Source organism: Mchenga conophoros, linkage group LG5, assembly GCF_057382185.1.
Source record: "Mchenga conophoros isolate Kocher_MC1m ecotype Shallow Benthic linkage group LG5, M_conophoros_male_GT1.1, whole genome shotgun sequence".
NCBI lineage: Eukaryota > Metazoa > Chordata > Actinopteri > Cichliformes > Cichlidae > Mchenga > Mchenga conophoros.
In genome coordinates, this window is record NC_140530.1 from 11,358,538 (window position 1) to 11,899,937 (window position 541,400).

Genomic DNA, 541,400 nt, shown 5'->3' on the forward strand with positions numbered 1-541,400 from the left:
TTATGTGGCGCTCCGTTATCACTTAAAGAAATCATAGACTGTGTAAGACGGCTGAAAATAATACATCACCGGGGACAGGTGGCCTTTCATCTCATTCTATAAATTATTTGCTCCCCAGTGAGCTCCCTTTTTTATTGCAACGGTTTAATGAACGCATATCAGTTGGTGCATAACCCTGGAGTATGACTCAAGGAGTGTTTACTCTAATTCCCAAACCTAAAAAAAGATTTGCGTTTAATTGACAGCTGGTGTCCGATGCGCTTATCAAATAATGATTACAAAATTTTGGCTCTTGACTTTGGACAGAAAATCACATTGGTATTATAACCAATAACTGATGAAGAGCAACCTGGCTTTTTACCTAACAAACATATTTCCAGTAATATCAGACTGCCTTGGATCTATTGGATTACTCATACTTCCAGATAATGGCTATATTCTGTTTTTAAATTTTTAGATAGGCCTTTGACACAGGTATACACCAGTTTTTACACCATTTATTTAAAAAGCATGGTTTTGGAGACTTTTTTTTGCAACGCGGTTAGAGTGTTATGTAACAATGCCAACTGCTGTATTACAGTTAATATGATGTGTAATTTGGCACCAGACATCATAATTTCATTCAATTTGATTTCATCGTAACTTTTTCTTCTTGTTGCTCAGCTACTGTGGTCTCATATAAAATCTAGCAACTTACAGGGCATTTATATCACTAAAATGACAATTTTCATTAGTCAGCTTGCTAATAACACAACATTGTTTTTGTTTTTTTGTTTTTTTAAATATAACTCACAGATTTCTTTTGTTAAAATCATTGTCTAAAGCTTCTGGTCTTTTTCTTAAGCTTAAGAAAATGTGACTTAGGACGAAGGATTGTAATACTGACTCTATCTCACATATCCCTGTGAAAAACTTAATATTGAACTTAATGAATCACAGCAATGTTTCAATAACTTCAATCCCATAATAGAAAAAGTTTTAAAAAGAAGAAGAAGAAGATTAAACTCATGGTTTCTACAAGATTTGTCATTAAAAGGACGAATTCTGCTTTCAAAGTCTGAATCTCAAGACTAACATTCATCGCAAAATCTCTGCATGTTGACCCTTGTATATGTAAAACTACAGATAGAGCTCTGTTAGATTTTGGATGGAAGAACCAAATTCATTTTCTGAAAAAGGCTGATAACTTAAAGATTCCAACTTCCTTATGGAATTATAGTCCACATTATGCATTTTCATTGGTAAGTGGGGCCTTAATTTTTTGGGTCTGCAATTACAAAATTTTAACTTAAATATCTCTTAAATATATGCTATTTTACTGAGAAATATTTATGATTGAGGGTATAAAGGGGACACTTACAAGTAAGAGTCAGCTTGATCCCTCTGGGCTCTATCCTGGCCATTTGTGGCCACTTCACTTTTGAAAGTTTTTTCAACCATTTTCGTTCTGTTAATGCAAATGGAATGAAACTTTCCAAAGGTGTGTATTTTTTTCAGATTTTTTACTTTTCAACATCAGCTCCTTAATAATATCAACAATATTCACTATACACCAAATTGTTCCTCTTGACTCTATCGTGGCCATTTTTGGCCAATTGAAACCCATTATAACCACCTTTTTTGATTCCTTGTTATTGACAGTACTATATCATGCGATTTAGGTAAAATTGCTTTCATTCTAAACGCAACACATGAAAATTATAGTTTTTAATGTTTTTTTTTACCAAATTACATCATTTACCCATTTTTGGCCAAGCAAGCAATTTCATGTAATATTCTGAGTTTCTAGTAGCAGCCTTTGATGGCTTACCACACTCCAATGGACCAAAATAATGAAACAATTTTGACATAGGTTTGATCTTAAGGATCTAATAGTTTGTGTTTGTGCATGACATTGCAGCACAAACATGTATTTGCAAGATAGACTGGAATAAATAATGACACATCAAACATTACATAGGCTGCAGTGAATTTCTGTGGATGCAGGCTATTGAGCTTTGAGGTTCCCAGTCACTTAGCTTTGAAGCACCTGTTAAAAGCACTTTTACTCTTGTATTTTTCATCAAAAGATACCATACCCAAAATATTAACTCTAGAAACAAAAACAAAAAAAACCCCAATCACAGGACATTTTGCAGAGTTCAAACCTGCAGCTGCAGCGCAAACAACAACAAACACTGTTTGTAAACGTGTCCTGGAGTTTATGCAGGTGCAGACAGAGCTACTGCTGTAAGTAAGCCTAACAGCTTCCAGATCATTTATTCTGGCAATATGGCAAGAAGGTCATCACTACTTCAAGCACTGTCTGTATGATCTGGTCAGAGAGCAAGGACAGCAAGCTGCCCTTGAAGAAAAGACATCAGCCCAAGATGAAGTAAGTTCCTCTCCAGAAGATGAGGGGACAATCTCCAAAGAGGCTGACAGCATCACCACTGATGTTGAGTACTAGCCATTGCCTGGATCCTCTTCTTTGGGGGAGGATTGGGGTTGGGGGCATGGAGGTGGAGGCCGAGCAGCTGATGGAAAAGAACATAGGAGCATTTTCTGAGACCGAGGAGCCGGTGACTGAGTGGATCCCTCATGAAAGGAAAACGATGTGGGTCCCACTACTGAAGAGAGACTGCTCTACAATCCAGTACCCACTGGTATCAAACCAGGGCTCACCCTGTATGCAGTTTCCTGCATTAGCAGCCTGAGATCTACTTTTGACTTTTTTTATAACAAAGGAGATCTTTTAGCTCCTGTGCACCCTTACAAACCTGCACGGGAGGCCAAGGTGTGAGGATTGGATGATTATAGGTGAAGTAGAGATAAAGCCTACACCAGAATAAAGCAATACATAGCATGTTGGATGACAACGCTGGAAGTTCTCAGGAAGTAAAAAAAAAGACATGGGGTTCAGACTCCAACTGACGGAGGAGCTCCGAGGACGACGTCTTTCCTTTGGTCACCTTGGCAGAGGAACCCCTCAGATGAAAACTGGCACAGGGGAAACAACCCAGAGCTTCCTCCCCAGCTCCTCCAGTTGCAACAGAGGAAGATTTTGTTGTCTGTCTTTGGCTTCACCAAAACTACCACGGCGATATCCCACATGCCAAAGCAACGGAGGAATGTGCTTCTTTTGACAGCAACACACAAGGAACCAGCAGTCAGTGATGGGGAATAAAGGATGCGTGAAAGCAAGAAGCAATCCTGGACTACAATAGGCATAAATATTGCTTGGATAACTTAGAGAGGATGTTGGCACCTCGAGTTGTAGAAAGAAAACTAACTGATGGCTGATGGCTTTTTCTCCAATCTCCTGGATGTCTTGGGATATGATGCCTTTGTCCCGCCGGAAACAACTTTACTGAAGTGGGGGAGTCCTCTACAACCTACAAATGAAGAGTGATCCTGGGAGAGCTGGGACACATGCTGGTGACCTCAACAATTGCAGGACACCCTTCTCCTTAATTCTCAGCCACTTCTGCCATTGATCTCAAGATACAGTAGTCTGAACCAGAGTGTGACCCACACCCCACCAACGAAATGAGAAGAAGGTGCAAAAGGCGCACCTCCAGGATTGGAACAGCATCCCTTTGCACCAGGTGTAGAAAGTGTGCCCACAAAAACCACTCTAATGTGGTTAGCACATCTTGCTGCTAATGAGGATGCACACAGAAGCACACACTGGAATATAAATTTTGATCATTTTATTGGTCATTTCAGTGGTTATTTGGTCATTAAACTGCCTTTCTGGCCACTAACACACCATTTGTGATTTTCTTTTTGGCCATTCATTCAACCCCCCCACCCCCTAAAAAAAAGTAAAAATAAATCATTGTTACTGTTACTGACCTGCAATGATGATAAAAAGAAATATTGGGTTTCACCATTCATATGCTAAAAATGTGAACTTTATTACTATTACTATACTTTATTACTATTTTTACTATAATAATACATAATCTGACTGGTATTCAAAGGGTATAATATCTGAATTTGAATTATATTTTGGTTTTCATGACTAGGACTGGTGCTAATTTAAAAAATCAAGTCAACGAAAGTAGAAAAATGTTTTAATATATATTAATTTTATAGTATTTTGTAAACATAAACAGGGGGTGGCCATATTTGGCCACGAACAAGCTGAGAGGGAGTTTTTTTGGTTTTCTGTTACTGCACAAAAAAACAAAGATGCATAAAACTCATTGATACTTTTAATTATTGCTATACATCTAACCTCCACCATGGTTAGAAAATAAATCAGATGGCATGTTTTATTTGGAAAAGAATTGTGGTTTTATGATTTTTTCCATTTATGAGTTCCTAGGATTATGTGATCTAACTGGTATTTAAAGGGTTAAAATTCTGAATTTGAATGAAATTTTGATTTTCATGAACAGCACTGATGCTAATCTAAAAAAATCAAGTCAAAAAAAGTGGAAATTTTTCTTATTAAATAGGAATTTTATAGCATTTTGTAAATGTAAACAAGGGGTGGCCATTTTTGGCCACGAACAAGCTGAGAGGGAGTTTTTATGTTTTTGCTCTCCCTGCACAAAAATAACAATGCATTATAATCAATGTTGATGTGAATCAATTACATGCCCCAGACTCTACTATTAATAATACAAGAAATCTCAGTAGCAATGCAATTACAATGGGGCAAAAAAGTATTTAGTCAGCCACCGATTGTGCAAGTTCCCCCACTTAAAATGATGACAGAGGTCAGTAATTTGCACCAGAGGTACACTTCAACTGTGAGAGACAGAATGTGAAAAAAAAAAAAAATCCATGAATCCACATGGTAGGATTTGTAAAGAATTTATTCGTAAATCAGGGTGGAAAATAAGTATTTGGTCAATAACAAAAATACAACTCAATACTTTGTAACATAACCTTTGTTGGCAATAACAGAGGTCAAACGTTTACTATAGGTCTTTACCAGGTTTGCACACACAGTAGCTGGTATTTTGGCCCATTCCTCCATGCAGATCTTCTCGAGAGCAGTGATGTTTTGGGGCTGTCGCCGAGCAACACGGACTTTCAACTCCCGCCACAGATTTTCTATGGGGTTGAGGTCTGGAGACTGGCTAGGCCACTCCAGGACTTTCAAATGCTTCTTACGGAGCCACTCCTTTGTTGCCCGGGCGGTGTGTTTTGGATCATTGTCATGTTGGAAGACCCAGCCTCGTTTCATCTTCAAAGTTCTCACTGATGGAAGGAGGTTTTGGCTCAAAATTTCACGATACATGGCCCCATTCATTCTGTCCTTAACACGGATCAGTCGTCCTGTCCCCTTGGCAGAAAAACAGCCCCATAGCATGATGTTTCCACCCCCATGCTTCACAGTAGGTATGGTGTTCTTGGGATGCAACTCAGTATTCTTCTTCCTCCAAACACGACGAGTTGATTTTATACCAAAAAGTTCTACTTTGGTTTCATCTGACCACATGACATTCTCCCAATCCTCTGCTGTATCATCCATGTGCTCTCTGGCAAACTTCAGACGGGCCTGGACATGCACTGGCTTCAGCAGCGGAACACGTCTGGCACTGCGGGATTTGATTCCCTGCCGTTGTAGTGTGTTACTGATGGTGACCTTTGTTACTTTGGTCCCAGCTCTCTGCAGGTCATTCACCAGGTCCCCCCGTGTGGTTCTGGGATCTTTGCTCACCGTTCTCATGATCATTTTGACCCCACGGGATGAGATCTTGCGTGGAGCCCCAGATCGAGGGAGATTATCAGTGGTCTTGTATGTCTTCCATTTTCTGATGATTGCTCCCACAGTTGATTTTTTCCACACCAAGCTGCTTGCCTATTGTAGATTCACTCTTCCCAGTCTGGTGCAGGTCTACAATACTTTTCCTGGTGTCCTTCGAAAGCTCTTTGGTCTTGGCCATGGCGGAGTTTGGAGTCTGACTGTTTGAGGCTGTGGACAGGTGTCTTTTATACAGATGATGAGTTCAAACAGGTGCCATTCATACAGGTAACGAGTGGGGGACAGAAAAGCTTCTTACAGAAGACGTTACAGGTCTGTGAGAGCCAGAGATTTTCCTTGTTTGAGGTGACCAAATACTTATTTTCCACCCTAATTTACAAATAAATTCTTTACAAATCCTACCATGTGGATTCATGGATTTTTTTTCCACATTCTGTCTCTCACAGTTGAAGTGTACCTCTGGTGCAAATTACTGACCTCTGTCATCATTTTAGGCGGGGGAACTTGCACAATCGGTGGCTGACTAAATACTTTTTTGTCCCACTGTATATAAAATTGTGAGATTTGAGGTTGTCTTCCAGCTAGTGCAGTGGACAAACTGGTGTTTAAAGGGTTATTTAAATTTAAAAATTAAAAATTCTTTTATATTTATGAAAAGAACTGAAGTTAGTTAAAAGCTTTATGCAGAAAAAATGGCAAAAAAACCCCATAAAATAATAAAAATTACAGACCTAATCTTTTGGTGGCCACTTTTGGCCACGAACAAGCTGAAAGGGTGATTTTGAACAAGCCCAGAGGGTTTAAAGTATGTGTTCAGCTGAGGACTCCCCGCACCTCTGTGGGTTTTACTTTCCTCCCACAGTCCACAAACACGCTTGTTAGGGTAACTGTTAACTCGAGATTGGCTGTGGGTGTGCATACAACAGTGTGTGGCTCTCTCTCTAAGTTAGCCACATTGCCAGTTTAACTCAAGTGTGGAGCAGGTATCTCAAACGACAGTGACCTCTACAGGAAGTCACAGTTACAGCACCCAATAATGCCCTACTCTAGATATAAACTTTTAACTAAATAGTAACTCATTATCTACGTGTTGGTTGCTGTATCAATAACATGTGGCAAGAATAGTTGCTACTGTAAATAAAAACAACAACAACAACAACAAAAATCAAAACAATTTCCAAGTGTATTGGAAAACAAATCCTGTTTTTTTTAATAACACAATTATGTCTGTTACATAAAGTAAAAACAAAAATGAGACCCCTTTTTCCATCCCTATCAAACCCACCCTCATCCCGACCATCTCGGCAGTTTTGTGCAGCGATTCAGTCTGGGAATAAAAAGAGCATGACAACACAGACAAACACTTTCCTTTGAGGACCCAGAGACAAGAAGACAACCACTGCGCCTTACATCAGACCAGAGTGAATATAAACATAGTCCATGAGATTTAAAATCAAAGCAAAGGTAAACTGTATGAGATTACCAGAAACCTTATCAGGAGTACAAACATATCTTATCTGTACTTTCCATATCCTACTATAGGCTCCCAGAAACCTCAAAATGATTGCTAGGTGATGAACAAGGTGGCTTTCTTTCAGTTCCCCCTGATATATCCAGGCACAGTGCTTTCAGCTTGAAATAAGCATCAACATGCTGTGTTAGTGTTCCTTGAACATGCTGCAATGATCAATGCCTGAGGTCATTCAAAGACAGCACCTCAAACTTTTTTTTAAGGTCTTCTTTAGCTGATAAGACAGTCAGTGGGGATTCAGGCAGCCTGCAGAGAGATGGGTAACTGCTACTGGGACAAAAAAAAAAAAAAAAAAAAAAGGAAATAAAGACACACAATACCATGCTCAACCCTGGACGTAGCCAAAAGTTTTCTCAGCATTGAAATGCAGGAGCAGTGTGGTGGAGCGCAAAGACGATGGCATAAAATTGACGCCTTCCAGCTGCAAAACAGACTGATTGTACATATTGCAACATAAAAAATAAAAAAAAACATTGATAGGGGTGGATTCTTTTGTGTCTGTCGCAAAAAAAAAAAAAATTAGTGTTTTCTAGAAGAGCAGCGCTGACATGCTGCCAACTTCACTCTGCTCCTTCACGAAGATCTCGAAGTACTGGTAGATGATGGTCACAGCCAGCAGGATTCCTGTACCTGAGCCGATGGCACCCAGGAAGTCTGCCATGACTGAGAGCCCTCCTATACAGAGCCCACCAAATGCAGCAGCTGTGGGGATGTACCTGCAGATAGAAATTGGACAGAAATAAAGACTTAAATATTCTGCAAACATTAAACCTAAGAGCACATTTCCAAGTCTTTTTTTGTGTGTACCTGTTAAGTTCGTGCACCATGGAGGTCTCTCTGTGTCCTCTCATTACCATCTGCTGCTCCTTGAGCTGCTTCGCCACCTGAGATGCACAAAATAAAAATTGGTGGACATATTTAATACATGACTCTGACATAATGAAAACCCTACATGTTTGCACGAAGACACACTTACATCTTTGGCAGAGGATCCTGAGACCTCGATCCAGGTCTTGGAGAAGAAGGCACAGGAGCCGAGCATGAACACAATGTAGATGACGGCGTGAACGGGGTCGTCTAGAACCGAACCAAATGATTCAGGTGGAGAAAGGTAGTAGCACAGACCGCCCACTGGGTAGGCACGAGCTGGTCCTCCACTCGAAGTGTCCTAAACACAAATATTGTATTTGTACTGAATAGGGTGGAGATGAGCCATGGCTCCTCTTAATAAAGCAACATTTAAGTCGCCTGCTTCATATCTATGCTGCCATGACTTGGACTAAATGTACTTACAGACCAGGTTCCCAGGAGGTTGACCAGGAAGTTGCCACTGAAACGTGTTGAGAGCATCTGAGAAATCACATACAGATTGGAGACCAGGGCAGACTGGAGGATGATGGGGATGTTGGAGGTGTAGAACAATTTAATGGGGTAGGTGTTGTATTGGCCACGGTAGCGTGCTGACTTGATGGGCAGGTCAACCCTGAAGCCCTGATGAAGAAACATTTGATTTAATACAATGCATATTCCTCAGAGTCGAATAAAAATCAGGTGAGATAAACAGTAAGTCACCTGGAAGTATATGACCACTGCAAACACAAAGACAGTGGCGATGAGGTTCATGAGGTTGGGCAGGTTCTGCCTGTAGAAGGCTTCTCTTAGAGCACGCACTTTGTCTGTACGGGTGGCCAGCAGATGGAAAAGAGCGATGATGGCTCCCTCAAACTCAGTACCTGGGAAAGACCCACAGATTAAGTGAGTGTAATATAGATACACCTCGCTCTGCAATCACTCAGCTTTAAAGCCTTTTGTTTCTTAGTGCCAATACCTCTGCCAGTGTTGACAGTCGTGGGGCTGAAGGCCTTCCAGACGATGGTCTCACAGATATTGGTTGCAATGAAGAGAGAAATACCAGATCCCAGGCCATAACCCTTCTGCAGCAGCTCGTCCAGTAGTAAGACAATCAGACCTGCAACAAAGAGCTGGAGACAAAGGCAGGAGTTTAACGCTCTTCTTGACAAATGCTCATTTTGTAGGTAGGTTAAAAAGTTTAAATCATTTTTTTCATATGGTGTTAGCAGTTGTAATTTATATTAACCTGGATGATGATGAGCAAGCATATCCCAGCACCCATCTCTGAAGGATCTCCATACATGCCAGTCATGACATACACAATAGCCTGTCCAATGGTGATGATCATTCCAAACACTGCAAAAGTACATCAAAAAATGTGAAACAGGCACAACTGAAATGAGAGCTGTTATGAAAGTGCAAGCATCAGAGTATCAAAGACATCTTTAAAGCTTCAAAAAGGTACGTGACAGCTTCTGAAAATAGCAACTGTCTGATGAGTAATAATAACACCTACATTTCTGAGCTCCGTTGAAGAGGGCTCTGTCCTTAGGAGTGTCTCCCACCTCAATGATCTTGGCACCAGCCAGCAGCTGCATAATGAGGCCTGAGGTGACAATGGGTGAGATACCCAGCTCCATCAGAGTACCTGAAGAACACAGTCAGCGTCACAAACACAAAACAACTTTTGACCTTTGACTTACGACACGTGATAAAAGATTACGTCCTGCATGACAAGACAGTGGGATTAGATTATTTCTCCTTGGCAAAGTCACAAAGAACGCAAAATGCAAAGTTCTTTTGAAACCAATTAAATATAAGTAAACACCTCGGTTGGAGGCCAGGATTACTCTCATCCAGTAGAAGGGATCTGCTGAATCTGATGACATGATGCCAAAGAGTGGGATCTGCAAGAACAAAAAAAAAAGAGAAAAAAATTATGCAACAAAGCACTATGACCAAAAGCACAACCAGTAGGAAGACTGTCACTGACAGATACCAACCTGGCAGCACACCAAAAAGATGAATAATGTGATGGCGGTCCATAGTACTTTTTCTCTAAACTGAATCTGCAAGGTTTAAAAAAAAAAAAATTAAAAAAAGAGGAAAAACAGAGGAGATGATAAGCTGTTGTTCGCATTCATTCATGGTGTAAATCATCACCACTGTGTACTAATGTACTAAACTAAAGCTCAAAGCTTACCTTTCTTTCTGGTTTCTGGATTTCTGGCAGGACTGCACAGAACGGCTTGATGACCTCCAAAAATTTGACTAAAAAGAGAATGACGAGTTAAGAAATGTATATGCATTTACACCAAACAACACATCAAGCAGCTCTACAATGAGTATCGACAACATCTGAGCTTTTGTTCCTCTTTAGCCAGATCTACTTTGATGCTACGTCATCACTAACCAGCAGCTAAACAGCTGGCAGCAAAACCAAACAAGCCAGTCTCGTCATCACGCTAAAATGCAACAACGAGGATGTAGAAAGGTAAGCACAGCTGGGAGTTACTAATATTAGGTGTGTGCTCACTTTTAGACCGCTTACGGTGGAGCTGCCTAATGTTTTGTCACCTTGATCCGATCTATTAATCAATGAAACTGACTATGACAGAAAGTGATTTCACACACGCTTCGGTTCTTTCTTTCTTTTTTTTGCTCCCCAGCCGCACAGAAAGTCAAACTGGACTTAAAAGCCAGTTACATTATAAAAGTGAAGGGAAAGTAAAGACCTCTGTGCTGTACATGGTTAGTTCATTTAGCGTGATGCTAACTGGCGTTCAATCACAGAACAAGTTATCCATCATTTTCTAAGATGAAGAGTTGACACACAGCTCAAAGAGACACACAAGAGGCATCCCAGCGTGATATAAATCACTACAATGGTACTTAATCCAATCGAAAAATAACTAGGCTGTGAACCTTCTCCCGTTATGAGCTAGCTCCAAGTGCCACATAACCTGGCCAAGGTTAGCCAATTAGCTTCTCCGACGAGCGCCGAGTGCCCTTTAATGTTCGAGATTTTAAAAAGGAAAAATATAGCAGGTATTTTAGGGCACCAAAAACAAGCATATACACAAGAAAACATAACACGTACTTCCCATGGTGTCCTTAGTCCGACTCCTGCCGTGTTACTGGTATCCGTTTGAGTGCTGTGCAATTTCAGTGTGGCTCCATCAGCCGCTCCGTGAGAAAAGAGCGAGCCGTAGAGACACGTCACCAGACAAGCCGCTACCCCACGTCACTGCTCCGAGCCCAGCAGAGCCGACACGAAGCCCGCTGCAGGCCGTCCACAGCTCGGTCTGTGAAGACACGTTGCCAGAGCTGATAAACCAACAATATTAACTCGGAAAATGCGTGATTTTAATTTTTTAACATTTATATTCTAGCAGCTATATCACAAAGTCCTCCTACCCTACAGGGGGCGCCCCAACCTCCAGCGAGCGTCATTTCCTTCTTCGGTTGAGAAGACGACAAGCTGAAAGGTGCTTTGCTGCCCTCATTGGTTTCCACCAATAAATGTAGTTTCCACATAAGTTTTACTATCAGTAGTGCTCGACGTGTGTTTCAGTGCTGACGGCATTAAAAACATATTTGTATTTACCTCTTATATCGATGCCTCATAATTACAGAAATAAATCCTCCTGGTTACCCTGAACTTCTAGAAGCACACAGACCCCCAAATAGCCCCACCCCAGTGTTGCCCAGCTTAGGTATTTGAGAAGATATTTAAGAAGATGTTCTCCTGGTAGATTTGGTATGGCCCCACTTTCCCTATTCTTCAGTATAATTAGATTTCAAAAAAGTACACATTGCTTCAGTTTTAAGCTTTTATGCATAATAATTGACACAGTAAAATCATCACCTGGTTGGTCCTTGGCAGGCGTTAAATAAACTCAGTCTCAGACAAACAACAAAACATTGCATCTTATGCCATTTCATTAGTCATTTTGTAAAAATGAATCTAAAGTTCAGAAACAGTGTGTGACAAACTAACTGCACTCTTACTGCTTAGTGCTAGGAATAGAAGGTAAGTAGCAGCCAGCGATTAACAATCAAATCAGCTGACTAATCTGATTATCATTTAATAATTATTTGAACAACAAATGTGAGAACATCTATAAATGTAGGGGTTTGGCAGTATCCTGCACTGGATCATTCAGGTGTGTGTTAACACAATGGCAAGGAGGAAAGATATCAGCAGTGAACTGAGAGCTAATTAATTTCTACATCATACAGACCAGTTTGTTCTTAAGTGGACGACAAGGGAAACTCCGCTTTCTGTCAGTGTAAAGATCTGCAACTACACATTAAGTCCCAGATGTATCTCAATGTAAGAAAAAGAATGGCATTTTCAGCAGTCTCTGTTTTTTCCACATGATGTGTATAATTATAGAAAAAGTTCTGGTTGTATATTGCCTGAACCTAAATTTCCATCGATCACGAGAATCATGAACATTTCCGTCATTTCCTAGGGGCTTGTGTTTGACATCCCTGCTTTAAAATATCAGTTCTCACCACTAGAGCTCAGTGTTGCTATAGCCTTGATGTAAAGTGTGTGTGTGTGTGTGTGTGTGTGTGTGTGTGTGTGTGTGTGTGTGTGTTTCATGATTTTTTTAAAATTCACTGTTGATTGAGTAATTAAACAACCTCTACACATAAATCCATTGATTTAGGGCTGAATTTCTGTGCGAATGTCATCACTTTGTTATACTTTGTGAAGTCTTCATTGGTATTTAATGGTGACGAGCACTGACCTGTAGATTCAAATAACAGCACAATGTCAACTGAATCTTTCAGCCGGCTGTCCGTCTGATCAGTCAGACTCTGTGGACCTGCTATAAACAATAACTTGATTTGTTTTTCAGCAGGAAATATATACACACACACACACACACACACACACACACACACACACACACACACACAGTGGAGGGTGGCTGGGAGCCTGCTCATCTGCCCTAAGATAAAGAGATATTTGTTCATGTGGTTACATAATGACCGCAGAGCTGTGAGCTAACAGTGAGGTGAGGACAAGCAAATTCCACACAGCCTCCCACCAGTCTCTGGTTTTCCCACTACTTTGAATTCTATTAAAATCCAAATTAAATTTTTTCCTGCCAGTCATGTGGAAACTAAATACAAGTTATTACAAGTATGTGTGCATATATTTTTTGTATTACATGGGTTTTTTTCCTATAGAAAACAACTGAATCAAAAATTCATGGAAAACAGCAGTCTAAAGACGCAATAGGAAAATTTCAAGCAAATGAAACTATAATGTCAGTCAGTAAATGTGCACTTCCATGGAGGATACGGTGGCTGTCTGCAGCCTTCAATTATGTATTACATGAAACCTCAAGCCACAGCAGAGAGACTCTTCCCACTGTTTTGCATTTTAAATTTGCATCTTGCCAGAGGCTCAGGTGCTCAAAGTCAAACCTATCCTCTGGGCTGGACCCAGGAGTTGGTGAATGTAAATCTGACGAGATTTCCTCTTTGGCTAAAAGCAAAAAGCTCCCAGAAGGGCAAACAGTGCCTTGTTGAACTATGTTTTAATGCTTACAAATGAGACCTCACAAATTTCACATTAACTGACTTTTTAAATTCTGTAACAGAAATAACTATAAAGTAAATATTAAAGCCTGTCAGTGTAGTCAAACAAATTACAAGTGATTAAACTTTATAAAACAGATAAATATGAGTTCAAGCTGAGATGTATGATAATTATTTCTAATGAAACCAAAAAAGACTTTGCTGCACTTTTTTGTGGCAAAAAGAAAAATTTGGAATCAAGACTGTTCTTTGGTAACAAAATTATTTTGGTGGCCTAAAATGCAATACACCTCATGATGCACAGGACTTTTATCATATAGACAGGCCTATTAAAAGTATAGGGATATTAGATCATTTTAGGAAAACCTAAGATAACGCAATGGATAAACTACCACTGCTTTCCTAATTTTGTTTCATTTAAAAACATTTTAAATGAAACTTGGAAGTGAAACTTGCTTTTGCTGTAAGGCATAAAAAATGTAATCAATTTCTTTCAATGAAAAGAATAAAAATACAAAAATAAACATTTTCTGGCATTTCTTTTGCTAACAATAATTAAAATGGTGCTTACAGTATTGTGCAAAAGTCTTGAGTCACTCCTCGTGTCTTCATATTTTGCTAGAGGAATGTGAGGTGCAGTGAAATGTGAATTTGTACAGTCCAATGTTTGGAACGACCACATTTATTCTTCAACACAGCTTGAACTCTCTTGGTCATTTCTCTAAGTAGTAATAGTTCTCCACGGTCCTTGGAAAACACTCAAAGCTCTTCTTTAGATGTTGGCTGATTTTTGCTCTGTTCTCTATTAAGATGACCTCACACTGTTTCAGTAATGTTAAGGCCCAGGCTCTGGGTGTCATGGTCTGTGGTGGGTGGCAGGAATTTCCATAAGGCTCCTGAACTTACCTGGGATCCGCCCCTGGGCAGGGCCAACTCCTCCAGCTCCTGCACACCTGGAGCCTATTGCAGGCAATCAAGCCAGAGGGATTTAAGCCACACGTTGATGTTCATTCACTGCCAGTTCGTCATCAACCCATGTTGTTAACAGGCCTTATGCTTCAAGTTCTTGCTGCGTTTTAGCTTGCTAGCAAGACTTTCTTGTGCTGCAGTTGCTGGATTCACCTTGGCTCACGCTCTACCTCAGAATACCAAGCAAACATTTTGACTCAGGTCAACCTTGCCACGCCACTCTATGTGCCCTACTGCAAGTAAGAATTGCTACTCTTACAACTTACCGCTTCAGAGCTACCTCCATTACCTCCCTGACTCCACTGTCTTCTCTCTTCAGTGTGACTGTTCCCTGCTCAGCTCCACTCTGCATCTCAGGCCCCATTCCCTCGCCACGTTTCCCAGGCCACGCCACGTTAAACTCCACGTCTTATTGGTTTTTTGTCCTTGCTACGTTTCTTGCACTTAAGCCTAATAAATCATTGTTACATCATCTGCTGTCTCTGCTCTGGGTTTCTGCACCTGAGTCCTGTTCAGTACAGACCACTTGGTCCCGTGACACTGGGGAGGTCAATACATGGGATACATGGCTCCTTTGAAGCAAAATATAAAGAAATGAAGGGTGGCTCAATACTTTTGCGCAATACTGTAAGGAGAATTTTAATTGTCTGCACATTATGTCTTACCTATGTTTAAAATAGCAGTTTTGCAAATATCAAAATCTTCATGACATAAAATAACTGAAGTCTTTCAGCTCTTCTTCAGGCTGACTTTGAACACTTCATCTGGTACAGAAAAACATCATCCATCACCATGTTTAATCAGCCAGTATGGATATTTGACCAATATGAGAAACCCACTTACTGCCAAGTAAGGCCTTAGAAGTCCTACCTGATTTGTCAGCTAATAACTGTCCAACGACGTTACTGGCTTTCTACAGCTGGTAAACATGCTGTAATTAAATTCATTCATTTGGATGTCAGTTAATTGTTTCTTGATGAAAAGCAGCAACACTCCCTCTTCAGTCGCAGGGCGAAAAAGAGACTTAACAAAAAAAAAAGCCATTAATTAGTTTAACTTTCCCTTCACATACTGCTGCGGTTGTAAAGTACATCACGTATCATCATATCCATGATTTCTGACCTCAGTTTCAGAATAAATTACACCCTGGTGTATTCACCTACACATAAGCAGACACATATGCCTCCACATAGTGATGTCGTCTAGGGTGACACAGACGTGCAGCCCGACTGAGCAGTGGGAGGCCAGTCGGGTAGTTTGCGTCTGTTCCAGATGACTCACAGATTTTTATCCTTATTTTTAGAGATGTGTGAATGTAAACAGTGAATTGTGCCCAAGGGCGTGGAGGCATGTGTGAGCCTTTACTCAGTCAGTGGGCAGCTGTCCTCAGCAAATCAGGGAGGTTTGGGTAATAAAATTGCATTAAAGAAGCTGGGAGTGGACTGAAACCAGTAGAATAAAAGGCAGTGATGTCCAGTCAACCCAGTTTTATGCTTCCTTCACACACAGGTACAATAGTTTGTGCTCCTCAGTCTTGTTTAATCATGACTTTATAGATACTCCCGAAATAACACCTCAGTGCCCAGTGCTATTTAGGTTATTATATATATTGGTGTTATATAAACCCGCCACTGAGGATAGAGCACATCGAAGCATAGTTAGAAAGAGAAAGAAATGGGATGTAGCCTTGGCTGCCGTACCTGAATTCTCACTTTATAACACCATGTCTGGTGTCTATCTGTAAAACAACAGGAGGCCATGAACTCGCTTTGGCAGTCACCTATGACCGTAAAGCCTTCCAAACAATGGTTTTATGTATTCACAGTATTTATCTAATTTCCAACTAAAGCCTAAACTGATGTAATCCATGACTAATCCTATAGAGGCCTAGCGGAGTAGTACAAATCCAGTGACACCCAAAGTCTGGTTTAAGAGGTCAGAAAGTCTTTCTATTGATTCGACCTTCATGGGTTAGCTTGCACAAATAGTTTGTTTATTGTTAATCTGTTTTTGTGATGCTTCATTAGAGTAATTAAGAGGTCAGTGTAAATGAGGATGATAGGTTGACAGGGATGTGCACAACAAGCGCCTCAGGCCAGCTCAGTGCCTGGTAGACAGCGTCACCGCCAACGTTATGTAACACACTAATTACATCTTGGCTCGATTTCGCCTGTCCTCTGTTGCGTGTGTGAACCATTTTTCTGGCTCTTTCTGTGACTGGACAGTCCATTTGATTCCATTCAGTGGTTAAAACCCGCTAGACATGGGCTCTCCTAGTGTTAATGCTGCTCTGTGTGTAAGAGCTGGATGAAGTACAAGAGCTGGGATTTGATGAACTGAATGAAACAGACAGGAATGAGGTTATGACATGATTTTATCATGCTGTGATAAACAATCACTCCCATTATGTCATCAATTTTCAGTATTTACTCTGATTATTTCATGTCATTTCCAGACAAAGAACATTTTTTCTTTTTGTTTGTTTGTTGTCTAGTATTAATCTCAAGTTTCACATAGTATATTCCTAATTTTTGAAGCATTTTCATATATACAGTACACACATACACCATTTCACATTTGCACTGCTTGTGTGGAAAAGGAAAGAAATTTACCTCCTGTGACAAGGAGTCTAGATCTTAGGGAGCATGTTTTGGTAAAATGAAATTACACAATCCCATATTTTGACATTAAAAGTCCCTTTTTAATCATTGCAATAAAAAGATCTTCATGGCTGAATACTGTCATACAATAAAGTACCACACTAACTTCTAACTATCATTTGTCGTGGGTTAATTCATTTCACAGCACATCTACGTCACATGCATATCTAAAATGCACATCACAGAAAAACTTTCCATTTGGATTTATATGTTGCAATAAAAAATCCTGATGTTGCTCTGAGTAAAGGGCAGCTTTCTCCAGCACTGACCTGAAACCAAACTGTGTGACTGCATAAGCAGGTTCTGCATCCACACACAAACAAGCACTCACACAGGTGTGTTGTCATATCCTGGTGGTGACATCTAATTGACATAATGCTTTCCCTAGCTGTTTACCTTGACCCTAACCATAACCTAATTCTAACCCTGACACTAAAACCACATTTTGAGTCTCGATAGTGACTTCGAACTCGTGGGGGCTGGGATTTTGTCCCCATAAGGGCTGTTGGTCCCCACAAGTATAGTAAACTTCCAATTTTTGGTCCCCACAAAGATATGCAAACATGGTGCACACACACACACACACACACACACACACACACACACACACACACACACACACACACACACACACACACACACACACACACACACACCTCACTGCTGCCTGAGCTCTTATCAAATTTATGTATATTTTTTAAAGCAGGTCAGGGGATTAATCCTCACAATCATCATCATATTACACAATGGTTTTTTTTTTCTGTATAATCCCAATGTGTGAGAAATAGTAGAAAGGTAACGACTCCATTCAGTTGTCCTGCCTTGCTTTCATCTCCCTCTTATAACATTATTGACCCGTTTATGTAACTGCCTGTGCAGGGCTCGTCACTGTCGAGTAAGCTCAATTTAACACCTGTCAAAATAGGCCTGGCCCTGCTTCTGACTGATGCATCTCCAAGTTTCTGTCTATATCTGAGCATGAATATGGCAAAATTTCACAGTTTGCCTACTCACAGCTAAATATTTTGCTTCTATGTCCTCATTCAGCTGCTCATTTTGTGCTACTTTACTGAGTGTAAATGAACTGCACGCATTAAATTCAATTCCAGCCGTATAATCTGAATCTATGCGTGGTATCTTTTGGTCTGATGAGGCTAGAAGTTTGCAAAACAAACCTTACAAACAGGATATGAAGCTAAATCTTGTCAAGTAAAGTGTCTAGGTCAATCTGCTGAAATAAATAGCACAAAAACATGTAATGGTATTAACAATATAACATCAATAAACTGGTTTTGGCACGATAGATCAGTGCAGTGTCCTATAGGAGACATAAATAGCACAGTGTACTTTCGCCTCAGGCTGAGGCAGCAGCTCTAAATTCTGTGGAAAACAATGGAGCAATTCTCAGATGGCAGTGAGACATATGATGCAGCAGATCACATGTTAGTCACTGGGCAGTTAGTCTTCATACACCTAACATTTTTCATTATTGATTATAATCTTGAATTGACGAGTCCTTAAATCTATTTTATATTTCAAACCATAAGCTGTAATGCGCTTGCATGTGGGTGAGTTTATGTAGGGTTAGCAGAGGGACTGATCTTAAATTTCGTAGAACCTATCAGGATTTCACGCTGTTCTCAGGTGGAGGAAATTAAAAATAGATTTAATGGATGTTTACCAACAACTGAAACTGCAAACACTTGAAATTAAAAGCAGAAAGCTGTGTTATTTTTCCCCTCTCATGTTTGCATGTTGAGGCATATCTCTGTTTGAGCACGAGTCAAGGATGAGTCCTTTAAACATAAAAGAAGAACCAAGAATAAAGTGGAGCAGGCCTAATCTGGGCTTTCCTCCATAAGAACTGAAGACTCGTGGAAGGGGTAGTTGTATAATAATAGTTATTAGATAACTGAAACACTGAGGTACCGAGATAAAGAAATGAGCTGACAGAAGTGAAAAAACAAGAATGGCCTCAAACTTTAGTATGAATTTCAAAGCACTCCTTGCAGCAGGTCTTTGTCTTTGTTTCACATGCAGCTGCCTTGAATGTGCAAGAACAAGCGAGAGCGAACGGTGTGCAAGGAAAGGCTCGGCGCTCGTAAGATGTTAGAGCAGATTTAATGAATGAAGCCTACGGGGACAGAAAGTGTATTCATATAGTGATGAGGAGGGGGATTGTTACTCTGGCGTCCCAAAAAGCTTTGACACTATTTCATTCCCGGCAAAGGCTGCTGTTGCCATGGTGATTTTAACCAATGTTATGCAAGTGCTCCACTTCCAGCAGCAACCTTCACAAAGCAAAGGGGCACAATGATGCACATGCTCACACACACACACAATGTCTCATAAATAAATAAGCAAGAATTGTAGCGTAGCGCAACAGTGAATCTGTGTAATATACGTGCTCACACGCATGCTCACAACACAGTGACAGAATGGGATCTCATTAATGGTTGAAAGCAGCCCACTGACCCTGAGGCTGTTATGTAACACTGGTTAATACCCCCCCCCCACTCTTCGCAGCACAGTGGAGACGGAGAGCTTATCTTCTCCATCCTCTCATCTATCAGTCTCCCCATCCCTTTGCATGCACACAACTCCAAGACATCACAAAACTGACAGCAGCTCCGCAGCAGATCCCTGGCACTCCATTTAACATGGCAAACACTGGGGTCTGATGGACTCTTGCTAATACAAATACAGTAAGTGCTCATAAATCTTTCCCCTCTTACCAAGACTAAAGCAAGGGTGTCAAGCATAAGGCCCAGGGGCCAGGACTGGTCCACCAAAGACTCCAATCCAACTCACTGGATGGCTTTGGAAAATGTGAAGGGCGGCTTACGTTTTGGGCTTTTAACTGTATCGGCAAAAGTTTTACAACTTTTCCTACTAATGAAGACCTGTCCCATGGCTATTCATACTACACCACAGTTATTAAGTAACATATAAACAATTAACAACTCCATTAATAATAATTCCATCATCTACCATAGAAATTTCAGGTTTTTGTTTGTTCGTTTTGGGGTTTTTTTTACAATGAGTCCACATTTTGAAAACACATTTTCTATGAATTAACAAAACCATTTTGTTTTACAATTACAAGACACTCCGAGGAATGAGCTACCACAACTGTCTGCTCAAACTGTAGGGGTTTGAATTTATATTGTAGTCTCAAAGTGATACCGCAGTTACAATCAGCAAGGTTCTAGACTGTGATTGCCAACCCAGTGGACACGCGCTTTCCCTAAATTTCACTCTGCTAATTTTGTGCTTTTGTGATGTATTGAAGTTTATTCCATTTGTTTAATAAATTTCTTTGGTGAACTGTCAAAAACTGTGTGCGTCCTCCCCTTTTGTCATTGCCAAGCAACGCTGTAACACAGTATTAAGAGCAAGCATAGGTCAACCAGTGGGATCAGTGCTGTAAGCAGATTATCACACTATACTGCAGAATTCCAATAACACACAAATATAAAATATTTTACCTGAGTTATTCTCAATATTTAGCCAAACAAAGACTTAAATGTGCATTAATATTATCACACACGCACATACAGAGGCTAACAAAATCTTCAAAACAATGATTATTAGCCATTTTGTATTTCCCCATTTAAATACAATGACTGGTTTAGGGAAGTATGTCTATGTCAGACCTTATGAGACAAACCACTCACATTCAAAATCACGCCAGCATGTAACAGATGGTGATTCGCGGGCAGTAATTCAGCACACGCTGTGCTTTATTTTTATGCTACTATAACCAACACCATATCTGAAAAATGTCTTATAATACTTGGGTTCTCATTTTACAGGAGAACAGCGTGTGCGGTTGTGGATGATTACAGCGTGCGTTAACTGAAATATCAAAATGTTTCTTTAGAAATAAAAGACTTCAGTTACATAATCGTGCCTTATACTTCTGACTGATTTCATATCGGGTGCCAGATGGATATCTGTACTAGCAGGACAGCACATTCCACAGACAGGACAGCGGAGCAGTAATGGCCCATGCACTCTGTTGACACAAGCTTGTCTGCGTAACGGCTCCTCTCCACTCACACTGCTGATGCTGTCCTCACATCACACGAAGCTTGTGACTCCAAGAGCAGATGACTCTGCCACAGACCAGCTGTAGACGACCGGGACTGGCTGAGGCAGGACACGATGCCGTCATCCTCTCACCCCGCAACAGAAACTCTTCTAGACCGAAGAGTAAGGCTGTAAATATGTTTTGGGGCAAGGAGGAGGTGAGGGTGGTGGTGTATTGGCTGTACAATATTACAAGAAGTATCCACAGTAGCCTGGGCATGTGCCTTAGTAATTCTTCACAGCAGGTGGTGGTGTTGGGGAACAAGCCCCGGCACCTGCTTGCACTGAATTGTCTGCAGTCCTCTCATACTTTCAGTGTTGATGGTAGATCTATTAATCAGTTGGTCATCACGGACTTACTGAGCGGCACGCCAAAAAGAGGTCATCTGCCTCCATACATTCACGCACAGAGGCAACGAGCACACATTTGCATAAAATTTGTCTGCCAACATTTCCCTTTGGTTTGAGCAGGAAATGTGGTTTCTCTGTAAACGTGTAATAAAAAAAAAAAATAAAAAAAAATAACCCCCCCCCCCCCCCCAAAAAAAAAAAAACCAAACAAACGAAACAATAACCACCATCAAATATTAAAGAGGACACTGATGTTACCACAAACCAAGGTTTTTAATTTTTCTGTGAACAAACTGTGGACAGCACAGATATACAAGATAGAGGTATCCAAACATGTCAAATAACAATATTTATTAATATCATTATTGTAACATTAATAACATGGAATGTACTACCTTCCATTCACATTTTTGAACTTTTAGATTATTTTATGAAAGATGTCATATAAATAAATAGCTCTCTCACCTCTTTCTGACACCTATATGAATATAGTCTCTTTGAATATAGATGAACAGGGGAGAAGGATGGCAGAATGACCAGGTAAAAGAGGAGAATGGAGGGCGTGCTCTCACCGCCTCTCTTCCCGTGGACTCGCTTCTCATACTACTCCTGCTCTCTATGATAGCCCTCAGCCTAAACACGCACTCAGCAGAAGTGCATGTTTGCGTGTGCAAAATGACAACACTTTTCTTTGGAAATCAGACACAAGGAAACACTTCTACTGTCTCAAACTGCCTTTAATTTTTGCTGCCTACCCTTTTTTCTAATGGTTACTTAATGGGTTAAAACAGAACGGTGACAACGGGTAAATCACTGCATCATTCACACAGATGGCTTTTATGTTACTTGCAGGTCTGTTTCACATCCTGAGGATGGACGTACTCAACGGCCACATCGAAAAGCACCAGTGGCAGAAACAGGAAGGGGGTCCGATCAAAGACCAGCTACAATGAAGTCCAACTTTGACGATAAGAGAAGGAATTTCTCTCCCCTTTAATGCAGTCTGCTCTTCCTCCATTTGTTCAAGGTTCAGACAGTGTGTTATTGTGCCTCTGTGTTTGAACGGATGAATGTTATGTCAGTATTCAGTCTGTACTTTGGTTCTCCAGCTCAGAAATGATGGTGATCAGGTTCTGGAGACCAAAGATGTAGCCGCTGTCCTGGCCCTCGTGGACCACGCTGTCTTCCCGGTAATGTCTGCAGGTGGTGTGGGCAAAGTCTATCATTCTCACATCCACCACGGAGCTGTGTGTGTCTGAGCGGGACAGGTGAGCCTGGCTGATACCTGAGCTCCCGCTGCTGCTGCTACTATCACTAGATGTGGAGGGACTGTGTGGAAAACCAAGCGCACCTGCAACTTCACCCACCTCCTCCTCCTCCTCCTCCTCTTCGTCCATTTCTGGCTCGGCTTGCACCTCCTCGTCCTCATCATCCTCATCTTCTTCCTCTTCAGAGAGCCCGTCCTCAGTGTGTCGGCGTGTGTGTTTTCTGTGTGGAGCTCCATCATAGATGATGAGCAGAGAGCTGGAGTAAAAGCGGTAGGATTCGCAGGCCTCCAGTGCAGCCTGCATTTCTCTGAGCCTGCTGAGCACCGGGGAAAGGAGTTCATGTCGCAGACGCCGACCGCTGTGGAAGAATTGGAACAGAGCCTCCTTGAAGCCCACAAGGGTCAGTTTACGGCCATGGTACTTGTTCATAAACATCAGCTGATCGGTGTCACTCTGGTACACCTGTAGTGATGAGAAAACATGGAGAGGTTGAAAAAGCTGGAAAAGTTCACAGACTCTCAAACATCCGCATTAAAATGGCTATAGAGTGTATCTGCAGTCAATCTTTCCACCTCACCTAGATATTTTGGGCCTTATTCAAAGTTTTCAAACAGACAGACGTGTTCTCGTATAATTAAAAGGCCAGCGTGTTTCAGGCTAGATGGCTATAAAACAAGTTAATCAGATTACAATAGGAACTGTTGCAGATTTTGTAGCAGTGTAGGGTAAAAGCATTAACTTTTAACAGTCGCAGTCTTGGGCACTAAAGCTGGATTACCCACATAAACCACCAAGACATTGTTTCAAATTGTGTTTTCAGACAATTGACAAACAGCTGTAATGTTTTAAATGGGTGAGCCTTCTGTCTGTTTCCGGTTTTTACGCTAAGCTACAAGTCAGCTTATACAGCATTCAATAGACAGACATGACTCTTATTTCATGTAGCTATATTTCCCCCAAATATCATCTTCTATTTCTTTTCTATTTCTTTAAGAGTAAGAAATGAGTATAGACAATAGCGTTTGCCTGAAAGCTCACCTGCATGCCACACAGACGGACTCCTATTAAGGCTGATGTGCTCTGCTGGCACTTGCGTATCTGCATGGCCTTCTTCTCCTCTGAAGCGTCGTCTCCATGCTGTCGCGTGCCCATCTTTAGGTCCAACACGCACGGCACTGTGTGCCGCCAGGTCAGGTTTTCAAGCAGAATGAATTCTGAGAAAATGAGTCAAGGAAGACAAGACAGACAAAACACTACCTTCTTCTGGACTAACCAGTTTTAAGTTCAACCTGCTGGACGAGGCTGAATGAGAAAACAACAGAACTGAGCGTTGTCTCGAAAGATTCAGCTCCCGTTAACATTTGCAATATGTAAAATCAAATCAGAGCAACATCAGGTAACCGATAAGAGTGCTTTTGAAATGCAATGCCATAGAACAGAGAACAGAATAGCTGCACAAGTATTAGATAACGGGCAGCAGGAACCTAATCCACTGATAACCGTAATCTGGTGGCTTACTTGGCCAGGACTCATGCCATGTACACTGGCCTGGAACCTACAATGCATTTCATTGCAATCCCCCCCCCCAAAAAAATAAATAAATAACATTACGTAGCTTTTCTCTGCAGTCACATATGAGCCAGTTTCAAAAGAAAACTCAGTCAGCGAAAGGATACTGTACTGGTTGCGGTGTTTAGCATTCTCCTTCATCCTCTGCAGGTGCTGCTGGTGACACTTGAGGCTCCAAGGGTTGTGTTTGAGCTGTGGGACAGCGTTACTGTGGCTGTCCTCTAGTCGGTAGTAGAGCACCTCGGCCTGCTTCAGCCACTCCAACTCCATGTCCTCCTGCAGCTTTTGAACACTGAATGAAAGACAGGGAAAGACAGCAACGACTGTAGTTACACATGGCTAAAGAGCAGGAAATGGGGAGTAAAGTATGGAGAAAGAAAAAATTCCTGGAAAGAGGTACAAAGTGGAATCTTTCGCTCGCCACCATCCATGCATTCAAACATCAGTTTTCCTTGTTTAACCCCAATAATCCCTCCCCAGCGCAGGGCTAACTAAGTCAAAGTTTTCCTTTTGTATAAAGGCATTAGAATGAATCTATTGCAATTATGCAACAATGACTCTTTGACCCTCTCTCCAAGGATCAGCCTCCAGCTGTATTTAAAGACAGTTAGGCTTACGATTACGAGGCTAACTTTACGATCAGTCAGTGTGTGCATCATAAGTCGTGGTATGTCTCTACAGCTACATTCACGGAAAATTTAAAGTTGGTTATAACGTAATACGGGTGCATAACGGCTCCTAAACCATCTTTAATTTCTTTTACATGAGCAGTGAGATCAGCATGAAAATGACTCACTTTGCTCCCACCTGCTGAGGCATCAAACACGTCTTGTCTTATCATGACTAACAGGTTCCTGAGTCAACTACTGTCTGTGATAGGGTATTTCCTTGCACCTCACCTCTTCTCCTTGTCTTTACGAGAGTTGCGGCTTCGGCCATCTTTGCTGTCCGCTAGCAGCGAGGAGGCCATCATTTTCCCCCACGTCATCATCTTACTCTTGGGGTCACAGTCCACCGAGTGCTCATTGTTCACCAGATCTGTGGCTGGGTCACTATCAAGGGGGTAGGCGATTAGGCAAAGATTCCCCTCCTCGTCCTCCTCGAAGCTCACGGACACCACACCTGAGACAGAGACAGAAAGGTACGTTTTAGACACAGACTCACTGAACAGTGATGGGAATTTGTTTCACAGGAATCTATCAAAGAGGATGACAAACTTAAAGGAAATCTCTTCACTGCTTTAAGCAGCACGATACAAAAGTATGACTGAAGTGGATGGTTGACGCACACTGAGCTCTAATCAACACATTCAAATAACAGCCCAAACACAAAAGACACCAGGCTATAAAAACTTAGGTCAGAATTCAGTTTATTGATTACCACCAATTATCTGAAGCAAACTAATCAATAGTATACATACACTGTAAACGTGTAGGAACCAGAAAGCCATGTACAGGAGAAAGCATCAGAAAATATATGCTTCTAACAAAAATAACAGGAGCTTCAGTGAGTCAGAAAAGTTTGGAAGATTCAAGTTCGGTTAACTTCAACAGAAAAGATATATTTCCATAATTTTCCCATTTGCTTTTGTCCAAAACAGCTGCACCCGTTCCTCTTCATGCACGTCCCATGTATGGCTGAAGCACAAGCTGAGAGAAGGTGAAGCATGTAGCAAGCAAGTATGCCTCATTGTGAAGACAAATACAAATGGGGGAAACTGTTGACATGGAAAACAGTGCACAGGTGTCACGAAACAGTCAATTTACAGAGTGAATTTAACTTCATCACTTCTGGGGTTTGTTGGAACTATTATATGGGACAGCAAACTGAAGGCAGCACAGTGCTTTTTAGGATGACCAGAGACACGCGTTTGCTCTATATCACCTTACAATTCTCTGCTGGTGACACAAAAGAACCGGCTCCGCTGCTCTTTGAGGGAGGGTCTTAGATAGCATTTAAAGAGGATCTGCTGTAGTGTAACGTGAAGGGAAATAAGGACACCGTAGCAAAGGGCTTTGCTGTAAAGAACAGGCCTTTCTGCTGTAACTCATAGTTTAATCCCTTTAATCCATCACACTCTCTGAATGAAAGAATGAGATGAATGCAGGAACAATGTTGGCTATGTAAATAAGAGATGGTATGTTTAACCGGTCCAACAGTTTCTGCTTGCTATCGTCACTCACTATGCCTCATATTTGACAACCTTTAAAACAAAAAGAAAAAAAACGTGGGAGTGACTCAAACGTCAGTGAAATAATACAAAGCCATTCAGTGGTTTTGTGAGGCACCACCTACGTTGACCTTTGCAGGTGATGACCTCCAGCAACTGCCTGAATTTCTGGATCCAAAGGAGGAAGAACCTCACACAGTTCCCTTTTCATCTCATTGGTGTGTTGCCCGGTAAAAAGAAAGAAGTAAAACAACACAAAAACAGTGGCTCGCAATTGCTACCCTGACTTACCTTCAGTTCATCACTCAGGTAGCCAAGCAGCACAATTGAAAGGCCCGTTTGTCCCAATTACAACCTCAGCTACAGCACCCTCCTGTGGCACAATGCGGTATAAACCTGGCAAGCGCCTGCTTGTGCAGACATGGGCATCTCTAGTTCCTAATAATCTAAAATTGCACACTTGACACATGCAAGCAGGCTCTGCACACATCTATCCCTATCTGATGTATGTATGCACAAAAAATAAGTATGCACGTAAAGAAAGAGACATGCATGAAAAAACACAGTAGTTGTCATTACCTCTGTACTGGGGGGTAAACCTCCTCATTGCTGCAGGCAGACTTTTGTAGAACTGATGCTCGCGGGGAATGAGAGGCTTGCAGATGGTCTGCTCTCCAAAGCGTAGGACGCAGGAATGTCCCCCGACCTGGTGCACGAAGGGCTCAAGCATCACTCCCTTCTCCATGTAGCACTGCTGGTGCTGCAGCTTGTTCTGTTGCTTTTGTTTTTGCTCCGCATCCATGACCTCCTGGGCCTGAGCCTCCACAGCCGGACTCATCCTCCTCTGGCCCTGACCACACTGCCGCGGGCATTAGACTCCTGACGCACGCACCAACAATATGGTGGGGGCCCTTTCCGGCAGGGACTCGCACACACTCACGGGCTACAGATCCCCAGAGGACTAGTCCTAACACGCTGCATTAAAGATCGCAGTTTGTTTTTATGAGTTATTCCCGCGGTGCTTTCCGAAGCATTTGCTGTGATGGTGATCTGCTGCGCCGATGCTCTCACTGATACTGCTGCTCGAAAACAAAGGACAGGAAGGAGGAAGAGAAACAGAAAACACGACTCAGGTTTACTGAATATTCAATTCCTTTCGGCTCCTTGCCTTACAGTCCTTGTAGCCGGGTAGAAAAAACACAAAACAAAGCCGTCTTATGTCCTTTATATATTAAGGTTTGGAGTTGTGCTGCTGCGGCAGATAAGGCGACCAGACACAGCTCCTGCTTGTGCCTTCTCCGCAGACTCGACGCCTTATGACAGACGAGAGCTGGCTCGCTACTGGTAAAGCTCTAAGGAGCCTGACACTCGGCCCGCCCTATCACAGGCAGCCCACCAATCACGTGCATCTAAAGCAGGTTGTTGGGTGGCAGCCCAGAGAAGCAAGCAAACAAAGACAGGGGTGGGAGGGGGCAGTCTGGGTGAAGGGAGAGAGGAAGAGGAGAATAAAAACAAGGAGGGAGGGCAGAGCTGAACTCAGCTGTTTCTCTGCGCGACAGCGGGGGTTTTAACAAACTGGCAGAATAAGCACCAGCATTTCCTTAAAAGACGTACGGTGTGGGGGAGAGAAGCACAGAACTAGGACAGGAGTTAAACACACAAACTGACATCCAATGCAAAACGGCAGTCAAATATAAGTAAAAAAGTCAAACTAGACTCCTGGATGAACAAGTAGCTTTGCTCTTCCAGGAAAACATGCAAAAAGGAAGACGCCTCGAATTTAATGTCACTCTTAGGAGATTTTTTACATACTTGTAATTGTTCCTCATACAATTTACTGCATAGCATAAATTTAGGTTTTCTGTAATTACTGCTAAAAAAAATAGTTAACTTTAATTTCTTTAAAAATATTGCAATTTAACAAACCACCTTTCACATTTTAGCAATAACAGGGTAGCAAACAGCATGATTAAAAATGGGGGACCCCTCTCTTCAGTTTACAATCTATATTGAAGCGTTGTTGATAGTAAAGCCGGTGTTGTGCCAAAAAGTGATTGTCTACCAAAAACTGATTTCCGGTATTTGCCAAAAACTGATTGCTCGTATTTAAACTGCTATAAGTAACTTGTTGGCCTATAATATGTGAAACATATGTCAAATGCATCCCTCATGGATGACACAAAGTCATATTGAGCCACAAACAACATTCGTGTAACAAGGTAGAAGCCGCAATCAGTTTTTGGCAGCGACTTTTATAGAACCTTTATTTATGCAGTTAAAAAAAAACTCATTAACATTAAAAATGTCTTTTGTAAGAGTAAGACAGCAGAAATGGCAGCAAATATTACAATAGTTCTGTAAAAATATTGTAAGTGGGGAAAAAGGACCGGATTGGTTATAATGTGAGTACAATAACACAGAGTTATAAAGATACTTGAAAAAACAGATAATCTTTTAATTCTATATATAACCCCTTTGTAAACGCTGTTCACCGAAGTCTATTTACCAACATACGTAAAGATATTACACATAAAAAATACACGGAAACATTGGAAATCACTTTTTGGCAGGCAATCACTTTTTGGCACAACACCCGGCTCCATTCGCATAATCTTCTACTGTTTTCAGTGATTTCTTCAGTCGCTGTTGGCTTCAGAGCTGTGTTGTTATGAAGTAAAGGCGTTGGTAGGAGTGACGTGTAAGGTTTCTAAGAGCTTGTGCTCTGACTTGAGTGGAAACTATAATCCTCATCTTGCACTCTCCCAGACCTCCTTGACATAGATTATCGTAGCAGGCAAAACAACATCTGATTAAACCAGTCGCTCACTGCTAACTGCAGTGAGGCTAACTTTAAACTGCTGACGAGGAACGCGTGTAAGTGCACAGTGTACTATTCCCAAAACATATAAATGCATGTTTGCCGCCTCCAACATATCATAACATGTTTTGTGTGCACATACCAGTGTGTGCTTTAAGTTAGAGATGGTGACTGGCTGGGGTTGTAGGAAAAGAGTCAGCACTAATCTCTCTAATCCTGTCTCCTGGAACAAAAGGGGAAATGGGCCATGATAAACAAGCAGGGAATATTCCCAGTTAAATAAACGAGTATGTTCAGTGCAATTACCTTTTTTTGTGGACAAAAGATAGGGTGGGGCAGCCACCGACTTTTGCACATCTCCCTTTTATCTGTGAGCAGTGAGGCTGAGGCTGCTAAACTAAAACACAAATGAAGGTCAATGGCGTGTTTCTTTGTAATTTTAGAGAAAGGTTGCTGTCTTAAATCCCGATTTGATTGTAAAATCATACAATGCTATATGTCAACTGAAGCCTAAAGCAACATTTGAGCAGTGGCACTGAGATCTTTGATTAAACAACAATTTTATGATCCTGTACTGGTCTTGCTGTTCAAATACGAAACAACATCAGTGCCAAGACTTGCATTGTCCACTATATTTAACATGAAACGGGAGATGAAAACGACAGTTGACAATGTTAAAATCATGAAACAGCGTGCTGGCATTCGTTTACATTTAAAGCTACAGGAGGCATGCTGTTTGAAGCTATAAGAGTTCAGGCATGCTTTTTATTTCCGACAGCTCAAATGAGCACAAACAGAAACAAACATGATCTAATTCACACAACAAATTACTTTTTAAGTTACGCAGAGGAATTTAAAATGTATGATAGGATGCACTAGAACAAATCTAAAAAGACAAACATGAGAGACAAGTGTCTGTGAAGGTTCTCAGTCATCCAGGTCATTGTAGTCAACATCAGAGACAAGTGTAAGGGACTGCTATGACCTTGAAAGTAATGAGCCATGCACAGCATGGGGTAGTTAACAGGGGCTTTTCACAGTGATGCCGACGCACGTGTCAGTCACAAACAGAGAAATGAGATATGAAATATGCAGGTGACGCAAAGTCCCAAATCCAACCCCTCACCTGTACGGACAATTTAACAACTGCACAGTCAAAATAACGTCTCTTGATGAGGTGATAAGGTCTTGTGCTGCTGAAAAAAGAGGCCAGATTTTAATCTGTGTACCACAGAACATGAAGAAAACAGCTTTGCAAATCAAAAACGTGAATCTTAATCCCCAGTAAACTCAAAACACAGAGACAGGGGCCCTTATGGAATGGAAAGAAGAACAAAGTGAATATCAGCAGTCGATCATCAGGCAGACAGGCCATCAAACTTCACTCAAAGCTATTTGTGAAGCTCAAGTTCAAACTCTTTATATGTACTATTGGAGCTGTTGCCATGGAAATTACACAAATACTGAGCCTACACCATGTCCGCTACACTTACCTTGTGTATTTTATACTAATTGACTCGCTTACATTTATATAGATATTTATTAGCAAAAATATGAATTTATATTTGGACAACATTTGCTTTTCTCTTCATTCCAAAAACACATCTTCTCAAATATAAATATGCCTTTGCCCGACTGAACACATATTAAGCAAATACTTAGGCAAGAAGATCTTGCAAAAAGTACACAAGAAAGACCAGACGAACCTTTTCTTCTTTTTGTGCTGGAAAAGTAACCGTCTATGTTTACACCTTTACCTTAAATCCCTTTCAACTTCACCTTCTGTGTCATTTTCAAAGTCATACAGACACCTGTCTAAGCATCCTTAACTATATGATTAACAAGTACAGCATGATCAAAGGGCTCACTTAGCAATCTTAATTGGTGAGCTTTTATCTATCAACAAAATACGGCAGCCCAGAAGATACAGTGAGCGCTGGTATGTCACTGAGGACATTGGGTGATTGATGGGTCGATTCAAGGCTGCAGTAGATTTACAAGGCTTTATATAACGTGACTGTTCTAAAATTATAATCAGAAGACATGTTTGGATAGTTTCACTATTTAAAAATGTGATAGGCTGTGGAGTGCCAACTGACAACTGAATGAGCAATTTGTGAGTTCTTTAAATACCTTTTTGTTCACACCTTGTATTTCTCATTGCAGGCTTTAGGTCAAGTATGGAGGCGTGAGTGAGCAGGAGAGTATGTAGAGAAAATCTGGATTTACAAGTTATTTGACTTTGTGTACTTCTGTGACTGTCATAGACAGTTTTGTTCTTATGTGTTTTATGTGAGATTCCCAACTTAATAGCAATCAAAGACACATATAATCTTTTTGTTTTCCAATTTCAACATAATTTATGCTGAATTTACCATTAAAAATTATTGGTTGATTCTCAAATGTTATGAATTTTATTTTATTTAAATTCAATGACAACATATTCTTTGCAAATAATTTATTGAATAATTTTTTTTTTACCGCATTTTGATTTTCCTTGCTTTCCTTTCCAATACTATAATTAGCAAACAAAATCCATTTTAAATTTATAAATACCTACATAAATAATTTATATACAACATAAAAAGTAAAGGACCACGTACAGAACCATGTGGAACACCACATGTGACACTTACTGGTTGTGACCTTGTATTATTTACATAGACATATTAATACTGATCTTCTAAACAACTGCTTAACAAACTATCTGCTGTCCCTTATTCCATACATTTCTAACCTTTTCAATAATAATCTGTGGTCAGGGATGTCAAATGCCTTGTGTAAGTCCAGAAATACCACAACTGCATGTAAGACTCTATTTGTTCCCAAACTAAACTTATGTACTTATAAACAGTCTGGACTAGATGTCTCTATTAGGATGAAAATTATAGAGAAGGCTCTTGAATGAGCTCAGGCGGGATGGGTCGCTAGGATCTTTTTCCTTGTAGTCATACAGACGAAAAATATAGAGGCATCAGTGGAGAACATGAAGTACAAAGTAACAAGAAGCATGGTTTTACTTAGAGAGAACACCCCCTAAAAATCTTAAAAACTTTTTTGTACAACCAAGGACATTTTATCATTAAATATTGTTTATACACAGTATTTTTTTTCAGGTTCTACATTACAAGTCTGATGTGTTGACCTTATGTCCTGCAAGTGCTTAACAAGATTTAGGATGAGACATAGTGCATAATCTTAATCAGGTGGCACGCGTCTGAATTTTTACTGGATCAATTTGCACAATGAACACATGCAAGGTACAACGACTCACATTCAGGTGTGCAGAACCCAGGCATCATGCATGCTGACAGGAACAAACACAGAAATGCATACATGGATAAAGCAATCGAAACAAACAATCAAAACATCTCACTACACAAGCTTGTACATATTCTGATATACCTGATCTGGCACACGGCATGGCCACAGTGGAAAAAGGATAATCTTACCTGTGTGGAGATTTACGGGGTCAATTTTCAGACTGATCACCTCGCTTTGAGCCCGATAAACCTGGTAATCAAATCCTCATGGGCCACCAAACACCTAATCCAGCACTAAAAATACCACATGCTGTTAGCAATTCAGAACAGAAAGTAGCTATTTATAAAACGAAGTCTGCACCATGCCAAAAGCAACAGACAATTATACACAGGAATCACACTGAGAGGAAACAATTCAGTGGCTGCCACTATGGCCAATGAGGGCAGACATAGAAGACTTATCGTTGTACCTACTGGTCAAATTTCAACCATGGCTGTACAGTCTATTTTTGGTCTTGTCCTTTTTGTCATGCATGCAAACAAACATGAAGCTGTCAAAATGATTACACATAAAGGAAGAAACTCTCAGCCACTCTCTGAGCAGGATTCTGCCAGAGGCAGCTGTCTGCCATAACTGGTTGGTAGACGAGCAGAAGCAACAATAAACACAAATAATAAACAGAGCAAAACACAAACCACACAAGACAGAAGACAGACTTCAATAATGTGCAAAAGCAGCATGTAAAGACATGGGAATGGAGAAGTGCTCAGCACCTCATGGGAAGCATTCAGCAGTCTAAAGGCTTTTACATGCCAGGCGCACAAACATGTGTGAATGTTTTGTGTGCTAAAAATATTTTTCAGACTCTTCCACTCTTAATGCAGCTGTTCAAATCAACCGTGTAATTTTGCTGGACGAATCAGACACACAGCTATACGTTGCTCTGGATCAATCGTCTCTCTGAAATGATTTCTCTGCCTCCTCAGATGTCCTAACCCTGCCAACAAAAGCTCAAACTTCCCCATTGAAATGCTAAAATATGTACAAAAGTGGTCATGATACAGCTTTAACTCCTAGATCAAACCATGAAATTCTCCCTGCTCCTGCCTTCTCTTGAAAATTGTATGAACCCAGAATATCAGGTTCTTCCTTTTCTTGTTTAGAAACATCAGGACCGGCTCATCACTGCTTGATGTCGACGCAATATCTTTTTTTTTTCCACAGTGCATATTTTGAGGACAAATTTTTCACAAAAACACAAGCCTTTGGTGTGGATTTACAAGTTTGCATCCAAAAAACTGGGAATTTCTCGTCATCTTTTTTTGTAACGTGCTCTGTAATGGCCTTAAGGCCTCTGGCTCCGTCTTTCCTTTTGTAATTATTAAGGCGCTAATAAAATAAAGCAAATATGGGAAAATTGCAGGAGCTCTCTTTCTATTCCCTGTTAGTGCTCATTTCTTTTTTGTGCATATGGATATCAATAAAAGAAGATTTTTAAACTTTTACAGCTAAAGGATGAGCACGGTTCTTTCTATCTGTTTAACAAGTGTGTACATAAATGGATGTGGGTGTGAGCAATAAGGGCATTGCACTCATACACACACACAGGCTGGACCGGTTTCTCTGACCAAACCATGTTGAGTGTAAAGATGAGGCATCAATATTTCCATTACCAAATTAAATGGCTTATAAATAATTTTTAAACAATTACACAGTATGTTACCAGATGTTTTGACTTGTAAAAAACTAAGAAATTCAAAAGGACAATTTTTGTAGACCTAATTTATTTATTTATTTATTTTTTATGTGTATTTGGTTCAGGGCAAGAAGATGTGCAATAAATATGATTTGCTGGAGCATGAAAATAACAAAGAACTCTGGAGTGCAAAAAGTAGGGCAGCTAGAACTTGTTCTAGAAGACACCAATCCTTTGCAAGTGGCAAATGATCCAGCATTAATTAGCTAATTATTTAGTCTCAGTATAGTGCCAAGAGGATGGCATGTCATCCTAAATCAAGCCTTTAAAGTCTGTCTAACGAGATAGATGCAAAACTCTTTTCTGACTTGTCTTTGGTCGTCTAATTAATTAAAACAGGATAGAGGACTGACAATGCTTCTTAGTATAATACGGTCTTCCCAGTAACTGTTAATCCAGGAGTACTGCCAAAGTTTGTGACTGGATGGCGAGTCACTGACTTAGGGGAGTGCTTGTGAAGCCGTAAAGCTCAGCAATGTACAGGAAATGAGAACGTAGACGTCACGTACTTCCTGGATTAAGCTTTGCCACATGCTTAAAGTGTCTCTCTTTCACACACACACAGACACTGTGACACAGAAGCATTCGAGAGAGACTGAGCTGGCTCCAGTCCATTGACACAATGCAGGTTACCAGCTCCTGTCTGACACAGAACTGCTAATGGACTCCTGGGTGCTGCTTAACGTCTCATGAACACAGCAGTTTCATTGAAGGAAACAACTCATCACTAATTTGACAGCACAATAAGTCAAAAGGTCCAGATTTTGTCATTAAGCTATGATACCCAGAAATACTTTTAAGAAAAGGTCACTATATTATTCAAATAATGTTTTCATAGATATTATTTTCACAACTGGTAATGTTAGCATATCAGTGACATTGAACCCATAGTCCATACGGATTTATCCGGGTCTGGGATTGTGCTCATACAGGCCTTGCATGAACTTTTCCCATGGCTAACTGGCTGAGTTCCTCCACTGCAGCTGAGAAAGGTCAAAAGGCATTGGCACGCCCACACTCTCTGATTTAGTTTTCAAAAACTAAAGAATGAAGATTATAACAGAGATAGAACAGCAGTTCTATGGCATGGCTGTTAAAAAAATTACTGGCTTTTGTTAGTTTTTCATAAACATTTTAATAGATCCATTATTGGCTCTCTGTCTTTGCCAGGAAGCTTGGAGTCGGGCAAGATGCTGAAAGAAATAATGCCTGTCATACAGGACTTAAGGCATCTCGTCAACTTGTTCTTTGCACGGTGGCTGGAAGCCCTCATTCTGCTAATCCTATAGATAGGGCTCTTGACATAGTAGCATGTCAACAACACTCATCACTCCTCCTTTGCCTTAAGGGACCATGACAGTGTCGGTATTTGAACTGTTTCCAAGACAGACAACAACAACATTTTGCAGATGCTGCAGTTGTAAATGCACAGCCCAGTGATTAATGGGGGTTTTTGTATTTTTTTTTCTTTTTACTTTTGAATGCAGTATCAATAGTTTTCCAGCAGTAATTTATTTGTAATAACAATGTAATTACAATGTCATTATACAAGCTAAGAAGCATCAAAATCTGCTCTGATGTTCCTTCATACACAGGCACAGTCAAGTGTTTCCATTTCTGTTACACGTTCTATAAAAATAACTAGCACACAACTAACCCGCATGGGTTTGCACGTGTGTTTGAATACCGTATGTGAATTACTGACATTATCCCACCTCCGAAGTGTGTCAACTCCAGCTATCTACCGCTTTGCACAAGGTGACGGAACAGAGCGAACGCTAAACATCATTTAGTACAACAGCGCATTTCTCAGACCTAATAAAAACATACACACACGTCTTTCACCTACAGGAATAGCACACATATCCCTCATCGTAAACCTTTAAAAGCTGTGATCTGACATAAACACCATGGAATGTCCTCAGTGTAATCTTTATAACAAGGCTCCATGCAGACACTTACACACTAATGTGCACAGCCAAATGCAGCCATTTGGATACAGCTACTTTCTACCCAACAAGGACATGCGCCATAACAAGAGGTGACAGCACACTGTCCAACCACGTGCATCTCTGTTTATGTCTTTATAAGGAAGGGCCAGAGCCATACTTAAAAGAGGCAGTAATTTTAGTAAACAAAGAAAAAAGAAACAGTGGAGTGAGTAATATTTAGATGAAAAAGAAGAAAAGAGAGATGTGGAGAGAGGACTGAAGGATAATCGTATGAGTAAAGTCAGACATACTAATGGCTGAGACCTGCTATCATATTATTAAAAGAAATGTGACCACAGCCCTGAAGGCAAGAGTACCCTTCCAGGACACTTTACACTGTAAACTAACTCGGCATGAAGAAGGCCCACACAGCCTCAGCTCTTGCTGACTGCTGCCCAGATGAATATTAATCCTTGGAAAAAACCCACACACGTGCATAAACATAATACGGTAAGATCAGACTCTAATACGGTGTCCACTTACAGCAACTTAGAAGCTTGGTGCTGACTGACCTCAAGTACATGCACATACTATTAGATGCACATTATTGTGATGGGAAACAAAAGCTTGCTGTGGTTCAGTGATAGTCTGCCTAATATTTTGACTGCTGCTCACACGGCTTGCAGCACAGGCTGCATGTGAACTCTGTGTCTCACACTGATGAAAGCACTGACATCACTGATGTCAGCTGTAAAATACTTGTAGTTGTTAGTTTATGTTTATTTATTTACCCTTTACTGGACCTGCTTAAGTGATGACAACCAAACAGCTTTTTTATTGGTATTAAACTGTATAATTTAACTGGAGAACACAAATAGGACAACCAGTTCTAAATCTGTAAGTAGGTCAAGAAGCAGTCAATTAGAAGTGATTCACATAATTGCAAAGACCAGAAACTGCTTTCAAAATGTACCAACAAGCATCCCCGTGGCCTTAATGTGCAGATTTTTGTGGCAGGGCAGAAAAAGGTCAGCGTGAAGAGGCACTCCAACGCTCCACTGTAGCACAGGTACAACAGCACAGAAATGTCTAGCGAGGCACTGAAATGCACAGTGGGTTCAAGTGTGTGTGGGTGGGGACATTGGCTGCTACAAAGCAGCGTGGGCTGCACTGGCAGCAGTGCAGCATGTTTCTGTGCCATAGATTGCTCTGCACTGCAGTGGTTGTGTGTGCACGTGAGAAACAGCGCACATGTCAGAGGATTACAGATGAGCCCATCCACATCCCCCTCCAAAGGATCCTCCTCCCATACAGAAACTACACCCCTTCCCGTACTAATGCAGCCATCATTTCAATCTCTTTGTCAAGTGAACATCCAGTCCTCAATCTTCCCCCAAAACAGCAGCATTTATCCAACATAATAAGCACTTCATCCTCTCAAAGCAAAAGACTAGCCAGCAAGATGACACAGTACAGATTACACTCAGTCCACAAAACTGATGCCTAAAGGAGAAGGAAACTTCCATTTTGGGACAAAATGGGATGAAACTTCAATACCCGCTGTTAACCTCTCATCCTCCACTTCATTTAAAACTGAAATGACCTTTCTGACTCTCCACCCATTAGTGTGGCTGCTTTTATCCTAATATAAAGCTCTGTACCTGGATAATGAGCAGTGGAGGTGACAGATATGCAGGGTTGTGGGGAGGCTGATGAATCAGAAGATGGTCTCTAAGTGGGTGCTGATTGTAAGCCTGGCGCTGGTCCAAAGGGGGTCTACAGAATACCTGGGGCCCATGGAGGTAGAAAAAAGGAGATCTAAGTGATGTACAACAGAAAGCTTATTATACCCTCCCAATCTTTAACAGTTAGCCAGATAACATCTGTAACAATCAATGAATATAAAGAAATAAAAATATATGTAGGGGGGTTAACAGGTTAATATATAGGGATGTAAACAGGAAACAGATCCTCTCTAGAATGACCACAAACTGAACAGGAAGCTATGTATAGCAATCCTGTGGCTCTTTTACACTCGTAACTTCATCTTTCCTGCAAATATTTTGTTAGAATATGAACTAGCGTCACTTTTGCAAGTACACTTTGCTGAATTTAACCATGGAGCTACATGCTGTTTACTGCATTTTGCTATTAAAAATAAATGCTTCATAAATAAGGTTAAAGACAGTTTGTTAGGTTAACCAGACTGACATCTGGCAACTGTTAATGTCAGATATAAGGAGGAATCAAAAAGTTGTGACTCCAAAAAATAGTAAGAAATGTACCTGATTTAAATTTGGTCGACATCTCCTTTGAGGTCTTACAGAAATGGTGCCATTTTCAGATACACCATTCAAAGTTGAGTCTTGACTATTTGCATGTCTGTGATTTCACCACAAACCTCAAAATATGGTGGAGCTGGCTCCCAATCTACACCCCATCTTTGTGTCTGCTTTGTCCAGGCCTGAAGGCTAAGCCTATCTGCCCTAATTTCTTCATAAGGCTTAATTGTCTTTACCCAAAATAGAAATAAGTTTTCTATTTTGATACAGCAGAAGTGATCCAGTGCACATTACAGATGCATAAGCCCAAGTAATACGAATGAGCCTTCCTCTATCTTAAAACAGCAGCATCAAACTGAATGTACATTCCCAAACAGGTTGGGGATGCACATGAACATAACTGTAATTTTGCATCTTAATCAAAGATAATGATGTGCTTTACTATTTGATTCATTTTTTTGAGCTTTTCTAAAAATGTTAATTCAAAAATGCATGGATTCAAACATTAATTATATTTTAGCATTAAAAATGTCATTTTGATTAAAGAGCCTGTGCATACCTGTGGATTAACCATTATAGAAACATGCAATTTCTTTGGTAATTATCTGTATTGTTAATTAATTTATAAGTTTAGTTTATTAATTTACCTCCTGCAGGACCTGACATCCACATATGTGGACATCACATGGGTTTGTCTAGCCCAAAATACTAAATTCTGCTCAACAAGGGCCTGATATCCCTTACGAGCAATGTTCCCTCTAATTTTTCATGTGTCGGAGCGAACACACAAACTCCCTGAGCGGTCCCTTGGACCACTGTGAGCAACATTAGACGTGTGCACTGTGGTCACGCCAGCATCAGATCCATCCAAGTTACATGGTTTATTAAAATAATCAAATTACAGCATTTATGTTAGACTATTTTTTAATTAACTGCTTTAGCCCACTTACAATGAAATTTTTAAAAAGTCTTGTTCATGACTTGTGTCGTATGTTAACACTATTGCAAGTAAAAAATAACTTGAACTCCTTTTTTTTAAATAAAGCTCTGACTTGTATTACGAGTATGAGTCTGTGGTCTGTGAGAGAGTCTGTAACTGCAAAATACAGAATATAATGACCAATGTTGGGCAATTAATTATATAGTTACTTCTTCAAAAAAGTAACTGAGTTTTGCAAACAACAAAGTTTTTTGCAGCTGTTTACCTACAAATGCAGCCAAGGCAGTTTTTAAATAAACATTTCAAACTATTTACAGAACAATCAGCTGTTCTGCATCAAATCTGATGCCACACAAATTATTTGTGCCACTCCAAAAATTTCTTTCTGTCCACTATGAGATAAAGGAGAACAACAGCCTGATACCTGCAGGCCTGACAACAGGAGATGTATCACTCCTGTAACACCTGTAACATTCAGCAGTCACCTCATTGTTCTGACACACACAACAAAACTATTGACTACACTACACACTAACTACACAAGACAACACACTAACTTTAGACTCCAAACATGCTAAATGTCGCAAATCTCACACATCTCAAAACACCGCCGTAACTTCCCTCTTCCTAAACAACTAAATGCCATGTTGCCATATCATTTTTTGATTGGTCGACATGGTGCATTTTTCCACCAATAGGAAAGGCTGCGGGTTTTTGGTTTTGTTTTTGCTCACAGGCGGAGTGCTTTCGAGTGCTCTCCTTATAAAACTTCGTTTTACTGTTTCTCCACACAGTAAATACAAACAATGATAGTATTCAGGAAAAAAAACAAACATTGCAAACGTGGCTTCACTCCACATCAGCCGCTTTCCTAGTTAAAACACCTGTGTCGACACATAAGGACGCTGTCATAGCCTGTCAACGACGCTGATTAGCTGCATATATACGAATGTGAATCGCATCATTGGCTGGAGCAGCCAGTCACCAGTCACTTACTGACTCACACTTCAAAACAGAATGAATTGTTAACGTATTTATTTTAATTTCAATACAGGTTAGATTTTTTTGTGCGCATGCAGGACATTCTGCCACTGCTCTATCGAAAATTAAAACAAATGCCCTCATATGTGGATATCCGGCCCTTGTAGAGCAAAATCAGGTAAAAGATAATTCTTTGTTTTTACATTCATCAGGTCCCAATCAGCCCAAATAGCAAAGTGAAATTAAAAATACATGCCACGAAAGACTTTGGGTCTTTCGAGGGTAAATTAATACATTAATACATTTATTTTTATGATAAATGTATTCATTTATGAATTTTTCTAAGACACATTTAATCACTCTATTATACGGGCTCATTAATATTTGACTCATTTTATAAACCAAAGTACTATTGGACAACATTTCATTTTATTTTCTTGATAATGAAAGGGCATCCTCCTCGTACAACCTTAACACAAACAGATAATGAGTAACTTCACAAATTGTATTTTATGTAGATCCTATGACTTAGTACCAAATAGTTTTTGACAGCATCCTGTGCTTTCATGAGGAAGTATAGATGGATGAAAGAAGAAAATGGTATAAAAGTTTCTCAGATATATATATTCACAGTATAGGTTTGAGTCATCTGCAAATAAGTCCAAACTATTCATTACTATCACAAAAGACAGATCATCGCTAAAACAGGGACAAATCAATGAACGAAAAACCAACAAACAACACACTGCACTACAGTGAGGCTGCATGGCTATGTTATACTGTGAGGTGCATTTTGGATCCACTTGTCCCAAATATTTCTATCCTGACATAAGCAATCTCTGCCAGGATAACAATGACAACAACTGAATGGCTTGATGAGTATAAAAATAATGTCAATTAGATGTTACTGTCTATGCAGTGACCAAGCCATAACCCACCTCAATGAGAGATTTTGGATCAGTGTATTAGACTAGGCTCTTTATCACCACAATCATCATTAGAAGTACCAAATGAGGTACTTTTGGAAGAAAGGTGTTCCATTACTCCATCTGATTTTTCTAAATGTGAAGTGCACTGAAGGTGGTTTGAAGGGTTTAAAGGTTCTGAAGGGTTTATTTGAAAATGGCACCATTTCTGTAGGTTCACACAAAAAAGACCTCAAGAAGGGGTTTCTTTCCATTTGTCACCCATCTATAGTCCGAGGTACGAAGTAGCCTCCAGATATTTGCTCAGCATGTAGCCTTTGAAAGAGACCTGTAAGAGCTCAGCCAAATTATGCACATCTATTTTCAATTGTGGCTGCGCGGTGGGCGCCAGGGGGGAGCCTAGATACATAGCGATTCCTATCACTTGGCAAGAACATTTAGATCCATACCTATGTACTGAACACAGGAGGCAAAATGCCTGATCTGTATCTGCCAGTCCAAAACATACATCCAAAACTCTATCATGCCTTGACTAGTTAATACAAAACCTAAGATTTAGTCAGACAGAGAGAGATAGAAACTTAGCCTGAGGAAGCAGAAGAGGAAACACGAGGCAGAAAGTCCAGAGAGAGAGAGTCTAGTGTTTGTTGCACACCAATGAGAGTCGTTGCTCAGCTGAAGCAAAAACACCTTTTGCCTGCTTTAGTGTGCTTCAAGAACAGTGCCTGCTGGTCTACGTGCAATAGCAAAAAACGACACGAGCACCACTTCAGAATTATCACACACTCTGCATATGCTACTAAAAAAGTCACCTGGGTCAAAATAAAACTCAGCCACAAAGAGACGCAAAACAAATCCCCAAAAATAGAATCTGCTGCTTCCATGTCTTAAACCTCATCTACTATTACAATGTTTCTGCTATTAAGGACTTGTTAAAGCCATAAAACTGCATTCTGTATGAGTCAGTGACAAATTAGAAGTCAAACGAGTCATTCTGCTCAGCATGATGAGCACACTATGTCCCTGAAGCCACAGTGCACACTCATAGAGGCAGACAAGGAAAAGTGCATTGCGTGAATGCATGTTTGTGTACACGTACATTCAATTCAATTTATTTATATAGCACCAAATCACAACAACAGTTGCCTCAAGGCACTTTATATGTACATGCACACAAATGCACTCAGTGCAGTTGGGAAGATTTCAGAAAACGTGGGATGCCTAACTAATCAGGTGCAAGACAATGGCTTAAAAACAGAGGCAGTTTTCATGGTGCTCAGGTCTTGCGTGTGCCAAGTTGGACCCTCACGCGAAGAAACTTGAACCTGTATTGGCAAATATAGATAAAACAATAACTGGAATAGATGGGGAGCTCTGATTTGTTGAGAGGGAGAAAAGTCCCGGGAACAGAGAGATGAGAGGCAGAGGGGCTGACAATGTGTGGAGATACTTGTGGGAGTGAGACACCAGATGACCACAGCTGGCATTGCCAGCCACTGCTTCGGCAGTCCACTGACAGTGAGAACACAGGTTAAATATAAACTCTGTAATCCCCCCAACAAAAGGGCACTTAATGAGTCTGCCTGAATGGCAGGGTGGGAGCTACAGAGAGTGAGGTGGAAACAGGAATGCAGCTGGCATTTGTTCAACATTATACCACAACTACTCGGAGCGGGTCGGTCGCGCACTGAACAGAACCGCTTTCGTCCTCTCAATGACAAATATCTCGCTCTATTTCTCTGTCCAACTGGTTTCCCTGGCATGGGCCAGGGATCTGTCCTCACGCTGAACCTCCCAGGAACACGCTTGCCATTTTCAAACTGGGCTCACAGCAACTAAGCAGAAAAAAATTAAGATGGTGGGGAGATTATCGCCAATCTCGGGATTAAAACTCGTCACACCTTCCATGACTGAGAGATGATGACCGACTGCTAAGTGGCAGCCATAAACAGGAACGATAGCCCAGCTTGAAACGAGTAAGCGCCTAAATTATTCAAGAAGGTCAAAGAAGCACTGGTGGTTCTAGGACTCAGCCATTCTTAGATATGTGGGCCTAGCAGCAGCGCAGTGTCGCTTTCTCTCTATAACGACACCATTTAGTGTCAAGCGTCTATTTCACCCTGTGCTGGTGAAAAGCTGTGGACTACGCTATGCTTTACACCTTGAGGCAATAGGGCAGCGTTTCAAAGGTTTTCTGACACAGTGTAATACTAATACTCTGTGACTCTCATTAAAACAATCCTACAAATGCTTGCTGGGCAGGTAGCCTCACTGTGGTGACAACAGCCTAATAGAAGTAAGGTATGTGGGATGTCTCCATAACAACTCAAAGTGTAAAGCCTTATGCATGTAAAGCTAATTTTGGCTGCTCCTTTATTCACTGCCACAGCAGGTAGTGCCACATACCTTATTTGGCAATTTTTTAATGCCGGATGCCCTTCCTGATGCAACCCCAAAAGAGATTAGTGTCTCCTCCAAAGACTGAACCAGTAAGCTTTTGATTATTAGGCAAATGTGTAAATTTCTACAGTGTGCATACAAATGATGAAAACTGCCCAAACAAGTTAAATCAGGTCATAAATATAGATCCCATTTTTTAAAGCTCACAGCTAGCTCTACCGCAGGAAACACTCCATCGGATATGTGTGTAACAAGATCCTCCAGATCAGAGGTTTGCCAAATTAACAGGAGCTGAGTGACAGTGAGATTAACTTCGAAAAACCGCATGCGTTTAAGGAATCTCTGTATGAGACGTCAGGCAAGCCGAATGAGCATCACAAGGGTAAGGCTTGTGAGAAATGCCTCTGATGTAATCAAAAACTGGAATAGAAAGGTTACGCACTGTGGTTTTTATGCAAAAGCTATAAATGACTTTTAAAGGGTTACTAAAGCTGTTTGAATATAGTTCCAAACAAATAATAGTTCAAGCAAAGCTAGTTCCAAAAAAGTAGCATGTCACAAGTTGTCTGGCAGGATATACCAGAATCATTCAACTTACCATTTTAAAAAAATATATTTTTACTTGACCTGTTACTTTGCATAAACAGCCTCTGCACATGATCTCACTCAGGTCCTAGTCATTTTGCAGAGACTTTTCACATTTTCGGCTTTCTGTGGACAGAAAGTAGAACACAGCAGCCAAGTGTAATGTGCATTTCAAGCACATAATACAAGCAATGGTCCTGAAACACATAGTACAGACTACAAACCCATAGCAGTGGAACCCTGAAGACATGGGACAAAGATGTAAGAGTAGAAACTAAATACAGATTAAATGATTAATTATTGTGCAGTAAATCTGACTGGGGGGAAAGAAAAAAGAAAGTTTAAACATGTCTGGGTCAAGCGTGCACGCAAGCACTGTGGGAGATGAAAACGAGAAGTCTCTGTGAAATGTATGGCTCCGAAATTTATTTTCAGTCCGATGACAGCTTGTCATCATCCATCCAACCACCTGACTGCAGTTTCCAGAGGCACTATCCAGCTCAGGGGAGGCCAGCCATCCCAGCCAATGTCCCCACTCAGGCAGGGGAATCCCTGTATCATGTTTTAGATGCGGCTTACAACGATACCTAAGCTTTTAGTGAGTCCTCAGAGGTTTCCAGAGGTAATGTAAGGTGATGTAAAGAAGTCCATGCTCATAGGCATAACGTGAATGGGAGGATACCAAAAACAGAAGAAGAAGAAAATATATAGTCTAAGCAGACCTGAAGAATTAGTTGTTAAAAGCAAACAAAAGGCAAGCATAATAGAAATACTCGTTAGAAAGTAGCAGTGTTGGGGAGTAACGGAATACATGTACCGCCGTTACGTATTTAAAATACAAAATATGAGTAACTGTATTCCGTTACAGTTACCGTTTAAAAAAGTGGTATTCAGAATACAGTTACTTTGTTGAAATAAATGGATTACACTGCGGTACTTTCCTGTTTGATATTGTCGCGGGTCAGGACTGTTTGGGTTTTGTTTGACAGCTACGTTCTGTTGTTCCAGGCGGCAGCGTTACGGTTGCCATGGTTACAGGGCGACGCTCTCTCTCTCTCTGCGACTGTGTGTTTCCTGGGTGAGAGAGCGCCTTTTTGTTGTTGTTGTTGTTGTGCTAAGCTAACAGGCAGAATGCTACAAGCATAGCTCTAAAGAATGTAGCCTCATGGGCAGTGTAGTCCGTGTTGCAGGGAGAATGGACTGCCATACACGTTATGGGTCTGTGAGGGCGAGGAGGGAGAAAAAGGGGAGTGGAAAGGTATGAGTTGTCATCGAGGAAAAACGGCAGCTGGAAGCATGTAAATATAATAATAACCACTGCAGCCAAGAAGAGAGCCTGACGAGCCCAGTTGTAAGTAAGCTATTAAGACTCGACTGTACACCGTGTTCGTGTTTTCCTCCGAAACAATAAGTTCCGTTGGAGCAGCCTTTCAACGCCTCTCTCTGTCTCTCGCAAGAAAAGTTGACCCACACAACAAAGTAAAGCTATTTTTCGGCTACCAGCCGACAGGGACCCCGCCGTTTTAGTCAGAGGTCCCTTTACTACAGTTCGAAGTCGCTGACCTTCAGTAACAGTAATAAATCACACAGCAATAGTACATTCACGTTGTTGTAAAAAGCATGATAATATATTAAGTAATCCAAAGTATTCAGAATACGTTACTGTCATTGAGTAACGTAACGGAATACGTTACAGAATACATTTTGGGGCATGTAATCTGTATTCTGTAATGGAATACATTTTAAAAGTAACCTTCCCAACACTGGAAAGTAGTGAAACTTTCAATGTGTGACTGATTTATTGGACTATAACAGAGAAACAGTAAATGTATCTAAAGTGTAAAACTGCACAATTTTTTTTAATTAATCATTATTTGCAGCCCTATTTTATATGGAAGAGGATTAGGGCCACCGAAAGAAAAAAAAGTGGGCACAAATTTTTTTTTCTTCTTTTCCATTCTGAGAAAAAAGTCAGAATTGTGACTTTACCCACTCCATGACATGCTGGTCAGTCACAGGAGCACGTTCAGCAAGAGACTGAGATTACCAAAAAGCACCACTGAACGACACAGGAAATCATTCCTGCCTGTGGCCATCTCTCTGTACAACTCATCCACTTAACACGCTGTATACTGCAATAGCTACACCCTTTTTGCACATGCTCTTCTTTCTTATTCAGCTATTTATCAATAAGTGACTTATATGTGTATAGATAGATATGCATGTATATATTGTATATATTGTGTCTATTTCTTACTTAGTGTATTGTCTGTCTTTGTTACTGTTTATACTGGAGCACTGTAACCAAAATAATTTCCCCTAGGGATCAATAAAGTATTCTGATTCTGATTTAATCTCAGAATTCTGACTTTTTTCTCAGAATTCTGGTAAAGAAGGAAAAAAAAGACGTGCCCACTTTTTTATTCCAGTGGCCCTAATCCTCTTCTGTAATTTTATACAGCTGGCACATGAGGAATGCTAGGTTGCTATTTTACTTGCTATATTTCCTGTTTTATATGTTTAAGATATATTCAGATTTAAGATAGGATAACACACTTAAGGCCAGAAGAAACCGAATGCAATACCTGACTCTAAGTCAAAATATTTTGCAAACTTAATATTAAAATGTAATTTTTAAATAACAGTCAATAGACATTTTGTTTACCAGCCAAAAACACACTTTAAATCTTAGCTGAAAAAACAACAATAAAGTGCTTTTTCACTGCTTTGGCTATGTCACTGTGGTGTTTGTACTTGTGTGGGCTGTTTTATTCACTACAAAACAATTCACAGTGCTGCAAAAAAGTATTTCACCCCTTCCTGATTTCTTACCGTTTGTGTACATTTGTCCTACTTAAATGTTTCAGATCATCAAACAAAAATATAGTCAGAAATTTGCTGCTGCCCGATGACTCATCCAGGATGAGTAACTGATGGAACCATGAATTCTGCTCTCTGCCAGAAAATCCTGAAGGAGAATGTGCGGCCATCTGTTCATAACCAGAAGCTTGAGTGAACAGCAGGACAGTGATCTGAAACACACCAGCAAGTCCACCTCGGAAATATAACAAATGTAAGTTTTTGAAGTGGTCTAGTTAAAGTCTGGACTGAAATCAGATTGAGATGCTTTGACTGTAAACTGTGGAGAACCAGAAGACTCACACACATCCCCCCAATAATAATAATAATAATAATGTGCTGGTCCTCCATACCAGTGTGGCTGAATTAAAGTAATTCTACAAAGAATAGTGCGACAAAATTCCTCTACAGTAATGTGAAAGACTCGTTGCCAGTTATCACACATGCTTGATTGCAGGTCGTGGCACATCCAGTTATTAAGTTTAGGTGGCAGTTAGTTTTCTGCATAGCGCCAGGTAGGTTTTGAAGCTTTTATCTCTTAATCAATGAAATCATCACTTAAAAATTTTATTTTGTATTTAGTCATATTATCTTTGTCTAAAATTCAAATTAACTTGATATGAATCACTTAAATGTGACAAATATGTAAAAAAAAAAAATTATGCATTAACAAAATTGTTAATGCATTTCACAGCACTGTATATATTTACAATACTGGAGCATAAGTATTATTGCATGGTGTCAAATGAGTGATTTCTTACTTACTTACTTTTAAGTGACGAATGGAAACTACATCTGTTTTAGATGCAGATGTGTTTTAAATCTGTTACAATGGCCAATGAGCAGAGTTGCATAACAGGTCATGAACTTGAGTTTGCAGTGTGGGGGTGAGGGGTGGCAGGCAGCCAGGCCCCAGACAGATATCAATAGACAAATCCTTTCCAGAGACACATCCACCCATGTTCTCTCTCCTTGTGTGTGTGTGTGTGTGTGTGTGTGAGAGAGAGAGAGAGAGAGAGAGAGCGAGATCACTTATGAACAGTGACAAAGAGAGAGAATGGGCACACCTTTTTAAAGTGTTTGCTTTCTGGAGCCCACTCTGTCTCTTGTAATCTCAGGGCCTCTCCTAAATGCATTACTCAGTTTCTATTTTAAATTTGGCCATTTATTAAGCCTTTGGCAGATGGTAGAAAAACCTCAGAGGCACCACCCCATGTGAAACACACGTGCTAAAACATACACACATTTACATCAGAGAAGAAGGAAGGGATAGATTGGCTAAGACGACAATACTTTTTTGGAGAGCACATGGTGACACAGCGCATTGGGTAACAGCCGCGACTGTGGTCATTAACCTGACCTGTGTGAGTCAAAGGGAAAGGATGTGAAATGTAGAAGCACGGGGACGACTGAATGTGATGTGTTCGAAATTTTTCGAACATGGAGGTTCACAGACAGAGCACCGTGACCGGGGCACCTGGTGGTGTCAGTCTCCGGTGGATGATGTCAATGATCTTCATCTGCCTTATGAAAACCTGCTAATAAACTACACAAACCTTCAAACCTTCCCTGTGGTCCAGCCACATATACACTGAGGAAAGCAAAGGTCTAGTCAGACAAGATAAATGTAGATTATTTTCCATAAGTTAACAAAAAACAAATTTCTTAGAGATTTTTTTCAAGTAATGCATAACTACCTCAGATACCTTCATTTGAAGCATCTTTTTTATTTTATTACAAAAGTCCAGCTGCCGGTCCAGCTGCATTGTTCAGCAGAGAACAAAAGAGCAAGGACAGCAGACTTTACTCAATTGCGGCTTTGATATAATGACGTAGATCAGCGCCCAAGCAATTACAAAGGTCAGGGCAGTGCTGTGAAAGAACAACACAACTCTATGAGATGACATCTGCACAGATTAACACAGAGAATCAAGCTTTCCTAATGTCCTTGGAGCTCGTTCAAGGAACATTGAGTGGGTTTGTTACTTTGAACTCAGTCAGTCTGAGGAGACAATGCCTACTTATTGTCTCAAAGGACAAAAGCGGGGGTCAGTCACTGTTCCCTCAGATAACAAGCCCTTGTCACACCATGACTGTATGGATCATGGTGGGTTATGTCACAAGAGCTTTACAACAAGACCTCCTTAGAAAAATACTTGTCTTGCATCTGACAGTTTGGATGATGCTGACTGTGGTTTAAGGTATCTGACTGTTCATACCATCAAACACAAAAGACAACTTTTGGGGAAACTGTAAACAAAGGCTGAGAAGTTGATCAGGTCCTCGTCACGTAATATGTTTTACTTGTCAAAAAAGGAAGTTTGTAATGATAATAAAGGCCGACCGTGTACGTTTATGCATGTGTACGTTTGTGTAATCCAAGTGATCACATTTGGATAGCACTAAAAATAACTGCCAAGATCCAGTGTGATCAATCACTCAGATCACTTGCTAAAGTGGTCATGTATTCATTTTGACCAACTATCATTTTTTGTGTATTCTTAACAAGGACATAGCAGGAAAGTGTGCAGTCAGGTTAAAATGCACCTGCAGTCAGGGTAAAAGAAAGTAAATTTTAGGGTTTTATATATGTATAATGATCTGGTCCTTGCCAGGTTGTAAAATGATTTAAATACAACCTGAGGTGAACAACAACATTTGACATATTACATCATGTCATTATTTGTTTAATAAAAACTAAACCAAAATGCAGAAGCTGTGTGAACTCCATGAGTCAGTAGCTTTTAAGAACCACCTACCTAAACTTACCTAAACATCTGCAGATGTAGCTTTTGAGTTTTTGTAGTTCCTCTGTAGGTTTTCCTAACTTTAAGACTTGGTAAGGACCAGATTATTTAAATGTTTTAATATTATTTCCTGACACATAAAGCCTTTAGGAATAAAAGAGGTTATTCTTTAATTTTACAGTGACTGTGTCGTTAACTTTTTCGCTCTGTCATGTCCTCTTTTGCTGTCTCTTGTCTTATCAGCATTAACAACAGAAGCCAATGTCAATCTTTCTTTCTTTTTAACAAGACCTGGCTTCCAGTTTTCTTTCTTGATGAATAGAGACAGACAAGCAAATGTGCACAGAGTGGTACTGGATAGTAATAAAATTAAAATCTGAACACAAGCTGAACATGTGGGTACACATGATAGTCGTAGGTCGTACCCATGGTGCGTTTTAAAATCCGGCTCACATACAGGGATGACAGCTGTTGACTCTCTTTTTTCCCCCCTTTAATCACTGTTTATAGTCGGTGACATAGAAGAACATTCAGCAGCTGAAGAGACAGATTTTTCCAATTATCCATTGAAGTTATAAACAAAGGCAGAGAGAGTGTAAACACAGGATTTAATTTAATCCGGTGACCAAAAACATGACTCCCAGAGAACAGTAATGATGCTCTGTAAATGCTAAATGTGTAAATAGACATTTGATAACGCCATCAGCATATAAACTTTAGCAGGTCATGTTTCGTGTCATGTTTGGTGTTTACAGCTTGTTCTACTACACCTGAGTAGGACACTGAATAGTACAGGAATATAAAACCTGGAAAAGTTACTGCTGCTTTATATATAGCTAGAAAAATAATCAAAGAAATCTGCGAGATTTAGACAGACACATCTTGATGCACACTCAATCATCCAGGGAAGTAAATCTCCAAAAGTTGATTCTGTTCATCTGGACGCAGCGTTTTGTGGGAGAAATGTTTCGTCACTCATCCAAGTGACTTCTTCAGTCTCAGCTGACTGCAGGTCAGCTGCAGGACCAAAACGTTTCTCCCACAAAACGCTACGTCCAGATGAACAGAATCAACTTTTGGAGATAGACAGACACAGTTAAACCAGTACCAGTCTTTAAAAAAAAAAAGCATAATAGTAACAGTCTCTCAGCACTGTTAAACATTTCTGTAAATTGTACAGATACCAATTCAGTTTTGCAGTTTTGCAGTTGCAGCTTCTTCTGTATTTTTCCCATAAATAATAAATGCAATAATAGATTGCAGTGCATCATAGGAATTTAGCGTAATGTCACACTCTCAACCTAATAACAATGATCGTTTATTCTTTTTACTTTATGAAAGCATATTTCTAAAACCTGCCGAGTCGTATGTCATGAACCACTCTGCTTCTAGTTCAACCTGTTCAATCTGTTTGGCAAATGGCACAGAAAGTTTGCCGGTTAGAAGTCACTTTGCTCCAGTTATGCAAGCCTTGAAGCCATTCCAAATTAGTCGAGACGTCTGTGGGAGCTGCTTGAAAATGGAACACTACTGAATAGATTTTTTTTTTTGATTAATTAGAGCAAAAACATCCTTTCCTTGTGCCTGTCCATCCGCCCGGCTGGCTGGACCGCTCTCCACCTGTGAGGTTTTTATTCAACCACCAAACTGAATTGGTGAACTGGGCTTGATTGGCTTCTCCAGGCATTCTTTGTTGCTCTCCAAGACCACTGGGAAAACAGCCAGCAGGAAACCAGATGACAGCAGTGGAAAGTGTGAACAATAATGAAGAGGAAGAGAGAGGGAACCTTGCATAACCAACAGCACAGGATATTATGTGGTGACAAATTACATGGCAACAAATGAGGGAGGAGAGACAATGAAAATGCATACAATTAATTTGAATGATCTGCCAAAGTTTGGGTTTTAAATAAGTGTGGTTAAGCTGAAAAGGTGTACATTGTTTTCTCGGCATTGTCACTGTTAAATATAACAATCCATATTAAAAATGCAGAGTAACATTGGTCGCCCAGTGTCTTAAAAACTGTCTTATTTACAGGATAATTTAAGTGTTCAGTATTCTGATATCATATTTGGTAACTGCAGTACATTCAGCTGAGCACTGTCACATTTCTTCAGAGAAAGTTCGAATATTACTGCAGCTTCTAAGTCCTAAATGCTGCAGACCTGTTCTACTTCAACTGCCTTCCTGTTACCAGTCCTCTTCAGTGTCTTTCTGAGTCTGCAGACATTATGTATGCAAACACAAACCATCTGAACACTTTGCACCTTGTTAGATCCCTGAACCGCTTTCTGTCTTTTCATTATCATTGCGCTGCTGATTAACACATCACCACAGAGAGCCAGTTGGCTGTTCATTCCAGTTTCAAAAGGAATGACGCAAATTCGTGACCCATTTGGTGCCCTGTGGTCCCAGGCCTGCTCTCTTGGACTGAAGCCTTCTTGCTTGTACACACCCCGGCTGGCACTCAGATCAGAACAGCTGAGACCCAGTCAAAGAATCCAAATGTACCATAGGGGGTCCCATATACCTACCGCAGTCCCATTGAGGCTCCTCAGGTGCGTTCTGCTGTCTGCTGCGACTGGTATTTAACACAAGCACATTACATTGCATAGTTACATAATTTTTCAAGTGTTTTAGCCAGACATTTCAGAAACCTATTGAACCAAATGCTACTCCTTTGTGGCCTAGTAGTTGGCAGTACATTAGACATACTTCTTTATCAATTCCTTAAATGCAGATGCAGTTTAAAATCACAATTAAAGTAGTAGCACTTAAAAATGATGCATAAAGAGAGTTGGAACACTTAAAAAATTTGCCCATTGCCCGCTTGCCGAAACCCGGGATCGAACCAGGGACCTTTAGATCTTCAGTCTAACGCTCTCCCAACTGAGCTATTTCGGCTGGCGTGAATATACGCCGCCATCTACCGGTTATAACAAAATGGACATGTTTCGCTATATTTCGGTTGTAGTGATGACTACAAGCTGCAAACTGTAATGTATACATATAGAGCGCGTTTCATTTAATAGTAGTTTGCACATGTCCGTTTAAAACCACATAAATGAATTAACTGAGTAATATGAGCATTTCAGTTTATGTCGATTAAAAAACAATAATAAATCTAATTTCATTAGAGGACTGCATATTCCACTTTCATATCTCACGTAGCCTGTGCTTTCAAATGTATAGTTTGAGGCTCCACAAACTCGGTCATGAAATATCTACGTCTGCAATTTTCAACTTCCCCACCAGAGGGCGCTCTATCACAGGACATTAAGTGCCACAAGCCCTCTGGACAAGATTTGAACGCTATTCTTTCCTTTTCCTGCATCCATTAGCTATTACCAATAACATCTTATTTACGATACACTGAAAGATCAGCCTAAATTAGCGTATAATGGCATGCAGTCACATACAGTGTGTCATTCAGTGGATGGCTAGTAGTATATAGGCCAATACACAATACAATATAATATAAGCTTAAATTGATCCCAGTTTTACAATATCATGCGTCTTCCTCTTTACACAAACCTACTACATTTTTCAGTTTTTTTAGGTTACACACCGCCTGAACCATTTTCCTGTATTCCCATATGTTTGTTATTCTCTAATGAGAACTAGCTTTAGACATAAAAGCTGCAAACACTGAGCTGAAACATGCCTCTGCTGAAGTGAGACATGGACTTTAGATGCTTAGAGCCATCAGCTCCAAAAATTCCACATAAAACCAGTTTCTACTGGTTCACATTACATGCACTCCTTCACTGTAGCTTGTGATCACATCACTGTGTGCCAGAAAGAATGCTGGCTTTTTCCATAAAAGTGTATCTGCACAGATATCCTTACAATTCAACACTCCGTCCTCTACATTTCTTAGTCCTCACATGATTTATAGAAATTGGTTGCCACGCTGTGGGCCAAGAGAAATGGATGGTTAATTTAAAAAGTAAAAAAACAAGGTACCTTTTAGGGTAGCCACTCCTGACCATTTATTCCTGATGTCTGTCCAACTAAATTAGCTTTAACCTTTAACCCCAAAACAGCACCTAGGATAGAAAAGGGCACTTTATCATATCCATACTCCGCTGTGCAATGTTAGATAATAACCCTTGAGTTTCAGTGTAAATGTTACACTCCCCATTAGTGTAAAAAGGTTTTTTCCATTTACAAAAAAATAAATTAAAAATGATTTATTTATATGTCATTTAATTTTAACCAAAATTATGTCACTGGTATTTGCAGTGGCCTAATTGTTCTTTCGAGGTTTAAGTGCTGCTGAATTAGCCTACTTTACCTTGCAGGCTTCATCCCACATGGATGACCTTCTTTTTTTCCCCTATATTGCCGAGGTCTGTAGCGCCTCCCTCCCACGCAACACGAAGCCCACGCCACGTTTTCAAACATGCAGGCAGCTTTTGAGCCGCTACGCCGCCATGAGCCACAGGAGAGCTCAGTGGGAGGGGCATGTGATGATTACTGCCAGGTATAGGTGCCTGCATTCCTACAGAGGGCACTTTTACTGAACATGAATGCACAGACTGAAATAGCACATCTTCACATAAAAAAGCCTACAGCGCCGAGGTTTGAGTTTAGCACGCCAACCAGTGGAAAGACAATACTAAAATTATCACATGTAAATGGCACTACCCACTCATTATTGGCTGCATCTGATGGTGATAAATGAACACATCCACAAACACAATGTACCGTTTGTTCAACACAGAGACCACACAAAGCAAATGTTAAAGCGACTATTGGTCTCACCAACAAATGGAGGAGTCTCTGTGCGCATCACATCTTTGTGTTGATCATACTTGCTGATGAAGTTCATTTGAGGAGTTCGAGAGCGGTTGGATGCAGTTATGTTCTGTTCAGACGTCGCTGTATGCTCTTATGTGCGATTTCACCAGATGGACATACAGAGATTCCTTGATGTGTGAGCGAGAGTCTGTGGGGACATTATGTTCTTTTGCAGCATAGCCCTGAGTGATTATATAGGCTATATGTACGGAGCTGCACGTTGTCCTCATGTTATTCCTCTTGTAGGAGGCTTAAAAAAACCTAGTGAAGAAATGTAAAACCTGTTGTTTTTTTTGTTTTTTTATCTTGGACGAAGTCTGAGTAGCTCTGACCCCCAGCTGGAAATTTAAACAAACTTGCAACACAGCACACACGCGAAAGAAAAACTCAATTCATTCTTTTAATTCACTGTTTTGTGACACATTCACATCAAAACACTGTGGAGAAAACTTCTAAAGATATTCTTGGTGTACATATATTATATATTTTCACTTGTTAACATTCACTAATGCATTATTAGTGTGATAAATCACACGGCCGCTGCAATGAACAATAGCGTGAGTACAATGTTAGAGCAGTGAACACAAGCAGGTAAAGTCAACACTACTCTTTATAACGCCAGGAAGCTGTCAGGGCCCAGCTGTGGTGACCGTTATACTCCTCTGGGAGGAGCTGACCTGTGGGACCGCATGTCTGGGTGCAACGACACAGGGACGAGGCAGCTGGATCACTGCTCTGCTCTAGGAAAGTCGTTTTATAACCACACACTTCCGTTTCATCATGTGGGCAGTATTTACATCATTTACATGAATTTTCTTCTAAGCAGCTTTACATCTAAAATGCAGTCTAAGACTATAGACCTGGAATAAACACAGTATCTGTGAATGATGATTGTGTCTTTTCTTTCCCATCACGAGTCACATGAGAAGATTTCTCATGCTAACAGTGAACGCGAATCTACAGCCAGCGGCCAGTTAACTTAGTTTAGCATAACAAGTGGAAACAGGGGGAGACAGCTAGACTGCAATACCAAATAATATATTACACCATTTGCTATAAACTGGGGGCAAAAGAAGTGTTGCGAAATCTTATGCAAGCGCTTTAATATCTTAGCACACGATAAACTCACACTAAAGCAAAACTTGATTTACTAATTTACACTTTTAACTGTCCTCTGACTTGTTCTTTATCGTCTCTCCCCAGGCAGACCCTGAAAAGTTAAAAGTTTATCAGCTGTCACTGAGCCTTTCATTTAAATATCTGACATGCTCCCTTTTTTTGTTCCGAATGCACAGTATACCATTTAGCGGAACGTTTAAGGCAGAGATAATATTAAATACATTCAAAGAATTTATGTGTTTGAAGTGCCTTGGAGGCTTTAAGTGGGAGAAGGCAGATCATATCTTCTGCTGGCTAAACACATTCTTTGGAGTGGTTATGTAAGCACCACTATGAGGATGCTCTATTATTCAGCTCCATATGTAAATAGACTTCAGTGATTCACAGAGTGCAAACTATGTACAGTGTGTGTTGAATGATTCTCTGCAGAGGCTGTGAGTGCCACAGTGATTGTGACACCCTGCTTCCACTGCAGCCTGCGATGAGGGGAGAGTGTAGCAGGAGCTTGCTGCTGGTGGTTACATTTAAAGGTCTCCCCAAGGTGTAAATGTGATTTGCACATTTCTCACACCGGCTTCTCGCACCGACGAGCTTCATTATGGAGCCTGACCTGCATGTTTCAGTCTCACAGGGCTTCTCCCAGGCAGCGTTCGGTACCTTCGCTCGCTTCTAGACGCACCTGCCTGCTGGTCTTTCGGTTGTCCACCCAGGAGTTGTGTATGACAGTCCCACCTGGTGAAGGGTCTACCTGGAGCAGGGACACCACCCTCTTTTTAACCTTGGCGCGAAGGGCACGGCGCAGTTTCTGTCGGGTGAAAGCGTACAGCAGCGGGTGGGAGACGGTGGTTCCGTAAGCCAGAGCGAGGAACCAGAGGCGTAGGCTGACGAGGACGTCGCTGGGGCCGATGCCCAGGATTAGGACGTTGGTCACTGAGAGGGGAGCCCAGCAGCCCAGAAAGGTCGAAATGATGATGAGGGACATCTTAAAGACACGTCTCTGACGCTCTCGGCGATCTCGATGTCGTCTCACTGCCCGCCGCAGGGCGATGATGGCCGACACGGAAGCCTGAACGCCCACTGTGGCTGGCATGGGGGTGGCAGCGCCCATGTCAGAGCTGACGAGCGGAGCAGAGGATGACACGGCATGGGGAGAGGTAGCTGTCGGGGTTGGGGATGGGATGAGGGGAGGGTGGTTGAGCTGTTTGGTATTATCTGTCGTGCATTGTTCTCCTCCTAACTCCCCACCATCAGTCGTTAGCCCCGGCTTCTCCTTTTTTTGCCTCTTGTGGCGCCCTCTGCAGGAGGGGCCCCTGAACCGCTGGCCCTTTTTCATGTGGGAACCAATGCGGATGTTTAAAGCCCTCAATATTCTGGAGTAGGTAAACAACATGACTGCCACCGTGGTGAAGAAGATGGGCACTTGGAGGATAAGATGGTAATACCTACCGGGGCCGGTGTGAAAGCCCTGACCACCAACACATAGGACGGTCCGGTTACGCCATGCTGGCGCCACAGTGGAACTAATGTCATACGAGGACAAAGGCAAGGATTTCTCCGTCTCCCCTGCTTCTTCTTCAGTGGACCACTGCAACTCCAAGAATGGGATAAAAAACACAGCGAGCGAGGTGATCCAGACGGCGATCAGCAGCAACGCCGCCCTGTGTGTCGTCAGCAGCCTGTTGGCCGGTCGTACCGAGATGTCGTATCGGTCCAAGCTGATAACCAGGATGTTGATGGCTGTGGCGATGCTGGCAAAGGTGACACAGGCCTCGTGGAAGCAGCACACCAAGGCCAGGTTGGGTCCCGGAGGCAGAAGAACAACAACCAGAGTGAGGGGCACACACAGCACGCACACCGCCACATCCAGCACGTGGAGGTTGACGGTCACCATGTTGCTCACAGAGTCCACTAAATTGGATTGGGAGCAATAGAGCACCAGCACAGTCAGGTTGCTGCTGAATCCCAACACCAGCTCCAGCATGAGGAAGGCGGTGAGTGACACCTGGAAGCCCAGCGAGTACGGAGGGTACCAGGACGCAGGGGTGCTGAAAGAGCCGCCTCCTCCTCGCTCCTGAAGGACTCCGAGTCCCTCCAGCCCAGCGGCTGTCCGAACCCCATCAGTAGTGGCCGGGCCTGACGTGTAGCTGCCGATCTCCATGACGACCTCTCAGTCTTCATATATTGTATCTGTCACACTGCTGATGAGCTCCCATGATGCACCTGGCCGATCCTCCATGATGCAGGGATGAATAACAGCTCTGTGACAGCGCTGCGGAGAAGGGAACACAACGCAGACAGATGAGAGATGAACTGTGCAGGAGAAAATCAAAACACATTATTCTCTCTCACAGCATGACAGAGATCCCAACATAACTTTGGATAAAAACAGAGATCATAACTTATCCATGTTTGCCAAAAGAATTCTGTCTGTCTGTCTAACACATTTGCACGCATTAACTCCAGCATCTGCAGATTGAGCAGGTGCTGCATTATGCATCAATCCATCCTTCATTCTGTCTCCTATCAGTATTACCATTCTGACTCAGCCACAGCTTGAGACGTGAACACAAGCTGCCAGAACAGCAGGCCGTCGCAATAGGCCATCACTAATGTGTACTGGAGCTCTGGGGAATGGCCCAAATTGAATGGAGCTAAATAATTAGACCTGCAAGAAATCAACTACTCTCAGTGGATCAGTAAATACAACACACTCAGCAGGTTACACAAAATTGGTTATGATCTTTTCTCTGCCAGCTGTAACAGACCGCATAATGCATTTAAAATAGCTCCGGCACCGAAGGGGCATATTTATTGGAAAGTGTTGGTAAGCCTTTGCCAGCTGACAAGCATACATACAGACATGCACATAGCATCGATGCCAACATCAGAGTGTAATTTGAAGAGTTAGACTACTTCCCTTAAAGTACTGTAAAAAAAAAAAACCAAAGGAATGACTGTAAAATACTCCAGACATAACCAATCATAAGTCAGACCTTTAATGTGATCACTTTTTAAAACAGATACTGCTCATTTTAGGGCCAGGGCAAAGGCGGGTAGAGCTGCCTTTCCTAAATACCCTAAATTTATTATGTGCCTAATGTTCATGACTGTAGTGATAGAACAACGTGAGTCCGAACGATGACAAGGAAATCGACTTATATAACGCTTTTAAAACCTTGTTCTTGGGACTTTTTAAGCCTGTTATATGAGATTTGACAGGTGATCCTATCGATGTGGATAAACACTAAAATGACAGCTCAAATAATTGCCCTGATGCATTGCAAAAATGTTAGACAAGGAGTAAGAATTTCTTCTGGGATGATTTTGATCATACTGATAAGGACTAAAACTAAAGAAACTATTTGTGTTTCCCTTTTTTCTAAAGAACAGTTTTTACTTCACCTAACTAAAAATGAGTTTTCCAGCGCACAATATTAAAGAGTTAACTAACCTCAGCCCACAGACACAGCCTATCCTTACTGATAAACACCAGCAGTATGTCATTGTTACATCGACAGCTACAAGATTAAAGTCAGTGTGTAAAACACAGCCGCTCATCATTGATTGTGGAGGGGGAGCGGAAACTAATTGCACCTGCGGGAAATCAACCGAACAAGTGAAATCACGGCTTCATATGTCTCTAAATTGCTATCTGAATGAATATCTTGGCATCAGGTGCTCAAAACATTTCGTGACTGGCCTCCGAGTCGAGAGCACAGGAAACTGACTCCAGCACAACAAGTCGAGCCTGAAATATCAACCTCCGCTCTGGTAACAAGGCATTCAGCTGAGTGATAGACTCATTTTCTCCTCACCTCCGTTACCACGGAAACCTCGCTACAAGGAACTACATTAATGAGGGCACAGGTACGCTGAAGTGCGGGACACTGAGCAGTAGAGTAGTAGTAGTTAGAACAGCTCTCAGCTACAAATCGGAGAGCTTGAAACGCGCCGCATTCCTGCGGAACAGACAGAGGAGACCGAATAAGTGTCGTGATGGGGCTTCCTGCTCAGCTTTGAGCCAACAGTGCCAGCAGCGGTAAAAGCCTTGTGCTACAGATGTTTTGAATAACGTGTCTTATAATCCATGTCACAATGACTCTGCTGACTTTCGTGCGTCCCCTTTTTTCCCTTGGCAATACAAACAACTCAGTGTGGAAGGAAATCAAAGTCCCACGAGATTTCGAGATTGTGATTAAACTATTTTAATTCATATAAGCAAATTCTACGAAATCTAAGTTATGGCAGCACTGACTAAGCCAGAAAGGATGCAGATTCCTGCATCAACTTTCAACTGTAAAAGTTTCCCTCGAGGACGCAGCGACAGATAAAAAGGATGAAACTGTTGGGGTCAAGGGTTCGGGTTTTTCCTTTGATTTGTCTCTTGTCTGTTCTTCATGGGGATTTAAGGAGAAATTAAAGAGGGGCCACTGGGGAAAAAAAACAAAACATGGGTTTGGTGGGGAAAAAAATAAACAACAAAAACTGAGTGAAGAGCTGATGGTGTGCAAGAGCGCAGACTCTCGCAGCAACTTTGCTGGACTCGGATTGGAGGTTTCCAGCTGGCCTGATCGTCCACAGACTGTCTGATTGTAGCAAGGGATTGGATGGAGAAGGTATGAATCCATTTAAATGAATTCATACCTTTAAAATGTGCGTGCACTGAGAGACAGATTACAGCAATCGCCTGAGTGAGGGAAGGAAGTAGAAAAGAAGGGTGAACCAGACGCAGCGGTAAACAAGATGTCCCAGGGAGCAGAGGTGGCAGTCTTACATCAGCCTTCCTCTAACTGCGGCTGGTTTCCTGGTTGCATCCAGTCCCCAAAAGACTGCTTCAGTCCCCAAAGACTCCACTCATGATTGCCTGAGTGAAAAGCTGCGTGATGACTGCACGGGTTAGACGCTCAGCACAGGAAAGGTGTAGATATTACAGAGCGTAAAATTACAGCAGAAAATCAACCTGCTTGAAAGGCTTTTCTGTGGGGACTGTTATCACAGGCTTCATAGTGTTCTGCTTTAAGAGAACTGTGGCTCTGTTGTTTTTTTCTTTTCAAACTTTGCTCTTTTTTCTTTTTGTAAAGGTATGTTTTATAGTTAAATATGATTCATCATCTATATGTTAAAAGGCTCAGTTTCAAAGGGCATTTGTGTGATGCAGACAGGTGAAAAATCAATCAGTGTGCCCCTCCTGCTTGAACCAAAGTGACTCATGTCTGACCCTGGAGAACAACGCGCGGTTTCACACTGGTCTGCATTCACAAGCTGCTTATTAATAATTTGCTTCCTCTTTGAAAAATGCCAATCAGAATGAGAATGAGCGAGTCAAATTTGGCGTTCGTTGCTTGAATTCAGAAACCAGCACTGCCGCTTTGTCACTGTCCCGTTGTTAGAGGAAAGCAAGTGTGAAACCAGGTGCATTTCTTAAGATGCTTTGCTAATTAACTTGCACACCAGGGAGTTCTCCAGGTAACTGTGAATGTGTGTGTGTGTCCATTTTCTGGCTCTGCAACAATATAATAATAAGGCAGTATTCTCACTCAGGCCCCGGCGCGCTGAGAGCCAGGAAAAGCCCACATCGAGGTGCTAGATTTGATAAGTGGCTGGGCTACCTCGGCAACACCTTTTCCCTTCAAACCTGGGACAGGGTAATGAGGTTCAGCTTGATCGCAGTGACACATTTTCAGCTGAGCTCTACAGGTAGTGCTGAGAACTGTGACATTGTGCTCTGTGTGTTCTCTGAAGTTGTAAATTGAGCCAAGGCTATTCCAGTGAAAAGATGACTGGTATTTCAATCTGTTGTAGTTTATATTTTTAAAATGATGTCATGTTATGGGACATTTCCATCACCCCATGTGCAGGCACGGAAAACCCAAGGCAAGGACGGCAGTTTCAGAGTTAGCAATTTTTTGGCCAGAAGAGGCACAGTAACTTCCCATTCTTCCTCAGGGAATGTTGAAAGTTTGTTAAGTAAGCTACTATGTCCTGACACTTTGTTTCTGTACAGGTAAAATAAAAAAGACTATAATGTGGTGAGCTGAATTTTACTTCCTGCAGTTAGAGCCTGGAAAGCAGTTTCTTCCTGGGTACTGATTGGTTACCTGGGCGCGGTTATCTTCCTGTCAAACTCTTGGCAAAAATTCAAATGAAGGCTACTTAAATATTCCTAAGTATTTGTAAAAAATGATGCCCTAAAATACATGGTGTTAGATTCAGTTTCCAAAATCCTGGACGCCAGAACTGCTTTCATAGGACTTAAAACGGTAACTAATCAGATGTACTCAATTAACTGATCATCAGTAAGTGTGAGCACCTTTATAAAAGCAGATGTTTGGGCAATTTGCTGGTCTGGAGGATCCAGGTGTCCCAGCAAGGTCAGATACAGTTTCTCTAAACGGTGCCAAATTACGAAAGAAATTAAAATGTTACAAACCTCAGAATCTGCAGACTTACAGTAAAATTAACATTCTGTACATATTACAGCAGCTCTGCTCCACAATAAAAGCATCTCATCAGGCCAACCCGCACCCCAGACTTCTCACCCAATGAAAACATTTACTACATGAAATCAAAAATCTAACTGCTAAATAGCTGACCAGGTAGATATCAGATAAGAATGAGTGGTTTGGCTCCCAAGGAGAAAGTGATGCAACACAGCCAACTTTTTTGTTTTGTTGTTTTTTTTTAAACTCAAAATAAACATTTTTCAAAACTTTCACAATAAAAGCCTTAGTCCAACTGAATATTGTAGTCCTTATTTCAGGTCATGACCACATACAATATAAATATTTTCATTTGACTCTTCACGATACTTTATATCACATTTGGATCTTGAAGCATAAAATATTATATTTATATAATTATTTATTTAATTTGAAGGAGCATCTCTTGTGTTTGATGTCATTTATATTAAAATAGTTTTTTGTTTTTTTTTTGTTTTTTTTTTATGTGACTGGTTTGTGGTGCTGATTGTGTCCTTTGTGATGTTGTTTATGGCCCAGATTTGGAATTCACAACTTTTGTGCTTATTTAGAAACTAAATAGCTGATTTATTAGGTTTGTTAGAGATATTAACTTTGTTTAATATTTTCTTTATGTTATTTTAACAGAAGCCTTCAACATAACCATACAAACAATAGACAAAAGCTCCAAACACAGGGGGGATAGCAATCTGACTGATATATCTTTTTTCTGATTTTGTCATTATTGTTTTATTTTGAAAATAAATAGTTTTTCCAAAATGCAATTTAAAAAAAAAAAAAAAAGAGATTGCTGTGTTTTTTCTGTTTGTGTGAAGTCATTTTGAGAAATGTAGGAAATGGACAGATTTTAAGCACAAATCCTCTAATCATCAGACAATAATCTGTCAGTATAATGAATATATTTCTAACAGTGCATCAAAGCCTCAGCGGGCAGGTGAATTTGCAAAGCCATGCAGCACGTTCAGAGCTAATGCTTTCCACACAGATCTAAGCGATGCCTTGCAACCTCTTCCCCTCTGGTGTGGGGAAACCAGACAGTGTGTGAAAGACACTATATGGCATGTATAATTAAACAGCTAGGCACATCAGCAATTCCCAGAAGCAGCAGGACAAAGATTAAAAAGATGAAAGTTAATCTTGCTTTTCCTCTGAGACAAGCTGATGTAACAGGTTTTCAAAGTGACACGGCTAGTGAGAACGGAGGAAGAAACATACATGAATGGGAAATGCACTGGAACTTTATGCTTTAAAAAAAAAAGGGGGGGGGGGGGGAATGCTGTGGAAAATGATGTTTTTATGAATACATAAGAAGGTTAGTGGCACTGAATACACTACTCTTATGGCCCCAGTGGCAGCCTAAGCAGACGTAAACACCACTGGATGATAAGCATGGATGTACTGAAAGAGAAAAACTCAAAGGGAAAAATCTAAAAATAGCAGCAGAACTGAAAGCAGCCTAGAGACACACAGAAAGATGGCCTTGAAGGGGAGGTTAGAAGAAATTAAAATTAGATCTTGGATTTTTCTTCATTCCTTTCACACGTATGTGGAGCCACAGTAAGTCAGCTCTTATTGTGACAGCATGATGAGCCCTGCCATGAAGGGTTAGAGAATTTACATGTGCTATTTTATGCAATTGCAACCATGATCGTTTCCTGTAAACAGTCCATCAAGTTAAACGAGAGTTAAACCCGAGGACACTGGTTGACATTGCTTGGTTTGATTTGTGCTACCCTGAGGTTCATGCAACGTCCCCTCTGAGGGATTTATGCATGCACCACAGAGATGACATTTCACAATGTAATGTGTTTCTAAGAGCTCACGTGTTTCACATGTTTCTGCGAGATTGGGCTCATGCACATGCTCCTTAGGATGAAGACTGTAGCTGCTGTCCTCAGGTGCAAGCTATTTCTTTAGTTTAAACACTAACCAAAGCGCATGCTACCCGATGCATGTGTTCCTAATTGGTGGTTAAAACCACACACTAAAATTAAGGAGAATCTCAACATACACAATGTTGTACACAATCTCCAACATTAGGGGTTGATGTGTTCGCTGCTCTACATCTTAAAAACTTTTACTCAGCTTCTAGCTCAAAAAAAAAGTGTTTTTCCTCCACTAAAATATAAAGTTATGCAAGATACCTGGAAATCTAATCAGATTAGAAATTCCAACAAAGAAAGGCACGAGGAGAGAATAAAGTTTCTGCCTGTGCTGCTGTTGAGTGAGTCAGTGTGGCAGCAGGACAGAAAAAGTCGCATTAAAATAAAAAGATAATGTGATCAGTATGTGCAGCGTGAATGTAATCATGTTACATTTATGTTTTGCAATCACTGCATTGGGAAAAAATCATAAAATCTAGTTTCTGGGAATCTGATCATTCAAAATTTTGTACAAAAAAAAAAAAAAAAAAAAAAGATAAAAAGGCAGCTTAATCACAAGAATGCCACCAACAAGCTGAAGGAGCTCTGATTCTCACAAGACATTACAAAGGACAAAGCAGCGCAGAAGAAGAAGAGCAGGGATGACAGCACTGAAGTCTGCAGTGAGGGGGTGAAGAACAACACAAAAAGGCTGAAGCTAGCATGAGAACACAGAACATATACGTTCAGTCGGTGTAATAAACACCCAGCAGCACAGTGTGTGTGTGTGTGTGTGTGTGTGTGTGTGTGTGTGTGAGTGAGTGAGTGAGTGAGAGTGTACCATGTAGACTCCTGTTGAGACATCAAGCTCTCTCTCTAGTCACCACGCGAAGACAGAGACAAAATGACACATAGGAGCACAACACATTGCCGGAGTAACACACACACACACACACACACAAACACACTTTTACAACAGGATGCCTGCTGAGCTGACAGTAAGTGGTCTTGGAGAAAAAGGTGAAAGAATTGAAGATGAAAGTTCAGACTGTCTCACAGTGCTGCAAATGTTTGGCATTATTTGTGTGCCAGCAGATGAAACGATAATAAATCCAGACTGAAGTCTAGATCCTTGAGTGAATCTGTCCTTAAACTTAGATTAAATTACGGTTTCCATGTTCCAACTTCATGCAAAGATCATGCATATTATTATCAAGTGCACAGGAATTTTCTAAAGGTAAACAATAAGCTTCAATGCAAATGCTAGTTTGATATGGTTGTGACGTGAAAAACACAATTAAACACCGCCCTACCACGGCTGATTTTCAAAAGTCTAGTTTTTATTTTATGTTGGTCACTAAAATGTTTTAGTTTTTAGTTAAGTTTGAGTTGTTCTGTACATCTCCATCATCCCTCACGTGTAGATATGACAGCATGGACACTGCACAATACAAATTCTACGAGTTCATTTTACAAAACCATTCCTACTCTAGATCCACTTTTTCTGCATCACATACATCACAACAATGGTTACAGTGGAATGGGAGGAAGCATCAGCAAGAAAAATGCTTTGCGAGGAATCATCAATACACCTTTACTAATATGACCTAAAACATCCTCTGATGTTTTTGTCTTTCCACAACATTTCTTCAGGATTAAGATCAGGACTTTTTCTTAGCCACCACAAAACATCATCTTTATTCTTCTTTGTCCGTTCTTTGCACAGCAACCTGTATGTTTTGCATCGCTGTCTTGCTGCACGCGTACTCTCTCTTAAATATTTCAGTTCATGTCGTTTGTGTATTTTAGAATTCGAGAGCACGGTTCAAAACTCATTGCTCTAATAGTGCCTGTGAGCCTCGTGCAGAGCCATCGAAGTATGACCAAACCATGATACCATCACCACCATGTTTCACAGATTGGATCATGTTCAGCTGGAACGTTGATCCTTTCGGCTTTTCTGCCTGCAACTGTGGAGCAAAGCTCCACAGTTGCAGGCAGTGGTGGACTCATGGTGGACTCATAAACCTGAACGTTAGTCAATGTGAGAGAGACCTTTCATTGATTAGATCTCCGCAACTATTAAATGTCCCGCTCCTGAAGTGATCTCTGTTGGCTGATCACTCCTGTGGAGGGTAACAAGGTCTTCAGTTTCCTTCATTTGTCTGTCGGTGGATTGATGGAGTCCAGAAGCTTCAGAGATGTGTCTCCAGCCCGACGATCATCAGCATCTTGCATTTGTTCGTACCGTTATTCACTTCCTCGTGAGTTGTGGAGATCTGACTTTTGACAGATCCCTATTATTTTGATTAAAAACACAGCTAATCGCCATTCCACTGAATGATATTTGACCATGACTCCGCCTACAAATTAACTGCTAATCTTGGGGGTCACTATCTGAGCATCCGCTTGTGTTCGTTAGAGACCCGTCAGACTTTGATAAATGTGGCATTTCTTTTTCCTGGTGACTTAAAAATGAAATGACATGAAAATTCAAGTTGGTGTCAAAATTAATTTAAACTGTAGGAATCAAAACTAGCTGATTTATACTTGCGTGCACTTGAACAGGATACAAAACAAACAAAAGGGAACCAAACAAATTACACTGTGCATAAAGAAACCCTTTACAACATAATATTGTAAGTACTGTAGTGTCTCACCACAGTTTTCAAGCACCGAGGGGCAAAGTAAATGGTCTGCGTCCGTTTGATTGCTTTATTGATCGATTGTCTGGGCTTTTTACAATCTTTAATTTATGACCGCTGTTTAAGTTGCATCCATTTTTTTCTATGGTAGATTATAGCTTTCCTGATGTCATAAATATTTCCATTCATTTCATAATGAAGCTGAAAAAAAAAAATAGAAAAAAAAAGCAATCAGGAAGGCATGAAATATGTAGACTCCAGAGAATGCTTCAAAAGAGATATGGGGAGTATAATCAAGCAATTCCAGACTTTTTTTTTCTAAGAGTAATCTTTAATGCATTCATGTCTTTAAATGATGGCTGGGAAGATTGGAGGAGTTAACTTGCACACACACTGTGAGTGCACCTATTGCCATTTCAGTTACAGACCATCAAACAACTTGGTATTGGGGAAACAAATCCATTATTCAGGCAGACTTCCCAGATGGCAGAGGGGTAATTCAGGTTTGAGCAAAGCATCCTACTGAGAGCCTTTATGTTGTCCTGTTACCTGAATAATTCATTGCAGTGCCAAAATATGGACCTGAAATAGCCAGCCATAGAAAACCTAAGCTGAGGGAAGAGGCAGAACAGGTGAGGAGAGAAGATGTGTGTTGTGAATGAGAGATATGAGAGAAATAGCTTCTTGGTGAACGCTCATAAGGTTATTTAACTTGGCAAAAGAGCCAGTTAGAAGACAGTTTATCCGTTTAGTGAGATGGCAACATAGACAGACAGGCACACACGCACACACACACTTTCTGCCTTCATGTGTCAGGCGGGATTTTGCTTTCTCTCCTTCATGTTCACAATCAAAGCCGTTCACAGCAGAACACGGGGACCGTATGGTGGAGACACAGCTCGGACCAAACACTTTCATCAGACTTCTCCCTTTTTCTCTCTTTACTTTCCTCCACCTCCACACTGTTGTCACCAGCCGCCCTCCTTTCTCTGTTACTCCTCATCTCGCCTGCTGCGTCTAGTTTCATTTTCAAAGTCGTCCTTTGTCCTCTGCACATCTTTTTTTTTTCTTGTTTTTGTTCTTTGACAAAGTGTTGCTCACGATTAACCGCTGAGACAGAAGCTGCATGACGCAGCCCGCAGATTGCACGAGTATCAAGTTATTTATTTGACTTTATAATGGCAGACAGCAAGTCTGACTCCGCCCAGAGCAAATTTAAATTGTTTGTCTTCTGTGCCTCTGAAAATAAATACATCTGGACCACTAACTGCAGCTAATAGTTTTTTCCTTTTTCCATCATCAATTTTCAGATTGTTTTCTTGACTGTTCATTCAATCTAAAAGTATTTTTGAAATGCAGACTTGCAATCACATCTTTTTCAGACGTTTAATCACAGGGGAAAAGAAGACATTTCTTTCCCTAAAATGTTTTAAATTGCTGATACTTAACCAAAATAAAGTGCAGGGAGAAGTCTATCTTAACTTTAAGTTTTAAAGTGGTGCATATGAGGCCAAAATATGGATTTTGTGGTAACTTACCCTCATGAATAAAAAAGGTGAAGTAGGTATGGTCAGTAATAACTGTAGGCTGGCGGGCTGTGAGATTACGACTTGTGCATGTCCCCAAGGCCGTTGGAGCACACAGCAAAATACAAACTGTTAAGCATCGCAGGCATACACACAATCCAAACAGACAGCCTCACTTTGATGCGCGCGGTGAAATGTTTCCAGCGGACCGCGTTGATGACTCCCTCAGGAGCGTGGGAGAAAACACAGAGCTTCGGAGACCGTAACTGTGTCAAGCACCCACTCCCACACACAGCCGGAGGTTCTAATAAAACCCAGATTCCTCTGCTAAATCGATATTTCGTGAAGCACTTTGTGCCAAAAAGCGCGCGGAGCGATGCGCAACAACATTTTTAATCACACGAACCCTGCATACAAAGCTGCATATAGCCCAATCAACACATTAAGTTAGATGCAATCGGCGCTACGTGCAGTCATAATAGTTCATAAACATCAGGTTCTAAATTTGCGTTTAACATACGCTGCGTAAAAGTTAAACTTAAGCATTTTCAAAACTTAAGCAGGTGGTTTAATATGTGAAATCCATCCATACTAATCAGACCTTTAATTAGTAACTTTTAATAATGGACAGTGGTGACGTGCATGCCAAATACTTGCCAAGCGCTGCGCATTATATACTGAAATGTCGGGGTTTTTTTCGTTTTTTAATCCATTATTTATTTATTGCCAATTAGCACTCTTACCTTTCAGAACCTTGGGCTCAACGATCCATTCCTTCACCATGAGAGTGCTGATGAGAAGCGTCCCTTCTGTCCAGAGGTGTGTACGAGCCGAGCGCATGCTCAGCGGTAGCAGCTCCAGGAGGGAGTGCTAACAGCAACACAGCCTAGTGGGACAGACAGACGGCTGCAGCTCATCCCCTGCTGGATCCACAGAGGACTCTGCCGTCTGTAGGACTTCAGCTGACTGGGTGAAGGAGGCGGGATCATCACGACCAAACACTGTACACCACTTACAAAGTTAAATGACTAATATTTGAAAATATAGTTGTAGTGGTATTTGAGGAACAGCTTTGAAGCCTGATCTAGATGATTATAAGAGCCTGTTTTTGTGCAAGAAGCTGCTTAAAAAAAAAAAAAAAAAAAAAAAAAGTTTGAATCACTTTTTACGTTGGTAGCATGGCGATCCAATTTTTTTCTTGAATCAGATTTTACAATACAGCTATAATTTTACAATCAAACCTGGTCAAGGTCAACTAATATTAAAGCAACACATGGCCAGTTATTTTTACTGTGCATAAAAACCCTAAAATTGCAGACAAGCCCCACAGCCTGAAAGAGCTAACACAAGCCAAAGACATCAACATTGATTGAATCTTTGCTACTTTAAACACACACACACTCTTGAGTGGTGCCTCCTTGTTTCCAGACACAATGATTGTGGAACAGCAGGACACAAAATGTACCTCTTGCCTCATTTCACCGCAAAGAATTTGGAAGAAATGGCCATTGTTCATACTCGCGCAGTATATACACAAATGTGTGCAAGTAGTTCATGAATTTAGAGACATGGACTGAATATCAAGTGACCAACCCAAGTTATTTTCTGTAGATAATGTCAAAGCAAAAAGGAATCTTCTAGATAACGCTGCGCGACAAGACCACAGTCGCACTCAGTTCATCAGGTTATGCAAGACAGCCACTTAGGCTAAAATCGGTCCTGCTTTTGCCACCGCCTTTCCTCAGCAAGATGGCACAAGTGGCACTTCTGCTGCCAGCTGAAAACATCTTTCTCTGTAATGGTTTGCTTCCGTCCCCTCACCCCATGCAGCTGCTAGCTGTTTCCCGTTCCTTCAATCTTTTGCTCTGGTTTTCTGAGACAGAGGCAGGCTGCAGCTGACAGGACACTGCAGCCCAGGGGACAATTAGGGAAGCGTGGGAGAGACAGCTGGACCTGTTGCTAACACACACGCGCGCGCGCGCACACGCGCGCGCGCACACACACACACACACACACACACACACACACTAAAGTGTCTTGTGGGTTTGCTGCATTCACATTTAAATGAACTTTCAGGAATGGCAAAATAAAAACAGTTGCTTTTATTTATTATATCATCATAGGAAAAAGTTGCACAATAGTGAGTAAAAGTGATTTTAGAGGAATAAATTGTGGCATTGGTTTATACATACATAAGAGGTAAACAAATGTAACAGCAAAAAAAAAAAAAAGTGACATTGAAAAGAGACTGCCGAATTCATGACGTTGCCAAACTGCACTGGAAACTATGAGATGATGAAACGAACTGCATGCTTCATCTGTGACAACTACACTGATGTACATCTAAGAGTGGGTAAGAGCTCAACCTCACCACTGTCAGTCTATCATAAGTAAGAAATCTTTCCCAGCAGCATGTTCTGCAGCTGTCTGATCCTGCTTTCCTGTGGCAGCGCCAGGCTCTTCTCCACTCGCGCCTCCTCTTCCAGCAGCTGCTCGATGTAGCAGGAGGAGCCCAGCAGGATGTGGCCTGTGGCCTGCATGGAGAAGATGGTCCATCGCAGAGCCTCCCTGGAATCACACGCATGAGAACAAGAGGGAGGATGGTCATAAATAGCCAGTTCCCATTTACAGCGACATGAGTGGAAACCAATAGGCCCACACAAACAGCCTGCATGTAACGAGATACGAGTATCAGTCTGGTATAATTCAGACAAGTCACAACACAAGGAAGCCAGATAGTCTTGATAGTCACGACCTCAGATGCTCAATTTTGACATCAACTGCATTTCATAAAACTGATATCCACGACCTTTTAAACCACACATCCTGCAATAGGAGCATCGCATTTGACAAGTCTGCAAAATGTAATCCTCTCAACTGAAGCTCCGAGCCAAAGCTGAAAACCAGCAGGTCTCGGCAGCGATGACATAACAAAATTAATCTCAGTAAAATCTAGCCTTTGGTCTTCTAGGGTCTGCGCATTTCACCACCCACAGAGGTGTACACGCTCAAACCCGAGTGCATCATTTATACACAAGGGTCTGCTTTTAATACTTTTATAAGAGAAGCACGGGAGGGAAAAAAATACTAAAAAGTCTCAAAAGATAATCGTGCTAATTTATGCATTAGAAATTCATTCACACTGATCAGTTTTCAGCTCTAAGTGGATTAAGCTATTACTACAAACAATATGTTTCAGTAAAGATGCCACAGAGATGCTCTGAAAAAACAGTTACATAATAGTTCAACACAAAATACAAAAATATCAGAATATTTTGGCAGCCTCCATCACTCACTTTAGCATCTTTTTGGCAGCGTAACAGCGCAGGTCATAGGACACAGTATAAACACCATACAGCGTTGCCTTCACATTCAGGCAGCCAATGAAATCTTTGGGGTTGTTCTTGTAGAGGTCAAAGGTCAGCTTGGCCACATCTCTCCGCTGCTGTTGCTGCCTGCAGTCAATAAGGCAATCTCTGGAGAGGTTGTACTGGGGGGGCGACAGGATGAGGGATATGAGTCAGGACAAATGGGCACAAATCAGCGCTCAACTCCACCGCCACACACTTGAACTACACACTGATGGCGCTCCTGCCAGCGATGATGTGAGTAGCAAATGACAATGAGAAGAGGTCAATGAGGGGTCGTTGCAGAAAACATTTGGGAAGGGGTCCAAATTAATGCATGTATCACTTACTGAGAAAGTTAATTGCTTTTGGGTGAATGTTACTGCAATCTCACAAATCCCTCATGTCCAATTAGTATCAGACCCCTGCCTTCCATTTTTCTCAAAAATATTGAGTGGGGAGAAACTAATGTGAGGTTCACTCCGCGTTCTGCCTTTGCACAACAAATGGCATGTTGCCCTTCCATTTAATTTGATGGATAAAATATTTAACTGGATAGCCAATGTATCACAACACAGACTGGTCCATATTCATGGCTTCTGCATTATGCCTTTCTATCAGTCTACATCAAAGAATCACTGGCTATCAATATGTTAATATTTGCACGGCCACAATGAAGTAACGTTGCTGGCCAAGAGTGCCATCTAGTGGCTAATCAAAACTACATACAGGATGTGGGCTCCACTTCTGTTCCTTCTGCAGAGCCATCAGAACAGCATTTTCTGGGAGCGTTTGAAAGAATTCCTCCGTGTCCACACCAGTGCCATCTTCATCCAACACCAACGCACTGACGCACAGTATACCCAACGAGTCACTGGCCTGAGCGAGAGTAGAGATGAGGAAAAAATAAAATAAATACGTACAGTGACCTCATCACAAGAAAATATGCCGTAAACCATAAAGCAGTTATTACACAGCTGTTCTGAAACATTTATTTTGGGAGTGGTCTCTTCTGTGATGACTCCATTGTTAAGGCAACAGCCAGACGGCTTGATGAGTAATGAAAACGCTATGAATCACATATGATAACCTTCAACACCCATCGGACCCTTTACACCATTCTGTCAGACGGCACTCTCCACAGCCATCATTAAGAAGCTGATTCAGGAAGCCTGTTTTTCATCCCTTTACCAAAAGTTACAAGGAGCACTGAATTAATGCCAAGGCATACTGAAGCCATTCAGATCTTGCTAAGACACTTTAGGCTTGATTAAATTTGGCTTCTTTATAAATTAACATTATTATAGTCTGACACCAGCCCTTTTTCTTGTTACATTTCACTTACATGAGCTCGAAACACACTCAATCACTTCAGATGGTGCAGCAACAAGTGGCAAACCTTTATCTAATTTCAATGGTCAATACACACCACAGAATCCCCCTGATTCCTCCGTTTTTAGTCCAAATGCTTTGTGACCACCTTACCATGATTATTAGCTGCTGACCAAGTCCCCCCCCCGACACACACAGCATTTTTACACCTCACATCTTTCTCTCACCTTATTTGTCAGGTCTTCTAGCGTGTCTGCCATTATACCCTTTTTCACACTGCGGTCAGCATTCGTGACCCTGAAAGGCTTCGGTCGAGGAACTCGACCCGACAGGAGCTGCTGGGTCATGGAGGCACTAGCTGACACGCTCGCTGTTACACACCTGAGAAAAAGGTGTAAGACGTCAGGTCATCAGCTCATATATTTAAAAGAAAAAAAAATTTAAATAGCAAAAGAGCTAAGGGTGACAACCATCACAAAGCACTTACTTGGAGAGGTTAGATGGCGTGAAAAGGCTGAGTGACCTCATCGCATAATCCATATGAGAACAACTCGACCTGCAATTATAAGTATGATCAGTGTGGCAGCTAGGCTTCATGTGAAAAATGAGGAGACAGTGGCAGCTTTGCAGTTTAAAACTGAAAATACCAGTAATAAAATTAGGAAAACGATTTCAGCAAATTCTGGAACTGGAGGCCACTTTTGGCAGCCAGTCTTACTCATTTATAAATATAACTTGTAAGATAAACATTCCTTCAATTTCATGATTATGTCCCAATAAAAAGAAAAGAAACAATCAAGAATAATAACTCTTACAGTTTAGGAAACTCAAGACTTCTCCCAACCCTGTCTGAATATAATCCTTATGTTGATCGTTTTTGTTCCCGAAGCGCTGCTCCCAGCAGTGTGGCCCACAAAAGCCTCTGAGATAAAGTACACGCTCCTCTCTTGTTGCTGTTTCTTGCAACACTTGGTCACTGAACTTTGTGCTGATGACTGTTGATCTGGTTGCAACTCGTCAGCTTTATTGAGAAATCCTGCATAAACACTCCCACTGGCCCTGGATTTTAATTTGTTATAATAACCCAGTATCTTAAAGAAAGTTCAGCTAAAATTAAAAATACACAGCTGCATGAAGAATCAGGCAGTGTGTTCAGCAGAGCAGCACTAACCTAATTCTAACTAACTCCACTGCTTAGTGGCTTCAAAACTGAATTGAATCTGTGAGGCTCCAAAGCGGTTGAGGTGATCTGAGGAAAGATGTTATTTAGGGGAATGTACGCTTTAATTACAGCATTATTGTATAATGCTGGAGGACATGAGAACATGTACTTTTCACAAATTAGGTCATAGTTCATTGCTAGCACATCACACTGGAGGATTGGCTCACGCTGACGAGGTGTGTGCGCACTGTCAGGTGTTATCACACTGGGCTACACGTCATTGTCTGACATCACCTGTGAGCACCGAAGGAAAATCCTAAAAGTCAAGAAGTTACTGTAGGAAAAAGCAGCAGATACATTTCTGTATACTCGTTTATCTCTCAATCCAGCTAAAACGGATGTTTAGACAAATGAAAGCCGCTAACAATTTAAAATACATGAATTAAAGGACACTGGAGTTCACCTATTAAACATGGGGGATTTAGCCATTTCTAAACTAGGCTTTCTCGCCCGTGAACAAAGTGTACACCTTCACAAACAAAGACAATGGCTCCACAAAAACAAGAAAAATAAAGAAAATGCTCGTTAAAGTTCACGGTTTATATTAAATCTGTTCGTGGTAATTAAAACAAATCATAGCGAAGCAAAATCCTTAGATGAACCCTTACGTTTGTAGTGTTCCTCCCGTGAAGCGCCTTCCCGCTAGCTTGCTGAACCGCTAATTAATAACACCTGCTAACGGCTGTAATTGAAGCCTGCGCCATTTTGAATGTACCTGTCTTTATTTTAGGGTTAGTGTCGTTCTTTTTTTTTAAACAACATGCTATCCAGTGGGCATACTCATTACTTGTGAAAACACCTATTCATCCAAAATGTTAAAATTGCACCTCAAAGGATAGTGGATGAAGATTTCAATTAATTACGGAAGTAAAAAAGAAAGCAAAGGACATCTTGTGGATGAGCAAGGAACTGCAGGTAGGAACTTTCTGCTGTTACATATGTAACTTTACTGGGCAATTTATACATAATCTATTTTATTACAAAACATTTAAATATACAGAAATCTTTAATCTTCAAATGTGACCACCACATACAGACCACATCATGATAAGATGATGAGAGCATCTGCATGCTGGTGCATCTGTACAGTAATGACTGAACAGTGAAGCTCACTTTCGTTGATTTCTCTAGTGCATTTTGAATGAATCGGCTGCTGCTGTGAGAAAAGCTACAGGAAATGTCAGTAAACTTCGACCATCTCATGGATTGCTGACTATCTCACAAAGAGGGTGCAGTATGCTGAACAGAGCTCTGTGTGATTTGGTTGATGTGCAGTACAGTAGCTCCACAGGAATCTGTGCTCTCTCCATTCCCGTTCTCCTGGTACACCTCAGACTTCCCTTATACCTCCTGGTCATGCTACCTACAGTAATACTCTGATGATTCTGCGGTGGTTGGATGTATTAGTGATGGAGAGGAGGACTAAACTGTTTGTGGGGTGGTCTGTGAGGAATCATCTGTAAAGCAGTGACACCACCTGGATGGTGATGGACTTCAGAAGGAAGAGGTTGGCTGAACAATCCATTCCCCTCTCTGTTTATCGTTTACGGGACAGGATCTGGATATGGTGGAGGAGTACAACTGGAAGACCAGCACAGGCTGTATAAACAGGGCACGAGCAGGCTCTGCTTCCTGCAAAAGCTGAGCTCCTTCAATGTGCAACAGAGTGATGGAGGTTTTCTATCACTCAGCATCCTTTGCTGTGGTCTGCTCAGGGAGCAACATCAAAGCTGGTGACACCAACAGTCTGAATAAACTGATTAGGAAGGCTGGCCCTCTGACTGGCTGCAAACTGGACACTTTTATAGCTGTGATGAAGACGAGGCATCTGAAAAACCATCATCCATCATGGATAATCCTGAGAAACCTCTGCATGACTTACTGGACAGGCAGCAGAGCTCCTTCTCTAACAGACTGATTCAGCTCTGCTGTCACAAAGAAACACACGGGAAATCTTTCATACCGCACATTATCATCCTCCATAACACAATATATCTGTCTGACAAAGAACCATCTGCCAGATTTTTTTCAACAGGTTATTTGGTAAATTCAAAAGAATTTCCCAAATATGCCTCCTCTCACAAGCCTCCTCTCCATCACAACTATAAAAGTGTCCAATTCAAAAGATATGGGATAAACAAAGCATTTCTCATCTCATCATCAGTGGAATAGTGAAAATTTGGAATACTCAAAAAATGCTCAGACAGGCAAACGCTGTAGGCTTTGTTAGGAGGGAAAATGGTTACTTACTGACTGAAATGTTCAGTCCGAGTGTATTTCCTGTACTCTTAGCAGCTGTCTCGGCCAATGCGTGCAACAACTTGGAAGCCAAACTGAAAGGGACAAATAAAGACTGCGGTGTCACAGATGAGAGCACTCATTACATAAATAAGAGTACACTCCAGTTGCGGTTTATGGTGATAACTGCCTTGTGATGATGATGATGATGTGAGTTGTATTTATTTGAACTTCATAATAAGTTCATATTTTAAGTATGCTTCACCAGACAGATACGTCAGACTATAGAGCTGTGTCATGGGAAACAAAGCTCCAGCTTAAACACAGAGTAAAATTACTGTTTAAAAGCAGAAACACTTGTTTTATTTGTGGTTTACCGCCCGTGGTAACTGCTACAAGAGATGCTTTTAGGCTAAAGGTTTGAAAAAAACAGAGATAATACTGTTATAATATTCTCATGGCAGTGTAAACAACCCCAAGCTAATTAATGCCAGCTAAGGCAACAATCTAATACTATTGTGTAAATAACCGTCAGAGCATTTATCTTAATTCCAGATAGTTTGTCTGCTGCTCAGCAGGGTATTAGTGGCTTCTTCACTTATATTTATTGTATTATAATCACAGTAATTGAAGTGATTTGTTTCATTTAGTTTCTGTTATATCCGCACGTTTTGAGGTCCAAAAGTGTGAAGATGATATTTAAATCAAGCCAAAGTCATGGTCAGCATAAAACAGAGAAGAAGAAAAAAGCCTCACAGTGTAAATCAGATGAGCAGTTTATTTCACTCTGTTGCTTCACATTTCTTGCTCGGTGTAAGAGCACAGATTAATTATGCCATAGATGTTAGTCTACTCCAGAGCAGATAGGGCTTCAGACTAAGAATAGCTGTGACTTGTTTGCCAAATGTATCAGTAGTGAACAAAGGTTTTTAGAAAGGGTCTCTTCTTCTTTTCAGAGGTCAATATCCTGCGCGTGTCTTTGTCCTGTTATCACCCATCGGCGCCTGCTGTGGGTGACGCAGGCTCATTTGGCTGAGACCCATTCATTTGTGCTTTATGGGCTGCTGATGCTTGTAATTATGGCAAGCGTGCCTGATATCAGTGCAGAAATGAATTAGACTTGAGAAAAAATGGATTATGATATTGGATTTAATTGTATGTTTTCTACGGATTGCATGCAAATACAATAAAACACTTCTCCGAGTCACAGTTTGGGAGCCAATGGTGAGTATCTGAGACTAAACACCAGCATCATCTTACATTGTTTGCAGTGTCCTTGTTGTGATTGTTGTTGTTGGTTTTTTGTTTTGTTTTTTCACATCACTGTAGTGATTAATCAGTCCATGGTGTGGTTTGTGTGTGGAATGGATTAAATATAAGTATAAAAGTAAAGCAGATCTAAGCTCTAAAGGACAGATACTGACCGCAATGACTACTTTCACATGAACTAACATTGTTTCTAACCAGGTGTCAGTGCCACAATGTGTTAGCTCTGTTGTGAAGTGAGATTTCCTCCATCAAGCCTTCAAACTTCTCCGGGGGGGCTTTCATTTCCTCTTGCCTATTCGTGCCATCAGCTCTGCATTGGCTGCTGCCTTGGTCCTCATGTCCTGATTCTTGGCCAGGTCTATGAGTACACTGAGGATGCTGGTGGGAACATCAAGGGACAGAGCAAAACGGGACGCCTGCTGGGCTCTCTTTGGCACCTGGGAGGCAGGGCGCGGGGCTCGCCTGAGCACGAGATGATGCTGTGATCGGAGCAGTGAGCTCAACGCACCGTTGCGGTTTAAGATGTCGACAGCCAGCATGTCCCTCTCTGTGTCTTCATCGAGTTTGGCAACAGCCAGACTGCTCCTCCGGCTCTGAACACACAAAGGAAGCAGCAGAGCCAAACAGAAGCACGCACGCACACTTCTCATGGTCAGGACTGTCTGCAAGCAGAGAATCAGCTCCATATTACACAACTGTGACAGTGCAAGACTTCAGTGAGTGATCGCATGGAAAGACAACAACATATCCAACTGATGTACAAAAATAAAAATAGCTTTTTATTTCTTCAGCAATAAAAAGATGATGAAACACAAAATTCTTTAATACAGTTCTTTGCAAATCATTTTAGATCATCTGAATATTTAGTTTCTTAACCTTTCAATCATCCATCCATTTGATCCTCCTGTTATAGTCTGCAGTATTCTCTGATTCATGCATAGATAAATCTTTGCAAACCTCGTCAAGAGCCAGCCAAAATCAATACTTACTCAGTCACCAATATCAAAAGTTGGTAACTTGACAAAAAGGCACTTCTCCCTCCTCTGTGTTAAAGACAGCAGCTCTTTTTATGCTCAGATGTCCTGTAATCTTGTATTTTCTGTCTCACAGCTTCTGCTTCTTCACCGGAGGAGCAATGTGCACCAAACACGGTCGGATGTTGAACTGGACTTGACGATGAGCCGCTCGTCCTTTGCTTCGTCTTCAACCACTTTAATCCTCGCCGTGACACTGCCCCTTCCCCTCTCTGTTTATCGTTTACATCTCTACACCCCATCGCCCTCCCCTCATTTCATCTCATTTCCTTTGCACTCAGTGCTATCTTATTCTTTCTAAAAATAACACAATAGTAATCACAATAGCTTGCTTGGAGTGACTTGAAAAGTTGCCCCAATTTGGAGTCAAAGCACAGCCCACCTCCACGTCCATTCAGAAGTTAAGCATGGAGACGCTGCGAGAAAACAGTAATTGTTGGGTGTTGAAATGTCCCATAAATTGTTCATCTTTTCATCATGCTTGTTAGTTTATGTTTTGGAAATCATCCGTGCAGACTGAGTGAACATCAAACATGACAGTGATAAGAACACTGTGGGAGACATGCCCATTTTGGTCTAATTTAACTGAATGTATTTAAGGAGTTTGAAACATTAAGGTGGTTGGGAGCTGGTTTAGATTTACTGACAACAGTGTGAGTGAGTCTGTTCTGTAACATGCATTAGCTGGAAATCACAGCAACTAAATAAGACATGAGGTGAGTGAGGTGAATTTTTTTGTGTGTGTGTTTGTTAATACCAATTAACAACACAGAATAAAAGTTTTTCACTGGCTGCCAGTTTTGAAACTTGTTCTTTGACTAATGTCAGTCTTTTCGATCTGACCCTCTGCATGACAGCCCCTCCTTGACGTGTTTTTACGCCTATGCCCCAGGAAAAAAAACATTGACTCTTAGAGGAACATGCTGTGAGAACACATCTTTCTTCCTTTCTACAGAGCACAGAGGAGAAGAGGTGAGTATAAAGAGGTTAGAAGGAGAAGTGACTGCAGATAAAGCCCCGTGGAGAAGAACAAGGAGGAAAAGTCTTACAGGGCCAGGAGGGCAACTCAACAAGATGAAGCCTATCTCGTTTCCTGAGTCACCTCCATTCGGGCCCATCAAAGAACTTACTCTCATCCGACTAATGATATATTACGAGTGCAGCCAGATTACGATTGCTGGGTCCTTGAGGGCCTCAGGCTTACGAGCCGTTTCAGTTACCCACAGGTCACAGTAATGTCACACAGCAACAAACAGATGTACTGAGTTGTACCAGCAGCATTATTCAACATGACACGGAGCAGCACATGAACCTCAGACGATGTCATCTGTGTGATTCAAGATAAAACATACGTCATAGCAGGTCCTACTTGCCCATTCAACTGACTAATGACGTAGGCTGTTTACAATGAGCCTGATGCGTATCAGAGAGCACTTTATTCTCCGACTGTTCGCCCCGCTTAATATTCATGAAATGTTTAAGTTCTAAAGACGTTGTTAATAAAACGCAGCAATTGGCAGCAGTAAGGACAGGCTATTAGAAGACAATTGCAAATACTTATTCACTGTGGCAAAACTGAAGTAGGCAAACTGCGCTTTGGCCACAGCCACAATTTAAACGTCAAGACAAAGATCACAGATTAACCCAACATATCATCTGAAGTCTGAGCACAGATAATACAAATGGCACGTCTGGTTTAGGACAACAACATGAATGATAATGTGTTCATTAATGTATACAATTTTTTCAGAAAAGTAAAAAGTGCGATGTTTACAACACTACAAAAACTGTGACAATTTAAGTTCCAGCAAAAACTTTAGATTTAAAAGTGAAGGTAGTCTAGTAACCACATCATCAGTGCTTTAAACGTCCAAGAACCTCCAGACAGAAATATTAGCCCCCACACAGCTCTTCCAAACAAACTAGTTTTATTTTGAATGCTTACATTATTTTACTTTACAAAATCTGCCAGGGGCAAAATTATTGGGCCACCCAATGCTAATTGATAATTGTGAATCCTTTTTGATGGATTAAAGCTTGCAGTCATTTGTTGTGAATTTCAACAAGTCTCAAACATGCCTCCTGAGTAATCTCAGCTCATTCTTCTTTAGCCAATCTGTCAAGCTGCTCTAGATTTGATGGTCTTCTCGGACTTTGCTCTTCTGTTCACCTCACAGATTTTCAATGGGATTCAAATGAGGTCAGTCAATAACTTTCACTTTGGTCTTCTTCAGGAGCATGTTTTGGGTCGTTATTGTGTTGGAAAACAAAGCACTGACCAGACTAGTTTTGTTGCTTACAGCTTGATATTTTCTTCAAAATCTTCACATATTCTTCTTTCTCCACATCCACAGCATAATACTCCCAACTCCTGTGTTTCACTGTGGGGACGGTGTTCTTTGGGTTGTAGCCGCTCCTTTTTTCTCCAAACATGAGCAGCATCTTTATGGTCAAAAAGCTGTAGCTTCATCTCATCTGTTCTTGTCCTTAGTATGCTTCAGTCTGACTTCAAGGTGTCTCTTCTGCACGAATAGTTTTCTCTTGCTAACCTCACAATCCATTCCTGTGCAGTCCTAGTCTTGTTCTGTGGCGCACTCTTTGTTTTTATACTGTGTGTAAATTGGAAGATAACCCTCAGCTTTAACCTGATTTTATAAGTTTCAAGTATCGCAAAGTTAAAGTGCATCATTGCACAGCAGTGGTTTGTGCTTTGGCTCAATTAAAGTTTTTCCTTCTGCTGAAAAATCTTATGCGGAAACACAATTGATGCTTTCTAAAGGAAACTACTGTGTTTAGAAATGTTATGTTGAAAAGCCCTTGCTGTGTTTAAAAAGTACTTTTTCCTTAGTGGTCTGATATTACAAACCTATGTTTTAAAAACATTGTGAGGTGTGAATGCGACTCACAGTAAGACCAGGTTAGCTCTTTGCTTATATTGTGCACACGCGTACTGTTTACATTCATATTCAACATTTCTGTATTTACATAATTTAATCATTAAGAAATCCTTTTGTATGACTAACAAAGGGACACAAGACAAATATTTTACAGTTTTTTTTTTAATTTTTGTTGGAATGAGAGCTTCTGTTATGTACAATAGTGGACAGAAACAAATGTTACAGAAATTATAAATATACTCTTGCTCCATCTGGTGATATTCAGTACTGACCATATTATGTCACACTGATAATTATTCAATGTTCAAGTCAGCCCTCTGTTCCCTTTATAAATCAGTATAAGGTGAGCAGTACCTGTGCAGTACAATCAATATGTAACCAGAACGCAATTTAAAGACAAAATATGCAGATTGGCTGCCCCCTGATGGCTACTGTTAATGAGCTGGTTGGACAAAAACGGGAAGCAGAGGTTGGATGGCTGCCTTTGCTGACACACCAACATGTGGAGAATCCACTGTTTACTCTCGCAGAGATAAGGGGAGGAAGGTGAAGTAAGGGTGAGGAAGAAGAGACACATAACTAATCATCTTAGAACCTCAGCCAGTACATGGCACTGCGCATTCTGTTGTAGTCCGGTAACTGCTCAATGGGGCCTGGTGGAGAGAAGGTGGGACAGGTTACAGAAAATAGTTGCAGCATGAGCTGCATCCTTGCTGTGAAGAGACTAAAAGTACAGCAGAACTCACCGACAGCAGCCACAGCAGGACACTTATCGTAAATGTATTTGCAGCAGATGTCACGCACCATCTTGGGGGTCACAGCCTGAAAGGAAAGATTTAGAGTTAAAACGCTCATCCGGGAGAGACTACAGGACTAAGCCAAATCTGAGAAGGTACTGTATGATGCTGTGAAGACACAGAACATCGTGATCTTTTTGTCCTTTAGAGTAAACTTACATCAATCCGAGCATCCCACTCTGCTATAGGAATACGCCGGCCGTAGTTCAAAATGTGTCTGCCAATGTCATCACAGATTGGTGTTGTTCCTAGAAGGTAAACAGGAGTGTCAACTTATAATTCATGAGAGTGGTGTGTCCGAGTTCATAAAAAGAGAACGTTTTCATTCTTTTTTTCTGTGATTAAAACATACTGTACTGTGTGAGACTTTCAGGGATGCAGTGCACACAGTATCATCAGGTAGTGTCATTGCTCTCAAATTCATTCTGCTGCACATGTTCAGCTCAAAAACGTTTTAGGACTTTACTTTTTTGAAAAGGAGCTTATGAAAAAGATCTAAAAATTCCAGGTTTTCAACGGTGTGCAAAAACTATATGCACATGTATAATCCATTACAGATATTACGTACCATTGAGCTGTCCAACCAGACTAGCCTTCAGAGCATTCCTGCCTCTGGCGACATCACTCTCTGTCACTGTGGTGCACAGATTCATCCTGCAGGGAGCAAAATATGAAGGAATTAAACCTTTAGCAACAAACCACAGACTCTAATGTTCCCGTTGCATCTCTCTGTCCGTGAACCATTACTGACCAGGCATTCTGGGACCAGTGCATCATGTCATCGATGTTGTTCTTATCGGCCACAAAGTAAATGCCCAGCAGGCCAGTGTCGCTGTAAGAGGAGTGGAAGGCCTGGAAGCTGTGACAGAGGTTATCCTCCACCGCCAGGCGAGCCAGGCGGCTGCTCAGGTGCTGAAAAAGAGAAGAAAAAGGAATATGTTATTATATTTCTTCATAACTAAAGAAGAAACCAAGAGTCAAGTTTTTCCAGTTGAACTGATTCGTGTATTCAATAGCTGACACTCACAATATAATTACAGTATTACTAAAAAAAAAGTACTCTTTTTTTGTTTACATTTTAATCACTTTCTTGTCAGACATAACAAAGACTTGTTCATCTCAGCAAGATCCTCCTTTCTGAGTTTAAATCTCAAATCTGATATACTATACACTGTGGCAGCAACACTTTTACCTGAGAACAAATAAAGCTTAAAAGATAAAGAACCAGCATGATGATGTCATGTTTGTGGACATTTCAATACTACAGTTACACTTTCATCGTTGCCGTCTGTTCTACACTGTACATTTTAAAAAATAAATAACATTTCCAACCTTTCCACCACCGTAGGTAAGGTCATAGCTGCCGATGATGGCGTTGGCCACCATAAGAGGCACGATGTCTGGACTAGCAGCACTAGCACCCTCCACGGCGATGGCAATGTGTGCCAAGGGAAAAGCATCGTCACGCATACGGACCTGAGGAGAGGAAGAAGACCATTTACCATAATTTTGAATGTCCCCACGTCTCATTCTAAACAAGAACCAGGTTTTTGAAATCTTTATAAACACAAATACTGAAGAAAAAAAAAAATGAAGATGCAGTTTTTATTTGTTTTTTTAATTAACACATCTCACCTCACTGCCAGTAAACCGGCAGGGTGATAACACAGGGACAGCATCTCCCTCGTACTCAAAAGACACTCCACTGAAGTGAGACTTGGCCAAACCAACCAGCTCGTCGTGGCTCACACCTGTAGAGGAAACACACCAGATAAGCATCAAGGCTTTCAAGGAAATGTAGAGCATTACAATGCACCATAATGCGTCCTAACAGCGTAAGAGGAAGAACACCTACCTCCAGCAGCAGCGAGCACCATGCGAGGAGCTTTATAGTGGCTGTTGATGTAATCCACTAAATCCTGGCGGGTCAGATTCCTGTGAGCATTGTATAAAAGATTAGTCATTTTTTTACATAAAGGTGTAAATTGTGTGATTTTTTTGCTGTGTTAGTTAAAGAATTATAACAACTATCATTAGAGCTGTGGCATATCATATTGTCTGCAATAATACCAGTATAAATTTATATGCAGTATAAAAATTATTGCGATAGCAAACAGGTGACAATTTATTAGCTCCAAAAAAAAGAAAGAAAAGAAAAAAAAAAAGTACAATATAAGCATATTTCCCTCATTGCTGGATTTTTCAAAAATGGCAATTTTGATTTTCGTGAAGGTTTTGGGAATCATCGAGTGACACCACTGACTAGCAAGTCGGTGGCAAACAGTCTGATGTCACATTTTCAGCTCGCCTAAGATCACTTGGAACATCAGCCAAGTAGGTAGTAAAAATAGTACCTGGTATCAGGTAGTACCACCTAAATGGAAAACCCTAAAAACTAAGTCAAGCTATACTGAGCCAACTCGAATAGCCCGAGTAGTCTTTCCCCTGACAGCTGTTCTAAGACATAATAATAATAATCTAGAGATATTCATGAGCAGGCAGCTCCTCCCACCTGGCACTGCTGGAGGGGCCCAGCACACTGTGTCCCAGAGCAGTCCCCTGGAAGGCTGTGGCATGCAGCAGGTCCAGGCAAACTTCCTGCAGGTTGCTCTCAACTTCCTCCAACTCACGCAGGACCACGCTCCGCTGCTGCTCGATTTCAGCCTCGTTAAGGGAGCAGCTCTGCACGACTTCTGACAGCAGCTCAACAGCTGGAAAACACAGATGTTGTTCACAACTAAGAGGAGAAATGCACATACTAGGTGCTAAGAAACAATGAAAGTTGGAATTTCTTCCCTTCATAGTAGAGAACCAAGTATAAATGACTGATTTATTGTTATATTCTCATTAAATAGTTTATCTCACTGTGATGTCTTGGCGATCACTGTATTATTAAAACTAGAGAAGAATCTGTGTTTTTTTTTTTTTTTTTGCCTCTCACCTTTAGGCAGGTCTTTGGTCAGGGTCTTCATATAGTATGCAGTGTGCTCCCGGGAGGTGTAGGCGCTCAAGTGAGCACCCATAGACTCCACCTGCTGCTCAAGGGCTGTTTGTGGGTGCTTCTTGGTTCCCTGCAAAGAAGACAAAAGACATTTACTGAAGGGGGGGATGTAATTGCAACCTCTGTCATTTTGGATATATAAATTCTACTTTAACAAATAGCCCTGTAGGATAGCAAAGGTCATGAAGTTTACCTTGAAAGCCATGTGCTCCAGGAAAAAGCCTGCTCCATTATTCTTCTCACTCTCGTAGCGACTGCCTGCACCGATCCACAGTCCAACCTGTGACAAAGAAGAGATGGCATGTGCTGAATAAATATGCTGAGGTTTACATGAGTAAAAGTGTCTATCGTGTGCTTAAACAACTCCAACTTATAGCATTATTTATGACGTGTTCTTACAGTGCATGTAGCATGTCCAGTCTCCTCAGACGCAACCCTCAAACCATTGTCCAGTGTAGTAAGACGGGTTTCAGGGGCTCCTGACAGACTCTGGGCATAGCTTACTGAGGCCTGTCCACGCCTCAAGGACAGCAGGATGGGCTGGAGAAGTTACAGATGCAAAACATTAAAACAATAAATTTTAAAATAGGACTCTGGAGAACCACTTTTATATTTTATTATACTACATAACATCCCAATATAAGAACATTTGGTGTACCATCCCAATGATCTATCTGCAAGTTCAAAAGGACTCTCCTGCTAGCGGTGGCTTTTAATTAAAATGATCCATTTTGTTCTGTGTTTACAACTGATTACCTGGGAGGAAAGCATGTTTTTTCTGACTTTGTATGCGCTAATAGGTAATAAATATCAGTTCATTAGCACAATCTTTATCACCTGCAGAATGAGTGATCAAAAAAAGAAAGGCTAACCCCAAATCCCTCTAGAGCAGTGTCTTTTTAAGACGGTACAGCTGTAATGACATGTCAGGGGCTGTCACTAGTAAACAGAACTGTACTGTTATTACAAAATCTGGTAAAATCTTGAATTTATGCTACAAGTATAATCCAACCTGGGTGTTATTACGACGTTTTCATGTTATTTTCGAGTTGACGTATTCGTTCTTATCCGGCTCTTCAGCCGCATCAACAACAGTAGTCATGTGTCTTTCCAAAGTCGCTACACTATCGGTGCTAGCCTCACTTGTCTTTGAGGGCAAGTGAGGACAAATAGCAAATGTTACCTCGTCAATGACCAAATTTAAGTAAAACGACAATAAGACTGCTTGAAAGATCTTTAATGAAGTGGACAAAGTGCTTTAGGTAGCTGTTACAATATGTATTGATTCATAAGCCGATTGACCTTGCATTCAGTGATAGCTAACTAATGCTAACCGGTTACAGACTCTCCATAGCTGTACAGCGAATAGCACAGCTAGCTAGCTTCCTGGCTAGCACGTACCAGAACACTTTTAGTGTTGCGGAACATTCCGCCAATATATTCCACATTTTTTAACAAAGTATTCTGTACGACCTTTAAAGAGATACTTACTCTGTGGGTTTTGGCAAGGGCTCGACCCACAGTGCTCCCCACTCGGCATACGGACGCAGCCATTTCTTCGTACGGTTACAGAAGGCAGTCTCGGCTGTTCGGTTGGTGCTAGATTGGATCTGTCGAAGGGACGACGCCGTGATTGGTTCTTACAGTGTGATGCAGGCGCCAGCACCTCTGCTATTATTGGTTTAGACTTCGTTAGCCGAAGGAAAGCAGCCAATCACAACACAATAGAGTTCCCCGCTGATCCAATCTAGTACAACCTAGGCGCGCTCATGTGTCTTCTTCGCGTGGACTTCCCTTACAGTACCGTTGAGCTGTGCATGATCGCCGCCACCTGTTCACTGTCGTTACTGACAGCTTCTCCATTCTGTTTACGGTATCTTCTGTTTGAGGAATTCATTAGCGAGTCTCAATGTCAGCGATATTAAATAATACTAAGCCTCATTAGCTTTTTGCATTTTACTCCATCTCTGTTAGAAAGAGATTTCCGGTGAGAGTGTAGTGATCTCCGTTTTTCACAAAAGCAATCCCAGTTCTTTCAGTCTATCTCCTCCCGATCGCTGTTGGTATATTTTAACCCCTCATACTTCTTTTCTGACCTTTTCATGATTATTTTGGGCTTTCTATATATAAAACTGTAATTAATGCAAAATCACCACTAAAATGAAATCGTTTATCTAGTTTCCACAATGTTATCTTATTAGATGTTACACATCTCTTCTGTTGTCAGACATTGTTGAGTTACCATCATAGGGTGAGAGAAAGAAGACGAGGAGGTGGCAGAAACCCACAGTTGGTGTTTTTGAGCTACATCCTTTAATGGTAGCTTAGGAAGAGACTTTACTTTTTCTGCTGAGGGACTCTTGTCTTTGATGGGGAACGGTGTTTTGGCACTGCACAGCTGGAGGACTTCAGGGGAGGAAGCGAGTAGGGGCATTTAACTCTGAATCCCTCAACACGTACTGTTGTACACATACTGAGGAACTTTCACAGCTGCCTAAAGATGAAAAATGACATCTGAAGTACTCCATCATTGTCTCCATTTAAATATACATAAAGCATAACGAAGGGAAAGCTGTTCCTGACCTTTTTATATATGAGCTGGAAGTCTCCTGTGTTTGCTGTGCGCTTAACTCTCCGATCCAGAACAACTCGTAAAGTGTCCTCCTGCACTGCAGCACAGAGATGGGCTGTCACAGGGGTTGATGGAGCCATGGTGGGACTAGAATTGATTTCTAACAACCACGGATGCAAGTCACGATCTGAAAAATGAACATGTTATAACATGTTAGCTGTTGATAATTATTCTGTTCTTATAACAGTAAAAATATTTAAATGTTATTTAAATGAAATGAATGCAGAGAGTGTAATGTGAAATACAGTGTGTCATGTATGGCGGGCCCATTGTACCTAGCATGAAATCAGCACCATAGAGCTCAAATGTGTTTTTGCGTGACTCTATCAGATCCTGTGCTGTCTGTAACTCATAGATGAGAGCTCTCTTCATTCATGGGACGACTACAGTATCCCACTGAGCTTCCCGGTCCTTGGTGCACAGAAATGTCTTGAACTGGTCAACCAACCACATATTGTCTACTGGAATGCTTCCGTGCCGCTGTAGCAAGGGCCTCAAGCTCTTCTGAATGGAGTTATTACACAAGTGCATGGAGCTTAAAAAATAAAAGACAAAACTGTTATTGGACAGAGGTAGAGTTTGTTAGGCTAGGATATAGAAGAGTGTTACAGGAGACACAAACTCAGGACATGCTTGTATATCAGCAGGTCATTTTGACTATGTCTACATGTCTAAGTACACTGAGTTGCTGCCATGTGATTGACTGATTGCATATTTGCATTAATGAGAAGTCAAACAAGTGGACCTAACAAATTGGCCGGTAAATATAGTTAACCAAATCCCACATGAGTTGCAACCTAGTTGGAACTATTTGAAGTTTGCAACAGCTTAATCCCTCCTGACAAAACTCATATAATTTCTTCATATATTTCTAATACACAAATTCCGAGGATTCCCACATTTCCTCCCCCTCAGCTCAATGGAAGCACTTACAGACTGTGCACTGTGGCTTTCTATTTGTTTGAAGTATGCGGAGGCAGATGTTAGAATTTGACTATACCCAGAGGAGAAAGTTAACAACTATTCAAATGATGCACAGATGGAAAATCAAATTTCCCGCCAAAAATGGCATGCAAAATAATGTTGCCCCTGTGCGGCCTTTCACTTCCTGTTTTTCTATTTTAATGTCAAACTGGTTTCATGTCTTCCCCTTCCTCTCATTTTCACCTCTTATGTTATTCATCTGACCTGTCCATTGAATCTAGCGTGTAAAGGCTGTGTGGAAAAGCGTAAGTAGCACTTTTTGTAGAACCACACGGTCAGAGGATTCCAGTCGGTGACCAGAAACCACTGGCGCACATCAAACTTGGTGTCATGGATAAGGAAGGGGCGCTCCAGGTACTTCTGTACCACCAATTTGTTTTCCTTGATAAGTTTTGGATCACCCTTCACCAGGTCGAGGATCTGGTCAAGACGATTAGCACATTTGATCCCTAGAAAGAAAGTAAAACAGATCAACCATGACTTTGTCAGACAATCTGGGAAAGGCCTGATTGTGCGTGGCCTTTCACCTCTGCCTCTGGACTTTGCTCCAGGTTTGATGATCCAGATGTTATGGATGCCTTCTATCTCCAGCTGGGGATTGACTATCTTCATCCTCTGCAGCATAGCCTTGCAGTGGATCACTAAATAATCACTGCTATCAATCTCTGCTCCACCACTGAGCAAGGAAGCACACAACAGAGTTGTACTTGACTGAGAAGAGCATGTTGGTCTGCTAAAGCCTCTGGATAATTCTCTAACACGCACATGGTGATGCATACTCACTGCACAACTAGATAGTAACTGTCTAAAAACTCTGCCCACTCCTGTGCGGGTGTTTGCTGTGTTTCCAAGTTAGTGTCTATGTCACTGTGCTCCAGACTCTGCAGAAAGTCCTCGCAAACTTTGAGTGCCTTGTTGATCGTTTGGGAAATATTCACTGGGCTAGACTGCCGTTTGCTTTGTTTCTTCTTACCTGAAGGAAAGAACGAAAAACACAGATCGCTCTCTCTTTTTTTCTTTGAACAGAGTAATATACACTTATGTGAGAAAAGGTCATACCCTTAACAGCTTGTATGGTGTGACTTATTCTCTCTCCCTGAACATATTGGTCCTTCTCCACAATGTACTTCAGAAGACTGGTGCACGCAGTCCTCCTGTAGTCATCTGCACAGAGATCAGAGATGTCATGGTGTGCGGGGCAAGCCGTGTGGTGTTGTGAGAAAAGGACCCAAGATGCAGGCACTGGCTGAGATGCGAGTGAGCTTTATTTACAGAAGGTGAAAGCAAACAAAAGCGAGGACAGAACTAAGACATAACCTAAACTGGGGCAACTAATAAACAAACCTGAAACGATAACATGCAGGGAGAAACATGGGATGAGAAGCAGAGAGAGATGCAGAGAACACCAACTAACGGACGGACCGGCAACCAGCAAAGGCAACCCCACACTATAAATATACACACAGAGGAACACAAAATGGCAAACCGAAGGGAGGCACAGCTGATCCTAATTAACAAGACGAGACACAGACCTTCAAAGTAAAACTGGAACCATCGAAAGAACTGCAGACACCGACTCAGGGACATGAAAGAGAGCATAGAGAGAGCACACCGACACATAACCAGACACACAAGGAGGCATGGGAAGAAAACCTCTCAGCTAGAATATATAATCAATAATAATAATGATAATATTAATAAACACAAAACGGTGGGTCACCGACCCAGCACCATGACAAGAGATGAGTAAAGCAGAAATAAAAACTTAAAAAATAAAAAAAACATTACAAAGAGGTACAGTACAAGAGGTCAAGCTTGAAAAGACATAAAAGGAGATCTAACCAATGAAGGCATGCCTCTCATCTAGTGCTGCTAGTCTGTAACAGCGGGGGAAGAATGTGTCTGGGTCAGCCGAATCAAACCAATGTAGTTTCCTCAGATTCAAACACAAGCCTGTCTGTAACGGGAAAGAGAAGTAATGATGGGGGGCACAGAGTTGGATCCTAAGGCTGTCTGAAATAACAACTGCAAATAAATGTACCTTGGTGGTCAAGTTGCCTGCCTTTGAAAAATGATTAGTTATCTGTTCCTTATGCAGGTTTTTTGTGTTGATGGCCTTTCTGCGGTTTGTCCAGTAGAAGTAAACCATTTCATTCCACACCAGGCGAGACTACAGAAATGAGCAGAGGAAAGAGATGAGATCTGAATCTGGGATTGGCTGTAATTTTAATCAGTTTAACCAAGGTTAACAATGTATACTTCCTCAACATGAAAAGCTGGTCTTACCATGACATTGTGAAGTCTGTCAGCATCTTTTTCTTTTTCAGCATCATTTGAGTTGTCTGAAAAGAAGAACCAAATGTTGATAAAATGATGGTGTGTGCAGAGATACCCACGATTAGTCTTCTGAGTCAGCCACGCTTCTAGCTCACCATCATCTCTATCACTACACACAGCATAATTCGAGTCGGTTCTGTTCCTACTGCTCTGATGGCGACGCACTCGGCGCTTAGAGTAGACCATACACCGCTCAACCCAGCCTCTAGCCCTCAGCCCTTCCCTGATAACAGGATACCTGCCCTGGATCGAGAACACCTTATGCATCTGAGAGGACAGAGAGCAGACAAACAAACAGTGGCTTCGCAATCCTGAAAACACATGAACGCTTTGAACACATTCAGGAGTGCAGGATTACCTTGACAGCTTTGTCTACGACAACCCTGGCTTCTCTCAGTCTATCCAGGTCAAGAGCAGGCAGGCTGACAAAATTGCGGCAGACCTCAGGATGGGTAGCTGGCATGCACAACCATATAAACAATCACATTCCAGTCATTGAAAAGAATATATTGACTGCATTTATTGGCTGGACAATAATCCTAATATAAGATAACCTTTATTAGTCCCAGAGGTGGGGAATTACTATTGTTACAGCAGCAGAGTCGACCGGAGGGCTAAATAGATGCACCACAACCTAAAAACAATAACACTATGCAAAATATGTAACATAAAATATATATGAATAAATGTTTTAAAAAATTACAACACTAAGAGCCAATTTAGAATCTCCAGCTGACCTAATGGTTGCCTGAGAAAGTTGGAGAACCCATGCAGACACAGGGAGAACATGTACCTTACATGTAGAAATCCCCCCAGGACCTTCACACCAACGTGCTGCTCATATTGCTCAGTTATGTAAACATGTACTTCTTTTTCTTTGTTTTTATTTTAGCCTAGGTTTTACCATATCAAGATATTTGTTTGGGCACATTGCATTTTACTGAGCTACATGCCATTTACTTATTTAAGCTATTTGTTAATTTTTTGTTTTAAATCTTCATTTTAACTGATGTAGCATTGATTTTCCCAACTTTGGGAAAATGATTCACTAAGCTGATTTCTGAGATGCAGAGTGAATCTACTTGTTTGCAGGTTGCTTTTGGCTTCCTCTTGGTCGTCTTTCTGTATCCCAGCATTCTCCATCTCCAACAAGCCTCTGATTCCCCCGTGTAACACAAAGAGTATCCCATGCAACTATCATATCAACTATTAAACTATCATGCAAGCTGGGGGAGGGGAGGGTGGGGTGGGGGGGACCCCAATGCATAAAGGACACTAAACACAAGTGTTGTTGGCACATGATAGGTACAGCATAACAAAGACTAGGGTAGTAATACCAGAGGCTAAAGGCTTAGTATCTTAAGTGAAGACCAAGGAACAAGCTCATGAAACTTTAATGCATAGTTTTGGCATTCAAACACTTAGCCACCTGTCCTGAGTGTGACCTCATGATTAATTCTGCATTTGTGATCTACAAGCCATGTCTGTGAAGAAAGAGGCCAAGTTGTCTTGAGGTGTGAAAACATACTGTTCATGTTTCAGTTCAACAATAATGGCTTCCTCTGAAAGAATTTCCTCTATTAAAGTTATAATCTGTACATTTAACAATAAAATGGGGTAATAAAATTTAAATAAATGTAAGGATTACTGGCACAAAACCTGGGAATCAACTGGGGAGCATTAGTTGATATTGATGGAGCCAGAAAGAAAATACAACCCAGTGATTTCCAGTTGCATTTGCCTGCTCCTTGGAAAGTTCAGACAGAGGCAGCATTTGCTTTTATAGTTTTGTATCTCTCACCGCTCTCTGGGCATGGAGCACAGTGTCCAGCTGTGGTCTGGTGTCCCTCTTGGTCCATGTGGACAGACCGATGAGACTCCATACTGACATCAGCTCTCATTCCTCAGGAGGATCATTGTGCTCTGCTTCATAGTTACACACAAAACGGGGACACGGTTTAATGCAGGGGTGGGCAATTAATTTGATACACCTGATACACCTGTCAGGTTTGTGTCTAATGCCCCTGCAGGGTGTGATATGTCCTTCAGTTACCTTTTGAACGGAAGGCCAGAAGTGGAGCCATAGATTTACACATATCAGTCTAGACACTAACAAGATTGTCTTGTCATTGCAGCGTAGCTAACCACAGTAAACTCACAAGCTGCTCCAATAAAACATGTCACCATCGCGTTTCTCCTCTCACCTGCTGAGACCCACAGGTGTCAGGAGCGCATGCTGAGCCTGAACCGTTACCTGTTTACTGTTGCCTTGGCAACTCGTGGAAAGCCGCTAACATTTCCGTCTTTATCTATTTGCGATGTGAGCAATATTTAGGCGTTAACATTAGCTACTCCGCTTGGTTAGTGTGTTGATGGAAATCGCTTAACATTTTACGTTTATGCCAAATATTATTTTATGGAATGCAATATATGTTTAAGTCTTCATTTTCATTCTTTGTTATTATTAATTTTTACATTTTACCTGTTGCACTGTCATAAATATTTTCAGTGGTCTTAATTGCACAGTTGTATTGGTACTTTTTTGGTGGCACAAAGAAGAGCTAGGTACTTATTTATAATTAAACATTGTAGCTATCATATAATATAATATAATATTTGAATAATTATTTTATTATTTTATTTATTTATTATTATTCTCCGTACGGCCGCCATCTTGGCTCTGGCTAGATGGAAGCAGAGCCGGTGTACGTCACGGCGTGTACATCCGCGCCCCCTTCACGGCTCTTGCCCAGGAAAATACCCGCCCTATATTCAAAAATACACCGAACTCTAAACCTCACCTCGGACACAAACTCAGAGGTTAAGAGTGGCTCAGATACAGTAAGTACAGCTTTTTCATGCACGTCAAATATACCACAACATTGGGAAAGTGGTGCGGCAAGTAGTCCTAAATAGTGTCAGCGGCTCTAGAGCTATGTTTTGGTCGATAAAAAGTCAGGCTAACATGCTAACACGATACCTTTAATGTCGTTCTCAGGTGTTGGAAAAGTTCTGCTTCGTCTCATTTAAAATGTGTGGAAGAACAGCATGTACCCTTGCTCCTGACGAGCTGAAACGAGCCTGCTCTTACAGAAACCGAAGGGGGCAGAGGAGACAGCCCCGCTGGAGGGATGGAGACGCGGACAACTATCGACCCTCCTACAATAAGAACCCGCAGTCCATGAGTCCCGTCCTGCTGTCACAGAGGCATTTTGACAAGGTAATTATAACGTATACAGAAGCTAACATGTCAACTGTTTGTTATAGCTTAACTTATATTGGGGAAGCGCCCGAGGAAGGTGGAAGATGTGACGTTTTTAAGTGAAGTGGGGCTTTTGGTAGAGGACCCCAGGTGAAGTCAGTCACTGTCTAACCTCGTAATAAAACCTTATATATTTTATTACAGTTATAGAACTTAAAAACGTGATGTTAACATTTGCTAATGTATTTCTTGTGTCTGTTGACCGACTATGTATTAAATATTACAGGCTTCAAAAACATATTCTGTCCTTCTGGGTTTTTTTCATTGAATATTGTGTCCATCTTTTGTCTTCAGGATGCTCCTGTGGATAAGTGTGTGTTGGCCTCAATGCGGTGGGGTCTGGTACCCTCATGGTTTAAGGAGAGTGACCCCAGCAAGATGCAATACAGTACCAGCAATTGCCGCAGTGAGAATATATTGCAGAAGAAGTCCTACAAGGTGCTTTACCTAGTAGCAAGTGATGTTACATTTCCTGTGCATCACGTGTTGCTTTACTTGTCGGTTTTTGTTACATAGGAGTGTCTTAACCATTTTACCATCTCCCTGTAGGACCCTATGTTGAAAGGACAGCGCTGTGTCATTCTAGCTGATGGTTTCTATGAGTGGCAAAAGGTTGAAAAAGGCAAGCAGCCTTTCTTCATCTACTTCCCTCAGACTCAGTCAGGACCCAGCCAGGAGAAAAGAAAGAACTCAGACTCTGAGTCAGTGCGCCCTCCAGCCAAAGCCTCCTCTGGTTTGATGAAGGTTTGCTTTGGGTTTTCTGTTGCAATATAAGCTCCACAAACATTTTTTTCATCTACTTCAAAAGTAGAGAGAATGCAGCTTAGGCGGATATTAAGTTTCCTGTGTGGGAGATGAGCCAAGATAAAAATGTGCATGTGTCCACCAGGTGTTTCTGTTGCATTGTTGAAATCCCCATTATACTCTGTATTTAACAGGGAGGAGAAGCTGCAGGTGAGTGGACAGGATGGAGGTTGCTAACTATGGCAGGAGTGTTTGACTGCTGGACACCACCTGGAGGTGGAGAACCCCTTTACTCATATAGTGTAATAACTGTGAATGCTTCCCCAAATCTGCAAAGCATCCATGATAGGTAAGAATCCCAGACCAGGAAACATGCTCTTAATTCGTGCTGTGTAAAATCATAAATCATTGTGACTGCTTTTTAGGATGCCAGCGATCCTTGATGGGGAGGAAGAGGTTAGGCAATGGCTGGATTTTGGGGAGGTGAAGTCTCTAGAAGCTCTCAAACTGCTCCAGTCAAAAAATATTTTGACTTTTCACCCCGTCTCTTCGTTTGTCAACAACACGCGCAACAACTCTCCAGAATGCCTCCAACCAGTGGATCTCAACAGCAAAAAGGTATCAGATATAATGATGTGGTTGGGAATTTTAGCCATTTTGTACTAACAAGAGCGGTTACAGCTGAGAAATTTGACTCTTTCACTCGTAGGAACCCAAGTCCACAGCAAGCAGTAAGATGATGGCAAGCTGGCTGTCGAGCAGTTCACCTTCAAAGAGGAAGGAGTCCCACACAAGTGAAAGTAAAGAAGAGCAAGCAAGCAAGCCACAGAATCAGCGCAAGTCTGCAGGAGGACTTCAGCAGTGGCTTCAGGGAACCAACAAGAAACCAAGAACAAAGTAAATACATGAACTGAAAACTCGACAGTGTTTGAAAGACCATTCATGCCTTACTTGTTGTACTCTGCTGCTGTACAATTGTATAAGAAAAAGTTTAAACTTTTAAGAAAATTTAACTTGTACTTATGAATACTTTAAATGTAATTCATTGTTCTACAACAATTTAAGAGTTCATCAATAAATGTCAGACACAATAATGCAAGGTTTTTTTTTTATTACCCTTATTACTTGAAACAATGTAAATGCTATGCATTATCATATTAATAATATAATAATGATGAATGCCAACACTCCCCCCCACATTTGTCCTTCAGAGTTACAGTATGTATGTCATCTTGTTTCAAAGTTTTAAAATAATACGAACAGACAGTTAAAGATCTGATCAGTTAAAAGAAATGTCAAGCACTTGAATCGTATGCCAACACGAGCATCTGGCAGAGTCAGATATGGAGATTTACAACACAACTTTATGTTTTCCCCACACAATGATTGAGAGGTCTGCAAATATACAAAGTTGCAACAGTTGACAATAAAAAGAAATGTACTAGCTAATAGTACTGGGTTATGAATGACAATTTGTACTCGAGAAAAATCTCTCCTCTAGGACTATCTGGTAGACTGACATGCTGTCTTGATTTGGTTCATGTCAAATGTTCTATCTGGAATTTTACAACCTTCATTTCCCCAGCAGAGGAACAGCACTTGGACGCAGGAACTGAGTCTGTATTCACACAATGTTCTCAACCTGAGCTACAATTGTGTTTATTGTGGCTCCAAAATGAGATGTTTCAGTAAGTTTTCAGTTACCGAAGATGAAAGCAAAAAAGAATCTGTACACACTTGTCTAATGGACTTGTTATCGATCTGCATTTCCAATTCTATACCAATTACTAAGAATCAGCAGGCAGTATGATGATATCATCTACACTTTTACACAGTATCCCTGTTTAAGTGTCAGAATTATGTTTTTTAAAGATTTTTATGAGGTCAAGTGAAACCACATTAACAAGTGTTTCAGAGTGAAACTAACATAAGCCACAACACAAATGAGTAAGAAGGGGGAGCAGTGTTTCTACTATTCATGCAGCAGCAGTGGGCTGTGAAAGTAAGAAAACCACTAAAAAAAAAAAAAAGTTTAAATTAAATTAGGAATACAAATAACTAAAGAAGTAATGCTTTGATTTCCCACTTGGACATATTCAAATAAAAACTGTTACAACCAAAACTGGGACTGAAAGCATTGATAAACATAGAACTCCAAGTGAGATCAGCCCATACCACCACTGCCATGAAAAAGTATGAGAAAACACTGGGAAGTCATAGGCTTAATACAAATAAATGTTGTATTGTTCCCTCGAGGTGTTCTTTGGGCTAGGAAATTTAGATTTTTATAGAAAATGTGTACTTTGTATACATAAGGAGGTGAGTGCAGCATGTTTGTGTATACTAGTATTCTCAATAAGTGGGATGCTGCTTGTATGTTGGGCAATAGGGAATAACATAGTGAGCCATGGGAAAGAGGATATATAGACAAGGCAAGACAGGGTAGTGAGGGCATGACAACCCTCTGAAGATCTTCAGAGTCCTCAGCAGCTGCAGGTCTCTGCTGACGGCTTGGCTCGCTCATTTCTGTCCAGTTTAATTGGCTCAGGGAACTCGTTGTACAACTCCACCTCGGTCTCCTGAAATCAAACAAGGTAACAGAGTCTGTGTGCAGCTCTACAGCTCAGTCTCCATGAAGTTGTGTGTCTAAAACTGCCCAACAGCTTTCCTGCTGACATCACCTTACCTGTTTAAGAGCATTGCGTGCAATAGTTTGGAAGGCCTGCTCCACATTGATTGCTTCCTTGGCGCTGGTTTCAAAATATGGGATGTTGTTCTTGCTCTGGCACCAAGCTTGTGCTCGCTTGGTTGTTACCTGAAACACAAAGAAGATGGTGAGGTTAAAAACATCTGGCAAAACACAAGTTATTCTTGTTTCATTAAGCCATTCGTATGACAAATTACCAACACCTGTCACACATTTTCGATAAAAGATGATGCATCACTTACATGATGTAACACGTCTGACACAGTTACATTTGAACACACCTGTCTGTTTTCCAAGTCGATCTTGTTGCCCAGCACCACAAAGGGGAAGTTTTCAGGGTCTCGTGGGCTGGCCTGAATCAAGAACTCGTCCCTCCAGCTGTCTAGGGTCTTGAAGGTGTTGGGTGCAGTGACGTCAAACACCAGGACGCAGCAGTCTGCTCCACGGTAGAATGCCACACCTAAAGACTGGAACCTCTCCTGACCTGCTGTGTCCCAAATCTAAGAGACAAGAATCTTTATGCTTACAGGCCCCAAATAAACAGAAATTTAAAAAAACAAACAAAAAAACCCCCAACAACACTGGTTTGTATGGTTGAAATTAACCACATCTAACTTTTACCCCTAATTTGAGTTTCTCACTTTTTTTTGTAGTTTTTAAGAAATAAAAATGAGAAAAAAGTATAACTAGTTTAATAGCCTTTGCAGGTCAGACGGTCACCTACATTGTCCAGTTTCAAAACTCATCTTAAAACGCATTTATACTTCCTGGCTTTTGACCCAGCATGAGACATTGATCTTAGTTGTTTTAACTGATTTATAGTTGCCTATTTTTACTTCTTTTTTATTGTTTTCAATGTACTTATTCATTTTTGTGTATAGTGCTTTGTGTCCGCTGCAGCTGTTTATAAAGTGCTTTATCAACAAAGTTGCCATGGTACATAAGACTTAACATTTCCATTCAGTTTTTCAGTATTCTTGTGAGCATATTTTGGCAGTACCTGCATTGTGACAAGTCTGTCATCCACCATTACTTCTTTTGTCAGGAAATCAGCGCCTATTGTGGCTTTGTACTGGTTGCTGAACTTCTTATTCACATATTGATTCATCAACGAGGTCTTCCCAACTCTAGAACAAAAATTGCAGAACAATATTTAACACACATGAAGGGAAGAAACAAACGAAACAAAATCACCACAATGAACTCATTTGTAAAGCTTATAAATCCTACTTATTCCTACTGGTGTCTAATTTGAAGTGAGCCATTATTCAGACCCCTTTAGCATTGAAGCAGCTGCTCAGCATCACTTACCCAGAGTCTCCAAGGATGATGACTTTGAGTAATACTTTCTTCCTCGACGTCATTGTGCCACAGCCGCGAAGACAACAAACTTTATTAGAAGAGAAGAGAAGTAAGCACTAGAAAAGCTTAAATGAGACAAACGAGACTAAGACTAAGTGCACCAACTGCTCCTGTACTTGTCTTTTCTTCACTTTGGTAACAAAGAAAACGGCTACACTGTACCACGAGGCTCAAAATATAACAATGCAATGTTGAGGCCGTTGATCTGAGCTGACATTTGGTTCTTTTTGTTATGCTGTAAAGTATTCATTTTGTTCTATTTATATATTTCATATACACCATTCAATGGAATAAACTACATTGTTTCATTTTGAAGCAACCATTCTTGGAGGTTTATAAAAACAAACGTCAAAAGAAATGGAAGCATGCCCAGTTACTCCAAAATGGGTATGAATTCATTTTGATGATGTCTTCTCTGAAATATGCATTTATCCAAATACAAGGCAGGTATTGCACACCGTTTAGCTTCACAATTTAATTCATAAGTCTTAATAAACAGTTCCCGTTTGTTAAATTTGAGGAAATGGGACAATGTATTATAGTTGTCAGCCATTTTCTATTCTCCCCCCCACCCCCACCCCCCTCAAATGTAGTACATCCTCCTCTCATTGTTTAATCTCTGTTAAGGGGTGACACAAAATCCAAGAGCTGCAATAAACATCCCAGACCCTGCTGATCACAAGTCTAGTTCGTTTGTTTGTATGTGTATAACTAAAATCCAGATGTCAAATATCCTCATCCTTTGTGCCTGCTCAAGACATCACTGAGCATTTCCGACTTGGACCGAGTGTGCTACGTACTAATAACTACCTTTCACTGCTGTAGTGACCAAAGTCCAAACTCAATTACAGAAAGGCTTTATCAGTCCAATCGGGATTTTTTTTTTTTTTATCTTGGAGACAACATTACTGAAAGAAGGTACAGAGCCTAATCACAGATTATGCTGTGTTTCACAGATCACCCCATTATGAGAACAAGTAACCACGGCTCGAGGCAAAACTAGCATAGCGCTATGCGGCTCTCATAATCTGTGCCCCATGACACTGTGTCAGCGACTGATCACATGGTTAAAACACAGGACCAACGGAACCATGACTTGGCAAGCATGTTGAGCATAATAAGTACTTTAGCTGGCCTCGGTGCACCAAGGGGTAGGATCCATCGATAAGGACTCAACTGTAAATCCGGCTAACTATAGTTATTTTCACTTTATACATTGTAAAACAATGTTGCACTTGCATTGAAGCAAACTGTCGTGAAGACTTTGAACGTATTTGCAAGGGGCTAGCTAGTCAGAAAAAAATTACATTTAAAACACTAAATGCTACATAGTTAATTGAGTAAATCCAACAAAAGGGTGAAGCTTGAAAACACTGTCATTAATAAATACAACATAATTTCAAAACAATGGGGGTTGGGGCGTTTTTCCTTTTCTTTTTTGGACAGTGTCAACTAGCTACCACATCTGTGACACTTCTGATTTTTTGCTAACGTTTCGTTAGCTACGCAAGCCTGATTGACCAATTTAAAACTTAGATAACGACATCTATACTCTTATCATATGCTATCACTAAAATAAACAATCAAAGTCACCACAAACCAACCTGGGCAGTGGTCCTTCAACAAACAGATGTCAAAAGTGGACTTTTCCTTTGCTTCGTCTGGAAGGCTAACGCACAGGCTAGCGAGCAAGCTAACGGCTCCTCCAAATGTCTGGCGTAACAAAACAACACGTACACAGCGTCGACAGCTAATTTATTTCTGACAACGAGCCCCTCAAATGACCCTTTTTATCGAAATCAATACTGCCAGTGCCGAAGTTTAACTCCCTTCGTCTAACGATTTTGTAAAATGCTCTTGTCCAGTTCCCGTTGACGCTCGCTTTTCCTGTCGAGCTAGCGTGCTAGCTTTTAGCGGAGCTATGTTCACTTCCTCCAAAACAAGAACCGTCATGAGCGCTGACGTCACGCGCTACCGTGACACACAGCTGCTAATGTTTGCCCATACTGTATATATAACATTATGGAAGGACTTCGACCTTTATATATGGAGTAAAATAAACAACCTTGACTACCCTTCAATGATGAAAGTAAGGAAACTTATTCTTATTATGAAATTCCACTATTTTATTTCGTTACGGAGTTTCTATAACTATGAAGCTAAAATTACCCATCCAACCATGTTGTATATGTTGTTGAAATCTATAACTTATAAGAATTGAAGTTGTTTTTGTCCAATGTCACCTCATTTTTAAAGATCTTCCATCAGTTCATCAGATTATTATTGTTATGATTATTGTTTGTTTGTTTGTTTTTTACTTAAGATTTTTTGTTAAAAGCTGAAACTTCATAACCATTGTCAGTTTATCCAACGTACTTGACAAATAGGGAAACTTGGCAGAAAGGTTTTAACTTTAACTTACTCCATTCGCAATAAGTCAAAAGTCACTCCTGATCTGCTGCCGAAACCCGGGATCGAACCAGGGACCTTTAGATCTTCAGTCTAACGCTCTCCCAACTGAGCTATTTCGGCTATATATGGGCTGGGGGAAAGAAATACACACTGGCGACTGGCCAGATGGTAGAACTGAAGCATTTCAGATTGTTTATTTGAAATTCAGGATCAGTCATTGACCCTAGCTGGGGCAGAATTAAACATACACTATCTACCAATTGGTAGGTTGGTTCCCCAATTCCTGGCTCTTGTAATCTGTATTTCAAAGTGTCCTGAGGTAAGATATTGAACACAGAGCTGCCTCTGATGCAGTAGCGGTTTTTGATACGGGCCACACGGGCGGTTGCCCGGGGCGGCATCGTGGTGGGGGGCGGCAGAACGGGCATCGGCAAAAAAAAAAATTCTCGTACTCATGCTGCCCCGACGTCATGCCAGCGCATAGGGAATGGCATAGGCACCGATCGGTTTTCTATCGCCCATTTGCTGGGAGTAAGAGCGCCCTCGGATTGCGAGGTGCGCCTGCTGCTTGCGGCACAGGGAGGAGAGGGTGGGGCGGCGGGGGACTTATAATGCACCGATGTTTTTCCGAAATTCTATACGCGCTGAAGTCAAAGTAAACTTTATTGTCATCTCCACTACATACAGTCCAGTATATAGAGAGACGAGGCTCCAGTTACAGCAGTGCAAGTAAACAAACAATAAATATAAGAAGAGTAAGAAAATAAATATACACTTTAGGGACCAGGGGTAAAGGGATCAATAACAATTTGAAATTTATAATTTACAGTTTGATGATTTAAAGTCTCACACACAACCCGTCGAAAGGGGAGGCCGGCTGCTTCCAAATAGAGCACATTTCATTCATAATGATGTAAATCCAAGCCCATTATGTATTCATGATTTGAATCCTGGGTTGTGTGAAATTCCAGAAATAAACCCTAGACAAAGTGAATCTGTGAACTAAGGTGTAGGTCTATTAGGTTATGTTGTGGTGATCCTCGAGTTGGGGGATTTGTGTTCATACTGGAGTGCAAAATTAAAAGCAATGGAAGATAGAAAAGAAAAGTTCAAAGCCATCAGGTCCTCAGTTTAGAAAAAAGAGAAAAGAAGAGGAGGAGAAATGAGCAAAAGATGCAGGTAAGCAGATGTGTCATTGGATAATGGCAGGTCATCCTGAAACAATCAGAATCAGAATACTTTATTAATCCCTAAGGAAATAATGTGCATCACAGTTGCTCCAAGAAGAAATGATAAAAATGCTAACAGTAACAGACTAAATTCCAAACAATACATTATGATTTTAATATTAATTAGTCATTCAGTTGTTGATTCGTCCTGTTCTCATTGTATGATGAATTATGATGGCTGTTTGGTAGCCGTTTGCATACAATGCATACTCTCCCTCTCTTCATATGTGTGTGTGTGTGTGTCTCTGGTGAAATTCATTATGGTTCTGACAACAGTTCTATGTTAATGTACAATCTTTAATATGTTTTGCGTGTGTGTGCGTGTGTGCGCGGGGGGGGGGGGGGGGGGGGGGGCGTCAGAGGGAGGTCTCGCCCAGGGCGCCAAACAGGCTAGGACCGCCACTGCTCTGATGCATCCATTGCAGTGTATGCGTGAGTGTTAGACAATGTACAAAGGTATAGTAAAGACTGCTTTGAGTGCTTAGTTAGATTAGAAAAGTGCTACAGGCTATGGGTATATATGAAATGAAGCTACACGTGGCAAATGATTGGCCTGTTCATTACTATCAATTCCTCCTGTGAATTTCCTGCTACTTTTTCAACAAAGTTTTTGAATTTACCAGTTAGAAAAAAAAACAATCATCATCTCAATACAGGGAATTATAATCATTATAGTGATATAAGCAAATTCCTGGAGGAGATCATTGAAAATATTAGAATGAGTGTGAGGGAATGTACAAAGAAGTGAAAAAACTTGGGGTACAAAAAACCCCTCACCACAACAAATAATGGGACACGGGACAGAAATAAGTATTGTGTTAGTTTCTATTGGCTTGTACTGCATATAAAACACCAGGCCATGACCACAGGGTATTTAATATGTTATCCACCAGCACAAGCATAAATACACCAACGACATTAGCCACTTACCTACCGCGAAGTTTAAATCACTCATTAGTTTGTGTTTCTACAACTCGCTTGCTGCTATTTTCTGATTCTTCCTCTTTTCTCCTGAGGGATTTGATACATTATTTATCTGACCCATGTTTAGAATTTGCTGTATTAGCTGCCAAAACCCAGGATTGAACAAGGGTGCTTTTTTCGTATATAGCACAGTAGTAACAAAATTCGAGAATGACCATAACCCTGTCCTGAGAATTGTGACTGTGGGTTCCCCAGAAAGACAAAAATCTGCTGGTCTTTGAGGGATGATGGGAGAACCTCAAAGAATGAAATGGTAAAACAGCACAGGACTGATCATATGCACATGAAGCACATGAAGAAAAAAGATCATAGAGGTGAAGGATGATTTAAGCAATACTGCCTTGATGCAGAAATGTGAGTTGATCAAGTGATGCACACAATGGTTAGCATTTTGATCTCATACAATATGAATTACAGGTTCAAGGCCGCATACCTCCGTACTTCTGCAATTACTGTGACACAAACTAAATACAGTCTAAAAGCCATCCCAAATTCTGCCGAAACCCGGGCTCGAACCAGGGACCTTCAGATCTTCCGTCTAACGCTATCCCAACTGAGCTATTTCGGCCTCTTGAGTCACATAAAAAGACAAACATATAGCTCGCTAGCCTATAATATAACTAAAACGTTTAAGATTGCTTGACACTGAGAATCAGTCATTGACCCCAGCTTTATAAATTATATCTCTTTATAAATTAATCCCTGCACAATTCTTTCTACGGTGGCCACTGTGTCTCTCTTGTGAGTGTAAGCTGTTAGTCTGCTGCTTACCTCAGCTGTCAATATATGTCCACATCTATTTATTCTAGAGGCTGTAAAAGTTTGTGAAAGTAATCACAGTAATTGTAAAGTCATTCAAGATAAATTAAATGATAAATGCTGCTGTTTTCTGTCGGTTGCCAGCGTTAATGAAAACGATGTGAAAATGTAATCAAAATGTTTAGGTCACTTGAGCCGGATGTTACCTGGCATAATATCAGCTTATAACGAGCTGTTTAGCTAGCTCTCATCAGCTGTCTGACAAGAGCTAGCTAAACACAATAAGTAATTGTGTCAATATCTGGAAGAAAGGAGTATGTTTAGTCCAATGTGTATTATATAATTCAGAAGATGCGGCTTGGGGTCAGGAGAAAGATGAGGACCTTTTACCAGAAGCTGGTCATGTTGTTTCTTTCCTTCATGTTTCACTTCTTTGTGAAGGTGGCTCCTTCTCAGATGATAAAATATAGGTATGATCCTTGAAGGTTCACACATTAATTTAAAATTGCCTCCCAGGAACATATATTAGATTAGATTAAATTAGATAAAACTTTATTAATCCTTCGGGTGGGTTCCTCCGGGAAATTCTGTTTCCAATAGCACAGCACCGATAGAAGTTACAGAATGTGAGCAGAAATATACCATATATACACATATATAAATACAGAGTATACAAAAGGGATAAATAGAATAAATAGGAATAAGAATACAAGGGAATTGCACATTTCACATATTGAAGTCTATTGCACTGTTGGATATTAACGAAAAGTATTGCACAGTGAAGAGGCACTACAGCTTAGTTGTCCCCCTCCTGTTTCCCCTCCCTCTCCCCTACAGAGAGGAGTTAAACAGTTTGATGGTGTGTGGGACAAAGGAGTTTTTAAGTCTGTTGGTTCTTGACTTTGGGAGAAGCAACCTGTCACTGAACAGACTCCTCTGGTTGTTTATGGCCGTGTGCAGAGGATGCCCAGCACTGTCCATAATGTCCAGCAGTTTCTTTAGTGTCTTTTTTTCTGCATTGTCACCAGAGTGTCCAGCTTCATGCCGACCACAGAGCCAGCCTTCCTGATCAGTTTATCCAGCCTGGATGAGTCCTTCTTTGCTGTGCTGCTCCCCCAGCACACCACAGCATAGAAGAGTACTCCAGCAACCACCGACTGGTAAAACATCCTCAGGAGCTTCCTGCAGATGTTAAAAGACCTCAGCCTCCTAAGGAAGTACAGTCGGCTTTGGGCTTTTTTTATACAGGTGCTCTATGTTGCATGACCAGTCCACGTACATGAGTGTGTACCAATTCTCTTCTCTTCTGCCTTTTGTAATGGGATTAAGACAGAATGGTATATTGATGATGGTGCGAAAACATGGTGGCTTCCAAAAAAACATCCACAGCTCTGTATATTTACTGAATTAATTGATTGTTGATTTAATGTATTCTAAGTGTATGAGAATGCATCAGTTTGTCGGAAGATGCATTACACAATAATCAATGCAGATTCATGAGTAATCATTGTTTGTTTTTTCTATTAAAGAACCCAAAGAGTTAATGACTGTACTTTCAAGACTACTCATTTTAAACTGAAAAAGAGTCAATGGAGTAGACGTATACTACCTTTTTCTGTATTAAAAGCTTATCTCAGAATCTCGGACAAACAAAGCACTATGCAACCATTCAACAGTCTGTAGTAGCAACACAAATATATGAAAAAGCAAAAAAAAGAAGAAAAGCTAGTTGAGTGTTGTAATTATTTTTGTAGTTGATTCCCCCCTTCATCTTTTAACATTTTTAAAATCGTTTACCAAATGTAATACCAGATATGATGTACATACTGTGATAGTACGCTCAGTGTGCTGTAAAACCAAAAACCAATGTGGTAAGAGAAAAACTTAACGGCGGAAAAACGGCGAGGTGTATCTTTAAAATGTTTCCCCAATGCTGCCGAAACCCGGGATCGAACCAGGGACCTTTAGATCTTCAGTCTAACGCTCTCCCAACTGAGCTATTTCGGCTCGCTGTACCGTGTACAAACATGCTGATCTACGTCATCACAGCCAGAAATGGTAGTAACACAATAAGCTTGTTGTTATTCCAGTGATAAATTGAGACGACCACCATCATTATGTTTGACTTTTGCGCTGTAGAAAAAAACGACAAACTGTATGATTCCTTTATTTTGCAAAACAGTTTTTGAAAGCCACGTTAATTGACGGCTTTTCTGTTTCGCAACCGGTTCCGACGTACTGCACGTTGAAAAAGTGCGCGTAGTGACGTCATCACGTCGTACTGAATGAGGCGTCATCCTTTTCGATGTAGAGCGGCACGGCGGCCTTTCTTTGCTGCTCTACAATTCTTCCTCTCTTAACCCAGTAACTACAGCATTTCAGCTCCTATCTTATTTTAACCATGACCCAAACCTCCCCGCTTTTCACCGCCTACCTGCTGCTCCTGGCTGCTCTGGGTCCGCAGGTTTCAGCGGACGGTTTGGTAAACGAGGATGTGAAGAGGACAGTGGACCTGAGCACGCATCTGGCCAAGATCACTGCCGAAATCGTGCTGTCCAACCAGGGGAACTCGGCCGTGCACAGTTTCATACTCGCAGTGGAGGAGGGCCTGGCTCCGCATCTGGCATACATCGGAGCTTCGGTGAGCTAAACATCAGTGAATGAAACTGCGCTAACACCTCCGCCTGTAGCCGGCTAGCTAGCTTTAGCTTGTTAGCTGTTCTGTTGCAAACTACACATGCAGTGCTGTGCACTGTCTTTACAGCTTGCAGTTTTTTATTTTTGTGAGGTGCCAACAGCAAACCTGCAGAAGTCAGTGCCCTCCCGTAGTAAAAGGTCACGGCTTGTTCATTGAATGCATGGAAGCAAAGCTACTGGCTATGTGTGATTCAACAGTGTGATTCTGTTGGCAGTGAGCTCTGCAAGTGGGGAGTCACATAGACACAGTTAGCTAACAGTAGCAAGTATTACGAGCTCGGTATGTGCAGTGCATTCACCCCAGTTCGGGAAATGTAGTTATTTATGCCCAGAAGAGCCATATTTATTTTAAAGTGCTATGGATGTGGGTAACAAGACAATGACTTCCGCAGGGCTCCACGCTCTGTCAGTGGCTGAATGACACGTATGCGCTGGGCAGCTTACTTCCGTGTGTGACTGCGCACAGGCCTGCCCCCTTCCACTATGAATGAAACCGTAACAATGCTCCTGTTTGACAGAATAATGACACAATAACAGATACGTTACAAACGATTCCCTCAAAGTCCTATAGTGTTGAAGCACGATCCTATATGCCTGTGTTTGTGGCACTCCTGCATCATCATAACAATGTTAGTCGAGTAACAACATTGCTACTGACCAATGAAGTTAGCATTAGCCAAGAAGTTAGCTAATGCTATTTAAAAAAAGCTGTCACTAGCAAACCAACGACACTAACCTAAATTGGCTAACAGCAAACCTAACTCTATAAAATATTTGTTACATTTCATAAAGTAATGAAGAAATTACTTGAAACGCTTACCATTTATTCAAGAAGAGACTTATCGTGCAAGTAACTGCATACATTACACAAATATTCTCCGACTACCTGCTTTCACAGGTGAAGGGTGATGAAGAGGAGGATGGCACACTTGAACTACAGCAGACAACAATTCAGGGTCAAAGGTGAGAGATCAGACACTGTCTACTAAGCAGATTATAAAGACCTTACATGATGAAAACAGACTGCAGAACTGGTGCATTTGAAGCACCATTTTATTTTCTGGAAGATGGTAGGGTTGCTGGTTTCTGGCGAAAATCACAGTCATGATTATTTTTGATCAATATCCAAAACAGGATTTCTTAACTTGGACGTGCACGTCCAAGACGTGCATGTCCCGAGAATCTGATGTGATCCATCAAATATGTCTTACCTGTGCTCCTCTCTGTCATCTCTTCTGCAACAGTGGGGAGTTTTATAAAGTGCAGCTGCCCTCCAGCTTGGCTGCAGGTGCTCAGCTGAAGACCAAGGTGGAGATGACGTTCAGCCACGTCCTGAAGCCCTTCCCCACACACATCACCCAGGCTGAGCGTCAGCTGGTGATTTTCCAGGGGGACCACTACTTCTACTCCCCGTATCCAACCCGCACCCAGACCACACGCGTCCGCCTTGCGTCCAAGACCGCGGAGAGCTACACAAAGCTGGGCAACCCAAGCAAAACCGATGAGATTATTGAGTATGGACCCTTCCGCGACATTGCTCCGTTTAGCAAGGTACAGCTCTGACCAGGTTTGATTAGCTTATAGCGAAGCTACAAAACAGCTGCTAAACTGATCTGCTGTTTGCTTGTGTTCTCCTCTGTCCAGGACGCAATGAAGATCCATTATGAAAACAACACACCCTTCCTCACCATCAGCAGCATCACTCGTACCATTGAGGTGTCTCACTGGGGCAACATTGCAGTGGAAGAAACCATCGACCTGAGGCACACCGGAGCCATTCTGAAGGGCCCCTTTTCACGTTATGATTACCAGCGTCAGTCAGACAGCGGCATCTCATCTATCAAGTCCTTCAAGGTTTGTTTCTTCTAGACACCCAACCAGTGTCATTTGAGCTTTCACAGTTTCTCTGATAATTATATAGATTCTCCTCACCAGACTATCCTCCCTGCCTCGGCCCAAGACGTTTACTATCGGGATGAGATTGGAAACATCTCCACCTCCCACTTGCAGGTTCTGGATGACTCAGTGGAGGTAGAGGTCAGGCCTCGTTTTCCTTTGTTTGGAGGCTGGAAGACTCACTACATAATTGGCTACAATCTGCCTAGTTATGAGTACCTTTACATGCTGGGTGAGTCGATTTCTGATCACCAGTTTTGTTAATTAATCTCTGGATGCCTTAGCTTATATGTCATGCCATTGTATATCCCAGGTGATCAGTATGCATTGAAGATGAGACTTGTTGACCATGTGTATGATGACCAGGTGATTGATGAAATGACTGTGAAAATCATCCTGCCAGAGGGAGCCAGGTCAGTGCAAACACACCTAAAGTATCTCCTTTGAGGAGTGTTTACAGGGCTTGGTATTTATTTTCCCTTCTATATCTTTGTCTTGTCTTCTCAGAAACATTCATGTGGATACACCTTACAAAATCAGCCGCATGCCGAACCAGCTGCACTATACATACCTGGACACTTTTGGGCGGCCAGTGCTGGTGGCCACCAAGAACAACCTGGTGGAGCAGCACATTCAGGATTTCGTGGTAAGATGCACCGTAGAAGAAGCCAAAAATCCATTCATGGTGTCTCAGGTTTGAGGTTATTCAGATCAGAAGTGGTTTTCTCTTTGTAACTAAGGAAGCTGTTAGAACCTGTCACTCTTTATCAATATGGAGTATCATCAGGGTGAGGGTATAATGCCACAGTAAAATTAGGCTTGGAGGCTCTTAGCTGCATCATCTTTGAGCTCATAGTTCAAAAATAGGTCTCCACTAACGACCATCTGTGCTGATGCTAACATGGTAGAGACGTGTTTTATGCGTATACACGAACACTTAATATTTAGAAGCAGGTTTTTGAGTTGTTACCACAAGTTTATGAACCACGTGTCCAAGTATGTTGAAGCTGTACAGTTTGTTTTTTCTTGGCTTCAACAGATCTTGGCAGACACCTGTCTGCACTGAATACTTCACAACAGCAACACACACTGATTTAATTATTTGATAATTTGATCATCTTTCTTCTTGCCGTAGCATTAGGTCAGTGAGCTTGGTATTTAATATCATCTGCATAGAGGTTATATCGAGTCATAGCATTTCTTTTTTACAATTGTAATCTCTTTCTGTCTGTCTAAAAAAGGGGGTTAACACTTCACGCTGAAGAAACTTTCTTGGCAAATCTTTTTGTTAACTTTCCTGAGTACTTGTTAATTATTTTGAGTTTAGGGAAAAATTGTAACTTATAGGCTGACACACTGACTGGATCACAGTGGCTTTGGCTCAAGTACAGCCAGAGATCCTTACTGCTTTTCTCCACACATTTTATGTTATTTTTGCAACAAAATGGAAAAAAAGAAAGGGAAAGAAAAAAAAAAAAGCTTCATGCTCGATAGTGTTGGGGGAAATACTGCAGCCTGATTAGACTGGCAGGAGAGTTGTGTGAATGTGCTGAGCAGTAAAATTGAGAGCTGTATAAAAATGGCAGTAATCGGGGGGGGGGGTTCCCGCAATTAATCATCATGATGTAATTATTGATTGCACAACACATTGGCTATATAATGATGACAGCGCTGACATTTAAACTGTTTCCATGTGATTCTTTGTGCCCCCTCTCTCCTGATCACCAGGTTCACTATAACTTCAATAAGATCCTGATGCTGCAGGAGCCTCTCTTGGTTGTAGGTGCCTTCTACATACTCTTCTTCACCGTCATCATCTATGTACGTCTGGACTTCGCCATCACAAAGGTATGAAAACACCTTTCTAGTTGATGTTGACCGCATTTTACCTGATCTCCCCTCATTAAGCAGCTACCCTGCAAAAAAAGTAGATTTATGGTGTTCATTCTGTTCATTTCACTTTGTTTTCTTGTCTTTACTCAGGATCCAGCTGCTGAGGTTCGCATGAAGGTCGCATCCATCACAGAGCAGGTGCTCACTCTGGTCAACAAACGTCTGGGCCTGTACCGCCACATGGACGAGGTGGTCAACCGCTACAAGCAGTCCCGCGACACGGGGGGGCTCAACAGCGGCCGGAAGACTCTGGAGGCCGACCACCGCACTCTCACCAATGAAATCAGCTCGCTGCAGGCCCGCCTCAAGGCAGAGGGCTCTGACCTGGCCGACAAGGTGAGTGATTTTGGGAGATTGTGAGGAAAATTAGATTTTTATTAATGGGACACGGAGCAGTAGTGCCTTACCTCTCTGTCCCATCAGGTCGGAGAGGTGCAGAAGCTGGACGGCCAGGTGAAGGAGCTGGTGTGCCGCTCCTGCCAGGAAGCGGAGAGGCTGGTGGCGGGGAAAGTCAAGAAGGAGGCCTACATCGAGAGCGAGAAGAATCTGACCAGCAAGAGGCAAGAGCTCGTCGGCCGCATCGACAGTCTGCTGGATGCCCTTTAAACTGCGACACGCTGACAGGCACCCTTGCCGTAACATAAACCAACTGTTTGTATGAGAATCTGATGAAGTGACTCATGCTCACACTTTTCTTGTTTTAGTATTTTACTATCCAGACATGGACTATGAACACCGGCTCTTACGGTAGTGACGGGTTTATCCAAACACTCGTGCCTTGCGATAAACTTGAAGTCACTAAGCTCTAGAGCAGCTTCATCACAACTGTTTGGCTTTTTTTGTTTGTTTTTCTTCTTGTTGGTTTTTCAGTGGAGCTAAAACTTTGTCACAGATTTGTTCTTCCGTTCCATGTTCAAATCTCTCTTTTTTTTCCACTCTGAAGTTAAGGGTTAAGGGACTGTTTTTTGAAACGAATAGCTGAACGGCCCGAGTGTTTTCAGTCTCCTGTCTTTACTCGTATGCTGTACTTTAAAACTGAATCATCTCTAACTTTTAAGTTCGAAGATGACTTGCTTTTTTTTTTGCCATCTGTTTATCTTTTTTGCACTTGCATTTTGTTTTTGCTCTCCCCTGCCCGACGTGTGTATTTGAAAAAATCCAAAGCTCTGATTCTGCCATCCCAAAATGCTTGTTTTAGATGTCCCTCAGTCTTATGTTCTACATTTTTCTTGGTATAAATGTTTTTTTGACTGTGAGATTAAACAATAAAAGAGATTATCTTGTATGTGAGAAAAGACATTGAAGCTGGAAAACACGTTTGTGAAATGGGCAGTAATGTGGAAAACTGTCAAATTTGAAATAAAGTTTTGAGACACTCATTCTTGTTGGAAGTTGTGATTTTGGCATGCAGTACCCCTGGTTCATCATAAGGGGGTGTGCTTGTGTCAATAACTAACGTGTTACCATGCTGAAGAAAAAAAGTCAAACCGTATTAAACTGCATTTTGATCCCACTTGTACCTTCGAATACCGAGATAACTAAAATTTACGCTGTGCCATCCTGACATCATCAAAACAAGAAAAAGCGACTTTTCCACACTGACTAGTTCATTTAAAACTGGCACTTCAAAGGGAATTTCCTGCTCATTGTTGCATTCCTTGCTTGAAAGTAACCCCACCTATGGCCTTCTCCTACCCAGTCAGCAGAGGAGCTGACCTGCCTCAAGCACAGTATGAGCTCAGGACAAACAGAAGGGTCAGTCTGAGGTCATCACTTTCCCTCAGAGGTCACCAGGGGTCCTGGCAGGTCATTTCCTGCTCCATAATAACAGCCCAGTTCCCCTCACAATGACAGTGTGCGCATATTGTATGTGCCATACAATAATCATTCAGTAAATACGCAGCAGGGAGAGAGCAAAGACAATGTCTGTTAGCACTGATGCTTGGTTGCTGGTGAAAGACCACACAATGGTGATTTTGTTTGTATGTTTTTACTCGAGTGGAGATTTGGAGCGGCGTGAGTCCAGAGAGCCACACAGACTCATTCTCACAGCAGCGGGCTCACGTCCACCTCAGCACCAGAGACGGGTTTTTTTATGCGCAAGTGTTAAATGACATTGAGACCTTAAAGACAGAACACTGACAAATACATCGATCAGCCACTTAATTAGGTATTCCTGTTCAACTGCTCGTTATAGCAGATGCCTCATGAGCCAATCTAGCAACATGTAGTGAAGAAAACTTACTGAAGTTCAAACCGAGCATCAGAATGGGGAAGAAAGGTGATTTAAGTGACATGGATGTTAGTGCCAGGTGGGCTGAAACTGCTGATCTACTGGGAGCGGCGGTTCTCTGGGTGAAAATGCCTTGTTGCTGTCAGAGGGCTCAAATCTTCTCAAACTGATTCCTTGAACGTGACATGAATCTAATGGAGCACCTTTGGGACGCGGGTGAACAGGAAATTGGGCAAATCTGCTGGACACAAAATTTTCTGAACACCTTACTGGATCTGCTAGAGAGGTGTAACTAATGAAGTGGCCAGTGAGCTTACTTTCTCTCTAACTTCAGAGCAGCACTTCATCATACAGAGGTAACCTTGTGATGGAGACTAATATATATGCAACACATCTTTTAAAATGAATGACACCAACATAATTTATCAAGTTGCAAGTTAAACATGAACTTATTTAGTTAATCTTTCGTGAAGTTACGAAACTTTAAATGTTTATTTTAAATTGAAGCAAGTTTCTGCCTTAATGCCTGCAATCATGACAGGGACGAAGTTGTGTATCGTATATCAGCAAACACATACTGAACAAAATGTTCACTGAAATAGGCCAAATTACCAGTTTATAGCTCTTTGGGAATCATTTTGTTGTTCCAATACAAGTTTATACCCACCAAACGGTTTTCTTTGGCATTTCTATAGATTCAAATAAAGAAATGGGAACAGCCTAAAGATGCAATTTAAAATTATTCAAAAGTCAATGTCCAAATAAAAACTTAAAAAGACCTTCAGCAGACCTTCACTTTAAAAATGAAAAGAAAGTCTGGCCTACAGAAGATATTAAGAAATAAAGAGTGGCTCCAGACTTTTGCACACTACTGCAGGCTGTGTCTTTTTCCCCCAGAATAACCTACAAAAGGACCAGAAGGTATCAAAGCTAGAAATTGGAACGCTCTTACAGTTGTACGTAAACTCTACTTGTATTGTCTCTGGTATTTTACTCCGACGGAGATGCCATCGAACGTGGCTGCACCTTAATGCTCGTGTCAAACATGAGTCTGTTGATGCATTCGCTTCCCTACACGGCTGTTTGTCTTGTTGTGGCTCATTGGAGGCCTTTCAGTCTTTTCAGTTCTGGGCCAGGATATGATTACCGGTCACAGAAGAGCTGCGGTTTATCTGTTGGTGTAAACCGAGCAAAATACTGTTTGAACCGGAATTCGTGTGCAGCACTGTATCCTGATGTGGCAAACCGTGTGTGTGTGTGTGTGTGTGTGTTTGAGGTGGATGGTGGGGTTTGTGCAGGGTGTTGGACTGGTTGGGCCATGCGGTTGAGCTGTCACGGTCCCCCCTCAGGCATGGAGTCGATTATTATCTTCCTTTCCTGAAGTATAGTAATGATGCAGAGTGTGTTCATTCTTTATCTGCCAGAAATAATGAATATGCAAAAAAAAAGAAGGGGAAAAAAAGATTTGGAGTCAAACTAGATATCAGTTGAAGAGGTAATCCACAAGTCCCTAGGCTTGGTGACGTGGTGGTGATTGATTACATTGAGGGCTCACCTGCAGTACTCTCCCTCTTAATCTTTCTTGCTCTCAAATACACACACACACACACACACACACACACACAACTACACACACACACAAAGAGAGAGAGAGGCAGAAGTCACCAGTCAGGGAACAATATCCTGCTCAGAGGACCCTTCACAGCACACTCTCATAAATCACTGAGACAGAGCCACCACCCTCACTGTCAGCATGTTATTATGCGCACACTCTCAGGTCCACGCTCCTCATGACATACATTCATTCAGTTCATCCACTCCTCATACTCAGCCATAAAGGAATATCATCAAAAAGAAGAAATATGAGTCAAATCTAACCGCAAAACTCGCCCTCAAACACACGCCTCACCTGCACTGATTCCCTCTGGCTCCGCTTAAAACATTTTTTTTTTTACAACAGGAGCTCTGTGTCCCACTCTGCCACGGCCCTCTGCACCGGCCATTCCTCAGTGACAGGGGGATGAGGGGATGAGAGGCTCTTGAAGGGCGAGGTGAGGAGTGGATGAAAGCCCCCGCGGCTCAGGTCCCAGGGCTCTGCCTCCTGTGCAGGTGGCAGGTGTGATGTGGCCGGGTGCAGAAGCGTCAGAGTGAGGAAGAGGAGGACAATGAAGACGTCTGTAGCCCCGGTTGCAGCTGCAGGAGGCGGGGAGGAGCGAGGCTGACAGATATGACATTCAGACAGGCAGAGGAAGGGAAGGACAGTGTAGGAGCGCAGAGATGGAGATGGGACTTCAAACAGAGGATTGGGGGTTGGGTGGGGGGGCATTCTTGTCTGGTATGGAGAAGGTGGGGATGGAGGGGCAGTGAGAACGATGGATGGCACAAAAAACAACAACAACCCCCCCTCCCCCCATGAATCCAGAGTTCACCGTTGTGGTCCTCTTGTGCAGATGTTTACACCGTGCACGCTCACTCAAAGCCCCTGCCTATATCTCTGTGCATATTGATGTCAGCCTCCTTCCCTGTATGGATTTGTATTGATGAGACAGTAATCCTCTTCCCTTGCCGTCCTTATGTGCAACTGTCCACAGCTCCCACTAAGACCCACTGATCTCTGCCACATGGCGCTCCATCAAAGCACCGATGGTCATGCCTCTCAGGGCAAGTTTTTGGCAAAAAAAACGTGCCCGTGCAGCTCATGTCTGTCCCTCAGTGCAGGGGATAAGCTGCAGATGAAGGCCTGACGCTACTTTGTATCATCTTGGATCATACGAAGACAAGTGAAACAAAGCTGCTCTCTGTTAAAAGCCACTCTCGTCGGAGCATGTGCACGGGCACACACACGTTTCCTACTTTCTCTATCAGACCTGATTAGAGTGACAGGGGCACTTCCCATTGGCTGTGAGAGTGGCCCTCTCCTTCCCAGGGCAGCCAATTTCCCCTACTCCAGAGCTGATAGGAAACTTTGATTGTCCACTGAGCTCAGAAGAGACAAAGAGAGTTTTCCTCTCGCAATCCACATATCACTCCATCAGATCTCTTCCTACAATACAGCCCCCCGCCCCCACCCCCCTGCAAACACACACTTTATTTTTTTCCTTCTCTCCTCCTTTCCTCCATCATTTCTCCCTCCTGAATTTTGGAAGCCTAATTTACACGGGCTCCACATTGTGAGTCCATTAAACTGGTACTGACTGCTTTGATGGGCAGGAAGTTTCACTTCATGTGGTGACATCTGCATCCTGTGACACAATCCTGCCCTACGTACATGATTTACTCTCTCAGCTTACCACTATCCTCTAATAGCAGTCTGCTATTAGCACGGGTGGATGTGACCAGCAGCATTTGCATACTGGTACGTGTGCATGGTGGGTGTGAAGAGGACCCAGAATGAGCAAGGCGTCAAAACATGTGGGGAGAACCAACAGGAAACATCTCCCCCTTCTCTCTCTCTCTCCACCCTCTCTGAGAACACACTTCCTGTCAGAACTCCTCAAACTTCCTGTCCAGCCACCGGGAATCCCAGCTGGAACATTCCAGCTGTGCACTAGTCTCCCTCCCTTGCTGTACTGCTTGAATATCACCGTTTCTTTGTTACCCAGTCTTCAGAGACTCGGAAAGTATTTGCAGCCTTTCACTTTCTTTGCACAATTTAGCCTGCTTTATGTGAATGACAGAGAGAAAACATTTTATAAGTTAATTTATTTATTTTTAATGTTTTAAAGAAAAAGACAGAGACATTTGCCAAACTGAACAGAGTAAGGTACGAGAGTACCCGTTATATGTAAAGCTCACAATTCACTTTAAACCACAAACTCAAGGGAACTCTCTGTAGACTTCTGTTGGAAATTTGGAAAAGCACATTTCACAGGTATGAAATAATTTAAAAAGTCTTGGATATTCTCAAGAAGCCTGTTAAACAACAACAGTGAAATAGTAACAGAGAGACTGATCCTTCTCAGCTGCCCTCCATCAAGTCAGACATTTACCCTTAGAACAGCCACCGTAACTATATAATGTTGCCACATCCACATATTTAGTAAAATACAACATTAAAGGACATTCCCTGGTCTGATGAGATAAAAGCTGAACTATCTGGGTATAGCTCGAAGCACAGCGTCTGGCACACCCCGTGTTCATCACTTTGACTACTAAAGCCACCTACAGAGAAGGACGGTGACGCATCGCGACTAGAGGGGAACTTCTCAGCAGCAGGAAAAGGGAGACTGGACTGAACTGAGTGAAGAATGAATGCAGCCAATTACACCGAAGACCCTGAAAAGGTGATCAGAGACTGGTGCGACAGTTCAGCTTTCATAGCACAGCTTCCTATCCCGCCTGATAGAGTCCAAGGACAAATACACACAGGTGTAGCCTTGGAATGTTTTACCCAAAGGTTTTAAAAAATATGAAAGTAAGAGTAAGGCCAATGAAAGTAAGAGCGCACAAAACAGGCTGATCAATGAGGAGTATACAAATATATATAAAGATGAATAATTCTATATACTAGCAGAGCAAATGATTATGGAAACAAAGTGGGGAAACTACAGGGATAAAAATGGAGCCTATGCTTTCACTGCAGATGGTTTAGTCAGCTTGTTAGACCTCAGTATTTGAACCAGCTCCACCCACAACGTCTGGTGCAGCAGACAGGCAATTCAAAAGGTGGGAAACAAAAAACAAACATATTAATGCAATGACAGAGCAATGTTAGCCGCACGTCCTCGCCATCACTGAAGACCACAAAGCAGTGTCAAAGTGTGTATTTATTTGAATCTGGGTGCACCGTGTAGCTCCAGCAACTGCAGCAAAAGCGAACTTCAAATTAGCTGTGGTAGAGGTGTGGAAGAGTGTGAAACCATAAATGTGAATGAGTTATGAGTGCAGTGTAGAGAGGGGATAAATATTAGCAAAAAAATGTTATTTCAGGTGGGTGGATGTGGGTACATTCGCTATCACTTGGAGAGAGAGACGATAGCCAAGAGCAGTGTGATAAAGTGCACTAATCCAGGCCTGCAGATTCTATGACCCAATGATCTGCTGCTGAAAACATGATGGAACACTTTTAATTTAAAAACTAAATCCATATGACGTTTTGAACTGCTGATTGTAGAGCAGGACTGCAACAGAAGTGTTAAAGTGAGGGAGATTTGCTTTCTGAATCCAAGTACTGTACGTTTGTCCTACAGTACATCCCTTTCTCGCCAGGGGTCGCTATATAACAGCACATGGTCTCCTGGCCAGCTGTCTCTCCTGCAGAAACTCGCAGTCTCAGTCCTGGGGATAACCGTGGTCTCGCTGTCTCCTCACAAGGCTCCACTTTACATGACTAGTTTTTGAAGCGCAGTAAAACGGGACAGTGCCATTAGTCTAATGGCAATAAATCAAATGACACACGCATGTTTATGAATGTGCCCTCACGCGTGGGGCCATATGGCAGCGAAAAGAGCAGGATTGGTGACTTTGTATATGACCTTTTCGGAAAGAGAGCTAATCCCGAGCCATAATAGACTCCGGGACCGATATGGAAAACTGCTGCACCGTTATCTCGGTTGTCTAGGAGACCATCAGAGCACCGGGCCGGTGGAGATGCCGTGGTATTAAAAGGGGGGGGGGGGGGGGGGGTGCGTGCTAGTGTGTGTGTGTCAACTGGAGACTTTTCTTTTTTTCTGTTTTTTCTATAAGTGTCATTCTTGAATGCTGCATCTCGTGCTCGATTAAGAACACACAACTATTTTCTTACCACATTTACAACGAAGCCTGTTTTTTAGTGGTGAAGTTACAAGTTCCATTTTAAAGAAAGGTCAGTCCCCAGAACAGTGGATTGGACAGATTAAAATGCACTTTAGTGACATCAATTGTAAAATTTAGACGAAGCTGAACTGAATTGTGGCGGACGAGGCGCATTCATTCAACCAAATGCCACAGCAGTTTGTTTAAGTGATAACACGGGCCTTTAAAGCGAGGCCCTGTTGTGGAGGAGCAGGCCTGCTGACCGGACAAATCAGAGAAAACTAACGGTGCATGTTAAGCGGCTTATCCCATTGTGGAAATGAAGATAATGCTATCGTGTTCCGATGTGTTTATTAGGACGGAATCATTTTCACAAGTGCAATTATAGCTGGAAATTGAGCTTTATCACCTTATCTGTAGGCTACTGTAGATAGCCTGATTCCCAACCTACTAAAAAAAAAACTACTGAAATTTAGTTTGGAAATGTGCGACAATATTGCCTCATTTAGTAAAATCCCAAAATAAGCTGTATCATAAATTCCCAAAAGATGGGATGCATTTTAAAAAAGAAGAAGAAGAAGAAAGAGGAGAGACAGATTAATCTAACACATAGAAAAGGATGAGGCTAATCAGAGAGATAGCATCACGGCGTGCGGTGATATGTAAAGTGCGTGCACCAGTGGTCCGGCCAATAAACTCCTTCTAATGTCAAATAGAGCTTATATTAGTTGCAGCGGAAAACGTGTAAATACGTCTCATTCCCTGCGCTCTGTCTCTATCAACCTGCGGGATCCCCCCCACCCCCCCACAAATGATGCATTAGATGCATTGAATGTATTTGTTGTGCAAGTTTGAAAAGGCGGCGATAATCTGGGAGTGAGAGATAAGGAACACCAATTTATTCAGCAGCACTTTGGACCCCGCTTCCAGCCTCGGTCGGTGCTGACACCCCCAGCAGTTTGCTGATAACGATTAGGCCATTTATTATCTTCACAGAGAACAAAGATTGCGCGGTGCCGATGAAATATTACCCCTGGTAATAATCAGAAGGAGAAGGACCCTGGCATCTAATGCAGTGTGCATATAATATCTCCCTGACGAAAGCCGTGCACACACACACACTCGCGCACCCACACATACACACGGAGTATGTGCAGAACGCACAGAAAACGCATTAACAAAACAAATACTATTTATTAAATATTGCTAAATATTTATTATAATATTAAGTTTTAGTGAATTTGAAACATTCAACTTATTGGAAAAGTAATAATAATGATGTATTTGAGAGACATAAAAAAACAACTACCGAATAAATTGTAACTGTTGTTAAAAGACACATATGTGAACTCACATTTATTGGGTTTGCATTATCAACTTAATAAAAATACACAACGTTGTTTAGTCCACAACAACTCGCTAAAATAACCTAAAATAAGCCAACAGTTTTCAGATTTAAAATATTAAAAACAAATAAAACAAAAAAGAATGCTTTATTTCAAAACCGCAAAACCTTATACTTTTAGACTGTTAAGAGTCCAAATAATACTGAGAAAGTATAAAAAGTGCTTATGTTAGCCTATTGGCGTCTATTATTCGTGCCTCCAAGCTTTTTACTCTGACGAGTCCAAACATTAAAACAAATGTTTACCAATTCAGCAATTCAGTCAGACTTCACATTTTCTTTTCTTTTCTTTTCCCTTTTTGTTCCATGTGTGTATGTGTGTGTGCGCGCACTCTGGGGAGCACGGGCCCCGAGTTGCAGAGGTCCTCGCGCCCCTTGCACCTGCCTGGCTTCGGCGCAACGCACGAGCCCAGGTCGCGTGCAAGAGATTTTAGAGGCTTTGCATGTTTTACAAAGTTGTTGTTGCTGTGTGGGATATAAAGCCCCCCCCCCCCCCCCCCCCCCAAACACACACAGACATAAAAAAAAAAACGGGGTGGAGGGGGAGGGATGGGTATTTTTCTTTCTTTTTTAAACATGTTTAACTCAGTGTTTTGGGCGGGAGGTGGGGGGGGGGGGGGGGGGTTCTCTCAAATCAAATATCTCAGTAAGTCAATTAGGACCGAGGCTCTCGGTCTATCCGAGTTCTTACAAAAAGCGAAAAGAAAACAACAAGAAAAGAAAACAACAAGAAAAGAAGATAGAGCATTTATTATCACTAAAAAGTAGCTTTTAGACTTTAATTATTGAGCAAGGAAAGCTTTAGAAAGAGCACCGTGCATTTCCCAGCTATGCAATTTCTAAGTTCACTCCCCCGGTCACAAGCCTCAGGTTCAGCCCCAAATTAATCATAATGACTGCGCATTATGCAGCTGGGACAAGTTGGGTTCGGGGACTCTGCTCGCTCCCTTGGTGGCTCCAACATCTAGCGAAGTTCTTTATTTCCCTGCATGTATGTAGACCATATATTAAATCCACAGGCTCAGGTAAGCAGCACATCAGTCTGTCAGGGCAGAGCTCACAGTGACCTCGAGGAACGTTGATATACATTTTAAAAACAAAAGGATGAAATGCTGAAAAGCACGTGAGACACAAGCTATCCTAAAGTATGTTGAGAACCTCTCGGGGACAGGTACCGCTGCCAGTTTTTTGTATTTAACCAGGACCCGGAAGACAGGCTGCTGGCTGACGTGCCATTACGCTGCTGTGTGCCCGCAGCCTCTCACACAGGCACACAAGTTTTTTTTTTCTTCTTCATTTTTTTTTAATGCTCATATTCACAGAGGTTTGGACAGAGCGAGAATAGAGGGGGGATACTGCAGACACTCACCGCTCTCCGCTCCGTGACGACACAGCACACAGAGCAGCGACCATCAGGCCACCGGGTTTTCCATTTAGTCTCGACAGCATCATAAAAACGGGGCAGATCTGGACACCTCTTCGGTTTGGTCGTTCATTTTGCACCGTTATTATTATTGTTATCATTTATTTTTGGAGGAGGAGGAGAAGGAGGGGAGGGCAGAGAAGACGCGAAGCTGCGCAGTGAATCAGATGGTTCCACTTTCTCCGGTTTGACTTTGTCTGCTGTTCAAGACTGGTGGAGGTAAGCCAATTACTGCGTTTTTAAACTATCTGAACTTTAAAATATTATTTATGATTTTATTTTATTTTTATTTGATATTTTGTAATTATATGTGAGGCTATTCAAAGTAAGGTACTGGTAATAATAATTGCTACAGGCTCAGCATAAAAAAAGAAAAACGGTTGCTTGTGCATTATTTTCATGGCTATCGAGGAATAAAGTACACTGATCGCACGTGCACTCTTTATGAACTCTTTATTTATAATTATACATCCCCACTGTCACAGATATTTGGATATTAGGCCAAATATAACCCTCCGCAACATCTCTAAAGCGGTACAGTGATATTATATGTTTGATGCAGTCATACGTTGTAATGTATTTTATCATTCATTACTCATATTATTATTCGTCATTATTATTCATATTCACTGCAAGCGCGCTGTTTTTCTTTTAATTTCTACAGCACCGCTTGTTTTTCCCGAATGATCGACCAAAAAAGTTCAAGATTAAGTCCGGGTTAACAAAACGGATGTATGTGTGCCATAGCTTCTTAAAATAAATAAATAAATAAATCCTTTTTAACGTGGCTCACTTTTCGTGTTGCCGTGGGAAGGGTGTTCTGGCCCCGAAAAAGGAAAAGAAAAAAGAAACTAAATTGTTTAGTGTATCATCAGCGAGATATTAGTGACGACAAAGGTATTCAATTGTCACGCTTTAAAACGCATAATGACTCGAGTAACCCTCTTTGATCAGTAGAAGGAACAATCACATCACTACACTGGTGGAGCTGAGACAGGGGGAGGGCTGGTGCGTCTCCGCAGGCACGCAGGAGTGCCTTTCTTTTTCTTCCACCCTCTCTTACCTGTGCTGCTGGGTCTGCTTTATGTGTGCATGATTTAAGAGGCATGGCGTGATTGTGTGTGACTATACAAAGGGGTTTTTTCCTTCCCACTGTCACCAAGTGTTTGCTCATGGAGGCTCTGCGTTACCACGGGGTCTCTCCCTTACAATATAAAGGCAACTGTTGTTAAGATTTGGGGCTGTCTAAATAAAGCTGTGAATTGAATTGAAATGATTACAGCAAAGAACAGTGGCATGAAGATGGAGTTGTGAGTAAACATGGTAAGAGGTCCAAATGTGTTTTTTTTGTTTTTGTATTTATAGCTCCAATAAGTGGTTTTGACTGTAAAACTAGGTTCACCTTGCGGTCCGTAATCACTTTTTGTTGAGTGTGTGCAGTCCATGTTAATGTCCTACCCGCTTTTTCTGAAATGTCATTATTTTTGATTCAAAAATGACTTAAATGGGAGACTGTGCTGCTCTTAGGCTCCCTCTCTCAGCAGTTATATGGTGGGTGCTTGTGTCTATAAAGCCCCCCACCCACCCAGTGCCCTGGCTCGATCTAATTAGCCGTGAGTAAAGGGGACAATAATGCTTCAGCTGGTTTCTGTCATTCTCTTCTCTCTGGCTCTGCTTATCTTCACAAGCCCCACAGTGGCTCTTCACACCCCCATCCCCCCAAAACACACACACACACACACACACACACACACACAGTTGGGCACACAGTCACACACCTACACTGGATAATGATGGATGACCGTGCCCAATGGGAACAAACAGGTAGATAAAGCCAATCCCATTTAATAACAGCATGGATCGGAATGATAATCTTGTTGTTCATTAGCCACTGTGGCTGCACGGTGATACAGTTGTTGCACACAGTTCTCGCCCAGCTCAGGAGGCGTTGTGCGAGGGGACGCGTTCTCCGCTCTTTGGATGGCATCGCCGGGTGAAACAATACTGCTGTGTCCTTAAGAAAGACAGAGGGAAAAAGGCAACAGCAACTCCCCCACCCCCCGTCCTCTCCCACTAACCCTCCATCACCCTCTCCCATCTTTTTGTTCCAGCAAAGATACAAATGGGATTAATGAAGGTATAAATTACAGAGGGGGTAAATCCTGCTGAGTAATCCATTTGGCAAACATGCAAACAACAATGGGAATACTACAGCAGCTATCCTGAGCCTGACTCACTCTCCCAGTGGTTAACACAGCCAGAATGCAACACAGACCGGCAAGTCTGAGCCACAGTGTGCAGTGTCCTTTCACTGATGGCTACAGGATCAAGAGCATTGCTGCATACTCACTGACGCTCAAACAGAGGGAGTCCTTGTTGCTTAGGGTTCAAGCATGTGACAGCAATTACTGTGCGGCATTAAATTGTGGGTAATTGGTGCAGTATTGTTGATTGATGCAGTGTAAATTACAACACAATATTTGTCACTGACAATTAATAAGCATATTAAGGTAGACTTCACTCCACCTGCCAACTGTGGCTTCTTTTCCACTGGAATGTCAGTTATTGGAGTCGCTGGCCCTCTGCTGCCACACATGTTGTAATTTGTTGATTTTAGGAGTTGACAAGCTCAAAGGGCTGAGCTCATCAACTCGCTGCCTCTGGCAACATGCCCGAGATTTAATGACTGATGACTGACACACACACACAGGCGCGCAGTTATACCGCAGGTATGACATCAAACGTGATTATCGCCTAAATGACCTGTGCCGTGTCATCACGGCAACCCCCCGCAGGCCCCCACCCACACTGCTCAGCTCCTAGTTAGATTTTGTGACGTTGGATCCCGGCGTCGGCGTGGCGGCCAGTCTGTTCAGGGCACCTTCCAATTACTCCTTGTCAATCACACAAACGCAGCGGCAGTGCACGTAGATCTACTTGCGCACAAATAACAGCGCATGTGCTGCTCATTTTACGCACGCTTTCAATAAACAAAGAAATAAATACAAGAAAAAATATAATTGGACAGAAACGCATTTTTTCCCTTTTTGTCTAAAGATTAAATACCCCGCCAGGTTTCATTTTTGTTTTTGTGGGCAGTTTGTGAATGAGCGCATCGGGAGACGCTCTGACTGTCACCCACTGACTTTTCGTACCCTACGTGCAACGTGAGGCCTTGCGCCTATCCCCTTTTGTCTGGCCAAATTATCAACGGGCGTCATTAGAAATGCAAACTATGTTTTGATTGCTCTGCCCCCGAGACAAAAACCACTGTTTTCACAAAAGGAATGTCGTGCTACTAATTAAAGACAATTAGGCGCTCCCAACAATGGGAGGGGGGCAATTCGGGGTCATAAATCGACTCCTCCTCTGTTGGTTTAAGAGGTGCTGAAATTGCTTTTTGTATTTACATGGGGAAGACAACAATCAAAATACTTACGCTTATTGCTAGTAATAAGGATTGATATGCAGCTTTAACCGGTCAACTGTGGCATAAAACCAAAAGACATTCGCAAGTGGGTGCGAATTTTAAATATCACCCACGAGTATTAAAAAAACGAAAGGTTTAACAATATTTTGTAAATGGGTTTATAGAGACCAAGGGGAGCTACGCCTGCATGGGTACGTTGTAAAAAGCTAACACTGGGCCATATATATTAAGGTGTAAATTTCACACATTGTTAGGCTCTGTCTTCAGCCCGTCGCTAAAAAGGCAGATTATCAGAGGTCGATTGCTCATTTCGTTTGAGCTTCATGAGCGAAAAAAAAGATCCCCGAGAAATTACACTGCTGATTGATAAGTCTTTTAGTTTTTCGGTGCAGGAAAATGAAAATTGAAAGAAGGAGAGCAGGGACGCATTTAGCCAATTGCGGCAGTGCTCGCTATGATTGGTCCAGACCGACGCCCCGCCCCCCATGGCTTGATATGGGAATTTACTGGCGCCAGCCGCATCAGTCTGCCCCACATCTCATTAATGCGCCTGAGCACTGCAAGGATCAAGAGGTTTACACATCCAGGGCTCTGTATACCATCAGCTGATCACAACTGCAACAGGTATCCAGAGGAGACATTTAAGTGTTTTCTTTATGCGGATACAGGATGCGTTGCTTCGACTTGGAGACAGCGATGTCTTGTTTTTTCCGACTTGTAATGGCAGGAACCCTAAATTGTGCAAAGTTTACTTTACGTGTCACCCGCTATAATTAGATAAAAAACGAAGGGTGCTTCGATTTTGCATGGAAGGAGAGACGTGTCGTTAAACTAATATGTTGCTTTCGTCTCTTTGCAGGTATCCCAGAGGAGAAGAAGGGAGAGCGAGTTATTTAAGGATTCTATTTCTGCTGTAAATCACAGTTCAGGAACTATATTTTAAGGAGGAATCGACTTCCACTTGGAGGCAAATAAAGCCTAAACAGAGAGGCATTCAAGGGGAGAGGGGAAAAAATAGAGACTGTCAGCTCAGACATGGAGGTCGCAGCGGCAGATCAGTCTCGGTGGATGGCGCACCATCATGCTGTGCTGAACGGTCAGCACCCGGACTCTCACCACCACAGCCTGAGCCACAACTACATGGAGCCCATGGCGCCTTTACTGCCGCAGGACGAGGTTGATATGTTTCTGAACCACTTGGACTCTCAAGGGAACCCCTACTACACCAACTCCCGAGCAAGGGTCACCTACAGCCAAGCACACGGTAAGATGCGCTCAAGTTTACGATCACCAAGTGTGAGGCCAGATAAGATAAGATGTCTGAAAATACAATATAAATAAAATTTTATTTAAAAAAATCCATTTATAGATCCATGTTTTAAAAGAGTCGTATAATACCATAATTTTAATGTGTGTGTGTGTGATATTAAAGGCTAATGATTTTTGTGTGTAAAAAAGCTTATTGCCAGCCTAACAACAAAAGCCTCTGCAGCAATTAGTTAGAAAAAGTCCTTCTTGACTTTCCTGGGTCAATTCACCAACATAAAAGGAATTTCTAACAAATGACAGCAAGAGGAAAGGGAAGTATGTCACTTAACCCCTCTCTGTTGGGGCAGGAGTTTCTGGAGGGAGAGAGGCACTTCCCGGATATAAAATAAAAAGCGCAAATTTACTAATAACAACCTTTAGTCCGAGAGCTGCTGCGGACGAAAAGATAATGCCCAGACAAGGAGCGCTGTTTATTTAACACTTTTGTAGGCTTTCATAATGCTATATCGGCTGCTTTCATTTAATGGAAACTATTTGTAGAGAGGTTACTTAATTTCGATTTAAAAAAAAATAAATCTATTATTTAAAATCAACTACGAATATTTTATCTACATCTGGAGCTAAATGTCGGATTTGAGAAATTCAGGGAATTTAACAGGTAAGATTTTTTTTAACTGAGTTGTAAACTAATGATAAGACTTGTGAATTACTGAGAAATTAAAGCAGAATACAGCCATATTAAATAGACTGTTATGGTTTTCAGCTCGCCTCACTGGGAACCAGGTCTGCCGGCCACACCTCATCCACAGCCCCGGTATTCCCTGGCTGGACCCCGGTAAAGCAGCTCTGTCTGCTGCACACCACCACAACGCATGGGCGGTCAGCCACTTCAGCAAACCCGGCCTTCACCCCGCCGGCTCCGGCTACCCCTGTAGTAGCAGCACCGGCACCGCTCCGGTGTCTTCGCTCACTCCAGCGTCGCATTCCAGCCCGCACTTGTACAGTTTCCCCCCTACCCCTCCAAAAGACGTGTCCCCGGACCCCGGCCCTACCTCTCCGACCTCCACCTCAACCAGGATGGATGAGAAAGAGTCGATAAAGTACCAAGTGCCGCTGACGGACGGCATGAAAATGGAGAGCTGCAGTCCGCTCCGCAGCGGCCTGGCCTCGATGAACAGCCAGGCCCCAGCCACGCATCACCCTATCCCAACCTACCCGGCCTACTCTCTCTCTACACCCCACGAATACGGCGGCAGTCTCTTCCATCCCGGCAGCCTGCTCGGCGGGTCCTCGTCCAGCTTTACGCCCAAATGCAAAAGCAAAGCCAGATCGAGCTCAGGTGAGTCTCACGTGTGTTTTGAGCCCCCCTCCCCCCTTTTTCTCATCAGATGGCAGATCAAATCGATAAGGCCTAATTAAATGGTTATGGTTTATTCAGCTGAGCGGTGAAGCGTTGCGCAATATAGGTTAGTTTACACAACCAATCATCGGTTGATGAATATTTCATTGGTCTCCACGTAAAGGTGATATTAGTATTTCCACTATGGTGCGAGCATCATTTTATTCTTTTATTTTCTCTTTCATTTATTCACAGGTGTAATTACATTTATCAATTTCTTAATGCTTGTATTATGTAAACTTCGTGGCTCAGACTTGTTGCTCCAGTGAGTTGCTTATACGGAAAAAAGAGCGATAATTTCCACATCGGACACTGTCAAGTCTTATTTCACCCATTACACTTTTTTTCATACTTGTGTGATTCATTCTCTTAAAATGTCAGTGTAATCGAGGCGAATAGGCAAAAAATAGAGAACGAAAGTGGGATTATATAATTTTTGGGACTGACTGGTTATTCATATGTATATGTTTTTACATATAAATAACAACTAAACGATGCATATAAACTGGTTAAGTATATGTTTTTAAAAATAAGTGAAATAATTTAGCCGCTTTTTGAGCAGAGAGAAAAAAGTCCAACACTGACATTTTTTTACACACTAACTTTACATTCAGACGCCACACCATCAACGGTGCTCAGGCAGGTACATGTTCGTGCCACAGGCTTGTTTTCTTTTAAACGTGGCCTTTATTGCGCTTAAAAAACGAGGGAGTCACGACGCCCTGGCTCCTGCCATATCCTGTATACCTCCAAGTGAACAAATCACGACCTCCACCCCGCCCACCGCTCTCCCCAGCACTAACAAAGCACAGGCGACAGAGCCCTGCTGTTTGTGTTTTTAAGCACGGCCTTGGCCCGCTGTGCTGACATGAAGTGGAGGGGCGAGCAAGTTCACAGCAGATCTGATTCTCCGTGAAGATGAGAGTGCATTCTGGTGCAATGAGCAACCATGGATTTTTAAAAAAGGACTCAAGCAGTTTCCCATTTCCCCTTAAATTTAAAGACATTAAAATGTTCATAATAAAGCAGCATATTTTCTGACTGTCTGGACAGGATTTTGATTCAATATGCTGCATGTGCTGGGAGTCAAATTTAAGGGGGGATACTTAGACTTTATGCCTGACACTAATGGGCAGACATTTGAAAAAACAACTCAGCCTGCTTAATGAGTGTGTAATTTCCCTACATTGTTCCAGCTGTGGTGCACTGAGTTACTGGACAAAAGAAAGAATGGACGTGAAATAACAAAAAATGCAGTGTGTTAACAAATTGTTCCAAATGTAGCTTTGCAATTATCTGCATTGTCATCCTTTGTCGCCGTGCTTTTTAACACACCTGGGGAATGCTCGGTGCCTGATAATACTGAGCGAATATGAGCTGTTGTGGTGGAGAAATGTTATACTGTGACATTTAAAAGAGCCTGACCAGACTGTGCCTGAATCAGCAACACAAACATATCTGCCACGACGTTAGAAAAAGAAAAAAAAGGCTCTTATCTATCAAAGTCAATGTCCAGTGCCAGTAATTGTGATTGATTGTTGGACAAAATGCCACAATGACATTTTCTCTGTCAGCACGAATACCTCACGGTACGGCTTCCTGTTGAACTGGCCCTCAAACCCACAGCTCCTTCCCCTCGTGCAGCTCACCTTATGCACGGAGCTGTTTCGCCTTCCCATTTGTTTTTCGTATTTCAACACTGAGCATTGTGCAAGGCAAAAAGTTGTAAGTCATTGTGGGCGAATATGTAAAACATATTAATGAGACTGCTTGTGTGTGGTCGCTTGACTTGTGAAATTCTTTAAGGGGAAGAGAAGGGAGGTACGAAAACACAAGAAATGCATTTCAAAAGGAACCCAGCCTTTTTTTTCCTTTTTGCTCAGGTCAGGTCCTATTGTGGTGCAAGGGTGGGACTTTGGGTGTCGCTGGCATTATAACAGAAATAATGAGGTGATGCTCTAGGGAGAGGGGAACACCTGAATTAAATGAGCTTTGGTTTAGCAACAGGCTGTTTGAAGTCAAACCTGAACGGGGGAAGAAAAACTTGTGGGAATAGTTTTTCTTTAAGCAGCTTGTACAGAAGAGAATGCGCACACACAGGACACTGACTATTGATCCAGTCACCAAGAATGATAGAAACTATATTACAACTTGTGCTGATACAATGCTGTCTCACTGCTGTTTCTGACACCAACCAGCACGCAAGCTTCTCATCAAACACTTTCCGACACATTTAATACCACCTACACACACTTACTTTCCTCTCGTGGGTGCCCACTAAGCTGATCAATAATGTAGGCTTAATTTGATGGTGTGTCTTACTCTTCTTGTTGGACACCTCTGGACATGTTCTGGCTGTCTGTGGCCTCCCCACTCCAGATCAATTTACATAGAGGTGTCTGTGTCCTGGGCAGCCGTGCACACTTGGTACACCTGCACACTGATATGGATGTTTGTCACTACCCCAATTTTTGACTTCATATTACAAGGCCATCTGAGGTCATGCACCACTCTACTATAACTACCTGACCAGGTTGTGCTACACAGCTGCTATATGCTGCTCCACAAAGAGGGGGGAACTTTTTAATTATATAAAATTTCCTTTTGTCTCCTCCTCTTGAACTATATGCAGAGGGCCGTGAATGTGTAAACTGTGGTGCTACGTCCACCCCGCTGTGGCGGCGGGACGGTACCGGCCACTACCTGTGCAACGCCTGCGGACTGTACCACAAGATGAACGGCCAGAACCGACCACTTATCAAGCCCAAACGGAGACTGGTGAGTCCTACATCTCGCTCCATCCCCTCACTCTGAGAGAAGGCACCCAAATATGAGCACAAAGCAGATGCCGGCAGCACAATTCCAGGAAAGTTATATTTTCCCTATGATCTTCCTGGAATTGTTTGTCCCTCTCACCCCCCGATGATCCGCCTTCATGGCCTGTTACAATACTGCTACTATTGCCATTGTTCCTGCTATCATTATTGCTGGTACTTCTGATACTGTTACTGATACCAATGCCCATGCTGCTTTAGTTAACACCATGCTTGAGTAAATGAAAGGCAGCAATGACAGAGAGGAATCCTGTGGTGGCTGTGCCATGTTGCAGAGCTGCTCAGTCTTTATTCACAATAAACCTGCTAAAAACGGGTCTATCTATCTATCTATCTATCTATCTATCTATCTATCTATCTATCTATCTATCTATCTAGTATGCTTTATATATATTTTGTTAAAATATTTTATAGATATAATTTGTAATCAAATTGCATAATAATAATAATAATAATAATACTAATAATAATAATACTACTAATAATAATAATAATGTGCCGATTTATATTAATTAAGGTATTAAAAAAATAAGGTCTAAACTAATAAATTGTTTTGAGCTGCGTAACCTTTGACTTCGTTCACACAACCTCATTATGATGGCTCTGATGGTCTTCATTAACACTTTCTGCTAAATTCGAAAAATTACACCGCATTTTTTTTTTCTGAAATACTAAAACTCGTTTTTGAAATGATCGTTTTTCGTGTTGTTTCTTGACGATTTCCACGTCGTTCCTATTCGTAAAAGAGAAAAAAAGTCCATTACATTTTCCACTGGGTCGGCCCATGTGGCTGTAGCTTTTGCATTTTCAGCTCAAGTGTTTTTCAGAGTTGTGTTCAAAGGGGCATCCAGTTGTTTCCTATCCGGATATCTGGCCGGCCCAGATAAGGAAGTCAGGCTCCCGGCTGTTTCCGCCTTCAACCAGCGCTCTGCATTCTCTATGGCTAGACTGACATATACTATAAAGAGATTATCACAACACTGGAGGAGCCGCTTATGTGTGAAGAGACAGACCGCGAGGGGCGGGGACTGGAAAATAAATGGATTTATGTTGTTCTCTTGTTTGTCATTATCGGTGGGCAGTGCTAGGCTTAACGCACAGTCGCTTTGCATTTTTTAAATTTAAATTATGATGCATTTATATTTTACCTCATATGAAAATGACCTGGGTTGTTGTTGCTGCTGCTACTCGCCAGGTAAACAGCAACGACTCCACCTGAAATGAATTAAAAGACTAACCTGGATGCTGCACGCACGGCACGGAACCGGAGGCTCCTTGCATGTGAAGCTAATGCTTTTTATTATGTGTGGAAAATCGATCCGTAATGGGCACGGCGGCATATTGTCAGACAGGACACCGTGTCTCACACGACTCGCAGCCCATTTTTTTTTCTTGGATCGTGATAAAATGCAGAGTTTACGCAGGACCTCCATTAATAGGATACTTATCATTAAATAAAATTACTAGCGGGCCTGTAGAGTAGCGTGAGAGACGTATGCAGGGGGGGGGAAAGAAAAAAATGGCTCCATGTCTTATTGCACAAATTACAAAATTTGATCATAGTTGTAGCGGGCGACATACATCCAATTGATTCAATAGAGAAGTTAAGTAATTTCTCCAGTCTGTGTGTCGCTTCTTTTGATGTTTGTCTGCACATATTTGTGCGGTCAGAGATGGGACCTCACGTGCCGCCGTTTAAGAAGTTTAAGAAAAACCTCCCGTTAACTTTCCCGTCGTGTCGCACATTTTCTGGGATAAGGTATCAGTGTTACGGCTTTATTTTAATCTAAATGATGCTTCTGCTGCTGCTAATGGTTCAGACGAAATCTACTGTGATGCGCCTGCGCTGACCTCCCTTCCACAAGTGACCGAGTTTAGTATTTATGATGCATTTTTCCTGCTTCCTTCAGTCCGCTGCTAGACGTGCAGGCACCTGCTGTGCAAACTGCCAGACCACCACCACCACCCTTTGGAGGCGCAACGGGAACGGAGATCCGGTGTGCAACGCCTGCGGCCTTTACTTTAAACTGCACAATGTAAGTAGCTTCGGGAGGGGGGGGGGAGAAAAATGAGTGTGGGGTTTGGAATGGAAGGAGGAGGGGAGGGCTGCTGGTCCTTAACTGGTTAAGTGGGCGGACAGCTCGTATCGATTTAGGAGCACAGAAAGTGAGAGTGGGGAGGCAAAGCCTGCTCACACTGTCGAGCAGAACCCACCGGGCGGCTTTTTTATTAAACCATCGTTGTTTCAATGGGGGGCGTTACTCCCCAGAGAGGCTGCCGGGTGGGACTGTCATTCAGTGTAACGGCGTCGGTTACACTGATGAGGATTTGTCTGCTGGCTGCTCCTTTCAGAGCCCAGCCTGGTCCTCATCCCGGTGTATTCATTAATGAGCACTGTGGTTCTGTTTGGTTTGGACAATTAAACAAAAGATTAAAAAAACCCACACGCCCCTGACTCGCTTTATAATGGAGCTATATATGCAAAACAGCTGCTCATTATTTATAGCCTTTTATGAATAACGCTGAGGTTATTCATAAAAGGCTATTGGGATAGTAAAAAAACAGTAAACATGCAACATGTGACATATTTCTGCTAAGATTTAAAATAAAGAGGCTGTAAAGGAGCTGTGACAGTAACCTAAACCTAAATGTCTACAATGCTGTATTCACACTGTCAGTGGTGCTTTTGTTCGCCACGCCTGAGCTAATGTGCCGCTCTTCTGCTCTTCACAGGTCAACAGACCTCTGACCATGAAGAAAGAAGGCATCCAGACACGCAACCGCAAGATGTCCAGCAAGTCCAAGAGGAACAAACGATCAGGGGACGGCTTTGACGAGCTCTCCAAATGCATGCAGGACAAGGCCTCTCCCTTTGGTGGTGCGCCTGGCCTCGCCAGTCACATGACCCACATGGGTCACCTGCCCCCCTTCAGCCACTCGGGACACATGCTGCCAACGCCCACGCCCATTCACCCTTCATTCGGTCACCCCCACCACTCCAATCGCTCGCCGGTCTGGGCTGAGCCTCACTGAGGCCTTTTCAGACCCAGAGCCCCCCTCGCCTGTAGGAGTCATCACATCGCCATAAACACTAAATGGCCTCCCGAGTCACGACAGCTGAGCAGCCTTGTTTCGTGTACAGTGGTTGTAGGGAAAAGACTTTCAGTCGGACTTGATGACTTATGGCTGCGTCACGGCTGACTTCACTGATGAGCCGCTGCGGAGAGCGAGACTTAAGTGGACTCTGTAAAGAGCTAATGTGAGGAGGGGTTCGTTAGTCCTTGGGTGACAGGGGATAGCAGGATTGGAGATGTTTGTCATTCTTTTTTTGCTTATTTTTTACTAAGTCACTTTGGTACCCACCTCTCCTTGATCCTGCAACAGGAAACTCATGAGAGGGCTTAAAAAGAACCGCTGTTTTCACCTCACGACCATCTCATTATATACTGAGACACACGCGCCCTGTCCATCCCCAGGCTGTCGTTCACGACTGCTCCTCAGTGCTGGAAGTCTTCAGACTGGCTAAACAGACTGCCGCAGAAGTCATGCGCCCCTGTTCCTGACCAGTCAGATCCAACCAACAGTACACCCCAAAACCAGTGCCCCTCTAACATGCTGGATTGTACACACCACCTGTTTTTGATAACAGAGTTTTATGAAAACAAAGCAAACAAACAAACAAAAAAAACGCAGTAAATAGAGTGTTTATAAATGCTTAATTGCTATTATTGTTGTTATATTGTTATAATTATTGCTACGATAATTTATTTTCACTCTTTAAGCTTTTGTCCAACACAAGGAAAACGTCTGATTTTAATTTTGTGGTTATTATGTAAAGAAAACACTGACCTGTCTTAGATGAAAAAGTCCCTGAGCTGTACGTTTTTATCATTTTTCCATCTCACACAGAAAAGGAAATAAAGTTTAATACTGAGGTAAGATCTGTCTCTATCCTTATACGCTGCACACATTCCAACTGACAAAGGGCAGTAAAGAGAAGAAAAACAGCGTGACCACTCCTTGCCTTTAAAAAAACCCAACAACCTGAGCCCAGTTTGTTTTTAAACTACTCCTGCTATGTTGGTGGATTTCTCATTGTGATTCTGTTTGTTTAAGGTTTGATAATGTACCTCTTTGATAGAACACATCATGTGTCTGAAGTGTTTTCACAGTAATGTGCACACAGACAGACATTATGGCCTGAACGGTCCTTTTAATGAAGACTACTTGATTATTAAAATCATAAGTGATATCAGATGTATCAAGGGAAGCTCTGTGATCCCTTAAGCGTGGTAATGCTTTGGTCAGGCTCCTCCTCTATCTGTGATGGCTCGTTGTTAAGAAAAGGCCTCTTTGTGGAGTTAAAGCCCCGGGCTGGACCATTGTACCCAGACAGCAGGCTCCAACCAAGGGCTCCCAAGTCATACAGTCATACATATGCACAGACCCACATGCTCTCACACAAATGCAAACCCTAATTCACACCTAATTTAACCAAGTAATACATGCAAGGTCTCCTTCTTCTTTACTTTAAAAAAAAAATCTCTAACAGCCAAATTCTTGATGAATTTGCATGTGAAAAATACTGAGTCATGAGTTCAGTTCAGCAGGAGCTGCTCTTGCTCCCCGCGTCTGTCGGAGTAGCCCTCTCTCTCTCTGCCTCGGCCAGGGTGATTGGAGTGAGAGGAAGGACAGTGGGTCTTTAGTGGGAGAGAGAAGAGGAAGGAAAGGCAATCAGGCGACCTGAGCAAACACATGGGGGTCTGCTTGAACCCTTCGCACACAGATGTGCTCGCAGCTGAGGCTGCCAGGAAGCAGGCGTCAGCTCTGTTTCTCCCTCATCTCCTCCTCTTTTTCTTTCTCTTTTGTTTATCTTTTTTTCACTCTCCCTCTTCGTGCTCTCTCATTATTTTCTGTTTGTCTTCTATTCTTCCCTCCGCGCTTGTCGTTCTGCTTCTTCCCTCCCATTTGGACGATTACAGTAAAATAACGGGGCTGGAGAAACTTTGAACAGAGCCAGCCGCTAATGAGTCTGCTCGATTAGGGCCAATTTGAGGTCATCATCGCTGAGTTCAGCGTGCCCTCACACACCCACAGCACAAACCATCCGATTAAACGGTCTACGGTGAAATCAGACAACTACCCCTCCCTGAACCCTCCACCCTCCTCACATCTGCTGGACTGCTGCAGAGGTTGATCTGCTGGGGTTTCCCAGAGTCTTGATCCGTTCACATTGAAAATAATATTTATCCAGGCTTTACATATAGAGGGCATGTTGCTATCCAGTGAAGCTGGAAGGCTCTGTGGTTAGCTTATGCTACATTGTAGCAAACTCCCAACACTGACTGGCTCGACATGCATGAACACAGCACTGAAGGACTGCATGTGAATGTCTGTTTTCACTGAGGGGGTGGGATCATCTTGATCCACTTGCTGAACGTAAGTGAAAACGTAACGCTCCACTGCCAGCAAGCAGCCTAGCATCTGTGTGTAGCACAGTGTTTTTGGAGCTGGGCCTCGCACGGGCCACGAGTCCAGCGAGTTGTGCACCGCTATAGTCAGCGAGCCTGCTCAGCCGGGCTTGGCCAGACTCCCGGACTGAGAGAGGGAGACGGAGAGAGCCAGCTCTCCTCAATGAGGCCCTCCAGAGGGAAGGAGAAACTCTCCCAAAAATAATACCAGAGTCTGCCAGGCCAGCAGCTCGCAAGCACATATGCAGACATGAACATGCAAGTGCACATGCATACAAGGTTGGTGTGGTGTGTGACCAAGCATCATAAACCTGGTGTGCATATTTGTAGGAAGCAGGCCTACATTTTAACTCACATGCCTCACAAGGGTTAGGTAGCATTAGGTAGCGGGCACAAGGCACGCACGCTTGCACATGAAATGACTTCTGGGTGAAGTATTTCGGTGTCTGCGTGTGCCACTCCTGCTCAATTTTCTACCCCATTAAATTGATTCAGTTTCTGCAACAAGAGGGTTTTGTATCCTTTTTACTCACTAGGTCTCACCAAACCAACAGCTACATTGAAGAAGACATCTCCTTCTAACTCACATCCTGAGTTATGTGACACAAAAAAGAAAAAAAAAAGCTGTAAAATAGGATGTTACTTATCTTCCCTATCAGAGTGGCATTCCATAGAGGAGATGAAGAGGAGAGATCTCAGATGCGTTGGCGGGGTTGAACATGGTGGCCACCTAGATCAGAGCACCGAGAGGTTTACGACTTCAACCTGGAACTGGATGTTTCAACTCATCTCGACTCCCTGCCTCCTTCTCCTTCTCCCCTCCGCTCTTCCGCTTGTACTCAACCTCCCTCGCCACCATCCCCACCACCACTCATTCCCCCCCTGCGCTCGCATATAACTAACCATCTCTTCATTTTCCCCCCACTCCATCCCCCTACTACTCCCACTTTCTTCTTGTCTCCCACTCCTCCAGCGTATTTGTTTTTCCATCAAATTGAATTAGCGGAATCAAAAGGTATCCCGACCATCCCCTCGCAAAGTTGAGTTAGGGAGAGAGAGACGTAGAAGATGAAAGGAAGTGCAGTGCAGTTCAAATGCAGGTCTCCCAATGTGTGTGTGTTGCAATGGGGGTTGACCTTTGCCTGGGCCTAGCTAAAAAAGCATCCCTCCTTCCTCAGACCCCTATAAGGATATTAAGACTGCTAGTCAGGACAGTATTTAGATAATACAAACACAGGGCATTTATTCATGCCTTGGGTCGCTATAAAGTTCCCCAAGTAGTTCATTTGTGGAGTCAAAAACAGAACTTAAGTCATGCTATGATGAAGCATTAACTGAGCTTTTAGCTGTTTGAACTGTAATGGTAACCAAGTTAGCGTTTGAGCTATATAAAGAGGCCGACACGTGAACTTCCTCTTTTCACGGATCAAGAGAAATTCATAGAAATACCCGTCTGACTGAGCCTGACAGGAAAAAGGTGTGTATGTTCAGTAAAGCACCTGGTGAACACTATTCATGGAAACCTCTACTGATACACACCATTTGTCACTCGAGCAACTCTTCTAAGATTAATCAAGTATAGCACGTAGCAATGATGTGATGAGCGGGGCTCTGACAGTCATAGCTGTCACTCAGAGAGCGATCCAGAGCTGACAGGAGATTATCTGCGATGACCTCTGCTGACAGGAAACTACCGCATCCTGACCCGCTAGAACACCAAATCTCACCAATGATCTCTCCATGTGTCGAAAATTATTCAGAAGAAGTGTTTTGATCTTGGGTAATCTTTCACTTTTTTATGACCTTCACGGCCCTTGACACTTTATTTTCTTCCCCTTCGCGCTGAGCACTGAAAGGCCACCAGCTAGTGACAGCTGCATGCCAAGCTTGACTGAGGACACAGCTTTTTCAAAGCACTGAAAAAAAAGAAAAACAGGAAGCGAGAAGTTCAAACAGGAAATACTTCTGTTGTACTATTAAGACCAATTAAGACCACAGAGGTCTGACAGAGACAGCGAAAAAAGAGATTGATTACAAGGGATGCGTGGTTGTACAGTATTTAAGAGTAATTCTGTGCAAAGTTTCATGCTTCAGGGCAGCGTTTGTGGTATGAGTACCTAATGCTAAAAATCACTCTGCCACTGACTTTAGAAAAATGTTCACTATTTGCTGAATTTTTTGAGGTCGGGACGATTTTGTCCCACAAACTATATCAGGGCATGAGAGCCAACCACACAACTCTTCTATATGTAATATATATTTCTTGATTACCCAAGATCATGTTACATCATTTGAATCACCTCAAATAGGCCTTACAGTATAAGAGTTAAAGAAAAAACAAGTGTGTAAATAAAAAGGTAAAATGTTTTAACCCCAGGAGACTATTTCGTGATTTATTTGGTCAGCATCAGTAAGTTTGGATAGCTTGTTAATATGAAACTTGAAAAGTGAAAGAGGGAAATAAAACCCACCTTACTGTCATAGTTTGTGGTTAACGAAAAGGTTTCTGGGAGTGGTGCTCTAATACTGAAAGACGTTTCTGAATTATGCATTCAGTTATAGTTCTTTTCCGCTTCCCACATCGTACTCCACAATGATTATTTGTCCTACTCTGGGGGAGTCGCTTCCATGCTAAAACACAGCGGATACAAAATTCCTACACCTTCCAGCTCTCCTAACCACAGGAAGTTTGTTGCGATTCAGCCTGAGACCTTAATAAATTAGCATCAGTCATCCAACTGCTGAACTCTTTTGCACCGATGCGTTCATCCTTTGTTTGTAATTTGTCTGTAACCTGCTGAGAAGTCCATGTCGGAAGCAGGGTGTGGACATGCAGAGCACCCTTCCCTCAGCTCACCCTGAAAAACGAGGTCAGCCTCCTCACACCTGGGACAGGGAGCATTCAGGATGTTCACCTGGGACAGGTAGTGTTCACGTTCTCATTCATGCTGTGTTATGCTGCACTAAGGCCCTCCTGCTCACCTGCTCCAACAGGCAAAATTCATCCCCACTGTCTGAGGACAAATGAGCCCATTCATCTGCAGGCTCCCATTGACAAACTGGTGGGCAAGTACAGTACAAATACCTCGGAGGGCTCAGGGGAGTGGGCGTCTGGACCTGCCATCCTCTTCCGCACCCATATAATGTCCCACACCATTCCCAGCCCCGGTCCCGCTCCTCTCGCTTTCATTCACAGGTAACTGGAGAAAGCTTCGAGTGGGGGAGTTGAGGGCATCCTGGAACAAAGCCAGGAGTGAACGGATAGGACCCAGGTGCCTACCCCTGGATGGATCCTCTGGACACTCCCACTGGAAAATGATGACCAGACAGAGAACAGGAGGACAGTAGAAGCCCACAGAGACCTGATGTGCCAAGCTCAGACTCCCAAGCTGTTCAAGTCGCTATTGTAGACCAACGATAGTTGCTTGTGAGGTGGATTAAGTGACAGAGCTGCTCTGTGGCTGCCCTGAATTTAATTTCAAGCCTCCTTAATTCTCATGGACCAACTTGTCCTTGCAACAAAGCATGGCTACCCCTAATGCACTGAGGTATTCAGGTTCTCCCAGATTACCTGCTTCCACTGAAAGCACGAATCAAGTTTGCATAAATGCGCTGGTACACCAGAGAAACCTTGCTGCTAAATTTCACAGGATCCAGATCTCATTTCGGTCTTGCGAGTCCAGTCGCTCATGCGGAAAACACTACATCGGGTGTGCGCATTCCTAGACAACATTTATCTGTTTATCTCCAGGAAAAGATCTTGTTGTGTCTCTGACTTTGTTAATACAGATAAGAAGACACGGTAACATATACAGGACATTTTTATTCAGCAAAAACTAATTTTAAAAAAAGGCACAATGTGATCAATGAGAGAGGTCAGAGTGTTATTTTTAATAGGAAAAACTGCATGACGACTGCTCTTAGATCCAAACCAGAGATAAAAGAAGAAAACCTTTTGGTTTCTAGACAGATTTGAACATTTAGATATCACAAACCCGTTTTTGCAGTCACTATATTTATCCATGACTTACTCTTGTCTTGTCTCTTCCATAGCATGTTTTTACTCTATGCTTTGCACTTTTCCTTTTGCTTTCCCTTCATCTTCTATGTAGCTGTGAGAGATGGCTGCCCTCGTTGAACCTGGTGTCTGCTGGAGTTCTTTCTCTTCACCACTGCCACGTCACCAAGCAGCAGTTCTCTCTTTAATATTCAAGGGAATCTACCTTACTTTATAAAGCACATTGAGAAGACTGTCATTGTGAATTGGCACTAAGAAAACAAAAAATAAAACCAAAACAAAAGCAGCAAATAAGTAAGGTCAGTAAGACTACAGCCTTGAACTTCTTTACAACAAGAAACCTTAACTTTTGTGTACTGGACAGACAAATCTGCTTACACAACTTCTGTTTCACTTCAAACAAGTTTCAGAACAGGAGATGTGCGCAGACCTGGAACCATAACACTGCCGATGCCAGAATTCAGTGGAGACAGGAATTATCAGAGGCATCATACGTGCGCACACTCACACATGCACTGCAGGCCTATCTGTTGACGATCGGTATGAGAAAGGTGTTGTGCTCACTCATTGGCTCAGTGGGATGTTGCAACCCCAGCACCTAACTGGTCCTTATCTCCCCTGAGCAGACTGCACAGCTTGATATGCATCTGTCATATTTGTCGGAAAGAAAGACACAGCGGTGAAAGCACGATGAGTCAAAAAAAACGGGCCAGTGACATAAACTCACTTCCCTGTGGTTTCTGCATGACCATGATCATTTGCTTGTTTGCATGGACTCCTTGGCCGAGTGGATGTTCGTCTCGAATGCAACGGATGCACCACGTTAAACGTCGCTATTTGCATTCGTACACTGTAAAGCACCTGATCGCGGACCGTGCTTGTGCTTGTAGGCCTGCACAGGTGTACATCTGCGCAGTACTACCCATAAGAAAACACACAAGAAGCAGATTGTCATCATTCCATCATGGTCATCACCATAACTTCAGATAAGGCCCTGTCCTCTTGTCGTCATAGAAGCCTTGCATCAGTTCCATCTACTGCTGTGGCTAGCAGAAGATCTGACTGTGCGGGTATGAATGTCTATGTGAGGGTTATATGAACTGATAAGAGCCGGGAGACAGCAGAGCAACACGTTTACCACCGAGCTGCTCACGGTACTAAGGGTTGCCAAGAACATAGACGATGGTGAGAGGTTTAACTGTCACAGGGAGCTTCTTCATACATGTTCCTGGTGCATCTACACCTGCAGAAATCCAGCAAGAAACTCTCAAACAGATCCTGCATAACATCTCAGACGTCCCATCCTCTACTTCTTCTCCACCTGGGTGGGGCACTTAAAGAGGCCTGCGGTCATGTGGGCAGGTATAATCTCACTTCTCTTGCTCTGGTGAAGTCGAGTACATTTCCCTATTGCTATGTTTATGCCCCTGATTGACTTCTAGCTTGCCAAACCATCATTAATTGGCATCACACATGCTCTCACACACACACACAAACACGGAACATCTAATCCAGCTAATCCACCCAGCCAATTGGTAACATGGTTAATCACCCGTGTAAAAAATAAAAACAAGACCAAATTGACTGATAGAATTATTTCATTTACACGTCTGATTAAAACATTTCACAACTGCCATGGTTCACTGGAGATCATCTCGGGGAAAAAAAGGAAAAGAAAACAACCCATGAAAATTAATTAAAAAGTCAGCGCAGTAAATGGCTTCATTTAATTATTGGCGCAAATAACAAGCTCTGTAGTATGATAACTGGCAAGTACAGACACATCAAATTAGCTGAGGAAGAAAAATAAGGAATCGGGGAGCCACTTTGAAACTCTTTAAAAGGGCAGGACGGACTTCTTGAAACAGGAGACACTTTCTCCAAACAAGGGAAGCACTCTCCTGGAAAGGAAGAATGAGCATTTTACAACATGCTTTCAGGCAGCAGAAATGCTTGCTGGACACAAGCTCGTTTGACCTCGGGTCACTACCCAACAGCCTTTGCTCCTTGCGTGACATCATAGGCTGCGGCCGGTCACGGCGAAGTGTTGGTGAGACTGCTGGGTGCGGGACCGAACAGGAAAGCGGAGCACACAGAAGCAGAGAAAGTCAGAACGAGACAAAGGAAAAGTGTGGCGGCTGAGAGAGGGCTCTCTGATTTGTTTCCTTGGCAGGATGACAAAACTGTGTGGAATGCAGTGGAGAGGGGAAAGAGAACTGATCGCAAGCCCGAGAACGAAAAGAGGGGAAAATATAGTCGACAGACTAGTGGAGAGGGGCCGGGCTGACCAAGCTAAAATGCCAGGGCCTTCCATTGATTCACTTCCCCTTTCCCACCCTATTAACATTCTCTCTATCCCTTCCTCAACTATTCAGCTATTAGCTAAACGCCTTCTTGTTCTTTCAGTATTAAAAATAATCCCTATACACTGACACAAAACACTTGTACACACTGAAGTTGGAAACAATGTGTACACAACACAGTAAAGTCAGCAGAGTCTACAGTGATTGAGACAGATTCACAGATGCTCATGCACACACACACACACACACACACACACACACACACACACACACACACACACTCAAACGCAAACACAATTACAATGAAGAGGGCAACGGGCTGCCTCTGTCAGCTACATTTCACAGTGGCCTATCATGGCCAGGCTTACCAGGCCTGCGGCCAAACGAGGCTTGCGCATTGGGTAAACACCACCACCTCGGCCACATGGAACACGCAATCCTACTCACACACACAGCCTGGCTGATTAATGGAGTGTGAGCATTAGATATGACAGGATTAGTAAGCCTCTGTGATAAAGAGTTCCAGAGAGCCACTGTGGTTCCTTTCAGCATCGCTTGCGTCCATACATTGTCTATTGACTATGGACTCTTGTCAAGCCAGTGAGGAAAAGTGGTCTGAAACAGCACCTTGGCATAATCTTTCGTTTTTAATTTGAAAGTGATGAAATGCTCTGCCTCGGTGAAGTATTTTTAATACCGACATTATACTTCACAGGCCGTGTACTGAAAGCTGGCAGGAGATCCAAGATCCAAGTTTCTAGGACACACACGTGCGCACACACACACATATACTATCAAAGGACAGTGAGAACATTAGCAGGTCCCAGCTCTACGGCACAGGTTCTTAGCGTTCATTAGACTTCTTAAAAGAGCGTGAAGCTGTCTGCGTCCAGCACTGACAGCAGTGCATCCTCTCATATGGTGGTTTATTAAGAAGACTGAACTGAAGCCACATGTTTACACAATGCTAAGTCAGGTCATGAGTCATTTGTGCATTCAACAGTTTGAATGTAGTTTGGCTTCATTATATGCCCATCATGTGACAGTAGTCAGCCAGAGCGCCCCCCTCCACGGCTCCATAGCTCCTCTTCCCTGTTCTGTGTCTGCTCATGCCCGTCTCCCACCCTCACTCCCCCCCACCTTCTACTGGCGCCTGTACGGTTAGTTAGGGATCGCCACAGGACATCATGTGACAAACAAGCAAACACACACAAACATGCCGCCGCAGTGCGCACGCGTACACACACACAGGCACGCACGCGCACACATCAGCAGATGTAGAAGCATGTAAACTACAAGCAGCAACACACTCATTCGTCATTCTCCCTTCCGTTGACTGCTTTCATGTGGGCTAAGTTGAATGGGCAGTGGAGCTTCTCAACAATAGGATCCATTCTACTGGCAGCACCAAGGCTGTGTGTCCGTGTGTGTTAGTCCCAGCAGTGGCCAGACACACCTTGAGGCAAAATGTTATCACTTACTCACTGCACTTATGGCCTTGCCCAATCCACAATTTGCTACTTGTTTTTCTATGTGACAAGTCAATTAATGCTACTTATGAATCAGAGTTTCCACGCTATTTTATGCTCCGTCTTTTGACGACACCACTGCTATTAATATTTCCTGGAAAAAAGAATCATGCACTTTGATTTATTTGGGGGGGGGGGGGGGGGGGATTTCTCAGTTTTGTTAAGGATGAATGTTGGAACAACATGAAATATGAAGATCTTGAAAGCATGCCATTATGAGGATAACACGCTGTCGGTCCTCAATAATCAATATCCTTACTCCTTACCTAAACTATCCAATCCAGCCTAGCCTCCCTTGAATCCCCCCTCCCTCCATGCTTTCCCCTTCTTGTCTGGCAGACCTCCAGTGCCTGAAACTCTAGACGTTGCTAGTTCTGCCCTTTCTACAAAATTTAGGAAGCCATTAGCAACAGCAAATCATTACTGGAGGAAAAAGGAGAGAGTGAGAGAGAAAGGGAGCAAGAGATCGAACAACAGACACATACAGAAACAGACACAGAGATATCAGATATCTCTTGTTTTCAGTCAGTCAATTAAAATAATACCCAGGTAGTGATTTTACTAATACACAATGGAATGATAGACATAATACAAAGTAAAGCAAAGAGAGAACGCTGCTCCCTTTGCTCCGGCAGGCCTTGCAAATGCGTGAGCTATTTTCATAAGAGGCAAGCTGAACACTGAGCACGAGCCGACTTCAGCGATGTCAACATATTCATCTTGTGTCCACACAATTAGCATTAACAACAACAAAAAAAAGTGGAGATGACAAAGATGCGCATGAAACAATGACAACACGCAACTGATTCCTCTTTTCATGCCCTCCAAAAGTTCTGCTTTTTCTGACTCTCATTGTCAGTTACTTTCTCTCTGTCGTTACTGCACCATCACCAACGCTAATCCAGGTCAAATGTAAACAAGCTCAGGTCTTCATTCCTCACTTAAACCGTATCAAATGTATCAAAGCCGAGGCTCAGCGGCGTCCCCTGCTACAGAGGGGTCAGGCCGGGGCCACACGGGGCCACACACTCTACTCAATTAGCTCGAGAGCCAGTTAGTCTGTCCGACCAACACCGTGTGCGTTTCAGCACGTGTATGTGCCACACGGAGACGGTTGCTGAGCGCCCGCGTCCACGAGTCTGCTTCGTACGCAGCGCGACGTGCGAGTGCGTAATCATATGTGAGTGTGTGTGACTGGATGTAAATGGCGCTCTGTAGTAGGTTAATAGGTCAGTTCACGGTTATAAAGGGCATGTGTATGTGTATATAATCAAACGTGTGTGTGCGCGCGCCTGCATGTGTGTCTACCAGAGACATAAAGTCTCAAAGCTCCATCAACCAAAAAGGGAAAATATGTGAAAGGTTGTCTGCAGGCTAAGGACAATAATGCCGTCTGTGTCTGCACCAACATTATTTCTCTGGTTAAGTCAGAAGCCCCGGAGGAGTCCTAGATGGCCTTGAGAGCAAGTTGCCTCTTTTTCTAGCAACCCTCCATATTCTTTCATTTTTTCTCCTTTTAACACAGAATAACACAGAGTACAATCCCTTTCCCAGAAGCTGCTGAAGGCTACATCTGTTCTTTAGTTTACTATGTTAAATAAGCATGTTCAAACAAAAAAGAAAAATTACAAAACACAACTTCTTAATCACAAGGCCACAAGTTATATAATGTAGTTAAAATTAATTACAACTTATAAAAGAGCTAACTTTGTCTATTTAGTTGATGAACAAAAATCTAACACTACAGTCTTATTAAAGCCACGCTTGGACACTGAGGGGCGACTCTCACTGCTTATACTGAATAGTTTTCTCTAGATAAAATCCTTGAGTTTACCCTTTGACCTTTACTCCAACATGTGGTTGCAGCCATGGTTGATGCATATGTGGGAATCAACCACAACTAAAGCTATCATTATTAAACTATCTTGTTCTGCCCTGCAACAGCAGGAAGACACGAAGCATCCCAGGAGACTTTAATTATCAAGGGTTTTTTTCTCTTCAAACTGCATGAGCTATAAATGTTTTATTGCCTATTCACAAGCCAACTGGATACACACAAACAAACAAACAGATAAACATACCACACACAGCCCTATAAAATTAGCTGGATAATAACCAATTTTATTATTTGTAATAAATTGTCACCAGAGCGATTTCTCTCCAATCAAGCAATCAGTACCAATATGGTCCAAATGTTTTCTGGGCCCCGGAGGTCCCTTTGGGGGCCCTCCAGTATAAGGGATCCTCCTCCCAATCTGAGTCCCAAGCCAATCACTCTTCCTCAGGCATTCAGCTGTCAATCTGACCCGGATCTGGGAACCTGGTCTTATCTGATCCCTCAAGCCTCCCCTGAGGATGAGGAGCCGAGGTGATGGGGCGTCCCAGCCAAGCCAAGCCATGTCTACATACCTCAATAAGCAGTTATTGCCTAACTTTCAATCAGAGACGTACAACCTGTGAGAATGTGTCCTAATAGGTGGTTTCACGGGTCCTAATATATGATTGATGTCACAAAATATATTTAAATGAAGCTGAGGATATATTAACAGTTAGACATCTCTGACAAGATGAAACTGTTGAAAACCATCAGACAACCAAAAGGAATAGAGCCATAAATGAAAAGTTCCCATATTCTGGAAAATAAATAAATTGTTATGACTAATAAATTCACATTAAGCAGCATTTTAATGTCGATGTTCGTGCACAATTACGGAAAAATGTAGCGACAGCAGTCCTGGGTTTATTTTGATTTGTTTTGATTGCGCACGCAGTAAAAACTGTGTTAATGTGAGTAGACAGACCATCCCTCTGAGAAAAGTTGACTCTGATGCAAAGTCAGTTTACCCAGTATAACCTTGTAAAATGAAAACAAGACATTTCTTTTTGACAATGCTTTCTGTAACTGGTCCCTACACACACATGCATGAGTGGTCTTGGTGTGTTCTTGCCCCCTATATGGCCAAGCATTTCGAGACACACAGCAATGTGCAGGTAGAAACTTCAGGTTAACTCAGGTAAGCTTTCAAAGGCTCTATGACAAGTCTGAGCTGGTAAAGGTATCATCCTATTTGCTGTTGTTTTAACAATCCTAAATTAAAACAACGACCTCTTAGATGACCAAACAGGTACAAAGACACAAATGCTGTTATTCTCTGTGATTGTGTTCAAATATCGGCACCATGGCATTGCATTTGGCAGTGTCGGAGGCTAATGTTTGTTTGTTGCATTGTGTCTGTTCTGCACTGACTGAAATGTTGTAAACTGTATGATAAACAGCTGAAAGACAAGAAAAAAAAATATCAGCTATCAGCCAAACTCTGATATTAGAAACGGTCATTGGCAGCATCCCAGAATTTTACAATCATCCCCTAGTTTTTATATTACAGCGCCAAATCCCAAACAGAAAACAAATATTCACTTAAAAGGCTCCTTCAGTGTGACTGTCCCCGTCTCCGTGCGTCTGACATTGTGCTGGTGCGTGAACCTGTCTCCTTCCCTTTATCGACAGATTCCGTCATGTAGAAATAAGCTCTGTCAGGTCCTGTAGCTAATCGTCCCAAGGCTCGTCCATCAGACACAGATTCAATTGGAGCCTTTTAATTAATAATGCCGTTTATCGAGGGGAGCATCAGGCGCTGGAAAGGGTGGAGGGAGGAGGCAGTGGGAGGGGGCAGCCATTGGGAGCTCGTCTTTGTAATGGGGACGCCTGATTAAGCTCCAGAGGAAGCTTTTTAGCTAGCAAGGTTATCAGCGCTCCTCCCTCTGCCTGTCATCATCTTCTCAACGTGGGCTCCCGTTATCCGTCTCTCTTGTCTTGTCATTTTGATTTCATTATCTTCCCCGACAGGTCCCTCTCTTATTCTACTCCCATGTACTCTTAGCCGCCTTCAACAGGTGTTAGACATGAGATCCTTTCAGTGCGCTGTCTGCACGGCGTGTTACACTGTACATCTCAGTAGATAATATTTCACATTTCAATGGAAGCCCCTGATGTTTCAGTCTGAGTCATACAAAGTGAGGCTCAGCACTCTGGAGCTGGACAGCTCCTGTCCAGCCTGATGTAAATAGACACTTATTGATCCCAGTGGGCCGTGGTTAGCGCCGCAGTGCTCTTCCTACACATTCTGTTTGTCCCTCTTAATTATAGCTGCACCATAATGGATCCATACAATCCCCCTGACACTCAGTGGCTTTCTCTCTACTTTCTATTTCCCTCATTTTCTACCCCCCCCCCCAAAAAAAAGGCACACATGCTCACATGCACACACCCACAGCTTCTCTGTGCTCCCTGGAGTATTACTCCTAACGGTAGGGTTTATAAGGCCAGTCTGGTGCAGGCATGGTTGATGTATTTTGGTGTGCAATGATTCACACTGACCAATAGTGCATGGCAATAATGAGAAAACGCCCACAACTGTCAACTGAGACGTCATCTTGCTGCGGGCTTTGTTTGTGCTTTTACTTGGTAATGAGCTAATAACACTGGATAATATCACTGTATCTGATTATGATCACATGACACATAATCTTGAGCTTTAAGCAGCTAGAAAAAAAAGGCGGTGGGTGGGTGGGGGTTTAATAATCAGCAACATAAATTAAATGATGAGACATCATAAAGGCATTCGAAGACCTTAATGTAAACTGTGCAGAAATTTATCGCCTGTTGACCTCTAAAAGAACATCGGAGCTCCGCAAGGAAACGAGGTGATTGATTTAGGTGTCAAAGCGAGAGGAAAGAGAGGGGAGGGGAGATGAAACAGCAGTTAATTTTATTGTTGTGAATTACAGCTCCCCGACAGATCAAACAACATTTGTGTTAGTGTAGGTCTAAAACGTGTCTTCCTCTCTCCTTCCCTCCCGTCCTCTCTTGGTATGCTGCGCTCTCTGAGGAAAGTCCCACCCTGTCTCTGACTCGTAACTCCACCTTTACCTCTTTAAAACTTTTTCTTCAAATATAATAAAGTCTGGGATTTTTTACCTTCCAGAAAAAGGAAAAACACATCAGGTGCAAAGTCTCATAGTTAGAAATTCCTCTTCTTATGAAACCCAATGGTTACACATGACTAACAACAATAAGAAATGAATCATTGTGGTTAGAAACAAACCAAAATTCTTGTAATAAAACATATTAATGTCCCGTGTGAGTAATATCTGAAAGGGGGAGAATGGAGCACACGGTTTGAGCTGGGGGGATCTGTGATCCTGTTTAGAAAAGACGTGTAAATCATCAAAAAATAGTCTTAAAATGTGTCACAAGAGAGAGCCAGATAAGCGAGTCAGGGAGGGAGGGCTGGAAGGATGAGAGGAGTGCTTACATACCGCTGTGTTTATCAGTGATCGTTCAAACTCTTGAATGACCTGAAATCTCCAAATATTTTTTTTTTACTTGCTAAAACACACCTCATATGTCAAGTGTTTTTTTTTAACATAATTTTATTTAATAGTCATAGTTCTTTTTCCTTTGACAGTTTTTTAAAATTAAAATAAAAGAAATACTGGCAATGACATGAGTTTTTTTTTTACACCACAAAAAAAAGAGATTAAAAAAAAATCTATTGCCTAAATTTAAAAAAAGAGCAATAGATCCTCCAAATGTGGCGTGTTTTTCATTTAAATTTAAATTTTGCTTCACTGGTTTGAAGTAGGCTCAGCTAAAAATGTATCAAATACGCAGCAATAGTGAATCAGCAAGATGCGAATCATTTAATTCATGGGACTGTTTGATGATATTATTATCAAACCACATCAGTGGGGTCCCGATAGCCATTATCACTAACTGCTCAGTGTTAAACTCTTACTTTTTCCAGCGTTAACCTTGACGTTAGTTACGGCAGTTTAATGAAACAGAAATACTACTAGAGATCCCATCTCCTGGAGCTTTAAGTACTCTCCTTTATCAGTCCGTAAATATTTATGATCCTCTGTGCGTTTCTCCACACCTTACATTAAAGAAGGAACAAAATGAAACTATAAAAAGATAAGAAAAATAAGCAAAGACAGACTATAGTAAAATGCTAATGTTCTTTTATGGAAATCCCCAAATTGCCTAGCGGTTTACTCACATCCTATCCACCTCTCATTTGGTGTAGCATGGTCTTAAGTGGTTGGACCAGAGAGTTCTGTCCTGCGGCCCATCCGTTGGCTGGTTCCTAATCCAGTTAGAGCTAAGGGGGTCTGGCGTTTCCCGTCTTGGCTGAGCCGACTGCACTAAATGAGGTTTTTACTTGCCCCGGGGAGTCCAACTTTAATGGACCTTGGTTAATGAATACATGAAGAAGAGAGGCAGGCCAGTGCAGCGAGGGATGCTCATATGAGAGGAGAAAGAAGGAGAGTGACAGTAATTAACAGGTGAAGTGATCCTTCAATCCACTGATCAATCCAATGTGAACCTATCTGTCTTGCTGGTGGCGACAAAGCTGCATCCTAAAGACAAGAAAGCTAACAGAATTACTGACGTCTACCGGCAGCTATGACAGTAGATGATTTAACTAAAGCCTTGGTAATGCTGTAAAGCTCTCGGTGACTCAACATGAAGGCGGCAGGGGTCTACATACCGCTCAGCGCACTTCCTCTCTCCCACTATTGGAAAAAAAACACTATTGTGCGTATGAATGTATTTATAAGCTGTGGCCACTGTTGTGGCTGCTTGTAGCCCTTTGGTACAGTTAGAAAATAGCTCCGTTGCTAAACCTGCACTCTTTTTCACTCACACATACACACAGACTTACAAACAAACAGCCCTCCGCTCCACCCTTTCCCACTGGGTCCATGGGATGGGCAGCGGACTCAGGGGAAATGAGGTAACACATATACTCCCACCCAAACACACGCACACACACAAAGACACACTGCATGAAAAAAAACCCCTAAACAAAACACAGTGGCAGTGTAGCACCATTCAGGCCTCTGTTCATCTCTCCATCAAAGCTGTCAATCTCGGGGAAATTCTCATTGCTCCCCAGCACCCCCGCACCGAGACCTCAACCCACCTTTTAAGGCCCAGAATATTTGGTCCTGCCGGTTGCTATGGGAACCATCCAGATGTTGGCCTCTGATTAGCCGTCGACGGTCAAATGAAATCAGAAGAGGTGTGATAAGATCGCAGAGCGACAGAAACTGGGAGAGTGGTGGCCACAAGCGTGAGGGGGGAGGTGGGGGTGCGAGGGGTGGGGGAGTCGCAGGAAGTCATAGAAAAGGAGGGAGACGACTAGTAAAGGGTTTGCACACACACTCACATACTTGAACGCAAGTCACTGGGGAGAGCTATTTATTCACACAAACATTTCAATCTGAAAATCTTTGTCTTTCCGCTGCACCGGAGCGACAGCCTTGCTCACCCTCGCAGTTTGCTTTCTTGAATCTGAGTGTGTTACAAACATTTTTTACTGGGTGACAGCAGGGCACCTATGGCTCTCTCAGACCCCCGAGTCGGTAAGAATAATAGAAAAATAAAAACCAAATGGATGCATAGTAGCAGCCGGTTAATCCCAGCCAGAGGTTGAAGTGAAGTGACTGAATGACTTTGCAGTGCGGCTGATTCCTTTGAGCGATACAAGGACCGCAGGCCGCACATTCAGCTTTTAAACAAACTCCACACAGCACTTCTCTTCTCCCCTACCTGTCCCACAAGTATCTAATCGCATCCAAAGCCCCATTTCCTGTCAATGAAATTACATTTAACATTTCCCTCTAGGTCCCTGTCCAAAGTGACCCCAAACTCACTGTGACTGATAAGGGTGCTAACTAGGTAAAAGCTGAAGCACTTCCCAGTGAAAAGAGCTACAGCAGAGGGAACGCGGGGGAGCTCGGCCCTGCCCCTGCTTGCTCCATTTATCAATAAACCCTGACAATCAGATCAGCGCTGCTTTAAATGGACGACTTGATGGCAGCAGGCTGCATTAGCCGCTGGTGTTCTCTCAATCCGATTAGAAAGAGACAGTGACAGTTTCCAGCCAAAAGAAGCAGGTAACACACAACAAACGAACACACACACACACACACAAACACACTAAACAAAGACGGGAATATACGCTTGTCAAACAAGCATGGATATGAACTTCAGTTTGTATCACACTGACACATACAGGCGGGACCTCTTGTGGCCACTTGCGGTGCTAATTGCATGGTCAAAGGCACATGTCATTTACGCTGAGCAGTCACCCTTTTGATGTTTTTTAAGTTGTCGGGCAGTCATTTAAGCATATTAGCAGCTCTTGCAGGGCAGAGGTCATGCCTTCGGGCTACATTACGTGTCTGTGTGTGCATGCACAGATGTGTTTGTGTTTGCCGATGTGTGTGTATCAGTGATTTATGCGTGTAAAAACAACTCCGTCTCACTCTAATGACTCTCAGGCTTTTGAGCAGCGGGCTTTTATGGTAACATAATTACCCCTGATTGTTTTTATTTACACAGTGGTGTACTTTTCTGCTGTGTAAAAGCCTGACATGAGAACCTGGCAACAAGCCGCTAAATGCAATGGCCAGCGCCATAAAAATGGCCGTCATACCTCAGAGAGCAAAAACCTTTTTTAGGGCACCGGGTCCTCCTTAAGATCTGCTGTGAGAGAATGGACCCTCAGTGCGCTTATCGTGTAAAATAAACCCCAATGATGGAAAGTAATGGCCGGGTTATATGAGAATGCACGTGTGAGGTAGAGACGGGAAAACTCTGCTTCTTATCACGGTGCTAGACAGAAAGGAGTGAGACTGTACTTAACAGATTTAGACGGGCAGTGAAGCCCAGCACCTGGACAGAGGGACTACGGGGAAGAGAGTTGTATCTCGAGTTACAATGCAGCCGGCTCAGCCCGCACAGATGAAACAGAGAAAGCTGGCAGAGTAGCGTCTGCCTCCTGATTCAGATCGTAAGTGTATCCCATTTGCATTCAACAACTTCAGCAGTTCCGCAGTTTTGCCAAACTCACCCCCTCATGCAGCATTTTTTTTTTTTTAGGAGCCACACCGAAAGAGCTCGGCGGAGATGAAAAGATTTAAAATGAGTTTACTCTGCATAACTGATAAAAGGAGACCGCTGGCTGTTTTTTAGTGTTTTATGTTGGAAACACATTTGTGCAGCGCAGCGGTACCTGACGCTTTCCTGATCCCGTGGCTGATGATGGACTGCGGATCAGACAGTTAATTTAGGCCAGATAAAAGCCTCTCATCTCCGCTGAGGTAGATTACTGTAATAGCAGCCTTTCTCATCTTTTGATCTTTTTTTTAAACTGCTGCGTTGCTTCATTTGCATGTGTCAGAGATACAGCTTTATTTAGGGTGCTTATTAGTGGGAACAGGAAGGATTCGAGATTCTAAAACCTGAGGCAGATTAGCACTGACCCCCCCGATCGTGGTTGCCGTGTTTTTTCCCCACATACATTTATAAGCATATTATTTGAGTGCAGGTACACACGTTCAACAATATCGTAAACACACATACATGATTAAGGTGTGCAAACACGTAATCTAATGTGTGCACACAAACAGACCACACAGAGAGAGAAAAAACCCACAAACTCACAAAGTGATGCACAAATGCATAAACAGTGTATTCAGAGACACGGAGGGGTGCATAGACAACAACCACAACACACACATACACACTTCAGACAAACACAAACATTCTTTCATGCCTGCCCCTCACTGACAGCATGCTGGTCTTCTAAGCGCTCTCTCAGGCCTCGGCCTGTCATCCTCCTGTCTCTCCCCGGCTGCTTCGCTCCGGCAGATATGGTCGATGTGGACGTGTACTTTGTCCAGATCATCCGTGAGATGAGATGAGAGGAAGTGGGAGGTATTGTTCTTCCTGTTGCGCTAAGCCCCTGGGCGATTACCCTGTCAGGAAGGAGAACTCAGCGCCAGTGCCGACTGCCATAAACCAGTGCTAAATCCCAACTGATCGCAAAAGAGGCCGATTTTACACTTTAGATTCCTCCCATCTCTTAATGCGGCCGATGAGGCAGAGGATCTTCGCCTCTCCCTCATCTTATCCGCCGCTGCTATCCTCCTCAGCCGGTGGCGTCAACCCCTAAGCTTGCGCTGCGGGGATAAGACTCAACGCCTTGTCAGGCCAGATCAATGTGATTTTACAATGCAGTCCGAGTGAGGGGCTCGTAGAGCCAAGCGTGGCTGAACAACAGCACGCGGCCCATCCCGCATGCTCAGGCACTGCGCTCAAAAGTGATTCTTACCACTTCTATGTATCTAGCTTTCTCAAATAAGATACCGCAATCTAACAACAATCTCGTACACAAAACCCGCCAACTGCATCTCCTAAATCTGACTACCTCACACATACCTGAACTATCTAACCCCCCCTTCTTCCCCTCTTTATCTCCCAGTTTATCAAAGGGGTTGATCTCTCCGAATGCCTCATTGAACTCCTCCATCGGTTTATCTTATCTATTTTCTCAGAAACACTCCTCAGGACAGTTTTTCAAATTCCTCCTCAAGTTGTCAAAGCATTTTTTTCCCCTGTTTTTTTTCTTAGAAAGATCACCCAAGGATATGCCCCTCCACACACATTCACGATCACACTATCATGTGGGTGCCTGTGTGACAGAGGATGTTTATGTTAGAAAGGAGTTAATAAGGATATGGCAATTATCCTATTGCATAAGGCAGTCAGCCATTATGTAAGTGAAAATATTATTAGCTTTCTTTATTGAATTTCTTTCTCTGAAATACTAAAAAAAGGGTTTCATTTGAAAGACAGTTCGGGGGGGGGGGGGGGGGGGGGCACTGACTGAAGGTGAATTGAGTAATAACAGAAATATCATTCGCCATCAGAGCATCAAGCTTCGCAATGACATCCTCGTCCCCTGCCAAGTCCTCCGCCTAACTTCCTGTTTGGGTTTGATTATCATATAGCGCCGTGCTACTTTATCATCCCCTCCCTCCCTGCGCCTCTCCTCTCCTTTAGTTTTACGAGTGACAGTTGGGAATAAAGTCGAGCGTAAATCTCCGGCAGTAATAAAGCTGCTCAGGCCAGTGTTCCTTCCTAATGCTGGTTCTTCTCTCCCTAATCGCAAATTTGTACTTTTTACAAGACAAGCCCTGACTGTCTTTCATTGCTCCCACTAAGTCATCCTGAAGTGTTAGCTCTCAATCCTGGTTTAAAAGTATCGGTCTAGTCTAGATCAAACACATACGCGTGTGTAGCGGCGCAGATCGTAAGCGCACACTTCAGTTTGCTCGTGTGCTGGGCACTTCACAAAAACCCCTAACAACATGTATGCACACACATGCAGAGAGAGACAGACACATACACACACACACTGTTCCTGTTGCCTGACCACATTCCTGTAAAGGGCAATCATGAATCTTGGCCAGGAATCTGAGTCCTGAACTGGTAAAGCAGTCCGTGGCAGCACTCCTCCTATCCCCAATAAAATCTTCCTTGGGTGGGCAGGAGAACCCCGCACCTCCCTGACCTCCATCCATCAGAGTGATGGGGAGTGCTCACTTCTACTTATCCTAAATCCATCTGCCCTTCATGCAGACACGTGCAAACTGAGCACATCCACTCCAGCAGCCCACAGGTGTCAAAACACGCTTTAAGCACACAGCCCACAACTATTTAATCGGTCAACTTTTAGATAATGCTGTCAAGTGGTCAGATATTCAACTCCTCACTCATCACTTACAAATCCTTAATGATGTAACGTGAGGGTTCACTAGATGGTTGGGAATCTCTCTGAATAATTAGGAACAGCAAGACGGAGACGGATAACTTTTTAGCAGCCTCTTTACTTTTAGCACCCTGCAACAACAACCCACACTTCCTGTGTGCCGCCCTCATGAATACTTCACTGGCCTCTCAGAAGCCAGGAAATCTTATACTCAGATCAAAACAGGGAAAACAACCAGGTAGATATAACACATACTTATTACTGGTTTGAACATGCATGTCTAAACATTCAAACATGTAAACATGTAAATATCAAAACACGTAACCACCAAATAGCTACATAACTAGCTTTATAACCTTTGTAAACACCTCTTTGTATATCAAAGTAGATTTAAATTTACTTCTACACTTTACATTTTCCTCCCCCCCTCACATAAGAAACGTCCCCGTTTCCCTACAGAAAAGGAAGAGAAAAAAACCCCCCAACATGCTGCAAGCAAAGGGGACAACAATAACACAACAGCAAAACCAAAAACAAGTTCAGTTCAAAACATAGTCCTTGAGGTATCTGGGAGGCACAACTTGACGTCTCCCACATCGCCGTGAAACACCAGATACTCGATGAGGAGTTGAAGGGACAATGTCTGATTGGTGTATCACCACATGGCCAGAGGGAGAAGTCGTTACAGTCTCAGACCGAGGAGAAGGGGACAAAGGAGAGTGGGAATGGGGTCGTGACTGGTTTAGAGGTGGTGGCTGACAAACCTGAGGGTCTGATGAGGTTGCAGGGCTGCGGCCCTGAACATTCCAGCTCCCTTCAGCTGCAGATTTTGAAGCTGTGAAGGGCAACGCACCTGATAATGCAGTCAACTGTGGAATCTGGGGCTGTACAGGTATGTCACCAGCAGGTGAGTTGGTTCCACCTTTAGGAACAGGTGCTTTGTACGGCCTGAGACGATTGTAGTGAACAATTTGAGTCTTGTCTGATTGGTCCAGGAGGTAGCGAATCCTGTACGTGACACCAGGGTTTTCTCCATCTGTTCCAAGGCACTCCAATATCTCAAAGGGGCCCTTCCAATGTGGAGCAAGTTTCTGCTTTGCTGTAGTGGGGTCATTTAACCACACCAAGTCACCCGGAACATAAGGAGTGTGTTTGATGCCCCTATCGTACAATTGTTTCTGCTGGTTGTGGGCACAATCTCTGTTCCATGCAGCAGTGCTGAAGGCAGACTGAAGTCTCTGAGTCAACTGGGTGACGTAGTCAGCAGGAGAAACAGAAGTAGATGATGCTGACATGTTGGTAGGCAACAGCATATTAGCAGGCATCCGTGCCTCATGTCCATGTGTGAGAAAAAATGGCGTAAACCCCGTGGTAGAGTGAGGACTGGTGTTGTAAGCCAAAGCAACTTGATTGAGGCAGTCATCCCATTCGCCAGGCTGCTGAAGGAGTAACTTAGCTAACTGGTCAATAAGTGTTCGATTGAACCTCTCGACCATCCCGTCGCATTGAGGGTGATATGGGCTGGTCCGTGTCTTCTGGATGCCTAGCAGCTGACACAGATGTTTCACCAGGTCAGATTCAAACTGACGTCCTTGGTCCGTGTGTAGCATTTCAGGGACGCCGTGCTGACAGATGAAGTTGTCAAACAGGCATTTTGCAACTGTTGTGGCACGTTGGTCTGCGATAGCATAGAGATTGACATATTTCGAGAAATAGTCTTGAACAACGAGCACGTACCTGTTGCCACGACTCGTAATGGGGAGTTCAAGTATGTCAGCTGCCACCTTTTGAAATGGCTCCGCAGCAACAATTGTTTTCATTGGAGCTCTGTGATGAGGTGTGGGATTCCGTCTGGCATCACATGGAGTGCATTGTGTGCACCATATTCTGATGTCACGTGACATGAATGGCCAGTAATATAGCTGCTGAGCACGTTTCAGGACCTTATCTGCTGATAGGTGACCGGACACTGGGTTGCCATGCAGCAGCTGTAGGACAGTGTCTTTTAAAGATTCAGGAACAACCAACTGATGCAACACTGACTTTTGGGACGGGTTGAAAGCTTTACGACAGAGTAAGCCATTGTGAAAGGTAAGTCTAGAGTACTCATGCCATAGCACTTTTTCCTGAGGTGGGCATTTTTTCATACGCCAGTAGGGTGGTTTCTGACCCTTAGCTTTCCAGCCAATGACTTCTGACAGTACAGGATCTTTTTGTTGTTCACTTTTGAGATCATCTTCAGGCAGCTCAAGCACAAATGTGGATGAAACAGATAGCGCTGCACACTGCAGTCGTGGATCAGGAAGGTCATTGCATGGAATGTGTTTTTGGTCAGTACTGCAGGGACTATGGTTGGGCGGGCCTGCAGGACCCACGCACCTCTCTTCAGGTTTCAAGGTAGCAGAAGCAGTGCAGACTGTGTCCTGCTCTACGGTTTCACCAGTGACAGGGCGACGTGACAGTGCGTCCGCATTGAGGTGGCGGTGGCCATCTTTATGAATCACAGTCCACTCAAAAGGATCAAGTTCAAGAGCCCAGCGAGCACGGCGACCAGTTCTATCACTGTCAATGGGTATTTTCCGAAGACCCAGGAGGGGCTTGTGATCCGTGACAATAACAAATGGCTGCTTGTAGAGGTAGTGCCGAAAATGTCTAACTGCCCAAACAATGGCCCAGAGTTCTCGATCATAAGTCGACCACTTTCTTTCTGCCTTTGTAAGCGCATGGCTAGCATAGGCAATGACTTTCTCTTGCTGTCCCTGTTTTTGAGCTAGTACACTGCCAATAGCTGTGCTAGAAGCATCAGTATACAGAGAAAATGGCAATGTGAAGTCAGGGAATGAAACCACTGGAGGGTTTGAGAGGGCATGTTTCAGATACATGAATGCATCCTGGCACTGAGAAGTCCATTGAAAAGTTGCATGCTTCTCAGTGAGAGCATGTAGGGGGACACTGTGGTGCGCAAAGTTTTGAATAAACTTGCGATAATATGAACAAAGTCCAAGGAATGACCTTACTTCTGTCGCTGTTTGTGGAATAGGCCAGGCTTGCACACTGTTCACATTTCTGGGGTCAGGCTGGATGCCATGTTTTGATACAATGTGGCCCAGAAATTGTACCTGATCTTTGGCAAAACAGCATTTTGAGGGGTTTAGCTTCAAGCCACTTGCCTGGAATCTGCTGAAAATTTCTTCCAGATGCTGGAGATGTTCTGCGAAAGAGCGGCTGTAAATGAGGACATCATCCAAATACACTAAGCAGGTTTTCCAGGGAAGGTCACGAAGTACCATCTCCATTAACCGCTGACATGTGGCTGGAGCGTTTGTGAGTCCCATGGGCATAACAGTGAAGTGGTAAAGTCCACTGCCGGTTGTGAAAGCAGTTTTCTCACGATCCTTCTCTTCCAGTTCAACCTGCCAATAGCCATGTTGAAGGTCCATTGTGGAGAACCAGGCAGAACCTGACAGCGCATCCAGTGCATCATCAACCCTTGGAAGAGGATGAGAGTCTTTGATTGTCACTGCATTGAGTTTCCTATAGTCGAGACAGAAACGCCACGTACCATTTTTCTTTCGCACCAGAACAACTGGGGCGGCCCATGGGCTGTAGCTTTCTTCGATGACACCTGCCTTTAAAAGGTTGTCAACTTGAGTCTGTATTTCAGCTCTCTGTTCAGGTGTCACTCTATAGGCTCTTTGTTTAATCGGTGTAGCATCACCTGTGTGAATATGATGCTTAATTATGCCTGTGTGACCTCTGTCCTCTGAGTGCTTACTGAAGATTCCTGAATACTTCTGGAGAAGTGATTTCAGGGACTGAACCTGGGAGTGTGACAAGTTTGTTTCATCTATTTCTACCGGCAGAGTCGAATCATACACAGGTGAAGTAGCACAACATGTCTGCTCCAGTGGAATGATATCAACAGATGAGCCTGAATGAAACTCACCAAGATGCTGTCCAGGGTACAGTTCGATTTCATCACTGGAGGGATTAAGCATTCGAACCACTGTAGTACCATTCTGAACTTCACTGAGAGTGTGAGCCACAACAATGTCACATGTTGGATTAGGGATCAAGACACCATAGTAGTCTGTTGGAACAGGAGAAGCCGGTGTGGCTGCTGACACACAGGCTGTGATCAGAGTTTCGCTCATAGCTGGAATTTTGGTTGGCGCTAACACGGAAACATTACAGCAGGCAGCCACCTCATGTCCTTTGGGCAACAGGGGAATTTTCATGTCCCACAGTTGCAGCACTTTGTTTTTGAGGTCGAGAAGAGCATGGTGCCTCTGCAGAAAATCCCAACCTAGAATGACTGGCTGGTAAGCACCTCTGAGGACTTCAAAGTCCTGCTGCCATACCTGAGTCCCAAGCCTAATACCAACGGTTAACTTGCCTAAGATTTCCAGACGTTCTCCATTGACCGAACGAGCTGGCACAGAGGATGCTACCATAGGCCGTTTTTTCAAAGCTGGATGAGCGTTTCGAAAATCTTCACTCACAAGGGAGACAAAGGAACCAGAGTCAATTAGAGCACACACTTCAATGCCCTCGACAATAGCCAAGACGTTAGAGGAGACTGATCCATCAGATTCTGAGGGGAACTGGGGGATGTGGTTTTGGGGCCCTGATACTGTAGCTGATGTTTGCCCCTCAACAGCAGCTAATGAAAGTTTCCCTGTGGGCCGGAGGTGAAATGTGCAGGCCTTTCCGGGGACTGGAAACGAACACCGGTCCTACTGTAGGACGCAGCATCTCTAACTCTACGTGGAGCAGGACTGGGACTGCGTCGGTATCTGTTATTGTCAGGGTAATTGTACCTGGAATACTGGGGGGGCTGTTGGGAAGGGTATGTGCGTTGATCGTGTTTCTCACATTTGTCCCACTCATTGAACCTCTGGGGAACAGGGGAAGAAGGACGTTCACGGTGAGACTCTGGATCACGATGATAACGCCTCTCAGGCGAGCAATAGTCTCTGGAATGTTGTCTGGCATGATAAGGCGACGGGGACGCACTGCGGGTGCTGTACTGAACATTGGAAGAGGAGGATCTATCACGACTGGAGTCCAAACGTTGGGCAAGGTAACTCTGTTTCTTCCGTAACTGCTGTACTTCATGTTTCAGGCTGGTTACAGTAAGCGTGAGCTCCTCAACCACTTGAAGAAGTTTAGCATCAGTAGGCTGAGGACGTATCATAGCAACCTGTTCTGAAGACGGAATATGAGAGGATCCTGCAGCTGTAAGTTGCAATGCTGCCCGTGCTCTCTCACAACGGCTGGCAATGCGCAGGGCTCCGTCGAGATCCTCTGCACCCATCTCATGAATCTTAGATTGCAAGGTGGGGTCCAACCCAGCAACAAAACGGCGAAATTTTTCACCTTCCAAGGCATTGTAGTCATAGTTAGGGAAAGCTTCAAGCACAAGACGGGTAATATCCGCGCTGTACACATCTAAACTTTCACCTGGTTTCCGGGGGCGAGCATTCACATGTGTCTGGAAGAATGGCAGAGAATATTTTGGACCAAAAACCTCTTTCAGCTTATCCTTCACTAGATCATAGTCTTTCTGGGCTGATGAAGGCAAACTGTCCCAGTACAAAAATGCAGCATCTGCTAGACGAGTAGGCAGAACAGAGGACATAGATTTAAATTTACTTCTACACTTTACAATTATATCAACAGCAAGGGCAGACTAATGTTAATACTTGAAGATGATTACGATAGCAGCAAGACTGTCACCTAAGAAAAGCAAGTGCAGCTCACACACAGTTCATAAAAAGTGCCGTAATTTTCTATTCTAGGATGCTCCGTGATGCCGTTGCACTTACAACACTATCTTTTTGGTCTACGGTAAGAGGATCCATGCATGTTTCAACAGCTGAGCCTTAGGGGACTGAGATATGTCCCCAAAATCACTGAATCATGTCATTCATAGAAAACTACTGATTTCACTGTGTTCAGAAATGTGATCTCTGTTATGACAAAGTAAAGCATTATTAAACTTGTCTCAAAGTGAAAGAGCGGCCAACCTAGCTTAACGCTCGATCCATACTAGATTGTTTTTGAGGCCCGTCAGAGGCAGAAATCTGCTTTTATATGTCTGCTTATATGCACAGTTTTATAGCACTTTAAGGTTGGTGTATCATTTCTTACTGTGACTTTAAACATTTTCAGCATTGCACAAAATGTTCTCAAATTAGTTTTCCTCTATTCCAGCAAAAAAAAAAAAACCTCTAAACTATAAGAACTGAAAGCCTGAACCGTGTCCTGACTTTAAGTCTGACTAGACCAACCGGTTTCATCCTCAACACAACACTAATCTGAAATGATTGCCTGTGAGATTACAGTTGCCAGGTCTATATTTCTATTCTTGGACTTCGTTAGAGTAGTTTCAAATGATTCACAGTTCACAATAATCCTTATTTTTCTTATACTGGGCTTTGGTGCAGCCTAATCCTCTGTCTCTTATGAGGGAAGAGCAAAATATCCGTAAACCAACTGTCTTCTGGTTGGTTGCCCAACCCAAATTGAAGGTTTAAACAGAAGGTGATAACCCTGGAGACATGTCCTATTGTTGATATCAAACAGATTCAAGAACAGAGAAACCACTGGGAAACTGAGCGTTTAGACCAGTGTGAAGCCTGAGCCATAGGCTAATAATTAGTGTAATTCTACTTTTTTATTCTGATCCATTCTTAACTATTTAATCCTGTCACAACGATACCAACTTGATTTCTTTCCAACGTTAAACGCAACAAATTTGTTAATTTCCTGAGTAAAGTTTCTGATATTCAAGGTAATATCTAGGCCTCTTGTAGTCATTTATCTAGCACATATTCTAGTCTCACATTCTTATTAAATGACTGCCACGAAACTCGGTGTCTATATTTTCACTTGTAATTCAAACAAACTGGAAGATCAGATAAAGTCTTGCAATTTTTTTCTTGCTGTCATCGTAATCAAAATGTGCAAATCTGTATTTCAACAACTTAAGAAAAATAGCATAGAGCCATATTATATTTACTGTTTATAAAACAAAATATTTTTAAGAAATGTGAAATAACTGAATGAACTTTCAACTCATAGAGTTTATGATAAGCAACAATCAGGTTTCAGAACCAATCACAGGACAGATGACTCTTACTAAAGTCATCAATGACCTACAGATCAACAGCGACTCAGAGTTTCAGTCTGAGTTGTTATACCCATCATTTTTCTCTGATGATCTAACCTCCATTCACAAATAAGTAACTGCACAGATGAAATCAACTGCTAGATGTCTAGAAAATCTTTAGAACTGGACATAGAAAAGGTGGAAATGAATTTAAAACCTTTTTTATTCTCAAAGGTGTACATTTAATTACTGTGTTTTCTTTTTGTGTGCCTTAGCTTGGAATTAATTTCTCTGTAAACTTGGCTTTCTTGTTTTGGTACTTGAAGGGACGGCAAACCTACGCATGTTTTTATGTTTCCATCTTTTATATAAGCACATTGAGATGATCTGTAAGGAAATGTGCTATATAAATGCCTTTATTACCATTACTTTTACATATAACCCAACCAATACTGACTAATTGAAGATTTTTAAAACCAATATTTGGTGACCTGTATATATAGGTCATATGTCGTCTTCTTTCAAAACATAAATGATTTATCTAAGACTTTAAACTTTTTTCTTACTAAGGTAATAACACAATGAAAAAAAATAATCTTGTAGTATTGTCACAAAAAGTTGTGGATTATTTCTTTATGCCCTGCTCGAGCTCCTTCAGCTGGTTCAGCTGGTTTTTCTCTTTGTGGCCTCATTGCCAGCAGGCAAGTTGTAGAGTCGCCTCTTACACACACTTTTTTCTATTTTATTTATTGACTGCTATATTTTCAGATACTGATATATCCAAAACAACAACTAACCAATAGCTAATAATGCCCGACATATTGGTAGTTAGGCTCTACTTGTACTTATGTTAACCTTCTTAACATGAGTATCCAAATCATAACAGTATGTATATGACACAAATGAACAAAACATATAACTTAATTTAAGGCCGTAGCAACACCCTTCTAAGAAAGATGTTATACATGTATTATCTCAACTTATTCTCCATTTCTAATGCAAAGAGACAAACAGGAACAGAAACAGATTCATCCATCCATCTATTTGTTCCCCTAACCGTTTGAATGAGTACATTTGAATCTAGGTTTAAGCAAGGAGATGCTCCTCATACATAAGCAGTCGAAAAAACCCATTTAGCATTCACGAGTAGCGAAAAGTAAGTTTTAAAACTGCTCAAACATCATTCAAATGACCAGTAAATATTCAGCTTGTCAAATATTTTAAAACAGGAAGTGCGATTTGCTTTAATAATGTTAAATGATGCAACCGACACAAAAATATTTCAGGGAATTCCCTGATACGCTCTGTGTTCTCTGAACACAGCCTTTCATCTCACTCAAGCATCAGGTGCCAAATATCACGTGAGAAATGAGGCAGATCCCATTAAAGTGTCACATCTTCTCTGAATAAACCTGTAAGAAAGAGTAATGAAAACCCCACTCCAGCAGAAGATGAAGGCGGCATGCTTTATATCTTAAAAGAGAACATGAGTTGTGAGGATCAATACAATAATGCTGTCCTGATTATTTTCCTGATTTCTCTATTTTAATTTATCAAAAATGGTCGATTAAAATTACCCAAGATGTGCACTCCTTCAAATCAAGTCTTACTAAAAATTATCATTAATTTACTTCTTATTTGGGAGTACTCAGGAATGACAAGTGCCACAGTGTTTATTGTGATTCTTTTTCAAGGATGGGCTTTTATAAAAAACTAAAAAAGAAAGAAAAAAAGCAACAACAACAACAGAACATTAAAATATGTACCGCAAAAGCAGAAAATATCTCAGTAAATGGCTCCCATGACAATATGGTGGGTCATTCTTCAAAAACTGGGAACTCCCCTAATTCAAAAAGGCAGCCATCACATTACTAAACCGCACTAAACCACCATGTCCCACAGTGGCCCTTTTTGGTGATGAGTGAAGTATAGTAGCTTCTTAGATGAGCTTTTAAATGCAATGAACAGCCATCTGAAACCCATCAAACTCAGGGACTGACAGGTTTCTTACAGTAAAAAAAAAAATGTTTTCCTGGAATATACGCCTGAAAAACTCAAAGTCAGGTGGTCATTTGGCCAATTAGAGCATGCTAGGTCAAATAAACACAGACCCTGAGGCTGCCACAATGTCAGAGGGCAAAGCAGGAGTGCAGGAAATCCCTCCCACACTGACTAAATATATATTCTGCAAATATATTTTTCTATGCATAAAATCACCAACGCGCAAAACACTAAACATGTAGAACACAGTGCGAAAGCCAGCATGCATATATGTGTAGAGTTTAATACTACTACTACTAATAATAGTAATAATGATGATGATAATGAATATAAATAAAAAACTGAATATATGGTGACATGGATAACCAAAACACAGATGTAAACACAAACCAGTACACTCCCACAGTGAATCAGAATCTTTCTCACAGAGGTGGGACTGTGGGAACCATGCTGTCACTTCCTGTGCCCGCGGGCCTCAGCCAATCCCCATCAGATAAGAACCACATCTCTACCAATCAGAGCTGGTCCTCATCTTTACACGGCGGGACAGGGGACGCGATAAGGACATAACTTGCCAGGGAAAAAGTCTTGATCTCAGTTGTACCCCTCCTTCCTCCCGACCCTCTCCCCCTCCACTTCCCACCAAAATAGTTGTTTGGAGACAAGGTTTCTTTTTGTCTTTTGCCCATAATTACGCTCCCTTTCATCTGCCCCCCTGTTCCCCTTGACCCCTACACTGGGGTCAGTGGCCAGGATATCCCACTCTCCTCGGGCCAATAATGTGCCTTTTAGGATGGATGAAGAGGGGCATTCATGCCAGGGCAGACAGGAGAGCAGCAAGGAGAGTAATCACTCCATCACATTCTGCCCTCGTCTGTCCCAGCTCCTGCCCAAACACCCAAACAGCCCGCCTCACCCCTTACATCAAAGACCTGGACCCAAACTGCACCCTCAGCTCCAGCACAGAGAGTGACTGTGTCACCAGGGAGAAGCACAGCGGTTTAAAATGCAGTTGTGATCATCATGGAAAACCCCGTGAGATGTTTCACAAACACATCTGACGATACAGTTAGAAGATTGCTGCGATTCCAAGAATTAAACTCACATTCGCCTACATGGAAGAAAATCTTGTGCATACATACTGAAAGATAAACCTGCATAACAACACTGTCAGACAGATGTTTAATCAATAGATATCTTGGGGACTTTTCCATATGCTATGACTGGGGCAGTCACACAGAGCTTACGTCCATCTGCGCAGTTCCTGAGCAACTATCACAGGTGGTGGTCTGGCTTATGAGCAAGCCCCTAGATGCTGTCTGAGCCACACTAAACATAGTCAGGTTATGTCAACATTATGAATAAATCTAAAAGTAGAGTGCGCCAAAGGAGTGTCACAGCATCTGTCTGGTTCTACTTTACTGTAAAATGTTGGAGGGCCTTTCTTGACCCTGCATGCAAAGAATAATAATCTAAATGTGGGGCAGTATCTTAAAACACGCCTCAAAAAGAGGTGAAGAATGACTGGAATTCTGCCAAAATCGTCCACTCAGTCAAAATCCCTGCAGCCTCTCAGACACACAGATCAACTGCTACAATATGGCAGAGCTGACAAGTAATAGAGCTCAGACGTGAAAAACAAAGTTTGCTTGTCCCTACACTCTGGAGAACTGAAGCCAGTGTGTGAAATTCAATCTTTTAACCATCTTTTTTTTTTTTAATTTAAAGTTAGCAATTGAGATAAGCCATGAAGCTCTAACGTCATTCTCAGTGTGGCCTTGTGTAGCCACAGGCCTGAATGGGCCTCGACTAGTCTTTCCACAGCCTCCCAGCCTTTAGACTTTTACTGTGATCAATAGCTGGATTAATTGCTGAAAGGGTGTGGGGAGGAGGAGACTGAGAAGAAGGAGGAGGAGGTCTTCAGAGCCCCGGGCAAGGGAGGGTTTCAGAAAGTGGGGGTTAAGATGGTGCTGACAGGCAGGGAAAGCTGAAGAGATTTAAAAGGCAAGCAGAGGGGAGCTGAAGAGGGAGCTTCTGCCTCCCCTCCACCCTACCCCACCCCAGGTCACCTGGCAGCGCGCAGGGCGGCGGGCGGTCAGATTAGGATCTGAGAAGGGGAGATAACGAGTTTATTGCCCCCTGGACGGGGCTGTTGGAGCCAAGGAAGGAGGAGGGCAGGCCAAGCAGGCTGGGCAGAATGCTGGTGGAAGCTGTTTCTGTTTGTTTTAACCTGGGGAGATAGATGCAGCCATGCAGGCTCTATATGAAAGCAGGGCAATAAAACACACAGTCGGCATGGTTAGAATACCAGCAGCAGCCCTCAAACAGTTACAGCAGCTCATCCGTCACAGCCTCGACACAGATACTTGCATATGCACAACTGCTGGGACACACACACACACACACACACACACACAAAATATAAGCTCTGTGTAAATTGCAAATCTTTTTCAGTGTGTTAGACAATAAATACACAAATTGACTCACTGGTCAATGAATAAATAAGATTGGAAATAATTAACTGATGTCATAATTTGGGAATGTTGAGGACCTGTTAGGACTTTCACCTCCTCATTGATCACCGGCATGTACTTTTATGTTATCTCCTGAGTTATTGGAAATGGGATAAGCCTGATCCTATTACAAGCAAACACAGAATAACATATGAAATCTATATGTATTTCACACCGCTGTAATCTTTGGTCACTGAATTCTGCGCACGTACTGGGAGCCTGTATTAGCTTTGCGTGTCTGGCCCAGGCACTGGAGGAGAGATAAGGGGAGCGGATATGAGAAATATGAAAAATAGCACTGTGATAGGATGATCAGTGGGAATGAGCAATACGGGCTGCGGTGACAAATGGGACAGGGAGCCAAAGAGGAGAGCGATGCAAAACGGCGTCAGAGCCAAGGACGGAGTGATGTTCCAAGAGGAGTGGAGACAAAACATTTCACCGTCTTAGTGCGAGCGGGTCAACAATAACCTCCTGATATCTGTCATTCAGTCTTTTTCTCCGCGTTCTTATATTATTTCGCTTTGAGTCACTTAGGAGAAAAAACACGGTAACACAGGTGCTTCACAGACCACAATCTAAGAAAGTTTTCATTTTTCAGTGAACACAAATTAGCTTTTTAAATAAACCACATTTAGCTGAGCACTTTATTTCAACTTTTATGGACACTGTAAGATGTTTGAATTGCTTAAGGAAACAATTTAATTAGACAACTGAGGATGGACAGACATCCGCAGCATCAAGAGCAATGGGATAAATGGCGCTGATTTTCCTAAAATACACAACACCCCCCCCCCAAAAAAAAACCCCCCAAAGTTTCACGCCGGCACTTGCTCACACTTGAAAGGATTTGGGGGCCCTGCGGAGCGGCACGTGAGCAGCCCTCTGTCAGCTGTGTTTGCAGTAAGGCAGGCGAGGGGCGCCCTGCATCTTCGAAAGAGAGTGGCGACCCAGGGAAATGGGAGGGGGGGGCGCTCTGTGGAAAGGCCAAGGCCCAGAGAGGAGAGAAAAGAGCAGCCACAAAACACTTTCCCTCCAGAGAGACAGAGAAAGAGAGAGCAAGGGGCAGATAGACAGAGAGAGAGAGAGGAGGGGGTTGCTGGAACAATGCCCCTTCAGCTGCAGGTGCAATGGCTAAGGCGGTGCGTGTGTGACTGTGTGCGCAGGGAGCACTTTCTTTTTTGTGTTAATTGAGCTGATCTGTTGTCTTTTCTCTGCTGCAAGTTTAACTCACAGCTGATTAACATGTGGCCTTTCAGAGGATCTGTGTGTGCAGTGTGTGTGTGTCTGCGTGTGTGCAGGCACAGAGAATCAGCTGCACCGGCAGTAGGAGCGGAGTAATGACGCAGGGAGTGCAAACACAGGCGAACACGGAGCGTTAACTCGATTTGCACTTGTATGGAGCAAAGCGCAATGGTTAACACATCTGAATAAAGGCTTTATGCGCTACGTGTCACAATTGAAAGTGCGCATAGGCGTCGCCCAACCACTAGATTAAAAATCATCCTCGCAGGATTAAAAGGCTTTATACCTAAGAACAGTGAAACAAGAAGAGTGTAACAAGCAGGCATTCAAGAGCGTGCTCACCTACACTAACTGCTACCAGTGCGTTTAACAGATATGTTATTATTATTATTATTTCACTTCCAACTTAAACAGAGGTTAAATAAAGCTTAAATAAAGAACTCAATATTGTTGAGTTTGACTTGTAAACACGTTGGCGACTCAACTTAATGAGGCCTGTGGTCCTGACGCCGAGGCTCTGCCCCCGGCGGCTGCCCCATGGTGAGAGATCCTCATTTTCAGAGCCAACCGCACTGGACGACCCTGTTTAGACAAGTGGTTCCTATCCTACAAGGTTTGGCAGCCTGAGGGCACGCCGGGGCCGGGCCTCAGTGCTAACGCTGTGCTAGAGAGGTGCCCGCAACCACCCACCAGCTTTCGAGATGGCCCTCACCCACAAAGTGAGAGCCCCAGGGCATGTAAGACAGCCCGATGAGGAAGAAACACAGAAACACATGTATGACCTTTAAGAAGACACTTGCTTCACAGCAGAGTGTGTCCCTTGCCCCCCCACCCCATCCCACACCTTGGCCCATCCTTTTCACAGGAGATTATTTGGGGAGAGAGAGGAGCAGAGGCTAAAGATGGGGGACTGCGATATGAAAGTGAGTGAGCAAGGATGTTGAAGACAGAAACGGAGAGATTTTGCTCTCCACCCCTCTCTGCAGATATTACTGCTTAATTAAAAGGGCAGCATGTGCTAAGTATTATTCCAGCTGAGATCACTATCTCCAGCCTGTGTAATAAGATCTTCAGCAGGCTTACAGCTAAATTTTCAAGCAAATTTCCTTCCTATTCTTTGCCCTTATTTCCTCTTAGCCTATGTCTGTTTTGTGCTGTCGCTGCAGTCTTTTTTGCGTGCATGTAGTACGCGTGGGTATGTGTGTGTGTGTGTGTGTGTGTGTGTGTGCGCGCGCGCATGTGCCAAGCAGGGCTGTTTTGCATGTTAATTAATGTAATATTTTGTATACCACTCGGGAGCATGTAAGTGTTCTCTTGAATGTGTTCCAATTAAGAAACATCCCTCAGGCGCAAATCGGTTTGGACGCACTGAAACCGTATTTTTTACATATTTGGGAGACAGTTAAGAACGTGAAGAAAATACAGAGTTTGCTACGTGCCTCTAAAGTGTTGAGAAAGATGTTCGGTCCCTGCGGAGCGTTAAAGAGAAGCCTCCTTCTCCCTGACTGTCAGTCCCAAAGCCATCTCTCCCCGTCTCCATCTGCTCTATATCCTGATGATGATTCACGTCTGCTGCTAATGCTGTAAATCCAGAGATGGAGCCTGGCTTGGGTGTCAGGCTGCCTGCTTTTAAATGATCATCTCCAAAACCTTAAGAGTGAAACAGCATTTTGCAGCGCGATCAAAAACCTGCTCCTAACTCTACACTAAATAAACTATGAATTCTGTGTGCACAGAAATGTAAGATAATATTAAAGAGAGCATCATACTGTGCCCTGATATTTTACACACACTCATATATAGACACACATGTAAACATGACTGCCAAGTCATTTGTGTATCATGGCCACTGGAGTGGTGGCCATGAGCCCCTTTTTTTGCATTTATTTCCAAAAGAGTGGCTTTGGACTCGCATTCAATCATCTGGTAAATTAGTTTAATCCTGCAGCAAATCTGTCCCTCTCCTGGGACATTTCCAGAGGTGTCAATCGGAGATAAGGCCTGTGTGACAATAAAGCCAGGAGAGGAGGGGGCGTGTGTGTGCAGGTTTTTAAGTCTTCCATACATATTTGATTTATGAGAGCAAAGAGGAGGATGGCATTTTTTTTTCTTCTTTAAACTGTTAAAAATAACTAAAGCAATGTTGCTGAGAGTCACTGTACTGGATACGTGGGCTAATTAAGTATTACAAGCAGCTGCCACAAACTAAAGACGTAAAGTTAATGTTTTTATGAAAACATTATACATTCATGGGGATCTTGTGATGCTTTAGATATTTGAAAATCTCAGATTGTGGCACAATACTGAGACACATTTCCACTTACAATAACTTAGGACTTATTAGTGTCCTATTAAGGGTTTCTCACGCTTTAGTGTCCAGTGCAAACAGCTGGATCAGTGTTACATAGATGCTCATCAAAGGTATAAACTCACACACAAGTGCGTGCACACAAACTCTCTGTATGTCTCCATTTCCTTACATATGCAGACATACCTCTGCAGATCACTTCTGCCCTCTATTGACTGCAAAAAGAACTGCAGCTGCACAAAGACGGTACAGACTTCTGTGGCTACCATATCCAAAAATCAGCCTATAAAAAAAACCCTATAAATGGCTGATTTTGGGACCATGGAAAAATACTAGAAAAAAGAGAAAACTAAAATATCTCAATAAATCTATGATTTATAGCATAGATTACAGCATTGAGATTTGTTGTTGGGAAATGATGCTATCTTTACGAGACAGACAAGCAGCACACAAATTAATCTGGGAAATTAACTTGAAGAAGGAGAAGTCTGAGGACACATTTTAAACAATTAAATAATATTATAATAAACATCAGAATCAGAAACAATGAACAATAATTTCACCATTTATTATACATTAATTACAGTAACACTCTGACTCACGCGGTCTCCAAAAAAGCCCCAAAAGTACTTCATTTTTTCATCACAACAAATAAGTACTCTGTGCAGTACCTGAATAGTCTTGGATAAATTAAAAATGGAGCTGCCCCTGAATTTCTCTTAAAAACAATCACATTTTGTGTAACTGAACTTTCCGTGGTAAAAAAAAAACCCTCAATGGCTTTGACTTAAGTTTTATATAAAAGTGCACATCTAAACCATGAAAATACTTTGGATTCAGTTATTTAAATGTACTCTTTAAAACTGTGACTTTCCACGAACGTTGGAAAGAGAGCTAATGTGCTGCAGCATGGCATAACACGGAGCACTGAGAGATTTAATGTGAGTCATTTTAACTTTAAAAAAAAAAGTGGGAAAGGAAACAAAAAGAGCAAAAGAGGAAACTTCAAAATGTTCTTTGAGGAAAATGAGATCACAGACTGCAATTATATAATTCTTGTCAAGTGATGGTGGCGATAGCCTAAGAGGAATGCGAACACACACACACACACGGATAAATTCCAGTGGGAGAATAGCCTTCTTGACTGCATTTTTAAATGCTGAAAAGTTAGGGAGGTCACATGGGGGTCAGGTACAGGAAGAGTATGTGTGTGTGTGTGTGTCAGGCCCTTCAAACTGGGCCCCTGATAAAAGCACTTATTCTGATTTCCTCTTTTGGTTTTTGTTTTTGTCCATTTGGTCGCTCTCTTTCTAGTTCTGATGAAAGTCAAAAACCGAAGCGTTCCCAAGTTCCCTGATGCCAAGTTGAGATTTGAAGAGTGTGCCGTGCGTATGTGCTTGTGTGAGCTTTTTTCATGAGTGTGCAAATGTGCTTTGCTGTCTCGAGGCTTTACAAAAAATAAAAAAAAAAATGGGGACAATCTTGATTTGGCTCCTTCAAATGGATTACAACGCAACCGCATGATGAACACAAACCTATATTAGAAGAAGTCAGTAACGCGCTATAAACCGAGCATTCATGCTTTGGCCTAAATATCCCGTATGCTATGACTCTCCACATATCCCAGTTTGCAAAACCCATTTACAGTGCTGGGATTGGAGTACAAAGGTTCTACTCTGAGCCCTTGTTATTCATCCACACACACACACTCACATACATATACTGTATACACACACACACACACAGAGTAGTGATGGGGCCTCGGGGTCTGCTACTATGTTCCCAGGGAGCCTCACTGGTCTGATGGAGGCACTTTGTCTGAAGCCGGGGCAGACTGCAGCAGACTCCAGAGGAGATGCCTATCAGCTTCTAGCTATGCTACGGCCTCGAGGACAGAGGGAGGGTGAGAGAGAGGGAGAGAGAGACAAAGAGCGAGAAAGAAAGAGAGAGAGGGGTGGATACAGCAAAATGCACTGTATAAAAAAAGAACCAGCATCAGTCTGGAAGTTGGGTTGAAATAGTGCTCATTTAAATACGCCAGCATGACATTTTAAAAGCCGGCAGGTTTTTTTTTTTTTTTGCGTGGGCCAGATATTGACATGGATGTTTTACTGCAGCAGGCAAACGATTGGAACGAATCCTCAATGGACAAAGGAAGTTCAGGAGCTCAAATGCCCTCCATTGACAAAACTATAACAGCAGTGTGTGAGATGTTTCCGATAACAGCGGCAGTGGAGGCCATATGAGAGTGTTGGCAGGTAGAGTGATGTATGGTGAAGCTTTGGGAGACTCACCCCAGTGACACGCCAAAGGTCAACAAGGAGCAAGACCTCTCCAGGTGTGGCCACTCGCCTCAGTGCCAAAGCAGACTCTGTGCTTTCTTCGTGCCCAACCCCTGCTTTTTTTTATCCTCGGAAATGATCTCTGACAGTTTAAAATTATATGCAGTTCACACGTCATCTTTCACACTGACAGGTATTGTAAGGTGGTGAGCGATGATAGGAACAACAAAAAGTGGATACAAGGATAAATGTAATTCCTTTCTGCCGTCTTTTTCCCCTAATCTCTCACTCTCTCTGATTACCAAGGCGGTGCAGGGTTATGAATCGGGTGGGTTAGCTGACGTAGTGGTAGACAGATCTAATGCGTGCTGTCTGCTGCATGGCGACTTCTTAGTTAGAGCGTGAGGGTGAGGAGGGGAGAGCTGGAAGGACTCGCACCGTGACCCAAGGATCTCCACGGCCTCTGTCAGTGGAAAATTAGATTACAACGGTCATACTAGGGGGTGAGTGAGGTGGGGGCGTCAAGAAGTCTAAATATGGAGGGCTCAGTATGTCCATAATCACTTTATACAAGTTAGATGAACAAAAAAGACTTATCTCCTCCTCGCTGTCCAGATTGCCTGCGCTGTATATGTGTGAGTGTTAACTTCTGTGGTATCCAGACCAAAAAAAAAAAAGAAAGGAGCACAGTGGAGCACAAATGTTAGTGATATGTCTGAATGGATGGTTTTGACACAGTAGCAGCCAAAACAGGCCAATTTAGATGGTGCCATTCAAAATGTAGCCTTCTCTAAGAAACAAGCGCAAGCACATGACGCAGCATGTCTGCTTGAATTACCATTCGACACAATGAAATCATTAAAACCAAAGTGGAAAATTGATTTTGTGTTTCACAGAACTTTTCATAAACTTTTTTTTTTTACCAGGTCACAGGATATGTAGGGTTACGTGGCTGCATATGTGATGAAGGGGAGTACCAGCCTGAGCTTTGATAAGAATCATTTACATCCACAGTCAGGACCTGAAGATAATAGTCGACTCTATAAGAGAGAAAAAGAGAGAAATAAAAGGGGGAGAAAGGCAGGAAGGAAGAAGTCTGGTGGGCAGACACTGGGAGCAATCGAGGATGAATGGTGGCAGCAGACGGTGGCAGTGACAAGAAAAGAAAGGGAAAAAAACGCGGGAGGGGCGTGATGGACAGAGACAGAGCAGAAAATTGAAGTACATGTAACATGACACAAATGGACAAAAGTATTTAGCTAATGATTTATTATGAAACAGGGCAGGCTGCCTTCCCCAGCTCAATCCCTCAGCATAGCCCAGGCCCTATTGTAGGGAGATGGAGAGGCAGATAAGCAGGGCTGTAATGGTAGTCAGATGGCAGGTGGGCTGGCCGAATCCGGGGTTAATCACTGCTAAGTGCTGTGGAGAAGGGAGGACATGGGGCCTGGCTGAAACACTGTATCCTGGGGGGCATTGGGAGGCCAGGTAAGTCAGCCCAGGTAACTCACCTCGACGGCTCAGGGAGACAGCTGGACCCTTGCGCTGGTTGGCTAATGGTGTTAACTCAGGAGACTCGCCACAATGATACGTTACATCAACACGCTCCCCTCCATCTCACTCTCTGTCTTGCTCTTTCAAACCATGTTAGGCTCTTTTGTACGTGCTCCATCCTGCCTTATTGCTTGGAGCATTTCCGAGTAACACAAGTGATTTAATCTGTCTGAGAGGAAGGAGGGAATTCTGGGTACCAGAGTAACAAAACCATTTAAAGGCCTGTGGGCCTTTAAATGGCAGCCTTCTGAAGTAAAGAGAAACAACTTTTAGCTGTTTTTATTTCACAGATGAATGAGTATCAAAGGATAACTTGATGCATATTACATTTTTATTCAAAACACGATGCAGACGATTGCAAATAGCGAAGACAGGCCAAAACCGGCATCGCTATCTAAACCGTTAAATTCGGCCCCTCCAAAGTTATTTTCATTCATGTTTTTACTTAAAGTGCCCCCTGTTGGTAGATGTCGCCACGCTGAGCAGCACTAGCCTCGGGCATATAGAAGCATAAATGAAAAAAACAACAAGCAGACTCGACTGACACACCATGAAATGCAGGCCACAGTGCGTCTAAGCAGCAGATGACAAACTCATAATGAAGGCGGTAATTGGAACAACATTTCAGATCCATCGTGCACGTTTTGTTCTGATATCCCTGCCGCCATCGGGACCGTCTCCCAAATCATTCCCAAACGTCCGGCAAATCAAAACAAAACACTGGGAAAGGAACACAACTTTACAGAGCAGTGACTTCTGATGGGCCATTTCTGCTGGAGACTGAAGTCTGTGCGGAGGTGGGCCTCTTCACTAAGGCCTTAACATGAAACAGGCTGCTTACTCTGGGCTATGCTGAGCTGGAAACATTGAAGGCATCGGTGCACTGTTACTACAGCACACGAGCTGTTGTGTTTAGAAATAAAAGCTGCACAAAGGGAGTCCTTGCTGCATGCAATCTATCCTGGCGAAACAGGGATGTGAGGCGGACATGGACCTCCTCGATTTCCAGTCCGACACACACACACACACACACACACACACACACACACACACACACACACACACACACACACACACACACAGTTCATTCTAAAACACAACTATCACTTGTGCAGCTTATTTCACAACCTCCTCCAATAAAATGGAGTCATTGTAAACAATAAATGAAGTCATCTTGTTTTAGACGAAGGAAAGAGGAGAGGTCAAGTTGAACAAAAAGCCTTAGTTAAATCATCTGCTTGTAGTAAACAGTTGAGAGGAACATCTATCAGCCAGGCACGTGCTGCTGACAGTATAATAATAAGGTAGCAAGAGCTGGAGCGTGCACTGAAAACAGATAAAGAAAGCCACTTCTCTCCAGAGACAGATGGAGAGAGAGAGAGAGAATAAAGAAAGAGAGGACAAACAAAAAGAGAAAAGTAGCTCATCACCTTTTCTATCAGCATGGCGGGTGGTGTTGGCACGAGCACACACAGTTTCACTGCACACCCTGTTCATAATCACAAGGTTACTGTTCATTGTTCCACACGACCCAGTGGACATGAGTGACAAGGTGGGCAGCCGGACTCTGTGCTACTGTGGGGATAATTACCTCATGACGACAAAGTGAACTTTGATGTAGAGTCTCCTGCTGTAATGCTTTAATGACCTTAGAGCTGGTATTTCTGTACTTCTCTGTATGTGTTTGCGTGGAAAAAGCATGCACATGCTCCACACACATACATAGGTGCTGTAAAAGAGGACACACACACACAGGGTCTCTCACGCACACACTCACACACACATACTAAGCTTGAGCTGCCAGTAGGCTTGATGTCAATCAAGTGGGTGTCTAATTAAAAGTAACAGGAGGAAGCTGCTGGGGACAGCAATCGCTATCGGACTCCCATTTTCATATGAATGGCCTTTTTTAATTAAACTCAACAGCTAATAAGCCTCAGTATCCAGACCATGTAGCAGTTTAACAGACAAAGAGCCACAAAGAAACACACACACACACAGAGGATAATGGGGAATGAGAGGTAAAGACAGTAGGATGAATAATGAAGAGTCAGAAGCAGAGTGATGCATTGCCTTTGAACCTGTTGGCTCTCCTTTGTTTGTGGAGGCGCTTTGCCAGCAGCTATTGTTGTCAACAAAGTTTATTTAGCGCTGATGGTATTAAAGAACACAGTCCAACAGAATTTGCCTTTGCCATTAGACAGGAAGAAATGAAAGAGGGGTAAAAGCAAGAGCGCAGAGCACTATCGCGTCCTCAGATGAAAAGGAGAGTCTACAAGCAATTTGGGCACGTGTGTGTGAGTTACTCTGCCTCACAGCTGAAGGCTAATTCTAACCGTGTTTGAGTTAGGGTGACTGGATCAAACATAAAGCAACATTAAAACCAAAACAGCTGTCTTTATTTAAGACGAGAGAGGCAAAACAATAAAGTGTTTCAGCAAATTAATTTGGTCCTGATAAAATGAAACATTACAGAAGCAAACTCTCACAATAAAACGCAATCGTATCCATCGGTGGATTTAGCAGCTATTGAAATAAAATGAAAAGCGTATGATTCAGCGGCGTGGTTTTATTCCTTACTATTGTAATGTTGGGATTTGCGCTGCCAAGCTCCTACAGTAACATTTACCAGCTCTAAATAACGCTTTGTTCACGGCCCAGACATAATTAATGCACTGATCCTCTTCTATAATATAATTAGCAAGCCACTCAAATCTGCTATTTTTGAAAAAAAAAAAAAAAAGGGACAGATTTTCTTCTTCATCATCCCTCGCTCTTACATCAACAACATGCCAGCAATCGTAGATAATCACGCCAGGTTGCCAAGACGTGTATGAAGAGAGAATGGGGACAAAGGGCTAAATAAACACGGCGTATGATTCCCATACTCCTAAGATTTCTCTGTGCAGGAGATTATGGTTCGGTTTTAACAAACAAGACAAATCTCCATTTTCCCAACCTTTTACAGCAGATAAAGGGCCTTGGATCCCTTTTCCACACTAAATCCCAGATCAACTTCTCCTTAGCTATTCAAACCACCCAGCAGGTTGTTTCTAAAAAGGCTTGAAAGTGAGCAGAGAGATAGCCAGCCCTGGCATCTCAAATGAGCTCTCTCTGCGCCGCCGTGACGTACGCGCGACTCGCTAATTCTCCCTCTTTCTCACTTCTTCAGAAACTTTTAACATCATGACCCCGAGAAACATTTGCAAACTATAACAATAAAATTAACATGTAATGAGCAAAATAATTGCACATCAAACGCTGCTCGACGGTGGAGCGCGAGCTCGGAAGAAAGGGCCCAATTTACAGATTACATGGCTCATGACTACCGAAGTTCAAAACACAGAGAAATTGGTTGTGAAGTGAGAAAAAAGGGCCCTTCCAAAACGGCTCCGAAGCATTCTTTAAACTTGTGTAATGGATACGCTGCGGGCAACTGGGCGAATTTACCATGCAAAGAATCTCCATTCTGCACGCAGCACTTCAAAGGAGAAAGGAACTGAGTTTCAGGGAGCCAGTGGGCACGGGGAGAGGGGGGAATGAACTCGGCGATGCACATTTGTCTCCTGGAGTGACAGAAATTGGCGGGGGGTGTTCAAAATGAGAGATTTAGCTGATCTAGGGCAGAGTAGTAGTTCAGTCAACACCACAGTGCTTCCCCAATCTTCAAAAACAGAAGAAAATCATAATACAGAGAAGAAGAAATGCTGAGAAAGTTAAAATGGAAGGCAAATGAAAAGTCAGAGAGGATGGAAGACATTTTTCTCTCCGCTGCTAGCAAGAAAAAGCGAGCGAGAGAGAGAGCGGGAGAGAGCAAACGAAAGACGGAGAGATAGAAGATAGAACGAAAGATGGCTCGGGCGTTGTATTTTTCTCTATCGGGCAGCGCTCTTTTATGTAGTGTTGGTAGAGGAAGTAGAGGGGAGCGAGAGATTACATTAGCAATGATAAAGTGACCAACGCCATGCCGTGTCTTACCATCAGATATACACAACCACAGACTGCACCAAAAAACAGTGCAGAGATAAACCCTGGACTGCGGTGGACAACTGATATCGCATACACGTCTGATTTTGCCAAAATAAAAACCTGGTGTGAAATGCTGGGGCTAAATTGTGTCAACGTGACTTTATACGTGTATACAGACACACGAAGCTGTATATTTTTGTTGCTTTTAAAGGTTCTTATCGCTAAAAAATGCTGAAAGTAGGCCAAAGAAGCTGCATGCTAAAATGCTGAAAGGTCAAAAAGTAAAGGGCTTCCTCAACCAAACCAAACGTACCAAACCAAAGTGCTCAGAAGAGAAACTTCCCTCGGTCACAATGTTTCGTGCTCAGTTCTCCCATCGCCTCCACTTTCACCCCTCACTCGCTCCGTCTCTCCTCCATCCCCCCCTCTCTGTCTCACAAGGCTGTATCCTTCTCCCTTTCCTGGAGTCTTATCTGATGGGAGCTCTGCCACTGTTTGCATAAAACACTGTTTATAAGGGGTTGCATATGTTAAAACATTAAAGCGCACACTAGAGCACATCCACACACACAACTAGTGCTGCGCGCAGATGAGTCGCGCTGTTATGAGCTTGCTAAAAGCTGTGCCGCTGACATGGAAGGGATTTGTTCTTCGTACATATTATGGGGTACACAAAACAAAAATTACACTGAGCACAAATGTTTAACAGCAGGCCATTGAATTACTAAACTCTCACCCGAATGCATTAATGATGTCGTATCAGCTCAGTTTTGTAGTACAAGTACACCAAGCTCAGCTGAATACTAACAAGGAAATCTGGGCTCTTAATTGATTTATCAATTATCAACAAGGTTTTCAATTTATCAGCTAACAGGTTCAGCACTAAATGATCAATCCCAGAAATGGTTACTATATATTAAGTAAATTTAGTATTTGTATGTGCAATGCCATTTTTAAACAAAGACAGACATATATGCGTAGCATAGATAACAATGCAACTGCTGTTCACTAACGATGATAGCAGCAATTCATGCCATCGTTAGGTCTTTTATGAGATTGGATTATCCATTCACATGATCATTATATTAGCTTATTCTGCTCTCTTTGATAAAGCAGAGGCCAGTGATAATTGCTGTGGCTGCAGCTTACACAAACCATTAGTCTTTCCATCAGTCTTGCTTCATTTTCCATATTTTGCCCAGTGTGCCACTCGCCTATTGCACTCAATTAAAATTCCGCCATTTGTTTTCCCTCAAAATTAGGTTACTTCTGCAAATTTACACTAATTTACTTAACTTGCGCAAATGTCAGGCTCCAGCCGTTCAAAAAGCTCAGCTGTTTGTTTAACATGCAACTTGAACTCTGCGACTTTTTACGTCAGCCCTTCCTCCACCGGTTGCCTCTCTGTCTCCATCCCGCTCCCTTAAACCCACAAATGACCCATTAATGCTTCATGTAGCTTAAGCCAGAGGCACCTTCCCCTTGGGTTGAAACTGTGAACTAGAGGAGGTTTGATCAGCGAGTTGTATCAAAATATCGAGATGTGGTTTCGACTGGTCAGCCACGGAACTTCCTGGGGTAGTTTTCCTCTCAGATCGCACCTCTAGAAAATGTCTCCCTGATCTCCCCGATGCCAACAATGGCTCTCTATGCTTCTATCGGTCGTGTCAACACGTCTTTTCCTGTGTGGACAGAGCCCTTTAAACTGAACAACCAGGGAGTAAGGTTCCCAGGAAGCCGAGGAGTGAGAGTTGTGTATAGATTGGAAAGGGTGCTGTCAACAAAGTCGAGCCTTCTGCCCTGACTCGTGACCCGACTACTTCCGGGTCGTGTCGCAATCGCCCTCCTGAAGGTTATTCAGAGTGCCAGCAGTGTTTCACATGACCTCCAACACATAACATTCCTCAGCACTAAAATCATGAAAAGCTTTCCCTCTCTCTCCTCTCTCCCACATATTGCACTTGTCCACTCTCTGTCTGCTTCTGTCACATCCGATCATGTCAGTCTAGCCACACAGACTGACTGAGATGTCGGCCATGGCTGTGTGATGTATGGAGTTTAAGCTATGAAAGGGAGGCGGCGGCGGGGGGGGGGGGGGCAGTGTTAGCAGATGGGTCATTGGGGTTAATGAAGATCATAGCGAGCCTAAGGATCTTTCTTTGGGCACGCGTGACTGAAGATCATCATCATTAGAGCTGAGAGTTATGCAGCTATGAACTCATGATGAAGCAATGATCATGCTCATTTGTCATGTCTATGGGGTGTGTAACTCATTCACTCAATGAAAGTGTTGTGCTTTGACACTAATAAATCTCATTACTTTGCTTTACAAGTGATATGCTCTCAGACCACTTCATGATGCGCATAGAATGCACTCCTATAAACCGCGCCCTATGAACCAAATTCTGCTTTTATTTTTAAAGTGGTGGTTACGATGATGCATCTATCCACTCCATTAACAAACACAATGTAAAAAAAATTACAAAATTATAAAAAATGTAATGCAACACAGTAGGGCTGCTCAATTAATCGAATTTTAATCACGATTACGATCTGGGCTTTCAACGATCATTAAAAATGACTGAGCCGATTATTAGCCCCTCCCTCATTTATCCGCGACACCTTAAAGGCCGGTCCGTGAAAATATTGTCGGGCATAAACCGGTCCGTGGCGCAAAAAAGGTTGGAGACCGCTGATTAAGAGGACCCGAGGGAAGCTCGGAAAGCTAAGCAGAAGTTATTTGGAGAGTGACTGCCGTTGGTTGAAAAGAGAGTTTAAAAAAAAAAAACTTCAGTGGTGTTGCACACTATTTTATATTATTTTTTTAAAGTCATTGTTAACCCTTTAAAGCCGGTCAGAGCAGCACGCTCCGTTTTGCGTAACTATTTTTAAATCCCTGTAGAACCTGAACCGTGTAAGCTAGCGCAATAATTTGTTTTGCATATGAAACCGGAGGAGTTGTACTTACATCTTATGCCATCAGCTTGTCCTCGGTCACGGTTTCCTTCCACATATAGCTTTGCAAAAATTGCATAAAAAGCGCTTGCAGGAACAAAAACATAATATTCCAGAAACACGCTTTGCCGATCCGATCAGCTGTTCGTAACACTTCCCACAGTGAAATGATGCACATGCTGTTTTCTTTGCAAATTTGCATCATAGGATTGTTTTTTGTTTTTCCTGCAGTATATAAAAATTGCTGTATCTCCAAAATAAAACTATGAAGACACTCAAAATAAATTTCCTGTGGTGGGAAACTATTTTTTGCAACTTTATTGTATTTAAAGTTTTGAGGGATAAACCTCTTAAATTTCTCCAAGTAGAAATATATGTAAACAAAACAAAAGCGATTTTCAATTTTTTTTGTAGTTTATTGCACTTTTTTGCAATTTATGTAATTACTATGGACTTAATGCATACATATTATTAAAATATGGGCTATAACAGTTGTATTGATGTATAGCAACTTGAAATGCTCCCACAAATGGCACTACAGCATGTAAAAAAAATAATATAAGCTCTGGTGGACTTGGTTCTATAGTAGGTCTTAAAGGGTTAAATAAATATCGTCAAATAATCGTGATCTCAATTTCAGTGAAAATAATCGTGATTATCATTTTTGCCATAATCGAGCAGCCCTACAACACAGTACAGTAACCTTAATAGGTTGAAATTGAAATGAGGAGGTATTTTAAGCAAATTAAACCCAGATACTGTTCATATATAAGAGAAACAGATGAAAACATCTGCTACTGGCTTATTCAGTTAATCAAACAAAAACAAAATATTTCATCATCAGGTTTGAGTTGCTGGACTTCAGTACCAGCACCCGATGACATTTTTCTTTGTAACTTTTAGTCACTCTGAAATCGATTTTCTGTAACAAAATACATGCATAATTCTAAATTGGAATGTTTAAAACAGTTTAAACACCACACAAAAGTAATGTTTTCCTACCATTGTTGTCACGGCCAACTTTTTATTTTTGCATTTAGTTTGCTTTTTAAAAGTCTAGTCTTTTCAAGCTGCTGACAAAAAACTAATTAGAAATCGTTTTGATAATTAGGAGTGTGTGACATATCCACAGAATTATATCACAAAATTTCAAGTAAGTTTTGGATAATTGTATTTTTGACAATATCGAAACAGCTACTGAGTGTTTTTTTTTTGTTGTTTTGTTATTGTTGAGTGTTGCTTTTATTGTTTGCACCAATAAATGCTGCATGTCGGTTCAAACAAACAAAGGCCATCGTCTCTCCTTTTTTCCAATGGGCTACTGTCGCTGATGATAGACTTGCTAATTTAAAGTGTGATTCTACTGCCACAGGCTGCTAGCAGCAGCATTATGGTGCAACAGTAACACAGCATAAGTTAAATTGCAGAATAAAAGTAGACTAAGTAGTGTTTTCTCTGGAAATTTTAACGAAAAATATCACATACATGCTCAGCACTTCATCTTGATAAGGACATAAACTAATGTAACTTTGTAACTCTTAGGAGCCTGCACAATATTGCTATTTAATAAAACTAATGTAGGTTTCCTTCGAATGGAGCCTTAGCTTGACGCTCCGCTTAGTCCCTCTTTCAATATCCAAAAAAACCCCAAAACAACAGTCCTTGATAGTTTCTCAATATTTACTTCAAAAGTCCAAACAGGTACACAGCAACAGAATTCCAAATTACGGAAACTTATAAATCTCAATTCAAAATGGATGAAGAGAGATTGCGAGGTCAAAAAACCATGTGGCTCCACTCTCCTCTCGCCCAACTTCCTGTTTTTTCTGCACTATCAAAATAAAAGCATACATTTCAAATTAAACTGCATGTAGGCTTCTACACTGAAAATGAAAAATATTTTCCAACTCGGATATTTTATCTTAGGATGAGTTTTTTTTAACCTTTACACCTTTAGCAGGAGCGGTTTTCTCACATATTTTTGTAAATCGTTGTTTGTTGGAAGTTGTTGAAGTAGCTCTTTTTACTAAATCATCATCAGGCTGACACACGGCTCTCGCTGTCAGACGTGTCTGGGCTTGTCTCGTGTGCTAGGGAATGTAAAGTCATGGCAACTCTATATCATCAGTACTGTGACATTACACATGTTTTATGACAGTATCATGGCTGATATGATATGACTCAGCCCTGCTACTAATAAATTCAATCTTTTAGTTAATTTTCAAGCAGAAATTCCAAACATCCCCTGGTCATAGTGACTTCTACTACAGATTTGTTATCTGCTTCATATCATTGGGTTTTGAACAGTGGTTCAGAAGGGCTTTCCAAATTACAAAAGACTACTTACGCTATATTTCACATTTAATAAACCAAAAAATAGCAACAACTAAGTATAAGATGTTAATCTTCTTAATATAATGATCACAGCGTACACACGCACAGATATATATCCAAATGAAACTGCACGAAAATCATCAAAAAGAAACATATTTCTAACATCTGTGTGTCTTAAAAAAAACGTTGATTATAAATCCCAACTTTTTTGATTTTTGTACATACTATGTTAATCCCATCATCCCCCCTGTGAATGCAATGTTCTGTTCTCTGTTTGTGTTTCTTTCACAGGTCACTTTCAATATACTTTGCCTGTATGCAACTTAACAGGCACCATAATTTGCTCCCATGTTGAAATCGAGAGCAGGTTGCTGCTAGTGTTTAAAAAATATTCTGTATTCATACAACAGTACATATGCGTGAAAACTAGTGAAAGACTAATAATAAACCTTGTATCAGCAGGTTAGATGTTTACAATCATCTTCATTCTTAAAATCAAACTTTTTTCATTCTCATTTTATTGCAAACATGTCATATTATACTACATTTCATTCTATAAAATAGCCCACTTTGTCATTTACTCTAGTTTGAGACTCACAGAGAGCCTTTAAAGTTCTCAGTGAACCCCGCGTTCTCATACACAGGCAGTCATGTCTGAACCCTTAGGGCAGATCAGAGGTATTGAGGGTGGACTGAGGTCACGTGATGCGCTCCCACAATTTAGAAATTCTGCATCAACAACAGGAAGTAGACTTTAGCAATGGCCTAATGGACAGTCATTATGCTTTCTGGCCCTGTTCACTCTCATTTGTTCTTCTAGTGTGAGAACATAGAGCTTCTAGCCCCCCGGCATATAAAGACAGTGATATCTGCACTTTGTTCATTATGCTGCACAAGTGATAGCCCATTTTCTCATTTCTTGGCTTTTATTCGTTTTAATTCATCCGCTAGTTGAGCCATTTCCCCGACCGTGCTGCTCTGCTCAGTCTCCAGGTCTCTACTCTATCTCTTAATTCCCCTGTGATTGGTGGAACTGAATGAAGCACCAAAGAAATAAAAAATGCATCTGCAAAGTTTCTACCGCTGCAAACTATTACTAAATTGTCTGTGTCTTTAAAGCCAAAAAAGAAAGAAAAAAGGAAAAAAAGCCATTCATTGTGTAAGGCTACACTGTGTTAAAAATTTGAGCATGTGGAGAGGTGGCAGTGATGAAACCAGGTAATCAATGCATGCCTTTCCTCAAACACAAGACAACTTTTAATTCCTCCATTGTCTTTCTTCCAAAGTTAGATAACCTAGTATTGTTTGTTACAGCTGCTGACAGCGTTCTGTCTTCCTGTCTCAGCACCTGTCCACATGACTAAAATGGCCATGGATGGATAGAAGAAAGGCTGAAGCGCAGGCAATACGGCCGCAATTGTTAAAGTACGCTTGAGAGACAGCCAAAAGAGACAGACCCACCAAAGTGGGCCAAAAGAAAGCTAACTGAATGGTATGCGCATGATGTGTGTGTATTTAGGGGGCAGCGTGGATGGGAGATGTCAACATTTTTCCTTCAGAGTGCCCATCTCCATTTGCATAATTTCCATTCCCCACGGGCCACAAAGAAAGGACGGAGATGCTCATACAAAACCCAAATTGACGAGGGAACAATGGTGGCCTGAAGGGTCATTTTGCGGGGGGCTAAAATTTTCTAAATCAAAGTTTAATATTTTGTCAGGTTAATACTGGAAAGGCACTACTTTGCCAAAGCTCAATCATACCTCGGCTTTGTCTGATTCGACGAGCAAAATACTCTGAAGGTGAACAGTCGTCAAATATTCAAGAAAGAAAGAGAAAGAAAACAAAGCCTTTCATTTTTTTTATGTGACAGAATCGTACGATAGTGCTGGAAGACAAATATGAAAAGCATGTGAGAGCGCTCAGAGGATGGTGGGATGGTGGACGTATCAGTGATTAATGCTCCATCCTTCCAAACTTGGGTTTCAAATGCATAATTCAGCAGAGAGGACCCCTGAAATCATGTAAAACGTTAGCTTGTATGGACAAATGTTCAACAAAGGTTTGATTTAACTGAAAACAAAAAAATAGTTGCAGTTGCTCTATTGAAAGTTTTCTCCATTGGGTAAAAAGGTACACACAGCTGGCAGAGGGGCAGGTGTAGGGAGTGAGAGTGGATGATGTGAGGGCGAATGCGAGGGAGGGCAGGCAGGCAAAGATGGATGATGGATGGTGTTGATACAGAAGGCAGCAGCACTGCTTTATCTAGGCAGCACAAGGCAGACTTGCTGAGGTGATGGGTGGGCTGTCAGCCCTTTGTTTATGGACTACGGCCCATCTCCCATCTCCAATATGCCCCAAAAACTAAGATCATTCAAAAATAGGCTACTACCTACTGCCTTTTGTCTCTCCATCTCCAACTGTCACCCTTTTTCATTTTATGCTCTGACAAATGGCGTAAAGGAAGTTTGTTTCAGACGTACAGAAGGAAAAAGACGGACTCTATAACAGAGTCCATTCAATTTCTCTCCTTTGATTGGCAAATGTGGGGGGAGGAATAGAAATATTACATTCATTACGATCATTTTAACTTTTGATTATGGACTGTGTCTCTCACACGTTTGAGTCGACGGAGGAGGGCAGAGAATAAAGAGAGACAGAGAGCGTAGGGAAGAAGTGAATCTAATCCAACCACATCCCCACGAGTTGCACGCTTCCAATTAACAACTGCTTGGTTTATCAGTCTCCAACGGGTGATTGCTGTTTTTAATCATTTTCTTTCTCTACACGTTTTTTCCCCTCCCTCCACTCTATCAGTTCTTCCCACTCTTATCATCTAACCCCCTCCCCGTGCTGTCTCGCTTCCCACCCCATCTCCGTTGAGCGCTGCCTCTGTTTCATCGTTGTTCTCGGGGAGCTGTTCTCTCACGCTGAGTCCAACATTAAAGCCGCGTCTGACTATAAAATAAAAACTTTGATGTGTGACTTAAAAACCTGCCTGCAGTTATTTCTCGACCACTGACGCAGCACCTTCCACAGTGAATTATCGCACAAAAGTGAATGAAACTCCGAAGCTATTGTGTGATGGAGACACAACACCTGAAAAACAGGAGAAAAGAGCAGAGACCCGTGCACTGACCCACGGTATTAGGTAAAGCTTGAGTCTGTGGCTCTCGCCTGTTCTCCTGACTCATCTGGAAATGTAAGGCGTCTGTGGCCCTTTACAAACATCTCCCCTTTCAGCTGCCTTTGTTAGTCTGATTGATTTGAAGACCTGAAATGTGCCTGTCACCCTGATCGATCTGTCCATTTCACATAGGGAGGGTGGAGTTATCCCTCCACCCGTTGGCATGGTAATAAATGGGGGCTGACAGGCAGGTGACGGAGCAGCAGTTATGGCTTCTTTAATTTACCCGACGCCTCACACTGACAGAGACTCATAACAAGGTGACACGGCGCAGTAATGGTTACGCTCAGTCACCTCTTGTCGGGCAGAGAGATGAGAGCGGGGGCGGAGGTGTATGATTTGTGTGGATTTGGTTCGTGTGGCGTTCGCTGATTCGACGCCGCTGCCTCTCCTCCCTCTGGTCAAGGTGTTATTGAGAGCGGAGCCGTTATCTCTGTCGATGAGGTCGCCCGCTGCCTCACTAACGGGAGCAGAGCAGCCACACCAATCCCCGCGAGCTCAGCAGTGTGTCTGGGTGGGTCGTTGCTAGCCACATCCTCCTGGGTGGGCCATAACTCATCCTCATATGGGGATAGGGCCTTATCTCAGTCCCCCTCCGCAGGCCTGCCCCTCGCCTGCTCTGTCTTGGGGAAAAGATTTTCTGGTGCCCCGGTGTGTGAGTTATAGTTGGGGTTAAGGTGACTGAATGGGCCCGTCTTTCTGGGTTGTCTCCGTGAATTTATGTCTGTGTGGGCAGAGGAATGTGGAGCTGCACGCGTGCACTGTGATCCTAAGATTTATTCATCATGCAAACACCCCTAAGTTGTGTATGCCTCTATTCTATGAGGTAAAACATTATTGTCACAAGTTATTCAATCATGTGAAGGGCATCGTTACAGTTACATCTGAGGGTCGTACCCCACCACCACCACCTCTGCATGCACATGCACACTCCCCTCACCCACCTACCCTATCCTCACCGCCTCTCTCTGTCATCTGGGCCTATCAATCAAAAATGTATTAAGTCCGGAGTCGGGGCCGATCAAAGGCAGAATTCCTGGGAGGAGAGCAGATAAGGCCTATCTCATTAATAAGTGCTTTACCATCGTAGGGGCCTGCGCGCCTCGCCACACCCAGCCTGCCTTCCTTTGATATCTAATTATCCATCCGTTTCATTCTGTCAGAGAGGGAGGAGAGGGACGACTCAGTGTCATCACAAGCAAAATACTGTTGCGCGCGCGTGTGTCTGCATGTATCAAGATACGGGCAAGGGGCTGCACCAAAACACTGTGACATGCAGCAAATCCAAACATGCAGAGAGTGGCACATGTAAACAAATGCAAATAAGATGTTCTTGCAGAAGCGGCTGGGCCCGTGTTTGTACGGCACCCCTCCTGAAAAGCTGTCACGCATACAGTGTGAGCCTGAGATGGAGAGAGGGATCTGTTTTTCAAACTGTTATTCCAAGAGCCAATCGCTGCTTAGAAGTGGCTTACAGACCTACCTTTTAACAATCTCTAGGAGCAATGGCTTCTCCAAAGAGCTGAGGAGGGATAAGGTTGTTGTGGGTGAGGAGAGAAACAAGACATTAAAACATCAAGGTAAGATATGGAGGGGAGGGGACAATGGGAGGAGGTTCAGGGGTTAAGAGGATTTTTTAAGAAACACTGGGTAAAGACCAATGGACAAAAGAAGAAGAAGAAATGAAGAAGGAAGGGAGAGGCAGACAGGAGAAATGAGAGAATGGGAATTGGGAGGGAGAGAAAGAGCAGGGCATTCTTTTCCCTCCTCTCCTTGGTTTTCTGTAAGAGTAGCTCAGGAAGATAAGGCTAAAAGGTCCGTCAGTCTGTTGTGGAACAATTCGTTCTGTGTCTCTCTCTCAAGATACTGCCTTTCTCTCTGTCTAATGGCACAACTCAGATTTCTAGCGATGCCTCTTGTGATATGGCTCATCTCTGGTGGCACAGTTTACTGACATCACTTGTCCAATACAATATAGTCCCCTGCAATAAAGGAACAAACCAGCCTCGAGTCTAATGTGACAGAAAAATTCTTAAAACACTTTGGGCTGTATCTCTTTAAAGAAAAGCCCTTTATTATAGCTAATATTCAAACCAGTGTCATTTATTGATATAAAGAAAGACTATTCAAAGGCACAATAAAGGGCTGAAATTATGTCTTCATTCAACCAAGCTGTTTAAACCCTCGTCCCTAATCGCTCAAAGCAGAGCTCGGAGACAAACACAAACCAAGGAGGATTTAGAAGAACAAAACCAACACAAAACACAGGCCCACGTGCCTAACAAAGACTCCAAAGTCTGCCTCCCATCCCATGTCCTGTTTTAAAAAGAGACCTTCATCTCTTGCTGTTCCTGTTATGAAGAGACTTTCTTCAAGGAGGCGTGTCAAAGACATGGGTCACAATGTTTACAAAGACGACTTTTAATCCAGTCAGAGCATCCCCACAGCTTTTATTTCCTGTTTCATGGGATTAAAATTAAATGAAATATATTAAAACAAAATTAATTTATGGCTGAAAAACTTTTTTTTTTTCCAGTTTTAAAGGTTTTAAAGACTGAGCGGAAATCTACAAAGGTAATAATTAGCCAAAGAAGTACATTAGTTTCAATTCTATTTTGCATTTTTCCAAAGAATTTCTAATGCGAGTCCAGAAAACAATGTAAGACAGTCTTTGAATATTATTCAAAAAGACATCAAAAACTCTCAGTTTTTGGTTTTCCCTGATCAACAAAAGTGACTTTCCCCATCCAATGTTAACACACCACTTTAAAAAAAAATCTGTGTTTTTATATGAAACAAACCAAGAGCAAAGGAACAAACAAAAAGTACAAAAAAGATGCACACACACACACACACACACACACACGCACACACACACACCCTGCATCAGTACTCAATAAAGATACATATTAACACAATCCACTCCCTAGGACCTATGCCTTATGCATTGCTTAAAAAAAACCTAGGTGAAGTCTCTACGTTTGCCTCTGTCAATGAAAGTTAGTGTCTCCAGACGAAACAAGGCATAAATGGATTCACCATCATATTGACGGCGAATCTGAATTCTTTCAACACAGTCCCAACAGTCTGGTCTTTGAATTCAGCTTTTTTTTTTTTTTTTTTAAATACTCCAAGAAAATAGAGTTTGGGGCATAACTGGACTTTTATATATGTATATTTACATGTTAGCATACATCTCCAAAATATTAACAGGAAAGATGTAGCTCGACAGCAGTCATATACGTTTGCATCAACGCCTTGTACTGACAGTTTAAATATTCTGTGTATCATCTGTTTTTTTACTTTTTGCCTTTACTACATAGTCAAGTGAAGATGAAACAGGGAAAAGGGGAAACAAACGGGCAGCAAAGGGCTTTGGGTCAGGCGCAAACCGGGGAAGCTGCATTTAGCCTTGTAGCATATGGTCACCTACTCAACCTGTGAGCCAAACCAGGACCTTGTTTTTTTCGTTTTAAAACAGGCATACAGTATGTCTGTGAAGGTTCTCAGTCATCTAGGTCATTGTAGTCTAAGTAGCTTGGAAAGAAAAGTGTCTGGACTTCCTTAACTTTCCTTGAAGACGTTTCCCATCTCATCTGAGAAGCTTCTTCCAATCGCTTAATTATCCTGTGATTATTCATTAGGATACATAGCTAATATCCCATAATACTTACACATGTCCTCTCCGTAATTTCCTTAAGTGCTGATGACAGTATGCACATTACGTGTTTATTCTTTAAGAGCATAATGAGAATATTATTTTAGCTGTAAATACTTGAAGAAGTGTTTCTTTTGAATTTGATATCTCTGAGACAATTGGTCAAAGTTGTCTTAGAAAACTACCTAAAGGTGCATTTTGTGCCAGGTATAAACTGTTTATCACCCCAGATAGGTGTAAACTGGGACAATGAAGGTCTGTCAATCATATGTTTCTGTGCAGCATGCCAGACTGTAAATGTATTTTTAAAGAAAGCATCCATGGTAGATTTTAATTCTAGTCTTACCCAGGCTGCGGTAGTGTTGTATGGAAATAGTATCATGCTGAAGTCAGCTGGGCAGCCATTTAGCTCTCACAGGGCAAGTATAATAACCTAAGGCCAGGTCCAGGTTTCCTAATGTTCCATATGAGCCGACTAAATAATCTTTTATAGTTACTATAAAACATTTTTAGTAGCAGCAATGGGATTGTTTGAAAATAATGCGGGGATTTAGACATAATAGTCATTTTTAATATATTTATACATCCAACAATGGAAATACAAGAATTTGTCCTGTTACAATTTCTTTTGTGCATATTTGCCCCACTTGACATCACATCACATCACATCATGAAACAAATGTTAATGTTAGACAATGACAGCCTGAGTAAATGCAAAATGCAGTTTTAAATGAAAAACTAATCGCCCCTAAACTAAACTGGTTGTGCCGCTCTTGGCAGTGAGAACGGTTCTATCAATAACAGCAAGTTATCCATGTCCTGAAGCAGCAAAGCAGCCAGATATAAAGGGACTCAAACCCTCCAAGACGTTCACCTTTTATCTCGTCAGTCCACAGAAGTTTTCACTAAAAGTCTTCGGGATTATCAAGATGTTTTCTGGCAAACGTACGTTCTGAGATCTTTTGATCTACCTCACAGTCGAATCAGGATTTCCCTCTTGTCATCATTTAAAAACTACATGTTTTATTTAATTGTGTTATCTTTGCTAATATTACATTTTTTGGATGGTCTTAAAAATTTAAGTGTGACAAATGTACAGAATGTACAGATCAGTAAGCGTCCAATTATTTTTGCATTTTTTTAGATTAGTCAGAAAAGATATGATATAATCTGCAAATACAGAAATGTGATGCTGCCCTAAAATTGTGGAATCCTCGCCTTTTTGCACAAAGCTTTGTTGATAATCGTTTATTAGCTGGGGAGCTTCTGTGCAGATAACTACAAAGTATTCTAAGGATTTTTGTGTTAAATCCAATTTAAACTAATTGGTCTATATGATGAACATTCAGTTGGGGATTTATTTGGTTTTAATATGAGGGTTATTAGAGCTAATCTTAATGAATCTCAAAGAGTTCCTCTATCAAGGGACTCCTCATACCTATCAAGATAAGGGCTAGTGTATCATATTTGATCCATACAAATATTTTAATATAAACATTACTGTCACAGTCTGGCGAGGGCAGACTGTATGAATTGAAAAAAGGACCCAAAATGCAGACTCCAAGGAACAGGGAAAAAAACTTGAATTTTAACAAAAAGCGAGCCGTTTAATACGGCTGGTAAAAAAGGTCCAAACAAAGGGCAAGGCAAACTGAAGCAAAATTAACACAAACCTAAACTGGGAAATCTAAACAAACAATAAGCAAAACCTAGACAAGGAACTTGGAAGCATGGCATAGCATAGGAAACATGGTGTGGACAACAGACAACCTGACAATGACACACTGAAAACAGAGGACTTAAATACACAGGAGGTGATTAGGGGAAGTGGAAACACATGGAGGAACAGCTGACACTAATCTGACATAACGAGACAAAGGAAGCAAAGTTGACTACACTGACATAGGACACAGACCTTCAAAATAAAACAGGAAACATGAGACACAGACAAGACAATATAACCTTGACACAACTTAAGACACGCAGCATGAAACACATAGGGTGAGGGAAACTTAAATACAGGGGAAGAAAACACAAGGAGTCTAATAACCAAATTCACCTGCTTGCTGCTACTACTGCACATTCACCCAGTGTATATACTATATGTATGTATATATATATATAATGTTCTTCCTCTACACCCCCCCCCCCCCAATTTTTGCACATGTCGAGGAGCGTGTCAGGCTACATTTCACTGTGTGTTATACTTGTATAACTATGCATGTGACAAATAAAGAACCTTGAACCTTGAACCTTGAACTTCACTAATCTGATGAACTTAAACATAAACAACATCCAAATAAACTAAAACTTAAAACGCCGGGTCAACAGACCCAGGAACGTGACAATTATGTTTTTTTAATTTGTCAAACGGTTCCATAAATGCTCTGTTTTTAAAAACATATTTTCTGTTCTTTATTTCATGGTACAGGCTTTAAAGGGTTACATTTTTTTATAAAACTCTATCAGGTACTAATGTCTAAGGTCTTCCATTGTACTATGCAGTACTTCTTGTTCCTCCTCTGATAATGATGGCAGCTGTAGCCGGTCAAGAAATGCATTCTGATGTATATAGTGACATATGAAAATATATAACTGTATCATTTATCTATCCAGGATCCATCCCAAACTACCAGACACAGTCGTTATACTACTTACTGTTAGCTCAGCTTGGATTGTCTTTAACATCAAAGCGAACAATTTTCCAGCCTTTTCCCTCTTGGACATAGTAGGCTTGATTGACCCGCATTAAACTTTTAGCCACTTTGTCAGCTGTTAGTTTGTCATAATTGTCTCTAAGAATTAACACAGCAGTTAATCAGTGGATAATCAGCTGCTCTCTGTCTCACTCACTCTCTCACTAACCCTCTCTGTTTCTGACCTGTTGTGTATCTGCCTGAGGGTTTGAATAACTGTCTGGTGCCAGGCTGCCTCACCCCAAAGGCCTTGTGGGAGATGAAGAAGAGGTCAGCAGAGGTGTGGGGGAGTGTTTTTGGTGTGTGTTAATGTGCGTGTGTGAAAGTGCATGTGCTTGACTGATGCAGTTCATATACCCCGGATAGACAGAGAGAAGGAACGGAAGAAAAGGGTAGTGTTTCACTGACAAGACATGGGAATAGGTGGAAAATGAGATGACTGTACACAGTCATGGAAGCTAGAACGTTTCATAAGTAGTAAAAAAATAGGTACCAAACCATTATTATACACTCACATTTGTTCTCAAAGCTAAGCAAAGCTAAAAGGAGTTTTGATAATTATAAATTATTACATAACACACTCAAGACACAAATGCGGCTGCAACCACAGCTCATCCTTTCACCTTGAATGGTGACTGGGTGTGAGAGAACACATCTGACCCACATGCACATGAAAGCGAAGTCAGTTCACTGGTATGAACCTCTGATAGAGCTCCAGGGTTGCCTACCTGGGTGGCAGTGTGCCTTGCCCAATATCCGCGAATGAAAAAGTCTGGTTGTGATTTGGTTCAGCAGACACCAAGCGAGAGCAGAATCTTCCTTCACTTTCTTTTCTTTTTTTTATTCCCAGGATGCCTTGGCTAACGTGGGGTAGGAAGGGGTGACAGAGAGGTCAGGGGGGCTCCAGTTGACTGTGCCCGGAGGGGGAATCCTGGGGAGGGATAGTAGAATAGTAGGTGGGTGGATGGGTGGCGGGGTGGGGGTATCCCTCAGGAGCTTGGCCCCTCCCAAAACAAAACAAATAAACAGAGTGGTCCTCTGATCTAATCTGGCTCTAAATCTGCCCTCCAAACAGGCTGCCTGGAAAGGCTGCGACGCCGGACAGCGGCTTGTCGTATCTTTTACAGCAACTTTAAAGTAGCACGACCACAGCGCTTTACAGGCTCTTATCACTGTGATTTTACAGTAAAGCCGAGGAAAACACGTTTACACTGATGCAGTTATGTAATCAGTGTAAACATGAAGGGTACCTGCAATATTCTCCAAAGACGCACTGTATGTTTGACTCAACTATTACCGCAGACACCTAGATTGAATTCACTGACATTCAGTCATGTAGGATTATTTCCTGAGCTACTGCCTGAGAAAGCTCAGTGTTTGGCTCTTTAAATTCCCGCTCCAAACACTGCTTGTTTTTCTGTGTTTTGAAGCTTTGCTACAGTTTAGACTGTGGACTAAACTTCTCACTGTCTAACTGCTACCCCAACACAGCGTTAAACCAATTCCTCCTCCTTAGCCGAGCGCCCACCAATCCCAGCGCGGCGTTCTGTCAGCTGACCAGTGAGAAAAGATAAGGGTGAGATTAGACCAATCAGGGGTCAGGCTGAGGTTATCACAACCACTCCAAAACTAAAACAGATGGAGAACGGAGCGCAGCACAACTCAACATCTACTGTCAGACTCATATTTGTAGGCCATGTATTCTCTCGCTCTGCTGGACTGGAAGAATGTCAGGCTTAGTTTTGGTTTTGAATTCTGGGTCATGTTGCTTTAGCAAAAGTCAGAGGCATACGATACGATACATGATAAGATTTGTAAGTCCTACACAGTAGTTAAACCTCTGCATAGCTGCACTTACATACAGATGCACATTGAGGCAAGGTTTCATCAAGTAAAATGTTAAAGTAATCATTTGTGATGCCCAAAACTCCCCTCAAGGGAGCAGAAATAAAAACGTGTCCAGTTTGGCTTGAACATCTCTTCTGTCGTCTGTCAGTCTGCTTGTGCCTTTCCCCCCTACTTTGTCTATTTTTGCATAATTGTTTGCTTATTTTCTTCATTATCTCAGCATCTGGAATTCAACTCCCTGCAGTGATAAACATTAGGCCCCTCTCAGTCTCTTTCTCCTTCCTTCTCTCTCCAAATCCTTGCACCTAGATCAGATGTAATTGTGATTAACAACGCTGTGACAAGAGGACACAAAACTTTCGTCACGACGGAAAAGCAAGCAAACAAACAAACACGATGAGATAAAATAGCAAAAATATGTTCAACATCTTATCACAGATGCTAACTGTTTCCGTATGCGAGGAGGAGGAGGGGAGGCGGCGGCCATGGAGAGGAGCGGAGCGGTGCACGTGAGGGAGTGAAAGAGGAACTTGAGAATATCCTCCCTGTGCCTTTGGCCTGCGCCTGACTTCAGAGCTAAGCCCGCTCTCAAGAGAAGGTCAACACCAGGTTCAACTTTTCACCTCGGCAGCCTGAGAGAACACACTAAATACCAAGGATTACACCAAGGTGCGCCGCAATATCGCCCAGCCTTCCAGGGCAATTCAGAACTGACCTACACAGCCCATTTAAAGAAAGGAAATGCATTTTGAGTATAAAATGTCTACTGCTATAGGGTTAGATGCACTTAAGCGTATGAGCTCAAACAGCATTCATAAAATAAGCACAGAAATAAAAGTATTATTTCATTACATGTGTCACATTTAGCCAGGTAGACAGTCTACAGTCAGGAGTCACGCCTTGTCCTTTATGATCTATATGTGGTTACGCACGTGTGTGCTGGTACAGCAATGTCAGCGCAAGTCAGGTGTAACCGCACCGACAGACAGACAGACGGGCAGTCGGCCGGCTGGCGTCAGCAGCCACACGCCTGTCACAACACACCGCACGGCAAGAAGTCACATACCGCAGCGCCCACACTGCGTGCGCACAATGAGCGCTCAGTCTCCCGCATCACGCACCAGCGGCAGCAGCAATGTGAAATATTCACACGGGGACAAAAGGTGGAGAGACGGGTGGGCGAGGGGGGAAGACCTGCGAGGGGAGGACGGAGAACATAGTTTAAGAAGATCAAGTTCAGAATGGAAAGAAGTGACAAGAAGTAATAACGTGACAAACTCGGGAGATTTCAGAGAGATGCCATGTTGTGTGACTGAGGCAGGCATTCTTGCGTGTTCGTGGTTTGTGTACAATGAGGAAGAAAAGTTCATGAGGGAGAGATGATTAACGATAAAATAAGTAAGATGTACATTGATGAGTAAAGAAAAGGACAATGCAACTATTTTTACTTCCATGATTTTCAGTAATAATCAACTTCTGCCTGAAGCAATTAGTTACAAGTCGTATAGAACACAAAGCCTCCTATATGTGAGGATTTTCTGCTAGTCTCTCTTTTTCAGAGTTAACTGAATGTTTCTTGATGGGAATGAATTATTTCATTTACATCTTTAGTTTGGGCTCTGTCATTATAGCACAGGTGACAGGTAACTGATTAATCAAAATCCCAATCAACAGATTAGGCATCACCAATCAAATTAAAAACTTTTTTCTATTTTGCATGGAAAATTTGCCTTCTTCTTTAAAATATAATATCTATGCTACAATAAAATGTGAAAATAATTGTACATCTGTACATGAGAAACTGCAAAGCTCACTCAGGAAACTGCTGTATGCAAGCCTGAGTACAGAGCCTGAATTTACAGATACTACATGTTTGAAGTTCTCCTGCACTCTAGTGGAGGACCAGGAGATCTACACTTTAACCCTGCTGCTGCTCCACAAACTCCTTGTTAAAACCTCCTTTAATTCAGATTGACTTGATGTTAGTGACCTTGTGGAGATCTGTGAGACGAATGGCAAAGATATTAATATCAGCCATGTGTGAAGAAGTCACTCGGGCATTTTCTGCAACAACGGCCAAACAGAGTACAGGAGTGGGCCCTCTGAAGCTATTGCCCACACTGTGAGCCGTGGACATCTGGCGTTGATCAGCAAAGCTTACACTAACACATACATACAAAGAGATGGACACACATAGGCAAACACTTCTGCAAAGAACCCCCTTCAGAAAATCCCTCTCAACTCCTGAACTTCCGACATGACCTGAGTCAACACACTTGCCCTGGACCTGTTGGTGCACACACTGTGTAATAGGAGCTGGAGAGTTGTAACAGTACAAGGAGTTTTCACACCCTTCATACAAGTTTGCACAGCTATTCTTGGTAGTATATCACTTGGACTTCTATTCTCTGTGGCTAGCCAAACCTCAGTCCAAACCACCGGGGTTTTCCCTGCTCAGAATGTGCCTTTGGGGGGGGATTGAGTATGCATGTACGCACAACTGGTCAGTGCACTGTAAAGGTAATCAGTCTGTGTTACCGTATTTAACTAAAATCCATGCATTTTTCTGTTATTTCTGACCACTTTAAAAACAAAATTGTCTGTAAAGCTTGAGTAAATGAAACCCCAATTAAAAATAATTTTATTATAATGCTGAAAATTTTACTTTGGCTCTGGCTGAAACTTATTTGAAGGACAATTTAAAAAAGAATCCTTTGTGCAGTAAAGACCCCGACCAGGACCCTAAATTACCGTTGGCCTCATTAGGAGCAGGGATTGGTCCCCAAGAGGACCACTGGCTCTGACGGGATCTGTTTTTATACTGGATAAGGTCCCAAAGACACAAAGAAAACAAAACCGCGTAGACACACAAACACAATATATTTCAGGCTCACTGCGTTGGGGCAACTACAGCACCAAACCACCAATGCATGCAATAACATACAACAAAACTGTGGCTGTGATTGTTAATAAGACAACTACATTTCAAAGTGAACATCCTGATAGCTCAACATGTCCTGAACCTTTCTGCTAAAAATGTTTCCACTGTGTAGTAAATGCCATGCAGTGAAAGTCAGATAAACAAATAAAATTTCAATATTAGACACATAACCAGAGTAAATACAAATTGCTGTTTATAAATGATGATGTCATTTATTAAGGGATAAAAGCTATGAAACCTATCTGGCCCTGTGTGAAAAAGCAAATCCCCCCTAAACCTAATAACTGGTTGTGCCACTCTTGGCACTAAGAACAGCAATGAAGCATTTGTGATAACTGGCCAAAGGTCTTTCACATCACTGTTGAAGAATTTTGGACCACTGTTCTTCACAGATTTATTTAATTGAGCCACATTAGGAGATTCAAGTATAAAAGGCCCGTTTAAGGTCATGCTAAAACACCTTAGTCCTGCTGCTTAACCCGCGGGTGCTTGAACTTCAGCACATGAACTGATTCCAGACATTTTTCCATTGAGATTTTCTTGCAGAGAACAAAATTCATGGTTCCATCGATTACAGCAAGTAGTCCAGGTCCTGAAGCTGAAAAAAGCCCTGTTTTATCACACTACCGTCACTATCTTTGACTGTTGGTTAGTTTTACACCAGAGTCAACAGGACTTAAATCAGAAAGTTGAACTTCAAGGTGCCTTAAAGCAAATGTGAGCCATGCCTTTGTGTTCTCTTTGGTCAGCAGTGGTTTTCTCCTTGGACCTCTCCCACGGATGACATTTTTGCCCAGTCTCTCTTATTTGTGGATAATGGCTCTCACCGTGGTTCACTGGAGTCCCAAAGCCTTAAAAATGGCCTCGTAACCTTTTCCTGACTGATAGACGTGAATGATTTTGGCATTATGTGCTGGTTTTTGAGATCTGTAAGCCTACTTTGTCAGACTGGTTCTATTTAAGTAATTTCTTGACTCAACAAGTCTGAAAGTAATCAGGCCTGGGTGTGGCACACCTTTCTTTTGAACAGACCTCTGCTCAGGTGGAGTTCTGTATGGAGTTAAATAATATTGCCAAAGAAATTGTATTTCTATCCACCGGCTATCTAGACTAGGCCAACTAAAAATCCCATTTATATTCGGTTTTGTCCAAACAAACAAACACAAGGTTTTCTAATTATGTGTCAGTGACCGCAGGTATGTTCACTGTATCTGCGCTGTAAGGGCTTTCTAAAGGATATAGCTTCGATTATTTATGACAAAATAATATTAACTAAAGAAACATCTGTAGTCAGTGAGAGGTGATACAATTTTGAACTGTTGTCACTGCCTCCTTTGTGTTTTTTTCTGTTAGATGTTTGTCTCTCTTTCTCTCTCTCTCTCACACACACACACACACACACACACACTATACAGCGTGATAACCATTTTGCTGTTTTGCAGTCTTGGAAGAATGACGTACCTCATATCCGCGCGTTTAAATCAGGTCTGCCCCATGTTACCTGCCTCAGGTGAGTACCGTGTTCAGTGGGACACTGCCTGTTAACAAATGGCTGTACTTGCTGAAGGTGTTTGTAAGGGTAGCCTGCACCGCAGGGCTCTGGCCTACACATAAGGCAATATTTATTTCAATGTGACGTCGTTATAATCTTTCCTAAAACAATTCAAAACCGAGTAAACATAACAAAGTAATTCTGGGTTGTTTATGAGATGTGATATTAAGCATATAAAACACGTAAAGAAGACGTTCGTGCATTAGCATCTTATAAGCTAGTGACCAATTGGACCGTTCGCTTTTTTCTTTGTAACTGAAGGCACAGGTTTACCTGAGCTGTTTTTCATCGTCTCTCCATGTTTGTTCATTTCAAAGTATTTCCACTGCTCCTCATCTCTCTCTGTAGTATCTCACTATTATATGATTGTCCCATTGTGAGTGGTGTATATATCTTTGACTTCCAGTTGGTGGCGCAGTCGCACGTTTATATGAGCTACTAATGATGAGTTGAACGTGTTGCTGCGCTGATTTACTGAGGACACATGTAAACGATCAGCTGTCGTTAGTACGTCCAACAGTGCTTTGTCAGCATACAATCACAGGTTGTTTTGAGGCTGAAAGTTTTTACTGAGGATGCATGACGTCAACGAATTTAGAAAAGTTATATAGATATGGTTTTTGTCAAATGTGAAAACATCAAGTCACTGTAACGAGTTAGTCATTGTTTAATTAAAAAAAATGTTTTTAAGTGCACGAGTAGTTACAATGATGCATCTACTACTTACCAAGCACAACTCTGAATAATAATAATAATAATAATAATAATAATGATAATTTGCACGATTTACACAATTTACACAAACACATCCTTTCACGAAAAGTTAAAAGTTTCGCAATTTAGCATCGTCAAGTTTAGTTTAAACTTACAAAAGACCATCTTGATCCTTTTTGCCATATTCAATAATCAGAGCCATAAAACATGAAAGTCTTGATCGTGCCAGATGTGTGTGACACATTTCATAACTTTTCAAGCTTTCCAAACCCCACCACTTCACATTGCAGCGAGCCACAAGGGCAAAGATTCAGGATTTTACTTAATACATTTTACACCAACATACATTTTCTTATAGAAACTGTATCACAAACTCTTTATTACTGGTTGAATAAAGGGAATTAGTGTAGACAGCTTGAGCTAGGAAATTAATAAAGCAATTAAGGTAATGTTATTCAACCAACAGCAGCCTTTTAAAGGAACGTTTTAAAAAGATTAAAAGATTTAATAATTGATAAAATTATAATGTTAATTATATTATGATAAAAAATTGGAGGATATGCCCTCTGAAGTCTGAGAACTACTGCTTTAAAGTCAAAACTAACTTTCCAAATATTTCTAAAAAGGACTGTCATGAACCAAGCAGCCAGGAACACACAGGCACAAATGTAATCTTCAAAAAAAAAAAAAAGGGTTTTATTATGCCTCAAAAAGGACAAGATGATTCCAAAAATTCAAAATGACAAAAAATAAACTTTTTTTAAGAACCAAGTGGGCCCATAAAAGAGGTTAACTTAACAAAACTCAACTCAAAAGTCACTTAACAAAACATAACTCAACAAACTGACCTGCCCAAATGAGAAACAGCTCCAGTTATATAGCAAATGAATAAACCATTATATACACCAAAGGTGAAAACTAGAGATAACAGCTAACCATCATTCAAGAAGAACCCCATTCCCCCTACATGATCACAATAGATGGTCCAGTCCATTCTATTGGCTTTTGCATTTAAACCAGCTCCATCCTCAGCCTCCTCTTTCAGCCAAACCAGGAAGGACTGGAGCGGAGGCCAGGTAACTCAGAAAGAACAGAAATATAATTAATATAACACATACCCATATAAAATAACAAACTGCAAAACAGAGTCTATGCCACCCTTTGGACTATAGCCTAGTGCCGTCATGCATTACAGGTAAACTCAAAATATCAAAAGTTAACTTATGATCACAGAAGCTTTAGAGCATAATGTAAACATAAGACAAAAAGATCAAATGAATATTACCCAAGTATTTCAATTGTGTGGTTGCATGCAGCCATCACAAGGACAACCCTACCCAGTGGTCCTGTTACACGTATAACCCCAGAAGATCACAATTTATCTGAGTTCTACACTGAAATGGAAAATGTATGTGTATGGGTGCATCAGGTCAGACAGGTACTGCAGGGCCAGGGCATTGAGGGTTTTTTAAGTGAGAAAAAGGATATAAGTAATGCGTGATGTGACCAGGAATCAATGGAAATTTATGAGGGTGGGGGTGATGAGTTCCCAGAGCTTGGTGCATGTTAGAAGCCTAGCAGCTTACCTGCTGCTTTCTGGCAGGTAGCTCCATGCCCTCCTGGGTTTTAAATGCACCTTAGAACACACATGCATCAACACTACAATGAGCGGGTGGAGGGAGGTTTGGAGTCTTCCCTCACCCCCATTCTCTGCGACCTGCTGGAGCGGGGGGGCTAGGAGGAGGAGTTGGCCGTCCGACTGCGGTCTGGAGTGTGGGGCCTCCCTGCTGCTGCGGAGTCGGGGCGGTCTGCCTCCCCCCACCGCAGGGAAAAGGGTAACACCACCTGGGTCTGGGTGCAGTTCCCCCTCCAGGGGCAAGGGTACCTAGACCCGGTTCGTAGAGTACGCTTGGGGAGTGTGATCGTGTGTACAGCGTCTCTTTATGTCTGTCTCCACGTTGGTTGAGTGTGGAGTAAGTGCATATGAGAGCATGAGGGTGGGAATGGATGTTTGTATATGTGTGTGCCTGTATTTCTGTGTCTATATGTCAGGTTGGGTGTCAGGCGCCACCTCTCTGGGGACATCTCAGGCCCTCCAAGGTTTGGAGGCCTATCTCCACCTACCACCACTTCCCCTGCCAGTGGCGGACTCCCTCAGATATCGGTGCGTTGGTGGTTCTTTGTGTCCGGGGATGGGCGTCCAGGTACGGGCGTCCAGGTACACACCGGCTCACTCCTTGGCGGCCGCTTATCGGGGCCTGGAGCCTGGGGCTCGCTCGGGCCACTTCGGAGGTGGGGTGCCCCTGGCCTCTCGGCCTGGGGCTCGGTCACTCAGGCACGGCTGGCTGCCGGCGGAACTCACGGGCGCGTCACTGCAACTCCCCCTGGCTTCTGCTCCGCGGCTGCTGAGTGAGCCCTCATCTGGGACTCTCCTCAGCTCTTTCTGGGACAGTGGCGCGGCTGCCCCTCTGTTGGTCTTCCTTGGTCTCTTGTGTTCTGGGGGCCTCTGGATGTCTGGAGTTTTGATCTCCTCCATACCTGCTTCATGCCCTGGAGGACGGGGCTGTGGCCCCCCCCACACCCTCTAGCAGATCATTACATGAAGGAACCTTTAAAAAAAAGGTCCATGCTCACAGGTGTACACACGGGTGATCACACCCACAAACTACACCCTTTCTGGCTCCTACCTCAAAGCACACTGTGTTCTGTTGATCTTATGTGCTGCACAATAATGTTTAATATTTAGTATTTACTGTCATATTCCCATATATCATTGTGATGCTGTTTATTCTATTACTCTTGTTCTCTTCTGCTTGTTTTCTTTTTTCTTTCTCAAATCAAATCAAATTCAAATTTATTTGTCACGTACACAGTCATACACAGTACGATATGTAGTGAAATGCTTGGACAACTGCTCGTGACCTAAAGAGAACAAAAAAGGAAAAGGCTATGAATAAGATAGGAAATAAATATGAAAAATTAAAAAGGGTAAATTTAACTAGGAAGGAATAAAATATAAATTAAGGTTAAAAATGAAATAACTGTACAACACAAATTAGAATGAAGGGTGATCCAGGTGATTGATATATGCATTTTTTTTTCTCTACCCATTCTGTTGGTTTATGTTTTTTGCCCTTCTCCCCCGTCCCTCTTCTCAGCTGTTTCTCTTTCCCTCTTTCTTTCTCCCCTTCTTTCCCCCAGTCAAGTCTGTCCCGTATTCAGTAAGTGAAAATAAAATAAACAATAAAAGGTGAATCAAATGGACCATTACGGCAAGGCTGGGATGGTCAATTTGGTAAAGTAAATCCGTTGGGCATCTTTCTTTGCCTTTAGACAACAATTCTGAAGGCAAAAGAGCCAAACGGGACAGGCAAAAAAAAAAAAAAAAAAAAAAAAAAAAAAAAGCCTAGCAGCTGAGTTTCTGGACATACTGGAGCCTGTCCAGGACTCCAGGACCTCACTGCAATAATCCAGCCAGTTGGTGAAAAAGTCATGGATGAGGGTCTCTGCTCATCAGGTGACATTTCATTTATATGAGACTGGAATGGAAGTGTGAAACTCAAATTGTCACCCAGATTGTGAACTTCTGGGGATAGTAGGATGTGGCGACCGACTATGTCAGTGAATAGATCGCCAATCTTCGGGAGTACGGCTTTGAAGGCCACAACAATAAGTTCTGTTTTATTACTGTTGAGCTTGACTAGGTTAGATGACATCTGTGTTATAATTGCAGCTGACATGACCAAACTCAGCCTGCTAACCAGTTTTTCAACAGCTGAAGCACAGAAAATGTGAACACTGTGTGCCATTCTCAAGTCCAATATCTTTTTTTTTTTTTATGCTGACAGGGAGCACTTTTTTAAAAAGCAAAATATTTATTTAATTCCAAGAAAGCATGGAGAAATGAATGCAGTATGTCATATATGCAGACTATTCAGAAAGCTTTACCTGCCATGTTATTTGTGTCATCATTAAATCTATCTTGACTCACACACTGTCATTGTGTGAGTAAAGCAAACTATCTCACTGATGCTGTTTGACTAAATAACATTTAGCAGGAGAGGTTCGATTACACTCTGTAATGCCAGACGGACACAAACACGTACACTCAAAATATACTGTAACGTGATATGCTTGCATTAATATAAACATGCACTTGCTTTCAGTTTTTGCATGTGTCACTTTGAAATAGAAAACACCCAGCGACTCACTACAATGCCTTCTCATCACACACCACCCAGAGCATGTAAATCTACCCTGCAGCTCCCAGTGCAATGCTGATCGCACTTTGCGTTTTCAAATAGCCGTAAAAAGGTCTGACACGGTGTAGTCTGAGGCTGTTCCATCGATCAGGCCTCTTCCCTCGTTGTCAACAAACCAGCAGGCGATGCTTTCTCCATTCTTCACATCCTTGTTGAAGTCTTTTTGCCAGTGTCTACAGAATATATAGATGTTTTTTTTCAAGGATGATTTGCACATACATGAAAGGAAACTTTAAGGCTGAGTGAATATTATGCACACTTCTAAAATTTAAGAAGTCGCCACACCTTGTCACATTCAGCCTTTGCCCCTTCACGTACATGGTGGCATCCAGTTTCTCCTGGCCTTCACCTGGATGCAGGTCTGTCAGCTCAAACACAACCCCACGGTAGAACTGACCTGCAGGAAAATAGCTTATGTGACATCTTTTGTTTCTGTTTTAAGAATTAGTTTTTAGTAAAAACAAAAGAGCTACACCAGGTGTGTCGAACTCCAGGCCTCGAGGGCCGGTGTCCTGCAGTTTTTATATCTCACCCTAGGTCAGCACACCTGAATCAAATGATTAGTTCATTACCAGGCCTCTGGATAACTTCAAGACATGTTGAGGAGGTCATTTAGCCTTTACGGTGTGTTGTCTTGTATCAAGGTTACATCTAAAACCTGCAGGACACCGGCCCTCGAGGCCTGGAGTTCGACACCTGTGAGCTACACAGTCACTTTATTACTATATCAAAGCTTCTTGCAGTTTAATACCTAGCAGACCATGAACTGAAGCAGACAAGTGCTGGCTGTCCAGAGTGTAGAAACCCAGGTAGTCTTGGTGGTCGTGGCGTCTCTTCCAAACCTTTGTGTGTCGGATGACCCTGAATTTCACTGAGTGCCTCAGCGTCACTGTCAGACTGCAGTTTTTAACTAGGTTGAGCTCCATACTTGGTCAGAGGCATCCAAGTTGGAAAACACATGAAAAAATGAAGAAAAAAAACTAACGTCATTTGCAAATGTGATTAAAGTACATATAGTAATTAGTGGGACTGAAAAATGGTTTAAAATATTTAATAATTTCAACTTTACGCATGTGTTTTGCCTGGGGATTTTACTCACTTGGCATCTCTGAGTGAGGTGGCATCAGACCACAGCAGCTTGACCTGCTTGTCATTGTAGAAAACAGAGATATCCTGAATGCTCACATCCAGTCTCACCCCCAGGTTCTGATGTGTGATACCAAAACGGCCAAAGTAGGTGTTCACGTTACCATCCAGAGCAACTTTCTTCTTGCTAATTATTTGGCCATTCACCACAAAGCCTGAAATGAGGGAGGATAATGAATTTGGAAAATTTGAAAAAAGAAAATTCTCCCATTAGAACGAGTCCTTCAGTATCTTCTTGATGCATGCTCAATCGTCCAGGTAAGTAAATCCCCAAAGTTTGATTCTGTTCATCTGGACGTAGTGGGAGAAATGTTTCATCTCTCATCCAAGTGACTCAGCTGACTGCAGGTTTCCCCAATCTTATAAACAGTACATTTGCATAATGACTGAAACCAGCCCACTGAAGGAACAATAGGCTGGGAGGTCAGTTCCTTGATCATTACAGTAGTGCTAGTTTCAGTTGTTATGCAAATGTACCATTTATGAGACTGGAGAAACCTGCAGTCAGCTGAGACTGAAGAAGTCACTTGGATGAGAGATGAACCGTTTCTCCCACTGAAAACGCTACCTCCAGATGAACAGAATCAAAGTTTGGGGAGTCCTTCAGAAAGACTCAGGACAGACCTGATTTGGGGTCTCTGACCAGACTGAAAATGGTTCCTGGTTTGTCGTTGATGTTGAAGCACAGAGCGTCGTTTTTATCTGGAAGCTCTATCATAAAATGGGGATCTCCATCAACTGCAGCAAATAAGTCTAGAAAAAAAAAGGTATATCTGAGTAAAAAGCTAATTTAATTATTGAGCTGACAGGTGTGTTATTATAATAAAACAGAGTCTGCACCAACAGTAAAACTATCTTACCTGCCCTTATGACAGCAGTGTACAGCCTGGTTTTTCAGAATTAAATGTTTTCAGTTAAATACACTTACTTAACATTTTATTAGGTACATCTTGGTAGTACGAGGCTGGACCCCACTTACCTTGAAAGCAGCCTTAAGTCTTTGTGAAACGTGTTAAACAAGGCTCTGGTAACAGTTCTCAGACATTTTGGCCCAAATTGACATACCATGACCCCATTAATACATTAGTATTACTAATATTGTAACATTGTATTTAATATGGCAGATGTCTTAAATAATGACGGTCAAAACAGTCACAACTCCTGAGTTTCTTGAGTCTTCTATGAATGTTTTCATTAACTGTATAAGGAAGCTGTAATGCTTACCTATTATAATAGCATGAAATGAAACAAAAACAAAACAAAACACTGAAACCACCTGTCAACTATTTAAGTCCGTAAAAATGTTACATATGAAACACTTACGATCAATTACACGCGAGCCGACAGCAGGCGATGCATGTGCACCTGCTAAAAGCACAGTTTCCTTCATATGCATTGTGCAAGTCAGATAAGATAAGAAAGGCTTTACTTTACCCAGATTTGGGAAATTCTTCTCTTATAGCAGTTTAAAAAGTAAATGAAAACACATTAAATTCCATTCAAAGACTTCCCATACCCATGTGTCTTTCTGCTTGCTGTCGCTGGCCTGTAAAATAGGAAAGAAATGAAAAAGAAAAAGTTATTTTTGCCAAAGTGATGGGAGAAGAATGTTTCTGCTAATTTAATAAGCGGTGGATTTTCTTTCTCCTACTTTCAGTCAGCTTGTCAGCAATGAAAGAGCGATCAGCTCCATTCTCGTTTTCAGGCTTGGTGACCACCAAGGATGTGAGAGGGGTGACAAAGTTATACTTCAGAGACAGGTTCAGAGCCTTGGCTTCTATATTTCCTCTCTCCTCTTTAGTACTGAGAGCACTGGAAGAGAGACAGAGGACAAGATGGACATGACGTTAATAATTTATTATGATGTATAACATAATGTTTAACGGAAAAAAAAATCACCATCAATAAAATTTCTGCACGGTAACAGAAAAATTTCCCCATGAACCAACCTGTTCTCCAGCTGCTGCTGGATGGTGAGGTAGGCCCACATACGCTCAATGAAATCTCCAAAAATGTACCCCTTTTCTGGGTACACTGTCTGCCAGTCAGCCACACTGGCCTTTCCCTGTGCCACAAAGTTCTCTTCAGACTTGTTAAAAAGGAAAGATTAAATGACAGACATTATTCTGTGCAGCCACTCAACTTTTTTTTTTTTTTTTTTTAGCAAGCTGACATCAGCATGCTAATATTGTTTCAGATAATTACGTTTCATAGATATTCAATTATTAGAATCTGAGATGGTGTCGACAGTGTTTTCCAAATCTGCAGAGTAACTGCAGCATCTAAAGTTTGTTCAACTTGCTGGCTAAATAACTCAGCTTACAGTAAAGTACATAAATATCACATGAGCTTTGAAAATGGGCCTTTATCCCATCATCCATCTTAACACATTTTATGACTTTAGCATTAAACATTTTTCTTATTCCATATATTTATTTATTCTTTAAGTCTTTAACGTAGGGTCTTTACCTTACAATATAAAGTGTCTTGAACTGACTATTGTTGTGATTTGTCGCTATATCATCATTAATTGAATTGAACACCACACACAGATTTGTTTTCATTTTAGTTTAAAGAGTTGAAGTTCATGAAGCACTTACAGTTGGTAAGGTGGGTAGATATATGCTGGTAGGAACGTAGTACTAACTTTGTCATAGTTGTTTAAGGTATTTACACAGATCTGATCTTATAAGCATAAGTATTGTGCTTCACATAAGTATAAAGATGGATGAAAGCCATTAGCTTAGAATCTTAAGTTGAAAGCAGAAAAGAATGAAAAGTAATGAGACTCCACTTGATGTTCGGACTACAACAGTCAATTACAGCTCGGTTCATTTACAGTTCGTGAAATTCCATATTCAGCCACAGTAAGACTGAATAATAAGGCTCATTTGTATGAGCACTAACATAGATCTGAAGTCAAACTCATGTTGTAAAGGAAATACTTTAATAATGTGCTCTCCCTTTTCTCACCCCGTGGGCAAACACTTCCACCGAGAAGTTTTCCACGTCATTTTCCTTCAGCTGACCAGCGACCACGATCTCTGAGCCGTTGAACAGCTGGCTGTAGTGAGTTTTGGTTAAGAAGTCTGTATTCTCTGAATAACGCAGATCCACCTCCAAGAGCAGAGGGCTGGACACTTCCTCGTAGAAACCCTGCAACAAAGACACAAAATTGTTGCCATTTATGTAAGGCACAAACTAGCATTTCTACGCTTGCATTGATTTTCATGTTACAGTCATTAATGTTCTTAATTTCTTGCCTTACCTTGAGTTGAATGGCAGCATCTGAACCCTCAAAAATTCTGCGGGCCACTCCTTTATTTTGCCTGCACATAACATCCAGGAAGGAGTAATCCACATCATTTCCAAATCCAAGACAGAACAGAGACATGATTCCTCCAATAGCAGAAAATACATTCTGCTGGATTAGCTGGGGGCTGGTCACCCCTGCAGACACAAACACACTTACATATGAGCATGCATTAAAAAGCTTCCATTTCCAATGAAATTGTCGAGTTGGGTGTCAGCTTTACATAACAAATCAGTTCCATCTTACTCCCTAACATTGTTAATATTCATTTATATGCTATTATAAATGAGTAAAAAAATGCTGCGGGATACAGGTTCCTCTCGCGTTCTTAGCTCAGGGTGAGCAGGTGGGTGAGCTGGTGGTGGGCCCAGCAGTTGCTTCGTGGCTTCCTCCGGTGAGCACCTGCCAGCCACATGCCGCTCCCACCTAAGGAGTGGGGATGGGTGAGGCAGCAGGCAGCGTCCTGGCTGATTGCAGGCCCCGCCCCACCACCTACCCCCATCGCCTGACTGAGGCCGCTGAACCTGGCGGCCCTCCCCCTGGGAGCCGGCACGGGCGCCGGAGCAGCCCGGACCCCTGTCTCTCCCTGCTGTCCCATACGTGGATCCACCACAATTTTCAACACACAGAATGTTTAAGATTGTCTCACCACTGTTTGGCATCCCGTCAGTCAGTAGAAAAATCATATCCATACTCCTCTCTGGAACTTTCTTTTCTTTTCTTTCTTTCTTCAGCAAACTAACTGCATCCAGTATAGCACTGTTGATGTTGGTGCCTGAAAAGCAACAATGCTTTGAGTAACATGAAAATCTCATCATGTTCAAACTTTTACTTTACTCTTTTACTTGTTAAGCCTTGACCAAAAGATTGATAATATTCTCTCTATGCAGTATGACTGGATTCTGTTTAATTAGACTATAGCTCTGTACAAAAGTTCTGAAGACGTTTATTAAAGTTCTGAAATGAAAACACCACCTTGATTGTTTAATCTACACAAAACCTAAAAGTGTAAAAAAAATAATATTACTCTGTTTTCTATGGTATTTTGAGCATGACTCTTTCTTGGCCATGGCAGCTACTTCCTGTAGCTGTCTGTGGTCACTAATCATTGAATTGTTCTTTGTCCAGGGTGAAACAATTGTACAGGATAATTGTTTAAGAAATAAATAAAATTAATAAATTTCTCTAATCTACACATGGATAAATTATATATACATACACCTGCGTAATATTGGATTAAATATCACTTAGCAAGTTGCACCTCAACTAGATCCAATTGATAGCCATCAACAAGCTTCTGGCATAATTCTATATCAAATCACTCTTCTTAGCAGAATTGGTACAGTTCGCTTAAATCAGTTGGTTTAGAGGCATAAACCTTTAAAATGTAGCTCACAGATTTTCAATAGGGTTTAGGCTGCGGCTTTAGGAAGTTAGAAAGTTAATTTCAGAAGGTCATTGTTGCCCTGCTACAAATATTTTCCTGTTGGAACACCCGATTGTGTCCAAGTTCAATCATTTAGCAGCTGATCTGAGGTGAAGTTGAATAGTTTGGAGGTAATCCTGCTTCTTCATTATTCCACCGATGTTGTGCAATGTACCAGTACCTCTTGCAGCAAATATATGATGATCACCCTGCTTGACAGCCTGTTCCGTGTTCTTAGGTTTGAAAGCCTCTCCTTTACTTCTCCAAATATTCTTCTCGTCATTGATATCAGATAGCTCAATCTTTGTCTTGTTTGACCATAAAACTTTTCCCTAAAGAACATCTGACTCGTCCATGTGGACTGCTGCAAATTTCATTTGAGCTTAAAGATGTCGATTTTGGTGCTGGGGTGTCTTTCTTGGTCGGCACCCTCTCAGTCCTTGATAGTGACGGTGGTGTTCCAGCAGTCTCCAGTTCATTGTAGCCTTGAGCCTTTGTGGTTTCTGTGACGTTCCTCAATATTCTGATGAATTTCCTCCCATCTGAAGATGACAGTTTGGGTCTTCTTACCAGTGTTGGTCAAGTAATCATGTTACTTTACTGATTACTTATTTTCAAAAGTAATTAATTACTTAGTTACTTTTTAAAAACATGATTTACAACCTGAATAGGTGATAAAGCGATAGATCATTCAGCCCAATTCTACTTTTTCTGCATAATCCATCATACAAAATGTAATCAAATGGAAAAGTCTCTTTTTAAAACTTGTTTTATTAGTTTTAATCCTTTAGCTTTATGCATCAAGCAAAAATGTAATTATATGCAACATTCTCTGACTGGAAACCTATTTTCAGCACATAAAATATTTTTTTGTGTTTACACTCACTCTTTCAAATATTTGCGAGGAAAACCCAGCAGAAAATAAATAAAATCAAAGACTAGCGGTCCTGTTGCTCTATTTTCACCTGTAAAGCAGGAGTGGTGTAGGCGGAGGTTTACCCTGGTGCAGGTGTGCCGCAGCGGTCAGTTGAAGAATCCGCGAGTTTCTCTGTGAATTTCCCATTACGTCGTTGCGCACTCGGTGCTTGCTTGGAAGTTTAGGGGGTTTTTTTCGCTGTAAAAAGAAGTTTTCTTCTCACGCACAACGGACACTAATGTTTTTGTCACTTTTTATGGAATCAAACTCAAAGTAAGGTCAGTACTTCCACGCTTTAAACGCTGCACGCTCATACTCTCTCCGTACTCGATATATTATCCATTGTTGATCTGCACACAGCTGTTGCCACGAATGTCACACTCGCTTAGGTCACTGTCATGAGACATTCTCAAAAAAAATAAAAAATAACGGTTTGAGTAACACAGTGTTCCTACGGGAAAGTAACGGTAATCTAATTACCGTTTTTGCAATAGTAATCCCTTACTTTACTCGTTACTTGAAAAAAAGTAATCAGATTACAGTAACGCGTTACTGCCCACCTCTGCTTCTTACAGACCTTGGCAAAAAACTTGTGCAATTGAAGTGATGATCTTGGAATCTGCAGTCGCTTAGAAATTGGCCCGAGAGACCTTCCCGATTTGTGTAACTCTACACAATCTTCGCTGAGTTCCTTGTATATTTTCATTGTTCTGAGTATTGTTCAATCCAGTGAGGGATAACAAACTTTTTTTTTTTTTATACTGGCAAAGAACTAATCAGTCATGATGACTAACAAGAAGTTAAAAGGTCTTGGCCTTGTCAAAACAAGATTTAAATGGGTGTATGTATACTTTTGCCCCAGTGTGGACTAAAGAAATTCATAAATAAATTAAAACTTGTCTATTTGTTTCATTAAAGTATGCCATACAATCAATCCACACTGGAAAAAGAATAGTTTAGAGAAGTCATTAAAAGCCCAAAATTACCATGAAATTCATGCCCGTGATTACTATGTAAACGTCTGATTACAACTGTACATGTTTAGTGGCAACCTCACACTCAAAACTTGACAAAGTTGCTTGTTTTAGCTATATAACAGTAACAGAGCAGAATGATGCCAGCCTTGTTGTGCAGTTGTCAATGACCCAGAATTTTGCCATTTTTCACTCATTCAATAATGCAGATAATAAGCAGAATAAAGAAAAAAAAATCACTGTACATAAAATTCAGCAATACTTACTTCCACTGTCCTGTATTTTCTTTACATAGTCAATGGCGTCAGAAACATTTCTCTTTGTTGCTTTGGTAAGATAATCCTTCCAGTAACTAATCTTACGCTCAAACAGGAGGATACCAAAGTGGTCCTCTTCGTGAAGGTCTTGCAGAATGGCAACCATTGATTCTCGGGTCTTTATATGTTTACAAAACGTATATGGAGATGAACACACTGTCATGCATACAGTATGTAATTTGCCTCTAATTAGTCCCCTACCTGTTCAATCTTTGCTCCATGCATCGATCCACTAGTGTCAATTACATACACCACATTCTTTGGGACTCTGGCCAGGTCAGGGGGAGAAAAGAAGTGCACAAAGTATCCATTTACTGCCTGAAGGGAAAGAGTACTTTGGGTTAAGATGAGCAAGGAAATGTATAGCAGACAAATACAGCTAGGGAAGTAAACGTAAGACTAAAAGCAAAATAATGATTGCAGCTTCCAGTTCTATAAATAAAACTGCTGTCTATAAGAGTGTGTTTGAGATCAGTAAAAATTCTGTGCTTTAGCTGAGATAAAGGCTGCTTGTGTGCTGCTTTAAGTTCTGTCTCATCAGCTGACCTGAACTTCCCCCAGGCTTGTTGCTCGTTTCACATCATACTTGATGATGAAATCTCCATTAATTAATGAGCCCTTACAACCTGGACATTTCTGTTGCTGCTCCACTGTTGGTGAGAATGAGATGTGTGCCTGAGAAACAGAAAAGTTTCATTTCACTTTAGATTATTGTAGATATATCCTTTATACCTAAATGCTACATTGTAAAAACACAAGGACAGACATCTTGCCAAAATATCACCTTTGTGTCTGTGACAGTTTTCTCTATCAGAGGGATCAGCTCATTGGTGAGGAACGTTGCAGAAGCCTCAACAAAAGCAATGCCTTGAGGCTCATAGATGTCTGCCTCAATCTGTCACACCATCCATGGAAGTAAATGAAGCATAAAAGAAGAGGTCATTATGGCGTAAAGACTCACTAAGTCAACGCAAGTTCCTTACACAAACTACTTCAGACAGCCCATCATTAATCATCATGAAGAACAATAAAAGTGAAAAGTGAGTCCTACCTGAAACTCCTGCACTGGTTGTTCTACTTTGACTCGGATCAAGATCTCATAACTGCCCAGTGTTCTCTGAAGGAGCTCCTCGTAGATCAGAATGAAAGACACGCTGCTCTGGGCAGCAATGTTTACAGATACAGAAAACATTTCCATCTTTCTTCCAGAAGCCCTGCAATAATAGATATGGATTACATTATTGCAGGTTAAGGGTGGAGGTTGGGATGTTTAATCTTTATCTTATTCCAGTATACTTGACAAGTCCAGCAGTCTTTCCAGAAGAAACAGCCTTCTCATACTGCTCCTTGGCGCTCTCTTTCTCCTTCACCTCTCCAACATACACCTGACCATCAATTTCCCTGTGACCCACGAGGATATGTGTCAACATTAAAGGAGGATGCGCTCTATGATCATTGTCAAAAATGCTGTACTATTGACTGACATGCTAAAGTTGGTGATGAAGGCCATCTTGGGCAACTCTACTTCAAAAAAGATTTCCTGGGATGAGTTCTCCTTGTTTAGCGCCTTGGAAGACATGACCGTGTGTGCGAAACGAGACGACACTGTGCAGGTGATTCGAATGCTTTGCACTTCCACCTTTTGAATAAATGGAAAATGTAATGTGCTGACAGAAAAAGATTATTAGTGTAGTTCAAGAGAATTATTGTTAGGTCTGTCTGGCACAGACCCACCGCTGGAACGAGACAATTCTACTACAACAGCAAAAAGCATTGGACACCAAGCAGAGCTCTTTGTTTGATCTCGTGCACGAGGGAGAGAACTGTGACGAGCGCCATTCCTTCTGCTCGAACCCCAGTCGCTCTCGTCTGCTCCCTCGTAGCACTGCTCTTTATTGTGGTTACATGAATATGCATAAGTTCATTAACATGACGTCTTACACAGGTATACATGTGAACAAAGAGTACCTTGTCTGCGTGTACGTGTGTGTGTGTGTGTGGTCAAGATGTGACCCTGTGAAGACTCCCCAAAGCTGGTGCCAGGAGTCCAGCGGTCCACCTAAACAAAGGGCTCTTACACTTAAGCAGATACAAAGTAGGTGTCCTCCTATACCATAAACCAGTAAGAGAAGGTACGACCACTCTCATGACCTTAAGATGTGTGTGTTTGCCAGAGTGCTCCGGGAGGCACGCAAAGTCTTTGCAGACTGCTAAGGATCAGACCTCTATCATTATGCAATCGATTATAAAACTAAGTATATGTGAGCATATATTTCTAAGCATAAATGACAACCCACATGTTAACCCAACAATTATAAAATTTTACAACAACCAATTTAATAAAAGCACAAGAAAAATTAAAAAGTATTTGCCTCTTTCTTGATTTTTTCATACCGTATTTCTCACACTTACATGCTTCAGATCATGCAGTTTATAAATGATGATTTAATTTATTAAGGGAGACAAAGTTATCAAATCCATTTGGCTCCCTACTCTTTCCCTCCTAATCCTAATAACTGGTTGCACCACCCTTGGCAGCACAAACTGGAATCAAGCATTTGTAATAAGTGGCAATGAGTCTGAAATCACCTCGCATGTGGAGGAATTTGGCCCACTTTTCTGAATTATTTTCATTCAGCCACACTGGAGGGTTTTTGAGCATGATCGGCCTGTATTGGTTTTTTTTTGTTTGTTTGTTTGGTTTGGGGTTTTTTGAGCCATTTGGACTTGCTAGTATGTTTCAGATCATTGTCCTGCTGCATAACCCAGGTGTGCTTGAGCTCCAGAGAATGAACTTTGTGATCTTCTGGATGAGTTGTTGATGGCTTCTGGGGTAATTTTGGTCAATTTCTGGATATTGGCTCTCGCCATGGTTCACTGGAGTCCCAAAGCTTTAGAAATAGTTTATAACCCTTTCCAAACTGATAGATGTCACTGACTTTATTTCCCAGCCATTTCTTCAGATTATGGCATGATAATGTCATAGTTTTGTTTAATCTTTCTGCCTGCTTCACTTTGTCAGACCAGTTATACTTTTAGCGATTCCCTGATTCAACAGGTTTGATAGTTATCACACTTGGGTGTGGCTAGTGAAATTGAATACAGCTTTCCAACTAATGTTGTTAATTCATGATTTTACTTTTTCACATAAGGCCAAATAAGTTTGGTTTTTACATTAATAAATGAAATCCTCATTTAAAAATTGGATGTTGTATTTATTCTTTGTCTAATAATAAAATTGGTTTGATGATCTGAAACATTTAAGAGTGATAAATATGCCAAAAAAGAAATTAGGAAGAGGCAAGTACTTTTTCACAGCACTGCATAGCCTAGACCAGGTGTGTCAAACTCAAATACACGGTGGGCCAAAATTCAAAACTGGAACAAAGTCGCGAGCTAACGTTAATATTTATTGAAATATATTTATTCCTCCAGATATAAGAATGAATCTTTTCTTATGGACTCAAACACGTTTTGCTGAAAAACTGAATATGGAACAAGCAAAGCTTAATACTAAACAATATATATATTAGCTGTATAATACCAGTAGGCCAGCTCTAATAGTAATTTGGTGTGGCTTCGCGGGCCAAATGTAATTAGCCAGAGTTTGAAACCTATGGCCTAGACCCTAACATTAAAATTGCATGTAGTTTCTTATAAGCAGAGAGTAAATAAATACATTTTCAGTGGGCACCAGGGGGAGGGACAAGTGGGACAAGTGCAGCTGGAAGCGATAAACTTTACTGGAAGTATGGACTTAATTTTGGAAAAAGCTGGTAACACTACTGTAAGTTAGAAGCTATAAGTCATGTTGACCAGGGTCTATTTTTGAAAATTGTCCGCCTCTGTTTCTTACATTTGCAGAGCTTGAACTTCTTTTCTGTAAAAAGAAAATTGATAAATAGTTTCATGAACGTGTTTAGCAGGGTCAAAACATAAATGAATGACATATAAACAATGCACAGAATGAAGTATCAGCAAATGTGTCTACTTTCATAATTAGACACTGTGACATGAGTACCTTCATCGACCTGATGCCCACGGTTTCTTTGGTTTCCTGGAACACAGCACAGAATGACTGTAATGTTACTAAACAATTAAAAAGATGACTGTAAAAAGACAAGTATAAAAACTGCTTGTATCACCTACAACATGCAACGACACCTCTGCATTGAATTCTCAGAGCTTTATTTTAAACCATGTACAATTATGCCAATCTGAAAAATTGGTGCTTTTGAAATATTTAATCTCAACTAAAATAACCTTCTCTACGTCTTGTAGAGGTTTTCCAGACACCGCGCTTCTAAAAGATTCTCAGATGTAAATGCAATAGTCACTCCCTGAGTTGTGACTCATGCTCTGTCCTGTATAAACTGAAGAAGTATTGTGCAATACTCAAGCGTATTTATTTTCAAAAATAAAAGCCTAACTCCAGACTACAAGTCTCTGCAAAAATGTGAAACCATGAAAGAAAACAAGACAAGAAACAAAGTTTGTAACGCTCACAATTTGAGTTACAGGTTAGAGTTATGTCTTCAAGTAACTATGTCACTTCTTTCAAAAGAAATGTTTAGATATGACACCACAGTTTTTCCCAATTTTACTCTATTAAGGAATAATGAAAAAAAAGTATGGACTGAAAAAGAAAACATTAAAACAGGAGTCTCTTTACATCCAAAAAGTGTACATAGCTTATTTAAGATACCTGTGTTAGAGCATCTCTCCTGGAAATAACCAGAGCTCCATAGGTCTGAGCTAGAAGACTGATGTAGACACAAGCAGACAGTAGCAGGACTCTCCACACCACAGGCATGTCTGGGAATGCAACAGCCTTTCCCGTGGCTGAAAACAAATGTGGAAGGAATTCTTAGCATTTGAGGAGTTTGTTCCTTCAGTGAGACTCCACCCACACTATGGTTGAAAAAGAGGAGGGTTACTCTGCTCCCACAACTGTTTACTAGAATATTGTCCTGTAAATTAGTGTGTGTGACTTCCTTAAAATAGTGTGTGCCAGGGACATTGGGAACACAAGGAAGCGAGTTAAAATTATCCAGTTCCAACTTGCCTATCCAGTGCCTGACTTGTGTGTGGGTGTGAAATTCATATTCTTTACGAAACTTTTACTTTTACAATACTTACTCACAGTTGTCTATTAAATATGGAAATATGACTCATGAAAAAAAGAAAGTAAATGTCAATAGCATGATGCTTGATAACAGCAAACATTTTAACCATGATTTTTAAGAAACTGCGGTTTTCACTTTTTAAGAATCATACGATTTTTAAAAAGTGTTTTCATATTGTGAAAAATCCTGTAAAACAAACTAAACTATAACTTTGATTTGGCGCTATATTAATAAAATTTGCTTGTTTTGAATTATGGGAGAGTTCAGGTAGAGGAATTATACTCTTAAAGTTATTTACAACAGACAGGCGGTTACATCAGAAAGTCATTTACAATGAAATGTATTCCCCACTTCTGTGTAATCCTTTATTGTAAATGTAAATGTTATTATGAAGTGATCAGACAAAAGAGGGTTTTCAGAGAATACTGTTATGTTCAATGTCTATGCCATATGTCAGAACAAGATCTTGAGTGTGATTACAGTGATGGGTGGGTTCTTTTACATTTTGCGGGAAGACAATTGATTCTAATAATAGGTTACATACATTTTTGAGGTTGTCATTTTTAGCATCTATTTAGGGAAATAAAATAAAAGAGGCCTATAAACCAGATAAAATATGATTAAATCCATTTGCAATCTGAAGAAAAACAAAATAAGAAAGAGTAATAAATATTGAAAAACAAGGCAATAAAGCAATAAAGATCCAGCTTGAAGATAGAAATTGAGTATAGATAACTCTATCTGAACTGTATATGGTGTACTTACCAAAATAATTGTAATCCCATGAAAACGACTCCATGGGCGAATCATCATAATCATATTCTTGAACAGGGAGAACAAAAATCCAAATCAACACGAATACAACAAATTGACTTTGTCCCATAAATCTTTTTTGTGATTTATCGTAAAGACCATACAGATATTCATTATCTGAGAGCAATGAAGAGCATTTCCACACATCTTTGGACCAGTTAGTGCAGCAGGACTTGAAATAATAATTAGCAATAATTTAAAGTGGCACCAAATTTAAACTCAAGCAGTCACCAAGTCCTCCTATGTTTGTGAAAGATGCCATGGCATTTTATCTAGTTAACTGTGCCTCTTAATGCAGATCTGTAAATATCAGCAAAGTCAGACGTCATAGCTGGAGCACAATCTATCCTATCTGAACTGTATATGATGTACTTACCAATTGCGGGTGCTGGCTGGTAATGCCGTGGATGCGGCTGCGCAGGTATATAATTATATGCTTTGAACAGGGAGAATAAAATCCAAATCAACACGAATACAACAAATTGACTTTGTCCCATAAATCTTTTTTGTGATTTATCGTTAAAAAAAAAAAATCACTTACTCATTTTTTCAGCCTGCTGTCTTTGCTCTGTGAGAAAAAACAGACAGATAACAGTTTTAAACTGGAGCTCCAGCTTCTGCTTTTATACTTCACTAAAGAGGAATAATATGTGGAAAATGTAAACTCAGTCACCAGTTCTCTTTATGAATGAGCTGCAGCCATGCTTTGCTTTTGTGGTAAAGCTTGACTGCAGCCATTTCAAAGTGACACTTGACAAACACACACAACCACACGCACACACACCCCTCAGATTCATCAGTCAATATAGTTTTTGTCTCTTTAAGAAAAGCCAGTCCAGTGTTTTACATTTTTAAACTCTGTTTTCTCCAGGTACCTTCAGTCAGCTTGTCAGCAATAAGAGGGCTGCTTGTCGAGTCTTCGGTTTCGGGCTTGGTAACAACCATGGATGTGAGAGGGGTGACAAAGCTGTACTGCAGGGACATATCCAGGGCCTTGGCTGTTGTGTTGGCTTTCTCATCTGGTGTACCGCTCTTGCTGCCAGAAGGAAAATATATGTATTACTACAGGGAAATCTATAAAAGAACATCAAATGATTAAAATGAGCGTCCTGGTAAAAGAACAAGTGTCATCAAAGACTATATATCATACCATATTTCTTATGAGAACAATGTGCCTTAGCAGCCAAACTGAACTGATTTAAACTGACCTCTTGTCCAGTAACTGCTGGATAGTGAGGTAGGCCCACAACCGCTCGGTAAAATCTCCAAAGATGTACTCCTCGTCTGGGTAAAAAACATCCCAGTCTGCGGCACTCACTTGACCCTGGACTCTGAAGTCTTCTTCGAGCTTCAGGAGAAACAAAAGATAAAATCCATATGAACCAGAGTAAAACAAATAAATATAGGCTATGTCTACTCAATGTCTCAATGTTTCTGCCATTTCTTTTGTTTTTCTTTTTTTCCTCACCCCCTGTCCAACCACTTCCACCAGGAAGTTGTCAAGGTTGTCGTCAATTAAATGGCCAGCCACAACAATCTCTGTGCCATTAAACAAGTAGCTAAAGTGGCTGGTGGTCAGAGAATCCACTGCATTGTCAGGATAGTGCATGTCCACCTCTAAAAGTAGAGGGCTGGCCACTTCGTCATAGAAACCCTGAAATAAAAGCATACACACACTTTATCACTTTTGCTTATTTCAATTTTCTGTTATAAATTTAGCATGAAATATTGACTACATAATTCATAGGAATATGGCATAACTGCAGTGCTTTAAATGAAGATGTACCAAACATAAAATCAAAGAAAAAATGACAATGTTTGTCTGGCGCCAGAAATCGAACCCACAGAAGGGGGGCCTGAAAGCAGAAGGTTCAGCCTCCCATTCTACTTTAAAATAACCTAGGAACCACAAGTAAGAGAGCTCTAAGTGCCCTACTGAGGTGCTAAATTACTATGAGGTCTTTAAGAGAAGGTTGGGCCTGAGTATTTAAGAGCTTGTATGTGATGTAACAGGGAGCCAATAAAGAGAAGCCAGTCCCAGAGAAATATACTCTCTCTTTTTAGTCAGTACTCTCACTGCAACATTTTGGATCAACTGAAGTCTTTTAGAGAATTTTTTAGAAGTTAGAAATGCATGAACTAGTTTTTCAACATTATTCTGAAACAGGATTTTTGAAATTTCAGAATCAGAATCAGAATCAGAATGGGGTTTATTGCCAAATGTTGAGCAGGTTTACAACATTAGGAAATTGCTGCGGTGCTTCAGTGCAAACATGCTATCATAAATAGCACTTAAATAGACATGGAAAAAAATAAAAGTAGGGATAAGAATTAAAAGTGCTACGTGGAAAGATATGTGCAAGAGATATACATGAGATATATACATGAGAATAAGAATTAAGAGTGCTACGTTGAAAGATATATACATGAGTGCAGGTGGTGATCAGTGCCAAACATAGAATGATGCAGTGACACAGCGTAGGGTCATGTGTTAGTGGCGGGTACAGTCATATGGTTATTGTTCATGTGTCCAACAGCAGAGGGGAAGAAACTGTTCTTATGGCGAGAGGTTCTGGTGCGAATGGACCGGAGCCTCCTGCCTGAGGGGAGCAGGTCAAACAGACTGTGTCCAGGGTGAGAAGGGTCAGCTGAGATCCGAGCTGCACGCCGCAATGTCCTGGAGGTGTACAGGTCCTGCAAAGATGGGAGTCTGCAGCCAATCACCTTCTCAGCAGAGCGCACAACACGCTGCAGTCTCTGTTTGTCCCTGATAGTGGCTCCAGCGTACCACACGGTGATGGAGGAGGTGAGGATGGACTCGATGATTGCAGTGTAGAATTGTATCATCATCCATGTTGGCAGGGTGAATTTCTTCAGCTGCCTCAGGAAGTACATCCTCTGCTGGGCTTTCTTGATGACGGAGGTGATGGTGGGCTCCCACTTCAGGTCCTGGGTGATGGTGGTACCCAGGAAGCGGAATGAGTCCACAGAGGTGATGGGGGTGTCAGTCAGGATGATGGGGGGGAGTGGGGCTGTGTGCTTCCTGAAGTCCACAATAATCTCCACTGTCTTCTGGGCATTCAGCACCAGGTTGTTGTGGCTGCACCAGGACACCAGACGTTCAACCTCCCTCCTGTAGGCAGACTCGTCCCCGTCCGAGATGAGTCCAATAACGGTGGTGTCATCTGCAAACTTGATTAGCTTGACAGACTGGTGGGTGGAGGTGCAGCAGTTGGTGTACAGGGAGAAGAGCAGAGGAGAAAGAACACAGCCCTGAGGGGAGCCGGTGCTGATGGTCCGGGAGTCCGAGACATTCTTTCCCAGCCTCACATGCTGCTTCCTGTCCGTCAGGAAGTCAGTGATCCACCGGCAGATGGGATCAGGCACATTCATCTGGGAAAGCTTGTCTCGGAGATGGTCTGGAAGGATGGTGTTGAAGGCAGAGCTGAAGTCCACAAACAGGATCCTGGCGTAGGTTCCTGGGGAGTCCAGATGCTGCAGGATGAAGTGTAGGGCCATGTTGATGGCGTCGTCTACAGACCTGTTGGCTCTATATGCAAACTGCAGGGGGTCCAGGAGGGGGGCCGTGAGGGTCCTGAGATGGGAGAGAACCAGGCGCTCAAAAGACTTCATGACCACAGATGTCAGAGCCACGGGTCTGTAGTCATTTAGTCCAGTGATCCTAGGTTTCTTGGGGACAGGGATTATGGTGGAGGACTTGAAGCAGGCAGGCACATGACATGCCTGCAGTGAGGAGTTGAAGATGCCAGAAAACACTGGGGCCAGCTCGTTTGCACAGTGTCTGAGGGTGGCAGGAGACACACCGTCTGGGCCGGGAGCTTTCCGAGCATTCAGGTTCTTAAACTGCTTCCTCACATCTGCTTCATGAATATGAAGAGTTGTGGTGGGAGGAGGTGGTGTGAAATCCTCTTTTGTGTGGGGTGAGGAGGGGGGTGTTGTAGGTGAACGGTTTGAAGGTGGTGATGGCTCTATGTAGGGGGGAGAGGTGGGGGAATTAGTGTCCAAAGTGTCTCTATTGTTGGGGCCGTTGGAGGTGTGAAGGCTGCCTGATGGCTCGTCAAAACGGCAGTAGAAGTCGTTAAGGGTGTTGGCTAAGAGCAAGTCATCAGTGGATCTGAATGGTAGCGCTGGGCAGTGTGGAGATACAGAAATTCTTTTATTGCTGCCATATAATCTGCATCATTATAATTGCATTAATAACATTCTTTACAGCATTATTTCATGTAATAATATTTCTCACAGTATTGATACTGCATTACATTTGTTTATTGAAGATGTCCATTTGAGGATCCTTCCATTATGTTAACTTTTATTACAAGTACGGTTAGAAGTATTTTATACACATTGCATATCTGTGCTTATTTTGAGTTGATGTTCAGTTCATTAAGGGTCTTAAGCTTCACTGGCGTGACTGTCCAGGTGATACATGCTGAGGGAAACTAGAACATAGAAGGATAACTGCAATGCATGCTTACAGTACATATAATACATATAATCTAGGAATGTGTCCGGCCTGAGGCCTCAACTCATTTGGTGTCTTACTATATTTTATTCTACTTGGTAATAGATGATCAGAGTCAATAATTAGCCTCAGAGACCCTGAGGGCTTGAAGTTTATTACCTTGTATGGAAGGTATTATAGAAAAGAGAAGTTCTATGTCTGCTTATAGCTATTAAAGATGTACGATTAACTGTGACTAATGTCTGGAACCTATTTTAATCTGTCATTGACGCCATGGGGGGGGCGTGTACCCCACTGCTTTATAAGTAGCCAAAACATGCATTTTGGTCAGAAGACATATGTTGATGTTTTCTCCGGGCTGTTAATAAACTCATCGGTTGATTGCACTTTTCTGGGGCCTCCGTGGTTTGTGACACTGCTCTACATTGATTGATTTCGCGACAGCAGGATGGCTGCTGCGTTTGCTTCGGATTACTCCTCACCCCCCACCCGACCCTGTGGCTTGTCACGTGTTCCATAATGTTGTGCTGTGGACATTTGTGCTTTTTTTCCCCAATTCAATTCAATTTTATTTATATATCCTGGTCAAAAGTGACTCCAAGGTTCCTCACAGCGTTACTGGAGGCCACGGTAATGCCATCCAGAGTAAGAATCTGGTTAGATACCATATTTCTAAGCTTTTCAGGGCCGAGTACAATAACCTCAGTTTTATCTGAATTAAGAAGCAGAAAGTTAGCAGCCATCCAGGTCTTTATGTCTTTAAGACATTCCTGCAGTTTAACTAATTGGTGTGTGTTATCTGGCTTCATGGACAGATAGAGCTGGGTGTCATCTGCATAGCAGTGAAAATGTATGCTATGTCTTCTAATGATACTGCCTAAGGGAAGCATGTATAATGTAAACAGAATTGGTCCTAGCACTGAACCCTGTGGAACTCCTCAGTGTGTGAAGAGGACTCTCCATTTACATGTACAAATTGGAGTCTATTAGATAGATATGATACAAACCACTGCAGTGCAGTACCTGTAATACCTACAGCATGTTCTAATCGCTCTAATAGGATATTATGGTCGACAGTATCGAATGCTGCACTAAGGTCTAGCAGGACAAGCACAGAGATGAGTCCACTGTCAGAGGCCATAAGAAGATCTTTTGTAACCTTCACTAAAGCTGTTTCTGTGCTGTGCTGAGCTCTGAAACCTGACTGAAACTCTTCAAATAAACCATTCCTCTGCAGATGATCTGTTAGCTGTCTGAGAACTACTCTTTCAAGGATTTTCGATATGAAAGGAAAGTTGGAGATTGGCCTATGATTAGCTAAGACTGCTGGGTCTAGAGATGGCTTTTTGAGTAAAGGTTTAACTACAGCCAGCTTGAAGGCCTGTGGTACATAGCCGATTATGTGCCGGGGTGGCTGTAGCTCAGGTGGCAGAGCAGGTCAGCCACTAATCAGAAGGTCGGTGGTTCGATCCCAGGCTGCATGCCAAATATCCTTGGGCAAGATACTAACCCCATGTTTGCCTACTGGTGGTGGTCAGAGGGCCCGGTGGCGCCTGTGTCCGTCAGCCTCGCCTCTGTCAGTGCGCCCCAGGGCAGCTGTGGCTACAATGTAGCTTGCTATCGCCAGTGTGTGAATGTGTGTGAGAATGGGTGAATGACTGAATGTAGTGTAAAGCGCTTTGGGGTCCTATGGACTAGAAAAGCGCTATACAAATGCAGGCCATTTACCATTATTAGAGATAGGTTGATCATATTTAAGATCGAAGAATTAATTAATGGCAGGACTTCTTTGAGCAGTTTTGTAGGAATGGGGTCTAAAAGACACATTGATGGTTTGGAGGAAGTAATTATTGAAGTTAACTCAGAAAGATCAACTGGAGAAAAAGAGTCTAACTTAACATCGATGGTACTAAGAATAGCTGTAGATAATATTACATCTGTGGGATGATTACTGGTAATTTTTTCTCTAATGATAAAAATTTTATTTGTGAAGAAGTTCATGAAGTCATTACTAGTTAACGTTAAAGGGATGGTTGGCTCAAAAGAGCTGACTTTTTGTCAGCCTGGCTACAGTGCTGAAGAGAAACCTGGGGTTGTTCTTATTTTCTTCAATCAGTGACGAATAGTAAGATGTTCTGGCTTTGCGGAGGGCTTTCTTATAAAGCAACAAACTATTTCTCCAGGCTAAATGATGATACTCTAAATTTGTGACACGCCATTTCCTCTCCAGATTACGAGTCATCTGCTTTAGGGTACGTATTTGAGAATTATACCACGGAGTCAGGTACTTCTGATTAGAGACCTTAGTTTTCACAGGAGCTACAGTATCCAGAGTCGTACGTAGTGAGGAGGTAAAATTATTAACAAGATAATCGACCTCTGTTGGAGTAGTATTCAGATAGCTGCTCTGCTCTATGTTGGTACAGGGCATTGAAGATGATAACAGTGGGTGGATTATATTCTTAAACTTAGTTACAGCGCTTTCAGAAAGACATCCACTTTGATAAAGTCTACTCTCCACCGCTGTGTAATCAATTATTGTAAATGTAAATGTTATCAGGAAATGATCAGACAGGAGAGGGTTTTCAGGAAACACTGTTAAATGTTCCGCTTCTATGCCATATGTTAAAACAAGATCTAGAGTGTGATTAAAGTGGTGGGTGGGTTCTTTTACAATGAGAGAAGCCAATTGAGTCTAATAACAGATTAAATGCCATGTTGAGGCTGTCATTTTTAGCATCTACATGGATGTTAAAATCACCCACAATAATTATTTTATCTGAGCTCAGAACTAAATTAGATATAAAGTCTGAGAAATCAGACAGAAACTCTGTGTAAGGCCCAGGTGGACGATAGATGATAACAAGTAAGACTGGTTTCTGAGTTTTACAGCTGGGGTGGACAATGTTAAGCATCAGGCTTTCAAATGAATTAAAAGTCTGTCTTGGTCTTTCATTAATTAATAGGGTGGTGTGAAAAATTGCTGCCACACCGCCCCCTCGGCCTGTGCTTCGAGATTTCTGGTAGTTAGAATGACTCGGGGGTGTTGATTCATTTAAACTAACATAATCATCTTGCTGCAACCAGGTTTCTGTAAGGCAGAGTAAATCAATTTGTTGATCAATTATTAAGTCACTTGGAGGAGAGAGACCTAATATTTAATAATCTACATTTCACTGTTTTACTCTTTGGTTCAGATGTGGATACTGTATTGTTCTTTCTTTGTAATTGTTTATGTTTAAGTTGTTTGTTGCTGGTTTTTAGTTTGTTTTTTGTTTTTTTGGGAGCTGACACAGTCTCTATGGAGACGGGTTTTTGGGGGGGGTAGCAGGAGGAGAGAAGCTGCAGAGAGGCGTGTAAGACTGCAACTCTGCTTCCTGGTCCCTTGTGCAGAGGAGTTTTTTTGTTTCCTGTTCTCATGCTGTCCTCCCAGGAGCCCAGCATGAGTGGAGGTCTCTTTTTTTCCCTCTTGTACTTTCCCATTGTAGTGTATATTTCAGTGTTTTTTCTGTAACGCTACCGATCTCCGACCTGTATCCCCATGTGATGCTATTTCACAGCAGGGCAACCTGCACGTGGCGAATAAAGCCTTGATTGATTGATTGATTGATTGACTGATTGATATGAGTGCTTGTGTATAAATACACAAACAATACACATATGCTTTCAATTGTATAATTTAAGTGATCTAGATAGCTCTGTTTTGGAAGTTCAGTTAATGCTAGAAATGCGCATTAGAATTTGTATGTGCTTTTTGTAGTTTGTACGCGTTTTGTCTCTGGGGCCACCGCATATATTTATATATAAACATATATAAATAAACCCACTTTTTTATATTAGTAATTCCTTTTGTGCATAATTTTATATTATTGTTAATAATAAATTAATTAAAGCAACAAAACAACCTGAAGAGCCGGTTCGGAGCTGAAAGAGCCAACTCTTTTTAGTGAGTCAAGCCAAAAGAGCCAGTTCTCTAAAAAGAGCCGGAAATCCCATCACTGCTGCTGCTCTGTACAAGCTGCTGGGGGGCTGTTAACGATGGCCAAGCTATCGTTGCCCACATGGACTACAGGGCTCTGGCTAGCTGCAGGATTTTCAAGGGTCTGGAGCTGGGATTCCAACTCAGTGATTCTGGTTTCCAAAGCTACAAACAGGCTGCATTTATTCTAATTATAATTTGCAGGTGATTTAGCAGAAAGTATGTTTGGATAAAGCACACGAGGTTACACTGTGGAAGAAGTTATTATCTAAAGGTTTCTAAATAAGGGAGCTACACAGATTAGTGTGGAAGAGGAACTCGCACCTGGAGCTGAGCAGCAGCATCTGAAGCTTCAAAGATTCTGCGGGCCAGGCCTTTGTTTTGTTTGCTCATCACATCCAGGAAGGAATAATCCACATCATTTCCAAATCCAAGACAGTACAGAGACATTTTTCCCCCAATAGCTGTACGCACATTCTCCTGGATCTTGCCAGTGTTGCGCTCTCCTAAAAATGCATGCATGCAACACACAATGATAAAAATGCTAAACGCAATGTAATGTTAAATGCTGAACAAACATAATCTAGCCTATGGTATGTTTGCACTCTACATACTTACCCTCATTTGGCATTCCATCAGTCAGTAATATAATCATATCAGCACTTCTCTCTGGTAGCCTCTCCATCTGTCTGTCTTTGACCAGCATGTGTACAGCAGTCAACACTGCATCATTAATATTGGTTGCTAAAAGAAAAACACAATTCATGTTTTAAAATGCATAAACTATTAATGTTTTTGTGCTGTTAGGTGTTTGTTTTTTTGTTTTGTTTGCTTGTTTTTTTGTATTTCTTACCTCCTCTGCTATGTATTCTTTTGATGTAATTCATGGCTTCAGTTATGTTTTCCTTTGTTGCTTTGGTAAGTGAATCCTTCCAGGTTTCAATAACAGAATCAAACAGGATGATGGCAAAGTGGTCGTCTTCATGGACTTGTTGAAGAATGGCCAGCATAGCTTCTCTTGTCTACAAAGAGTCAGAGGATGACGTGTGTCCACATGAACTTTGACATATTAGAAGCACATCAGGGGTCAGAACAACTTCTTACCTGCTCCATCTTTCTTCCACTCATTGATCCACTTATGTCAATTACAAAGACCACATTCTTTGGGAGTTTGGGTAATTCAGGAGCAAAGAAGTGCACAAAGTATCCATTTACAATCTGAAGAAGAGACAGATTCCAAAAAGTAATGAATTTTAAAACAATGGTGTAATAAATCACTTTTTCAATTTGATCTTATTCAGTACTTGAAGCTTTCACTGACCTGTATGTCCCCAAGGTTCTTCTCTCGCTTCACATCATAGCTGACAATAAAATCTCCATCAATAAGTGTTCCATCACAACCTGGACACTTCCTCTGCTGCTCCATGGTTGGTGAGAAGGAGATATGCGCCTGAAAAGGGAATAATACATACACAATTATGATCCCAACTGAGATTCAACCGTGCAATAAAATGCAGCACAATAATCAGAAGGTTTATTATTGTATGAAGGTACCTTTCTGTCTGTGACAGTTTTCTCCACCAGAGGGAGCAGCTCATTCGAGAGGAAGGTTGCATGGGCGTCAACATAAGAAATGCCCTGAGGCTCATAGATGTTTGTCACAATCTGTTTCCACAAAGGCAAACATGGAGACAAGAGATCATTTCTAATGTAAATCAGGAAATCACCCTATGGGGGTTAAAATGTCTTAATGCAGGAGTCACCAACCTTTTTGAAAGTGAGAGCTACTTCTTGGGTAGCGATTAATGTGAAGGGCTACCAGTTTGACACACACTTCTCAAATAACAAATTTCCTCAGTTTAACTTAATTATGTGTTATCATTAATAATTAATGATATTCATCTATGTACGGACACTAATTATGTTAATTATTTTTCACCATAATTATAAAGAATGCAAGTAGGAAACAAGGTAGGAAACATAAATATCAATATGCAACGCTTTATTTCTATATATCTCTGCAAGTATTTACATTTTGAAGTGATCACTTCTACAACATTTTCACTTACCACTAACAAATTTTAACAAATCATGCACTGTTACATACATTATTTTTGTATGTATGTAACATACAAAAAATCAACTTTCAAATTTTACAGAACTTTTCACCAAATTGGCAGCATTTTAAAGCAAATTGTCACATGTTACACTTAACAAACACATTTGTTTTTCAATAATTAAATTCAACTTTGACATGACACTGTAATGTTGCCACTGAGAACATCTAATATGGCTTTCTTTGTCTGTTAGTGGGAAACCTGGCATTGCATGCTGTTCACCAGTGTGTTGTAATCTGGGGTATAACTTGACACTGCAACTCTGAGTGAGTCTTGCAGATGTGCATCGGAGAGGCGTGTTCTGTGTTTGTTCTTGATGAAGTTCATGTCAGAAAAGGCTGATTCACAAAGATAGGTTGAACCAAACAGGTTGGCAACCTTCATAGCTGCTGTGCACACACCACTGTACTTTTCTGTGTCAACAAGGCACCAAAAGTTTGGTGCACCCAGATAGGCTTTGAGGTGGACGTCATTTTGCAATGTTACAATTTCGATTTCCACCTGTCCAGCATCCAAGCTGAACATTGAACTTAGTTGCTCAGCAATGCATGTTGTGTCCACATTCATGAAAGGATTGGAAACAAATGAGACACATGGCTCAAGCTGATCAAGGTCACAAAACCTGTTCTCAAACTCTTGACCAAGTCGGTTTATGACTTGAGTGTACTTTTCTGCAACTTTGTCAAAAGTCTCAGATGCAGAAGCATTGTCTTTCAGCACCATCTGCACAGAGGGAAAGTGCAGCACCTTTTTTCTCTGTAAATGCACAGAGAAAATGTTCATCTGGGCTTTAAATCCATTTAAAGCACTTATCATGTCAGCAACAGTCTTACCTTTGCCTTGCAGCTCACAGTTCAAATGGTTCAGTTTCCCAGTAAGGTCTGTTAAAAACGCAAGGTCAAGTGTCCACTCAGTGTCCTCCAGCAGAGATGTGTCTTCCCCTTTGGATTGCATGAACTCCTTGATTTCACCCAAAAGTGACAAAAAACGAAGCAAAATCCGTCCCCTGCTGAGCCATCGGATTTCCGTATGTAGTAGCAGGTCACCATATTCAGCTGACAGCTCCTCCAATAGCACCTTGAATGTTCTGTGCTGTTTAGCTCTGGAGCGGATGCTGTTTATGATCTTCACGACGGGAGTCATGACGTGCTCGAAGCCGATCACCTTTGCGCATAACGCCTGCTGGTGAATGATGCAGTGGTAATGCATGAAGTTTGGGAACTCTGTGTTACCTTTACAGTGAGCGATGAATCCCGTATGTCGGCCGATCATAGCAGGAGCCCCGTCGGTAGTCACCGATACCAGCTTTTCCAACGGTACCTTTTTCTTCGCGAAAAACTCCTTCACCGCGTTATAGATGTCAACTCCCTTCGTTGTTGTCTTTAGCGGCAGTAGTGTCAGAAGTTCTTCTTTTGTGGAGAAACCATCAAATACCATCCGGATAAAGACCATCAGCTGTGCTGTACTGCTGCTGTCGACGGACTCGTCACACTGGATGCTAAACCAACTGCACTTTGCCAGATCCTGATCCAACTGATCGGCCAAGTTCCCGGACATAGCCGACACTCTTCTAACAATTGTAGTTGCCCCCAGCTGGACATCAGAGAGAGTGGAGATTACATCGTTTCCATATTTCTCGTCTTTAAGCACAGTTTTTGCAATTATCATCATTGCTTCTTTGAAATACTCCCCGTCTAAAAATGCCTTCTTTTTCTTAATCATGAAATGTGTAGCTCTAAATGAGGCTTCAGTTGCTTTTTGAGAGTTTTTCACCGGTCTCGTGAAAAAAGACTGCTGTTTGCTCAAACCTGCCTTTAATTCGCGGGCCTTTTCCGCTCGCAGTGTGCTGCCCTTTGGGTAGTTAGCATGGTAGCTTGTGTGACACGTTCGGAAATGTCTCTCCACGTTGTGCCGCTTTGCTGTTGCCACAGTTGCCCCGCAAATGAGACACACGCATGAATCTTTCACAGTGGTAAAAAAGAACTCTTCCTCCCATTAACTGTGAAAATTATGTTTTCTTCCTTTTTCCGCCATGTTTTCCTCATCTCCTCACCTTTGCCTTTGCTGGTCTTCACGGCAACTGTTTCCGTGGAGACCAGCTAGCACTATAAATATTAGATCATGATCTAATATTTAATAATAAACATTTTTTATATATTATCTCTAACAAATTAACACCAATGCAATTGTGATTAAAAAAAAAAATAGCAAGAAAAAATAAAAATAGATGCAGCTTACTGGTAAGTTGTTATGGTGAGCTATTTTTAGAACAGGCCCGCGGGCGACTCATGTGGTCCTTGCGGGCGACCTGGTGCCCGCGGGCACCGTGTTGGTGACCCCTGTCTTAATGCATGCTCAATCATCCAGGTAAGGAAATCCCAAAAAGTTCATTTGTGGATTCTGTTAGTGTGGACCTAGCGTTTTTAGAGGGAGAAATGTTTCGTCACTCATCCAAGTGACTTCTTCAATCTCAGCTGACTGCATGTTTGTGCAACCTGGATTCACCTGAAAGTCCTGAACCAGTGTTTTGGGTTTGACTCTGGTCAAAAGCTCATATCGGCCCAGTTTCCTCTGAAGGAGCTCCTCATATGTCAGGACAAAGGTCACGTTGCTTTCAGCTGCAATATTGACAGAGACTGAAAACTTCTCCATCTTTCTTCCAGAAGCCCTGGAAATAACAACAACAAAAATGTCGCAGAGATATCTGAGAGCTGTTCCGGTGAATTTACATGATCTGTGTTTCTGGTTCATCTGGACGACTCACTTGACGAGTCCAGCAGTCTGTCCAGAGGAAACAGCCTTCTCGTACTGTTTCTTAGCTTTCTCTTTGTCCTTCACCTCTCCGACATACACCTGACCCTCGATTTCCCTGTGAGGCACAAAGATGGAGATAGACATGAGGGATGTAAAGCACATAAATGGACACCAAGATAGTGAGAAATTCAGCTTTGGAGCACAGTTGTGAAATGAAGGACTGGCCTATAAAACTGTCAGAATGATTAGAGAGGAAACAGACTAACATGCTGAAGTTTGTGATGAAAGCAGTCTTGGGCAGCTCCACTTCAAAAAAGATTTCCTGTGACGAGCTTGCTTTGTTGAACGCCTTGGAGGTCATGACAGTGTGGGCAAAACAAGAGGTCACAGTGCAGTCCACTGTCACACTGTGCACCTCCACCTGAGACAGAGACAGAAGGAAATGTAGGAAGATAAAAATGGGTTTCTCTCTATGAATCTGATTTTTTAATCTGAATTAAATCAACTCTCTCACATGTGTAATGAATCAGCATATAAGAAAAGAGCTGCCCTTTTATTTTCTGTTTAAAACACAATTGTTCCTCTGCTCAGATCTTCACAAAAGCAGCAGGTGTTGCATAAATGTACAATTTATAATCTCTTGACCCTTTTTTTAAACACTCCTTGTTTGTATCACATCACTAAACTGAGCTGAGAGTATTTTACAAATTTTACCTGTGTGCTGTTCATCTGGATGGACTAGCTTAATATGTCCACCTGCTGTTTAAAGGAGTTTGCGTTCTCCTTTCATGTTGCAGCATTGTTTTGGGGGGGATTTTTTTTGCCAAACTGACCTTTGGTAACTCACATATTCCTATTTGTTTATACATTAATGAGGTCTAGTTTATATCAAGTGTAGTGTTTGAATTAAAAAAGCCTTTCAAAGTAATGAAAGGTAGGGCTGTTCGATATAACGATACATATCGGATGACAATATAAAAACATCTATCGTTTCATTTTACGCTGTCGTTTGTTTCGTGGTGTCGCAAAATAAACTGTTGACGGCAATATTTTTTCCATCGTTCTGATGGTCACTTTAGTCAGTGGCGTGTCTAGAAAATTTTTGTTGGGGGGGCCAGGTATGGGCACAGATTTGGAGAAGGGTGGCAGATGTAATTGGCAGATAATGTTAAAAACAATTCTACCAACCATTAACCATAATTCAATAACCCTATAAACCTAATAACCGAATGCGCTTTTAACGCTTATTAGAATGAGATTTTAACCACTACGGTTTTTAGATACTGCGTCGATAAAGTACAAGAGATACAATCAGTGCTTTGTCAGTGTTTATTCAGCATTCAAGGACAGCAATATTTGCATAGTATATTTACTGAGATATAGTGCACATATGTTTTGGGCAAAAACATTATTGAATATTAAAATACGAACATTTTTAACATGTATGTTAAAAATGTTCGTATTTTAATATTCAATAATGTTTTTGCCAATTGTAATTGGCAAATTAGCCAATGCAAAACTTTATCTGCCTGTTAAAAAAAGAAGATAATCTTCTCACAAACTGGTGTTTGATTTTGAAACAGGAAAAAAGTGGGGAAACAACTGAAAAGACTAACATTTGAATAAAACCTGAAAGCAAGTAAATACTTTCTATGCTGCCTTATGGTAAACTTTGGTAATATTGATGTATAAAGAACAATACTGGCTGATGATGAAATACAGTCAGCTGGCATGGTGACACTGCCAGTATTAACCTGCAGGGCTGGACTGGGACAAAAAAAAAAAAAATCAGCCCGGGCATTTTGACTAGAGACCGGCCCACCATGTATTAAAGCCATAAAGCCTTTGAATGAAAACAAACGCTGTTGTGACAGTGATGTACAGTCTTGTTGGTATATGCATGATTTCTATACATTTTATGCCAGATAAAAACTTTGTTTGCAAGATTCAGATAATTATTTAATAAAAGTGAGACATTTTAAATGAGAATAAGAAAGTAAAGTATTTCTTTGTGCCCCCCTCTCCCTGTTAATGCCCTACCTGGCCCCCTGGAAACACTTTGCTAGATCCGCCCCTGCACAGCTATCAGCTGTCAGCTACTTAGAAAAGGATCCTGGTGTTATTTGTCTCTGAGAAACAGTTCATAACTTCCCTTCAACTCATTCATGTCACCTAAAAGGTAAACCTGTTTCTCCATCACCTGTTCAGCTCTGATGATTCAGTAAGGACATCTCCTGGTTTCATCTTCATGTTTCCCTCTCACCAGATATCCAAACCGACATCATGACCAGCAGCTTTACAGCTGTGGCTCCAGCAAACATCAGCTGATACTAGAAATTAATATTAAATAAATTCTAACAACAGCTGATCAAGCTTAAACATGCTGCTGTTGTTTAGCGGGAAATCCGCTGGTTTCCTCTTTCTGGCGCAAAGTGGGCGATAAACAAACAAGAGAGGAAAGCCGATCAGCTGATCATTGATCAGTTTCATGATTGAAGTAGAAACAGGAGAGGGAGGGGGAGAGAATGAGAGAAGAAGAGGCAGCTGTGCAGCAAAGACACAGAATAACTCCAGCTTTGTGTCTTTTTTTTCATTCTAGCTGAAGTACGGGACAAACTGCGTCCCCTCTCAGCTCAATACGAAACATGTAATATTTTCTCTGAATGAGGGACCATTCCATTTTTTAAGGAGCCGTTGGCAACTCTACTAACTAACCTTATGAATAAAATAAAGTTCACTATCAATAACATCATAGCACCCACCCAGCTGTATAGAAACTCCGTCATACTAGCTAGCACGCAGAACGAGTTATTGTAACTGACTGTAAAAAGTCAGCACAACGAAAATAAACTCCACCTAAACTTGGTTTATATCTGACCCAGACAGACTGCAGGTCATAACTTCTTACCTGAAATTCAGTTCACCTGACACTTGGGCCGGCGGCCTCCTCGGGTCTCTCCTCCTCCTGCCTCCCCTTCCCTCATCCACCTGCTGGCCTCTGTGGAAGCTCCGCCATAGCCACCACCAAACAACTGAGTTATTTTTACACATCGGCCAGCATCTGGCCAGCCCACCACCTGTCATTGTTCATGCCATTACAAAAAAAAAAAAAAAAAAAAAAAGTCATCAGGCCACTGGGTAAATGCCCGGTATGCCTGATGGCCAGTCCAGCTATGTTAACTTGTTAATCTTTTGCCGAAAAATTGTTTTTTGCGGTGCCGGCTCTCCTTCCTTTGCTAACATGATGCTCATAGTGCAGAAGCCGATGCTGCATTCACTTACAATCGGATATCTGAGCTTCACTGTGAAAACATAAATCGTACATTTGATATTTCATTGAATTTTATTGTTTTAGCTTCGGGGTGGCACCTGGGGTGGCCAGCCTGGTTGCGGGATGGCCTGTGCCCCCCCAGGCCACCCCGCTGGCACGCCACTGACTGTAGTGACTATATTAATTTCTTAAAGTTCTCTCTTTCTCTTATATTTAATATAACCACACTACTGACGGACAAGCGCCTGTTTTTATGCGTTGTCGTTAGCAACAGCGACGGTAACACCTTCGCGTGTCCGCTTGTTTATGTTCCACATAAACCTTTCACAATAAAGCTCAAGATCCTGTTGGGACTTTTCATAAACTGAATCATGTGAAAGAGCAGATTATTTACGGATGAGAAATAAAAAAGAGCCGTCAGGTGCTAAAAAATAAACCTTAGACTCAAACGTTAGAACAGGCTTTTCCCCGCAGCACGCCGTCTAATGAATACAAAGAAAACAGCGGCAGTTACAACTTATGTCTAAAAATGTATCGTTTCATGCATCGGTTAAAACACTCGACTCCAGGTAAAGGACGCGCAGCTGGAAATGCTTCACGCAAGTCGAGCTGCCCGAGATTCACAGAATTTACAGAAAATGTTAAATTTTTGTGATTTATATCGTTATGGGACGATAGAATTCTTATATCGGGATATGAGATTTTGGTCATATCGCACAGCCCTAATGAGAGGCTGTTATAATGAGTTTGCTCATTTGGGGAAAGTAATAGAAGACAGGAGAAATCTTTACAGATTAATCAGCAGCCCCGACACTACACTTTGATCACACAGTTTATTTGGCAGCCATCACTTCAGGTCCCTGTGAGCTTATCCACACATCCCATCGAGAACAACAAGCAGGTTTCTCTCCATGAATCTGATCTGTTAATCTGAATTAAATCAATTATCTCCCATCACCATTATCATCACCAGGAATATGAATGGATACATTTCTTACCATTGCTTCATTTGTACTTCTTTTCTGTAAGAAAAAAGGGCGATAGATTCAGTTCACACATAGTCTCTTTGTCTTAGTGAAAACACCTCATTAGGTTTAAATCACTGTTAAACTGCAGTTTCTAGTACTGCATCATATCAGCTCAACTTCATAACACAGATCACACCATTTTTTAAGACATATCTACTGGTAAACTGACAAATACATAAATATACGATGGAAATGTAGATCTTAGTGCTGCCTTGTTTTTTTTTAATGCGAATCGTTTGCCAAGTACCTGCAGTGATCTGGCAGCTCCTCTTCTTTCCTGAAATACACACACAGGATATTATGGAGAATACATGAAGTAAGTTTTAAGAAAAAACTCAGACAGTTTGTGATTAAGTTTTGCTTTGTTGTTTTAAATTAAATTACAGGACTACTTTCTGAGGACAATGCTGTCAAAATCATACCAAAATGTTTTTTCGGTTTCATATCACAAAAGTGTTTGACGTTACCTGTATGGCTTCATCGTGCCTGGAGATGACCAGAGCTCCTGAGGCTGAGCTGCTCAGCCAGAGGCAGGCGCAGCCCCACAGCAGCAGCAGGCGAACACCCAACAGTCCAGACATGATCAAACTCTGACTGAACACTGGCTGACTTCAGTGCAGAGCAAAACTCTCAGTGTCCTGTGGGAGGGACACGTATCTGTGTGTTTTCCTATATTGACCAGCTGCCCTAAGCTCAGTGTCCAGGAGGCTGTGAGGTGCTGTGAACCACAAAGATAATATTTGCTAGTTTGTGGAAGTCTGGGAGAGTGAATCCAATCGACACTTATTTAAACACTTAGCAAAGTGACAATAAAATCGACATCCATGGTTTCAAGATCAAGAAAGAAATCTGAAAAAGTTGGTTCTGTTCATCTGGACGTAACGTTTTCAGTGGGAGAAACGTTTCATCACTCATCCAAGTGACTTCTTCAGGCTCAGCTGACTGCAGGCTTCCCCAACCATATTGACAGAGACTGAAAACTACAGTGCTTTCTTCCAGAAGCCCTGTAAACAAATAAAAACAAATTAAAAAAGTAAAAACACAACAACAACAACAAGACTATCACACTATCACACATTAACAGCTCCAGTTAATTTGTATAATCTGTCTTTCTGGTTCATCTGGACGACTCACTTGACGAGTCCAGCAGTCTGTCCAGAGGAAACAGCCTTCTCGTACTGTTTCTTAGCTTTCTCTTTCTCCTTCACCTCTCCGACAAACACATGACCCTCAATTTTCCTGTGAGGCACAAAGATGGTGATTGACATGAGGGATGTAAAGCACATAAATTGACTGCATGATAGTGACAAATTCAGCTTTGGAGCACAGTTGTGAAATGAAGGACTGTCCTATAAAAACTGTCAGAATGATTAGAGAGGAAACAGACCAATGTTGTTCCCTAAAACAGGGGAAATAGTGAGGAGAAGTGAAAGAATGGCACGGACACGCAGCTCTCACTCTCACGCGTCTGTATATAGTGACAATACTTTACATAACATTAACGGACAAAAACATATTTTTAACTTGCAGATGTTAGCTGACACAGTCACGAACTTTCCACAGCAATGAAATAATACTTTAAGTACTGCATGTCGTTCAGTAGTTAACTTTTACAGACAGTAACAGAAAAAAATCTTCACACAATATGGCGGAGTAATAGCGAAAACAAGCATACACAACAACAGAGGTTTTCAGCAAAAACAGTCCGCAATTCACATCTTCCGCTACAATGAACAATGATAATGGGCTAATAAGCAACAGTAACACATGCTGCCACGTTTATACAGATCTGTGCATGGCACTTACTATAAACAGGGGAAATAGTGAGGAGAGCCAGATCTTTGAAGTGAGCGACGCGAAACCGCTCCCAATGGATTTTTATTTTTTTTATTTTTCTCACGCTCTCTCTCGCACTTTTTTCCGCTTCTTCTTCTTCTTCTTTTACGTATTATTGGTGGTTGGCAAACAACTGCATGGTGCATTACCGACACCACTGGTATGGAGTGTGGACAGAAATCACGCTAAAAAACAAAACAAAATAAAAACAAACAAAAAAACCCACTTCATATCCTCCCAAACAACCTTCCTTCTCTCAAAAACTGAAACAATGCCTGATAACATTTATCCCCTGACTCCTTCTGCAGTAAATCTACAAGATCAAGTTTCATAGCAATGCTACTGAGATTTTGGACCAACCGTCTCCTCTCTACCATATAATTCCGACACTGCAAAATAACATGCTCCAAAGTTTCATCCGCTCCACAATAATCACATTTCCCTGATGCATGTTTCCCTATCAAGAACAGTGTGGAATTCAAACCCGTATGCCCAAATCTCAGTCTTGACACCACCACCACCTCCTCTCGCCTACTCCTTCTTGTGGATCTCCTCACTCCCACCCCCCTTTGAATTTTATATAACCACCTTCCCCTCCTGTCTTCTTCCCACTGTTTCTGCCATCTACCTGCCTAAAATCTTCCACCCACTGCACTGCTAATAGAATCGCTATCATTTCTCCTGTAAACACAGACAATCCATTATTAATCCTCTTCCCAATTTTTACCATAAAGTCCGGAATTACTACTGCCACCCTCACTTGACTAGCTGGATTCTTTGAAGCATCCGTATATACTTGCACATACCCATAATACTGATCTATGAAACCCTGAATTGAGTGTAGACCACCTGCCCCGTCCTTACTCTTCTCAAAGAAAAATCTACAGCTGCTTCAGGAAGTATCCATGGAGGGATTGCAGGCACTCACCGACATATGTCTAAGTGGTCCAATTTAAGTTCCCTAGCTCTTCCCCCCACCACCTATCCAAAGCTCTTTAACTCCCTACTGCCCATCTCACAGCAAGGTCTAAGTACATCTAATGTAGGGTGACCCGTCCCCTGACCCTGTAAGTTTGCCCAATATGTCAATTTAAACTGTTCCCTCCTCAACCCTAGTGGCATTTCCCCCATCTCCACCTGCAAGGCTACAGTGGGAGTCATCCTAAATGCCCCTGTACAAAGTCTCAACACCTGATACTGAATCAAATCTAGCTTGCTAAGAGAAGTGTCTGCTGCCGAATTATATGCCAGACAACCATAATCTAACAATCCAGTGTATATAGCCCTCAGGGACTCCCTATCCGCGCCCCAATCCTTCCCAACCAAACACCTCAAAATGTTCAAAACTTTTTTACACTTATCAACGGATCAAAAATCTCACGGTTCGGATCGGATCACGGTTTTAAAGTCACGGATCGGATCAATTTTCGGATCAGCAAAAATAAAAAAAAGACAAAAATTCTACTTGCCATTTACTTATTTAAGTATTTTTTGCCTATTAAAAAACATTCAACTGAAGACTCATTCCACGCACTTATATAAAAACAAGTTAAGGTGCAATATGGACATTATGGACCATGCTGGGCAGCCTCTGCATCCTCTGCACAGAGCCATAAACAACCAGAGGCAGTGGCGGTCCTAGCCTGTTTCGCGCCCCGGGCGAACCCCCCCCCCCCCCCCCCCCCCCCCCGCCCCACACACACACACACACACACACACAAAACATATCAAGGATTATACATTAACATAAAACTGTTGTCGGAACCATACTGAATTTCGCCAGAGACACACACACACACATATGAAGAGAGGGAGAGTATGCATTGTATGCAAACGGCTACCAAACAGCCATCATAATTCATCATACAATGAGAACAGGACGAATCAACAATTAACAAGGACTAATTAATATTAAAATCTGTAACATAATGTATTGTTTGGAATTTAGTCTGTTACTGTTAGTATTTTTACCATTTCTTTTTGGAGCAACTGTAACCCACATAATTTCCTTAGGGATTAATAAAGTATTCTGATTCTGATTGTTTCAGGATGACCTGCCATTATCCAATGACACATCTGCTTACCTGTATCTTTTGCTCGTTTCTCCTCCTCTTGTTTTCCCTTTTTTCTAAACTGAGGACCTGATGGCTTTGAACTTTTCTTTTCTATCTTCCATTGGTTTTAATTTTGCACTCCAGTATGAACACAAATCCCCCAACACGAGGATCACCACAACATAACCTAATAGACCTACACCTTAGTTCACAGATTTGCTTTGTCTAAGGTTTATTTCTGGGATTTCACACAACCTAGGATTCAAATCATGAATACATAATGGACTTGGATTTACATCATTATGAATGAAATGTGCTCTATTTGGAAGCAGCCGGCCCCCTCCCCTTTCGACGGGTTGTGTGTGAGACTTTAAATCATCAAACTGTAAATTATAAATTTTAAATTGTTATTGATCCCTTTACCCCTGGTCCCTAAAGTGTATATTTATTTTCTTACTCTTCTTATATATATTGTTTGTTTACTTGCACTGCTGTAACTGGAGCCTAGTCTCGTCTCTCTATATACTGGACTGTATGTAGCGAAGATGACAATAAAGTTTACTTTGACTTCAGCAGCGAGCAGGCGCACCGAGGGCTAAAGAATTTTGAAAAAACATCGGTGCAAATTATAAGTCTGTATCATAATGTCTGGTGTTTTCGTGTTTGTTGTTTTGTTTTTATTTTGTTTTATTTTGCGAGTTGGTTATTAGATGCTGCTCCAGCCAGCTAGAGAATCCCCCGCCGCCCCGCCCTCTCCTCCCAGTGCCGCAAGCAGCAGGCGCACCTCGCAAACGTGTCGCCCGTATCAAAACCCGCTACTGACCAGAGGAGTCTGTTCAGTGACATGTTGCTTCTCCCAAAGTCAAGGACCAGCAAGTCCTTTGTCCCACACGCCAACAAACTGTTTAACTCCTCGCTGGAGGGGAAACGGGGACAGAGGAGGGGGAACAAGTAGCTGTAGTGCCTTTTCACTGTGCAATAGTTTTTGTTAATATCCAACGGTGTAATAGACTCACAATACTTAAAATGTGCCGTTCCCTTGTATTCTTATTCCTATTTATTCTATTTATCCCTTTTGCATTCTCTGTATTTATAAATGTGTATATATGGTATATTTCTGCTCACATTCTGCAACTTCTGTTGGTGCTGTGCTACTGGAAACTGAATTTCCCGGAGGAACCCACCCGAGGGATAAATAAAGTTTCATCTAATCTAATGTAATCTATAGTGCAGTGCAGGGCTTTGTACCACCCCGCTGTGACGGTCACGTGGCTTTCCGTTGCCCTGGAGCTCCACCCAGGGGCGATTTTAGCCCATTTTTGGGGCATGAATCAAAGCACCCCCAAAGATTTCTTACTTTTTCGACTTTTTTTTTTTTTTGACAATATTTGCTGTTTGTGTGACACACTACTAAAAATATAAAAAGCATACAGTACTTGGTTGAGACGTAACATTTTAACAACAAAAGTATAGATAACCCCCCCTCCCTCCCAAAATGGTTTGTTCCAGCTCTCCCCTACTCTGGCTCTAGCGTCCTTTTTGCCAGAGTGATGGTGGCTGAGACGCAGCTGAGTGGATGTGTAAGTGCCTGGCTTAAAACTAGCTACATTTAACCTTCAGTTACTCTTTATATAGTTAGGAAGGAGTCAGACCATGTTTCTTTTTAGCTGAAAAACATTACACCAGGTAACCTGCAGTGTTGAAAACGTGTTTTCCGACAATGTTGGCTACCCTACAATCCGTCCTGCTCTGTAGTAAAATCAGCGACATTTGACCGTCCTGTTGCTCCCATTGAAATGTATACAGCCTATTTAAAATCTAAAACTTAAAATTGTCCGTAGCCTAAAGTTGTTACCACTGTCCTGTTAGAAATGGATACTAACTAGCTAACTGACTGAATGCCCATTAACCTTATAACTCCTGTTGTGTGTGTGTACAGAGAGACAGCCAGGTTTATAAGGGATATAAGGAAGTTTTTTTCAAAAACAGGAGCCACATTCAAGTAAAAATGTAAAATCAAATGATCCGTGAATCAGGAATAATGTTGGATCAGTGTTTGAATAATTATATCTTTTATTAGATGTGGTTTGGTTATTTGCCTTTTGGTTGAAAGTACACTGAGAGAGGACTTTTTCATTAGTGATCTTAATAGTATTTTTTTATATTAATGTAATTTTTCATCTAATTGTATGCAAACTATTTGTGTATGATTGTCAGTCCAAAGAGGGAGAGAGGAAAGAGGGGAATGTGAGGGGAAAGTAAGAACCAGGTAAGAAAACAGACAGGGGAACAGTGACAGGCAAAACAGAAACTGTTAAACTGACAAAGAGAAAAAACCTGGAAGTTGTGTTCCCCCTATATTAAAGGTGCTATACAGAATCTGCTAAATAAAAAAAAAACTGGGTTGAAACATTTTTGACCCTCTTTAACAACATTCCAACATAACATTATCATTGATTGGGGAGATTAAAATTAATGATATATTTTTATGTAGTTCAGCCACAACTCTACTAAAACCTCAGCCAGTAATAGGTAGGCCAACTTTTGGACCGTCCAGTTGTCTGTATGACTGCCGCAGTACTAGGGGTGGATTTTAATAATCAATTCATTGATTAAAATTGATTCTGGCTTGGATAACGTGATATCGATTCATTAAAATCCTGAATCGATTTTTTTTATATATAAATGTATTTTTCCCAAAATTCCAGAATCTCAGGTGAAACGTCACAAAATTCTGACAACCACCAAACATTTAAAACAGTAAATGAGAGCAGGTACATGGCTTCTGCACAAAGACGTAAACACAAAGAGCGGACCGCGGATCAGAATCAGTGAGATGTCGCCTTTCTCACCCGACGGCACGGACACGGTCGGGGCTGAAAGCTGACAGCTCGCTGATTCAGATGTTTCGGCGGATCTGCGCTTTGTGTTTACGCCCTTTTTGCGCTGATTCTAAAGCTGTTCGTTTTATCTCTCTCCAAACAATATTGACTGAACCAGCAGCAAAAGAAGATCCAAACTAAGCTTCACATAAACATTGTCATACTTTTGCTGTTTTGCTTCCACCACAATAAGATCACACTTCATGCACAGCTCTCTCTCTCTCTGTACTTCAAGAACAGTTTCCCGTCTATCCCCGAAATTTGTTTTCTGCATTATTCATTTGCTTGTTAAGCACAAGACTACCGTTATTTACAGCGCTGTCGGCCGATGTTTTTTTTTTCCTTTTACTTACTTCCGAAAAGAAAACCTAATTTCTGCCGTTCAATACTGAACAAATCTAAACTTTTTAAAATTATGCAAAATACAAAATGCTTAGCCGTGTCTCTAATAAAACCGCTGTAACTTCAGAGGTAATGTTCATATGTTGATTAATGTTTTTCTTTCGTTTTTGATGTACTGCAGAATATTTTTTAAAAATCCCAGGAAAACCACCTTCATGTTTTTCTGTGTTTTATCTTCAGCTACTTTGACACAAAGGCATCTGCTGTGATGCTCACACCTTTGATAAAGTCTCGCAAGTGTCAGCTTCCTTTTTATAGATACAAAAATATGTAAACGTACTGATTTGAATTATAATATTTCTGACTGTCTGAGGCAAAATTTCCCAGATTCAAATTGAATTGAATCAAATCGAATTGAATTGTATCGAATCGAATCGTTGATCGAATCGATTCAGGACCTTGTGAAACGGAATCGAATCAATTCTAGAAATCAGTGACGATACCCAGCCCTACGCAGTACGTACATCACATTTGCACACTATCAGAAAGTGCCAAATGGTGCCCTGGTGGAGTGAGGAGCTGTAAAGAGAAGCAGAGTGCTCTGTTTATATTCTAAAAATGTTTTAAGCTTGTTTCAAAAGATTCTGTACAGCAGCTTTAAATGTTTTCCAAAAGGACACTTACCTTTTCAGTGTTTCTCAAACTTTTTACAGTGTGTACTACCTGATAAAAATGTCAAGCTCTCCCAAGTACCACTATGAAAGCATGAAACTCATAAATCTTACAACACAAAATTAGTATTATTAAATTAGTAAAATTAGTATCTGCAGTAAAGATTTTTTCATACATTGTATACATTGTACCACAGGCAAAGTTGCCTCCATTTTTATAGTTTTTTTTATTAATATTTTGTAATAATTTATTTGTAATAATTTATTCTGTTTTGGGAGTGTTTTTTATGTATCTGTATTATATTATACATACACATTAAAAGTGAATCTCTGTCCAAAAAATGCAGTCAGTTTACTTTTTACTCACTATGAGCATCATTTATTATTCTCCCGCAGTAATTAAGGTTAGGATATGTTTTTTTTTTTATTCCAATCCATTCTTCTTTTGCAGCATTTAAATAACCTTTATCAGATTTGATGGTTTTGTTACAGACTTTTCAAATAGGTGTTTTGTTTTTCTTTCACAAATGTGGGATTAAATTGTTAAAATGTACAAAACAGTGATGTCATGTTTTGTGATGAGGACCCAGGCACAGAGAGACTTGATGAATTTATCTTATGATTTAATAAAGAAATTTGCAGACTTGCACAGAGATGGTAAAATTATGATTACTGATAACGGAGAAGAAGACAACAGACGACGAGGACAGGGAGCAACAGGGGTTTAAATGCACCAAGGAGACAGTCATAGAGAACTTGGGACAACTGGAGACATTTAAGGATGCAGGGATTGACAGGGAAGAAGTATCATCATGACGTGTAAAGTTTATCTTGCCTGGTTGGCTGTAGGGTGGCTGTAGCTCAGGTGGTAGAGCAGGTCATCTACAGATCGGAAGGTTGGTGGTTCGATTCCTGGCTTCCCCCAGTCTGCATGCCAAATATCCTTGGGCAAAATATTAACCCCAAATTGCTCACCGATGCAATGTGTGAATGTTACTTAGAAAGCACCTAGAACAATGTGCTTGTGTGAATGGGTGAATGCACAAGTTGTGTAAAGTGCTTTGAGTGCTCAGAAGAGTAGAAAAGCGCTATATAAGAACCAGTCCATAGTTGGGCAGCTCTCTGGGTGCTCAGCACCCCCAAAGCTCTAATCCTAGAATCGCCCCTGCCCACAGCCATCTTTGAAACATTGTTCAGGCATAACTGTATATATTGCATGACAAAGATGTTAAAAAAGCATAAATAACAGTAGTTGTTAAAAAAATACATTTTATTTGTAGCTCATAAAGGTCGATTTGTACGTATTAAAAAGCATTTGCTTTGATGATCATTACTGCTGCTCAAGTTAATAGAAAGATGCAAAATCTTATTTTGAGTTATTTCATAATGCAGGATTTATGTAAATCAGATTAGTTTTTCTATTTTGTATTTCTTTACAACTACAGTTTTACCACTTGTCAAATGAAGATTATGAGAGTAAAAAGTCAACTCTACAAACACCAAGCTAAACCTTTGTATTCACTGACAAAGGTTCCAAACATTGTGGAGGGAGTGTGTGTGAACAAACATCCACAGTTGTTAGGATGCCTGGGTCGTTGACCCAGGGTTTTGAGTTTATTATATTATTTCTAGTCTTTGGTTTCTTTGAGTTCTGTCTTATGGTTTATGTCTCTGTGTTCTCTAGTTGTTCTGTCTCCCCTGTCAGCTGTATCCCCTTGTCAAGTTCTCGTCTCTGTGTTATGTTTCCTGTTTTACTTTCTAAGTCCGTGTCTCATGTAAATGCATCTGATTTTGCTTCCTTTGTCTCGTTAGTCCTGATTTGCCCCAGCTATGTTTCCCTCCTGTTACCCATTCCCTGATTGCTCCCTCTGTGTATTTAAGCCCTGTGTTTCTCTGTCTCCGTGTCACAATCTACCCTTATCTAGCTGTGTGTTCTGGCTGTGTAAGTGTATTTTGTATTCCTAGTTTTGTTACACTTTTGAGTAGTGATGGGCAGATGAAGCTTCATGACGCACTGAAGCTTTTCATCCAATTGGTTCACCCCAGCGCAAAGTGTCTTGAAGCTTCATTTGCTCTAGTAGGACATCTACTGGATGTAAAAATATTAGTTGGCATGAATTTGAAGACTGTGGCCTTTTGCACACAGCCTGTAAATGTCAACAACAAAAGGAGTGTGTAAAACATCTATATTGTAGTGATGGCAGCATACTTTGTATATTTATACTGGCAGTATGGAAAATGATCATTTGGAAATGCTTAAAATGGAAATGATCATATACAGTGAGGTGAGGTGTGGTTGGGGTGTGGACAGTAGTTGTGCTTTTGTAACGTTGAGGTATTGACAGCTACACACTGAGGCTTTGAGCCTCAGTCCTGCCCACATTTTATTCTGTAAAAACTAAATTTTCACTGCTTTTATGACCTTTTTAGTGGGGAGAACATAGCTAGGATTTAATGATTTAACAAATCTTTTAAATCCTTTGTCCTCCACAATGCTAAATGGCTGGGAGTCCTCCATCACCATGCTAACCAGGTCTTCATCTATTTGAGATTGTTCTCCTGAGGAAAGACAACAACAAAAAAGCACAAATATAAATATCACACACATAACTTATTACACTTGTATAATATTGTTATATCATTTAGTAACATTACGGCATGCTATATTATCATGGCATTTGATGGTTCACCTGGTCTTGCTCCACAATTAGTGTTCCCCCTATTCTCATGCAAAGCTCTGTAGTGCCTAAGCATGGATGAGGTGTTGTTGTTATATCCCAGCTCCCTGGCACATAGCAAACACTTCACCTTGTACAAAAGTAAAGCCGCTTAACATAAATTGTATTGCACCACCAGTATTATGAAAATACATCTTCTGTAGAAATTTACATACCTTGTTGGGAGGAATAAAATCAAAATGTTCCCACACAGGGGAGGACATCCTCCTCTTCTTAGCTGGCTCCATTCTCTTCTGACTTTCTCTCCTCACTCTCATAAACCTCCAAACTGTCTCCAAACTCTCACTAACCGCAACTCTCCATCAAACACCTACATTTTGAATGAAGTCTGAGGGGTTTATATCGCTGTCATAGCTCGCGGCAAAGTTCGAACCACTTCATGAACCAGTCACGTGGTAAAGCCGGGCAGCGAGGCTTCGGACGTCATCATTTTCAGCTCCTCCCATAAATCAAGCAAGCCTCGATACGCTCATCGCAGAAACGCCCCCTCAATTACTCGACACAAGCTTTGAAGCCTCGATACAGAATGTCACATCACTACTTTTGAGTTCATGTTCCGCCTCTGAGTGTCTGCACATTGGGTCCTCCTACTACCACTTCTGCCTGCACACAGCCTTCACATAACAGAAGATCGTGACCAGAACATGGACCCCGCAGACTCATTTTCCTCGGAGTTCAACGCCGAGATGATGCGGATGGTGAGTCTGCTCGACCGCATTGCCCAGTCACAGGATTTACGGACTATGGCAGTCGGGCTAAGCGCAGTAGATGCCATCATTCGGCATAACCCTCAGCTTTCTCAGTTTGCTAAGGACACTAAGTTGGATGGCACCATTACTGCCTGGAGAGAGCAAGTCAGGGTTGGTGAGCTTGCTCTCTCACTCACTAAATCTTCCCCATCGCTGCTTCAGCAAGACACACACTCTCCACCTGCCTCTATGCTGCCACGGACTTCCTCTCCTTCCGGGACCTTGTTCACCTGTCCATTCACCTCTTTCCTGGCAGCTATGTGGTCGGAAGATCAGGAGGAGGTCTCCATTTCTTCACCGGTTCCTGTTTCCTTGTCCCGAAGGAAACGGCACCACCGCCACTCCTCTCCCCAGTCATCTGTTCTGCAACCTGGTCCTGCTGGAGGGTCCGAGGAGCCCGTCCGGCCTTCATCTGTTGTTCCCGCTGGGGGTTCTGGAGAACCGCACCAGCCTTTGTTTGCCTCTGCTGGAGGGTCCGAGGGGCCCGCCCAGCCTTCTGCCTCTGCTGGAGGGTCCGAGGGGCCTGTCCAGCCTTCTGTTCCTGCTGGGGGTTCTGGAGAGCTGCACCAGCCTTTGTTCGTCTCCGCTGGAGGGTCCGAGGGGCCCGTCCAGCAACCTGCCTCCGCTGCAGTGCCATCACCTGCGGCTCCCACGCTGTCGCCTGCAGCGCCACCACCTGCGGCTCACGCCGTCGCCTCCCACAGCCTCAGCTACAGCTACAGCTTTAGCTTCGCCTGGTCCAGCCTCAGCTACAGCTTCAGCTTTGCCTGGTCCTGCCTCGCCTGGTCCTGCCTCGCCCTGTCCGGCCTGCACGTCCTCGACCTGTCCGACCTGTCCAGCCTGCACATCCTCGCCCTGTCCGGCCACCTTCCAGGCCGTTGGCTAGACATTGTCGTTGTTGCGGCCGGCCTCCGGACCTGCCCCGCCGTCCGCACGGTCGGCCCCCTGAACTGTTCGGGCTCCTGTGCTGTTGGCCCCCGGGCCGGCCCCCTGAACCGTTCTGTTTTGGACTCTGTTTTCTTGGGTTCCAGTGTGTTTCTGTTGTTGTTGTTGTTGTTGTTGTTGGGTTTTTTGTTGTTGTTGTTTTGGACTCGTTTTGTTTTTTGGCCCTCTTGGTGCTCTTTTGGTTTGTTTCGATGTGCTCGTTCAAGCCCAAAACACACTAGATTTTTACATTTTCGTTTTTAACATCATGCATCAGCATTGTTTTGGGAAATATTGATTAGATAGTAATAAAATGTTGGCATGTTTACGATGCCTGTTTCACATTTTCATTGCCCAGTTATAGCTCCTACTCTTACCAGTAGCTGAGATTACAGTTATAAAGAGAACTGATTTCATCTTATTGGTGCTGCCCTCAACAACAGTCCCAGTTTCTCATGTACCCCGTTGGGAAAATTAATTGTCCAGCCCTGTTTTGAAAGTGTCTAAGTTAAATACATTTTCCAGTAAATAGGAGGAAACACGAACAGTGTTTGAAACCATGAAAAAGGGACACATATTGACCAATCTTGAGCACATCTTTAATGACTGTTTTGCACATATTTTAATACAAGGAAACACTGAGACAGTCTCCAAGTACTTGACACTGTTGAGATTATTATGTATGCAGCACTATGAATGAAAGCTGTCTTGTGTTGGTTGCTGGTTATTGGTGCTGTAAGTGCCTGCGGATTTGAATATTTATTTAAAAGAATTGCATTTTGATGATTTCAGCAGCTGGTACGGCCGTGTGGCCTCTTCTTAACCAGATTTAAAAAGGCCGGAAACAATGTAGTCTCTCACATGTCCGTCAATGAGGCCAGTCCCATTATTGTGAATGAACCAGCACGGAACATTTTCCCCGTTCTTCACATCGTTCCTGAAATCCCTCTGCCAGCCTCTGTTGACAGAGAGAGATGTTTCATTTAGAAGATTCACACTGCGAGAGCACAAACACAGCAACAACACATTTAAAATTCATTTTGCATGCAAACACTTCCAGACTGAAGTCTTTAGTGTACCTGGTTACATTGAGCTCCTGTCCTTTCACATACATGGTGGCATCTGGTTTCTCTGGGACTTTTCCTGGATGCAAGTGTGCCACCTCATAGTTAATCCCATGATAGAACTGACCTGGAGGATGGTAAACCATTTAAATTATAAAAATATTTGAATTTGGACCCTTTCCAACACTGGTAATTGTAAATTATACCTAAATAATTTGAGTTTTGCTGTATTTGTTTTACTGATGCAAGAGATTAGTGGTCCTATATTGTTGTTAAATATTATTTATTAATAATTGCATTAACATAGAACATGGAAACATCTTCAAAATCATCAGTGATAAACCACAAATTTAGAGAAGAAATGTGTCATGTTGTACCTAGCAGGCCATGAACACCAGGGGACAGGAGGTGACTGTCCAGGGTGTAGAAACCCAAGTAGTCCCGGTGGTATGGGTGCTTCTTCCACACTTTGTGAAGCAAAATCACAAACTTAACTGAATCTCTTAGTGTTACAGTTAGGCTGCGATCCTTGGTCACAAGAAGATCCACACTGTAGGAGAAAGAATAAAAATCAATCATAAGAGCTTGAAAAGAAGGCAGTCTGACTTCTTTCAGTTTCATGGAAATGTTTCATCTCACATCTAAGAAACGTCTTTGATTCAAAAACCAAAAGGTGGAGAGTCCCAGGTATTTAAACCACAGTGAGGGTTGTGCCTTAGGAGGTGATCATTGGCTCATGATTAATCATGCAGAAAATCACATGAGCCAAAGTGTGAAAAAAAGCAGTGGATCATTACCACCAGACCTTTTGAGAGAAACCACTGTGAGACCTTGCCTCACCTGTCATGTGGCATACTCGTAAGACTCCCTGGATGATGGAGAAACTATGTAGACCTTTTTTTTTTTTTTTTTTGCTGTGACTTTAACAATGTAATCACTCACTTGGATCCTTTAATGGAGGCTGCGTCAGACCAAAGCAGTTTGACCCATTTGCCATCCTGGAACAGCGAGATGTCCTCAGTGCTCACCTCTAGCCTGACCCCAAGGGTCTGGTGGACAATGCCAAAACGCCAAAAATAGGTGTTTATTTTCCCATCAGGGGGAGTTTTCTTGTCTCCAATAATCTCACCATTCACCAAAATACCTGGAGACAGTGGGATCCAGTCAGTCACATGATATCTGGACTTTCTGGCACATATTGCATAACTCATGTATGAACTGAGGAAAAAAATATCAGTACAAGTTTTCGATCTATAAAATTATACATGAAGAAAAACAACGACGACACTAAGACTGCATTTCCTAAGTCTTAAGACAGCTGTGTACACGGGGCTGACCTGAATTTGAGTCTCTGACCAGGTTGAAAATGGTTCCTGGTTTGTCGTTGATGTTGAAACACAAAGCATCACCTCGGTCTGGTAGCTCTATCATGAAGTGAGGATCTCCATCCACTGCAGGGGCCCCAGAATAGTGTGACAGGAATAAATACATATTGCAGAAAAACACACAAGCAACATGAAGGTCATGACGTTCCACCCATGAAAAGTCCACACTCATGGGTGGAACCACGTCCATATACTTCATTTTAGTTCCAGCTACATAATCTTAAGTGTTGTTGTCAGTGTTTTGAAACACTGATACTGTTTTCAAAGAAATTCTGTCCATCACAGGCTCTATATTAAAGATGGAGATAGTTTCTGGATCCAAAAAGAGAAGCAAATATGGAGATGTCTTAAATCTGCTGTCATTCTTATGGCCAGCAGGGGGAGGCTTGTCAGGGTTTCAAAAAAAAAATTATATTTATCAATATCTTTGGGAAATGGCACACGGTTTCAGTGATCTATTTCCTGACTAATTTATAAACATGGGGTTCATTTTGTAAACTGTCCCCATTAGAATAAAAAGGAATTCAAAAGCAGCATATTAAGAAAGGACTACAAGTGAGCCTTTCCTTACTCAGAGCCAAAAAGATTGCTCTCCTTAATGTTTCATCTGCATCTATCCATTTTAACCAGAGTCTAAACATGTCTTTTCATTCAAAGAAATGGCATCTTTCTGGCATACTATTGAAAACATGCCAACAAAGCTAAAATTTAGATGAAGCCAAAATTAGTCATTATCTGAGAGCAATGAAGAGCATTTCCACACATCTTTGGACCAGTTAGTGCAGAAGGACTTGAAATAATAATTAGCAATAATTTAAAGTGGCACCAAATTTAAAGTGGAGCAGTCACCAAGTCCTATGTTTGTGAAAGATGCCATGGCATTTTATCTAGTTAACTGTGCCTCTTAATGCAGATCTGTAAATATCAGCAAAGTAAGACGTCATGGCTGGAGCACAATCTATCCTATCTGAACTGTATATGATGTACTTACCAAAATATGCGGGTGCTGGCTGGTAATGCCGTGGATACGACTGCGCAGGTATATAATTATATGCTTTGAACAGGGAGAATAAAATTCAAATCAACACGAATACAACAAATTGACTTTGTCCCATAAATCTTTTTTGTGATTTATCGTTAAAAAAAAAAATCACTTACTCATTTTTTCAGCCTGCTGTCTTTGCTCTGTGAGAAAAAACAGACAGATAACAGTTTTAAACTGGAGCTCCAGCTTCTGCTTTTATACTTCACTAAAGAGGAATAATATGTGGAAAATGTAAACTCAGTCACCAGTTCTCTTCATGAATGAGCTGCAGCCATGCTTTGCTTTTGTGGTAAAGCTTGACTGCAGCCATTTCAAAGTGACACTTGACAAACACACACAACCACACGCACACACACCTCTCCGATTCATCAGTCAATATAGTTTTTGTCTCTTTAAGAAAAGCCAGTCCAGTGTTTTACATTTTTAAACTCTGTTTTCTCCAGGTACCTTCAGTCAGCTTGTCAGCAATAAGAGGGCTGCTTGTCGAGTCTTCGGTTTCGGGCTTGGTAACAACCATGGATGTGAGAGGGGTGACAAAGCTGTACTGCAGGGACATATCCAGGGCCTTGGCTGTTGTGTTGGCTTTCTCATCTGGTGTACCGCTCTTGCTGCCAGAAGGAAAATATATGTATTACTACAGGGAAATCTATAAAAGAACATCAAATGATTAAAATGAGCGTCCTGGTAAAAGAACAAGTGTCATCAAAGACTATATATCATACCATATTTCTTATGAGAACAATGTGCCTTAGCAGCCAAACTGAACTGATTTAAACTGACCTCTTGTCCAGTAACTGCTGGATAGTGAGGTAGGCCCACAACCGCTCGGTAAAATCTCCAAAGATGTACTCCTCGTCTGGGTAAAAAACATCCCAGTCTGCAGCACTCACTTGACCCTGGACTCTGAAGTCTTCTTCGAGCTTCAGGAGAAACAAAAGATAAAATCCATATGAACCAGAGTAAAACAAATAAATATAGGCTATGTCTACTCAATGTCTCAATGTTTCTGCCATTTTTTGTGTTTTTCTTTTTTTCCTCACCCCCTGTCCAACCACTTCCACCAGCCACAACAATCTCTGTGCCATTAAACAAGTAGCTAAAGTGGCTGGTGGTCAGAGAATCCACTGCATTGTCAGGATAGTGCATGTCCACCTCTAAAAGTAGAGGGCTGGCCACTTCATCGTAGAAACCCTGAAATAAATACACACACTTTATCACATTTGCATGTTCCAATTTTCTATCGTAAACTCAGCATGAAATAGTGACGGCATGTAATTCATAGGAATATGGCATAACTGCAGTGCTTTAAATGAAAATCTAAGAAATCATGACAATGTCTGTCTGGCTCCTGAAATCAAACCCACAGAAGAGGGCCCTGAAAACTGAAGGGTTTGCCTCCCACTCGTCTTTTAAATAACCTGGGAACCACAAGTAAGAGAGCGAAGTGCTCTGTTCAGGTGCTACATTACTTTGTTTTGGTGGTCTTTAAGAGAAGGTGGGATCTGAGTATTTAACACCTTGTATATGAAGATTGAATTTGATTTGGGATGTAACAGGAAGCCAATAAAGAAAAGCCAGTATGGGAGAAATACTTACTGGCTTTTAGTCAGTACTCTCACTGCACCATTTTGGATCAACTGAAGGCTTTTAGTGAGTTTTTTTAGAAGTTAGAAATGCATGAACTAGTTTTTCAACATCATTCTGAAACAGGATGTTTGTAATTTCAGAGATATTGCGAAGATGCAAGAAAACAGTCCTGCATATTTGTTGATTATGCACATTTAAGGACATATCTTGGTAAAAAACAACTATGGCTTTAGGGTTTTTTTTTTCTGCAGCCGAAGTAATTAGTGTGTATTATCTGGCTTCACTGATAGATAAAGCTGGATATCATCTGCATAGAAATGAAAATGAAATGTACACTATGCCTTCTTGTTTTACTGCCTAAGGGAACCATGTATAATATAAACAGGAATGGTCCGAGCACAGAACCCTGCGGAACTCCATAACGAATCTTTGTGAAGAGGATTCCCCATTTACATGAACAAATTAGAGTCTATTAGATAGAATTTATTTAAAACGGTTACACTGCAGTACATTTGACACCTAAAGCATACTCTAATCGCATCTTTTAAGAGCAAAAAACTCTTTTTCCAGGCTCAATGAAGAACTTCTAATTAGTGAGAAACCATGTTCTTCTCCTCTTGAGTAAGGTATGCATTTGTGAGTTATAATAGGGTGTGAGGTACTTCTGATTTGAGGCTATTTTCAGGGAAGCAGTCAGTGGCAGGTTTTGATTTGGGTGACTTGGGCTGTTGACCAGGGCGGTATCGTGGTTGGGACGGCATCATGGCATCTGCAAAAAAAAGTTGCTTGCACCCATCCTGCCTTGACATCATGCCAGCACATTTTGGAGATTGCATAGGCACATGTCTATTTGCGAGGAGTAAGGGTGCCCTCCATTTATGAGGTGCCTGCTCCTTGCTGCACAGGGAGGAGAGGGGTGGAATGGCAGAGTACTCTCTGGCTGGCTAATGCGGCACCTAAAACCAGCTTGCAAAATAAAACTAAATTGAAAACCAAACAAATCAGGGCTGTCAACGTTAACGCCCTCATCACGATTAACACATTTAAAATTTTTAACGCAATTAATCCATCTGGAGCGCAGAATGACTCAAAATCGCTGGCATGTCTCTGTCAACACATTTCGGTAGTTTGTCCAAGTTTATGTTGTAGGGTTGGGTGTTGATACTGGAGTGCAAAATTACTGATGGAAGATGGAAAAGAAAAGTTCAAAGCCATCAGGTCCTCAGCTTAGAAAAAAAAGAGAAAAGAAGAGAGAAACGAGCAAAAGATACAGGCAAGCAGATGTGTCTTTGGATAATAGCAGGTATTATGTATGACATGTATCCTGAAACAAGATAGCATTCATTAGTAGGGATTGGGACAACTTCTGTTTACCTTTCTTAGCCACTTGGCTATGATCGTAAGCAGTAGGCAGACAGTAGACACTGATGTGGTTTATTGACTCTTTTGGACTGTTTTCAGCACAATATTAATTAGCCATTAATTGGAAGAGCTGTAATGTTGATTTGTCTGCTATTCTCAATGCATGACGAATTATAATGACTGCTTGTTAGCCATTTGCATAGTCTCTCTCTCTCTCACTATATAAAATATTTATCTTGTTAATTTCAGTACGTTTCCATCATCAGTTTTCACAATAAGATATGTTAATGTATAATCCTTAATATGTTTTGTGTGTGTGTGTGTGTGTGTGTGTGTGTGTGTGTGTGTGTGTGTGTGTGTGTGTGTGTGTGTGTGTGTGTGTCAGGGGGTGGCAGAGGGAGTGTTTGCCCAGAGCACCAAACAGGCTAGGACTGCCCCAGGGAGCAGTGATGGTAATAATGCCATTAAAATGGTAAATGGTAAATGGCCTGTATTTATATAGCGCTTTACTAGTCCCTAAGGACCCCAAAGCGCTTTACATATCCAGTCATCCACCCATTCACACACACATTCACACACTGGTGATGGCAAGTAACGGTGTTACTTTTTTCAGCAATTAGTAATCTAACTAATTACTATTTCTGTCATTACAATGTCGTTACTGTTACTAAGAAGAAAATGCAGTGCAGACGCCTTACTATTTTTCAACACACAGAAGAAGGCTGAAGCTATGGTGGCCCTGAGAGGCCAAATGGACTGCAACTTCAGAAAACACTTGCAAAAAGAAAAATGCTGCCAAAAGAAAAATGCTGCAATAAGAAAAATGCTGCAAAAAGAAAAACACTTGCAAAAAGAAAAACACTTGCAAAAAGAAAAATGCTGCAAAAAGAAAAACGCTGCAAAAAGAAAAATGCTGCAAAAAGAAAATCGCTGCAAAAAGAAAAACACTTGCAAAAAGAAAAATGCTGCAAAAAGAAAAACACTTGCAAAAAGAAAAACACTTGCAAAAAGAAAAATGCTGCAAAAAGAAAAACGCTGCAAAAAGAAAAATGCTGCAAAAAGAAAAACACTTGCAAAAAGAAAAACACTTGCAAAAAGAAAAACACTTGCAAAAAGAAAAATGCTGCAAAAAGAAAAACGATGCAAAAAGAAAAATGCTGCAAAAAGAAAAATGCTGCAAAAAGAAAAACACTGCAAAAAGAAAAATGCTGCAAAAAGAAAAACGCTGCAAAAAGAAAATCGCTGTAAAAAGAAAAATGCTGCAAAAAGAAAAACACTGCAAAAAGAAAAACACCTGCAAAAGCACACAAGACACAACGGAAATGTTTCTGGGGAGACAATAACCCGACAGACCAGTTGCACGAACCAAAACATGCTAACAAGTGCACTGGGACTGGGAGACACTTCAAAGAAGTGGAAGCGGGGCGGCCAAAGAGTAAGCTTTTGTAGGTTTTGCTTATAATAACCAGTCCGCTGTAACTGTATGCCAGGCGTTTATTATCAGCCAACATGAACGTCCGTACACTCGTTTTTAGGAAGTACACATAACATCTAGAGAGAACCACAGCGACACCTGCTGGAACTCTCCGTAACGGCAGCAACAGGAGGCAGTATGGACAAACATAACATTGCTGTTATCTACATCCCCCTTTTCAGTTTTTTTTTCTTCTTCTTAATTTTGCACTTTTCAGGCAAACCCAAATCAAACAACACCACCGTGATGGAAGAACTTATCAGGTTATGGATTACACAACAAAATGAGGCTTCAAATATCAAATGAAATTCACAGTAATCATTGTCATAACTGCGACAAATATGCAACAACATAACACGAGATAAAACACATTTCAAAACAGAAAATACAGCACCGGTGTGCTTTTAATCCACGTATTTACTATTCGGTTTAGACACTCTACCAGATCTGGTTCGGTACAAGTTGTCATCAGAGCGTACTTGGCATTTTGTAGGTGTTATCACCTGTTCTGACTGTTTTGTGCCATGTTGTGGTGGGTTGAGTTGAACTGTTTCATGTTTGTTGGTTTGTGTTTTATTAGGTTCAGTTTCATCCGCTCGTCGAGATGAGTCCAGTTCATCTTGTGTTGTAGCGAGCTTTTCGGGTTGAGGCTCGCTCACAGGCAGAAGATGTTGTCTGTTGCGCCTGTATTCTTTTCCACCCGACTCAACGACATATGAGCGAGGTTCAGCACATACTTTACTTACAACTCCAATCTTGTCATGTCCTCTCTGTGTTTGTAATCTCACCACCTCGTTTGGTGTTAATGGACTGAGCAGCTTGCTGGACTTGTCGTAGTGCTGTTTTTGAGTTTTACGCTTTTTTGTGAGTTGAGTTTTGATAGTGGTTGTCACTTTTGCTGTTGGTGTTAGCAGTTTTTTGCACACAGGAAGGGTTGACCGCGTTCGTCTTGATAGCAGCCTCTGTGCTGGTGAGCCAAGAATGTTGTCTCGTGGCGTGTTGCGTAGATGTAACAGGTTCAAATAGAAATCAGTTCCATCTCTTTTTGATGTTTCAAGGAGTCTTTTAGCACTCCGGACAGCTCTTTCACTGAGTCCATTTGACTGAGGGAACTCAGGGCTGCTTGTGACGTGTATGAACTCCCAGTGTGTGGCAAACTCACGAAAGGTCTGGCTGGTAAACTGGGTGCCATTGTCTGAGTACAGTTTCTGTGGTATCCCATGTACTGAGAAGTGGTGTTTGAGTTTGTTAATGACTGAGGCCGATGTTAGGTTTTCAAGTTTATCTATTTCAAACCATCCAGAATATGAATCCACGAGCACAAGGTAGTGGCGATTGTCCCATTCGAATAAGTCTGTGGCTGTGATGGACCAGGGAAGATCAGGAATTTGGTGTAGTTTCAGGGGTTGTTTTTGTTGGTGAGGCTTTAGACTGTTGCAAATGCTGCATGATTTGACTTTGTTCTCAATGTCAGAGTTTATTGTCAGCCAGAATACGCTGTCCCTTGCTCTCCTTTTTGTAGACTCCATGCCTGGATGTCCCTTGTGTAGTTCCTGCAGATAGGTTTCATGTAGTGATGCTGGAACGATGGCTCTGTTGCCTTTCATAATGACATTGTTGTCGATGATTAGTTCATCGTGGTAGCTGAAGAATGGTTTTATTTCTATAGGCACACTACTTGCTTGTTTTGGCCACCCCTGCTGGATGTAGCGAGCAAGTGTCTGTAGGGTAGCGTCCTTCGAGGTGTGTTCGGTGAGCTCTTGTAGGCGTTTTGGTGAGATGAGCTGAAGTGACATTACCTCGAAGTCGCGCCCCTCTTCCTTTAGAGGTTGCTCATCCAGCGTTGGTGTGCGAGAGAGTGTGTCTGCGATGTAAAGGTGTTTGCCTTTCTTGTACACCAGAGTCAAGTTGAACTTTTGTAATCGTAGCATCATGCGCTGTAGCCGTGCCGGGACTGTGTGGAAAGGTTTGTTTTGGATTGTGACCAAAGGCTGATGGTCAGTTTCAATCACCACTGGCTTTCCGTAGATGTAGTCGTAAAACCTGTAACATGCGAACACTACAGCTAGTAACTCCTTCTCTATCTGAGCGTACCTTCTCTCCGTTGGAGTTAAAGTTCTTGATGCATATGCCACAGGTTTGTCGTCCTGAAGGCATGCAGCCCCCAGACCATGCTGGGAAGCGTCACATGTGAGAGTCACTGGCTTGTGCATGTCATAGTATTGAAGTACTGGTGGGCTAGTGAGGCATGCTTTAAGTTTGTTGAAAGCATCCTGCTGATGTTGAGTCCAGCTCCACACCACATCCTTGTGAAGCAACTGACGAAGTGGTGCCGACAGTTCACTTAAGTTTGGGATGAACTTGCCCAGGTAGTTGATCATTCCCAGGAAACGTTGGAGAGACGTCTTGTCCTCTGGTGGTGGCATTTCATTGATCGCGGAGATTTTAGTTGGATCTGCTTTTAGTCCTTCGTCAGTGAATATGTGTCCCACGTAGCTCACTTCTTTAAGTCTGAACTTGCACTTTTTTGGATTCAGTTTGAGTTTTACTTGTCTGGCTCGCTCCAGAACCTTTTTTAAATTTTTGTCATGCTCCTCTATTCCTTTGCCTCCCACTATGATGTCATCCACTATCACTGCGCATGGATATCCCATGAATATTTGTTCCATGGCTCTCTGGAAGACTTCAGAAGCGGTGTTGATGCCAAAGGGCATCCTCAGGAATTTGAATCTGCCGAAAGGTGTTGCAAACGTAGTGAGAAGAGATGAGGCAGGATCTAGTTTGATTTGCCAGAAGGAGCTCTTTGCATCCAGAACTGAGAAGATGGTTGCTCCCGACATCTGAGCAGCTACTTCCTCCACAGTTCGCATGGGATGGTGAGGTCGCATTAGTGCCTTGTTCAGATCCCTTGGATCAATGCAGATACGAACATCATCTGTATTCTTTTTGTGTGTTGCGACCATGTTAGATACCCATTCCGTGGGCTCCTCCACTGGTTCAATTACTCCCAGGGCCTGCATTCTTTGAAGTTCCTCTTTAACTCTTTTCTGCATAGGAACAGGAACGCGTCTTGGAGGGTTGACGACAGGTGACACGTTTGGAGTGAGTTTCATTGAGTAAGTTATAGGTAAGTCACCGACTTCATCTTTAAACAGGTCTGTGTATTCATGAAACACTTTCTGCGCTAGTGTCTCATCCTGATCTGTGTCAACTTGGTAGACTTCCTTGCTGAAACTAACCAGTTTCATTCGCACGCTGTCCTTTAATCCGATGATGGGTTGCACATCGTGTTTTACAACTTGGAATTGCAGGTCATATAACTGTCCAGCTAGCTTGCACTTGAGAGTAACTGTGCCTGTGGTCTTGATCTTCGTGCCTCCGAAAGCAACAAGATTTACCTGTTTTTGTGACTTGAATAGGGTTTCGTTGTTGCCGATCTTTCTGTAAGTGTCTAGTGAGATTACGTTACATTTTGCCCCAGTGTCTACTTTTAGTTTGAGGGCCTTATCAGAAACTTTGACTGTGCAGTATCCTTCTTTGTTGTGATTGTTCTCACCCTCCATTGTTAGGTGCTCAATGCAAAATGTCTCATCACTGTCTGGGTCAGCATCCTCTGAAATTTGGTTCACTTGTTTGCCTCTGTGATGTGGTTTTGCTGATCTGCATTGTTTTTTGTAATGATTGTATTTTTTGCAGACGTGACACTGTTGTCCGAAAGCAGGACATTGCTCCCTTTTGGCTGGATGCGAACCGCCACAGTTTCTGCAATTTTGAATGTTCGTTAGAGGTTTATTTATTTTCCTTTTGAACTTGCCATGTTTAATCTGTACAGTGTCCACACTAGCAGATGTAATATGCTTTGGTGTAGAGAGGGCTTTGCTATGTTGATCTGTGAGCTCGCTTATTTGGCATATACGCACCGCCTTGGCAAGAGTGAGTTCCGTCTCTTTAAGAAGGGAACGTCTGACGCTGTCACTGGTTATACCACATACTAATCTGTCTCTGATTAACTCGTCTTGTAGTGCACCAAAGCTGCAGGTTCTGGCCATGTTCTTTAACGTGCTCACGTATGCTTCAATGGTTTCACCGGGTTTCTGTTGTCTTTTGTTAAAGTTATGCCTCTCCATTATGACATTGGTCTCTGGGTTGCAGATTTCCCTGAACTTTCTCTTTAGGCATGCGGGGTCTTCCCTCGATTCCGCGGCGACTTCTACTATGCCTTCAGCTGATATGACTGCGGGGGCATACGTGAATGATCGCTCTCTTTCAATGGCCTCTGGTCCCGCCAGATTGAGGAGTATATAGGCCTTAGTCTTAGCATTTTTGTCACTGTGGGCAGCGGCGATAAAGATGTCATATTCGCGCTCGAACTTACGCCAGTTTTCAGCGACGTTGCCGTCAAAGATGAGAGGATCTGGGCGCCGGAATCCGTCCGCCATGTTGTGCGGTGATTGCTTTTTTCGTCGTCCTTACCGGCTCCGCTTTTCTTCTTGGACTGTGCAGGCTTTCTAATATATCCCACTTCTGACACCATGTCGGTTTTGCTTATAATAACCAGTCCGCTGTAACTGTATGCCAGGCGTTTATTATCAGCCAACATGAACGTCCGTACACTCGTTTTTAGGAAGTACACATAACATCTAGAGAGAACCACAGCGACACCTGCTGAAACTCTCCGTAACGGCAGCAACAGGAGGCAGTATGGACAAACATAACATTGCTGTTATCTACAGCTTTCAAAAGTTAGTTCTGAATATTATGTCACTTATTTATGTGCAAATGTTTAATAATGAAGAACATTAAAACATTACTGTTGGCCACATGCCGGCAAAGTTATGTGACATTAGCGATGTTTGTACTTTTAGCGTTTACTTTGTTTTAAAGCCTATACTTTATACGCCGTTCGATAGTTGACCTTAATCTTACAGAGAATCTGACGATTTTGTGGATAATTAAAGTCAGTCATATATCCACAAACACAACAAGCTGAAAGTCAGTGAATGCTGCTCAGTTTGCGGTCCTGAATATCACGGCACAAGCAGGATTCACTACACTGTTAATGTTAGCTATGTTATATTGCTGCCTCTGTTCGGTGGTGTCGAGCCAAACGGACTTTAACGTGTGTTTGAACGAGCTGACGGTTTACTCGTTAAGCTGAAAGATATACATATATATATATATATATAAACCAACACCCAGCACGCCCCTGCGGGCGGTTTATCCTTCAAGCTCGGGTCCTCTACCAGAGGCCTGGGAGCTTGAGGGTCCTGCGCAGTATCTTAGCTGTTCCCAGGACTGCGCTCTTCTGGACAGAGATCTCCGATGTTATTCCCGGGATCTGCTGGAGCCACTCGCCTAGCTTGGGAGTCACCGCACCTAGTGCTCCGATTACCACGGGGACCACCGTTACCTTCACCCTCCACATCCTCTCGAATTCTTCTCTGAGCCCTTGGTATTTCTCCAGCTTCTCGTGTTCCTTCTTCCTGATATTGCTGTCATTCGGAACCGCTATATCGATCACTACGGCCGTCTTCTTCTGTTTGTCTACCACCACTATGTCCGGTTGGTTAGCCACCACCATTTTGTCCGTCTGTATCTGGAAGTCCCACAGGATCTTAGCTCGGTCATTCTCCACCACCCTTGGGGGCATCTCCCATTTTGACCTCGGGACTTCCAGGTTATACTCGGCACAGATGTTCCTGTACACTATGCCGGCCACTTGGTTATGGCGTTCCATGTATGCCTTGCCTGCTAGCATCTTGCACCCTGCTGTTATGTGCTGGATTGTCTCTGGGGCATCTTTACACAGCCTGCACTTGGGGTCTTGCCTGGTGTGATAGACCCCAGCCTCCATGGATCTTGTACTCAGAGCTTGTTCTTGTGCTGCCATGATTAGTGCCTCTGTGCTGTCTTTCAGTCCAACTTTGTCCAGCCACTGGTAGGATTTCTGGATATCAGCCACTGTGGTGCTGACACTCACCAGTCCCCGGCCCCCTTCCTTCCGCTTAGCGTACAGCCTCAGGGTGCTGGACTTGGGGTGAAACCCTCCATGCATGGTAAGGAGCTTTCTTGTCTTTATGTCAGTGGCTTCTATCTCCTCCTTTGGCCAGCCTATTACCCCAGCAGGGTACCTGATCACGGGCAGGGCGTACGTGTTGATGGCCCGGATCTTGTTTTTATCATTCAGCTGACTCCTCAGGACTTGCCTGACCCTCTGCAGGTACTTGGTGGTTGCAGCTTTTCTAGCGGCCTCTTCATGTTTCCCATTCGCCTGCGGGATCCCCAGGTACTTGTAACTGTCCTCTATGTCTGCAATGTTGCCTTCTGGTAGTTCAATCCCCTCAGTTCTGACTACCTTCCCTCTCTTTGTTACCATCCGACTACACTTCTCCAGTCCGAACGACATTCCAATGTCATTGCTGTATAGCCTGGTAGTGTGGATCAGTGAATCGATGTCTCGTTCACTCTTGGCATACAGCTTGATGTCATCCATGTACAGGAGGTGGCTGACAACTGAATCAGAATCAGAAACTTTATTGTCATTGTCATGAGAACAACGAAATTAAGAATGGTCCCCGATCATTGCATCATCCCTAGCAATATCAAAATATAAATAAAACAATAAAATTCAATAAATAAAATAGAATACTTAAAATACTAATAAGATATAACAGTAAAACATTCACATACATTCCCGCACACATGCTTCAGACCGTGCATAGATTAACACAAGAGTGGCGTGATGGACATTTTTTTGTAGTATTCAGATGTGTTATTGCAGTTGGATAACAGCTGTGTTTTGAGTCTATGCTCCGTTCCGTAGTCGGTATCCGTAGTCGGTATCCGTAGTCGGTATCCGTAGCCGGTATCCGTAGCCGGTATCCGTAGCCGGTATCCGTAGCCAGTCTTGTTAATGATCTCACTGAGGGGGTTCAGGCCTATGCAGAACAGCAGTGGGGACAGAGCATCTCCTTGGTAGATCCCGCACTTGATGGTGACTTGTGCTATGGGCTTGGAGTTGGCCTCTAGTGTTGTACGCCACATCCCCATTGAGTTCCTGATGAAGGCTCTTAGGGTCCCATTGATCTTGTACAATTCTAGGCATTCCAGTATCCAGCTGTGGGGCATTGAGTCATAGGCCTTCTTGTAATCAATCCAGGCAGTGCACAGGTTGGTCAGTCTGGTCTTGCAGTCTCGGCTGACTGTTCTGTCTACCAGTAGCTGGTGTTTTGCGCCTCTGGTATTCTTGCCAATTCCTTTCTGTGTCCCGCTCATGTATTGACCCATGTGCCTGTTCATCTTAGCCGATATGATGCCTGACAGGAGCTTCCATGTAGTACTGAGGCAGGTTATTGGTCGGTAGTTGGAGGGGACCGGTCCCTTCTTGGGGTCCTTGGGGATCAGGACCATCCGACCTTCGGTTAGCCATTCCGGATGTCTCTCGTTAACTAGCAGCTGGTTCATTTGTGCTGCCAGACGCTCGTGGAGTGCAGTCAGCTTCTTTAGCCAATAGGCGTGAACCATGTCGGGCCCTGGTGCTGTCCAACTCTTCATACTGGAGACCCTTTCTTGGATATCTGCCACTGTGATGGTTACTGGACCCTGTTCAGGGAGGTCGCTGTGGTCTGCCCTCAGATCCACTAGCCACTGAGCATTGCCGTTATGGGTTGTGTCCTTCTCCCATATGCTCTTCCAGTATTGCTCCGTCTCCAGTAGGGCTGAACGATTATGGAAAATAATCTAATTGCGATTTTTTGCCCCAATATTGCGATTGCGATGCGATATGCGATTATTTTTTAAGGTCTTTGTCTTCTGTATTATTAAACAAAGACAAGCAATACATCATATAGTATGGCCAATACTATATTACATTAATTTTAAACTGTTCTTTCCTGGAAGACAGACCTCTGTTATGATGACATGAGGTGATGCATGAATTGATGACTGACATTTTTATTTAACTTCTTCAATCACAACAGTATATTTGAACATACACAATAGTTAATTTTTAGCTTACAAACATCTGAGCATAAAGTGCTGACAAGGAACCCTGGTGTAAACATTAAAATGAAAGTCAGTACAATGTGCAGATTGCAGAAATATACATAAAAAAAATCAGTGGCTTTACCACACTCAGTTTTTCGACATCTGTGAACTACTAGACAGTCATTAAATTAAAAAATAATATTAAATAAATAAAACTAATAAATAAAAAATACACACATCTTACTGATCTCTGCAGTCAGTAACATTACACATAAAGTGCAAACATAATAGCAATTGTATAAACACACACACAAACACGCCTTTCAAATTTAAAGGCGTGAAATTGGACGGTCTAGTTCTGATTAGCGTCACCGCTGTCTCGGTGGAGTTTAATAAACTCGGCCGTCTGCTTCTTGCTATCTAAAATATAACCAGACACTGGTGTAAATTCTCGACTGTCTCATACTTCTGTTTAATAAGTTTTCTGTTTGACGTTTAGTCAGCTGTGTGAAAACCAAGGAGGAACCCACCCGGGGGATTAATAAAGTTTTATTTTATCTAATCTAATAACTTTAATCTCAGCCAAACCGATTTTTTCATACCGTATTTCTCACACTTACATGCTTCAGATCATGCAGTTTATAAATGATGATTTAATTTATTAAGGGAGACAAAGTTATCAAAGTTATTAAATCCATTTGGCTCCCTACTCTTTCCCTCCTAATCCTAATAACTGGTTGCACCACCCTTGGCAGCACAAACTGGAATCAAGCATTTGTAATAAGTGGCAATGAGTCTGAAATCACCTCGCATGTGGAGGAATTTGGCCCACTTTTCTGAATTATTTTCATTCAGCCACACTGGAGGGTTTTTGAGCATGATCGGCCTGTATTGCTTTTTTTTTTTGTTTGTTTGTTTGGGGTTTTTTGAGCCATTTGGACTTGCTAGTATGTTTCAGATCATTGTCCTGCTGCATAACCCAGGTGTGCTTGAGCTCCAGAGAATGAACTTTGTGATCTTCTGGATGAGTTGTTGATGGCTTCTGGGGTAATTTTGGTCAATTTCTGGATATTGGCTCTCGCCATGGTTCACTGGAGTCCCAAAGCTTTAGAAATAGTTTATAACCCTTTCCAAACTGATAGATGTCACTGACTTTATTTCCCAGCCATTTCTTCAGATTATGGCATGATAATGTCATAGTTTTGTTTAATCTTTCTGCCTGCTTCACTTTGTCAGACCAGTTATACTTTTAGCGATTCCCTGATTCAACAGGTTTGATAGTTATCACACTTGGATGTGGCTAGTGAAATTGAATACAGCTTTCCAACTAATGTTGTTAATTCATGATTTTACTTTTTCACATAAGGCCAAATAAGTTTGGTTTTTACATTAATAAATGAAATCCTCATTTAAAAATTGGATGTTGTATTTATTCTTTGTCTAATAATAAAATTGGTTTGATGATCTGAAACATTTAAGAGTGATAAATATGCCAAAAAAGAAATTAGGAAGAGGCAAGTACTTTTTCACAGCACTGCATAGCCTAGACCAGGTGTGTCAAACTCAAATACACGGTGGGCCAAAATTCAAAACTGGAACAAAGTCGCGAGCTAACGTTAATATTTATTGAAATATATTTATTCCTCCAGATATAAGAATGAATCTTTTCTTATGGACTCAAACACGTTTTGCTGAAAAACTGAATATGGAACAAGCAAAGCTTAATACTAAACAATATATATATTAGCTGTATAATACCAGTAGGCCAGCTCTAATAGTAATTTGGTGTGGCTTCGCGGGCCAAATGTAATTAGCCAGAGTTTGAAACCTATGGCCTAGACCCTAACATTAAAATTGCATGTAGTTTCTTATAAGCAGAGAGTAAATAAATACATTTTCAGTGGGCACCAGGGGGAGGGACAAGTGGGACAAGTGCAGCTGGAAGCGATAAACTTTACTGGAAGTATGGACTTAATTTTGGAAAAAGCTAGTAACACTACTGTAAGTTAGAAGCTATAAGTCATGTTGACCAGGGTCTATTTTTGAAAATTGTCCGCCTCTGTTTCTTACATTTGCAGAGCTTGAACTTCTTTTCTGTAAAAAGAAAATTGATAAATAGTTTCATGAACGTGTTTAGCAGGGTCAAAACATAAATGAATGACATATAAACAATGCACAGAATGAAGTATCAGCAAATGTGTCTACTTTCATAATTAGACACTGTGACATGAGTACCTTCATCGACCTGATGCCCACAGTTTCTTTGGTTTCCTGGAACACAGCACAGAATGACTGTAATGTTACTAAACAATTAAAAAGATGACTGTAAAAAGACAAGTATAAAAACTGCTTGTATCACCTACAACATGCAACGACACCTCTGCATTGAATTCTCAGAGCTTTATTTTAAACCATGTACCAATTATGCCAATCTGAAAAATTGGTGCTTTTGAAATATTTAATCTCAACTAAAATAACCTTCTCTACGTCTTGTAGAGGTTTTCCAGACACCGCGCTTCTAAAAGATTCTCAGATGTAAATGCAATAGTCACTCTCTGAGTTGTGACTCATGCTCTGTCCTGTATAAACTGAAGAAGTATTGTGCAATACTCAAGCGTATTTATTTTCAAAAATAAAAGCCTAACTCCAGACTACAAGTCTCTGCAAAAATGTGAAACCATGAAAGAAAACAAGACAAGAAACAAAGTTTGTAACGCTCACAATTTGAGTTACAGGTTAGAGTTATGTCTTCAAGTAACTATGTCACTTCTTTCAAAAGAAATGTTTAGATATGACACCACAGTTTTTCCCAATTTTACTCTATTAAGGAATAATGAAAAAAAAGTATGGACTGAAAAAGAAAACATTAAAACAGGAGTCTCTTTACATCCAAAAAGTGTACATAGCTTATTTAAGATACCTGTGTTAGAGCATCTCTCCTGGAAATAACCAGAGCGCCATAGGTCTGAGCTAGAAGACTGATGTAGACACAAGCAGACAGTAGCAGGACTCTCCACACCACAGGCATGTCTGGGAATGCAACAGCCTTTCCCGTGGCTGAAAACAAATGTGGAAGGAATTCTTAGCATTTGAGGAGTTTGTTCCTTCAGTGAGACTCCACCCACACTATGGTTGAAAAAGAGGAGGGTTACTCTGCTCCCACAACTGTTTACTAGAATATTGTCCTGTAAATTAGTGTGTGTGACTTCCTTAAAATAGTGTGTGCCAGGGACATTGGGAACACAAGGAAGCGAGTTAAAATTATCCAGTTCCAACTTGCCTATCCAGTGCCTGACTTGTGTGTGGGTGTGAAATTCATATTCTTTACGAAACTTTTACTTTTACAATACTTACTCACAGTTGTCTATTAAATATGGAAATATGACTCATGAAAAAAAGAAAGTAAATGTCAATAGCATGATGCTTGATAACAGCAAACATTTTAACCATGATTTTTAAGAAACTGCGGTTTTCACTTTTTAAGAATCATACGATTTTTAAAAAGTGTTTTCATATTGTGAAAAATCCTGTAAAACAAACTAAACTATAACTTTGATTTGGCGCTATATTAATAAAATTTGCTTGTTTTGAATTATGGGAGAGTTCAGGTAGAAGAAGGTGGAGGAATTATACTCTTAAAGTTATTTACAACAGACAGGCGGTTACATCAGAAAGTCATTTACAATGAAATGCATTCCCCACTTCTGTGTAATCCTTTATTGTAAATGTAAATGTTATTATGAAGTGATCAGACAAAAGAGGGTTTTCAGAGAATACTGTTATGTTCAATGTCTATGCCATATGTCAGAACAAGATCTTGAGTGTGATTACAGTGATGGGTGGGTTCTTTTACATTTTGCGGGAAGACAATTGATTCTAATAATAGGTTACATACATTTTTGAGGTTGTCATTTTTAGCATCTATTTAGGGAAATAAAATAAAAGAGGCCTATAAACCAGATAAAATATGATTAAATCCATTTGCAATCTGAAGAAAAACAAAATAAGAAAGAGTAATAAATATTGAAAAACAAGGCAATAAAGCAATAAAGATCCAGCTTGAAGATAGAAATTGAGTATAGATAACTCTATCTGAACTGTATATGGTGTACTTACCAAAATATTTGTAATACCATGAATACGACGCCCTGGGCGAATCATCATAATCATATTCTTGAACAGGGAGAATAAAATCCAAATCAACACGAATACAACAAATTGACTTTGTCCCATAAATCTTTTTTGTCATTTATCGTTGAAAAAAAAAAAAATCACTTACTCATTTTTTCAGCCTGCTGTCTTTGCTCTGTGAGAAAAAACAGACAGATAACAGTTTTAAACTGGAGCTCCAGCTTCTGCTTTTATACTTCACTAAAGGGGAATAATATGTGGAAAATGTAAACTCAGTCACCAGTTCTCTTTATGAATGAGCTGCAGCCATGCTTTGCTTTTGTGGTAAAGCTTGACTGCAGCCATTTCAAAGTGACACTTGACAAACACACACACACACACACACACACACACAGACCCCTCCGATTCATCAGTCAATATAGTTTTTGTCTCTTTAAGAAAAGCCAGTCCAGTGTTTTACATTTTTAAACTCTGTTTTCTCCAGGTACCTTCAGTCAGCTTGTCAGCAATAAGAGGGCTGCTTGTCGAGTCTTCGGTTTCGGGCTTGGTAACAACCATGGATGTGAGAGGGGTGACAAAGCTGTACTGCAGGGACATATCCAGGGCCTTGGCTGTTGTGTTGGCTTTCTCATCTGGTGTACCGCTCTTGCTGCCAGAAGGAAAATATATGTATTACTACAGGGAAATCTATAAAAGAACATCAAATGATTAAAATGAGCGTCCTGGTAAAAGAACAAGTGTCATCAAAGACTATATATCATACCATATTTCTTATGAGAACAATGTGCCTTAGCAGCCAAACTGAACTGATTTAAACTGACCTCTTGTCCAGTAACTGCTGGATAGTGAGGTAGGCCCACAACCGCTCGGTAAAATCTCCAAAGATGTACTCCTCGTCTGGGTAAAAAACATCCCAGTCTGCGGCACTCACTTGACCCTGGACTCTGAAGTCTTCTTCGAGCTTCAGGAGAAACAAAAGATAAAATCCATATGAACCAGAGTAAAACAAATAAATATAGGCTATGTCTACTCAATGTCTCAATGTTTCTGCCATTTTTTGTGTTTTTCTTTTTTTCCTCACCCCCTGTCCAACCACTTCCACCAGGAAGTTGTCAAGGTTGTCGTCAATTAAATGGCCAGCCACAACAATCTCTGTGCCATTAAACAAGTAGCTAAAGTGGCTGGTGGTCAGAGAATCCACTGCATTGTCAGGATAGTGCATGTCCACCTCTAAAAGTAGAGGGCTGGCCACTTCATCGTAGAAACCCTGAAATAAAAGCATACACACACTTTATCACTTTTGCTTATTCCAATTTTCTGTTATAAATTTAGCATGAAATATTGACTACATAATTCATAGGAATATGGCATAACTGCAGTGCTTTAAATGAAGATGTACCAAACATAAAATCAAAGAAAAAATGACAATGTTTGTCTGGCGCCAGAAATCGAACCCACAGAAGGGGGGCCTGAAAGCAGAAGGTTCAGCCTCCCATTCTACTTTAAAATAACCTAGGAACCACAAGTAAGAGAGCTCTAAGTGCCCTACTGAGGTGCTAAATTACTATGAGGTCTTTAAGAGAAGGCGGGGCCTGAGTATTTAAGAGCTTGTATGTGATGTAACAGGGAGCCAATAAAGAGAAGCCAGTCCCAGAGAAATATACTCTCTCTTTTTAGTCAGTACTCTCACTGCAACATTTTGGATCAACTGAAGTCTTTTAGAGAATTTTTTAGAAGTTAGAAATGCATGAACTAGTTTTTCAACATTATTCTGAAACAGGATTTTTGAAATTTCAGAATCAGAATCAGAATGGGGTTTATTGCCAAATGTTGAGCAGGTTTACAACATTAGGAAATTGCTGCGGTGCTTCAGTGCAAACATGCTGTCATAAATAGCACTTAAATAGACATGGAAAAAAATAAAAGTAGGGATAAGAATTAAAAGTGCTACGTGGAAAGATATGTGCAAGAGATATACATGAGATATATACATGAGAATAAGAATTAAGAGTGCTACGTTGAAAGATATATACATGAGTGCAGGTGGTGATCAGTGCCAAACATAGAATGATGCAGTGACACAGCGTAGGGTCATGTGTTAGTGGCGGGTACAGTCATATGGTTATTGTTCATGTGTCCAACAGCAGAGGGGAAGAAACTGTTCTTATGGCGAGAGGTTCTGGTGCGAATGGACCGGAGCCTCCTGCCTGAGGGGAGCAGGTCAAACAGACTGTGTCCAGGGTGAGAAGGGTCAGCTGAGATCCGAGCTGCACGCCGCAATGTCCTGGAGGTGTACAGGTCCTGCAAAGATGGGAGTCTGCAGCCAATCACCTTCTCAGCAGAGCGCACAACACGCTGCAGTCTCTGTTTGTCCCTGATAGTGGCTCCAGCGTACCACACGGTGATGGAGGAGGTGAGGATGGACTCGATGATTGCAGTGTAGAATTGTATCATCGTCCGTGTTGGCAGGTTGAATTTCTTCAGCTGCCTCAGGAAGTACATCCTCTGCTGGGCTTTCTTGATGACGGAGGTGATGGTGGGCTCCCACTTCAGGTCCTGGGTGATGGTGGTACCCAGGAAGCGGAATGAGTCCACAGAGGTGATGGGGGTGTCAGTCAGGATGATGGGGGGGAGTGGGGCTGTGTGCTTCCTGAAGTCCACAATAATCTCCACTGTCTTCTGGGCATTCAGCACCAGGTTGTTGTGGCTGCACCAGGACACCAGACGTTCAACCTCCCTCCTGTAGGCAGACTCGTCCCCGTCCGAGATGAGTCCAATAACGGTGGTGTCATCTGCAAACTTGATTAGCTTGACAGACTGGTGGGTGGAGGTGCAGCAGTTGGTGTACAGGGAGAAGAGCAGAGGAGAAAGAACACAGCCCTGAGGGGAGCCGGTGCTGATGGTCCGGGAGTCCGAGACATTCTTTCCCAGCCTCACATGCTGCTTCCTGTCCGTCAGGAAGTCAGTGATCCACCGGCAGATGGGATCAGGCACATTCATCTGGGAAAGCTTGTCTCGGAGATGGTCTGGAAGGATGGTGTTGAAGGCAGAGCTGAAGTCCACAAACAGGATCCTGGCGTAGGTTCCTGGGGAGTCCAGATGCTGCAGGATGAAGTGTAGGGCCATGTTGATGGCGTCGTCTACAGACCTGTTGGCTCTATATGCAAACTGCAGGGGGTCCAGGAGGGGGGCCGTGAGGGTCCTGAGATGGGAGAGAACTAGGCGCTCAAAAGACTTCATGACCACAGATGTCAGAGCCACGGGTCTGTAGTCATTTAGTCCAGTGATCCTAGGTTTCTTGGGGACAGGGATTATGGTGGAGGACTTGAAGCAGGCAGGCACATGACATGCCTGCAGTGAGGAGTTGAAAATGCCAGAAAACACTGGGGCCAGCTCGTTTGCACAGTGTCTGAGGGTGGCAGGAGACACACCGTCTGGGCCGGGAGCTTTCCGAGCATTCAGGTTCTTAAACTGCTTCCTCACATCTGCTTCATGAATATGAAGAGTTGTGGTGGGAGGAGGTGGTGTGAAATCCTCTTTTGTGTGGGGTGAGGAGGGGGGTGTTGTAGGTGAACGGTTTGAAGGTGGTGATGGCTCTATGTAGGGGGGAGAGGTGGGGGAATTAGTGTCCAAAGTGTCTCTATTGTTGGGGCCGTTGGAGGTGTGAAGGCTGCCTGATGGCTCGTCAAAACGGCAGTAGAAGTCGTTAAGGGTGTTGGCTAAGAGCAAGTCATCAGTGGAGTGGGGGGTTTTAGGCTTGTAGTTTGTGATATTCCTAAAACCTTTCCACACAGAGGCCGAGTCATTCTCTGAGATCTGCTGCTGCATTTTCTCAGAGTGCTGATGTTTAGCAATGTCCACTTCTTTAGTGAACCTGTACTTGGCCTCTCTGTAGCAGTCCCTGTCTCCGCTTCTGAACGCCTTTCTCTTTTCCAGCCACCGCTTTTTGAGTTTAGGAGTAAACCAGGGTTTGTCATTGTTATAACTCACCCTGGCACAATGCTGTCCTCACAGAAGTGGATATAGGAGGTGACAGTGTCCGTAAACTCGTCCAAGCTGTTAGAAGCAGCCTTCAATGTGTCCCAGTCTGTGGTCTCCAAACACGTGCGAAGCTCCTCCACAGCCTCGTTGCTCCACAGTTTTTTAGTCCACCCTGAACCACCCTGATAACGACTGTGTTTAGATTGTTCCTTCCCATTCCATGCAAGGCCACCTGGGTTGGCTGGAAATGGTAAATGGCCTGTATTTATATAGCGCTTTACTAGTCCCTAAGGACCCCAAAGCGCTTTACATATCCAGTCATCCACACATTCACACACTGGTGATAGCAAGCTACATTGTAGCCACAGCCACCCTGGGGCGCACTGACAGAGGCGAGGCTGCCAGACACTGGCGCCACCGGGCCCTCTGACCACCACCAGTAGGCAACGGGTGAAGTGTCTTGCCCAAGGACACAACGACCGAGACTGGCCAAGCCGGGGCTCGAACCGGCAACCTTCCGATTACAAGGCGAACGCCCAACTCTTGAGCCACGATCGCCCCCAAGAAGACTGTTTACTTAGCCTAGCAGGGCGAAGGACACTGTCTCAGCTGAACTCTGGACACGCACACACATACATATACACTGATATGCACACACTCATCCCTCCTCTCTTTCCAAACGCCTTCGATGCTTGTTCCCTCCTGGGAACACGGCGGATCTGAATGGTAGCGCTGGGCAGTGTGGAGATACAGAAATTCTTTTATTGCTGCCATATAATCTGCATCATTATAATTGCATTAATAACATTCTTTACAGCATTATTTCATGAAATAATATTTCTCACAGTATTGATACTGCATTACATTTGTTTATTGAAGATGTCCATTTGAGGATCCTTCCATTATGTTAACTTTTATTACAAGTACGGTTAGAAGTATTTTATACACATTGCATATCTGTGCTTATTTTGAGTTGATGTTCAGTTCATTAAGGGTCTTAAGCTTCACTGGCGTGACTGTCCAGGTGATACATGCTGAGGGAAACTAGAACATAGAAGGATAACTGCAATGCATGCTTACAGTACATATAATACATATAATCTAGGAATGTGTCCGGCCTGAGGCCTCAACTCATTTGGTGTCTTACTATATTTTATTCTACTTGGTAATAGATGATCAGAGTCAATAATTAGCCTCAGAGACCCTGAGGGCTTGAAGTTTATTACCTTGTATGGAAGGTATTATAGAAAAGAGAAGTTCTATGTCTGCTTATAGCTATTAAAGATGTACGATTAACTGTGACTAATGTCTGGAACCTATTTTAATCTGTCATTGACGCCATGGGGGGGCGTGTACCCCACTGCTTTATAAGTAGCCAAAACATGCATTTTGGTCAGAAGACATATGTTGATGTTTTCTCCGGGCTGTTAATAAACTCATCGGTTGATTGCACTTTTCTGGGGCCTCCGTGGTTTGTGACACTGCTCTACATTGATTGATTTCGCGACAGCAGGATGGCTGCTGCGTTTGCTTCGGATTACTCCTCACCCCCGACCCTGTGGCTTGTCACGTGTTCCATAATGTTGTGCTGTGGACATTTGTGCTTTTTTTCCCCAATTCAATTCAATTTTATTTATATATCCTGGTCAAAAGTGACTCCAAGGTTCCTCACAGCGTTACTGGAGGCCACGGTAATGCCATCCAGAGTAAGAATCTGGTTAGATACCATATTTCTAAGCTTTTCAGGGCCGAGTACAATAACCTCAGTTTTATCTGAATTAAGAAGCAGAAAGTTAGCAGCCATCCAGGTCTTTATGTCTTTAAGACATTCCTGCAGTTTAACTAATTGGTGTGTGTTATCTGGCTTCATGGACAGATAGAGCTGGGTGTCATCTGCATAGCAGTGAAAATGTATGCTATGTCTTCTAATGATACTGCCTAAGGGAAGCATGTATAATATAAACAGAATTGGTCCTAGCACTGAACCCTGTGGAACTCCTCAGTGTGTGAAGAGGACTCTCCATTTACATGTACAAATTGGAGTCTATTAGATAGATATGATACAAACCACTGCAGTGCAGTACCTGTAATACCTACAGCATGTTCTAATCGCTCTAATAGGATATTATGGTCGACAGTATCGAATGCTGCACTAAGGTCTAGCAGGACAAGCACAGAGATGAGTCCACTGTCAGAGGCCATAAGAAGATCTTTTGTAACCTTCACTAAAGCTGTTTCTGTGCTGTGCTGAGCTCTGAAACCTGACTGAAACTCTTCAAATAAACCATTCCTCTGCAGATGATCTGTTAGCTGTCTGACAACTACTCTTTCAAGGATTTTCGATATGAAAGGAAAGTTGGAGATTGGCCTATGATTAGCTAAGACTGCTGGGTCTAGAGATGGCTTTTTGAGTAAAGGTTTAACTACAGCCAGCTTGAAGGCCTGTGGTACATAGCCGATTATGTGCCGGGGTGGCTGTAGCTCAGGTGGCAGAGCAGGTCAGCCACTAATCAGAAGGTCGGTGGTTCGATCCCAGGCTGCATGCCAAATATCCTTGGGCAAGATACTAACCCCATGTTTGCCTACTGGTGGTGGTCAGAGGGCCCGGTGGCGCCTGTGTCCGTCAGCCTCGCCTCTGTCAGTGCGCCCCAGGGCAGCTGTGGCTACAATGTAGCTTGCTATCGCCAGTGTGTGAATGTGTGTGAGAATGGGTGAATGACTGAATGTAGTGTAAAGCGCTTTGGGGTCCTATGGACTAGAAAAGCGCTATACAAATGCAGGCCATTTACCATTTACCATTATTAGAGATAGGTTGATCATATTTAAGATCGAAGAATTAATTAATGGCAGGACTTCTTTGAGCAGTTTTGTAGGAATGGGGTCTAAAAGACACATTGATGGTTTGGAGGAAGTAATTATTGAAGTTAACTCAGAAAGATCAACTGGAGAAAAAGAGTCTAACTTAACATCGATGGTACTAAGAATAGCTGTAGATAATATTACATCTGTGGGATGATTACTGGTAATTTTTTCTCTAATGATAAAAATTTTATTTGTGAAGAAGTTCATGAAGTCATTACTAGTTAACGTTAAAGGGATGGTTGGCTCAAAAGAGCTGACTTTTTGTCAGCCTGGCTACAGTGCTGAAGAGAAACCTGGGGTTGTTCTTATTTTCTTCAATCAGTGACGAATAGTAAGATGTTCTGGCTTTGCGGAGGGCTTTCTTATAAAGCAACAAACTATTTCTCCAGGCTAAATGATGATACTCTAAATTTGTGACACGCCATTTCCTCTCCAGATTACGAGTCATCTGCTTTAGGGTACGTATTTGAGAATTATACCACGGAGTCAGGTACTTCTGATTAGAGACCTTAGTTTTCACAGGAGCTACAGTATCCAGAGTCGTACGTAGTGAGGAGGTAAAATTATTAACAAGATAATCGACCTCTGTTGGAGTAGTATTCAGATAGCTGCTCTGCTCTATGTTGGTACAGGGCATTGAAGATGATAACAGTGGGTGGATTATATTCTTAAACTTAGTTACAGCGCTTTCAGAAAGACATCCACTTTGATAAAGTCTACTCTCCACCGCTGTGTAATCAATTATTGTAAATGTAAATGTTATCAGGAAATGATCAGACAGGAGAGGGTTTTCAGGAAACACTGTTAAATGTTCCGCTTCTATGCCATATGTTAAAACAAGATCTAGAGTGTGATTAAAGTGGTGGGTGGGTTCTTTTACAATGAGAGAAGCCAATTGAGTCTAATAACAGATTAAATGCCATGTTGAGGCTGTCATTTTTAGCATCTACATGGATGTTAAAATCACCCACAATAATTATTTTATCTGAGCTCAGAACTAAATTAGATATAAAGTCTGAGAAATCAGACAGAAACTCCGTGTAAGGCCCAGGTGGACGATAGATGATAACAAGTAAGACTGGTTTCTGAGTTTTACAGCTGGGGTGGACAATGTTAAGCATCAGGCTTTCAAATGAATTAAAAGTCTGTCTTGGTCTTTCATTAATTAATAGGGTGGTGTGAAAAATTGCTGCCACACCGCCCCCTCGGCCTGTGCTTCGAGATTTCTGGTAGTTAGAATGACTCGGGGGTGTTGATTCATTTAAACTAACATAATCATCTTGCTGCAACCAGGTTTCTGTAAGGCAGAGTAAATCAATTTGTTGATCAATTATTAAGTCACTTGGAGGAGAGAGACCTAATATTTAATAATCTACATTTCACTGTTTTACTCTTTGGTTCAGATGTGGATACTGTATTGTTCTTTCTTTGTAATTGTTTATGTTTAAGTTGTTTGTTGCTGGTTTTTAGTTTGTTTTTTGCCTTTTTGGGAGCTGACACAGTCTCTATGGAGACGGGTTTTTGGGGGGGGTAGCAGGAGGAGAGAAGCTGCAGAGAGGCGTGTAAGACTGCAACTCTGCTTCCTGGTCCCTTGTGCAGAGGAGTTTTTTTGTTTCCTGTTCTCATGCTGTCCTCCCAGGAGCCCAGCATGAGTGGAGGTCTCTTTTTTTCCCTCTTGTACTTTCCCATTGTAGTGTATATTTCAGTGTTTTTTCTGTAACGCTACCGATCTCCGACCTGTATCCCCATGTGATGCTATTTCACAGCAGGGCAACCTGCACGTGGCGAATAAAGCCTTGATTGATTGATTGATTGATTGATTGACTGATTGATATGAGTGCTTGTGTATAAATACACAAACAATACACATATGCTTTCAATTGTATAATTTAAGTGATCTAGATAGCTCTGTTTTGGAAGTTCAGTTAATGCTAGAAATGCGCATTAGAATTTGTATGTGCTTTTTGTAGTTTGTACGTGTTTTGTCTCTGGGGCCACCGCATATATTTATATATAAACATATATAAATAAACCCACTTTTTTATATTAGTAATTCCTTTTGTGCATAATTTTATATTATTGTTAATAATAAATTAATTAAAGCAACAAAACAACCTGAAGAGCCGGTTCGGAGCTGAAAGAGCCAACTCTTTTTAGTGAGTCAAGCCAAAAGAGCCAGTTCTCTAAAAAGAGCCGGAAATCCCATCACTGCTGCTGCTCTGTACAAGCTGCTGGGGGGCTGTTAACGATGGCCAAGCTATCGTTGCCCACATGGACTACAGGGCTCTGGCTAGCTGCAGGATTTTCAAGGGTCTGGAGCTGGGATTCCAACTCAGTGATTCTGGTTTCCAAAGCTACAAACAGGCTGCATTTATTCTAATTATAATTTGCAGGTGATTTAGCAGAAAGTATGTTTGGATAAAGCACACGAGGTTACACTGTGGAAGAAGTTATTATCTAAAGGTTTCTAAATAAGGGAGCTACACAGATTAGTGTGGAAGAGGAACTCGCACCTGGAGCTGAGCAGCAGCATCTGAAGCTTCAAAGATTCTGCGGGCCAGGCCTTTGTTTTGTTTGCTCATCACATCCAGGAAGGAATAATCCACATCATTTCCAAATCCAAGGCAGTACAGAGACATTTTTCCCCCAATAGCTGTACGCACATTCTCCTGGATCTTGCCAGTGTTGCGCTCTCCTAAAAATGCATGCATGCAACACACAATGATAAAAATGCTAAACGCAATGTAATGTTAAATGTTAAATGCTGAACAAACATAATCTAGCCTATGGTATGTTTGCACTCTACATACTTACCCTCATTTGGCATTCCATCAGTCAGTAATATAATCATATCAGCACTTCTCTCTGGTAGCCTCTCCATCTGTCTGTCTTTGACCAGCATGTGTACAGCAGTCAACACTGCATCATTAATATTGGTTGCTAAAAGAAAAACACAATTCATGTTTTAAAATGCATAAACTATTAATGTTTTTGTGCTGTTAGGTGTTTGTTTTTTTGTTTTGTTTACTTGTTTTTTTGTATTTCTTACTTCCTCTGCTACGCATTCTTTTGATGTAATTCATGGCTTCATTTATGTTTTCCTTTGTTGCTTTGGTAAGTGAATCCTTCCAGGTTTCAATAACAGAATCAAACAGGATGATGGCAAAGTGGTCGTCTTCATGGACTTGTTGAAGAATGGCCAGCATAGCTTCTCTTGTCTACAAAGAGTCAGAGGATGACGTGTGTCCACATGAACTTTGACATATTAGAAGCACATCAGGGGTCAGAACAACTTCTTACCTGCTCCATCTTTCTTCCACTCATTGATCCACTTATGTCAATTACAAAGACCACATTCTTTGGGAGTTTGGGTAATTCAGGAGCAAAGAAGTGCACAAAGTATCCATTTACAATCTGAAGAAGAGACAGATTCCAAAAAGTAATGAATTTTAAAACAATGGTGTAATAAATCACTTTTTCAATTTGATCTTATTCAGTACTTGAAGCTTTCACTGACCTGTATGTCCCCAAGGTTCTTCTCTCGCTTCACATCATAGCTGACAATAAAATCTCCATCAATAAGTGTTCCATCACAACCTGGACACTTCCTCTGCTGCTCCATGGTTGGTGAGAAGGAGATGTGTGCCTGAAAAGGGAATAATACATACACAATTATGATCCCAACTGAGATTCAACCGTGCAATAAAATGCAGCACAATAATCAGAAGGTTTATTATTGTATGAAGGTACCTTTCTGTCTGTGACAGTTTTCTCCACCAGAGGGAGCAGCTCATTCGAGAGGAAGGTTGCATGGGCGTCAACATAAGAAATGCCCTGAGGCTCATAGATGTTTGTCACAATCTGTTTCCACAAAGGCAAACATGGAGACAAGAGATCATTTCTAATGTAAATCAGGAAATCACCCTATGGGGGTTAAAATGTCTTAATGCAGGGGTCACCAACCTTTTTGAAAGTGAGAGCTACTTCTTGGGTAGCGATTAATGTGAAGGGCTACCAGTTTGACACACACTTCTCAAATAACAAATTTCCTCAGTTTAACTTAATTATGTGTTATCATTAATAATTAATGATATTCATCTATGTACAGACACTAATTATGTTAATTATTTTTCACCATAATTATAAAGAATGCAAGTAGGAAACAAGGTAGGAAACATAAATATCAATATGCAACGCTTTATTTCTATATGTCTCTGCAAGTATTTACATTTTGAAGTGATCACTTCTACAACATTTTCACTTACCACTAACAAATTTTAACAAATCATGCACTGTTACATACATTATTTTTGTATGTATGTAACATACAAAAAATCAACTTTCAAATTTTACAGAACTTTTCACCAAATTGGCAGCATTTTAAAGCAAATTGTCACATGTTACACTTAACAAACACATTTGTTTTTCAATAATTAAATTCAACTTTGACATGACACTGTAATGTTGCCACTGAGAACATCTAATATGGCTTTCTTTGTCTGTTAGTGGGAAACCTGGCATTGCATGCTGTTCACCAGTGTGTTGTAATCTGGGGTATAACTTGACACTGCAACTCTGAGTGAGTCTTGCAGATGTGCATCGGAGAGGCGTGTTCTGTGTTTGTTCTTGATGAAGTTCATGTCAGAAAAGGCTGATTCACAAAGATAGGTTGAACCAAACAGGTTGGCAACCTTCATAGCTGCTGTGCACACACCACTGTACTTTTCTGTGTCAACAAGGCACCAAAAGTTTGGTGCACCCAGATAGGCTTTGAGGTGGACGTCATTTTGCAATGTTACAATTTCGATTTCCACCTGTCCAGCATCCAAGCTGAACATTGAACTTAGTTGCTCAGCAATGCATGTTGTGTCCACATTCATGAAAGGATTGGAAACAAATGAGACACATGGCTCAAGCTGATCAAGGTCACAAAACCTGTTCTCAAACTCTTGACCAAGTCGGTTTATGACTTGAGTGTACTTTTCTGCAACTTTGTCAAAAGTCTCAGATGCAGAAGCATTGTCTTTCAGCACCATCTGCACAGAGGGAAAGTGCAGCACCTTTTTTCTCTGTAAATGCACAGAGAAAATGTTCATCTGGGCTTTAAATCCATTTAAAGCACTTATCATGTCAGCAACAGTCTTACCTTTGCCTTGCAGCTCACAGTTCAAATGGTTCAGTTTCCCAGTAAGGTCTGTTAAAAACGCAAGGTCAAGTGTCCACTCAGTGTCCTCCAGCAGAGATGTGTCTTCCCCTTTGGATTGCATGAACTCCTTGATTTCACCCAAAAGTGACAAAAAACGAAGCAAAATCCGTCCCCTGCTGAGCCATCGGATTTCCGTATGTAGTAGCAGGTCACCATATTCAGCTGACAGCTCCTCCAATAGCACCTTGAATGTTCTGTGCTGTTTAGCTCTGGAGCGGATGCTGTTTATGATCTTCACGACGGGAGTCATGACGTGCTCGAAGCCGATCACCTTTGCGCATAACGCCTGCTGGTGAATGATGCAGTGGTAATGCATGAAGTTTGGGAACTCTGTGTCACCTTTACAGTGAGCGATGAATCCCGTATGTCGGCCGATCATAGCAGGAGCCCCGTCGGTAGTCACTGATACCAGCTTTTCCAACGGTACCTTTTTCTTCGCGAAAAACTCCTTCACCGCGTTATAGATGTCAACTCCCTTCGTAGTTGTCTTTAGCGGCAGTAGTGTCAGAAGTTCTTCTTTTGTGGAGAAACCATCAAATACCATCCGGATAAAGACCATCAGCTGTGCTGTACTGCTGCTGTCGACGGACTCGTCACACTGGATGCTAAACCAACTGCACTTTGCCAGATCCTGATCCAACTGATCGGCCAAGTTCCCGGACATAGCCGACACTCTTCTAACAATTGTAGTTGCCCCCAGCTGGACATCAGAGAGAGTGGAGATTACATCGTTTCCATATTTCTCGTCTTTAAGCACAGTTTTTGCAATTATCATCATTGCTTCTTTGAAATACTCCCAGTCTAAAAATGCCTTCTTTTTCTTAATCATGAAATGTGTAGCTCTAAATGAGGCTTCGGTTGCTTTTTGAGAGTTTTTCACCGGTCTCGTGAAAAAAGACTGCTGTTTGCTCAAACCTGCCTTTAATTCGCGGGCCTTTTCCGCTCGCAGTGTGCTGCCCTTTGGGTAGTTAGCATGGTAGCTTGTGTGACACGTTCGGAAATGTCTCTCCACGTTGTGCCGCTTTGCTGTTGCCACAGTTGCCCCGCAAATGAGACACACGCATGAATCTTTCACAGTGGTAAAAAAGAACTCTTCCTCCCATTAACTGTGAAAATTATGTTTTCTTCCTTTTTTCCGCCATGTTTTCCTCATCTCCTCACCTTTGCCTTTGCTGGTCTTCACGGCAACTGTTTCCGTGGAGACCAGCTAGCACTATAAATATTAGATCATGATCTAATATTTAATAATAAACATTTTTTATATATTATCTCTAACAAATTAACACCAATGCAATTGTGATTAAAAAAAAAATAGCAAGAAAAAATAAAAATAGATGCAGCTTACTGGTAAGTTGTTATGGTGAGCTATTTTTAGAACAGGCCCGCGGGTGACTCATGTGGTCCTTGCGGGCGACCTGGTGCCCGCGGGCACCGTGTTGGTGACCCCTGTCTTAATGCATGCTCAATCATCCAGGTAAGGAAATCCCAAAAAGTTCATTTGTGGATTCTGTTAGTGTGGACCTAGCGTTTTTAGAGGGAGAAATGTTTCGTCACTCATCCAAGTGACTTCTTCAATCTCAGCTGACTGCATGTTTGTGCAACCTGGATTCACCTGAAAGTCCTGAACCAGTGTTTTGGGTTTGACTCTGGTCAAAAGCTCATATCGGCCCAGTTTCCTCTGAAGGAGCTCCTCATATGTCAGGACAAAGGTCACGTTGCTTTCAGCTGCAATATTGACAGAGACTGAAAACTTCTCCATCTTTCTTCCAGAAGCCCTGGAAATAACAACAACAAAAATGTCGCAGAGATATCTGAGAGCTGTTCCGGTGAATTTACATGATCTGTGTTTCTGGTTCATCTGGACGACTCACTTGACGAGTCCAGCAGTCTGTCCAGAGGAAACAGCCTTCTCGTACTGTTTCTTAGCTTTCTCTTTGTCCTTCACCTCTCCGACATACACCTGACCCTCGATTTCCCTGTGAGGCACAAAGATGGAGATAGACATGAGGGATGTAAAGCACATAAATGGACACCAAGATAGTGAGAAATTCAGCTTTGGAGCACAGTTGTGAAATGAAGGACTGGCCTATAAAACTGTCAGAATGATTAGAGAGGAAACAGACTAACATGCTGAAGTTTGTGATGAAAGCAGTCTTGGGCAGCTCCACTTCAAAAAAGATTTCCTGTGACGAGCTTGCTTTGTTGAACGCCTTGGAGGTCATGACAGTGTGGGCAAAACAAGAGGTCACAGTGCAGTCCACTGTCACACTGTGCACCTCCACCTGAGACAGAGAGACAGAAGAAAATGTAGGAAGATAAAAATGGGTTTCTCTCTATGAATCTGATTTTTTAATCTGAATTAAATCAACTCTCTCACATGTGTAATGAATCAGCATATAAGAAAAGAGCTGCCCTTTTATTTTCTGTTTAAAACACAATTGTTCCTCTGCTCAGATCTTCACAAAAGCAGCAGGTGTTGCATAAATGTACAATTTATAATCTCTTGACCCTTTTTTTAAACACTCCTTGTTTGTATCACATCACTAAACTGAGCTGAGAGTATTTTACAAATTTTACCTGTGTGCTGTTCATCTGGATGGACTAGCTTAATATGTCCACCTGCTGTTTAAAGGAGTTTGCGTTCTCCTTTCATGTTGCAGCATTGTTTTGGGTGGGATTTTTTTTGCCAAACTGACCTTTGGTAACTCACATATTCCTATTTGTTTATACATTAATGAGGTCTAGTTTATATCAAGTGTAGTGTTTGAATTAAAAAAGCCTTTCAAAGTAATGAAAGGTAGGGCTGTTCGATATAACGATACATATCGGATGACAATATAAAAACATCTATCGTTTCATTTTACGCTGTCGTTTGTTTCGTGGTGTCGCAAAATAAACTGTTGACAGCAATATTTTTTCCATCGTTCTGATGGTCACTTTAGTCAGTGGCGTGTCTAGAAAATTTTTGTTGGGGGGGCCAGGTATGGGCACAGATTTGGAGAAGGGTGGCAGATGTAATTGGCAGATAATGTTAAAAACAATTCTACCAACCATTAACCATAATTCAATAACCCTATAAACCTAATAACCGAATGCGCTTTTAACGCTTATTAGAATGAGATTTTAACCACTACGGTTTTTAGATACTGCGTCGATAAAGTACAAGAGATACAATCAGTGCTTTGTCAGTGTTTATTCAGCATTCAAGGACAGCAATATTTGCATAGTATATTTACTGAGATATAGTGCACATATGTTTTGGGCAAAAACATTATTGAATATTAAAATACGAACATTTTTAACATACAATTGGGCAAATTAGCCAATGCAAAACTTTATCTGCCTGTTAAAAAAAAGAAGATAATCTTCTCACAAACTGGTGTTTGATTTTGAAACAGGAAAAAAGTGGGGAAACAACTGAAAAGACTAACATTTGAATAAAACCTGAAAGCAAGTAAATACTTTCTATGCTGCCTTATGGTAAACTTTGGTAGTATTGATGTATAAAGAACAATACTGGCTGATGATGAAATACAGTCAGCTGGCATGGTGACACTGCCAGTATTAACCTGCAGGGCTGGACTGGGACAAAAAGAAAAAATCAGCCCGAGACATTTTAAATGAGAATAAGAAAGTAAAGTATTTCTTTGTGCCCCCCTCTCCCTGTTAATGCCCTACCTGGCCCCCTGGAAACACTTTGCTAGATCCGCCCCTGCACAGCTATCAGCTGTCAGCTACTTAGAAAAGGATCCTGGTGTTATTTGTCTCTCAGAAACAGTTCATAACTTCCCTTCAACTCATTCATGTCACCTAAAAGGTAAACCTGTTTCTCCATCACCTGTTCAGCTCTGATGATTCAGTAAGGACATCTCCTGGTTTCATCTTCATGTTTCCCTCTCACCAGATATCCAAACCGACATCATGACCAGCAGCTTTACAGCTGTGGCTCCAGCAAACATCAGCTGATACTAGAAATTAATATTAAATAAATTCTAACAACAGCTGATCAAGCTTAAACATGCTGCTGTTGTTTAGCGGGAAATCCGCTGGTTTCCTCTTTCTGGCGCAAAGTGGGCGATAAACAAACAAGAGAGGAAAGCCGATCAGCTGATCATTGATCAGTTTCATGATTGAAGTAGAAACAGGAGAGGGAGGGGGAGAGAATGAGAGAAGAAGAGGCAGCTGTGCAGCAAAGACACAGAATAACTCCAGCTTTGTGTCTTTTTTTTCATTCTAGCTGAAGTACGGGACAAACTGCGTCCCCTCTCAGCTCAATACGAAACATGTAATATTTTCTCTGAATGAGGGACCATTCCATTTTTTAAGGAGCCGTTGGCAACTCTACTAACTAACCTTATGAATAAAATAAAGTTCACTATCAATAACATCATAGCACCCACCCAGCTGTATAGAAACTCCGTCATACTAGCTAGCACGCAGAACGAGTTATTGTAACTGACTGTAAAAAGTCAGCACAACGAAAATAAACTCCACCTAAACTTGGTTTATATCTGACCCAGACAGACTGCAGGTCATAACTTCTTACCTGAAATTCAGTTCACCTGACACTTGGGCCGGCGGCCTCCTCGGGTCTCTCCTCCTCCTGCCTCCCCTTCCCTCATCCACCTGCTGGCCTCTGTGGAAGCTCCGCCATAGCCACCACCAAACAACTGAGTTATTTTTACACATCGGCCAGCATCTGGCCAGCCCACCACCTGTCATTGTTCATGCCATTACAAAAAAAAAAAAAAAAAGAAAAAGAAAAAAAAGTCATCAGGCCACTGGGTAAATGCCCGGTATGCCTGATGGCCAGTCCAGCTATGTTAACTTGTTAATCTTTTGCCGAAAAATTGTTTTTTGCGGTGCCGGCTCTCCTTCCTTTGCTAACATGATGCTCATAGTGCAGAAGCCGATGCTGCATTCACTTACAATCGGATATCTGAGCTTCACTGTGAAAACATAAATCGTACATTTGATATTTCATTGAATTTTATTGTTTTAGCTTCGGGGTGGCACCTGGGGTGGCCAGCCTGGTTGCGGGATGGCCTGTGCCCCCCCAGGCCACCCCGCTGGCACGCCACTGACTGTAGTGACTATATTAATTTCTTAAAGTTCTCTCTTTCTCTTATATTTAATATAACCACACTACTGACGGACAAGCGCCTGTTTTTATGCGTTGTCGTTAGCAACAGCGACGGTAACACCTTCGCGTGTCCGCTTGTTTATGTTCCACATAAACCTTTCACAATAAAGCTCAAGATCCTGTTGGGACTTTTCATAAACTGAATCATGTGAAAGAGCAGATTATTTACGGATGAGAAATAAAAAAGAGCCGTCAGGTGCTAAAAAATAAACCTTAGACTCAAACGTTAGAACAGGCTTTTCCCCGCAGCACGCCGTCTAATGAATACAAAGAAAACAGCGGCAGTTACAACTTATGTCTAAAAATGTATCGTTTCATGCATCGGTTAAAACACTCGACTCCAGGTAAAGGACGCGCAGCTGGAAATGCTTCACGCAAGTCGAGCTGCCCGAGATTCACAGAATTTACAGAAAATGTTAAATTTTTGTGATTTATATCGTTATGGGACGATAGAATTCTTATATCGGGATATGAGATTTTGGTCATATCGCACAGCCCTAATGAGAGGCTGTTATAATGAGTTTGCTCATTTGGGGAAAGTAATAGAAGACAGGAGAAATCTTTACAGATTAATCAGCAGCCCCGACACTACACTTTGATCACACAGTTTATTTGGCAGCCATCACTTCAGGTCCCTGTGAGCTTATCCACACATCCCATCGAGAACAACAAGCAGGTTTCTCTCCATGAATCTGATCTGTTAATCTGAATTAAATCAATTATCTCCCATCACCATTATCATCACCAGGAATATGAATGGATACATTTCTTACCATTGCTTCATTTGTACTTCTTTTCTGTAAGAAAAAAGGGCGATAGATTCAGTTCACACATAGTCTCTTTGTCTTAGTGAAAACACCTCATTAGGTTTAAATCACTGTTAAACTGCAGTTTCTAGTACTGCATCATATCAGCTCAACTTCATAACACAGATCACACCATTTTTTAAGACATATCTACTGGTAAACTGACAAATACATAAATATACGATGGAAATGTAGATCTTAGTGCTGCCTTGTTTTTTTTTAATGCGAATCGTTTGCCAAGTACCTGCAGTGATCTGGCAGCTCCTCTTCTTTCCTGAAATACACACACAGGATATTATGGAGAATACATGAAGTAAGTTTTAAGAAAAAACTCAGACAGTTTGTGATTAAGTTTTGCTTTGTTGTTTTAAATTAAATTACAGGACTACTTTCTGAGGACAATGCTGTCAAAATCATACCAAAATGTTTTTTCGGTTTCATATCACAAAAGTGTTTGACGTTACCTGTATGGCTTCATCGTGCCTGGAGATGACCAGAGCTCCTGAGGCTGAGCTGCTCAGCCAGAGGCAGGCGCAGCCCCACAGCAGCAGCAGGCGAACACCCAACAGTCCAGACATGATCAAACTCTGACTGAACACTGGCTGACTTCAGTGCAGAGCAAAACTCTCAGTGTCCTGTGGGAGGGACACGTATCTGTGTGTTTTCCTATATTGACCAGCTGCCCTAAGCTCAGTGTCCAGGAGGCTGTGAGGTGCTGTGAACCACAAAGATAATATTTGCTAGTTTGTGGAAGTCTGGGAGAGTGAATCCAATCGACACTTATTTAAACACTTAGCAAAGTGACAATAAAATCGACATCCATGGTTTCAAGATCAAGAAAGAAATCTGAAAAAGTTGGTTCTGTTCATCTGGACGTAACGTTTTCAGTGGGAGAAACGTTTCATCACTCATCCAAGTGACTTCTTCAGGCTCAGCTGACTGCAGGCTTCCCCAACCATATTGACAGAGACTGAAAACTACAGTGCTTTCTTCCAGAAGCCCTGTAAACAAATAAAAACAAATTAAAAAAGTAAAAACACAACAACAACAACAAGACTATCACACTATCACACATTAACAGCTCCAGTTAATTTGTACAATCTGTCTTTCTGGTTCATCTGGACGACTCACTTGACGAGTCCAGCAGTCTGTCCAGAGGAAACAGCCTTCTCGTACTGTTTCTTAGCTTTCTCTTTCTCCTTCACCTCTCCGACAAACACATGACCCTCAATTTTCCTGTGAGGCACAAAGATGGTGATTGACATGAGGGATGTAAAGCACATAAATTGACTGCATGATAGTGACAAATTCAGCTTTGGAGCACAGTTGTGAAATGAAGGACTGTCCTATAAAAACTGTCAGAATGATTAGAGAGGAAACAGACCAATGTTGTTCCCTAAAACAGGGGAAATAGTGAGGAGAAGTGAAAGAATGGCACGGACACGCAGCTCTCACTCTCACGCGTCTGTATATAGTGACAATACTTTACATAACATTAACGGACAAAAACATATTTTTAACTTGCAGATGTTAGCTGACACAGTCACGAACTTTCCACAGCAATGAAATAATACTTTAAGTACTGCATGTCGTTCAGTAGTTAACTTTTACAGACAGTAACAGAAAAAAATCTTCACACAATATGGCGGAGTAATAGCGAAAACAAGCATACACAACAACAGAGGTTTTCAGCAAAAACAGTCCGCAATTCACATCTTCCGCTACAACGAACAATGATAATGGGCTAATAAGCAACAGTAACACATGCTGCCACGTTTATACAGATCTGTGCATGGCACTTACTATAAACAGGGGAAATAGTGAGGAGAGCCAGATCTTTGAAGTGAGCGACGCGAAACCGCTCCCAATGGATTTTTATTTTTTTTATTTTTCTCACGCTCTCTCTCGCACTTTTTTCCGCTTCTTCTTCTTCTTCTTTTACGTATTATTGGTGGTTGGCAAACAACTGCATGGTGCATTACCGACACCACTGGTATGGAGTGTGGACAGAAATCACGCTAAAAAACAAAACAAAATAAAAACAAACAAAAAAACCCACTTCATATCCTCCCAAACAACCTTCCTTCTCTCAAAAACTGAAACAATGCCTGATAACATTTATCCCCTGACTCCTTCTGCAGTAAATCTACAAGATCAAGTTTCATAGCAATGCTACTGAGATTTTGGACCAACCGTCTCCTCTCTACCATATAATTCCGACACTGCAAAATAACATGCTCCAAAGTTTCATCCGCTCCACAATAATCACATTTCCCTGATGCATGTTTCCCTATCAAGAACAGTGTGGAATTCAAACCCGTATGCCCAAATCTCAGTCTTGACACCACCACCACCTCCTCTCGCCTACTCCTTCTTGTGGATCTCCTCACTCCCACCCCCCTTTGAATTTTATATAACCACCTTCCCCTCCTGTCTTCTTCCCACTGTTTCTGCCATCTACCTGCCTAAAATCTTCCACCCACTGCACTGCTAATAGAATCGCTATCATTTCTCCTGTAAACACAGACAATCCATTATTAATCCTCTTCCCAATTTTTACCATAAAGTCCGGAATTACTACTGCCACCCTCACTTGACTAGCTGGATTCTTTGAAGCATCCGTATATACTTGCACATACCCATAATACTGATCTATGAAACCCTGAATTGAGTGTAGACCACCTGCCCCGTCCTTACTCTTCTCAAAGAAAAATCTACAGCTGCTTCAGGAAGTATCCATGGAGGGATTGCAGGCACTCACCGACATATGTCTAAGTGGTCCAATTTAAGTTCCCTAGCTCTTCCCCCCACCACCTATCCAAAGCTCTTTAACTCCCTACTGCCCATCTCACAGCAAGGTCTAAGTACATCTAATGTAGGGTGACCCGTCCCCTGACCCTGTAAGTTTGCCCAATATGTCAATTTAAACTGTTCCCTCCTCAACCCTAGTGGCATTTCCCCCATCTCCACCTGCAAGGCTACAGTGGGAGTCATCCTAAATGCCCCTGTACAAAGTCTCAACACCTGATACTGAATCAAATCTAGCTTGCTAAGAGAAGTGTCTGCTGCCGAATTATATGCCAGACAACCATAATCTAACAATCCAGTGTATATAGCCCTCAGGGACTCCCTATCCGCGCCCCAATCCTTCCCAACCAAACACCTCAAAATGTTCAAAACTTTTTTACACTTATCAACGGATCAAAAATCTCACGGTTCGGATCGGATCACGGTTTTAAAGTCACGGATCGGATCAATTTTCGGATCAGCAAAAATAAAAAAAAGACAAAAATTCTACTTGCCATTTACTTATTTAAGTATTTTTTGCCTATTAAAAAACATTCAACTGAAGACTCATTCCACGCACTTATATAAAAACAAGTTATGGTGCAATATGGACATTATGGACCATGCTGGGCAGCCTCTGCATCCTCTGCACAGAGCCATAAACAACCAGAGGCAGTGGCGGTCCTAGCCTGTTTCGCGCCCCGGGCGAACCCCCCCCCCCCCCCCCCCCCGCCCCACACACACACACACACACACACACAAAACATATCAAGGATTATACATTAACATAAAACTGTTGTCGGAACCATACTGAATTTCGCCAGAGACACACACACACACATATGAAGAGAGGGAGAGTATGCATTGTATGCAAACGGCTACCAAACAGCCATCATAATTCATCATACAATGAGAACAGGACGAATCAACAATTAACAAGGACTAATTAATATTAAAATCTGTAACATAATGTATTGTTTGGAATTTAGTCTGTTACTGTTAGTATTTTTACCATTTCTTTTTGGAGCAACTGTAACCCACATAATTTCCTTAGGGATTAATAAAGTATTCTGATTCTGATTGTTTCAGGATGACCTGCCATTATCCAATGACACATCTGCTTACCTGTATCTTTTGCTCGTTTCTCCTCCTCTTGTTTTCCCTTTTTTCTAAACTGAGGACCTGATGGCTTTGAACTTTTCTTTTCTATCTTCCATTGGTTTTAATTTTGCACTCCAGTATGAACACAAATCCCCCAACACGAGGATCACCACAACATAACCTAATAGACCTACACCTTAGTTCACAGATTTGCTTTGTCTAAGGTTTATTTCTGGGATTTCACACAACCTAGGATTCAAATCATGAATACATAATGGACTTGGATTTACATCATTATGAATGAAATGTGCTCTATTTGGAAGCAGCCGGCCCCCTCCCCTTTCGACGGGTTGTGTGTGAGACTTTAAATCATCAAACTGTAAATTATAAATTTTAAATTGTTATTGATCCCTTTACCCCTGGTCCCTAAAGTGTATATTTATTTTCTTACTCTTCTTATATATATTGTTTGTTTACTTGCACTGCTGTAACTGGAGCCTAGTCTCGTCTCTCTATATACTGGACTGTATGTAGCGAAGATGACAATAAAGTTTACTTTGACTTCAGCAGCGAGCAGGCGCACCGAGGGCTAAAGAATTTTGAAAAAACATCGGTGCAAATTATAAGTCTGTATCATAATGTCTGGTGTTTTCGTGTTTGTTGTTTTGTTTTTATTTTGTTTTATTTTGCGAGTTGGTTATTAGATGCTGCTCCAGCCAGCTAGAGAATCCCCCGCCGCCCCGCCCTCTCCTCCCAGTGCCGCAAGCAGCAGGCGCACCTCGCAAACGTGTCGCCCGTATCAAAACCCGCTACTGACCAGAGGAGTCTGTTCAGTGACATGTTGCTTCTCCCAAAGTCAAGGACCAGCAAGTCCTTTGTCCCACACGCCAACAAACTGTTTAACTCCTCGCTGGAGGGGAAACGGGGACAGAGGAGGGGGAACAAGTAGCTGTAGTGCCTTTTCACTGTGCAATAGTTTTTGTTAATATCCAACGGTGTAATAGACTCACAATACTTAAAATGTGCCGTTCCCTTGTATTCTTATTCCTATTTATTCTATTTATCCCTTTTGCATTCTCTGTATTTATAAATGTGTATATATGGTATATTTCTGCTCACATTCTGCAACTTCTGTTGGTGCTGTGCTACTGGAAACTGAATTTCCCGGAGGAACCCACCCGAGGGATAAATAAAGTTTCATCTAATCTAATGTAATCTATAGTGCAGTGCAGGGCTTTGTACCACCCCGCTGTGACGGTCACGTGGCTTTCCGTTGCCCTGGAGCTCCACCCAGGGGCGATTTTAGCCCATTTTTGGGGCATGAATCAAAGCACCCCCAAAGATTTCTTACTTTTTCGACTTTTTTTTTTTTTTGACAATATTTGCTGTTTGTGTGACACACTACTAAAAATATAAAAAGCATACAGTACTTGGTTGAGACGTAACATTTTAACAACAAAAGTATAGATAACCCCCCCTCCCTCCCAAAATGGTTTGTTCCAGCTCTCCCCTACTCTGGCTCTAGCGTCCTTTTTGCCAGAGTGATGGTGGCTGAGACGCAGCTGAGTGGATGTGTAAGTGCCTGGCTTAAAACTAGCTACATTTAACCTTCAGTTACTCTTTATATAGTTAGGAAGGAGTCAGACCATGTTTCTTTTTAGCTGAAAAACATTACACCAGGTAACCTGCAGTGTTGAAAACGTGTTTTCCGACAATGTTGGCTACCCTACAATCCGTCCTGCTCTGTAGTAAAATCAGCGACATTTGACCGTCCTGTTGCTCCCATTGAAATGTATACAGCCTATTTAAAATCTAAAACTTAAAATTGTCCGTAGCCTAAAGTTGTTACCACTGTCCTGTTAGAAATGGATACTAACTAGCTAACTGACTGAATGCCCATTAACCTTATAACTCCTGTTGTGTGTGTGTACAGAGAGACAGCCAGGTTTATAAGGGATATAAGGAAGTTTTTTTCAAAAACAGGAGCCACATTCAAGTAAAAGTGTAAAATCAAATGATCCGTGAATCAGGAATAATGTTGGATCAGTGTTTGAATAATTATATCTTTTATTAGATGTGGTTTGGTTATTTGCCTTTTGGTTGAAAGTACACTGAGAGAGGACTTTTTCATTAGTGATCTTAATAGTATTTTTTTATATTAATGTAATTTTTCATCTAATTGTATGCAAACTATTTGTGTATGATTGTCAGTCCAAAGAGGGAGAGAGGAAAGAGGGGAATGTGAGGGGAAAGTAAGAACCAGGTAAGAAAACAGACAGGGGAACAGTGACAGGCAAAACAGAAACTGTTAAACTGACAAAGAGAAAAAACCTGGAAGTTGTGTTCCCCCTATATTAAAGGTGCTATACAGAATCTGCTAAATAAAAAAAAAACTGGGTTGAAACATTTTTGACCCTCTTTAACAACATTCCAACATAACATTATCATTGATTGGGGAGATTAAAATTAATGATATATTTTTATGTAGTTCAGCCACAACTCTACTAAAACCTCAGCCAGTAATAGGTAGGCCAACTTTTGGACCGTCCAGTTGTCTGTATGACTGCCGCAGTACTAGGGGTGGATTTTAATAATCAATTCATTGATTAAAATTGATTCTGGCTTGGATAACGTGATATCGATTCATTAAAATCCTGAATCGATTTTTTTTATATATAAATGTATTTTTCCCAAAATTCCAGAATCTCAGGTGAAACGTCACAAAATTCTGACAACCACCAAACATTTAAAACAGTAAATGAGAGCAGGTACATGGCTTCTGCACAAAGACGTAAACACAAAGAGCGGACCGCGGATCAGAATCAGTGAGATGTCGCCTTTCTCACCCGACGGCACGGACACGGTCGGGGCTGAAAGCTGACAGCTCGCTGATTCAGATGTTTCGGCGGATCTGCGCTTTGTGTTTACGCCCTTTTTGCGCTGATTCTAAAGCTGTTCGTTTTATCTCTCTCCAAACAATATTGACTGAACCAGCAGCAAAAGAAGATCCAAACTAAGCTTCACATAAACATTGTCATACTTTTGCTGTTTTGCTTCCACCACAATAAGATCACACTTCATGCACAGCTCTCTCTCTCTCTGTACTTCAAGAACAGTTTCCCGTCTATCCCCGAAATTTGTTTTCTGCATTATTCATTTGCTTGTTAAGCACAAGACTACCGTTATTTACAGCGCTGTCGGCCGATGTTTTTTTTTTCCTTTTACTTACTTCCGAAAAGAAAACCTAATTTCTGCCGTTCAATACTGAACAAATCTAAACTTTTTAAAATTATGCAAAATACAAAATGCTTAGCCGTGTCTCTAATAAAACCGCTGTAACTTCAGAGGTAATGTTCATATGTTGATTAATGTTTTTCTTTCGTTTTTGATGTACTGCAGAATATTTTTTAAAAATCCCAGGAAAACCACCTTCATGTTTTTCTGTGTTTTATCTTCAGCTACTTTGACACAAAGGCATCTGCTGTGATGCTCACACCTTTGATAAAGTCTCGCAAGTGTCAGCTTCCTTTTTATAGATACAAAAATATGTAAACGTACTGATTTGAATTATAATATTTCTGACTGTCTGAGGCAAAATTTCCCAGATTCAAATTGAATTGAATCAAATCGAATTGAATTGTATCGAATCGAATCGTTGATCGAATCGATTCAGGACCTTGTGAAACGGAATCGAATCAATTCTAGAAATCAGTGACGATACCCAGCCCTACGCAGTACGTACATCACATTTGCACACTATCAGAAAGTGCCAAATGGTGCCCTGGTGGAGTGAGGAGCTGTAAAGAGAAGCAGAGTGCTCTGTTTATATTCTAAAAATGTTTTAAGCTTGTTTCAAAAGATTCTGTACAGCAGCTTTAAATGTTTTCCAAAAGGACACTTACCTTTTCAGTGTTTCTCAAACTTTTTACAGTGTGTACTACCTGATAAAAATGTCAAGCTCTCCCAAGTACCACTATGAAAGCATGAAACTCATAAATCTTACAACACAAAATTAGTATTATTAAATTAGTAAAATTAGTATCTGCAGTAAAGATTTTTTCATACATTGTATACATTGTACCACAGGCAAAGTTGCCTCCATTTTTATAGTTTTTTTTATTAATATTTTGTAATAATTTATTTGTAATAATTTATTCTGTTTTGGGAGTGTTTTTTATGTATCTGTATTATATTATACATACACATTAAAAGTGAATCTCTGTCCAAAAAATGCAGTCAGTTTACTTTTTACTCACTATGAGCATCATTTATTATTCTCCCGCAGTAATTAAGGTTAGGATATGTTTTTTTTTTTATTCCAATCCATTCTTCTTTTGCAGCATTTAAATAACCTTTATCAGATTTGATGGTTTTGTTACAGACTTTTCAAATAGGTGTTTTGTTTTTCTTTCACAAATGTGGGATTAAATTGTTAAAATGTACAAAACAGTGATGTCATGTTTTGTGATGAGGACCCAGGCACAGAGAGACTTGATGAATTTATCTTATGATTTAATAAAGAAATTTGCAGACTTGCACAGAGATGGTAAAATTATGATTACTGATAACGGAGAAGAAGACAACAGACGACGAGGACAGGGAGGAACAGGGGTTTAAATGCACCAAGGAGACAGTCATAGAGAACTTGGGACAACTGGAGACATTTAAGGATGCAGGGATTGACAGGGAAGAAGTATCATCATGACGTGTAAAGTTTATCTTGCCTGGTTGGCTGTAGGGTGGCTGTAGCTCAGGTGGTAGAGCAGGTCATCTACAGATCGGAAGGTTGGTGGTTCGATTCCTGGCTTCCCCCAGTCTGCATGCCAAATATCCTTGGGCAAAATATTAACCCCAAATTGCTCTCCGATGCAATGTGTGAATGTTACTTAGAAAGCACCTAGAACAATGTGCTTGTGTGAATGGGTGAATGCACAAGTTGTGTAAAGTGCTTTGAGTGCTCAGAAGAGTAGAAAAGCGCTATATAAGAACCAGTCCATAGTTGGGCAGCTCTCTGGGTGCTCAGCACCCCCAAAGCTCTAATCCTAGAATCGCCCCTGCCCACAGCCATCTTTGAAACATTGTTCAGGCATAACTGTATATATTGCATGACAAAGATGTTAAAAAAGCATAAATAACAGTAGTTGTTAAAAAAATACATTTTATTTGTAGCTCATAAAGGTCGATTTGTACGTATTAAAAAGCATTTGCTTTGATGATCATTACTGCTGCTCAAGTTAATAGAAAGATGCAAAATCTTATTTTGAGTTATTTCATAATGCAGGATTTATGTAAATCAGATTAGTTTTTCTATTTTGTATTTCTTTACAACTACAGTTTTACCACTTGTCAAATGAAGATTATGAGAGTAAAAAGTCAACTCTACAAACACCAAGCTAAACCTTTGTATTCACTGACAAAGGTTCCAAACATTGTGGAGGGAGTGTGTGTGAACAAACATCCACAGTTGTTAGGATGCCTGGGTCGTTGACCCAGGGTTTTGAGTTTATTATATTATTTCTAGTCTTTGGTTTCTTTGAGTTCTGTCTTATGGTTTATGTCTCTGTGTTCTCTAGTTGTTCTGTCTCCCCTGTCAGCTGTATCCCCCTTGTCAAGTTCTCGTCTCTGTGTTATGTTTCCTGTTTTACTTTCTAAGTCCGTGTCTCATGTAAATGCATCTGATTTTGCTTCCTTTGTCTCGTTAGTCCTGATTTGCCCCAGCTATGTTTCCCTCCTGTTACCCATTCCCTGATTGCTCCCTCTGTGTATTTAAGCCCTGTGTTTCTCTGTCTCCGTGTCACAATCTACCCTTATCTAGCTGTGTGTTCTGGCTGTGTAAGTGTATTTTGTATTCCTAGTTTTGTTACACTTTTGAGTAGTGATGGGCAGATGAAGCTTCATGACGCACTGAAGCTTTTCATCCAATTGGTTCACCCCAGCGCAAAGTGTCTTGAAGCTTCATTTGCTCTAGTAGGACATCTACTGGATGTAAAAATATTAGTTGGCATGAATTTGAAGACTGTGGCCTTTTGCACACAGCCTGTAAATGTCAACAACAAAAGGAGTGTGTAAAACATCTATATTGTAGTGATGGCAGCATACTTTGTATATTTATACTGGCAGTATGGAAAATGATAATTTGGAAATGCTTAAAATGGAAATGATCATATACAGTGAGGTGAGGTGTGGTTGGGGTGTGGACAGTAGTTGTGCTTTTGTAACGTTGAGGTATTGACAGCTACACACTGAGGCTTTGAGCCTCAGTCCTGCCCACATTTTATTCTGTAAAAACTAAATTTTCACTGCTTTTATGACCTTTTTAGTGGGGAGAACATAGCTAGGATTTAATGATTTAACAAATCTTTTAAATCCTTTGTCCTCCACAATGCTAAATGGCTGGGAGTCCTCAATCACCATGCTGACCAGGTCTTCATCTATTTGAGATTGTTCTCCTGAGGAAAGACAACAACAAAAAAGCACAAATATAAATATCACACACATAACTTATTACACTTGTATAATATTGTTATATCATTTAGTAACATTACGGCATGCTATATTATCATGGCATTTGATGGTTCACCTGGTCTTGCTCCACAATTAGTGTTCCCCCTATTCTCATGCAAAGCTCTGTAGCGCCTAAGCATGGATGAGGTGTTGTTGTTATATCCCAGCTCCCTGGCACATAGCAAACACTTCACCTTGTACAAAAGTAAAGCCGCTTAACATAAATTGTATTGCACCACCAGTATTATGAAAATACATCTTCTGTAGAAATTTACATACCTTGTTGGGAGGAATAAAATCAAAATGTTCCCACACAGGGGAGGACATCCTCCTCTTCTTAGCTGGCTCCATTCTCTTCTGACTTTCTCTCCTCACTCTCATAAACCTCCAAACTGTCTCCAAACTGTCTCCAAACTCTCACTAACCGCAACTCTCCATCAAACACCTACATTTTGAATGAAGTCTGAGGGGTTTATATCGCTGTCATAGCTCGCGGCAAAGTTCGAACCACTTCATGAACCAGTCACGTGGTAAAGCCGGGCAGCGAGGCTTCGGACGTCATCATTTTCAGCTCCTCCCATAAATCAAGCAAGCCTCGATACGCTCATCGCAGAAACGCCCCCTCAATTACTCGACACAAGCTTTGAAGCCTCGATACAGAATGTCACATCACTACTTTTGAGTTCATGTTCCGCCTCTGAGTGTCTGCACATTGGGTCCTCCTACTACCACTTCTGCCTGTACACAGCCTTCACATAACAGAAGATCGCGACCAGAACATGGACCCCGCAGACTCATTTTCCTCGGAGTTCAACGCCGAGATGATGCGGATGGTGAGTCTGCTCGACCGCATTGCCCAGTCACAGGATTTACGGACTATGGCAGTCGGGCTAAGCGCAGTAGATGCCATCATTCGGCATAACCCTCAGCTTTCTCAGTTTGCTAAGGACACTAAGTTGGATGGCACCATTACTGCCTGGAGAGAGCAAGTCAGGGTTGGTGAGCTTGCTCTCTCACTCACTAAATCTTCCCCATCGCTGCTTCAGCAAGACACACACTCTCCACCTGCCTCTATGCTGCCACGGACTTCCTCTCCTTCCGGGACCTTGTTCACCTGTCCATTCACCTCTTTCCTGGCAGCTATGTGGTCGGAAGATCAGGAGGAGGTCTCCATTTCTTCACCGGTTCCTGTTTCCTTGTCCCGAAGGAAACGGCACCACCGCCACTCCTCTCCCCAGTCATCTGTTCTGCAACCTGGTCCTGCTGGAGGGTCCGAGGAGCCCGTCCGGCCTTCATCTGTTGTTCCCGCTGGGGGTTCTGGAGAACCGCACCAGCCTTTGTTTGCCTCTGCTGGAGGGTCCGAGGGGCCCGCCCAGCCTTCTGCCTCTGCTGGAGGGTCCGAGGGGCCTGTCCAGCCTTCTGTTCCTGCTGGGGGTTCTGGAGAGCTGCACCAGCCTTTGTTCGTCTCCGCTGGAGGGTCCGAGGGGCCCGTCCAGCAACCTGCCTCCGCTGCAGTGCCATCACCTGCGGCTCCCACGCTGTCGCCTGCAGCGCCACCACCTGCGGCTCACGCCGTCGCCTCCCACAGCCTCAGCTACAGCTACAGCTTTAGCTTCGCCTGGTCCAGCCTCAGCTACAGCTTCAGCTTTGCCTGGTCCTGCCTCGCCTGGTCCTGCCTCGCCCTGTCCAGCCTGCACGTCCTCGCCCTGTCCGGCCACCTTCCAGGCCGTTGGCTAGACATTGTTGTTGTTGCGGCCGGCCTCCGGACCTGCCCCGCCGTCGCCGTCCGCACGGTCGGCCCCCTGAACTGTTCGGGCTCCTGTGCTGTTGGCCCCCGGGCCGGCCCCCTGAACCGTTCTGTTTTGGACTCTGTTTTCTTGGGTTCCAGTGTGTTTCTGTTGTTGTTGTTGTTGTTGTTGTTGGGTTTTTTGTTGTTGTTGTTTTGGACTCGTTTTGTTTTTTGGCCCTCTTGGTGCTCTTTTGGTTTGTTTCGATGTGCTCGTTCAAGCCCAAAACACACTAGATTTTTACATTTTCGTTTTTAACATCATGCATCAGCATTGTTTTGGGAAATATTGATTAGATAGTAATAAAATGTTGGCATGTTTACGATGCCTGTTTCACATTTTCATTGCCCAGTTATAGCTCCTACTCTTACCAGTAGCTGAGATTACAGTTATAAAGAGAACTGATTTCATCTTATTGGTGCTGCCCTCAACAACAGTCCCAGTTTCTCATGTACCCCGTTGGGAAAATTAATTGTCCAGCCCTGTTTTGAAAGTGTCTAAGTTAAATACATTTTCCAGTAAATAGGAGGAAACACGAACAGTGTTTGAAACCATGAAAAAGGGACACATATTGACCAATCTTGAGCACATCTTTAATGACTGTTTTGCACATATTTTAATACAAGGAAACACTGAGACAGTCTCCAAGTACTTGACACTGTTGAGATTATTATGTATGCAGCACTATGAATGAAAGCTGTCTTGTGTTGGTTGCTGGTTATTGGTGCTGTAAGTGCCTGCGGATTTGAATATTTATTTAAAAGAATTGCATTTTGATGATTTCAGCAGCTGGTACGGCCGTGTGGCCTCTTCTTAACCAGATTTAAAAAGGCCGGAAACAATGTAGTCTCTCACATGTCCGTCAATGAGGCCAGTCCCATTATTGTGAATGAACCAGCACGGAACATTTTCCCCGTTCTTCACATCGTTCCTGAAATCCCTCTGCCAGCCTCTGTTGACAGAGAGAGATGTTTCATTTAGAAGATTCATACTGCGAGAGCACAAACACAGCAACAACACATTTAAAATTCATTTTGCATGCAAACACTTCCAGACTGAAGTCTTTAGTGTACCTGGTTACATTGAGCTCCTGTCCTTTCACATACATGGTGGCATCTGGTTTCTCTGGGACTTTTCCTGGACGCAAGTGTGCCACCTCATAGTTAATCCCATGATAGAACTGACCTGGAGGATGGTAAACCATTTAAATTATAAAAATATTTGAATTTGGACCCTTTCCAACACTGGTAATTGTAAATTATACCTAAATAATTTGAGTTTTGCTGTATTTGTTTTACTGATGCAAGAGATTAGTGGTCCTATATTGTTGTTAAATATTATTTATTAATAATTGCATTAACATAGAACATGGAAACATCTTCAAAATCATCAGTGATAAACCACAAATTTAGAGAAGAAATGTGTCATGTTGTACCTAGCAGGCCATGAACACCAGGGGACAGGAGGTGACTGTCCAGGGTGTAGAAACCCAAGTAGTCCCGGTGGTATGGGTGCTTCTTCCACACTTTGTGAAGCAAAATCACAAACTTAACTGAATCTCTTAGTGTTACAGTTAGGCTGCGATCCTTGGTCACAAGAAGATCCACACTGTAGGAGAAAGAATAAAAATCAATCATAAGAGCTTGAAAAGAAGGCAGTCTGACTTCTTTCAGTTTCATGGAAATGTTTCATCTCACATCTAAGAAACGTCTTTGATTCAAAAACCAAAAGGTGGAGAGTCCCAGGTATTTAAACCACAGTGAGGGTTGTGCCTTAGGAGGTGATCATTGGCTCATGATTAATCATGCAGAAAATCACATGAGCCAAAGTGTGAAAAAAAGCAGTGGATCATTACCACCAGACCTTTTGAGAGAAACCACTGTGAGACCTTGCCTCACCTGTCATGTGGCATACTCGTAAGACTCCCTGGATGATGGAGAAACTATGTAGACCTTTTTTTTTTTTTTTTTTGCTGTGACTTTAACAATGTAATCACTCACTTGGATCCTTTAATGGAGGCTGCGTCAGACCAAAGCAGTTTGACCCATTTGCCATCCTGGAACAGCGAGATGTCCTCAGTGCTCACCTCTAGCCTGACCCCAAGGGTCTGGTGGACAATGCCAAAACGCCAAAAATAGGTGTTTATTTTCCCATCAGGGGGAGTTTTCTTGTCTCCAATAATCTCACCATTCACCAAAATACCTGGAGACAGTGGGATCCAGTCAGTCACATGATATCTGGACTTTCTGGCACATATTGCATAACTCATGTATGAACTGAGGAAAAAAATATCAGTACAAGTTTTCGATCTATAAAATTATACATGAAGAAAAACAACGACGACACTAAGACTGCATTTCCTAAGTCTTAAGACAGCTGTGTACACGGGGCTGACCTGAATTTGAGTCTCTGACCAGGTTGAAAATGGTTCCTGGTTTGTCGTTGATGTTGAAACACAAAGCATCACCTCGGTCTGGTAGCTCTATCATGAAGTGAGGATCTCCATCCACTGCAGGGGCCCCAGAATAGTGTGACAGGAATAAATACATATTGCAGAAAAACACACAAGCAACATGAAGGTCATGACGTTCCACCCATGAAAAGTCCACACTCATGGGTGGAACCACGTCCATATACTTCATTTTAGTTCCAGCTACATAATCTTAAGTGTTGTTGTCAGTGTTTTGAAACACTGATACTGTTTTCAAAGAAAATCTGTCCATCACAGGCTCTATATTAAAGATGGAGATAGTTTCTGGATCCAAAAAGAGAAGCAAATATGGAGATGTCTTAAATCTGCTGTCATTCTTATGGCCAGCAGGGGGAGGCTTGTCAGGGTTTCAAAAAAAAAATTATATTTATCAATATCTTTGGGAAATGGCACACGGTTTCAGTGATCTATTTCCTGACTAATTTATAAACATGGGGTTCATTTTGTAAACTGTCCCCATTAGAATAAAAAGGAATTCAAAAGCAGCATATTAAGAAAGGACTACAAGTGAGCCTTTCCTTACTCAGAGCCAAAAAGATTGCTCTCCTTAATGTTTCATCTGCATCTATCCATTTTAACCAGAGTCTAAACATGTCTTTTCATTCAAAGAAATGGCATCTTTCTGGCATACTATTGAAAACATGCCAACAAAGCTAAAATTTAGATGAAGCCAAAATTAGTCATTATCTGAGAGCAATGAAGAGCATTTCCACACATCTTTGGACCAGTTAGTGCAGAAGGACTTGAAATAATAATTAGCAATAATTTAAAGTGGCACCAAATTTAAAGTGGAGCAGTCACCAAGTCCTATGTTTGTGAAAGATGCCATGGCATTTTATCTAGTTAACTGTGCCTCTTAATGCAGATCTGTAAATATCAGCAAAGTAAGACGTCATGGCTGGAGCACAATCTATCCTATCTGAACTGTATATGATGTACTTACCAAAATATGCGGGTGCTGGCTGGTAATGCCGTGGATACGACTGCGCAGGTATATAATTATATGCTTTGAACAGGGAGAATAAAATTCAAATCAACACGAATACAACAAATTGACTTTGTCCCATAAATCTTTTTTGTGATTTATCGTTACAAAAACAATCACTTACTCATTTTTTCAGCCTGCTGTCTTTGCTCTGTGAGAAAAAACAGACAGATAACAGTTTTAAACTGGAGCTCCAGCTTCTGCTTTTATACTTCACTAAAGGGGAATAATATGTGGAAAATGTAAACTCAGTCACCAGTTCTCTTCATGAATGAGCTGCAGCCATGCTTTGCTTTTGTGGTAAAGCTTGACTGCAGCCATTTCAAAGTGACACTTGACAAACACACACAACCACACACACACACACACAACCACACACGCACACACACACACACCTCTCCGATTCATCAGTCAATATAGTTTTTGTCTCTTTAAGAAAAGCCAGTCCAGTGTTTTACATTTTTAAACTCTGTTTTCTCCAGGTACCTTCAGTCAGCTTGTCAGCAATAAGAGGGCTGCTTGTCGAGTCTTCGGTTTCGGGCTTGGTAACAACCATGGATGTGAGAGGGGTGACAAAGCTGTACTGCAGGGACATATCCAGGGCCTTGGCTGTTGTGTTGGCTTTCTCATCTGGTGTACCGCTCTTGCTGCCAGAAGGAAAATATATGTATTACTACAGGGAAATCTATAAAAGAACATCAAATGATTAAAATGAGCGTCCTGGTAAAAGAACAAGTGTCATCAAAGACTATATATCATACCATATTTCTTATGAGAACAATGTGCCTTAGCAGCCAAACTGAACTGATTTAAACTGACCTCTTGTCCAGTAACTGCTGGATAGTGAGGTAGGCCCACAACCGCTCGGTAAAATCTCCAAAGATGTACTCCTCGTCTGGGTAAAAAACATCCCAGTCTGCGGCACTCACTTGACCCTGGACTCTGAAGTCTTCTTCGAGCTTCAGGAGAAACAAAAGATAAAATCCATATGAACCAGAGTAAAACAAATAAATATAGGCTATGTCTACTCAATGTCTCAATGTTTCTGCCATTTTTTGTGTTTTTCTTTTTTTCCTCACCCCCTGTCCAACCACTTCCACCAGGAAGTTGTCAAGGTCGTTGTCCATTAAATGACCAGCCACAACAATCTCTGTGCCATTAAACAAGTAGCTAAAGTGGCTGGTGGTCAGAGAATCCACTGCATTGTCAGGATAGTGCATGTCCACCTCTAAAAGTAGAGGGCTGGCCACTTCATCGTAGAAACCCTGAAATAAATACACACACTTTATCACATTTGCATGTTCCAATTTTCTATCGTAAACTCAGCATGAAATAGTGACGGCATGTAATTCATAGGAATATGGCATAACTGCAGTGCTTTAAATGAAAATCTAAGAAATCATGACAATGTCTGTCTGGCTCCTGAAATCAAACCCACAGAAGAGGGCCCTGAAAACTGAAGGGTTTGCCTCCCACTCTTCTTTTAAATAACCTGGGAACCACAAGTAAGAGAGCGAAGTGCTCTGTTCAGGTGCTACATTACTTTGTTTTGGTGGTCTTTAAGAGAAGGTGGGATCTGAGTATTTAACACCTTGTATATGAAGATTGAATTTGATTTGGGATGTAACAGGAAGCCAATAAAGAAAAGCCAGTATGGGAGAAATACTTACTGGCTTTTAGTCAGTACTCTCACTGCATCATTTTGGATCAACTGAAGGCTTTTAATGAGTTTTTTTAGAAGTTAGAAATGCATGAACTAGTTTTTCAACATCATTCTGAAACAGGATTTTTGTAATTTCAGAGATATTGCGAAGATGCAAGAAAACAGTCCTGCATATTTGTTGATTATGCACATTTAAGGACATATCTTGGTTAAAAACAACTATGGCTTTAGGGTTTTTTTTTTCTGCAGCCGAAGTAATTAGTGTGTATTATCTGGCTTCACTGATAGATAAAGCTGGATATCATCTGCATAGAAATGAAAATGAAATGTACACTATGCCTTCTTGTTTTACTGCCTAAGGGAACCATGTATAATATAAACAGAAATGGTCCGAGCACAGAACCCTGCGGAACTCCATAACGAATCTTTGTGAAGAGGATTCCCCATTTACATGAACAAATTAGAGTCTATTAGATAGAATTTATTTAAAACAGTTACACTGCAGTACATTTGACACCTAAAGCATACTCTAATCGCATCTTTTAAGAGCAAAAAACTCTTTTTCCAGGCTCAATGAAGAACTTCTAATTAGTGAGAAACCATGTTCTTCTCCTCTTGAGTAAGGTATGCATTTGTGAGTTATAATAGGGTGTGAGGTACTTCTGATTTGAGGCTATTTTCAGGGAAGCAGTCAGTGGCAGGTTTTGATTTGGGTGACTTGGGCTGTTGACCAGGGCGGTATCGTGGTTGGGACGGCATCATGGCATCTGCAAAAAAAAGTTGCTTGCACCCATCCTGCCTTGACATCATGCCAGCACATTTTGGAGATTGCATAGGCACATGTCTATTTGCGAGGAGTAAGGGTGCCCTCCATTTATGAGGTGCCTGCTCCTTGCTGCACAGGGAGGAGAGGGGTGGAATGGCAGAGTACTCTCTGGCTGGCTAATGCGGCACCTAAAACCAGCTTGCAAAATAAAACTAAATTGAAAACCAAACAAATCAGGGCTGTCAACGTTAACGCCCTCATCACGATTAACACATTTAAAATTTTTAACGCAATTAATCCATCTGGAGCGCAGAATGACTCAAAATCGCTGGCATGTCTCTGTCAACGCATTTCGGTAGTTTGTCCAAGTTTATGTTGTAGGGTTGGGTGTTGATACTGGAGTGCAAAATTACTGATGGAAGATGGAAAAGAAAAGTTCAAAGCCATCAGGTCCTCAGCTTAGAAAAAAAAGAGAAAAGAAGAGAGAAACGAGCAAAAGATACAGGCAAGCAGATGTGTCTTTGGATAATAGCAGGTATTATGTATGACATGTATCCTGAAACAAGATAGCATTCATTAGTAGGGATTGGGACAACTTCTGTTTACCTTTCTTAGCCACTTGGCTATGATCGTAAGCAGTAGGCAGACAGTAGACACTGATGTGGTTTATTGACTCTTTTGGACTGTTTTCAGCACAATATTAATTAGCCATTAATTGGAAGAGCTGTAATGTTGATTTATCTGCTATTCTCAATGCATGACGAATTATAATGACTGCTTGTTAGCCATTTGCATAGTCTCTCTCTCTCTCACTATATAAAATATTTATCTTGTTAATTTCAGTACGTTTCCATCATCAGTTTTCACAATAAGATATGTTAATGTATAATCCTTAATATGTTTTGTGTGTGTGTGTGTGTGTGTGTGTGTGTGTGTGTCAGGGGGTGGCAGAGGGAGTGTTTGCCCAGAGCACCAAACAGGCTAGGACTGCCCCAGGGAGCAGTGATGGTAATAATGCCATTAAAATGGTAAATGGTAAATGGCCTGTATTTATATAGCGCTTTACTAGTCCCTAAGGACCCCAAAGCGCTTTACATATCCAGTCATCCACCCATTCACACACACATTCACACACTGGTGATGGCAAGTAACGGTGTTACTTTTTTCAGCAATTAGTAATCTAACTAATTACTATTTCTGTCATTACAATGTCGTTACTGTTACTAAGAAGAAAATGCAGACGCCTTACTATTTTTCAACACACAGAAGAAGGCTGAAGCTACGGTGGCCCTGAGAGGCCAAATGGACTGCAACTTCAGAAAACACTTGCAAAAAGAAAAATGCTGCCAAAAGAAAAATGCTGCAATAAGAAAAATGCTGCAAAAAGAAAAACACTTGCAAAAAGAAAAACACTTGCAAAAAGAAAAATGCTGCAAAAAGAAAAACGCTGCAAAAAGAAAAATGCTGCAAAAAGAAAAACGCTGCAAAAAGAAAATCGCTGCAAAAAGAAAAATGCTGCAAAAAGAAAAACACTTGCAAAAAGAAAAATGCTGCAAAAAGAAAAACACTTGCAAAAAGAAAAATGCTGCAAAAAGAAAAACGCTGCAAAAAGAAAAATGCTGCAAAAAGAAAAACACTTGCAAAAAGAAAAACACTTGCAAAAAGAAAAATGCTGCAAAAAGAAAAACGATGCAAAAAGAAAAATGCTGCAAAAAGAAAAATGCTGCAAAAAAAAAATCGCTGCAAAAAGAAAAATGCTGCAAAAAGAAAAACGCTGCAAAAAGAAAATCGCTGTAAAAAGAAAAATGCTGCAAAAAGAAAAACACTGCAAAAAGAAAAACACCTGCAAAAGCACACAAGACACAACGGAAATGTTTCTGGGGAGACAATAACCCGACAGACCAGTTGCACGAACCAAAACATGCTAACAAGTGCACTGGGACTGGGAGACACTTCAAAGAAGTGGAAGCGGGGCGGCCAAAGAGTAAGCTTTTGTAGGTTTTGCTTATAATAACCAGTCCGCTGTAACTGTATGCCAGGCGTTTATTATCAGCCAACATGAACGTCCGTACACTCGTTTTTAGGAAGTACACATAACATCTAGAGAGAACCACAGCGACACCTGCTGAAACTCTCCGTAACGGCAGCAACAGGAGGCAGTATGGACAAACATAACATTGCTGTTATCTACAGCTTTCAAAAGTTAGTTCTGAATATTATGTCACTTATTTATGTGCAAATGTTTAATAATGAAGAACATTAAAACATTACTGTTGGCCACATGCCGGCAAAGTTATGTGACATTAGCGATGTTTGTACTTTTAGCGTTTACTTTGTTTTAAAGCCTATACTTTATACGCCGTTCGATAGTTGACCTTAATCTTACAGAGAATCTGACGATTTTGTGGATAATTAAAGTCAGTCATATATCCACAAACACAACAAGCTGAAAGTCAGTGAATGCTGCTCAGTTTGCGGTCCTGAATATCACGGCACAAGCAGGATTCACTACACTGTTAATGTTAGCTATGTTATATTGCTGCCTCTGTTCGGTGGTGTCGAGCCAAACGGACTTTAACGTGTGTTTGAACGAGCTGACGGTTTACTCGTTAAGCTGAAAGAAAGATGCTTTAATCACAGCAGTCACATATGTGTCCACTGTACCATCTGGGAACTCTTCTTGTTTAGCACTCGTAATAACACAAACACTAAATCCTCCTTCTCTTGTGCTGTTTTGTAGCAGTGTGTACACCTGAGACTGCCACCTGTCTGTCTGTCCTGCACTCTCTCTCTTTTTCTTTCTCTCTGATTGTGTAATAAAAATATGAACATGTGTTTATAAGTTACACTTGTGTTTGAATCCTGCAGCTTATCACACATTTGATTTCCATGTGACAACTGCAAGTGTCCAGAGTGAGGACAGACTGAAGGACCCACTGCTGCACATCATCTGTGAGGCTTTGCACCCCTGATGATCCACCAGGACAAATTCAGCACTGTGTGAGGAAGAGGAGGAGGAAGAGCCAGCAGCAGCTGACAGATGGAGAGAATAGACAGACTGTTCTATCTGTTCCCTGTTTGTGAAGAACTGCTAGGAAAGTTATAACTAATTGTCTGTCCTGAATCAGTCTTATTAGATAATGTTCAAATAATTTTATCATTCCAGTGTTTTCAGTGTGGGAGAAAGTACTCAGGGCCTTCAAGTTACACACTATGAAAGGCAGCAACAAGTTTAATATTCAGAAACCTAAAGTATGTATCAGCAGCAGAATGGATCTAAAAATAACTGTTTGTTTCAGTTCTATGAAGCTTTGAGTATTTTGGATCAGTAGCACTGCTGTGTTTGTTGCATCATATTGCTGTAATTGTTTATATGCTTTATATATTCTGAGGTAAGTTGATCTATACACACACACACACACATATATATATATATATATATATATATATATATATATATATATATATATATATATATATATATATATATATATATATATATATATATATAAACCAACACCCAGCACGCCCCTGCGGGCGGTTTATCCTTCAAGCTCGGGTCCTCTACCAGAGGCCTGGGAGCTTGAGGGTCCTGCGCAGTATCTTAGCTGTTCCCAGGACTGCGCTCTTCTGGACAGAGATCTCCGATGTTATTCCCGGGATCTGCTGGAGCCACTCGCCTAGCTTGGGAGTCACCGCACCTAGTGCTCCAATTACCACGGGGACCACCGTTACCTTCACCCTCCACATCCTCTCGAATTCTTCTCTGAGCCCTTGGTATTTCTCCAGCTTCTCGTGTTCCTTCTTCCTGATATTGCTGTCATTCGGAACCGCTACATCGATCACTACGGCCGTCTTCTTCTGTTTGTCTACCACCACTATGTCCGGTTGGTTAGCCACCACCATTTTGTCCGTCTGTATCTGGAAGTCCCACAGGATCTTAGCTCGGTCATTCTCCACCACCCTTGGGGGCATCTCCCATTTTGACCTCGGGACTTCCAGGTTATACTCGGCACAGATGTTCCTGTACACTATGCCGGCCACTTGGTTATGGCGTTCCATGTATGCCTTGCCTGCTAGCATCTTGCACCCTGCTGTTATGTGCTGGATTGTCTCTGGGGCATCTTTACACAGCCTGCACTTGGGGTCTTGCCTGGTGTGATAGACCCCAGCCTCTATGGATCTTGTACTCAGAGCTTGTTCTTGTGCTGCCATGATTAGTGCCTCTGTGCTGTCTTTCAGTCCAACTTTGTCCAGCCACTGGTAGGATTTCTGGATATCAGCCACTGTGGTGCTGACACTCACCAGTCCCCGGCCCCCTTCCTTCAGCTTAGCGTACAGCCTCAGGGTGCTGGACTTGGGGTGAAACCCTCCATGCATGGTAAGGAGCTTTCTTGTCTTTATGTCAGTGGCTTCTATCTCCTCCTTTGGCCAGCCTATTACCCCAGCAGGGTACCTGATCACGGGCAGGGCGTACGTGTTGATGGCCCAGATCTTGTTTTTACCGTTCAGCTGACTCCCCAGGACTTGCCTGACCCTCTGCAGGTACTTGGTGGTTGCAGCTTTTCTAGCGGCCTCTTCATGTTTCCCATTCGCCTGCGGGATCCCCAGGTACTTGTAACTGTCCTCTATGTCTGCAATGTTGCCTTCTGGTAGTTCAATCCCCTCAGTTCTGACTACCTTCCCTCTCTTTGTTACCATCCGACTACACTTCTCCAGTCCGAACGACATTCCAATGTCATTGCTGTATAGCCTGGTAGTGTGGATCAGTGAATCGATGTCTCGTTCACTCTTGGCATACAGCTTGATGTCATCCATGTACAGGAGGTGGCTGACAACTGCTCCGTTCCGTAGTCGGTATCCGTAGTCGGTATCCGTAGTCGGTATCCGTAGTCGGTATCCGTAGTCGGTATCCGTAGCCAGTCTTGTTAATGATCTCACTGAGGGGGTTCAGGCCTATGCAGAACAGCAGTGGGGACAGAGCATCTCCTTGGTAGATCCCGCACTTGATGGTGACTTGTGCTATGGGCTTGGAGTTGGCCTCTAGTGTTGTACGCCACATCCCCATTGAGTTCCTGATGAAGGCTCTTAGGGTCCCATTGATCTTGTACAATTCTAGGCATTCCAGTATCCAGCTGTGGGGCATTGAGTCATAGGCCTTCTTGTAATCAATCCAGGCAGTGCACAGGTTGGTCAGTCTGGTCTTGCAGTCTCGGCTGACTGTTCTGTCTACCAGTAGCTGGTGTTTTGCGCCTCTGGTATTCTTGCCAATTCCTTTCTGTGTCCCGCTCATGTATTGACCCATGTGCCTGTTCATCTTAGCCGATATGATGCCTGACAGGAGCTTCCATGTAGTACTGAGGCAGGTTATTGGTCGGTAGTTGGAGGGGACCGGTCCCTTCTTGGGGTCCTTGGGGATCAGGACCATCCGACCTTCGGTTAGCCATTCCGGGTGTCTCTCGTTAACTAGCAGCTGGTTCATTTGTGCTGCCAGACGCTCGTGGAGTGCAGTCAGCTTCTTTAGCCAATAGGCGTGAACCATGTCGGGCCCTGGTGCTGTCCAACTCTTCATACTGGAGACCCTTTCTTGGATATCTGCCACTGTGATGGTTACTGGACCCTGTTCAGGGAGGTCGCTGTGGTCTGCCCTCAGATCCACTAGCCACTGAGCATTGCCGTTATGGGTTGTGTCCTTCTCCCATATGCTCTTCCAGTATTGCTCCGTCTCCAGTCTCCAGTAGGGCTGAACGATTATGGAAAATAATCTAATTGCGATTTTTTGCCCCAATATTGCGATTGCGATGCGATATGCGATTATTTTTTAAGGTCTTTGTCTTCTGTATTATTAAACAAAGACAAGCAATACATCATATAGTATGGCCAATACTATATTACATTAATTTTAAACTGTTCTTTCCTGGAAGACAGACCTCTGTTATGATGACATGAGGTGATGCATGAATTGATGACTGACATTTTTATTTAACTTCTTCAATCACAACAGTATATTTGAACATACACAATAGTTAATTTTTAGCTTACAAACATCTGAGCATAAAGTGCTGACAAGGAACCCTGGTGTAAACATTAAAATGAAAGTCAGTACAATGTGCAGATTGCAGAAATATACATAAAAAAAATCAGTGGCTTTACCACACTCAGTTTTTCGACATCTGTGAACTACTAGACAGTCATTAAATTAAAAAATAATATTAAATAAATAAAACTAATAAATAAAAAATACACACATCTTACTGATCTCTGCAGTCAGTAACATTACACATAAAGTGCAAACATAATAGCAATTGTATAAACACACACACAAACACGCCTTTAAAATTTAAAGGCGTGAAATTGGACGGTCTAGCCTTCTGATTAGCTAATCAGAAGGCTAGTTCTGATTAGCGTCACCGCTGTCTCGGTGGAGTTTAATAAACTCGGCCGTCTGCTTCTTGCTATCTAAAATATAACAAGACACTGGTGTAAATTCTCGACTGTCTCATACTTCTGTTTAATAAGTTTTCTGTTTGATGTTTAGTCAGCTGTGTGAAAACCAAGGAGGAACCCACTCGGGGGATTAATAAAGTTTTATTTTATCTAATCTAATAACTTTAATCTCAGCCAAACCGATTTACTCACGAACAAACAAAACACTGAAAAAAGCCCAACAATAACATTTTTAGGTTGTCTAAGTGACTTATATATTACGTTTAACCCGAGCAGCGAAACTCCGCGGTGATCTGAAAATGATGTGCCGGGAGTTGTGCCGTTCTCGGCCGCATCAGTAACCCTCGAGCTCCCGGCTAGCTGTCGAGCTGGTGGGTAGCAGACGCCTCTGAAAACGTCGAAGCACTTTTGCAAATATGGGATATCTTGATAAACCGAGCAGATATTTGATGTTTACACAACTACTTTCTCGCCTGAAAATATGTTAAAAGTTTATTTTGTGACCCTGAAAGATTAGTATGAGTAATTTTAAAACTTAGTAGCGGCCGCCATTGCTGGAAACTGGAGTTTGGCTGGGCCGCGCTATGAATTCTGGGATATGGTAGTAATTTGGACAGCCTTCGGCGCGTCGCTGTGACGTAATCGGTCTACAAATGCGGCCTCAGGAGGATGCAGCCCATGAATTTGGACATGTCCAGAGTATAATCGCAGCCTTTGCGGTTAGAAAATTGCACTTGATCATGTCGCGATATTATCGCAAATGCGATATATCGTTCAGCCGTAGTCTCCAGCCTTGGTGGTGCTGTTCTCTTATTATTATTGTTCCCTTGCCACTGAGAGTACACCTTTGCTGGTTCTGTGGAGAACAGCTGGTTTATTTTCCTGCCTTCTATCTCTCTGGTGTACCTCCTCAAGCGGCTGGCCAAGGCTGTGAGTCTTTGCTTGGCAGTTTCCAAGGCCTCAGGTATGGACAGCTTGCTGTATTTCTTATGCACCTTCTTTGTCGCACCTTTCTGCAACTCCGTTAGTTGGCTAACCTCCCTCCGTGCTACTTTGATCTTGCCTTCTAGCCTCCTTCTCCATGGAGGGTACTGCCCCTTGTGGCTGTTCAACTTGTAGCCAAGCATCTCACTGATCACTGCTGCCGTATTGTAGATCAGCTTGTTAGTGTCGGTAATCGTGGTTGTAGGTATTGTCCGTAGTGCTGCATTAACATCATCTAGCAGACCTTCTGAGGGTACTTCACGTAATCTTGGTAACCGGCTACGGGGGATCCAGGTTTCAAGCTTGGCCATGATCCTATTTTTCAGGTCAGTTCCTCTCGCACTCAACAATCCTTCTCCTATCGCACTTGGGGCTATGTACCCAATCTCGGGTGGGGGTGATGATATCTCCCCCCTGACCTGGCGTCCTGACTCCTCCTTGCCGTAGCATTTGTGTTGTACCTCGTCAATCTCTAGCTGTGAGAGCAGTCCCTTCTTTCGAATGTTGGAACACTGAGCTACTAGTTGTTTCGCCGTCATTGTGGATGTTGGGTATCGAAGAATCCATAGGTCCCTCATCCTATTCATGTAGCCCCTTCCGCCGGGGTTACTTGCGTAGTAGCATTCCAACAACGCCCTGTTTTCGTCTCTTGCCCACCGATGCCTCCTTGTTCCAGTAGCCCACTTTTCGTCAGGGTGCCCTGGTTCCTCCGGGCGACGTCTGAGCCGGCATGCCTTCATATTTATCTGTCTCGCTCATGTCTCACATCAATCACATGACCAATTTAAGATCACATAGAAACAAGATGCTATATACCATATAGCATCTTATATAATGCTATATAAATTGTGTTGATAGGCCAAGTAAAACCAGAGCCAGGATTAAAAAAATTCATAAAAGTCATGATAAAATAAAATATATGTGGTGTTTTCTCCAGAATACTATCGTTGCGTTTACTGTCTAAGGACAGCGCTTGCAAGCACTCTCTGCTTATGATTCCCCCCCCCCCCCCCCCCACCTATTGGTGGAAAAATGTACCATGTCGACCAATAAAAAAACTGGTATGGTCACATAGCATTTGGTTCTTTAGGGAGAGGGGGATGTTTTAGGAGTGAAGGCGGTGAGAGAACGAAAGAGAGAGAGAGAGCTTTGAGATGTGAGAGATTTGTGATGTTTAGCGTGTCTGGAGTGTGTAGTTAGTGTGTCATGTAGTTAGTGTTTAGTGTTTAGTGTAGTCTCCAGGTGGAGTGATACATCTCCTGCTGTCATGCATTGATGTATCAGGCTTGTGAAGTGCTCCTTTATCTTATAGTGGATATGATTATTTTTTGGAGTGGCACAAATAATTTGTGCTGAAAAGAATGACACCAAACAAGGCAAGATAAATACAGTGGGGCAAAAAAGTATTTAGTCAGCCACCGATTGTGCAAGTTCCCCCGCCTAAAATGATGACAGAGGTCAGTAATTTGCACCAGAGGTACACTTCAACTGTGAGAGACAGAATGTGAAAAAAAAATCCATGAATCCACATGGTAGGATTTGTAAAGAATTTATTCGTAAATTAGGGTGGAAAATAAGTATTTGGTCACCTCAAACAAGGAAAATCTCTGGCTCTCACAGACCTGTAACGTCTTCTGTAAGAAGCTTTTCTGTCCCCCACTCGTTACCTGTATGAATGGCACCTGTTTGAACTCATCATCTGTATAAAAGACACCTGTCCACAGCCTCAAACAGTCAGACTCCAAAGAGCTTTCGAAGGACACCAGGAAAAGTATTGTAGACCTGCACCAGACTGGGAAGAGTGAATCTACAATAGGCAAGCAGCTTGGTGTGAAAAAATCAACTGTGGGAGCAATCATCAGAAAATGGAAGACATACAAGACCACTGATAATCTCCCTCGATCTGGGGCTCCACGCAAGATCTCATCCCGTGGGGTCAAACTGATCATGAGAACGGTGAGCAAAGATCCCAGAACCACACGGGGGGGACCTGGTGAATGACCTGCAGAGAGCTGGGACCAAAGTAACAAAGGTCACCATCAGTAACACGCTACAACGGCAGGGAATCAAATCCCGCAGTGCCAGACGTGTTCCGCTGCTGAAGCCAGTGCATGTCCAGGCCCGTCTGAAGTTTGCCAGAGAGCACATGGATGATACAGCAGAGGATTGGGAGAATGTCATGTGGTCAGATGAAACCAAAGTAGAACTTTTTGGTATAAACTCAACTTGTCGTGTTTGGAGGACGAAGAATACTGAGTTGCATCCCAAGAACACCATACCTACTGTGAAGCATGGGGGTGGAAACATCATGCTATGGGGCTGTTTTTCTGCCAAGGGGACAGGACGACTGATCCGTGTTAAGGACAGAATGAATGGGGCCATGTATCGTGAGATTTTGAGCCAAAACCTCCTTCCATCAGTGAGAACTTTGAAGATGAAACGAGGCTGGGTCTTCCAACATGACAATGATCCAAAACACACCGCCCGGGCAACAAAGGAGTGGCTCCGTAAGAAGCATTTGAAAGTCCTGGAGTGGCCTAGCCAGTCTCCAGACCTCAACCCCATAGAAAATCTGTGGCGGGAGTTGAAAGTCCGTGTTGCTCGGCGACAGCCCCAAAACATCACTGCTCTCGAGAAGATCTGCATGGAGGAATGGGCCAAAATACCAGCTACTGTGTGTGCAAACCTGGTAAAGACCTATAGTAAACGTTTGACCTCTGTTATTGCCAACAAAGGTTATGTTACAAAGTATTGAGTTGTATTTTTGTTATTGACCAAATACTTATTTTCCACCCTGATTTACGAATAAATTCTTTACAAATCCTACCATGTGGATTCTTGGATTTTTTTTTCACATTCTGTCTCTCACAGTTGAAGTGTACCTCTGGTGCAAATTACTGACCTCTGTCATCATTTTAGGCGGGGGAACTTGTACAATCGGTGGCTGACTAAATACTTTTTTGCCCCACTGTAGTTTTTAAAGGTGAACTGTAGAGGTAAAATAACAGCAATTATACTCTCGCCCCAAGGGGGTTAGACTTTTTTTTTTATTTACACAATAGTTACTTTTCCCAGTAATTAGTTACTTCTATAATATTGCAACTCAGTTACTAACTCAATTACTTTTTGAAGAAATAACTAGTAACTATAACTATTTACTTTTTGAAAGTAACTTGCCCAACACTGCAGGGGAGCCAGAGTATTCAGAGTCATATCCAGTGACAATCTATCAGATAATCAACCTCTGTGAGAGTTTAGGTAGCGGCTCTGCATTGTGTTGGCTAAGAGTCAGGCTTTCAAATGAATTCAAACTGTCTGTGTTGTTGTGGGCTGTTGTGGGCTGTATATATTATCTGAATGGGACAACTAAGGAGAGAGGGGGGTAGGGCAAAGTGCGCTGCAGGAGAGGAGAGGTGTTTGCGTAGATCTGTTTGTTTTCAGATGCAACACACTCAACCTTTTAATGAAGAAACAAATTCAAATATCACTCTGATAACACTGTTAGTGTTGTTATCAATATTATCAATATTTGGATCAGTCCACCCGACTCTAACTGGAAGACAATGGTCGCTGGTGTCTCTAGTTTCACGCATCTCAAAACAGTTGCCAATAACGAGAATATTTTCCTCACCACGTGAGGCAAAATAATTCACACTATGGTTGTTTGGTGAATGGGACAATATGGACTTCCTGCTTACTGTTACCCAGCTGGCCTGATTTATTGGCTACTCTGTACAAACCGCCCGGGGAGGCAGTTAACGATGGCTAAGCCCACATGGACTACAGGGCTCTGGCTAGCTGCAGGATTTTCAAGGGTCTGGAGCTGGGACTCCAACTCAGTGATTCTGGTTTCCAAAACTACAAACAGGCTGCATTTATTCTAATTATAATTTGCAGGTGATTTAGCAGAAAGTATGCTTGGATAAAGCACAAGAGGTTACACTGTGGAAGAAGTTATTATCTAAAGGTTTCTAAATAAGGGAGCTACACATATTAGTGTGGAAGAGGAACTCGCACCTGGAGCTGAGCAGCAGCATCTGAAGCTTCAAAGATTCTGCGGGCCAGGCCTTTGTTTTGTTTGCTCATCACATCCAGGAAGGAATAATCCACATCATTTCCAAATCCAAGGCAGTACAGAGACATGTTTCCCCCAATAGCTGTACGCATATTCTCCTGGATCTTGCCAGTGTTGCTCTCTCCTACAAATGCATGCATGCAAAACATAAAGAAAAAAATGCTAAATGCAATGTAATGTTAAATGTTAAATGCTGAACAAACATAATCTAGCCTACGGTATGTTTGCACTCTACATACTTACCCTCATTTGGCATTCCATCAGTCAGTAATATAATCATATCAGCACTTCTATCTGGTAGCCTCTCCATCTGTCTGTCTTTGACCAGCATGTTTACAGCAGTCAACACTGCATCATTAATATTGGTTGCTAAAAGAAAAACACAATTCATGTTTTAAAATGCATAAACTATTAATGTTTTTGTGGTGTTTGTTTTTTTGTTTTGTTTGCTTGGTTTTTGTATTTCTTACTTCCTCTGCTACGCATTCTTCTGATGTAATCCATGGCTTCAGTTATGTTTTCCTTTGTTGCTTTGGTAAGTGAATCCTTCCAGGTTTCAATAACAGAATCAAACAGGATGATGGCAAAGTGGTCGTCTTCATGGACTTGTTGAAGAATGGCCAGCATAGCTTCTCTTGTCTACAAAGAGTCAGAGGATGACGTGTGTCCACGTGAACTTTGACATATTAGAAGCACATCAGGGGTCAGAACAACTTCTTACCTGCTCCATCTTTCTTCCACTCATTGATCCACTTATATCAATTACAAAGACCACATTCTTTGGGAGTTTGGGTAATTCAGGAGCAAAGAAGTGCACAAAGTATCCATTTACAATCTGAAGAAGAGACAGATTCCAAAAAGTAATGAATTTTAAAACAATGGTGTAATAAATCACTTTTTCAATTTGATCTTATTCAGTACTTGAAGCTTTCACTGACCTGTATGTCCCCAAGGTTCTTCTCTCGCTTCACATCATAGCTGACAATAAAATCTCCATCAATAAGTGTTCCATCACAACCTGGACACTTCCTCTGCTGCTCCATGGTTGGTGAGAAGGAGATGTGTGCCTGAAAAGGGAATAATACATACACAATTATGATCCCAACTGAGATTCAACCATGCAATAAAGTGGGGTGCAGTAATTAGAAAGTTTATTATAGATGATCATCAATTGTATGAAGGTACCTTTCTGTCTGTGACAGTTTTCTCCACCAGAGGGAGCAGCTCATTTGAGAGGAAGGTTGCATGGGCATCAACATAAGAAATGCCCTGAGGCTCATAGATGTTTGTCACAATCTGTTTCCACAAAGGCAAACATGGAGACAAGAGATCATTTCTAATGTAAATCAGGAAATCACCCTATGGGGGTTAAAATGTCTTGATGCATGCTCAATCATCCAGGTAAGGAAATCCCAAAAAGTTGATTTGTGGACTCTGTTCATGTGGGTGTAACTGTTTTCAGTGCAAGAAACATTTTGTCACTCATCCAAGTCACTTCATCAGTCTCAGCTGACTGCATGTTTGTCCAACCTTATAAACAGTATCTGGCTGTAGTGCTTTCAGTGGGAGAAATGTTTTGTCAATCATCAAAATGTATCTTTGCGCAATAACAAAACGTTTCTCCCACTGAAAGCACTACAGCCAGATACAAAGAATACATTTTTTGGGACACCCTAAGTAGGGAATCTAATCAAACATGGATTCACCTGAAAGTCCTGAACCAGTGTTTTGGGTTTGACTCTGGTCAAAAGCTCATATCGGCCCAGTTTCCTCTGAAGGAGCTCCTCATATGTCAGGACAAAGGTCACGTTGCTTTCAGCTGCAATATTGACAGAGACTGAAAACTTCTCCATCTTTCTTCCAGAAGCCCTGGAAATAACAACAACAAAAATGTCGCAGAGATATCTGACAGCTTCTCCAGTGAATTTACACGATCTGTGTTTCTGGTTCATTTGGACGACTCACTTGACGAGTCCAGCAGTCTGTCCAGAGGAAACAGCCTTCTCGTACTGTTTCTTAGCTTTCTCCTTCTCCTTCACCTCTCCAACATACACCTGACCCTCAATTTCCCTGTGGATGTGAAAGATGGAGATAGACATGAGGGATGTTAAAGCACATAAATGGACACCAAGATAGTGAGAAATTCAGCTTTGGAGCACAGTTGTGAAATGAAGGACTGGCCTATAAAAACTGTCAGAATGATTAGAGAGGAAACAGACTAACATGCTGAAGTTTGTGATGAAAGCAGTCTTGGGCAGCTCCACTTCAAAAAAGATTTCCTGTGACGAGTTTGCTTTGTTGAACGCCTTGGAGGTCATGACAGTGTGGGCAAAACGAGAGGTCACAGTGCAGTCCACTGTCACACTGTGCACCTCCACCTGAGACAGAGAGACAGAAGAAAATGTAAGAAGATAAAAATGGGTTTCTCTCTATGAATCTGATTTTTTAATCTGAATTAAAACTATTATCTCTCATCACCATTATCATCACCAGGAATATGAATGGATACATTTCTTACCATTACTTCATTTGTACTTCTTTTCTGTAAGAACAAAGGGCGATGGATTCACATTAAAAAATAATAAGGCTGCACTAAGCTCTTAATTTCCACTGCATGTTTATGTAGTTATTGGTTTACCAGCAGATATATCTTTAAAAATAGTGTGATCTGTGTTATGTTGAAGTTGAGCTGTTATGACGCAGTATCAGAAACTGAATTCTAGCAGTGATTAAAAACTAATGAGATGTTTTCACTAATACAAAGAGACTATGTGTGAATAGTTTTCCAAGTACCTGCAGTGATCTGGCAGCTCCTCTTCTTTCCTGAAATACACACACAGGATATTACGGAGATTACACGAAGTAAGTTTTAAGAAAAAGCTTACAAAAAACTCAGACACAGTTGGTGTTTAAGGGTTTTGGGTTAAAAAAAATAAATCATAGAACTACTTTCTGAAGTCAGCGCTGTCAAAATCATGCCACAAAGTTATTTCAGTTTCATATCACAAAAGTGTTTGACGTTACCTGTATGGCTTCATCGTGCCTGGAGATGACCAGAGCTCCTGAGGCTGAGCTGCTCAGCCAGAGGCAGGCGCAGCCCCACAGCAGCAGCAGGCGAACACCCAACAGTCCAGACATGACCAAACTCTGACTGAACACTGGCTGACTTCAGTGCAGAGCAAAACTCTCAGTGTCCTGTGGGAGGGACACGTATCTGTGTGTTTTCCTATATTGGTCAGCTGCCCTGAGCTCAATGTCCAGGAGGCTGTGAGGTGGCTGTGAACCGCAAAGATAATATTTGCTAGTTTGTGGATGTTTGGGAGAGTGAATCCCATCGACACTTAATTAAAGACTTAGCAAAGTGACAATAAAATCGACACCAACTGTTTCAAGAAAGTAATCCGAAAAAGTTGATTCTGTTCATCTGGACGTAACGTTTTCAGTGGGAGAAACGTTTCATCACTCATTCAAGTGACTTCTTCAGTCACAGCTGACTGCAGGTTTGTCCAGCCATATAAACAGTACCTTTACACAATGACTCAAACGAGGCCACTAAATGAACAATGGGCTGTGAGGTCAGTTCCTTGATTATTAATATGCAAATTGTCATGACCATTGATCAACAAACACTTTTCAAAGACCATTGATCAAAGACTACAGATTAACGGGCAAGAGTACCATTCACAGAAAGCTGGAGAATGGCTGCAATCACAGCATTGTGAGATGGGGAAAGATGTCTCTAAATCCTTTAGGTTTCTTGGCTGCCGCCTGGAAACTCGAAACTTTATTTTTTACAGGCCTGAGGTCTGGAGACTGGCTAGGTCACTCCAAGATCTTCCACATCTCGTCTTCATTGTTTTGGCTGAAGGAAGGAGGTTCTTGTGTGGGACTTTACTTTACAGTCTTTTTATGCTCTTGGAATTAAAAAGTGAAGACCTGTCAGAAACTACAAGAGGCTTTTTATCATTTCTCATCATCAGCATTTATGTAAAGATGTGTTTGTCATTTAGCCCAGAAACATAAGTAGACATAATCTCCGCAGACAGTAAACTAGATTTTTGTCTGCTTATTTGTTGTGTTGCAATTTTGGCAAACAACTATTGATGTTGGCTCTTCTCTATTCCAGACCTAGCCAGATCTGGTAACTCATTTTGTGGCACTATGCTGACCAACCCCCACATTTCTATTTGTTCACTAGTTAGGGATCAGCGTTTAAAATACAACAAATGAACATTTATTTTTTTGATACTTAGGGAAGGCCTCTGAAAATCTAGAGATTTGTTAACACATAACTTTAAAAGAAAGAGCTTTACAGTCCTGTACAATAATAGAACATCAGGATTTATCACACATTTGTATTTTGGTGCAGATGTGCACATTTGCATTAAAAAACATTTGTTCGAAAGTGTTTGTTTTTTTTTTACTTTTACAATAATTGGATTACAATAAGCAGATTATAATATGTTGAAATAAAAGTCTTAAGGTTGCTTGTCACAGTGAGAGTTTATTTAGGAAAATGCTGAACACAAGTAAAAAAACAAAAAAAATTTTCACAATATATAATCATAGCAATGAACCACATTCATCTGTCTTCAATTAATCTTTCTTACATTTTTCATTAAAGCAGGAAGAAGCACACACTTAAAAGTCTCTGAGTCTGAAGCACAAAGCCAACAGTGTGCATGTTCATCCTGTGCTATTTGTTTGGTTTCAGGTTGCAGTGTGCTTCACTTGCTGAACACACTGGCTCCAGGAGCTTTGGCAGATGTGGGCTGGTCAAGCACGGTCTCCTTTCCTGTCCTCACACCACTGAACACAGATGGAGCAACTTTGCCCGCGCGTTCTGATCACAGAACGAGACAGAGACACAAGACACGTGTCAGAAAAACACTCTCTATTTGTGGCACTTCCTCGATTCATAGTTGAGAATTTGACATTCAAATTTTTAATCAGGCACTTCTTAGTACCAGGCACCAACCCCAAAGGAATACTAATCATTCAACGTCATGTCCAAGTAAGCTGCTATTAAAACTATATCAGACTATGAGGTGTTTGGAGTGTGGACATCTAGTACACTTATATGGATGTGTATGTGTGCAATGTTCGTGAGATAGTGCTGTCGTAGGACTTTTTTTCTGTATTTACTTCTTCATAGAGTCCAATGTCAATGTTTGAAGAAGCTATAAAATGTCCCTCCACTCACTCCGACAGAAACCATTGGTGATTTATTATCAAGAAAACTACACGAAACACGGGGAACTCATCGTCGGTGTGTCCTTTAAAAGTGATACATGTTTTCGTAGTTTCAGCTCTCCCTGGTGGTCTAGTGGTTAGGATTCGGCGCTCTCACCGCCGCGGCCCGGGTTCGATTCCCGGTCAGGGAACTCGTTTTTTTTTTCCCTCTCTCTCTCTTTTAAACAATCGGACACGAATACAACACAAAGTCAACTAGTCTGTTTTTACGAGATATACATAGTCATGTTTACGGTCTATGCGCCCATGAGTTCATACTTGTTATTCCAGGAAGACATAATGCCTTTGCAGACAGCAAAGACTTTACTCACCACACTCCACCATGACCTCATAGGTCTTACTCTTAACCTCGCCCTTCAGTCCCAGTTTACTGCGGGCTCCTTTGAGGTCCTCTTCCTTCATCGGTGGGCGCTTCTTCTTTTTTACCTCGCCTGGCTACAGTAAAGAAAATAAGGGCAAATAAAACGTATGTGACTCTCTGGTAAAGCGTGGATTCATTGTGTATTCATTTGCTGTATGTGAGGTGATGTAACGTACCTGTGACATGGCTGTTAGAGTTGGTGCTCTGATCCCGCAGACAGTGTAATTGATTTGTTGGTTGTTATTCTGTTGTGTGTGTGTGTCTGTCCCCCAGACATTATATATAGTCCTGTGTCAGCCTGCAGTGAGTCAGTCAGCCCCCCCCTGCCATCGGTTCCACTGCCTGTTGTCACAGTGTATTATTAGGTGTGATGTGAAGGATAGTACAGCTGGAATGGGGTTAACGATAAGCTTACAGGCCAACAGCTGACAATTTCAAGACACAACAGGAGTGGCAGAAGGCTACACCTCCTCCTCCGGTTAACCCTGCACTCACATCCTCTTTTGAAAATGTCTCTGTAGAGCTTTGCACTTTGGACTACATTAAACTAGTGATCACCACCCAGCAGTACCGCCTTGTAGAGCCAGTTCTTGGGAATCTGCTTACTCAGTTCAATAACTTGATTTAGGCAAGAGGATGTTTCTTGTTGGGATGTCATAAAAAGCATTTTCAGCCAGTTAACCATCAAAATAAGGGCTGGACCAGTAAGAGCCGCCCAAATGTCAATCTGGACCAGTTGTGTTTTCAGTACGCATTCTCTGCCAAATCTGTTCGTATGGACCATTAGGACTTAATATCATGTTACTTTATGCACTCGATCCGGATTGTTTTAAATGCGTTTACACTTTTCTTTTTAGCCTGGAACAAGTAAGCAAACAGTTTAGGCAATATTACTCATTAGACTTGGCATCAGTGTTTAAATTCAAGGTGTGAGCTGTGGGATCATGGAAACACCGACTCATCACTGTTTTAACTCAGTGACACACAGTAAGACTCGTTACTGTTTGTATGTGATTGTTACCCACTTAGAGCAGTCAAAGCAGTTATAGGACTTTTAGCCATCATTTGGATTACCCGTTTGTGCAGATGATGATTATGATGATTATTAAGACTTTTCCCAGTGCGATGTTTAGAGCATCTCATTACGCATGTATGTTTATGCTGGCCCGTTAAATATATCCTTCACCCTTAAACAACTGGCTTGGAGCTCCATCATCAGCATTTAAAACCACAACACTTAAAATATCAAACGCAACAAATTATATGTTTTTGAGCAGAACATGGTACTTACAGTAAAAGTAATAAATAGACAAAAAGTCTTAGACAAAGAGACAAAAGGTGCCTTTTAAATTAAGCTGTTGATCCAACATGTCGTGAACTGTAAAGAGCCCCTAAGAATGGCTCCTGGTGCTTAATTACTGCATGTGTATTTGCTGAAAGCAGATCTATTTCTGGGAACACAATCATTACCGGTCGACTCTGATAAGGAAAGCGTTACCCCTAGTGGTAAACAGCAAGCAATCCCCACAATTAAAGAGATGCTGAAATCATCACCGTGTTGTAATTTTGTTGTTTAAACATGGCTTTAAAAAAACAAAACAAAACAAATGCAGATATCAATGAATATCTTTGAATCTCACTTTTATAAAATAAATACAAAGTTTAAAAGTCAAGGTATGAAAAACAGTTTTGGGATGAACATCATCCCCCTTTGTTTTTTTTAACATAAATGCGTTTACACATTTTATGACGTCACACCGTGGTCCCTTTCAATCCCTGGTGGTCTAGTGGTTAGGATTCGGCGCTCTCACCGCCGCGGCCCGGGTTCGATTCCCGGTCAGGGAACACCTTTTCTCTGCCACAACAGAAAGGTAATCCACTACTTTCATTCTGTATCATACCGTTTATTTGGAAAGCATTTATATGATAACTTATTTCCATCAGATGTTGTTCATGAAGTAGATTAAGCTCTGCAAAATACTAAAGCCCTCTTTGTCCTAGTTCAGCTGACAGTTACCATGACTTCTGCACTGTCCCGTACTTTCCCCTTTTTAAAAACGCACAGTCTTTCCTTCTTTACCAACATGCCAAAAACATCAGAATGAAATCATCAGCAGCACCGTAATCATTGTAGTTTAAGTCACGCCTTTTACTTTAAACAGGACCAGCAGTCACACATATATTCAGGACATGCCAGTTTATATACACACACTTGTGTGTGTGTGTTAAATCACACACACAAGCACACCCTTTCTCTCAGCTGCCTGGTCTGCACTTACTGTTTACAGTTTAGAGGTCTATGTACGTCACATTCTTAAGATTAGAGCCTGCTGGATGGTGCTTCATGCCTGAGGGGTGTACTGCAAAGTGAGATTAGTGGTTTAGAAAACTATGTTGAGCTTAAACTCAGAGTTTTGTGTCACTAATGTGACTCCATTACTGGACAGGAGCAGGTTATGTTCTGAGTTTCAGTTTAAAAATTAGCAGAAGTCTCACATTTTCACTTACAGCATGTGTTAAGCGCAATGTAGATTCTATGCTAGGGGAATGTATTTCATTTGTGCAAGTTGTTAAGCTGTATCTTAATAAACCACTGAATGAAGTTCCACATTTTTACTGGAATGTGCATGTACTAATAAGATGATACTAACACAAAGAAAGCCTGGCTGTGTTAAAACTGTCTTCGTAGTATACCCCTCTGGAGATCTCGAGCTCTGCTTAAAACAGTCAAAGAAAACAAAACCGAATCAAAACCAAAAATAAAAAGACTGCTGGTAATTTAACTCAGGCACATTGTTGGAACTACAAAACAAAAACACAACAATAACAAAGGAAAAAAACAAAACAAAAAAACCCCACACATTAGAACGGGGAAAGGCAAAAGCTGAGAAAAATGGGAAATTGTGCAAGAACCTGTTCCCATATTTACTGAAAAAACACTTTTGGGATGAGCATACTCACCTTTTTTGGCCCGAAAGTAAAACACTCAAAACTTAAAAAAAAAAAAAAAAAAAAGTACATTCAAGGACTAAAACATACAGTCAGAGCACATCAGTAAAAGAGTCAGACATGTTGCAGTCGTTTGCTTACAGAAAAAACAGTGGCTGAGCTGACATTAGAAGGATGCTGCAGTGCAGCGCTTGCAGTCTTACAGGTTCAACAGTTCAAAAGAGACTTCAGATGTCTTTGTTAAAAGAAATGGAAGATTGCTGCAAGGATTAATGTGCTCCATTCGACTAATGTAACATCACGTACAAGATATACGGTAGAGTCAATACAGTGATTCAAAACCTGACATAATGCTCCTGTTAAAGTTAAAGGGTGTGCAATTGTACACACCGTCACAGACACACGTATAACACGGGCCATGGTGGGGCATCTACATGTGACGACAACAGGACAGATGTTAACGTGGAATGAACACAAGGAATACATCTTTTTTTTGTTTGTTTGCTCATTTTTGTTTGTTTGTTTTGGGGGGAGGAGGGTGCACTTCGGAAGGATATCAAATGTAACCCAGTACATCATATTTGGCTCTGCTGGAGCCAGTTCAGTTTTCCTATTACATTAAGGATTTAACAGTAACTTCACTCATTGTTTTTCCCAGTGTCCTGAAACACAACACTCACATCATGAGAGCCATGTTTAAAATAAACAATGATAAAAAAAAAAAAAAAAAAAACAAAGGAAAGAAAAATGGTCGACTGCTAAAAAAAAGTTCATATAGCTGTCCTCCAGGAGCCAATGGTAAAGGAGCTTCAGATACAGTGTATTATTTTGTAATTGAAGGTCACTGATTGAAGGCAATATCACACAATCTGTAGGGGAACGGGGAAATGTACGCAGACTTTTTGATCCTAACAGTAAAGCTAGGCACGCAGGTCAGACAGGGATCCCCATGCGAAGCTTCTTCTTTTTCACCATCTTCACACCAGTGAGTCGACGGACATCGTCTTCATCAGACTCATCCATTTCGTCATCTGCAGAGAAAAGGATCTGAGGAAAATGAAGGAGAGACAGAGATATATCAAACCTCAAAGGTTAGACGAGGTTAACGGTTACATTTAAAAAACAAACAAACAAACAAACAAACAAACAAACAAACAAACAAAAACAAGAAGAAAAAAAAAAGATCCACGATGACTGCCATCATCATTATCATGTTGACTCCCAGGTGCACTGTTTACTCTAAAGTGCTTGATCACACAATGGGGATAAACACAGAAATATTTCTTTTTATATTTGCCCTCCAGATGTTTTAGAGCCCGTTCCCATAAAAGCACAATCATATTCCAATCTAGCCTCACAACCTCATTGCTGATGTAGCTTTTTTTGTTTTTAACCTTGCTCAAAAAATACATGAAAAGAAAGTCTGTGGGGGGGGGGGCAGAGTAAAGCACATAAACCTAACAAAGAAGACCTCCCACATAAAACTCGAGCTCCCAAATGAGCATAATACGAAAGCATGATAGCATAATTTTATATTGTCTAATATTCTCACTAAGAAAAAAAAAAAAAAAAAAAAAAACAGTGGGAATGACTGTTTTATTTTACAAACTAACAAAATCTAAAGTAATAGCACAACTTAATACATGAAAAGATCACAAGCCAGCGAGGAGTCGAATTAAAGTTTCACTTAACAACTGTTTAAAAAGCCAATACATGTCTGCATCATTTCATAATCAACCCCTGCTAATTTTGTATTTTAACATGTGGAAAAAGAAACAAAAAAAAGAAAGACTTTACTGAGTACTACCGTCAATGTAACTCCAGAAAGAAAAAAGAAAAGTTCCGAGCCAGCCAGGAGTCGAACCTAGAATCTTCTGATCCGTAGTCAGACGCGTTATCCATTGCGCCACTGGCCCCATGGTTCAACCACTGTGGCCCATCCCCCACAGTTGTGCCCTGGGTGCAAGGTCCACGTGTAGCAGCAACACTTTCTCAGAAAGGGAAGCTAAACTGCACTGCTGTGACCTTTCATGCTTTCAAAATCCATTTGATGTTTTTTCACAATGTAAACACATCCTAACAGAAGCTGGAGTAAACACTACTTCACAAATAAATAGGAGGGAAAAGATGACTGCGTTAAAGGGGACAAGAAACGCTAGACATTAACAGCCAATTAATTAAAACTCATTGTTGCAGCAAAGACAGCACAAATGTGATCCCCTTAAACTGATTTTTGGTTTTAGTGTCTTTATTTTCCTCTGAGTTATTGATTCTGTTACATCCATGTCAGTGGTTGAGAGCAGTGCTCTATCGTGTAAATTAGCCTTTATATGTGCAGTGTTTCAGGTCCCCTTTAAGGAGAGTTGTTGTGTTTTTCATAAAGAGGAATTTGGAGAGTGATTAAATACTGGACTTGTGGAGGTCTGTGCAACCTCATTAACATAACTATAGTTATTAATAATTACATCTGTGACTGTTAACTGAACTGCACTGTTGCTCATTTGCACACCATGTAGTAACTGCCCACATATGTTCATGTCGGTTTATGCTCAATATTGTGGTCACAAAATGCCCTAAAATCTCTCCACAGAAAAGGTTACAAACTCCTGAATCTTAAAAGCTAGTCATTGTAGCTTTATTTAATGAAGTTATGCTGTAATTTTACTATAGCGTTAAGTAGGTCAGAGAAAATGTATTCATAGTATGACTGTTCTCATCTTATGCAAGAATAACAATAATTGCTTCTATTATTTCAACCAAATCAAAGCAACCCAGAAAATAAAACATATACGAGCCAGCCAGGAGTCGAACCTAGAATCTTCTGATCCGTAGTCAGACGCGTTATCCATTGCGCCACTGGCCCGCAGTGGAATGCAGTGCCTCCCTACAGGAATACATGCGTTTTACTACAGCTCAGCCCATCCCCCACAGTCTATTGCTCTGCTGACTGCATGTGGTATTCAACAGCAACACACAAGAAGAAGGAAGTAACACAAAGCTTGCGTTTGTCAACGCTGCATGACTGCTACAGTGTTCAAATGCCTCAAAAGTAAGCCTGATATTGCTTTGAGATTGAACATACATACATCAAATATATACAAATCTGTAACACTGCACATGAACTTATAAACAACCACCAATTTTACAGGCCAAAAATCATTTCAGTCAAAGGATAATAATATGTGTATTGATTTCTGAGTCCTTGCTAAGATAACATGAAAATAATAATACGCATTTATACTCTGCCCTACTCTACTTGGACCAGCCGGTTGTTGACTTTGTGGCATGTTTCTAACAGCAAAGTTGCTGAGTGCCCTCTGATGAACAAACATTGCAAAGACTATTTCTCCCATGTATCCTTTACTTTACTTTTTAAATTTTAATCTAACAACTGTTTAAAATGCTACACCCTGTCTGGATCATTTCATTTTCCTAATCAACACCTGCTAAGGAAACAAGAACACTGCCCCCCCCCCCCCCTTTCAAAAAAAAAAAAAAAAAAAACTTCCAGCAAGGGACAACAGTCACTGAGTACTACTGTCAATCTAACACCAAAAGGAAAAGAAAAGAAAAAAAAAAAAAAAAAAAGCTACGAGCCAGCCAGGAGTCGAACCTAGAATCTTCTGATCCGTAGTCAGACGCGTTATCCATTGCGCCACTGGCCCGCTGCAGAACGAAGGAGCCGCCTACACAGATACGTGTGTGTCCACAACTCTGTGGTATGGTAACAGCATGCGCATAACAGTATAAAATTCCAGAAAATCTAGGGACTATCTCATCAACTTTATTTATAAAGCACTTTAAAACAACCACAGCTGACACAAAGTGCTGTACATTGGAACTGTAAAATAAAATTACATGAGATATAAATAAAGAACAAATAAAAGAAGAGTGAAATCATTAATTAAATAACTACTTCAATTAAAAGAGAAACTAAGTCTCACTGAGGTTAAAAGCCAAGGAATAAAAGTGGGTTTTAAGACGTGATTTAAAAGTGGACAGTGAAGGGGCCTCTCTAACATGCATGGGCAAATTATTCCATAATTTTGGAGCCACAATAGAGAAGGCCCTGTCCCCTCTGAGCTTCCTCCTGGATCTCGGTACCTCCAGGAGCAGCTGGTCAGCTGACCTGAGAGACCGACAGGGTATTGTGGGTATGTGGGGATGAAGAAGCTCAGAGAGGTAAGGCGGGGCAAGACTGTGAAGGCATTTAAAAACAAACATAAGAATTTTAAAATTAACTCTAAAAGACACAGGCAGCCAGTGCAGAGAGGCCAGCACGGGGGTTATATGCTCTCTTTTTCGAGTTCCTGTTAGAAGTCGTGCAGCCGCATTTTGAACCAGCTGCAGACGTGAGAGCAATGACTGACTGACCCACACATAAAGTGAGTTACAGTAGTCCAGGCGGGAAGAAATAAAAGCATGGATCACTGTTTCAAGGTGCTGCCTCGAAAGAAAAGATTTTACTCTTGCCAGTCGCCTTAAATGATAAAAACTGGACTTCACCACTGCTCTGATTTGGTGGTCCAATTTAAAATCACTGTCCAACTTAAAACCAAGGTCAGTAACAACAGATTTAAAATAGACTTCCAGGGATCCTAAAACAACAGAGGAGGACTCACAGGGACCACTGGGTCCAAACACCAACACTTCTGTCTTCTTTTCATTAAAATTTAAAAAGTTTAGAGCCAACCAAGCTTTAATGTCATCTAGACATGTCAAGAGAGGTTTTATGGAGATGCCATCCTATCTGTCCTAACATTTGAAAAATGTTATTGAATGAATGATGAATGAATACTGTGTGTGTGTGGAGAAGAGATATGTAAACACTAGTTTACCAGCTATAAAGTAAACCACTAGTTAGAGGACCACAGTAGCACTGAAACATTTACTGTGTAAATGTCCTGAACAAAAAATCATTATACACACTTTATTGTACTCTGTTGCTTCCATATATGACTTATTGTCTGGAAATATGGGGTAATGCATATAAAACGAACACTCTTCCTATTTTCAAGTTACAAAAAAGAGCTATAAGAATTATAAACCAATCAAACTATATAGAACCAACTAACATTTTGTTTATTAATCTGAATACCCAGAAATTTTATGATTTAGTTGAATATAAAATGGCACAGATAATGTATAAAGCACAAAATAACTTGCTTTGCCCCAGTACTCAAAAGCCGTTCAAAGTCAGAGAGAGTCAATATGACTTAAGGGGAACAGATTTCTTTAAAAAAAACAAGATAAGGACAAATATAAAGCAGAGATGTGTTTCTGTTAGAGGAGTTAACCTGTGGAATAGTTATGACAGTGATTTAAAAAAGGTGTAGTTCATTTTCCTTGTTTAAAAGTAGAGTATTAGAAAAAAAAAAAAAAAAAAAAAATATATATATATATATATATATATATATATATATATATATATATATATATATATATATATATATATATATATATATATATATATATATATATATAAATAAATCAAGAATGAAAAGAGCAAAAAAAACAAAAACAAAAACCAAACTCTTGATTCTTTTGCTTTGATGTAGTTACTTATCTTGTTTGTTTGTTTTGTTTTTGCTTTGTTTTATTCTTTGCTTCGAGCCCTGTGTACAGGAGCTGCATGCAAAAAGATCTTTTGTTAAAAGGGTTGGGGTAATAAGCAAATGCTTCAGCCAATACCTTTTGATTAGCCTTGTCTCATGCTTTCTTGCTTTGTGGTAATCTTTATTATGTCTTCACTGAGATATTTGAATGCTAATCAATAAAAATCAAATCAATCAAATCAAAAAATGCGATGTACCACTTTTTATTAGGTTTGAGCTCAAAAGAAGATTACTGGGTTAAAAAAAAAGAGAGACAGAGAGACACAGATGGACTGAAGAAATGAAAATGGTATGTGTCAGTTGAATCTGTCTCCTTTAGCATTAGCTTTCCAGTTAAACTTACCTCTGACTCCGAGTCATCATGGGAAAGAGCTCTTCTGTATCGCACCTTGCCGTTCCCCCGTGAGTCCTCTTCCCTCTCTTCAAGCTTTGCTTTTGTCCTATGCTTCTTCATTAAGAAATTATCTACTACCCAGAACATTAGGGCCTACGTGACACAGAAAATACAGGTGGATGATTTTTCTACAGAACTGATTCAAGCGGTTTTTAAAAATCCACCAAAACTAGAGAAACAGCTTTTACCTTTGTGTGCATGCAATACAATGGGCACTGATGATTTTGGTAACCAATGACAATGTCTCACTGCACGTTAGTGACACAATATTATCGCAGTACTTCACTCACTTCATTCATGTAATTGTGACTTGTAACATTTTTTGATTTGTTGAGTAACATACATTGTGATTTATCACATTGTTTCAACTACAAACTAGGTCCTCAAATTAAACAATTTTTCTTCCACCCCTGCTAGACATGTAATATTGGTTTTGCAGGAGATGTAAAATTCAGACAAAAAAGAGAAGAAAGATAAGATAAGGGCAGACTTACATTTACGAAGAACGGAACGATGAGCATAACGATGGCCAGTTCCAGGGCAGGATTGTGTATAGGCTTGAGGAGTGCCAGCTGCCACACAAACAAACACAACAAGCACAAATATAATGTTGCACTTAGTGACAGCATTAACTTTTGATGGTTAAACATGCAGCCCATAATATTATTGTACAATGACAATATTATAGTCTTAAATGGGGTTGGGACGGGTCTGTCATATTCAAGCGAAATATAAGCAAATATAAGCAAATGTGCGGCATTTAAGAAAACAAGCTGAATGGAAAACAGCTGCTGCAAATACAAAGGAAAGAAAGAGGAAAGCTGGCAAATCTGCAGACTGTATAGTATGCATAGATAGGCATCAATGAGGCATCATCCCTGTGCTGTAAATCGCGGTTACTACAATTACAGCAGTATTACCGTTAAATTAACGTGTTGCAGATAAACAACCTTTTATTTCTATTTATTTATTTATTTTAGCTGTAACCCCGTGGTTTTAGACCATTATTTCACGCACAGACTAAAATGAAAATTACTGTTACTTTAACCGGACACAAAACCACAGAACTACTAAATTTTTTTTAAATAAAAGAGGCGAAGACGCCAAAAGATGCTCTCCCACCTTGGATGTGCTCTGCTAGCTAGCACGTTAACGCTGCTGTTATTCGGTGAAATCTGGAGGAGAGGCCACATTTTTACCTCACTGCCGTAACGACACTTTACTCTGAAGGCTTTTTTTTTTTCTTTCCCGACAAGAAGAACTTTTCTATCATGTATAGAAGTTGTCAACGACCGACGCTCATAGTGAGACGAGGGAAAGGCGGATCCCGCACGTAATTTGCGTAGCTTACGTAGTCACCGCATGGCCTGAGGTGCGTTCATCCCCCCCCAACACTGAGGTCTCAAATAATCAGTGCGCCACAATTGCTAAAGTACAGCACAACAAACTGTTTTGGGCATGAAAAAACTGTCTTTGGAGGCCCAGTGGTTAGGAATTAATGCTTTCAGTGCCCCTGGGTCAAGTCCAGCAGGGGAATGAATGCAATAGTTTCTCAATTAAATGCAAGCTGCACCCTGGGCCAGGAACAACTGCTGCTCACACCACACAGACTCTGAAAACATCTGCAGAGCCAACAAAGGTAGTACTGAAGAACCCAGAGTGAAGTTAAACCCGAGTGTACACTAACCCCAGTCAAACTGCCAGAGGCTGACCTTCAGCAGGTAACAAACACAGTGATGGATTACGGACTCTTTTTCTAATGCTGCAATATTAAAATCACAGTTAAGTGCTCTTTGGACAACTTGCTTGGCTGTTAGCTTTGTGCTCATACTGAAACACCCAAAGAAAGATGCTGTGTGTCCTCATCATTTGTGAGATTAATTTAATTATTAAATGGTAATTATGTAAGTGTATATCTCAATGTGAAAGTAAAACTGTTAGTAGCATAACAAAATACCTTCTCCAGGGAATACTTAAAAATATAAATCATTACTTACAAATGCTTTTGAGTAATGACTCAGAAAATGCTGTTTAAGTGTGCCTTATTGTATACACAGTGATGTAGGACCAAGGTTATTATTGTTAAATATAACTAAATAAAACCTGAAACTATATAAATATAAAAACTACACATTTGAAAAAACTAAACTAAACTAAAATATAGCACAAAATTTGTATTTGTTGGATTGGTAAAAAAAAAATTAAATTAAAAGTTGCTTCATGAGGTTTAATATATTATTTACTGAGACTTGATGTCGACAACACTGAGTCAACTGCTTTCAAAAAGTGTTGTTGTTTTTTTTTAAATATCTGTACTGATTTTTGTAGATCTTACCACTGATATATGCCCTCCAAACAATAATTAATAAAGACTAAGACTGAAATTAACATGAATTAAACTAAAACATTTCCAAACTAGAAAGTGCATTTTCTGAAGAAACTGCAGTGTGAATGCTTGAATCTGAATGTATGCACTGAAATGAATTAATTACTGAATTTAAGTTAAAAATTTTGAATGAGATAAAAAAGAAAAACAAATTTAACCTGAAAACAAAAGTGCTGAACTGCTAAAAGCTGAAGGTTACACAGAAGAAGAAGTTGGAAAAAAGCTGAAAATGTTTTAATTGTAAATTAGAAAACCCTAAGAAATGAGAAAAGAAAATTTAGAGTCAGAAAACATCGAATGAATATTAAAAGTTCATATTCTTTGAATCACTGAATGACTAAAATGTGATCCCTCCACTTGGATCCACACAGTTTAAAAAGTTTACATCTCTGAGCTTTGAAAGACAAGATGTTGGAAAGAGAACAACGTTTTGAGGGTAAAATGATGGCTGTAACACTGTGGACACAGCAGCAGTTGAAAGAGAAGTGTTTAAGATGAATCTTGGCAGAGTGGCAGAGAGAGCTCGTTAAGCAGGCAGGTGTGAGCCTGGTTGCTATAGTGACCGCACCCAATGGCTCCATACACACGGACACAGACATGCGCCTCACTTTTGCTGCTTAAAATGAACAGAAAAGTCAGGCCGAAACAAATCGTTCCCAAATGAAAAGTAAAAGTCGTATTGACAAAATTCTTTCACTGTGAGCGACAGCAATGTCTAGTCTACCAAATTCTCAGTTTTCATGTCTGTGGAGTTTATTATATGGACGTGGTGACAGTGGAAAGACGCCATGCTCTTCTGATTTTCAAACGAACCTTCTGAGCCATTTTAACATTAGAGTCTATGGAAGAGTTGGAGGGAGGAGGCTGTGCATTGGTGACATTTATGAAAGAACCATAACACCTAGTACAATAGTAAACACATTGGATGAAAGAGGACAGCGATGGCTACGTTTTGAGGGTAAAATCATACCTGTAGAGCAAACGCTGCGGACACAGCAGCAGTTTTAAAAAAGATTTTAAGATTAATTTTTTTGCTCCTCTCACTCTAGCAGTTGAGCTGCCTCACTCTAGCCCCAACATTCCGTCCCATACACACCCATTATAAATTTTGAAACGGGTGAAAAAACATCATGAAACTTAAACTGGAACTGAAGAAAAAGTATAATAGATATTGAAAAGATAAATACAAGTTGAATAGTTGAATGTCTTGTCTTCGTTTTAAAGTTTGAATGGTGGCTCTATGTCAATGTATGTGGAAGTAGTAAGAGTTTAAAAATGAGTAAGTTGAATGAGAATTTGAAGGGTCTCCCCATTGAAATACATGGGAAATTTTTGTTGAATAAAGTTGAATAAAATTAAAAATATAAATGTTAAAAATGAGAAAAATACAAGCAATCATGTCCAAAATAATAGGAATCTAACGATGTTTGAATGGTTTTTCTAAGTTGAACGGTTTTGAAGGAGTAGGCTTTCAAAAAACGTACGGAATAGATAAAATATAACTAGAAAGTGCATTTTCTGAAGAAACTGCAGTGTGAATGCTTGAATCTGAATGTATGCACTGAAATGAATTAATTGCTGAATTTTGAGTTAAAAATATTGAATGAGATTAAAAAAAAACAAAAAAAAAAAACGAATTTAACCTGAAAACAAAGGTGCTGAACTGCTAAAAGCTGAAGGTTACACAGAAGAAGGAGTTGGAAAAAAACTGAAAATGTTTTAAATGTAAATTAGAAAACCCTAAGAAATGAGAAAAGAACATTTAGAGTCAGAAAACATCTGAATGAATATTAAAAGGTCATATTCTTTGAATCACTGAATGACTCAAATGTGATCCCTCCACTTTCATCCACACAGTTTAAAAAGTTTAAATGCCTGAGCTTTGAAAGATACGGTGTTGGAAAGAGAACAATAATGGCGACAATTTGAGGGTAAAATGATGGCTGTAACACTGTGGACACAGCAGCAGTTGAAAGAGAAGTGCTTAAGATGAATCTTGGTACAGTGGCAGGCAGAGCTCGTTAAGCAGGCAGGTGTGAGCCTGGTTGCTATAGTGACCGCACCCAATGGCTCCATACACACGTACACAGACATGCGCCTCACTTTTGCTGCTTAAAATGAACAGAAAAGTCAGGCCGAAACAAATCGTTCCCAAATGAAAAGTAAAAGTCGTATTGACAAAATTCTTTCACCGTGAGCGACAGCAGCTTCTAGTCTACTGAATTCTCAGTTTTCATGCCTGTGGAGTTTATTATATGGACGTGGTGACAGTGGAAAGACACCATGCTCTTCTGATTTTCAAACGAACCTTCTGAGCCATTTTAACATTAGAGTCTATGGAAGAGTTGGAGGGAGGAGGCTGTGCATTGGTGACATTTATGAAAGAACCATAACACCTAGTACAATAGTAAACACATTGGATGAAAGAGGACAGCCATGGCTACGTTTTGAGGGTAAAATCATACCTGTAGAGCAAACGCTGCGGACACAGCAGCAGTTTTAAAAAATATTTTAAGATTAATTTTTTTGCTCCTCTCACTCTAGCAGTTGAGCTGCCTCACTCTAGCCCCAACATTCCGTCCCATACACACCCATTATAAACTCTGAAACGGGTGAAAAAACATCATGAAACTTAAACTGGAACTGAAGAAAAAGTATAATAGATATTGAAAAGATAAATACAAGTTGAATAGTTGAATGTCTTGTCTTCGTTTTAAAGTTTGAATGGTGGCTCTATGTGAACGTATGTTGAAGTAGTAAGAGTTTAAAAATGAGTAAGTTGAATGAGAATTTGAAGGGTCTCCCCATTGAAATACATGGGAAATTTTTGTTGAATAAAGTTGAATAAAATTAAAAATATAAATGTTAAAAATGAGAAAAATACAAGCAATGTTGTCCAAAAGAATAGGAATCTAACGATGTTTGAATGGTTTTTCTAAGTTGAACGGTTTTGAAGGAGTAGGCTTTCAAAAAACGTACGGAAAAATAAAATATAACTAGAAAAATTTGCATTTCCTGCGAAAATGCAGTGTGGATGCTTAAAGCTGAAGCTGTATGCAAAAAGTAGCTGAAAAAGCTGAAAAGTTGCAGAAATTGTAAAAACTTTGCAGAAGCAAAAGAAGTTTGCTAAAATGGAATAACTTAGCAGAACTGCAATATCTTAGAGGAAACATAATACTTGGCAGAAATACAATAGCATAGCAGAATTTAGCAGAAATATTGTAACTTACCAGAAACATGATAACTTCTCAAAAATACAAGAATTTAGGAGAAATAGTATAAGATAACAGAAAGAATATATTTAGCCAAAAATACTTAAACATTACAGAAACACTATGATTTAGAAAAGTAGTACAACAGAGCAGAAATATTGTGATTTACCAGAGACACTGTGATGAACTATGAATATTGTAATTTTAAATTGAGACTATGTTTTAGCACAAATATTATAATTAGGCAGAAATACTATAATTTAGCAGAAATACTATATTAAGCACAAATCCTATAAAAAGCAGAAATGGTATGATTAAGCATAAATACTACATTTAGTAGAAATACTTTGTTTTAGCACAAATCCCATAAAAAGCAGAAATACTGTACTATGATTTAGTAGAAAAACTATAATTAATCAGAAATACTAAATTTAGCAGAAATACTATATTAAGCACAAATACTATGAAAAGCAGAAATAGTATGATTAAGCATAAATACTACATTTAGCAGAAATACTATATTAAGCACAAATCCTATAAAAGCAGAAATAGTATATTAAGCACAAATCTTATAAAATAGCAGAAATAGTATGATTTAGCACAATAGTAATAAGTTAAACAGAAAAATTGGAAAAGCAAAATGGACAGCTGAAAAAATGCTGAACATGCTGAGGGTCCCTCAAATATACTTGTTAAATGACAAAAATCTGCAAAAAAATTTATTACAGCCACACAATCACAAATATGTACACATGAGGAAACACACATGCACAGAGAGACCCACACACAAGATCCAATTCAGTCAACCAGTCTAAATATATTGAATTTAAATCTTAGAATGAGATCATCCCATTAAAAGCCTTTCTCTCTCTCTCTCTCTCTCTCTCTCTCTGTCACACACACACACACACACACACACACACACAGGGAGAGAGAAGTAAGTTTCTAGGTCAGCCTGGGAGCTGGTGAATTTGAATCCACCAATCAGAGAGGCTGTGCACTTTTCCCCACCAAAACAGGTGCATCTGTTTACACACGCAGCAGCACAGAGAGACACAGGATTTTTGCAGTCTATTTCTCATAGTGACGACTCCCCTCAAACAAATGACCGTAATTTCCTAACCGTAGGGGCTAGAATGGTCATTCTTACACCGTTTTGTTCAGAAGAGATGGGGGAATCTTCAAGTGTTGACAATTTAATATTAAAATATGAATTTTTAGAGATATATGACATGGATGACTTGTTGACTTAGAAGCCACGAATTCCCCAATATGCAAATTTGAATGCCTGAGACCACATATGTGATTGGCTGGCTGGGAAGCCGTGCAGGCCCTGATTTGTGGATTTGAATTCCTCAGCCCTCAGATATGATTGGCTGGCTTAGAAGCCACGAAGGACCCAATATGCAAATTTGAATGCCTCAGGACACTTATTTGATTGGCTGGGAAACTGTGCAGGCCCTGATTTGAAAATTTGAATTTCTCAGTCCTCACAGAGGATTGGCTGCCTGGGGACCTGGCAGAAATATATAGAAATACTATTATTAAGCATAAATACTACATTTAGTAGAAATACTATGTTTTAGCACAAATATTATAAAAAGAAGAAAAACTATAATTTAGCAGAAATACTATATTAAGCACAAATCCTATAAAAAGCAGAAATACTATAATTTAGAACAAATAGTATAAAAAGCAGAAATACTATAATTTAGCAGAAATACTATGTTAAGCACAAATCCTATAAAAAGCAGAAATACTATAATTTAGCAGAAATACTATGTTAGGCACAAATCCTATAAAAAGCAGAAATACTATAATTTAGCAGAAATACTATATTAGGCATAAATCCTATGAAAAGCAGAAATAGTATGATTTAGCAGAAATACTGTATTTAGCACAAGTACCGAAAAGTACCAGAAATACTATGATTTAGCAGAATAGTAATAACTTATTGAAACACAAATGCACAGAGGGACACACAAACACAGGCTCTAATCCAGTCAACCAGTCTAACTATATTCAATTTAAATCCTACAATGACATGCTGCCAAATAAGGGCAGGGTCCTCTCTCTCCCACTAAACACACACACACACACACACACACACACACAGAGGGAGAGAGCTGCCGAATTTAAATCCACCAATCAGAGAGGCTGTTTACGTTTTCCCGCCAAAACAGGTGCATCTTTTTACACACGCAGCAGCACAGAGAGGCACAGGATTATTGCAGCCTATTTCTCATAGTGAGGACTCCCCTCAAACAAATGACCATAATTTCCTAACCGTAGGGGCTAGAGCGGTCATTCTTACACTGTTTTGTTCAGAAGAGATGGGAGAATCTTCCAGTGTTAACAATTTATCATTAAAATGTGAATTTTTAGAGATATATGACATGGATGACTTGTTGACTTAGAAGCCACGAATTCCCCAATATGCAAATATGAATGCCTGAGACCACATATATGATTGGCTGGCTGGGAAGCCGTGCAGGCCCTGATTTGTGGATTTGAATTCCTCAGCCCTCAGATATGATTGGCTGGCTTAGAAGCCATGAAGGCCCCAATATGCAAATTTGAATGCCTCAGGACACATATATGATTGGCTGGGAAGCCGTGCAGGCCCTGATTTGAAAATTTGAATTTCTCAGTCCTCACAGAGGATTGGCTGCCTGGGGACCTGGCAGAAATATATAGAAATACTATGATTAAGCATAAATACTACATTTAGTAGAAATACTATGTTTTAGCACAAATACTATAAAAAGCAGAAATACTATAATTTAGCAGAAATACTATATTAAGCACAAATCCTATAAAAAGCAGAAATAGGATGATTAAGCATAAACACTACATTTAGTAGAAATACTATGTTTGAGCAAAAATCCTATAAAAAGCAGAAATACTATATTAGGCACAAATCCCATAAAAAGCAGAAATAGTATGATTAAGCATAAATACTACATTTAGTAGAAATACTATGTTTTAGCACAAATAGTATAAAAAGCAGAAATATTGTAATTTAGCAGAAATACTATATTAGGCACAAATCTTATAAAATAGCAGAAATAGTATTATTTAGCACAATAGTAATAAGTTAAACAGAAAAATTGGAAAAGCAAAATGGACAGCTGAAAAAATGCTGAACATGCTGAGGGTCCCTCAAATATACTTGTTAAATGAAAAAAATCAGCAAAAAAATGCACAGGGAGAGAGAAGTAAGTTTCTAGGTCAGCCTGGGAGCTGCTGAATTTGAATCCACCAATCAGAGAGCCTGTGTACTTTTTCCCGCCAAAACATGTGCCTCTTTTTACACACGCAGCACAGAGAGGCACAGGATTATTGCAGCCTATTTCTCATAGTGAGGACTCCCCTCAAACAAATGACCATAATTTCCAAACCGTAGGGGCTAGAGCGGTCATTCTTACACCGTTTTGTTCAGAAGAAATGGGGGAATCTTCCAGTGTTTACAATTTATCATTAAAATATGAATTATTAAAGATATTTGACTTCTAATGCACCATAACTGAGTAGAGCGAAGCAAAAACTGCCTTGACTTGCCCTCAAACAACGCTTTGTGACTTGAAATCTATTTGGAGTATCGATATCATTCTTTCACCGTAAGAGACAGCAGGCTTTGGTGAACAATCATGGAAATTTTCAGGTCTCTGTGGAAATCCAACAAAAAGTTATGACGAGAGAAAAAAGTGGTTCATTTCCACAGTTTGAAATCTGAAGAAATCTGAGCGAAGGACGAATTTCCTACCCTCAAACAAGTCCAACTCATTTCAGAACGGTAATAGGTGAGAAAGAAATTCTTGAATTGTGAGCATCAGGGGTGTCTGAAGATATTCGGGGACAAGCCTCATGTCTTAAAGTCGCTTCGTTAAGGAGATATGACGATTCGAATATGCCTCTCATTACAGAAATCCAGCGGTGATTTTGAACAAGCTCTCCATTCACTTTATATGGAGAGTTTTCTGACCTTGTGTTAGTCTGAGGAGATTTGCAAAAATTCTATAAATCCCACAACAATGATGGTGACATTTTCTGAAAGCCAGCAAAAATACCTACGTTTTGATGTATAATTTGTGGAAGTTGAGTGAAAATTGAGCAAGTAGCAGGAAGTTGTTCGGACATGAAGTGAAAATTGCAAAACCTTCAGTGGCACACTGGAAGCCAAGAGCATAGCAACCATAACAACACATGTATTTTGTGAAAAATCACAATTTTGCAACTCAAAACTTTAAGAGGCATAAAAGTAAAACAGTAAAAGATTTGAAAAAGCTGAATCATACCTGAATAGCCCAATAATTTGTGAACATTTTAAAGTTTGAATGGTTGTTCTAGGTGAAAATATGAGGAAGTAGTTAAGTTTCAAAAACAAGCAAATTTTAGCAGAATTGCTGAAGTTTCCCATTCATTTCAATGGGACAAATTAAAGGAAAAAAGTGGAATATTTTAAAAAGTATAATAGTTAAAAATAGCAAAAATCATAGCAGGAATTAGCAAAAATAGCTGAATAGTTTAAAATTTGAACGGTGAAAATCGGCTGAAAATTGTGGAAGTAGTTTAACGGCGAAAAGTGTACGGAAGCAACTAGAATAATAATAATAATAAAGAATAAAGAGAAACAGGAACTCAATAGTGTGGATGCTTAAAGCATCCACACAATAACTAGAAAGTGCATTTTCTGAAGAAACTGCAGTGTGAATGCTTGAATCTGAATGTATGCACTGAAATGAATTAATTGCTGAATTTTGAGTTAAAAATATTGAATGAGATTAAAAAAAAACAAAAAAAAAAAACGAATTTAACCTGAAAACAAAGGTGCTGAACTGCTAAAAGCTGAAGGTTACACAGAAGAAGGAGTTGGAAAAAAACTGAAAATGTTTTAAATGTAAATTAGAAAACCCTAAGAAATGAGAAAAGAACATTTAGAGTCAGAAAACATCTGAATGAATATTAAAAGGTCATATTCTTTGAATCACTGAATGACTCAAATGTGATCCCTCCACTTTGATCCACACAGTTTAAAAAGTTTAAATGCCTGAGCTTTGAAAGACACGGTGTTGGAAAGAGAACAATAATGGCGACAATTTGAGGGTAAAATGATGGCTGTAACACTGTGGACACAGCAGCAGTTGAAAGAGAAGTGCTTAAGATGAATCTTGGTACAGTGGCAGGCAGAGCTCGTTAAGCAGGCAGGTGTGAGCCTGGGTGCTATAGTGACCGCACCCAATGGCTCCATACACACGTACACAGACATGCGCCTCACTTTTGCTGCTTAAAATGAACAGAAAAGTCAGGCCGAAACAAATCGTTCCCAAATGAAAAGTAAAAGTCGTATTGACAAAATTCTTTCACCGTGAGCGACAGCAGCTTCTAGTCTACTGAATTCTCAGTTTTCATGCCTGTGGAGTTTATTATATGGACGTGGTGACAGTGGAAAGACACCATGCTCTTCTGATTTTCAAACGAACCTTCTGAGCCATTTTAACATTAGAGTCTATGGAAGAGTTGGAGGGAGGAGGCTGTGCATTGGTGACATTTATGAAAGAACCATAACACCTAGTACAATAGTAAACACATTGGATGAAAGAGGACAGCCATGGCTACGTTTTGAGGGTAAAATCATACCTGTAGAGCAAACGCTGCGGACACAGCAGCAGTTTTAAAAAATATTTTAAGATTAATTTTTTTGCTCCTCTCACTCTAGCAGTTGAGCTGCCTCACTCTAGCCCCAACATTCCGTCCCATACACACCCATTATAAACTCTGAAACGGGTGAAAAAACATCATGAAACTTAAACTGGAACTGAAGAAAAAGTATAATAGATATTGAAAAGATAAATACAAGTTGAATAGTTGAATGTCTTGTCTTCGTTTTAAAGTTTGAATGGTGGCTCTATGTCAACGTATGTTGAAGTAGTAAGAGTTTAAAAATGAGTAAGTTGAATGAGAATTTGAAGGGTCTCCCCATTGAAATACATGGGAAATTTTTGTTGAATAAAGTTGAATAAAATTAAAAATATAAATGTTAAAAATGAGAAAAATAGAAGCAATGTTGTCCAAAATAATAGGAATCTAACGATGTTTGAATGGTTTTTCTAAGTTGAACGGTTTTGAAGGAGTAGGCTTTCAAAAAACGTACGGAATACAGAATAAAATATAATAATAAAGATTAGAAGAACAATACTGTGAATGCTTTTCAAGCATTCACACTAATAAAGATTAGAAGAACAATACTGTGAATGCTTTTCAAGCATTCACACTAACTAGAAAGTGCATTTTCTGAAGAAACTGCAGTGTGAATGCTTGAATCTGAATGTATGCACTGAAATGAATTAATTACTGAATTTAAGTTAAAAATCTTGAATGAGATAAAAAAAAAAAAAACCCGAATTTAACCTGAAAACAAAAGTGCTGAACTGCTAAAAGCTGAAGGTTACACAGAAGAAGAAGTTGGAAAAAAGCTGAAAATGTTTTAATTTTAAATTAGAAAAACCTAAGAAATGAGAAAAGAACATTTAGAGTCAGAAAACATCTGAAAGAATATTAAAAGGTCATATTCTTTGAATCACTGAATGAAGAAAATGTGATCCCTCCACTTGGACCCACACAGTTTAAAAAGTTTACATCTCTGAGCTTTGAAAGACAAGATGTTGGAAAGAGAACAATAATGGCGACAATTTGAGGGTAAAATGATGGCTTTAACACTGTGGACACAGCAGCAGTTGAAAGAGAAGTGCTTAAGATGAATCTTGGTACAGTGGCAGGCAGAGCTCGTTAAGCAGGCAGGTGTGAGCCTGGTTGCTATAGTGACCGCACCCAATGGCTCCATACACACGTACACAGACATGCGCCTCACTTTTGCTGCTTAAAATGAACAGAAAAGTCAGGCCGAAACAAATCGCTCCCAAATGAAAAGTAAAAGTCGTATTGACAAAATTCTTTCACCGTGAGCGACAGCAATGTCTAGTCTACCTAATTCTCAGTTTTCATGCCTGTGGAGCTTATTATATGGACGTGGTGACAGTGGAAAGACACCATGCTCTTCTGATTTTCAAACCAACCTTCTGAGACATTTTAACATTGGAGTCTATGGAAGAGTTGGAGGGAGGAGGCTGTGCATTGGTGACATTTATGAAAGAACCATAACACCTAGTACAATAGTAAACACATTGGATGAAAGAGGACAGCCATGGCTACGTTTTGAGGGTAAAATCATACCTGTAGAGCAAACGCTGCGGACACAGCAGCAGTTTTAAAAAAGATTTTAAGATTAATTTTTTTGCTCCTCTCACTCTAGCAGTTGAGCTGCCTCACTCTAGCCCCAACATTCCGTCCCATACACACCCATTATAAACTCTGAAACGGGTGAAAAAACATCATGAAACTTAAACTGGAACTGAAGAAAAAGTATAATAGATATTGAAAAGATAAATACAAGTTGAATAGTTGAATGTCTTGTCTTCGTTTTAAAGTTTGAATGGTGGCTCTATGTCAATGTATGTGGAAGTAGTAAGAGTTTAAAAATGAGTAAGTTGAATGAGGATTTGAAGGGTCTCCCCATTGAAATACATTATAAATTTTTGTTGAATAAAGTTGAATAAAATTAAAAATATAAATGTTAAAAATATGAAAAATAGAAGCAGTGTTGTCCAAAAGAATAGGAATCTAACGGTGTTTGAATGGTTTTTCTAAGTTGAACGGTTTTGAAGGAGTAGGCTTTCAAAAAACGTACGGAAAAATAATAAAATATAACTAGAAAGTGCATTTTCTGAAGAAACTGCAGTGTGAATGCTTGAATCTGAATGTATGCATTGAAATGAAATAATTACTGAATTTAAGTTAAAAATTTTGAATGAGATAAAAAAAAAAACCCCGAATTTAACCTGAAAACAAAAGTGCTGAACTGCTAAAAGCTGAAGGTTACACAGAAGAAGAAGTTGGAAAAAAGCTGAAAATGTTTTAATTGTAAATTAGAAAAACCTAAGAAATGAGAAAAGAACATTTAGAGTCAGAAAACATCTGAAAGAATATTAAAAGGTCATATTCTTTGAATCACTGAATGACTAAAATGTGATCCCTCCACTTTGATCCACACAGTTTAAAAAGTTTAAATGCCTGAGCTTTGAAAGACACGGTGTTGGAAAGAGAACAATAATGGCGACAATTTGAGGGTAAAATGATGGCTGTAACACTGTGGACACAGCAGCAATTGAAAGAGAAGTGCTTAAGATGAATCTTGGTACAGTGGCAGGCAGAGCTCGTTAAGCAGGCAGGTGTGAGCCTGGTTGCTATAGTGACCGCACCCAATGGCTCCATACACACGTACACAGACATGCGCCTCACTTTTGCTGCTTAAAATGAACAGAAAAGTCAGGCCGAAACAAATCGTTCCCATATGAAAAGTACAAGTCGTATTGACGAAATTCTTTCACCGTGAGCGACAGCAGCTTCTAGTCTACTGAATTCTCAGTTTTCATGCCTGTGGAGTTTATTATATGGACGTGGTGACAGTGGAAAGATACCATGCTCTTCTGATTTTCAAACGAACCTTCTGAGCCATTTTAACATTAGAGTCTATGGAAGAGTTGGAGGGAGGAGGCTGTGCATTGGTGACATTTATGAAAGAACCATAACACCTAGGACAATAGTAAACACATTGGATGAAAGAGGACAGCCATGGCTACGTTTTGAGGGTAAAATCATACCTGTAGAGCAAACGCTGCGGACACAGCAGCAGTTTTAAAAAAGATTTTAAGATTAATTTTTTTGCTCCTCTCACTCTAGCAGTTGAGCTGCCTCACTCTAGCGGCAACATTCCGTCCCATACACACCCATTATAAACTCTGAAACGGGTGAAAAAACATCATGAAACTTAAACTGGAACTGAAGAAAAAGTATAATAGATATTGAAAAGATAAATACAAGTTGAATAGTTGAATGTCTTGTCTTCGTTTTAAAGTTTGAATGGTGGCTCTATGTCAATGTATGTGGAAGTAGTAAGAGTTTAAAAATGAGTAAGTTGAATGAGAATTTGAAGGGTCTCCCCATTGAAATACATGGGAAATTTTTGTTGAATAAAGTTGAATAAAATTAAAAATATAAATGTTAAAAATGAGAAAAATAGAAGCAGTCATGTCCAAAATAATAGGAATCTAACGATGTTTGAATGGTTTTTCTAAGTTGAACGGTTTTGAAGGAGTAGGCTTTCAAAAAACGTACGGAATAAGAAAATATAATAATAACTAGAAAGTGCATTTTCTGAAGAAACTGCAGTGTGAATGCTTGAATCTGAATGTATGCACTGAAATGAATTAATTACTGAATTTTGAGTTAAAAATATTGAATGAGATGAAAAAAAAAAAAAAACCGAATTTAACCTGAAAACAAAAGTGCTGAACTGCTAAAAGCTGAAGGTTACACAGAAGAAGAAGTTGGAAAAAAGCTGAAAATGTTTTAATTGTAAATTAGAAAACCCTAAGAAATGAGAAAAGAACATTTAGAGTCAGAAAACATCTGAATGAATATTAAAAGGTCATATTCTTTGAATCACTGAATGACTCAAATGTGATCCCTCCACTTTGATCCACACAGTTTAAAAAGTTTAAATGCCTGAGCTTTGAAAGATACGGTGTTGGAAAGAGAACAATAATGGCGACAATTTGAGGGTAAAATGATGGCTGTGACACTGTGGACACAGCAGCAGTTGAAAGAGAAGTGCTTAAGATGAATCTTGGTACAGTGGCAGGCAGAGCTCATTAAGCAGGCAGGTGTGAGCCTGGTTGCTATAGTGACCGCACCCAATGGCTCCATACACACGTACACAGACATGCGCCTCACTTTTGCTGCTTAAAATGAACAGAAAAGTCAGGCCGAAACAAATCGTTCCCAAATGAAAAGTAAAAGTCATATTGACAAAATTCTTTCACCGTGAGTGACAGCAATGTCTAGTCTACTGAATTCTCAGTTTTCATGCCTGTGGAGTTTATTATATGGACGTGGTGACAGTGGAAAGACACCATGCTCTTCTGATTTTCAAACGAACCTTCTGAGCCATTTTAACATTAGAGTCTATGGAAGAGTTGGAGGGAGGAGGCTGTGCATTGGTGACATTTATGAAAGAACCGTAACACCTAGGACAATAGTAAACACATTGGATGAAAGAGGACAGCCATGGCTACGTTTTGAGGGTAAAATCATACCTGTAGAGCAAACGCTGAGGACACAGCAGCAGTTTTAAAAAAGATTTTAAGATTAATTTTTTTGCTCCTCTCACTCTAGCAGTTGAGCTGCCTCACTCTAGCCCCAACATTCCGTCCCATACACACCCATTATAAACTCTGAAACGGGTGAAAAAACATCATGAAACTTAAACTGGAACTGAAGAAAAAGTATAATAGATATTGAAAAGATAAATACAAGTTGAATAGTTGAATGTCTTGTCTTCGTTTTAAAGTTTGAATGGTGGCTCTATGTGAACGTATGTTGAAGTAGTAAGAGTTTAAAAATGAGTAAGTTGAATGAGAATTTGAAGGGTCTCCCCATTGAAATACATGGGAAATTTTTGTTGAATAAAGTTGAATAAAATTAAAAATATAAATGTTAAAAATGAGAAAAATAGAAGCAGTCATGTCCAAAATAATAGGAATCTAACGATGTTTGAATGGTTTTTCTAAGTTGAACGGTTTTGAAGGAGTAGGCTTTCAAAAAACGTACGGAAAAATAATAAAATATAATAATAAAGATTAGAAGAACAATACTGTGAATGCTTTTCAAGCATTCACACTAATAAAGATTAGAATAACAATACTGTGAATGCTTTTCAAGCATTCACACTAATAATAAAGATTAGAAGAACAATACTGTGAATGCTTTTCAAGCATTCACACTAACTAGAAAGTGCATTTTCTGAAGAAACTGCAGTGTGAATGCTTGAATCTGAATGTATGCACTGAAATTAATTAATTGCTGAATTTTGAGTTAAAAATATTGAATGAGATTAAAAAAAACCAAAAAAAACCCGAATTTAACCTGAAAACAAAGGTGCTGAACTGCTAAAAGCTGAAGGTTACACAGAAGGAGGAGTTGGAAAAAAACTGAAAATGTTTTAAATGTAAATTAGAAAACCCTAAGAAATGAGAAAAGAACATTTAGAGTCAGAAAACATCTGAATGAATATTAAAAGGTCATATTCTTTGAATCACTGAATGACTAAAATGTGATCCCTCCACTTGGACCCACACAGTTTAAAAAGTTTACATCTCTGAGCTTTGAAAGACAAGATGTTGGAAAAAGAACAACGATGGCGACGTTTTGAGGGTAAAATGATGGCTTTAACACTGTGGACACAGCAGCAGTTGAAAGAGAAGTGTTTAAGATGAATCTTGGCAGAGAGAGAGAGAGAGCTCGTTAAGCAGGCAGGTGTGAGCCTGGTTGCTATAGTGACCGCACCCAAGGGCTCCATACACAGGTACACAGACATGCGCCTCACTTTTGCTGCTTAAAATGAACAGAAAAGTCAGGCCGAAACAAATCGTTCCCATATGAAAAGTACAAGTCGTATTGACAAAATTCTTTCACCGTGAGCGACAGCAATGTCTAGTCTACTGAATTCTCAGTTTTCATGCCTGTGGAGTTTATTGTATGGACGTGGTGACAGTGGAAAGACACCATGCTCTTCTGATTTTCAAAAGAACCTTCTGAGCCATTTTAACATTAGAGTCTATGGAAGAGTTGGAGGGAGGAGGCTGTGCATTGGTGACATTTATGAAAGAACCATAACACCTAGGACAATAGTAAACACATTGGATGAAAGAGGACAGCCATGGCTACGTTTTGATGGTAAAATCATACCTGTAGAGCAAACGCTGCAGACACAGCAGCAGTTTTAAAAAAGATTTTAAGATTAATTTTTTTGCTCCTCTCACTCTAGCAGTTGAGCTGCCTCACTCTAGCCCCAACATTCCGTCCCATACACACCCATTATAAACTCTGAAACGGGTGAAAAAACATCATGAAACTTAAACTGGAACTGAAGACAAAGTATAATAGATATTGAAAAGATAAATACAAGTTGAATAGTTGAATATCTTGTCTTCGTTTTAAAGTTTGAATGGTGGCTCTATGTCAACGTATGTGGAAGTAGTAAGAGTTTAAAAATGAGTGAATTGAATGAGAATTTGAAGGGTCTCCCCATTGAAATACATGGGAAATTTTTGTTGAAAAAAGTTAAATAAAATTAAAAATATAAATGTTAAAAATGAGAAAAATAGAAGCACACCATTCCAAAAGAAGAGGAATCTAATGGTGTTTGAATGGTTTTTCTAAGTTGAACGGTTTTGAAGGAGATAGTCGGCGAAAAACGTACGGAATAGGAAAAAATAATAATAATAAAGATTAGAATAACAATACTGTGAATGCTTTTCAAGCATTCACACTAATAACTAGAAAGTGCATTTTCTGAAGAAACTGCAGTGTGAATGCTTGAATCTGAATGTATGCATTGAAATGAAATAATTACTGAATTTAAGTTAAAAATTTTGAATGAGATAAAAAAAAACAAACCCGAATTTAACCTGAAAACAAAAGTGCTGAACTGCTAAAAGCTGAAGGTTACACAGAAGAAGTTGGAAAAAAGCTGAAAATGTTTTAATTGTAAATTAGAAAAACCTAAGAAATGAGAAAAGAACATTTAGAGTCAGAAAACATCTGAAAGAATATTAAAAGGTCATATTCTTTGAATCACTGAATGACTAAAATGTGATCCCCCCACTTTGATCCACACAGTTTAAAAAGTTTAAATGCCTGAGCTTTGAAAGATACGGTGTTGGAAAGAGAACAATAATGGCGACAATTTGAGGGTAAAATGATGGCTATAACACTGTGGACACAGCAGCAGTTGAAAGAGAAGTGCTTAAGATGAATCTTGGCACAGAGTGAGAGAGAGCTCGTTAAGCAGGCAGGTGTGAGCCTGGTTGCTATAGTGACCGCACCCAATGGCTCCATACACACGTACACAGACATGCACCTCACTTTTGCTGCTTAAAATGAACAGAAAAGTCAGGCCGAAACAAATCGTTCCCATATGAAAAGTACAAGTCGTATTGACGAAATTCTTTCACCGTGAGCGACAGCAGCTTCTAGTCTACTGAATTCTCAGTTTTCATGCCTGTGGAGTTTATTATATGGACGTGGTGACAGTGGAAAGACACCATGCTCTTCTGATTTTCAAACGAACCTTCTGAGCCATTTTAACATTAGAGTCTATGGAAGAGTTGGAGGGAGGAGGCTGTGCATTGGTGACATTTATGAAAGAACCATAACACCTAGGACAATAGTAAACACATTGGATGAAAGAGGACAGCGATGGCTACGTTTTGAGGGTAAAATGGTGGCTGTAGAGCAAACGCTGTGGACACAGCAGCAGTTTTAAAAAATATTTTAAGATTAATTTTTTTGCTCCTCTCACTCTAGCAGTTGAGCTCTCTCACTCTAGCCCCAACATTCCGTCCCATACACACCCATTATAAACTCTGAAACGGGTGAAAAAACATCATGAAACTTAAACTGGAACTGAAGAAAAAGTATAATAGATATTGAAAAGATAAATACAAGTTGAATAGTTGAATGTCTTGTCTTCGTTTTAAAGTTTGAATGGTGGCTCTATGTCAATGTATGTGGAAGTAGTAAGAGTTTAAAAATGAGTAAGTTGAATGAGGATTTGAAGGGTCTCCCCATTGAAATACATTATAAATTTTTGTTGAATAAAGTTGAATAAAATTAAAAATATAAATGTTAAAAATATGAAAAATAGAAGCAGTGTTGTCCAAAAGAATAGGAATCTAACGGTGTTTGAATGGTTTTTCTAAGTTGAACGGTTTTGAAGGAGTAGGCTTTCAAAAAACGTACGGAATAGATAATAATAATAAAATAGAATAATAATAAAGATTCGAATAACAATACTGTGAATGCTTTTCAAGCATTCACACTAATAAAGATTAGAAGAACAATACTGTGAATGCTTTTCAAGCATTCACACTAACTAGAAAGTGCATTTTCTGAAGAAACTGCAGTGTGAATGCTTGAATCTGAATGTATGCATTGAAATGAAATTATTACTGAATCTAAGTTAAAAATTTTGAATGAGATAAAAAAAAAAAAACCCGAATTTAACCTGAAAACAAAAGTGCTGAACTGCTAAAAGCTGAAGGTTACACAGAAGAAGAAGTTGGAAAAAAGCTGAAAATGTTTTAATTGTAAATTAGAAAAACCTAAGAAATGAGAAAAGAACATTTAGAGTCAGAAAACATCTGAAAGAATATTAAAAGGTCATATTCTTTGAATCACTGAATGACTAAAATGTGATCCCTCCACTTGGACCCACACAGTTTAAAAAGTTTACATCTCTGAGCTTTGAAAGACAAGATGTTGGAAAAAGAACAACGATGGCGACGTTTTGAGGGTAAAATGATGGCTTTAACACTGTGGACACAGCAGCAGTTGAAAGAGAAGTGTTTAAGATTAATTTTGGCAGAGTGGCAGAGAGAGCTCGTTAAGCAGGCAGGTGTGAGCCTGGTTGCTATAGTGACCGCACCCAATGGCTCCATACACACGGACACAGACATGCACCTCACTTTTGCTGCTTAAAATGAACAGAAAAGTCAGGCCGAAACAAATCGTTCCCAAATGAAAAGTAAAAGTCGTATTGACAAAATTCTTTCACTGTGAGCGACAGCAATGTCTAGTCTACCAAATTCTCAGTTTTCATGCCTGTGGAGTTTATTATATGGACGTGGTGACAGTGGAAAGACACCATGCTCTTCTGATTTTCAAACGAACCTTCTGAGCCATTTTAACATTAGAGTCTATGGAAGAGTTGGAGGGAGGAGGCTGTGCATTGGTGACATTTATGAAAGAACCATAACACCTAGTACAATAGTAAACACATTGGATGAAAGAGGACAGCCATGGCTACGTTTTGAGGGTAAAATCATACCTGTAGAGCAAACGCTGCGGACACAGCAGCAGTTTTAAAAAAGATTTTAAGATTAATTTTTTTGCTCCTCTCACTCTAGCAGTTGAGCTGCCTCACTCTAGCCCCAACATTCCGTCCCATACACACCCATTATAAACTCTGAAACGGGTGAAAAAACATCATGAAACTTAAACTGGAACTGAAGAAAAAGTATAATAGATATTGAAAAGATAAATACAAGTTGAATAGTTGAATGTCTTGTCTTCGTTTTAAAGTTTGAATGGTGGCTCTATGTCAATGTATGTGGAAGTAGTAAGAGTTTAAAAATGAGTAAATTGAATGAGAATTTGAAGGGTCTCCCCATTGAAATACATGGGAAATTTTTGTTGAATAAAGTTGAATAAAATTAAAAATATAAATGTTAAAAATGAGAAAAATAGAAGCAATGTTGTCCAAAAGAATAGGAATCTAACGGTGTTTGAATGGTTTTTCTAAGTTGAACGGTTTTGAAGGAGTAGGCTTTCAAAAAACGTACGGAATAGATAATAATAAAATATAATAATAATAAAGATTAGAAGAACAATACTGTGAATGCTTTTCAAGCATTCACACTAAAAACTAAACTGAAACTCTGGAAACTAGCTGAACCTAAACTAAATTGTAGAAATTACAAAAATATAATAACTCTCTATAACCATGCTTTACTGTATTTACACAAGTTCTCTGGGCATCATCTTTGTGTACTAAACTTCCCAAATTACTCCTAAACAAACTAGCACAACACCCACCAAAACGTTCAGGTGTAGAAAACAAGACCAGAGCAGCATGCCGAGTGAGAGGCAGGGCTGACCCGTGTAAAGTGAATTTACCTCGCACGTATAGTATGATCATGTACGAAAAACACACTCTTCTACTGACCTGCTTCCACTGGGGGATGAGGAGGACCAACATGATAAGGACTTTCTCAAACATCATGATGAGAATGTAGAGGATACACTGCCCCAGCCACGCTGTGCACTGCACTGGCTCTCCTGGGGAGACAGATGATTGTCTAAAACCATGATTATGTATTTCACATATACACACACACACACACACATATATATAGTACAAAAATATTAGATGTCACTGCTTTGGTGTTACATAATTGCCAACAGAACAAAGTAAAGCATTGAAAGGGTAGGAAATGGCACTGAAGCGCTATAATAGCAAGGGCAGCTACTGCCCTCCACTGGACATCACAGGCACTGTCCTCACCGTATTCTCCAAAACGCAGGGAGTCCCATTGCCTCCATTCTACAATAGCACTGACGGCTCTTACCCCTGCATAGATCAGCAACATGCCCAGAGAAGCATCTAACAAGAAATTAATGAGGTATCTGGAGGGAAAATGGAAAATTAATGTGAACTGAGTGTCTACAAAGTTAAATTATCTTCATTTTAAAAAGATTACTCTGATTTATCAGAGACATCCAAATACTCACAATGAGCAGGGATCCTCCTCTGTGAGGTCCGACAAATAGACATTAGCAAAGTGGATGAAGAGCATCCCAATTGCCTGTTTTGAGGTGTCCAGAAACCTGCACATACACGCTTACGTTACTTCCAAGGCACTCCAGTGGGTCTCATGCGGTTTCTTTGCATAGAAATTAATTTAGCGCTGGCTCGATTCCCTTACCAGATCTTCCAGGGTCTCCTCTCATGTTTGGGCTCCCTGAAGCGCTTCACTGTAGAGGAAAGAGAGTGCAACACAGATAGTGGGATTTTGCAAACAGAGTTGCACACATTCAAGCATTCTCTCTTGTTTTCATTAAACAAAGTTACCCAACCCTCCTCTGAGCCATCAAACCTCCAGTGAGCATTTTATTGCTTTCGTATATGAATACCGGTTTATTCTAAGACTCTTGCCGTCGTTGCCCTGATATCAGTCAATTAAGTGAACAAGCGAGAAATCAAAGAGTTTCTAATCAAGCTGACATGAAACTACTAGCTATGAGAGTTTAAGTGAAAGGGAATGGATGCTTCTTTCAAAATGTCGCAAAGGGAGAGAATCAATAAATCAGTGTTAGAAGGAAAACTGTTCATCTAGTCTGCCCAATTTAAAGATACATGAAATAAAGTGGTACAAATTAAGCTATTAGTGAACTGTTTGCTAAGCACTCCTGCTGGGTAACAAACACTAAAGCCACTGTATGTGTGCATCGGTGTGACTGTTATTCTGGGAAGCAATCTGCTTCACTCAAGTCTTTGCTTTATGGCTCCATCATGGAAAGTGGACATCAAACTACCTCACTTTTGTAAACTTAAACTAAATGTTGTTGTTGCTCTGTCCAAATATATACTGAGGGCTGCTTTTTACGGAAAACGATGAGCTCAGTTTGTGCTCCGAACGAGTGTGACTTCATAACCAACACACCCCACTTACAGCTGGGTGTGATGTGAAGGCAGACAGAGGCCTCTGCTTCCTCCTTCTGCCCAGAAAAAAAAACAAAAAAAAACTACTCACTGCTGCGAGGCTGCTGAGCCACATAAAACTAAGGCTTCTCTCATTAGGTCACACAGCTGCCAGTTTGGTGCCAGACACTGGCTGAACCCAATCTTCTGTGCCAGCGTTTCCTTGTCTGTGTTTATGGACATTTGCCTGCCAATTTCTAATGTAAAGCTACCTTAGCCTGAGGTGTAAAAAGAAAAGTTTTACAGTCTGTCCACATGGAGAAGTAAAAGAAGATGAGCTTAATGACAACAAGCAACTAGAGACAATCTAGCGAACAGTCTCATGCTGCAGTAGGTGTCACCAAGATGACATTTAGCCATCACGAGACAAGGACAGCCAAAGAAAAAAGAAAAACTAGATATAGTGTTGCACTACAATCTATGTTGACTACATAAGACAGCATGTTTGATAAGGTTTACTACATGTTTTGTGTGTGTGTGTGTGTGTGTGTGTGTGTGTGTGTGTGTGTGTGTGTGTGTGTGTGTGTGTGTGTGTGTGTGTGTGTGTGTGTGTGTGTGTGATGCATTTATAAAACTTTTCAGGTGTGTAGCTGAGATCAAACTAAACGTCCAGTCTGAAGAGGTGAAGTGAACCATGAGTGCTCAGTAAAGGACACTAAAAGAAGGCAATCAATGGGGTTGTCCTGCCATTTCATACCCATGCCCCACATTTTAAGTATTACATTACTGTAAGTATTATTTCAGTATTTCTAACTCCCAGTATGAGAGCTCTCTGAGTTATAAAGACATTTATACTTCGGTGCGCTCTTAACATCAGACCCATTAGGAAGGACCCTCATCATGAAATTAAATACAATGCTCATTATGAATGCAACCTTGAAACAAGATTGGTTCAGGTCTGGGTTAATGATGACTGCCACCGGTTTGTGTTGACCAGGAAGGTGCTGTTAGAAACTATGCTACTGCTGCAGACAAATGAGAGGAATGTTGTTGGACTCTGCACCATTGCACATATTATTGTCTGTGTCATGTTGCAATTGTGCGTCTGTTCTGTTTACATTGAGAGCTTATGTCAATAAAGCTAATTCTGATTGTGATTCTGAGGTCGTGAGAAGAACAGAGAATGTTTACAGATGTAGAGAAGAGGGACATGCACAGAGGCGAGTTAAAGGGTGAGACAGAGGCAGGTGATCCAGTGTGGCAACCCCTAAACAACTGAAAGAAGTAGTGTTTTGAAAACTCAGTGATACTTCAGTTTTCAAATCCTATTTAAGATGGTCTCTCTAAATAGTTTATAAAATAAATAAATAAATAAATAAATAAATAAATATAATAATAATAATAATAATAATAATAATAATAATAATAAGATGATTTCTACTTCTGAAATCCATATATGCTAGTTGAGACAAAGAAACCTCATTAGTAGCTGTTACTGTGAAGCACCTACAGGATATATAGAGTGACCATCACTTGAGATACAGCACTTTATTTAAAAAACATATTCTGAAACTACTTAGGACAGTTTTCTATCTGCACATCACCCAATCAAAACAAAGCAACATTTTATATCTTTCTTCCCCACTGCGATTGCTTCCTCAACTGACTGCCAAGCAGAAATGTGAAAACTACAGCAACATCCAAACAAAGTCATTTTCATTTATTTTTGCAAAGTTCAGCAGTATATGGAGTACATGCAGCATGAGAGGTCAAATGTGCCAGGAAATGCAGAGAGGAAGTATTTTTTTTTTTTTTTAAATGATCAACACAGCCAAAAAAGCCCCAACAAGTGACTCTAATTGGTATGCTGTTACAGTGAAGTGAAACCCCTGCATTTAGATTTACACGTATTAATGTCGTTTGTCTGGCTCTGTATAGATTTACCTCAACCCTCCCAGCTGAAATCAATATCACATTTGATTATCAGAGTGTTGCTATTGGATGATACCCGCTTACATCAGCAGCTGGTGTCAGATATCTGACACTGCAGAGCATTAGCCATACTTACACATGAGCGTGCTGAAAGCCATCACAGCGAGAAGACCTTGCAGGAAGATCCCAAAGGAGTCCATCAAGGCGCCGTTCTCGCACCCCCGGTTATTGGGATCTGGTGTCGGTGTAGAAGACACCGATGTATTGGTAAGAGACACCGCGGGCATCCCTGCTCCTCCTGGACCAGCCAGAGCCACCTCTCCGTGCTGGGACAGCATGTTGACCCCGCTTGCTGCAGCCATGGGACAGAAGATCTGGACGTGACTAATTAATAAAGTGAAGAAAAGCAGCAGCAGCCGCTCGGACCCAGTTCTGTTGCGAAGTTGCCGGTCAGCTAATCGATACGCTAAGCAGGACAGTCTTCGGTGAAAGATGGTGACATCCTCTCCATTGAAAGCTCGCACTCATTCTCCTGCTTCAGGCATCCATAGCTTCTTTGTCACTGGACAAGTGAAGCCGTCGGCGCTGGAAGTTGCAACGACGTATAGCGTGGTCCCAACTGAGCCGTGTACACAGTTTAAAACGGCAATGCAACACTAAAAAAAAAAAGCTAGTTTAAAGGTACACGCACACAGTGGAGCAAACACTTCCTAGGTCGACCTGGAATCTTCTAATCTGGGAACTAACATCGGCAACAAACATAAGCCCGGCTAAACAGCAAGTGTTTAACGCGTTATACGGACATGTCAGCCACTCGGAGGTAAATTTCAATTGATGGGGAAACCGTCTAGCGACTGAGGTGCTGCTATCGTTATCTACCTAGCTAGCCTCGGAGCGAACTACTGAGTTCAGTTAAGCAAAAGCTTTCAGACAAAGTTATACTTCCTGTAAGGTTTAAAACGGCGCATGTACCGGCATCTCGTGACAGTCGCGCACAATACCAGCTTGTCTGTTTAAAAAGTACAGAAAAATAAATGTGAATAACTGCAGGTCACAGCTCCCGTCTCTTATCCAGCTGCTTCCCCTGCCCAGCAGTGCCCACTCATGTTGACAGACGCTGGGTCACGTGGCGCGCACGTAGCCACAAAGTGCATGCCGGGAAAGGAGGAACAAACACGAGCCGCATAAAAAGTGTTGTTCAGCTTTTATTGCAGTGTTGTCTTTAAATAGCAGTGATAATAATCTTCAAACGAGGCCTGTGCTATTGTTCTGAGCACAAGGGAACTACGAGAAAATTAGTAAACACATAAACATCACACAAACTGAAGAACGTTACATCAAATCGCACGACACGGACTGAAAAAAACGAGGGGAGAAACGACTTACAAAAGCATGTTAAGAGTATCATCTTGCTTTAAAACTGCTAATTTCATTTAGCATTAGCAATTAAAATAACCCATTGCTGTTAAAAATGTTTTTATCAACTGTAGCTAAACTGACTCGCATCATATACCCAATATTGCAAAGTTTAGACCTATTCTGTGCAAATATATCATGTTGTTTGGGCATTTACACATATGCACAAAGACGATTTTTTTTTCCCCCTTTCAAATCACCCTGTTGCACTAGAAGATATTTGAATATGTACACTATATACAGACATGCACGTGTCATAATTGCATACCACCATGTAGTGCATGGTTTTGCTTGTGCTTGCAGTACAAAATCATTTCACATATTGAGACTTAAACCAGAGAGCCATAGTCTCTTAAGATCAAGACCCCATTTTACATTAAACATACAAATTTGGCATAAAGTATTCCATCTTAAAACTAGCAACGGATCTTGATATACATGTTGCATGTTTAAAATAAAATCTAATGCAGTCCCTGCAATGACTCAAACTATCGCTTCACAACTGGGCAGCAGACTCTTTGCATCGTCTAATTTGATTTCTGAAGAAACGATTACTCTTTTTCTTTAACTAATACACCGAAATACATTTTTGAAGACACTTTAAATATTCTCCACAGAAGTCACCAGATCAGAAGGCAGTTAATCTCACTTATTACTTAGTGAGATTATTACTTACTTATCCCATAGTATTACAATTTAAAAGCTTTGATCCTGTGGTATTGCCCTAAGCGGACTGCAAAGTATGATTAAATAGAACAAGAGTTCTAGAAGTGGCGCTAAGTCACTTTTTAAGTGGGTAAGAAAAGGGGGAAAAAAACAAAAAAAAACAAAAACAAAACAGGTTCACAACACTCTGAAGATACAAATTAGTCAAACAGCATTAATTAAAATAGATACAGAAACCAAGCTCTTTTCTTTTTTAAACCTAAAGCAAGTCCTTGGTGATGGTTTATTTTGATGTCAAAATATGTTGAATTTAAGGAATTTATACTTATGTGTCTTTACATTTATTTGTGCCATCAAAGAGCCACAAGTTCCTTCCTTTGGGTCTTCTACTTTCTCAGCTGTCTTTCCCCCTCCCCAAGGATCAAGAAATGTTGCTTCGTCTATCATGTCCACGCAGGTTGTGGAATAGGAAGGATTCTAAATGAGGTCCAGTGTTAGGGGGGAACCCCACCCCCCTAAAAAAAACAAAACAACCCATTGATTTTGAATGGATTAACACACAGAACAGGGTGCAGTCACATCCCACATCTGGTCCCCCGTCAGCTACGTAGCAAACTGCTGATAAAATGCCAGCTTGACCCGCTCGATGTGGTGGCACAGCTTGATGGCCGGTCCCAGCTTCAGGTCCATACACTCTTGCACTGTCGGGAGGTTCAGCAGCAGCAGCGCCTGTCCGTCAATCTCCTGCCAACACACGAGTTCATGTGAGATGCATTCTATATATAGCTTGTTTTTGGGTTAACACACGAGAAATGTTAAAATGTTTCAATTTCTAACCATGGATACAGTACAAGTGTATATATACACTTATTGCACTGAAGCAGAGTGAGCTCTTATCCCTAATGGCCACGGCCATTAAGTCTGAGTATTTTTCATACCTGATCCAAGAAAATCCTCGCAAGAGGCGCACAGTCAGTGGTCCTGATAAAACGAACCACATCAGTAACGCTCCACTCCAGGGGGCTGGTATCCAAACACAGTTTCTGAGGAGGCTCAGCTTTTGGCGTCTACAAACACATAGACAGTGTGAGTCAGACAGACTGAGATTTCCCTGCCAAAGACGAAAGGCTCGCAGCTCATTTTAACCCTTGCAATTGATGCTGAGACGGGTAACAGACCTAAACCTTTCATTAAAGAAATAATAGCTGTGTAAAAGCAGTAAAAGGTCACAGTCAAACAGCCATTGGAGACATTTTTGTTTCTTTCAAGCAGCATAATGGGACAGACCGTAATGCGGCAGAAACACCTTTTAAAATGTTACTAAAATGGAAATGTTAGAAAGCACAAGACATTTATTTAGAGTGCAACTGGAGGGGCAGAGCGCAGAACAAGTGGAAAATCTTTGTGAACCTGCTGAGTATTAATTACAGATACACTGCTTGGAAACATAATTAGAAATATTGCAAAGCTCCTCTCTGTAATTTTCATCACCTTTGGTGAAGGGGGGCGGTTCTCATCATCAGAGAACGAGGGGGAGCGGGGTTTCCGGCGTCTGCGTGTCGGCCTGGGAGTCGCCGGCGGGGAAGGGGACGGTGTGGTGGGCTGAGATTTCCCAATTGACTGCTCTGAATCATCCTGGAGATCGTCCTGCATCTCAGAGCCAGAGTCTTCACTCAGGGAGTCATCCTCATCTAAATCTTCCTCCTCCCCACTGCCCTGTGAGCAAAAGGATGACAAGCGGTCACTTCACACAGTTCGTTTAACCTAAAGCTTAATGCAGAAGTAACATGAGTTCTGGGGTACCTGTGGAGAGCCGGCAGGTGTGTTGTCAACGGAAGCTGATGAGCGTCTCTTTTTATGGACAAAGAGCTGCTTCCTCCTCTTCCTCCTCCGCCCCCTTCTTTTCACTCCAGCATCCAGATTAGTTTGGCCTCCAGGTGGACGACCAACACGTTTACTCTTCTTCTTTCCATAGTAATATGCTGATGGTAAAACAACAAACCTGTTGTGTCATTATCATGTTGCATCTGGCATGTCTTATAGACTTGAATACACCACTGAAACAGATGGATATTAATCTGACTCTAATGCTTGTATTCTTAAACGCTCTCTATAAGAAAAGCACTGATAAACAGGCTGTTCAGTAGGTCTGAATGAGATGAAAAAAGAGAAAGCATAATCATTTGTCTGTTGCTATTGAATTGCATCAGTTAACCACAACACTGTGATGCAGCTGCAGTAAACATATCAGCAAATCTGTGGCTTTGTGCTTCAAAAAAAAAGAAAAAAAAAGAAAAAAGTTTTACACAAGATCAAAGAGGCCAACCCTGACACCAATTTTCTACCAACTCTGTGTGCTCACTGAATACCCGCTAAGCCAAAAGGTTATTGCAAAATAAATAAATAAATTTCTCAGAATATTCACATTCAAGGCACAGATCATTTCTATTCACGAGCTACACAAATGAACTGAAGGTGAATAAGCTTTGGGCAAAATGAGAACAAGTTATGGAGCCATGAGAGCACCATAAAAAAAGAAAATTGTAAAAGGAAAAAAAATATTCAGAAATTACCAAAAATAAATAAATAAATAAATAAATATATATATATATATATATATATATATATATATATATATATATATATATATATATATATATATATATATATATATATATATATAAAAACAAAACAAAACATATTTGCAAAAACAAACTGCCCCAAGAGATGGCAGACAAAAGAGGAGGAGACATGCACAGAACACACAATAATATTATTTTGGAGTGCAAAACCTCTTTAGTAGACAACTATGGAGCTCCACACATAACAAACAGATAATGAAAAGTAACATTAATCCTATTAAATTTAATATATGCATTCTGAGACTTCTACAATTTTCAAAACATTAATTTCTAGCAATTATGTCATGGTTGGGGCTTTAGAGGTTTACACGTGCCACCACAATGCTGAGCATGTATTACAAATATTGGTTGGAAATGTTAGACATTCCGTATCACGTCTGCAATGGCGTTCCTTTTCCTGATAAACGCCACTGTATTCACAGTCTTTCAAATGCCAAATGCTGTCAGTTACAGAAACACGTTCTACTGGATTTCCACTGTATCACTGCATGATCTGAGTCTTTTATTAGCCGGGTAACGTCCAGATTGCACATATACTTTCTAATTCAATTAGAAATCTGTTGAGTTTTCTAATTGCATCTCAAAGAGTTTATAACAGCTGATCAACAAATACAAAGATTTCTAAGATATTATACATGAATATCAGAGGTTGTTTATATTGCCTCTCTAGCTATTTAAACAAACACTTCAGATGAAATGAGAAATAATTTTAAGTCTCAATGACCTGTTTGCCACCTACTGTATTTGGTCTTGGTGAGGACGGAGCAGTTCTCTGAGCAGTGCTCCAGAACCATGCGAGGTCCAAACAGGTTCGGGCAGCACTCTAACTTAATGCAGGTTTTCCTGCAGAAGTCTGCCACACGGTCTGCAGTACGGACTATTTCCACGGTGGCCCGGTAGCTCTTTCCCTTGTACCTGATGTTTAAAGAAAAGCAATGGTAAATGTGACTAATTTTCCACAAAGTGCTGGGATGGGAAAAAAGTTTCAGTTACTCAAAACCAAAACCGCTTCGATATGTAATCTAACAAGATCTCGCCTTACAGAAACCTAGATGCTATCATCTTATTCACCACTTTACTGAAGTATTAGTGGGTTGCCCCTGATTCCGGTGTGAATACACCCATGTCTGTACCTATTTGTGCTTTAAGTACACTTTTAAACCAGCTTGTTCTGTCAAATATGCCAGCTGGAAGCACTTGTTCTATTCCTACAGGTTCTTCTGAAGAACTGAGTATTTTGAGTGAAGAATTAAATGACGCGTCTCCTCACTTTGCTTTGAGTGTCTCTCCATGGCCCTGCCAGCGGCTCTCCTGGTCCAGCTGCAGCTCTCTCAGCACACGGCTGGGCTTGTAGGCCGAGTTTATCAGCAGAGTCAATACCTGGAGACGAGATGAAAACGATGAAAAGAATTTGTTATTTTATACTTTAGTAGCACTATGTGTTTTCTCTTAACATCAAAAATCCCTAATCAGCCTGAGACAAGATTTTTGCTGTACAGTATAACATTGTGTTGTTAACTAATAGGCATAATTTCACTAGTTTCTGAGGAAACACAACGAGCTGAACAATTTCAGAACCTGGGTCTAGCTGTGCTATACAGTGCTTTGGGTGAAATCCTAACTTGATTATACTCACAGTGACAAAGCTGCCACCTTTAATTTGGCATTTACATTTGCAGTGTTCAGTATGACAATTTAGGACATTGCTAACACTGACTAATTTGCACAAAAGAAAGATGTAACGCAGAACAATGGCTACTGCACACGTTTTGAAGGATTCTATTTCTGGAAGTGAATTCCTTATTCATTTTCTCCATTAAACAAAAAATAAAAAAATGAAAAAATCCTTGTACCAAGAGTTTCAAGCCTTGAACCAATCCAACCAGCTACGAGGTGAAACATGACAATAAAAATAAAAAAATAAAATAGAAATAGAAAAGAGGCCAGGCACAAGACTGTGCAGATAATTACTTTTACTGGTGAAAGAATTATTAATCCCATAACCCCTGATTCCACAGCAAATTACTTCCTGACCCTTGAGTGCTAAGTGTCCATTTTTTATATGGCTGGACATTTAGTAGTCTGTGTTGTGTATATGTAGTAAACTACAGCATAGTTGCATGGTTATTGGTAGAGTGATTTATTCCTGACTGTAATCACCGCTCTCACAGTTTCTGAAGTTTGGTGTTCTGGCATTTGGTGGGGTTTAAACATTGCTATGGTAACAGCAACCTCCACCAATCAGAGTCATCACTGTTTTGATTGAGGATTGTGGGTAAAGTAGTTCCACAGCATCACAATAAAAGATGTTTCTGTTAAAACAAGGCGGATATACATGCAGACTTGTGGTTTCCATTGAAACACTTTCCGGCATTTCATAATGCTGTAGCTTGTCCTAAATCTGCTTTGGATGTTTGCAACTTTATGGCTCATAATAAAAATCTCTATGGAGAATATGGATGGGATTTTTACTTCTGGAACGCATTCGCTTTGTTGATATTTGGTCATATAACAATGTTTTGGATATCAAAATGGCTAAAATATCTGACATGTCACCAGCTGACCAAGCCTTCTCACCTCTTTGAGCACGAGGACGCAGTTTCCAGGGCCGATGAACTGAGGCAGCTCAGCGATGCGTCCCTTGTTAAGGTAGGGCCCTGAGAAACAGCGGTGGTTGAAGTAGATCTTGGGACAACAGTATTTCCCGTTGCCCTGCCCTGCACACGTTCACACAAGAACATATATATGATGGAACCACCACAGTAGATAAGCAGCAGACCGAACATAATATATAGGGTCTTAAAAACTGATCAGACAAACCGACCTGTCTCCGACTGGTTTGTTATCTGCTGCTTGACAGTGTCAGGTGATGAAGACTTGGGGGGAGTTCTGCTGTAAAAGGATGAAAATTAAATGAGATGTTGAAAGGCTGTTGAGCTTAGTCCACTTTACCACCAATCACACACCCCACCCCTCCTCTCATACTTACTGTTTCTCTGGCTGCACCACAGCAATCTTCTTTTCTTTCTCAACTGAAAAGCAAGGAGAGATTAACGTGTGCCCGGATGCACTGATTTTCATTGCTATTTATTCCAACGTCACGATAAAATGAAGATCGTATTTTGTTTCTATTTGTGTTCTTAGTAAAAGGCTTATTCAAGCTGCTGGGTAACCACCACTACCATGAAACTCTACAATGATGAGTCATGTTGTATACCTGAGGGCTTAATAGGGTAGACAAGTGGATAGCCATTTGTCTCACACCAGCTGACAGGAAATATATCGAGTGAGTCCACATGAACTATCAGCTCTGGCATGGGCTGCTTTAGACCTGCAAGAATATACACACACACACACACACACACACACACACACACACACACACACACACACACACACACACACACACACACACACACACACACACTTTATCAGACATGAAACTGCTTCTTTTAAAATGAAAGATTATTTTCAAAATAGAAGAATAGAATAGGCTTTTGTTGTCATTGCACATGTACAACTAAAGTGTGGGTGCTCCACACCAACTGTACATGGAATAAAAATATAAATAGTAGGACAACAAAAATAAATAATAGACAAGAGGAGTACATACAAAACAGGAGGAAGGCACACAATAGAGAGGCACAAATGAACTTTGCCTTTTGCGTAATTAGCTGCAAATTTGTTTTCTGCTGCCATTCAAATACTATGTCAGCATTTTCTTCTTAAAACAGCAGAAAAAAAACTGTGCATATTGTAATTGTTCATTTGAATCCATCTACTAAAGTTTCAGTAGTCATCTCACCTTCAAGGCTCAGCCAAATGTATTGCCCTTTGACCCGGGTGACTGTGGCCACGTGAATGTTCTCAGGTGATAGTGGGTTGACAGCCTCTAGTTTCATGGCCTCTTTGAAGCTGTGCTCACACTGCTCCTGGGAGGTAAACAGAGAGAGCTGTTTCACGGCGAGGGAGGATGGCTGATGGTTAGTTTTTGTGAAATTTGTCCATTAGGAAAACAACATGCTGAGTCTCCCGTAAAAAGCAAGAGAAGTCACAGTGGGTCACCTGCTCTACAACCCCATTACACAGTTGGGATACATTTCATCACTGGTATCCGATTATGCCGTCAGTCACATGGCTAAACTGAAAAGTGTAATTTCTCATATTTGGTCATTTATGACAGGCAAAAGGGAAAAAACAGAATAAGCAATGACACAATCAAGGAAAACCAATATTTCCACTATTTGTTATCTTTTTTATCTTCGCTTCCTGCAGTCTCTCTCAAAACTATATCAGAAAAATGTTTTATTGAACTATTTTCTCCCCTTTCCTCAAATTTTTAACTTAGCCTAGTTTTTAGATGCACCATCATGTAAATAAACAACATTATTTTATTTAAACTCAATTCATATAAAAAAAAATAACTAACAAACAAACAAATAACCCTCAATTCAGAAGCATGAATAAATAGTGAGACCCAAGTTTTTCTTTTTTCTTTTAATCATTATTTTTCTGGTCAGTAATCTGCAAGACAGATGGCTAAAAAAAAAAGAAAGAAAGAAAAGAAAAAAGGTTTACTTACAGTTGGGAAGCAATGTTGAGGAGCAGCTTCAGCTTCACACTGTTTCAGGTAGTCTGCCCAGTCAAAGTCTGGACCCTGGTATCCTGTGCATGATACAATAAACACCAACAAGAGAAGGAAATAAGGCAATTTAGAGAGAAAGCAAGACAGCACAAACAATCTCACCACTGTTATCATGAACTGTCTGATTTCAAGTTGTCAAAAAGTGATAAGTGACAGAACAAACCTGGTGGGGGGCTGAGTGGGAGCCCGTTTTTGAGGCTCCACTGAGCAGGGAAGATCCCCGGACTGTCTCTGTGACACAGGAAGGATCGCCCAGCACTCTCTGACTCCTCAATATCACAAAGGTTGTCCATTGTCACCAGGAAGTACTGCTCATTATACACCTGGAATATACAACACCGGACCCAGAGACTGTCAGATGTTTTATCTTGTAGTCACACTGAGCTGGTTGAGTTTTTAGCAATTTAGCATTTCTAATATGATCTATTGTTTCAGGCACATGTAAGCATGTTGGATAAACATTTTTTAACGGAATAAAGACATTTTTAACTGAATAAAGACAGCATGGACACTCTGGGTGCTTTGTGAGGCTCCCCCAAAGTCCTCTGGTTTACATGTCCTTCCCTCTGCTTATATTATTTTATGCCAGTGGGCTTATTTTAAAAAACCAAACAGAAACACTCAGATTTTTAGCTCTGATAGAGCAGAGCAGCCACACTTCTGTGTAAAAAGATCAACCTTTTCACAAGTTAGAACCTGCTGCCCAAGATGCTGCAGAACACGTTGCAGTGATGAGTCACTTTCACATATAATTTAAACACTGGAACTCGATCTGATAAAATTTAAGTTTCTTCCCTGTACGCAGGTTTGCAGACGTGAGTAAACGAGGGGCCATTAGCTGTGCTTAGCAGAAAAGCAGGGAGAGCCCATCATCAAAGCAGACCATTTTCTTAGGAATCTACTGTAGAGAAATATTTAGCATTTTTTAAATGACAGCATTTTGTGCTGTTAAAATTTGAGATTATTTCACATACAAATATTAAAGTAAAATGGCATCGCTGCCCAACTCAAGCTAACTACAAGGAAGCTTTCATTCTGGCATATGAAACTCTGTTGTTACATTTGGCTGCATCCCCGGTGTCTGAAGAGGAAAGACTGAGAATAGTGCAATAATAATAATAATAATAATAATAATAATAATAACAACAACAGTGTATTGAATTGTTTTCACACTGCACATATAACAATAAAAAGATAAAAGTAGTGCTGAGCTGATGAAAAAATGATTGATTATTGATTGTGTTACATATAGTGTTGTAACATATAAAGAAAATAATGATTAAGAATAGTACATAGTTTAAAGCGTTTTCTATTTCCTGCTCTGAAATAGAAAGTGGATGGCAAGCCAATAACTCGCTGTAAGTTGAGTTTCACTGCAGTATGATAGCAAATAAATTCTCAGTAAACAGAAGCAAAACTGAGCACAGAAGACACAGATTTAATGGGAAATTCCGTTACCCTGGTGACAGTTGCAGGCCTGATGGAAATGGGAGCAGCAGGGTCAACAGCTTCTAGTTTCATCCCTTCTTTGAAACAATGAGCAGAGATGGCAGGTTGATCCTGAGACAAACAAACGCTTGTATGAAGAGCCATTTCCAAAAGCCTTGGTCTTAAAAATCTTTCAGCACCCGATTTGGAGAATGTCGCTTTCAGTTAAGCATAAATATCAAATGTTAACTCGTGAATAAATAGAGGAATGTTCTGCTCGGGAAGAACAAATAAAGAGCGCAGTTGACCGTACCTTAGTTAACTCTGCAGTCAGAGCTTCATCCTGAGGCAGGTCACTGATCCTCTGTCTCACGTCCTCCCACTCCTCCTCTGTCCGCAGACCTAACAGATCTGAAACAAAGACCAACTGTTAAAGATAACTGTGGTAATGTTTGATTATCAAGGGCATGCTTTTGAATTTGACTAAATAAACACAAAGTATAAAGCAGTACTTGGTAAAACACAGCCTGTATGTCAGCTTGGTCTGTAGCTGGACCTTTAAAAAGTTGCTCCCAGTTAATTAAACAAGGGAAGCAAAAAAAAAAAAAATCGATGTCGCTCTCCACAATGTTGCAACCACAAAACAGAAACTTCTTATCACAGGATATTGGACTCCAGACAGAAATTAAATGGCTGAAATCAAATTACTGCTTTTGAAAAAAAAAAATACAATAAAAACATCTTACGAAGAAGAAAAAGTAATCTAAAAAGATCTAATTAACTCCTTTTACTAACATTGTTCTGTATCTGAGCTATAAAAAGGGTGGTATTAAAATAAATGAAGACTTTTGGTGGTACTAGAAGACAGATCAGTAAGGATAGAGCTACAGCCTCCAGTGCCAACAAACTGTATCCACTTCAAAAGTATTAGCAGTGATCTATCAAATCCTGCATGGAAAATTAATTTCAAGGTCTAGCAGGAAGTACTGAGAAGTTTTGTTGCTGGGCCAGTGTATAGAAAAATAATAGAATTACACTTGATAATTAAAATGCATTCATATAGTTCGTCCACGTGTCCTTTCTTCTAAACTGTCACTAATGCATGCAATGGCACTTTGCTCAGAAACCTATAGATGAAGAAGAAAGGAACTTCCTTTACTTCTGGAAATAAAACCTGTCCCATGTCGATGCCACTGACCTGAAGGAGGCCTGAGGGTGCAGCCGTGCTCTTTGGCCCAGCCGGGTGGGTGTAGGCGTGGGTGGAGATAAAAGAGCCAGAGAGTTGCGGGTGTGTCTGGGAGACCCTCTGTGCCTATAAGCCGCAGTTTCAACCTTCCTCCGACATTTTCCTCCACCTCAGCAGCCCAGGCCAGCCCCGGGTCAACGCTATCCTGGAGCTCCACGTAGCAGCCCGCACACAGGAGCTCCACTGGGTCTCTGCCACGCTGGGGCTGGAAAGGGGCCAGGAGTGGTAAATGGAAAGCCCATAGCACACTAACACAAACACACATGAACACACGCCTAGACAAGGAGAGGAATTTGCAGTGGAGAGAATGCACTGCATGGCTAAGTGGCAGAACTGAAGCACGGTGACTGAAAGCTAACTAATGGATGTGAAGAATTTCACAGGCTGCTCCTACAGTGTATTTGCTTCCAGCAGCACATCATTCATGGTGTAAACAAAAGCTCAGAGCCTTGTGTTTTGTATACTTCAGACTTCAGCAGATAAAATCTTATTTAGTTCAAGTTGAGATGTATTCTAATGTTGATTTTTTTATTATGGCTCTTAGAGATATAAATCTAAACTTAAAATACAGATAGGAAAATACAAATAACTAAGTAGCAACAGTGATGAATGCAATATCATTAAAATTTAAAAGCAATTCATCTCTAACAACTGCCTTATTTCTGTGCCCGTTTCCTATCATAAACACTCAAAATATTCAGAGATACTATATTGTGAATACAGACCCCAAAGTAGAAAATCAATGCAGCAATCTGATACTGAGAGTTCACAAAGACGGAAAAGGATAGAGGAAGATCAGGGGAAAAAATTATTGGAACACATTTCCACAGTAATCAGAAGTTACAGAATAAGCCAAGAACCACTTGTACAAAAAGAACTTTAAAAGAAGACTTGGCACAGAGTTTTTGAGTAGAAATGAGATGCTCTGCAACAGCTCAGACAGTGTGAAGCACGCTGTGCTGATGTCAGCTTTTATGGATACCAGCCAAGAAAAAAAAAATTCCCCTGCTTGCTCTTTGGCACAAAATTAAAAGATTAAACTGTGCTAAAGTGCACAAAAAAGCCTTATTAATAATAGAAGCGCATTCTTTGATCAGATGAGACACAAGATAAATTTGTTCAGATGGTTTCCAGCATGGCTGGCATGATCCTGGCCAAGAGTACCACAGTGAAACCAAAGTTCTGACCGCGAAGCAAGGGAGGTGAGAGTGTGATATGGGGCTGCGTGAGGCAAAGTCTGTTTGGGATGACATTTATAGATGAATGCCTGTGGATACACTGCAACACTGGTTGATAGGTTTTACATAATATTTGCAGGAGAGACATTTTCTAGCTTGACAACAATCAAAGGCAAACTGGCCAAAATGTAACAAATAAAATAATCACAGAAAGAGTTGACAGAAGAGGTAAATGTGGATGTCACAAAGGTAGAAGAGAAACTCTGTGAGCAAAGCACAGCTTAAAAAAAAGAAAAGTCTCTGAAGGATGGCATTTCTCCACAAAAACTGGAATTGTCCATGTTGAGGGAGTCTGGCATCAGAAATGAAGACAGAAAAGCTAAGAAGTGGGAAAAAGGAAGAAAGACACTGACTTCTGCTGCTTTAAATTCCTTCTGCTGGGCCTGAATTTTAATATAGTAAATCTAATTTGTTACTTTGTAATTTGGAATAAGCTCTAATATTACCCCATTACTTTCAAAGGTAAGTCAAATATTGAGAGAGGATCTCCTCTCGGCTGCTCCCTTTATCGGTTATCACAGCTGATCACCTGCCTCCGTCTCTCCACATCCCTGGCAGCTCTATCTTCAACATCCCTTCCCTAATATATCCACAATTCCTCAACTGCCCGTCTAATGTGAGAGGATGTAACTTGTAATTATCTGACATTTAAGTGATTTGACACATGGGAGTGCACAGTGTGTGCCGTAAATTTGCCCTGATAGAGGAGACTGTTGTTGGCACGGGTGGGTACCGAAATGCCAAAAGCTAACACCCCACCCTGGGTGTGAGTAGCCTTTTGGAAGGACAGCTGCTTCCTTCCCCTGCCTTACCAATTCCAGCAGGCTGGCAGGCGCGCTGCACTCCTCAGCCAAGGCCTTTTCCAGCAAAGCCTCCCAGTCCTGATGCTTCTCACGCACACCTGAGGTGGATGATTCACACACACCATTTAGTTTATTAACCAAAAAAGCTGGTGGTCTTTAGCATTACACACATCCCAATTCTAATTTTTCCTCACACAGCTGCTTTGAAGCATCACATCAATTATAAAACAGAAAAAAAAAAATACTAGCGGGATCATATACTGAAGGTGAGATGTTATCTTAATCAAACTTTCATCTGTGTCATCTACCACATCCCATAATGGTAAATCAAGTATTTGGTTTTGTTTTGTTATGTTTTCTGTTTATACACACAAGTATCAAGGTTTTTTTTAATCTCCATTAATGTAAAAAATGCACAAGAAAAAAGTTAATTTCCTTCAGTGTTTCGCCTACCCATTTTGTGGGAAATCTATTTTTCATGAAGCGAGAACATCAGAAGGGAAACCCCAGTGTTTCACCTTTGGGCAACTGTGCCAGCAGCACATCAGGGGAACAGAAATATTCATTACTTAAATCTAACTGATGAACAAAAGTCCAATTGCCTAGTTGAGTTCCAACATTAAATTACATTTTGGCATGAAAGAAAACCCCCCAAAATCTTACATTGTCTCTGCAGAGCTCTCTCCATTTAAAAGACAGAAAGGTTACTTGACTGTGATTTATGAGATCAGTCAGCTCTAACTATGCGTCCCACAATTCAAAAATCACGATGCCAACCCCAGCAGCGCCTCACCTTCAGGGGGCCTCATTGTCTTGTCGTGCTGCCGGCTCCAACCCAAAGGGTGGAGGTCTGCCGTCATGATGTCACACCAGAAGTCTGCACGGCGGTCATCCTGGTATCCCTCGTAACGTAAAAGCAGCAGCTGTCCACATGTGGTGATGATGTTTGCCACCCAATAAGGGCTGTCAGCCTCAGAGCGCACACATACCTCCAGCTTCATGCCTGGAGTCAGCCCTGTCTGCAGGCCCTGGTCCACCTGAGGGGAGAACGGAAAACAGGAGCTCAAATCAACATAAGAGAAAAGACTTTTATTCTATTGGTTTTCATCCTAAATAAATCTACCTACCAGCTTTCAGCTTAAGTAACATGGGTTAAAACACTAGTTTTATGAGAGAACACAAGGACTCTCCAATTGTTTGATACAAGTAACGTATCCAGAGAACACAGGGTTGGATTAGGTTTCTTTAAAATGAGCACAAAGCACATGGAAATATTTAGTCATATAATCCACTGGATTGCAAAGAACATGTGGTCAGATTTCTTTGGATTACTTCAAAACCTGACCCACAGTTTTCCTCAACATCTCCAAACCTTTTCAATGCATTTTGCATATTACAGCTGGTCAAATCAAAACAACCTCAAAAAAAAGGCGCTGCAGTATGGACTGCCCATATGTGAGGCACATGTTTGTAATTAGTTAATAGAATTAACAAGAGTTACTATGAAAAAGGGTTTAATTTTCACTCACATTTACTTGCTTTGGTTATCTGACAACAGAATAACTTAAGTTGCGCCTATACAGGAAGTAACTTGTAACAATGTAACAGCTAGAGCCAACTTTACACTAGTCGGGAAAGAAAAAAATGGTGACAGTGGTGACTCTGTTGTTACTACAAAAAGAACATTCAGACATGGTGCTGACTGCTTGTTTTCCTCATTCTATGCCTTCTAGCACATTAATGAAACACCATATGGGCAGTTTAAAAACTTCAATTTAAATTTTAATATGACATTTGACCCCACCAGTCTCTCTGAAGACTTTACACAGAAGCTATGTAATTCATCATAAATAGCTAGCACAAGTTTATCCAGAAATGTGTGTAAGCTGTCAAGGTTGTCGACACCCACATGTTTGAAGCTGTGATGGGGCACAGCCACGGCTTCAGTCTCCTCCAGGTAATCATCCCAGTTAAAGTCAGGAGCATCCTGAGCAGAGTCTCCATCTGGAATGCAAACGCATTTTTCTTCATGAACCTGCTTTCCAGCATTTTGTCCTACACAGGAATGCACAAATATCCACGGGTCACTTGCAGTTTTATATATATTTTTGGGTTGTTGTTTTTTGGGGTTTTTTTTTTCCATATTTATTTTGAGCACAGTCCTTGTAGCTAACCATTTCTTGTAGGAATGTTTTTTGTTGTTTGTTGAGTCACTTAACAGCAAGCATTAAAGATAACAACTGGAACACAAGGGATGATGTAGTGCTGTGTCTACGTACTAGCAAGAAACCAATTTAAATGGGGCCTTTGTTACTAGTAGCCTGTTGCAAAAATGCATACAGGAAAGGAGGTCCAACAGTGAATGTCTGCATCCATCTGTAAAACATGATGGAGGTTCTGTCATAGTGTGGGACTGCATTTCAACCACTGGTGTTGGGCAACTATCAAAATTGCTGAAAAACCGCTTACTGGCAAAAGCTTCATTTTTCAGCAATGACAAAGATCCCAAACACACTGCCAGTGCAGTAAACTGGATAGCACCTGGGCAGAAAAACCATATCAGTCATGGATTGGCCCGGACCTCAGCGTGGGATCATCACGAAAGATTAAAAGTCAGCCAACATCCAAAGAGCTTTGAATCCCCTTCAAGAAGCACAGTTATTAAAGCTTTTGTATTTTCTAACTAGTTTCTGTTTCTATTTCGTTTTGACTTTCTGTTTTCAATTCAGTTCAAGTACATTTCCAGAGTGGGCTTGTTTGTGTCACTTAGTTTTTATTGTTGGAAAATTATCGGTTTGCTGTTTCACTTTCATTAGTTTCAGTTTTTTTACGTATTATGTATGGAAGGCACATGTCAGGCATAAGTAAAATCAAAAACTAATACAGAACTTTTTAAAAGCAATTGACTCGCAGACAAGTCTCAATAAACATTTCCATGACAAATATTGCCTACTGACAAAGACTAAAACTAAGGATATTTCTATATTTGAATTTGAATTTAGTTTGTTTTCCAAATTCACACAATTGGTTCGGTTAATTTTCTGTTCTACAAATGTCTATTTTTTTTAGTTAATTAAAATGTGCCCCTTTTCCACCTCTAATATTTCCTCATATACTATATTTACATTAATTTTTGTCCATGTTTAAATGAATCGCTGCATCTATTAACACTTATCTAGCTCAATATAAAGCAATGAGGGGTCACTCCAGACTTTTGTGTAGCCAAACTGTTATTTTAAATGTCAATTATGGTTTTGAATTTCATAATCAAAACCTCCCTAAACTTTTTGCCTTTCACACATTTGTTCACACAATTGTTCTTACCAGACACCAGTGTCTCCTGGCTCATGCTGGTGCCCTCGCGGCCAACTAGGACTCCAAAACTCTGGCAGAAGAGAGAATGAAACACAGAAATGAAAACAGTGGACTCATCCAGGCTCCAAATAGTCATCTGTGGCACACCACTGTTATGCCTATACCTTTATTTTAACACCATCTATATCATTATAATATATAAACATCGGTATCAGTTAACAGCATGTAAGCCACTCGCCATAGACAATAGAAAGCATCACAATGGCAGGCAGAGTAACCTGCATTACTGGGTCAAACAGCAGACATAAGACAAAGAAAATTCAACAGCATTAATTTGCAAACTGTGCTTCAAAACAAAAACAAAAAAAGAATTTGCATTAGTTTGAATCCCTGAGCCATTTGAAAATCAAGGACTGCTGCCTCTTGATAATCAGGCTGCCAATGTCTTTAGAGAAGATCTAACATTAATATTTAAAGTGCTTCTATCTGGTCCCGGACTTACCAACTAAGTAACGCACCAGATGGTACGATAGCTGGAAAATATATGTAGCTATGCTAATCTCATCCAACCTCACCTCTCTACTTGTGAAACTCATTTGGGTTCTTCTTTTTAAAACCACAGTCATATGCCTTTTCCTGCCCAATGTGAAAACGAACAAACGCATGAATGCGGACTCGCACGTCAATCTCGGACACATGAAACCCAACCCAGGGCATTGTGAGAGCCAGATGAAATAAGTTAATACAACAAGAGAAGTGGCATGAATGAGAAAGAGCGGAGCGCTGGGCGTGACGATGGTGGAGAGCACGCTGTATGGGATGCTGAGTAGAGCTTGTCTGTCACTGCAGCTCCATTCAGGCGCCCTGTCAGCCCGTCTTTGTCACATCTGATGTCTCTATTAAAACCAAGGCCGCCATCAGAAGCCACCCCCTCCCGACCGCGGGACTACCACTGCGACCCCCGTGCTCCGCCGGGACCAGTGCCGCCTTTCACCCGCGACCCTGTCCCTTACTCGATCTGCCTTTTTCCCCCTCCCTCCAGCACATACACAAACACGCAGCAGAGGACCTCATTGTCCTGGGGGGGCCAGGGGGTTGCACACTCCTTACACCAGAGTGGAAAAAGAGCAGTAGAGATAGGAGCAGAGCTACAAGCCTTTAGTAAAAAAGCTATATTCCAAGGGGTCCTAGGGGCCTCGTTCTAAACTGATATCTCTTTTTTTATTCTGTACTTAATTAAAATTAACATTTTGATACAACAGATAAAGAAAAACAGAACCCTAAAAAGGGTCTCACAAACTCAAACAATGATAATGCATTATGTCCATCACCATCCATAATGACATCACACAAATGTAGCACCCACTTTATGTAAACAGTCTGTTTTTCTCCTTTTCTTGAGAAACCTGCATCTCTAGTGCACCCTTTCCATCACAAAGATTTCTATGTCCATCCAGTGCTTAGGGACTGGAGCCTCAGATTTCTTTGCATTTCTTTGTAACTAGAAATAAGCACAATTTTACACAGATCCCAGGCTGTTCTAACAACTACACTTTCACTTATTACACAGAAACACTGTCAGACCTGTGACTCATTGGACACTTCATATCCAAATATCTTTTAGACCGCTTTATTTTTCCTTTAATTAGTTGATTATTGTTATTTTTTTTAAATATCAGAATTTTTGGATTCTGATACTCACAAAGCTAAGGGAATGATTGACATTATTGTGGCTGCAGCATTTCTAGCATTTCTGCAATAAAGAAATTACATTTTTCTCAGTTTCTTCAAGTTCAGTGATTAATGATGTGTGCTCAACAATGAGTCCTCCTGTGAGGAGTCTGCTGGTGCTTCCTCATTTTGCTTAAACACGTGAGGTATTTTCCCTTTCTGCTTCTGAACACCCTGTCAGTTTGAAAACTGTTTTCTTGATGACTTTTACACCCTTCAGTCAAACAGCGAGTGCAGCGCTCATCTCAGATCAGTCTTATTTTATTGTTCATATATGAAGAAGTCTGTGTTTTCTAATTGAAATTCTCTTTTCGATTGCTTCATTTTTCCCTCCAAGCACGCGAGCACAATACCTTGATAATTTTGTTCACACATGGAGGATTTTCAGGTAACATTTACGTTCTGACGACGTGAGTTTGCATTAAAAGTTCCTCATGCTTCCTGGTCACTGGGACCCCTTAGAGGATAAATTTTTAAAGTACTCGCTCAGAATCCTAACCCTGATCATGCAAATACGTACCACTAATTATACCCTAAAAGCCACAGGAACTATTTTGTTCTAAAACTGTTCAATGTAATGACTTGCAAATTTAAATTTTCAATGTAACCATGTTTTACCACTTACATTTTTTTCACATTATAGCCATTTTGCTCAAACTGCAGTTAAAAGTCAGCCTGACAGGATTAAAGCTCACCTTGGCTGTTTTCATGGCTTTATTCGCTAGCACCCGAAGACACGATATATTTTAAAGTCTTGTCAAATCAATTGCTAAAATATTTTGCAAACTAAGGGCTATGGTTTTTCTAAGAACGGGTACTCTGTACTGTAGTCTGAACAACTTCCCTATTACCTTCTTGGCACAACTTGTTTCCTTTAGCCCCTAACGCTGAGATTTGTGAGGTTTCTGTATTGCCTTTCCTATCTTTCCATCTTGTTTGCTAGAAATAGAAGCATCTACATGGAATCTTACTTGAGCTGTGTAAAAATACACCCACAAGCAAGGCAGAGACATCCAAATTCATGTCATTCCCATTCTCTTTTGTGCCTACATGAAAGACCCAAACCTAAATACAGTTATGTCTAGCGCTGATTTTAAAAGCACCATAGGGAATGCAGTGAAGGAGACGTATGGACGTTTTTCTTGAGACCACTAGTTTTAAATTATACTGTATATAATTATGTAGATCTTTTATTTTATGGTACTTGTTGCATTTTTTTTTTTTTTTGATATTTTGGAGTTTGTATGGCTGCTACCTTGGCCAGATTTGGTCTCAATAGGATTTTCAGATTAAATAAATACATTTGACAAAAATCAAACAACATAAAACTGAATCATGTTTTCTTGAACAAATAGGAGGACGTCAGCATTTGAGAATCACTATGAGTGGAACATGGATACATTTCCCATGCAGTTGGTTATTTCACAGGGAATTGTTGAGTCCATGAGGTGCAGCACTTTTGCTGTGTAACTGCCACAGCAGACAGGAAGAAAAGCAACTTCCCCTGTTTCATATAAAGTAAAGTGGTCTGTGTGGACCACAGCTCTGCCTGAATCTTTCTACAGCCAAGACTCTGACTGAACCTGAAAGAGAAAGAGCCAAATGCACACACACCCACAACTGACATCCACACTACATCCTCTTTACAAGCACTCACCGAATCATACTCTCATCAGCACTTAGCATGCCACTGAGCGTTCTTCATATTGCCTTTCAGGGCTTCTGATGTCTCGGGGAGGGAAACGCAAACCAACTAAATAAGTCTTTACACATTGTGTGGCTTTTCTAGAACACAATCTGCTTTCGATACAATTAAATTAGTCACTTCCCCAAGCACTATTAAATGTCATCCACCAGTGACTGAAAATGTATTTCTACAGTTAGCAGCCCACACTCTGACCTTCACAAAACCTAAAACGTATCTGTTGCATTTGGTATAAATTTACACCTGTAATGCTATCAAATCTTTCATGGTTTCTTGCAAACCAGAGTTCTGTTGGTGGTGTTCAAACCAATGAAATGTGACAAATAAAAAAATAATAATAAAAAAAATCACCAGCAACAAAGCCATCTGGAAACTGTGACAGCCCACCATGCTCTAAATAACCCAATGTGTTAATAGGAGCATTTTATGTGGTAAAAAAAATAAACTGTGTACAATGAAATATGAGGTTATGTTAAATGCCAGGAGGTGTTGCAGTAGAATAATTTCACATCACAAACAGAATGATCCTCTATTGAGTCTACAGAGGCAGAACTGTCTGACTGATACCTCTTGGTTCATGACACGAAAGCCACACGGTTTATAGGTCAATAATAATAGCACAATAGGAAAGCGAGAATAGTTTTGGTTTTAGGCGAAACCACCTTTAAAGGGCTAGCACATAAGGTTGAAACTCTATGTCATTCTTGATAACGCATCTTAAAACGATACCATTAAATTCACAACAGCAGCCTTTTTGGTTGTTCCTCAGACACCACCCCCCATCACCAAACACACACCTCTCACCCTCCGAGGCGATTTAAATAACTTCAGACACCCTGACATCTTCAATGTGGAGGTAATGGTTGTAAACAAGAGCCCAACAAATAAGAGTTGGCCTGCTCCCGTAAATCACTGCGACATCCCAGCGAAACCTGCGACAACTACACATCCAAAGAAGAAGAAAAATAAAGAAGAAGAAAAAGAAGAAGGGGGAGGAGGCAAAAAATGGAAAAGACCAATTTCCTCAATACAGCACGCTTAAATAACACCTATTTCCTTCAGGTGCTCGATTTAGTTTCAGTAAAGGCTGCTCGTTGCACAGCGGCACGTCAACCCGAGCAACCGCTGCCAGCCAGCGGATCACTCAAGTTGCACAATAGGGAAGTTAAGGGGGCTGATGAATAATAGGGTGCATTAAGTGAACGGTGAATCTGACGGGAAAGCGCAGACATTTCGAGCATCATCTCGTTTATCCGCGTTAAAAAGCTAGAGGAATTTAAAAAAAAAGAGAGAGAGAGAAAGAGGGATTTTGGGGGGGGGCAGTTAGTTTATGCAGCCTGCTTGGTGGTAGCAACACAAATCGGATGAGGTCGTGCAACCTTCATTATGCAAGACTTAAACACGGTACAAATATACGGAGTTACACGAGGGCACATCCATGGACACTTCCACACGGTCCTTGAACTGTAACTAGCTTAAGATTGCGCCGCTTTTTCCGACTAACCGCAGCATTCAGAGAGGGAGAGAGAGAGATGGGCCATCAACGCAATGGCTTTGCAGAGAGAGAGAGAGAGAGACTACAGCGCCAACGGTCTAACTTTCACACTGAGCGGAACATGACACAGGCAGCCGGAGAAATGTGCTCAATTTCCGTGTAATAAATTAAAAAAACACGAGGGTAAGCGTGTAACAGCCGTGCGGGACTCCTCGGACACATGGTTTAAAACCGCCTGTGTCCGAGTCAAGTTACTGAACGTCACGGCTTGAGCAATAAGAGCAGGCTGACGAGCAATAAGGGCGCTTACACTCGACCGAACCCGACTCATCTTTTTGAGAGACGGGAAAAAAGGCGAATGCGCCACCCCAGCACAAAACATCGCCAGGAATTTGTGCGCAACAACGCGTACCAAGTGAATATTTAGTCGCAAAATCGGCCCCTTACCGCTAAGTAGTTTTTCCAAGTCGCTTTTTAGATGCCGTTCCTCTCCGCCTGCTTGCTCTCAGCAGCGTTAGCGTAGCGCGAATAAAAAGCCGAGGCCCCGGTGGGACGTTTCACAATAAAACCGCCTTTACGAGCCACCGCTTTACAGCCGTTGCCCGAGCAACGAGCGGGGCTTTTGCTGTGACGAGGATTAATCCGCAGATACTTCCGGCTTTGTTTCGGCAGCGTGCCGTTAGCTTAACGCAGTTCTCGTTCACGACCTCATTCCAATATGGCACGAGCGGCCACTGCGCATGTTCTGCCGCCTATATGCCTCTGAGCCTGGCTACATCACACTGACTTCCATCTTCACACACACAATAAAAATGACACACAACAGGAGTGAAGACTCAAATCTATAACACAAAAATAAAAGAAAAAAAGCTAAATGTTTGCCGTGTTCGTACAGAAGGGGAGGGTCAGCCTCACCAGCCGTTAAAGGGCTTCTTTTATACCCAGCGGAATCAACACTTAGTTAATGGCTGAGCCGGAATTAATTGCACGTATAATCGACACAATTTCGATAAGTGGAATAGGCTTCTTTTTCTGCTACAAAAGACAAGCAATTCATTCTGTATTAAAGTAGGCTATCGGCTGTGTTATTGAAGATGACCTCGAGTTGATTTATTTCCATTCACTGTAATATCTGTTAAGTAAATAAAATAAGCTCACAGACAATGCCTGACATACGTCCCGTACTTTTAAAATGGACAATCACACTGAAGGATACAATTCTACGCGTCTTTGCTGTCAGGGTACTCAAGCTGCGCAAGGATGCCAAGCCGTTTATTTTTTTTGTGGGGTTTTTTTGGGGTTCTTTTTTTGTTGGGGGGGAGAGGGCGGGAGAAACTGCTGGAAATATGCGCTGACACTGAGTGCGGCGCACAAAGTCTACCTATTTTGTGCAAGAAAGGCGCTTTCCTTATGAAACAAGTGTACACCTCGTTTCGATAAACCCGTCTTCAGCTCTTCAAGCCTCACCCGGTATCTAAAACACATTTTGCCGCTCACTTGGAACATATAAAGGCAACTGCCTCATATAATCCCCCACAATAGGCAGCCTTACGGATGCCTACAAATATTTTTAAAAGCGTTTATTTTTTTCTTTTTCAGGTGGAAACAATACAGTAAATGTTGGCCACAGAAAGGCGATCGGATCTTGCACAAACAGTCGAAACAATCGCAGAGCCGTGAATAAATTTAAGTGACAGGGACTGGGGGAGGGGGGCACGCATTTATTTCCAAAATTTATCTGGTGATTTTTATTCCAGTGTGGAGCTGCCTTGCACTAAAAGCTTTCGACTAGACGAGAAGGAATTTGGGTTTCCCCAAATAAATCTGCTGCTGAATGAGAAAGTATTAGTTAACCGTGCCGCATTTTTCAATTTATCTTTTTGATCGTGTTATTTTTAATTTGTCATTTGGGTTGGGTCGTTTTTTCTTTTTAAAATGGCCTGCAACTTTAACGCTGCATTAGGCTTAAGGCTGTTTGCGTAGAGAGGCAAATCTCCGAACAAGTTGAACACGTTTGCCTCCCAGTGCAGCTTTCAGTTTCCTGTCTCTTGTTTGCTATTTGTCCACAGTCTGCACTAAGACTTAAAACACCGAAATGCGTCGGGGCGGGGTGGGGGACAGAGGACGAGGACAGGTCATAAAAAGGCGAGCGCGCTGCATGAACGTTTCCTCGCCTTTTTTTTTTCACCCTTCTAAGGCACGTTAAGCTGCAATAAAAACACCTGATCGCTAGGTGGCGGTAAATTACCACAGGTCTTTTCCTAACATAATGCCAGTAGTACAGAGGTGCACGTGAACCAAGTAAACGTTTTCTTAACCTGTATCAATAATAACTGGGATGCAAAATTGATTTAAAGCAGAAGAAAGGGCATGACTTCTCAGGAGTTTACAGTATATTTATTCAGAATCAAATGTAAAAGATGAGAGTAAAAAATAAGTCCACCCATAACTTACAGAAAGCTCATAGTAACATACATTTTAATCTTCCATATACAGCAATATTATTTCCATGTTAAAATTTCTGCATTCAAGTAATATAAGACATATTAAAGATCTGTCCTTACAGTGACACCCCCCCCCCTAAAAGCACATCCTTCAGCACATACAGGCATGGTGCCAAACGGCTGCTGCAAGTCTTTCATGAAATCTTTTGCAAGCCCAAAGAAAAACATAATGCTATGTGTGGAACAAGTGTTTGCACTGTGCTTGAGTCTGAGGTAAAGAATGAATTTTAACACCAGTGTTGGATAAATAACACAAGAAAAGTGGGTATCATGGGCATTTTTTTAAAGTGAATGTGACACTGTGGGTAATGCATGTCTAGTTTCTAAACAAGAGTGCAGTCTATGAGGGAAAATGTCAATTCTAGCATTTAAAAACAAAACAAAACAAAAAACAACTTTATTTCAGCTAGACTTAAATTCACGGCACCTTTACCTGGACCAGCTGAGAATTCGTACACCAACAGTTAATGTTACTGGCTACAGAGGCACCATTTACATACAAAAATACCTGCACCCACCCACAGGCTCTTATGCATGCACCACACACACTCTGTCTTTCACACAAACACAAACACGGCTTGACTAAGCAATGCTAGGTGTATTAATTTCTATGACTAAACAAAGATGCTGCATTTCTGTCTGTGAATAAAAATTTATGATACAGTACACTAAATGATACTTACAGATTCAAAGTGTGATCATGTGGAAAAGGGAAAGAAAAGTGCCCAAAGATTGAATATATTCTACTATACACACCTGTCCCCAGACTGATAATGGTAACACTGGTTTCTGATGAAACTCCCTTAATTTCCAGACACTATTTTATACACCTGTACAAGTTTGATAGCTGAGATATTATTACACTTAGCTTCCAACAACATCTTGGTTTTATTTGATCTTTTCCTCTTTTGGGGAACTGAAAAAACAAAACAAAAGAAAACTTCATTGTCAAGCTCAGGCCCTCCACCACACGAAGACAAAGGGAATTGGGTAAGAAGCCTGCTGGAAGTGATGAGCCATCTGAGGATGCCATTTTTACTTTCTTATTTGGTTATTATGGGTTCCAGTTTGGGGTTGATGAAGGAAAAGCCAGCGAAAGCTGCCTGGTCCATAGAATCAATGAGGTTTTTATCAGCATGGGAGAGACGCGGCTTCTCATTCAGGAACTCACGATCAAAGTTGCTGTGGTCACTGGGGGATTTCTGTTGGTGGGAGGTTAGGCATTTAGTCAGGTTAAAGTAAAAAAGAAAAAATAAGATGAGGTATCTGATATCCTAGAGGCAAGCAATTATATTTAATGACAGCTCTAATTAATAGCTGTGAACTAATGTTAATTAAAACCAAAATTTTAGGCCCATACCACTTTAGGCTTGAAAGGAGGCTCCACTTGTCTCCTCTCCAGTGCTGTCCAGTTAATGTTTTTGAAGAATGGGTGTCCTCGGATGTCCCCCACAACACCCAATCTGCGAGTGGGATCTCGCTCAAACAACTGAAATAATAACAGAACACAATAGATCTCATTATGTAACTATAATTCCACAATACGCATGTTTGCCTAATAATTTATTCATTTATATTTTTACCAGGTCAAGCAGGCTCTTGGACTCCTTGGAGATCCACCGAGGGTAGTGAGGAATGTCCGACCTGATGGATTCAAAGAGCTCGTCCTCATCGTCACCTTGGAAAGGCGACTGACCAATTAGCATCTCATACACCAGGACACCAAAAGACCACCAGTCCACTGAGAATGTGTACTTCTGTCCACACAGGATCTGAGATAAGAGACAAATTGATCAGAAGCATAGAAGAAGAATGAGGAAATGTGATGTCTGGAGTGTTCTGTTCTTGTTACATAGTATTACAAAGAGACTGCAAACAAACGATTCAGGTTGCCACCTGAATGACATACAGATTGTGGCTTTTATAAAAAGGTGAAAGATTTTGATGGAAAAGTAAGGTATTGAACCCTTAGCCGGGCAAACCAACCTCCGGTGCGATATAATCTGGTGTCCCACAGAATGTGCTCGCTTTGACATCTCCAAAGACATTCTCTTTGCACATGCCAAAGTCTGCTATCTTTATGTGTCCGTCCTTGTCCAGCATCACATTGTCCAGCTTCAGGTCTCTGTAAACAGATATAGGATGATATTTAAACAATGTAGGACTGTCACAGTAAATTCAGTTTGAAGCCATGTAATCTAAAACGAAATTTCAGTTTACTCTGCTGCAGTAGCAGACTGAATGCAGAGAATGCAGGAAGTAGTACAGAGAGCCTGTGGGATTTTACCTGTAGATAATTCCCTTTGAGTGGAGGAATTGCAGTCCCACTATAATCTCAGCAGCATAGAATCTAAAAGTTGAGGAAATAACAGTTTTAGTACGATTTAAGACCCAATGACGCTGAAAATGATAACTCATACAACACTTGTAGCTTTTTTTTCTTTTCTTCCTTTTTTAAAACACTCTATCCCCATGTACTCACGTAGCTCTGTTGAGATCAAATCGTCCCTTGTCTTGGATGTGAAACATCAAGTCACCTCCATTCAAGTACTCCATTACAAAGAAGAGGTGCTCCTGTGCAAATAATACATTATTGTAAGTTAACCAGCAGACGTAAAGGGGATATGGAGAGCGGGGTAAGTTGCTCACACTAATCCATTTTCTCGGTACGCAGAGAGTCCACACTAATCTGACAATTAAGAAGTTCCAAAAACCTTAAAAGAGTTTTATATTAACACAGGGTCATTAAGTCTTGAAAGGCAGAAAAAGTAACTTTTTAAAATAATTATATCGATGCCAAGGCTCGCTGCCTGACTGGCTCTCATCAGTTATTACTTACTTACTACTATTGCATGGCACTAAATTTAATATAGATAATGACTTACAGGTGTTGTTTTCTATGCCCGTAGCTGTTGTGCAGATAAATTCAATATTTTACCACTGCTGTGTGTTCCTTTGAACTGAAACGCTGTTAAAACAGTGTTTATTTTAAAACAAACTGAAAGAATTGAATTGTTGAGGATGCAGCCTTTAATGACAGCTTGGAACTGTGACTCTTATTGCTGCAGCCTAGACGACTCCCCATCAGAGAACATGTTCTATGAACTTTACTAGCAGAGGTGTTTAGCATGTGTGCACTTACTTTTGACTGGAATGTGGCATAGAGATGAGTGAGAAAAGGGTTGTTCCAGGCGAGGGAAAGGACTCTTTTCTCCACCATGGTGCACTCCACATCATCATCCATGAGAACGACGTCCTTCTTCAGGACCTTCACAGCAAAGTACAGGCTCTGTCCCTTCAGCTCTGCAAGCAACACCTGGGGTGTCAGAACCACATTACTGTCAGTAACATCATCAGGTTAATCACACCTGCTTCATAACTAGAGTATAACAAAACAAACTGAGCTATGTTTTTGCATTTCTGTGTAGATGTTTCACTTCAATGCAGAGCCCACAATGCCCACACTGGGACTGGATATAAATAAATTTGCCTTCTCCTTTTCTTGTAAATCATTCTGTGTGTTAAATGATGTCTGGCATCTGTGGTGACAGATGAACAACTTGTTATTGCGCTTGAAAGCAGTCAAATGCTCCCATTGCAGAGTGAAGGAAGTCATTTCAGAAGCAGCGGGGGGTTGTACAGATCTTATAAGCGAGACTAAAGATCAAAAGTGGGATAAACTACATCTGCCATGTAAATCAAAATGTGCTTTAGTTATAGACTTAAATTAACAAAAAAAAAAATTAGCACATGAGATTTTTTTCCCTTCAGAGGTTTCTTCCTTTCAGAGGTTCCCTTCATCTGAATTTAAACATCTTCACTTTTCCTTAGTAATGTTACTTTTAATGGTTTTGTCTTCTAAAACATGTGAATTTTTACTTTGTATACAGTTTTTTCAAAATATTTTACTCCCATTACCAACATAATAGTTCATGGTTAGCATCAGCAAAAATTCCCATGTGGACAATTGAAGGACTACTTTGAGTTTATTTTCTTAAGCAAACATTCTTTTCACATGCAAGTCTGAGTAACATTATGGTGCCTTACAGTCCATGATAAAGACTTAAAGATTTAAAGACAGCAACATGGAGCATACCTTGCCAAAGCTGCCTTTTCCCAGAACCTTGTGGAATATTAGCTGGTTGAGGGAGAGGCGTGCCTGGGAAACTGTAGTTGGGGCTGGGGCGGGGCTAGGGCTAGGGCCCTTCCCATTGCCACCTGCTGTAAAATTTGCAAACTTTAAGTAAATGAGTATGCAAACCTGTAAACAAACATGCACGCAAACTGAAACAGCAAAAAGGTCATTTTAAGGTTGATAATAAAGACATAATTAATAAGGAAAGAATGATGTTGGGAATGACTGTTTCAACACTGCATTTTTAAATATGCCCAGCATTCAGATAATGACATTATTATATTTGCAAGCAATTGCTTTGATCCAAAACCTACAGTTTCAGATTTGCTTTACACCGTGTTTTCTTACTCTTGTTTCTTAATTATGTTATTTAGAGGGTGTATTGTTAATATGGCCATCTCAGACACAGCAGCTTCTCCCACCTGCTGTTCAAACTTTCTGTTTGCAAAAGTTTGCTTAAACAGCATCTGGCCTTAAAATCAGAGGAGGTAAAACTGCATGCCGCAGACAAAGCATCACTCAGGTCTAGTAATAGGTCCCCTAAAGCTGATACACCATTTTAGAAAAACTTTGTATTACAGTCAGTGCTACAATGAAAGCTTCTCACCACTAGGGTCCACTGTTGCATTTCTGACATCTTGGTAGATTCCAATATCTGGTGCAGGGGAGTCATCAGATTTCTTCACAGATTTCTATGGAGAAAAAAAGAAGTTTGGCAACAGATTCTTTCATATTTTTAATTAGTTTTTCTTAGCTTTTTAATACAATGTTCACCCAATGACTGTGCAAACCTGGGAGACTTGAGACAACGCCTCTGCTAGTAGTTTCTGGTTGATTCCACAAAGATTGCCCACTTTGCTTGTGCAGCCACTATGTACGTTCATGCCACAGTCTGGTCAGTGGAGTCAACAATGGAACGGCCCAAGCAAAGGAAAAGATTCAGAGAGAAAATATATTAATAAAAACGAAAATAAAAAAACAACAACAAAACAAACAAAGAAACTCAACACACCAGACTTACCTTCACATTTAAGGCCCTGCTTGTACAGGCCCCACAGTAGACTTCCACAGTGGTCACAGAAGGTGGGGCTCTTGTAGTTGTAAGTTTTAAAGCGATGTGGCATGTCAATATTGAAACGTTCTTTCTGGAACTACAGACACATAGAAGAGCATTAAACCCAGAGAATGCTGGTACCTGACGATTAAAACACGCAAGATTATATGTTTCGCCTGTCTAAGCTAAAGTCACACAGAACTTCTACAGACAATAAGCAATCACACGTTTCAACTGATTTGAACACTGAATCCAATACTGATGATGTTTGTAGGTTTGGGTGGATGTGTTTGGCTCAGTATTCATTTGAGTCAAAGATATGTGGTCGTGTAAAGACAAACAAAAAAAAGTACAGTGTTAAAATGACTGTTTAGTTGACATAATAGTGTATCACTGATATATTACTACAAGATAAAATACAAAATCATCCTCAATTCCATGATAAAAAGAAACCAGCAGAGTGACTGTACTCGTCCATACACAACTTCGCTCACCATAGTCTCACGACTGTTGGTCGCTGTTCTAGTGCACTTGCCAATGATTTTGTCGCTGCACTTCCTGTGGATTGCTGCATTGCATTCTGTGTGAAATAAATAAATCGATAAATATTGTGTTAACTGTGAGACTGAAATATTAGCAGTCCATTCACTTGCAACTTTGATGGTTCCCCTTTTCCTGGAGGTGAAAGGTGTTTATGTGTAAGTCTGACAGCACATGAATTGGTAACAGTCAAAGAAACACTCACGTTTGCATTTGTATCCTTGCTTGTTGAGCCCCCTGCATGGGGAAAAAGGGAGAAGGTAAATGGCTGAGCTATATCCAATTTAGAGAATATATTATAATATTCTCTGCTAATACTGTAAAAGAGTAATATACACGGGATGATTTTAATTGTAGGACTGCTGATGATAGTGATATACTTTAGATCGTGTGGAGATAACTAGATTCTCCTCCCATCTTAGGTCATAAGATTGAAACTATGGGTGTAAAAATACCAGCGTCAGACAACAGACTCAATAAACTTCAGACTTCCTCCTCCCTGTTTTACAAGATATAGATAATACTGAAGTTTGAGTACAAGGAGGAGTTTGGTTCACAGATTAGTGCTGCTGACACTGATATAACAGCCTTGTGGGATTTCCCTAGGAGGTGACTCATTCTCACAATAGCACTCTTACAGGTTTTTCCCCCCTTAATTCCCTTAAACTGCTCCATTAAGCAAAACAAAATAACCAATCTTTTAAGAAAGACATTTGAAAGTATGGACTACTTGTACCAGTGAAATAAAACACGCATGCACGCACACACACACAAAGCAAAGCAGAAAAGCAAGCAAACAGACAGGCAAACTAGCTGCCTCTGGATTAGTCACGTTCAAACAAAGTGGAAGGAAAAACATTCATAGCCTCACTCTGAGACTCTACTGAGATTTAAAAAAAAAAATACACCAGTGAAAAACTAAGATTTAATAATAATAGTGGCAGCTGCCATCTAACAAAGAGGGACTTTTGCATCTCACCAGAGAAAGTCTCTACAGACAGAGCAGAAGGTGGGCTGGTGGAAGAAGGTGGACGTGAACTCATGGTTCTTGATGACAAGAATCTTGGGCTGCTTGACTGCGCCCCTCCTCCTGTTCAGGGTCATCAACCCGTCTTCAGTAGGAGCCTTCAGGGTCGGCCTAGCAGCCACTGTGGGGAGAGAGAGTTAACAATCAAATAATTGCATGTCCATTAAATTTTAGAAACATAATTTCTGTCAAACGTTACCTAAATTCAAACAGTTTGGCTGATAAACCTTGAATGTTGCCGCTGTGTATTTTATCACTGTCAACTGTAACAGAAAACTATTTGTTAAGAATACCTTATGAGCTAAGGAAAGGGGAGACATGAGCTACTGCCACTGCTGAATGGAGGCTAAACACTGCAAAATGCCTCCCTGGATTAGCTGCTCTAACTGATGCAAATCAAATGGGTGGGGGTCAAAAGTCAATCAGAGAAGACAGCGAGAGTGGTAAACAAAGACATAACAGAAACTATGGAAGAGACAAGGGGGGTATGTGGGTGGATGGGAGGTGGCATTTTGGGACAATTCAAAAAAAGAAGCCGCCTTAAAGACAACAGAACAGACGGGGGGAAAGTGGGAAGAGTGATGAGGTGAGGGACAAACTTTTTTCTTATCTGCCAGTCTACTGACAGATGTTTGTTTGGACAGCACTTTGGTAAGTTGAGCCAAGAAAGTGGGAGCGAGTGAGAGGAAAAGAGAATGACAGAGGGGGCAGATACTGCTGATGACTGTTCACACGTGCCTAAAAATACTCCGGGCTGCTTTTCAGGAAACTTACAGAGGGTGTTGGAAGGAGACAAGATGCAGAGTATGGAGTTTTCATGACCCAGTAACAGCAAACCCAGACTGTGCCACTCCCACACTGAAACTCTCATTACACAGAACGCAGTTTGGAAATACCACGAAATGTTTGTTGTGTTAACAGTGACTATGCGGGCTGGCCTTGCCATCCGGACCAACTTGGTACCCTAAATGCAGCATGAAGCCAGCTAATGCTCTGCTATTATTAATATTATTATTATTATTAAGAATGTACTTTAATGGGCTTCACAGACTGACAATGCTGCAGTGTTTTTTCATTTTAATTTAGGCCACAGACATCAACAAAAACAATTAATACAGTGTAGGTGTTTGTTTACCCCAGTTCTTAGTAAACTCACTAGTGCGGTGTATTAAGAAAAACAAACATTTACAGTCCTTGTCAGAAATAGTTGAACTGCAGCCCAAGCCACAGGCTAAATTTGTAATGACACCAGAGGATTAGTTTTATTCTGCAATGGTTTCATGGCACACCTAGTCAGCTGACCAGACCAGTGTGAGGTGTGAAACCAGCATGCAGATTAATCATCAACAGCCTGAGGCAGACAGATTATTTCAAGGCACTTTAGAAGCGTGGCTGCTCCACAAACCTCATAAACACATGTAATCTGTGGCTGGTTGTAGAAAAATAAGGAAAAATGAAGCCTTTCTACCAGTAGAGGGTGATGTATAGCAAACAGAGTAGACAGATGGGAAAATGGTGGTGAGGGACGTGGGTGACTGTTGCCGGAAAAGATCTCAACTTTCACTGAGCGCACATCTCCCTGGTGGTCTAGTGGTTAGGATTCGGCGCTCTCACCGCCGCGGCCCGGGTTCGATTCCCGGTCAGGGAAAACTCTTTTCATATATTGTCACTACTCGCGCGTTTCAGTCAAGTCTCAGGTTATAAATTAAATCTGTCCAAGAGCAAACTTTATCTATTAAATGAAGACGCGTTTCCAATAGATTTGTCGGGTTTCCCCTTTAAAGTGGTCAAAGAGCAGTTCGCCTACCTGGGTATTACAATTACAAGAAAGTATAAACAACTTCTCAAAGCCACCTTTTTTACGCTATTGAAGAATGTCAAACAAAGCCTTCAATAGTGGTCGCCCCTGAACACAACTCTGGTCGGACGAATTAATTCAATTAAAATGAATATCCTTCCTAAATTCTTATACTTATTTCAATCTTCACCAGTCTTCATCCCCCAAGTCTTTCCTTACAACTCTAGATTCTATAATCTCCTCTTATATTTGGAAGGGTAAATGACGTCGAGTAGCTAAGGTGCATTTACAGAAACCTAAGATTGAAGGTGGCACTCCCCAACTTCCGCTTTTACTATTGGGCTGCCAATATTCGATCTCTGACCTACTGGTTACAGTCTGGGGAGGGTGTGGGCCCCACCAGCTGGCTGGCACTGGAATCAGACTCAACTCATGGTATTTGTCTTGCCTCCTTCCTGGGTTCTTCTCTTCCTTTATTCATTGACAACTTTGGATCTAATCAGATAATTCGGCAATAATAATATTAATATTAATAATAATTTTTCACTTCAAAGCCCCATCCTTTCAAACCACCTATTCCTCCCCCCAACTTTGGACAACTTGTTCCAGGTTTGGTTTAGAGCAGGTATTATTTGCTTTAAAGATCTCTTTATACACAATAAACTAGCATCATTTGACCAGCTGTCAAAAAAATACAGTCTTCCCAAAACGCACTTTTTTTAGATACTTACAACTGAGACATTTTTTGCAATCCCACCTCTTCAATTTTCCAGAAGCTTCAGCTGCTAACTTACTGGACAAGCTCCTTAATTTGCAACTATCAGGCAAAGCTGTAATGTCTTTATAATAAACTGTGCAGTGTAACACCAGCTCCCGTTGTGGGCCTCAAGTCCACATGGGAGAAGCAGTTAAACATATCTATGTCACATGACGTCTGGGACTCAGTCCTTTCTCTGGTAAACTTTACATCACTCTGCACCCGTCGTTCCCTGTTACAATTCCACATGTTTTGGACCTGCCCTGGCCTAGCAAAATCTTTGGGAGGAGGTTTCCTGCACTTTGAACAAGGCTACCGGCCTGAAACTAGCTCTCAACCCCCTACTTGCTCTCTTTGGTACAGCGGGAGAGGATGATAAGTATATTCCCAGAGCAAAGCGTAGGGTGCTGTCTTTTGGTTCCCTCCTGGCTAGGAGTGCCATTTTGATGAGGTGGAAGGCTGCTGCCCCGCCCTCCCATGTTCAGTGGCTTGCTGATCTCATGTCATGTCTCAGTCTGGAAAAGATCCACTGCTCCATCCAGAACCAAAAGGGCACATATGATAAAATTTGGGGTGTCTTTCTGGAAAACTTCTCTAAACTTCAACTTAAGGATGTTCCAGCTGAGTAACGGATTTGCTGATCTGATCTGATGTTTGTCTGTGTTAACGGGAACGTGAAGCTCAGCGATATCGTAGCTAACTTCTGTGTGGTTCTTATGGAAAGGGTTAGTTAATATCATAATCCCTCCCGGGTTGTGGCTTTTATTTTGTTGGGGGATTTTCTTGTTTTTGTTTTCTCTCTTTTTGTTTTTCTTCTGGGTTTCTGCTTGTTTGGTAAATAATAGGAGAGGAAAACAATGTTCCAACATGAGAAGTTCTGTTTTGTATTCATTCATTTTAAACAGTTTGTGTTTTCTGTCTTCTTTTTTTCCTTTGTAAACTATATCCAGAAATACTCAATAAAAATATTTTGAATTAAAAACTGTTTTCTACAACCTGTAATATATATTTTTTAAATGTAAACCTACTTCAAGTAACAGACACTTTGATCAAGTTGGATCCATTTCCAGCCATTTCACATTAGACAACAGCATGTAGAACTCTATGTGCTTTATAATCATGCCTGAAATGGGCTGGACTCAACTGGCGTAAAGGCGATGTCACATGTTTCCATGCACCAATATCACTATCTGAATCTGAAGGTGACACCTGTTTGGTCACATGTTTATGTTTCCACAAATCCACTGATAATGATCAAAAGACCTTGCATGTTTTCTCTCCCCCAAGAAGAATAGAAAACTAGTGATTGTAAACTAAACTTGAATCACATTACCTGCATCACCATCCTCCAAAAAAAACTGCACAGCCATCTGAATCTTCCCAGAAGGCTGCAGGTCCACCCAGAACTCAGCACGTCCGCTGCCTCTAGACTTGGATTTGCAGCGCTCTGCCAGCACAGACACGCCCATTGTGGCCTTGGCCAATGGCTCCTCATTACTCTGCATAAGAACAACTTCTAGGACACGCCCCTCCTTGATATGAGCATCAAAATTGGACTTCCAGGGGGGGTACATGGTGGGCTTCCTCTGAACCAGGGTCTTCCCTCTCTCTGTAAAAGAACAATGACATCATCATCATCATCATCGCTGCATTAAGGAGTGGTTATAGCTCAAAGATGTTTGTTGAGAATCAGTTTCCTTGTGGACTTTTGAGGGCAGTAGATAGTGACAGTCAAACTGATGTTGTAAGGTCTCTTTGTCAACTGTTGCACTTCTTGCACAAGCACAACTGTACATACCTGTGTCGATAGACTCTTTTATCCTGATGGCACAGATGGGAGCATCAGAAAGAGGAGACAGCGCGCCCACATCGTAATTACTGAGGGTGATACGCAGGAAGGGTGGCATGGTGACCACTCACCAAAGGCTCCTGGGGGCGAAAAAAAAAGACTGTGATTTAAGCCACTCTGTCTAGACTTTCTAGAGAGAGATCTTTGTCTCTTGCTCTCACACACACACTCACACATTGCTCAAGTTCTGTGCGTAAAACAAGAAGGAAGAGGGTAACAGCGGCTAGCAGCATCCTGCAGAGGAAGTAGTGGTTTTCTACTTCACACATAAGTTTGGAAACTACCTGCCAGTAACGAGGGAAGAAGGAACAGAATGTCAATCCTAAACTGTACTCTAGAGAGGCAGACAGCGAGAGAACATTTTTCAAAACAAATATATAATTTCAACCCTGTTGTGAATTCTTTTCAGCAGATGTTACCATCTGTTGCTCTGACCATTCTTTAAAAGGCTCCATAACTGTCAACACCAACAACAGCCCTGCTATTTGTGAGCGGACAAATCTGGAGCGCTTTTAATGTTTTATTGGGGGGGCTTGTGTTTATCCAGCATGTTAGCGCTACTGGCTGAAATTCTGGGGCCTGTAGGTGAGTGGAATAGCAAAATGTTCAAACAAATGCATGTCTCCTTTTTCAGTAATCTCATCTCTTCTGTCTAATACTTCTATCTAGTGTAGTCTAATAAAATGAATGCTTCCATCTAAATTTTACATTTCCTAAGTCCCTAAAACTGTTGTTGTAACAAGACAAGTCATCTACTTATTAAAACTCCATTTCTTGTGCTAAACCATTCTTCGGATGTTGTGTCATAGTGGAAGAGTAATTCCTCACTTCATTTTCTGTACATGAGATTCACAGAAATGACATGCCGCCTTTGTGCGTCTACATTATCGGTCACTCATAAGAAGACAAGGTTTGTTCGTGTTCACGTTCCTTTCACTTTGCTGAATGAAACATGCTCTGAGGTGCCAATTGAAGAACCTGGTATGTGTTTTTAATGTATGTATAAGCATGCTGCTCAGCCTGCTAAAAGGTAGACTAGATGCTATTTTGAGCTCAGGCTGGAAGTAAGATCACATCTTGTGCTCGCTGGGGTGACACTCAGAATTTCAGAGAGAGAAAGCAGGAGAGTTTTTTTTAACTATAATAAAGGGATGTGTAGTGTCTGGGAGGCAGTGATGTCCTACACAGACAGGCCTTGTGATTTGGAGGTCAAGGCTTGAAATCCAAAACAAACAGTCTGGGTGAGGAAATGAATAACTAACTGTGATGTCTCAGAAATCGTCTCCAATGTGCTCTTTCATTGCCAACTTCTTCAACAGACAGAAATTATTCAGTAACCAGCACATATATGCCCCTTTCACAGCCTCGGGCACCTTAAATGTTTATATAGTTATGAAATAATACCATCGGGCAGACGATGAACTGAAGATTGCTAAACAAATGACTGTTTCTGACTGCGGTCAAGACTGCTCTTAAACAAGAGGAGAGCATTTGAAAGTTCCTATACATGTACTCACACAGGCAGGCATACAGGAATAGGAAGAAAAACACATAAACACTTACTGGGAATATATACTTTTCCAGTTTTATCAGGACTTTACACACACTTTTTCCAATGTACACATGCACAGACATTATGTGCAAAAGAAGGCCTTGTTTCCCCAGAGAAAGTGGAAAAAGTGAGCATATGCAACTGGGGAAGGGGTGGGTAGGGGAAAAGAGCAAGAGAGAGAAAGAGGAAGAAAGAAAACAAAACAGACAACACACTGACAGACATGCCACTGGACATGAGGGGGAAACCAGAGTCGCCCTCACTAGACTGACTCATACAATAGAATCAAACTCCAGTGAAACAGATACTGTACATACATCTGTCAGTGTGCGTCTTTGAAGAGATACAAAGTTACTCTTAAATAAGTCTTTAGTACTTTTGGAGAGCCAGAAGATGTAAGGCTGGGCTGCATACCTGTACTGTCTCTCTTAACTTCAAAATGCTCTTCAGAACTAATTAGAAGGATCACCAGTATGAGGAAAACAAGAGAACAAAAAGATGCTGGTAACTAGGGCTTTAGCTGCCACTTGGCTTGGGAATTGGGAAGGATTTCTCTTCCAATAATCACACACGGTGATTCATGTCAAAGTCAGTGTTTAATAGGAACAAATACAGAAACAGCAAACCCTGTAATACGCACAACAGCAAAAAACACACATTTCGGTATTAAACAGTACAAGAAAACCAGTGGCACAATAGCCCTTACTTGAAATGACATAAAACAAATATTCTATTTTTGTGCACTGAGTTAACGTGACATAGTCCTGGAGAGGGACGTGCGTGACTGCCTACAAAAGCTAGGCCATCATTTAGTTCATGCTCAGCGACGCACCACGGACAAGTCAAATGTTTGGCATGAAGTGAATTTGTGGAGATGGCGAAGAAATGATCAAGCCGGTCTAGCAGGCTGGGGAGTAACCTTTAATTGTGCAGGTCGGAACAAAGACGGGTAATTTGAGAAATAAACAAAAGTTGGACAACATACAAGAATCAGAAATATGGTCTAAGATATTACTGGCATTGCTTTAAATCCTTGTTCCCTCTTGCTACATAATTACAAGGAAGATTTGTTTGTTTAAAAAAACAAACAAACAAAAAACAAACAGCATGTGATGTTGTCCACATAAGGTTAGCAGTTTAGAACTTGTAGACTAATATAAACTGTCTCTCAATATTAGAATATTTTAGCAGGCTCGAAAAGCCAGCCAACTCATTTTTTAAATGGGAAGAGAGTTTAATTTAGTCAAGTTAGTGACCTGATCTTAGCCCAGTTGGCTCCAACCCCTCGGACAAAGCATGAGCATGCTGGACGAATAAAAGGCAATTAGAGCCTCTAGCATCAATAAGGGTCTGTTGATATCTAAAGGTTGTAGACTTCAGACAATCACTGACTGCAAGAAGCCAAAGGCACTTCATTTGGTAGTCGATAAAAATTCTCTTGAGATGTTAATTTAAAGACCATTTTAATTGTTGCCACAGACACAGTTTAATTTTAAAGTCTCTGTGCAAATGCTAGAAAATTGGAACTCTCGAGATACTTTGAGTGCACTTTATGCCCATATTTTATATATACATATATACAGTATGGGAATGGGATGATCCCAAAACAGCTGTGTAAGTTTTTATGTTTTACTTTAGAAGACTTTCCACACTTACGGTACTTTTGAATTTCAAATGGGTGAAAAATGGGCAGCTGAAGCGATCCAAAAATAACCCTGTAAGCCGGCATGGCTACGGTAAAGACCCTGAAGTACATCACTTAAATGGAATGTAACCATTGTTAATGCTGACATTACATCACCTTATCGCCACTGACACATCACAATGTCCACAAAACAAAAGATCTGCGCAGATTTAAATACACCAGTATTCTCTGCTTACATACTGAGGGCTTTTTTTATTTCCACAGAAGATGTTTGAACATGTCACAGGCGGAAAAGCACAGGTGGAGAACTAGAATTACTGGCTCTTGGTTGTACGACGCTGCCAACAAGTCAATTTGCAGCTGACATCTACATCTGCACAGACTTATACAGAAAACAGGGATCTGGAACAATTTGTTTTAAGTGCTTTTATGCTCAGCCAAGAAAACAAATCTGTGAGGACATATCTTAGACGTGGGAGTAGACAACAGTTAAAGGAGAAGAAGTGAACTGAAGAATAACATTTTAACCCAGCAGCACAGTATCCTATGTACAGCGCAATATTTCGATCATGATTTCTTGAGTTTGAGCTCAGAAAAGAAAAAGAAAAAAGAAGAAGACCACATCTCCTGTGAGATCACGATGACAATGACCTCTGACCTCCAGGTTCTAATCAGTTCATCACGGAAAACAACGAGATTTTAGGCATATGTTAAGAAACTTCCTCAATACATTCCAGATTTACATCATGTTAACGAGACTGGGAAGGATGGGAGATAACCCGTGACCTTGACCTTGACCTTTGACCGAAAATTATTTCATTCTTCAGTTTCCTTCGTGCTGCTTTGGTTTCATGGTTCTGCACTGTGCAGGCCTGCTCACTGTCACTGTTTACTGAGACTAATTTAGAGTTGAGTCATCATTAACAACCACTGACAGCTGAGATACAAGATTGATGTGTAAGAAATGCTGAAAATGCATCTGCAGTATATTCAGTATGCCTTTGAGTTTCATACGTCATGCGTTTGCTTACTTAAAAATAAAAACTAAACTAAAATGTGGCTGTTTCTCGCAGACACTTTGTCTGCCTTTGTGCCAAAAGATGACCCAGAGTAATGAAAACTAGTCTAACAGGATTCTATATACAAACCAGTGAAGAGTGTGGATGCAGGCAACAGAAATGGAAATGATCAGTCAGCCAGTGCATCTCAAAAGAATCCCAACATTAATGAAGATAACTCAAACAGCTGACAGGTAATATCACTAAAACCACAGTGAGAGGACGTCAGGTTTAGTTGCTGGTTCTATTTCAGGGCAGATGATGCTTACATGAAGTAGATTTGGCATGTTCCCATACTGCATGCAACATATTCAGTTAGAATTATTGGGAAATTGACCACAGCGTTAAAAAAAAAAAAAAAAAATGAAATGGAAGAAAATCTGCCCTGTGAGAAACTTTGGTTCTTGTGTCCTTATTACTTCAATGCACAACATGCACTGAAAGAGAAAAGAGAGGGGGATGCAAGACTGAATGGGAATGCAATCTGCACACATGCACTGCAGACCTGAACTTCTCTAGGCATTACCCAGCAAAGCTGTATGGTTGAACACTAATGTCCTAAGCAGCCAGGCGAGACATTAAATATCCTAAACCAAATGGCATATGTCCAGTCGTGAGAATGTGGCTGATGTGAACGATCTCCTGTTGTGTTTATTCATTATCATTTACACTCAATGCGTGACCCGATTCCTAACATTTTCCAGAGATCATGTATGAATAAGACTACGGACAGACCCAGAACAGTCTTGCTAATGGAGTTGGTCGAGCCAGTGAGAGCTGAACAAACACAAATTATTATGAGCCGCTAACTTCATAGTCAGAGTCAGTCCTAGAGCAAATAACCTGGTGTGTGCATATGTGTGTGGCTGTGTATGTAAACATCCATTATTAATCACAAAATGGCACTTAATGCTGGCTGAAAGAGAAAGAGAAAAAACCCTCTCCACACTGGAAGTCAAACTGTGATCATGGAAAAGTGCTGTTCCTAGCTCCTACACCACATTTGATTTAAGAGCAGGAAACTTTGAACTGCTCAGCAAAAACTAATTCCTATTTTCTGTTTGAATTACAACCCGTCAGACGTTTAAAGTCAAATTGTAGATCCAGCTCTGCATCCTGCATGCACAAAGAAAACCATGCAGCATTTTCTGTGGATAAACTGAGTAAACTTTCAGGAGAGTCAGACAGGGATTGCTGACTTTTGGTCATTCATTATGATGGCAGTATTGACAGCTTACTGTCCACGTACAAATTTAGCAACTAGTTACAAATGAATGCCACGGTACATCAAAACAACGGTATGCCAAAAAACTAGGCAGGACTAGTAGCGCAAAGTTTCAAAATCTGCAGCTGAGGAAAGGTGAGTGGTTGATACAAATATAAAGGGACAGGCAGAACCAAAACCAAGACCTTCCTTGGTGGAGGTAATAACATTACATGACATAGGTAAACCTCTGAACCTAATCAATTGCTTGATTTCCTTTCTCAACCTCAGTTTTGACAGAAAACTTCATCAATTCCACATACCTCACTTAAATCCGCAAGTCTTTCATTGAGGCATGGTGGTGTGCATTATTACCGCATTACCTTCTGGAAAGCACACAAGTGTGCTCGCATAAGCACATACTAATAACCTTGAACAAAGGGGCCTTTAATGAATTTCAGCAGAGTGTGGCTTGAAGAAAAATCAAAGCCTTCCTTTCTTTCACTAACCTGGGTTAATAGCTAACACCCCTTTCCCAAACACTGTCTCTCTCTCTCACACACACAGGTAATACTAACAGAGAAGTTATACTGCGATGTTAAATTCTGCCCGACTTTCCCCTCTATCACGAACTCATAAGACACACATGCACCACCAATATGGTTAAATTAGGACAGGGGAGAAAAGTGAGAAAGATTTGGAGAGATGAACTGATGTTACCGCTGCAAGGTCAGAGACACAAATCGCTACAGTGAAGCACCCATGCCTCTGATCATTCTGGATCTGGGAACTGCGTCAATCAAACCAGTACAAGCTGGTATTAAATGCTTGAGGAACAGTACACTTGAACTTGAAATTTTAGTGCAACTGTTAAATGGGAGGGGGGCTTTTTGTTATTTAAGAGGAACACTGAGCTCTTTGGCACAGTTTCAAACCTGCTACCACAGCGAGGACAGAATCCTGCCCCTGTCTGCATACGTGTGCGAGAGTCCTCTCTCCACATGCATTAAAAGCGGTGTCCATTTCTGCCCCTCTCACAGTTTACAAAACCTTAGTTAAGTTGAGCAAAATAGCATCAGAGCAAGGGGAGCCAAGCAGGATTGTGATGTGTGTGTGAGAGACAAGAGGGACAAGGCCAAGGGCAAGTAATGAGCCAAACTATCATCACCCACAGATGAATTAGCAAAATTTGAGCCCAATGCCCGCGATTCTTGCTCTTTCATTGTTTACTTGTGTGGGGGGGAAAAAAACTGCATGTGTCCTATTACAAAGGTCCACATCATATGTGAGTGTGATGGGACACACTAATCAGAACACACTTTCCAAGTGTGCCATATTATTTAAATTGGAGAAATAAAGAATAATGATTTGTCTTTAGTATTTCTCTAGTTAATTCTCAAACATAGCTGGGTTGGTAATTAAAAGGTTTAAGCTGTTTAAATGTAACCAGCTCTTAGGTACTGTCTTTAAACAATGTTTTAGTTATTCATACACAATGAATACACCCTGCACATTGTAAGGCTTACGTGAATCTGTAATGTTTGTGAGTTTCGTGCAATTGGCGGGATCAGTGCTGTTCCTCACTGAGCAGATGTCCCAACCGCGTCCTCCAAGCAGCTCATGATGCCACAAGCCAATATTGACAAACCAGTAACTGCAGGCAGATGCAGTCAGATAATGTTACCTGCAGCCTCCGCAACACAAGAGGCTTGTTTTGCAGTGAGTGACACAAGACTTTTGCAAGCAATGGATGGAATATTTCAACATGGGATAATGGGTTTAGTGTTGCCGGTCAGATAAGAAGTTGTGTTAACCATTTCCTACTGAGAAGGCCGAGTTTTTACAGCCGCAGGAACGAAGGGTAATCCTCACACAGACACATCCCCACAAACCAAAGTGAGCCATCATATGTACTCTGGGTTGTGCTGTCATGTCAAAGCCACATGTGATTCTGGCAACAAGAAAGAAGTTACATTACCGCAGGATGACTAACAGCAATGACAGCCGCCTAACGTGAGGGAGGACCTTTGATATTTCGAGCTGGTGGACTTTAGCCTCAGCTGAACAATACAATCCGGTGTTGTGCCAAAAAGTGATTGTCTGCCAAAAACTGATTTCCAGTCTTTCTGTGTATTTTTTAATGTGTAATATCTTTACGTATGTTCGTAAATAGACTTCGGTGAACAGGGTTTACAAAGGGGTTATATAGAGAATTTAAAAATTATCCGTTTTTCAAGTATCTTCACAACTCTGTGTTATTGTACTTACATTATAACCAATCCGGTCCTTTATCCCCACTTAAAATATTTTTACAGAACTATTGTAATATTTGCTGACATTTCTGCTGTGCTCTTGGCCAACTTACTCTTACAAAAGACATTTTTAATGTTAATGAGATTGTTTTTAACTGCAAAAATAAAGATTATATAAAAGTCACTGCCAAAAACTGATTGCGGCTTCTACCTTGTTACACGAATGTTGTTTGTGGCTCAAGATGACTTTATGTCATCCATAAGGGATGCATTTGGCATATGTTTCACATAGTATAGCCCAACAAGTTACTTATAGCAGTTTAAATACGAGCAATCAGTTTTTGGCAAATACCGGAAATCAGTTTTTGGCAGACAATCACTTTTTGGCACAACACCGGCTTCGGTACAAGTGAAACCGCTTCGGCAGACGGCTGCTGTTTGTAGTGACGGTGAGACTGTCAGCACTCTGTCCAGCCACACCAAAAACCTGCGATTTAATGGAAATCTACTAAACACTCACCCAGTACTGTACCGCTTATGTCACTATGATAGCTGCAGAACTCAGTTTTATGACGTTTAAAATAATAATTAACAGCACTTGCATATAAACAGTGGTAATAATAACTATGAAAATATGGCGTTTATGACACTTTTACACACACGAATTAGGCCTATACTAAAGATCACGCGTGTACCCCATTTAAACCGTCCCTTTAGCTTCTGCGGCAGGTGGATTTGATATAACGAGAAAACGCCCTGTCCCTGATTTTCACTATTATACGGGTTAACTTTTGTGCCAAATTGTAGTAGTTACTCGCAGGACCTATAAGCTTGTTTCCCCGGTTATTACCTAGCTCACTGATTCAAGCTCTTGCCACAGTACGCGAACCTGCAGCAACGATACATGGCTTAAAGTTTCCCGGTCTAAGTGACAAAAACAAGATAAAACACACAGAGAGGCTTTCTGCGACAGCAGCATTCCTCTTACTAGAAACCACACAGCCCTAACCATCAGTTTACGGCTAAACAATCGAGGTTTGTAGTCACCAAGTGAGACTAAACACCAGCCAGAGTCGTGCCAAGGCAAACGCTGGGGACTCCTGACTCCCACTACACTGCAAGCGAGGAAGGACTGTTGTCTCGGTGTTGTCAAATACCGAGCTCAAGCTTCTTCTTCTTCTTCTTTTTAACGCAATTAAGTTTTTGTTGCTTTATAAAAAAAAAAAATGCGACTTACCTCGTTAGCCTGACTCTAAGTTTCTTTTTTAAGTTTTTTTTCTTTTCCCGGAGCTTCGACTTTAAACGGTTGAGTGGTTTTAAGGAAGTGTTCAAGTCCGCTGCTGTTACTCGAGGCTCTCCCTCTCTGTTTGTCTGCCAGCTTTTGTGTGTCACGGCTCCTAGCGGTGCGCGCGGCGACTGCGTGACGTCAAACAGGTGCATTCCCGGAGACACGAGCACGAGCGACTCTGTGATTGCCACAAACCCATTTAGGCGTGTTCACATATTCATTTACAAACCGAGCGCGGTTGCTTTGCAAAACTGGACCGGCAACATTTAAAATCTGACCTCCCTCACGGGGAAACCAGCTTTTCTCAGCGCCTGAGTCTTCCCATAATTCGCTTTGTATTTAACGACACCTTGACCTGAACCTGACGCACGGTATCGATAAAAGCGGAAAGGCAAACACGGAAGCAAGGGAGCTTTTGAACAGGTGCTGATTAAACCTCTTTATGTGAAAAATATGAATTTGGTAGATCAAGGGAACCGGATATTAGGGCACTGTGGGCTCTCAGTACTCAGGTCAAGTCAAACAGCCATGCGTTTCCACATCAGGTCTTCCCACAGCACCTCCACGATCCCATTTCTCTCTCGGCCTACACAGCCTGTTGATCCACGTGGTGTTGAGTCATTAGCCCCACCTACCAAAACTGCATTGCTATAAGAGAGAATGGGTTGGTAAATTCAGTAAGTCTCCAAAAGGGCTATTTATAGCCACGACAATAGGTATAGCAGTGTCATGCTGGTATACCTACTGTTGAATGACAGATTACTGAGAAGACCAAACAGCTATTCAGCACTCAATCCTTATGAAAAACATGTCAGTTAAAAAAGAGATGAGGGATATTATGATTTTTTTAAGGGGCGAGGGGGTGGGCAGGACACCACATTATAATATGGTTGGTTTTAAATCACTCTATTATAAACTTATAGGATATGTTATGTAGCTTAGAGTGATTTAAATTCAACTGTGTGATAGGATTTTAATATCAAAGAAAGTTTTATCACGCTGGTCATCAGTCAAAACAGACACTCAAATCTCTTATAAAAGAAAAAGAACTTCTTCAGATTGTGACAGGAAAAGACGACTTCTTTCCACTACTCTTACTTCCTGGAAAACTGTTTATATTCACCAATGACCTCATGCTGCACCAGTGCTGTAATAAAAAGAAAGAAAGAAAAAAAATCTCCCAACAAAACTATTATGGACTTTTGATCAGTCATTCCTACCTGCCGTTCCAATTACGTTAACCTGCCTCTTAGTCATAATAGTGAATATGTACTTAAGTCACACCTCTCTCTGTTTTGTAACAGCCAGAATTCAGGTTTAACAGGAACTACATCAAAATGGGGAAGCAAGATTTTCTTCTTGACATGAACAAGCAATAATTAAAAAACAATGTCACCATCACCACCCTCAGAGAGAGGCAATGTAGGTCAGGGTGCTGCACGGTTTTCTGATATATTACAAGTCAAGTGATGTTTGTGAAGGTCTGCCCAGTACACTGGAAAAGGTGAAAAAAAAAATCAACAAGTGATTTAAAGTTGAAATCAGAAACAGCATTATTGACTGTGGGAATTCCACTTCGGCTACAGTCTGTGTGGGTTATGCAAGTTCACAGAAAAACAAAAAAAGAAACAGTAGAAGCATGTTATGACACAGCAAATGTTTGCCTACGAAGGCTTCAGATTTTATGTGTGAATTAGCCATATAAGCAGGCTGGGGACCCAGACGGTTCCTGTTGTGGTGGCCATTTCTGCAATCCCAGCGGAGCCAGTGCAAACACTCCAGTGAGTAATGAGAGGAACAGACAAGAGGGGCGGTGGGAGTGAAGGGAGGGACGAAAAAACAATCCCTAAAAAAGGAGAGAAATGGTCCTTTCATCAAGAGACATGCCACAGACTAAATCTGCCTTTTTCTAACTGTCCTCATTTCCATCCCCTTTTCTCTCCTTATTTTTTCTCTCTCTGTTCTCTGCATGCTCTTTTGCCTTTTTTCAGATTTCAAGACTGAAAAGTGTGTGCTTGTTAACACAAAGAGCTGTCAACTGTTGCTTAATTTAATTGACCTTGATGTAAACGGGGCCAGACATGGCAACATGAAGTCGTCAAAAACATCACGTTAGGGTTTGGGTTATCTAGCAGTGCCACTGTTGCAATGAAGTTTTTTTTATCATCACTGTGTGAAAAAAAAACAAAAAAACAGAAGCACATCTACAACTGTTTTGTCTTGTCTGTGGTTAAAATGTGCCAGTTGCGAAAGATTGCTTGAAGATCAGTGAGGTTTTGGTGTGTTGCATCCATTAGTGTACTCGGCTGCCCCTGTCATTTATGCCCATCCTCTGTTGTGTAACAGATTCTATGCTCTAACGTGACTAATAGACAAGAAAAAAATGTAGACAGAGCACCTGCCCTTCGAAAAAAACCCTCAGTGTTTTTTTCCACTGTGCCTTCAGTATTGCACCAAGACAGGAATTTCAGATGCCGGCATGGAAAGTTGCTAATCTGCCTACAATGCTTCCAATGATGTCAGTGTACTCTTCCAAGACAAACAACTCTTCCTATTGACATTCTACATACAGCTCTAATAGCAGCACTGCATTGATCTGATTTTTGTGTTCTTTTACTATTTTTAGAGCTTTTTTTCTTAAAATTTTGGAGAGACTCCAGAAATTGAAACATATTGATTAAAATGCACCGGCAGTTACTTGAGGAAAGGTCTGCTGAATGAGTTTCTGTGCGACAGAAGCTGCAGGATGTGAGTTTGGGTCCGAGAGGTGGGAACAAGGTGACTTTTACTATCAGATGTTTAAGGGGAATGAACAACTGTCATCGCTTTCATTGCTGCTCTCACTTCTCTCTTTCTTTTGTTACTTCAAGTTAAGTATTGGGTCATTGAGGCTCCTGGGATCGTGTATCTAGAGCAACCCCAATCTTCCTACTTTCTGTTCTGCCTATTTCCTGACTCTTCAGCTTTAGTCATTTGATTGAAAATAACCTTTCACTCTTGATCTCTATATCCAGTCCTCAGCAAACACTGTCCTCTGTTCTCTTACTTCCTTATTATCAATATTGACAACCTTATAAAATTATTAAACAGCAAATCAAATGACTGCTTTGAGTCATTAAAGGATCCATTTCCAGCTGATATGAAATTAGACCAAAAAGTAAGGAAATTGATTATTTCTTTGTTGTAACAATGTTTCTCGGCAATAAACCTTATACTGTTGAAAGCTTGTGTATTTCCCCTTAAATGGTGTCACATCTGTAAGGAAAATGCACGTGTAGGTTGAGCAGCAGAGTTGTGGAGTGTGCCAATAAAAAAACTTACTAAATCTTCTCTGCCAAACAGCTTATTCTCTGCTTGACTCTTGTTTGTTGTGTTCATTGGATTGGATGGTTGAAGTCTAAAGAATCAAGACATACAAGACAATACATTTAATAATTTATTCATTTATCAGACAGCCTCAGTTGCATGTGGAAGCACCATACACAGGCACAACAGTAGCCCCAGTGTGGTTGTGTTGGTTACTCTGGCATGCCTAAGCTGATCCCACAAGTGTTCAGTGGGTTTGAGTCCAGGACTGAGGGCAGGTCATTCCATCTTCACTCCCAAATTCTGGAGGTATTCCCCGATAAACTCCAGTCTCTGGGGTGTCATCTTGGAGGATAGAGTTCAGTCTCAGACTGTGGAGATACAGGATTGCCACTGATTGCAGATCTCATCTCAATTTTCTCTGAATTGAGATTTCCTTTAATGTCGACCTTGTATTTCCAGTGAGCAAGATGCCATCCCACACCACCACATTCCCTTCACCAAAAGTTGTTACCCTGTAAGTGCAGCAATCAGCTTAGTGTTCTCCACATCTTGTCCACAATTTGACTGTCACAGACAGAATCTGGACTCATCACTGAACATAACATTCCTCAACATTTTCAGGTTCCAGTGCACACTTTGCTGACCCCAGCACAATGGTAAAGGGCAGGCCTAGGACAAGGGACAAGTCCTGCAAACTCTGACTGCAAATCTGTGGAGGACTGCCTATCCTTCCTAAGTGCTGAGGGCTGCTCAATTAATCGAATTTTAATCACGATTACGATCTGGGCTTTCAACGATCATTAAAAATGACTGAGCCGATTATTAGCACCTCCCTCGTGCTTTACTCTCGCGCTGCTCCGTGTGGCAAATCGAGCGCACCTCTCTGCATTTCGAACACATCACAACAATTGAGAGGACCCAAGGGAAGCTCGGAAAGCTAAGCAGAAGTTATTTGGGGAGGACAGTGACTGCCGTTGGTTGAAAAGAGAGGTAAAAAAAACAAACTTCAATGGTGTGGAAACATTATGGGTTCGTGGAGTCAGACGTGGATCAAGTAGACGTAGTGTGTAAACTTTGCTACAGTGTCTTAGCTGCACCACAGAGCAACACTGCAAAGTTCACTAAACATAGATGTTTACATTTTTCATTTATTTCTTATATTGCAAACATTTGCACACTATTTTATAGTATTTTTTTAAAGTCATTATTCAATACATTGTTATTGTTAACCCTTTAAATCCCTGTAGAACCTGAACCGTGTAAGCTAGCGCAATAATTTTTTTTGCATATGAAACCAGAGGAGTTGTACTTACATCTTATGCCATCAGCTTGTCCTCGGTCACGGTTTCCTTCCACATAAAGCTTTGCAAAAATTGCATAAAAAGCGCTTGCAGCAACAAAAACATAATATTCCAGAAACACGCTTTGCCGATCCGATCAGCTGTTCATAACACTTCCCACATTGAAAAAGACGTCAACATGAACTATCTCATGTCCGCCATTTCCTGTCCGAAACCGGAAGTCACATCATTTTTGCGGAAAATGTAGTTTTTTACTTGTAGGTCTTAAAAGCCTATACTGGTGTTTTTATAAGTCATGTTTGACTTTTCTGAATAGTTTCTGGGATGCTTGGAACTCGAATTGCACTGCTGGAAATAGTTTATTTTGATGAACATGCAGTTTTATTTGCAAATTTGCATCATAGGATTGTTTTTTGTTTTTCCTGCAGTATATAAAAATTGCTGTATCTCCAAAATAAAACTATGAAGACACTCAAAATAAATTTCCTGTTGTTGTAAACTAATTTTTGCAACTTTTTTGTATTTAAAGTTTTGAGGGATAAACCTCTTAAATTTCTCCAAGTAGAAATATATGTAAAACCAAAACAAACGATTTTCAATTTTTTTGTAGTTTATTGCACTTTTTTGCAATTAATGCATACATATTAGAGATGGACCGATCCGATATTACGTATTGGTCCGATACTGACCTAAATTACTGGATCAGATATCGGAGAAAAATAAAAAAATGTAATCCGATCCATTAAATATCACGAAAGCACCTCACAAAACTTGCAACACACCGTAACTCACCTCAGAACGTTAGCACATCGGAGCAGTATGCATCACGTGATAGAGCGGCTGTGGCATGCGGGACCTGTCGGTGGTCTGGATAGCATTTGGAGCTTCGCTAGCAACCCGGCATTTCATCTCCGACAAAGTTATCCCGAGAGAAGTAAAGCAAGTGTGTAAGTCCATCTCTGAATGTTTGTAAAGCATTCCCACGTTAAGCTTAACAAGCGACTGCCTCTCCTGCTGCTACTTCAATCATGAAACTGCTTAACGATCAGCTGATCGGCTTTTCTGTTGCGAGTCCATGTCTCTAGTTTGCTTTTGGCCCACTTTGCACCAGAAAGAGGAAACCAGCGGCTGAACAACAGCAGCACGTTTAAGCTTGATCAGCTGTTGTTAGAATTTATTTATTATTACTTTCTACTCAAGGATCTTTTTCTACAGCTGACGCTGGTAACTGTGCAGGGGCGGATCTAGCAAAGTTTAGCCAGGGGGGCCGATAGGGCATTAACAGGGAAAAGGGGGCACAAAGACATACTTTTCTTTCTTATTCTCATTTAAAATGTCTAGCTTTTAATAAATAATTATCTGACACCCAAAGTTTTAATTTGATGTAAAATGAATAGAAGTCAATTACTGTATATAGTAACTATTAAGTCTAATATATATACCCTAGTAAGCTATAGTACTTTTTCCTTTGGGAAGGTACCATCTGTGCAGTCTGCAATTTTGTTGAAGAAAGATGTTGAATCTATTTAATATTTCTTGAAAAATAATTGATTTCTGTGCATTTTTTTTCACACTGCATCAAATTAAGGTTGATTACGTCGATTAAGCATCATGAGGTGGAGCGTGAGGGGTGGTTCCCTATTTTTTATTTATTTATTTTTGTTGTTGCTGGGAGTTGGAACCCTATTAGTTAGGTTGCTTAATATTTACGCTAAGTACTCTTTAAAATACCAGAATAGGGAGGATGGTGTAGGTTTAAGTTTATTAGATTGATCAGTATTGCTGAACTATGAAATATTTTTTTTTGCATACAGGTATAACAGAATAGCTTTAGTGTAGTTGTTGTTTTAAACTTGAGTATGAACTTATACAAAATGCAGCAAGATATTTAAAAAAAACAGTTTTGTTGATTAAAAAACACTATATCGGATTCATATCGGTATCGGCAGATATCCAAATTTATGATATCGGTATCGGTATCGGACATAAAAAAGTGGTATCGTGCCATCTCTAATACATATTATTAAAATATGGGCTATAACAGTTGTATAGCAACTTGAAATGCTCCCAAAAATGGCACTACAGCATGTAAAAAAATAATATAAGCTCTGGCGGACTTGGTTCTATGGTAGGTCTTAAAGGGATAAATAAATATCGTCAAATAATTGAGATCTCAATTTCAGTGAAAATAATCGTGATTATCATTTTTGCCATAATCGAGCAGCCCTACAGAGGAATGTGGTATGTTTGGAGTAAACAGCAACTGACTGTTGTGGAACAGTCTAAGCTAACAATTGCTGACAATCAAGCTCCATTTAGGCACCTGACTGTCAGCATGTGGAAAACAAGAGGCTCAAAATAAGAGTCAGTAGCAGAAAACACTGATTTCCAGAGAGCATTTGGCAAGTTTCTCATGGGTGTGACCAAAAATGAATTTTCCTTACAAAAGTGACACCATTTAAGGGGGGAAAACTGTATAAGGTTAACTGACAAAAAGAAATTATGAACCAAACACACGTTTCCTTACCCTTTGTGCAAATTTATTAAAACCTTTTAGTTCAGAAAGCTGATCTGTTTTAACTCATGCTCATTAATACTGCAGATGCTGAAATTGAAACAGGCTGAAATGTTTTGCGCTGTTTTCTTAAGCAGTCATAGTTTTTCTATTTGGTTGGACGCTGAAGTCAGTTGTGTTGGGTTTGTGGAAGTCCTTGGTATAACAAATGAACTGTAATGGATACCAGTGAAAAGCTTGAGAAAAAAGGGGGTTGATGCTGGTAGTAGCATGTTCTCTATTTGGCCAAATGCCATCTCCAACATACACAAAGCCTAATTACACAATGGTTGCCTGAACCTATTCTTGTTAAATGATGAAAAACTCAAAGGCACGTTTCAGCAGTGGATGAAAATATGGGCTATTGATTCTAAAAGCAGAAATCGCAACAAGGTTCAACATTTACTAAAACCGCAATTCAATCATCTGAGAATCTTTACTCATTAAATGATAACAGTTAGATGAAGTTATATGCAGTGATTTACTGATCAATGATCAAAGGGGAGATTTATGCCACAAAGAAGATTGTCATGAAAAGTGGGTGGCATTGGATCTCCTGTAGCCTGTTTAGCTAAGCTGTCTTTCCAGCTCCACTCTTTGATTTAAAAAACTTTATGTTGTCAAAGTTATTTGATTGCAAATGTATTTTGGAAATCTCACCATACATTTTTCAATGTCAGTAGTGCAAAAACCTGCACTGATCTGACCTAATTTCTTCCTCATCCTGATTCCTGACCTTGGAAGGGAGAGAAAAATATTTTTGTTTTGTTTTTGTTTGTCTTCTTGTTTTATTTAATTCCTTGTAGGATTTGGATCCAACACGTAAAGTATGCATATTATGCACACACACAAACACACATGCAGCTATTACCCATTACTTGTATTCTTGAACAAAGCCATTGATCTGACACATTTAAAATGCAGTCAATTGTTTTTATTGTTATATTATTAAGAAAAAAGAAGGGGAGGGGGGGGGGTGAAAACAGAGAGAGAGGGGAGGGAGATGGGAGAGGTGTTAGGAGTTAAAGGCAGAGGGGGAGGATTAAGCTGGAACAGAGGTGGGGGAAGACGAGGTGACATCGCAGTAGTGAAAGAAGGAGTGTTCTTCCTCCAGAAGAAGCGGAAGCGTTTTTTCTTTTTCTTCAGCTGCTCTTCCACGAGCACCTTTTTCTCAAGGATGAGGATTTTCAGCTCCTTGATTGTTTCGGTGTTTTGCTTCTGCAGCTTGTTGCATTTTTTCTCCACTTCTTCTATTTCGGCTTGTTTTTCTTCCAACCTTTCTTTCAGCACTTTAGATGTTGCCTCCTGTTTCTGCAGTTTTTCATATAAACACAACTGTCAGCCCTTCACTTTTGGTGCCGACAACATTTTGAGCATTTTCTACAGTTTGTGAAATGGTCGTCATTGGCATTACATGCCAGTAGTGTTCGCTAACTGACTTTACCGGGGATGATTATTATTATTATTATTATTATTATTATTATTATTATGATTAGTTTCCCCACCAGAAGAATGCGACGTTCTTGCCAGAACATTCCCAAATAATTGACCACGTTTATTAACAGATCAATTTTCTCCACAGTTTTAGGGTGAGCTAGAATAGATATATGGTTTCAGTAATACGAATAAGAGCGCAACAGCATAGAGACAATGACGATCACTCTCATAATTTCATTACGTTAGTGCACCCATCGCTCCGCGTCCTGACCCCCAACCTTAACGCTACATTGATGTCGAGAGTCTCTGACACAGCTGTGCTCTGCAGCACAGACACCCTGCTTATCTGTGATTCGGCCAGACTGGTGTTGAACTCCAAAGACATGCGCGGGGTTAGGTTAGTTGCTGTTGGTGTGAGTGGTTGTCTGAGTCTCTCTAATAACCCTCCAACAGACTGGCGACCTGTCCAGGGTGTACTTTTGCCCTATGACAGCTGAAATACAACCTGAATAAAATAAGTAGGAGAAAATGAATGATGTTTATGAACTGTAGTTAATGTAGTCAGACAATAAGTTACCGAGCAACAGGCCACAAGTCTTGGTGCAGAATCATACTAAGATTTAAAAAATAAAATGTTGGCACTGGTGTTTGAAACAGTATACTGTCAGTAAGACTGGAGCAACTGCACACATCTGGAAACTAATAACTAGAGTAGTTAGTAACATTTTGTTACTGCATCCATTTAGCCAGGTATAATTAGCATGTCTACATACATGTCATTTCTAATGTGGTCCTATGTGGTATGTTGTAGGACAGTGAAGTGTCTGACACTGACCATGTACCAGTGCCTGAGAACACTGGTATGGAGGGGGAGAACGCACCTCTTTACTGTATTTGTCGGAAACCAGACATCAACTGCTCCATGATGTAAGTATATATCAGTTTTATATTTGCAGTATGCGCAGTAGGGGTGGGCGCTAGCTTCCGCAATGTTATCAGAGTTTGTTTGTTTTTTTTAAATGAAGATCTTCTATTTCGAGAAAACTACCAATAAGGATATATGCACAGATCTAGAAAACAATACTGTAACATTTTATTGATACTTGCAGTTTGGAGGAAGCAGTATTTGCAAGTGTAACTAAATTCCAGGCATTTTTCATCCTTCTTTTCCTATCTGTCACGGTCTGCAGAGACAGGCCATGCGGTGGTGTGTGTAATGGACCCAGGTGGGTACACAAGTGAGTAGACGGGAGTGAACTTAACAGAAAGCGAGCCTTTATTATGGCTGGAGACAAGGTGTACAAACAAAGCAAGGATAGCGTGGCTAGGCTATAACTAAACTGGGAAAACTAATACTGTGACAAACTAAGGAAACTCAGAGACTATGATGTTCGCTGCAAAGACTGACCGGGAAAACATGGATGTGAAAACACAGACGACGCGACACGGACTGTATGAAACACAGAGACTAAATACACATGAGGGATGATCAGGGGAAGTGGCCACACATGGGAGCACAGCTGACACACATGAACCTAACGACAGGACAGGAGAGGTGAAACTAAATACACTGACATTGAATACAGACTTTCAAAGTAAAACAGGAAACATGGAGATTAGACATGACATGAACTAAACATAACCATGCAGACATGACTCATGACAGGTAAACGCACGAACCAGGGAGACTGAGTACAGTGGAAGATGACAGAAGCGACAGCATGAACTTGACAACACAAGACACACAGACATAAACACATGAAGGGCAAGGGAGGCTTAATACAAGGGTAATATAATTACAAATGAGCTGGAATAACTTAATGAACCTAAACAAACAATAAACATCAAAATGGACTAAACACAAAACACTGGGTTGCATGACCCAGGACCATGACACTATCAGCTTTTTTCTAATTGTCAGTGTGAACCAAGGTGTCAGCAGCAGCATTATAGTGCAAAAGTAGTGACCCAGCATAGATCAAATGTAAGCACAAAAGTAGCCAAGGTAGTGTTTTTCCTGGAAATTTTAAGTGAAAGGATAAAGTAACTGCTTACCACTTTAGTTTAACAATGATTAATGAAATGTAACCGTGTAACTCATCAGCAGTCTGCACAGTATGGTCACATATTAAAACTGAAGAATATGTTGTACTTGTTGTAGTGTTTCATCATGGGTCCAGTTTTTACCCAGGTGCTTAAAGCCCTTCTTTACCCTCATGTAACACCAACAGTAACTTCCAACCACTATTTCCTGTTCCTGTCAGTCAAACAAACAGACGACAAACATCTTCTATAAACAGGAATAATGTCATTTTATCGGATTAGAAAACATCTAATCTAGCGTTGATATTACACTGCTGTTTAGTGTCTGGCTGATCTCAGTGTCACCAAAATATCTGCCCTACATGTCAAACAATGAGAGAACTTGAAACAGTACCATCACCTAGCAGCTTATTTTAATTAGTGCTAACATTTTGTTTGCTGGCTAACATTGCTATTATTATAGTCACAGTTAATTGACTTTGAATAGCTTTATTTCAAAAGTAATTTTACAATTTCACAGCCATTTAGCTGTGTTAACTGTACATGCTGTAGGTCATAAGGCGTGCATGGATCATTTTTATAATCAGCCTCTTATCTTTTGTCCACCGCAGGCTTTGCCATGATAAATTGGTCAGTTGACAACCAGGAGCCGTACACCTTAACCTCAGAGGCCAGGACATCCAGGGGCAGTGTGAACACGCACTTGCTTAAATGGGACGCAAGACGGACTATAGAGGGCCACCCGCTTGCCAGACAACCAAGTGCTGTCCCTGTCCACGGCCAGTGTGAGAAGGACTCTCACTAAAGTCAACCCACACAAAGCTGCTGGACCAGACAATATACCTGGACGCGTGCTCGGAGCCCGTGCTGACCAGCTGACTGATGTCCTAGCGGGCATCTTTAACATCTCCCTGAGTCAAGCTGTTGTGCCACAGTGCTTTAAAACCACCACCATCATACCTGTCCCCAGACCTTCCCAAAGCCTAATTCCACAATGATTGCCTGAGCCTATTCTTGTTAAATGATGAAAAACTCAAAGGCACGTTTGGGCAGTGGATCTGTGTGAAATCAGCAGCTTGCAAAACGAAATCAAAATGTGTGCTATTGATTCTAAAAATAGAAATCACAATAAAGTTCAACATTTACTAAAACCGCCATTCAGTCATCTGAGAGTCTTTACTCATGAAATTATAACGGTTAGATGAATGTATATGCAGTGATTTACTGATCAATGATAAAAGGGGAGATTTATGCAATAACGAAGACTGTCATGAAAAGTATTTGGCATCTGATCTCCTGTAACCTGCGGAGCTAAGCTGTTTTACCAGCTCTGCTCTCTGATTTTTCTTTTTTCTTTTATGAAAAAACACAAGTTGTCAAAGTTATTTGTTTGCAAATGTATTTCAGAAATATCGACATACTTTTTTTTAATCAGCAGAAACTTTATGTCAGTAGTGCAAAAACCTGCACTGATCTGACCTCATTTCTTCCTCATCCTGATTCCTGACCTGGGAAGGGAGAGAAATATTTGTTTTTGTTTGTCTTCTTGTTTTATTTAATTCCTTGTGGGATTTGGATCCAACACGTAAAGTATGCATATTATGCACACACACAAACACACATGCAGCTATTACCCATTTCTTGTATTCTTGAATAAAGACATTGATTTGACACATTTAATTAGTGACCAATTGTTTTTATTGTTCAATTATTAAGAAAAAAGAAAAGGTGGGGGTGGGTGGGTGGGTGGGATGGAAAGTAAAGGGAGAGAGGAGAGAAAACCCCAACAATCCCCTCTGAGCAAGCACTAGGCGACAGTGGATAGGAAAAACTCCCTTTAAAGGAAGAAACCTATGACAGAACCAGGCTCTAGAGGGGGCAGTCAACTGTCGGGACTGGTTGGGGGGTGATTGTGAAAAGAGGGGAGGGAGATGGGAGAGGTGTTAGTAGTTAAGGGGGGGGGGGGGGGGGGGGGATTAAGCTGGAACAGAGGTGGGAGAGGAAGAGGCGACATTGGCAGTACTGAAAGAAGGAGTGTTCCTCCTCCAGAAGAAGCAGAAGCGTTTTTTCTTTTTCTTCAGCTGCTCTTCCACGAGCACCTTTTTCTCGAGGATGAGGATTTTCAGCTCCTCGATTGTTTCGGTGTTTTGCTTCTGCAGCTTGTTGCATTTTTTCTCCACTTCTTCTATTACGGCTTGTTTTTCTTCCAACCTTTCTTTCAGCACTTTAGATGTTGCCTCCTGTTTCTCAAACTCCTGGAGAAGAAGTTTTTCTTCTCTCTGCTTATTGACCAGCTGTTCTCTCTCTTGAAGCAGGTCTTGATATTTGTGCAGTGTCTCTTCGAACTTTACCTGCAGCATCCTGTTGTTTCCCTCCATGAGCTGGAGTTGGCACTCCATGTCTCCCTGCTTTCTGTCCAGCTGCTCTTTCTCTTGCAGGATTTCTTTATTTTGTAGCAGAGCTTCATCAAGCTTTCCTTGCAAGCTTTCATTTTGTTGCTTGATGCTCTGCAGATTGGAATCCATTTCTTTTTGTTTGATTTCTTGTTCCCTTTTTTCTTGGAGAAGCTTCTCATTTGCTTGCTCTGTGCGATCAAGCCTTTTTTTGTCAACATTGTACATTAGCTCCATGTCTCGGAGATTGGAGTGCAGCCCTCTCTTCTTCGTGCTGTCTTTCATCTTCTCCTGGAGGAGTTTTCTATTTTGCCGCAGAGCTTGATCAAGCTTTCCTTGCAAGCTTTCGTTGTGTTGCTTGATGCTCTGAAGCTTGGAATGCATTTCTTTCTCTTTTAACTCCTTTTGCCTTTTCTCTTTGAGAAGCTTTTCATTTTCTTGCAGTGTGCGATCAAGCCTTTTTTTGTCTACACTGTACATTAGCTCCATTTCTTGGAGATTGCTGTGCAGCCCTCTCTTCTTCATGCCGTCTTGTTTCTTCTCTTGGACAAGTTTTTCATTTTGTTGCAGGGCTTCATCAAGTTTTCCTTGGAGCTCCTGGTTCTTTTTGTCCATGTCATGGAGATCCTGTTGTTTCCCCTCAATAATAGCTTCCTTTTCTTGAAGCTGGTATGACAACTTTTTTAGTTGAGCGCTCTTTTGCTCATTTTCCTCCATCAAGAACTTAATCTTCTCTGCGTTTCTGAGCGCTTCATCCTCCAGTTCTTCCAAACGCTTTTCCTCTAGTTCCACTTGGTCACACCAGGGAAGAGAGGAAAGGGAAGAGTCTAGTGGCTCATCCCAAGGAAGAGCGTATGGGTCAACTTCTTGTCCCTTTGGATTTTTTTGAGACATGTTTGGTCTGGATACAGTTACAACTGCAAAGGATCCAAATATTTCAAAAGGCTTTTCTGGCGAACGGTTCAATGCTGCACACATCAAGGCTGCGAGAAACGGACTAAAAGTCGTTGCTCTTCACCCCTATTTATAGGTTTTTGGATCAAAGGAAAGAATGGTGGTAAGATTCTACGTGTGTGACGTCATAATTCTGTAAGGCAATGAGGTTGTCACGTGATATTTTTGGAGGAGGGCATTTTTCAACTTGGACAAATTATCAGTAAAGTTTCAATCTCTGTTATTTTTCCCCAAAAAACGTGTTGTCGCAATCATGTTTTCTACTGTAATTGGTGCCAACAGATGGCGCAGTTTAAAGTTGGCTGTTACTCTGCCCAGGCTGCTACCATAGAAGAAGAATGTAGACCAATAGTACTTTAACGATGTCCGCTGATCGTTTCCGTGTAAATCTTAGCATTGCTTTAGCCGTCAAGCTAAAGGTTTAGCTTCATACTGCCATATTTTCAGAGTAACAAAATATTTAAACGGTCTCAGATCATGGTGAGTATTTGAAAAAATGTTTATTTAATGTGAAGCCTGTGATGTGGAAAGGTTAGCAAGCGTAATTTTGCCTATTGTGTTATACACGGGTGCTTACATCCGAGTAGTGTTGATCTTTTCTAAGGTCCATGGGTTTATCCAACGAGCAGCTAAGTCACCGTTATATCTGTAATTTTGTGTGCAACGTCTTAATGCAAAAAAACAAAACAAAAAAAAACAACCCACAATGCGTTTTTAAGCTCTCTCTGCGTTCACTGCCTCTGCAAGTGTCAAACTTCCTCGCTTTAGCTGATGCTAACCAACATTAGCGCTTACGGTTCGTATATAAACACAACTGTCAGCCCTTCACTTTTGGTGCCGACAACATTTTGAGCATTTTCTACAGTTTGTGAAATGGTCGCCATTGGCATTACATGCCAGTAGTGTTCGCTAATTGACTTTACCGGGGATTATATTTATTACAACGTTACTGCGTGGAAGTGATCATAGTGTATGCTTATGAACGTGAGTGGTAGGTGTTATTAGTGCGACTTTACCCTTAATTAGTTTTCCCACCGGAAGTAGAGTTGTTTATGCGACGTGATGGCTAGAGCAGTCCCAAACAATCGATTGCGTTTCTTAACAGACCAATTCTCTCCAAACTTTTAGGGTAAGCTAGACTCGAGATATGGTTGCAATAATACGAACAAGAGCGCAACAGCATATTGACAATGGCGAGAACTTTAATATTTACATTGTGTTAGTGCACCCATCGCTCCGCATCCTTAACGCTACATTGATGTCGAGAGTCTCTGACACAGCTGTGCTCTGCAGCACAGACACCCTGCTTATCTGTGATTCGGCCAGACTGGTGTTGAACTCCAAAGACATGCGCGGGGTTAGGTTAGTTGGCTGTTGGTGTGAGTGGTTGTCTGAGTCTCTCTAATAACCCTCCAACAGACTGGCGACCTGTCCAGGGTGTACTTTTGCCCTATGACAGCTGAAATACAACCTGAATAAAATAAGTAGGAGAAAATGAATGATGTTTATGAACTGTAGTTAATGTAGTCAGACAATAAGTTACCGAGCAACAGGCCACAAGTCTTGGTGCAGAATCATACTAAGATTTAAAAAATAAAATGTTGGCACTGGTGTTTGAAACAGTATACTGTCAGTAAGACTGGAGCAACTGCACACATCTGGAAACTAATAACTAGAGTAGTTAGTAACATTTTGTTACTGCATCCATTTAGCCAGGTATAATTAGCATGTCTACATACATGTCATTTCTAATGTGGTCCTATGTGGTATGTTGTAGGACAGTGAAGTGTCTGACACTGACCATGTACCAGTGCCTGAGAACACTGGTATGGAGGGGGAGAACGCACCTCTTTACTGTATTTGTCGGAAACCAGACATCAACTGCTCCATGATGTAAGTATATATCAGTTTTATATTTGCAGTATGCGCAGTAGGGGTGGGCGCTAGCTTCAGCAATGTTATCAGAGGTTTTTTTTTTTAAATGAAGAGCTTCTATTTCGAGAAAACTACCAATAAGGATATATGCACAGATCTAGAAAACAATACTGTAACATTTTATTGATGCTTGCAGTTTGGAGGAAGCAGTATTTGCAAGTGTAACTAAATTCCAGGCATTTTCCATCCTTCTTTTCCTATCAGCTTTTTTCTAGTTGTCAGTGTGAACCAAGGTGTCAGCAGCAGCATTATAGTGCAAAAGTAGTGACCCAGCATAGATCAAATGTAAGCACAAAAGTAGCCAAGGTAGTGTTTTTCCTGGAAATTTTAAGTGAAAGGATAAAGTAACTGCTTACCACTTTAGTTTAACAATGATTAATGAAATGTAACCGTGTAACTCATCAGCAGTCTGCACAGTATGGTCACATATTAAAACTGAAGAATATGTTGTACTTGTTGTAGTGTTTCATCATGGGTCCAGTTTTTACCCAGGTGCTTAAAGCCCTTCTTTACCCTCATGTAACACCAACAGTAACTTCCAACCACTATTTCCTGTTCCTGTCAGTCAAACAAACAGACGACAAACATCTTCTATAAACAGGAATAATGTCATTTTATCGGATTAGAAAACATCTAATCTAGCGTTGATATTACACTGCTGTTTAGTGTCTGGCTGATCTCAGTGTCACCAAAATATCTGCCCTACATGTCAAACAATGAGAGAACTTGAAACAGTACCATCACCTAGCAGCTTATTTTAATTAGTGCTAACGTTTTGTTTGCTGGCTAACATTGCTATTATTATAGTCACAGTTAATTGACTTTGAATAGCTTTATTTCAAAAGTAATTTTACAATTTCACAGCCATTTAGCTGTGTTAACTGTACATGCTGTAGGTCATAAGGCGTGCATGGATCATTTTTATAATCAGCCTCTTATCTTTTGTCCACCACAGGCTTTGCCATGATAAATTGGTCAGTTGACAACCAGGAGCCGTACACCTTAACCTCAGAGGCCAGGACATCCAGGGGCAGTGTGAACACGCACTTGCTTAAATGGGACGCAAGACGGACTATAGAGGGCCACCCGCTTGCCAGACAACCAAGTGCTGTCCCTGTCCACGGCCAGTGTGAGAAGGACTCTCACTAAAGTCAACCCACACAAAGCTGCTGGACCAGACAATATACCTGGACGCGTGCTCGGAGCCCGTGCTGACCAGCTGACTGATGTCCTAGCGGGCATCTTTAACATCTCCCTGAGTCAAGCTGTTGTGCCACAGTGCTTTAAAACCACCACCATCATACCTGTCCCCAGACCTTCCCAAAGCCTAATTCCACAATGATTGCCTGAGCCTATTCTTGTTAAATGATGAAAAACTCAAAGGCACGTTTGGGCAGTGGATCTGTGTGAAATCAGCAGCTTGCAAAACGAAATCAAAATGTGTGCTATTGATTCTAAAAATAGAAATCACAATAAAGTTCAACATTTACTAAAACCGCCATTCAGTCATCTGAGAGTCTTTACTCATGAAATTATAACGGTTAGATGAATGTATATGCAGTGATTTACTGATCAATGATAAAAGGGGAGATTTATGCAATAACGAAGACTGTCATGAAAAGTATTTGGCATCTGATCTCCTGTAACCTGCGGAGCTAAGCTGTTTTACCAGCTCTGCTCTCTGATTTTTCTTTTTTCTTTTATGAAAAAACACAAGTTGTCAAAGTTATTTGTTTGCAAATGTATTTCAGAAATATCGACATACTTTTTTTTAATCAGCAGAAACTTTATGTCAGTAGTGCAAAAACCTGCACTGATCTGACCTCATTTCTTCCTCATCCTGATTCCTGACCTGGGAAGGGAGAGAAATATTTGTTTTTGTTTGTCTTCTTGTTTTATTTAATTCCTTGTGGGATTTGGATCCAACACGTAAAGTATGCATATTATGCACACACACAAACACACATGCAGCTATTACCCATTTCTTGTATTCTTGAATAAAGACATTGATTTGACACATTTAATTAGTGACCAATTGTTTTTATTGTTCAATTATTAAGAAAAAAGAAAAGGTGGGGGTGGGTGGGTGGGTGGGATGGAAAGTAAAGGGAGAGAGGAGAGAAAACCCCAACAATCCCCTCTGAGCAAGCACTAGGCGACAGTGGATAGGAAAAACTCCCTTTAAAGGAAGAAACCTATGACAGAACCAGGCTCTAGAGGGGGCAGTCAACTGTCGGGACTGGTTGGGGGGTGATTGTGAAAAGAGGGGAGGGAGATGGGAGAGGTGTTAGTAGTTAAGGGGGGGATTAAGCTGGAACAGAGGTGGGAGAGGAAGAGGCGACATTGGCAGTACTGAAAGAAGGAGTGTTCCTCCTCCAGAAGAAGCAGAAGCGTTTTTTCTTTTTCTTCAGCTGCTCTTCCACGAGCACCTTTTTCTCGAGGATGAGGATTTTCAGCTCCTCGATTGTTTCGGTGTTTTGCTTCTGCAGCTTGTTGCATTTTTTCTCCACTTCTTCTATTACGGCTTGTTTTTCTTCCAACCTTTCTTTCAGCACTTTAGATGTTGCCTCCTGTTTCTCAAACTCCTGGAGAAGAAGTTTTTCTTCTCTCTGCTTATTGACCAGCTGTTCTCTCTCTTGAAGCAGGTCTTGATATTTGTGCAGTGTCTCTTCGAACTTTACCTGCAGCATCCTGTTGTTTCCCTCCATGAGCTGGAGTTGGCACTCCATGTCTCCCTGCTTTCTGTCCAGCTGCTCTTTCTCTTGCAGGATTTCTTTATTTTGTAGCAGAGCTTCATCAAGCTTTCCTTGCAAGCTTTCATTTTGTTGCTTGATGCTCTGCAGATTGGAATCCATTTCTTTTTGTTTGATTTCTTGTTCCCTTTTTTCTTGGAGAAGCTTCTCATTTGCTTGCTCTGTGCGATCAAGCCTTTTTTTGTCAACATTGTACATTAGCTCCATGTCTCGGAGATTGGAGTGCAGCCCTCTCTTCTTCGTGCTGTCTTTCATCTTCTCCTGGAGGAGTTTTCTATTTTGCCGCAGAGCTTGATCAAGCTTTCCTTGCAAGCTTTCGTTGTGTTGCTTGATGCTCTGAAGCTTGGAATGCATTTCTTTCTCTTTTAACTCCTTTTGCCTTTTCTCTTTGAGAAGCTTTTCATTTTCTTGCAGTGTGCGATCAAGCCTTTTTTTGTCTACACTGTACATTAGCTCCATTTCTTGGAGATTGCTGTGCAGCCCTCTCTTCTTCATGCCGTCTTGTTTCTTCTCTTGGACAAGTTTTTCATTTTGTTGCAGGGCTTCATCAAGTTTTCCTTGGAGCTCCTGGTTCTTTTTGTCCATGTCATGGAGATCCTGTTGTTTCCCCTCAATAATAGCTTCCTTTTCTTGAAGCTGGTATGACAACTTTTTTAGTTGAGCGCTCTTTTGCTCATTTTCCTCCATCAAGAACTTAATCTTCTCTGCGTTTCTGAGCGCTTCATCCTCCAGTTCTTCCAAACGCTTTTCCTCTAGTTCCACTTGGTCACACCAGGGAAGAGAGGAAAGGGAAGAGTCTAGTGGCTCATCCCAAGGAAGAGCGTATGGGTCAACTTCTTGTCCCTTTGGATTTTTTTGAGACATGTTTGGTCTGGATACAGTTACAACTGCAAAGGATCCAAATATTTCAAAAGGCTTTTCTGGCGAACGGTTCAATGCTGCACACATCAAGGCTGCGAGAAACGGACTAAAAGTCGTTGCTCTTCACCCCTATTTATAGGTTTTTGGATCAAAGGAAAGAATGGTGGTAAGATTCTACGTGTGTGACGTCATAATTCTGTAAGGCAATGAGGTTGTCACGTGATATTTTTGGAGGAGGGCATTTTTCAACTTGGACAAATTATCAGTAAAGTTTCAATCTCTGTTATTTTTCCCCAAAAAACGTGTTGTCGCAATCATGTTTTCTACTGTAATTGGTGCCAACAGATGGCGCAGTTTAAAGTTGGCTGTTACTCTGCCCAGGCTGCTACCATAGAAGAAGAATGTAGACCAATAGTACTTTAACGATGTCCGCTGATCGTTTCCGTGTAAATCTTAGCATTGCTTTAGCCGTCAAGCTAAAGGTTTAGCTTCATACTGCCATATTTTCAGAGTAACAAAATATTTAAACGGTCTCAGATCATGGTGAGTATTTGAAAAAATGTTTATTTAATGTGAAGCCTGTGATGTGGAAAGGTTAGCAAGCGTAATTTTGCCTATTGTGTTATACACGGGTGCTTACATCCGAGTAGTGTTGATCTTTTCTAAGGTCCATGGGTTTATCCAACGAGCAGCTAAGTCACCGTTATATCTGTAATTTTGTGTGCAACGTCTTAATGCAAAAAAACAAAAAACCCACAATGCGTTTTTAAGCTCTCTCTGCGTTCACTGCCTCTGCAAGTGTCAAACTTCCTCGCTTTAGCTGATGCTAACCAACATTAGCGCTTACGGTTCGTATATAAACACAACTGTCAGCCCTTCACTTTTGGTGCCGACAACATTTTGAGCATTTTCTACAGTTTGTGAAATGGTCGCCATTGGCATTACATGCCAGTAGTGTTCGCTAATTGACTTTACCGGGGATTATATTTATTACAACGTTACTGCGTGGAAGTGATCATAGTGTATGCTTATGAACGTGAGTGGTAGGTGTTATTAGTGCGACTTTACCCTTAATTAGTTTTCCCACCGGAAGTAGAGTTGTTTATGCGACGTGATGGCTAGAGCAGTCCCAAACAATCGATTGCGTTTCTTAACAGACCAATTCTCTCCAAACTTTTAGGGTAAGCTAGACTCGAGATATGGTTGCAATAATACGAACAAGAGCGCAACAGCATATTGACAATGGCGAGAACTTTAATATTTACATTGTGTTAGTGCACCCATCGCTCCGCATCCTTAACGCTACATTGATGTCGAGAGTCTCTGACACAGCTGTGCTCTGCAGCACAGACACCCTGCTTATCTGTGATTCGGCCAGACTGGTGTTGAACTCCAAAGACATGCGCGGGGTTAGGTTAGTTGGCTGTTGGTGTGAGTGGTTGTCTGAGTCTCTCTAATAACCCTCCAACAGACTGGCGACCTGTCCAGGGTGTACTTTTGCCCTATGACAGCTGAAATACAACCTGAATAAAATAAGTAGGAGAAAATGAATGATGTTTATGAACTGTAGTTAATGTAGTCAGACAATAAGTTACCGAGCAACAGGCCACAAGTCTTGGTGCAGAATCATACTAAGATTTAAAAAATAAAATGTTGGCACTGGTGTTTGAAACAGTATACTGTCAGTAAGACTGGAGCAACTGCACACATCTGGAAACTAATAACTAGAGTAGTTAGTAACATTTTGTTACTGCATCCATTTAGCCAGGTATAATTAGCATGTCTACATACATGTCATTTCTAATGTGGTCCTATGTGGTATGTTGTAGGACAGTGAAGTGTCTGACACTGACCATGTACCAGTGCCTGAGAACACTGGTATGGAGGGGGAGAACGCACCTCTTTACTGTATTTGTCGGAAACCAGACATCAACTGCTTCATGATGTAAGTATATATCAGTTTTATATTTGCAGTATGCGCAGTAGGGGTGGGCGCTAGCTTCAGCAATGTTATCAGAGTTTGTTTGTTTTTTAAATGAAGATCTTCTATTTTGAGAAAACTACCAATAAGGATATATGCACAGATCTAGAAAACAATACTGTAACATTTTATTGATGCTTGCAGTTTGGAGGAAGCAGTATTTGCAAGTGTAACTAAATTCCAGGCATTTTCCATCCTTCTTTTCCTATCAGCTTTTTTCTAGTTGTCAGTGTGAACCAAGGTGTCAGCAGCAGCATTATAGTGCAAAAGTAGTGACCCAGCATAGATCAAATGTAAGCACAAAAGTAGCCAAGGTAGTGTTTTTCCTGGAAATTTTAAGTGAAAGGATAAAGTAACTGCTTACCACTTTAGTTTAACAATGATTAATGAAATGTAACCGTGTAACTCATCAGCAGTCTGCACAGTATGGTCACATATTAAAACTGAAGAATATGTTGTACTTGTTGTAGTGTTTCATCATGGGTCCAGTTTTTACCCAGGTGCTTAAAGCCCTTCTTTACCCTCATGTAACACCAACAGTAACTTCCAACCACTATTTCCTGTTCCTGTCAGTCAAACAAACAGACGACAAACATCTTCTATAAACAGGAATAATGTCATTTTATCGGATTAGAAAACATCTAATCTAGCGTTGATATTACACTGCTGTTTAGTGTCTGGCTGATCTCAGTGTCACCAAAATATCTGCCCTACATGTCAAACAATGAGAGAACTTGAAACAGTACCATCACCTAGCAGCTTATTTTAATTAGTGCTAACGTTTTGTTTGCTGGCTAACATTGCTATTATTATAGTCACAGTTAATTGACTTTGAATAGCTTTATTTCAAAAGTAATTTTACAATTTCACAGCCATTTAGCTGTGTTAACTGTACATGCTGTAGGTCATAAGGCGTGCATGGATCATTTTTATAATCAGCCTCTTATCTTTTGTCCACCACAGGCTTTGCCATGATAAATTGGTCAGTTGACAACCAGGAGCCGTACACCTTAACCTCAGAGGCCAGGACATCCAGGGGCAGTGTGAACACGCACTTGTTTAAATGGGACGCAAGACGGACCTCACAGCCCTTTGTTCCTTCAGTGGGCTGGTTTCAGTCATTATGCAAATGTACTGTTTATAAGGTTGGGGAAACCTGCAGTCAGCTGAGACTGAAGAAGTCACTTGGATGAGTGACGAAACGTTTCTCCCACAAAACGCTACGTCCAGATGAACAAAATCAACTTTTGGAGATTTGCATAATGACTGACTGTCACGGTTCTGGGTCCGTTGGACCCAGTATTTTGAGTTTATTATATTTGGTGTAATTTTGCATCAGGGATTGTTTTCTTGTTCTCTTGTGTTAATGATGATGATGATTATGATGTTTATTATTAGAGTTTCATGTTTGTGTTTAGGATTTGTTCTTCGGTTGGGTCTGCTTAGTATATGTCTAGTTCCATGTGTCATTTTCTGTCTGTCTCTCAAATGTCAAGTCTGTGTCTTAGTATGATGGTTTCTTGTTCCTGTTTTATTGTGAAGGTCTGCGTCTTATGTTAGTGTGGGCAGCTTGGTTCCCCCCGTCTCGTTAACCCTGATCTCTCCCAGCTGTGTCTCCCTCCTGTTGCCCATTCGCTGATTACCACCCTGTGTATATTAGCTCTGTGTTTTCCTGTGCTCAGTGTCGCGTCGTACCCTGTTTCTGTTTCATGCCAGCAATAAAAGCTGTGGTTTTAGTTACATTTCGTCTCGGAGTCCTGCATTTGGATCCACATTTGCTCTGCACACAGAGCCCTGACACTGAAACCAGCCCACTGAAGGAACAAAGGGCTGGGAGGTCAGTTTATTCATCATAATTATGCAAATTCTCATGCCCATTGATCAGCAACCACTCTCATTCAAAAAGGCATCTCTAAAATGTAAAAGTGAGGACAAGTGAAGTTTTGCAAAGTACAATTAGATTTCCAGACATTTGATGATACAGTCACGTTGCACTAACTCTTAGATAAGTGGCTAGGGGTTCTCCAGAAACTTTGTGGGATCTTCTTGAGTTTAAAAAAATCTGCTATTCTGACCAGACAGCCAGCAGGGAAAGGTTTGCAATCAAGAGATAAGCTGAGAGCTCAGTGTCAACATTAGTGGGCCTGTATTGAGGAGAAAAGATCTATTCCAATAGAAGGAAATCAAACACTTAAACACTTGGAGGGGTGGAGCAGTGAGTTCAGGGTGTGGTGTTAGAGCAGGCTGACCCACACAGCTGTTCTCCATTACCTGGTCACGCCTTCCCTGCTTTAGTAGGATGCTGGGGTCTAACAGGAGAGCAGTGTGCTGTAATGGGACAAGGCAGCTGCACAAGAAAATATTGTAAATAAAATCATCCACGTGCTTACAACGCGGTGTGCCTTCTTATTGTGATTTCGTTTACAAAACTCGTGCAACATTACTGCATTACTAATTTTTCTAGTATCTGTTCTTGAGTAATTTCAGATCTCTCAAACTAGTGGCTGACCAGCTGGAGGGGTGGGATAAAAGTCCTTTCTGGACAAAACGTCACTTTGATACAGTAATAGAGAAATGCATAGTTGAGTTAACTCGCATGCCTTTGAAGACACTGGAAAACCGAAAGGCAACATGGTGAACATGAAAACACGAGGATCTACAGCTAAGACTTGCACACAAAACTGTGCTGTAGCTGCTCATTTAAACATATGTTGGTACAGCTGCTTCAATGGACAACATAACTGTAAATGAGTGTTTGACAGAGTAACGTTTTTTTCCTCATTCGGGAGTGAATCCACAAACTTTAAAGTAGCGCCACAGGGTATGTAAACTTTCCTTGCAGAGAAGGAAACTACATATGCATTTGATGTTGGATAAATGGACACTGTACCCATGTCCTTTTACTTATATGTACATATACTTTTTATTTTACTCCAGCAATTGATCCTCCAGTTCTAACCATAGCCTCTTTTTCGTTTATTTTTTGATAACGCTCATTCTTATATTAAAACTTATGTTAAACTTCTTCAAATTAAATCTTGGATGATTAGTCACTTATTTCCTGATCGATCAGCCTTTATCTTGATTTTAATCTGTCATTACCCCACTCTTTATCAGGAAATAAAGAAAATTCAAAGGTCATCTGTAAAAAAAAAAAAAAAAAAAAAAGCATGGATTAGGACTCTAACGTCAGCCACAGAGCTGCATTTAGGCATGTTGCAGTTCAAATTGAGCATCAGAATAGGCAAAAAAGGTGATTTAAGTGACTCTGAACATGGAATAGTTGTTGCTGCCAGACCAGCTGGTCTGAATATTACAGAAACTGCTGATCTACTGGGATTTTCCTCACATATCAATCTCAGAATAGGTTTTACGGACGGCTTTGACCTCATAGGAATACAACAGTAGCTCAAATAACCACTTGTTATAACCAATGTATGCAGAAGAGCATCTCTAAATGGACATCACACTGAACCTTGAAGCAGGTGGGCTACAGCAGCAGAAGACCACACTGGGTGTCTCTCCTTTCAGCTAAGAACAGGAAACCGAGAATACAATTTGAACTAAACTGGACAGTAAAAGATTGGAAAAACATTGCCTGATCTGATGAGTCTTGATTTCTGCTGTAACATGCAGATGGCAGAGTCAGAATTTGGTGTAAACAACTTGTATCAACAGTTCAGCTTGTTGATGGTGGTGTAATGGTGTTGGGGAACACTTTGGGCCTCTTCATACCAACTGAGCATCATTTAAGCACCACAGCCCGCCTGAGTATTGTTACAGACCACAGTGCACTGTGGTCATAAAGTACTGTGTACTGTCTGATGGCTGCTTCCACCAGGATTACACTATGCCATAAAGGTCAGATCATTTGCAACTATTTTTTTTTTTTAACATGACAGCGAACTCATTGTACTCAAGTGGTCTCCACAGTAACCATCGCAGTCCACTGAGCACCCTCGGGATGGTGTGAAATGGGAGATTTGCATTAGTGGTTGCTATGATGTTAATATGGAGCAAAATCTCTAAGGAATGTTTCAAGCAACTTCATCTATGCCATTGAGAATCATACTGCACAGCTAAGCTCAGAAGCCAAAATTTAATGCTTTAAATAGGATGCAGGGTATGCAAATTATCACATGATCAGGCTCCTCAGGTGCTTAGTCACCCTTAAGATGACTGTACTCAGAAACATGATGAGCAACCAGTGAGAAGTATAAAGGGCTCTATCTAAATCCCCATTTCGGCAAATCGCTTTTTGTCTGGATTTTAACTGAGATCATTTACACCTGGAACTCTGAGTAATGCAATTCTGGATGATCTGCTGCTCTCTATTCAATGGTTTTCTTGTGACTTGCCAACTTTGCTGTTGTTCAGTTGTGAGCTGTATTGTGCAGACTGTGTGTTGTACTACCTCTGCTGTGTTTGTGGTTGAGTTTCATGTATTTGAAAGACCACGGGCCTTTGCAAATAAGCTACGACTATAAATTCAGTGTTGTGTTTCTGGCACACGCTTATACTGATACACGATAAAACAATAAAACAACAAAATGAATCCACTTTCTTTCTTTCTTTCTTTCTCTTTTAAAACCTTATATTAAAAGCAAAATATTTCCATCCATATCAGTGGGCTGACAACTTCATTAACATTACCATGTAAGTCCACTTTTTCATTGATTATTAAATCTTATTTTCACTTAACACCAGTTATTTCCTCATGCTCACACAAACAGGATTTAGGCTGGCTAAAGTTCATATTAAACCAGTTTGACACGATGTAGTGCTGCCCCCTTCTGGATTAAAGGGTCACTTAACCAAGCTGTATTTTTCCAGCACCACAGGCAATAGAGGAGGATAGGTACATTGTGTTCTCATTTCTCCATCACCCCGGTATTTATGACCAGGAGGAGATAAGCACAGCGTGAACATCAGTACAAAAAACACACAATGCATAGCAACAAGACGTGAATAAATCCTAATAATACAACAGACAATTCTGTCGGAGAGAAGAGGATGAAGTGCACAGCCATTTCTGAGCATCCAGTGCTGTTGTGCTTGTAACTAACCTCAGCAAAGCCAGAACCACACACACATACAAAAAGTTACTATGCTGTTGCAGTGGGTATCATTTTACAGTCGCTCGTTATTGTTGATACTGAATTATAATGCAAAAAAGAAACAAGCCTGCAGCACAGCACAGCGAACGCCCACTAAGTAAGCATTTTTAATGTAGTTTATTTTTTTATATGCATCTATATACATAAACATTTACAATGCAGTATATGCTATAGAGGTACAACGATAGTAACACTGTAGGTGTGAGCTATAGGAAACGGGTAGAAAAGCTGAACAGTACTCAAACATGTGCTTTTGATATCATGCTGCTTGTCTGATGATGGATCTTCATTCTGAAAGGAACAGATAATGCCATTGGATGGGTTATTTAAGAGATAAGTATGATTATATCTAGCAGCATATATATACAGCATTAAAAAAGGCCCTCATAAAAATGGCACAATAACATGTTCTTATGTGAGTGCACAGTAACTGACCTGTTCAAAAATACTATAAGGTTAAAGTATATGTAAGAATAGATTAAAAAGCAAGGTCCCTCCGTACAGTACTGTGATAACATAAAGAGTGAGGCACATTCATCATCACTTGCAAAATGCACTGCATTCAACAGGAAGAAAGCAACTGGCACTTCAGAGCTGTGTGAAAAATTTCTAAAAGACTTTTAAAAAATACAAAGTATCTTCAAAATTGTTCATCCTTTGACAAATGCTTTAGAGCGGACAGCATGCCGAGGGTCATTTCTTCACTTTGCAGATTCAACACAAGAGTAAAACTGTGTAAAACTCCACAAGAACAATAATGTACACATACTATGATGATTAAAACGAACCCTTATTGGGGACATCGTGAATCACAATTTTTATACAGATAAATCATCTAACTCACTTCAGTATCTGCAGCGTATACTTCACAATATATATTCAGAATACCAAGTATCTCTCCGTTCCCCCTTTACAAGATATGCATACTACCCTGAAGCAAAGGTTATTTTTCATGTCTTTGCAGTTACCATGCATAACTGCAACGAAACTGATATGAAAGGACGTCTCCTGCAGAAGACAAAGAGTGGTTTAACAGTCCAGTGGAAAGTCGGGTAAAATACACCAGAAAAGCAAAAAAAAAAAAAAAAGGAAAAAGTGCAGACATCTGAAAAAAAAAGGTGAAAACAGAAGAAATAAAAATTTTTCTCTCAGGTGACGTATTTAAGGTATCTGAGCTGCTCCTGAAGGCTCTTGTGAAATCCGACTCGAGGATTCTGCTGCTCTTCTCCATACAGCAGAATTCCTTTGAGGAAAAATCTCCCAGGTGTTTGAATTGTCACTCAATATCCCACAAAAGGCCTGATGTGACGAATCCTTACTGATGGACTGAGTTCACATGCAGCAGGTAGCTTTGCTGCAGTCACGGAGTGGATGCGTCATTTATTTAACTTAGCAGATGCTATAAAATAGTGGCCTCCTCCATGGCATTGACCCATCTGAAACACAAAGAAGTGGAGCATTAGACCTTCGAACTCATTGTCTTTTTTTTGACTGGATTTGAAAGTCAGCTTATGTCACAGATCAGAGGTCAAGGTGTGTTTTTCCCAGTGTTTTTCTGTTTTCTCATAATTATGATACTAAATTGTTAATATGAATATTAACCACTTTGTTTTTCGTGGAATATAATCAACAAATTAAATCTTACAAACTAGATCATAAAACTCAGCGGCTTCTTTGTCTTTTTTTATTTAACAGGTTTGTATGATTTGCACTCGTGTACACCTTCTGCTCATTCTCTTTATCAGCTTGTTTTGATTTCAATAGACTATTTTACTGTGAAACACTAAAAAAACATGATTAGTAGTTTAGTAGTACTTTTAGTGCCATTTTTATCAGCAAAAACTTGAAGTAATCATGTATGACTTTATCCCTCTCCACATCATTGTGGAGGAATTTTGCCCACTTTTCTTTACAGAGTTTCTTCAGTTCATCGAGATTTACTGGCATTCATATATGCACAGCTCTCTTAAGGTCCCACCAGAGCATTTCAATCAGGTTACGGTCTGTGTCTGAACTTTAAATGTTAAAAAGGCTCTCTTTTATTGTTGTGACACGCTTATATTTAACTTTAAGCAGAAAAAAAAAAAGGATGCAAATCTTCGTTAGGGAGTCAGAACAGATTTCACGGAGCGCCGTGAGAATGAATCCATTTTATTTGATATTTAAAAGAAAGTGCCTTGGAATTATTTTTCTTTTTATGTCATCCCATCCCAGGAGCCCCTCAAAGGAATCCAGTTTAAATCTTGGAAGACCTCCTGCTCAAATACTTTTCAAAAATAAATATATATGCACTCTTTTGAACTGTTTTTACAAGCAAAAAAAACCGACAACCTACAAAACAGGGCTGACAGTAAGTAACAAGTGAATTCAAATAAATTGTCATGGCCCATTATAATAATTGATGCCTTTTGTAAATCTCAAAGTCAGTTGGAAGAGAAACGAATCCACTTTAACAAACACAGCCTGCCACCTCCACTCTTTGCCAGTAAAATGGGGATGCTGCAAACTGCCACGTATTTATTAAAACAAAAAGTGCATTAATAAGCTTGCTGTCAGCCTTCACTGAGTCACACATTCTACCAAAACAGATCAGCAATAGAGGACATAAATGCAGATAAACGAGTGCAAACATTAAGAGAAGACAGGAGACTTGTTAACGGTCAGTGCAGCAATCTTACACGAGAAAGCGAGAATGCATGGAGAGTACATTATGCTGCACTGCAGGAGATCAGCTGCTCACTGCCTGCTGTCTAACATACCACACATGCCTTGCTACAGCTCCCTGGTGGTCCAGTGATTAAGATTTAGAGCTCTTGTTGCTGTAGTCTGGCTATGATTGCTAGTCAGAGAATGTGCTTTTAAAAGACACTCCATGAATGTGCTTGTAAAAGCTTTTGCACTGACCTGCGAGCAGTGTTTTGATCATCTGCTTTGAAGGTGTAGTAGAGTGTTTTCTTGTGGTACAAATGGAATACGTTACTGCTTTCTTCTCCCTCTGGCCTCTCAGTCAGCTTGACGGTAAAGCCCTGCAGAGGCAGACTCTCTGAAGCCACTTTATCCTGAAGGAAGCAGGCACAAGTTAAAAATGCCAATCTGGCCGTCAGCAGCAACAACAACTTAATAAGTTGCTCGTGCTTTGAGGAAAACAAAAGACAAAAGAAACAGAGAGAGGGAGAGAGAGAGAGCACAGAGATTCCCTTTATTAGTCAATAAGTGTTCTGCTCATGAGGCTGAAAAAGTTAAAGAAGTGGATATGTAGTTAAATAGCTGTCATGCACTCGAGAAGAGCTGGATAAAGGCAATAAGAATGTGTGAATGTGTTTGGGGCTGGTGTGGGAGACTCTGTGCCCCCTCACCTCACTGGCTGTGAAGGTGTAGAGCACCTTGTCTTTGAGGAGGAACCACAGTCGCTTCCACTTCCTTTTGCTCTTCTTCCTGCGCTGCAAACTCCCACTCATGGTGGAGCCCTCCACACCAAGTGACACCTGCAGATAATTGTAATTTATTAGACATTCAGAAACTCTAATAACAGGGATGATGAGTCAGCTGTTTGTTGCAGCTGTAAAGACAAATGAAAGGGTACAAAGTAGTGTGAACCCTAGTGGCAATTTCTGTGCACTGCAGGAAGCAGCTGGACTAGATTCCAGTGATGCCAGTACACACAGACATCTTCCATTCACACAGCTCCCTGGTGGTCTAGTGGTTAGGATTCGGCGCTCTCACCGCCGCGGCCCGGGTTCGATTCCCGGTCAGGGAATAATCTTTACTTTCCCCAATAATACAAGAGTATGTGGGATATGAATGTTTTTACAAGGTTTGCCTAAATATCACAGTGGTCCGTGTTACTTTGGTAATAAGAAGCAATACTCTCTTGCTTATAAAATAGTTATCAGGGTTTGAAAAAAGGGTAGAGATAACAGGCAGCGAGTAGTTCACCTGGGTCAGAGGGGATATGCTCTTTCGGGACTTCCACAGACTAGGCGGCTGCAGACTCTGGAAGACAGCGGAGAGGGGACGACTGGCCCGGTGAGTCCGAGGGCTGGAGTTATCACAGGCAGCTGACACACTTCCACCTGCAGGCAAATGCAAACTCATTTCCTTATCGAGGTAAACAACTGGAAATAATAAGGTTTACATTGTACAGTGAGTTTTGAAACAGGCACCAGGAAAGCTAAGCTTCACCTCTTTTCCTGAGCTCGGCATAACAGTGATCGCACACTTTAGCCAGTCTGTCTTTGAGGTACTTCAGAGGATATCTGTTTCTGGAACAAGCCCGGCACACCACCTGTGCGGACACATCAGTGACATCGTGATACATCTACAGTGAAAATCTCCAAAGTAACGGTAAAGTATGGTAAGATTATGTCCCCAATATCCCCAAACAAGTTTACAGCTAAACGCCAACCACGTTCGAGTGAGAGCAAACTTTGGGTCTGACCTTGCCACACGCATTGCAGTGGTGTCGTCTGAGAGTGAGGCTGAAGTCGGAGGTGCAGTTCATGCACATCATCACATGAGAAACTGGCACGAGGACAGGTGCAGCCTCGCCCAGCGCCATCCACAATTTCTCACGGGCCTGATTGGACAGCGATGTTGAGATGTTACAGCACGAATAAAGCTCGCTTTTTCAGAATTCAACTCTTAACCCTGTAAAGCCCGAACCACAAAATAATTGCCAGAAAAGTCTTTTTGTTTTCAAAGCCGAGAGAGTTTATTGAATCTTCTGACAAATACATATCATAGGAGTTGAACTGCAAGTTATTGCCAGCAATAATAAGTAGACAGGGCTTATAAATGGTAATTTATTTAAAAAGTGAATCATCAAACCCTTCTCTTAGCTAATTCTGCACCCTTTCTTACAATGACTCAGATGAAAGTTCTCTTCTATGACAAATCGTATTGTGTTACACTGAAGTTATTTTTCCTACCTCACTGCAGGGCCCGCCAAATGTGCAGAGTCCCGCCGCGTGGTCCGCTATGGCTCGACTTAGCGTGTGGAACCAGTCCTCCCTTTCTCCAACAGAACTGAAGAGAAATACAGAAATACAACACACCTGATGCCCCTGATGTGCCTGACTGAATGTGTAGATTTCTTTGGAAACGACAGCCATTGTTCACATCAGAGTTCTGAATGTCAGCGGCTCACCTGGCAGAGAGTGTAATAGTGATGTCGGACACCTCAATCTTAAGACAGTTCAGCACATTGCCCAGCGTGGGTTTGCTCACCTGTGTGTGACAAACAAGACCAGATCACAGTGCAGTAAAAAGCAAAAAAGCAAAACGTGTTTATGAAACTTGGAAAAGTTCATGTACCTTCATCCCTGACAGAGACAGTGTGTTCTTGAGCCTGTATTTCCCATCCTGCTGAGGGTAGGTGTACAGCATTATGTCGTTCATCTGAAGGAGAAAAAGGAAAGAAAATATAAGAGGTATAGAAAGATTTCACTATTTGAGATATGATGGCTTATTCTCACAACATTTACTGAAACTGCCAACATTAAAAAAAAAACAAAAAAAAGAGAAACAATAAATTAATTCATAGTATTTTTTATTAACTGATTTATTTGTTGACTAAACTTTTGATTCGTTGTAGATTTTTACAGTTTCTTCTCCTGATGAGAAAATTATTTACCTCGGATGTAATATCACCTGCTAACACAAGGTGGTAGTGTTATATGAACTTAAGCACCACAGCTGCCCAAAACAGCACCGAGGGTAGAGCTGGTTAAGTACTAGGCTGTGTTTTCACAGCACACTCACCTCTGTGCATCCTGTCAGCACAGAATTCCCATGTATGCACACAACAAAATTAGGCATTACTGTAAGGAAAATGTTTATTTTCCTGTCAAACCTGAGGTATTTGAATCCCCTGAATTCACCAAGAGTCTATTGTGTTCTCACAACACAGACAAAAGAAATGACATCATCGGTCACACCTTATGTGTGCTCTAAACATCCGCTGGGGCCTTATAAGCAGCATCCAGGAATTCTCCACCCTGCTCTGGACTCCGGGGCTCCCCTCGCCTTCACAGCCTTCTTAGGCTACGCTGAGAACCAGAGCTGGGTGGAACTGGCCTCCTTCACCACAACAACAACACTAACAGCAGCAGTAACGCATTTCATTGGACGACTGGCTGGAGACAAAACACTGCATGATAGCCAAGCCCGAGCCCTGCCTACGACCTCTGTGCTCGAGCCGCCGCAGCTCTTCTGCTCCACCCTGCACTGCTCATTTACTCATTCCACAGAAATCCAAGCAAGCGCCAAGTTAACAGATTTCACAGACATGACCCACGAGACGCAAATTATATCCACTTGAGCAACCAAGACATTTACTTTTTTCGACAGTGGCATTTCATCTCCTTCCCTAAAAGCATCACCTCCTTTACCTCCCCCTTTTACTCTTTCCCTCTGACATCTCTCTAGATCTCCATCCTCCCTCTTAATCCCTCCTCTCACTCACTCAGCCTGCTTTTCTTTCTTTTGTGAGCCCTGGCTTGTGACATGGGTGCTGCTTCTCTCTGTCACAGAGGTGGTTGATTGCTTTCATCGGCGCCGTTTGTATTTCAGTTTCCCATTAATAACACCTGAACCTCTGGAGCTGTTGGCTTCAAGGGAGCAAATAGCTTTATAGTCCTAATAGCCTACAAGTATCAACCACTAACATTTTCAAGCTAGAGCTTATCAGTTTAAAAACAGCAAGAGACTGATGGAAGAGAACAAAATGAATCCTGAGTGTCTCAAATGTTACATGCTACCTGGAACACTCTATGGCAAATATGCTGCCCATGGAAATTCATAACATGAGACAGCACTGATTGCACATGAAACAATAGATGGGACTTCTCTATTTCACATTATGTGTTTGTGTAGCACCACCACCCCTCCTCCCTGCATTCTACAGGGTGTCTGGCCTTCACTTCGCTGTCAGTCCCCTCCCAATACACAGGAAGTCGGCATCTAGTGACCCACACCAAACATCCTGTAAGGAAGTGGGGCCCTGGAAAACAAGTCCTGGGAGGGGAGGAGGGGAGAGGAGGAGAGTGGAGAGGGAGGCCCTTGGCTAGATGGGTGTGGTGTTTAGTCGAGGTCTTACAGCCTTGGCCTTGTGCCCCCCACCCTTCCCCAAAACCTCACCTAACTTGTGGCACAACCCTGTCCAACATTCCTCCACATTTTCTGCAGACCACGCCAGCATTCATTTTAACATTACCTAAATAACACTGCAGGTGTTTTCTGTCCTCGTGCTGTCCATCCACACCTTGCTTAAAACCACACGAGTTTCTTTTGAACTCTAACTGAGATGGCACTTTCCAAAGATACTGAAATCACGAGGCTTTGTTTTGGTAAACGTGTGTGAAATAATGCAAAAAGCACTTGAAAGAAAGGTCAAGCTATAGCCAAATGTTTGATTAAGTCACTCAGGATAAATATTAAATACGCTACTTTGAACAAAGATTGGCACCCAACTGATTTATTGGTGAGGTAAAACTATTGGCTGATATTAGATATTTACCAGTCTTTCAGCAAAGGTTAATAAGGCTAATACATAAAAAGAAGAGATGGGAGAAACAACCTTCCACCATGTTACGAGTGTTTACATTGCACAGTTTGTCCACCACATTTCCTTTAATCTTTCCTATGATTAGCCTTTTTTAAAGATAAGCTAGGCTAATCACAGCTAATATTAGACCATTTCAAACTACTGAAGAAACAAAATAGTGAAATACTTTTAAGCTTTAACACCAGTAGTGTCCGATGTAATGCCATTACCAGAAACAGGTGCCGAGGTTGCCTACTTTTCCTGGAGACCTTCATGAGTGTGCCCTCTTTGACAAACATCTGCCAAAAGAAACAGTATAAAAGCTTTGCATGTTAGGTTGATGTAATGTTGTTAACTAATCCTTACAAGGGTGGGGGGGGTCATGACCAGTCTTTTTTATGCTTTCAAAGTGACCTCAGAGATCTGGCATTCAGATTTTGGTGTTGCTTTGTTTTTGACAGTGCAGCAGTAACGCTGTCAGACAGAACTACACGATGCTCACCCTTCCAGGTTTCAGAAGGTCCCTCTTCCCTTTCACGCTGTATTCAATGTGGACCAGACGCAACAAGTTTTCCTGCAGAAGAAGAGAAGCAGGAAGTTAGCGAGAGAGAGATTATCTAGTGATTGATGGAAGAGAAGACAAAGAACTGAACCATCCCTGTTTCTCTGTGTCTGCCATCCCTCACATTTTTAGTATCACATCCCTTTCCGACTCCCTCCCTTTCATGCCCAAAGAGAGATGTGCTACCACCGTCTGTCAGTCTCTGTGTGTATGTGCGTGTGTCAGGGCTTGTGCACAAATGAGAAAAAAAGTGTGATAAACACAGGAGGTAAGCCAAAGAGCCACATGGGAGCTCAGCAGTGAGGTGGGGTTGCCAGTTCATTCACAAACCATTCCCTCCCTTATAATTATCTCCATGAAGAGATAATGTGTGTGTGTGTGTGTGTGTGTGTGTGTGTGTGTGTGTGTGTGAGGGTGGGGGGGTCATATTCACCCTTTACACTGCTCCCTTTGTAATAAACACCTGGGACTTTCTGATGACATCATCTTTCCTTGCCTCTTGCGTAAATCAACAAGCTAAATGCCAAAAAAAGAGGAACAGAGCTCCCCTTCACTCCTGCAAGTCGTTTGGAAGAAGGATTCACGTGGGAGAAAAACCTCAGCTGTCTAATCTTGTCACGCTTGAAAATTGTTCTTTCATTGCCACGCAGAATAAAGACGCAGCAACTGCAACGGTGAGCTGTGAATATGTCAAACTCAACAGGGGCTACACAGTCTGAATGTAAACTCGCGGGGTGTATCCTGACTCAGAGACTCACCCCCTGTTTCAGATTGTCGTTGGCCTGGTCGGCTACCTCGGACACAATCACCAAGGCAGCTGCAACACAAACAGAGAAAGAAAAAGAGAGAGTGTTGGAACTTGGAACCGTCTCATTGGCTCTGACACAACAGCCAGGCACCGATACAGCTGCGTGCAAGTGTGCACGCGTGTGTCAGCACAAAGCATGCAGATTTACCCTGAGTGTCCTCGTATTCTTTGGAATCAGGAGAGAGGTTGTTCAGGTAATCTGGAGAAATCAGAGAGAAGATATGAAAACAAGACAAGGTAAAACAAGGTTAAATCTGAATTTGCAGGTGTGAAGCATCTACAGTTGTCTGGCCATAACTAGTGGTACAAATGAAACTGTATCTTTAAGTCCAACTTTTGCAAAAATACACACTGTTGAAAATGAGTGGTGGACCCCAGACAGCCCCAGCCCAGTATAACTCCTGGGATGCACAATACTATGCTGAGTGGCTACTGTTAGCTGATGTCAGCAAACCTGGCTGGTTAAGCTGCCACATAATTGCTCCAAGTGGAAACAACAGCTCATGTTAAGCATAAATAACACTTTGTCTTACAATTAAATATGTGCATATGTGCGTTTATGTGTTACCTGTGAGTAGCATGCGGTATTGAAGCACTCTCACTATAACCTGCAGCAGCTGGTGTTTCAGTGGGACTTCTGCTTCTTCTGGGCTTCTTGTCTGCACAGACACACACACACATATTGGAAATTTTAGAGGCTTGTAAAAGATCATCCATGACTAGTCTACATGGAAAAGTTTTTATTAGGGGTCATTTGTTGAATTGTACACTGCAGACATATTATTTCCGCAGAACAAAATTATTGTGAAATTAAATACCTTCTCCCACAAAAGATCTCACCCACATAAGAGTGCAACGGTGCCCCTGAGCTACACACAAAGAGCCGCTTCTCTGGCTCCCAAATAAGGTTAACCACTATTAGTCAGTGTTGCAAGTCAAGGGCACAAGTGACCAAAGGAAACCTATGGGACAGGATGACCTTAAAACATCTTTTCCACCAGTGTATAAAAACCTGAAGCGACTCCCATTATTCTGCTCGGTGCAGTCATTTGCAGGTGAAAGGGGACAAAAAGTGGCACAATCAGAGAGAGCTTTAGAAAATCAATCAGGATCTAATTGTCTCTGACAGGTATTTATGCCCTAAGCGGTGGAGAAGCAGTGGGGGTCTGTGTACTGTCTGTGTACACACACACACACACACACACACACACACACACACACACACACACACACACACACACACACACACACACACACACACACACACACAGAGTTTTTTTTCTAATCCAATGAAGTCCCATCCTTCATTAGCGAGGCACAGATAGCACCCTGCGGGAAACAGCATCTTCATCTTATTTACACCACACAAACGCATACACACTCGTGCACACACAGGAGCCCACGCAGACACAAACACCAGCTCTATCATCCAATTTCAGACGCATTCACACGTGCGTGCAGTGTGCAAATGATGGATCCCTTCCCACGTACACCCAGGCCGTGGTTGGTGATGAGATAACGCTGATTGGGGCTCTAAAAGGGGAGGGATGCGATATGACTTAAACACACCGCTTTGTCTTCATTATCTGAATTGCAGGAGTCAAAAAGTAACAGAAAGCTGAGGCCTCTTCTAGTGACGTCCACTCACCTACTCCTAAGGTTTCCGTGTATGAAGGTGTGGTTGGTTTTTTTTACCCCTCAGCTTCAGCCTTTACTTTTCTGTCTTCCTTCTTTCCTCCTCTCCCACTGATCACTGCATGATGCATTGAGAACAATAATAACTAGCTCTCCATTCTGTTTTCAGAGCATCCGCTCCACTCAAGTGTTGCTTGTAAATTGTCATCCAATTGACACTTGTAAAGAGGAAGTAGCTTTCGAGAGATGGTAATTAGCCTGCAGTTTGTTTGGGTGAGACCAAACGAAGGGGGAGAGAGGAGCGAATGTGCGATGCATTGTGCTGGCAAATAAACACCTCCACAGAAACGCAGAGATAAAAAAAAGAAGCCCCACACCTCTCACACTCTGTCACGGCCAGCTGATTTGCTGCCTGCACACAGAACTGATCTAATTGGGGAGTTGTAAAAGAGGCTGTGGCTCTAATTAGCTTCTGTCTGCCTCATTGCCCAGCTGCCTTTACAAGGATTTCACTCCATCGCTCTCTCTTCCCCCTATCGCTCTCTGTCCACCTGCTGCACAGCCTCCCACTGCCCCCCTAGGCTTCTGGCACAGGAGGAAACACGCAGCGTTTACACACATCTACGCTACCGCATGAATACTAATCCAACCCGAAGTGCTGTGGAAGGAGATTTCTGAAGTGTTTGCAGTTGAATGACATCCATGCAATTTGTGAATGACAATCGCCTTGCAAAGACAATCAGACACACACATGAAGGGACACAAATGAATTGGTAACAGAGGTAATGGGTAACACACAAGCACACCACGCTGTGTTGGCTCACGTGGTAAACGAGCAACACTGGCCGTCCAGAGGAGACTGTAATCCTGTAAGGGTCGAGCAGTGATCTGATCAGGGTCTGTGGCTACTTTATCACTGTCATCACCACATCCACAATGAAATTGCTAGCACTTATGCTGCAGCACTTTGGCTTGTGGCATTAAAAAAGCAATTGGCCGGGAGAGTGGAAAAAAGGAAACGGAGGTGTTGAGGGGAGGTAAGCACTGAAAATAGCCAGATCTAATGAAGATTGACTATTTTTAAATGCAGAAAAAAGAACAGCAAGCTGTGAGTACAATTACCCAAGTCAATGCTTGTGCTTTTTTGTAGGTATAATGACTTGAGATGTGCCACACAACCAGTATTAAACAACAACACAGCATCTCTCAGGAGCAGGAGCAGGTACAGTGTGCCTGTATGATTGTCTTTGCTCTCCCTCAGCCCTCTTTCCTCCTGATTACAGTGGGGTCACAATCACCATGTAACTCCCAAAGCAGTCCTTTGGTACAGCACAGCATTCATCACCCACACATAATGCCCTGGTGTGGGACTGTGGGAAGGACAGACTCCAGGTTACATGCTTATATGTAATAAGGGAAAAGTAAATGCAGGTTGAATATACAGTGACAGCTGGAGCGATCCTCCCAGGAGAATTTAATAGCGACTGCCACTCCGGGTGATACTTTCGGAGATGTAAGGCCAACCCCACATAAATCATTCAGACCAATCAAGCCATTCACGGCATATATTCCGGGTAAGAAGCAGTTTACGATGTGAGAAAAGGAGCTTATAGCCCCTTCATGTTGAGGCACGTAATTGACTTTGATCAAGGATATTTAGAGCCGAGCTTGTCCAAGTGTGGAAACATGTCGCAAGATTACGAAAGGTCGGTGTTTACTGTCCGTGGCTGCGAGTCATTTCTCAACTTCGCTCCCCCCTATTTATATTTGATCGGACAGAGCCAAAGTTTTTCTTTCTGGGAAGAGGCAGCTGCTGTTGAATATTCATGAGCGAAGACAGTTGGTGCCTTGTCCATTCATTTTTCTTATCAAACCACAAATGCTCGGAAGCATTGTGTCAGGCACTCATGGCGAATCAGCACACGGCATGGAGCTGGTGACACATGCATTTGGTTACAGAGGAGCTGAGCTGAATAGGTAACATGAGGCAGTGCTTTCTAATGATCTGTACTCTGATGAAACCAGAGGCAGATGAGGCTTATATAAAGACTCAATCATTTGAATGCTGTGTATGTGGGTTTATCTATATGCTTTCTTAATATACTGCGTCTTACTCAAAATATGTCAGTCGTGGTTGTTACCCGCTCAAGCTGTACATGTTCATATTCAGCAGGAGCACAAAGTAAGGATTATTAAGCGGACCATGCGTACAATTTTTTGAAAACAGTGATGAAATTAGACCACAGATCCTATTAGACTGAGCCTTTGCTGATCCCTTCACCCAAATCCAACCTCCTGGATGAAGAGACACGCTGGCAAAACAGTGAGTATTTGCTGTGGAGTGGGTATAGAATATGCGAGCATGGCAGCAGAAAGGTCAGTTAGATGAAAAAGAGAGGGGATAGAGGGGGTTTAGAAAGGCCAGCGTCTCCCTGTGGAAGCTGGGTGACAAAAATAAAAGCAGAGAGCTGTAAAGTAAGCACCAGGGGAAACACTAGGTTTGATTTCTGCACCCTGATTTACTTTCCCTCCATGAATATTTAAAGTAAACCTGAGATTTTACTTTTGTTTATGTTTTAAAAAAAAATACTGGATCATTTTTAGTGAAGGCAGCACGGTGACAAGGTGGTTAGCACTGTTGCCTCACAGCAAGAAGTTCAGTGAGTTCAATTCCACCATCAGGCCAGGGTTTTCTGTGTGGAGTTTGTATGTTCTCCCCGTGTTTGCGTGGGTTCTCCCTGGGTGCTCCGGCTTCCTCCCACAGTCCATAGACATGCACTTAGTGGGGATAGGTTAATTGAAAAACGCTAAACTGCCCATAGGTGTAAATGTGAGCGCGAATGGTTGTCTATGTGTTAGCCCTGCGACAGACTGGAGACCTGTCCAGGTTGTACCCTGCTTCTCGCCCTAAGACAGCTGGGATAGGCTCTAGCCCCCCCGCGACCCTGAAAAGGATAAGCGGAAGCGAATGGATGGATGGATGGGATCATTTTTCTGAACCCAAGCTTGCAGAAACAAGAAAACAAAGGAAAAATTGCAACAGAAAGAGAAAGTTGGCAGGAAGCACGACAAAGAGCTGTCTTTACTATGTGTATGCATTTTAGTCAGTCTGTTCAGTGTCTTACCTCAAACGTCTTGACGATTTTGGCGAAAGCCGGGTTTTTCCTGCAGCTCTCCTCGAGCAAAGACATGCTGCGGTCGTACTCGGAGATGTAGGTGTCAAACGCGCTGAAGTTGTCCCGACGTGACAAGATCACATCTGCAACTTTTGGACTCTCCTCCCTTCACAGTGGATAAAATCAGCGATTAAGTGCATGCTCTTTAATCACTCCAAGTCATTTTCTTGTTAAAGAAAGAGTCCCACACAAACATCCAAAGTCTGTCAGCTGAGCTCCAACTCGACATGAACTTTATTCCAGCAACGCTTCAGTTACTCAAGCCACACATTTCTCATCGGGATGTTTGAGAACCTTTAATGAGCAATTAATATATCCGTTGTAGTTGCAGCTTAAATTTAGTGTATCAACATGAGCCCATCATCGCTCTTTCCATCTTGGCTAAAGAAATTAATGCAGTTTTTTTTTCCAGAAATCAGGATGCAGCAGACCGTAGAAGAGCATAGATCTATGCTTAGCAGCAGGTAACAGGTGCTACCTTTGGTTGAGGAAGAACCCCTCTGTAATGAAACGATTATAACTGGCCTTTTAGAGTGGTGTTTTTTTAATTTTTTTTATTTTTTGCCTGTCCCATTTGGTTCTTTAGCCATCAGAATTGTTGTCTGAAGACCAACAAGGATACCCAATGGATTTATTTTGCCAAATGGATCATCGTGGCATTGCCGTATTGGTCCATTTGATCGACCTTTGTTTTTATTATTTCTTTTATTTTATTTTCAGTTGTTACAGACGGGACAGACATGAGTGAGAGATAGGAAAGGGAGAAAGAAAGAGGAAGGAAAAGAAAAACAGAAGGGGAGAGGGACAGTGAGAAAGGGGGGGGGGGAATCTCCTGGATCACCTGTTGAGAGAAAAAGAATAGAAAACAAGCAAAAAAAAACCCAAAGCAACATACTAAACACAACACCATCGCATTAATCTAGCTAAGTGTAAACAGCAGTAAATACTAAATATTCAATGTTGTTGTGCAGCACGCAGGACAGACAGCGCACAATGTGCTTTGAAGTAGCAGCCAAGAAAGGTGTAATTTAAGTCTACGAACAGTGAACACGCGTGTGCACACCTATGTGGATCAGCGCGCTTGTATTCAAATGGTTTCCACATGTAATGGTCTGCAAGAGGATGTAGAGAGCCATAGCCCTGTCCCCCAGGGCATGAAGCAGGCATGGAGGAGATCCAGGCCCCAGACATCCAGAGGCCCCAGAGTGCGAGAGCCCAAGGAGGCGTCACCCAGTAGCCACCGAGCAGAAGCTAGAGGGGGCTGCACCGGCGTGCCCGCCGGCTCTGCCGGCACCAGCTGTGCCAGAGTGAACCGAGCCGCAGGCCCAGAGGCCAGAGGCCTGAGTGGTGTTTGAATGTTTCAGAGTGATTATTAGAGTCTCAGTGGACAGTAAATTAACACGACTGTAAAAGTTTCTACAGTTTCTCTCTTCTTACCATTGACTAATACGCTCTTCCAGCTCAGTAAAGATGCTGCTGTGCAGGGTGTACACCTCAGGCAGCACTCCCAGTATTTCCCCCAGCCTCTGCTCCTCCAGCACTGGCTCTCCTTCCTCATCCACCGCCTCAGTCACTGCTGACCTAAAGTCCTGCATAAGAGAGGGAAAACAGGATTAGTGAGAAGAGCGTTTTTTAGTTGTTGTTCTTTTATTTAAGAAGACAAATGTATGGAGCAAAAGGGGGAAAAAGGTTCAAGGTTCAAGGTTCATTATTTGTCACATGCATAGTTATACAAGTATAACACACAGTGAAATGTAACCTGACACGCTCCTCGACATGTGCAAAAATTGTGTGTGTGTGTGTGTGTGTGTGTGTGTGTGGGGGGGGGGGGGGGGGGGGGGGGGTAGAGGAAGAACATTTTATATATATATATATATATATATATATATATATATATATATATATATATATATATATATATACATACATATATATATACATACATATATATATACATACATATATATATATATATATATATATACACATATAGTATATAGGGAACCATGAAGAGGCCGCTAGAAAAGCTGCAACCACCAAGTACCTGCAGAGGGTCAGGCAAGTCCTGAGGAGTCAGCTGAATGGTAAGAACAAGATCCGGGCCATCAACACATACGCCCTGCCCGTGATCAGGTACCCTGCTGGGGTAATAGGCTGGCCAAAGGAGGAGATAGAAGCCACTGACATAAAGACAAGAAAGCTCCTGACCATGCATGGAGGGTTTCACCCCAAGTCCAGCACCCTGAGGCTGTACGCTAAGCGGAAGGAAGGGGGCCGGGGACTGGTGAGTGTCAGCACCACAGTCCAGGATGAGACAAGGAACATCCAAGAATACATTGGGAAGATGGCCCCAACTGACCGAGTGCTCAGTGAATACCTCAGGCAGCAGAAACCCAAGAAAGAGGAGGGAGACGAGGAACCATCATGGAAGGACAGGCCCCTGCACGGTATGTACCACCGGCAGATAGAGGAGGTGGCTGATATCCAGAAATCCTACCAGTGGCTGGACAAAGCTGGACTGAAAGACAGCACAGAGGCACTAATCATGGCAGCACAAGAACAAGCTCTGAGTACAAGATCCATAGAGGCTGGGGTCTATCACACCAGGCAAGACCCCAGGTGCAGGCTGTGTAAAGATGCCCCAGAGACAATCCAGCACATAACAGCAGGGTGCAAGATGCTAGCAGGCAAGGCATACATGGAACGCCATAACCAAGTGGCCGGCATAGTGTACAGGAACATCTGTGCCGAGTATAACCTGGAAGTCCCGAGGTCAAAATGGGAGATGCCCCCAAGGGTGGTGGAGAATGACCGAGCTAAGATCCTGTGGGACTTCCAGATACAGACGGACAAAATGGTGGTGGCTAACCAACCGGACATAGTGGTGGTAGACAAACAGAAGAAGACGGCCGTAGTGATCGATGTAGCGGTTCCGAATGACAGCAATATCAGGAAGAAGGAACACGAGAAGCTGGAGAAATACCAAGGGCTCAGAGAAGAGCTCGAGAGGATGTGGAGGGTGAAGGTAACGGTGGTCCCCGTGGTAATCGGAGCACTAGGTGCGGTGACTCCCAAGCTAGGCGAGTGGCTCCAGCAGATCCCGGGAATAACATCGGAGATCTCTGTCCAGAAGAGCACAGTCCTGGGAACAGCTAAGATACTGCGCAGGACCCTCAAGCTCCCAGGCCTCTGGTAGAGGACCCGAGCTTGAAGGATAAACCGCCCGCAGGGGCGTGCTGGGTGTTTTTTTTTTTTTTTTTTTTTTTTTACATTGGATGAATGTGCAGTAGTAGCAGCAAGCAGGTGAATTCTGTACATTAATATGAATAGACATCTGACATCAGACTATTTTACAGAAATGGAGGAATTTGTCGAGAGGCTTGAAGAAGGAAGTAGGTGGTTGGGGGGAAGGGGTGTGAATAGGCAGGAGAAATGAAAGGTACAGAGGAATGAGGAACCAGGAGAAAAATGGAAGGAAGGTCAGATCCTCCTTAACATCCTTCCTGCTGCCCTCTCCTCGTATCATCTCATTACTTTGGTCTTTGTCCAGGCATTCAGGAAAAGTGGCCTTGCTTGCACAAGAGCTGTGATCCAGGTGCTGTTGCGTAATGACCTTACTTAATGATACACTCTTATTCTGTACATAGTTCATAGCTTTTAATTTCTAAGTGTACACTAATATACAGTGAATTAGGGTCCCTTAAATCCATTCGCTCACATAAATAATGTGCAATATGTAGTTATAGCTGCGGCGTCAGTGACTAAAAGGATGAATATGAGGAGTTATGGCAGGGAAAACCAAGATCAGAGGTAATTTATCTACTCAGCGAATAAGTAGGTGAGTCATTTGGAGCTGCCAACACTGGTTAAAAAATATCAGTTTCCTTCATAAGCAAAGCTTTGTGTGAAACTACTGTCTATAAAGGTGAGGTGAGTCTGTGAGGTAGAAGTGCATCAATTCCTGTTCTGGGTAAAGCGCAGCCATAAAACAAACAGAGATGTCCCACAGACCCGTCTGATAACGTGGTGACACCGGGCGCTTCGCTTCACGCCGTCCATCACACACAATCGATCTTGGTGCGAGTTAACATTCATCACTTCTCACACCTGCTTTTACGGTTCAGGTCAAATTCCTCTACACGCACACAAACACAGACACCCTCCCTCAGATCCATGGACGAATGAGCTTTAACCAGCTTTTTTTTTTGTTTGTTTTGTTGCCCATTAACTTGCAACCTTCTCTCAATTTTCCTCACGTAAAGCAGGTCAACAAGCACCACGTTAAGCACTCGGCTGAGCAGCCAGTCATGCTTGGTGATAATTCGGCACAGAGAATCTGTTCAGAGGTCAGCAGGTCATAAATGAGAAAAAAAATATAAAAATAATGATAATAATAATAAGCCCGGGCTTCATATGCTGAAGCAGTTATGGGGGAAAGTCATAGAAGAGGAGCACAGCCTCCCTTCCTATGTGGAGGCACGGTCCTGGAAATTCTTTGTGTTCTTGTTATTCCTTATCAAACAATGGAACAATAGCTCATGTGCCTCTCACTTTACGCTGCGCCTTGTTTTTTTTCCCAGACTGTGTGTTTGTACATGTTGTGCCGCTGGAGCGTTCCGCGGCTGGAATATCTCTGTTTCATTCTAATTATGAGATCAGCCTGCATAAAAACAGTGACTGATATCTCAAAAGACCACATTTCTGAAGTCTGAAGAATAACAACACCCCCATGCATTATGCAAATGCATGATTAAAAACCTGAAAAGCCTCAATGTCACCTCTGAAAGGTGTCAGAAAAGGTGGTGTGGTGACACTGAGGAGGAATGCGAGGTTACTCGGTGTCTATTAAATGGCAATTTCTGGTAACATAATAATAATTTACATAGAAGAAAAATGTTCATTAATTACTTGCTGAAACGTCTCATCGCTGATGCACTGATGTCCAGCATATGTCTCTGCCTGCACTTTGCCACACATCCTGCTAATTAGTATGACTGAAGATCATGATGAGACTGCAGATATATGATAATGAGTTGGGCCCATTGCATAATATTTATATTAGTTGCTGTTTAATGGCATCAAATTAGCCATTACGCAAAGCTGCTACGGTGCACTCACGGCAGGCGTTCATAAATCATGGTGAAGGGCCACACATAAGAAATTCAGGTTATGACCTTATTCAAGGTTAGAAGGTACAGGCTGACTGATGGGCTTCCCTGGCTTCAATGACTCTGCCTGTCAGATTTGTACTGGCAACCATCACCTTAATAGCCACTTCTCCACACCGTGTTTTCACTTCTAATGCACGAGTTCTTTAAAAAAAAAAAGTGAATTAAATAAAAGTTGTCACTAAAGGTCATTTTAGGTGTCAAATATCCTTCTTTGTTTGTACCTCTGCGGGGATGTGCTCTTGTTATGACAGGCAGTGAGTGAGAAACGATGGGAAGAGGTGACAACAGTTGGCTGCGATGCGTGGCCGCCCTCTGGCTCATCACGGCTCACTTTCAAATCCTCTGTCCAACAATAACTTTACTTGTTCCTCTAATGAGAGGGAAATTCGCCACTGGATGACACAACACGGTCACGAGGAACTTGAGGTGCGCGCAAAATATAAAAAAGGACCCTCCTGCTTTGTTTTTTTGTTTTTTTTCGTGACCTTCGGGTGGCAGATTGCTATTCGAGGGTGGGGATGTGCACGCACACAGTGTCAGATGAGTAAGGACGCAAGGACGGCATCATTAGGAACGCTGCGTCATCTTACAACTGACCACGCCAGAGTACTACATGTCAACTTTGTCAGAACCAGGAAGTAGATCTTGCTGCAACAACACTGATAAACCTGAACGGACCCATACAAAGGTGGAGGGGGGTGAGGGAGTGAGAAAAAGGAGACAGAGACTGGGGAGCAGACACACAGGATATGATGTTATCAAGACAGTTTAATAGGCCTTCAAGCAGGAGAGATTTTAAGCCTGTGTGACACTTTTGTGGCGTGTGCTGGTGAATGTCCTCTTACCTCCTGAAGGTGCTTCAGGCCGCTGATGTGTCTGAAAACAAGAAGAGAAGAGGAGCATTAGATCTAATTAAACTGTGGGGAGGAATTTACAACCTTCTACACAACTAAGTTCTTTTTGTTCCATGGGACTCATTTAATTATTTAAATTATGCATGATGGAAAAACTACATCAGTGGAATGGTTAAGTGGGCAGCAGGGCAGGAGCGAGACTGGTGAAAGACACTTGTGTAATTGGCTGTCAGTTACTCTGCATGCAGCTTGATGAACGAGGGAGAAGAAGGCGGGGATGCAGTTGGATGGAAATGGAGAGCAAAACGGGGGGCGGGGGCATAAAAATAACAATATTGTATTAAAAAATAAATTAGATGTCGATAGAGGACGATGCTTGTGATGACGTGGAAGAGATGTGGCTCAAATTGGAGGAATCCACAAGTGCGGGCAACTCACAGTCTCTCTGAGTCGACGAGCTCTTTGGCGATGTAGAACGCTCGGGATCGGCCATCAATCTGCGTGACAGGGAGGGAGAACGGCGGGAGACGAATGAACACGGTGCATGTTTAAAGGCTCTCTGTGGACACTTACTGCTCTCGAACGCTAATGCGCAGCCAAGCCACGCGGCAGACGAGGAGCCCGACAAAAACTCAGATCCACTTTTTTGTAGATTCTTGCTGTCAAAATAAGACTGATTATTTCATTACGCTGCAGCGCAGACGTGAAGGTTTCCTGAAAATACGTAACTTTTAAATTGAGATGCATTATGTATGAGAGCCTGTGTGTGTGTGTGTGTGTGTGGTGACAACAGTGCTGCCCATTGATTTAGAAGCTAATCAAAGGGCTACAAAACATCCGAGCCAAAGCATAACACCGGAGCCTTTTAGGGATTTACCGGTACAGCTCCTGTGCTTGTCGGCCTTATTTTTGTTCCTATGTGCTGCATTTCACAAATACTGCATTAAAGTCACACGATCCTCATTTCCTTGAAATAAAACCAAAACAAAATGCAATTAAATGAATCTGTTCCTGGGGCCAACAACTAAAACCTCACTTTTTTCCTCGTTGCATTCTCTTCTCATTTATTGTGGCTTTTCTTTGAAGAAAGGGAGAACAAGGAAATGAATGTCACATAACGAGAGCAGGGGGCTGATGCAATTGTGATAGCAGCAGGATGGGTGGGGTCCATCTTTGAGCTACTGTAAAATGTCTGTTTTCTACTATACAGAAATTGTTTACCCCTCATTTTTCGTTTTTACTTTTGTCAAAGGTCTGATAATTCAAATCTAGCACTGTCAACAAAATAAAGCAGGACTTCAGCTTTTCATCTAGAGCTACTAAACCAATTAGCAGGTCATGGGGCTAAATAAACCACTTTCTCTCTCGCTTTCACTCGTTTTCACATCCCACCACCACTCACCTGTCGTTCATAACCCTGCTCTACTGCCCCCTCTTCCTCCTCAGAGGTACGCCCGTGGTCCTCATCCGCTGACAGCCCAGCAGAGACGGGGTTCATTGGGAAAGGCTCTGTGTAGGCACTGCCAGGGGGAGAAAAAAGTATGAAAGCAGCAAGACAGCACTGGTAATGAAATATGACATATGAATTATCTAGTTTGATGAGAGGCTTTATCATAAAAGCAAATCTTAACCAGGAAGATGCTGAATATATTCAACTGGGATTTCAAGGTAGCACAGAGGACGCATTTAGCACATTTACTGTAAAAAGCCACCGTATTCTAATGGGGCTTCCTTTAAAACACTAAGGATTACTGCAAACTCCCTGTAATTGTGGGTTTTGCTTTTTCCTGTGTGCATCTCTAAGCATTTCTGTCCTCATATGGAGCCCTCCAGAGGGATACTGTAATCCCTTTCCTGATTTGTGCTCTTCACAGATGGCACGTTTGTGTATGTGCGCCGGTAATCCTTTAGTGAGCTTCTACACCTGAGAGGGGCACGTTGTAGGTCACTTCACATTTAATCCCTTTAAATGCAATCTGTGCTAATTATTAATGCCCTCTGGCCCATTAAGACCCATTCAGTATCCTAACAGTCACACTGTCAGTAAGATACCTGAGTAACAGTTACTGGCAGAGCAGCAGTATGACATGTATAGGACAGGTATAATAGGTGCTGGGAGCACTGCCTGTGCTCTAATGAAACACACATTACTACACTTTAAATTCTAACTCATGTTAGTGAGCTCTACTTAATATTAAATAAAAAGCACCTCAATATACATGAGTTTAAGTGACTAGAAAATAAATCAGTTCACAAAATATACTCTCACACTATTAGTAGAGCCAAGATCTCATTTTTGTCACAGTCACTGAGCCTCATACATGACTACAAGAACACAGCTTTAATTAGCATTAAAAAAATGACCCTGAATGTGAACACTCGCTGGCACTCACTAATAGCTACAGGAGTCTCAGTCATGTTGGCCTAAACAAACCTCAGTGCTGTTCTTGGCAGACACTGGAAATCACATTACATTACTCAACAATTACAGCATAGCAAAGTTCAGTTTTTACTCCTGGTAATGACTCAAGGTGGAATATAAGTAAGAGCTGTTTTGCATTTAGGTTGTATTTTATTATTTTAACCATTATGCTGAAAAAAAAAATCATAACTGGGATAAAGTTTACCTTCAGAACTTTGTGACAGAAGCTTAGCACTGGTAAACATCTTCAAATATTTTCATTTCTTAGACCTAAAAGTTTAAAAATGGTGTGTCTGAACATTTCTCACACCACAACCTTTTTGCTCTTTATTACCTCACTTGACCTCAGAGTAAAAGTGGGATGGCAACCTCCTTGTGACTAGGAAAAATTGGTGGTTGCCTGGTGATCACATTGAATTATTTTGTTGTTTGAGATAAATGAAAGCAGTTACAAGGACCAACTGCTGACCCAGAGGTTGAGGCATGGTGAACCTCTGGGTGTAATCACAAGGCGACTGCACTGGTTGCCTGGTTGAGTGAGTATTCAGTCAGTTTAAATCAAACTCTGGTTTAGTTTCCTCGTTGGTGCAGTCTGTTTGTGCAGATGTGAACACGGTAGTCGCACGTGGGTGCGGAACGAAACAATGGCACTGAGACCCTTTGGTGGAGGTGGTCTTGGTGCGGTTCTAAACGAACTCCAGAGCGCTTTGTTTAAGATGTGAACATGATCGGACCTTCAGTCGAACCAACTACCAGGTATGCGCTGCAAGCATAGCTAAAAAACTTCCCATAGCCATGAATACTTTGTATTCTGGGATGCAGCAAGGCACTATAGGTGTGCACAGGTCTGTACAGGATAGCAACTATGTATGAAATGAAAAGACTACTGGGACCAGAGTAAATGAACTACAGGTGTGCAAACTTGCCTCTTTACACTGGAGGACTCGATTCCACTGGTTGCCAACTGCTTGTATTCTGGTTATATTCCCATGTAAGAACAAGATTGCTGAGTTGCTGTTAAATCGCTGTTGTGAAGCAACTACATCACTATCTGTGGAGGAAGTTTCACATCTATCTATTTTCTGTCTTATTGCCATTTTAATGCTGTCTTGGTGCACCAATGTTGCTTCAAGACAGTAGCTGACTGGGAGGGATCGCAGACCTGCCTCCTGTCACATCAGCCACAAAGCTCTGGAGACAAACGTCTCCCCCTAGCATTGTGTGATTGGCCACATTTACCTAACCTGACTAGATACACTGTGAAGCACGCAGTTCAAAATACTGCTGTGAGCTGGAAAAACACGCACTTTAATCTAACTATCAAGTAATATTTAATCTGTGACTCTTAAATGACATTGAGTGTGAATCATCGTCTGACCCTGTGTGACCTTGAATTGGACCTGTTGGAGAAAATGTAAATGACCTGATCTTTCCTTGTACCTTTTCCTCATTACTTGCATTTGCTGCTGTGTGTAATGCTTTTGTTTGGTCTGCTGTTTGTTCTTGGTGTGGCATGCCATTTACACGGCCTGCTGCCAATCCTCCCACAGACCTGAGGTTCATTAGTCTGCAATATTTCTAGCCAGGCTGTTCCCTCCAGTCTCTGCCACACTTATGTGTTACTAAAGTTAAGTCCAAGTAGACATTCACAAGTGTTAATAGTTATCGCTAGCTGACCTTGTGTCTCTGTGCATCCGGTTCTTGACCTCTCTGTTTGTCTGCCTGCCTCACTCAGGTCTCCACTCACACTACTGTTTTCTTCACCCCACCAAATTCAAGCATGATCCTCCTTCAGTGACACAGTGAAGGAGGAAAGCATGTGAGATAGATTCTCACATGCATTCCTTTAATCAGTGTTTTTATTGATGCCTCAAACAGCCCTCACCGCAAACTGAGAGTAGACCAAAGGTTAAAAGAGGTATCCCCCTGGACTTCAACTCCGTTCACTTACACATACTCAGTCACTCACACACACACGTGCACACACAGACACCAATTGACCTCACTGGTTTGGCTGGTGAAAGCACCTCCAGCCTGGTGACCTTAGAGAAGACAGGTCAGCCTGGATTGCGTGGGTGATGCTGTGAACAAAGAGAAACGGTGGGGGAATGGATAGCTCCTAAGCTCAAAGTGAGATCAATTACTTCAAACATCCAAGACAAACTCTCACCTTCACCTTTTCACCTTCAACCTTGAACGGCAGAACAATCTTTGTAAACAAACCCTCTGTGTGCGTTATGGATACTTTACACTGGCCAAGAGCCGTTTCCCAAACAAGAAAATGTGAAAGGCACACACACACACACACACACACACACACACACACACACACACAATGACTGCTGATTTAAAATATACTGACACTTTAAAAACAGCCCATTTTGCCCTATTTTTACTCTAAAGAGTGGCATGCCAAATTTAAACTTCAACCAACTAAATACATAAATGCCATTACCATATTTAAACCAGCAAATGTGAGTTTTGTAATATACTAATTCATTAGGCCTTTCACAAGACCATTAAGGCAATGCTATTACGCCAGCCGACTGCAATGTCCCCTGTTAATGCGACAAAGTTAAATCTACTGTGTCAAATTCCGAGGAAGACACAATGGCTCTCTGCTAAACGGCCGATATTCCACCAATCTGCTGCGAATTTGGCGATGCTTGTAATATGTAATTCAACTGAGCTAAACGCTGAGTGTTAAAGTATATATTTGGACCAATGAGACAGGCCTTTTCCCTCTCCTAATGGCACTATTACAAGAAATAGGACCAAAGGAAAAGCTTCATTAGCTTGCTAACTATTGAAGACTGGGATACTAATGGGAGGATTAAGAGTGTGGGAGCAGTGCTAAATAGCTGTTTTTCTGTTTTTAGAGAGGACGATTACATATAGCCTGTGGCTGTTGTGTAGCTGAAACTGTGAGAAGAACACTTGCTGTATTGCTGCTGTCTTCCCTGTGATGTGATCAATAGGTTGAGGTTATTAATATTTCCACATCGTAATTGGTTGCAATTCCTTCCATCCGTATATAGAACAGCATTATAACTCCTGTTCACTTCTGGTTGATTCATCCTTAATGCTGCTATACTTTGGGCCAAGATGCCGAGAGTCTGGGGATGGTCTTGATAAACTGGAACAACAATAACATCGGACCTGACATTCCTGACTGCACCACACCTCGTTCTGCTATTCAAGGGAAAGTCTGCGAGCCTCCACCCCACCTCGGTGACCCCCTTCTTCCCACTTCGTTCTATCTGTCCTCCCCTCTCTCCACCTTGCTGCCTCCCACCAGAGCCCAGCCCTCGTCCTGCATTTCCTGTAAACAGGCTGGTGGGAAGCTCCTAGGCTGGACGCTTCCTCCCCGGGGATGACCTGGCAATGACCTCAGAGTGACTGGCACCAGGCCTGGCCAAACCAGTGACACACCCTGTCCACCACCTCGCTACACAGCCACCACCCAGTGCAACAATGTACTTAAGATGTCTCCCTCATCACTACTAACACTAACATAACAGTGGGTGGAGGAGCTGTTTCAGAGGCCATGCCAAGGCTTTGTCATCACTCTGAGGAGGTTCACGTTGAACCGTTTGAAGTGAAAATGATGCCAAAAGATAAACCACAGATGCATGTGTCACTGAGCTCAGCACAGTGGAAACCTTTTACTGTGTGCATAGTGTGGGCAACATATTTGCATTATTACTGTAAACCTACCTGGAAGTGCTTTGAGGTACCTGAAGGGACACTTTATGCTTCGTAATTTGAGCACAGTCCTAAATCCTGGACTTTCCTTGCTAAAATAGTTGTTTGCCAGCTCTCATTTGTTACTGCAAGGGCTACTTGGCAAACATTATTCTGCTGAGGCTGCACACTCAGCATGAGACTCATCTTTGATAAAGCACACAGAGCTGTAACTTAGTATGCGTGCACATATGCATATACACACCACTTACAAACAAACATCTTGTATAGGGCTTGGAATAAATCATTAGTGCACCTTTTCCTTATCCATTGTACACTATGGTAGCTTGCTAATGAACATGTCTCTTTGCTTTGCCCGAATGCCTGTGTTAAAGTAGCGTCTGAATGCTGCTGGACATTAATCACATGCGTGGAAACAAGCCAAGCCTGTAAGTTCTCCTTAAAATGCATGTCTGTGACTGCAGGCATGGTCCTTTTGTGTGCACTGCTTTGGGGCCACTTGGCCATTTTCCTCACCACAAAAACACACTTTTTCCTCTGTGGGTCTACAACCACATTGACTGTTGAATCTTTCCTCAATAAATCACTGCCTCCGTCGGCTTGGTGGCCTGGGACAGTGGCAAGTGTCAAGATTTGAAAAGAGTTTTGGGCAAGATGTACACATACACGCAGACAAAAGCACCTACACCAACTATACAGGACTTTATTACTGTGGGCAGTAAAACATAGGTACACACATGCGGTATATACACTCTGACATGTATGGATACACTAAAGAGTGACCCTGGCAATAGATGCCTCTCCAGGGGAACGAAGAATAGGCAAGGTGACTGGACAGATAGGCTTTTTGCATCCTTGTGAGCGCTGTGAGACCTCTGGCACACAATGAGCCACATTGATAGCATCATCAGGAGACAAAAAGCCACGGGAAAGGGCTTGAAATGCAAATGATTTAAAATGATGTTGAAATATGTATATAAATATGTATGTTGGTATGGGGAAAATGAACAGCTGCATACCTGGAGAAGAAGCTTTGTGTGGCTAAGTGTTACGAAGGACAAAATTTGCTAATAAACCCATAAAACAAACTGTAGATTTGATCATTAAATAAAAAACAAAACAAAGGACACTGCCAGAAATAAGGGCAAATTAAGGAGGAAGCATTCTGTCCCAGGATCATCTTAAACATTTCACAGAGCTCTTGGTAATGACCCATCTCTTTGACCACACAGAAGTCATCAAACACGACTCTTTTATTAAGACTGGGGAAACACTGAGGCCTGCAGTGGCTGAAGCTGTGCCACAGGCTGGGGTAATTTGGCCCAGTCTGATCTCGGTGATTCCTCACTCTATCACGCACTGCAGTAAACCCTGCTGCCCCTCAAGGGTCCAATGAAAGAGGAGCACTCAGGAGAGAGCTACTTTAATAAAAGCCCTCCTGAACTTAACTATCAGTGTCAGGTACAGGAGAGCAATTATACCACAACTGTTCTCGCTCTCTTTTTCCTGTTCCTACTGCCCCCACCCACCACCTCACTTGATCGCTATTCTCTTTGTTTTCTTACTGATCAGCTCCTTTTAGTCACACCTCCCCTCCCCTCACGCTCTCACACTTTCTTTAGTGTTCGCCACTTCTTACATGTGAAAAAAAACCTCCTCTCAATTTTTGCACTTTTAATTGCATCCATAATGACTTTCTCTAATGTGTGTAACCTGCACTCTGCCAGCTACGCAATTGCCATTACCTGTTCTATCTGCTCAGACTTGCAGAAGAAGCAGCACCACCACCAGATGTGACCTCTAAATCCACCAAATGGAAAATCAGGAGTAAGCTCTCCCATAAGCATTGTCTTTCTTCCCAAAGCCAGTGATGCCTGACATAGCAGGCTGCTCATCTCTCACACACAATGTCTGTCAGCTGTTCTAGGGTTAAGCCTGGACTCTTGCGTGTATTGCGCTGCCCCTAACAACTCAAGCTTTACTCACTTTAAAACTGATTCCAGTGACAGATGCGCTCTCTTGTTCTGCAGACTGCAAAATGAACAGGCAGAATAAGCTTTGTTTCTAGACTGGCTGTTAGTAGTTTTTTGTAGAGATGGCACGATACCACTTTTTTATGTCCGATACCGATATCATAAATTTGGATATCTGCCGATACCGATATGAATCCGATATAGTGTTTTTTAATCAACAAAACTGTTTTTTAAAATATCTTGCTGCATTTTGCAAGTCTGCAAGTTCATACTCAAGTTTAAAACAACAACTACACTAAAGCTATTCTGTTATACCTGTATACAAAAAAAATATTTCATAGTTCAGCCATACTGATCAATCTAATAAACTTAGACCTACACCATCCTCCCTATTCTGGTATTTTAAAGAGTACTTAGCGTAAATATTAAGCAACCTAACTAATAGGGTTCCAACTCCCAGCAACAACAAAATTAAATAAATAAAAAATAGGGAACCACCCCTCACGCGCCACCTCATGATGCTTAATCGACGTAATCAACCTTAATTTGATGCAGTGTGAAAAAAAATGCACAGAAATCAATTATTTTTCAAGAAATATTAAATAGATTCAACATCTTTCTTCAACAAAATTGCAGACTGCACAGATGGTACCTTCCCAAAGTAAAAAGTACTATAGCTTACTAGGGTATATATATTAGACTTAATAGTCACTATGTACAGTAATTGACTTCTATTCATTTTACATCAAATTAAAACTTTGGGTGTCAGATAATTATTTATTAAAAGCTAGACATTTTAAATGAGAATAAGAAAGAAAAGTATGTCTTTGTGCCCCCTTTTCCCAGTTAATGCCCTATCGGCCCCCCTGGCTAAACTTTGCTAGATCCGCCCCTGCACAGTTACCAGCCGTCAGCTACGTAGAAAAAGATCCTGGTGTAGAAATTAATATTAAATAAATTCTAACAACAGCTTATCAAGCTTAAATGTGCTGCTGTTGTTCAGCCGCTGGTTTGCTCTTTCTGGCGCAAAGTGGGCCAAAAACAAACGAGAGACAGACTCGCGACAGAAAAGCCGATCAGCTGATTTAAGCAGTTTCACGATTGAAGTAGCAGCCGGAGAGCGAGAGGCAGTCGCTCGTTAAGCTTAACGTGGGAATGCTTTACAAACATTCAGAGATGGACTTACACACTTGCTTTACTTCTCTCGGGGATAACTTTGTCGGAGATGAAATGCCAGGTTGCTAGCGAAGCTCCAAATGCTATCCAGACCACTGACAGGTCCTGCATGCCACAGCTGCTCTATCACGTGATGCATACTGCTCCGACTGCTAACGTTCTGAGGTGAGTTACGCAAGTTTTGTGAGGTGCTTTCGTGATATTTAATGGATCGGATTACATTTTTTATTTTTCTCCGATATCTGATCCAGTAATTTAGGTCAGTATCGGACCGATACCGATACGTAATATCGGATCGGTCCATCTCTAGTTTTTTGTAGTGTATTAAGGCCAGTGCACTCCAATTCATAGCATATGGAGATTACATTTTCTTTAGCCTAGATGTTGGGATGCAGCTTTAGCCCCAGTGCAGTACAGAAAGATGTGATATCCTTTGTGGTGCTCACAGCCATAAAAAAAACACTGATAGTTGTTTGTATTGGTCTATATCTGGGATTCTAAAGATACACCCACCAGGCAGGTAGCGGTCCTCGGTAAAATACACTAAGGTACATTTCATTTATCGTTATTGGCAGAAAATGACAAAGGAAGCTTTTTGATTGAATTTCTTTAAACCTCGTTCAGCCATCAGATTAAACATTTCCAGTGTACACAAATAAAGCTGGGGTCATGACAACTCTAAAATGGTTAAAAACCTATAAATCAGCAAATACCAACAGAGGAACCAGATCTGACCAAATACGTTTCATATAATAACCAAATATTTTTAATGTTTGAATTTTTCTGGCTGTATAAACTAGGCACTCAGTTACCGAACCTTTAATAACTTTGGTCTATATTGTTTAGCACTTGCGTGTTCATCTTTGTATGACTGTATGCATTTAATGCATTTAATAAGATGCCACTATAGATGGTAGGGTGTGAGGTAACATCTCTTTTAGAGCTCAGATGAAACAAGCTTTTCAAAATCTTGGTTTTGAAACTAAATCATTTGAAGAGCAGCTGGATTTTTAATCTTACCTTTCATTGTCCGATTTCGATGGCTGGGGTTTGCTGTCAATCCCAGGGAAACTGTTCATATCCACATAGCCATCATTCTCATTGCAGGGGACTGTTGAACGGTTTGGATCCTCAAAAAACTCAGTAACAGTGTGGGATCTAGTGGGTCTGCCTGGGATCTGGATGTTCTCATAGTCTGAGCTCATGGCTGGGATGTTTTCGTAGTCTGAGGTATCTGCACTGGGGAACGAGATAGAGCGGGGTTTGGTCAAAGGCAGCGGCATGGCAGAGCGGCGAGAGCGCTCCTCGAAGGACTCCACTCTAGAGACGCTCCTGCCATAAGCTTTGGGGTCTCCTTTCCTCCTGTGCTGGTCTTTATAAAGGAGAAAGGTGGATGGGAGGTCTGAAGGACGCTGCTGAGGTTTCACCATGCGGGACTGGGGCTGAGGAGAGCTCCCAGTGCTTCTGCGATCAAGCTCGATGACTCTCACTGGACCGTGGTGGCTTGACTCAGAGGAAGAACGCGAAGAGCGGACACTTCCATCACTGAATCCCTTTGAATCTGTCTTTTTCTTGAACTTCAGAGCTAAAAAGCGCTTAAAGGAGGACTTCTTCTTCTTAGGTAGGTCACTGGGTTCGTGTTGGATGAGGAGGGATGGGGAACTCTTGGTAACTGGTCTTTTAGTGATGTAAGCCAGCTCAAATGGTGGAGGGATGTCCACTAGAGAAGTTGGTGTGGAAACACCACTGGAGGACTGATGGCTACGCTGGGAGAAACTTCCAGAAGAAGTTATCATACATGGAAGGGAAAGGGTGTCATCCTTTCTCTTCATCCTGATTTCATCTTTCAATGATTGACCCATCTCAAGTGGGCTGCTCAAGGACACGTCTGGGCCATCTGCAGACCGTGAGTATAACAAGAAGCGGCGAGACTTCATAGATGGAATCACACAGTTTATACCTGCTTGCTGGGGGTGGCTGGTAGACTCACTGTTCTTGTCCAAGGACACCGTGTAGTAGTCATGGGTCTGGTATTCCGTCCCTGTCTCCTCTGGTACCGTTTCCGGGACATAACCAGGAACTTTCCCAGAATAGGATCGTGATCGAGTGACTATTGTCTTTCGATCAAGTGTCACAAAATTCTCCCCTTCTGAGTCAAACCCTGCCTCTTCATAAATATGCTCTTCACTATCGGAGTCTGTGTCTTCATAATAAGGCACAATATGGCAGTCCAGTTCCTCTATGTCTTCTTCAAAGGCCTCGGTCGTGTGGGCAAACACCACCCTGTTGGTTAGCTCTGGGGTTCGGCCCAGGTCTAGGTCAGCTGGCACTGTGATATTACACAACCTGAGCCGAGGCTGGCAGCTTTTTCTTTGGCTGCGCAGAGCCTGCTCTCTTTTGGCGTTTCTTTCTTTTGCACTTTTTACTCGGAAATGCTTCTTTTCCTCTGCTTCCTCTTCATCGTCATCACCTATCTCGATGTAATCCTCTGATGAGACACACTCTACCTGCTCAAGGTCATCGTCTTTAGGGCAGAGTGAATCATCAATGTTTGCATACTCATCTGCTGACTCGCTGTCCTTTGTCTTTTCTGTGTGCTCGTTTGACTGTTCAGTGGCCTCATCGATGTGCCCCAGTTCTGAAAGTGCCTGCTTATCCTCCAACTTGTCCACATCATCTGATGACACATAGTAAGGTTCCTGGTTAGAAGCATAGCCTGTTGTGTGCTCTTCATCTGTGGTAGAAGGCTTCCCATCAGTATCATCCTGATTCCACTCAGGGTCAGCAGTGTCAGTCACATCTCCCGGAACAGCTTGTATGACAGAGTAAGGCCCAAACACATCCTCCGTGCTGGATGTGAATCGGAAACAGCCGGAAGGATCCTTGGTTGCCCGTTCTGGTTGCCAGACCTCGGTGTCCCCTGTTTCAGCTGGGTCGCATGACTCACATGTATCACTAGCATCGTCTGTGGGACCAATCACATCGTAGGGATATTCCTCAGTTACAGTTGGAAGCATGCTGAATCCAAAGGCAAACCCTCCACCTGTCAGTTCATTCTCATTTATAAGTGAGTCATGGTGCAGATGCTCGTCCCTTTCTTCACTGACTTCCTCCTTCGGTTCACTGTTGTTGAGTGACTGGGTTTGATCAGCATCTGATTCCTCTAAAGCTTCATCTGAGTGTTCTGCAGGCTCACAAAGTATTTCAGTCTTTTCAGTTAATCTCTTCTCCTCTACTTCTTCATCCTCCTCTCCTGCTTCTTCTTCTGTTTCAGTTTGAGAAGGTGCTGGTGTATTCTCATCATCATCAGTGCGACTGCCATCTTCAGGGGAGTTCAAGTCAGTGTCATCATTTTCATTCTCAGTAGTGTCAACAGTGGAAATATCATCTGCTTTGACTGTGTCATCAGAGCCGATGCTGTCTACATCACCGTTATTATCTAATATTTCTTCTTCATTTTCTGATTCCTTTTTAGTTTCTGTCTCTATTGTGTCCCCTTTGTCATTATCCCCTTCCTGTGCCTCACTTTTCTCCTCTTGGTCCTGATTCTCCATTTCATGGAGCTCTTCAGTCTCTCCATCAGAGTGAGCCACATCTCCATTACTGAGACTCTGCTGAGCACAGGGCTCCCCCTGTGGGTAAGGCTCATACAGGGGTCTGGGCTTGGGGGCAACAGGAGGTTTTGGACCTTGGACAGTGGGACAAGGTCTCGACATTAGCTTGGACTGCACTTTGATGGTGAGATGACTGCGGACCTTTGGTAGAGGGACTTGCAGTGGATTTTGAAAATCTGAAGAAAGTGAGAAAATTTAAAGAAATTAGTGACGCAAATAATATTTGCCATACTTTGCAAGCTTGCGCTGAGATAAAACATGTGGCTTCTGCTGCTGTGTACACTGCTAAGAGGAAACCTTGTACACTGTAGTAGTCAGTGACACGCAGAAAGCTGCAGGGGACACAATCAGCAGGAAAAATAACAGAGCCACAGGGTACTTAGAGAAGGAACAATAACATTTCCCATCTAGGAAATGACACATGCAGATTGGCCAGTTAAAGCAGGATTAGATAATGATGGGCTGATTACGGTGAAAACTTTTCAACTAAATTCATAAGAATTCTTCACACTGCCATATGTGTATTTAAACAATCTCATAAGATATGATTAAGGTGGTCATACCTATAATAACTTTATTTTTTTTACTATTAAAATGAAGTAGGTGTTAAATTGTGTTAATTCAGTGAAGAGCAATGCTTGTGAAATTTATAATTCTAATGAAACACACCCATACTTAACAAAGTGTGTATACACCCCTGGTCTCTTCCTGTTATTTAGTACCTGCCCTGACGCACATCCTATTAAACCCTGTGTGCACCCTGGTTATCTCTTAGTGTTCCCTCTCTCTCTCTGTGTGCCAGTGCACTCTCCGTCTCGTTTATAGCATATTCTTCCAACACTTTGACTTTTTTTCAGTAATGAAAAAAAAAAAAAGAATTCCAGGTTCATTAATCAGGCCAGCCGAGACAACATGAAGGACTCCACGCAGGTTAGGGAAAGGACATTAACTACACCCCCCATCATTCCTCCATAAACCTCTTTAGGAGTACATATTTTCACAACACAAATGCACTTCCTTCTCGCCATTCTTCCCAAACACCCAGAAGCACAAGCGCATATGTAAGCACACACAGTTTTTCTTTTCTTTTTTTCCTGAAAGAGTGTGTCAAAGAACAATAAAAGAGGAAGAGAAAAAAAACAAGGATGCCAGTCTGACAAAGCAACCGACTGCAAACAACAGGATATGGATTACGCAACAAGAATTCAATTAGAACAAATGCTTGAAAAACAAAGGAAGAGATAGACACTGGGACCTTGACAGTGCCAAACTCTCAGGATATGATTTCAGACTGAGTCCTTATTATGAATACCAACCATAAAAATCACACCGAACCAGCCTAAAATCTAAAGCGAGGAGGCTGTCATAAAGAAACTGATAATTACTGTTGAGATTCTGTTTGAAATTTTTCACTTAAACTGCACCCGGTTACTAACTTTCTTTCTTTTTTTCTTTCTTTCTTTCTTGAAGGCTAAACCTTTCAGGACAGGTGACCTTTTATCCAGAACAATTGGTTTGTGCACTTTCATAGAGATGGATTATAATCCTAATTCCAAATCTAATACTATAACAGGACATTTTTCCTAGTGGAGCCCTCCACTGGGAACTGGCCATAACGGGTCTGTGATTTAAACCACTCAAAAAGTGTTATAAACAGATAATTCACATGAAAAAAGATCAGTAGACGTGTGACCAAACTATCAAACTAACTAAAATGTAACGGACCAGATCATTTCCAGTCATACAATGAAAATCATCCTGTAACGTGCAAAGCAAGTAGGTGCAATATAACTCCAGGCACCATTAACCAGATTCACAGTTTAACACTCTTGCATTAACACACTTTTCATCATGTAAAACCAAAAGTTGCCTTTCTGGTGTGTTCACGCAAAAGCTTATGTATTTCACAACCAACCTGCGTTCATTCTTGGACATCATCATACACGGTAAGCGAAAGTTATCCTCATTTTTGCCCACACGCCGATCGTGCTTCTCCAAATGACGCGGAAACTTAATCCAAACGCATCGCCGGAGAATCAAGTTGTGGAGGAAGAGGAGCAGAACATGTCATCTTTATCTTCTCCAGTGGTGGTCGACTTGTGCAAGGTGCCTCTTCTCGCAGAATGAGCAGCTGAGCTTTGAGCTCGAGTGCTGATGCTACAGCGGACGCTGCTGTGTGGAAACGGGAGGTGCTTCCTGGCGCTTCCTGAAGCAGGATTACAGAGCGCAGCGCGGACTCGAAGCGCGATTCAGCCCCACTCAAAATGCACTGCACACCAATTTCTCTCAGCTACTGTGGAAGTTTTGGCACTGACGAATCAGTGTACTTCACCACACGAGTGCTCCTTTGCTCCACATATGCGTGTAAATGTTGCCATACAGACCAGCAGGGTCAGATGGAGTTGAGAGAGATTTGTTCAGTAAATATGAAACTATAAGCCACAATTCATCTTCAGCACCGTATCGTCCCGATGGACATCTTTAAATCTGCAGCTACATTTTTATTGTTTTTTGCATGGAAAACAACATCTGTTCTTTGTGTGTGTGCGTGTGAGGTGTCTTTTCATTGACATGTAACTGATGACAGTTGGAAGATCCACAAAGTTAGATAAGCTGTTCAGCTGTGTCGCTGCATACTTGTGGTGCTTGGAGCATCACTGGATTATCTAATCAGAAATGAAGCAGTTTTTCTCCAGTGTGTTTTGCTCATGGAGCATTTCCTGAACTAGAACAGTGCATAGAAAGGCTCCTAAAAGCAGTTTCCAAAAACAGTTTCTCTAGGACGCCAAAGCTTTTGCTATTGGCTGGGCTTCCTGGCCCGGCATCTGTGGCATGATTGAATGAATGCAACCCTTTAAAAACCTCTCTTCATAACAGGAAACTGCTCTCCCAGTTTCCTGCACAACAGGCACCACTTCCTTAGCAACAGATGGGAAAGGTTGGTAATGTTAACCCCTTAGGTAACCTCCAACAAAGATGATTGACTGGTGCTCTGCAGAGCACGATGGTTCGAGGAATAGAAAAACTTCAAACAGCTTAAAAGTGGGGCTTATGGTGGGATTCCAAGGACACCTTGTGCAACATGGGGGGACTGGGACCGTAGCCCACTTAGGGGTCTCTGATTTGACAGCTCCCAATGCTGGTTAAATGCCCACACTTAGAATAGGAGGAGCTCACCTCTTTCTTCCTGCTTTTCTACCCACTTGAAGGTCAAACAAAGCGGCATACCTCAGGGATTTCTACAGCGCAGTTGAAGTGGATAGTGATAGAGCAGAGAAGCACAATGAAAGAATCATCTAGTGTATCACCACAGGGCTCTGGTCTTCACTGCTGCGCTGGCGTACAGACCCATACATTATACACACTGGAAAATTCCCATTCCAGATGGTTTGGTGCAGAAGGGACCAGACTTTGCTGCAGGTGCAAAGAGAGTGTTCATGTCATAATGACTCCATGTTATCTTTGCTCTTCTGTGGGTCGTCTAATTAAGAAATATAAAATAAAATTACTGCTTGCTATTATACAATTCCTGAATTATTAACTGTATCACCATAGAGGATGTTAAATATGAGATTATTTCACTTGGAAATGTGACCGCAGCATTTGGTGCAGTAATTAAACTCTTTATTTGTGTATGATGCTGACTAATGTATTTTTCAATACGGTACAGCAAAACAATTTGATCACTGTGACTCAGTTGTTCCGCTGCCAATTGTTAGATTGTGAGGCTGTAAAAAAAACATAAATAAAACTATTGTGGTATGCTGAAGCCAAGTGGGGTTTTTTTTTGTCAGTAGTAGCACATTTATAGCTGCCGTAAAGCAACCTTTTGTTTTTCAATTGGATGACTAAAGATAGCTCCGGTCTGGTCTTTTGGCAGTGCCAATGTGCCACCCTCAAGAGTATTTTATTCACAATTGGTGCGCATGACCTTTTTTTTGTGTGCTTTCATTTGTGCAAAATGTGTTTTGCTTTTGCTGGGTGTGCAAATAGAACCTGTCAAGAGTATTGTGTCATGCTCTTGCAGAAAAGAATGGCTTCAGTAGTAAATATCTCCACCAGATGTGGCACAGACGGTCAAAACATGTTTTTGGATGGAGAACACAAATTTCCTGGACAGCCTGTGGCTGTGCACTGCGCTCTGTCACCCCACCTGGAACATGGCTTGACTGGAAGAGAGAAGGGGACAACGGTGATATTATTGAGAAAAACACGCTGTAGTAGCAGAAAAACAAACTGACTTGATCTCACCCCGCACTCGCCAGCACACCCAACACCAAACAGGAAAGGGATTGGGCCAAGGGGTCAGCAACTTGTTCCCAGAGCTGACACAATCCATAACACCTGCTTTACAAGCAAATCACTAGACTCAGTGGATGGTTTGAATGTATTTATTCCTCTGAGAGAGCTGCGAGATATCACAGTTTAATGCAGCTGGTTGCTAGAAAGCACATGTGTGACACAGATATGTGTGTCAACGAAAGAGAAACTTTTGCACTGAATAATTTTCCAAGAAAGCAGACCAGTGAATTAAGCAGCCATGCAGTCAAACTGCAGTGCATTATTGATTAATGTGATGCTTGAGAACAATCAGGCAGAGGTCTTTCACCCTTTAAAGCGACCTCTAACACCTTTATAATTGGAAGGCAAAGCGTTTGACTCCTGCAGCGGATCGAACAATCATCGACGTGTTTTATTGATCCCCAACTGTGAACCAGTAAGGACAACAGTGCTCTTCAGAGACTTTTGAATAGACTCTGATTTTGAGACTTCACAGCAGACGAGGTGAATATGACAGGACAACAGACTTCATTACAAAATGCGAGGGGAGATTATTTCAGGATTATTTTTCTTTTTCCAACAACTGTGGCAAGACAAAGAAAAAAAAATCATGATTCATTATTAAAAATGAGCACATCAATGTCTCTTGAAGCCATCTCGAAATTTTTATGCCTAAAATACACACAAAAAACATTTTTTGCAATCTGAAAGAAAACCCTGCTGTCAGCAGTGTTTCCTCCAACTCTTTCAACAAGGCAGACCCCATCTCCAAACTCCCTCCACTAATTTTGCTTGCACACACAGATACATATATATATGGCTATACTGCATGTATAAATGCAGCTGAGCTTTACAATAAGCAGACAGACCCTGGGCATCAGCACAAATAAGCAGCAAATACAGGTTTCATTCCCCAAAGGGCCTTTAGGAGTCTGCAGCACATCAATCAGATTACCTCGTATCACCACTGACATCTGAACAATAAAGTACATTATATCAAATTTAGGAATATTCAAGCTCTGTTACTGTTTCAGATCTGTCCCTGCCACACTGTAAATTTCATGCTCTCGTAAGCACTTTGTAAAAATGCCACATAAGTTTTCCAAATCATGATTGAGTGGTGCGTCAGTGGCGAATTAGGTCATGCTATCTTTCAGAAGGTCTGTTTGTGTTAAGTCTAGGCTACTCAAAGATAAAGTGAAAGCACTGTTGCATTCCCAAAAAAACAAAGTATTATTGCTCTGTAGTAAAAGGCCATGGCTCTGGAACAATAGCTGTCATATTGTCGTTAATTAGCCTGAAGCCCAGAGACTAGGCCAGACCCTGATAATGGATGAATTTGTTATTCTTTTTTCTATATTGCAGTGGAGGCAAAAACAGTGCACCACTCAAGGAGTTCTATAAAAAGGAGCATCTGCGTCCTCAGAGGACTTTCATTGTGACAGACTGATGAGTTATTGTCTTTATCTCTGCAGGTTCTTACCGAATTATATATTTCCGTAATCTGTGCAGCGTGCTTTTGTTTATCGCTTTAATAGCGCTCAACACTGAGGTCCCATGTGACAATAATAACATGAATTCCCTGGACGGGATCCGCTCTGAGCATGTAAAGGCGCGTGTGTGCATGTGCTGTGCGTGTTCATGCAATTATGTGGCGTACATGTCTCCACACGAGCACGCATGTGTTGTGTGCTATCCACTGTGACCAGTCTGCTTGTGTATGCCACTAAAGGAACTGGAGAGAAAACAATAGGATCGTGAAAAAAAGTCCCGAGCCAGAATTTACTCTTCCTGTGAGTGTTTTCACATTTCTCAGCCAAAGGAGACTGGGAGGATGCAGATACTCCTGCTAGTGAAACACACGTCTTTGGCAGAGCTTTTATATAGTCTCACGCAAGTCTGGATGAAGGTGCAAGCACATTGTGCATTGAGTTATGCAACAACGTGGAACACAAGAAAGGATTTCATTTAACCCCATGGACAGGAGTTAGATGTATTAGAATGGCCGTCATTAGCTAGAATGCCTCCACTCCAGTTTATTTTTGACAATACGTCAAAGCTGCAAATGAAAATATCATGCTTTAGGCTGCTTGAAGCCGTCGCATAAATAAGGAGACACATCCTGTTCAATGGCAGCACTAAAACATACGTCAAATCTCTGATAAATATAAATGAGCACTATTCATTCCAAGCAAACGCCTGCACATAAACTTTTTGTTTCAACAACAATGGTAGCCACACACGCATGTTGCAGCAACAACATATAACATATCAGCGGGGCTTTCCACTTTCTTCTGACAATGCACCTTTCAAGATATTGTCCTCGGGTGCAGATACGAGTGACCGATGTCTGCGTGCATGCGTGTGTGCGCTCAGCCCTCCATTATCCAGATAGCTGCATCAGAATGTGTGGAAAACACAGATGGCTGTTGCTTTTGCTTCTTGTGTGACCTTTTACACAAAGATAACAGGGTGGTCTCTTATCCCCACGACCCCTCCCCCTCTTCCCCCGAGCCCCCCAAAAAACAGCGAGGCCTGGCAGCTCAGACAGAGGACTTCCTCCCTTCGAGCTGTCTGATAGAACAATATCAACAGCCAGCGCCACAACCTTCCTTTTGTGTCTCCAGTAGGCTTTTGTTTTGGAATAATTAAGTCCTTTCTAATCACGATGGGTCCCTAACTGACAGGATATGAGAGATCTAGAGTACATTAAAATAAGATTAGGTTCAGGTAATGATGTAAGATACATTTAAACTATCTGGTCATATATACATGCATTTTTCACTGGCATTAGACACACTGTTCCCATCACTGCAGTGCACTGCAGTAAGCTTAAGAGCCTGAAACTGATATAAGATTGTTTTATAAAAGTTGCATTGCACTTTTCCTCTTATAATTTGTCGTTTTTAAAAAGAACTGGCACTTAAATATCACTTTATTTTAATTAACATTATTAACACTATAAGCTACATTTATCAATAGATTCATAAATGACTTTAAGCACTTTCTCTCACACACACTCACACTGCCATGGATGCATCTGTGACAATTCAGGGTCCAGGATTTTGCCCACTTCAACATGAAAACTGAGCAACAGTTTTCTCATTTACCATCTTTTACCAAACATCAGTTGATGGAGATATTATAGTTGATCAGATTTATTTATGCAATTACTCCAAATCTACTCATCATAGTTTGCATCAGGCAACTTTTGCTCTTTAAAGGAATTTCGTGAGGGTTATTTTGCCCTTTTTTCACTGCAAACTGATGCACAACTTCCCTTCATATCACCGTGACGCTCCCATTGGCAGGACATTACTTCCCTGGAGCACTGGCATTTATTTGGAAACACAAGGTGACTACACCAGAGCCTGTTACCATGTAGACTTGAATTGAGAAAAAACTTGACTTTGAGTCTTCTTTGTTTTTCAATCCTCTTTTATGCTGTTTTTTTACTTTTTCTTTGTTCTTCGTTTTATCTCTTTCTCATGAACAAACACCCAAGGGGCAAGAGCGGTTTAGCTGTCCTGTCTCTGGTCAAAAATTTTGCTGAGGCGGTTCCAGCTGGGGCTTTCTGTGTAGTCTCACACACAGAGAGAGCCTCGGGGGACGAGTGTTGTTGGGGGGGGGGGGGCACAGGATGCTTCATATACAAACTGGAGGGTTTTCGACGACATCAGCACAAACAAAGCACGCTCAATTTTCAATTATGGAACACCGCAAAACCAGTAAAGTGTAGAATATGCAGGAGCATATATATGTGATCATGTTAAAATCATAATAGCAGCGCATAGGTCACAACATCGGCTCAGCAGTTTGGTTAAACTAATGATTATGAAAAAAGAATCTTTTGCAAATTGTGTCTAAAACTAATTTGCAGCAGCAAAAATCCTTTTAATTACAACGTTAGTATAATTTGATCATTTTTTTTAGCTGGAACAGAAAATGTTGTTAATTTATGCATTTCATAAGTTGCAAAAATATCAGTACTGAAAATACAGATATAATGCTCAATGACAAACTTTTGAAACTATAAATAACTGGTGAGACCACAGCACTCTGCAGTGTTTTATGAATCATAAAGATTGTGGCTTGGCTTAATTCTGAAAACATCCACAGCAACCGGACACACTGTTTATTTGCATTAATCTTAAACAAGTTGTGATTCTTTCCATATGCATTAGCCTTTATCTATAAAACAAACAAACATTTGTGTGCCAAAATCAAACCACAGACCACAATCCAGTCACTGACTATGTTGCCATCTAAGCATAATTGGAAGTACAGCTTAAAAGACTGTAAATTTTGGCTATAGGGCGACTGTTGGTGACAAACAGAGGAAGGAGAGTGCACTTAAAAGAACATTATCTGAAAGTGATATCTGCCCCAGGTGACAGGTGTCAGTCAGCAGGTATTGCTACTATATAGTGTTTCCATAGCAACATGGAGGTCAAAAGGGTGAACTTTGATACAAAGAACCACATTCGATCGTTACTGTCGTCACATCGCATTGGCTTGGTGATATTGTGCTGTCATTATTTGGAGCAATGAAAATCCTTCTTGCACGCTCTCCTGGGACTCACTTCTCACCTCACCCCTCATTGACCCAGTGGCCATTGTCTGCAATGCCCACACACTTGAGCGTGGTCTAAGCTCTGCTGTGTTGTATCGCCTTATGAATCCAACACTGTGGCGCCAGAGCAATAACAAAGATTTAGATGTCAGGTGATGGAGCCACTTTAGGCTTAAGTAGGTAATAAAGATGTATCGCTGTGAAAAAAAAGTGTCTCCGTGTCAAGAACGTAAAGGCTGAAATATCTGTTTATAATTCATGTGTCTGTGTGTGTGCGTAGGCAAACAGATATTTTATCTATTGTTTCATTGTCCTCTAATGAGGTTAAGCAGCACCTAGATGCAGAGCACAGCTGAGGTCATAGCCAGACAGCCAGACAAAATAATTCGGAGCATTCGTATATGTCACTTTTTTAATTCAGTCGAGCTTGCGTCCTTAAGAAGCCAAATTCAACCCAAAGTACTAAGTAGTAAATGTGCAAACCCTTATTCCTTTAAAATTTTGGTTCCAAGGAGCCATACATTCTTGAATTTTTTTGAAGTGGGCTCCATCAAAAAGCCTCAAGGGTTTATGAAGGTCTTCCAAAGTTCTTCTTTTAACATTGGGTGCTTTGTAACTCATTTTCAGTCCAGTGCCTATACCAGACCGTTTTTAGAGGAATGTTTTTTTTTTCATTGTTTAACACTGACCTATGAACCATTCAAATATTAAAAAAGAAACCTAACTCAAGGGATGAACCACTCTACACATAACAGACAACTTAGCAAATAACCAATTTTCAAATTGTATATTTGGGTGGCCTGTTGCAAAAACACATCATTTGTTCCCAATTTTTTGAATATATGAAAAATGCCAAAGATAACACAGTTCGACAGGCAAACGATCAACAAACAGCCATTAGCCAAACTCTTGGCATGTCTTGGCATGGTCTGCAGCAGAGCCATTGTTAAGTAAGGGAAATGGGGATAAAAGGCTGAGGTGTGCCAAATTACACAAGAACTGGACTGAAAGTCAGTGGAAACACATCTTATGGGGTAAAATTTTGGGTTCAAAGTCATCAGCTGTTGCCAGTGTGTCCATGGGAGGTTCAATAGTGAGTGTCTACAGCCAACTGTAAAACACAGTGGAGGCTCTGTCATGTTTTGGGACTGTATTTCAGTCAGTGGTGTTGAGGATCTTGTCAAAACTGAGGAATTATGAACACAGAAAAGTGCCATCAGACTTTAAACCGCCATGTAATACCATCTGGAAAGCATATGTTTGGCATTACAATGATCCCAAACACACTGCCAGTGCAGTAAAAGCATATCTGGAGAGAAAAAGACACCACGGAGCACACAATTAGTCAAGGATTGGCCTCCCCTGACCTCAGACCTTAACTTTACTCAAGCAGTGCGGGATCTTCTTGGCAGACAATAAAACAAATGGAAGGCAATATCCAAAAACCTGAAGGCGGTTACAATTGTTTCTATGTGTATTTGCACATTTTTCAATCATCCATCACCTATTTCCCATTATCCTTGCAAAAAGAAGTCACGAGTGGCTCAAGACTTTTGCACAGCACTGTATCTAACTGAAATACATTTTATAATGGAAGTGACACCCAGACCAAACTAAAACGACTGAATGAAATGTGGGCGATCACATTAGATATAGCTCTTTTTCGGGGCACAAAGCTGTCGTTATCATCATCAGAGACTGAGTGAAAAAGCTATTTGTGTATAGCTTGTATCCTACATTAAAACAATTCAGCCTTGGAGTGAGTTGTGTAAGACGTCAGTGTTGTAAGTCATAATATTTGAATACTCCTATCATATGTATCATTTCAAAATGTAGCTTCAAGAGTATCACTATCAAAAAAATTAAATTACTTATCAATTGTTTTTACATTAAAATGAAAGTGATAAAAAAAGTAACATTTAGAAAAGTACAAGCATCAGTGCTCTTTCCATTGTAGCAGCCATAGGTCCCCACTGTGAGAAAATCTGTGTCTTCAAGCAGTATGCACATTTTATGAGGTCCATTAAAAAGTTTGTGCTAACACCGACATAAAGAGGCCATAAAATGCACAATATCATCCTTGGGGCAACCCTCGCTATTGGATTCCTGTTTTCTCAGGATGGACACATGCTTATTGTGCTAAACCAAACCTTGCTCTCTTTAACACCTTTCAGCGCTTTTCCCCTTCATGCCTTTGGGATATGTGTATTTGTGTGTGTACATGCGGGGAAGCGGCCCACATTTTATCTACAGCGGCACTTTTCATTACTCTCATAAGGTGAGGTCAAAGGGTCAGGTCTTACAGCGTGGGTGCACAAGTATTGTCAGTGAAATGAGATGTAATATGTGGCAGAGCAGTTTTTATATATATATATATATAAAAGTGGCTTTGTGGCAGACACTGAGCCGAGCAGATGGTGACAGGCAGGGAAATGAAGCTTTAGGTGACAGCTGAGATGGAGCAAGAGATGTCTCAGTCAGATAGATAACAGCAAACAGCAGAGCCGCTGATCCCTGCAGAGACCGTCAGCGGAGCGAAACATAAATCACAAGACGGACACATTTACACTTGTAGGCAACGTGATGACCAGACAGGCGAACAGAAATTTTCATCAGAGACGTGCTTTGAACATTTGAGATATCAAATTTGATGATATTAAAGCAAACTTCTAAAACACATTTCCTTTTACGCAGCTGTGACCACCGTCCTAACCTGCGGAGGACAAGGATGTCCCAATCTCATCTCAGATGTGCATCCATTACTGTGTGGAATTATAATGGGACAGAGTCACCACAAGGGCAGAGTCAAACACTAACATGATTATGGTAATGACTGCCAACAGCTACTCCTCCAAGCGCAAGGGAGATGGCACTGAAAAAGCCAATTCCTAACAATTAATCAAAACACATAAGTAGACATAATGTCATTGACTTTCACTTTTGGCAGACAAGTGATTGGTGAATATTGTTGATACCTCTAAAGCTATTCAATCACTGTGATGCAGGTGGTTGGAGGTGGAGGAATTTGGCAGGCTATGATACATCATGTCAACATTTACCTTACACTTTGTAAGCAAATGTAATTAGCCAGTATCACAGTTTCTCAGGTCTCTTGCATGTAAAATGGTTGGTTGCATTTCGGATTTAACTGACCGAAGGTGTTCCTGCTGTGATGACAAACTGCAGTTTTCCTCTAATGTGATGTGGAAAACTGCTGAAAATGATGCTTTTAACCGTGTAAAGCAGGAGGGCAGCGAGAAGTTTTGACAGTGAAGAAATAGAGGCTAAATAAACTTGAGTCCTCAGCTATGCTAACAGCTCTATGAGAGCTACCTATAGAGTGTATATGAAAGATGAATGAAGCCACCATGAAATCACCCACTAATTCCTGCACTACACCTCTTTGTCCAGAAGTGAGGCCTAGCGTGCAACTGTTGGCTACAGATGCCTTTGTCAGCACACCGGTCAATCAAAGCCCAACTTTAGGCCTTAGCAAAAATTCAAATGGATGAGTTCTTTAATAATAATGGATTGGATTTATATAGCGCTTTTCAAGGCACCCAAAGCGCTTTACAATGCCACTATTCATTTAAGCATCTCCTTAGGAGTTATTAATTATTAAAGAGGAAACTATTCACTGAGGTTAAGACCTTTTTATATCACTTGGTAAACTTGCTATTAATGCTGTTAGCTTGGATATTTTAACATCGGAATTTCTGGGGACTGACTTATTTTTAGAGCCAGTCCCATGTGACCAGGGACCTGCAGCTTTGCCACTTAAGCAGTGGTTTAATTTTTCAGTTCTGGGAACTAACGCTTGACTTTCAGTCATGCTAGCAGCACTGTGAAGTTGCACATGCACAGCTGAGCTTTTAGCTAAATGCTAACATGGCAGCAAAGGTAATCTGTCCACATGTTTATCTTAGTTTAGAATGACCAGAAGGGATGGAAATTATTAGAAATAGATTAGTAAGAGAGGCAAAGATGAGAAGGCTTAGACATGCTGAGTTGAGAGACTGTGGATATATGGACAAAGAAAGTTGAAGATGGAGCTACCAGGCAGGAGGAAAAGTGGAAGACCATGGAAAAGATTGGATGTAGTGACGGAGGACATGCAGAGGGTTGGTGTGACAGAAGAGGAGGCTAAGGATGGATAAAAAATTTTTTTGTCTTCTTCGTTTGTGCGTCTAGGTTGATCTTTGCTTCTAGTCCTTGGTTCCTTATGATTTTAGTTTCTTTCTATGTCCAGTCCTTAGTCTAAGTCTCATTCTGCGTCTCCTGTCTTGTGTGTATGATGTTCAGTTTTCTTTCTCCAGTCTCATCAGTCTGATTTTGTTCAGCTGTGTTCCCCAGGTGTGTCCACTCCATCCCAATCTCCTCTTGTGTATTTATTGACTGCCTCTCCCTTGGCTCTTAGTCGTGTTCTCCCTGGTTGTAGGTGATGTTCATCTGTTTTCCTTCCAGTCAGTACATCATGTCCTGTTACTGTTTACTTTTGCATTTTGTTTTTTTTGTTTGTTTGTTTGTTTGTTTTTACCATTTTACCAGCAATTAAACTGTGATTTTGAGTTTTGTTCTGTTTAGCTGAGTCCTGCATTCTTGGTTGCCACACACTTGCTTAAATGACAATTTGCTGAACGCAAAATACAGCCAAGGCAATGTCAATGTCTCTTTGGTAATGACCTTGGGATCAAGTGAAGTGAAATGGACCAGTGTCAGCAGTAATGCAGGCATGTACTCATCTTCTGAACAAGAGCTGAGTCAAAAGGTGAAGCTTTCAATTTACCAATCTAAATTTCAGCCCTCACCTACAACCATAAGATTCGAGTAATGATTGAAAATGTAGGGTTACAGAGATGTGGCAGAGTCAGCATTAGACTTTGCATTAGACTCTACAGTTGACTCTGTGGCAGAGTCAACTGTAGAGTCAGCATTAGAAATAGAGTGAAGCACTTGGACATCCAGACAAAGCTCCCTGTACAGGTGTTACACATTGCTCAAAGGAGACAGTTGAGGTGGTTTGGGAATATGGTCAGGATGCCTGCTGCCCACCTTCCTTTGAAGGTTTGGAGATTATAGATCGCATCTTGCCTAGAAAAGCCTTGCGGTCCCCCAGGAGTATCTCAAAAGGGGTGACAGGTTTAAGTGGAAGATGATGGATGCTCAGTGAGAAACCAAAGAAATCTTGATGATGGTATTAAAGGTCAGAGAATGAGCAAAGAAAATACATTCCATTTAAAGGAGGACACGAATGCTGATGTTATTAATACAGCATTATAAAAATGTCTTGTACACAAGGAGCTTTTATCCTAAAACTAGGCTTATCTGAGTCAAGTGTAAAGCTTATTAAAGCAACACTTTCCTGGCATGCCATCCTTCTGATTGGGTCTGCTCACTAGAGCAGCAGTTACCTGCATTGGGTGTAAAATGCCACCTTTTTTTTTTCACGGGAACATCCCACCTCAGCACATACGCTTGGTGATCTGTGTGAACAGTCGAACATATGCTTCAATGCAAGTGTTCAGTACTTTGTCCACAGAGACAGATGGTGCTGTCTCTTTTTCACCCCCCCCCCCCTTTCTCTCCCAATCCTCCCCCCTCCCCCCCCCCCCCTTTCTTTAAAAAAAAATATACATGGCTTTGATTTATGTTCTCCACCCATTAGCAACTTTCTCTTTTCACCCCCTTTCTTTTTAATTGCCACAGTATTTTAGTCTGTCACCACTTTCTCTTTAGGCTTTTGGGTAGGAAATAATAGGAGAAAGAGCTATTTGTAAGGTTACAATAAAGCTGTTGTAGTATGTGGCTGCAGGGTTTGAATTTAGTGATAAAGCCTATCTTGTGCTTTTCTACCTGAAGCTGCACCTAAGGGCAAGATTGGCATCTAAGAGGATTTTATATATATATATATATAAACACCCAGCACGCCCCTGCGGGCGGTTTATCCTTCAAGCTTGGGTCCTCTACCAGAGGCCTGGGAGCTTGAGGGTCCTGCGCAGTATCTTAGCTGTTCCCAGGACTGCGCTCTTCTGGACAGAGATCTCCGATGTTGTTCCCGGGATCTGCTGGAGCCACTCGCATAGCTTGGGAGTCACCGCACCTAGTGCTCCGATTACCACGGGGACCACCGTTACCTTCACCCTCCACATCCTCTCGAGCTCTTCTCTGAGCCCTTGGTATTTCTCCAGCTTCTCGTGTTCCTTCTTCCTGATATTGCTGTCATTCGGAACCGCTACATCGATCACTACGGCCGTCTTCTTCTGTTTGTCTACCACCACTATGTCCGGTTGGTTAGCCACCACCATTTTGTCCGTCTGTATCTGGAAGTCCCACAGGATCTTAGCTCGGTCATTCTCCACCACCCTTGGGGGCATCTCCCATTTTGACCTCGGGACTTCCAGGTTATACTCGGCACAGATGTTCCTGTACACTATAACGGCCACTTGGTTATGGCGTTCCATGTATGCCTTGCCTGCTAGCTTCTTGCACCCTGCTGTTATGTTATATATATATATACATATATATATATATATATATATATATATATATATATATATATATATATATATATATATATATATATATAATGTGCGAGAGGAACTGACCTGAAAAATAGGATAATGGCCAAGCTTGAAACCTGGATCCCCCGTAGCCGGTTACCAAGATTACGTGAAGTACCCTCAGAAGGTCTGCTAGATGATGTTAATGCAGCACTACGGGCAATACCTACAACCACGATTACCGACACTAACAAGCTGATCTACAATACGGCAGCAGTGATCAGTGAGATGCTTGGCTACAAGTTGAACAGCCACAAGGGGCAGTACCCTCCATGGAGAAGGAGGCTAGAGGGCAAGATCAAAGTAGCACGGAGAGAGGTTAGCCAACTAACGGAGTTGCAGAAAGGTGCGACGAATAAGGTGCCTAAGAAATACAGCAAGCTGTCCATACCTGAGGCCTTGGAAACTGCCAAGCAAAGACTCACAGCCTTGGCCAGCCGCTTGAGGAGGTACACCAGAGAGATAGAAGGCAGGAGAATAAACCAGCTGTTCTCCACAGAACCAGCAAAGGTGTACTCTCAGTGGCAAGGGAACAATAAGAGAACAGCACCACCAAGGCTGGAGACGGAGCAATACTGGAAGAGCATATGGGAGAAGGATGCAACCCATAACGGCAATGCTCAGTGGCTAGAGGATCTGAGGGCAGACCACAGCGACCTCCCTGAACAGGGTCCAGTAACCATCACAGTGGCAGATATCCAAGAAAGGGTCTCCAGTATGAAGAGTTGGACAGCACCAGGGCCCGACATGGTTCACGCCTACTGGCTGAAGAAGCTAACTGCACTCCACGAGCGTCTGGCAGCACAAATGAACCAGCTGCTAGTTAACGAGAGACACCCGGAATGGCTAACTGAAGGCCGGACGGTCCTGATCCCCAAGGACCCCAAGAAGGGACCGGTCCCCTCCAACTACCGACCAATAACCTGCCTCAGTACTACATGGAAGCTCCTGTCAGGCATCATATCGGCTAAGATGAACAGGCACATGGGTCAATACATGAGCGGGACACAGAAAGGAATTGGCAAGAATACCAGAGGCGCAAAACACCAGCTACTGGTAGACAGAACAATCAGCCGAGACTGCAAGACCAGACTGACCAACCTGTGCACTGCCTGGATTGATTACAAGAAGGCCTATGACTCAATGCCCCACAGCTGGATACTGGAATGCCTAGAATTGTACAAGATCAATGGGACCCTAAGAGCCTTCATCAGGAACTCAATGGGGATGTGGCGTACAACACTAGAGGCCAACTCCAAGCCCATAGCACAAGTCACCATCAAGTGCGGGATCTACCAAGGAGATGCTCTGTCCCCACTGCTGTTCTGCATAGGCCTGAACCCCCTCAGTGAGATCATTAACAAGACTGGCTACGGATACCGACTACGGAACGGAGCAGTTGTCAGCCACCTCCTGTACATGGATGACATCAAGCTGTATGCCAAGAGTGAACGAGACATCGATTCACTGATCCACACTACCAGGCTATACAGCAATGACATTGGAATGTCGTTCGGACTGGAGAAGTGTAGTCGGATGGTAACAAAGAGAGGGAAGGTAGTCAGAACTGAGGGGATTGAACTACCAGAAGGCAACATTGCAGACATAGAGGACAGTTACAAGTACCTGGGGATCCCGCAGGCAAATGGGAACCATGAAGAGGCCGCTAGAAAAGCTGCAACCACCAAGTACTTGCAGAGGGTCAGGCAAGTCCTGAGGAGTCAGCTAAATGGTAAGAACAAGATCCGGGCCATCAACACGTACGCCCTGCCCGTGATCAGGTACCCTGCTGGGGTAATAGGCTGGCCAAAGGAGGAGATAGAAGCCACTGACATAAAGACAAGAAAGCTCCTTACCATGCATGGAGGGTTTCACCCCAAGTCCAGCACCCTGAGGCTGTACGCTAAGCGGAAGGAAGGGGGCCGGGGACTGGTGAGTGTCAGCACCACAGTCCAGGATGAGACAACGAACATCCAAGAATACATTGGGAAGATGGCCCCAACTGACCGAGTGCTCAGTGAATACCTCAGGCAGCAAAAACCCAAGAAAGAGGAGGGAGACGAGGAACCATCATGGAAGGACAGAGCCCTGCACGGTATGTACCACCGGCAGATAGAGGAGGTGGCTGATATCCAGAAATCCTACCAGTGGCTGGACAAAGCTGGACTGAAAGACAGCACAGAGGCACTAATCATGGCAGCACAAGAACAAGCTCTGAGTACAAGATCCATAGAGGCTGGGGTCTATCACACCAGGCAAGACCCCAGGTGCAGGCTGTGTAAAGATGCCCCAGAGACAATCCAGCACATAACAGCAGGGTGCAAGATGCTAGCAGGCAAGGCATACATGGAACGCCATAACCAAGTGGCCGGCATAGTGTACAGGAACATCTGTGCCGAGTATAACCTGGAAGTCCCGAGGTCAAAATGGGAGATGCCCCCAAGGGTGGTGGAGAATGACCGAGCTAAGATCCTGTGGGACTTCCAGATACAGACGGACAAAATGGTGGTGGCTAACCAACCGGACATAGTGGTGGTAGACAAACAGAAGAAGACGGCCGTAGTGATCGATGTAGCGGTTCCGAATGACAGCAATATCAGGAAGAAGGAACACGAGAAGCTGGAGAAATACCAAGGGCTCAGAGAAGAGCTCGAGAGGATGTGGAGGGTGAAGGTAACGGTGGTCCCCGTGGTAATCGGAGCACTAGGTGCGGTGACTCCCAAGATAGGCGAGTGGCTCCAGCAGATCCCGGGAACAACATCGGAGATCTCTGTCCAGAAGAGCGCAGTCCTGGGAACAGCTAAGATACTGCGCAGGACCCTCAAGCTCCCAGGCCTCTGGTAGAGGACCCGAGCTTGAAGGATAAACCGCCCGCAGGGGCGTGCTGGGTGTTTTTTTATATATGTTTCATATAAAGTACCCTAAATATCTTGAGGGATGTTTCTGTTTATCTTGCTGGTTCCAAGTTATTGAAAACTCTAAAACCACACTAAACAGTAATCTTTTTCCTTTAGCTTCATTTATGTTTCTGTCACTTTCCTCGTAGCACATGGTGTAATACTTCAACCTCAATACTGCCATGGGGGATGTGCAACCAAGACACATATGGCACTTATCAAACAACAGTATCTGTATTTCAGCGAAGGCCTATCACCACTGCATTATCTGAAGATCCCCCCCACACACACACACAATATGTGATGTGTGCGACCACATCAGAAGAGAACAAAATTTACTAATCCCGCAGGATGGTCAGTGTGTTGTGGATTTGGTTTGCTCAAGTGGTCTTCAAGTGGGTGATGGTTTGCATTTATTAGAACTGAGGGAATGGCTTAGTCCTGATGGAGTCCTATCGATCCTCCGTCAACATCCCACATGCTAAATCCTCATCTTGACAGCTCTGATTGAACACTTTACAGATATTTGCCTGTGGGTTGTGTGTGACAGTTCTACGTTAGAAGTACAAATTGACTACAGCACTTCTGCACTTGTAGTCCAGGTCTTAGGGCCTGAGAGGAGGTTGTGTGGCCTCCATCTTAGTGCAAATGTGATATTGTTGTCTCAGTCTGACTGCCATTGCATGTCTGATATTGTGAGGGTCTTGGCCTTGTGAAGAAGACTGTGATTTTTTTTTTTACTGATGGACTCAAACTGGAAGCCAAACCAGGTACTACAGTCGTTTTCAGTTGAATACTGTAGTGTGCTGAACCATTAATTAGTGTTGATATGTTTTTCCAGATTGGTATTTCAGTGAGAAGCTTTCATTTTAGATTGCTAGTGCTTATCAAACAAGCTAATAATGTGCATGTTACGGTCTCCAAAATATAGCATAGTACTAACGACAACCATCTGTCCCCTGCTGTGTTAATAGATTACTTCACTTTGAAAACAAGTAAATTAACTGTAGGGAGGCAAAATAAGAAACTCAAAAAGCAAACAGATACATTAAAAACTAAAGGGCCTGCTCTAGGCTGCTCATAAATTGTTTGCAGTGAAATCTGTGCACTTGAGTCAATTGCCATTTTTTTTCTACATACCTGTGTGCACAAGCTGTTTGTTGTGTAAATGATTTTGACTCCCAACAGGAGTCTTTTCCTAGTATCTGATTCAGTGAGCTTGCATGTACACTTTAAGTAATGCTGGTTTTGCAATAGTAGTTGCTCCAGAAATGCACCCACCAGGACATTTTAGGAACAAAAACAAATGTGGGATGATGTTTTTAAACCATAAATTTTGTATACGTCTTATTGTCTTCTCTTCAGGGTAGCACTTACTTACCTTTTTCTATCCTTACATTTTATGCCCGTTGTTTATTACTTTCTCTTTACAAGAGACAAACAACTGTTGGCAACTCATAAACTAGGTTTTCAATAAAAAAAAGTTATCCAACTCCCCCAGTGGCAGAAGATTTCAAGGGCTTCTTTTATAATCAAGCATTCTGGTGACTTTGTGCCGACTATTGTGATCACTGGCAGAACCATTATCTACTTCTACAGAGAGATATAAACTTAATGAGTCAGCATAATCTCATTTTCCACAACATTATTAATCTGTTCCTCTGCAGCTGTTATCAGGAGGGGAAATCTGTTCAAAATGAATGGCTATATCATGCTTGTTGCAGTCACGGTGCAGGGTGTTCGTCGCGTCTCACTAGCTAATAATGAACAAAAAAAGGTATGATATCGTCTGTGAAAAATATATTAGTGTTATGAAACAAGAAGAAACCTTAACTTATACTTTTTGATCTTGCAGTGAAAGACATGAGATCCTAGGAAAAGAATAGCAATATGCTGATTCAGATGAGCTTTAATTGTGTAAATAAGCAGCTGCGAAGTCTTAGTGTCCATATGCACAAAGACAAACATGTGTGTTGAGGGTTAATCTAGCATTGTAGCTCTTCCACCAAATTCAAAAAGTTACCATGTGCATGAAAATATACTTATAATGGATAATTTGAGATCAAACTGCCTGGCACACCCCTCTCACCCACAGGCGAAGACTACAGCTGTGGGCATGCTGTTTTTGGAAAAGCTGTAAATCCCCACTAGATGAGGTGTAATGAGGGAATGCTGAGCTGATCCCCTCTGTCTGGGCTTAATATGGTAATACATGCCCCCACAATGCCCTGGCCATGGGCAGAAAATACAAGCAGGATTTACTCTCTTTATTACCTCGGTAGAGCATTTAATTTCCTGGGCATTTGGGTGGGTTTGTGGTACAAGCAGGCGGGTGTCATGACTGGCAATCACTCAGGGTGATGCTGGGAGACAGTGACATACTGAGAGATACAGAGAGAGAGAGAGAGAGAGAGAGAGATACAGAGAGAGAGAGAGAGAGAGCCTTTGTTTGTTATGTTGAACCACAGCTGCCCTGGGTTGAGAAACGGGATGTGTGCAATGTATACTTGTAGCTGTTAAATATAAATGTGTGGGTGTCCCTTTGTTTCTGTGTAATGTAAGATACATTCATTAATGCATAAAGAGACAGCTATTACTTCACTGAGAGGCCCACAGGAGCAGATGACACTGTTTGCCCATCATCCTAATAAATAAGTTAGCATTCAAATTGCTTTAATAAACATTCTCCTTTTAGTTGTGCATTTGTTATGGTGGCAGGGGAGAATGTGAGCTAGACACTAGCTGGCACTCTGCTTGCATCTGCACAAGGAGAAACACAAATATGCCATTACAGCTGAATGAGTGAAGTGAACGTACAGGTATAATAGTTTCTACAGGTGAGAGGATGGGGTAGGAAGCTTTCTGTTTACCCTGTTAGTTAATTTAATCTTCTTTTACACTTTTTTCCCCCCCACAAGTGATTTTTTTAAGTGCTTCGCATGCTGCAAAGTTCACCTCTCATTTATTGTAATTATGGGTTATATTCCTTGCATAGTTCAGCCTTATGTAGACATCATTTAAAGGTTATGTGGGCTGTAAAATGAAACTCCATTTTCATTCTTTTATTTTCTCTCTGCTTACTGTGTAGTTACACAGTAATATGCCTATAAATTAGAGGAGTTCTCTTTTCAGTGTGATTACAAAGCAAATGTTAGGTAAGGAGACTGTAACCTTATTAGTAAAATGTGTTTATGGATTAAATTGTCTTGGCCATCGATTTAATATTTTACATCCCCCAAAGTACTCTAATAAAATGGAATAAAATGTTACTACTCTTTTCATTAGGTGACATAGACAGTTGTTATGAATGCATTTAAAAATCAATTATTGCTTCAGTAAATATCACTGATATGACCAGATAGAAGGCAAATATTAAAAAGCTAAATAGATTTTATTAGAGATGCAGTGAAGCTGGTACAATAGAAGAGCCTGTTTTACTTTTACAATGCAAATCTCGTGAGCGTTATCACTTTAGTGCAGTTATGCTGCCAGCTAGGCTGCTGAGTATTTCAGTATTGCAATCTTCTGTGCCTGCTTTGTGTGAATGTTACCGGAATACATCTCAGTGCAGTGATGGAGGAGATATGCTTTAAGTTGCTTGTGGTTTCTGAATTCTTGCCAGTGTTGCGGAGACTCAGCCATCCAAACCTGTGGCCTCTCCCCTCAGTCATGTTCTCATTGGAGAGGAAGGATATACCCCACTTCCTAAAGCTCCACCCTGGCCCATGCTCTGTAGAGGAAGAGGGAGAAAATAAAACGAAGGGCCAAAAAACTCCTAGTGAAACCTTAGGGTGGGAACTAGCATGACCCTAACCCTCTATTTTGGAGAAGACAAAATGTACTTTTTTGGGGGGGAAATAGTTTTTGAAATGTCATTTAGAATGATTATTTTCTTGTCTTCTTGTTGCCAAGACCTGGGAGAACGATTAAACAATACATATCTGGATTGAATTGAAGGTTACTTTTAGGGTTGGGGTCATCACAGATGATGACTTGGACCTCAGAGGGGTCGAAGTCCTCATTCAAACAAAACTTGCCACAAATAAAGAGGTCAGGAAATCACTGATGCAGTTTTCATTTGTTGACTAAATGACTTCTGTAGTAACTCTGGGCCTTAACTTGTTCTGTCAAAAACTAGAATACTAGGAGCATTAAGGATGTTAAAGCAGAAAGAAAACTACATTTCCTGTTCTGTTGAAGGCATTTGAATGGGAAATCAATGAGACTTCTTTGGGGTTGTGATATATTTTCTGCCCTACAGTGACATAAGAGTAACACGTGACAAAGTGGTGAAGCGCACCTCTTTCTTGTTGTTTATGGACTGCTGGTCAATAGGTTTAAGAAAAAAAAAAGTATGTTCTCTGTTCTGCATTTTCTTCTATTTTATGTTTAGTTTTATGTTTTGCAAGAGTTGTTTGTCACTTAATTCACTTCTGTGAGGAAACAGTAACTGCTAAAGGACTGGATGTTGTCATTACTATGTACAGTGTCTCCTTCAGGCATGCAAAGGACAACGGGGATGGAGGAACAGTAGAAATGGCAGAGCAGGAAGCATACCGAGGAGGCCAGGAAATAGGAAGTACAAGCAGGAATAAAAGCAGTTGAAGTAGTCAGAGGGAAATTCTGTCTCATGGTCTTAAGGATTCCCGTAATTCCTCTGGAGTCCTTGAAAGAAACCTAGAATTAGCCTCTCCCAAATATCCGTTAAAAGCAATATATCAGCGTTGCTATCAACACTACACAGATGCACACCAAGAAAGATGACAGATTTTCCAGATGCTAGAACAAATAGCAATAAGCTACTTGTTCCAAACCTATCCCCAAGGTAAAGTCTACTACTAAGGTATAGATGTCTCAACTCAAGCAAGCAAGAGTCGAAATGAAAGTAAAAGAATTACAGAGAAAGAGAGACCCCTCTCCCATGTTTGTACATTGTTAGTTTCTTAGCTTAAGATAAACTGGAGAAGCAGTGACATCAAAAACTCACTAGCATAATATATTTCATGTGATTCATTTCCTGTGTACTTCCAATTTTCTGTAAAGACAAGATAATGAAACTAATCATCTACTGACTGAAGCTTTAAATTTAGTGTAAGGAGGAGTGTGGTACACTATATATAATGAAAAGTAACAGTCCCTTTAAAATCTAACAAAACAACAGTAAATAAATAATAACATAGTGCTAAATACACCCAAACCAGTGGAGTGGCTGTGTTTAATGAGTTGAGTTACATTTCACTGAGCACAGCTGTATGCCTTTTGCTTTAAAGTCACCTTATAGTTATTGCTTTCAATGTTTAGCTCTCCCTCCAGTGCAGAAATAACTCTATTGGATAAAATTGGGAGGTTAAATGAAAAGAAAGAAGAAAAAAAAGAAAGCAAAATCACAACAACAACAAAACACCATGTGCTGCAAGGTCAGAGCGAGTCCCCCTCCCACGTAGGCAGGAAGTGTCAAGCACAAATTGTCTGTGGGCGCTGCCCATCAGCAACAGGAAGAACAAAGTGCAAACCAGCAATGACGCCACACTCCTCACATCATAGGATGATGGATTATTTTATTTGAACACCTTGGAGACAGTACAGCCACCCTGAACTTTCTATTTCACTTCACAATGGTGGCAACAATGCTAGCCTAAAATTAAGAGCTGTTTCCATACTGTTCAAAAAAGGAGTAGGATCCTGTAATTACTTTTAAAGTATACATTTAGTGGGCTTTTAATCTTCTAAATTGTCATTATAAGGCAAATTTTAGATGAGCTCTGTATCTTTCCACTTCTCCTGCCACACTAAGGACATCTCGACAGACCAAAAATCCATTGACCCAACCATAAAAACAGCAAGGGTTCATTTTCACAGCAAATATCTACTCGCAGAGCATCCTGGTAATAGCCAAGTGAAAACACTCCAGACAGCTTCAGTCAAAGGTAATCCATCATACGCTGAATAAATCTTGTATCACGTGCAGCACATTTCCTGGCTACATTTCCTACTTTAAAACAGAAAAGTGTGCAGGGTGGATTTTCTTTAATGTGAATGTATTCACACTTGGCAACCATTTAGATGCACATCAGCAAAATATACTGTACTAGATGTATGGCTATGAAGATAACTCATAGCACCCACAGGCACAAAAACACACCCACACTTGCTGGCATCCCACAGTATAGCAGGACAACACTGTTTTGTTGAGTGTATATAGAGTCTAATTATATTGTGAGCAGTGGCGATAAATCACTGGAGTCTTAATCAAAGCACTAGAACAGAGAGAGTCATCAATCACCTACAACAGCACAACACAACATCAGCCTGAAGCCTCTCCTTGTCTTCTTGGCTGGCAGCCCTGCTTTGCGCCTAACTAGGGCCATATCGCTGTGACACATTATCATTAGCACAATCAACTCTACTTTGGATGTCCTGACAGAAAGCAATCAGATGGCAAATGGATATGAGATATATGGAGCTATAAAGCTGACAAACTCTGATTCCCATGTCACTGCATGCAGAGGAGAAAGCAAAAGATCTCTTTCCCTGTTTTCCAGGGAGTGCACGCAGCTCCTCTGAGGTTCTTCTTCCGAGCAAGGTGTCATTGTTTTGATAGCCTGCCACGATCTAGTGAAGGCCTGCTTAATTCTGATCTCTTCAGTCTTTGCATGAACCTTAACTGCAGTTGGCTGTGATGGATCGCCAAGAGTAGGGTCACCTCAAAAGCACAGTAGTGACATTCAAAATGTCCCAGCTTAAGGTGGGGGAGTGACAGATGGCATTTCAATGGAATCTATAAAAATGTGTCAGCACCAGAAGATTTTGACTTTGCCCTACTTTTCAACTAGTGTACATCTAAAATAACAATACAGGGAAAGCCAACAGAGCTGACACTGCTGCAGTCTGGAGCATACCTAACACCTTAATAAAGTGCCCAGGAGCAAGAGTGTGATTGAGACCCACGGCAATGGGTTTCAGTCATAACCAAACTGGTTTTCAAGTGTCTTCTGGGATTGTATTTCCTTTTTTTGATGAAATGTTATCACATCATTCTGCTGTTTAACATGAGAGCATGTCCGAGGTTAAATGAAAGAGGACAAGGCGGATAGCACAAATCGAGAGAGAGAGAAGGGCTGAGATGGTGGGCAGTCAGCTATGAAGGACATGGCCACAGCAGTTATTTTTAGTAATCAGTTTTCAGAGGCTGTCATTCGGAACACCTCATTAAAAATCAGTTTGTTAAAAAACCCTCCAAAAAACACCACCACATTCAAATCAAAGAAACTCTGAGGCTCGTGTCCTGCGCACATATGAGCACACACCCCAGCATCAAATATTATGAGCTCATAAGGTTATCAGCTATCAGCGCATACATTAGCAGACTGCTGGTGACCTCTGTAGGAGACACCTTTTCCACATTTGCTTTAATTTTAGAGGCGGTGTAGACAGGTGGATTAATTATGTCCACAAACCCACAGGCACCACTCTTAAAATGCAAAGAGGCCAATCCAAGGTTTATTAATCATTCGATAATAAGAGATTCATTAACACGATTTGGATACATTAAATCAGATGCTTAAGGTAGATGCCCTTAAGTAACATAATACCAAGATTTAAATTTCCTGTCTCATCACTGCAGAGTGGAAAACAACGCAAAGCAACAAATTAATTACTTTTTATGTAGGGTAGTAGAAATGCAGAAGAAAGGGTGCTGTATATTTTAGGACTTTATTCTCATTCAGTTACTTTGCATCCACTGCGGACGATAAGATTAATTCATCAGATAGTTTTATCCCATTCGAGCAGGCCATTTCGCTCTTTAATGCTCATTAACTGGTTTTATAGATGATTGCTAGTTGCAGGGCTAAAGCACATAAACCGGAGCAATTATCAGGTAATTACTAGTATAGACTTTATTTAACTCTCAATGCCATTGTTAACCTCCAGTGCCCCACGGTGATTTAGAAAAGTTACACTAAGATTGCATGAAAAGTATCAGCATTCGAACAACTGTGCTAAATACGATCGCTAAAAATTGATTTCAGTGATATACAGCGACGAGAGTCTAAAGTAAGTGTGCACAAATATACTTCTTTAATCATTTGGCACTAACAAAAATAACTTGTTTTATAAATGAATGAAAAAAAGATTCATACTGGATACTTCACTGTGGTCCAGTGTTATAAAAGCTTTAAATCATTATCCTGTTAAGCGATAGAGCCCTCTAGCTGTATGTTTCTCCCTATATGTGTCTCAATAATCTCCTGATTTTATCCTGCAAGGTGCCCTATGGCACACACAGCAAAGCATCCCCATAAGACAACTGAGCCGCCTCATAGATCACAGAGGGCAGGGCGTGATGCTCCTTAAAAGCTTAATTCTCTCCTGTGAACATGATGACACTTACTTTTTGTTTCTTCTGTTTGAAAAGCAGCTGCTCAGTAAGGATTATAGAAAAGTAGAGTTTTTGTAATGTCTCCCTTTCAAAAGTGGGCTTTTCCTGTTGTATTCAGAAAGGGGCGCACAGTACAGTCAGGGTGTTTTGATCTTGGAGGTCAAGTAGTGTATGTTTTGAAGTTTTTGTTGTATTTTTTTCCTGTGTCAAATAGGCTACAGCCACATCTAAGGAGTTTAAATATGGTCCCATAAACTTCAATGTCATACAGAGATCAGATGTTAGCAGAAGAAATTGCAGCCTTTACCAAGACCATGCATGGCAATTATTTTCTTCCTTTTCTCTTGTTTTGTTTCTTGTCTCTGTTCACTCTGGTGAACACAAGAGCATAAACATTTTTTAAATTTTAAATAGCCTGAACGACACAACACAAGATTGAGAATCCCTGTATTACAAAGCAAAGGCAATAACCTGCGTGAAATGTCACATTTCACGACATATTTGTGGAATACCCATAAGCATTTAATGCTAACAGTTTTTTTTTGTTTCCTTGCATGCCCAGTTGACAATATGATAGTGTTTAGCACAGATGTTTTAATTTCAACACTTATCAGGATGAACTGAGGACCACTTCAGTAAGGTATACGGTGTAAGGGTACTGTATTGAACCAATATGGACAGTATTGATACCAGTACTGGCATTGGTTTCAAATCGATGCTAGGTGATAGGATCGATACTTTGTTTTTATCAGTATGTATTATAAATGAATGAATGATGTCAAATAATTTTTTTGGAGGGGGGTGAAAATATATAAACATGCACTATTAAAAACGTCTGAATCGTTTTGTGTTGACTGTCACATCTATTTTATTTATAGCCTATTTCACATGTAAACAACAGATGATGAAAGCTTGAAAAGCTGAAAGGTGTGTTTTGTTACATTTACTAATTATTGTGAACAGTAAAAACATTACAGTGGTTGATGGTCATTAAAATGTGTTCAGAATTTGAAAATGAATAATTCATCTCATAAATCATGGCACACTGCCCCCCGACCCGCTCTACTTAAGCAGCGGTATTGCAAACACTGGCCCTTGATTTACTTGGTACTGGATCAATACTAAAATGTGCAGTATTGCCCAGCAATACAAGTTTGCGCTTGAAAACTGGTGACTTGTAAAGCCGTAAGGTAAATGCTACCATCTGTTGGAACTTCGATGTAATTTCCGCCTTTATGACCGACTGTTGACAATGCAACCTTCATGATAATGGGAATATTGAAATTCCACCTAAATAATAAAATTACAACTAATTTATCTTATATAGATTATATGCTCTACAGCCTCTAGCTGCGGGACACATTAATTCTAAAACTGTAAACCAGAACATTGTCAACAGAGACTTTTATCCGACAGTAACGCTATTGTTGGCTGACAGATTTCTTGTTTACTACTGCTAAATTGGACATTTGAAGTTACTCAAAGATGGCGGAGACGGACGAGCCGTAAGTAGCTGCCGAAGAAACAAGCAAGAAACCCCGAAAGATGCTTTCAAGTCACCTTAATCTGCGAAAGCACAGCATGAATCAACCTTCTTTTATTCTCTCTTTTTAGGGAGAAGAAAAGAAGGAGAGTAGTGGAGCTGACTGAGAAGTTAGTGATCAATTGGTAGAACTGGCGCAAGGTTTGAGGTTAACATTAGGAGGAAGGTTAACATTAGCTAGACGAAGAGCTAAGCTAATGCTGGTTGTAAATGAAACTTGTGAGTAGCTAGTTGACAGAAATATCCTGCCTAGTTGACAGTGAATAACTAACACGTCTGTATAGTGAATTAGTAGTGGTATTATTAATCTCTGTGCGAAGTTTGAGGTCTGTTGTACCTCCTCACTGTTGACATGTTAGCTATTCACTTAGCTTAGCTGCCGGCAGGCTGGGAGCTATTCAGGCAAGAGATATTACCCAAAATTCAGTGGGTCAGAAACGCCCACCCGTGAGACAGGCAGTTTTACTAAGATGTTTAAAGGGGACAAATTATGCTCACTTCCAACTCTTTGCTGACTCTTTTTAATCTTGGACTCTTTTCAAGAAGTTCATATTTTTTTCATCTTATATTGGACCTTGGTGTAGCCCAGGCATTCTGTCCAAAGCCCTATAATCACTTTCAGCGAGCGCCCTTTAAGGGAGCTTTCATCTGATTGGCTGCTCTTCACAACTAGAAAGTTTTAACTTGAGGTCGGTGGGGCTTTTGTGGTCACGGCCAAAGTTGTGTGCCCGAGATGACCATATAAGTAGAAACAAGCTTTTGAAACTGAAAGCTTTTGGCTCAAAGATTTGGCCATGTTTAATGTGAGCATCCGCTGTTGCAACAACTATGAAACTGCATAATAGAGCCGCTTTAAAAGAGTCATATGTGAGAGAACCGAGGTTGATGTAGAGTAGAGTAGACATTAAAACATAAGGTAATGATGCCTACTTAGTTTCTTAAAAGTCATTTAATTTTCTGCTGTAAATAGCGCTCTTCCTGTTAACATTAATCACAACATTGAGCATAGGATTTGGTTCTTTTCCATGCTGTACAATTTAAGTAGCGATAAACATTTTTATGTTATGGGGCCATATGTTGCCATGCATGCACTATTTAACATTTTTGTCAGAGATACTGTTGATAATGCATCCTAAACATGAATGTCATCCTTAGGATGTTGGTGGATGGAGACACTGGAAGCACCTCTGACTGGGATGACCGTTGGAACCATATCAAGAAGTTTTTGGAAAGATCAGGTCCATTCATGCATCCTGACTTTGAACCCAGCACAGAGGTAATATTTGCAGTGAGGAATCTGATACAGATATGTCATTTTTTCTGTCCTGTGGCATATTTGATATCTCTGATATGAAATGTATTCTCCTATTTTAGTCCTTGCAGTTTATGTTAGAAACCTGCAAAATCTTGGTCATTGGTGCTGGTGGTTTGGGATGCGAGCTGCTAAAAAACCTGGTATTATTATTATTATTATTATTATTATTATTATTATTATTATTATCATTTAAATGGTATAATTATAATTTCAGTGAATAGTTCGTATTTAATTTTCATCTTTTTGTTCATCTTGTGGCTCAGGCCTTATCAGGCTTTCGCAACATTCATGTTGTTGACATGGACACCATTGATGTTTCCAACCTAAATCGACAGTTCCTCTTCAGGTGAGTAGAATCAGTCAGTTCTGTGTAAAGGCTGATCCTTACTGTGTTACGTTTTATCTTTGATTTTCATGTGTCTGTAATTTTCACTAGAGCTAAAGATGTAGGTCGACCCAAGGCGGATGTTGCTGCTGACTTTATAAACAGTCGTGTGCCTGGATGCTGTGTAATCCCGTATCCTTTTGATTGAGCATCTATTCTGAGAGTTCAAATGCTTTATCACGTTCACATGGCTAAAATTTTAACGTACAGTCATTGTGGACAAAATGTGAAGAATGTTCAGATATTACAGTTTAAGAATGCAAAGACACCATACTACTTTTCTGTGATGCGAACAATATGAAGTGAATATTGTGTTAAAACCCAAACCTTTCCTAAATGTTTTGTGCAGCTATTTTAAAAAGATTCAAGACTTAGATGAAACATTCTACAGACGTAAGTATCAACAGGGCAATCCATTACTGGCTTTTGTAATGTCTGAATGGATTTGCTCACTTGAGATTAATTTTGTTTCACATTAAATATCTCACTGCAGTTTAATTTATTTTTTTAAGTGTGTGCAACTTACTCTAAATGAAAAGCCATTGCACCCCTTAATAGAATAGAGAAACATACTTCACATGTCCACTTTCCTGTGATGTAAACCTGCTTCTTAATGATCTCACTTGCCATTAGCAATTTACTTGTTAACTATAGTTACTTGAAAAAGAAAGTTTTCACAGGACCCCACAAAATCCTATAAAAGTCCTTTGTGATATTCTTAAAAACCCAAGGGCTACAGCAATGTTCCCTCTAATTTTTCATGTGTCTGAGCAAACACACAAACTCCCTGAGCGGTCCCTTGGACCACTGTGAGCAACATTAGACGTCTGCACTGTGGTCACGCCAGCATCAGATCCATCCAAGTTACATGGTTTATTAAAATAATCAAATTACAGCATTTATGTTAGACTACTTTTAATTAACCTCTTTAGCCCACTTACAATGAAAAAATTAAAAAAAGGCTTGTTCATGACCTGTGCAGCATGTTAACACTATTGGAAGTAAAAATAACTTGATCTCCAATTATGAAAACAAAACTTTCTTCTTTCTTTTTTTCTTTTTTTTTTATAAAGCTCTGACTTGTATTATGAGTATGAGTCTGTGGTCTGGGAGAGAGTCCTGTAACTCTGTCTGTAGAATACAGTATATAATGACCAATGTTGCGCAATTAATTATATAGTTACTTCTTTAAAAAAGTAACTGAGTTTTGCAAACAAAGTTTTTTTTACAGCTGTTTACCTAAAATTGCAACCAGGGTGTTTTTTTTGTTTTTTTTAAAATAAACATTTCAAAGTATTTACAGCAGCGGTCCCCGGGCCTCGGACCGGTACCGGTCCGTGAGTCGTTTGGACCGGGCCGCAAGAGTTGAGGCTCAGGTGTGAAATGTATGGTTTTCAGGATTTTTATCGGTTTTTAGCATTATTTTGTTATCGTTTTTATCGTTAACTCTGTTTTCCTGGGTCTTTTCACATGTGTTATGAATAAATCTTCTTTTTTTCGGTACCGGTACTATTTTTATTTTGTTGTATTTATCCGCGACGCTTTAAAGGCTGGTCCGTGAAAATATTGTGGGGCATGAACCGGTCCGTGGCGCGAAAAAGGTTGGGGACCGCTGATTTACAGAACAATCAGCTGTTCTGCATCAAATTTGATGCCACACAAATTATTTGTGCCACTCCAAAAAATAATTTCTGCCCACTATGAGATAAAGGAGAACAACAGCCTGATACCTGCAGGCCTGACAACAGGAGATGTATCACTCCTGTAACACCTGTAACATTCAGCAGTCGCCTCATTGTTCTGACACACACAACAAAACTATTGACTACTTATCATGTATCTTATATATGTACAATATAAGAGTGTATGCATATTACTGAATGTGTATACTAATATGTATATCTACTTGTGTATATATGTGTGTGTGTGTGTGTGTGTGTATACATATTTTAAAAATTAAATAGAGTAAACGATAAAATAAAATGTATAAAATATACAGAGGTTGGTAGTTGGATATTATGCAAAACAAGTGGCATTTATATACAGTGTAGAGTGCATAATGTTGAAGTTCCAGTAGTGAAGCTGAGGTGTCTATGAAATGTTCAGCAGTCTGATGGCCTGATGGAAAAAGCTGTCTCTCAGTCTGCTGGTACGGGACCGGATGCTGCAGAACCTCCTTCCTGATGGAAGCAGTCTGAACAGTTTATGGCTGGGGTGACTGGAGTCCTTGATGATCCTCCCCGCTTTCCTCAGGCACCGCTTCCTGTAGATGTCTTGGAGGGAGGGAAGCTCACCTCCAATTATCCGTTCAGAGCACCGCACTACTCGCTGGAGAGCTTTGCAGTTGTAGGCGGTGCTGTTGCCATACCAGGTGGTGATGCATCCAGTGAGGATGCTCTCAGTGGCACAGTGATAGAAGGTCCTGAGGATGCGGGGGCTCATGCCGAATCTTTTCGGTCTCCTGAGAAAGAAGAGGCGCTGCTGCGCCTTCTTCACTGTTTTGTTTGTGTGTACTGACCACGTAAGATCCTCAGCCAGATGTACACCAAGGAAGCGGAAGCTGCTCACTCTCTCCACAGCAGCGCCGGTGATGGGGGTGGTGTACTTCGCTGCACCTCTGGAAGTCCACTATCAACTCCTTTGTCTTTGTGACGTTGAGGGTGAGATGGTTGTCTTGACACCAGTGGGTCAGGGCACTGACCTCCTCCCTGTAGGCCGTCTCATTACCTTTGGTGATAAGACCCACCACTGTAGTGTCGTCTGCAAACTTCACAATGATGTTGGAGTTGCTAGTGGCCGTGCAGTCGTAGGTGTAGAGTGAGTACAGGAGAGGGCTCAGTACACACCCCTGTGGAGCACCAGTGTGATGGGGAATGAGGTGAAATGCCCAGTCTGACCACTTGGCGTCTGTCAGACAGGAAGTTAAGGATCCAGTTGCAGAGGGAGCTGCTCAGTCCTAGATCCTGCAGTTTCCTGTCCAGCTTCGAGGGAACGATGGTGTTGAATGCTGAGCTGTAATCTACAAACAGCATTCTCACATACGTGTCTCTCTTCTCCAGGTGTGAGAGGGCAGTATGTAGTGTCAGGGCTATGGCATCATCAGTGGACCTGTTGTGGCGGTATGCAAACTGTAGATGGTCCAGTGAGTCGGGTAGTGCAGAGTAGTTCGTTTTTCACAGAACTCTATAGAATCCATAAACTTGATACACCACTTTTTGATACCTCCACTTTTTTGACATTTTCTTCACAAAATTTGAATTAAAAAAACCAATTAGATTAGAAAACATAGAAAATTGGATTTGACTTTGTCCCTCTTTCTATCTTTACCTAGAATTCCATATAATTGTGTGTGGATTGGACTCTATTGTGGCGAGGAGGTGGATGAATGGTATGCTGGTAAGTTAAATCTCTTTATTGTGATCTTTAACATGATCTGTTTAGCTTTGCACAGTTGAAAAATGACTGGATTTCTATCTGTAAGATAATGCTAGCTAAAAGGAACATATTCTAAATGTAAACTCCGTGTTTCTGTTTTTTTTGTAGCTATCTTTGCTGGTGTATGAAGATGGTGTCTTAGATCCATCATCCATCATCCCTCTGATTGATGGTGGGACTGAAGGCTTTAAAGGCAATGCCAGAGTCATTTTCCCTGGCATGACAGCCTGCATTGACTGCACCCTTGAGCTTTACCCTCCCCAGGTAAGGTAGCAGATGTTTGTCTAAAATAATGATCATAGCCATGAGTTAATTATCTTTCAGAACCAGATCCCAGTCAGTTTTTCAGTGCTAAACCCAATCTGTGTCTGTAGATCAACTTCCCCATGTGTACAATAGCCTCAATGCCTCGTCTGCCAGAACATTGCATTGAGTACGTGCGAATATTACTATGGCCAAAAGAGATGCCCTTTGGAGGTAGGAAGTCACACCATATTACCGGTATATTTTTTTTCAATAATAATTACAATTATGAGGTAGTCAAACATTTGAACAGAAAGTATGTTTCAATTTTTGTTTATTTTATTATTATTTTTTGTTTGTTTTGATGTGGATTAGATGACGTGTCTCTGGATGGAGATGACCCAGAACACATCCAGTGGGTGTACCAGAAATCTCTGGAGAGGGCAGCAGAGTTCAGCATAACAGGAGTCACATATAGACTAACACAGGGTGAGCTTGCATAAATAGCATTTCTGTGGCCATGAGGTGACTGTTACTTTTCTAGCTACTCCTGTGGAAGATGAGCCAAGTAATATAAAACACAGCAAGTTGATGGTGCTTTCAAACTCTTATCTTATTTTGTGTCAGTAAAACATTAAAACACTCCCTAAAGTTCATTCAGATCAGATGCTTTGTACAGCTTTTCTTTCTTTTGCCCAAACTGCATTTTCCTCTTTGTTTTCTTTCATGATTAGAGATATAAAAAACTAATTGGCTTTAAATGTTTCAGGGGTTGTTAAGAGGATAATCCCTGCTGTAGCATCCACAAATGCTGCCATTGCTGGTAAGTAGCTAACACTGAATAAATGTAAGACCTGTGGACCTGATTCCTCTATGAACGATTATAAAAGTTAATCATTCACTCGTAGTGCTCTGTAAATAGCATTCGTTTTTTCTCTGCTTTATTCGATGCAGCTGCTTGTGCAACTGAGGTTTTCAAAATAGCATCAAGGTGAGTTTGCAGGTTGTTTGCCACATGTCAAAATGTGTTTAAAAACTGAATGCATATTTCACAGTTTCTAATAACATTGCTATTACCTTTTTGCATGCAGTGCATATTTACCTCTGAATAATTACATGGTCTTCAATGATGTTGACGGCCTGTACACCTACACCTTTGAAGCCGAAAGGAAGGTTTGTGTCTGACTCGCATCTGTTAGTTCATGACAGACTTGCCTGTTTGGATAATGCGTGCATGTTTGTGGTTATTACTCTTATTACAGGAAAACTGTTCAGCTTGCAGCCAAGTACCTTCGGACCTACACTTTTCGCCATCTTCCAAACTCCAGGAGGTGTTGGACTACCTGACCGAGAGCACCTCCATGTACGTTTACCTCACTTACTGTGATGTCCTAATATTAGTTCCCACCTTGTTTGTATCACACTACCAGCTATATTCAATTTACTTTATGTTGCAATGCTTCCAACAACCAAATACAATGGATTTTTTTCAGACAAATGAAATCACCTGCCATAACAACAACGATGGATGGAAAGAATAAGACTTTATATTTACAGGTAATTAACCTCCCATTTAGTACAGTTTTGTATTCTAGTTCAATCTTTGAGCAATTTGAGGTGTTTTCTGGAGAAGTTCAAGTTTTGGTTGTAGCTGAAGTATTTTGTTTTACAGTCGGTTGCTTCCATTGAACAGAGGACGCGGCCTAATCTGGCCAAAACCCTGAAGGGTGTGTTGGTTTATTTACTGAGAATGTTTCCACATTGGTCAGATGAGTTCACTGTGAATGTGCTGACTCACTTATGTTATGAACATGTTTTCCAGAGCTGGGGCTGGCTGACGGACAAGAGCTGGCTGTAGCTGATGTCACCACACCTCAGACTGTGTTGTTCAAACTCTGCTTTACCTCATGAGACAGAATCAAGCACCTCTGCAACTCATCTAAAAGCTACAACAGTTTACTGCTTATTCAGTCAAAATGTCAACCATTATAACCTATTTAACTGTTCCAGTACAAGTATTGACTAAAGTTAACATTTTCCACTGAAAAGCCAAATCTTAGTTCAAACTTGGTTATGTTTTGGTGAATAATTGATGTCAGATTTCTGCATTAATATTTTGCTGGCGCCTATAGCATGTTCTGTGCAATGACAGATGCAAGGGTTATTGTTTTAAGATTACTTTGTACTTGTTTTACAAATGAATATTTATTTATTTCAACTCATTTTTTAGATGTTTAGCCACGGAAGTGGTAAAACACATCGACAATGATGATGTGTGAACTGGAATAAAATCTTTTTTTTGTTTGTTTTATTAAGTTTGTGTGCACTTAATGTGTGGCAGGAAGAGGAAAGACAAGTGGGGTTTTTTGTGATTTATTAATTAATTATGCAGTAATTCACACATCTATGTTCCTGAGGAAATACATTTTATACATTCATTTTAATATCTTCTATTCATTTAGACATTAAATTTGACTCTTGTTTGATAACTTAAAAGGAAAATGAAAAGAATAATTATAAACAAATATTTGTAAATGAACTATTAATCTATTAAATAAAAATCTTTTTTTTTAAAGAAAAACTGATTTTCAAAATCTTGAAAAAAAAGGAAAATAATGGATTCAAAATTTGAATTGGTAAAACCATATAAAACCACCTTTCCTCCACTTTTTTGATTTAGTGTCCTTTTCGTTCTAGGATCAAGGTCAGTCACTGCCAAAGGTTCTTTTATTCATATTAACATATATTTTTAACAGTAGTGATTGCCTTTCACAATTACAAATATAATTCATTGGTATTTTCAGTGGTTTACCAGTTTGACTGTGTGTGTGTGGAGGTAGTCATATTGGAGAGAACACAAATGATCAGTGAGAACATTATCAGGTACCAGTACCTCTGAAATGGGAACAAAAGTGCTCAAAACACATAAATTCCCTGCTGTGACATTGCTGTAGGGTCAGTGAGTGACTGTTTCAAAAATACAATAATAATAATGGATTGGATTTATATAGCACTTTTCAAGGCACCCAAAGCGCTTTACAATGCCACTATTCATTCACACACTGGTGGAGGTAAACTACAGATGTAGCCACAGCTGCCCTGGGGCAGACTGACAGAAGCGAGGCTGCTATATCGTGCCATCGGCCCCTCTGGCCAACAGTAGGGTAAAGTGTCTTGCCCAAAGACACAACGACCAGGACAGGGAGCCCGGGGATCGAACTGGCGACCTTCCGGTTACAGATACGCTTCCCAACCCCCTGAGCCACGGTCGCCCCAATAAAACAATGCCCCCTTAGAATTTTGTAATTCTGATCTCAGTGACTACTATAACTTTATAATGGGACAGCAGCATATCTGCTAGAGATTAAAACTGATCTCAGAGGTTGACCTCAACCCCCTAGAGGTAAGACCACTTTGCTGATAGGATAGAACTATTGTTACCACACTATAAAAAACGACAACAACAAAAATCCAGTACAAGGTCATAAATGAATGTGAAGGCTTTTTTTGTATTATTTAGAGTTATTTTTCTGTATTTCTTAACTACTAAAATTAATTGTTGGAGCAAGAACCCCAAAAGAGGGGAGGGGGGCATTTACATTGTAGATTCTCTTTAAAGACATCAAAATTATGTAATAAACAAAAAAATGTGATATAACCCAAAACATGCTTTGTATTTTAGATTGTTCAGAACAGCCACCTTTTGCTTTGATTACTGCTTTGCACACTCTTGGCATTCTCTCACTGAGCTTCATGAGGCAGTCACCTGAAATGGTTTTCCAACGGTCTTGAAGGAGTCTCAAGGTGCTGAGCACTTGTCAGCCCTTTTGCCTTCACTCTGCTGTCCATCTCATCCCAAACCATCTCAATTGGGTTTAGGTCACGGGACTGTGGAGGCCAGCCCATCTAGCAGAGCACTCCATCACTCTCCTTCTTGGTCAGTTAACCCTTACAGAGCATGGAGGTTGTATTTATATTCCACTACTGTTTTGAAATCTCGCAACTCAAATCTCATCTATATTGTCCTAGTAAGGCTACCAGAGGGGGCGACCATGGGAGGACTCTTTAGGACAGGCTATGCTACTGAGTATTGCTATAGCCATGTACGCTCCTGCTACGGTTCAATAAAGCAAGTGGTGTTGAAGATACCCCATGTCTTATTACTTCATATCATGACAGCTACTATACATCATTAACCTTTCTCTTCTATAACTAATAGGGTGTGGTTTGTCCTGTCTCTGTATGTTTTCCTTTTTCACATCTTGTTCCATTAACAGCCCCAGTTGGACCCAGCAGAAGGCTGCCCCTCCCTGAGCCTGGTTGTGCAGGAGGTTTCTTCCTGTTAAACTGAGGTTTTTCTTCCCTGGTCTTGCTAATTGCTTGCTCACAGGGGATCATTTGATTGTTGGAGCTTTTGTCTTGAGAACTGTAGTTGGAAATTATTGGCTATATGTGGTTTATATAAAAAACTGAATAAAATTTAAGTTAATTTGAACATAACTTGTAACCGAACTTCAGTTGTCTAATCCAACAGACATACAGCACGATAAAATAAATAAGATGCTACAAAATCAACCAAATATTCAGTTGAGGACTGACTATTTTGAGTCTCCTTTCTGATTCGTTTTCTTGATTGTGGATTATAACCTGTTCATTTGACTGATTATACAATTTGCCATGTCTTTACTTGTCCAGGTCTGAATATAACACTGGTGTCAATGTTTTGGTGTGGTAGCATCTCCAGTGATACGATGAAAAAAGAAATACTTCAAAATCAAGAGGAAAAATTGGAGAAGCACTAATGTTAGGGGTTTTGTTACTATCTAAATTCTCCTGTCCTCTTTTTCTGGCATGCTGAAGCGTCCTCCGTCTGACTATGAACCTATACGTAACCAAATGTATCCCGTAGCATGACAGTAAATCTCTTTTCCTAAACTGCAGGGATCAGGCTCAACAAAACCATGCACCTTCTTCCTGTTAGGCGTTAGCTGTGTTAGCTGTGTTAGCTGCTCAATTAAAAAAAAAGAAAATGACAGATAAACCGAAACAAAACAAAGAAAATGTATAAATTCTACTAGATTTGCTTCTATCAAACAGGTGGAGCCTAGGTGTCTAAATCTTCGAAAACCTCTCCTGCAATGTCAACATCTCCACCCAACTCAAAAAGCCATCAACAGCAGTTACTTACTGAGGTCCCCCTCACATCCAAAATCTACCAGAGGAACAGGTCAGCAGGTGTTCTATTCATTTTTTTTAATCTAATCATTTTTATGTTGTTTATATATAAATGTTAACACAAAAGCTGTTAATGTTTTGTTATATGGTTCCATCTCTAATTAGATCACCTGTATTTGTGGTGCAAAGCCAATTTACACTTGATATTAAACATCTTTGTAATTTTCTTTTTTTGGATGAGGTGGAAACAACTAGAAAATGTGTTATATAGATACACACTGTTGTTGCTCATTTCCTAGAAATTAGTTAATATTAATGTATGGTTTGCACCACTTAACCAAACTCAAAACCATGACCCCAATCTCTGCTCCAACAGTTCAGATGATCAGCTGGGTATTAAACATGGCAGGTGCTTGATAAATGGATCAGAATCAGGTGTTTTAGAGCAGTTAAGCACCTAAAACCTAAAACAAGCAGTCTCAAATACCAAAGTTTAGAGGCACTATCAGTATTGCCCTAAGAAAGGTGATTTAACTGCATAGTATCCCTGAGGCAACAAACCAGAAAATACTGTTTTAGCAAACAAATTACATCAAAATCCACCTTTAAATAACCAAATATTTTTCCTCACATATTCAAGCACATTCACATATTTTTAAATATAGATATTTCCAATTAAATGTGTTATAATGAGATTATTCTTAGCAGGAGTTGGCACTACGTCCTATGTGGATCTGGTTCCCAAAAGGATTGCTCAAGAGCCAGGGTAAACTTCAGAAGCTTAACATATTTACATACAGCCTTTGAATGCCAGGGTTATATCACAACAAAAAAACCCCAATATATATATATTTTGTTCATGTTCTTATTTTCAGACCATATTGCAATGTCCTTTCTCTAAAGCTGAATTTTCGGTTTTCCTTCTAAGAAAGTTCTTTGCATCAATCAAACAAACATTTTTGGTTAATAAACACTGATGAAACGAATGACAAATGGTTTCAAAGTCAAACTCTCTTTTACTCCTTATTTTACTCGTATCCTCGGTTAATAAATAAAACACAAAAATAGATTTAAGAGACAGTTTAATAACCAATGATACCGTTTACTGGCTGATAGCTGTCTGTTGTGCTAATATTTACGGAGGGGGAGGGGCACGGACGCGCTTCTTCGCTGGGTTACGGCTCAGACCGGATAATGACGTCACTGTGCTACGTGGAAAAGGAAGCAGCGAGCAAGCTAATGCTAGCATTGCTACAAGTTGTGAGCGACCAAAACAAACGATGACAACCAAGGAAAGTAGCCGTGAAATTTGGGATTAAACGTGAGAATGGTCTGAATTTGCGATGGTTGCAGAGTTCTGGGGATAACTGTATTCCTGCATGACTGACCTTTGGCGTGAAAGCGATTTTGAGGGCCAGCTTGTCAGTTTTCGATCCGAAACTATAGTGCATTGGTACTGTCCATATACACCAAAGGTATGCATTGCTAACTAGCTGTTTGGTAACTTGCTGTCATCAAAGCTTGGAGTGGACAGTCCGTTTTTTGACAGTGCAGATTATTCCCAACCAGTCGGCGTTGATTATATATCTATATAAAAAAATGGAAAAACGGAAAAAATAAACGTATTCTTCTGCTGACGCTGAATTCGCTCTAACATCCGTGTTACAAATCCCGAACTTGGAGTTTGTTTGCTGTCTTGCCTTATAAGCAAAATGAGTTGGTTCAACGCATCTCACCTGTCCAGCTTCGCTAAACAAGCTTTAACATCAGCTCAGAAGTCAATCGACCGAGTTCTGGACATCAAAGAGGAGGACCAGTGGGATGGTACAACTGTAATGCCCCACCACGGTAAGTAATTAATGTAATATAGCGTGTTAACAGCTAATGTTGATGTATGTAAATGATATGCAAATGTAAAATTAGAAGCTAAAGCTATCGAAAGACTTGACATAAATAATCTTTCTCAGCAGATGTCACATTACCTGGAAAGCTTTCATTAAGTGGAGGCTGGGGGTTGACACAGTGGGAAGCACCCACCGAGGAAAAGACCATCACACCACCCCCTTCATCGGAAGCCATCACTACTCCCGTCACTCGTACTGTTGTGGATGAATCCGAAAATTTTTTCAGTGCCTTTTTGTCACCTGGAGATTCACAGGCTGTCACCAAAACTCAGGTTGTGTCAGTACCCCCTACTAAGTCTCAAAGGCGGCCTCAAGAGAAAGAAAAGCAAATCAAAGAGGCTGTTGTCCAAAAAGATGTGGAGAGTCAAATGTCATTCGTGGTTGAGGATCCTCAATCTGGACCTGCTGATAAGATCCATGAGAGTCAGAAAGCTGGTGAGATCCAGGTGGTGGAGATCAAGCCCTCACCAGCAGACACTGTCCTCCTGCAGCCAGTTTCTCCTGTTTCCTCTTCCAGTGATCTTCCGTGTGACTCTGACAGTAAAGCAAGCAGTGTGAAAACAGATGCTGACTCAGTAGTTTCTGTTGACTCAAAAGCAGAGCAGTCACACACTTCAATAGAACACCAACCAGAGAAGGATACCACAGATTCCCCTCAACCTAAGAGTGCTGCCCCTTCTGATCCGTCACCTCCCGTATCCACTAAGGAAGTACTCCTAGAGCATAAAGACTCAAAGACAGAGGATCGTCAGAATGATACACCCTCTCCTCCAGTTAGTGCTTTCTCCTCAGGAACCTCAACCACCAGTGACATTGAAGTGCTTGACCATGAGAGTGTGCTGAGCGAGAGCTCAGCCAGCTCTAGACAAGAAACCGGTGAAGGAAAGACTGGCCTTCACCTAATGCAGGGCTCCTTCCAGCTTCTCACTGCCTCCACATGTGGAGATTTTCCTAGACTAGAAGACTACCCAAAACTCACAGAGAGCTGTGGTTCCTCCTCAGATGCATTTGAGCGTATTGATTCCTTTAGCGTGCAGTCACTGGATAGCCGGAGCGTCAGTGAGGTCAACTCGGATGACGAAATCCCTGGCAGTCGGACTCTAGCATCCGTCACTGCGGGTCCTGCCCCTTTAACAGTGCAACAAGCTGAATGTCAGAAGCAGGAAGGTGGAGAGGCAGCAAAGGTAGATGAGAAGGAAGAAGATGACGAGGAGGGATTCACTGAAACAATGCGGGAGCAGTCGCTGGATGAGATGGAGGAAAGCGGACGAAGTGCGACACCTGTGAATAGCGAGCAGCCCGAAGACTTGACAGAGCAGGAGGCTAATCTCACACTGTCTGATGCCACCGCTGCAGCTGAAGAACAGATCACTCCACCAATCACTGCAGAAATGAAAAGTGCCTCAACTGTCCAGATACTGGAGCTTCAGAAGGTAACCAAATGCTGTCTGCATCTGGTCCTGTCATTTGAAAAGATTGTTTATGCAATGCACATACTGCCAGATCTAGTTGGAAAAAGTCCATATTGCTTCTAAAATCCATTGAATACAACCTGCAAAATGGTTACTGCTCAAAGAAGGGTAGGTTTTTATCTGTAACTGAAAAGTAATGTATAACTGATGAAGTGGCAAATGAGTCACATTTAAAAATAATAAATTTACAAAAAACATTTTTAGCATAGTTTTTCTCCTCCATATGCAAGAAAGGGAGAAATTGCTTTGTTAGATTGTCATGTCACAGCATCATGACAGCTTGTGAACTGTACAGCGCTTGATCTTCAGCGCATTTAGTGTGACTTTAGGTACTTTGTTTTTTCTGTTTAAGATTATTTTAAAGCTTCTTTTTAATCAGCAATTTTGTTGAATATTTGCTTAAGAAAGGACTAAATCGTTTACTTGGTTGTATTAAAAGTAGTCATGGATTTATTTTCAGTGAATTGAGTAACAGTGCTTATAATCTAAGTAATGTTTCTCTTTATCCATAAATATGTATTTACCTGACAAATTGGAATCTTTATTGATAAACTTTAAGAATTTCGCTTCTTGTTAAACAGAACCAAATGATTTCTTTTGCGACATTTTTAGAATCTTCTGTAAATACAGAGCATGTTGTGGTCACGTTATAGGTTATTGATGAGCTATCAGGGCGTCTTGAGAAGAGAGAGTCTCAGCTGCTGGCAGTTAGCAAAGACAAGGCCACACTGGAGGAGGAGTGTGACAATCTGAAAGAGTGAGTATGAGGCAGACACCTGGTTCACAAAGGAAGTGTAAACAGTCTTGCCAGGAGTGCTGGTCTTCCGGATATGTAGGTGAGATGAAATGTCACCAGCATAATGCCACTGTGCAAACACTGAGCAAGCAAGGGGAGAATAAGTCAATCTGATTTAATGAAATGGATTTCTAAATTGGCATGACAGTACTGTAAGAGTCTGCTAAGAATTTCAAATCCTTTACTTAAAAATTAAGTGACTCTGAATTGTCATACTAATCTACTAGTATGGATTTTTAAACGCTGGCTTGGTCTTGAGGTTGTCTTTCAAAATGAGCTTTTAAACTAATGAGGTCTTTCATCCTCCAGTGAAGTGATAGGTCTGAAGGAGGAGAGCTCCACTGTTCAGTCCCTGAAGGAAGAGTTCACCCAGCGTATAGCAGAGGCAGAAAGGAAGGCTCAGCTGGCCTGCAAAGAGAGAGACATAGCTAAGAAGGTAATGCTAAGAGCTCTTAGTCTGTGACTTGTTAACTTGTGATTAACAAAATAAATGAAAGGTGCTGACCTTTCATGTATTTCTCCTACCACAATTACTTCTAGATGGACAATTAAAATTTTACATGTCCAAAATTTTTGTGGCAAAGATTTTATTTTATTCTTTTGGTGCTGTAGGAGATAAAGGGTTTGCGAGAGGAGCTTTCCACAAGACTAAACGCCAGTGATACAATGGAGATCATCAAGGAGAAGGAGGAGCAGATCAGAGGTCTGCTGGAAGAGGGTAAGACTTGTTTACGGAACATGTTTTTTTTCCACCGCAACCAACAGATGGCATAATCAACACTTGGTAGGACAGTAGCTCTTACTTGTTAGGTTATTACTGATTAAATGGTAAATGGCCTGTATTTATTTAGCGCTTTACTAGTCCCTAAGGACCCCAAAGCGCTTTACATATCCAGTCATCCACCCATTCACACACACACATTTTAGCCACAGCCACCCTGGGGCGCACTGACAGAGGCGAGGCTGTCGGACACTGGCGCCACTGGGCCCTCTGACCACCACCAGTAGGCAACGGGTGAAGTGTCTTGCCCAAGGACACAATGACCGAGACTGTCCAAACCGGGGCTCGGACCGGCAACCTTCCGATTACAAGGCGAACTCCCAACTCTTGAGCCACGATCGCCCCACTTAGCATCACATATCGGCTTTGTTAAAGTGTCTGAGTAGGTTTTTATTTTTCTCACTTTTAGGTGAAAAGCTGTCCAAACAGCAGCTACAGCACAGCAACATCATCAAGAAACTGCGTGTGAAGGAGAAGGAGAGTGACACAAAGATCACCAAACAACAAAAGAAAATCAAGGATCAAGAGGAAGAGCTGAGACAGCTCCAGCAGGTAGGGATTTGGGATGTGTTCAATACTACACTTGAATAAAAGTTCATACCCAACTGTTATTTAAAGCATTTTAGTTTTAAGGCAGTTTAGTTTGAGTTTTTGTGTTTAATTTCATTTTCCTGGATCAACTTATTTTGTTCTCTCTTCCTTCCCTCACCTTTAACCGATCACGGCTTCCAGTTCTTCCTGTTAAGAGGGAGTTTTTTCTTTTCACTGTCGCCAAGTGCGTGTTCATATAGGGTTCATCTGATAGTCGCTATTATTTTAGGGTATTTTACTAGAGATGGACTGATCCGATATTACGTATCGGTATCGGTCCGATACTGACCTAAATTATTGGATCAGATATCGGAGAGAAATAAAAAATGTAAACTGATCCATTAAATATCAAAAAAGCACCTCACAAAACTTGCGACACAGCGTAACTTGGCTCATAACGGTAGCACGTCGGAGCAGTGTGCGTCACGTGATAGTGCTGCTGTGTGTATTTGTAGCCAAACCGTCATTTCATCTCCGAGGAAGTGATCCCAGAGAGAAGTAAAGCAAATGTGTAAGTTCATCTCTGAATGTTTGTAAAGCATTCCCGCGTTAAGCTTAACAACATATGGACCAACTGCCTCTTCTCTCTTCCTCCCTCTCCTGCTGCTACTTCAATCATGAAACTGATCAATGATCAGCTGATCGGCTTTTCTGTCGCGAGTCCGTCTCTCTTCTTTGTTTTTGGCCCACTTCGCGCCAGAAAGAGGAAACCAGTAGCTGAACAACAGCAGCACGTTTCAGCTTGATAATCTGTTGTTAGAATTTATTTATTATTACTTTCTACACCAGGATCTTTTTCTATGTAGCTGACGACTGGTAACTGTGCAGGAGCCGATCTAGCAAAGTTTAGCCAGGGGGGCCGATAGGGCATTAACAGGGAAAAGGGGGCACAAAGACATACTTTTCTTTCTTATTCTCATTTAAAATGTTGAGCTTTTAATAAATAATTATCCGAATCTTACACCCAAAGTTTTAATCTGATGTAGAATATATAGAAGTCCATTACTGTATATAGTAACTATTAAGTCTAATATACCCTAGTAAGCTATACTACTTTTTCCTTTGGGAAGATACCATCTGTGCAGTCTGCAGTTCTGTTGAAGAAAGATGTTGAATCTATTTAATTATTGTAGAAAATGTTTTTATTTCTGTGCATTTTTTTCTTCACACTGCATCAAATTAAAGTTGATTACGTCGATTAAGCATCACGAGGTGGAGGGTGTTTCCCTATTTTTTTTTTTGCTGGGAGTTTGCAACCCTATTAGTTAGGTTGCTTAATATTTCTGCTAAGTACTCTTTAAAATACCAGAATAGAAAGGATGGAGTAGGTTTAAGGTTATTAGATTGATCAGTTTTGCTGAACTATGAAATATTTTGGGTGCAGTGTATTTTTTACATACAGGTATATCAGAATAGCTTTAGTGTTTGTTTTTGTAACTTGAGTATGAACTTATACAAAAAGCTGCAAGATATTAAAAAAACGTTTTATTGATTAAAAAACACTATATCGGATTCATATCAGTATCGGCAGATATCCAAATTTGTGATATCGGTATCGGACATAAAAAAGTGGTATCGTGCCATCTCTAGTATTTACCTTACAATGTAAAGTGCCTTGAGGTTACTGTTGTGATTTGGGGGTTTATATATGCAATTTAATTTAATTTACAATAATTTTTAAGAAAATGTTATCATAATTTTTAATTAAAAACATAATATTAATATTATTAATTCTTTGTTTTCAGTGTTTAGTGGTTAAATCTTATGTTGGAAGAATCAAAAGGTACCTGTTAATTAGTTTATAATTAAGCTGAACTTGCTCGTAATTGTGCTGATTGGGAGCGTTTTTATTCTTCAGCTCTCATTTTATGGGAATTCATTTGGTTTTATTACAAGAGGGGTTTACTTTTATTGCATGTTTTGGCATGTCCTTTCAGTAATGGTACTAGATGGGGCTTGTTTTAAAAATGAAAGTAATTCCAAAATGCTTTCAAGCTCTCAACAGCCTCCTCTGCCCTGTTTTAAATGAAAAAGCCCCTTGAATCATACTCTTGAGACTGTGGAAAATAAAAATGTCACTTTCCAAAATGATGAGTAAATGCACACCTTAAGAACACTGTTACATTTGCTTACACTGTTAAACAATGCTGCTCATACTAGTTTTCTCAGTTTGTTATGGTAGTGTGGATTATGGCTTCAACATGGTCACGTGTAACGTATGGTATGTCAAGCCAAAGTCTTATACTTTGTTTTCTTGCAGGAGATCTAAAGAAAACAATGTTGTAAATCATGGCATTTACTAGTCATTTATTACTGGTAAATGTAACATGATAAAGTCACTTTTTCTCAGTTGTTTTTTTTTTCTCAAACACATTTGTATCTCATTTGCCCATCCAGTGTAGACAATTATTGATATTTACTTCAACTATAAAATGATCATGGTTTCCTGTTATGTGCAGGTTCTAGATGGAAAGGAGGAGGTGGAGAAACAGCACAGAGAGAACATCAAGAAGCTGAATGGTGTGGTGGAGCGCCAGGAGAAGGAACTGAGCAGGCTGCAGTCAGACACTGAGGAGCTGCAGGAGAAAAACAGGAGCCTCGAGGCTGCTCTGGACAACTCTTATAAGTAAGCAAACTAACCTCATAAGCTTGCAACATGACAAATTCTTTGCAGATCCTAAATGGTCACTGTATTCGTAAAGACATTCATATGTTAACCAGAGCTATTAGAGTGCACTCATCCATGTTGTTTTCTTTTTGCAAAGTTTTTTCTCTCCCTATGTTTCCCTTGATACTATTTCCTCATTGCCATATTTACACTGTGAAGACACAAATTTTGGCCAAAAGCCAAAAACTAATTTGTGTGAGTCAGGCTGATTAAATGTTTTACAACCACGAGTTGAACTTTGATATGTATTTTAAAACAGAACAAGCCATGTGGTTGTTTTTCCACATGCCTTTCATTTAAAGTGACAATTCATGGCCATGCTCGTTCCATGTACACTAAGGCTACGTTCACACTGCAGGTGTTAATGCTCAATTCCGATTTTTTGATCAAATCCGATTTTTTGTCTGCTTGTTCACAATACAAATAAAATGTGACAGCAAACGCTCTCTAGTGTGAACGGTCAAAGCGGCCCGAATGCGCAAAAGAAGACGTCACACACAACGCGCTCTGTTTATACCCAGACCAAATAGTATTGTTTGACTGATGGCCCTTAATATAAAGACTTCGGACTTTACGTTTCCCAATTTTTGTTTTAAGTTATTTTATGTACATAATAATGTAGATAACCTAATAATTATCCTTATTGCTGTTTTAGAGGAGCGGTGCTTCAAAGGATAGCTGCAGATTTCTGTCAGAATCTGCAGATTATACAGTACAAATAACATGCTCACGTTTCTCCAACGTTGTCTTCCCAACAGTTTCACTAACATCTACGCTTGATGGCCAGGGAGCGTTTGCAATGTCTTCTCCGGAGCTGATAATTGGCGTCTGTCTTGTGTCAGTGACGCAAAAGACAGATTTAATGTGACATGACCATTCACACAGCAGTCGCTTTCTAAAACATCGGATATGTATCGGATTCAGTACCACATACGAAAGTGACCCAGCTCTGATTTGAAAATATCGGATTTGTGCCGTTCACACTGTCATACCATGATCGGATATGGGTCGCATAGGGTCAAAGAAATCGGATTTGATGCGCTTTCACCTGCAGTGTGAACGTAGCCGAAGGCATCTCATTATTATATTACCTTAGAGCCGGGACCACTCTAAATAAATATACATAGATACATGTGCTGATTGTAATATTTATGGAAAGTCACAGTGATGATGGTCTTCTTCAATATCTCTGTTAGGGAGCTAGCAGAACTACACAAGGTAAATGCCAGCAGAGCCAGTGAGGCTGAAGAGGTGGCTCTGAGCAGGGAGACTCAGGCCAGAGAACAGCTGAGTCTGGCTCTGGAGAAGGCTCAGGAGGAGGCCAAGATACAACAGGAAGCCCTAGCAAACCAGGTAACACTGGGCCACACACTAAATATATAAAACACATGTGATAAACATCAACTATAAGATACTCAACATTATATTGTTGTCTAATGCTGTGTACAGGTGGCTGACCTGAGGCTGGCACTGCAGAGAGCAGAGCAACAGCAGGCCAGGAAAGAAGATTATTTGAGAGAGGAGATCAGTGAACTTCAACAGGTAGCATACTATTTCCAACTAAATTATCTCAGTAGACGAAAAATACATTTTGATAGAAGAAAATAATTTTACAACAATTTCGTGGTACATGTACAATGACAGTAAAGAGCTCATCTTTTTTTAAATATAGCAACAGAATTCTTTTTTTAATGCATGCCATCATTTCTTGTCTTCTGTCAGAGACTTCAGGATGCAGAAACTAGGAACCAGGAGCTCAGCCAGAGCGTTACCTCTACCACGCGACCTTTACTGCGACAAATTGAAAACCTACAGGCCTCACTGGGTGGTCAAACGGCCTCGTGGGAAAAACTTGAGAAGAATATCTCTGACAGGCTTGGTGAGACTTAGGGATTTAAGCTTTTACACCATGTCTGTGTAAAACAAACAGCAAATTACAGTATCGTAGAAAGTGGGGAATAAAAGCTTGATTTGTTTTTGCACCCCCTCTAAACAGCGGATGCCCAGGCGCAGCTAGCCATTGCTGTGGAGAAAGAGCGATCAGCAACAGAAGAACTGTTGTCCATTAAGTCCCAGTTAGCCTCTCTGGAATCCCAGAATTCCTTGCTTCGGCAGGAGAAAGCCAGGCTTCTGGCACAGCTGGATGCTGAGAAAAACAAGAGGGAGAAATTGGAAGATGAGAGCAGCAGGTAATAAATTTTAAAAAACCAACCAAACAAACTGGAGTCTACAGGGTTAAGTGCTCATGTAGATCATCCCCATCATCATGTATACCGCGTTTACTGTATGTGGCTTATATGTGGAGTTAAAGTAAACATATGTGTGGTTAGTTTGTTTGATAATTATCAATTTTTGCCGTTTGGTTGTTGGTGGCTTTTCTTTGCTTTGCACAAAAAAAAGTGTTAGTGTGACTGTCAAAAATGGGATTGTTCTCCACGTTGTCAGAGAGGCTTTGTGTAGAACTTAGAGCCTGACTTTGAATTTCATTTGTCTTTTTTCGCTGTGGTTTTTCTTATTGGTTCCAAAAACCTGCTTTGAAACATCAGTTAACAACACAAAGAGTTTGAGCAGCACAATGAAATGCTGCATTTATTGCATTAGTTGCTCTGAATGAAATGAAATCTCTTTGGTTGTGGTTTTATGTTGTGCCAATAGAAAAATATTCTGTGTCAAGATTAATGGTGAAAAACATCTTACAGTCTCTGCTAGGCTTTGTTTGTAGATTGCAGTTTGGTTTTGTTCTTTCATATGTATGTGAAAAGAAATGAGTAGCTCGGGTTTTTCTCAGTGAGACAGGAAAACTGAGTCACAGTAGTCTCGCTTGTAATGCTAATCCTTCCTGGAGTGCTTTTGTTTTTCAACAAAGCCATTTGTGACTGTGAAGCTGAGGCCCCTCAACACCCACTCATGTGTCAGCACGTGGTTTCAGTGGCAGACTGTTTTCTTTGATGAGGAAAGCAGAGGGTGTGGTGGGGCCAGTGGCGCAATGGATAACGCGTCTGACTACGGATCAGAAGATTCTAGGTTCGACTCCTGGCTGGCTCGTCACTGTTTTTGGTCTTTTAACAAAAAACAAGTTGTTGGAAATATAAATACATTAGATATAAACCTTTTTTTTTTCTCCCTGAGGAACCATGTAGAAAAATAGAAAAGTAATCCTTTATATCACACAGTTAGGCTTTCATTTGTAGCATTTCACAGATGTATTGCACTGTTTTTATTGCTGTTTAATTTTTTTTGGTGACTTCTTGCTCATTTTATCAATGTAGGGATCGTGTTGAATTGGAAAACCTGCAAGGAGAACACAATCGAACGTTAGAGGAAACAAAGAAAGAAAAGGTACCAAAAAAGCTATTTTCTACTTATGATGTTGTCCTGTATGAAAATGATTTCTCATGGGCATCTTTTTTTTTTGCTCCTTCTACCAGTTACTGCTGACTAATCAGTTAGAGATGGAGAAGATGAAGGTAGAGCAAGAAAAGAAGAAATGCTATTTGGCACAGGAAGCACTCAAGGAAAAGGTTTGAGAGAATCTCTTATGTGTTGTTTTTTTTTCCTTTTCTTTTCTGTTTTGACTTTTCTTCATTCAGTCATGACTTCATTATTTCAATTGTGTCCTATCAGGAGCGAAAGGCCACGACACAATCAGTTGGAGAGGCCCTAGCATCATCTACACCCTCCTTGTCTCGCTCCAGCTCGATGAGTGGGGCAGACAATGGGCTGCACACTTCTGTTCTTTCACAGGTGCATTCTACTTTTCTCATAGAGGTAGTTAGGAATATGATAAAAAAGGTTAAGCTCTGTAAACTGAAGATGAGTTTTTAAATGCTGTGATGTCCTTTTGTACATTATTTTTCTCCTTCTTCTTAATCCATCTGCAGGATGACTCTTTAGACCATTCACTGGGCACTATGACTATGTCCATGTCGATGAGTGGGACCAACCTGTATGAGGCGGCCAGACTGTCTGGAGGCTCCAGCATCATAGAAAACCTCCAGTCTCAACTCAAACTGAGAGAAGGAGAGATAGCACAGCTGCAGGTAATGTCGAATTAAAATTTTAGTGATTAGGCTGTTGCTTCTGCTATCAGCAAATGCACGCAGTTATTTGTACTGCACCTCACCTTTTTGTCCTTTTCTTTTTCTCCCCTTTTTAGCTTGAGATCGCTAATCTGGAGAGGAGACGATCTGTGATGGCACAGGAGCTGGTTCGACTCACAAATCAAAACGATGAGATGGAGGAGAAGGTGACAGAGATCCCCAAGTTGAAAGTTCAGCTGAAGGTACAAGGCTGTACAGCGCAGGGAATTAATGTTATACATTTTCCATGCTGCCAGATGTCAAAACTTGAATTGAATCATATTTCCTCTTGAGAGGGCTTATTTGCAGAGTGTCTTCTGATTATTGTGGCTGTGCATTTCAGGATCTGGAGCAGAGGCATAACACCATTCTGCAGATGTATGGAGAAAAGGCTGAAGAAGCAGAGGAGCTGAGACTGGACCTTGAAGATGTAAAGAATATGTACAAAACCCAAATCGATGAATTGCTGAAGAACCAGAAATAAACCAGTTTCCTTTACGTGTTATTTTGGGGCACGAATCAGCTGACAATATCAACAATAAATGCATTCACAAGAAACAATGAGGTAGAACTTTTAAGTTGAATCACTGTGTAAGAAGGAAATTCATTCATATTTGTTATTTTGTTTTAATTGATTATCATATGCTTTATTTAAGTGTCAATATTGGAATTGTGCAAAGCATACAATGAATACAGAATCAGTATGTGAAGAATTGTCGACGTTGACTTGACTCGTCCATCTGGAATCTTTGGGAGTTTGCTTTCAAAATTTCTTGTGATTGAACCTTTAACATAGTATTGTATAGTTTAAATTGTATGAGCTGGTGAAGGTTTTTTCACTATATGAATTCATCCAACATTTCTTTATAATCAGAAAGGTTTAAGATATATATAAAATGTATTGTACAGAGAAATTTATGTATTGTTCTTAACACCTTACAGATCACAAAGTGTGGTGTAGGCCTGAGTAGTCTTTGAGTGAAATCCTGAAGATTGGATTTCAAACTTTATACATATGTAAATTAATATACATTTATTAGGTTAGTAAAAAGTAAGTTGGTTCTTTATTGTTAAATCACACAGAAGATCGAATTTTCATTGCATTCAAATAAAACACTACATCTCAGTGCAACACAACAATAAATCTGTTCTGAACAATTCTATGTGTCTCTTTCACTTTTTGGCAAGACTAAAACTTAAAAAAAATGACTGATACAAATTACTAATGCCATATTGTAACACCTAGAATGTGAGATGATATTCTGAAACTGAGTGGCCTTAGTTACATTTGAATAATATTCTGTAAGAGACAAAGCACATTAACAAGTTTGCACTGAATATTTGTGTTTTTATTATTAAACTGAATGATGTATTTTGTAATAACGTGGAGTGTGGAGAGCGTTATAGTGCCGTTTACTATCAGAAAACTGCGGTGGACAGCGCCACCCTATGGCCGAATGTTCGTATTACATGCCGGTGTAAGGTTTCCGGTGTTATGGCGACCGCCGGTCACTGCATCGCTTCAATCTGGGGAAAGCAGACTGCATTCAGGTAAACTGTCTCTCATATAAACTTATAGCAATCTTTTATAGGCAACCACTGATAAGGGTCTCGTTTCTTTTAAAGGTTTTGTTTCTCGGAAATGTAAAAACATTTTTTCTTGCTCCTTTTCTTGTACTGCCTCTTTAGTCTATCTTAAAATTAACGTTAAGGGGGCTCCTTGTCTTTGTCAAGAACTTAAAGGCTAGATGTTAGCCTCTGCATAGTATACTTCAGTTACCGGTCAGCCTCAGTTCGTATTTTCCTTTTTTTTTATCCACAGACGAAGAAACGTTTAAGTAATGCGTTATAATCACAACAACTCCTCAATCTCATCTCACGTGCCTGTTAGGTCACTATTGACGGTCGCGACGTAGAGGTAAAGTTTAGTTAACTTGCTAATTGACCGGAAGCTAGCTAAAACTTAAGAATTAATTAAACGCTCTAAAAACGAAGTTTTCATGCGCTCGGAGAGCTCCTGCACGTCAGAAACTCGAGGAAATGAAGCCAGATTTCTCAAGGGCTTTTTTAAAACTACTCCTTTTAAAGATTTAAAATATACCTAACCATAATCGTAAAAAATAGATACAATTCGTCGGTGACGTGTTTTAGGCTTACTTGTGTTCCACAGGTATTACTGAGTTTGATCAATATATGCTTAGCCGGTGCTTTGATGTAGCGCTCTTAATTTCATGTCTCCAGTTACATCAGTACCACCGCCTTAACGTCACACACATTTAAGCTTTACCTAACTGTGTCAACGTTACCACCAGGAGAATATGCAATTAATGACCGATAACGTTAACCTTCACCACCTATTGTTACCAAATGTGCAGCATAAGGCAGTTTCCTCGTTTCCTTCCCTTCATTTGAATGTGAAACTGTGTGGGAGCCATTTGTTATACAGCACAATGTGGTATCTGCTTTAAGAAAGGTCACACTGTACTATTCAATCATCAGTCAATGGTATTGGGACGAAGGCTCCAGGCTGTGCAAGAACATGCATACTTTTGACAAAATAGCATTGATCATGCAAATTTGGCTGTTGTGTAAATACCAGGTACTGCACTGGCTACCTGCATATTAGGTCACATTATTACCAGTGAATATTTCTCATTTGGCCCTGCAGCCTCAGTTGTGCTTACTAACGGAGAAAGGTCACTAACACTAACAAAAACAAAAAAACAAAAAACGTTTCCTTTTGTGAAGCTTAGATCTGCCCAGAGCTACACTCCCATGCACTTGCTTGTACCCACATGCCTGTATACTCCAGTGTTAAGTTTTACCCATTGCAAGTCTGAGTCTGTTTCTCTGCCTCTTGCCTTTTCACAGTGTGCGGTGAAGGGAAGCATCTATTTCGCATGTCTGTGTAATTCTGACTATGCTGCTCCTGGTAGCACTGAGCATAGTTTTTTCACCCTTTGTGGTAATCACTGAGACGCCTGAAAACCCACACCACAAACCACCAACACCAACTCTCAACTACAGCACGATCTCCCTGCCACCAGAGCACGTACCCTATTTCCTGAACAACAACAAGAGGGTCGCCAAGCGATGCCGCCTGGACCCGCTCTGCCCTTTTAAAGTAAGATATGAACTTGGTTGGAGTTAATGTTTGTTCTTTACTTTACTTTCAGAATACGGTAAAAAATATAACAGGTAACCTTGTTAACTTATGACTCACATGAAAATGGTTAATTAATTATTTTGCCTGTGAGTATAGGCATCATGCGAGCTATTTCCTTGTGATCCACACAGTAGTAATTTTGAAATACAGGATTTCTGTGCATTGGTTTAATGGATATTGTTTTCCTGAACTCAGAAAGAAGAAACTTAACAGTTTATTTTGCTTTGTCTGTGCTTCTTTACAAGAGAGAGACTCCTCTAAATAGAAGCAGCTGAATTAAAAGCTTGTTAAAATCGTATTTTGGTGAAACTGCAAACTTTCCATGTGGTTTTTGTAAGACTTAAGTGAATAAAGTTAATTCTGTTAATTCAAAATAACTACACAACTAAGTGCCTGGGGCCATTGCTTCTAGACAGACTTTGCATCAGCTTAGTTAGGTTAGTTAGGTAAATGGATTAGCAGATAATCCATCACCACTGCTGTGTCTTTCACATTGCATATTACATTCTGTTTCTAATGGATTTTCTAAAAGAAAGATAAGATTTAATGTAACTTTTCTTTATTTCTTTCTCTCTCACACCCTCTCTCTCCTACATACACACACAACACTGCTTATATTAATTTGTATTTTGACAACAGGATGCACTCCAGGATCTGTCTTTTTGTTGGGGTTATGAGAAGAACTGTGATCCAGAGAAACGCTTCAGCTATCCTATGTGCACCAAAGCTGACTCTGGATGGTACTGTCCCTCACATCATATTCAGTGAAATTACCAAAGTTATTGTCGTGATTTTTAAATTAAGAAATTTTGGATTTACTGAGTTGCAGTGTATGTAATTTTCCACAGTATAAGTGGTTTCATGCAAAGTGTGCGTCATCGATGGTGTAATGGTTGTGCTTTTGCTGATTTGTCTGAATCTGTCAGGGCCCGTTCACTGGATGCCGCCCAGGAACTTTTCTGGAAGCAGGCTGATTTCGGCTACGTCAAAGAGCGCCTCTCTGAGCTCAAAACACTCTGCAAGGCTACCCGGCCAGTAAGTCTGCTCATTTCCTTAGTTCCCACACGCCTTTGAGTCAACAGGAAGAAACAACAGGTAGAAATAGACGCAGTATTCAACAGGAGTCCACAGACAATGAGCCTAAAATAATTTCAAGTTCAAAAGCAGTGGTATAGAGAGAACCTAGTAAAGAGGCCACTCTCATGGCCTTTAAGGTCCACATTTTGCTGGTCACCTGAATACTAAATATTTATGAATTTGCATTTCAAGGGGGACTCCTCATTAAAGTGTTGTAGTCACATTAGATTCTGCAAGGCTACAAATCTTTACCTGGACTTACGAAAGCCACGCAGAAGTCATGAGAGGTCAGTGCAATTTGAAAATACAGTTTTTATTTTTATTTTTTTAAACATCAATGAGTATGCTTTGAAAGTCAACTGTGTTTATGCTGCAGGTACAAAGAGGACTTCATTCAGACAGGAGAGATTGGTGGACACTGCAAACTCATCAAGGAAGCACTTGTTGGAGAGGGCGACCACAAAAGCCCCTTGCAGTCTTGGTGAGGCAGGACAGATACATTCACATGAATCCTACACTTAGCAATCAAACTACAATGAATGGCTTCTGTTGAAATCTTGAGCTTGTGTTAATAATCTTCCGGAGCCACTGTTAACAAAAGAAAGCTGGATGTTTGTCCCACTGATTTCCTTGATTTACAAATATAAAACACAATGTCAAATACTGAAACACATCCACAAATAGGGATGGGTATCGTTTAGGTTTTATCCGATACCGGTGCCAAATCGGTACTTTTGAAACGGTGCCGGTGCTCAAACGGTGCTCAAACTGGTGCTTAAAGAATGGAGAACACAAAATTGGTCCAAAAACCTCTCATGTTCAGCTGGTTTTTTGTAAAAAGATAACAATGTTAGCCTTTTCTGCAGCTATGGGGCATATATGGTATCACTCTTGGCTGGAAGCAGTGCTTAAACAATGGAAAAAACACAAACTTTATCCAAAAACCTCTCATGTTTAACCGTTTCCCTCTTTTTCTTTGGTCATTTTAGCCTTTTTGGCCAGGGTGAAGGGAGTATCTGCCATCAAACAAGAAGACAGCCGCATGTAGCTATGATGATGTTTGCTAGTTCACCTTACGTGCATTAATGTAATAACGTGGTTAGCCTACTCAACGTAAATTACACACGAACAACATTAAGCTACTCACGCAGAGAAGAACGGCTGCTGCTGCCATCATCATCCGTCATCATTTCTGCTACACTGGCAGGGCTAGGGGCCAGGACTCTATTCTTCGGGTTTTTGGGGATGTTGCTAACTCCGGGTCCGATAACAGGCAACCCACCCGCAGTAGATGCGCTCGGTGTGAGGTCTCGCAGCAAGCTATCAAATACGGCGCATTTCTTGGCTTTTAAAAAAAAGCCCGCTATGCGTCGCCAGGTGTTTCACCGGATTTGAGGTGTTACCTCCTTTGACAGTATCACAGTATCAGCTTAAAGCACTTGTTGCAGGCTGCTGAGTTTGCATCTTTTGCTGTGAAGTACAGCCAGACTTTTGACCGCTTCACCTTGGGCATTTTTAATCTGTAGCTCTGCTCTAAAAGAACGTACGTACCTGGACCCGCCTACTATCCTCGGAAACGTAAAATGATTGGCTAGAAGTGTATCACAGCTCAGGGAAAAAAAGCACCGAAATAAAGCACCGAAATGTGCGCTGCTTTTCAGTCTGGTTACTACCGTTTAAGTCAGAACCGGTGTGGAATGGATACGCTCTTAAATATTGTACAAATTTGGTCAGAGAACAAACTTTGACCTCACCTGACCTTTTGATTTTCTTGGCGGGGGGCCAGTGGCGCAATGGATAACGCATCTGACTACGGATCAGAAGATTCTAGGTTCGACTCCTGGCTGGCTCGAAGTGTCTGCTTGCTTTTGTGCATATTGGGAGCAATGCTGTCAGTTTCGGAGGGTGAAAACCACCAAGGCACAGTGTTTTCAGACAGTGCATCTGAGCTCCTCTGATACTCCTAAAACCATAAGGGATCACCAAAGGTTTTCCTTCAGCCAGAGCTTGTCCTTCGTCTCGCTCAGTTCCCCCGTAGCGTTCTTTGGGTACCTTCCAAGGTTTAACAAATATCCAGCTAGAATGATCACATTTACTCACAGCAGCCAATCTCATGGTGTTCCCTCTGTCTTATAGCGTCCTGATGACATCTAGGTCGTGCTAGGTTGTGGATGATGAGAGTCAAACCTTAAGTACTGTAAGTACTGTATGCGTTGGCTTACACTACGCAATGACTTTCAAATGTCCCCTATTACTGATGGCAATTTCCCAGTCTAAGAAAGCTAGCGTGTCATTTTTCATATCCTTCCTGGTGAACCTGATGTGTTTTTGCACCACCTTAATGTCATCTGTGATTGGTTTTACATCCCGAAATTTGACTTTCACCCAGGCGTCATCCACATATTTGAACCAGTGGTGTTCGAGGACAGGATGACTTAGCAGTCTTTGTTTCCCACTTCCTGCTTATAAGAGTTAGCCACAATGGGTTAAACTGGGGAATTCATGGTGCACCCACACACTCACACTTTGTTGGTGTTGAGGGTGGTCCTGTTGGTGAGGGTGGGGTCATCCTGTAAGCTCTTGTGAACTAGCACCACTTCTTCGGTAGCTGTAAGACAACGGAAGAGAGTTCTACCATTGTAAGTGACCGTAGTGTCCTCTGCCTACATAACGATATGGCTGACCTTCTTCATGAAATCCATAGCGTTCTGAGGATGGCGTTTCCAGCTGCCTACCGACGGCTTGAGGACCGAAGCCAAAAGCCTTTCGATATTGTATGTAGCACAGTTGATCGTGCAGACAATGGGTCTTTAAATTACCTCCTGTTTATACAACTTAGGCAAACAACAGAGACTTGCTGTAGCTTCCAGACAAAATCTTTGCTCACTTGTCCACATCCTTGGTGTTTGTCTCTTTAACTGGCCTTGGAGGACCCGCTCTGTCGCATGCCAATGTGTCTTGTGCACAGTAAGTAGATGAGCCTGCCTCTACTCCCTGGTCTTAGGCTATTTATGCAGTGTTAGACAGCATGAAAAGTATGACTGAATTCACTTCTCAGTGAATTCAATCACCTTTGAAGCTTTTTGTCATCTAGAAGAGTTGCAAGTCTTTTTGGGCCCAGCTCCTCTTTTGGTTTTAAAACATGGTAGGTAAATCAATGTTTCTCACCAGTTCGTTTAGCATCTGATTCTGTGGCTTTGGGAAGATTTTAGTAGCTTGGAGGCCTTAAACAGATGATGTCATTTGCAGACTTTTAGGAGTAATCCCAGCCTGTTTAGGTCTGAGGCTAAATCTCAAGCGGTTCCTGTAGTCTGCCATCTTACATGCCACCTGCTTATACTCACGTAGCAGCTTCAGGCAGTCCTTGCCAAAGGGAGGCAAAATGTCTGGATGGATGTTCAATCAACTGCGTAAGGAAATCCGACAAAGTTGATTGTGCTCACCTGGAAACTAGAAACAGTATAAACAGAATCAACATTGTGGGATTTTTCTTACCTGGATGTTTTGAGCCTGCATCAAGAGATTTTGCTTTCTGGAATATTTTGAAGGATTATCTTTGAATTCTGCAGGCGATCGAAGTGTGACCTGACCTGACCTGCCCTTTCAGGGATCGTTGTAGGTGGGCCAGTGGCGCAATGGATAACGCGTCTGACTACGGATCAGAAGATTCTAGGTTCGACTCCTGGCTGGTTCGCAGTGCGTGCTTTTTTTTCGTGTTGGAATGGATACGCTCTTAAATATTGTACAAATTTGGTCAGAGAACAAACTTTGACCTCACCTGACCTTTTGATTTTCTTGGCGGGGGGCCAGTGGCGCAATGGATAACGCATCTGACTACGGATCAGAAGATTCTAGGTTCGACTCCTGGCTGGCTCGAAGTGTCTGCTTGCTTTTGTGCATATTGGGAGCAATGCTGTCAGTTTCGGAGGGTGAAAACCACCGAGGCACAGCGTTTTCAAACAGTGCATCTGAGCTCCTCTGATACTCCTAAAACCATAAGGGATCACCAAAGGTTTTCCTTCAGCCAGAGCTTGTCCTTCGTCTCGCTCAGTTCCCCCGTAGCGTTCTTTGGGTACCTTCCAAGGTTTAACAAATATCCAGCTAGAATGATCACATTTACTCACAGCAGCCAATCTCATGGTGTTCCCTCTGTCTTATAGCGTCCTGATGACATCTAGGTCGTGCTAGGTTGTGGATGATGAGAGTCAAACCTTAAGTACTGTATGCGTTGGCTTACACTACGCAATGACTTTCAAATGTCCCCTATTACTGATGGCAATTTCCCAGTCTAAGAAAGCTAGCGTGTCATTTTTCATATCCTTCCTGGTGAACCTGATGTGTTTTTGCACCACCTTAATGTCATCTGTGATTGGTTTTACATCCCGAAATTTGACTTTCACCCAGGCGTCATCCACATATTTGAACCAGTGGTGTTCGAGGACAGGATGACTTAGCAGTCTTTGTTTCCCACTTCCTGCTTATAAGAGTTAGCCACAATGGGTTAAACTGGGGAATTCATGGTGCACCCACACACTCACACTTTGTTGGTGTTGAGGGTGGTCCTGTTGGTGAGGGTGGGGTCATCCTGTAAGCTCTTGTGAACTAGCACCACTTCTTCGGTAGCTGTAAGACAACGGAAGAGAGTTCTACCATTGTAAGTGACCGTAGTGTCCTCTGCCTACATAACGATATGGCTGACCTTCTTCATGAAATCCATAGCGTTCTGAGGATGGCGTTTCCAGCTGCCTACCGACGGCTTGAGGACCGAAGCCAAAAGCCTTTCGATATTGTATGTAGCACAGTTGATCGTGCAGACAATGGGTCTTTAAATTACCTCCTGTTTATACAACTTAGGCAAACAACAGAGACTTGCTGTAGCTTCCAGACAAAATCTTTGCTCACTTGTCCACATCCTTGGTGTTTGTCTCTTTAACTGGCCTTGGAGGACCCGCTCTGTCGCATGCCAATGTGTCTTGTGCACAGTAAGTAGATGAGCCTGCCTCTACTCCCTGGTCTTAGGCTATTTATGCAGTGTTAGACAGCATGAAAAGTATGACTGAATTCACTTCTCAGTGAATTCAATCACCTTTGAAGCTTTTTGTCATCTAGAAGAGTTGCAAGTCTTTTTGGGCCCAGCTCCTCTTTTGGTTTTAAAACATGGTAGGTAAATCAATGTTTCTCACCAGTTCGTTTAGCATCTGATTCTGTGGCTTTGGGAAGATTTTAGTAGCTTGGAGGCCTTAAACAGATGATGTCATTTGCAGACTTTTAGGAGTAATCCCAGCCTGTTTAGGTCTGAGGCTAAATCTCAAGCGGTTCCTGTAGTCTGCCATCTTACATGCCACCTGCTTATACTCACGTAGCAGCTTCAGGCAGTCCTTGCCAAAGGGAGGCAAAATGTCTGGATGGATGTTCAATCAACCGCGTAAGGAAATCCGACAAAGTTGATTGTGCTCACCTGGAAACTAGAAACAGTATAAACAGAATCAACATTGTGGGATTTTTCTTACCTGGATGTTTTGAGCCTGCATCAAGAGATTTTGCTTTCTGGAATATTTTGAAGGATTATCTTTGAATTCTGCAGGCGATCGAAGTGTGACCTGACCTGACCTGCCCTTTCAGGGATCGTTGTAGGTGGGCCAGTGGCGCAATGGATAACGCGTCTGACTACGGATCAGAAGATTCTAGGTTCGACTCCTGGCTGGTTCGCAGTGCGTGCTTTTTTTTCGTGTTGGAATGGATACGCTCTTAAATAGTGTACAAATTTGGTCAGAGAACAAACTTTGACCTCACCTGACCTTTTGATTTTCTTGGCGGGGGGCCAGTGGCGCAATGGATAACGCATCTGACTACGGATCAGAAGATTCTAGGTTCGACTCCTGGCTGGCTCGAAGTGTCTGCTTGCTTTTGTGCATATTGGGAGCAATGCTGTCAGTTTCGGAGGGTGAAAACCACCGAGGCACAGCGTTTTCAAACAGTGCATCTGAGCTCCTCTGATACTCCTAAAACCATAAGGGATCACCAAAGGTTTTCCTTCAGCCAGAGCTTGTCCTTCGTCTCGCTCAGTTCCCCCGTAGCGTTCTTTGGGTACCTTCCAAGGTTTAACAAATATCCAGCTAGAATGATCACATTTACTCACAGCAGCCAATCTCATGGTGTTCCCTCTGTCTTATAGCGTCCTGATGACATCTAGGTCGTGCTAGGTTGTGGATGATGAGAGTCAAACCTTAAGTACTGTATGCGTTGGCTTACACTACGCAATGACTTTCAAATGTCCCCTATTACTGATGGCAATTTCCCAGTCTAAGAAAGCTAGCGTGTCATTTTTCATATCCTTCCTGGTGAACCTGATGTGTTTTTGCACCACCTTAATGTCATCTGTGATTGGTTTTACATCCCGAAATTTGACTTTCACCCAGGCGTCATCCACATATTTGAACCAGTGGTGTTCGAGGACAGGATGACTTAGCAGTCTTTGTTTCCCACTTCCTGCTTATAAGAGTTAGCCACAATGGGTTAAACTGGGGAATTCATGGTGCACCCACACACTCACACTTTGTTGGTGTTGAGGGTGGTCCTGTTGGTGAGGGTGGGGTCATCCTGTAAGCTCTTGTGAACTAGCACCACTTCTTCGGTAGCTGTAAGACAACGGAAGAGAGTTCTACCATTGTAAGTGACCGTAGTGTCCTCTGCCTACATAACGATATGGCTGACCTTCTTCATGAAATCCATAGCGTTCTGAGGATGGCGTTTCCAGCTGCCTACCGACGGCTTGAGGACCGAAGCCAAAAGCCTTTCGATATTGTATGTAGCACAGTTGATCGTGCAGACAATGGGTCTTTAAATTACCTCCTGTTTATACAACTTAGGCAAACAACAGAGACTTGCTGTAGCTTCCAGACAAAATCTTTGCTCACTTGTCCACATCCTTGGTGTTTGTCTCTTTAACTGGCCTTGGAGGACCCGCTCTGTCGCATGCCAATGTGTCTTGTGCACAGTAAGTAGATGAGCCTGCCTCTACTCCCTGGTCTTAGGCTATTTATGCAGTGTTAGACAGCATGAAAAGTATGACTGAATTCACTTCTCAGTGAATTCAATCACCTTTGAAGCTTTTTGTCATCTAGAAGAGTTGCAAGTCTTTTTGGGCCCAGCTCCTCTTTTGGTTTTAAAACATGGTAGGTAAATCAATGTTTCTCACCAGTTCGTTTAGCATCTGATTCTGTGGCTTTGGGAAGATTTTAGTAGCTTGGAGGCCTTAAACAGATGATGTCATTTGCAGACTTTTAGGAGTAATCCCAGCCTGTTTAGGTCTGAGGCTAAATCTCAAGCGGTTCCTGTAGTCTGCCATCTTACATGCCACCTGCTTATACTCACGTAGCAGCTTCAGGCAGTCCTTGCCAAAGGGAGGCAAAATGTCTGGATGGATGTTCAATCAACCGCGTAAGGAAATCCGACAAAGTTGATTGTGCTCACCTGGAAACTAGAAACAGTATAAACAGAATCAACATTGTGGGATTTTTCTTACCTGGATGTTTTGAGCCTGCATCAAGAGATTTTGCTTTCTGGAATATTTTGAAGGATTATCTTTGAATTCTGCAGGCGATCGAAGTGTGACCTGACCTGACCTGCCCTTTCAGGGATCGTTGTAGGTGGGCCAGTGGCGCAATGGATAACGCGTCTGACTACGGATCAGAAGATTCTAGGTTCGACTCCTGGCTGGTTCGCAGTGCGTGCTTTTTTTTCGTGTTGGAATGGATACGCTCTTAAATAGTGTACAAATTTGGTCAGAGAACAAACTTTGACCTCACCTGACCTTTTGATTTTCTTGGCGGGGGGCCAGTGGCGCAATGGATAACGCATCTGACTACGGATCAGAAGATTCTAGGTTCGACTCCTGGCTGGCTCGAAGTGTCTGCTTGCTTTTGTGCATATTGGGAGCAATGCTGTCAGTTTCGGAGGGTGAAAACCACCGAGGCACAGCGTTTTCAAACAGTGCATCTGAGCTCCTCTGATACTCCTAAAACCATAAGGGATCACCAAAGGTTTTCCTTCAGCCAGAGCTTGTCCTTCGTCTCGCTCAGTTCCCCCGTAGCGTTCTTTGGGTACCTTCCAAGGTTTAACAAATATCCAGCTAGAATGATCACATTTACTCACAGCAGCCAATCTCATGGTGTTCCCTCTGTCTTATAGCGTCCTGATGACATCTAGGTCGTGCTAGGTTGTGGATGATGCGAGTCAAACCTTAAGTACTGTATGCGTTGGCTTACACTACGCAATGACTTTCAAATGTCCCCTATTACTGATGGCAATTTCCCAGTCTAAGAAAGCTAGCGTGTCATTTTTCATATCCTTCCTGGTGAACCTGATGTGTTTTTGCACCACCTTAATGTCATCTGTGATTGGTTTTACATCCCGAAATTTGACTTTCACCCAGGCGTCATCCACATATTTGAACCAGTGGTGTTCGAGGACAGGATGACTTAGCAGTCTTTGTTTCCCACTTCCTGCTTATAAGAGTTAGCCACAATGGGTTAAACTGGGGAATTCATGGTGCACCCACACACTCACACTTTGTTGGTGTTGAGGGTGGTCCTGTTGGTGAGGGTGGGGTCATCCTGTAAGCTCTTGTGAACTAGCACCACTTCTTCGGTAGCTGTAAGACAACGGAAGAGAGTTCTACCATTGTAAGTGACCGTAGTGTCCTCTGCCTACATAACGATATGGCTGACCTTCTTCATGAAATCCATAGCGTTCTGAGGATGGCGTTTCCAGCTGCCTACCGACGGCTTGAGGACCGAAGCCAAAAGCCTTTCGATATTGTATGTAGCACAGTTGATCGTGCAGACAATGGGTCTTTAAATTACCTCCTGTTTATACAACTTAGGCAAACAACAGAGACTTGCTGTAGCTTCCAGACAAAATCTTTGCTCACTTGTCCACATCCTTGGTGTTTGTCTCTTTAACTGGCCTTGGAGGACCCGCTCTGTCGCATGCCAATGTGTCTTGTGCACAGTAAGTAGATGAGCCTGCCTCTACTCCCTGGTCTTAGGCTATTTATGCAGTGTTAGACAGCATGAAAAGTATGACTGAATTCACTTCTCAGTGAATTCAATCACCTTTGAAGCTTTTTGTCATCTAGAAGAGTTGCAAGTCTTTTTGGGCCCAGCTCCTCTTTTGGTTTTAAAACATGGTAGGTAAATCAATGTTTCTCACCAGTTCGTTTAGCATCTGATTCTGTGGCTTTGGGAACTTAAACTCCCAGAGACCAGCCATTTGGCTTTTCTACCTATAAAACCCGGAGAGTTGCCAAATGGCTGGTAGGCTTTTAGCTAAGCTTTAGCTTCAGCCAAGTGGAAGCTAAATTGGCTAGTCATTCATATGTATATTAGGTTGTTACCTTGGAATTCTGGAGGGAGGGGAGTGGGGGTGTGTGATTGAGGGCGTGGGGGAGCTGCTAAAAGCTGTGCACTTCCTTTTGTGTTTCATCTTGATGCATTCTCAATCATCCAGGGAAATAAATCTCCAAAAGTCACCAACTTGGAGTGTTTCAGTTTGCCATCTTAGGGAGAAATCAACACACATGGGTGTATGTCCTTTGTTGCTGAGATTTATTGATAAAAACAGTACAAAAAACCAACCATTTGTACACATATTTACAAATAATAATAAAAAGTGAGTGAGTACATTTCAACATTTTCAGCAATCACTCACAATCCTGGCACTGCCATGGTATCTGTAGTCTGCATTTACCACATGTGTATCTGTTGCAGTGAACACATCGCACAGTGGCATGATTGTTCTTGCATTTGTGTGTTTGTGTCCCAAACTTGTCAGGTTTACTTGCAATATACTGCAGGAAACAGCACCGAGTCTTTGATGGGAAAAGCTGTTCATCAACGGTGATATGTAGACCAGGGTTGTAGCACGTGATGCAGTTGGTGACAAATGATCCCCACACACTGGAAATTGCAGCGAACTTTGCTCGATCACTGCGGGTGGACTTGTCATCAAAGCGTAGGTGTTGCATGATGTCTTGGAAGCGGTTTCGTGCCATAGTTCCAATTATCTGTGGGTTTCCCAGGTTTGCTGACCAGCAGTCATTTAGAGATGGAACCCTGGTAACCCCCCGCAAGATGCATGGCCAGACTAGACTGTCAAAAGATACATGCGAAAAATAAAAAGTAATATTAACTGGCACCATAGAAAAATCGTGAACTGGTTCTTGTAGAAAACCGGTACCCAGCATCCAATTTTTTGAATTTGCTAGTCTGCTTGTTTATCCATCCGATTTCAGGTTGTGTGCCAGAGGAGGGAAATGGCATTGCAGTATATGGTGTGGATATGGACATAACTTTTATTTTTATTGCACAACACCGCGATGGTAAAGTGGAGGAATTAATTTTTCTTGGTGTAATTAACATACTGCATTACTTTTAGGGAAAGCATTCAGTGTAATGTGTGTAATAATTACTTTTTCTGAGTAGAGATCCGAACACTGATCACAACAAACATGCAACAACATTGTATCAATGTAATGTCTTTCGTATGCAGCTTAGCAATGGTGGTCATTGTCAAAGTGAATCAATGAGGAATCGAATCAGTAAGTGATATCAATAATAGAATCAGAATTACTAAATTCTTATCCATTCCCATTCCTTGTTCACAGTACTCAAATGGACTCCACAGTCACCAGATCTCAATCCAGTAGAGCACCTTACATGGGAAAGTGCATCATGGATATTCGCTGACAAATCTACTGCAACTGTGTAATGCTATCATGTCAAAGTCTAAGGAATCTTTCCATCATCTTGCTGAAAATTAAGGCAGTTCTGAAGGCACAAAGCCCGTAAATATGTGTACAAATGGTTGGTTTTTTGTACTGTTTTTATCAATAAATCTCCGCAACAAAGGACATACACCCATGTGTGTTGATTTCTCCCTAAGATGGCAAACTGAAACACTCCAAGTTGGTGACTTTTGGAGATTTATTTCCCTGGATGATTGAGAATGCATCAAGATGAAACACAAAAGGAAGTGCACAGCTTTTAGCAGCTCCCCCACGCCCTCAATCACACACCCCCACTCCCCTCCCTCCAGAATTCCCAGGTAACGACCTAATATACATATGAATGACTAGCCAATTTAGCTTCCACTTGGCTGAAGCTAAAGCTTAGCTAAAAGCCTACCAGCCATTTGGCTGCTCTCGGGTTTTATAGGTAGAAAGGTAGAAGCCTGGCTTTGCAGGTGTTGTTTAAACAGATGATGTCATTTGCAGACTTTTAGGAGTAATCCCAGCCTGTTTAGGTCTGAGGCTAAATCTCAAGCGGTTCCTGTAGTCTGCCATCTTACATGCCACCTGCTTATACTCACGTAGCAGCTTCAGGCAGTCCTTGCCAAAGGGAGGCAAAATGTCTGGATGGATGTTCAATCAACCGCGTAAGGAAATCCGACAAAGTTGATTGTGCTCACCTGGAAACTAGAAACAGTATAAACAGAATCAACATTGTGGGATTTTTCTTACCTGGATGTTTTGAGCCTGCATCAAGAGATTTTGCTTTCTGGAATATTTTGAAGGATTATCTTTGAATTCTGCAGGCGATCGAAGTGTGACCTGACCTGACCTGCCCTTTCAGGGATCGTTGTAGGTGGGCCAGTGGCGCAATGGATAACGCGTCTGACTACGGATCAGAAGATTCTAGGTTCGACTCCTGGCTGGTTCGCAGTGCGTGCTTTTTTTTCGTGTTGGAATGGATACGCTCTTAAATAGTGTACAAATTTGGTCAGAGAACAAACTTTGACCTCACCTGACCTTTTGATTTTCTTGGCGGGGGGCCAGTGGCGCAATGGATAACGCATCTGACTACGGATCAGAAGATTCTAGGTTCGACTCCTGGCTGGCTCGAAGTGTCTGCTTGCTTTTGTGCATATTGGGAGCAATGCTGTCAGTTTCGGAGGGTGAAAACCACCGAGGCACAGCGTTTTCAGACAGTGCATCTGAGCTCCTCTGATACTCCTAAAACCATAAGGGATCACCAAAGGTTTTCCTTCAGCCAGAGCTTGTCCTTCGTCTCGCTCAGTTCCCCCGTAGCGTTCTTTGGGTACCTTCCAAGGTTTAACAAATATCCAGCTAGAATGATCACATTTACTCACAGCAGCCAATCTCATGGTGTTCCCTCTGTCTTATAGCATCCTGATGACATCTAGGTCGTGCTAGGTTGTGGATGATGAGAGTCAAACCTTAAGTACTGTATGCGTTGGCTTACACTACGCAATGACTTTCAAATGTCCCCTATTACTGATGGCAATTTCCCAGTCTAAGAAAGCTAGCGTGTCATTTTTCATATCCTTCCTGGTGAACCTGATGTGTTTTTGCACCACCTTAATGTCATCTGTGATTGGTTTTACATCCCGAAATTTGACTTTCACCCAGGCGTCATCCACATATTTGAACCAGTGGTGTTCGAGGACAGGATGACTTAGCAGTCTTTGTTTCCCACTTCCTGCTTATAAGAGTTAGCCACAATGGGTTAAACTGGGGAATTCATGGTGCACCCACACACTCACACTTTGTTGGTGTTGAGGGTGGTCCTGTTGGTGAGGGTGGGGTCATCCTGTAAGCTCTTGTGAACTAGCACCACTTCTTCGGTAGCTGTAAGACAACGGAAGAGAGTTCTACCATTGTAAGTGACCGTAGTGTCCTCTGCCTACATAACGATATGGCTGACCTTCTTCATGAAATCCATAGCGTTCTGAGGATGGCGTTTCCAGCTGCCTACCGACGGCTTGAGGACCGAAGCCAAAAGCCTTTCGATATTGTATGTAGCACAGTTGATCGTGCAGACAATGGGTCTTTAAATTACCTCCTGTTTATACAACTTAGGCAAACAACAGAGACTTGCTGTAGCTTCCAGACAAAATCTTTGCTCACTTGTCCACATCCTTGGTGTTTGTCTCTTTAACTGGCCTTGGAGGACCCGCTCTGTCGCATGCCAATGTGTCTTGTGCACAGTAAGTAGATGAGCCTGCCTCTACTCCCTGGTCTTAGGCTATTTATGCAGTGTTAGACAGCATGAAAAGTATGACTGAATTCACTTCTCAGTGAATTCAATCACCTTTGAAGCTTTTTGTCATCTAGAAGAGTTGCAAGTCTTTTTGGGCCCAGCTCCTCTTTTGGTTTTAAAACATGGTAGGTAAATCAATGTTTCTCACCAGTTCGTTTAGCATCTGATTCTGTGGCTTTGGGAAGATTTTAGTAGCTTGGAGGCATGATTTTCATGCTGTCTAACACTGCATAAATAGCCTAAGACCAGGGAGTAGAGGCAGGCTCATCTACTTACTGTGCACAAAACACATTGGCATGCGACAGAGCGGGTCCTCCAAGGCCAGTTAAAGAGACAAACACCAAGGATGTGGACAAGTGAGCAAAGATTTTGTCTGGAAGCTACAGCAAAAATGCAGTGCGTGCATTTTTTCGTGTTGGAATGGATACGCTCTTAAATATTGTACAAATTTGGTCAGAGAACAAACTTTGACCTCACCTGACCTTTTGGTTTTCTTGCCCTTTAAGATTAGTTTGTTTACTCATCGCGCCAATGGTAGGATAATTATATAAATAATAACCAAATATTGTTCCAGGTCTGTAAAAGTCCTAACTACATGTGTCAACTGCTATTACATATTTACAGTTACATAATCCTTGAAAGAAATAGATAGTTAATGTATGTTTCCACCTAGCGAAAATTTACAGTTTTATAGTTATAATTCTCAATGAATTTTTCATTTCACTTGATTATTAATCTTCATAAATGCCCATGAAGTGTTATGTGAAGCTTCTTCAAGTGAGCTAAGCTTATTGCATAACATGATTTTGTCGTTGCAGTTAACAGTAAACACTTGTGACAACAGCTCAGAAAATTATGTTTTTGTTTTCTGATATAGATTATTCTGCATCACTAAATCTTCTAAAAGAATAATTTGTTTTGATGTCTTAATTTGTGTGTTTGTTTTTATTGGTGTGTTCATATGTTTTTTTCATCATGTCCTGCCTTTCCAGTTACATATATAATTTTTATAATTTTATAATTTTTCTGTTTTATTTACAATAGTTGTTTGATGTTTTTGTAGGTATGCTGAGCTGCAGACATACACAAATCTGGATTTTCATCCCATAGAGGATGGTTACTGTGACCTAATAGTTGAAAAACCTACAGTTTTCATGAAACTCGATGCTGGTGAGTAATAAAGATTTACTGGACTCAAATTAAAGCCCTGAAACCTTAACAGAAAGCTTGAATCTTTTACTCTTACTATACTTGAAACTGACGCATTTAAAACCTCATTTAAATGTTACAGCAATGTATTGACAGCATTTTTTCTGCTTTTATCCACACAAATGAATACTAGTGATATTTTTTGTCTAAAATCAGAGAAAAATTAAAATTAAAATTAAAATTAAAGAAATCAAAATAGATAGTTCGCAGTCTGCCTTAAATGTGACTTTGCATTGAGCAGTCAAGCACACTGTGTTTGTGTCTACCAGCTTGAATAGGAAACCAAGTCAAGGTGAGATGGAACTTTACCAACAATAACACTATTGTATGAGGGGTTCAGGGTAGTGAAAACATGGAATAGGAGTTGTTACATAGCAAAGACATCGTAGAGAAGCAACAGGTATAGGCCATCGCCAAGATGAAAAGATTAAAAGGAAGGTGAAAATGTAAAAGCTCTGTGAGCTATTCTCATATCCATATTTGATTCTTTAATTCTACTAGAGCAGCTTTGCATGAGTCACAACTCAGAATAATCTTTATTTGTCTTATACTAACCGACCGGTTATTTACTTTGATCATGATTTTTGCTCTCTTTAGGCCAACTCTCTGAGTGTGCCTTCGAAACACAAGCTTTGGTGTTGTACAGGGCCACAGCTGAGATGACAATATTAGTGATATCCCATTTCTATGACATTATAGAGATCTGAGAATTAAAAAACTGTCTGAAAGTGTAACAGTATAATATAATAATAATAATTATTTATATATATATGTATTTTATTTGTTTGTGTAACAGGGGTGAACATGTACCACCATTTCTGTGACTTCATCAACCTATACATCTCCCAGCACATCAATAACTCCTTCAGCTCAGATATCAACATTGTCATGTGGGACACGGTGGGTACCTGATGCTTGCCACTGCTGTTTCAGTGGTGGTTTTAATCTACAATGGGTTTGTTAATTAATTATTTCCATTTAAGGGAAATAATAATGGATAATGAAGTAAATACAATGACTAATAAATAAATTAATAACCTTCCAAATCTTTGTTTTGCTGCACTTAATGCCTAAAATGTTTATGCCACACTTGTCTGTCAGAAGAAGACACAGGGCTGGAGTTTCCCGTTGTCTATTTCCCCATGAATTTATAAACGCCTCTTTCAGAGTTAGAGAAAACTGGCAGGAAGAGGGAAAGCAGTGACCTTTCATCACAAATTGCACAGTGCTGCAAGCTGCCGCATAATAGTGTGGTAATAGATTTTTTTGTACAAAAGCAAAACTTCAGAAGAACTGCCTCTGGTGGTGCTTGAGGCATAATGTAGTTAATTTGGATTTTATTGCTTTGTTTTTTTTATTTCTGCTGTGACAGAGATTGAATCAACATTTGTTGCCCATTTTATATGTTTCTCCCAGAGTTTTTATGGTTATGGAGATCTGTTCAGTGAAACGTGGAGGGCCTTCTCAGAGTATGACATCATCCATCTGAAGACTTTTGACTCAAAAAGAGTAGGTATAATCACAACTCTGGCAAACCAGGTATTTTTAGAGGTTCAGGAGAAGATGCCCTGTACCTACACAGCTGTCCTGGAAAATAATTTTGACATTATTCTCTGTTGCTGAGGCCAAAATATAGATGCTCTACCTTTTCTTTGGTGTTTGAACTGCACTATATTTACATAGTCTTACTAATTGCTTAACATGGAGATACACTAATTGACTGGGCAGAGACCAGAATCAGAAAATTATGAACAAATTCAGCCCTGAAATTTGTTCAAATAACAAATTGTCACCTCACCTTACATTTGCTCAGTTTCAGAGGGGGTCAGTGGCACAATGAGCTCAGATGTTCTTGGGTTTGACTCCTGACTTGCTCTGAATGTGTGTGCTCTTTTTGTTTGGTGTTTTTTTTCTTCTTTTTTTCTTTTGGTAGTGCGAAGGATGCTCTCATGAATGTTTTGAACGATTAGTCAGAGATCAAAGTCTGATCTCACAATTCTCATAAAGAATTAATTTATTAAACTAATGAAATCAAGCCAAGTTGCTTAAGAATGGCACAAGAAAGTGCTTCCTAGAGAGTAGAAAAAAATTAGAGTTGATCATTGTTTTAAAGTCAGCTTCCACATGTTTAGGACGATACTACTATTTGCATTTATAATGGCTGAAAATGAAAAATGTGAAAAGTAAAGAAGAAATGGCGGAAATACTCTTCAACTATGTTCTGAGTGTTTATATGGCATAGTTTTCCACAAGAGGGCACTCTGTAAGATCTTTGTTGGCAACACACATATTTGAAATGCCAGTGGTTTGATGAGGGGTAAGGTAAATAAAAAACTAGGAATAACACATGTTAGGAAAACCTGTTTATGTTTAACATGTGTGAAAGGTAAAGGTATTGTAATATCTTATTTTTAAATCCCCAAATATTGGTAAGGGTATCAATCCTTATCAATCCTTCTTATTCTTACTTTTATTTTTTCATGTCTATTTAAGCGCAATTTATGACAGTATGTTTGCACTGAAGCACCGCAGCAATTTCCTAATGTTGTAAACCTGCTCAACATTTGGCAATAAAACCCTTTCTGATTCTGATTCTGATTCTGAATCCTAAAAATCCTTTACTGGTCAGGATCTAATATCATTCCAGTGTCACAAACAATGTGCGGTTTTTGAAAGAGTTGAAACCATCAGGGGATTGTTTGGCTTTTCTGATATGGTAGTACAAGTGTTGTTATAGACTCCCAATACATGCATGCATGTAGATGTCATTATTACAACTTGACAATAATTTCTGCGTCATATCAGATAGTTAAAGTTTGATCTCTTCCCATTTGTGTATAGGTTTGCTTCAAAGATGCCTTCTTCTCCCTTCTCCCAAGAATGAGATATGGTCTTTTTTACAACACTCCTCTTGTAAGTTACCCCCCGCATGTGTGTGTGTGTATGTGTGAAAATTAGTGTAACTACTGAGATTCATATATGTATTTGCTATATGAAAACTGCAGTGTCTTACATCTTCAAACCTGCTTTGTTTGCGTCTCTATCTATTTTTATCTCACATTGCATATATTTAAAGGTCTTTCCTAAATTCAAGATATCTGGTGTAGTCGTAAACATGCAGTTTAGGTCAAATATTTTTGTAATATATTCAAAGGCTCAGCAAGTGCTTATGTTATTTAAATGATAATTCCAAGGAGATTACTACAAAGAGGATCCCACGTAAATATGTGTCGTCCTGTGGTTCCAGCCTTGAGGTGTGAAATATTGATAGGTCAGCCTCAAGCTGCTTTTGATTGCCCCTGCTGCACATCATGTTTATATTCATGTGCTCACATTTACAGCTGCAGTACAACGGTGTGTATGTGATATTCTAAAACCTGAGAAATGCCTCATCTCATATGATACTCACTCCAGGGAGATAAGCAAATATCTATACAGCTGTCAGTTTCCCTATGTGTGTAATATACAGTATATATTTCTTTTATTATTTCTTTTTATCACCGTCCAGTGCAGTAATGTGATGGTATTGCTAGATTCAATTAGTTTTTACTTCATTTCAAATTTCAGAGTAGTATTTATGTATGACTGCATACATATTCTAGTACAATATTTGATATTAAACAGTTAAAAAATAGTTATATAAATGTATGTAATATATAAATTATAAATGTTATTGAAATTGACTCTTTATGTACTGTGTTAATGACAGATCTCAGACTGCTACAGTGAAGGGATGTTTCGGGCATTTTCCCAGCACATCCTGCATCGACTCAACATCACACAAGACAAGCCAAAGGTAGGAACAAAATCTCTAGGGAAACACAGCAATTACTTTTCCTGTGTCCGAGTTATACCATATAATATACATAACACCAAATAATTTCTCATAAATAACATTATGGCTGCACTTCACCACTATAGAGAACCTGTGAAAGCATTCAGAAGTTTCTTTCTTGTGCATAGATCATACTGCTACTGAATCAAGCCTTTGAACAATTATTTTGGTTAAAAAGTTTTCAGTTAAAAGCTCGTTTGCGACCACTTCTGTGGACTCACTGTTTGCATAACAATTAAGATATTGTTTCTTGAGCAGACTTTAGGGAGAGCAGTAGTGCCTCTTACCCTATGTATTCACAATAAAATTGTGGGACTATGTAAGATAAAAGTACTTACTGAGCTGCTTTGGTGGTCTCAGGTAAAATTTGATTTGCTCATTGATATCATGGGTTTGATTCATGGAAAAGGCTAAACTGTAATCAGTGGGACATTGACTAATACATTCAGTAAATAAAGACTAAGCATAAGTTGGATGTATTTTAAATTTTTTTCTTTGCTAATGCACGTTTATCTCATCTTATAATGTCTATATTAAAATGTTTATTTTTCTGTAAAGCCATTTTCAGAAACAGCAGGTCTGATGCAATGGGTAATGCCTCTTCAGGCTACGAGTTTAACAGTAAGAGCAGGTAAAACATTATGAGTGAAGGATGGTCTCCTTTTGAGGGATTTATTGCCACAGGTTCAGGCTGGTGTCTGTTTATTTAGTCTTTGTCTTTGACTTCTCTAGAGAGGTGGATGGGACTTTTGTCTTCTGTTAGAATTGCTAAGCTTAAAGACTAACAAAAGCACAAATAGGAACAAAACATTTTGCACATACATTTTAACATTTTCCCCCAGTGACATTGCTTATTTTATTGTGTCTTACTTTGTCTTAGCTTTCATGGCACTTAATGTTCTTATTTCTTTTACTCTTTTTGTGTACAGTATTTTGTGACTGTTTGTTTGTGAAAAGCACTTAATAAATAAACTTTACTTATTTTATTTACTTACTTGCTTACAGCTACAACCTGTGGACAAGGGTCTGGAAAGTTCGTCATAGAGCCTACAAATGGCCAATGCACTTTAAGAACCTGTAGATTTTATTTTTTTTCTTGTTTTTTTTTACAGTTAACATGAATATGTGGAAGCAAATAGCCCACCGGTAGAAGTGTCTTGAATCTTCTGCAGCCAGAGTCTCGTTAATGGTCTAGTGGTTAAGATTTGGTGCTCTTGCTGCCATAGTCTGGATTCAATTTCTGATAGGGAATGTCAAGTTTTTTCCCAGGTCACAGTTGAATACCCTAAAAAATTTCCTTTTCCTAATTCCGCTTCTTTTCTACAGCGGTTAGCTCAAGGCTTTTCATATTGTATGATTATAGCCCTGTAAGACAAGAGGGTCTCTCTCATATCGCTCTCTTTTTCTAACTGCTTTTTCCTCACTTTGGTGGAAAATGTAATGAAATCAAGGAAAGGTTTGAAGAAGATTTTACAAGGTCTTAGGAAAATAGAAGCATGTTGCTTAAAGAATCCCAACTGCACTTACCAACTCCCTAAGAGCGTGATGGGAGATCTGTGCCATTTTGAAACTATTTACTGATAATTCAAAATGCTTGCAATAATGGAAACGGAACTATGGCAAATCGTAAAGGTGGTTTATTTTAATACAGTGTAATACAACCTATAATCTTCACTCAAGGCAACACCTGAACAGGAAGAAGATTTCGCTGCAGCATTGAAAACAATTTATCAAGTTAATGCATGAGGTGGAAAACAGTTTTAATTAACATTTACATGGTCTGTTCTATCTCTTGTGTTTTGTTGATCACTGCTCTAAGTAGTAGGACGGTATTATCGTCTCTCCTTTCATTAAGGATAGTCCACTGTAGCTTATGCTAAATGAGGTAATTAAAAAACAAGGTAACTAAATTTTCTTTGTATCTGGACACAAATACTTCCAGGGAACCTTCCTAAGCAAAACTGACTATTCGGCTGCACCCATAATTTGTAGAAGCAAATTACACACGTGGACGCTCTAATGCTTGGCAGTTGAGTATTACACCGACATTATGGATGTGCACTATAAACTTCAATAGGAAGTCTTTAGGAATAAGGAAAAGAAACATAATTTCCTCTTCCATATTCTGTAAGTAACATTCAGAAACATCTGGCCCAGACTCTGCAAAAGTCCACGATCGATGCCTTTAAAAATGTTTGCCTTGATGGCACCTCCTCTTTTGCACTGAGTCTGCCATCATTTGCCATCAGCAGTAAGTGTAACATAACCACGATGTTGACTTCTACAATAGTTGATTGGTTATTGGATACTAAGTGCATCAATGACACTACACCTACCCCAACACCCACCTCACCCCAACCTGATATAGTACTTTCTGAAAGAGTACACGCATAACTGTATACTGACAGTGCCATGCACTCACTTCCTTATTCATATTCTTCATCTATAACTCTCCAGACCTCCTCATAAGTGCTTTATGGTGCCATGCTTGTAATGATTGACTGTATCTTTATGACCAGCGAGGCCCGATAACTTCTTCCTTCCTGTGAAGCAGCTCATTGGGTATTCATATTCTTCACTGGAAATATGCTAAGAGGCTTTTCAGTGAGACACGGGGCTACGGGCGATAGCAGGCTGGCAACTGAATGAGAGGTCTTCCCAGCCCTGACCCTCTTCCCAGCTCTTTCTTTCATCCTTAGATTAATGACATCAGGCAGAAACTCACGCTGCTCTCCTTTATTGTGTCCTATCCATTTGCTACTGCCATCCCACTCCTTCTATCTCACCTCATCTTAATTTGCTGTCTTTTTGTTTCGCTCAATTGGCTTTTCCCCAATACTCTTTGAAATATATTTGAATTCGAAAAAGAGAAATTGTGTCTGTACTGATTGCATATATAATTACCACTGAGGTATAATAGTTTGGTTTTTTTGTATTTAGATTATTTCACTGGTTTGAACTTCCTGCATTTATTTTGATGATAAGCTAATGAAGGGCCCTTACTGTTTAACAGTATGTTACAGATTGTGACCCCTCCAAAAGTCTAAATACTCTTTCTGATCACAAGATGGCAGTAGTAGACCGTGAAAAGAAATATCCCTAAGCTGGCTGTCTGGACTAATAAGATTATTTCAGGAAAAAAAATCTCATTGTCACATTAAAAATTGGACTCTAAACGTGATTTTAGGCTATTGAGATTATCCACTGCGCTGTAAGTGCGTTAATTTGTATGAGCACCATGTTTTCCCAGCTGTCTATCTCTTGTTTGTCCTTGGCTGATTGTTTATTGGGTGCGTTGCTGTTTCCAGGAGGGGCGTGTTCGTGTCACCCTGCTTGCACGCAGCACAGAATACAGAAGGATACTAAACCAAATGGAGGTGAGTCCAGCACCACTGGCCCTTCTCTTTGTCTCTTTCTTCCTTGTACCTGTTCTTCACTCTGCAGGACAGGCGGCACAGAACTCTCCTGTTTTCTTACCGCTTGTCCTCCTTTTTCTTTCTCTTTGTCTTCTGTCTCTTTTACATTTCTGTCTTTACTTTATACAACTCCCTCACACCTCCTCCTTCAGCTATCGATTTATTGCCCACCTCTGTTAAGTGCCTATTTAAAATCTTATTTGTTATAAAAAGTATGAGTAAAAAACAAGGCTTGTGATTTATATTGTCACTGTCTGTATTTGTTTGCTGTCTCATTGATCACAGAACCTGTTCTTTTGTTGTTGTTACAGCTGGTAAATGCCCTCAAGACTGTGCCTTCACTGGAGGTCAATGTGGTAGACTACAAATACAAGTGAGTTATAGAGCGCTGGCTACACGAGTCTAGGAAGCTTTCAGTGCTGCTCAGCATTGGTCACCACACATTGTTATACAGCTGTGTGTAAGAATAAAGGAATCAGTCACAATGACTGATGTGTAACTCATTGTCTGTCTTTCAGGGATGTTCCCTTCCTGGAGCAGCTGAGGATCACCCACAACTCTGACATCTTTATAGGGATGCACGGGGCTGGTCTCACCCACCTCCTCTTCCTCCCTGACTGGTCTGTCATCTTTGAGCTGTGAGTGACATTGTCCATCTGTGTGTCAGCTGTACACATGCATGTGTGTATAGTTGTGTGTATGTGTGAGTAAAAGCCAGGTGGAGCACAGGCACGGGGAGAGCAGTTTGTTTTGCAGCCTGCTCTGTCCAAAGTACCCCTCAGCCACTTGGTATATGACTGTGAAATACTGTCTAATTAAGCAGCTCGTCATCACACCTGGCAATCCTCAGCAAAGGAGCTACTTGAAATGTGTGTGTGTGTGTGTGTGTGTGTGTGTGTGTGTGTGTGTGTGTGTGTGTAGAAGCATAGAGAGAGTTGGGTGTAGATTTTGGAGGGTGACACAAAGGAAGAAGCACTGTGTGCATAGAGAAAGAGAGACAGAGAGAGAGAAATTGAGCTAGAACGAGGGAAAGAGAGGCAGATCGAGGCGAGCAAGAGATAAAGTGTCTGCATCCGTCCCTCCTAGATATAACTGTCAGGATGAGAGCTGCTATCGAGATTTGGCTCGGCTGCGGGGCATTCGATACGTGACTTGGCAGAAAATGGACAAAGTGCTCCCACAGGACAAGGTAGGGGAAACTCCTGTATACGCCATTAGCTTCCCAGTACCCCAGCAGCAGCTTTGGTAATTCATCTCACCTGTGTAACATAAGTGTACACACACTTAACCTCACATGTGCACACTGAATTATGTGCAGTTATTGGTGCAACAGAACAAATGTAAAGACTTCATTTCGTACTTATATAACATCTTTGTCCTCTTCGTGTAACAGTGAGGTTAGCGTATAAACACACACGCCTATGCTCTTATGTTGTCTTTCTCCTGTGCTTCTGTGTTTCACACATCCTCTCTAATGCTTCTCTCAGGGTCACCATCCCACCCTTGGGGACCATCCGAAGTTTACCAACTACTCCTTTGATGTGGAGGAGTTCATGCGCCTTGTGCTGGAGGCAGCCGATTATGTCACGCACCATCCTAAATGGCAGCGCCGTGCCCTTCGTGATGAACTCTAGAGCGTCTGTGAGTGGACCGAGGGGGCGCAGACATCTGGCTGCTGAAGAACTCTAAACTTTAACCTGCTTTTTTCTGTGATGGGAAAAAAAACTTCACATTGGCAGAGTAATCGTTAAGGTATCTTGAAAGGTTGCCACATTTACCAGTGAATCACAGTGGTGCAGCGGGTTTTTTGTCACCTACTATCTGCTGCATTGACAGGTCTGGATGAATGAAAACAGTATGGCGGACAGCTCGAGTTTGAATGGCTTTCACTAGCTCTATTAGTGTCAAATCAGTTAAAGGACTAGGCGTGTGTAGTGGAACCATCTGGAAAGCAATAAGATGTGTCCTATGCTTCTTCATTACCTCCCTGCGTCTGCTTCATTCCACGTCGCCAGAGTTAGCAAATGAGCAGCTGTTACGACATTCCTTCACATGCGACATCTTGTCCCATTTGATCAGTGTCACGTTGACGGGAGCCTCTAGAGTTGTTGACAGTCACGCTAGAATTTCTGCGCACATCCTGCATAAACCAGTCTAATACGGTGAACAGTATTCACATGCTGGATTCTCACATCCAATTTGACACATCCAGTTGTAGTCTGACATTTTGAAATCGTGGTTTTAAGTTACAATCTCATCCCAAACACATAGAAGTCTAAATGGTAAGATACAGCATGTGTGTTCCCTACTGCCATGATGTATTTTCTGTTGTATCAGTATTAATGTTTGTGTGTTTAAATGCAGGAATAGTATTTAGAACAGTAACGGTGCATACACGTATGTGTATGTTGTATGTTAGGATGTATGTGTATGTAAACCTTAACACTCCAAACATACTGATAAAGACTGTTTTAGGATGAAAAGCAAAAATATTTAACTGGCTTTGCAGCTCTACTCTTTGCTGCTGGATCTTTATTTAAATTTGACCTGGTTTTCTTTAATATTTGTCACATTTATTATTTAAAAATATGTTGTGCTGGTTTGATTGAATACCTTTTGATGCCAATGCCTTTTTCATTATAAATTCCTTTGCATTTTACCAAAGGAAAGTGTCGTTATGGTCAAATAATGAGAGTGCTGCTATTATCTGTTACCTTTTCCAGAGACTTCTGAATGCTGTTAGTTTTGTATTTTACGATAAATTTGTCTGAATTGGAATGACACTTTGCATGCAGTCTGGTGCTATCCACAGGAGTATTTTGAGCGATCACAAGAAAATGTTCATATTTCTTGGCCTCTGAGCCTGATGTTTTATTTATCCATGAGACTGTGTTGGACTGAGTCAGACACTTGGTTGGGGCTTTCCTAGACTTGCGGGCAATTTCATATTCAGGAGCTGTGTTAAATTTTAAAATAAATAATTTAAAAAAAACATGCTGAAGCATATCTTTGTGTCTATGTAGGCCATATTAGGCATCAGAGATTTAATTCATCTTAATTTAATCAATCATCTTTTGAAGTCTGACCTTGGAGGGAAAAACTGAAGCCTCTGCCTTGCCAGTTCTTGCTGATGCCAGACAGCTCTTTGCTGTGGGTTTCATTATTTTACTGAGTTCAGGTCTAAGGAGGGAAAGGGCTCCTCGCAAAAGGGCACTTGTTCAGTTTTTACTGTCACCGTAATAAATCTGGATGACCTCAAAAACTACCCGAAGTACCCGCGTGACGGATCGTGGCCACATGGGGGCAGTACAACACCACACATGAGGCCGAATCACCAGCCTGCGCTGTGTGATCGTTCCTGACAGACTTGGTTCAACGGTGTAGACACCGAGAATAATTTATTCACAAACGTACCCAGTGGGTCACAAAGAGACAATATTTGTTCAAAAGCGTTTGCTTCAATATCCCAAGTTTGCTGTCAGCAGTCGTTCTCCTGCGTGTTCTTTTCGGATGTTGTGTCTGAACTTTCAGAGTATTGACAGACACCGGGCCTGTCTGGGATGGACACTATTTATGGCCCTGCTCGGGTTACTGCCAGTGACCTCGTAAAGAAATGAAGAATCTTGATGCAGAGGGGGATCAAAAGCAGAGGAACCAGGATGTCTGTTTTCATTAACCTTCATGACCGCTGCGAATCGATGAGTAAGTCATGGTTTTTAGCGCAAAACTGACCAAAGCGCATTCAAAATGGATCGTCTGCCTGGAAGAGAAGGCGCACTCGGTCACCCAAATAATTTCCAGCATGAGATAAACTGCAGAAAGTTACAAGTACGT

General features: G+C 41.3%; 22 protein-coding genes, 2 long non-coding RNA genes, 20 other non-coding genes and 1 pseudogene across 64 annotated transcripts; 22 read left to right on the top strand and 23 right to left on the bottom strand.

Annotated features, from left to right (window-relative positions):
* Nucleotides 1-6,869: 6,869 nt before the first annotated feature.
* LOC146573838 (protein transport protein Sec61 subunit alpha-like 1) lies at nt 6,870-11,341 on the bottom strand. Its single transcript, XM_085273267.1, has 12 exons — nt 11,188-11,341; nt 10,291-10,358; nt 10,091-10,156; nt 9,916-9,994; nt 9,604-9,735; nt 9,334-9,443; nt 9,064-9,217; nt 8,808-8,968; nt 8,529-8,726; nt 8,212-8,403; nt 8,043-8,119; nt 6,870-7,951 (listed from the first exon to the last, which is right to left on the bottom strand). The coding sequence occupies exons 1-12, from the start codon at nt 11,192-11,194 to the stop codon at nt 7,765-7,767; spliced, it is 1,431 nt and encodes a 476-aa protein (XP_085129393.1). The 5' UTR covers nt 11,195-11,341; the 3' UTR covers nt 6,870-7,764.
* A 10,631-nt stretch (nt 11,342-21,972) lies between these two features.
* Nucleotides 21,973-28,066, bottom strand: LOC146573839 (inositol hexakisphosphate kinase 2-like). The gene is made up of 5 exons (XM_085273268.1): nt 27,305-28,066; nt 25,455-25,677; nt 24,663-24,847; nt 24,025-24,200; nt 21,973-23,448 (listed from the first exon to the last, which is right to left on the bottom strand). The coding sequence occupies exons 1-5, from the start codon at nt 27,561-27,563 to the stop codon at nt 22,804-22,806; spliced, it is 1,488 nt and encodes a 495-aa protein (XP_085129394.1). The 5' UTR covers nt 27,564-28,066; the 3' UTR covers nt 21,973-22,803.
* Nucleotides 28,067-45,578: 17,512 nt separating this feature from the next.
* On the top strand, nt 45,579-52,185 carry LOC146573840 (uncharacterized). Its single transcript, XR_014892558.1, has 3 exons — nt 45,579-45,959; nt 47,476-47,681; nt 51,775-52,185. It is a non-coding gene; the product is annotated as an uncharacterized LOC146573840 (long non-coding RNA).
* Nucleotides 52,186-53,046: 861 nt separating this feature from the next.
* trnaf-gaa (transfer RNA phenylalanine (anticodon GAA)) lies at nt 53,047-53,119 on the bottom strand. The gene has a single exon. It is a non-coding gene; the product is annotated as a tRNA-Phe (tRNA).
* Nucleotides 53,120-55,405: 2,286 nt separating this feature from the next.
* On the bottom strand, nt 55,406-69,593 carry LOC146573842 (G protein-coupled receptor 22-like). The gene is made up of 2 exons (XM_085273269.1): nt 69,393-69,593; nt 55,406-58,406 (listed from the first exon to the last, which is right to left on the bottom strand). The coding sequence occupies exon 2, from the start codon at nt 58,293-58,295 to the stop codon at nt 56,763-56,765; it is 1,533 nt and encodes a 510-aa protein (XP_085129395.1). The 5' UTR covers nt 58,296-58,406; nt 69,393-69,593; the 3' UTR covers nt 55,406-56,762.
* Nucleotides 69,594-70,740: 1,147 nt separating this feature from the next.
* Nucleotides 70,741-75,368, bottom strand: cidec (cell death inducing DFFA like effector c). 2 transcript variants are annotated; one of them, XM_085273270.1, is made up of 6 exons: nt 75,159-75,368; nt 73,816-73,884; nt 73,556-73,709; nt 72,726-72,875; nt 71,946-72,139; nt 70,741-71,217 (listed from the first exon to the last, which is right to left on the bottom strand). In XM_085273270.1, exons 2-6 carry the CDS (start codon nt 73,866-73,868, stop codon nt 71,034-71,036), a joined length of 735 nt encoding a protein of 244 aa, XP_085129396.1. In that variant the 5' UTR covers nt 73,869-73,884; nt 75,159-75,368; the 3' UTR covers nt 70,741-71,033. The 2 variants fall into 2 exon arrangements, with proteins under 2 accessions (XP_085129396.1, XP_085129397.1); XM_085273271.1 differs by lacking the exon at nt 75,159-75,368 and adding an exon at nt 74,144-74,298.
* Nucleotides 75,369-77,583: 2,215 nt separating this feature from the next.
* On the bottom strand, nt 77,584-79,259 carry LOC146573844 (uncharacterized). Its single transcript, XM_085273272.1, has 2 exons — nt 79,047-79,259; nt 77,584-78,719 (listed from the first exon to the last, which is right to left on the bottom strand). The coding sequence occupies exon 2, from the start codon at nt 78,705-78,707 to the stop codon at nt 78,336-78,338; it is 372 nt and encodes a 123-aa protein (XP_085129398.1). The 5' UTR covers nt 78,708-78,719; nt 79,047-79,259; the 3' UTR covers nt 77,584-78,335.
* Nucleotides 79,260-82,134: 2,875 nt separating this feature from the next.
* Nucleotides 82,135-87,551, bottom strand: uqcrc1 (ubiquinol-cytochrome c reductase core protein 1). Its single transcript, XM_085273274.1, has 13 exons — nt 87,278-87,551; nt 86,186-86,326; nt 85,980-86,066; nt 85,727-85,856; nt 85,298-85,496; nt 84,641-84,720; nt 84,421-84,536; nt 84,118-84,261; nt 83,537-83,697; nt 83,354-83,439; nt 82,945-83,033; nt 82,735-82,810; nt 82,135-82,641 (listed from the first exon to the last, which is right to left on the bottom strand). Exons 1-13 carry the CDS (start codon nt 87,338-87,340, stop codon nt 82,577-82,579), a joined length of 1,437 nt encoding a protein of 478 aa, XP_085129400.1. The 5' UTR covers nt 87,341-87,551; the 3' UTR covers nt 82,135-82,576.
* A 479-nt stretch (nt 87,552-88,030) lies between these two features.
* On the bottom strand, nt 88,031-94,009 carry LOC146573846 (tubulin monoglycylase TTLL3-like; annotated as a pseudogene). The gene is made up of 14 exons (XR_014892543.1): nt 93,944-94,009; nt 93,541-93,665; nt 92,098-92,195; nt 91,835-92,006; nt 91,689-91,744; nt 91,444-91,572; nt 91,245-91,359; nt 90,462-90,566; nt 90,186-90,375; nt 89,930-90,078; nt 89,607-89,851; nt 88,694-88,953; nt 88,370-88,545; nt 88,031-88,280 (listed from the first exon to the last, which is right to left on the bottom strand). The product of XR_014892543.1 is annotated as a tubulin monoglycylase TTLL3-like (transcript).
* A 15-nt stretch (nt 94,010-94,024) lies between these two features.
* hmces (5-hydroxymethylcytosine binding, ES cell specific) lies at nt 94,025-96,839 on the top strand. Of its 3 annotated transcripts, XM_085273275.1 has the most exons (9): nt 94,025-94,099; nt 94,249-94,304; nt 94,428-94,580; nt 94,738-94,959; nt 95,296-95,439; nt 95,551-95,745; nt 95,940-96,094; nt 96,171-96,363; nt 96,455-96,839. In XM_085273275.1, exons 3-9 carry the CDS (start codon nt 94,428-94,430, stop codon nt 96,644-96,646), a joined length of 1,254 nt encoding a protein of 417 aa, XP_085129401.1. In that variant the 5' UTR covers nt 94,025-94,099; nt 94,249-94,304; the 3' UTR covers nt 96,647-96,839. The 3 variants fall into 3 exon arrangements, with proteins under 3 accessions (XP_085129401.1, XP_085129403.1, XP_085129402.1); XM_085273277.1 differs by lacking the exon at nt 94,249-94,304 and having other exon boundaries at nt 94,083-94,099; XM_085273276.1 differs by lacking the exons at nt 94,025-94,099; nt 94,249-94,304 and having other exon boundaries at nt 94,365-94,580.
* rab7a (RAB7a, member RAS oncogene family) lies at nt 96,840-101,714 on the bottom strand. Its single transcript, XM_085273278.1, has 6 exons — nt 101,419-101,714; nt 99,764-99,842; nt 99,453-99,579; nt 98,734-98,952; nt 98,432-98,560; nt 96,840-98,324 (listed from the first exon to the last, which is right to left on the bottom strand). Exons 2-6 carry the CDS (start codon nt 99,814-99,816, stop codon nt 98,229-98,231), a joined length of 624 nt encoding a protein of 207 aa, XP_085129404.1. The 5' UTR covers nt 99,817-99,842; nt 101,419-101,714; the 3' UTR covers nt 96,840-98,228.
* Nucleotides 101,715-102,273: 559 nt separating this feature from the next.
* Nucleotides 102,274-102,346, bottom strand: trnaf-gaa (transfer RNA phenylalanine (anticodon GAA)). Its single transcript has one exon. It is a non-coding gene; the product is annotated as a tRNA-Phe (tRNA).
* A 4,786-nt stretch (nt 102,347-107,132) lies between these two features.
* Nucleotides 107,133-107,205, bottom strand: trnaf-gaa (transfer RNA phenylalanine (anticodon GAA)). The gene has a single exon. It is a non-coding gene; the product is annotated as a tRNA-Phe (tRNA).
* Nucleotides 107,206-107,478: 273 nt separating this feature from the next.
* Nucleotides 107,479-113,063, top strand: rpn1 (ribophorin I). Its single transcript, XM_085273279.1, has 10 exons — nt 107,479-107,839; nt 108,794-108,858; nt 109,140-109,446; nt 109,540-109,749; nt 109,831-110,023; nt 110,105-110,204; nt 110,299-110,437; nt 111,520-111,639; nt 111,775-112,020; nt 112,108-113,063. Exons 1-10 carry the CDS (start codon nt 107,600-107,602, stop codon nt 112,288-112,290), a joined length of 1,803 nt encoding a protein of 600 aa, XP_085129405.1. The 5' UTR covers nt 107,479-107,599; the 3' UTR covers nt 112,291-113,063.
* Nucleotides 113,064-122,186: 9,123 nt separating this feature from the next.
* gata2a (GATA binding protein 2a) lies at nt 122,187-135,343 on the top strand. Of its 3 annotated transcripts, none has more exons than XM_085273281.1 (6): nt 122,187-122,697; nt 126,768-127,172; nt 127,941-128,516; nt 131,209-131,354; nt 133,321-133,446; nt 134,144-135,343. In XM_085273281.1, the coding sequence occupies exons 2-6, from the start codon at nt 126,944-126,946 to the stop codon at nt 134,441-134,443; spliced, it is 1,377 nt and encodes a 458-aa protein (XP_085129407.1). In that variant the 5' UTR covers nt 122,187-122,697; nt 126,768-126,943; the 3' UTR covers nt 134,444-135,343. The 3 variants fall into 3 exon arrangements, with proteins under 3 accessions (XP_085129407.1, XP_085129406.1, XP_085129408.1); XM_085273280.1 differs by lacking the exon at nt 122,187-122,697 and adding an exon at nt 126,439-126,532; XM_085273282.1 differs by lacking the exons at nt 122,187-122,697; nt 126,768-127,172 and adding an exon at nt 127,481-127,835.
* A 69,741-nt stretch (nt 135,344-205,084) lies between these two features.
* LOC146573853 (inter-alpha-trypsin inhibitor heavy chain H3-like) lies at nt 205,085-239,321 on the bottom strand. 2 transcript variants are annotated; one of them, XM_085273283.1, is made up of 42 exons: nt 238,961-239,321; nt 238,289-238,393; nt 237,622-238,158; nt 237,402-237,431; nt 237,125-237,148; nt 233,122-233,276; nt 232,866-232,970; nt 232,607-232,769; nt 229,539-229,649; nt 229,306-229,434; nt 229,089-229,202; nt 228,838-229,006; nt 228,603-228,728; nt 228,309-228,490; nt 220,991-221,176; nt 220,731-220,870; nt 220,398-220,558; nt 220,064-220,090; nt 219,899-219,958; nt 219,475-219,531; nt 218,289-218,425; nt 217,605-217,640; nt 217,440-217,463; nt 215,068-215,222; nt 214,880-214,984; nt 214,635-214,797; nt 214,368-214,478; nt 214,130-214,258; nt 213,785-213,901; nt 213,533-213,701; nt 210,600-210,725; nt 209,906-210,087; nt 209,611-209,793; nt 208,587-208,726; nt 208,289-208,449; nt 208,154-208,183; nt 207,961-208,005; nt 207,262-207,390; nt 206,591-206,792; nt 206,243-206,418; nt 205,777-205,888; nt 205,085-205,664 (listed from the first exon to the last, which is right to left on the bottom strand). In XM_085273283.1, exons 3-42 carry the CDS (start codon nt 237,733-237,735, stop codon nt 205,526-205,528), a joined length of 4,824 nt encoding a protein of 1,607 aa, XP_085129409.1. In that variant the 5' UTR covers nt 237,736-238,158; nt 238,289-238,393; nt 238,961-239,321; the 3' UTR covers nt 205,085-205,525. The 2 variants fall into 2 exon arrangements, with proteins under 2 accessions (XP_085129409.1, XP_085129410.1); XM_085273284.1 differs by lacking the exon at nt 207,961-208,005 and having other exon boundaries at nt 238,961-239,117.
* A 10,606-nt stretch (nt 239,322-249,927) lies between these two features.
* LOC146573854 (inter-alpha-trypsin inhibitor heavy chain H3-like) lies at nt 249,928-289,341 on the bottom strand. Of its 3 annotated transcripts, none has more exons than XM_085273289.1 (22): nt 287,847-287,989; nt 287,627-287,656; nt 287,350-287,373; nt 283,561-283,715; nt 283,305-283,409; nt 283,046-283,208; nt 279,978-280,088; nt 279,745-279,873; nt 279,528-279,641; nt 279,277-279,445; nt 279,042-279,167; nt 278,741-278,922; nt 270,466-270,651; nt 270,206-270,345; nt 269,873-270,033; nt 269,533-269,559; nt 252,791-252,853; nt 251,752-251,865; nt 251,357-251,558; nt 250,792-250,964; nt 250,430-250,541; nt 249,928-250,308 (listed from the first exon to the last, which is right to left on the bottom strand). In XM_085273289.1, the coding sequence occupies exons 1-22, from the start codon at nt 287,958-287,960 to the stop codon at nt 250,170-250,172; spliced, it is 2,739 nt and encodes a 912-aa protein (XP_085129415.1). In that variant the 5' UTR covers nt 287,961-287,989; the 3' UTR covers nt 249,928-250,169. The 3 variants fall into 3 exon arrangements, with proteins under 3 accessions (XP_085129415.1, XP_085129414.1, XP_085129413.1); XM_085273288.1 differs by lacking the exons at nt 249,928-250,308; nt 250,430-250,541; nt 250,792-250,964; ... (1 more) ...; nt 251,752-251,865; nt 252,791-252,853 and adding exons at nt 265,203-267,347; nt 267,489-267,524; nt 268,174-268,310; ... (1 more) ...; nt 288,514-288,618; nt 289,186-289,341 and having other exon boundaries at nt 287,847-288,383; XM_085273287.1 differs by lacking the exons at nt 249,928-250,308; nt 250,430-250,541; nt 250,792-250,964; ... (1 more) ...; nt 251,752-251,865; nt 252,791-252,853 and adding exons at nt 265,203-267,347; nt 267,489-267,524; nt 268,174-268,310; ... (1 more) ...; nt 288,514-288,618; nt 289,186-289,341 and having other exon boundaries at nt 279,256-279,445; nt 287,847-288,383.
* A 10,791-nt stretch (nt 289,342-300,132) lies between these two features.
* On the bottom strand, nt 300,133-320,154 carry LOC146573855 (inter-alpha-trypsin inhibitor heavy chain H3-like). Its single transcript, XM_085273285.1, has 22 exons — nt 319,997-320,154; nt 319,766-319,795; nt 319,491-319,514; nt 319,196-319,350; nt 318,938-319,042; nt 318,679-318,841; nt 318,158-318,268; nt 317,911-318,039; nt 317,694-317,807; nt 317,443-317,611; nt 317,216-317,341; nt 316,915-317,096; nt 304,117-304,302; nt 303,857-303,996; nt 303,524-303,684; nt 303,162-303,188; nt 302,996-303,058; nt 301,957-302,070; nt 301,562-301,763; nt 300,997-301,169; nt 300,635-300,746; nt 300,133-300,513 (listed from the first exon to the last, which is right to left on the bottom strand). The coding sequence occupies exons 1-22, from the start codon at nt 320,108-320,110 to the stop codon at nt 300,375-300,377; spliced, it is 2,739 nt and encodes a 912-aa protein (XP_085129411.1). The 5' UTR covers nt 320,111-320,154; the 3' UTR covers nt 300,133-300,374.
* Nucleotides 320,155-321,460: 1,306 nt separating this feature from the next.
* Nucleotides 321,461-322,919, bottom strand: mustn1b (musculoskeletal, embryonic nuclear protein 1b). Its single transcript, XM_085273298.1, has 3 exons — nt 322,763-322,919; nt 322,537-322,660; nt 321,461-321,815 (listed from the first exon to the last, which is right to left on the bottom strand). Exons 1-3 carry the CDS (start codon nt 322,769-322,771, stop codon nt 321,700-321,702), a joined length of 249 nt encoding a protein of 82 aa, XP_085129424.1. The 5' UTR covers nt 322,772-322,919; the 3' UTR covers nt 321,461-321,699.
* On the top strand, nt 322,285-322,356 carry trnae-cuc (transfer RNA glutamic acid (anticodon CUC)). The gene has a single exon. It is a non-coding gene; the product is annotated as a tRNA-Glu (tRNA).
* A 1,440-nt stretch (nt 322,920-324,359) lies between the features above and the next one.
* Nucleotides 324,360-324,431, top strand: trnae-cuc (transfer RNA glutamic acid (anticodon CUC)). The gene has a single exon. It is a non-coding gene; the product is annotated as a tRNA-Glu (tRNA).
* Nucleotides 324,432-324,469: 38 nt separating this feature from the next.
* stimate (STIM activating enhance) lies at nt 324,470-357,569 on the bottom strand. Its single transcript, XM_085273297.1, has 8 exons — nt 356,591-357,569; nt 353,807-353,855; nt 353,613-353,708; nt 353,386-353,507; nt 353,047-353,159; nt 332,039-332,116; nt 331,494-331,637; nt 324,470-326,582 (listed from the first exon to the last, which is right to left on the bottom strand). The coding sequence occupies exons 1-8, from the start codon at nt 356,814-356,816 to the stop codon at nt 326,469-326,471; spliced, it is 942 nt and encodes a 313-aa protein (XP_085129423.1). The 5' UTR covers nt 356,817-357,569; the 3' UTR covers nt 324,470-326,468.
* trnar-acg (transfer RNA arginine (anticodon ACG)) lies at nt 327,379-327,451 on the bottom strand. Its single transcript has one exon. It is a non-coding gene; the product is annotated as a tRNA-Arg (tRNA).
* On the bottom strand, nt 328,326-328,398 carry trnar-acg (transfer RNA arginine (anticodon ACG)). The gene has a single exon. It is a non-coding gene; the product is annotated as a tRNA-Arg (tRNA).
* On the bottom strand, nt 329,128-329,200 carry trnar-acg (transfer RNA arginine (anticodon ACG)). Its single transcript has one exon. It is a non-coding gene; the product is annotated as a tRNA-Arg (tRNA).
* A 77-nt stretch (nt 357,570-357,646) lies between the features above and the next one.
* sfmbt1 (Scm like with four mbt domains 1) lies at nt 357,647-379,460 on the bottom strand. 5 transcript variants are annotated; one of them, XM_085273292.1, is made up of 21 exons: nt 379,232-379,460; nt 373,863-373,923; nt 372,448-372,593; nt 371,332-371,575; nt 370,548-370,636; nt 368,450-368,702; nt 367,565-367,662; nt 367,282-367,383; nt 365,987-366,146; nt 365,761-365,843; nt 364,984-365,110; nt 364,396-364,509; nt 364,168-364,210; nt 364,003-364,067; nt 363,756-363,895; nt 362,449-362,558; nt 361,903-362,093; nt 360,340-360,518; nt 360,028-360,252; nt 359,475-359,603; nt 357,647-359,280 (listed from the first exon to the last, which is right to left on the bottom strand). In XM_085273292.1, exons 2-21 carry the CDS (start codon nt 373,885-373,887, stop codon nt 359,140-359,142), a joined length of 2,664 nt encoding a protein of 887 aa, XP_085129418.1. In that variant the 5' UTR covers nt 373,888-373,923; nt 379,232-379,460; the 3' UTR covers nt 357,647-359,139. The 5 variants fall into 5 exon arrangements, with proteins under 5 accessions (XP_085129418.1, XP_085129416.1, XP_085129420.1 ...); XM_085273290.1 differs by having other exon boundaries at nt 364,003-364,070; nt 379,232-379,452; XM_085273294.1 differs by having other exon boundaries at nt 364,003-364,070; nt 372,448-372,542; nt 379,232-379,450.
* Nucleotides 379,461-381,165: 1,705 nt separating this feature from the next.
* Nucleotides 381,166-401,551, bottom strand: prkcdb (protein kinase C, delta b). Its single transcript, XM_085273299.1, has 17 exons — nt 401,397-401,551; nt 392,398-392,528; nt 391,933-392,208; nt 387,997-388,165; nt 387,223-387,254; nt 386,972-387,057; nt 386,445-386,574; nt 386,215-386,315; nt 386,031-386,115; nt 385,385-385,509; nt 384,431-384,604; nt 383,771-383,862; nt 383,576-383,638; nt 383,275-383,413; nt 382,872-383,060; nt 382,649-382,777; nt 381,166-382,490 (listed from the first exon to the last, which is right to left on the bottom strand). The coding sequence occupies exons 2-17, from the start codon at nt 392,504-392,506 to the stop codon at nt 382,332-382,334; spliced, it is 2,058 nt and encodes a 685-aa protein (XP_085129425.1). The 5' UTR covers nt 392,507-392,528; nt 401,397-401,551; the 3' UTR covers nt 381,166-382,331.
* On the top strand, nt 389,621-389,692 carry trnae-cuc (transfer RNA glutamic acid (anticodon CUC)). The gene has a single exon. It is a non-coding gene; the product is annotated as a tRNA-Glu (tRNA).
* A 3,449-nt stretch (nt 401,552-405,000) lies between the features above and the next one.
* Nucleotides 405,001-421,105, bottom strand: LOC146573866 (uncharacterized). Its single transcript, XM_085275465.1, has 5 exons — nt 419,686-421,105; nt 416,667-416,809; nt 414,071-415,481; nt 409,690-409,946; nt 405,001-405,124 (listed from the first exon to the last, which is right to left on the bottom strand). The coding sequence occupies exons 1-5, from the start codon at nt 421,072-421,074 to the stop codon at nt 405,001-405,003; spliced, it is 3,324 nt and encodes a 1,107-aa protein (XP_085131591.1). The 5' UTR covers nt 421,075-421,105.
* A 156-nt stretch (nt 421,106-421,261) lies between these two features.
* On the top strand, nt 421,262-424,710 carry LOC146573867 (uncharacterized). Its single transcript, XR_014892439.1, has 3 exons — nt 421,262-421,530; nt 422,817-422,932; nt 423,932-424,710. It is a non-coding gene; the product is annotated as an uncharacterized LOC146573867 (long non-coding RNA).
* Nucleotides 424,711-428,187: 3,477 nt separating this feature from the next.
* fgd5a (FYVE, RhoGEF and PH domain containing 5a) lies at nt 428,188-462,850 on the bottom strand. 2 transcript variants are annotated; one of them, XM_085273301.1, is made up of 21 exons: nt 462,640-462,850; nt 458,131-460,900; nt 449,237-449,354; nt 448,273-448,331; nt 447,826-447,856; nt 443,247-443,398; nt 441,759-441,915; nt 437,567-437,657; nt 437,147-437,197; nt 436,949-437,007; nt 436,131-436,202; nt 435,859-435,927; nt 433,399-433,482; nt 433,232-433,311; nt 433,014-433,110; nt 432,524-432,661; nt 432,268-432,370; nt 432,022-432,158; nt 431,469-431,570; nt 430,990-431,144; nt 428,188-429,521 (listed from the first exon to the last, which is right to left on the bottom strand). In XM_085273301.1, exons 1-21 carry the CDS (start codon nt 462,647-462,649, stop codon nt 429,485-429,487), a joined length of 4,572 nt encoding a protein of 1,523 aa, XP_085129427.1. In that variant the 5' UTR covers nt 462,650-462,850; the 3' UTR covers nt 428,188-429,484. The 2 variants fall into 2 exon arrangements, with proteins under 2 accessions (XP_085129427.1, XP_085129426.1); XM_085273300.1 differs by having other exon boundaries at nt 431,442-431,570.
* On the top strand, nt 431,771-431,842 carry trnae-cuc (transfer RNA glutamic acid (anticodon CUC)). The gene has a single exon. It is a non-coding gene; the product is annotated as a tRNA-Glu (tRNA).
* Nucleotides 462,851-488,854: 26,004 nt separating the features above from the next.
* uba3 (ubiquitin-like modifier activating enzyme 3) lies at nt 488,855-496,651 on the top strand. Of its 5 annotated transcripts, XM_085273302.1 has the most exons (19): nt 488,855-488,920; nt 489,030-489,068; nt 490,114-490,234; nt 490,333-490,413; nt 490,537-490,619; nt 490,710-490,790; nt 491,008-491,051; nt 493,718-493,777; nt 493,990-494,054; nt 494,202-494,357; nt 494,468-494,570; nt 494,712-494,825; nt 495,106-495,159; nt 495,291-495,327; nt 495,428-495,509; nt 495,599-495,699; nt 495,830-495,893; nt 496,009-496,063; nt 496,159-496,651. In XM_085273302.1, the coding sequence occupies exons 1-19, from the start codon at nt 488,901-488,903 to the stop codon at nt 496,245-496,247; spliced, it is 1,449 nt and encodes a 482-aa protein (XP_085129428.1). In that variant the 5' UTR covers nt 488,855-488,900; the 3' UTR covers nt 496,248-496,651. The 5 variants fall into 5 exon arrangements, with proteins under 5 accessions (XP_085129428.1, XP_085129430.1, XP_085129429.1 ...); XM_085273304.1 differs by lacking the exon at nt 493,718-493,777 and having other exon boundaries at nt 488,857-488,920; XM_085273303.1 differs by lacking the exon at nt 489,030-489,068 and having other exon boundaries at nt 488,866-488,920.
* Nucleotides 496,652-500,701: 4,050 nt separating this feature from the next.
* tmf1 (TATA element modulatory factor 1) lies at nt 500,702-512,960 on the top strand. Of its 2 annotated transcripts, none has more exons than XM_085273307.1 (17): nt 500,702-501,359; nt 501,479-502,848; nt 503,541-503,644; nt 503,993-504,119; nt 504,296-504,401; nt 504,874-505,016; nt 507,515-507,681; nt 508,920-509,076; nt 509,173-509,265; nt 509,446-509,602; nt 509,720-509,912; nt 510,993-511,062; nt 511,152-511,244; nt 511,348-511,467; nt 511,605-511,763; nt 511,880-512,005; nt 512,146-512,960. In XM_085273307.1, the coding sequence occupies exons 1-17, from the start codon at nt 501,224-501,226 to the stop codon at nt 512,284-512,286; spliced, it is 3,462 nt and encodes a 1,153-aa protein (XP_085129433.1). In that variant the 5' UTR covers nt 500,702-501,223; the 3' UTR covers nt 512,287-512,960. The 2 variants fall into 2 exon arrangements, with proteins under 2 accessions (XP_085129433.1, XP_085129434.1); XM_085273308.1 differs by having other exon boundaries at nt 501,482-502,848.
* Nucleotides 510,696-510,768, top strand: trnar-acg (transfer RNA arginine (anticodon ACG)). Its single transcript has one exon. It is a non-coding gene; the product is annotated as a tRNA-Arg (tRNA).
* A 301-nt stretch (nt 512,961-513,261) lies between the features above and the next one.
* On the top strand, nt 513,262-540,549 carry eogt (EGF domain-specific O-linked N-acetylglucosamine (GlcNAc) transferase). 2 transcript variants are annotated; one of them, XM_085273310.1, is made up of 16 exons: nt 513,262-513,353; nt 514,674-514,926; nt 515,608-515,708; nt 515,895-516,003; nt 516,238-516,332; nt 516,422-516,526; nt 530,170-530,276; nt 531,112-531,215; nt 531,732-531,824; nt 533,157-533,228; nt 534,025-534,111; nt 537,459-537,527; nt 537,878-537,939; nt 538,085-538,204; nt 538,653-538,755; nt 539,054-540,549. In XM_085273310.1, the coding sequence occupies exons 2-16, from the start codon at nt 514,723-514,725 to the stop codon at nt 539,198-539,200; spliced, it is 1,578 nt and encodes a 525-aa protein (XP_085129436.1). In that variant the 5' UTR covers nt 513,262-513,353; nt 514,674-514,722; the 3' UTR covers nt 539,201-540,549. The 2 variants fall into 2 exon arrangements, with proteins under 2 accessions (XP_085129436.1, XP_085129437.1); XM_085273311.1 differs by lacking the exon at nt 513,262-513,353 and adding an exon at nt 513,619-513,720.
* trnar-acg (transfer RNA arginine (anticodon ACG)) lies at nt 517,825-517,897 on the top strand. The gene has a single exon. It is a non-coding gene; the product is annotated as a tRNA-Arg (tRNA).
* Nucleotides 519,667-519,739, top strand: trnar-acg (transfer RNA arginine (anticodon ACG)). The gene has a single exon. It is a non-coding gene; the product is annotated as a tRNA-Arg (tRNA).
* On the top strand, nt 519,849-519,921 carry trnar-acg (transfer RNA arginine (anticodon ACG)). Its single transcript has one exon. It is a non-coding gene; the product is annotated as a tRNA-Arg (tRNA).
* trnar-acg (transfer RNA arginine (anticodon ACG)) lies at nt 521,682-521,754 on the top strand. Its single transcript has one exon. It is a non-coding gene; the product is annotated as a tRNA-Arg (tRNA).
* trnar-acg (transfer RNA arginine (anticodon ACG)) lies at nt 521,864-521,936 on the top strand. The gene has a single exon. It is a non-coding gene; the product is annotated as a tRNA-Arg (tRNA).
* On the top strand, nt 523,697-523,769 carry trnar-acg (transfer RNA arginine (anticodon ACG)). Its single transcript has one exon. It is a non-coding gene; the product is annotated as a tRNA-Arg (tRNA).
* trnar-acg (transfer RNA arginine (anticodon ACG)) lies at nt 523,879-523,951 on the top strand. The gene has a single exon. It is a non-coding gene; the product is annotated as a tRNA-Arg (tRNA).
* Nucleotides 527,693-527,765, top strand: trnar-acg (transfer RNA arginine (anticodon ACG)). The gene has a single exon. It is a non-coding gene; the product is annotated as a tRNA-Arg (tRNA).
* On the top strand, nt 527,875-527,947 carry trnar-acg (transfer RNA arginine (anticodon ACG)). Its single transcript has one exon. It is a non-coding gene; the product is annotated as a tRNA-Arg (tRNA).
* Nucleotides 540,550-541,400: the final 851 nt, after the last annotated feature.

Bases quoted from the DNA above. Each gene is read 5' to 3' on its own strand.
- eogt (XM_085273310.1), top strand. From the start codon at position 514,723: ATGCTGCTCCTGGTAGCACTGAGCATAGTTTTTTCACCCTTTGTGGTA. The intron at 516,004-516,237 runs GTAAGTCTGCTC...TTGCATTTCAAG, and splicing joins TCTGCAAGGCTACCCGGCCA to GGGGACTCCTCATTAAAGTG. The intron at 537,940-538,084 runs GTGAGTTATAGA...TCTGTCTTTCAG, and splicing joins GTGGTAGACTACAAATACAA to GGATGTTCCCTTCCTGGAGC.
- LOC146573854 (XM_085273289.1), bottom strand. From the start codon at position 287,960: ATGTCTGGACTGTTGGGTGTTCGCCTGCTGCTGCTGTGGGGCTGCGCC. The intron at 278,923-279,041 runs GTAAGTATGTAG...ATGCATTTTTAG, and splicing joins TGATGGAATGCCAAATGAGG to GAGAGCGCAACACTGGCAAG. The intron at 250,309-250,429 runs GTACACTAAAGA...CTCTGTCAACAG, and splicing joins CAGGAGCTCAATGTAACCAG to AGGCTGGCAGAGGGATTTCA.
- LOC146573839 (XM_085273268.1), bottom strand. From the start codon at position 27,563: ATGAGTCCGGCTGTGGAGGCTCAGGCCCAGGAGGTCATGGATGCGGAG. The intron at 25,678-27,304 runs GTAATGACAACT...TCTCTGTCTCAG, and splicing joins GTTTACCCCCCAGTACAGAG to GTGTGGTGTCCGTGAGCTTC. The intron at 24,201-24,662 runs GTATCCTTTCGC...TCATTTTCTCAG, and splicing joins TAAACACCGCAACCAGTACA to AATTCATTCTGCTTGAAAAC.
- LOC146573844 (XM_085273272.1), bottom strand. From the start codon at position 78,707: ATGAGAAGTGTGCGTGCGTGCTTCTGTTTGGCTCTGCTGCTTCCTTTG.
- fgd5a (XM_085273300.1), bottom strand. The intron at 437,008-437,146 runs GTAAATCTGCAT...TTTGTGTTGCAG, and splicing joins AGAATACGAGGACACTCAGG to CTGCCTTGGTGATTGTGTCC. The intron at 433,111-433,231 runs GTGAGCCGCTGA...ATTTCTCTTCAG, and splicing joins ACTATTACACTCTCTGCCAG to TTCTGTTGGAGAAAGGGAGG.
- LOC146573855 (XM_085273285.1), bottom strand. From the start codon at position 320,110: ATGTCTGGACTGTTGGGTGTTCGCCTGCTGCTGCTGTGGGGCTGCGCC. The intron at 303,997-304,116 runs GTGAGGAAAAAA...TTTCTCCTGAAG, and splicing joins TGGAAGTGGTTGGACAGGGG to CTCGAAGAAGACTTCAGAGT. The intron at 303,189-303,523 runs GTACCTGGAGAA...TTTTTCTCACAG, and splicing joins TGCTGACAAGCTGACTGAAG to AGCAAAGACAGCAGGCTGAA.
- cidec (XM_085273270.1), bottom strand. From the start codon at position 73,868: ATGGATTATGCGATGAGGTCACTCAGCCTTTTCACGCCATCTAACCTC. The intron at 72,140-72,725 runs GTATGTAGTTTT...TCGCCCCCCCAG, and splicing joins AGAAGTGGAGCCCACATCCT to TACAACCTCTCCAGAGATTG. The intron at 71,218-71,945 runs GTGAGTGATGGA...GTGTGATTCCAG, and splicing joins GCTGCCAAAAAGATGCTAAA to GGAGGCTCTGCGATGGACCA.
- LOC146573842 (XM_085273269.1), bottom strand. From the start codon at position 58,295: ATGGAGATCGGCAGCTACACGTCAGGCCCGGCCACTACTGATGGGGTT.
- sfmbt1 (XM_085273290.1), bottom strand. From the start codon at position 373,887: ATGAGCCAGGAGACACTGGTGTCTG. The intron at 367,663-368,449 runs GTCAGTGGCATC...TCTTTGTTTCAG, and splicing joins CACCCTCAGGCCTCCTTCAG to ATCTGTTAGGTCTGCGGACA. The intron at 360,253-360,339 runs GTACCCCAGAAC...TTTTGCTCACAG, and splicing joins CACCTGCCGGCTCTCCACAG to GGCAGTGGGGAGGAGGAAGA.
- uba3 (XM_085273302.1), top strand. From the start codon at position 488,901: ATGGCGGAGACGGACGAGCC. The intron at 489,069-490,113 runs GTTAGTGATCAA...TGTCATCCTTAG, and splicing joins GTAGTGGAGCTGACTGAGAA to GATGTTGGTGGATGGAGACA. The intron at 495,160-495,290 runs GTAAGTAGCTAA...TATTCGATGCAG, and splicing joins CACAAATGCTGCCATTGCTG to CTGCTTGTGCAACTGAGGTT.
- prkcdb (XM_085273299.1), bottom strand. From the start codon at position 392,506: ATGCCACCCTTCCTGCGTATCACCCTCAGTAATTACGATGTGGGCGCG. The intron at 387,058-387,222 runs GTGAGTGTTTCT...TATTTCACACAG, and splicing joins GCAAGGATACAAATGCAAAC to AATGCAATGCAGCAATCCAC. The intron at 386,575-386,971 runs GTGAGCGAAGTT...ATGTGTCTGTAG, and splicing joins CCAACAGTCGTGAGACTATG to TTCCAGAAAGAACGTTTCAA.
- tmf1 (XM_085273307.1), top strand. From the start codon at position 501,224: ATGAGTTGGTTCAACGCATCTCACCTGTCCAGCTTCGCTAAACAAGCT. The intron at 509,266-509,445 runs GTAGCATACTAT...GTCTTCTGTCAG, and splicing joins AGATCAGTGAACTTCAACAG to AGACTTCAGGATGCAGAAAC. The intron at 512,006-512,145 runs GTACAAGGCTGT...TGTGCATTTCAG, and splicing joins AGTTGAAAGTTCAGCTGAAG to GATCTGGAGCAGAGGCATAA.
- uqcrc1 (XM_085273274.1), bottom strand. From the start codon at position 87,340: ATGGCTGCGTCCGTATGCCGAGTGGGGAGCACTGTGGGTCGAGCCCTT. The intron at 86,327-87,277 runs GTAAGTATCTCT...TAACTTCTCCAG, and splicing joins CCCTTGCCAAAACCCACAGA to CCCATCCTGCTGTCCTTGAG. The intron at 83,440-83,536 runs GTCAGTAATGGT...TGCTCCCTGCAG, and splicing joins CACTGGTCCCAGAATGCCTG to GATGAATCTGTGCACCACAG.
- LOC146573866 (XM_085275465.1), bottom strand. From the start codon at position 421,074: ATGTGTGCAGCATTGAACCGTTCGCCAGAAAAGCCTTTTGAAATATTT. The intron at 416,810-419,685 runs GCTTAATCCCCC...TCACACCAACAG, and splicing joins CCTCTCCCACCTCTGTTCCA to CCAACTAACCTAACCCCGCG. The intron at 415,482-416,666 runs GTGCACTAACAC...AACGACTTTTAG, and splicing joins TTAAGGATGCGGAGCGATGG to TCCGTTTCTCGCAGCCTTGA.
- LOC146573853 (XM_085273283.1), bottom strand. From the start codon at position 237,735: ATGTCTGGACTGTTGGGTGTTCGCCTGCTGCTGCTGTGGGGCTGCGCC. The intron at 218,426-219,474 runs GTAAGTACACCA...ATTTGTTTTCAG, and splicing joins ATGGGATTACAATTATTTTG to CCACGGGAAAGGCTGTTGCA. The intron at 205,665-205,776 runs GTGTGGCGACTT...TATATTCTGTAG, and splicing joins CAAAGGCTGAATGTGACAAG to ACACTGGCAAAAAGACTTCA.
- hmces (XM_085273275.1), top strand. From the start codon at position 94,428: ATGGAAGCAGAGCCGGTGTACGTCACGGCGTGTACATCCGCGCCCCCT. The intron at 94,581-94,737 runs GTAAGTACAGCT...TGTCGTTCTCAG, and splicing joins TTAAGAGTGGCTCAGATACA to GTGTTGGAAAAGTTCTGCTT. The intron at 96,095-96,170 runs GTAAGAATCCCA...ACTGCTTTTTAG, and splicing joins CTGCAAAGCATCCATGATAG to GATGCCAGCGATCCTTGATG.
- gata2a (XM_085273281.1), top strand. From the start codon at position 126,944: ATGGAGGTCGCAGCGGCAGATCAGTCTCGGTGGATGGCGCACCATCAT. The intron at 127,173-127,940 runs GTAAGATGCGCT...TATGGTTTTCAG, and splicing joins CACCTACAGCCAAGCACACG to CTCGCCTCACTGGGAACCAG. The intron at 131,355-133,320 runs GTGAGTCCTACA...TGCTTCCTTCAG, and splicing joins TCAAGCCCAAACGGAGACTG to TCCGCTGCTAGACGTGCAGG.
- LOC146573838 (XM_085273267.1), bottom strand. The intron at 9,218-9,333 runs GTTAATATAAAT...CTTTGTCTCCAG, and splicing joins GCTTGCTCATCATCATCCAG to CTCTTTGTTGCAGGTCTGAT. The intron at 8,404-8,528 runs GTAAGTACATTT...ATTTGTGTTTAG, and splicing joins ACCTCCTGGGAACCTGGTCT to GACACTTCGAGTGGAGGACC.
- rab7a (XM_085273278.1), bottom strand. From the start codon at position 99,816: ATGACGTCGAGGAAGAAAGTATTACTCAAAGTCATCATCCTTGGAGAC. The intron at 98,561-98,733 runs GTGTGTTCAAAT...TTTGTGTTTCAG, and splicing joins TCGACTTGGAAAACAGACAG to GTAACAACCAAGCGAGCACA. The intron at 98,325-98,431 runs GTAAGGTGATGT...GTTTGATTTCAG, and splicing joins CACGCAATGCTCTTAAACAG to GAGACCGAGGTGGAGTTGTA.
- mustn1b (XM_085273298.1), bottom strand. The intron at 321,816-322,536 runs GTGAGTAAAGTC...TTCTGTGATCAG, and splicing joins TGAGGTCATGGTGGAGTGTG to AACGCGCGGGCAAAGTTGCT.
- stimate (XM_085273297.1), bottom strand. From the start codon at position 356,816: ATGGCTGCAGCAAGCGGGGTCAACATGCTGTCCCAGCACGGAGAGGTG. The intron at 332,117-353,046 runs GTCAGTAGAAGA...TTTGTGTGGCAG, and splicing joins TCATCCCCCAGTGGAAGCAG to CTGGCACTCCTCAAGCCTAT. The intron at 326,583-331,493 runs GTAAGTTTAACT...CATTTTCCTCAG, and splicing joins ATGATGACTCGGAGTCAGAG to ATCCTTTTCTCTGCAGATGA.
- rpn1 (XM_085273279.1), top strand. From the start codon at position 107,600: ATGACCCAAACCTCCCCGCTTTTCACCGCCTACCTGCTGCTCCTGGCT. The intron at 108,859-109,139 runs GTGAGAGATCAG...CTTCTGCAACAG, and splicing joins ACAACAATTCAGGGTCAAAG to TGGGGAGTTTTATAAAGTGC. The intron at 110,205-110,298 runs GTCAGTGCAAAC...TTGTCTTCTCAG, and splicing joins ATCCTGCCAGAGGGAGCCAG to AAACATTCATGTGGATACAC.